Source organism: Camelina sativa, chromosome 9, assembly GCF_030686135.1.
Source record: "Camelina sativa cultivar CO46 ecotype springtype chromosome 9, ASM3068613v1".
In the NCBI taxonomy this organism is placed as follows: domain Eukaryota; kingdom Viridiplantae; phylum Streptophyta; class Magnoliopsida; order Brassicales; family Brassicaceae; genus Camelina; species Camelina sativa.
Window position 1 is genome coordinate 42,931,177 of NC_141888.1, and position 458,775 is coordinate 43,389,951.

Here is a 458,775-nt window from a genome sequence, read left to right on the forward strand (position 1 = left end):
TATATATTGAACGGAGAATAAGTATATATCCAAGTTGATTACAATGATTTGGTTGGTAGCTTATACGGCTTATTCGGGACACAAAATAACACATTTCCGGACATTAAAATCAAACAAGAACAATACGTACCCTACTAGTATATATAAATCATTTTGATACTATAGTTATAGACTGAAATCGTGGTGATCAAATGCTACGAACCAGAACAAGCAATTAACCACTAAAAGGTAATCCTCAATATATAGAGCGTTATGTACTTATTATGTAAACTCTATCATGATAACCAGATGTATGTAACTAAAAATCTATTCGAATATGACCAATTTACATATAATATAGAGTTTTATCCATGAATGCGTCGTACTCATAGAATAATGCTGGTGTATTCTACCTTTCGTAATCAAACATAAATGTAATTCAAAAAGTAAAAATATCTCATGGATGTTCGATCGTGAGAACATATTCCATGACTGAGAAAGGCATCATCTTTCCTTTTTAGGTAACCAATTATTTCGAAAGCAGAAACTATAGAACTAGAATCTGCAACTTGGTAATATTGCAACTTGTTTGCACTAGCTAGGGTTTTATTACGTTTTAATGTTTCGGAATAATTAACGTACGGGCAAAAAGAAATTCCAGTAAAACACTAGAATATAACGGGATTAACCCTAAACTAATTGCTCTTTGTAGTTCCAAACAAACAAAAAACCTTCAGTGGTAATTTGGTAAGCTCAGGAGTTAATTTTTAGGCTTCTCGGCCTAATTAATGATCCATCAATGTTAGCAAATGAGTTATACTTCATCGTTTAAATGTTTCATCAGTTAATTTGTGTTTCATTTTTTTTGTATACTAAAACTATTTTTTAGTGTACAACTTGTTTCAAGTTCAACGGGTGAACGGATTTAAGCATATTGATATAGTAACGCAAAGTTATTGTGCATATTAATTATGCGATACTAACAGAGTAACAGTCTAAACATGACAAGAGCGGGGATCTTGGTCGTCCATGATATATAGTAGAAAAATGATGTTTTGACTACTATCAATGATTCGGACTATTAAAATATTGATCTAAGATCATATAACATATATATTTAGTAGTCCACTAATTCAAATTCATATAAATTTAACATCAGACTAAGGAATCTTCCTTCGAAGGTCAAAGATCTTTCCATCCGTGATAATTATTTATTGCACTTATTTACATATTCACATGTAAAAGGTACAACACCACTATGACACACTGTCACTAGAAGACTTTATATTAAAATCACTACTTTATTCTCTTAAAAACAAACATCCATAATTTTTTTTACCTTAATTACATACTGGTGTTTGAGTTGTGAATGGTGTGATTATTGTTTTTGATGCATGTAAGAATCAAAATATATATTTTTCAAAAATGACTCTTAATTAACCCAAATCTCTCTAACTAATATTTGAGAACGATAACAAGCCGGATATTTATACCATTTTGAAACGTTTACATGAGTGAAAGATTCGAATTGTGATTACTCATCAACTTCATGGTAAATCCAACCATTATCACTAGTCACTGCCATAACTTGCTTAATATATGTAATGGTTTGATTCTTCTCCATACTAACTGAAACGGTGAAACAAAAATATCCAGCCCCTCCTTCTCAAACAAAGGCTTTCACCAGAAGGAATTTGTCATGTATGGCATTTGCAACTGAGGCTGAGTCTGAGGCTGACACTCCACTAAGCTCACACAAGCTTCTTCTTCCTCATGCAACCCATCCAAATTCTGCCAAAATGTTAGAAACGAATAAATAATTAAGTAATTATCCGTTAACTTAATTGTCTGAACGTAAATACAACTCCTTTTTCTTACTTATAAAAAAGGAAGAAAAAGTAAGTTTTCTAATTTAGTAATTAACGTAATTTACTTACCCAAAGGTCGTCGTCGTTGTTTTCTTGTCTAGTGAAGGAAGAAGCAATCTTGGGGTTCTCAAAAACTTCGTCGTTTCTTGCAAATCTGCCACGTACTCTTGGCCTGTTGTCCGCCAACGTTTTCCGGCATGCATACTTCAATTTTGGTTTTGAAACAAATTAATAACGGTGAGGAAAAAACCCCATTTTTCAAATGTGTAAACTATTTTATGTAATTAGCAAATTTGAAATATGTACGTAATGCAATATTAATCCAAAAATTTAGTTCAATTAAAGGTCTTTTATTGAGTATTTTTTTTTTCCTGTTTTTTCACCTTTTATATATAGAGGTTTTTTTTGAAGATGACAAAAAAAAAAATTGATAATTTTAAATTGTTTTCTTCTGTTTGTTTATTCAAAACTAAAGACATAGCTATTTATTAATATAAGTTGTTTTTTCTTTAAAAACATTTATTTAAGTTTTTTTTTCTTTATAAACATTTATTTAAATTCTTTTAGTAATAAAATACTTTATGATTACCTTAATGGTTTTGGTGAAGTTTCTCTGTGTTCGTTTAGCTCTGTACTTTGAAATCTTCTCTTTACGTTCCTCTGAACTGTAACGCCCCACCTTCAAGCTTTGATCTTCACCGGAAAATTGCGTCGTCGATGAACTCTCCACCGCCAAAGGACTCGAGTATGACCTCTGTCCCGTAAATTCCCTTCTCATATTCTAAAAAATTCCAAGAAAAATATTAAAAAACAGTTTTTGTATGAAAGAACAGAGGATACAATAGTTAAAGGTACCTGTAAATCTCCGGTGCTATATACTCGTCGCATGTGACCGGAGAAGTAGGAATCTTCCGGCGAGTTTAGTAAATTCTGATTCTGAAAATTCGAGGAATCTTCCATAAATGGAGCATCGAAGGGAGTATTAAACAAGAGCTGCTCTGTTTTGACAGCGTCGAAGCTTTCAAAACCGGAGAAGTTGGGGAAACTGTTTGTGTGAGAGAGAGTTAAGGTTTGGAGCTGAGAAACTGGTGGAGAAGAAGAGAGGAGATGATGATGATGATGACTCGTTGGGGTAAAATTATCAAATAAATTAAGAGATTGATGATCATCCATTAAAGGATTGAGGTAAGGGTTGTTGCAGAAGAGATCTGTTGTTGTTGTTGTGTCGGAAGAGAACATATCTGGATCAGTACTGTGGCAGATTGAAGAAGAAGATGAAGACCCATCAAAGATGTAAAGATCAGAATCCATTTTTGATGTAATTAACTCTAGTCTAGGATTCTCGATGAAGAAGAAGAAGAAGAGAGCAAAACTACAATTGAATATTTTTTGGGTTATGTTCTGTCTTTTTACTTTGGTTTCTCTGTAATCGAGCAAATGAAACGGTTACAGAGAACACAAGTGACACTCGTGATCTTTGTTTGTTTTGAAAAACCACCAGGATCCAAAAATGGCAAAAATAAAGAAAAGTGTGATATATATTTTCTCTCTTTTTTTGGTATTCTCAGTTTCTTGTTTCAGAACCAAGACATGTCATGACAGGTCCAGTTTATTTGGTCTGGTGGGCTGTATATATAGCGGACAATAAGTATTTTTATTTAACAAATGTGCCCTTATATTTTTTATTTATCTTATGAATCGCACGGTATACATCTAATTTATACAATTTGCTCCTTGCTAGCAACAACTAATTTATAGCAACCTCTACTGGCCTACTGGGGTACTTTGAATGACATAAGGTAAATGTAGACCCAAGCTAACTTGAAGTCGGCCGAAGAGTTCTTCTCTTCTGAAAACCATCGAATTGACACCTAACCTTTTTCAATCGAAATCTTTAAAATCCTTTTTTTTACATAAAGGTTTTACGCTATTTTGAGACTCAGCTATCTGAGCGTAGAACAGAAGAAGTGTATGAAATTGAAATATAATGTTGACTTTACTAGTTATCTACTTTAAAATTAATTATTCTATAATATCGGCATTTACCAAAATCATATTTTTAACCCATCAAAAAATCCGAAGGTGTCAGATTTTTTGGCCCCGACAATTAATAATATTTTTCGGAAAAAAAACTATTATTGGTCAAAACTAGTCCTAAATAAAAATTGTTTTATAGTCAAAGTTAGTTCTCATTTATCTATAAAGAAATTGATTTGATTAAAGTAAAATAGGAGAGAGAGAGAGAGAGAGAAAGCGAGTGAGGGAGACGACGATCGAAGTTTCAGTTACTGCTTCCTTCAATTGAAAGGTTTGTTCGTCAAGTACTAGATCTGATTCTTATTGATCTTTCTTACCATTCTTTTACCCGATTTTTCTCGATTTAGTCACTGATTCTGATTGATCTTTGTTACCATTGTTACTCGATTTTTCTCTATTTAGTCACTGCTTTAGGGTTTTAGAGTTCTACGAATCTGAATCATTCTTTCTTTTTTCTTCTGTGTGTGTTTGTGGTGTGTGAAAAGGTGACTTGTTTTTTTTTTTTGAGTTTCCAAAGCAATGGCGGGGTCTCAGGCTAAGCTGGAGAAGATGAAACTCAGGCAGGATTACCGGAACTTATGGCACTCCGATCTCATGGGCACCGTCACCGCCGACACTCCCTGTAACTCTCAGTCTCTCTCTCTCTCTCTCTAGTAGATTCATCTTTTCTTCAATTTGAGAACTAATTTTGCGTTTTCTTGATTTGTTTGTTTTGCAGATTGCTTCTTCTCGTGTCTGTGGTAAGTTGTTGTTGTTGATCTATTTTGCTTTTAGGGTTTCGAAATTAGCAATCAATTTGAGTCTGTTTTCGTGGTTTTGGTATTGGATGATGATTCAGTGACTTAAATCTCTATAGAGTGAATGAATTAAACAAGTGCATTTCTCTAGATGAATCTTATTTGAATGATTGTTTATTTGTATGTTTTGGTCGTACATATTTGATATGTTATACTACATGTTGACTTGTAGCGGACCTTGTGTTTCGTACATGCTTCGAAGAAGAGCACTTTACAATGACATGTCAAGGTATGAAGTTTCTCAACTACTATGTAGATTTTTTTAAAAAAAAATTTATTGCTTTGCTAAGATATTTTGTGTCCTTTCTGTTTTGTCCAGGTATACTTGTTGTGCTGGATACATGCCTTGTAGTGGCAGATGTGGAGAAAGCAAATGTCCTCAACTTTGCCTTGCCACTGAGGTGACACTTTTTCTCTTATCTGCTTTTGTTTTTTACGCTTAGCTGTGTGTTTCTAGGATTTATGTTCTAGTCTGATATATTGTGATTTTGTTAACGTTCTCTTTTAGTATATCTTTCCCGGCTTCTTGTGCTCTATATGTGTTTGAATTCCGTTGCTCAACTCATTTGACTCAGGAGATTAGATTATCTTTGTGAACTTCACTGATGAGTGGGACGTTCTTTTTATTTTGGCTTGTAAAAACCTGTTTGTATTGGACGCTTGCTATAATGTAATAGATAGAGCTCTTTATGATTTTATGAATTGGCATCTGTTTGAAGCAACTTGCAATTGGAACTTTCAGGTTTTCCTCTGCTTCGGAAACTCTGTGGCCTCTACCCGCTTTCTTCTGCAGGACGAATTCAACATCCAGACAACACAATGCGACAATTGCATAATTGTACTCTCATACTCTCTTCCTTCTACTTTTATCGGTTTTACACAGAATCCATATTTTGTGTGAAACTAACAGATCTCATCTTGTTTGTGTTCAGGGATTTATGTTCTGTCTCAGCCAAGTTGCTTGCATTTTCTCTATAGTTGCTTGCATTGTTGGTAGCGATGAGCTTTCGGAGGCTTCACAGATACTCTCTTGCTGTGCTGATATGGTCTACTGCACGTATGTTTTTACTTCTTTGCATGTTTAGCTTTCCCCTCCAATTTATTATAGTTTCACTGATTGCTAAGACTTAATGCACGGTCTTGGTTTTCTTGCAGGGTCTGCGCATGTATGCAGGTACCTGAAAACGAGAACTATAAACTAATCTGAGCTTCTGAAACTATCTTTCTCCTATGGTATATATAACCAAAACCTTATCTTCTGCTTGCAGACACAACACAAGCTTGAGATGGACAAAAGAGATGGAGTGTTTGGATCTCAACCAATGGGTGTGCCACCAGCTCAGCAGATGTCCCGTTTTGATCAACCCGTCCCTCCAGTCGGATACCCTCAGTCCTATCCACCGCCTGCCCAAGGCTACCCTCCTGCTCAAGGCTACCCTCCTGCATCATACCCGCCTCCTGGTTATCCCCAACATTAAGAATCTTAACCAGTATCTTCAGTTCCTGTGTCAAATTATTGTTACTTGGTTTAGGTATGCAGAACTGTTATATTGTTAAGCTTTGTCCTCGGTTATGCGATGTCTTTTGAAGTATTGATACTCGGTTTATGTCTGAAAAGCTTTGCTGTCATCAACTGGTTTGTTGAAGTAAAGAACAACATATCAGTTCCCTAACTGTTTGATACTTTAATTTTATTATATATAACTTTAACAAGTTTAGCTAAGAAAGCTAGTTATTATTCTATTCTGCGATATCATCAAATCTGTAACCAGACAAGGAGAAGTAAAGACATAACAATCAATTAAACCTATAACATTATCTGAAGTCTATAATCTTCATGTAACATGTTGTCATGATAGGAGCTTCTCAAGGAGATGATTTTTGTCTCAACAAGACAACAGGTGTTTGCATCAATTCTTGTTCGTAACTTAGCAACACATTGCAACAACTTGTCACTAGACTAGAAGCAAAATCGTCAATTCACCTTCACTGCTTTTCTCTCAAGGATGATGAAACTGTTTTAAGAAAGCATATCGAGGAAGCTTTTGTCCAATCTTCCATCATGTAACATATTAGTCACCAAGCCAAAGGTCGAAGCATCTCCAGCAAACCCGCAACTCCTCATTTCTTTGATGAGTTCAGCTGATGCGGTTTCGTCACCATCTCTTAGATGTGCCCTGATCAGCGTATTATAGGTACCACTATTTGGGAGAATCCCATCTTCTTTCATTTTTCTGAACAAGGCATTCGCTTCTTGCATTAAGCTTTTCCTACATAATCCTGAGAGCATTGTATTGTAGGTTACAACATCAGGCTTCAATCCTTTAAGGCTGAGGCTACCAAATAAATCCCACGCTTCTCCCACCTTACCAGCCTTGCACATCCCATCAATCATAATACTATATGTAAAAATATCAATTTCAATTTCACTCTTTTGCAGATCCTTGAATATGACCAATGCTGTCTCTAGCTTCTCGTTATTGCAAAGCCCATCTAATAAGATGTTGTACGTCATAATACTGGCAGACACACCATCAGAAACCATCTGTTTGAATACCATTTGGGCAGAATCACAGTTGCCATCATGAAAAAATCCTTGGATAAGTGTGTTGTAAGTGACGGTGTTTCCAACCAATCCTTTTCCAGTCATCTGGCGGAAGAGTTCCATACCTTCATCTAACCTTTTACACTTGCAAAATCCCTTTATAAGAGTATTATATGTCACTACATCTGGGAGGCAATCCTTGCTAACCATGAACTCAAACATATGCTTAGCCTTGTCTAGGCGATCATGCATACAAAACCCATTGATCAATGAACTGAAAGTGATAACATCAGGATCCATGGACCTTTTGATCATCTCCTCATACAATTTCTCAGCCTCTAAAAGCTTCCCCTCTTTTGCAAACGCATCTATCAATGCATTGAATGTAACTACATTGGGGTTGATTTTTCTCTCAATCATATTGCTTAGTAGTCCAGCAACATCTTCCCATCTTCCATAATTACAAAGGCAACTAATGAGGCAGCTGTAGGTAAAAACATCTGGTTTGATTCCTTTGATCTCCATTTCGTTGAATAGGTCGAGTGCATCATTCACATGCTTGTATTTGCAAAGAGCATCGATGATTGTGTTGTAGATTACAACACCAGGCTTTATTTTCCCTTCATCCATCTTCTTCAGCAATCTTAAAGCCAAATCAGTATCACCTCTCTTACATATTCCGTTTAATACCACACCGTACGTAACTAGGTTCGGTTGACAACCTTTCACCACCATCCGTTCAACTAAAGCCACTGCCTCGGATGCTTTGTTGTGTAGAAAAAGTCCATGGATAAGAGTTGTAAATGTGACAGTATCTGGTTGAAGTCCCATTTCCACCATCTGATCAACAAGAGATACAGCATCTGTAATCCTATTCCCGTGACAAAAACCGTTGAGCAGCGAGTTCAGCGTGACAACATCGGGCTCATAACCGAGTTTCATCATCTTCCCCAAAATAGCTAAAGCAAGATGGAGTTGAGAGGATCGGCAGAAACAGTTAATGAAAATACTATAAGTGAAGAGATTATGAGAAATTCCCAACTTCTGCATCTGCTCCCCAAAGGAGATGACAAGGTCAAACTTCTTCATCTTAGCAATTGCAGTCAACAATTTACTGAAATAAACAATGGAAGGCAAATGACGAGACTTGACCATCTGACCGAACAAACCAATTGCATCGTCTAACTTAATGTCCTTTAACACATTTCTACTCAACTTCTCTCTGTAAACACCACTAGAAAAAGCTCGTACCCAGAAACTGCAATGGCTAAACGAAGAAGGAGCAGTTCCAAGTTTACCTTTCTGAAGAGCAAATCTCTTTCCCGTCAAAGCAATCGCAAACAATATCCTCATCTTCTCAATCTTTGACTCCCTTATCTCTATCGCTCCGATGACCACTACTAGTGTTAGTGAATCAACAGATCGAACAAGGTAGACAGAGAGAGAAACCCTATGATTAAAGCAGTCGGTTCAATATCGATTCGATTACATCTGGTTTTCGTAAACTATTATTATTATTCTTTATATAATAAGATTTCCGTATGATTATTTTCATTAAATGTATTGAACAAAGTCGTATTATATTCTGCGAAATTCCAATTGGGTCACTCCGGTCTGGATAAACCGGATATTGAATTTCTCAGTTGTTTCTCTAATTTTTTTTAAGCACGAAACGCAGCGTTTTCTAATATTCTACATGGGCAAAAAACTCAAATATGCGACCTTCAATTGCACTAATTTTTGTTTTTCCCAATTTTAAGCCCAATAAGCAGCGTTTTATAAACTCTACATAGGCAAAACTCAAATATGCGACCTTCAAATCTTAAAGCATAAAACACTCAGAACCTAAAAGTTCAAATTAGAGAAGCTAATAGGCAAAGGCTTTAGCCTAAAATCTTCATAGGAGTCTGACCAGATCAGACAGAGAAATTTACAAAGCATATGAGAGAGAGACCAATCTTTAGAGATTTTTTTTTAAAAAAACAGACGACGAAATTATGATTATCTATCGCCTCTTGTAAACTAACGACACCTTTCCCAAGCTTCTTATCTGTGAAGGAAGGAAGAACTTAAAAAAACTCATTCGACATGGTTCCATCGCTTGTTGCAGCGTCTCTAAAAAGCATCAGACTTCGCAAATACCACACCTGGAAATTACATCAATCAGTATTTTGGTTGGCATACATTCTCTAGCTAAATCCATTGTTGTTGTATTTACAGAACCAAAGCATCTATATATATATATATATAGCCTCCCACCTTCACCAATAACACCACTATGCATGATGTGACATATTTGCTAGGATATGAACTCGGCGTTAGTGGCTTTCTGGATATATACTACAAGACTGCAAAGATGAAAAGACTAGAACTCACATTATATACAGCAAACATCATCTGAAGTCTGTAATCTTCATGTAACATGTTGTCATGATAGGAGCTTCTCTGTCTTTGAAGACTATTCTTGTCTCAACAAGACAACAAGAAGTGTGTTTGCATCAACGCTTGTATGTAAACCCAGAAAGAACATAACAAATTTAATCAGTCATATTTTATAGTGATCGGACATTATTACAGCAAGAACTTGTCAATAGAATAGAAGCAAAAACGTCAATTCACCTCACTTCTTATCTCTCCAGGATGATGAAACTGTTTTTAAGAAAGCATATCGAGGAAGCTTTTGTCCAATCTCCCATCATGTAACATATTAGTCACCAAGCCAAAGGTCGAACCATCTCCCGCAAACCCGCAACTTCTCATTTCGTTGATGAGTTCTGCTGATGCAGCTTTTTCACCATCTCTTAGATATGCCCTGATCAGTATATTATATGCACCACTATCTGGGAGAGGTCCATCTTCTTTCATTTTTCTAAACAAGGCATCCGCTTCTTGCATCAAGTGTTTCCTACATAATCCTGAGATCATTGTAGTGTAGGTTACAACATTAGGCTTCAATCTCTTAAGGCCGAGGTTACAAAATAAATCCCACGCTTCTCCCACCTTACCAGCCTTGCACATCCCATCAATCATAGGATTGTATGTAAAAATATCAATTTCAATTTCACTCTTTTGCATGTCCTTAAATATGACCAATGCTTTCTCTAGTTTCCCGTTATTACAGAGCCCATCTAATAATATGCTGTACGTCATAATACTGGCAGACAAACCATCAGAAACCATCTGTCTGAATACCATTTGGGCAGAATCACAGTCGCCATTTTGAAAAAACCCTTGGATAAGTGTGGTGTAAGCAACAGTGTCGCCCATCACTCCTCTCTGAGACATCTCACGGAAGAGTTCCATACCTTCTTCTACTCTCTTACACTTGCAAAATCCCTTTATAGAGTAGAATAAGTCACTACGTCTGGCAGACAATCTTTGCTAACCATGAAAGCAAACATACCCTTGGCCTTCTCGAGGCGATTGTTCATGCAAAACCTATTAATGAGAGAATTGTAAGTGAAAATATTGGGATCTATAGACCTTTGGATCATCTCCTTGTACAACTTTTCAGCCTCTAAAAGCTTGCCCTCTTTCACAAAGGCATCGATCAGAGCATTAAATGTAACTAAATTGGGGCTGATTTTCCTCTCAATCATATCGCTTAGTAGTCTGCCAGATACATCCCATCTTCCGTAATGACAAAGGCAACTTATGAGGCAGTTGTAGGTAACAACATCCGGTCTGATTCCTTTGATCTCCATTTCGTTGAATAGGTCGAGTGCATCATTCACATGCTTGTATTTGCAAAGAGCATCGATGATTGTGTTGTAGATCACAACGTCAGCCTCTATTTTCCCTTTCTCCATCTTCTTGAGCAGATCTAAAGCCAACTCAGTGTCACCTCTTTTACAGATTCCGTTTACTACCACACCGTATGTTACCAGGTCCGGTTGACAGCCTTTCTCAGCCATTCGGTCAACTAAAGCCACAGCTTCGAAAGCTTTGTTGTGGAGAAAAAGACCATGGATAAGAGTTGTAAATGTGACCGTATCAGGTTGATATCCCATTGCCACCATCTGATCAACCAAAGCTACAGCATCAGAAATCCTCTTACTGTGACAGAAACCATTGAGAAGAGAAGAAAGTGTAACAACGCTGGACTCATAGCCGAGTTTCATCATCTTCCCCAGAATAGCTAAAGCAAGAGAGAGTTGAGAAGAGCGGCAGAAACAGTTAACGAAAATACTGTAAGTAAAGAGATCATGTGAAATTCCCAGATTTTGCATCTTCTCCCCCAGGGAGATGACAACATCAAACTTCTTCATCTTAGCAATAGCACTTAACAATTTGCTGAATTCAAAATGGAAGGTAAAGGACGAGACTGTACCATGTCACTGAACAATCCAATTGCATCATCTAGCTTTAAATCACTCAGCCTATTTCTACTCAATTTCTCTCTGTAATCACCACTTCCACTAGCTAAAGCTCGTCGTCCGTAGCAATGATTAAAGGAAGAAGGAGCGGTTTGAGGATTACCTTTCCACTGGAGGTTCCGGCGAACAAATATCTTCGCCGTCGATGAAATTGATCTCTCCATCTTATCGAATTGAGAAGACTTCTTTACTCACTCCTCCCACTCTCACCTCTCTGCAAATCGTAAAAACCCTACACGGAGACGGAGAGATATATGCAAACCGGTGGAGTTCTGGTTTAGAACTTATTACTAAACCAATTTTGATCAAACCGGTTTATAAATAAGCTTTGGAGTAAATTGGTGATGGCTGGCTGTTATTTTACTACCTGTGTCTTGAAATTGGAATTGAATGTAAAGCAAAGGGATTATTCTGACTTGATTAGAGAATTTTAATTTGTAGATTATATCAATCAGTATTATTGAGAGAGATAGAAAAAGTAAGAAAATACAAACCATGGTTAAATAAAATCTACAAGTTTTTTGCCTAATGATTTTACCAAAAGTTGATTAATTATACTTTTACAGTTTGTAGTATGTTGTATCTTGTATGTACTAGGATAAGAAAGAATTGTCAATGGTAGAATCGTTTATGCAACAATTCTCATAATTTGTATTAAATAATAAATCAAAACGATAAAAAAATAAAGCTTTAAGTATCTAAATTTATTATGAGTAACCAAAATAAATAATGAAACTTTCAATATTTCATTAAGAAAATTGAAAAAAATATCCATTCGCATCTAATTACCTATGTAAACAATTTTCCTTATAATTGAGTTAGGTAAAAACGTGTGTGAAATATGTTAGTTACAAACGTGAAAAAAATATTATTTGATTTAGGTAAAAACGTGTGTGAAATATGTTTATCAATAAATAAATAATACACTCCTCAACTCAATCATTCAAAAAAGAGAAAAATAAAAATATCTCTTACCAAAAAAAAAAATCCTAAAAAAATCATATGCCACAATTGCCGAAGAGTGTGACGGTTCTCCATTGCATCGAATAACCAATTTAATAACACTGGGTACGTGTACGACATCGACAGAGAATTACCCTTTGATGCAATGGAGACCGTCACACTCTTCAATAAGTTGTTGTTGCTTCTAAGGTTTAGCAATTAGCAATCAATTTGAGCATGTTTTTGTTGTTTTGGTATTGGATGATGATTTAGTGACTTAAATCTCTATAGAGTGAATGAATCAAACAAGTGCATTTCTCTTGATGACTCTTGTTTGAATGATTGTTTATTTATATGTTTTGGTACGTATTTGATATGTTATATACATGTTGACTTGTAGTGGACCTTGTGTTTCATACATGCTTCGGAGAAGAGCACTTTACAATGACATGTCAATGTATGAAGTTTCTCAAGTAGTATGTAGATTTTTTTTTTTTTTTTAATTTATTGCTTTGTTAAGATATTTGTGTATTGTGTGTCCTTCTGTTTCGTGCAGGTATACTTGTTATGCAACAATTCTTATAATTTGTATTAAATAATTAATCAAAATGATAAAAAAAATAAAGTTTAAGTATCCAAATTTATCATGCGTAACCAAAATAAATTATGACACTTTCAATTTTCTAGTAAGCAAATTAGAAAAATATCAATTCACATCTAATTACCTATGTAAACGATTTTTTTTCTAATTGGCTCATTTGAACTGATCTTGTACTTTGTTAACAATATATATATATACTTATTAGTTAAGGACTCTATATAGAATATACTTATTTATCTCTTGAGTCTGTTTTTCTAGACAAGTCCTTCAAAGTTCTTTGAGCATTCAATTATCACTCTTTGAGTTGACATTGAGATTTTGGTTATATATATCACATAAATTTGTCTTTTGGTTGGTTCCCTTAAATATACTCTCTTGTTTCTTAGGAGGACAAGCCAAAACTCTTATGTTTGTCCAAGTTTAATCCTGATGGACTGGAGACTCATATGTTGAGACCGTAAGCATAATTGAAATTCGTGGAAAGGGTTTTTGGTGTGGAGCTAGGCGCTGCAAAAAGTAATAAAAAAGGTCGAGATATAAGACAACTCATGGAACAAGTTTGTATTTTCTTTCTTTTTCTATCTCTCTCAAGATTAAAATGAAGTAAATACTTGCTTATAATACACACTAAATAATACTGATATATTACATCAATCAGTATTATTTGTTGGTATACATTCTCTATATAGCCTCTAAGGCCCTCCATCCAACAATGATTCAACACCACTATGTCCCTCGAGAGATGTCACTTATGTTAGTCCCATTCTCGTCTTACCTTATGAACCTAAAATGTTTTGTATGTGTGAGTTTATATTTGTTTTTGAAGTGTTTGGTAACATTTTAATATTACAAAAGAATGATGGTATTAATGAGACGACTACATAAAATATTAAAATGCCAACCAGAGTAGGTCTTTTATTTTGTTTCACAACCTAAGTTGTCTTTGTAATTAGTACTATATATTATGATCACTTTAAACTTAATTATCGATTCTTTTTGTTCAAATTGGCGCACAAGGGGTGGACGTGGAACCATCGAGGATGGGCTATATTGCTTTGGAAGTTTATCTAGGTATAAATGTATAATGAAAATGTCCAAAATCTCTATAAATTATAGAGCTAATGATTCATATGTGAACTTTCACACATACCAGCTTTTTTGTTGCCTTTACGCTTTCTAGTCAAAGTGGGTCAACCACAAAAAAAATGTTAGAAGAGTTATACATCAGTTAATTAAACGGCATCTCCCTCTATACTTAGAAAATTCAGCGCATTCCCAAAAAAAAAAGAACAGAACTTTCATGTTTGGAAATATTACTCTACCAGTTGCAATTTTAATCAACATGATGGCACAAATTCTGGTTGGTAATCCACATAATACTAATAATAAAATGGTCAAAATGAAGGATTGATTATAAGATTTTACAGTTTTTATGCATATAGTCGCATATTTTTACCAATTTTATGAAAAAATGATTTGTTATTCTTTCATTTTTGTGGTAAAACCGAAAGCAGAAAATGATTAGAAGCGTGTGGGCTCAATATGTAATAGCCTAATAGCCTAAGCACACGCACAGACAAGTCCACGTACGCCACGTGGCGAAAAGCATAACATACTCCAAAGTTTTACATTCACATGGGAAGCTTCCCCTGCGTCACACGCCTTTGCTTAAACTAGTTTACAAACACAACTCTGGACCTCTTTCTTACTTCTATTATTATACGAAACTCTTCAAAAAAGTGTATTAACTCCAAATGCGCTTGTTTCTGTTTCGCTCCTAAAGTCCTAACTCGTAATGATTAAGAGTTAAGATTTGTGATCTCTCAGTTGAGTCAGACTCAGCAGCGTTTCAGCTTTTTGGTTAACAAGTTTGTATAGAACACTTCAGCTACATGTTGACAATTGTTTTAGTTGAGCATGTTGTAAGAGTGAACGAACAAACTATCTTATCTCCAATGACCTAGGCATGTTGATTTTAAACTATAAAAAGAAAGATAACATTGAGGTAAGCGCCGCTTATCTTTTAAAGAAGTAAAAGATATGATTGAGGAGGTAGCTAGGTGTAAACAAGTAAACAATTAAAAAAATAACTTCTAAACAAAATATAGACAATATGAAAAAAATACATTCGGTAATTTGTTAGCAAATAAGCTTATTATTATTTCCCTTAACAAGAAAAAAGTTTACAACTTTTTAATAACTCAAACTGTAATTTCATTTTCTCAGGGATGGATAATACAAATTGTTTCTTCTTCTTCGTCTCTTTTTTTCTTTTTCACTAAACCTGTAACCACTACCTATTTAAAAAAAAAAATATTTACATCCATCTCCCACCAAACCCAATTCTAAAATACAAAAAGAAGAAGAAAAATAATTTAAAATAATTAATATATATATTCCCTCTCATGAGATGATGATTCATCATCAACAAGTTGAGAAGAAGCTCCACTAGATTCAGACCAAAGTCTTTGGTTAAACTCAAGTTGAAGGTGATCAGGTATAAATTGTGTACGACAAAGCGGACACGTCATCTGATTATAACCCATCATCCAACGGTCCAAACATCCCCGATGAAATATATGTCTACAGTTCGTCAGCCGTCGGATCTCGTCTTCGTTCTCGAAATCGTAGAGACACACCGCGCAGCATTCGGATTCGGGTCGGTTTAGATCCGAGAATTTAACAACCGGCAACATCTCTCCGGCTAGTATCGCTGCGGACTCCGGTTTGGTTAAGGTCGGTGGTGGTGGGTCGGGCCATGAGGTTGAGAGTGGTTCAGGCTCCAAGAAGTCAGGTAGACCAATGACTTTGAACATTGTGGAGATGAGTTTACGGATCAGACCTAAGAAAGAGAGCAAGTAAAGAAAGATTTTTGGGAGAAGGAGCTCGGAGTAACCCACCGGAAAACCCATTGCCTCGCCGTTAAAGAGAGAGATATGTTAACTGAGAGAGAGAAGAGAGAGAGGGAGAGAGTTTGGATTGTGATGATAAGATGAGGAAGTGGGATTTATATATATAGTTTAGATGTGATTAGTTACTTAATTAATAATGCATTACTAATTTAATATTCAATAAGGTCCACTTATTTGCGTGTTTTTCTTTGGTATTTTGATTCTTTTTAATAATTGTTCTAGATGAAGGATATAGCCAGGAATGTGGTGGTGATGTTTCTTTAGGTTATATAATTATATAGAGACTAATTGACTTCTTTTTTATTCCTATATATTATTAAGTTTTAATAATGTATTATGTCCATTTATTTTAGAAAAACATCATTTTCGTTTTTCCCATTTACGTTGGACTATAGCATTAAAATAACTAAATGTAACTTCCGTTTGATTTTAACTTTTTTTTACAGTTCGACTGTTTGTTCAAACAAAAAAAAAGTTCGAGTTATGATGTCGAAGAAAGGTTTTAGAAAGGTAAAAAGAAATATGTAATAAAGAAAGTAATTAAAAAGAGTTAAATTCTGTGACAAATATAGACTTTTAAATATGGTAGCGAGAGGTACAGTAATGTAATATCTTATCACCACCCCATGAATACACACATAATTAACATAGTACAAAATAAAAACTCATACCTATATGGCTATATACGCTTATGGTTCAAATTTTCCATGCGGTTTATGATGTCAGCCATTGTAACTATTTTGAATGACAAAGATGTAAGAACTTTTCTAAATAGTCCCAAAGATTATTCTAGAATTTGGTTCAATATCTTCCGATTATTAAAAAACAACGAGTTTTGAATCTGTCACTCCATTTTAAGAATTGATCTTTACGTATAACCCAAACTAGTCAGATTCGTAAATTATTAGTATTAAAAATAGTCAGACACACGACAAGTAATGGAGGTGGAGAGACAGATAGTTAGGTCCATTTCATTTCATTTTGTCTGTTACCTCTATTGAACTATGATATAGGCCAAAATGTATATATACACACATTTTTTGTAGATCTATTTTTAATGTTTTGTGCATGATTCTTTTTTCACGTGAATGTAAATTATTAACTATTCTATAAAATTATACCAGAACTTTGTTTAAAATGGCTGTTACGTTTTAGTTTTTTAAAAATAAAACAAAACGAAATTGTAATTATTAAACTCAGTTTATTGGATACCACAGTGATACTTACGATGATTGACAGAATCTAAATTCAATTCCAAATTATGTTTGTATCTTAAAATGACCGGTTGAGCTATCATCAATCTGTGTACCTCGTCATATTCTTTTTACAAGTGATTATGGACCTCAAATTAATTACGTAGAAAAGTATTTATAGCTCTTCAATTTCGTTTTTGATTCTGTGATTCTAATACTTCTAGAATACAATATTTAGAGGATCTATTTCTAGAGGAAGAGAGAGAGAGAGAGAGAGAGAGAGAGAGAGAGAGAGAGAGAGAGAGAGAGAGAGAGAGAGAGAGAGAGAGAGAGAGAGAGAGGAGAGTCATGTCATATGGGAATCTGACTAAAATGTATGAAAGAGCCAAAGCAGCACTGACCCACCTCACACCATGACCATCTTCTCCTCCAACATTTCACATTCCTACAATTCAACACTTTTTTTCTTTCTTTGTGGCAACTATAATAAGTTTAGAACTATACATTTAACATACATATATAATAGGGCAATTCATCATATATATACATATACATATCATATATCAGTTAAGGATTTTTATATATGTAAATTTGTGTATGCATCTATGTAAATTTAAATAACATTAGGCTATATATACTCCCACATATACAGTACGTTTAAGTAGATCAAGTTTATCACAAAACTCATGTATATATGTGAGTAATATACATATTGGATACAAGGGTTACGGAATAATTAAATAGTCTACTAACTGTCCGTTTTTGGCGTTACTAGAGAGTAGAGATATATTAACAGATAGGCCAGCTAAATCCCTTTTTATCTGGGCAATTTTTTTTTTTTTTTTTTTTTTTGGACAATTAATATAAGAAGTTAACAACCAAATCAGTTTACGAAGAACTTTGAAAAAATCATTACTATTTTAATCAAATAGTTGAAGAGAGAAAAATACTCTGTTTTTCATATCATTTGGTAAGTGTCTTACTTAAGAGTTAAGAGCAGTGATAAAAAAAAATATAGCAGTGTAATTAGTTTTTGACTGTGGCAACTTGTACATCTAACCGGATATACTTATGGGAGGGCAGATCCTATAAAATGATTTAAATGAATTTTCATTGATTTTTAAGGGAATTATTGGCTACCACTGAAAATTTTGTGATTGAATATCCAAATTCTCTCACAAATTTCTATTTATTTTTTTACTTTCTATTATGTATACCTTTCTTTTATAAATATTTGACTCCTGATAAATGTTTTTTAGGTTTGCCACTACTTAGAAGCCAGATTTGATGGTCTCTTATGTTATTTTAGATGCTTTATCCAATTATTACAAATTTTCGTATTAAATTTTAAGTTTTCTCCCTTTTCAATATTTTATTTAGACATTTTTAAGCGTTAATCTCAGTTTCGACATGATATTTTTGTTTCTTTATATAATGGAAGCATATTTATCATCTCAATGTAAATTGTTATCAAAAGTACCTATAGTTATCCCAATAAAATTCAATACAGTATAAAAATTGTATATTTGTGTTTGTTCTGTACGGATTACTATAGTGGCAACATGTTTTTTGCTTTAGTTATTCTTTGCAGGATTTAAATTATTAAACAAAAAAAAATAGAGATGCAATGAAAAAAATATTACAAAATGGTAGCTTTAAGTTTAAAAAGTAGAGAGTTAAAACATCTTTAACTTGAAACTTGTCTGCTAATTCAACGGAAAACTACAAAATTCATTCCAGTTTTGCATGTCAGACACTGTCGTTTGTCAGTAATCGACCAACTAATCACTCTCATTATTTTAAACATCCAGCTAAACCATAATTAGTAGTAATATACTTTGTGTCTTTTTATCAACTTTTATTCAATACAACCAATTCCAGATTTAAACCAAATTCTTTTTTTACAAAAAACTTACAATTTTGCAAAGCCATAATTTTTAGGCTGCTATAAATTTAAAATACAATTGAGCTCTATTTTTTTTTTTTTTTTTTAGAAAAATATGAACAAAACACACTATGTTAGTGATTGGTCATGAAGGCTGACTTGGACCACGAGGGCTTTTCTTTACCCTTTTCGTTAGGAATAAAATTATTATTATTATTACACTTTTTATTTAATACTACTATGGATCGCTTCTTTCTAACAATTTATTTATACAAAAATATTTTTAATTATCCGTATATGTCAGACCGTACACTTTGCCTGTGTGGACACACGATATATGTTTGGCTCGGGCACTCTACTCATGATACCTCTAAATTTTAGTAATTCAAAGTTTCAAACATTGAAAAACGGAGAAAAAAGAAACAAATCCGAGAAATACAATCAATCGTTTAAAAATATATATATATATATATTTATGTTTAAGAGAAACAGTTTTGTTTGAAATAGCTTATGAAATTGTTTTATAAAAAATTAGAATGAAAACGTTAAAAAGATGGAATGATAGTTATTTATCTATTTATCAAATAACAATTATTTGTTTACACAGATCGGTCGCAATTCGCAAACAACACAAGTCACAAACTATTGACTAGTATGATAAAATATGGTTAGTTCTAGTCTTCTAGATGTGTACACAGTCACCTATTATTATTTTTTAAATAAAATTCTGAGTCGGAAGTTTATGTATAGTTTTTATATATCAAGTAAGATAATAACAAAGAGAGACAGTAAAAGATCTAAAATAAGAAAAGGAAATGAAAATAGTACAAAGACAGCTAATACAAGAACTGAAGCAGCGAATCTATTGTCTCCTCCTCCTCTTCTAGCAGGCAAACTAACGTGCCTCCCATTCACCTCCCTCTCTTTCTACACTTTTTTTCTTTTCTTTCAATTCTTGATAAACATAAATACTTATAAACTTATTATAACTGAACTATATCATTGCATCAAGGGAAACAATATGTAAAAGTGTAACTAACAATGGCAAAACAAGAAAGTATAACAGTGTAACATCTAGTAAAGAAATTGAAACTAACCAAAGAGGTTGGAATATTTGTTTATTGAAAACATTTGAGTAACACTTTTGCGGCATTCATTAATATTTATAAGATATTTTGTTGTCAACTATTACTATAGTATAATATTTAACATGCATCTATCACTTTAGTTAATTCTTTAATATACATTTAGTTTTTTTTTTTCTGTATTACTTTAAGATATATATATATATATATATGTATATATATTTTTGGACAAAACTTTAAGATATCTATGTATATAGTTGATATAGGTTTTAGTGGAATCGATTATCTTAACTGGCTATGTCTACGCAAAGTGACAAATTACTTTTTCAATTAAACCCATATTCTTATCGCCCACCAAACATGTAATTTTTTTTTTAATAATGACCTGACCAAATATATTTTTTAATATGTAATGTTGGTTGTTCATTTCACCTGTGTCCTTTAGAAAAAAGAAAAAGCTGCATTTCTTGTCTTTTTTTTTTTCACGTTATTATTGTTCTTTCTTCGAAATCAAATTCTAACTTTTTTGATATTTTAAAATCGCTTGTTGACATAAAAATTTTACATGTAAAAATTTCACTTTACACGGCAAAAAATATATGTAACATGACTAATTGGGCCATACGTTTAAAACACTCTGGTCACATGAGTAAAATAGGACCATTACTTATGGGCCAATGCTTCAATTACACTCGGCCTATGAGGCAATGATCTCAAGGTTCAAAGTTACAATTCAAAATAGTTATTTTTTTTTTGTTTTTGTTTTGGCAGATAATTTTACAAACAAAGGTAGCCAAATCTCGCACGAGTAAAAAAGCCTAATAATGTAACCACATATTTACAGTTTAAAGAAAACCATAAGAATTCAAATCCTTATATGAGTATTTTTTATATCAGTCAAACAAAATAAGATTTGTTATCAACTTCTGTCCCCTCTATACTACATCATTTTCTTTGATTTATTCAATGATAGTTAGTGATCAAGAAAATAACAAGCAATCATTATCACACACAAAACTAACATATAATATGATTAAAAAATTTCACAAAAAAAAAATGATTATGAGATGGAATAAAACAAAAAATGGAATGATAGTGAAAGAATGAATGATGGTTTCCACACAACAAGTCCAAAATAAAAGTCGTCAGCACCAATGGATGTCGTGGGTGGCTCACGATGCATTTGGGCTTTTTGGCCCACACTACAAAACAAATTCCGTTGAAATATGTACTCGCTTCTCGACAAGCAATATAGTTAGTTTAGAGTTTACTTTTCTGCCTCTCCAAAAATGTACATTTTTTTCTTTCTTAGAAAATTGACAACTTAATTATTGTTACTATATTCGAAATTATCTTAAATTTACTACAAGAAAAAAAAAAGAACTCAAACCAAACTGAAGTACAAAAATGTAACTTTTTATAAAATCAATATACAACCAAAAAGTAAAATGCTTTGTCGAATTGCTCACACTTAATTAAAATAATCAGACAATGATTAATTCGAGAAACAACGAGCATCTTTTGTTAGTATCAAGGCTCTATAATATCCACAGCGATAACGATAAACCCATAGAAATAAATCACATAACAAAAATAAAATAAAATAAAATCCTAAAAGATCCTTTCACTAAATTCTAAACGTTTGTGCATTTATCACTTCTGGCACTGTCGAAGCCTCACGGCATCTATCACAATCACGAGGAGGCTTCAATTTCTCGGGTTCTCGGGTTCTCGGGTTCTCGGGTCCGGTTTAATTCCGGTTTTTTTGACCCGTTAACCCGACCCTGTTTTCCGTCTTCTCCTCAACGGTTATGCTTCTTCTTCGGTGAATAATACTCTCGTCAAATCACCACTCTCACTCGTCTGAACCCGAATTTGCAACCCGACCCGACTCCAAGTTCGTTTCCGGATCCGGTGTCCGGTCATGGATTATTCAACGGCTACGACGACGGCGGCGGCGAACGGTTACAGTTCGCCGCGTGACTCTTCATTCCCTTCGAGCTTCACTAAGTTCAACTCCGCTTTAACGGCGGGTCTTCTGAATCCGATGTCTCCTCCGCCGCCTCCGGCGATGCTCGACAAGACGAGGTCAAGTCCGACGCTGTTCGAAATGATGGCTAGCGAAGCTGATTCCATTGGGAAAGTTCCGGTTCAGATCCAGAACGGCGTGCTTCAATCTCCGTCGTCGTCGTCTTCATCTTCCTCGGCGGCGGCTACGGCTGCGAGGACGACGAATGTGAGTCATCTCGTTGTTTCAGCTCAGGATAAGCAAGCGCTTGCGATGCAACGGATTTCGGATCTTCTTGTGGTTCGGAGCCCCGGGAACCAGTTCAACGATCCGAACTCGAGTGATGTGAAGCTGACTCTGAGCTCTAAAGATGGGATTAGCATCACCATGTGTGTGCATAGGCAGATTCTTGTGGCTCACAGTAGGTTCTTCGCTATGAAATTGTCGGATCGATGGTCTAAGCAGCAGTTGCCGCCGTCGTCTTCTCCTTACATTGTTGAGATCTCAGATTGTGATGACGTTGAGGTTTATATCGAGACGTTGATGCTGATGTACTGCAGAGATCTAAGGAAGAAGATGATGAGAAATGATGTTTCTAGGGTTCTTGGTATTTTGAAGGTATTGTGATTTCTGAGATATGATACTCAAAAGCTCTCTATTTTTGAATCCAATTCTGTGATCACTCTATGTGCTTTGTAATTGAGTGTTGTTTTCTCAGGTTTCAGCAGCAATTGGCTTTGATGCGGGAGTACTTTCATGTCTGGAGTACTTGGAGGCAGCACCATGGTCAGAGGATGAAGAATACAGGATTGCATCATTGTTGTCTGAGCTACACCTTGAAAACGTTGGGGCAACTGAAGTTTTGAGGAGGGTTTCTGTAGAAGCTAGCAATGGGAACAACGGGAGTAATGGTGGCAGCAATGATGAGGTGCTTTTAAATCTTTTGCATATTGTTCTCGAGGGAAAAGATGAGAAAGCTAGGCGTGACATGAAAACCCTTGTTTCCAAAATGCTTAGAGAGAACTCTTCTGGAAATGATCTTAGGAAAGAGTCGTTGTATTTAGCTTGTGATGGGTGTTTGCATAAGCTTAAACGGCAGTTTCTACAAGCAGCAGAGTCTGATTTGGAGAATGTAGATCAGATAGCAAGACAAGCAGATAATCTCCATTGGATTCTAGACATTTTGATAGATAGGCAAATCGCAGAGGATTTTATTGTGATGTGGGCTTCTCTTTCTGAGCTATCCGATGTGCATGGTAAGGTTCCTGTAGTTCACAGGTTTGAGATTAGCAGAGTAACAGCAAGGATCTTTGTTGGAATTGGAAAGGGACAAATTCTGACCCCGAAGGAAGTGAGGTGTTTGCTACTGAGGAATTGGTTGACACCTTTCTATGATGATTTTGGGTGGATGAGGAGAGCTTCGAAAGGGCTTGATCGGTATTTAATCGAGGATGGTTTAAGCAATACCATTCTGACTCTTCCTCTTGCTTGGCAACAAGAGTTTTTCCTTGCTTGGTTTGATCGGTTTCTTAACTCAAATGAAGACTGTCCAAATATCCAGAGAGGGTTCGAAGTTTGGTGGAGACGGGCCTTCTGGAGACGGAAAGAACAGAGTCAAGACCCTGCTCGGCTAAGAGTCACAGCTTCAGCCACTGATAACTCTTGAGACATCAAGTCTGTTTGACCCTGTCACCTTTGCGCAGTTTCTTGAGGATCACACAATGAGGAAGAATAATCCAAAAGAGAAGGCGATGATGAATGTGAGGTGTGTAAGATTTACCGGATTTTAATACCTCGAACGCGGTTAGAATTAGTTTGATACAAGTTTTGCATGAACTTGATCGTTTGAAAGTAGTTTTTATTTTGATGAGTCGGAGCTCCTTTTTGTACATCTCTCTGAATTTTTTCTTAATCTCCAATGTCTTTTGGAAAAAGGAACTTTCAAGTTAAACCCGGCCGTCTCTATGCTCTCTACTTTTCGTACGGTTTTGATTCTAATTCTAATCTTGATCGATTTTTTTTTTTTTTTTTTTTTGGACTAAAATCTTGATCGATTTAGTTTACAATAGATGAGGGTCTAGTGTGTTTTTTTTCTTGGTTAAAGTGAAAACCAAGATAGACGGTTTAGTTAACACTATATGACGGTTAAATAGTCCGGTTATGTTAAGAAATCAGCAACCAGTAAGGAAAAAGAAAAAAAAAAAAGGAGCTTTGTCAAAGTCTATAGACTTTGGCTGTGGTACTTCGATCCTTGTTTGAAACTCAGCGAAAATAATGATGTCCGATCTTCCAACAATGTCGTTTCGGGTTACAATTATTGAATTGATGCACATCTCGATTCTGTATCGTTCATTGATGCGCACTCTCAAGGAACGCAAGGCTCAGTTCTTGCTTGCACACCACTGTTTCAGGTCTTCTCTCGGTGCTAATGTCTTTGTCCAACAACCTTTGCTCAGTTTTATCAAGATCAGTGGTGATCTGAAACAAAATCAAAGGGTCAAGAGTTGACCTATCTAGGAAGATATATTTGATTTTATGCAAAGACTTACCAACTACATGAGTTTGATAAAACTAAACTCCCTTGTCCAAGGCTTCCTTCTTATCACTTTCTATAATAGAGTAACTATGGATTACCTTACAATGAAGTAAATGTTGTTACATCTATGATCTGTGGCTATAATCAACTTAGATGGTTGTCATCGTCTGAAGCTGCTGATATTTGGAACTCAACACGATCTCAACCAACTGAATGTTTCCGCTAAGAACAGATGCCTTGTGAGATGGCAAGAATGAGAAGCCATCCAGAAGTTTTAGACACATTAGGCCCCATTTTACCATCAGGAACTCGATTAGATGATGCCCACTGCAAAATCAAACCCGAACAGAAGGAACCATCATCATCCTAAATCTGTTGCAGTCAGATGTATACAATAGCTAGACAACCAGGAAGAGTGAAAGAACCAGAATTGTGTACCTTCTGTTATGATATGTGGTAATAAAAACTGCATCCGGAGAGCTTTGGAGCAGAAATGAGACAGTCGCAAAGAGATCATCAAATGCTTAACAACAACAGAGATGTTCAATTTCATATTTCAACTCATTCACAAGGGAAAAAAGAAATGGCCAATACCAAAAGAGAAAAACTAGAAAACATATGAAACTAACCAGTTGAATCATATAATACATCAGCCCCAAGTATAATGTTAGGTCGCAGGTCGAATATCGGTGCATCCCACACTCCCCAAGTGAGACCCATCACCTGCAATGGACAAACCACAAAGAAGCAAACTCTTATACAATTTCAAATGTATATAGCAAATCCAAACTTCCTGAAACAATCTAGGTTATAAATTCAGTGGTGTTAAATTAAAGAAAGGTGAAGAAGGGTATATACATTACATTACACTTGAGCTTGTTAAGTTGACAGACTCTTCTCATATTGTCCAAAACCTGCATATATAGATGATACAAAGGAACAAATAAACTCATATATTCACAACAACACCTCTGGTTTAACACAACAAAAGAAGATGGATTTGATACCTCAGGTTTAGTTGCATCATCAGTAAGAGTGACATTAGCCCCAACCTTTGCAGCTACTAAACCAGGCAAGGAAGTACCAGCTCCTAGCTGCAAACAGATTCCATCAACACAAGTCTAATAAATACATTTGAAGATCTATCTGATTCATTAGCTCAAACACAAGACAAAGAGTACAATTACAAATATCCCCCAATTCTGTAATCAATTCAAAATCAAGGGTTTTGATAGCAAAAGAGTGGTTGATTCTAGAAATTAACCTCGAGAATCGAAGAATCACGAAATCGAGATCTGTGCTGCCAAACATACTCAGCGAGGATGACGCTACAAGGCCACACAAACAACCCATACTCTTCCTTCATATTCTACACAAGAATCACAAATAAAATCACAAAAACAAACGATGAAAAGCAAAACGCGAAAGAAGAAGCTCGATTAGAAATCGCTAGTGAGAGCTTATTAATAATACCTCGATTACAGATAGAGAAATTGAAGTTTCCGAATCTTGTTCATCGCCATAGAAATCATGCTGAGAAATCGTCGTTGTCGTAGCAGTCATAATTTGAAGAAAACTTGTCCAGTCAATTATCTAATTTAGGGGTTTTAAGAAACTGAAGAAGAGAAAAAAATTTGAAAATTGGAATTTTGTCCCACATCGGTTAGTTGGGAAGTGAGGGGTATGATTAGTTGGGTATAAAAGGGGTTGGAGGTGGGTTAGTGAATAAATATGATCCTTCAGGCAAGTTAAAGGGGAAATGAGGAGTGGTTAAAATCTCGCTTTAATGCGAGAAGAGTGTATCACTCAGCCTGTTACGACAATTTGAGCACTCTCCTTCTTTTGTCATCTGATCCCTCTCCTGAAATTAGATCATCTTTTTTATCTAATCAAAAGTTTTTGTTTTCTCTAATTTTGTTTTCTGTTTTTATTTTTTGTTAAATTGTTTCTTTTTGAAAAAAAAAGTTTTAAAACTGTTTTTTTTACATTCAAATTTTTTAGTTAGTATTTTCTTGGAAAATTAATTTAGTAAATGGTATGAGGTTCATAACCAGCCGGTTATAGCATAAGACAGGACCGGATTAGTGGGACTGTGTGAGGGTGCTAGATTTCTCCTCTCATTATCCCCTCCTCCCCAACAAGAATAGCCACGTCAATCAGCTAACCGGATTCTATCGTCTTCTTCCCCAAAACCGAGAGACCGAAGCAGAGGAGAAGCCAACTCCAACAATCTGTGCGTTTTTGGCCGCCTTCTAGGTTCTCGACTTCTTTAGAGACACAGATTTCGCCATTTGAAATATCATCGATATTAGTTTCGTCTACAAATGATTCTTCTCTGGGTTCAACAAACTCAATGTCCTCTTCAAACATTTGAGATCCAGATCCATAGCTCCATGCGATGCTCTCTTCTTCAAACACTCGGTATGCTCCAGATTCATCGTAGCTCCATGAGATGCTCTCTTCTTCAGACACTTGGTCTGCTCTGGAATCATAGCTCCCTTCTTCTATGCTCTCGTCTTCAAACACGTGGGCTGATCCAGATACATAGCTCCATTCGATGCTCTCGTCCTCGTGGGTGAGGAGCTTGACACCACATTCTATAATCTCCAAGGCGTGGAGTTTGCTGCTGAATTCGAACACAATCTCTCTGCTCACGTCAGATGAGTTGTTAAATGGGAAGTGAGAGTCAAATATATATACATGTTCCTCTCGACATCTGGAGACATCATGAAAGTCTACTAAGACAACGCCCTCAACGTGATCGAAGTCCCATCTGCCTCTCGGAGGACGACACAATTCGGATAAGTCATATTCTTCTGTGATTTGATGGTTATGAGAAATCACGACGCAAACCAACATGCGGCGGCTGTTAACGTCTGGAGGAATGGTCAAGCAGTTTCCTTTGCCTCGGTGATCGAACTCTGGAGGCACTTGTTTCCCAGGTAAGAGAGCCGACCCGTTACGAAGCGAAGGTTGGATAATTGCTCTTCGTGCTTGTTCGCTCAATTTGAAGCAGTTGGTGAACTTCATTTGAGCACTTGAAGTGTCTAAAGGGGAACATACGGTCTCTAGTGATTCACACTCTTGTGCCGTTAGGAATCTTAGCGAACAAGGTAGCTCTGGCAATGATGCGAGTTTTAAGCATCTAGATAGATCAAGGCTTTCTAGCCGAAGAAGATCTTTGATACAATCTGGAATCTTTTCAATATCTGTATAGCTTAGGTCTAGTGTTCGTACACTCGTGGGGAGATGTGTTAGTCCCTTGAACTTTCTGTTGCTTGTAACTGAAAGAAACTCAAGACGAGAGCAAAGCTCAATTGATGCAGGCAAATCTTCTACATCTGTGTCTGAGATATAGAGGTTTGTAATGTTCGTTGACATTACTGGAATATTATTTCTCAATCTTGAGCATCCTGCCATGAAGACTTGTTCAAGGGATGCCAAGTTCATGTGAGCTGGAAAGAATTCTAGGCTTGTGCAGTTATTCATCAACAACTTGTGTAGTTTATGAAGATGCAAACAAGAGGATGGAATCTCTACCAAACTCTCGCAGCACAAAAGACTCAATACCTCTAGATTTATAGCTTCCGAAAGATCTGGGAGTTCCTTCAAATTCCGGGACGCTGTCAAATTAATCTTCTTGAGATTTGTAAGCACCTAAACGTAACAAACCAAAAGAGAGAGAAGAACATAACATTACATGAAGAGAAAATACATATTCATAAATTTGAAGTGTAACGCCAACCTGTCTTCCCTCCCAAAGCTTCTCTAGCTTGCTATCCTCAAAACTGAGTTCGACTAGATATTCAGGATGAAATGTAGGATGAAGACTCTTGCTTGGGTACTCCTCCCAATCTAGTAACCTTAGACAGTGCGGTAACTCCATCTCCTCAGGTATATGCACTCTGTCATTGCCATCATTTCTACTTTTGTAGACTCTGAGGAATCGAAGATTAGGCATTCTTTTAAAAGCCTTCTTGTTTATAGATACTTCCTTGATACCAGATATATCAAATGATATGCCAAACATAGCTCTGGTACCCTAAACCATTATGTATACCAAATAATAGGAATTTGTTAGTACAATAATAGGTAGGATTAGCTTATATATTTATTCACCAAATGCCTTCAGTTTAAATGATAAATATATAAGAAACAGATAATATAACAAATACAAGAGAAAGAACTTACTGTCGCATGTTCGAGGACATCACAAATCTCTGGAGCATCTATTAAGATCTTGCGTTTCCAAGGCTCTTGTTTATGAATGGCTTTCTTACCCACTTGTTGTAGTAACCTATGCATCATTATCTCCCCGTACGTAGATATTTCTATGAGAGATCTGTTTACAAGGATTTTCAACCCGTGTTGGACATCCATGTCATTGTCAGTGAACATAGTTTCCACAAGATCACCATCTTTATAGTTGAAGAAGACTGCAATGTGCAGAAATAAAGTTTGCTCAGTCTCATCTAAACTCTCATAACCGACTTTTAGTATTTCCTCAATGTCTTGATCAAGAGTAGATTCTAGCCTGTGTATTACTTGCTCCCACTCCTTCTCATTCTTTCCACGTAAAGATGAACCCACCACACTAAGACCCAAGGGAAGATTACCACAAAGCTTTGTTACTCTTTTAGCAAGCTCTCCAAAACCATGGGACATAGGGATTTTTCTGAAAGCATATCTACATAAGATCTTGAGAGCTTCTTCATCAGATGGAAACCCCACATGGTACATATTATCGATACCATGCTGCTGTAAAAGCTCTTTGTTTTCTGTGGTAACTACAATCCTACTCCCAGGACCAAACCATGTAGTTTCATTTGCCAACGCCTCTAATTGCTTTATATTGTTCACATCATCGAGAATGATGAGCACTCTCTGCTTGTGTAGCCTTTCTTGTATCACACCTGAATGACATACCCTAACACCATCCTGGTTCAAAACCTTTGAAAGAAATTGCTCTTGTAAACGCAACTTATCTTGACCACTGATATAGGTTCCCCTAAGGTTATCCATAAAACAACTAAGTTGAAACCTATTAGAGAGTAGACCTTGTAAAGCTTTGGCAATGGTAGTCTTACCAATTCCTAAAGGACCAGTGATTGCTACCATTTTAACTCCATCGTCATAATCTAAATCTAGTAAAGACTTCATTATTCTCAAATGAGTTTCAAGTCCCACCATGCCATCAAAATGATCCCTTGATGGTGTAGCATTTAGTTTATCTGAAACATCTCTTGCAATTTTCTTGATCATGTTTGCTTCGTTGTCCCTAGCATAATAGTAGCAAAGAAATGCACGGTTTCCATCAAAATTGTCACAGAAGTAACAATCCTCTGTTCCTAATAATTTATGACATGCATTTCTTATATTCATCCAACAAAAACATTTTCTTTATCATCATAAAACACTACTAACTGTTATTTTTTTTCTCCGGTAATTACCACCTAATAGAACCTAAGAAACAAAAAAAACTCTTATTAATTAAGACCAACCATTTTTGGAAGTCTTCTCCAGCAATATTGCTCACATCAGTCAAAGCTTTGCCCCATTTCTGCCTAGCTTTGTCCCTCTTACGTGCACAAGTTTCATTGAAAGCGATCCCAAATTCCCCGGTCTGTTTACGTACATCGGATGGCTCAACTCCGTAGAAGATGGTCATCACTGTCTGTCCCATAGCTTTTTTGCACTCCAATATCTCCACCAATTCATCCAAACACCAGCCTGACGAAGCATAATTCTTAGAGAGAATCACGATGGAGATCCTCGACTCTCTTATAGCTTCTGTGAGTGAAGGAGCAATTGTTGCGCTTCTCTCAATCTCTTGATCATCGAACATAGTGATTCCATTTCGTTTAAACTGTTCTCGCATGTTACTGAGAAAAGTTTTGCGGACGTCAGGCCCGTGGAAGCTCGGGAAGACGTTGTAGCTCCAGTTGCGGGGCGACAATGATGAAGAAGGAGAAGCCATGAGAGAAAGAGAAGTTTAAGACGACCAAAAATATGATATTTTACGTTAACGACTTTTTTTCGGAAACGGGAAAGCTATATACAAGAATCAAATAAAAAACAGTGAAAACTAAAAGAATGATTAATATCACAGCTGTGTTTTTAGGATCTACCATTTATGCCATATTCGAAGGAGAAAATGGGCCTCCATTAACTGTTGACTAAAGAGAGAGAGAGATCAGAAGTCTCTTTGCCTTTTCGTTCCTATGAAAAAGTAAACGAAGTCCGTTAAAATGTGAAGTCGAGCACTCGTTGTTGTTAAACCGGATCAACTCTGAAAGAGAGAAACTATAGTTTAGTTACACTAGCTATAGTTATATAATAGTTAGAGGTCAAAAGTGTATGAATTTCAATTAATAAATAAGTTGTTTAAGTATTTATTGATTAAAATATAACCCATTGTGTACATTCTCACCGAGTTGAGCTTTGAACAATTTGTAAAAAAAAGTTTGTAAGAGATGAGCTTTTGATTTTTTTAAAAAAAAAAAAAAAAAAAGAACATAAACGAGATGGATTACACTGTTTTCCAATGATAGGCCTAACATCAGCCCATTTTGTTACATAGAAAGGACTCCACAACGCATTGGATTAAGCCGAAGGCCACGTCATCATCTTCCCCAAACCAAATACTCATCCCAATTATCGAAGCAAGGTGATGGTGATCCAAAATCTCTAACACACTCTTCTTCTAACTGCTTCAATTGTACATGGTTTCCGGATTTGATCGTCTTCTTCCTGAAATCAAGCTTCCGACATGTCTCACAAATTGGGAGAGGTCGAAGCAGAGGAAGAGCCAACTCCAACAATCTGTTCGAAGATGCTCGTCTTCTACGGAATCACCTTGTTCGGTGTCGTCTTCATAGGCTCCGGTGGATTCAAACTCAATTTCGTCTTCAAAGGCTTCGCTAGATTCAAACTCAACGTCGTCGTGGTCCGTCAAGATCTGAGCACCGCATTCGATAATGTCAAAATATTGAATTTCGTTGCTGAATTCAAATACTATCTCCCTGTTCACATCAGAGGGATCCATACATGGCCAGTGATGGTGAATGGTGAATATAAACAAATGCTCCCTTCGAAATTTGGAAACATCGCCTACGAAGATGGAGATCTCAACTGGGTATAAGTCGTCTTTAGCTACGTGACGACACAGAAGGTTTTTATAGAAACGACCAAGCCTATGTTCTTGGCGAGGAGGAGAAATCACGACGCATACTTTTAATCTGGAGAGAGGATTGTTACCATTGGAGCGAACCGTCAAGCAATTTCCTTTGGCACGGTGATCGAACTCTTCAGGCACTTGTCTTCCTGGAAAGAGAGTGACTCCTCCTCCTGGAGAAAAAGATTGTTGGATGATTGCTCTTTTTGCTTGTTGGTCCAATTTGAAACAGTTAATGAAATCGAGGCCACATTCGAGGAGGCCACACGCAGGTGGAGTAATGTTCAAAGGGGAAAATACAGTCACCAGTGATTCACAATCATCTGCAATTAGTAATCGAAGCGAACCAGGGAGCTCTGGCAATGATGTGAGTCTTTTGCAGCTTCCTAGGTATAAGAATTTTAGCCGATGAAGAGCTTTGATGCATTCTGGAATCTTTTCAATACCAGAGTAGCTTACGTCTAGGCATGTGACACTCTTGGGGAGATGTGTTATGCCCTTTAGCTTTACACTGCGGCTTAGATTGAGAACCTCAAGACGAGTGCAAAGCCTAATTGATGGTGGCTCATTTTCAATGGCTGTTTCGGTGATGTACAGTTCTTCGATGTTTGTTGACATAACTGGAATATCTCTCAATCTGAAGCATCCGAACATAGAGACGCGTACAAGGGATACTAGGTTCATGTGTGTTGGAATGATTTGTAGGTTTATGCATTTGGCGAGTTCCAATATCTCCAGATTTGTAGCATTTGAAAGATCAGGGAGTTCTTTCAAATTCTTGGACCCTAATAAATCCATCTTCTTGAGATTTCTTAGCGGCTGAATGTAAAACCACACAAGACACAACCAACAACGGAGAGATAATTAAAACATCAGTTTAACATGAAGAGAAAATGTGTATATTCATATCTTTATGGTTCTGAACACCAACCTGTGTTCCTTGCCAGAGGTATTCGAACTGGCTTTCCCGCATATTGAGTTCGACAAGATATTCAGGATGAAATGTAGAAGGAAGACTCTTTCTTGGGTATGACTCCCAATGTAATAGCCTTAGACGACGTGGGAACTCCATCTTCTCGGGTATATGCATTTTATTATCTCTTGTCTGGTAAACTCTGAGGAATTGAAGATTTGGCATTCTTTTAAGAGCGTTCTCGCTGATAGATACTTCATCGATATCATATCTATCAAATGATATTCCAGACACAGCTCTAGTACCCTAAACCAATATTCAAAAGAAGAAGTTAGCACAATATGTAGGATTTGTTTTATCTCCACCAAATGACTTCTTTAAAGTATACTTAACAAGGAGATGTAATTTACTGTTTCATTTTCGAGGACATCACAAATCTCATGAGGATCCATTAAGATTTGACGTTTCCAAGGCTCTTGTTTACGAATGGCTTGTCTAGCCACTTGCTGTAGTAATTTGTGCATCACTATCTTCCCAGTGAGACTACATATGTTTATGAGAGATCTATTGACTAGGATCTTCAAACCGCGTTTGACATCCAAGTTATTGTCATTGAACATGGCTTTCATGATATCACCATCTTCATTGTTGAAGAAGACTGCTATGTGGAGAAATAATGTTTGCTCATTCTCATCTAAACCTTCATAACCGACTCGTAATACATCCTCGATATCGCGATCAAGAATGGTTTCTAACCTGCTTACTACATCTTCCCATTCTTCCTCCTTCTTCCCACGTAAAGATAAACCCACCACACGTAGAGCCAATGGAAGCTTACCACAAAGTTCTGATATTCTTTCGGCGAGCACCTTGAAACCATGGTGTGGAGCGGTTAGTCGAAAAGCATACCTGCATAAGATCAGAAGAGCTTCTTGTCTAGATGGGAAACCCACATGGTATGTATTATTGATACCATGTTGCTGCAAAAGCTCTCGATTATCTGTGGTCACTACAATCCTACTTCCAGGACCAAACCATGTAGTTTCATTAGCCAAAGCCTCCAATTGCTTTAGATTGTTCACATCATCAAGAATAATAAGCACTTTCTGGTCGCTTAGGTTTTCTTTTATTGCACCTAAATGGCGTATCTTCATACCACTTTGGTTCAAGAGCTTTGAAAGAAATTGTTCTTGTAAACGTAGCTTCAAACCATACTCATCAAAACCGCTATGACAACTTACCCTAAGGTTGTCCACAAAACAATTAAGTTGAAACTTATTCGAGAGTTGATCATGTAAAGCTCTAGCTAAGGTTGTCTTACCAATCCCTGCAGGACCAGAGATTGCAACCATCTTGACTTCATCATTATCTAAATCTAGCAAAGACTCCATTTCTCTCAAATGTGCCTCAAGTCCCACCATGCCATCAAAATCCTTAGAGGGTGTAGCATTTAGTTTATCTAAAACGTCTCTTGCAATCTTCTCGATCATTATTGCTTCATTGTCCCTAACAAAATAAATAAAGAAAAAAAATAGATATAACAAAATTAATATATCTTCGTAATGTAAAAGAAAAACACCACTTTTATGTCAGTTTGGTTCCACTTAGGACATGACCAAGAAAACTGTAATTTAATAAAAGACAAACCAGTTTTGCAAGTGTTCTCCAGCTATGTTTCCAACATCGTTCAAAGCTTGGCTCCATCTTTGCCTCTCCTGCTCTGTTTTACGAGTACAAGTTTCATTGAAAGCGATCCCAAAATCTCCCGTCTGTTTCCGTACATCAGATGGATCAACTCCATAGAAGACCGTCATCACGATCTGTCCCATATCTTCTTTGCACTCCAATATCTCCACCAATTCGTTTAAGCACCAGCCCGAGGAAGCATAGTTCTTCGAGAGCACCACGATGGAGATCCTTGATTCCCTAATCGCTCGTGTAAGAGCATTGGCGATGGTTTGGCTTCTCTCGATCCCTTGGTCATCGAACATAGTAATCCCATTGTAGTTAAACTGTTTGCGTAAGTGACTCAGAAATGTCTTACGGACGTCTGGCCCATGGAAGCTCGTGAAGACGCGGTATTGCCATGTGCGAGACAAAGAGGAAGAAGAAGAAGAAGCCATGGGAGTGAGAATAAATGTGCGTATTAGAGATTTAATGTCTTGAATGAATCTAGTTTACGGACTTTAGAGATTTAGAGATTTAAACCGCTAGAATAAATGTGTTGAATTTACGGACTAAAAAAAAATGAGATGGAAGTTTCTTAGTTTTTTCAACGAAATTTTTGCTATAGACTTCCTAAATGGTCTAGTTTGAAAAATGTCGCTTGGGAGGGGCTATTGCAGTCTTCTGATAAAGACTTAGACACAAAACTTCTCAATTAAGTAAATTAACCATAATATTTAATACATAAGATTCTTTTTTTCTCTCTTTTTTTTTTAAAGATACAGATGAGTCAAACAGATGAATCCATGCAAGATTGAATAAAAAGGTATAAAGAAAAAAAAATCAGATTGTGATCTTCATATTTGCATTGTATATATTAGAACAAAGACTTTTTTTTTTTGTAAAAGGATTTTAGAGTCGCAAAGACTATCGAAACTCATAGGAAGTTTCCCATTGCGCTCCGTTTTTCATTTTATTTGAAAGTCACACATCAGTCAGCAAGATTAATCTTGTATATATATTAGAGTACAACAAGAGACTTTATTTGTTAGAGTCAAGACTTTAAAAAAATTATAGGAAGTTTCCTAGTGCCTTTCTCACATTTGAAAGATTAGCGCTTTTCACGTTCAAAGTTGGAACGTTAAACCAAAACAAGAACACACCGAAGTTTCCACACTTTAGTAACGTTGGACTGAGAATCGCATAGCTCTCGTGTCCTAATAGTAAATATATATTCACTTTGTGAGACTTCCTGGTTACATCAGAGTGATTTTGCTGGCTGCTTTTTTGGTCTTGCTCTGGTTGTTGATGCTGACCTTATCTAATCATGTACCCAAATCTGTACTTGCTTTCTCTAGTTTATGTTTATGTTTATGTTTCAATTCAAAGGTTTCTTTGCAGTATAAGAATTGATATACTAGATTGCAACTTATCCCTCTTACCATGCGTATTAATTGGGCTTAAACATAAAAAAAAAAAAAACAATTAGGGTTTAGGCTAATTGGGCTTAAACATTAAAAGAGGTAAAAAAAAAAGTATTAGGCCCATTGGATAGGGAATTAGCCACGTCATCAGCTTCGTTGCTTCAGCCTCATGTCGTCTTCGTCGTCGTCTTCTTCCCCAAAACAAAGCAAGCAGCTTGAGAGTATAGGAGAGATCGAAGCAAAGAATCATTCAATTCCAACACTCTGAAAGACTGAATCTTTCATGTACCCTCCTTTAAAAAAACAAAATTTCGTTTTCTTTCACTATTTCCAGATTTCAATTTATTCAAACGCTTTCCTCGATTAGGAATTTTTCTTCATGATCTTCTTCCAACGCTCAGTGTTCTAATCCAGATTCATACACTACCTCTCATCAATTACTTCAAAGGTATTTGTACTTGAGAAGTCTGATGATTCCTTGGGGTGGAGTTACTTGCTGCTTCAGCGCCGCCGCTCTTTATCTTCTCGGCCGGAGCAGTGGCAGGTTTGTGATTATCATCTTCCCATTGTTTAGAGTATCAATCAAATCCCTTTCTTATCTTTTGGAGCGCAGGGATGCTGAAGTGCTCAAAACTGTCACTAGGGTTAATCAACTCAAGGAGTTAGGTACTAATCTTCTTCTCTCTTGATTGCTTCATCTACTCTCTCAGAATGATTGTTTGATGGATTGCTCTGTGTTTTGTATAGCTCAATTGCTAGAATTAGATAGCAAGATTCTGCCTTTCATTGTTGCGGTATCAGGAAGAGTTGGCTCTGAGACGCCTATTAAATGTGAGCATAGTGGCATACGCGGTGTTATTGTTGAGGAAACGGTATGTTGTATACATGGAAGGAACTTTGTTGTTTTTTTGTGTTTCCATCGATTAGGTTGTATTGTATGTGAAACTCTAGTAATTGCATGATTTATTTTCAGGCGGAGCAACATTTTCTGAAACATAATGAGACGGGTTCTTGGGTACAAGATAGTGCATTGATGCTTTCAATGAGCAAAGAGGTTCCTTGGTTTCTGGTAAGCCAATTATAGTAGCATTGTGTTTCAAACAGCTGTGATTGGATGTTTCTATAAAACTGTTTTCAAATTCCAAAACTGTTTGCTATAGGACGATGGGACAAGTCGTGTACATGTAATGGGAGCTCGTGGTGCGACAGGGTTTGCCTTGACTGTTGGTAGTGAAGTATTTGAAGAGTCAGGACGCTCACTTGTACGAGGAACACTTGATTATCTCCAAGGCCTTAAGGTTTTCGCTTTTCTTTTTGTGGTTCTTAGTTTGTTGGTCTCTCTATTTGCTTAAGCGGCCATTGTTTTGTTTCAGATGCTTGGAGTTAAGCGCATTGAGCGTGTTCTTCCAACTGGAATACCCCTAACAGTTGTTGGTGAGGTATGTCGTATAGTGTTCTCAGTTCATCTCCTTTACACAAGTTGTAATTGTTGGTAGAGAATCTAGAGATACAATGATACATAGCAATGCTGGATCGATCTTTGTATAGACGCATACCGATTAGTTCAAATCTAATTACTGTGGCTATCATGTATGACAGGCTGTCAAGGACGATATTGGAGAATTCAGGATTAAAAAACCTGACAGAGGACCTTTCTATGTCTCTCCTAAATCACTCGATCAGCTCATTTCTAATTTGGGGAAGTGGTCGAGGTCTGTGTCTCTCTTCTCTCTTGGTGTTTTTTTTTGCCTATACTCTAGTAGAAAAACGATGATGAGCCAAAACTGGTTGATAAGAGTATAATTTACAGGTGGTACAAATATGCCTCCATGGGTTTTACTGTTTTTGGTGTGTTCCTAATTACAAAGCATGTCATTGATTCTGTTCTAGAGAGAAGACGGCGTAGACAGTTACAAAAAAGGTATGTCACACAGATTTGTCTGTCTGGAAAGCAAAAAGTTCTACTTAATGATGTTCACACAAAATTAAGCAGTCAGCTGTTGTTTGCAGAGTGCTTGACGCAGCAGCCAAGAGAGCTGAGCTAGAGAGTGAAGGTATCCATTGGTGAATCTTTTTCGATATATAAGTTGCACTGGCTCTGACTACAAACTCTCTCACCAGGTTCAACCGGGGCACGTGAGAGTGATTTAGATTCTACCAAGAAAGAAGACGCTGTTCCTGATCTCTGTGTGATCTGTCTAGAGCAGGAGTACAATGCTGTGTTTGTTCCGTAAGCATTCTTCTGCCTTTTTGACTGATTCTGCTACAATTGCAACTTTCTTAAACGCTTGTGGTTGGTACTCGCAGGTGTGGTCATATGTGCTGCTGCACCGCATGCTCCTCCCACTTGACTAGCTGTCCACTATGCCGGAGACGAATCGATCAGGTGGTTAAGACTTATCGTCACTAAAGAACAACTCAGGCCTCAAAAGCATTCTCTAAGAGTCTTGTCTGTAAATACCGCAAGATCAAAACGTCAGTTTAGTGTTCGTTATCCTCTTTTCTTTTTGATTTCGAGAACAAAACATTCGAGTTATATGTAAAACCTTAAGGTGCTCGATTTACAGTACAGTACATGATTGTACTCGAGCAATTTGCTCCACACAAAATAAAATAAAAAATAAAAAAAATCTACGTAGATTCATAGCTTTACCTAGCTGCTTCTGCTTCGGTTGGTTTGTAAGTCAAGATCTGGACACCACATTCAATAATGTTGATGTCTTGGGGTGTGGTGCTGAATTCGAACAATATCTCGTTGTCCTGTTCAAGCCATCCATCTTTGTCAAACAATTCAGACTGAAAGATAAATAGATGTTCTGTTTGCAGATATGGGAGATCATGTACTATGTTTTTGTCAACAAGGGAACCATTTAAGTGTATGCGACACAATAATGCAGAGTGAGCTTCTTCCATTTGCTGTTTGGGGGAAACCACAACACAAATCCTAAATCCGTAGAAATTTGAACGGATGGTCAAGGAATTTCTTATTGCTCGGTGATTGAACTCGGCAGGTATGTTCCTTCCGGGTAGACATGCCTTTGCACTACCTGATTGCTTGATAATTGCTCTTTGTGCTTCTTGGCCCAATTGGAAGCTATTAGGAAGATAGGCCAACTCTATTAGAGAGTCAATAGGGAAAGATATGGTCTCTAGTGATTCACAAGTTTCTGCTATTAGTGTTCTGAGCGAGCCAGGAAGCTCTGGCAGTGATGCAAGTTTTGGACAGCCACCTACGTAAAGCTCTTTTAATCCATGAAGATCTTTGATCCAATCTGGAATTTTCTCAATATCTGCGCCACTTCGTTCTAGAAAATGTTTACCTGCAAATCGAAATGTAGTGACACTACCAAATATACCGAGCCTCTGAAGGCGAGACCAAAGCCAAACTGATTCAGGCAATTCTTCCAACATCGTGTCTGCGATATGGAGTGATGTGATGTTCTTGGAAATATTTGGAAACTTTCTCAACTGTGAGCACCCCACCATGTAGACCGATTCAAGAGATGCCAAATCGAAGTGTATCGGAACAACGTGTAGCTTTGTACAGAATCCCATGTCTAACAACTCTAGTTTATGAAGATTTCCAATAGAGGAAGAAATCTCCACCAAACTCTTGCAACCAGTCAGAATCAAGCTCTCCAGATTAGTAGCATTTGAAAGATCCGGGAGTTTCTTGAGGTTCAAGGATCCTAACAAATCCATCTTCTTGAGATTTGGAAGGGGCTGAATATAAAACGACACAATAGAAAGAACATCATCAATACCGAATGAGAAAGTACATATTTCAAATATTTATAGTAAGCAAATATAAAAACCAACCTGGTTTCCTTCCCACAACTTCTCAAGTTGGTTATACCGCAAGTTGAGTTTCACAAGATATTCCGAACAAAATGTACGAGGAAGACACTTTCTAGGGTATACGTCCCAGTGTAATAACCTTAGACGAGGTGGAAGATCCATGTCCTCAGGTAGGTGCACTCTATCACTGCTATCAAAATTTGTCATGTAGACGTTGAGAAATTGAAGATAACGCATACTTTTAAAAGCTTTTGCGCTTATATTCATATCGTATGAGATTGTAGATATATCAAAAGATATACCCATCACACTTCTACTACCCTGAACAAAATTTTAAAAATAGAAGAAAATTTTAGCATAGTAGGTAAGATCTATGAGTCTTTGCCAACTGAACGGATGCAATATATATATAAAAAGAAGAACTTACGGTATCATTTTCGAGAACATCATGAATCTCATCAGCATGAATTAAGATTCGGCGTTTCCCAGGCTCTTGTCTTTGAACCGCTTCTCTACCCACTTGTTGTAGTAACTTGTGCATCACTACACTTCCTTTAGTTGATATTTGTATGAGAGATTTATATGCGAGGGTTTTCAACCCGAGTATGACATCCAAGTTACAGTCACCGAGCATTGCTTCCACATAATCATTTTCTTGGTAGTTGAAGAAGAATGCAATGAGGAGAAATAAAAATTGATCGTTGATATGTAAAGTGTCGTATCCAACTCTAAGAACTCCCTCGATATCTCGATCAAGGCTATTTTCTAGCCTACGTAGTATAACTTCCCACTCATTTTCCTTCTTTCCGCATAAAGATGAGCCCATGACACGGAGTCCCAATGGAAGGTTGCTACAAAGATTTGTCACTCTTTCAACCAGCTTTTCAAAACCATCTGGTGCAGAGCTTTGTCTAAAGGCATATCTACAAAAGATCTTATGAGCTTCTTCTCTAGTTGGAAAATAGACATGGTATGTAATATTGATGCCATGTTTCTCTAAAATCTCTTCATTTTCAGTGGTCACGATAATCCTGCTTCCATGGCCAAACCAGTTCTTTTCATCAGCCAAAGCCTCAAGTTGCTTTCGATTATCCACATCATCAAGAATGACAAGTACTTTTTGATCGCATAGCCTTTCCTGTATTGTACCTAAATGGTATATCCTCATACCAATTTGCTTTAAAATCTTAGAAAGAAGTTGTTCTTGTAGACAAAGCTTCAATCCATACTCGTCAAGACCGCTATTACAGCTTCCCCTAATATTCTCCATAAAACAAGTAAGCTGAAAACGGTTAGAGAGTCGGCTATGTAAAGCTCTAGCAATGGTAGTCTTACCAATGCCTGCAGGGCCACAGATTCCAACTATCATAGCTCCATCCTCATTATCTAAATGTAACAAAGCCTGCAATTTGTTCAAGTGTGCTTCAAGTCCCACCATGTCTTCAAAATCCCTAGCAGGTGTAGCGTTTAGTTTGTTTGAAACATCTCTAGCAATTTTCTCAATCATATTCGATTCATTGTCCCTAACAAAACAGAGAGAAATCACCATGTTTATCAAAAAAATAGTCATATGAAACTCACAAATTAATTTTGAATGAAAACAAAAAACAAACCAGTTTAGGGAGTGTTCTCCGGCTATGTTGCCTACGTAGTTCAAAGCTTGGCTCCATTTTCGCCTCTCCTTCTCTGTTTTACGAGCACAAGTTTCATTGAAAGAGCTCCCAAATTCTCCGGTCTGTTTCCGCACATCAGATGGATCAACTCCGTAGAAGACAGTCATCACTATTTGTCCATTATCTTCCCTGCACTTCAAAATCTCCAACAGCTCATCCAAACACCAGCTCGATGAAGCGTAGTTCTTCGATAGTAAGAGTAGCGAGATCTTTGATTCCCTAATCGCTCGTGTGAGTGCAGGTGAAATTATTTGGCTTCTCTCAATCCCTTGATCGTCGAACATGGTAATCCCATTGTAGTTAAATTGTTTGCGTAAATGACTCAGAAATGTTTTACGTACATCTGCTCCGTGAAAGCTCGCAAACACCTGGTATCTCCATGTGCGAGGCGAAGAACAACAAGAAGAAGAAGCCATGAGAGACTAGAGTAGCGAGAAAAGTTGAAGATCAGATATACAAAATTGTCTCTGGATTCACCATTGACTTTTAAGAAGGAGAGAGAGATGAAATATTCCACCATCAGCGTTGAAGACTTGAATCTAGTGATCTGAAATAGTTTAAACTTATTTCATGACTTTAGTTTTGTCTTATGTGATTCTTCCATGAGTTAATTAGTAATCTATATCTAAATATTATCTCAAAGTTATAACGTGACCCTTTGACTTTTAGACTTTTGCTTCAAATTCATCTTCTTAAGATTAGAAAGTGGTTGAAATAATGTTGAACAAGACTATACCTGGATTCCTTCTCAAAGCTTCTCCAGCTTGTTACATGACATATCAAGTAAGAATGACGTCTCTTGGTCTCATTGGACTGTCCTCCAAAGATTTTTCTACCAAATCAACATATTTAATAATATAGGTAAATTTACCATCCAGGTCTTGATATGGACAGAACAGAAAAACACAGTTAGATCAGCTGGAATTTTTATAAAGACAAGGAACGTAATTTATGATTTGGTCATTTGATCCACTGGATATGATCTGAAACGGTTTCAAAATCCTGTATTATTTTGGGTTCAAAGCAAGTTGTTAGCATATTTCAGATCACCAAGAGGATAAGAAGTTTAAGAAAACTCACCAAGAGCTATAAACAGAAGAGGCAACAAGAGTATTCTTCCCAACTCAAGCATTCAGCTGTATATCTTGGACCGATGGTTGCGATATGGAGTGATGTGATGTTCTTGGAAATATTTGGAAACTTTCTCAACTGTGAGCACCCCACCATATAGACCGATTAAAGAGATGCCAAATCGAAGTGTATCGGAACAACGTGTAGCTTTGTACAGAATCCCATGTCTAACAACTCTAGTTTATGAAGATTTCCAATAGAGGAAGAAATCTCCACCAAACTCTTGCAACCAGTCAGAATCAAACTCTCGAGATTTGTAGCATTTGAAAGATCCGGGAGTTTCTTGAGGTTCAAGGATCCTAAAAAATCCATCTTCTTGAGATTTGTAAGGGGCTGGATATATAACGACATAATAGAGGAAGAACATCAATACATGATGAGAAAGTACATATACGTCAAATATTTATAGTAAGCTAATATAAAAACCAACCTGGGCTCCTTCCCACAACTTCTCAAGTTAGTTATACCGCAAGTTGAGTTTCACAAGATATTCCGAACAAAATGTACGAGGAAGAAACTTTCTAGGGTATACGTCCTAGCTAGTGTAATAATCTTAGACGAGGTGGAAGATCCATGTCCTCGGGTAGATGCACTCTATCACTACTATCAAATTTTGTCATGTAGACGTTGAGAAATTGAAGATAACGCATACTTTTAATGATATCCAACCAATGCTCATTGATGTACATTATATCATTCGGAAGACCATAATGTAATGTAGTTTTGAGTGTAGAGATGATATGATTTATAATTTGATTAAATCACACCAATATATGTTCTAAAACCTGTTAGACGAGACCTAGCGGATGGCACCTAATCATATACGCAAACTTTTCTGTGTTCAAATTTGGCTAAACATGTCAAATAATTTGGTGACCGACCAAAGAATCCATAAACAATTCTATAAAATGGAATATAGTTTTTGTTACAAGAATATAGTAATGTGATTCACTTTGTACACACATATATTGATATATATATATATATATATGTATATATCAAGTAAGTTCCCGACCATATACTTGATGTGACTTAATTTTATATGTAACTAGAAGAAGGCATCTGGAAGTTAATAACTGCAAGATACGGGAGAAAAAAAATCACATACACTTGGTGTTCTGTCCTTAATTCGCTGATATTCTTGACCTTAGGCATTGGAAAAGCCGTTTTAAACCATATATTCAAATCTTTAAAAATATATTTACTTTTTTTTTTGTTTTCGATTTTATTTTTATATTTATGAAACTCAAATTTTGCTAGAATGTATATTCTAAAATATTGTAGGATTTATATTCATATAGTAAACTGTAGAATATATTCTGAATTTTATAGAACATAGAGTAAATGTATAATATCTATTCTGAATTTTATAGAAAATATTTTGAATTCTGAAATTTTTAGAACATATTTCAATTCTAAAATTATAGAACATTACTAAACATTTTAGAACTTATAAAAAAACTAGAAAACGTATTATAAACTACAAACTTTTTAGATCAAAGATCATCACATGACCGGCATTATTTGCTAAGGCATGCATCACATCAGCCATAGCAGACCAGAAATTTGAAGACTAACAATAAAGTGGCTTCGTGAAGAAACTCATTCAAATGAGTCTGCGCTACCAACCTTCTCAGCGAAGGTTCCTCCCAAATTGACTCAAGCGGTTTAGTGCTGCATACTTTTTAACAATATAAAAATCTATTTTTTTTTCAACAAAATCACAAAATCTCTTCTCCAAATATCATTCATACTTGTTTATTAACACGATTTTCATATTGATGATTTTTGTGAACCAATTATCGAAGAGCCAGCATAACCAAGGGGCAAAAAGCGTACAAATTTCAATAGCTTATTGTTAGAACCACAATTCAATAAAATCAAACTCAAATTATATTAATCAACAAAGACTCAGATAATTATTTTGTATTGCTAAAAAATTATTTAATTTGATCAAAATCCATATTTGGAGAAAAAATTGCAAACGCGTATTTCAGTGTTGATTCTTCGCCTTTTCAATAAAATATCTCTTAAACCAGGATCATATAGATACTCCGACCCGATATAACTCAGTCGTCGGTTTAGCTTATCTAAAGTTTTAATATTTAACTTTATTTAATTTAAAATTATAAAAAATAAAGAAAAAATTAGCTTATCCAACGTGTATATAAAAAACATTAGCTTTCAAATATCCAAATAACCTTTGGCGTTTATGAAGTAGATACTTCTTTTTGGTAGGACGTTTACGAAGTAGAGTTAATTAGTGTTATCCCCTACTTTTTGGTTAGTAGCACTGTAGCAGCATTATTATAACAAGTAGGGCATGGGATTCTGAACCAAACCGAACCGAATCAAAATTTGGATAAATCGGTTCGGGTTTATTAATTGATTAAACCGATCAGAAAGAGTCTAATTTAGAATCGGTTAACCGTTCGGTAAACAGAGAGTTGAATACAACAAAATCACATACTCACGTCTAAGTGTATATGTAGAAAGCTAAATATAAACTAACATGTGAAATAAAAATCAAAATATACAAATCAGAATGATACCTTGTCATGCCTTGGGAAGTATTACTTTGGGTTCATCAAACTCATTGCTCCCATCAGAGATATCTTCATCGTCGTCTATAGACACTTGTTCAGATATAGATTCAAAGCTTCTTATTGCTTTGTCGGTTTCGGTTTCATCCGTCAAAGATCTGGACACCACATTCAATAATGTCGACTTCTTGGTGTGCGATGATTTCCAACAATATCTCTTTCTCTGGTTCAAACCATTGATCATCGTCAGACAATACAACGTGAGTTATATAAAGATGTTCCCCTTAGATTTCACGGAGACCCGTTCACCCCCATTATCTGAATACAGTGTGCGTATCTTTGTTTGGAACCGATTCTCGACCAAAGCTTTAAAAGCCATGAAGACATCTTTGACTTGGGATTTCTGTTTTAAAGGATAAAGCCATGTGTATCTAGTGAAATGGTCAACAAGGACAAGATAGTACTTAAAATTTTCGGTGGAGTATATGGGAGATGACCAGACATCACTATAAATGTATTGAAGAGGGTGAGAAGATGAAATAGTGTTTGTAGAAAATGGTAGTTTATGGCTTTTATTGATGAAACAATCAGAACATGAGAATTGTTTTTGTGTGGATGAAGAAATAGGTAATGAAAACTTTGAAACAATAGTCTTTAAAACAGAAAAAGATGGATGCCCAAGTCTAAGATGCCATGATGAGAGGTCGGTTGCCGGTGAAGTGGATACGGAGAAGACATTGATGGAGTTCCGGTTACAAGGCCACTCATACAGCTCATTCTTAGTTCTGCCTTGGAGTAATTGCGCCCTCGTGCTCAGATCCTTCACCTGAAAATATGCGGGATAAAAATGCACAGAAACCTTGTTATCATTGCACAACCGATATACCGAAATTAAATTCTTGCGAACATCAGGTACACAAAATATATCTTTCAATGCAAGTAAGCGAGAGGGTGTTGGAAGTAAGGCAGAACCCGTATGAGCAATCTTGAGACCGGATCCATCAGCAATGGTGACCTCTTCACCGCCCGAGTATGGTTGATGAAGGGAGAAGTTGGAGAGATCAGTCGTAAGGTGATGCGTAGCACCGCTGTCCATCACCCAGTTCGCCGGGTTGTACGACAGAACAGCTGCTACATTAGCGGTAGGGTGACCAGGGGAGACCGAGGACGAGGAATAGCCACCACCGGAGGGCTGGAAACCACGACCGGACATGGACAGTTGAGAACATCGCCTAGCACTATGCCCAAACACGCCACATAACTGACATCGACCCTGGTAACCACCACGTCCATTACCACCACGAGAAGAGGAAGAGTGATTACCTCGAGACGAACGTTGGTTACGTGAGTTATTGGAGTTGTTGTTGTTGGACTTGTAGAAGGCAGCATTGGCGGTAACAGGAACAACGGAGGGAGACGAAGCTTGCGACTGAAGCTTCAACTCATAGTTGATAAGCTTCTCATGAACGGCCGGCATGGTGGGAGGAGTGTCGCGGCTTTCAATTTGATCAACGAGTGCCTTATAGTCCTCCAGAAGACCACCAAGCAAGTACTCAATTTGTTCCTCATGTTCGTAAGGTTTGCCCATCGTAGCAAGCTGATCAAAACGAGAAACAAGACCTTGTACGTATTCATCAATAGATCTGGTACCTTTACACCACTGCTTGATCTGTTCGCGAAGTTGTTTGATGTGCCCCTAGGTTGGTTTCGCATAAGTAGAGGAAAGAAGCGTCCAGATCTGAGTGGTCGTGGATGCCTTGGAGAGGATGGGTTGAATTTCAACCGAGATTGCACCGAGAAGACTAGCAACAATGAGTTGATCTTGTCGTTGCCAGAGGTTATAGTCGGGGTTGTCATGAGTATGACCATCACGAAGGACAGTGGGAGAAGGAGCGACGTTGGTGCCATCGAGATAACCGGCAAGTCCATAACCGGCGAGCAGGGCACGAATCTGGCGACTCCACATGAGAAAGTTGGAGGCCGTGAGTTTTGTAACATTCGACATGTTAACATTGTGTAGCTGATTAGCGGAAGCAGCGTTGATGATATCAGATGTATTCGCAGCCATGAGTAGAAGAAACAAAAAACACAAGAAGAGGAAGAAGAGCGGCGAGAGAAGGGGAAAGAGGAGAGAAAAAAAATTTTAGGTCTAGGACTTTACTGCTCTGATACCATGTAAGGAAATGCTTGATTGTATTGATATGAGATATTACAATATATATAGGCCTGTACACTAGGGTATTGCTCATAGTAATTACACATGTTTCCTTAGTTACATTAGTACTCTCTATACTGGTCAGTGGGGCAACCGTTTAAGCATATGCGAGACATTTAGTAATGAGTAATATGTTCTTCCATCTCCTCTGTTTTAGGGGAAACCACGACACAAATCCTAAACCCGCAGAAACCTGGTCGGAATTAAGGTCAAGGAACTTCCTATAGCTCGGTGATCGAACTCCGCAGGTATTGTGCTTCCGGGTAGGCATGCGGACATCGATTGCTGAGTGATGACTTTATGTGCTTCTTGACCTAATTTGAAGCAGTTGGGAAAATAAAGATCCTGAATTTGAGAGTCAGTTGGGAAAGATACTAGTGTCTCCAATGATGCACAAGTGTTTCCTATTAGTGTTTCAAGTGAGCCAGGGAGCTTTGGCAGTGATGCAAGTTTTGGACATCCAAATATCTGAAGCGATTTTAATCCATCTTTGATCCAATCTGGTATTTTCTTTAAAGAGCCATCGATCAACAAAGACAAAGTCTTATAAGTCAGCTTACTTAATATGATTCATTGATGATATTACATGGGCTAATATAATAGTCTTGTATTGTCAATGTTAGGTTTATGTACTTGTATTTTGGCTTTTCATGTGTGTTGATCATCCCTATGCATATACTTGGCATCATGTGAAAACTATAATGATAATAATCTCTCACATCGAACTGTTGGACAATGATCCTAATAATATATAAGATATATGAGTTTCTCCATTCAATTGCTAATTGGTTTTGAATTAGAATCTAATAGTTTGATATAGTACTATAAGAGCTAGAGCTATGATAGTACTTAAGGTATATATAGTTTCTTTTACAAACACAAGATTTCCTTTCCAAGTTCCAGATTTGAATAGAAAATTTTAGAGTTTTCCAAAATCTCTCGGCAGTACTCCATTTTTACTACTTTTAGTGACACTAACGAATGTAGCCTTGAGACAGACATCGCACCCCTTCTCAATTTTTGGAAACTCTTTTAAAATGCACCAAAACAACACCTATTCCTTTTTAGATTCGTGACTTCCAAATCTACAAATTTAAACCAGCCGGCATGTCCTTCTCGGCCTATTATTACACATTATTAGTCCTTGAAGGAAGAACATAAACACTACCTTGAATATAATGATAGACAAGCTTGATTTTCACTCCATAATGAATCCATAGTTGTACTTTGTCCCGAATGACTTATGTAATCAAACGACATTGTCAACGAACGTGGTGAATGCATGGAAAGTATGTCTTTGCAACATGGAATCAATGCTTGTTTTTTCTCCTTAATTATTACATCAAGTTAAGGATAAAACCATGAGTGAACAAATACCAATATACATACGTACATTCACACCATGCCCTCGTAACAATTTAGAACACTCATTATTACAAGATCATATTAAAGTAAAAAAAAAAATCAGAAACACTCTACAAAAATAAGAAAAAAAAACTAAAGAACAAACTTATACACAAATTAGCGTGAATTTATGTGATGCGATAAACAATAATTTAAAATGAAGATGGAAAAGATGAAGATAAGGCAGATGATCCCAAGGTCATTGATGGATCTTGGTTTCCAACAAGAGATGATGAGCCGTCCACGTTTATGTTAAGGTTGTCCCAGAAGAAAATATTAGAGCATTGTTGTGAATCTACCCATTGATCATAGCTTAGGTCTTGCCTCTTTAAACATTCGAAAGTTGATGACATATATCCATCTTGCGCATTGCTATTTTCCATTGGGACAATGTTATCCATATTTTCCTCTATTAGCGCCGGGAGATTATAACTTATAGTTGTCTCAATATTCGAACTGGTAGAGTTATTGAACAAATGGGACGCCATTGTAGGAACTTGAAACGGTTCTCGTTGTTCTTGTTGAGGAATGTTCATATCCCATTCTTCTGTGTTAGTTGTTAGAAATGCTTGTTCGCAAAGGTTTCCTCTTCCTCCTCTTTGCGTGTCATGATTGTTGTTCTTGTTTGTTGTGATGTTTTGAGAGAACATTCCTTCTAGGATAGGAAGTGTTGTGTCTACCATGAAGAGGGGAGGTTTATGGGAGAGAAGGGCTTCTTGAATCTTTATATTAGTTTCTTGATCATTGGCGAAATTTGACTGGTTCGGAGAATCCGTGAAACCATCAAAGTGTAGGTTATCAACAGTGGATGGATTGGTGCTAGAGGTGACGGTAGTGGCCATAGGTGTATCGTCCAAGTTCAATGTCACTGTAGTTACCGACGGTTGATGACGATTGTAATGGTGGTGCGGTTTTCGTATCTTTTTCTTGATCCATGAATTCCAATAGTTTTTGATCTCGTTATCCGTTCTTCCGGGTAGATGGCTAGCTATATGCGCCCACCTAAAAAAAAAAGAAAGAAAAAAACAATAAGAAAATATGTATGTACAGTATGTATTTCTGTGAATGTTTGATTAAGTAACTTAAAGCGTACTATACTTGATAAAGAATTACACGTAGACAAAAGTACCACGAGAATAATGAAACTACACGTTAAAGATTCTTTTATTCATCGGCAGTAGGCTAGTCGTTGGCTCGTTGCTTCGAACCGTGGCTAAACTAAACATATAATAATTTAATTTAAATAAATATTATATCATGACAAATTGAATAATAAGTATAAAATGTAGTATATATATAGTATGTAACTCCAACACAACTATTACTAAAAATGGTAAGTATATCAGTATTCTTAGAAGAATTTCAATAATGCTCTATAATAATACACTATATTGACTAAGTTATCTCTATAAATACAAATATAATTTAATTTTGTGAAAAATGGAAACCTGTTTCCCACAACTCCATGAAGGCTTATGATCAATTTCTCTTCTTCAGAAGAGAACCTTCCTCTCCTAATATCAGGCCGAAGATAGTTTATCCATCGCAATCTACAACTCTTTCCACATCTTTGAAGCCCTAGATTTTATCAAACATGCATTATAATTACAATAAATCTATAAGTCAATTAGCGCAAGACATAAATAGAATTGTTAAAAGCTATATATACATAATCAAGTACCTGCTTTTTCAGGGACTTCACTCCAACATCCATAGCCATGAGTTGTGATATATCTAATAAGCTTCTCATCTTCTTCCGGTGACCAAAGCCCTCTCTTCACTTTTTGCTGGTTGCAGCATGAGTGATGACCCATTATTCGTTAGTAGCTCCTCAAATTAACTTAATTAATAGCGAACCACTTAATCGATCACAATAATTAAGCTTAAATTAAATTATATATATTAAGTATATAACCCTTTAGGTTTTTACTCTCTTTCTTTCTTGGGTTGTGTTTATTTGAGAGTCTCATGTGGCTATGGAAGAGGAAGAAGCAAAGGAGAGTTTTAAAAAGGGGGAGGAGACAAAGGTCGGGTCGGATGAGGACCCAGGGGTAGGGCCTGAGATATTTCTGCATCGATCTAACCTTAAAACGACGTCTCATCGACTTTCTATTTTCATGTGTTATTACTCGTTGTACGTAGAGAGCTTTTGGTTGTAGTATTATTACGTTAAGCCCTTATCACTTTTTTTTCTATGTTTTTCTCTTCACGTACCCTTCTGTCTCCCGTGAAAAGTTCCTCTTCTTTTCTTTGTTTCTTTATATTCTTTAAAACTTAATGATTTATAAGACGAAAAATAGTTTGATACGTAGAACTAATCGCCATATAGATTTGTTGCTCATCAGTAATCATGTACTATGCACTGCTTTCCTCTATTTCTACCCCTCTAGCTCTATTAATCTGAATATGTTAATTTTCTTAGTACCACAAATTATATATTTCATTAAAACGTATTTGGGTGTGAAGGATCGCGTTGGTTTATAATTTTATCATATACTATATATATATATATATAGTCTTTAACAAAAACAAAAAAATAATCACATTCTAAAACGCTGTTCATTTATCGTAACACACAATAATGAGTGTACTTTTCTTTTCTGTGGGAAGTACTTGATGACCGCAAACCAAAGGAAGATGAAGCCAAACTTTATATGATATCCTTCCATCTTTCAACTAAAACTCTATCTTTTTTTTTTTAAAATTAACTTATTCCAAAGTCCTATCAAAGATGAAAATGTTGTGTCATTTATACTCTATTTATTTCATAAAAAATGTTATTTTGATATATTTCATACAAAAAAAGAAAAAAATGAATTATATATGTTTATTCCTATTTCATAAGTTGTTAATAATTTAAATTTAATGAAAAAAGTTTTGGATTTAGCGATAAAAAAAAAATTAGCATAAAAACACATTGGAAATGTTGAATAACATTTTTTGTAAAATATTTTTTTATTGACTTTCTTTGTGAAAGAAAGAGAATATATGTTTTAATTTTTTTTTTTTAAAGAGCTTTATGATGGATTGATTATAATTCTGTTAACAACAACGACAATCATAATTTCTAGTAAAAGAGAGAGAGAGGGCTCTTGGATTCTATATATGGACACGTATTAGTAGTTAGTACACACAAGAAGTGTATTTGAAGTTGATAAAATTTTGTTTTCAACATTAAATAATTGATTAAGTCATGTAGCCGAATTATAGTGATTTTTGGAATTAAAAGATAACAAATCGGAAAAAAATAATTTTATTAGTGTACGTCCAATATTAGAGCTTTTTCAAAGATATACGAAAAAACAATCATCACAAGTTTCAGTTACAAGGCTTTGATTTAGTTAGGAGACATATCGGAAGACCTTGCCGATAATGAAGTTGCTTCGTTTAGAAATTTTCTCCTTTTAATTTATTTTTTGTATTGGTAACTTGTAAATATGTCATGCAATAGTACTATATAGTATATGTATATATAACAAATATGTCACATCAGGTTTGTTCTTTTTGACTGCGGGAAGTTTTAATTTACACAATCTCAATGTGTATGAAAAGGCGTTATCGCATTACATTTAGCTTACGGAACTTAATATACTAGCTAGTGCTGTGTTTGTTATTCTATATATATGTGCTAAATAAATATCTATTTAATTTATCGTAATTCAAGCATATGCTCAAATCTCTTATGATACACCTTAACAATATCAATTAATGACATCAATTTGTTTTCAAATAGAATCCTTACTAGAGAAGTATAGACAAATGCTTACGTAGGACGTACAAATTACGATACATAATACATACATAAACATGTTCCAACACATAAGATAATTAAGATGCATGGTCGTCGTTTTATAACTTGATTAATTAAAATTTGGGTTATATAAAATGTCCAAAACACTCACATCAATAAATCACTGTTCCATTGCATTTTTTTTGTTTGTTTTATTTTCATTTATATGTATGTGTATACGTATGTAGCCCTACACACATGTATGTGAAGACCCCATGTACGTAGATGAATCGATGTAAAGTGGGACCGCTGGATTAAAGCAAATCAATTACCAAACATCGATGTGAATTTGATCACATAGAATTGTGACTTTTGCTTCTATATATCGCAATCTTTTTCTCGGCTATATTTTCTTCTATTCTTATTTAGAGAAAAAAAAAATGAGAAAAGAAATCAAAATGAAACAAAAAAACATTAAAACCTTTCACATTGCAAACATTCTATTTGAAACATCTGCATTCAACTAATCTTAAGTTCTCGGAATGTAATAAACAGAAACGCCTATATTTGTGAAGTAAAAGAGCATTTATTAGCACTCAACGTGTCTGATTATATATTAATGTACTTAATAGTGATATAATCTAACTTAAGCATAGTTTTAGTGTTTTTTTCTATCGTTGAAATCATTAAGGGCTTACCTTTAAGGAGGAGCAATAGAATGGCCTTGTTGGTTTGGGTCCACAATGTTTGTTTTAATCAAATACTTATAATTTTTAAAACGAGGTAATGTTTTGTCAACATAAATAATAGTTCTGGTGATTAACTAGTGATGCTAATGAAGCAACTGTCTTAATTAACTAAACAAGCCTTTCAAGGGATGGTTGGTCGAGATACTAATAATCATTAGATTAAGATGTCTCTACCATACATAATTCAGTTCTCTCCTTTATGATCACACTCCCTTTTAAAGAACTCCTCAAGTTGATGTAGCGTATAGGGTACTAAGATCAAATTTCTCATATATGTTTATTTTAATTAGAATTGATACGTTTAAATGTATTTTTTAATTTCTCAAATAAATTAATTAGAATTGATATTTCGTGGGGTAGGACAAAATAAAGACTCAATTTATTTGCTATAAAACCTCGTGAGATTACTACGTACCTAAGTTGATTTTATGTAAGTTCGTGGAATTACTAATAATAAATATATTTACAAAATATAGGTCGTCTAACATAAAATAATTAGCAATATAAACAAAAACAACGTGATCGTCGTGGCTTTGGCGGTAGCTTTTGGAGTTAATTATTTAGTGTTTTGAAACTTTACGAGGACTTTTGTCTATTCACTACCGTAAAACCCCTCTCAGAATCTTCGTATGGAACCTTTTTCTTGTTTCTTTGTTTTCATAAATGCTAGCTTTGTTTTTATTTACTATGAATATTTACCAATATAGAATACTGGTAAGAATCATATTTGGCATAAACTCTCTTGATTAGTTAATAACCTAATGAACCTTAAAAGATATATCTTCCTAGCTATAAGAAAAAGAGACATTGACAACATATCTATTCGTCTTTCAGGTGATAATAGACATTCAAAACATATATCATTTGTGGTTGATATCACATGACACCTGAGTTTGATCCTTCAAATGAATATTATATAATTTAGCAAAAATAAATGAATAGTATTATATTATAGATATTCGTTCCTTTTTCATCCCCCTTTTTTGGTAATAATTCCCAAAGCTATCTTTGTTTTCCAATAAGCTCTGCATGAGAAAAACAAAAAAAACAAAAAAGTTACATGTAGCTAGTAGGGTATTTTTGAAATGTTGAAAATGGAGACAAGTTTATTTTAATTAACTTGCTTTCTAAAGAAGCAAAACGTAAGATATGGTTTGTATTTGGATTCAATCTGAGTTTTCGAGGTTCCTTTGAAAAACTTATTTTCATATTTTGTTTTTGGATATCATTATACATTGATTTAACAACAACAAAAAAAAAATTGGAAAAAATATAAGAAAGAAGGGAAGACATATGACATAGGCCCGTCCAGAGTTCTAAAAAGCCCAATAATAAGTAGAAAAGCAAACAATAGAAGAAACAAAAAATATCCTATTAGCCCTCAAAGAATTACAAAACTTCGAAATTGATCCCCAATAATTCAAAACTTTTACACAACAGGCGCCGAAACTTTCCCGGCTTGCTCCAACACCTCCAAAATCTCCGCACGACTCCTCACGATCCTATGGAAAACTTCTCTGATCTGTTGCTGCAACGGCACAAGCTCCTCCTCCATTCTCCGGCATATCTCCGCCATCTCCGCCACTTGCGCCGCCGCAGATTCAGCAGCATCTTTCTCCGCCGGATAATGAAATCCATCGGCGAATTCAATCAACGAGTGACCAAGCTTCTCCATCCTCGTCATCTCCTCCATTAACCCAGCGGATCCTTTCTTCTCTTTCTTTTTCCACTCATCTCCGATCTTCTCATGGATTCCGATCAAACTCTGAGCCCAACTCAAATGTTTCGGCGGCACAGGTAAATGATTCGCTAATCCAGATCTCTCCTGACACGGAACCGCCGCCGTTAACACCCACATTACGAACACCATCACCGTGCTCATTATAAACATCGGTTGCGGCAATCCCGCCGCTTCGTTACCACGTGGCGGCGTTAGATTCGCCGTCATCGCGTGGATCTGTTTCGCCGCCGACCAATTTCTCCCCACCGCCCACGACGACGATTTAAGCTGACCAATCGTCGCTCCTCCTTTACTCGCCGCCGATGATCCACCGCTACGACGACCGAACGACCACGATCTCTCCGTCGTCTTGTTCCCTCCGCCGCCGCCACCGCCACCGCCGCTGACATTCTCTTTATCCTCGAGACTCAACGCGACGACGAGATTCGCCAACGCGCGTTTCGCTCTTCTCACGTTACCGTCACCTAACGGACGTTGCTCCAAAGCCGTTACAGCGATCTCAGCTAATCGCTGGTAATGTCTAACGGAATCGATTCCGTTAACAACGGCGGTACAGATATCAAGCGCTTTAATCGACCGGTCTAACATTTCAGGAACTAACCGGTCAAAAGGCGGTTTAGAAATCTGGGTTGGGTCACGGCCCATTAAGAGAATCGCTTTGAATTCAGCTTCGCAACAGAGGAAAACATCCATTAGCTTACGAAGCCAGGTCACGGACATAATCTGCTCCGTGGCGGCTACGGGAGCAACGGTGTTCGTTTCATCGGACGGTGGAGGTTGATGAGGAGGAGGAGTAGGAGAGAGAAGATCGGTGAAACGATCGGCGATGTGTTTTTGGAAAAGCTCGAGGTCTTCTTGTTCTTGTTCGTTGTTGACGTCAACGAACTGGTTGCGACGGATACTGATCCGGCCAAGGAACGAGCCTTGATTATCTTGTGCAGGTCTCATGGTTTTGTTTTTGAGGAAGAAGAAGAAGATTGGGAAGGTTTTGGAAATGGAGAGTTTATATACGAAGACTAAATAAATTTGTGGTGCGCATGTCTTGTCGGAGAGCTTGAGACCCGTTCTTCGTGCGCAGTTATCTCTTTTTTCTTGTTTCCAATTTTGTCCCTTGTCGCGTTATTGTAATATTAGCATAGAGTACGTGAGTCGTGACATTAAATGTTGAAACAAAAGTACATATTTAATATTATTTTTAAGTTCACTCCTTTTTTTTTGGTTAATGGAAACTGTGAGAAGGATGATTGAAATTCTAATAACATATTCTGATTTTGTTTCCGTGATATTTATACTGAAAATATTTCAGATTTTAAAATTTTCCTTAAAGAAAATGGAGAAAGCATAATTATCTCCAAGTTTATGGCATATTTCGATAGCATGCGAGAAGAAATAAATATGTTTGTCATTTCTGACAGTTTTCATTTACCATAAGAGGGTTAACTTAATCATAAGTTTTTAGACAGAATTTAGTAAACTTAGTTATGAATTTCAGACAGAATATTGATATGGTATTTAGCCCAAATTCTCTCCATCAATTTCTTCTATGAGTCCACCAAGCCCATTTCAGATTACAAATTTTTACATTAAAATTATTAAGATTTGGAAAATTAGAAAAGACTAATTTTAAGTTCAAATAGTAATGAATTAGCTTAGTTAAGTGTTAGGCTGTTTTAACTTTTAACAGTCTGCTTCTGTCTAGGTTGATTTTCCTTCATAAGTAATATGGAAATTTTGGCATTCTTTTTTTTGCGTAGCATCTCTTTTAACTCTTTTATTGAGAAAATGCAAGTTATCTTTCAAAAAGAACTCTAAAGTGGCCTTGATGGACTTTGAGAATAAACTTATTCATAACTACATATTGGCAAGGGCCGGCCCAACTGTATTTGATGCCTAAAGCTAAAATTTTTTTTTGGCTCATTCACAAACATTTAATAGAAAATATTGACAAAACCGGCAGTTTCATGATTTGAACTCGGATTATTTAGGTAGAAACTAAGTACGCATTACCACTGTACCACCGCAATACAAGACATAATACCCGGATATAACAAATAGTATTGGATTTTTTGCTACTTTGCCATACTAGTTTGATCAAAGTTGGGACACTACTATGCTATTATATTGTTGTGAATTATTTGAGTATATAGTTGAACGAGTATCATAAGTTTTATTTGATTCCAATACTATTTAGTTTTCTATTTTTTTTTTGGATATTTTGATATTTTGAGAATGATCTTAATTTGAAAAACTTGAACAATCAGAACGTGGAAAAGACATTCAAGTTAGAGCGACTTAATATAGGTCATTAGTTTTATGATTTTAATAGATTTAGAAATCCAAACAAAAATCTTGTGTTATTGAATCATTGATTTCAAAATACTTATCAAACTTTTAGAGAAGCTAAAAAAACGCTGAATTTTTAAAGAAAAAAGTTGATTTAAGTTTTAGAGCTGCTAAAGTTCTAAAGAAGCAGAAGGCATTGAACTGGGATTTATGCCCTCGAGTTGTATTCAATTCAAGCCAGAAGAAAATGAATAAAGCTCCTCAGGCGATTATTGTAAGTAAGTTTATTTTTGAATTTGTCTAGTTTCTAATGTCTTTGACATTATACATTGTTTTCATCACATTTTTTACCACAATAGAAATTAAATCTAAAAATATTAAAGATATACATGTAAATTAATATTTGTGGATATATATTTTATAATTAGTTTTTTCTTATGTTTTTTATATGTATCATTAAAAAAATTTAATGATTAATTTTGAAATAAAAAATTTACATAATAATAATGAAAATCTTTAAAACTAAAGTTTATATAATAGAATCATGATAATTGAAAACAAGTGTTATTATTTGTTGGCTTTAGTTTCTAGAGTTATGTTGTTAACCACCAAATTGTTTATGATAAATCTACCAAATTGACAAAATATATATATAAATAAAATGAATGATGATATTCATATAAATAATATAACTTTAAAAATTCAAAATTTCAAGAAATGTGAATGTGAAAAAATTTACAAAGATTTAAAAATGGCAGTATGTAAAATATATGAACTCTGAAGCAGAAAAGTCAAATCTGAATAAATAAATAAACATTTAATTTAGTTTTTGTATAATAGGAAATAAATTAATTCAAAAAAAAAATTAAAACTGGGATTTTTAGATTTGATGAGGGTTTTTTAACCAGTCTAATAACTACTGAAATTTCGAGTCAAATTTATTTGTTGGTTACACTGACTGACAGTTTACAAATAAGGACAAATGAATTAAAAAAAAAAAAAAAAAAGCAACAAGACAAGTCAGCTCCATTCCATTCTTCACTAATCGCACTACCCATCTTTACAATAATCATCTCTGAGTCTCTCATTGCCCTTTAGCTTTGTTATAGAGCCAAACACTACTACAGAGAGACTCTCTCACACACTTTGTTTCAATAATTAAATCTGGTTTTTTTTGGCTCCTCTTATAAACTAATGTCTCCAGGTCTTATCTCCTCTCTCTCTCACTCACACCATCTTCGATCCCTTATTCAAAACCCTAGATCGACGAATCTTATCATCTCTCTCTATTGTAATTGTTACAGTTCGTAGAGTCATGGCGTTAGCATCCACCACGTTGCCAACCAAGTCCGGATTATCTCTTTGGTGTCCTTCTTCTCCGTCTCTCGCTCGTCGATTTCCCGCTCGTTTCTCTCCCATCGGTGGTTCTTCCAGAGGACTCGTCACTGCTTCCTTCGCTAACGAGAATCGCGAGTTAGTTTTTTTTATTATTATTACATGACTCTTCCCCAATTTTTGCTGATAGATGAAATTTTTGTATTATCCGGATTGAGTTTTTGACCTTTTTTTTTTTTTTTTTTTAATTGGTTAGGTTTGTGATTGTTGGTGGAGGTAATGCTGCGGGTTATGCTGCTCGGACTTTTGTTGAAAATGGTATGGCTGATGGTCGCCTTTGCATTGTCACCAAAGAGGTGACTCTCAATTCGATCCCTGAGTGTGTTTTCTAAATCACTATCACTTTCGTTGGATTTGTTGTGGTTGTTTATGTTGGTTGTTGTTGTTAGGCGTACGCACCTTATGAGAGACCAGCTTTGACGAAAGCTTACTTGTTCCCTCCAGAGAAGAAGCCAGCTCGTTTACCTGTAAGCTTTGCCTACTTTAATGTTTAGTTTGATCAATTTGAGTGGTTCTATTGGTCTTAATTTTGGCTACACGAGACTTTTTAGATTGGATTCTGGTATGGTTTTAGCTATGCGGTTAGTGTGTTCTGTTTATATTGAGGGTGGATAATAAATATGCAGGGCTTTCATACTTGTGTTGGAGGTGGTGGAGAAAGGCAGACACCAGACTGGTATAAGGAGAAAGGGATTGAGGTAAATTCTTCTGATTGATAGATAGTTTTGTTTTTTAAAAAATATATATGAATGGAAGTGAAGTTAGTTTGATTATTAGTCCAGCTCGGAATGTACATCAGTGAATTTGTGATCTTCTCCTGTGTCTTATTATTGATGCATTGTGTTTGAACAGGTAATATATGAAGATCCAGTGACTGGAGCTGATTTTGGAAAGCAAACTCTGACAACAGATACAGGGAAGCAGTTAAAATATGGATCCTTAATTATCGCTACAGGGTGTACAGCCTCAAGGTGAGTGAAAGTCGCATTATATTTGCAATGGATTGATTATAAACAACATCAGAGAAACTAGACCCCTTCTCAACCATGTCTATTCATGCTACTGAATTTTATATGGCAGGTTCCCAGATAAAATTGGTGGGAACTTGCCAGGGGTTCACTATATTCGGGAGGTTGCAGATGCTGATTCACTAATATCATCTCTGGTAAGCTAAGGGCATTCTTACCAGTTATGTCATCTTAATGCAATGTTTTACTATGTGTCCTTAGGAAACTTTTAAATTCCCTTGGTGACAAAATAACCTTCCAATATATGGATACAGGGAAAGGCAAAGAAAGTTGTCATTGTTGGTGGTGGCTACATTGGCATGGAGGTTGCTGCGGCAGCTGTTGCGTGGAATCTAGATACAACGGTTATTATCCCTTTGACTTCAATCTTTAAATTGTGCTAGTAATGAAGCATAGTTTTAGTCATTCGCTGAGTAAAACAAAATTCCTTGAAACGTTCATATAATTTGCAAAACAGACGAACTAATTTAGAGCTGCTTTTGGGCTTCCCCTGTTGGAACAATAGATTGTATTCCCTGAAGATCAGCTTTTGCAAAGACTGTTCACTCCATCACTTGCTCAGAAATATGAAGAACTATACCGTCAAAATGGTGTTAAGTTTGTCAAGGTAAGATATCAACCCGCGTCAATGCCTTAGACTGAAGCCTTTGCTTTCCTGCGAACCTAAGAATTTCAAGAACACAGTGAGTAAACTTAAGTTTCTTTTTCTTTTGAACAGGGGGCTTCAATAAATAACTTAGAAGCAGGTTCGGATGGGCGTGTATCAGCTGTTAAGCTTGCTGATGGGTCTACAATTGAGGCAGACACGGTATAGTTGTAGCTTAGCTTCACGTTTTTTTTTCTTTCTAGAATGATGCAACTTGAACAAATGTGATCATATATGTAAACCGTGAAGGTCAATGAAATGCTGATTTTTGAACGACCTGCGTATCCGTACTGTACAGGTTGTAATCGGAATTGGAGCTAAGCCTTCTATTGGCCCCTTTGAAACTTTGTCGATGAACAAATCTATTGGAGGAATTCAGGTATTATTTACTAAACATCCGGATTCAGTTTCCTAGATTAATCGGTTTTCAAAGTTAGAACTTCACAAGAAACTACATCATATGACCATACAATTAAAACTTTAATAAGAGCTCATCTTCAACCACAGGTCGATGGCTTGTTCCGGACAAGTACCCCTGGAATTTTTGCTATTGGAGATGTCGCAGCCTTCCCTTTGAAGGTACTTACTTTGCTGCCAGAGAAAACATGTTAAGCCACCAATCTCGTGACCTGTAAACTCATCATGTTATTGTGTGATGAACAGATATATGATCGAATGACTCGTGTTGAACATGTTGATCACGCCCGCCGTTCTGCACAACACTGTGTGAAATCGCTGCTCACAGCACACACTGACATGTAAGCTTCTTGAACCTGGCATGATCTGTAGACATTCCGTGTATCTCTCAACAGATCTCTTCACCTATTAGTTCCTGTCTTGCAAAAAACGTTGCAGGTATGATTATCTTCCGTATTTCTACTCAAGAGTATTCGAGTATGAAGGCAGCGCAAGAAAAGTTTGGTGGCAATTTTTCGGGGATAATGGTAAATCTCGTTAAGACATTAATAAAACACAATCCAATTACTCAAAACAATATTTCCAGTGTATCTAAACAACTGATTCATAATGGCCAGTGGGAGAAACAGTTGAGGTTGGCAACTTTGACCCTAAAATTGCTACCTTCTGGATTGAATCTGGTAAATCATACTTCCACTTTCTCACTTCTGTTACTACTCTTGAACCTTGCACTAATACACAGCTTAGCAAATTAACTAACTTTGATGAGTAATTATTGCATCAACAGGTAGGTTGAAAGGTGTTCTTGTAGAAAGCGGATCTCCTGAGGTAAGAGTCTTTCTTAGCATCTCCCTCATTAACATTCTGAATTAGCCAATCTTTACAACATCATATGCTTCTTTAGATCCGTGAGACTAAAATTAGAGTATTTTGGTTAGATTTTTGAAAAACTAGACCATTGCAATTACATCAGAATGGGTTTTGTTTTCATGTACTTATTGCTTTCATTGTTGTGTATAATCTCTTAAAACAGGAGTTCCAGCTTCTCCCAAAGCTAGCAAGAAGCCAACCTATTGTCGATAAGGCAAAACTCGCCAGCGCATCTTCAGTCGAAGAAGCCCTCGAAATTGCACAAGCCGCTCTACAGAGTTAGAGAGACAAAGTTCATGGATCGGAGTTGTACTTTTTTAGCTTTTGGGATTCAGAGACACCAACCAACATCTTTTATTATTCTCGGTGAGAGTATTCATCTTTCCATTGGAAAAATGATTTTATAGAGAGTACTACTGTTGTCAATAATCTCCACGAATAATTTATATAGCCTCTTTTTAAAAAAAAAAAATGATAATCACATTTTGCTCTTTAGAGAGCTTCTTGTCTCTAATAAAATTCATACGAGAGTCGTGACATAGAGATATTTTTGTCATATGATCGATCTATATGGGTTTCATGGATCGGTAAAATATTTCATATAATTTCTTGTATCGATCATTAAAGTTGCTTTTGTGCTTATTTATTCTTTCATGACCATATAAACTCTTTTCAAACTTTTCTGTGACATAATTTTTGAGAATTATTACAAGAGAGTATTTTTTTTTCTTATTAATTTTAACACCCTCGTTTTTTGTTTGGTTTAAACGCCTAACATTTTGGTTAGAAAAAGGGCTTTTGCGAGTTTTCTTGTTCTCGTGTTAGTGTTTAATGGAGGAGAACGGTTAGGACTTGGGATAATGCAAACAAACGTATGATGTTGGTTAAACACCAATAAATGAACTTACTACTTGAGAAAAAGGCATTAATTTTAACAAACATAATCGACCGTCACACATCATCAGCACTTTTAGCTTAGAGCTTGTTGAGTAATAATACACAAAACAAAAAGTGAAAGCTGAAAACTCCACACGCATTTACATGAGATTGGGTACAATCATGTTCATGTACATATAGCAAATGTGTAATAGCAGATTTTCTTTTTGGTAAACTATATTTATAGCAGAATTGTTATGATTTTTTACTTTGAAGAGTTTATTTACTTTCGTTCTGTGATACATAATTCAATACACTGTATACTTTTTTCTACATATCATGTAGCTACCAAGGACGACCATAACTCGATTATGACCGTATAAACTCTTCTCTAACTCGTTCTAAACTTTAATGTGACATAGTTCTTGGTATTAATAGGAGACACCATTGTTTATTTTTATTTTTGGAACAACCTCGGTTTTGTGGCTTACAGGTGTTAAGAAAAAGTGTCTTTTCAGGACTCTTTATGCCAATAAAAGAAAAACGTGTAATGTTGGTTAAGCTATAACCCAATTTATGCCAATAAAAGAAAAAGACATTGAAGGACTCTTTCACAAACTACAAAATTTGAGATGGTATTATATATACTTTAAAAATAATAATAGAAAGGATTAGTAATTATCGACCGTCATACACTCATACATCATCAGCATTTACCAATCACCACTACGCTTATACACACAAACAAGGAAACAAAAGAAAGAAAGTGAAATATGAAAAACCATACGCACTTATCGTGAGTGAACTCGACGTTCGTTTGTTTCAACTGAAGAAAGAAACCATTCTTATGTTTTTGGTGTAGGCGCGTGTGATATCTTACCACACCTTTCCTTTTATAGAACTATCGCTTGTTTTTGTTTTCTCCAAATACATTCTGGTTGCTTTGACTTTTTGGTATATAATGCATCCGGTTGTTAGCATTTTGGAATAAACCAGAGCAGAAAAGATGGGAGAAGTAATTGATGCATTATATACCAAATTAAATAAGATGTTGAATTTTTTGGTGGAATTTAAAATACTATACACATAAAAATACAAATATAACATAAGCCAAAAGGACAAATAGATTTAAAGATATGTTTGGTTAGCCAAATTTCTAAAATAACGAATTGGCGCGTGGGATCCAATTTGTGTTACGGAGAGTATTATTATATTCTTAAGACAATACTAATGATGATGTGTAAACGTCACAAACTTTGACTAAAGTTGTTAATTTTTCTGTTTTTTGTTTTTTTTTTTTTGTCAACCTTGTTACCTCCTTAATAAGTTAAACTTATTAAAGGCCAAAACTCTTTTGGGGATTTTCATGTGACGGGAAGACGAATTCAAAGGATTAATACTAGATCAATGAACTTCAGAAACTACAATACAAAAAGATTCTATTGTGTTTTTTAGTCACATAAATCAAACTTTTATGTTACATATAGCACAAGAAACCATCGTATACAACTCAAACTATTGATTGGTAAGAAAAAACTCTCTCTTGTTGTTTATTGGAAGGAGAAGTACAAAATGCAAACACATAACATAATATATGGATATGTTGGTACTAAAAAACAATTGATCAGAAAGAAAAAAAAAAAAGAAACAAAAACAATTGATGATGAACTTACCATATAAAGGGACAATGGAAGAATCTTTGACGAAATAAAAACTTTTGAAGTGGAAGTTACTAAATCTAGAAACGATCAATGATCAACGGACCACATCATGGGACCATTAAAGAGAAGAAATGTGCCAAAAGAACCACAGAGCCATTTCTCACGACTGAGCTCCACGCTCTTGTCTTTATACTCAAGAAAACATTTTGTTCAACACAAACCACTCTCTGATAGTTTTTGTAAATACAGTAGGAGAGTGTGAAAATTCCTGACATAGTATTCCTCTGTTTTTTCCCTAAACCCATTTAATGTGGCGGTTTGTTATTTGGGATATAAAGCATCTAACTTTCTTAGGTTTTAGGATAAAAAAAACCATCAACTTTTTTACTGTTCTCATCTTCTTCTTTGTTCTACACAAAAAAAATAAAAAATGAAGGTAATGTTTTTGTTTTGTTTTGAAGAACTTAAAAAATGAGTTTTTTGTTGTTGTTGTAATAGACTTGTTGGAGGAGTGTTTTGATTAATGGTACTGGTTCTTTCTCTACAGAAAATGGTGGCGACGATTAGTGTGTATTGTAAGGAATCAACGGAGAAAGTGATGCGTACTGTTGCTACCTGCTCAGGTTATTTTTACATCACCACTCTCTGATTCTTGCCTTGTTCATGAAGTTTTTTTTTTTTTTATTAAAAAGACAAAGCTTTTCATTACACATTTACACAAACAACACTCTGTTTTATTTTTTTTTGAGATTCTTCATGGATCAATTGAAACCCAAAAAGTAAGATTTTTTTGTATTGGAAAGACAAAGCTTTTTGATTACACACACTCTCTGTTTTTTGAGATTCCTTATGGTTTTTTTAAAAAAAAAAATTTATTGGAAACCCACAAAGGTTAAGTCTTGTTCTGTTCTTGAGTTTTTAGTGAAAAGCCAAAAGCTTTTGATATTAACACTCTCTGTTCTTGAGATCCTTAATGGTATTTACTATTTATCTGAAACCCTCAAAAATTGAATTTTTCTTCTGTTTATGAGAAATTATTATGGAATTAAAAAAAAAATTTATTGGAAACCCACAAAGGTTAAGTCTTGTTCTGTTCTTGAGTTTTTAGTGAAAAGCCAAAAGCTTTTGATATTAACACTCTCTGTTCTTGAGATCCTTAATGGTATTTACTATTTATCTGAAACCCTCAAAAATTGAATTTTTCTTCTGTTTATGAGAAATTATTATGGAAGTAGTTAAAGCTACACTTTGTTTTTGAGATTCTTCATGGATATGATTTGATCGCTCAAAAAATGGTTTCGATTTGTGTCTCTTTCAAGGATTTTTATAAAAACCAAAGCTTTTTTTTTTAAATTAGGGTTCTTTATAGATTCGAGTTTGCGTGTGAGTTTGAGAATTTGTTCATGAGCTTTGAATACTCATAAGTGTCATACGCTCTGTTTTTGGATTTATCTGAATTGAAATGATGAAATCTAAGAACTAACCCACCTTCTTGATCGTCGTAAGTCTCAAAGCCCAAATCTTTTACATTTTCTTTTTCAGGAATTACTAGTATAACCTTTGATCCGAAGGAAGGAAAACTAACGGTGACCGGGGAGTGCTTTGACGAGTTGCAAGTTATGAAAAAACTTAAACGGAAATGGGACAGTGCAAAAATGGTGAGTTTTGGCCCGTTCGATGCTAAGAAAGAAGCTGAAGCGGCTGAGAAGAAGAAGAAGGAAGAGAGTGAACGTCAAAGAATGGAAGCTCTATATCAGTCTCACCGGGAAACACCTCTCTGTCCGCCGATTCACCATCATCACAACACTATCGTGTGTGATCATGATCACCAAGGCTGTGTGATCTCTTAAGGGAAATGGTACTTTCTGATGTCGTAGTCTCTGTTTATACTTTACTATCGTTCTAATTGACGAGATTTTAGTTGTGTTAACTCAAGGATTTATAGTTACCTGCTATATCTACATCACTTAAGTTTGTATTTCAAAACCAACGATGTCTCTGATTTTAATTTTAAAATTTAGATATAGATAAGAAAAGCAACAACAACACAACTGTAATGTCACAATTTTTCATGTGGTGAAAGTCTGAAGATGAAAATGGCAGACTGAAGAAAATTGCGTCACAAGGAACTTGCAGTCGAAGACGCACAGTTTCCAGTTTTATTCTAATTTGACCAAAACAACTAGGAAACACAATGAATCATCATCATCGAAATATGATAAAGACTATCTTTTCTTCTAGGACAGGATTAATAAGCCTCTAAAGTGTAAATTTACAATCAAAAGTTTGTTTTTTTGCTTACAAGATGAGACTTTGAAAAAGATGATACAGAGCTAATTTTAACTTCTATTTCTTCATGAGGAGAATGACAGTGTGAGCTGCAATGCTTCTGTTTTCTCCGAGGCTATCAACTTTCTCGTGGGTTTTGGCTTTGAGGTTTACAACAGAAGGATCAGCTCCAAGAAGCTTGGACAGATTGGTTCGGATTGTCTCCTTGTGAGGACTTACCTTTGGTCTCTGGAGAATCAATGTTGCGTCAAGGTTTCCAATCTCGTAACCTGCCTCATCCATGAGTCTCACCTGAAACACAAATACAAGCAAAACACTTTGTTTCAAGTTCGTTGAATCACATTCTTTATACCGACAAGTGATCATCATTTAAAGTTCAAAACTTTGATTCACATAACTCTAATTCATGCAATCAACATTCACAGTCAATCATGGGTTTGAACCTTAACAAACACATTATACTAAACCCTGACCCCCAATCTAAAAGGCCGGACAAGAAAGAAACTCAATGGCTTTAACCTTGAGTACCCATAATTAACATACGTTGTCTCATAGGAAATGTAAAAAATACAAGACTTGTTCTGTAATTCCTCATCCCAAGAGACAGTGAACTTTAACCTTAAGCCGAGTTATGCCAAGCCTTTGCAAGATAAAACTGATGAATACAAATGCATGAGCGATAAGATTCTACACACCATTATTCAGTGATCACAACAAATTTAAAACCTATACGATCTCCACATCTCTTCTACTTTCTAGAGATAAAAGATAATGTACTCAAACTCAAAGAGAGTATTACAGAGCCTTCATCAACTTCTAACAAACTGAGTAAATTCCATTAACCTATGGATCTAGCTTCAGTTCTGAATGATAACCACAGGCTTAAAGACAGAGCTATGCTTAGCTAAGGAGGTATAAAGTATATGTCTTTGCATACACAATTTCAACACAAAATTGAACATCTCAAAGGTAAGCTAAGAAAAAAAAGCTTACAGCTTCTTTGATGAATACAGATGAAGCAGCTCCTTTCCATTTAGGATCAGAATCAGGGAAGATCTGACCTATATCAGGAAGCCCTAGTGCTCCCAAAATCGCATCCACTACACAATGAAGCAACACATCGCCTGCACCAACAAGTTCAAATCAAAAACCTAAAATTTTTTATCCCAATTTCAAAAGATTCAATAAGACGAATTCACAATTACCATCGGAGTGAGCTTCGCAGCCTCTATCATGAGGAATATCAATCCCGCCGATGATCAGAGGGTAACCTGGCTCTAACCGATGCAGATCGAATCCGTGACCGACTCGAAACGGAAGCGTTTTGGTTGATTTCTTCGAAGTCACCGGTTCATCATTGACTCCGACGGCGGAAGAAGCCGAGATTGAAGAACGACATGATAACGAGAGAGACTTCTCCGGTCTACGGAAATAGATCTTCCTCGCCGGGAGAAGAAGTGGCGTTTTGGTAATTTGAGAATGAAACAACGAAGAAGACAGTAGAAGGTGAGTAGAAGAAGAAGTAGCCATAGCCATTCTTCTCCGATTTGAAGTCAATCTGCAAAATTTTAATTTGTTGTCTTTATTTTTTATTTTTCTTTATTTAAATTATCATAAATGTTTGTTGTGGGCTTTTATTGGGCTTTTCTTACTATATTGCCCATATTAAATCTGATTTACTCCTGACCGTCGATCAGGTTACATCTCTCTACTGCGGTTTACTAAAGACTCGTCGTAGAGAATAATTACTCATTACTTCTTCTGCTTTAGGTTTTCGCCTTCGGTTTTCCCTAAACTCCCTCGCCCACTCTTCTCTTCCGCACCGCTTTTTTAAAAAACGGCGACGCATTGTCTGTAATCGATCGCCGGGTAATTAGAAGAGAAGATGGCGGCGCCGGAGGCTCCGGTTAAGTATGTCGGAATCTGTAAGGAATCCGCCGCTTTCCGGCTCATGAAATCGATGGTGAGTAAAATTTGTTCTGTAATGATCTGAGTACATTTGTGTAGAGATTTTGATAAAGACCTAATTTGTTTTGGATTGGTGATTTCTTTTAGGGTTGGGAAGAAGGAGAAGGACTTGGTAAAGATAAGCAAGGCATCAAAGGTTATGTGAGAGTTAAGAACAAGCAAGATACTTCTGGTTAGTTTCTTTTTCTTCTTCTTAGAGATTTTAATTTCTTTGCTTTGGTGATTGTGAAGCTGTCGAATTTAGATTAGAGGAAACTTAAATAACGCTTCGTTGCACAATTACCCAATAAAAACATTAATTTCTGCCTTTTGGGAGGAAATGTGTGTATACTTTGTTTAGTTTAGCTACTAGGTGTATGTAATTTGGTGAATGTTAAGTTGTGGCTCTAAGATAGAGCTACTTTATCCTTATACCCAATATTTTCTGTTTTTGGGTGATGCATCTATACTTTATGTTATAGGACTGAAATTTTTTGAAATGTTGGAGCAGGTGTTGGTGTTGATAAGCCAAATCCATGGGCATTTGATACAACTCAGTTCGACAACATTCTCAAGAAATTGAAAGTGGTAATGGTTGTGTACATCTTTGTTTTTTAACTAATCTCTTTGAAAAGAACTGGAAGGGGGTTTTAGTCTTAATTTTGTTTGCTTGTTATCTGCAGCAAGCAGCACCTACCAAGACTGGCAAGGATGATGATGGTAAAACTACTTCTTAGTAACTTCAGTTCTTTCTTTCTTGATTCTTCCTAATATTTGTGTTTCTGTGGCATATGATAGGTTCCGATGACGAAGATGAAAGTGTAGATGGTGCCAAATCTGAGCCTGCCAAGTTGAAGATTGTTGCTAAAACCACTCGTCCACAAGGAAGGTATAAACGTAGAGAGAAAGGGAAGCTTGTCAATTCTTACTCATCTAAAGATCTTGAAGGAATATTGGTAAGCTTGCTATCAAATCAGTTCTCTCATTCTTTTATCCGTTCATGACCAAGATTCTCATGTCTATTAGCATTACTCATAACTTCTACATATTGTTTGTTATTGCATAATTTCAGGATTTTCTCTCCTTCTACTATTATGTAAACAAATTGCGTTAGGAAAATAAGACTCTCACTTATGCTAAATTATTTAATTTTTTTGTAGGTTAAGCGAACTGAAGAGCCTTCTACTGCGGTTTGTGACATAGCCGATACTATGGAGATTGAAATTATATCTGAGGATAAAAATGCTACTGTTAAAGGTGATAGATTGTACCCAAATCTTGAATTGGTGTGACTTTTTCATTGAGCTGATAATGTATGGATCTTTTGGGCTGAACAGAAGAGAAAATTGAAGAACCTTCTTCGGACTGGTGGGGAAATAAATTCGGGTTTGTCTCAGGCGGTCTTCTTGGGGCCAAGTCAGGAAAAAAGAAATTAAAGGCTAGCGAGAGAAAAATGTTTAGTGAGAATGATCAAGAGAATCTTTACAACATGGTTCAGGTATGTTTTGTTTGTCTCCGTCCACTCTTCTGTCCAAGCTGTTTGTGGAATATAGGTTGGCATCTAACATCTTGATGCCGTGAAAATGTCATGTAGGATAAAGCTACGGCTGGAAAACAAGGACTGGGTATCAAAGACCGGCCAAAGAAAATAGCTGGTGTTCGTTACGAAGGGAAGAAAACATCTTTTGATAACAGTGATGATGATGATGATGATGATGACGAAGAAGAGGAAGAAGAAGAAGAAGAAGAAGAGAGTGAAGAAGATGAGGACAAAGTTTCTGTTATCGAAAAATCTCTTCCTGTGAAAAGGAAGCATGATGAAATTGTTGAACCCAAATTCAAGTTAAAGAACCTCTGCAAGCAGATTCTTAAAAAGGTTTGTTGTCAATTTACTTTAGACAGTAATTGTAAACTTCTATATCATCCCAGTATCCCACTCATGACTTATATGTATATGTGCAAAAACATTTGTCAGGATGCTGGTAGTGGTGGATCAATGAAGCTCAAACAGCTAAAATCTCTGATCGATGAACAAGCACCATCAGTTCTCTCAAAGTTCTCGTCAAGAAAAGATGCTATTGCTTACTTGAAACTTAAGGTAAATACAAATATTAGCTTATCTTATGCCAAATTCTCTTATAAATTTGTTGGATGTGGGAGAGATTAAAGAAATGTGATCTTTGAGTTATTAAACGAAACCAGTTTTGTATGTTTACTAATGTTGTACTAACTTTTTTTGTGGCAGCTGGAGCGAAGTGGGAAGTTTGTTGTGGAGGGAAAGAAGATTAGTCTTGTATCAAGCAAGAAGTGAGCACATTTTTGGTTGAAATTATCATTATACCTGCATAGGAGAGTGGAGATTAGGACAACTTTTGTTACTCAATCATCACGATGCCATATGTAAACAAAGATTATCCCTTCAATTTGGAAATTTTGATTTGTTTGTAATCTATTAATACATTCTATGGGCATTAAACTCGAGACTACTAATAAGTTACTCTTATCTCTTATATTTAGAAAATCTTACATGTTGTTTGAACTGTTATATGTATTTTCCCTGCACGATCTTGGTAGCTATATATTTACCGAGATAATCATAACCATGACAATACAGAGCTTCAATTTCGGCTCTTTTACCAGTTTGAACCATCAGTGACAACTCGTCTCTGTAGTTATCCTGGTCAGAAAGTAAAATATCAGAATCAATTGTGGTATAAATGATTTATACATTCGTTGCTTCCACTTGAACATTACTACTGATCTCTGGTTATAATGATCAGTTAGTTTACCTGCAAGATTTTGGAGGACAATAAGCTTTTAGCAATCTGTGAGTCCTTTGGCTTTAAGGGAACCAAAGACTCTTCTGGTATCAGATTCAGATCATCTCCTCGGAGCCCAATCCACTTCACATTGCAAGCTAAAGATGATGCACAAACTATCATCACAAACAGAGACTTGGAAATATATTTGGTGCAAACAGGTAAGTCTTTACCATATCTGTATGCTTCAAGACCCATCCCTATGCTTCCAAACTTGAAGGTGCATAATATAGCTAACCCAGGTGGATTCCTGACCTCTCATATATGAACTTATGAGCACCAAACTATTATCTAAACAAAGAGGAGGATGCTTATTTATGCTTACCAATCTACTAGAGCAAGAATTGGCAGATCAGGAAAAGTTGTGCTCATCCGATGAACGAAAAACCTAAAAGATTCAACATCCAAGCTACTCAATATCAATGGCTATAAATTGCAAGCATGGTTTTGTAACTAAGTTAAGAGTTTCGACCTTGTGGCAATATCAGGATACCCTTTCGCAGTGATGAACACGCAAGGAATGTGATTGAACACACGATCTTCCACAAGCCGATGAAATATCGCATGCTAAAAACAGATTCCGGGAGTGAGTTATGAGCAATTATGGTATCTTTCTTACATATGCTTTGATTGGATGAAGAGAGACACCTTTTCCACAATAATGATATACCGAGCATCACTTCTCATGATGGTGTTGTCTAGCAAATTCAAGTCTCCGGTTATAGCAAAACCTGAAGAACCACAAGCCGAACAATCTACAGCTTCCTTACCTGGTTCCTGATTGTGAATAAAGAAATAGTCAAACATCACAATGTGAGCTAGAATCACAAAACTTCATCAAAGAACTGGCACAGAGCAACGAGATCGACTACATTACTCACTTGTAGAAATAACCTTCCAGCAACAAGACCTCTGCTAGAAGCCATAATCCCAAGACTGTATCTACTGCAACGTAGAAGTGCTACCACATCTGTTAAACCAGCAAGCAGGAAACAAAATCAAAACCCAACAAACTCTTCAATCCAAATGAAAAAAATCATAATGTTCAACATTGGATTGACCTTGGACAGTTCTGTTAACTTCAATCTGAGATGAAAAGTAATCAGGTGAATCACAAAGCAACTTATAAAACAGCTCTCTTTGAGTCACTCGTTTCTCTTGAAGCAGAATCTGAAAGCACATTTCCATAACTTTCCACACTGTTTTCAATAATAAAATCACAACCATTACTTACACTCATACCATCTCAATCAAAGATTCAGATGAATGAAGAGGCACAAGAGAGAGAGAGATTAAGCAATTAATTTACCACGAACAAAAGCTTTAGCTGTTTTAGCATTCGTCAATGAAGTCTTAGTAAACGAAGTAGAGAGGAATATATATGAAACATCTGTGAGTACGCCTTGGTTTATACAGCTATTGCTTCTCTTCCTATTGATCTGTTCTTCCCCCAAAAATAAAAATAAAACCCAGAAAATTTCAGATTCCGAGAACGTTATAACGCGAATTCTAAGAAACTTTGATTTAAGCAGTACCAGAGAGAGATCGGAGATGGCTGGATCTGGAGAATTCAAAATTCGGAGGAGATTGAGTACAGAGACTTCGATTCTAGCACGAGCCTGTTGTAAAAACGAGCTTCGATTTCAATCAGAGCGACGGGACTCGACACAGGGAAGAAGATGAGTGATTCGATAAAAACTTACTTCGTGAGGGAGAAGGATGTCAGCGTAAGAGAGGTGTTGATCGGAGAAGAACTTCATCGATGAGATTCCTCCCGATGATTCCTCCATTTTCCAGATTTTTTTCCGATTCCAATTTTTTTTTTTGAAATTTGATTGAAAGAGAGAGAGAGGCGGGCAATAAGTTTCAGAATTTTAGATTTGCACTGTATGTCGTTTCATGTAGAAGAAAACGGCATGCGGTTCATGTATCTTTTTACGGAACTTTGGAATCATCTCATATGGATCCGATTAGAAAATAACGTACATACAGATACAGTAGGATGAACCGGAAGATACACGTAGTCGTGCAAAAGGAAAAGTTATATTTTTTTTATAAAAATCTATCTATAAAAACATTTGATTTTGTTTTATATAGTTATATATACTTAGCAAAATTAGCAAAATGAAGTATGAGAAGCTTCCACGTGCATGGATATATGAGTGTTTGCATATGTTAACTGTGCTGATCCTATTTGGGTTTATTCGACCGGTCAAAGCAAAGAGAGATCATTCTTAACAACCACAACCACACTAATTTTGCTTTAAGTTCGGTTATCCGTATTTAATGCCCAACATTTTAAGCGACTTCATGATTTCTATAAGTTTCATTAAGGATAAATAAATAGTTTCTACAATTTTTTTGTTAATATATCATATCTCATAGTATGGGTGGACGACGAAACGAAAAATACTTTGCGAAAAGAACTTTTTCATTTTTAACTTGGAATTGACCATAATCTATTCCTTTAATTTGAATATATTTTTAACTCGCGACTTGGTGGAATCTAGTATGTTAGTATGTTACATATGTTTACCACAATTGCATGGTGAAACGTATCATTTGCAAAATGGAACTAAACTAATGTCCTAACTATTGTGTATAATTCTAATGGTACGTAGTTCATTATCGAGCATTACAAACAAAAAAGGGATTTAATATCATAGAGAACATACATGTAAAGTTATTTAAAATTAATCTCAATTTTCGCTTAATTTTCAATCCAACCAAATGTCCAGGCTCAAGAGCGTGCATACGACGTCATCATATACAAGTATGGGGTTGGTATACTATATTTAACCACACGTATGAAATGAGAATAAAATAAAAAGTAATTAGTTATATTATTTTACCTGTTACATGGAAATTTATAAGCTAATTATTAAGCCTTTACCAAACATTCCCTTTGTCATTGGGAAGACATAAACAAAAACTTAATTTGACCATAAATATAATTTGATTTCAGGTCAGGTGATCGGTTTTTATATATGAGACATGGCATATGGATTGTCTTTGACATGAAGTTAAAATTTTGATCAATCATCATAATTTACATAATAAACAAAGTCAAATACATATTATTGTTTCCGCAATATTAGTTTATCTATATGAACAAACTATCCTCAAATGTATAAGACCATTCATATATAGACCGCACCATCTCTATCAACATTACTTTAAGTCTAATATAAATATATACTATTTAATTTACATTTCAAAAGATAGAGTTAAGTAAAAATGAAATGTTATAGAACATAAATTTTATATATACAGTATGTTTTAATATATTATTCTAAAAAAGTATATAGATCCAAAAACGTTTGTAAAGGAGAAAAAGAGATATATAGCTAGGAAAAGGAGGAGAGACCAAGGCAGTTGAACAAAAAAGTTAGGTGAATATAGTTGGCCTCAAATATAATACCCTTTTACTCATTCTTCCTCTTTCCTCCCTACAAATATCCTTATAACCTTTTCTCTCCTGATCTTCTCCTTCTTCCTATTATGCAAATTAACATATATTTACATATATATACGTAGTCATCAGAGAGGGAGAGAGCGAGAGATCTAGATAGTGAAAAGTTTCCTAATCAATGGAAGGGGTTGACAACACAAACCCGATGTTAACCCTAGAAGAAGGCGAAAACAGCAATCCTTTTCCTTCCTTTGATGACAAAACCTTGATGATGATGGCTCCTTCGTTAATGTTTCCCGGCGATGCAGGTCCATCTTCTTCTTCTTGTTCTCCAGCAAGTTTCCATCTATCTGCTCAGCCGGAGAACCGTCAGGGAGGTGGAGGAGATATGGGAGGATTAGTGAGTAATGATAGCGATCATAGTAATAATCATTGCAATAAAGGAAAAGGAAAGAGATCTCCGGCAATGCAGAGGATAGCGTTTCATACGAGGAGTGATGATGATGTTCTTGATGATGGTTATCGTTGGCGAAAGTACGGTCAGAAATCTGTAAAGAACAATGCTCATCCCAGGTTCTTCTTTTACTAATTTATTACATTTATTAGTGTGTTTAAAAATAAATATGACATCGTTATATATACATATTAGATATGTTAAAAATAAATATAAAGTAGATATCGGAATTGACCTAAACTTACATATACACATGCACACTCTACTGGTCACGTGTATTATTAGTTGGGAAACATTTGTTTAACAACCTAAACGATCGAAGTCATCATTTTGAGTTAGTCCGGTTGTAATACGTTATTGCTTGTGTCTTGGAATTTAGAGCGTTCATTTCGTACTGTTTATATAAACAGATACCTGAATTATATGTAACCAAAAATATTCTTTAATTTGATTACTCATTTGAAATTATAAAAAATAATTATTGCAGGAGCTATTACAGATGTACATACCACACATGCAACGTGAAGAAACAAGTGCAGAGATTGGCAAAAGATCCAAACGTTGTTGTAACAACCTACGAAGGTGTTCATAACCATCCTTGTGAGAAGCTCATGGAGACTCTTAGTCCTCTCCTTAGGCAACTTCAGTTCCTCTCCAGAGTTTCTGATCTGTGATTTGAATGTTAACTAGTTGGTGTAATTATTTAATTATGCTTTAATCGCTCTATTGAGCCCTCATCTCCCAAGAGATAAAATGTATAGAAAAAATTTGAGATCATAGATGTTTATGTTTATTCCGATGATTTGTGTTTGCTTTTGATTTGCGTCTAATTGTCTCCTTGTTGTGAATTGATTGTTTAGTTTTAGCCTTTTAGGTGAACGATCATATATAGACATTTACTGGACCATTTTTAAATTTAGAAAATGTTTGGCGTCATTGTGTGAATGTCAAAACATTTTTTTTAAAGCATGATGTTAAAATCAATATTATTATAAACTATATGATTTTTTTTTTATTTTTTTTTCTGTATTATAATATTTAATTATTTATAAATTCAATCATATTGTTTATATATTCTATCAATAATTTATATTATATATTATTTCCACTATATTTATGATGGGACCTACAATTAGTTGTTATCTCTACTAAACGTAAGTATTAGCAAGGTTTAAGTAATTATAATAGATAGTTTCTCACCACTCATTGGAAAGTTGTCGATGTGGGATTGTAAATGTCCCTCCTTAATTACCAACAAAAAAATAAAAATATTTATTGACAAATAATAAATAAGTAATTCTTTTAATTCATTAATTCTTTCTTTAGTTTTTCATTGACAATAAATAAATAAGTTTTTATTGAAAGTTAAATGAGGATGTAAAGCAATTTACATAATTGACTTCTAATTCTCCCTAGTGTAAATTAACATCAGTTTTTATTGATGTGTATCATATTAAAAAGTGATTTTATTAAAAATTGATACATTCATCAATTATCTAAATGATGTGAATCTATAATTTATATCATTTTTTAAAAAAATGATACAAACGAATAAAAGTTAAATCAATTTTATTTAATTGATGGCAAATTAGTTAATTAAAACATCACTTAAATAACTGATGTTAAATCATATTTATTTGTTTTATTTTAAAATAACTAATTTAAAACAACATTAATCTTCTCATTCTATATCTCCAACACCGAAACTTGCAACTTGTACTTCGAGCCTTGTGCATCCAAAGACTCAATGGTTTCAAAGAGTTGTTCAAGAGATCGAGAGAGCTGACCTTTTTGTTGTGGCCTTCCCATCATTGTGTAGGTTTTGTCTGACCCCATTTGACCATATGCGAATATACAAACTTGTAGTTACATACAAAGCACATTTTCTATATACAAAATAAGCAAAACATGAAAGAAAGTATTAATGATATGCATTATTAGGGGAACAACAAATGTTTTAGTGATACCAACATCTGGACCTAATGTATCACCTTCTTAGAATTATTGAATTCACTCTCGCTGCAAAACTAGGAAAGATGAGCAATCGATTGTACAAATTTGGTCCGACAAAATGTTCACAAACACCAAACATCTTGAAGTTTCCTTCTTACCAAGGTTGTGAAAATATGATTTTCTTTGTTAGTCATGATCCAAATATGGGCAATAAGGATAGAGATGCAATAATAATAAGTAAAAGAATGTATAGAACAAATCTGAGATCATAGATGTTTTATGTTTATTGAGATGAATAAATTTGTGTTTTGACTTCAATTACAAATACATATCATAACATGCATGATTCATGAAACATGTATGAGGGGGAATAGTAGTGTGAGAAACATTTAGATCGGTTTGATTTGATGACAATCCGGTTTATTTTCTAAGACGGTAACGAGAAACAGAGTAAAATTTAAAATTGAAGAAAACTAAACATATTGAGACTCAATCAATAAGAATAAAAGACTCAAACTACAACTCATTAACGAATAAAAAAAGTGATCCGGTCTTAACCAAATCTAAACATAGGATTCAAGTCGAATAAACTTTTTCCTATCGAACTATATAACCAGGCCACCTTAGACTCAAGGTTTTAACTTCCGGAGTCTAAGAAGATTTAGAAGGATCAAAGATCTGACCAACAAACAAAGGGGTTCCTGTTTTGTCTTCTCTAATCATAAAAAGAAATGGATGATCAGCAACAAAATCTATCCTCTTCACAAAAGCACATCCAAAGATTCCAACAACAGCAGTTGCAGTAGCAGCTTCAGCACCTTCTTCATCAATCTCAACACAAGCTTTTTGGTACACTTCCACCCTATCCAATCCTACTATATTGAAAGTCTTTAAAGCCGAGAATCCGAATTCGATCTTAAACTTTGGGATTCTGATATCACCAACATCAACCTTTTGAGTCGGGATATGGCTATCCAAGAAACCAAGACTTGACGCCATTCTCTCCACAAGATTATCCAAACCATATTTCTCATCAGGGAGATAGAAATACATAGAGAAACTTCCACTGGTATCACCAAGGCCTTGTCGAAATGGGAGCTTAAGGACCTTGAAACCATCATAAGCCTTTATGTATTGGTTCTTATGGCTGCTCATGAAAGGCACAGAAACTGAAGTCCCATCGAGAAGGTGAAAGTCTTGGTCTTTCGTCATCGATTTATGGAATTTATCTTCCCAAGCTCCCTTGAAGTACAAGGCGTTTCCATAAATCCAGATGGTGTCCTCTGGAACGGATCCATGAGGAAGAAGATCTTTAATGAAACCATTGGTGCAATGTAAAGCCCATGCATTCACCTCCATACGCAACTCTTCAGCCTTAAAAACAAAAACAAGAACAAATTTTATCATTCAAAACCAAAAGCTATATCAATACTAGACTAGTTTCATAAATAAGTCAAAAACAGAGCAAACAGGGGATTTTAGTTATAGGGTACCTTTGATTTGAAATCCACTGAAGCCAAAACAGATTTGAAAAAGTTGTAGAAGAGATTATTCGTAGATGGATCTATATATAATGATTGGTCGATCCAAGCGCCATTCACCACTTTGACCGTTGGGCCACCTATATGACTACCGTCAGCGAAGACGAAGGTAGCAATGACGCTGAAAACAGAGTTGAGCTCATCGATGGAAGAAGATCTGAGGAAGGAGGGGATTTTATCGGCGATCACAGAACTGCCGCTGCCGGGACCAGAAGCCATCATGGTGAACACTGCGTTCATTGACGCCGGCGAGAAAACGCTGTTAGAGCGTTTGGCTACAGTAGAGAAGAGATGCCATGAAAGGAACATGGAGACTTCGTTTTGCTTCTTCAAAGCTTCTCTCACGTCCATGACTGACTTTGACCTTGCTGCGAAAGAGATAAGAGAGATATGCAACTTCGTGACGATGTTAATGATGACTTTATAAGTCATAACTTAGGTGTGTATTTATAGTAGAAGTTTCAACTTCACAATGACGCTACTCTTTGAAAGCTTCAATATTACGCTACTTTTAAAAATAAAAATAGAATAAAGCAACGCTACATTTATTTATTTATTTTTGTTTAAAATGTCATCAAAATAAAGCTACAATGTTTTTTTTTGTTTTGTCGTATTAATTATGGAAAATAGAAATATAGACTCAAACTATTATAATTATAATTAAACCATTATTATCTCAAATTATTAAAGTATTTATTATTAATTTCGGGTATTTTTCTCAATTATTAATCGAAATAATTAAACCCAACGAACATAATGGAATGGAAAAATCTTTAGATATCAATTAAAGTTTTCGGTTTTTCACAGAACCTGTGAACTTTGCCAAAACCATAAAACAAAAACTCAGTTAACTAACCCACCATTCGACCAAACCATAACGCGGTTAATAATCAATCATCTGAGTCCGACTTAGACTAATTTCGAAGGGTCGAAGAGCTGACCAACGAACAAAACGGTCCCTGTTTTGTCTTCTCGAATAAGGAAAAGAAATGGATGATCAGCCACAAAATCTGTCTCAGGAAGACAACAACCGTCCTCCTCCACATCAGCAGTTGCGGCCGCAGCTTCAGCACCTTCTTCATCAATCTCGACACAAGCTTTATGGTACATTGACATTGAACGCAGTCCCAGACTCATTACATCCAAAACACGATTAACAGAAAAACCAAATTTGATCTTAAACTTTGGAATTCTAAAGTACCTAACCTCATCTCTGTAACTCGGAATGTGACTATCCAAGAATCCAGGCGTAGATGCCATTTTCTCCAAGAGATCATCCAATCCATCTTTCTTGTCCGGAAGATAGAAATACATTGAGAATTCACGTTTGTTATCATTACTCGCTTGTCGGTAAGGGAGCCTGAGGACCTTGAAACCGTCATAGGCTCTTACGTATTGATCCGCATAGCTGGTCATGAATGGCACAGAGACAGTTGTGCCATTGACAAGGTGAAAGTCTTGGTCTTTTGTATAGGACTTTTCAAATGGTCTTTCCCAAGCTCCTTTGAAATACAATGCGTTTGCGTAAATCTTTTCAGTTTCGTCTGTAACGGATTCAGGTGGAAGAAGATCCATGATGAGATTATTGGTGTGATGCTCAACCCATGAGTTCACTTCTATACGCACTTCTTCAGCCTTCAAAAAGAAACCAATTCATTAATCACCAAAAAGCTATATCAGAAATTTCATTATTACAACTATTCAAAAGTAATTTTCTACATTCAAATTTGTCAATCGCAATTTTGTAAGACAGCCTCATCATAGTAGTTGAGGTTTTGAAGCGATACGAAACAAGAACTATTCGCTCCCAATATGACTCGTTTTGTATGTTTTCTTTCAATTCAAACAGCTCTTCCAATATGAATCGTACGTTGAGTAGGAAAATCAAATCAGGTAATGTTGTGAAACCCTAGCTTTTTAAAAAAAAATTATGTGAAACCCTAGCTAGTTATTTTATATATATCTATCAAACCCTAGATTTGTGTTTTTTTTTTCTGAAAAAATTTACCTTTGATCGGAAATCTACTGGAGCATAAACAGCTTTGAAGAAGTTCTCGAATAGATCTTTATACTTGCGATTATTAACCGGAAGGGATTTATCAATCCAGAGGCCATTCGCCGACGTTATCTTTGGGTCGCCACACGCGCTGCTGTCAGCGTAGACGACGGAGGAAAGTTTGCGGAAGACGGTTTTGAGTTCATCGATTGAAGAAGCTCTGAGGAAGGAGAGGACTTCATCGGCGACTAAATCACCTCCGGGACCAGCGGCGTGCATGGTGATCGCAGTGTTTATGGACGCCGGAGAGAAGATGACGTTAGAGTCTTTGGGTGGGAAAGATAAGACGTGCCGGGAAAGCATCATCGCGACGTCTGCTTGCTTCTTCATAGCTTCTCTTACATTCATGTTTTGATCTGTAACGACAAAGAAAGAGGACTCGAAAGAGGTCAGACTTGTAAAACAGTTAAAGGGTGGATGTGCTTAAATATTGAACAGTTTGGTTTTATTTTAGGAAATTGAAATTATTAATAAAATCTAGATATCCTTTTAATAAGTTGTATGAAGGAATCGGGAATAATTTAATTTGGATAGATCCCTTATTTATTAATCTTCTTTTTCTTTTCTTTTTTTTTTCAAATGGGAAGGTAAAATAAAAAAAAATAAAAAAAAAAATCAATGAGAGTAATTTTAAAGTTGAAACAAATTTATTGTGTAAAGAAAAAGAAGAAAAAGTAAATACTCTTCTTATTTTCTTTTCAAATGGGAAAGTACAAAAGTAATTGTGAGGATGTTCCTGCTGAGGATAAAGAGAAAGGGACGATGGCCATGGAGAAAATGAGAGTAACTGTGAATGAGACCGTAAAAAGGTTTTTAGAAGATTATAAAGACGACAAGAAGAAAGTTGAGACTATGGAAAAGATAAAGGATGGGATAAGGAAGATGGACAAACTTATCGACGATGCTGCTAAGATCTTGATGTTCTTGATCTAACCTTTTTTATTGTTGGTGGCTTGTTTCATGTTTTGGCTAAAGTTTGGCTATAGACCCTCAATTGCTTTAATACTTGCTCTGTTCGAACTATCTTTTTGAGATTTTGTTTCTTAATAAAAGACTTACTCTGTTTTGGGAAACAGAGTTTTGGTGTTACGTTTAGTTTTGATGTTTTTTTTTTTGTTAAATATTTAGTTTTGTTCTGATGTTTACAAGCTTATTTATCAATCAATAGCTAAGAGAGAGATCAATAACTAAGAGAGACATCTTTTCATTATAGTAAATCTTATCAAGTTGGTTACATGAATCGATAACAGAGTTTAAACAAAAAAAACCATTGAACCTGTGAACTTTGTTAAAACCATTAACCAAACCTCACTTGACTAATCTACCGTACCATTCCACCAAATCATAACCTTGTTAATAATCATCAGAGTGGGAATTAGGTTGGGAACAAGATTCCGAAGGGTCGAATAGCTGACCAACGAACAGAACGGTCCCAGTATTGTCTTCTCGAATAAGGAAAAGAAATGGATGATCAGCCACAAAATCTATCTTCTTAGGAGGCTCGCTATTAAGAGCATAAGTTTCTACTCTACAAGCAGTTGCCGCAGCAGCTTCAGCACCTTCTTCATCAATCTCGACACAAGCTTTATGGTACATTAACATTGAATACATTCCTAGTCGATTCAAAACACTTGTAACAGAAAAACCGAATTCGATCTTAAACTTTGGAATTCTAAATTTATCAAGTTCATCTCTGTAGAAGTCATTTTCTCCAAGAGATCATCCAATCCATCTTTCTTGTCCGGAAGATAGAAGTACATTGAGAATTTATGATTGGTACCACCACTGCCTTGTCGGTAAGGGAGTCTGAGGACCTTGAAACCGTCATAAGCTCTTACGTATTGGTCCTCATAGCTGGTCATGAATGGCACAGAAACTGATGTGCCATTGACAAGGTGGAAGTCATAGTCTCTTGTGTCGTACTTTTCAAATGGTCTTTTCCAAGCTCCCTTGAAATACAAGGCATTTGCGTAAATCATGTCAGTTAGGCTTGTCACTGAATCAGGACGAAGAAGATCCATGATGAGATTATTGGTGTGATGTTCAACCCATGAATTCACCTCTTTACGCACTTCTTCAGCCTTCAGAAAAACCAAATTCATTCATCACCAAACGAGCTATACATATGTTAGGGTTTGAATTTGAGTCGTTGTGTTTGTGTATGTTCTTCAGTTCAAACAGTTCTACTTCATCCAGCAAAATCAAAAGAGGGACTGAAGTAAAAGATTACCTTGGATCGGAAATCTACAGGAACGTAAAGAGCTGAAGAATCCTAAAGCAAACAAAACAGCTAAATAAATAAATAAATCCAGGAACCAACCTCGTCGAAATCAACTCTGTGGCAATGCCCTGAATCAGATCAGATGCAGAAGTATCCGCCGATAAGATCAAGCCACGACCGGAATCAACGAAGAGCGAGCTTCGAATCATCAGCTAGCTTGAAATCGAGATCAAATCCACGAGACTTGAGAGTGTTGAAGAAGATAGAATGAGAGGACTTAAGTGATACATCATCGAGAAGAACCAGAACTCGCCGGAGAAGGAGAAACTAAGTAAAAGGAAGAAGGAACAAAGAGATCAACGCGCCGGATCTCGAGAGGTTCATCATACAGTATTTGGTTCCTAGGGACGACGCCGTTTCTTTCTTGCTTATTTTCAAAAATGGGCCAAATTATTATGCTTTATTGGGTTTTAATAATTGGCTTATGTGACAATTTACTGCGGATCAGGAGGGTTGCTAACCATCCATACTTATGTTTTCCTTCTTTTAATCGTTGATCAAATTCCTTTTTCTTTGTATTTGTATTAAAACAAAAAAAAAAAATCCTTATTTTAATTAGAAACCATCATCATAATTAAAAAATCCTTTGTATTAGGTTTACATGATTGTAAACTTTAATTTAATATACTATTATTTAGTTTAAAAGTAATTAATACATCTACAAAATTTTGGTGTTAAATTTTTAGTCACTCGGTGGCCAAAATTATTCATCATATGCATTATCAGGGGAACAACACATGTTTTAGTGATATCAACATCTGGACCTAATGTATTACCTTCTTAAAAATATTAAATTCACTCTCGCTGCCAAACTAAGAAAGATGAGCAATCGATTGTACAAATTTGGTCCGACGAAATGGTCACAAACACCAAACATCTTGAAGTTTCCTTCTTACAAAGGTTGTGAAAATATGATTTTCTTTGTTAGTCATGATCCAAATATGGCCAATAAAGATAGAGAATTAGAGATGCAATAAAGATAAGTAAATTGAGAATGAAAATAATATTAATTAATCTTAACTCTTAAGTAGATCCGTGACTTATACAACAAAAAGGTGTATATATTCTACTAATGCTAGTTGTATTATCATTAGAATTTTAGTTTTGGTAAAGGCATGAAAGGAAAAAAAAATTTTAGTTTTGGTAAAGGCATGAAAGGCATGTTATATTCTACTAAATAGCAACACATATAACATGAAATGTAAAGGCATGAAAGGAAAAAAAATTTAGACTCAGAGCTATTTGTGCATGGAGGACCATAGAGAAACTTTATTCGAGCCCTTGTCTCTTTCATAATTTTGTCAATGACAACATCATTGCCACAAGTGATGCGACCCACTAGAATACGGAACAACGGCTCCCTGGGACACCCTGACCAACTCTCCTCCTTAGATATTTCAGCCATGACTAGATATTGTTATATAGCAATGTGTTAGAAGCGAAAAGAGAACACCCAAGAGTTCAATAAAACAATGCACAAAATCTATAGAAGTAATAGCTGCTTGGCCAGCAGTATGCTAATTATTTTTAAGAAATTAATGAATTAATTATTTTTCAGAAAAACTTTAGAGTAGCCAAAATCACAATGTTGGGCGTCTATCAAACAATGTATTTTCTAATTTCAGATCTCTATGGCATATTTGCTGCAAAATTCATTTGTTTCATTAGTAAAACATATAACACAAACTATTCTATATATACAATTTGGTGTATATCCAAATAAATAATTTTACCATTGTATGTAATGCACTCCGCAAATGAGTTGTTGAAAAAAATATCTAGCCTGCAAGTAGAATTAGTCAATTAATTAAATTAAATTAAAAGTTTAACAAAAACAATATTTGGCGATTTTTTTATATGTGGTGATTAACAAGTAAAATGCATGTTTTTTTTTCTTTTTTGATAGTCAGGTAAAATGTATGATATTGACAAGAATTTAATTTCTAAACCTCAGGTTCGCTAAATCGACCCGCGGTAGATATCCATTCGAACAGTTCTCCTCCAGCTGCATACTCCATTACAATCCCAAGATGTGTAGGAGTTAGAACAACCTAAAATCATCAACACGAAATTTTTAAGCTTTTTTTTTTTTTTTTAATCTTATCAACATCAAATCATGGATTGAATATGGAACATGTCGAATAAAACATGGGACTATATATATGTCCATATCTTGCTGTCGGCAATGAAGGATAGTTTGCGGAAGACGGTTTTGAGCTCATCGGTTGAAGAAGATCCGAGGAAGGAGATTATGATCGCAGCGTTTATTGATGCCGGTAGGAAGATGACATTAGGTTTGGAGGCGGACGCAAAAGATAAGACGTGCCTCGTAAGGAACATCGCGACGTCGTTTTGCTTCTTCATAGTTTTTTCACATCCATGTTTGATTTACAAAAAAGAGGGAGAGAAAGATGACATCCATGTTTGATTTACAAAAAAGAGGGAGAGAAAGATGACATCCATGTTTTGTTTCTTCGTGCTTTATATAGTCAACGGTTTGATTAGGGAATTTAAGATTACTATTTTTACAAAGAAAAATTTGGGGATATTTGTATATACGCAAAAAAAACGAAGTAAATGTTCCTTCTCACATGGAAAAGTAAATAAATATTCAATGAAAGTAAATTTAGTCGAAACAAATTATTTTATTTTATAATCTCATATAAATTTGAACATACGACATAATAGACCCCGAAATTAACCAACTCATATATATTAACTCTTGGACTCGTCCAACTTGTCAACAGTGGCTTTCGAATGGGCTAATTTCTTAGTTAGGGTGTCACAGCAGGCTTCAGAGTCGATGTCTCTTTCAATGCCTTCTGAGTGACTCTTTCGCTTCAGAGTCCTGCCTGAGTCCTGCCTTTCGAGTTTGAAGTTTGCAGGAGTGGTATTATGTTCACGCTGGTAGTCCTCCCACCTAAGCTCCTCATGTTTTTTTTCTATGTATGCAGGAGTGTCTAATGCATCAAAAGCACCTCCAGTTTCAGAGCTACCAAAGGCTGGATCGAAGATTTGACCAGCGAACAAAACTGTTCCAGTTTTGTCTTCTCTAATCAAGAAAAAAAATGGATGATCGGCCACAAAATTAATCGGAGGAGGAGGCCTATAAGCGCTGCAGCCCTCAATGCCAATTAGTGCAGTAGCAGCTGCAGCTTCCGTACCTTCTTCATCGATCTCAATGAAAGCTTTTTGGTATAATAACACATTAAGGTCAAAGTCATTGAAAACGCTGGAAGCTTCAAACCCGAATTCAATCTTAAACTTTGGTATTCTGAATTCACCAACACTAACTCTCCAACTCGGAATGTGACTGTCCAAGAAACCATCAGTAGATGCCATTTTCTCCACAAGGTTATCGAGTCCATCTTTCTCGTCCGGGAGATAGATACACATTGAGAATTGGCGGCTTGTATCATTATGTCCTTGTCGGTATGGCAGTCTAAGGACCTTGAAACCGTTGTAAGCCTTTATATATTGACTTTCATAGCTTTGCATGAAAGGCACATGTACTTGTTTGCCATCAACAAGGTGAAAAGGTTTGTGTTTCGTCATTGATTTGTCGAATTTGTCTTTCCAAGCTCCTTTGAAGTACAAGGCGTTTCCATAGATCCAGAGGGTTTCGCTTGTAACGGATGCAGGAGGAAGAAGATCTTTGATGAGACCATTGGTATGACGTAAAGCCCAAGAATTCACCTCCTTACGCACTTCTTCAAACTTCAAAACAACAACAACAACCATATAGTTACAAAACCACAACCAAACCGAACCAATGTATCGAAAACATTGAGTAAGATATGTAGTTTCTCTAAGTACAGTTTCACACAAGCTCTTGACCTAATCTAATCAAAGCAAATTCAAAACCTAAAATATACTATATTTTTGCAGAAAAACTTAGAGGAATCAGAAACTAACCTTGGATCGGAAATCAACTAGAGCAAACTCAGCTTTGAAGAAATTCTCAAAGAGATCCTTCGACGCGTGACTACACGGACAAGATTGCTCTATCCACACTCCATTAGCCGACGCGATTTTTGGCCCACCTCTTTTGCTTCCGTCGACAAGGATGTCCGAAGCGATTTTACGGAAGATGGCGTTGAGTTCGTCGGTGGACGAAGACCTAAGAAAGGAGAGGATGCAGGATCTTAGTGTTTCATTGTCGGAGGTAGCAGCGGCCATGGCGAGAACGGCGTTGATAGATGCCGGAGAGAAGACGAGGTTAGAATTTTTGGGTTTGGCAGAAATTACTTTCTGCGCAAGCAACAGAGCAACGTCGTTTTGCTTCTTCATCGCTTCTTGTAAATCCATCTTTTGCTTTTCCTTCGTCTTTGAGAGAGGGTTATGCTATTTTCTGGTGTGCTGAGTTTTTTTTGGTTCTTCCAATTAATTTTTTGTTCTGAGCATAAAATATATAGATATATATATATATATATATATATGTATAAGATAATATAAGATAAATCGTATATTTACGAGAACAAAAATGTAAAAACAAACATATTGATTTATTAGATTTGTAAAATTAAACATTCTATGGTATATTTACTTTTATGATAAATCGTAACTATCTTGGGTTTTTTTTTATTGAATTTGTTATTTAAATAAGTATATGATTAAATAATTATTTTTTGTATAAATAAAATTTAAGTGAAGTTTCTAAAGTATTATCATTCATAACAAATATTATATTATATGTCAATTTGTTTAGTAATATTATAAAATTGATTAATATATCCAACACATAGATTTTAATTAAAATTTAATATTAGTTTCTAATACAGCATCTCTCCACTTTTAAAAATATTTTACTATTTACAGATTTTCTTTTGTCAGTTGTTACTTATAACATCCTTCTAACAAGATGTAACAGTAGCAGAGTTTCAAGCAACAATGATAATTCTAGAGTTGTTGTGTAATTATCAAAAGAATGAAGAACGAAGAGGTTCCCATGAAGAAAATAATAGCATATCAATAATTCATTGGATGTTTGCTAATTTTTCATGCATTATGCGCTCTTATGTTGGCAAGAGTAGTTCTTATAGTTTTTAGTGGCTTAGCGATGATTTAACCACAACATCACTAATAATATAGTTAGGTTTCAATCCAATTAATGAACATTTTCCTAAACCCAACAAATCAAATTTTGGTTAAAACTGATGAATGTATATAATTTAGCGAACCATAAGTTCAGAAAGAAAACCTAAAAACGACAGAGAAATTAACCAAATTTATAGACCAAACTCTAGTCCGGTTAATGAAAGCCGGTCATAATTAAGCAGAAGAAGATTTGGAAGGATCGAAGATTTGACCACCGAACAAAACAGTTCCGGTTGTGTCTTCTCTAATCAAGAAAAGAAATGGATGATCTGCCACAAAATCTATCTTCTGTACTCTCGCGCAACCACCAATAGACATACGTAGAGCAGTAGCAGCTGCGGCTTCAGTACCTTCTTCATCCACCTCAATCAAAGCTTTATGGTGCAATGACACTTCAAGGTTAAAGTCATTGACGAAAACCGTTGAAGCATCAAACCCAAATTCAGTCTTAAACTTTGGGATTCTGAATTTACCAAGTTTAACGATTTCACTCGGAATGTGACTATCCAAGAATCCAGGAGTAGATGTCATTCTCTCCAAAAGATTATCAAATTCACCTTTCTTGTCCGGGAGATAGATATACATTGAGAAATAGCGGTTGGTACCATCATCACCTGGTAGATAAGGAAGCTTGAGAACCTTGAAACCATCATATTCCTCAACGCATTGCTGCTTAGAGCTTGTCATGAATGGCACAGACACTGAGGTTCCACTGAAAAGGTGAAAAGGTTTGTGTTGCGTCCTTGACTTGTCGAATTTGTTTCGCCAAACTCCTTTGAAGTACAATGCGTTGCCGTAAATCTGAGTGGTTTCCTTTGTAACGGATTCAGGAGGAAGAAGATCTTTGATGAGACCATTGGTGTGATGTAAAGCCCACGAATTCACCTCCTCACGTACTTCTTCAGACTTCAAAACAACAACAACAACAACAAACATTATAACAAAACCACAACCAAACAAAACCGAACTAAAGATCGAAAACATTGAATAAGATATAAATGTAGTTTCACACATGCCAGCTCTTGACCTAGCTAATCTAATCAAAGCAAATTCGAAATTGAAAAGAGAGAAATCAGAAACCAACCTTGGATATGAAATCAACTTTGGCGAAAGCAGCCTTGAAAAAGTTATCAAAGAGATCTTTCGACTCGGGGCTACACGAGATTGATTGCTCTATCCACACTCCATTAACTGAAGAAATCTTTGGCCCACCTGCTTTGCTTCCATCCACAAGGACGAGAGAAGCGATTTCGCTGAAGACGGAGTTGAGCTCGACGGTGGAAGAAGACCTAAGAAAGGAAATAATAGAGGACCTTAACGTTTCCTCTTCGCAGGTAGCAGCGACCATGGTGAGTACGGCGTTAATAGATGTCGGAGAGAAGACGAAGTTACAGTTTTTGGCTACGGCAGAAATTACTTTCCCCGCAAGGAACAGAGCAACGTCGTTTTGCTTATTCATCGCTTTCTGCACATCCAGTATCTTCCTTCTCTTCGCCTCTGCGCGAGAGGGCTCTGCGATTTCTACACTGCTTAATTTCGGCCTCACCATCTTTCAAAAGTTTTTTTGTGTCTCTGTGGGGTGTGTACTGTGGGTATATATAAGATATTTATATAGAAGACTAAGATAAGAACTAGGGTTTGGTGCACCGTCCTATCAGGGAAAAAAAAAATGTCTATATATGGGCCAACAAATATGTCCAAGATAAGCCCATCGTTGCACCGCTTAAGGACGAAGAAGTGATTAGGTTAATTAACAAGGACACGTGTAGTATATAAGCAGCCGAAACGAAATCGAACGTAGAGATACAAAACAAAACAAATAGATGTAGTACAGATTTATTCAACTCAACGTACGGTTTACCGAATCACTATAAATTTAGCTAAAACAAAAAATGCTTCGGATGTTCAGCTTCCAAAGAAGCAGAAGACTCTGCGTCACAAAGAGTCTCTCAAAACAAAGCTGTTCTCAACTCTCAAGCGAGTATAATTAAGTAATGCACTTTTGCACTTTTGCACTTTTGCATCTTCATTTGTACTTTCAAAAGAATGCCAATTAGTCAACTATGATGCGAGTATAATTAAGTAAAATATTATTTACATGTTTATTTTAATATAGACATTAGTATATACTAATATACATTTATCATAACAAAAAAGTCAAGTTTATTAATCAAAGAATTCGATGTAGTAGTATATGTGATAGAAGAAGGAAAAGTTCAATGAGACATCATCTATCTTAACATTTTTGAAGTACATTTTTGTGTCATCCTTTCTTATCTTTGTATCTAAACAAGTCTCAACTAAATTCTCTACAATCTTTATAACCAAATACAATCATTTCCTTATTTGATAATATTAATTTCCTAAAATCTATCTACCTAATTTAAAGCAATATGTTACATTTAAATAGAATTATTCTTTCACTTTTATTTAATCTTATATTTAATTATTTGAATTACTATTTAATACGTAAAGTTAATAAAATTTTAGATTTTTTTAGCATATGATGTGATTTGAATTTTTATAAACAGGTATATATTTTAAAAATTGTTTTAGGATTTTTGTAACCAAACAAGTATTTCCAGATATATATTATTTTATATTTGAGTTATTTTAATATATAATAAATATTTACAATTAAAAGTTAAAATAACATGCAATGAAATTATATTGTTCAAATGATTTAGATCAATACGAATATAAATTTAATTATCATTAATTTGGTGTTACACAGGTAATTTATCATTTCATTATTTTGCTAACATTATCAACATTAGGATATTAGATATATTAAATTGAGTAATTTATGATAATATGGAGAACAAATTATTTTGCGGTAAACTGTGGGTTAAATCCTATAATTAACAGTCAAATACAATTATATAATCTTACACTAAACAAAACTAACACATAAATATATAACTTAAATTTTGATCTATTTGTTATAAATATTTGACTGTTAATTTCTTCAGAATGCATGGAATTATTGATTTATAACAAATAAAATATAAAAGGAATGAACCGTGGTGTACCACAGGGTAAATCCTAGTCTAATATACATATATGATATATATTTTCAGAAAGAAAAAAAAAAAAAAAAAAAACCTCGCTTAATTATAAATCCTTCTCCTAAGTGAATTTAGAAACCCATCTGGACCTCTATAAATAAACGAAATAATGCAGCAACAATCATCAGAACACAGAGACAATAGAGTTTTTTTGTACGTAGTCATTGCCTAATCAGTGAATCATATCAAGCTTCGGTATTATACGATATGGATAGCATCTCGACGAAATTTAATCTTAGCTATATATCTAAGACGCAGACCGTGAGTTCCAAAATTTCAGGATCCTTCTCAATAAGTATCCGAGAAGTTGAGCGGACTCTTGTCCGGAGTCCTAACGGTCGTGAATTTCTGGCTTCCCAAAAACTCGTAGCGGAGAAAAAAGAAGCAGCAATAGATATCCCATATATTTTCCTTGCTAGTGAAGAAATATGCAGAGGATATCTGGCTATGTTGCTTACCAAGGCAAAGTCCACGTGCCGGTGGCTCGACAGTGCATCGTTCCAAAAATCAGCAGAGACGCGGTTAGTATGAGCCGCCGCCTTGGAGAAACAGGGGAAAGAGGCTTCTTGCTTGAAGCTGAAGTTGAAATTGCTAAGGAAACATGGCTGGATAACTGGTTAAGCGCCAAGGATTATGACTCTCAAGGTCGTCTAATACCAATGGAACAAGACTGCACAATCTGTCTGGAAGAGTTATCATTAGATGGTGGTCAAAAGAAGATCATGAAATTGTGTTGTTCCCACAACTTCCACACGGATTGTATTCGGACGTGGCTGCAGCGCAACCACTCGTGCCCAACTTGTCGTGACGATGTCCAGAATCCCCGACCGCAAAAAAAAATGAAACATATGATATTATTGGCTGAAAGTTAATAGACAAAAGGAGGTTTTAGTCGATCGTTTCCATCTATGAAAAACACATTTGTGCTTTAGGCCACAATTGTAATCTAAAGGCCACATGTAATTAACACATTTTATTATGGTGGTTTAAGCAAATTTCCTAAATCTTAATGGCTCATCTAAAGAGACCGACACTTTCCTACCTTAATATTCATTAGACTTGGCTTTCCTTCTTTTACCTATCTTTTGTATTTCACTAGAAACAAATGAGAGAAAAAATCATATAAATTTGTTGTTTGCTAAGTTTGCTTCCTTTCTTGACAATTAAGTTATAAGATCATAACTCTAAATTGAGATCGGAGTCCATCATCATCAGAATGCCACAAATATTATGTTTCTTAATACAAATGTATAAAAATGTAATATAGATTATTAATTAACCAAAAATTACAACTTTGACGAGGACACTTAATTAAAAATATAAAGATACCAAATTTGATCACAGTTACGTCAAATCAGTGACAGCGAACAACTGAGCATGAGCTAAAAAAACCTAAACTAAACTATAAAATCCCTCCTCAACTCAAACCAATTGTCGGTTTCTAAATATAATTGCTTGAATTAGAACATGAACTAATTAAACCCAAAACTACCAAGGCATAAACTTGACTTCTCTCTTTACCAAAGCAATTAAGATCAGAACCCGGTTAAACCTGATATGAGCCCGTCTAAGAAGATTTTTTCGAAGGATCGAAGATTTGACCAGCGAACAAAATAGTTCCGGTTTTGTCTTCTCTAATCAAGAAAAGAAATGGATGATCAGCCACAAAATCGATCTTAGGAAGAGTAGAAAAGCTGTATCGCACCATAGCAGTGGCAGCAGCAGCTCTTGCACCTTTTTCATCGATCTCGACGCAAGCACTATGGTAAATATGAAGCTTTTCTTCTTCCTTGGAAGCCTTAAACATGAAAGAGATTTTAAACTTTGGAATAGTGATGTTATCAACTTTATCTTTGTGATACGGAATGTGTTTATCCACGAATCCAGGAGTAGATGTCATTTTCTTCACGAGTTCATCCAATCCATCTTTCTTGTCTGGCAGATAGAAATACATTGAGAATTCACGATTGGTATCATCATCGCCTTTTCGGTATGGGAGCCTGAGGACCTTGAAACCATTGTAAGCCTTAACGTATTGCTCCTCTTTGCTGCTCATAAATGGTACAGACACTGACGAGCCATTGACAAGGTGAAACTTTTTGTTTTTTGTACACCATTTCTGAAATGGTTGAGCCCAAGCTCCTTTGAAGTACAATGCGTTTCCAGAAACCTCATTGGTTTCGCTTTCAACTGATCCAGGAGGAAGAAGGTTTGTGATGAGACCATTTGTCTGATCTGCAGCCCATTTATTCACCTCAAGACGTATTTCTTCAGCCTTCATAACAATAAAACATGTCAATAAAAATCAATGAATTTGTTTTCTTTTTTTTTCCTAAACATTGAACTATTAAAAACTGTCTTTGAAACATTAAAGAGTTTTTCCTTAACTGTCTCATAATAATTTCATTATTTGGTTTTAAGGTTTCTTTAGGGTTTTAGGATTTGTTATAGACTTTATGGTTAAGCAGTTTGTATTCAAGAACAAACAATCTTTATATATAAACCCTAATTAAGAAACCAAACCATATATGATCATGTAAACTTTCATAAATATATTTACAGGTTATCCGTTAAATTTAGAAAACTGAGTAGCTAGGGGGTACATTACCTTAGATCGGAAATCAACTTCAGCGTAAGTAGCCTTGAAAGATTTCTCTATCAGATCCTTAAACGGATGATCAACTGGGAGTGTTTGCTCCACCCAAAAGCCATTAATATACGAGAATTTGGGGCCACCGCTTGCACTGCCGTCAGCAAAAACCACCGTAGCGATCTCGCTGAAGACAGCTTTAAGCTCGTCGGAGATAAAGCCGTAGCGGGCAGCCATCATTGTGTATGCGGAGTTGATTGATGCCGGAGAAAAGATGAAGTTAGAGTTTCTTGCTTTTGAAGCTATTAGTTCACCCATAAGGGCCAAATCTTCGTCGTTTCGCTTCTTTATTGCTTTTCGCAGATCGATCTTTGACAGAGAGGGACTTGGGATTACTTGGGAAGGATCTGCTGTTTTCGACGATATGCTAAGTTCTTGTATAGTCATCTTTGGATGAATCCTTGAAACAAAGGTCATCCTTGGATTCATCCTTACAAGAAAGGAACTTGCTACTGCGAATCGTTGAGCTATCATCTTTTTAAGTTTTCCGCCTAGTTCTTCTGAGATATCATTTGTGTGTGCAGATGTGTATATAGAATAACTCTAATGCAGAACAGCAGAAGGTATAAGATACCTAGTTTCTAAGATAGAGAGAACTAGGGTTTTGCTAATAAACGAAACAACGTGCCGTTTTTTTTCCAAGAGACGAGGAACATTATAATTTTCATTTAGAAGTTTTGACAAAAAACAACATAAAGTGTGTATCTCACAGAGAATATATCTCAGATTCACATAGCTCAAAGACATGTCAAGTGATCCAGAGTAGTCAAGGGAAAAGACAGAAATACTCCCTTGCCAAAGTGATCCAGAGCAGAGGAAGAAGAAGACAGTTTGATAACACTTCAGCTCAAGCAAGTGTCTTGAACCAAGAAACATGGAACACACAAAACAGAGTTTATGGGATTTCTCTTCAGCCTTTTCCACCCTAAAGAGAAACAAAACAATGAGATGCGTAAGGAGAAAGGCCCCTAATAAAACTGCTGTACCATTTGAAGCTTTAAACAATCTCACCTTGCGAGGTGGGGTTCCTCTCCTTCCTGCTTTGCCAAATCCGAAATTTCCTTTCTTCTCAGATGCTTTAAGGATCTGAAACGAGCACGTCAAGGAATCATCCACACTCATCATTGCTCCTGCGTTATCAAACTCTCCACAGTAGTTTGGGGCCGAGAATATCGTTACTAGCTGTCTATTTGCAAAGAATTCATACCCGTCTTCCACAACCTAAAGTGAAAAAAAACAATCAAACTTCAATGGGTTAAAGTATTCGTCCATAATTAGTAAGTCATAATAATAAGCTTTGAGTAACACTATAATGAGAAGTTGAAATGCCACAGATACATGTCTAAAAAGGGGTTTTCCTCAAGCAAGCAAAACATCACCTGATGAGCTCTGCAAATTAAGTCAAGGTCATGTGTTTGAAGAAACTCCTCGACTTTATCAACCCCAAAAGTGTAAGAGACGCCCCTGTCATTCTCTCCCCATCCTTCAATATCCTTGTCAGGATCAGACCACAAGAGATCACATAGCAGCCCATGGTCAGGAATGTCAATAGGACGAGCAATGTTCCTGATCTCATCCAAGTGCTTCAACTCAGGGGATAGCCCGCCGTGCATACAGAGGATCTTTTCATCGATAAGAGCAGCAACAGGGAGACAATTAAAGCAGTCAGTAAAAATCTTCCAAACTCGAACGCTATATCTCTTCTTGCACTCGTCATAGAATCCGTAAATACGGTTAATCGAAGCACACTCATGGTTGCCACGTAGAAGAAAGAAATTCTCTTTGTATTTGATCTTGTATGCAAGAAGAAGGCATATGGTTTCTACACTCTGCTTCCCACGATCTACATAATCCCCAAGGAACAAATAGTTTGCAGCCGGTGGGTAGCCACCGTACTCAAACAATCTCAATAGATCCGAGAACTGACCATGTGTATCTCCTGTTAAAAACATACGACGAAAACAAAACCATTATAGAAGTACTACTACGCTCACACAAGCATCAGATTCATATGCATTTATACAAAGCTCTAACCAAGTTCTGCTATCAAAGAAACACAAGTTTGACCAATCATCATCATCATAATACAAATTCCTCTAAATAATTTCAACAGCTCTCTAATTAGCTAATTAACCTCAAGTTCTATTCTAATGACCAAAACGTAATCAAGGAACAAAGATTGTAAAGGAATTGTGGTTGGTAATATAATGGAATACCACAAATCTTGATAGGAGCCTCGAGTTCGAGGAGATTAGGTTGACTGAGAAAGATCTGTTTAGCGGTAGAACAAAGATGTTTAATCTCAGCCTCCGTGAACTGAACCTGCTTCGTGGTCTTCCCGTTCTTCGCTCCTAGTAACCTCTTTATAACATCATCTACCACACTATCTTCCATCAAAAAAAAAACTACAATAACCCCTTCGAATTCGAAACACCGGCGGGATGGGATTGAGATAAGAGTTTTTTTGTTTCCGTCTTCGACCTCCAGTTTCGGAGCTCCGTTTCCGATCAAGGTTGTTCAGAACCACCACCGTCGTCTTCGTACAGACTCAATAGAGAGAGATAAAGAAGAGAGGGTTTGTGAAGAAGGTAAGAAGAAGAAGAAGACGGAAGAGGAGGAGCCCTAGACGGCTAGACAGAGAGAATCGGCTAGAGAGAGAGACAAGGGGGAAGGAGAAAAAAGGAAAGCACACGTGCGGCTCGTGTGTACCGGAAGGGACGGCTTCGTCTTTTGACCAAACTTTATTTCTTTCTTAACAAAAAACAATTTTGGCATTTAAATATGTTTTTATTTTCTTTTTGTCAAATGCGGCTAGAGTGTTTTGTTTTTCAGAAAAATAAAACTAAACTAACATTTCTATATTTTGTGAATCGAAACAAATCAAATAAAGAGTTCGAACTAAAAAATTATTTTACTTTTTCCAAACGGATAATTTGAGTTATACATTTGGTTGACCAAAACAATGAACAATACTATATTTTTTTTATTTGAAATCCGAATAAGTGGATTAAAAAAAAACTCCCGACTCCATTTTGTTTGTAGAATCTTTTATCAATATGTTGTCTCTTGAACGTGTCCAAACGTATACTTAAATTATTTAGAAAACGTAACGAAGACTCTGCCAACGCTTATCCACATATATGTGTCATAAACCAATAAAACCACACAAGCATATATATATTTTATGTACAAACATGGGAGATCCACTAATATGCACTATTTGGCACAATACAATTGTTCTTCTTCGTATAATCTAGGCCCAATTGGCAATTGCTAATCCAACATTTACGTAAAGGTGCAGTTTAGCACTAATTTGGATTATAAGTTCTCTTTATTTTGTTCATAAAAGATAGGGATTAGTAAATGGTGGTATTACATGTTTTAATTTTATGTCTTTTTTTAAGCAAAAACTAAAGAAAAGAAAAATAATAAAAAAAGAAACTATTAAAACGGAATCCACACAAATCTAACGGCGTTCATTCATTTCATATATTCAAGATAAGGGGTAATTCCGTCAAAAGATAATATAAGTCCCGACACACCCCCCGCTCCAAGCAAAGCCACCTGAGAATCTTCCAGTGGCATTTTTGGAAACTCAAATGAACCAAGTGAGTTTTTTCACTTGAATACGTGTCACTCAATTAACCAGCTAGATCACGAAAAACCTCGTCACCACTCTTACATCCAACGGCTCTAAACTCTCAAATAATGACCGGTACGGACGAGCTCACCGGAACAATCTCACCGTCCGACGGCTTATCTAAAAAAAACAAAAGACAAAGTTAATTTCCCGAAAACTATAAATACTCCAATCTTTTTTCTCTCTTCTTTCACTTTTCTTTTTGCCCTAGATTTATTATACACCATCCCCCCCCCCCCCCCCCCTCCCCCCTCGATTTACGCAGCCGCTCCATTTCGTTCTCTCCTCCTCTTCTTCTTCTTCTTCTTCTTCCTTCATCGACAGAACAAAAAAAGCCCCAAATCAATCGCACTCTTTTTAGCTCACTTCAATCCAGAAATTTCTGCGAGTTTTTAGCTTCCTTACAGCTCGCTCGAATCGAACTATCTGGGTTTGCTTTTAAAGGAGATGATGATGAGTTTGTTTAGCAGCTTAAACGGTTGCGATGTTTTCGATTTGGGTTTGTGATGGATGGGTTAGAGGTTTCTTGTCCTGTGGATGTTTCGTTGCCGGCTAAGCTTATGGGATCTGAAGGGTGTGGTGGTGGAGTTAGGGTTTCCTCTAATAATAAAGCAGATAACAACAACTCTGACAAGGCTCGTGTCTCTATTGGTAGTGTTAATTCTTCGATTGAGCGTTGTAGTGCTTCAATCAACAAGAAAGGTTAGTTATTTGATCATCTCTTTCTCTTCATTTTGACTTTCACATTTCATTTGGGGATATTAAGTTTAACTCGATTTGGGGCTTCATTGGATTGACTAGTGAGTATAGTTTATAGTCGTAGATCCAAATGTGTGTGTTTGTTCTTGCTACTTTGGTAATAAGACATATCTATCAGAGTTTGGTAAATTTGTAAACTTTTCAATCATTGGTTGGATACTTTTCGATTTACTCGTCTACTTGTTTCAGTTGCAGGAAGTAGCAGTGGGGCGTCGGATTCATCGTTATGGCGCAAGTTAATGCATTCACACGACTTTGTACATGATAGGCTTACCAAACTTCGAGTTGAAAATTCGTCCGAGCCTTCAAACGGTTATTCACCAGTTGCCAGTCCAGAAAGTGCTGAGTCTCCTAGGAAAAGAGGAAAACTTTCGAGGAGTAGTAGTAATGGGACTTCGAGAAGGACTAAATTGATACTTTTAGATGACACGGTTACCATACCAAGAGATAATGACACCAAGGAGATGTGTGGGCAAGGGTCTACTACTTTCTTGGGTATATCTCAGGCACTCAAAGTTTTGCTTTTTCTTTTCCTTTAAAGAGGTTAACATTGAGAATTTGAAACTGATGATTGTCTTGACCATCTGGAAACAACAAAGTTCTGTGCGATTTTTAAGAAACTCTTGTGATTTCCTTGTCTGCGGTATATGCAGTCATCTATCTAGTCAATAGCATGATGTTTTTGAAGAATATGTAATATGTTGGTGATAGTTGATTGGTTCACCCTCTGAAAAAAATGTCCTTTTGTATCAGTTTGGCTTAGCTTAGGTTACTTATTACCTTCTGTTAATTGCTAAACAGATAAACCGTTAGTGGTGAAACAGCGGACCAGTTGTAATGGTAAACGAGGTGATAGGAGGATTTCTAAAGTTCCCACGAGAACTTTTTCAACAATCAGTTCAGCGACTGGCGAGTATGCATTTTTCGGTACGTGACTGCTTCTGAATTAGTCTCTTCCTGTGGTATCCAATAGAGTAATGCTAATTCAACAGTTGACTCCTCAACCTGGTCCATTTACTTTGGCTAGTTATTATATTTTTTTTGTATACTTTCAGTTCTATAGATTGCGTCGTCTGAATTTTGATGTGATTTACAAATGAACCTGGTCTGAGGTAGCTTTAGACGTTCCCTCAGTCACTTGTTGTGATTTTTAGTTTTTTTTTTTTTCTTAATCATCTCTGACATCACATTAAAAAGGTTTCATTGGCTGACATATTCTTTGCATCGCTAAGGTACCAAAGGGACAGTGTGAGAGTCAATAGCACCTGTGCATTTCACTTCTAATTCATTAAAATGCGGCCTTGTTGATATAGCAAGGTCTCGTCAGTATATCCTCCTCATGTGAAAATGCTCTGAACTTTTTCCTAGTGTTGTGTCTACCTCTTAATTTTCCTTACATGCAGGTGCCTATGGCCTGAAGCCTGAAATAAATGACGTTACCAAACTCATTGAAGATTTGTCATTAAAAGATCTTCTTGAAGGCTCTTATGAGTGTCCTTCTTTGGGAAAAGACAAGATGAAGAAATTGGAGAATACTAATGACACTTTGCTCAGTGTGTTCAGAAATGTTTGGTCCATTGTACCAACTAGGAGGCCTGTTCAATCACAAAGCTCTACAGAATTAGAAACTTGTCTCAGCAGAACCTTGAGTTCACCACCCAGCTCTGTCTCTGCTTCACTACCAAATGGTGAAAACACCGATAAAGTAAACGCTCTGGATGGAGATCTGTCCTCATCTTCCAAGGTAGATTTCTTAATTCAACATTTTGAAGTTGCATACATATTCTCATTTGACCTGTAAGTATAACATGACTTTTAATGGTTTTGTTGCTATAACTTGAAAGTGATCTACTCTTTGTTTTCTCAGGATCTTTGTATGAACTCTGATATTCCTTCCACTCCACTTAGTTTTCCATTATGTGACGCTAGTGATGTATTAAAAAGATTAGGCCTTCCACCGCCAAAAGATTTAGACTCTCTGCTCCAAGATGCATCAAAACCTTCTCAGAACTCTAAAAACAACTCGGACCAGCAGCGTTCTGCTAAACAACTACCTCCTCGTAGTGGATTGCCACATTTCCCTTGGTCACAGGCTTTTAATGGGAGCTCTAGAACCAACTCAGAAGCAGCAAAGCTTGTAACCGGCAAGACACTTTGTCAAGGACGATGGCTAAGAATACCCGACACTACTATGGGTTCTACAGAGGGTGTAACTGATAATTTCGCCAATCTGGAATCACTCACTTTCAACCAAAACTTAGTCCCTCCACTACAGAAGCAAACTATTACTGGAACTAAGACCTGTCAAACAATTTTCGCTAACACCACGTTGTGCCAGTGCTCAGAAGCATCTGTTTCTACCCTTCCAAAAGTTTCCATTGTTCCTAAAGGTAGAATCTGTTTCCCCCCTTTTTATGCTCTTTCTTTTCTGACGGCCCCCTTTTTTTACTCCTAACTAAAACTATACAACATCAATTCATCAAATGCAGAACCAGAGGGATCAGGAGATGTTCAAGATGATGGTATGTTTTCACATGATATTACTGATTACCTCATATTTTATCAAAAATCCTCTTCTGGTGTCTGATGATGATGATATTTTGTGTACAGCTCTTTCCTGTCCACAGCTATTAGCAGCTGCTCAAACGCTCTGTGACATTGCAGTCCAATCCGCAAAACACAATAACCCAAATGGAATCCTCAGATGGCCGAATAAGCTCTCTCAGAAATCCATGAAAGCCCGCAAAACCAAACTACTCGAAAAGCCTCCCGAAAGGCACAAGACAACTGTTTCCTCCTTCGATCATAACTCAAGCAACTACAACAATAACAACAACCATGTGAGAAAAGATTCAGCCGCAGAGCATAATCATCATCATCATCATCTTAAGCCTTCAAAGAGACTGAAACTATCAACAATGGAGAACAAGAAAGGAACATTCCCAAGCTCATCATCATCCCCAATAGAATCACATAGAAAACATTCATCTTCAAGCAAGTTCAAGAATCACTCCCGTTTGATGCCGCCGCCTCCACCACCAACGAGAACACTCCAAAAGTCATCCATGTATCCTCATAAAGCTCGGAAATTTCCATGAACCGGCTGAACATAAGAGTGGTGGATCCATATAAACCAATCTGGTTTACTCAAGAAACCGGCAGGATTCATTTGTAAATATGAATGGTGTCACGGTGTAAGGTAAGTTCATCTCTATGTGCACAGTTTAGGTGCAGAGGACTATATATACATATATATATAGTTTATATATGTATTGCCTTCAATGTTGTAACGTTTTATATTCAGTTGTAGTTGTAGCCACACAGTTCTTGTAACGTCTGTTGTGTTTAAAGTTTTCCGTTCTACGAGCCTAATGATGAAAATTAAAAATCTCAACTTCAGCGTCTTGGATTGAGCATATTTATGTAAACCATACAATTCTAATATAAAAAGAACCCACAGTTCAATACTTTCCGTTCTTCTAGTGACAAAGCTAGACTTTCCAGACACAAGTGTAGCCAATTTACCAATTACCACAACTTGAATTAGTTTGAACTTTCCAGACCTATACACTACACTTAAGCGAACGACCATGCAATGGAATCATTTAAAAACCTAGTGACCGAAGCTATACGTAATACAAATTATACACCAATATCGCATACCCCATGACGACGGTTTCAACTTTCCTAAAGCCAAAACTTGATGCTCCTCAAAACCATATCATTGACAATACCTACCTTGTATTGTCTCTCCACCGATTCATACCCTAGATAGTTCCTCACCAAATAGAGGACGTTTTGCCGCTTTGTTACCACGGTCGATATATACAACGATTATTGGTGAGACTAAAACACATCTCTCGCATTGTGTATGAGTAGGTCATGACTAGCCATGACTAGAGCTTCTGCAGTACAAGGGCAAGCCAGTTGTATAGAGCTTAAGGATATGAATCATACGATTGAATTTTTTTTTAGTCAACCAAAGTAATCTTTGTTTCTTGTAGAGATGTAAATATTCACACCACACATGTGTAAATGTGGTTGCATATTAAAATGAATATTACACTTTAAGATATAACAATACTTGGGTTCACCCCTAGGGGTGAACCTCTCCATTCACCCCCTAACAAAATAAGGCAATAAAATCTGTATACATTATTATAAAATAAAAAAACTTAAACCGCACTTTAATAAACCCAAACCGACATATATAAAATCTAAATCCTAACCATCTCATTTGTGAACCCAAACCAATATATAATTTCGTTCTACTTATAAAATCTAAACCCTAATCATCTCATTTGTGAACCCAAACCGACATATAATTTCATTTTAATTGTGAAATCTAAACTCTAACATCTCATTTGTGAACCCAAACCGACATATTATTTTGTTCTACTTGTAAAATCTAAACTCTAACTATCTTATTTGTGAACCCAAACCGACATATAATTTCGTTCTAATTGTAAAATCTAAACCCTAACCACCTTATTTGTAAACCCAAACCGACATATAATTTCGTTTTAATTGTAAAATCTAAACTCTAACCACTTCATTTGTAAATCCAAACCGACATAATTTTATTCTAAGTTTAAAAATCTAAACCAAGCCAATATTTAACTATCCTTAATTAAAAGTATACAGAATTTGTTTCCTTAATTTGGTTTGCTTTTTAATTTAATTTAAATTTAATTTTAAAATAAGATATTAGATGGAAGATTCTGATTGGCTGAGAGAAGAGGGGTGAATGGAGCCTAAGTATTTTTCTTTAAGATAATGTATTAAATTTGGAAAGCCATCATGAAATCGGTTCTAATTCAAACTTATTCAGTCGCTTAAGTATGTGGTGTCACACCGATCACTCACGATCGGTTAAGCTTTCTATTATTAAATACTTTCTATAAAGATTTGTCAAATTGATTGTTTATTTAATTCGCTAACTTTTGAGTTTTTCACAAAGGAACAGAGGAATAGAGCCAACAGAAATTTTACCAACATTTCACCTTTTTTCCATATACGTAGTGTCTTTTGATCTTAAATCAAATTGAGACTTATCTGTTTATATATGACATTTATCACATTTATTAGAAGATGTTACATCTCATAAATAATATAAATAATGATCTATCAACTATAATAGATACATCGTATATAGATCATTAGATCTCTTTCAGATGAACAATCCAATACACATATTTTATCTGACGTTTAGAGCATGTTACTCACTGAAACTTCTTATTGCCGAGCATCAATATATAGAAAATATGGAAAACTCTACAATGTAAACACTTTGAACATTTTTCAATTCATTAAACCAAAAGCGTTTCCGCACAATCAGAAGATAATCTATAATAATTATATATTTTGTTCTTACTAATTAATACCATTTATAGCTTTATTTCCTTTTCTATTTTTCTGTTGTGAAAGTAGGATAATTGTTTTTGATGTAAGTTAGTATTAAATTTAAACAATTCTTGTTAGTTATCTCTTTGTATATCACTACTCGAATTTAAGAATGCATGTAGTAGTTAACAGCCAAAAGAAAAATAAATATAAATTACAAATTATGAATCATCTCTAGTTAAGGAGTTAGGGAGATAAAGAGGAGTTGATGATACTTCAAAGTCAAATAAGCAACTACAGTAAATGATTTCAAGGAGTAGCTGAAATTTAATTAAATAACGACAAATCAAAATAAAGTAAGATGACATAGATTCTCTCCTATGTACAGAAAAAGTGGTTGTGTTGTGTCATTGACTTAGGAAGATATATGGTGGGCCCATTTGTCGCACTGTATTGGGCCTCGATCACGTAATTTTCTTCTAGAAGCCCAAAAATTTGTGTGTTTCTACTATATGCATGAAATGTAAAATATTATTAGTTCAACGACGTAAACATAATATAGACTTCGTGACAAAAGTAAACTTTGAAATACACTAGACAGTTAAGTTATTCGTAGTTGTTATTATCCGATTGACCTTATATATATATATATATATATATATATGATCGGTATACGATCAGTAATAGAATTTTCAGAAACGTTGAATAACCATTAAGTTAATAGTATTACTGATCGATGGTTATCAAAGTTTCTAAAAAAGAAACGAATTAAGGCTATATGACTATATATATCTCATTAAGCAAGGATATAAAGGATTACTTGGTTACAAAACTTAAAGCTAATCTGTTATATTCCAAAAACGCTTGGTATTATTAATCAATAAGTTAACTAATTGCTGTAATTAACAGCCGTGAAAAGCATATATATGATAACGTCAAGTTCGAAAACCTCAAAAGTCAAGAAGGTGGGTTAACTTTCCTTAGATATAAGAGACAATGCTAATTATACACAAACATAAAAGTGATTGATTTTTAATTGTAACTTGGGTTGGTAAAGTACTCATATCACATTTTATTGCTATTATTCAAGAATAACATATGCGACAAGTTACGTACTTTCGTTCGAAAACTATAAAAGTGCAGAAGATTTGGAAAACAAATGTCCAAAAGTTATATATTTTATATATGTTAACTAGTTTTATGTGTGCATGTGTGTACGTCTATACATTAATACACACACCTTTTCTATGAAATAATACGAGTTTGTTCAAACACCTCTGACTTTTGTTCAACCATATAGAATATTACACGACCTTTTCGTAATTTGTAGTGGTTTTATTTCGTCAAATTGAAATTGATACCAAAATTAGGTGTAACGTGAAAAACGTAGGTTTTATTAAAATTGAGATTAGTTACGTATGAAAAAAAATAAAGTTATGTCTATATAGCATCTAGAATCAAGCTTGACTTTTGCATCAAATTAATTTGACAATATCTTATAACAAACATATAGAATATTAACGAGCATTGAGTTTATGTTATCATCTAATAGTATATTATCGTTTTCAAGCGTTTGTAGATGTCAATGAAGGATGATGAATTATGCATGATTTTCATATGTCAAAAGAAGGGTGTGTGAATTATAAACTATACGTGTTATATTTGTTTTTTTTTTTGAATATATACGTGTTATATTTGATCATTTAACATATAATAATTCATCATATTCTTTGTCCTTCTTTACGATATTTTTCTCGAACTTACGTTAAGATCAAGGAATAATTTGTATAAGTTATATTAAAGCTACCGGGCTCTAGTATGAGATATGTATCCCTATAAATATTACCAAAGCATTTGCGATAAGTTTAGTACTCACGAGTTCTAGTATATATATATGAGTTAATTTCTGAAGAAATTTTTTTTTTTAATATCAAATAGGGTCGAACACAACATCACAATTAAATAGTTTTCAAAATGTCGTGCTTTGGTTCAATTCAGTAATCAACAAATATACATGTTTGGTCGATACGCAAGCATTTCCCCGAGACTAACGAAATGAAAGGAGACAAACTTCATCAAGAAACCACCTTATATTAAAACTTAAAAGGAAATAATTAAATATTTCGTTTCAAAGTTTATAATGTTTACTATGTCTATTAGTTTGTTGGTAAGTCGCACTCTTAAACAAGTTTCTCATGTGTAGTAAGTGCATGAAGATGTTGAAACATTGCAGGCATACATATACATATATATGTCATATATATCAAATTGTAACTTTGTAAATAGTTATTCAATTCTCATTCATTTGTCTTCTAAAAATCGGATAGACAACATGACTAGAACAAATATATACGATTCATTAGACTAAAACAGAAAATAAGTTGTTTAAGTAGACCCTTACAGAAATAAACGTGCTTCTATTTTAAGCTAAGCACTAACCCATATAGATTTATTGCTTAGATGTTAAACAATTCTAACTAGTTACTAATATGTACGTTTTTAAATAAAAGGAACTAGCTACTAATATAATATTAATGTATGTGTATATTTAGTTGTGAAATTAAAGCTTTAACGTAATTACTCTTATCAAAACCTACTTGCAATTATTTAAAAATGAAATTTAAAAATCTTTCTTCGTAATTTGTCAAGTCACACTAGCCGTCGCAAGCTTGGCATTTAGCTCGAAGCCTCGAACGTATATAACCAGTGTATAGTTTTATATCTTTAATTAGAATATAACGATCTTCTATGATCATCTTGAAATTCAAAAACACATATATAACTCAACCGATTTGAATAGAACATGTTTAAGTATAACCATATTTGAATTGGAATCTAGTTTTACGCTTGGAGAATATTTGGTTTATACGCTAGCTACGCGCATCATATCAACCACATATTCGTAAGGTTGATCCGTCGATTCATTAAAAAAATATTGTCAAATGAATAACTTAACTACTTAAGAAAGAAAAAATACTATAAAAGAAAGTGTTTGGATTAGTTGATATATCAAAAATCCGGGTTAACAAAAGAAAATATATTGTAAAAATTAGTAATAATCATTATACAAGTTCCTATAAAAGAAGGTTTTTTTGGATGATTTGATATTTTTCACTTTCAAATAAAAAGAGTTATACAAACTGTTATAAGTTAATATATATAAATATGATTTGGTTTTATTTTTTTCTGTTTCAAGTATATAATGTTTAACTCTTCCAAAAGTTTCAAAATACACGGCTGGCTACTTTTTTTTTTTTTTGTAATTCTACAGCTCTTTTTCATATTTAAAGTATAAAGTTATATCAAAGAGGATGTTATGGGATGGATAGTATGAAACCTCTGGAAAAATAAGGTTTGTAATGTTTTTTCTAACGTGCGATATTACATACTTATATATTATTTCTTATCACTCATGCATTAAATAATCAAATATATAAAAAGGTTACTCTTTATAGAATAACACCATATTTTAGTACTAGGTAAAAAACATTCAAAATCTTTTCACATTTGACTTTCATACTTGGAGTTTTCTTGTTTGTTTTACTATACTTATGATGCACGACCCATGGTACATTTTCAATCTAATCAAAAAGACTAACATCAATCTATTAGTGAAGCACTGAAATTACAAAATGCACTGCTATCAAATTTGATTTGTTCTTCTTAACAAAATAGATTGTTTTCAAAAGTGAGAATAATATTTGTAGTCGTGGACTTAAAACAACAATAACGCTTGCATCCACAAATGATATTCAAAGTCGTCCTTCTTGTTTTTCTCTCATCAGTTCACAAACAAGCACAACTTTAGTTAACTATGATAAAAACGCGTCGGACGAAAAAGGAAACAAAGTAGACTTGCTGAGAAACAACAGTCACACAATCACTATAGATTTAAAATATTCCTTTGGTCGAATTACTTGGAATTAACATATCCGAATTGTTGCTTTTCTTTAGTGGCCTTTAAATATTTGTATAAGAACATTCATTCACGTTTAATTCGATGATTTTCTTATCAAGTATTTATAAATAATTTTGATTAGTATATCAATTTTGAATGCAGATCAGTTTTGCTAGAAATTGATATCCAAAATTTTTTTTGTCACAGAAAATATAACAATTATAACGTATTGCGAATCGGCAATTTTAGTGCTTATTACTACTAATGAGTTTCATTCTTATTAACTCAAAATGTTGAGCTTTTTTACACTTATTGAACGGCAAACTATACTACTATAAGAAATGTTTAAATAAACATAGCATTATCTAAAAAAAAACACTCCAATAAATATATTTCAGTTTTTTTTTTTTTTTGTCATCTGATAGAACTTCAAGGAAAAATAGTCTAGAAAAGTACAACCGAAGATCAAAAAAGAAAGACTGAAAGACTGAAACAGAAAACTAAATCGCCTCATGTCTCACTTGATTGTGGAGCCAAAAAGGCCCTCCAAGTGAGAGATAAGACTGAAGTCTACCATCCCTTGTTACACTCTTCGCAATTGCCACAGCCACCGTGTTTGCAGAAGCCGCAACCGCTGAAGCACTCCAAGACATGAAGTTTGATAACTTCTCATGTATGTTACTCAGGAGAATACTGAAACGCGGCCAAGCAGAAGGACAGTTAATCGCCTCTATGACCATCCTGTTGTCCAACGCAAGCTCGACTTTGTCAATATGTAGAATAAGTAAAGCATCCAATGCCCACAGGAGGCATTGCAGGGCCGCTACAATCCGGGAATCCGCAGGTGAAAGAGCATTCCTCGCATGGTATAGAATCTGGCCAGTCTCATCTCGCAGAATCCAAGCACCACCATTTAGACGCGACGAGTTGTACCATGAAGATCCAATATTACACTTAACATACCCAGCCATCGGCTTTATCCATTTCTTTTCCACATTACCTTGCTTCATAGGATCTTGTGCCGTGATATCTACTGGCCGAGACTGAGCTTCCTTCCACTGAGTAGCATCTTCCTGTGAAGACTAACTCTCTTATATCTCCATTTTTTCCTTGGAACATCATAGTGTTTCTATGTTTCCAGACCCCCCATAGAATCCACGGAATCGCTAACCTTACAGAACTGGGGATCTCCTCATCCTGTATGACCTTGAGCAGGTGTTCCCAGTTTATGTCAATATTCGTAGCAGAGAAACCACCAATAGGGCTAGGAATATTGGCTAAAGCCAAAGCTTGTCGAGCCACCGGGCATTCAAACAGCAGGTGACAAATAGTTTCAGTAGTTGAGCCACACCTCAAACATCTCGTATCTCCACCACAACCTCTTGATGCCAACCGTTCAGAGACTGCTAAGGCACCGGACAGCATTCGCCAGAGGAACGTTCTGATCTTGGGAACAGTTTCCACCTTCCATACGCTTGCCTTTAATTCATTGAGTTTAATCAAATCATCAGAACGAGACTCGTAGAGTGTAGAAAGAGTCTGCACCAGCCAGTATCCACTTTTAACCGAGTATGAACCTGACTTTGTGTATGGCCATATAAATCTATCTCGATGATCAAGCTTCAACCGCATAGATAAGATCCGCTTAGCATCATCTATAGGACACAAAGAAAGGACCTTTTCCTTATCCCATGTTGCAGCGCCTGGTGTTCTGAGGTCAGCTACTTTCATGTTGAAATCAAAGAAAACCTGGGACCGAAATGGAGCTCGTGGATGTTTGTCCATTATCCATTTATCTCTCCAAACCAATGTATCATAACCGTCGCCAATCGACTTCATCAGACCAGCCTTCAGCAAATCACGCCCATGAAGAATGCTTCTCCATGCGTAAGATGGTCTCGATCCAGTACCACACTCAATGATAGATGTTTTGCGAAAATATCTACTCTTATAAAACCTCGTTACCAAAGAGCCAGGGTTATTAAGAATGCGCCATGCCTGCTTGGCCAATAAAGCCTGATTAAAATCTCCCAGGTCCTTGAAACCCAACCCACCTTCTGACTTTGATTTACACAACTTCTTCCACGCAACCCAAGCAATCTTCCGCTTCCCTTGGCAATTACTCCACCAAAATTCACACATCGCACTCGTTAACTTCCTGCAAAGGTTTTTACTCAGCCGAAAACAAGACATGGCGTACACCGGTAATGCCATAGCCACCGCCTTCAATAACACTTCCTTACCACCCAAAGATAGTGACTTAGCAAACCAACCCTGCAGTCTGTTTTGGAGCTTATCACCAATGAAACCCAATAGCGCCTGTTTAGACCCACTAAAACACTCAGGCAATCCTAAGTAAGTTCCTGTACCACCCTCCTCATAAATGCTTAGTGTTTGCTTAACAACATTCTTTGTTTCCTCACTTATCCTCTTCCCAAAAGTAACAGCGGACTTGGAGAGATTTATCATTTGGCCAGACGCCTTACCATAACTTTGCAAACAAAGCATAAGCTCCTCACATTCTTCTTTCGTTGATCGGCAAATAAACAAACTATCATCAGCGAAGAGTAAGTTTTGTATGACTGGGCAGGACTCATTGAACCTGAACCCTGTGAGACGCTCCTGTTGATGACTTCTTTGTAATGCATACACTAAAGCCTCTGCACAAAGGATGAAGAGGAAAGGAGAGAGAGGATCTCCCTGTCGAATACCACGTCCCGGTTTGATCAGCCCAAAGTTGCAACCATTGATGAGGACTGAAAAGGATACGGATCTTACACACATCATTATCCACTGGACCCATTTTACAGCAAACCCCATCTTGATGAATAAACTCTCCAGGAAATCCCACTCTACTCTATCGTATGCCTTCGACATATCCGTCTTCACCGCAATGAAATGCTCATCAAACTTCACATTCGTCTTAAGAGCATGCACGATCTCATGAGCAATTAAAATGTTGTCTGATATCAACCTTCCAGCAACGAAAGCTCCCTGAGTTTCCGAAACTAGGTCTGGAAGACAACGTGTCAAACGAGAGCAAAGTACCTTGGATACAATCTTGTACAAAACAGAACACAGACTAATCGGCCTCATGTCACTCATTTGGTTTGCATTTGGCTTCTTAGGGATCAAGCATAGTTGAGTATGATTCCATCCTTGCGGCATCACCCCTGTCTGAAAGAATCCTTGTACCTCTGCAATGATATCCGCACCCACAATATGCCAATACTTCCTGAAGAAAGCACCGGTCCAGCCATCCGCACCAGGTGCACTATCACCCTTAATATTAAAGGCCGCTTGTTTAATTTCCTGAGCCGAGACTGGAGCTGTTAAACGCATATTCATATCCTCTGATACACGCGGTTCCATGCCTTCGAGTAGATCCTCAATGCCAGTGGGGTTTGAAGTCTGGAACAACTGAGAGAAATACTCCGCAGCTATATCACCTTTAGAACCCTCTTCAAAGCATTCCACCCCATTTTTGTCAATCAGAGACACCAGACGGTTCTTCAATCTTTTATACTTGACACTCCCATGGAAATATGCTGTGTTTTTATCCCCTGTTTGCAACCAAGTTTCTCTACTTTTAGTCTTCCAGTATACCTCTTCTTCCCTGAAAGCAACATTTAGTGCCCATTTGATCTGTTGCAGCCGCCTAAAATTTGGATGAGTCTTTGTAGATTCAAACTCCAGATCTTTTCTGAGCAGCTGGATTTGTGAAGCAGAATTAGTCATGTGTGTTTTCTTCCAACGAGACAGAGCACGACGGCACTGAGAGAGGCTTGCCATCACCGGACTGTTTGTCGTCCTGTTCCCTGCTTCCCACTGCTCTCTAATGATTTTCTCAGTATCAGGTTTGTTGATCCAACGTTTATCAAACATGAACCTCCCTCTGAACCGTGAGTCCGCATCCACCAAACGAGTGATTATTGGTCTATGATCTGATCCTAACAGGTCTAGATACTCAGTGTTAACTCTGGGAAATAGATCAAACCAGCCACTGTTTCCAAAACTGCGATCCAGTCTGCACTGCACCCATACATTCTCTCTTCTGCCTCCCCAAGAGAAACGATTCCCAGTACTTGGAATCTCCTTTATTCTACAGTTCCTTGCTAACGTACGAAAAGGGTAAAAAGAGCTCTCCGGTCGTCTTGGCCCTCCCAGCTTCTCAGAGTTGTCCATGATTTTATTGAAATCACCAGTAAGCATCCACGCGGCATCCCGTTGAATCCCAATTCTGGTAATCCTCTCCCATACCTCTGATCGCAAATGCCGTGCTGGGTCACCATATACAAAACGAAAAGTGTAATAGTGCCAAAAATCCAATAATATTACTATTATAAAGTTAAATATTTTTTAAAGTATATTACACGTCAACTTTTTCCCCCAGTCCGGTTCAATTGATCTCTCCATTGTAAATAGAGAAAATTTTCAAAAGATATACTAAACCAGTTTTTGACTAAAGCTTTTAAAGCAATTTAGGATCTTAATATATAACTCAATAGTCTGACTATAGTATACATATTCAAACTCTCAATTGTCTCAACTCAACAAACAAAACTTTCACAAAAATAAAGTGTAACAAAACCAAAAAATCCAATAAAATCCAATAATATATAACTATAAAGTATTTTCAAATTGTCCAAGTCCGGTTCAATCCTCTCCATCATCTCTCTCTCTCTCTTTCATCATCTCTATAAAGCAGAGAGCTTCACAGCGCGTGAAAAATGGCTTTTCCCACTGAGCCACGACGCGTTTGAATCCTCCACCTCTCTCTCCTCTCCTCAAAGATTCCACCTACCTATACTTATATACAACATATATATATATATATATGGTGCTACGTGTATATACTTCCAACAATATCATCATTTCTTCTTCACCCAACACTTTGAAAACTCCTATCATATACGATTCTTGGATCTATGAGGCCGTTCTCCAAGAACGATCGTCGCCGTTGGTCATTCGATTCAGTCTCCGCCGGAAGAACCGCCGTCGGTAGTGCGTCAACTTCACCTGGAACTGAATACTCCAACGGCGGCGAAGAGTTCGTCGAGGTCACCATCGATCTCCAAGACGATGACACGATCGTTCTCCGCAGCGTCGAGCCAGCGACGGCCATTAACGTCGTCGATATGATCTCCGACGAAGCTTCCGGAGGAACAATGACTCCGGTTTCCATCTCGAGATCTCCGACGATGAAACGTACTTCGTCGAACCGGTTCCGTCAGTTCTCTCAAGAACTCAAGGCTGAAGCTGTCGCGAAGGCGAAACAGTTGTCTCATGAACTGAAACGGTTCTCGTGGTCTCGTTCTTTTTCAGGCACTCTAACCACCACTTCCGCCGCGAATCAAAACGGCGGTGGTGGTGGTTTGGTAAACTCGGCTTTAGAAGCACGAGCGTTGCGGAAACAAAGAGCTCAGTTAGATCGGACTCGGTCTAGTGCGCAAAGAGCTCTACGTGGTTTGAGATTCATAAGCAATAAAAAGAAGAACGTTGATGGTTGGAACGATGTTCAGTCCAATTTCGATAAACTCGAAAAAAACGGTTTCATCTATCGTTCTGATTTCGCTCAATGCATAGGTAACACAAAAAAAAAACTCTATATATATATATATATATAATCTTGAGATTCTTGAATATTTACTCTAAATCTTGATTTGTTAATACAGGAATGAAAGATTCAAAAGAGTTTGCGTTGGAACTGTTCGATGCATTGAGTAGAAGAAGAAGATTAAAAGTCGAAAAGATCAACCACGATGAGCTTTATGAGTATTGGTCACAAATCAACGACGAAAGCTTTGATTCTCGTCTCCAGATCTTCTTCGACATGTACGTAACATCAAAAAAAAAAAAAAAAAAAGTTTACTTAAAAACTTCATGGTTAATTTTTAATTACTATACTAATAATGATTATCGTAAAAGCTTGTTATAATGATTTTACTATATAACGATCCCATATTTTCAGCGTCTTCCAGATCAGTCTACTTAACTATGATGATAATGATAATAATTAAACAGTATGGTAATTTGCATGTGTGCAGAAATTATTGTTCCCTGACGATGCGTATGCTTTAATTTTTATATAGTATAAACCTTTGACTTTTAATTGAAGATAATTAATACATAATTTATTACAAATCTACTACTGTATTAATCTTCTGTTATTTGTTGGGAATTTACAGAGTGGACAAGAATGAAGATGGGAGAATTACAGAAGAGGAAGTAAAGGAGGTAAATTAAATGCTTGCTAATTAACAGTTTTTGTCATTTTTTAATTAATAAATTTCATTAATTAATAAAATTTTAAAACTAAAATAGTATAAAAGGGGACTGGTAGTCAAAATAGTGTTTTTTATTTATAATCAAAGTTAGGCGGGGATTTGGTGACCTTAAATCTTATGAAATGATGATATACTAACCACTCCTCTAAATTATAAAAAAAAAATCTAAAGAACCAAAATGCGAATTTTCTTGTCTTGATTTTTTTAACCCATGTTCGTTTTAGATTCTTATCTATAAACTAAGTTGTCATTTCTGTTGAACAATGTTAATTTTTTATTGGTTTTGACTAAATAATCAACTTGTTTTATACTGTATACTAATCTAATATTTGACGGTGACACAAGATACAATAGAGATGGTTTACTTACATTTTGTGTGTTTTTTCCTTTGAATATTTTTTAGATAATAATGTTGAGTGCATCTGCAAATAAGCTATCAAGATTAAAGGAACAAGCAGAGGAATATGCAGCTTTGATTATGGAAGAGTTAGATCCTGAAAGACTTGGCTACATAGAGGTTTGGTTTTGAATACACTGTATAAAATCTTTAATATGTTTCAAAAATCCACCATCACATGCTTTGTTTCCGTGCTTGCATGATGTGAATATTATATGATATTGCAGAATACTTTCGTTACACAAACGAAATAAAGTATGTTACACCGCCGCCCAAAAATAGAATTCAATAGTTCTTTTATATAATGACCTCACAGGTTATATAGACCAAAAGAAAAAGAAAAAAAATTACTATTGCATTAAACTATTTCATGTTTGCTTTTTTCCTACTCCTTATCTCATTTTGCTGACACCTAGTATAGTTGTCCATTATAAAAGTATAGATTCTTCTATTCAGTAGCTCAAATATAGTATACAATTTCTTCTCTTCTATTTCAATTACTTAGGTGAAGTTGTTACAATAAAATATTTCAAAACATGTGACTGCTATTATCTTGTATGGTTATATTTATCTAACTCATCAGCATTTTATGATTATGATTTCATTGAGGCAAAAGTTTCATAGATTTTTATAATGTTGTTTTGTTTTTTTTTTTGTTCTTGTGTAGCTATGGCAACTAGAGACTCTGCTTTTACAAAAAGACACATACCTCAATTACAGTCAAGCATTGAGCTATACAAGCCAAGCATTGAGCCAAAACCTTCAAGGGTTAAGAAAAAAGAGTCGAATACATCGAATGAGTTCGGATTTCGTCTACTGCATGCAAGAGAATTGGAAAAGGATATGGGTTTTATCTTTATGGGTCTTGATCATGATCGGGTTATTCTTGTGGAAGTTCTTCCAATACAAGCAAAAAGATGCATTTCATGTGATGGGTTATTGCTTACTCACAGCAAAAGGAGCAGCTGAGACACTTAAATTCAACATGGCTCTTATACTTTTCCCGGTTTGCAGAAACACCATTACTTGGCTTAGATCCACAAGACTATCTTGCTTCGTTCCTTTTGATGATAACATCAACTTCCACAAGGTTAGTGAACTATTTTAACCTCTTCTGTTTGTTTCTTTGATTTGTAACTTTTTGGGGTCCCATAGGAACTTTCTTTTCGCGTGCTTCAATAGAAGTCAAAAAAACCAATACTAAATGAATGGGATACAAAAACCTCTTCGAACGCAATGTGCTGTCGAAAAAGCTGAGAATGTTGTGGGCCTCATATCCTTTGTGCACGCACTTGAACGTTGTTGACATGACAGCTAAACAGCTACTTCGTTTTCTCTTCTTTCTCATTTCTTACATTTTTTTTTTTGCCACAAAAGAAAAGTGAATAAACAAGTTCATACCGAATTAGAACTGATCTTTTTGTTCACTTTGAGATATATATATTTTTTATCGCGATTTTGCAGTAAAAAGACAACCTCATAAAATTAACCCACTGCTGTTTTTTTTTTTGTTATGGGAAGACAATTGCTGGAGCCATTGTAGTAGGTGTGATCCTTCACGTTGGAAACCATCTTGCTTGTGATTTCCCTAGAATCGTTAGAGCCACCGAATACGATTACAATCGGTTTCTGTTTCATTACTTTAAAACGAAAAAACCAACATACTTCGACCTCGTTAAGGGTCCTGAAGGGATAACAGGGATCTTGATGGTCATTTTGATGATTATTTCATTCACATTAGCAACAAGATGGTTTAGGCGTAACCTCGTCAAGCTTCCTAAACCATTTGATCGACTTACCGGTTTTAATGCCTTTTGGTATTCGCACCATTTGTTCGTCATTGTCTATATCTTGCTTATCCTTCACGGTATCTTCCTCTATTTCGCCAAGCCTTGGTATGTTCACACGGTAAGTCTCTATTATTCTTAGCTCCTTACTTGTTGACAAATATGTAATCTTGATTTTGATTTTGAGATGTTGAATTTTTGCAGACCTGGATGTATCTCGCAGTACCAGTTTTACTCTATGGTGGAGAAAGAACACTTAGATACTTCCGTTCTGGTTCTTATTCCGTTCGACTTCTTAAGGTATGTAAAAAGATACCAAAACAGAGGACTCTGTTTTCATCATTTTTACTCATTGCCTTGTAGAAGAAGCTAACATCTTTTGATTTGTATTTTTTTTTGGTTTTAGGTTGCTATTTATCCTGGTAATGTTCTAACGCTGCAAATGTCGAAACCAACTCAATTTCGTTACAAAAGCGGGCAATACATGTTCGTCCAGTGTCCTGCAGTTTCGCCATTCGAATGGTAAAAAAATTTACTCTGTTTTTGATACTAATCAAATAAAATAATCGTTCTTACTAATTTGTAATCTTCGTTTTAGGCATCCCTTCTCAATTACTTCTGCACCTGAAGATGACTATCTCAGCATTCACATTAGACAACTCGGAGATTGGACGCAAGAACTCAAAAGAGTGTTCTCTGAAGTTTGTGAACCACCAGTTGCCGGCAAAAGTGGACTTCTTAGAGCTGACGAAACAACAAAGAAAAGGTATAACACAAAAACAAAACCAAAAACTTATATAAATTAACCAAATACTAATATGGTTAGTTAAATGTTGTTTCAGTTTGCCAAAGCTATTGATAGATGGACCATATGGTGCACCAGCACAAGACTATAGGAAATATGATGTTCTCTTGTTAGTTGGTCTCGGCATTGGTGCAACTCCATTTATCAGTATCTTGAAAGATTTGCTTAACAACATTGTTAAAATGGAAGAACATGCGGTAATAAACAAAAACCTCAAAGCTTTTTCTCATTTGTCCAAAAAATTAGTAAAGATATGAGTTTGATATATGTTTTCACATCTTTAGGATTCGATCTCGGATTTCAGTAGATCATCAGAACACAGCACAGGAAGCAACGGTGATACACCAAGACGAAAGAAATTACTAAAAACCACAAATGCTTACTTCTATTGGGTCACAAGAGAACAAGGCTCTTTTGATTGGTTCAAAGGTGTCATGAACGAAGTTGCAGAACTTGACCAACGGGTAAAAAACCAAACTCAAAACATTTCTTGACAAAACCAAAATTTCTCCAAGAAGATTCAACTTAGAGAATCGATTCTTTTTTTGTGGAACAGGGTGTGATAGAAATGCATAACTATTTGACAAGTGTATATGAAGAAGGTGATGCTCGTTCTGCTCTCATTACAATGGTTCAAGCTCTTAACCATGCCAAGAACGGAGTCGACATTGTCTCTGGCACTAGGGTACGTAACTTTCTTCTTTTAACCAAAACAGAAGTCATGATTCTTTTGAATATTCTAAAATGTACCCCCACACAACTCCAAATCTTTGAAAATCTTCATATTATTTTTTTCAGGTCAGAACACACTTTGCAAGACCCAATTGGAAGAAGGTTCTCACTAAGCTAAGTTCCAAGCACTGCAATGCAAGGATAGGTAACAATCACTAACCTCCATACGTTTCTAATCTTCACAAAAAGTAAAATTATCTTTCAGGATTCAATCATTTTAGTCCCCACAGTTCCGTTTCCTTTTCTGTACCCGTATTCCGTGGGCAATAAGTTTCATTTTCATACTTTAATAAAAGCTTTCGTTTTCTATCACAATCAAGAATTCGAGTTTCCATAGAAATGATTCTTAAATCTATGATTTTTTTTGCAGGAGTGTTTTATTGTGGGGTACCGGTTTTAGGCAAAGAGCTTAGCAAACTCTGCAACACATTCAACCAAAAAGGTTCAACCAAGTTTGAGTTTCACAAGGAGCACTTCTAAAAGAAAAAGAAGAAAGAAGCCAAAAAGCCCTCCTAGATTCTTTAATATCTCACATTTAGCCACTTATAGTATAAAAGCAATCTCTTTACACTATTAATTCAAAGTGATTAAACGTTTAGCACACTGTCAAAAGTGAGTGTGTTAACGTTTAATTCCACACGTTCTAGATTTATATACACCGAGGCATACATGTAAATATATGAGACAGAAGGAGAAGGGGGAAGTTTGATAGAAGCGTATAGAAAATGTTAAAGTTATATTTTAGGGTCTTCTTTTTTACAATTTCTTGTATAGCAAGCCAATGAGATGAGGAGATTCTAGAAGAGAGAGGTGAGAGGTTTGGTGAGCGAAAGAGGCGAAAGAGGCTATAATACGACGTCGGTTTCGATTGTAGAGGAAGTCAGAGCCGGCCCAAAGGCCAAGCCCATGAAGCATGAGCTTGTGGCCTTATTTTTTGCTGTGTATTTTATATATAACTTTCGGCCTTATTTTCCAAAAAATGTGTTTAGTCTAGTGGCATTTGTCTTTGTTAGTGGGAATGAGTTCATGGGTTTGATTCTGACTAATAGCAAAACAGCCCTTTTATTTTAATTTGATTGTGGCCTTTATTAACTTAGAGACGGCTCTGGAGGAAGTGCAATACAGCTGCAGGGAAGAGAATGGACGGAAAGCTAATAATGCGTTGATAAGGTCCATGTGATTAGGAAGGTGACACTTTTTTTGGGGGGATTCTTTTTGCTATCTTATAATGAATTGTTTATGCTCATGTATAACTTTAGTGGAGTCGGTGAAAGAGAGACTATAGTTTCTAGAATCTTGGGAGGATATTTGGGAAATAAGGGGGAACACAATATTTTTATCATTATGTAAGGTGTACAAAGCATAAAAATTTGATTGTTTCTATTTGTCTCCTTTGCAAACAAGACAAACAATCCTATATAAATGAATTAGTGATACAAAACCGGTAAAAAAAAATATAGTGGTATGAATGAAAAGTAATGAATTATAGAGTTAAAAAAGAAAAAAAAAAATGAAAATGAGAATGGTAAGATATAAAACTCACAATTAGTGTTTTACCATTTTAGTTAGTCTCTTGTACCGTTTTAGTCGCAACTCACAATAGACGTCGCATATTCATTACCGATCGTTAGTAAGTTTACTACTAGTCATCATGCGCACTATCTCGCTCATGTAAATACCATTTTTATTTCAAAGTTGGAACATTTGTCAGATGAAGCAAAATATAAATTTGCTAATCAACCAAATGGGCACTAAACACACCTTTGATATTTTCGAAAGATCAAATAATCAAGGCCCAATAGAATTAATGTGGTCACAAACTTATATAAGTTTAGTCTATGACCCATATAATCATTATTGGGGTCCAATGGTCGTCTATATGGAGAAATGAACTAATTAGTTAGAGTAAAGGACTCAGCAGGAGTTGGACCTTGTTTCGATAGTCCACTAGCTACCGTCAAATTAGAGTAAGAAATTTTCTAATTTTTTTACGTGGACTCAAAGAGACCAGAAGACAAACAAAGTCAAGTGTTACGTACCAATATAGATTTATATACACAAAACAAAATAGATAATCCAAATTCAAAGTTTTCCCATAATTGCGAGAAAGAAAAATTAGAAAGCCAACAAAAATTCAAAAAAACGATTGATGTAGATGAAATATTTAGAACCTTTGACGTCGTCTTACATGGAAAAAAGCAAGAATAATAATTTCAAGATGAGATCATTCAAAAGCCTCCTAAAAAGACTTAGTGCAAAAAGAAAAAAAAAACAACAACGCGTAAGACTCTAACCCAACACAATCTCGCCACGTGTCCTCCACAAAATCATCTTTTAACCGCCAAAAAAGAAACCACCCACTCTTCCATTAACCTTAAACTCCTCTCTTCTTCCTCTGATCTCAACAACAGAACAAAACAAAAAAAATGGTGGAAGAAGATCGGATCACGTTAGCTCCGACGGAGATCTACGGCCGGAGCGACGAAGAACAGAACGAACCAAGAATCTGGCGTCGGAAAACAGAGGAACCACCAGGGAAATGTCTAATCTATACTTTGACAATAATTGTAATCATCTTCGCAGTTTGTCTTATCCTCTCTTCAATCTTTCTCCGGATTTCTAAACCAGAGATCGAAACAACATCGGTATCGACTCGTGATCTTCGATTCGGAGGTAACTCAACGAACCCTTACTTCAACGCCACGCTAGTAAGTGATATCACGATCAGAAACTCGAATTTTGGAGCGTTTGAATTTGAGGATGGTTCGTTACGTGTTGTTTACGCTGATCATGGAGTTGTGGGAGTGACGACGATCGGAGGGAGAAGAGTTGAAGCTCATAAGACGGTTAAAATAACCGGTGTTGTGGTTGAGATCGGTTCGTTTCGGTTATTGGATACTAAGGGTTTGGAGTCGGATTTGAGGTTAGGGTTTTTGGAATTGAGAAGTGCTGCTGAGATCAGAGGAAGGATCAAGGTTTTGGGAAGGAGGAGATGGAAGGTTAGTGTGATGAGCTGTACCATGAGACTCAATTTAACCGGTCGGTTTATTCAACATTTGTTATGTGAATAGTGGTGATGGTTTTGTGACCCGGTTTAAGGATTTCTATTTATTTGTTTCTTGTTTGTTTGGGTGTGTTTTGATTGTAAATTCGTAAGATAATACTAAATTTTTTTTTTACGAAATTCAGTTTAAAATTAAATTAGAATTTTCTCAACACTGTAATTAGTCCGATTTAAGAAGGATTATTTGTTTGATGTTGTTGTTGGGTCTATTTTTTATGGTTTTGTGATATTAATTATGATTTATGTTTCAATATAGTGTGTGTATGAAGCAAACTTGAAAGTCGTAGAAAAGAAAAGTAGTAATTACAAATATGATATGTATATGACTTTGTAGGATGAGAAGAACTGAATAAGTTTTGGAGCTTTCCAAAAAGCAGAAAAATGAGAAGAATTTTCTCGATAGTTAAATGCATTTACAATGAGATTATTAAGTTGGAAAACTCCTCAAGCCTCACATGTTGACTCATTCATGCATGTACACATCAAATCTACGTACGTTGATCGGTTTTGTGATCCGAATTAAGAATATTTCCTTCTTCGTTGATGGCTGTTTTTGCGATAGTAGACTGTATTTCAATGGTCTTTGTAAATTAAGCGAATGCATGTATCAAATTTGTTGTCAAAAAAAGAAAGATATTTTAGTGTTTTTTTTTCTTTTTTTGACAAAAGAAAAATATTTTAGTTTCAATGGGTGTTATTTTGTTAATATGTTGTGAACTACTGTATAAAGTTGAATTAGAAAAGACGTTATTGGTAAATTAAATTGACTCAATCCTCACGTATTGATTAATTCATGCAGGTATGCATCACGTCGACGTTGACGTACATACGTATACATCCATCCATGTTACTTGATGTAAATCTGCATTTTTCGCCGGTTTAGAATAAAGTGGAATTATGGGTTTTGGTGAATTGAATTCGTGTTAGAATGTGAAAATGATGCTTTTAACACCTTCACAAAAAAAAAAAAAAAAAAAAAAAAAAAAAAACGAGTTGGTTCAATATGGTTAAGCGATTCTGGTTTGTTTATTTGCTTGGGTCTTTTAATTTTATTTTATGAGATAAAAATTAATTTGTTAAAAACACAACCTAGTAAAATAATTGAAACAGGTGAAAAAACCCTACAATTACGGGCTTATATGTTCGTTTAAGCCCAATATAACACATAAACATAAGCAAGACCATCACCACCCGTCAGTAGTATTTTCATAACGGTCACTAAACAAGTAAAACTCCTCTGTATTAGCGATAAATGCTTTTGTGGCTCAATCTCAAAAAAAATCTTTCTTTTTTCTCTGGCGATGCTGAGTTTTCTCGAAAACCATGCCATGACTCATAACTCTAATATTAAATATATATATGTTTCTCAAATCATGACATCTTCTTTGGCAGTTGCCTGTGATCTGTCTAGATACATATTTTTTTTCCTCTGCTTTCAGTGGCTGAATGGCATAGTGTTGTTACTTGCATTTTTAATTGTTGTAGTATTAGAATTAGTTGTGGTTGCTTGCGTTTTGATTGATCATAGTGTTAATGCTGCATTTTGATTGATCATAAATTCATAATATTGTTGCTTGCGTTTTGATTGATAATAGTGTTGTCACTTGTGTTTTTATTGTTGTAGTATTAGAATTAGTTGTGGTTGCTTGCCTTTTGATTGACGTGTTTTGATTGATCATATATAGTGTTGTTGTTTGTGTTTTGATTGAGCATAGTGTTGTTACTTGCGTTTTAATTGCCGTAGTACTAGGATTTGTTGTGGTTGTTTGCGTTTTGATTGATCATATATAATACTGTTGTTGCTTGTGTTGTCATTGATCTCAGTATTATTACTTGCGTTTTGATTGATCTATATATAGTGTTGTTGCTTACGTTTCGATTGATCGTAATGTTGTTGCTTGCGGTTTGATTGATCAAAGTGTATTATACATTGATTGATACATGCATTTTGCAGAAATTTTCGTCTTCAGGGAATTAAGACGGCTTTGGTTTCTTCTAAGGATTGTCATAGACATCTGTGTTTTCAAAAGTTGATTGTTTGATTTTAGAATGATATGAAACCTTGATTTAAGTTAGCACACATATACACGAAGAAACACATTCACTAAACTCAGACCTACACACATAAATGCAAACACCGGAAGGTGAACATATACACTACAGGCAAACATAACTATGGTTCTCATAACAAAAGTGAAAACAAAAACTCGTCAATTCTATAATTTAAATTCGCCACAAATTCAAAGGAAAATAAGGATGCGAACAACAAAAGATAGACAAACTCAAATGTTTTTTACACATGCAAAATTTCTAAGACTAACGCAAATGTCAATTCAAGGTAAGATGCAAAAAAAAAACGTTTAACGGTTGTGGTTTAAAAAAAATAATCTTATGTTGAGATTTCTCCTCAACAAAAACCATTTTTTCCGTATTTTCATATTAATTAAAATATTTATTGTTCTACAAGCATGAAATAACAAAACACAAAAACAAAAAAAAAACATTGAATACTACACATCGGTGAAAAATAACCCATGCATTTTGTACCCGTGTGCTATTATTGTGAATTGTGCATTATTGATCTGGAGCCAAGTTTTGTTTCTATATTATATAGAATCTTGGTTACGTTTACGGGAACTTGAAATTTTAATGCATTTGTTTTCTTCCTTCTTTTGTACTTACACATACACACCATTTACAAACAAAAAGAAGAAAAAAAGAGATTTCACATTTAAAAAAAAAAAAAAAGGGAAAAAGTAAATCAGATTTTTTCACTGTTTTTGTCTCAACTTTCACCGTCTCACTTACCAATATAGCCCCACATTTACTTCTCTTTCCGTCATTCCAAATATAAAATGGGATCAACTGAAAGTTAATGACATATTTAGCATCTTTTTCCCTCTATTAAAAACTGCTTTTTATTTGCTTCATATTTTTCAATAATTTCAAATTTACAATCTTTAAGATACATTGTATATTTCAATAATCAATTTCATAACATATAACCATATACATTGTGTGAGTGTAACACAAGTTGTTGTCTCTTTAACATAAAAATGACATAAAGAAGAAGCCTACATTTTTCTTCTTAATTAACCCTTTTTATGTTCCAAAGTTTCAATAGTCATCATCAAAACTACATGACCAACATCTAAAACCCACGACACTTGGTAATGCCTACAATTCTGACGAAAATAAGCTAAACAAGACAAATATATTTACAATAACTTATCATAAGTTGTTAATGCAAGAAAATCATAAACCGTTGAGATTGATTCTCTTGATAACTAAAACCAAAAGATTACGATATTTTTTCTTGTCTCATTTCTCGTAAGAGGAAGGTTCACTCACCGATCTTGGTAACACCGACGGATCCTTATCTGAAACAAAAATATATTCATAACAAACACATAATTAATTAATCAAATTAAGAAATGTTTAAGTGAATTGTTAATGAATATTAATTACCTCTAGAGGAATTGAAAGATCTTTTGCAGTGTAAAATAGCGCTTTGGATACTATCTTGTTGTTGAAGAAGCGAGTCGTCGCGTCTTCTTGACTCAGACTGCTGAGTCGTTACACTCGCCGCTGCCATAGACGACGGTGGTGTACTCGCCGTCGAAGATGACGATCTGCTTTTTCCCAAGTGCTTCCTCACTACTTTAAGACCAGCTGGGATGTTGATGTTGATGTTGTTCCCCGTTTTACTCGTCTTCTTCGTAGCCGTCGGAGATTCCGTTTTCTCCTCCGTGGATCTCGCCGACGACGACGGAGCTGTTAGTGGACCGGAGTGCCGTAGTTTCTCGCCGTAACGACGTGAGACTCTTATGTAAAGCGGCTTCACCTTCTTTAAGTACTTTTGCATCATCATAAAGCGTTTCTCATCTGAAACGACAGATTCGTTGCCGTTTTGCTTCTTTAACGAGGAAGACGATGAGGATGAAGAAGACGACGAAGAAGATGAGTTCTTGGAGCTGTTCTCTCTTGTGAATAAAGAAACTATCGGAACGTCTTCGACTTTTAAATTAACTGTCACCGTACTACGTTTCTGTTGCGATTCCGGCGAGTGAGACGACGGCGGCGGCGGAGGAGGAGGAGGATTTTGCTTCTCGACGTTGCCTTCAGATCCGAAGTTAGCTTCCGGTTTCGCTTGGATGAGCTTCGGTTTCTTCATTCCGAGCATGAACACGCGAAGCTTAGTGGCGGATTTTAAAATCGACGCCGATAACTGCGCCGCCGGAGCTTTGACTGAACAAGTCTGCTGCTCTGAAGAAGACGGTGGTTCGACCTCTTCGAAAACATCGTCGAGGGAGTCTGGATCTGCTCGATCTTCTCCGCCGGAGCAAGACGAGAGAGTGAATTTGAACTCGCAACCGCCGTCCGTACAATCGGAAACGGAGTCTCCTTCTCTTCCTCCGTCGTCTTCTTCTTCGTCTTCTTCAGCTGGAAGAGCGAACTCAAGGTCGAAGAAGGGTCCTTCGTCGTTGTCGTTGTCGTCATCGGGTTCTTCATCCTCAGTTTCTGTGACGGAAGTGGTGACAATGGTGGTGGTTGCGGTGGAATCGGCGGCGGAGTAACGGCAAGAAGAAGAGGAAGAATCGGAGGAAGGAGGGAGGAAAGTAACACCACCACTGCTTTTCCAGTAGTTAAGGAGACTGAAAGCTTCCATTGTTGGGAAAGCCAGAATCAACTCTTTTCCCCTTAAAACGCTGCGTTTTTATGTGTTCAAAGCTTTCTTCAAAGTGTCTCTCCCTTTTTACATGACACAACAAAACAAGGGTGTACTACTACGGTGCTTGTAAGAGAAGAGTGATTACCTTTATATAAAATAATTAATTAATTAATATATTTTCTTTTTCTTTTATAGAAATAATTAAATACGGTGTTCTTTATTGCTTAGGCCATCTTTTTAGGGAGAACATGATGAGTGTTCTTAGCAAAAAAAAAAAAAAAAAAAAAATAATGAATAGTGGTTTAGAACATTTTTTTTAGTTATTGATGTAGAACTGATCTTGGCTCAGTTCTAAGCTGACGTGGCAAGGTGTAAATGGATACAAGTTTTTGCAAATAATTTTTCGTAATTGAGAATATATGGAATAAATTTGGACATTAAACTATATATTAATTAAATAAAATGTTTGTGTGCTTTAATTAAGTAATAGGTTTTTTTTATCTTTAATGTTTTTGCTGTTTCATAAAAATTTGGTATTGTATTTTGAATTTTAGTAAAAGTTTTATAAGTTTGCAATTTAAATGTTATTTTATAAGTTTTTATAATTGTAATATGTTTAAGAATGTTATATTATTAAATCTTATGATCTTAAACATGTTTTCCCAATAACCAACTTTTTAACAAAAGAAAATAACTACTGATCTTATATTATTTTCATAATATTTTTATTTTAAGAACACTTAAAATAGTTCCCCTATAAAGATGCCCTTTATGGAAGGGTATGAAGTATGAATATGAAGTAGACAAGTAGTGTCAGTGTTATGACAAAACAAAAACGGTAGTACTTAAAAACTAGGCTAATTTTAAACCTGTCAAGTTTTATTGGTCATTTAACTTAAACAAGTTCATAAGTCTATAATTATTAACTTCATGGTAAATTGGTAATGGTAGCAGTACTTATCTTTATATATTGCTTGACAAATATCTTTACTTTTCAATTCCAATTTTGTGTTTACTGTTCAGTATTCGTTATTTTGTGATAATAATACAAACTAATAACAGTATAATTTAATGACGATTTGATATAGTTGACAACAAAAAAAAACTGAAAAAGACTCAATTCCCACATACAAAAAAAAAAAACCAAGCTTTGGATGCTGTTTAAGAAAAAAAAAAAAAAATTATTATACTGACAATCAAACAAATTTTATTTTGTCATAAATTTGTAATAGTATATAGTAAATTCTCTTTGTTTTTTCCTTGATTTACAAAAGAAGCAGAGCCAAAGAGATTAAATACGGAAAAAAACGTGGCAAAGAATTGAGTTGCGTTGCTCTAGTTGCTAAAACTTGCAAGGGAGCAGGTGAGTCACGTGACTTTTAGACTGAGACAGTCAGACCAAAGGTCAGAGATCATTAAAGTGTTATATACGTACTCTTTTATTTTCTACTACTCCCTCCCATCTACATAGTACACTTCCATATTATTATAGTAGTACATAATTCTAATATTTAGTTTAAGTTTACAAGATTTGGGTTACATATTACTCTATTAAATCAATGGGAATCGACAAAATTAATGGTGTTGCCTACAAAAGTATTTTAAAACTTGAACTGATTCTGAAAGAATCTGGATAATGTTTTATACTAATGTTGTACTAGATATAGTTACACAAACGGTATGCGTAAAGTTTGTAGTTCCAAGACGTATATTATTAACATCATCATCATTTTGCCGAAAGAAATTTCAGACCGTCTGATTCAGTGGATGTAGACCCCAAAAATCGCATTATCATCCTTCTTTAATGGGCCTCATCAAGTTCCCAGAATAATGGGCCCATACATATGTACGTGATTTCGTATGATCCATTTCTTTTCATACAATCATACTAGTTTTTTTTTTTTTTTTCTCTCTTCCATATAGTAAGTACCATTTAATCCAACTAGGTGCCGGCCCACGCGACGCGTGGGTTGTGGTGTAGTGTTATTTTTCCTGATTATGTAATATATAGTTTTGAGATAAGGGAATGATGGAGTGGAGTATGAAGTTTAAATTTAAGTAATATAATTTCATATGTAGATATATTTTATAAATGTGACTATACGTTTAGCTTACTACACTATTATATAATATTATAAATGTGACTCCTCTTGTGCATATTAAGTTTAGCATTATGTGGGATGAATGAATGTTGAATTTTAGGATTAGAGTTATATTTATGTTTAATGGGGTTTTAATGCTTTTTGAAGTGAGATTATTTTTATTTAATTACTATATTTGTCTTGTGTTATTAGAAAGGTATTTGAAGAGTTATCTTCGAATTTTTTATTGACATATTGTTTTTTTGTAATTTTAAGCCCAACATGTAGACACAATATTTTGAATACAAAATATTTCTTTTGATGTGTCTTTTAAATTTTTTTTCGTTATATTATTTTATGTACTTCAGTTTGATGGATTTCATAGTAATTAGTTCAGTCACCTTGATGGAAATATTTAATTTGTAAAACATTTTATTTTTATTAATCATCTGATTTTCTTTAAATATTAAATAAGTATGTTTTCGTTCCTACAAATAGGACAACATATATTCTGGTTTAACCATGAAGTTAAGCAATGGAAATGAAACTTGTGATTGCAAGGCAAAATATTGATATTCCTTTCGCCTCTTAGGTTGTCTAGGCATATTATGCAGTCCTCTGTCTCATCAGTGGATGCTTGTGTTTGTGTCCTTGCTAAGTCATCTACCACCACTTCGTAATCCATTCTTGTAAAGGCATTTGTATTGGAATCTTCAATCCGCAGGATGACTTCAAAGGGTGGTGCTATTGTTTCCTCTGATAGGAATACTCCATCGACGAAATTGAGTGTTTGGTTGGTGATTGTATTTGCGGCCTTGTCGTGAAATGTGAGAAAATACTTAAGCAAGTCTTTGAGTCGTGAATTGGACTGGTCGTGGACTTCACGTGTGAAAAAAGGGAATGAGTAGTTGATATTGAACTGGTTTTGTAGTGGTCTGTTGATTTTGAGGCGGAGATGATTGATGGTACTTTGTATTGGGCGAAAGTGGTTTGAAAATCTGATATTTGCCATAGGATTCATTGTGTGGTTTTGTTGTTTCGGTTCTTTCTTGGTCTAGTTCTTTATATATATAATGTTCTCGGAGAGTACTCTTTATATTTTGCATTAATGGGTTTTTATTCTGTATTTTGTCATTTAGTAATAAGTTTCCGTTTTTTTTGGCTGGGGTTTTTACGTTGTGGTCATGTAGAGATATTATTGTACTATTTGAATTTTAGTTAAATTTGTATTTTAATGCTGCATGGTTTATGGAGATAACGTACATTGTTTTGTGTTTCGTATTTTCCTGTGTGTGGGCCTCAATTAGGCCTTCGTTTATATTTTTGTATACGGCACTTTATGTGTTTTTCCTGTTTGTCTGAGTTTTTATGGTCAACAAAGCCGGGACTTGTGTGTTTGGTCATTAATCAATTTTCGGGCTCTGTTGAAATAAGGTTGATGTTTTTTTCCTCCTGGGCCTATCCCGTGACGTTTTAATAGAGTTTCAAACAATAGGTACAGTACAGAATAACTTGAGCAAATGTTAAAGTTTCAATTTTATTGTAATCTGGGGAATTTGGTTTCTTAGCAAAGTACACAGAAAGTAAACGTGGTTTCAGTCCTATTCTGGAGACTTTGCAATTCCATGCCTTGTTTGCAGTTGTGATTTTGTTTGGTGGCCTGAAATGGGGTTCCGTTTCTTTTTTTGTTTACCTGTTACCACCAAAACTTCTTGATTTTAAATCGTGATGAATAACATATAATAAAGAGTATGCTAAAGTGTTGTTTGTTTTGGGGTTTTTAAAAAATTTAAAGAGAGGGATACAGCCTATTTCTTATTACGTACTTTTGCCTTTTGGTAGTGGCCAGGTCTTGTTTCGCATATGTGGCTAAATGTCTTCATGTCCTGCAATTAAAAATATATAAGTTTTGTAGAGGATGATATTTGTTCTGTCGGTAATATTGAAAAGAAGGCTTACTGTTTGTCCATGGTAGACCGTTGAAAATTTCTTTGTAGACTACATTACTGACTGTTGGTTTGGCATGAAGAGGCTTCATGTTGATGACCTTTAGCCCTTGGGCAGAGGTTACTCGTGAGAAGGCGACATACAGTTGCCCATGGCTAAAGACTGGATTCGGAAGATACAAAGCTACCTTTTTGAGGCTTTGACCTTGACTCTTGTTAATTGTCATGGCGTAGCATAAACGTATCGGGAATTGTCTTCTCCTTAGGGTGAATGGATAAATTGTGTCGGTGGGTGACAATATTATCCTTGGAATTATGACAGTCTTCCCAACATGAGTTCCGGTGAGTAGTTCTGCTTCAATGACGCGTTCTCCTAGCCTGGTGACAACCATTCTTGTTCCATTGCAGAGGCCTTCTTTTTGGTTAAGGTTCCGCAGAAGCATTACTGGTGCACCAACCTTTAAAGATAAGACATGATTCGGAAGACCAGAGAACTTAAGTGAATTCAGATACTCTGGGGGGTATATCCCATTCTCGTCCTCCATGTTGCTATCACCAATCGCAACAGAATCTGAGCTATAGTACTCTTTCACTTCACCTGGAATTTGGTCTAGCAAAAATTGATTTACCTCGTCTACAGCGTCATTTTTGGGAGTGAGAATTGCTCTTTCAGTTAAGTATTCTTGTTTGGTGTATGATGTTTGGAGATCCTCATAGCATTCAGCGACGATCGCAGCGATCGGATGTTTCGTATTGCGGAGTAACAACCTTTCGTCCATTAATATTTCTTGGCTTGTGAGGATTTCATTTTCACTTGTCTTTACTTCTTCCGCCACCCCGTCTCCCACATCCAGCAACCATTTTGCGAATTGTTTCTCGTCTGGGTTCAGCCGCATATTCTGCTTTAACTCATATACATGACACGAACTCCAAAGATAGGACCGATTAATTGCAGCCATGATGCTGTCTTGTCTACTCCCTTGTGGTATTACTGGTAAAATCTGCCTGAAATCACCACCTAGAACAACTGTTTTCCCTCCGAAGGGTCTCTCACTTGACATCAGGTCCCGCAGGGTTCGATCTAGGGCCTCAAATGCATGACGATGTGTCATTGGGGCTTCATCCCAGATGATTAATTCAGTTTGGATGATGAGTTCTGCCACAAATGTTCCTTTGTTTATGTTACACATAGTGTCGTCTAGTGCATTGAGAGGAATTTTGAAGCGTGAGTGAGCAGTTCTCCCCCCCGGTAGAAGTAATGCTGCTATGCCAGATGACGCGACGGGTAGCACTATTTTTTTCTCAGACCGTAATCTTGAAATGATAGTTTTGTAGAGAAATGTTTTACCTGTTCCTCCCGGGCCGTAAACAAAGAATAATTTCCCTTTCTTCTCGATAACAGACTCTATCACTGCATCATACACTTCCCTCTGCTCTTTGTTCAGGGTGGCGAAGAGACTGTTATGGTCAGCTAGCTCTTTGGGAACATTATACCGTTTTTCCTCCTGTAGCAGGCTATTTGTCAAAGCTTTTAGTAACTCTTTATCTGGAGTTGGCATGTCAGAGTAATCAGCAAGTGATTTATCACTTTGCAAAAGCAGCTTCTCGATTTCCAAAAGAGTATATTGTTCTAGCTCTGCATCACCCACCTGATAGCTTGGGAAATCAAATTTTCTCCGCAAGGTGTGAAGGATATCATCTGATAAATCATGCCAACAACGTTTCCAAAGTTCTGATGGGGAGCCGACCTCACAATAGATTAAGAGTGTGACAAACAGTCTCCTCAGCTGAGCAGCGGTTGCCCAGTTAGAGGCTTCACCCATGGCATCGCGCCATTCTAAGTCTGAATCTAATAAACCCGCTGCATAGCATGCATCTCTGTATGTCTTGTGAATAAAACCATTGACTGTTCGGATGTCTTCAAAACATGTTGGGCCTCTAACATAGTTTAGCCGAATTCGAAGGTAGTAAAGATCTCCAGAGCTTGGGTGGATGTTGTAAATCCTGCCTATACTATCCCTTTGTTTTCGTTTCGTCCATATTTTCAGGGATGTATTCCACACATAATACTTTGGGAACTCGATGTATGTAAGTTCCCGTGCTTCGCTGTCTGTCTTGTTGGTTTCCATCCATTCTGTGAACATAGTGCTCTCAATCAATGGCCTATCCATAACACTTTCCATATCCCCTGTTTCACTGAACATAACACTCTGCTTTCCTTCCAAATGTAATCTTAGCCGTTGGACAGAAGGTTTTCTGTAGTGTATGTCGTTTCCAAATATTCTCCACATAGCTTCACAGGCTGATAAATAGCGGCATTCTAGATAGTTATGTATCTCATCATATTTTTTCGATACTGTAGTTCCCTCGTTGTTGCTTGTTTCGCCATTCCTCTCCAGGTAAATTGTTGCCTTATCCACCCCTTTAGTTATGTACTTGAAAAGATATTTCACTGCTTTTGATTTAGCACAGACTTCGACGTTGATATGTGCTTTATATTTCTTCAGAATTGCCATGTTGTGGGGAACGACGTAACGATTGTCAAGCAAGGTGCTACCCTTCATAACTGTCTTAGTTGCATCTTCTCGTCGTCTGTAAACAACATACCCTGAGTCATTCACTGATGTAGAGGCGGTGTAGGATCTTGGATATTTTTTGGTGCACACTCCATTCTCCATACATGGTGATGCTGGGCGGTCATTTCCACATGGGCCATGCATCATGTGTTGTTGGACCAAGCTATAGCCTTCAGGATCTTCCTCTTTGTCTGGTATTTCAGCTGAAATCATGTTGTCCACTTCATCCGGTGTTAAACTTTTATATTCTCCCCCAAGCCATAGGAGAATGTGAGCATGAGGCAATCCGCGTTTTTGGAACTCAATAGTGTAGACAACTGAAATTGAAGATGGAGTTTTTGTTAGTTTTGCCTTTCAAGTGGTAAGAAATGAAAGATGTTAATTGTTACTGGAATATATACCTGCTGTCGGAGGGCTGAGTAAGTGGCCTTTATCAATATCGCTTAACAATTGCCCCAGTTTAAGTTTGAAGATTCTGCATTCTGCATCTGGCCTATCATTTGGTGTGTTGTTTCCGGACAACTCTAGAAATTCTGTAATCTCATCCCAATTAGGATTACATGTCATGGTGATGAAGAGATCTGGATTACCATAGGTTCTACAAATAGCCATGGCATCGTGATAATTTTCTGCCATATATCTTGGACCCCCTGTGAATGATGATGGGAGAATTACACGTTTACCTAGCTGTTTTGGATCTGTATCACCTTTGTCCACAGCATCACGTATGTTGTTGTAAATGTCAGCTCGTAATTTCTTCTGGTTGTTCCTTAGGAAGCTTAGGCGTTCTTGCTCAATTGCTGTATAAGCGTCGACTGCATACTGATGAAATAATCTCCCACTCTTGGTTAAAGTCATTCCTTCTGTAGGCCGTGTTTGGAACTGATATGCATAAAATTCCCGTAAACTAACAAATGACCTTTTAAGAAACTTCCCGTTGACATCCAAGTTTGGAATTTGATCATGATAACCAATCTCTCCATATAGAAACAACAACGGGTATTGCAAACTCATAAGTCGAGGATGCTTCTCATTGATTATCTGCAAACCATCTGAGTGTGGGTAAACAACAATATCTCGCTCGCATGTGGTAGCTGATAAATCACCGACAATGAGGCCGGCTATTTCTTCAGTAGTTGGTAACTCATATTGTCTGCCGTAGCGGCGTTGCCCAACCATTCGAATCGAAAATTCTGGGACACCACCATCATGTATGTCGCGAATTTTACGGAATGATTTAGCCAGGTGGTTATGTGTATCAACCATTTCAATCAGAGAAGCCATGATAAGGGGATCCAAGTCTTCAGAATTGGGTTTTCTGGTCATAGTATTTAATCGGTTTTGTACCTCATTGGCTGTGTCGAAAATATAAAGCTGCAAATAACGTGGGGGATCCCCTTCCTTTGGAAGCAATGATCCGATTTTGTGGTAGTTCCCGCCATGTATTCGAAATGAGAAAGGGCCAGAGGTATTTGAAATCGAAGTATCCACTTTCCCACCCATAGATGTGAAGGCCAACATTGAATTGTATACTCTTATGTTTCTTCTAAAGTGGTCTGAAGTTGATATCAAATGCTCAATCAAGGGGGGTGGGGCGGATATTGGGGGGAGCTTAACACGGCCACGCTGACAGCAAATGGTGTAGAACAAAGTTCCCGAATATCCATCTTTGACCGTACTTTCTCCACGCCATACTATTGCATGACATTTCGGACATTGGAGCAGTTCGAAAGGATTTTCGGCTGTTGCAGGGTAACAAACTGGGTCAGATTGAGGATATATTATATTTACATATATAGCGGATTGTAAAAAACAGTGCGGATGTGCAATTATTTACCAGCCTGATAATTTATCCTTGTTGGGAAAAACAGTTGGGCAAAATCAGATTAAACGAAGTTGTGAAATCGATTGAAAATCGTGAAACAATGTTGTGAGACTAAGTTGTGAAAACACGGGTGACTTCTGTAGAAGACAAACGAAGTGAAACCTCGTTTTCTAAAGGGGTAAAAGATATACTTTGCTTTGGATAGTAGGTGTTTTATGGGCCTTATTTTGAGTTTGGGCCTAAAGATTTTTAATTTACTCACAAGCTTGAAGAGAATGAGTAATTATAATTTTGGGCCATACATACCTTTTTTACTTTTACGTGATTTTGATGGAGGTTTCGTTTTGGTAGGGGTTCCTCCTGTTGCCTTGCCTGTACGGGTAATTTTTATTTGGCATTGTAATAGTCGTTATTTATTAGAAATAGTTTAAGGAAAACAAAGGTGTATGTGAACTTATAATAGGATACACAATTACTTGGTCTGGGTAACGGTTGAACGGGGCTTGCCGTGCTACTGGATGGTACATCTGCATGTTATTGTATTTAACTTTAGTAAGAAGTGGATCAGCAACAGGAGATTACACCATGTAAGAAACGCTAAACACTACAATGCAATATGTCAATACCTAGTGGGTTAATCTCGGAGACATTGCTGGTTGTACTATGAGATGATGGGAATAGGAGTTGACGGCGACTATTGAGACGTGGGTGCTGGTCTCCTATAGAGTCATCCAGGCGCTGTTTTTTCTGGGGGCTTGGAGTCTCCATCTTGATAATGTGGTAACTTATTACTTGGAATTGGAACTTTATTTATTTTTTTTTTTTAATCTCATATAGGAGTAGTAGTAACTTGGAGTTTTTTGAATTCCGTTTAAACGTTGGAGTAGTTAAAGCCATTTATTGGAGTTTGATTTCTAATAATATTATTAGAACGGGTTGTTTATTTTTTAAATTCAAGCATTGGTTTAGGCTGTGACCTATGGTGATATCTTAGCAGGGGTTTTTATTTTGGCAGGCGTTTTGTAACCCCTATTTATCGTAATTTAATGACCATAAAATACCAACAGCTATATGCCCACAATCATAATGAGAATACACACAATCTTTATTTGCACATAAAATATTTGGGGGGAAAAAAATACAATTACAAATATCCCTTCTTAAAAGCCTCAACGATCACCAAGAACACCCTATAAATATACACACATACATAAAAACATTAGGCAAAAAAAACCTTAAATATTACCAATATTATATTTGACGGCACGAAGAGGGAACCGAAGGTATTTCTTTCTTTCGTTGTTTTTTTTAAAATTTCTTTGTTATTGTTGTTGGATGGTTTACAAACGCCAATGAAATATATTGTAATTGTTTAGTTCTTAACTTTACGTAAATGTTGTTATATGGGTTAAATACCAAATTTTAAATGGTTTAAGTTTTTGTTTTTTTGCATTCATATAGATTTGATCTTGCAAAATGGCACAACCCAAAAGAATCCAACTACGGCTAGAAGATTTACCTATTGAGCTAATCAGTGAAATATTGGCAAAAGTAGGTGAGAGGTCACACCGCGATCTAGGCGCAGCAATTATGAGTGGCCCACTCCTTTACGGAGCGTCAAAATCACCAGAAGTCTTCCAAAAATTACACATACGGCCTATTTTGCGTTTACCACGCCGTGCCTATCAACTTTACCCAAACCTAATTGAAGTCTGCGCTAAACACGGTAATACAGAAGCATTGTATTTTCAAGGGCTGATTGAGTTTTTCCTTCAATCCAACCTAAAATCCGGGTTGGAAAAAATGAAGGAAGCAACACTGACATCAAACGGAGAAGCAACGTATGTGTATGCAATTATGTTGACAGTCAACGGTGAAGTTGAGGAAGCCGTCCAGCAGTTGAAAAAATTAGAGTGGCATAAAAAACCAAACCAGCTGCGCTTATATAGAAACCGTGTCATATGGAAGATAGATGGGATCGGTGTCCAACAATTAGGAAGAATGACTGCTGCAGCAAAAACAGTTCCAATAGGGAAATATTGCATGTGCGAAACAATGGAGGCAGCTTGCACCGAATGTGTTTTCTACAAAGAAATGAATTATTTAGCTTATTTTATGTAACCATCACATAATATTCAAACATGGGATTAGGATGTAATGGGCGCCTGTTATAGATTGAATTTTGTTTCTTCCCGTTGTTTACAAATAACTAATAATGTATGTGCGAGAGGAAAGAGAGGTAGAGAAGCTATTGCCAATACTCTTGCTATTATTTAATTTAAACAAATCAGTTATGGGAAATTATAATGTTTAGAAATCTTTAATTGATTTCGTAGAGTTCGTCTCTCGTTTACATTTTTTTGTGGAGCAAACTAAGGCTACTGCATCAGGCCTTTGTCGGGAATACTTGCTTTAGGGAATGAGATCGTATGGACGTCTACTGCATGCCATGGGAATCTTGTACTCTGTATTATAGTGGTAACGGGATTTAAAATTTGATGAGTGGATATATTATAGAATTATTGGATGGGTTAAACATCATCAGAATTAGAATTTCAAATTATTAAATTATTGGATTAGTATCTCATATGGTGTATGGTAAATCATATATCTATATAGAGCTTTCCAAAACTTGGTTGATCCCTTTGCCTCATAATGAATGAAACATCTCTGTGGTTGTAAAATGCAAAATTTGATTATAAACTCTACAACACTGCATTGTTTGTTGTCTTCTAGCGCAGCGTAAGTTTGGGGGTATGGTTGAAGCTGTCATTTAGTGTTTGGCTAAATACAACGTGGTGGTGTCAAGATGAATTAGGGTGGAGTATATTTAAGGTGAGAAAAAGATTTTGTCCTTTTTTTTTTGTTGATTTTAAACCGTCAGGGTGGAGTATATTTAAACGGATTTGGTGAAATAAATGTATTGTCATTATTGTCATTATTTGATTTTATGCGTTTTGATTTTTATTTTCAAATTGAGAAGTAATTGTGTAAATTTAAGATCTTCATTATTGGTGGTCCTAAAATTATTGCTTAAAAAACGGTAGGAAGTATCTCTAAGATCTATATATCTCTTCAAGACCCCCCATTTTATAGTAAGACTTAAAAGTTTTGTGTGGAAATATGACTAATGTATCTGAGCTTAGGCTAGCTTTCCATATACCAGAGGAGAAGGAATGTTTGTTCAATGATGAAGATGGTGGTCCGAAAGAGTCAATGTTTTTGGCATTGATGAATTTGAATAGGTCGAATTCTTTGAGTAGGACACTCATGTATGCCGAGATTCCAAGTTATTTTATTTGGAATAAGAAAGAGAAAAGGTTTCAGGCAAGGAAAAGAGGTTCCCAAATAGGAAGGTTAGAGGTTGTTCCTCGACACATGGGGGAATTGTATTATTTGAGAATCCTTCTAAATATTGTTAGAGGACCTACATGTGGTGAAGATTTGCGAACTTATGAAGGTATTGTTTATGGAACATACAAAGAAGCATGTTGGGCACGGGGTATAATGGAGTAATAATCCTTTGGTTTATGTTTTCATGAATGTTTTAAATTATGTATGGGAGTTCTTTATTTTCCTTCTCTATCTAATCATATAATAAAACATGGTGTTTGGTTTTCTCCCACCTGATTTGCCATTATTTGACATAATAATATGTAAAGATGCTATAACAATCCACTTTAACCACTGTAAATCAATACTTTATAACTTATTAAATCCAATAAATAACTTTGTTTTAAAATGATGATAGCTCATTCGAATCCAATAATTAATATTGGCATTAACTTTCTTTACAGTATATATTCTATTTGTATAAGTGAAATAGAAATATTAAATCGAATACAATAATTAATACTGACATTTCTATTTTTTGTTAAAAATATATTCAATCTTAAAATATATATATATTCAATCTGTATAAGTAAAATACAAATATTTATAAATTTAAGTGAAGAAGGTTTGCTACATATTTCAAATACCAAACGTCCAATTGGGGATTTGGTTTGTTTTTTGTGTTGGGCAATTTTGTGGCCCACTTATTATATAATCTTTAACTAATTTTGTGTCCCTCTTTTTCTGTAAATCCACTACGTTGGGCAATCTCATCGAACAGCTAGATGATATGAACGGGTCGTCGACTTATTTTTTCACAAAATTGGCCTTAATAGAGTGATTGGGCCTTTTCTGTAGTTTTGAAGCCCAATTAAAATTAGACTGCTCTGTTTAATCTATGAGCAATCTTATTTTTGAAGAGATGTCGACTTATGTATTTTATTATCGGATCTGTATCTTCTTCTTCGTCACTCTCTCTTCTCCTTCATTCCCCTGATTTGATTCTTCACCTTAATTACCCTAATCCCTATTTCTGACATCTATTTCTGTTAGTTCCTTCATAAGAACTCCACAGGCTAAACGGCACCACAAACCCCAACCGGAACTGCTTTGATTGCTCATCTTCGGGATCGGACTGTAGAAGGTATTGAAATTAGGGTTTCAAGGTATTGGGATTCCAGGGAAACTCGAAGAATCAAAGAGGAATTTGAGGGAGATTGAAGAAAGTGTGAAGAGCCATGGAGAGAATTGAGACCTAGATGTGGTAATTAGGGAAGAATTTAGAGGAAGTTAGTAAGAGACGCAATTGGCGGAGGAAAAATCACATTCCCTGTTTCCCTTAACAGGTTTGTTTTTTATTGTTTCTAACATTCCATATTACATTCCATATGGTCTCGTTACCGAAAGCTCTCCGATCCAACTACTCTTAACATTTAGACCATTAAAAACCAATCCAACTACGTAGCCATGTTACTCTTTCTCCTATCAACAGTATACTTATTAGAACCGTAAACTAAAGTTTGTTCAAATCTAATATCGCCTTATATAGAGTTGAAAGTGATGGTAACGAAAAGAAAAGGTGAATTTAACCTGACAAACAATTTAAATGTCCTAATTTTGTGAAATCTGTTACTGACTGAGATACCCTCTTGTACAGGGCTGGTCGTCTGCCTGGATTTGACAATTTTGTATTTGATGAGTGGAAAATGCTGCAATCATATAGAAGCTTAAAGAAACAACGACTGGAGATGAGACTCAAAATAGAAGCGGAGGTAAACAATTCTAGAAAGTGGAAATCATTAATCTTTAAATGAATTTAATTATTTGGAGTTCCCAGTTCGGGCCTTCTTGCTTTCTCTCTCTGCTGGTTCTAGTGGCGAGCCTTGACCACTGATGTCATTACAGTTTGCAGTGGCTGGTTGTTGGACTTCGGTGCAATGCTTCTCTGATGTCTCTGAGGGTTGGTCATGGTCGTCAACTTCGTTAGGACCAGTTGATGTCTGAGGCGGTGGATGCTGGACTTCACTAACAACCCGAGTCACGGTAAATGTCTCATACTTTGATTTGAAGTTGTAGCCTGAAATTTTTAATTCAAACTCGAATGTCCTCCCAGTTAACTCTGCAAGTACTTCAGGCACACCATCCTTCATTGCAGGCTATATAAATGGAGAAGAGAATGATACGTAGAGAAAATAAACATGAGAAAAGGATTAATGCGCAAGTTGTATGCATGGGGGAGAGGTTAGGCTGTTACAAACCTGTGAGTCAATCAACTCTGTAACTCCAATGTGTATCAATTGTGTGGTGGGTTCATCAAGCATAACAAATATTGTTTTGTCTTTACCGTATGTGACAGCCAGTTCAACCCGATACTTGACCACACCAATAGGCTCACCAGAACAACGTTTGCAAATTAGGGAAGATCCTGATTCCACAAGCTTTAACCCACACTTGCCACATGCAATGTATTTCCACCCTCTGTCAACCACGATCTCTACAATGTAAGCTGTGCATTTGAACTCCTTCTCCTACATTTATAATAGTATGCATGGGTCATGAAAATGAGTTTAGAGTTTGACCGGAAAAAAAAAAAAAAAAATGAAATGAGTTTAGAGATGGAAACAGTGGAATTAGATTAGGGAATAGACCTGTTCTGTTGAAGTGGATACAAATTTGCGGGCCTCTGCAATTGAAAATGTTTCAATTATTGCAGGAGTTTTACCCCCATTAACAGTTGGTGGTACCCCATCGGGAAGTGAGGAGCTATAATGATAGGAATATATTGTCAAATAAAACATGGTAAGTATTTATATATTGTTAAACAAAACATGGTAAGTATTTGAAAATATGGTAATTTTAAGTGGGGGAGATGTACCTTTTTGGGAAAACTTTGATAGCTTCATAGTTGGCGTCTCTGTAGAAACGGGTTGAGTATGTTGTGCTCAATGACAGATTGCCTGCATTATCATTTATTTAGTAAGTATGTGGTTAGAGAGGGTAAATTGTGTAGATGTAAATATAGTTTGGCTACCTCCATAGGATTTTGGATTGACAGCCGTGATTATTAGTATAGTTGATTTGCCAACAATAGAAGCATATAACTTCCGGAATTCGGCTGCACATCCATCCCATACCATGATGCGGACATTGTTACCACTGCATATATATTGAGAAATTAAGTTCTAGTAGCTGGGGGAATACTTGTCAACGTTAGATGGGATGAATGAGAAACTTACTCGGCTAGTCGCAAATATAAAGTGATTTTGTCCTCTGAGGATGGGTCATCCAAACTGGTCCCTTGAATCTTTGTTAGTTCCCCAACAACATCTGGAATGTGAGTACTTGTTAATGGGATGAGTAGAAAAATATATAAGTAGATAATGATGCTGATAGACATAGATATTTAGGAAGCACTACCAGGTAAATGTTGATTAGTCCCAGCAAGAGTCCACAATTCATTTTGTTGGCGGAACCTAAACATCTCATGTGGAATCACGGATGTGTTTCGTTCTATGGATGTAAGGATGGTCCCATCCAAGAACTTAATTACGTAGGGATGATCTGTTAGTTTGTATTGTGGATAGCTAGTATCCACTTGAAAGTCAGAAATATTGTAGATGCTCCCCTCGTGAAGGTCATCTCTGAAGCGGTAAACTCGGTATTGGGGTATGGAAACTTGAATTAAGGTAGACTGCATTATATATATCTTTGTTAGTAATTAAAATAAAGGGGCTAAGAAGATGTATATAAACATATGGAAGTTGTATACCTGTTCATCAAGTAGGAGGAAATCTAGGCTGATTATTTTCCCATTTTGATGGAAAGCTTTTGCATGCCATTTGCGTAGAACACGGCCACACACCATTTGAGGATCACGCCCTGGCTGTAGGTCCTTCAATGGAATTATAGTCATACTTGGTAATTGGTAATGGTGGTAAGAATCGAATATGGTAATTTGGTTTATATATAGAAAGAGCCGAGTTTGGGTTTTAAGGGAGACAGTAAAGAGGAAGACGTGGTGTATTTATTAAGAGATCGTGGAGGAGATCGTGATTTGAATATAGGATTTTATAACGTAGTCTTAATGTCGTATATATGAGTTACGATTTCCTGTTAATTTTGAGTTAGGATTTTAATCGTTTGTATGGGAATAAAATTGGGAACCTATTAAATACAGTATCAATCAGCCAATTTAAAGCGTTTGTATGGGATTAAACGAAATACCAAACAGCGAATATCGTACGAATTTAAGGTAGATATTTTCGTTTACAAATTTAAGTGAGACATTAAAGGAGGGACATTAAATTTGCTTAAATACAATATCAATCAGGCAATTTAATTCGTTTGTATGGTATGAGTTACGATTAATTTGAAACCTATTAAATACAATATCAATCAGGCAATTTAATTCGTTTGTATGGTATGAGTTACGATTTTCTGTTAATTTTGAGTTAGGATTTTAATCGTTTGTATGGGAATAAAATTGGAAACCTATTAAATACATTATCAATCAGCCAATTTAAGGAAGACATTAAATAAGTCATTAAATTAGAAAACCTAGTAAATATCGAACAGCCAATAAGGAGAGAGTGGAAGTGTACTTTTATATATATGATTCATGGGTTCAGTTCAATTTCATTCATACTGCATTTATATATTTAGTCCTTCGATGTAAATCAATTCATTTGTAGTTGAGATTTAATTTACATAATATTAATGGGACACACTCTCGTCAAAATAAAACAAAAAAGTATTTTCTCTTTTTTTTTTTCTACTACTATTTTGCTTTATCAAAATATTCAAAAGGGCAAAGCACTTTCAAAAGCAAGTCAAAGAAGCTACTCACTCGTTGTTTGATAGGTAGGCTTCCCTGAATTTCAGCTTTAGTGGATTTTCCAATTTATTTATTTCTAGTAATTTGTTAAACTTATATATATATATATATCCAATTTATTTATTTCTAGTAATTTGTTAAACTTATATATATATATATATATATATATTTGAGATTGGTACAAGATAATTTGTTAAATTTTGATATGTAGTGATCCAAATTTTGACTCCAACTAATTTCAGAAAGTCTTACTAATTTACAGTCAATTTTTTACTGGTCAAAAAAGATTAAAAAAAATGCTTCATAGTAGCCTGCCTAAGCTATTTCCGTCCAACTCAAATGATTAAACCAATTATGTAGTAGTATCTATTTTGAATAAAATGTTGATCCCAAATCATTTCAGATACTCTTATAAACATGATATGCCTCTCTTTATCCTGTTGATCACGAGAAGAATATTATTACCCTAAGAAAATCTGATCTTGTCGGGCTAATTGTTTGGCATGATGCCGCAATAGTATATCCTAGCTATTTGATTTACATAGGTATTAATTAAGCTACATACCTTTCTATATGATTTAAATGCACTACAGAAAAATCATTTAAAAGGAAAACAGACAATTTGATTCATTAGAGACCAATAACCACAGCTAGATTTGTCTTATATGACTAGTTATTTATTTTGTACACAACTAGTATGTTTTAGCGACAATATTAATATAGTTGTGTTGTGCAATGATTTATATTAAACAAAGATTTTAGATAGACTACGAAACACTTTTACTTAAGCCCAATATTTAGAACTTGGAAATGAGACAGGGTTGAAACCATATTTATCCCAAGAAATTTATTATAAAAGTATCTACACAATAAGAAACCATATTTTACAAGAAAACTATTCTAAAGCATGTACACATAATGCATTCTGTTTCTACATATATAGAATTGGAGATCACCTTAAAATTTTTGGAACTTATAAAGTACACAATTTACTATGATTGTTGTTGCTTCAAATTCAACATACGTCGGAGTATATATGAAAGATCATAATCTCAATGTTTGTTCTTCACTAAATCTCTAACCATTATGACTTATAGTGGGGAAAAAAAAACCTAGGGTTATTTGTCACAAAAAGAAAAAAGCAGCTATAGTTCTTATAATTTCACTTCATATTTTGGGCCTTCCCTTAAAGATTCTCAGAGGCCCAAATGAAATTGTTCTTTGATCCATCACATCCCACGACGTCGTAGTTGAGATCCTTTACCGTCTACCTCTACCCTCTCGACGACCACGTGCGAGCGACCCCATTGAAGACGTTAATCGAATTTGGACGCTCTCGATTAAGAAATTAACGGTCGTTTGTCTTCCGTCTCAACTCAAAGATGTTACTATTATTTAATTAATTTCTTAGAAAGTAAGCAATTAATTTCCAACGGTCAAGATTAAGTTTGGATAAATCGACGGGTGAGATTGAATCTGTATCAAACGCTCTTATTATTTAGAGAGAGAGAGAGAGGCGACTGACTTGAGAAGAGTCACTCTTTTATTAATTTTCTTCTCCGTTTCTCACTCATCGCTTACTGAAACCAGAAAAGAAAAACAGTTTTACTTTTAGGGTTTTTTATTTTATTTTGCGGAGGTTACAAGGAAAACGAAGTTAAACAATGGCGGAAGAGCACAAACACGAGGAATCAATCATGGAGAAGATAGCTGAGAAGATCCATGGTCACGGTGACTCTTCTTCTTCGTCTTCTTCTTCCGATTCAGATGACGATAAGAAATCTTCGTCTCTCAAAACCAAGGTTTATCGTCTCTTCGGTAGAGAACAGCCTGTTCACAAGGTTTTTGGTGGCGGAAAACGTATGGATCTCTATTTTTTTCTTCTCCTGATTTTTGATTTTTTTTTTTTTTTTTTTCTTTGCTCTGAAACTATGAGGAATCATCGATTAGGCGATTTTAGTTATCGGATCTGGATTCTAGGTTTTGCCTGCTATTGATTGTGAAGTTTTGCTGTATGTTTACTTCATCGAGCCTGTTGATGTTGTTGTAGATTTGTTTTGTTGCTTGGATAGGAGAAGTGAATTAAACGAACGATTTGATTTGTTGTTTGTTGGTTTATATTTTACACCTTGTTCTGAATCTGAGAGGATCTGTGGAATGATTGGTTTCACCTTGTTTTGAAATCTCAGCTGCCGACATTTTCCTATGGAGGAACAAGAAGGTATCAGGAGGAGTGTTGGGTGCTGCAACTGTTTCCTGGATCTTATTCGAGTTGCTTGAATACAATCTTCTCACTCTTTTTGGCCACATTTCAATTCTTACTCTTGCTGTGTTGTTCTTGTGGTCTAGTGCTAGTACCTTTATTCACAAGTAAGTTTTAATTGATGGATGTTTATCTTGAGTGTGAGATTTGAGGTTTAATCCATGGTCTGTTAAAGCTGTTTTTTTTTTTTTATTACAGGACAACTCCACATATCCCTGAAGTTCACATCCCCGAGGAAGTTGTTCTTCAGCTTGCTTCTGGACTAAGAATTGAAATCAACCGTGGTTTTACTGTTCTTAGGGACATTGCATCAGGAAGAGATCTCAAGAAGTTTCTTTTGGTAAAACCTTTTTTTATTTGGTTAATTATGTTGTTGTTTGATTTTGCTGGTTTCTAATATTGGTTTGCAAATGTGTTTTAGGTGATTGCTGGTTTATGGGTTTTGTCCAAAGTTGGCAGCTCCTGCAACTTCTTGACCTTAATCTACATCGGTACTAATCCATACTCTTATTGCATCCAATTGATAACCTTAACTAGTTGTGTTTTCTTTGTGTTCCTTTTAATATCTAATTTTCATCGTTTTTTTTTTTTCTGCTTCCAGCGACTGTACTTCTATTCACGATTCCCGTGCTTTACGAAAAGTATGATGATAAAGTAGATGACTTTGGTGAAAAGGCAATGAGGGAGATTAAGAAGCAATATGTGGTGTTCGATGAGAAGGTTTTAAGTAAGGTGATGAGCAAAATCCCTAAAGGAGCCTTTTACAAGAAGAAGGATTAGAGAGTGTGTAAGTTTCTCGCATCAATATGATGATCTGTGTCTTCCAGATTGATAAAAAAAAATCTCAGAAGCATTGTTTTCTCTTTTACGTGGTTTTATACTACACTCAAAATCTCTACAATGTGGGTGGATTTTTATTCGGGGTATAACCAAATTTTATAGCCATATTGAATGATTCTGTTTTGGAATACCATTTGTCAACATGAATTTTATTATGATAAATCTTTGAATATTCTGAACTTTAGTTTTAATTTCTATACAGAATTTATTGTTTCTGCCACTGATTTGGCAAAGTTGTGTACATTCATGATTACTTAAAACGTTACACTGTCTTTTTTGAACCGGACCGGTCGTGTTTCTGATTCAAAATTCTTAAGCGGTAAGGGTACCAACCAAATTGAACCGGCCAGTGAATGGAACCGGTCGTGTTTCTCATTCATTTTTGTGCCTTCTAGACATTATGATCAATACACAGAACTTCTTTGATATCGACGGGGAGAAAATTTACAAAATCAAAATGTTGGCTAGGGCTTTGAGATCTGAATCTGCTTCAGCTTCAGCTAGATTGGGCAGCACGAGATTGATTCATCTTCGTTCCGCCAAGACACGTACGGCTAATTCGAAGAGCTTACCTTCTTTGGGTGAAGGTACTTTTTTAGGAGATGAATTGAAATTGACAAGTGGGTTTCATTATATCAAAACCTTAGATGATGCCATTGTTTTGTTCGATGAAATGGTTCGATCTCGTTCCTTGTACTACTCGGCTATCGATTTCAGTAAAGTAATAGGTTTGGTAGTGAGAATGAATCGTCCCGATGTTGCGATTTCTCTCTATCAGAAGATGGAACTGCGCAGGATCCCATTTAATATCTACAGCTTCAATATTCTGATCAAATGCTTCTGTGACTGTCGTAAGTTGTCCTTTGCTCTGTCTACGTTTGGAAAGATGGCCAAACTTGGTTTCCAGCCCGATGTTGTTACGTTTAACACGCTGCTCCACGGGTTATGTCTAGAAGATAGGATCTCTGAAGCCGTATTTTTGTTTGATCAAATGGCTGAAATGGGATGTACACCCGATGTCATAGCGTTCAACACACTCATGAACGGTCTTTGCCGTGAGGGTCGAGTTCTCGAAACACTAGCTCTTGTTGATCGGATGGTAGAAAATGGTCATCAACCTGACATTGTTACTTATGGAGCAATCGTAAATGGAATGTGCAAGATGGGCGACACTGAGTCAGCTTTGAATCTTCTTAGGAAGATGGATACAAACCACATCAAAGCCCATGTTGTAATCTATAACGCCATCATTGATCGTCTTTGCAAAGACGGACATCATAGCGATGCTCACAATCTCTTCAGTGAAATGCATGAGAAAGGAATAGTGGCAGATGTGTTTACCTACAACTGTATGATAGACGGGTTTTGTAGCTTTGGTAGATGGAGTGATGCTGAAAAATTGTTGCGTGATATGATTGATAGGCAAATCAATCCTGATGTTGTAACTTTCACTGCATTGATCAGTGCATTGGTCAAAGAAGGGAAGTTCATTGAGGCTGACAAATTGTGGGACGAGATGCTCCGTAGGGGTATATATCCTAATACAGTCACATATAACTCAATGATCCATGGATTATGTCTAGAAGATAGGATCTCTGAAGCAGTAGCTTTATTTGGTCAAATGGCTGAAACGGGATGTACACCCAATGTCATAACATTCAACACACTGATGAACGGTCTTTGCGGCCAGGGTCGAGTTCTGGAAGCAGTAGGTCTGCAACAAAAGGTGAGTGTCTGAGGAACAATTAACGTGGTGGGTCTGCTTTGTTTCTTGCTTTTTTTCTCTAGTTTACAAAACACCCTTGGGATTGAAACCAAACCAACCCAAACCTTATGTACTCAAAAGTTTGTAGCTTTTACTTGTGGAGTAGATATCAAAATTGATTCCGGTTTGTTTTGGATAATTTCTTCGCTTTGAACTAATGTTTTAACTTCTTTTAAAAAATTGTTAACACTATAATACAGTAAACACAAGACTAGTTTGGTCTTTTTTAGTTTGGTTCGGTGTATAGTTTAAGAAACCTTGGATTGTAGCCAGCTCGTAGAAATTCTTCCTGAACTTGTTCCGACTTCTGAATCTTGACGAACTTGAAACAACCTTGAGTTTTCCTGATTAAAAGCTTAAGATACAGATTCCAGATTAAACTCTTGCTGATTTGGTGTGTTTGTTTTGCAGGATCATCTATCAACTAGAGGATGAATAAAAAAGAATGGAAGACTTTACAGTTTTTAAAGTTTTTATTCCATACGAATTCAAATTTGTTATATCGGATATCTATCATCCTTCTTGGTCTTCTTGCAAACATGTAGAGATTGGTCAGCTTTTGTGTGTGTTAGATTTTATATCAAACGTTTGCGTTTTGTTGGTGTTAAATAATAATAGAGCAATTCGTATTCTTCAATTAAAGATGGTTCGATGTAAGATAATATTTTTGTTAATAACGTAAGAAGGTACATTGAAACGTTGTGGCACTAATAAGGTGATGGAGTCTCCTTTTCGCATAGTGCGCAAGTACATTCATGATGATAACAATATTGAATTTTACAAGATGAGAAACAACTATTTTCGCAATCTTGATTGCTAAAGCAAGTCCCAAAGTATTGCTGGGGATGCTTCGGTGGACATTCTCCTCCAACACACTCCACATGTTGTGGACTTTGCAGCTCCCTTGCATTTGACATCGACAGACCTACACATATTCATTCAATCATATAATCAAACTAGGTACTGGCCCACGCGACGCGTAGATTGTGGTGTAGTGTAATTTCGTCTGATTATGTAATATATGGTTTTAAGATAAGGGAATGATGGAGCGAAGTATGAAGGTTAAATTTAAGTAATATAATTTTGTATGTATATATATTATATAAATGTGACTATAAGTTTAGCTGACTATACTATTATATAATATTTTAATATAATCATTTTTTAATAAAAAAAACATAATTATGTGGGAGAAATTAATGTTGAATTATTGGATTGGAGTTATATTTGTGTTAAATGGGTTTTTAATGCTTTTTAAAGTGAGTTAATTATTACTTAATTATTATATTTGTCTTGGGTTTTTAGAAAGGTATTTCAAGAGTTGTCTTCCAATTTTGAACTGACATATTGTTTTTTTAATTATTAACTCAACACGTAGACATAATATTTCAAATACAAAATATTACTTGTGATATGTCTTTCAAATTTTATTTTCTTATATTATTTTATGTACTTCAGTTTGATGGTTTTTCATAGTAATTAGTACACTCACCTTGATGGAAATATAAAATTTGTAAAATATTTTATTTTATTAATCATCTGCTTTTCTAAATATATTATAGAAATATTTACAGCTTCCAATTACATGAATCTCTATCCCAATTACAGCTTTGTAGTCTCTCAGAATCTCATCAAGCTTGTTGCTTTTATGGTTTTTGGGTGCAACCCTCGACGGAGAAGTCTGTTTAGCTTCATGGGTCGTCTCTGTTTGGCTTCCACAACACGAGACGTTGTTAGTCCTCCTTCTAATCAAGGCAGTTCCAAGAAGTGAGAACTGGTTTAGCTGAATTGCTCTTAACAATGTCGTCGACATGTTGTTAAGAATGCTTTAAAGAATCAGAAATGAGGAGCTTAAGCAGACGGAACCTGGTCGCATCACTTCTCACCGGAGTCGTATCGGAGGAGAAGAGCCGTCGACTTATCTTTTCACCAAATTGGGCTTAATCGAGTGATTGGGCCTTTTATGCATTTTTGAAGCCCAATTAAAATTAGACTGCTCTGTTTAATCTAGTTTGTTCGAATTATTATCGAATCTGTATCTTCTTCTTCGTCACTCTCTCTTCTCCTTCTTTCCTCTGATTTGATTCTTCACCTTAATTACCCTAATCCCTATTTCTGACCTCTATTTCTGTTATCTCCTTGATAAGAACTCCACAAGCTAAACGGCACCGCAAAATATAGGTGACGACGGCAGCGGCAAGTAAGGAGCAGACTCCGACTGAACTGTATTAGCCTAACCAATCCCAAACTGAGTCGAAGTCGAAGTTGAAGTCACAGACGAAGTCAAACCCCAGCCGGAACTGCTTTGATTGCTCATCTTCGGGATCGAACTGTAGTCACTAATTCAAAAAATTAGGGTTTCAAGGTATTGAAATTCCAGGGATTTTCGAAGAATCAAAGAGGAATTTAAGGGAGATTGAAGAAAGTGTGAAGAGCCATGGAGAGAATTTAGAGGAAATTAGTAAGAGATGCAATTGGCGGAGGAAAAATTACATTCCTTGTTTCCGTTAAACAGGTTTGTTTTTTATTGTTTCTAATGTTAGTGCTCACATATGTTTGGTTTGTATTAAAATGATTTCGAGTAATGTTAGTGATCACATATGTTGCAGAATTTTTAAGGTTTTCTAGTTTTTCTTCTTATCGATTTTGGATTTTTTTGGCACATGTGGATCCAAAATTAGCTTCTTATGGCGTTGAGAGTCCTATATATGCTGTTGTACAGCTTGCTCAGACCACAATGCGTAGTGAGCTGGGTAAGATCACGCTTCTTTTTCTCTCTTTCAAGTTTTACATTGCAAAGAATTTAGAATCTGCTACTTGTTCAATTTCAAAGTCTAGTCAATTTAGCTTGACTATTGTTGTTAGTTGTTAGTCCCTAATTGACTATTGTTTCTCGCACGTCATGAATTGAAATGTTACTCTCAGATTATGTTTTCCCGTATATGCAACAGAGTCCTGTTACGTTTACTTGTCATAGTTTAGTAATATTCACATCAATTTTGTTTAAAAGTTGATTCCACGGAATATAATTTAGCTTTTAAATCTGTGTTAATATAACCTGACATACAATTTAAACAAAAGGTGAGACGGTGAAGATGACAATCAGTTCTGCTAATTGCTTTAAAGGTCCTAATTTTGTGAAATATGTGACTGACTGAGATACCCTATTGTACAGGGCTGTTGGTGTGCCTGGGTTTTTTTTTTTTGACATTTTTGTATTTGATGAGTGGAAAATGCTGCAATCATATAGAAGCTTAAAGAAACAACGACTGGAGATGAGGCTCAAAACAGAAGCGGAGGTAAACAATTCTAGAAGGTGGAAATCATTAATCTTTAAATGAATTTAATTATTTGGAGTTTTCAGTTCGGGCCTTCTTGCTTTCTCTCTCTGCTGGCTCTGGTGGTGAGCCTTGACCACTGATGTCATTACAGTTTGCAGAGGCTGGTTGTTGGACTTCGGTGCAATGTTTCTCTGATGTCTCTGCGGTAAACTCGGTGTTGGGGTATGGAAACTTGAATTAAGGTAGACTGCTTTATATATATCTTTGTTACTAATTAAAATAAAGGAGCTAAAAAGATGTATATAAACATATGGAAGTTGTGTACCTGTTCATCAAGTAGGAGGAAATCTAGGCTGATTATTTTACCATTTTGATGGAAAGCTTTTGCATGCCATTTGCATAGAACCCGGCCACACACCATTTGAGGATCACGTCCTAGCTGTCGGTCCTTCAATGGAATTATACTCATAATTGGTAATTGGTAATGGTGGTAAGAATCGAATATGGTAATTTGCTTTATATATAGAAAGAGCCGAGTTTGGGTTTAACCATGAAGTTAAGAGATCGTGGAGATCGTGGTATAATTAAGAGATCGTGGAGGAGATCGTTTTTTTAATATAGGTGTTTGACTTGTTTTTTGGATAGAGGATTTTGTCTTAATTTCGTAGATATGGAAAGTGATGAGTTACGTTTTAATTTCGTATATATGGGAAGTGATAATTTACGATTTTATGTAAATTTTGTATATGATAATAAATGTGGAGCAATACAATAGGGACATTAAATTTCGAAACGAATAAAATACCAAACGATTGTGTAAACCAATTTAAGGGAGACATTAAAGGAAAAATTTTATTACAAAACCTATTAAATATCGAACAGCCAATAAGGAAAGATTGAAACTCTACTTTTATATATATGATTCATATTTCAAAGAAAAAGAAAAATGTGAGTGACACATACAGAGAGAGGAAGAGAAATTAACTTACATGAGAGAAGAAGGATTGCGGCAAGAACAATGAGCATTGCTGTCTTTGATACTGCCATGTCTTTTTCAACTTTTGATCTATATGTTTTTACTTTTTTTTTACTGATGAGATTCTTCTATATGGTCTTTGTGTCTATTTATATACAATGAGCAAATGATATGAAAGCTCCATAAAAGGTACATAATATTTTATGCGCCTCTCATATGTGGATACATTGTGGAATACAGTGTACATACATAGTCACAGTAGCTTCATAAAAGGTACATAATATTTTATGCGATTCCCTTAAAGGTCATCTCCAACGGGAGGATGGTAACAAATATCTTATTAGTGATTAAAGCAAAAAAAAATATAAACGTAAAATGGGGTATTAGCTAAGAAATAATAAATCTTAGTGTTGATTTTAAGTGGTTTAGTATCCGTTTATGTCATAAACCAAAAAATCTAACGTTTGTGTGTTCTGAGGTTTCGAACTTTCAAATCTCAATCTGTATATACATATTTAGTTTTTCTCTCTTCTCCTTCCTCCACCTCATCAATTCTTATTTTCAATTTTAATAAATTAATTCACATCATCAAATAACATAACATCTAAAATTAATGCATCAATTCACTTATTTGTATAATTTTTTTTTATTATTAAAAACAATCAGTTTAAATAATTTAAACTAAAACAAAATGAAAAAATATAACAAAAAGAATACATCAAAAAAATATCAAAGTAAAATATGAATAGAGATTATATAAACAAAGATATATATTAAAAGTATATATATATATATATTAATCAAGTTCTCAAAAATTAAAATAATGTATATATTTAAAAGACGTAGAAGGTTATTTGGAATAAAATATATTAAAGAAAACATCCTCTAAACATCACACACACACCAAAAAAAAAATAGTGAAAAATACTAAGAAGGAATTTGAAAAAGATATTTGTAATAAAAACAATTAGGATAGTAGTGGTAGATTGTAGAATTTTGATTAAAATATTTTAAAATTTTATTTTTGGATAAATACACATATTTAAAAGTTAGAGTAATCTTATGAGTTTGTAGATTTAGGAAAATTAAAATAAAAGAAAAATATATAAACCATAGTAGACTATACATATTTTAAAGTAAAAGAATTCTTTATGTGAACATAATTTTTTTTTTGTTAAAAAGTTAAGAGAAAATATAATATTTGATATTATAATATGATGTTTACCGATAAAACCAGTCCAATTATGAGTTTTATTACTAGGAAGAAAAACTTACGTGTAGTAGATAACACTGTTAAAGAAACTTTGCGACAAAGAGTGGTTCTCTAAAAAGTATTGGAAGATGAAAAATAGTTATGACATATTTTCATAATTAATATAATATAACTTATAAGTGGGATAATAGAATGTGAAAAGAGAGTAGATGCAAGAGAGACGAATGTATACCCAAAAATAAAATAAAAAATTAATTGTGAAAAAATGTAAAAAGAAATAGATAAATTATATACTTATATATCACTTAATAAAATAAATTTGAGATCTATATAGATTTATCTTTTCATATTGAATAATTATAATAATATTCAACGGTTTGTATTAATAATTAGAAAATTATAGTCCCGCACACAACGTGTGGGTTATAAATCTAGTTAGTGATAAACTGGACTAGAACTTCCGGTTTGTGTGGTCCGAGATCGAGGTTTGAATTCTGTGGAGTTGTTGTGCTATATGAAATTTTCTGGGGAAATACAGATCGTTTTTCCTATTAAATAATAGAGCAATTCGTATTCTTCAACTAAAGATGGTTCGATATATAATCCTGTTATGAAGATGTAAGATAATATTTTTGTTAATAACGTAAGAAGGTACATTGAAACGTTGTGGCACTAATAAGGTGATGGAGCCTCCTTGTCGCATAGTGCGCAAATACATTCATGATGATAACAATATTGAATTTTACAAGATGAGAAACAACTATTTTTGCAATCTTGATTGCTAAAGCAAGTCCCAAAGTATTGCTGGGGATGCTTCGGTGGACATTCTCCTCCAACACACTCCACATGTTGTGGACTTTGCAGCTCCCTTGCATTTGACATCGACACACCTACACATATTCATTCAATCATATAATCAAATTCATATTTCAAAGAAAAAGAAAAATGTGAGTGACACATACAGAGAGAGGAAGAGAAATTAACTTACATGAGAGAAGAAGGATTGCGGCAAGAACAATGAGCATTGCTGTCTTTGATACTGCCATGTCTTTTTCAACTTTTGATCTGTATGTTTTTACTTTTTTTTTACTGATGAGATTCTTCTATATGGTCTTTGTGTCTATTTATATACAATACAATGAGCAATGTTATGAAGCTCCATAAAAGGTACATAATATTTTATGCGCGTCTCATATGTGGATACATTGTAGAATACAGTAATATACATTGTGCAATACAGTGTACATACGCTGTCACAGTAGCTCCATAGAAGGTACATAATATTTTACGCACACTCTCTTAGATCATCTCCAACGGGAGGATTGGTAACAAATATCTTAGCTAAGAAATAAATCTTAGCTAAGATAAGTAATAAATCTTAGCTAAGATTTATTTCACTTTTTTTTTTTTTGTTCTTCCTTGTCTCTCTCTCGCGATGTCGTTCTCGTAATCTCCGAAGGGGAAAGGAGCAGGTCCCGATCTCACTCGTTTGATTTTAGCGGCACCAGATGGGGTCGATCCAAGTCTTTACGACGCCTGCGAGCAAGCTCAGAACCGCCGGAGATCTAAACAACCAATCGTTCATGTGTCTTATCTAAACAACCAATATGTTTCTGGATACTTATTTCATGTGTCTTATAACTTATAGAATACTTATTTGTCTTCTTATAACGTATTCTTATAGTTGTCATGTGTCTTATAACTTATTCCTTGGATTCTAGAATCTGGTTTATCTTATGAAGTAAACTTGCAAGGCTCTTTGTTAAGCTGTTTTTCTTCTTTTAACTTTTCCAGAGCAGACAAAGCTGTGTTGTCTTCCTCTGGCTTTCAGGCTGATGTCAAAGCATTGCAGAAGGTTCTCAAATCCATACACGTGGGTGGGGTTAATTTCCTTTGCTCTTTTGCAGATATATTTTCCTTTTTAAGAAAAAAAAATATATATATATATAATATTTTAATGTGAAGAGTGTTCTCTGTGTTTGGTGTCTTGCAGATCTATCAACATCAGCATAACAAGCAGATGACCTGTCCTGCAATGGCCCAGCTTCTCTCCAACACTCTTTATTTCAAGCGTTTTTTCCCCTTCTATGCCTTTAATGTTCTAGGAGGGCTTTATTGCAACGGTACATTGTGTGATCCTTATTCCTGATTATATTTAGGAAAAGGGTGTTTCTTGTTAAAAAAAAGCCAGGGCATTGGTGTGTTGCTTGATGGTCTATTCGGAACAGGCACAGTTTCAATTGTTCAGGGCATTGGTGTGTTGCTTTGTGTTTTCTTTTGATCAGGCAAATTCGGAGCTGTGTTTGCATCGATACCAGTCCCGATATACGCAGCATTGGACTCTGTCCTCTTCGACCTTGTTGGTAAGACCATCACAAAACTGAATCCACAACAAACTTTTCTTTCAACTTCAAGTTTGTACTCATGATTCTTTTTTCATGTTTTGATTGTAACTTTCATGTTTTGCTTCTATTTAAAGCAAGTTTTTGAAAAAAATTTAAGAACTTTGAACTAAAAACTTTACCATTGGAGGTGTATTTTTTACATGTATCTTATGAAAGTTTTTAGCTTTGAATTTGTATTTTTTTCTACTTAAAATAATGTTAACATATTTGTTTACAACTTTACTATCGGAGATGCTCATATATACAGTATATAAATTAGGCTTGTTCGTTTAGTTGGTTGCGGCAGACGCAGGTACATTTATTTGTTTGCTTGCTGCAGGTACCTGTGTCAAAATACTGCAACCTGCATCTAACATTTTTAAACGTTATTTCGATTCAGCGATTAAAAACGTAGACGCAGCCGCCTGCGTCAACCAAACGAAAAAATCCATTACAGAACATTTACGACATAATTAAACTTCGACAATATCATCATTTTTATTCTCTTATTATTATTAACCATGGAAGAAGAAGAAAAATTCACCATAATATTACATTACCAAATTTCACAATTCATCACCGTACGTGTGTTCTTTTCATTTTCCTAGTAACCCATTCTGATGATCATCATTACAAGAAGTAAGTGAGTTGTTCTTTCTTCCTCGAACCACCTTCTCCATACAACTCATTCCACTGCTTCAACTCTCCCATCCCCGCTCCCTCCGCAGCAAAACTAGCCGCCACCTGTGTTTTCAAAACTCAAAAACGTTTTAAAACGCAAACGCCATTTTACATATATCCACACGCATAAATGTAAATAAAAACCAGTGTGTAATTTCACCTGATTCTTGGCTTCTTTAAAGTCTTGTCTGTTCAAAGGGCGAAGTGTAATCACTCTATCCTCCTTCCCTTCATCTTCTTCACCCGCCCTCAAAGTCTCTCTCTGCTTCTTCTTCTCCTTCAAATATCAAAAACGAATAACAATCAAAGCTAATCTAAAATGAAGAAATTAGTACTAAACGAAAGCTCAAATTCTTACCGTATCTTTGACCCTCTCATGTTGTATAAGCTCTCTCACAGGCCTATAAGCAGCGGTTGTGCACAGATTCTGTTTAAATATCGAATTAACACATTACTACACATTCAAGAAACAGGGTTATAGAGGAAAAAAGAAAGATCTTATATCTAACCTTGAGATCACTTCCTGTGTATCCATCAGTCATCATCGCTAGTTCCTTGTAATCCAAGTTTTCATCTACTTTCTCCTTCGCTAACAATGTCCTTAGAATCTTCTCTCTGTTCTCTACTGCCGGTAGTCCCACCATGATCCTGCGTAAGAGTAAAACCAAGTAAACCGAATTCACATGGTTACTAATTTAATTGATCTTGGAAAAACTGTTAAAAAGTAAGTAGGTCATGGCTTAAGTTTATACCTTCGTTCAAACCGTCTGATAATGGCCTCATCTAGATCGAAAGGCCGATTCGTAGCAGCAAGTACTAAGATACGCTCACCAGGTTTAGTCATTAACCCATCCCAATGACTCATAAACTCATTCTTAATCTTTCTCATAGCTTCATGTTCTCCAACTCTCGTTCTCTGTCCCAACATACTATCAACTTCATCCACAAATATAATGGTCGGTGACACCTTCGAAGCTAGAGTGAACAAAGCCCTAACATTCTTCTCGTCTTCTCCAAACCATTTCGAAGTTATGGTCGACATCGAAACGTTTATGAAACTCGCTCCTGCCTCTCTGGCAATGGCTTTAGCTAGCATTGTTTTACCAGTACCCGGTGGACCGAAGAGTAAGATTCCTCTGCAGGGCTTTAAGAGTCCTCCTGTGAAGAGGTCTGGTCTACGGAGAGGAAGCATTACAAGCTCTTGTAGTGATTCTTTTATGTCGTCAAGTGCACCAATGTCTTCAAATGTGACATTGATTTCTTCTGCTGGGATTACTTCTGGTCTTATCCGTTTCTCAAACTCGTTATCCGGTGCAACTTCCTGTTCCATAGGTTAACACAACTGACAAGAGGTTTTTTGAAATTACCATGAATAATATGAAGTAGATAGATCAAACTTACCGGAGCTTTTGGGGTTACTTTCTCAGCTTTAGCTTCTTTCTCAGGTTCCGTTGTGACACTCCCTGGTTTAGTCTCCGGCTTGACATCAGCCGCTAGTTCAGATTTTGCTTCCTGAAACAGTAAATCAAAGAGACTTATTTCAGCTATGGTTCTGCTCTGCTTCAGTCTTGATCCTCTGTTTTCATCTAAAAACAGAGTATAGAGAGATTGAGACCTTGGATTGTTCATCCTTAGTTTTTTGCTTTAGCTTCTCACGACCGCCAGATTTACCTTCTCTGAAGAGGCTGAATCCATGAGATAAACTAAACGTACAAGATAAAAACTAAATCAGTACCAAATATCGCCGTAGAGGTTTGTTTGTGAAACAAGTTAGGGTATTTTTTAAAAAACCTTGTAGAAGATATCACTAGCTTTCCGTTTCTGTACTCAGGATCTTTGTTGTTCATCAGATGATACGAAAGAGCAGAGACAACAATCTCTTCAATGTAATTGCTTAAAACCTTCGTGTCCTCAAAAGAGATTGATTCAAGGTCATCGCATATTAAATCATTCTCCGACAAAACTTCCATGATATGGTTCCTATTGTCCTGAGTTTGGATCATGTTCATGTCGCGTTCAAGCTGCGATTTCCAGCTCACTAGATGGGTCTCATCCTCGGGCGGTCTTATATCGATGTTATAAGGGAAAACAGAAGAGAGCTTCTCGTCAATTTCTTCAGCGTCTTCACTCGACAAGTCTACGATTCTTGAACCGAGAATGAGGACTGGTCCACTGAGTTTCTGGAGAAGCTTTTGGAACAAGTTGTAAGTTCTCTGTGAGCGGAACAGAAAGTTCTCGACGTCCCGAAGATATAACACAATCGGATTCGCCTTGGAGACATAGGCCAAGACCTGCACTTTGCATTTGCAAGATATTATATAAACCAGATTCAAACAAACTAATGCATATATATATTGTAGTTTTATATTACCTTATATAAAGATTGGACAAGAAGCTTTTCATCGAATGACCAACTGCTAGTACGCTTCAACGGCGCTGAACCTAAGATTAAGTATTAGTCGATGTGTCGGAATGAGTAAAGATTAAAAGTTTCAATTTTCTTTGTTGAGAGATGCACATGATAACCTTGATTTGATGAAGATGCAAGGTTGCTAATATTAGCTGCTGCTGAAGAGTTTCGACGAAGCTTTGGAGGGTTACTAGAGCCTTCCATTGAACTGCATAGATAACGTACGGATCACACGGTAAACGATAAAATTACGAATTAGATTGATTTGTAAAACATTGAAGGATATTATTGGCATTGCTTAAAATTTGAAGTAAAAAAAAAAAAAAGACAATGAAACACAACCTTGATTTGATATCCACACCACTGCTTTGCCTCCTCAATGTACCACCAGCTAAACAGATTCATCAACGAACAATGTTAATATTGGTCAATTTAGACAGATTAAAATAAACTATTAAGGCTAGTTGATGACCAAGTCCATTACTCGGTTAAGCCTAGACGATTTAACATTTGACCGGGACAAAAATTTGATTTACCTTTAGGCTCTTCTCTTTGAGGAAGGATGGAGAAAGAACTAAACAGTCCTGATAGTTGCTCTAAAGCAGATTCTGAGGGAGATCTCTTGAATGACTAATACAAACGAAAGAATAATCCGATTTAGATCAATTACAAGAAACCTAAACAATTCGCAAAGAAAACAGTAAACAGCTTACGGATGATTCTGTATTTCCGCTGCCATATTTGCTCTGTATCTGCAAACACCATAAAGAAGATTTTAAGGTTCACAATAGAGAAGACACTCACAGTAAGAAACAGATCACAACAATGTTTTTGTTTAGAGTTTCAGAAAACCTTTAGTGCAAAATCGTTGACGTCTAGAAGAAGTAACTTGGCGTCAAAGAAATGAGCTAGGGCTTTGGCTAGCATTTGTTGGTAAAGCTCTGCACAGAAACAAACAATATTAAGTATCAAAACATAAACGAAAAGGAAACAAGATCAAGATCATCGGAGTCTAACCGGCAGGGCCGGACAAGAGAATGGCTCGACTAGCAGGAGACAAGTTTCTCGCATATTTCGAAGCATCAAAGTGCTTCAAATGGACATAAGCTGCACTTGTTAGAAGCACGCGTGTTTGTTCGCTGCACAATCAATCCCAAAACATTGATGAACAAGATAACATATACGTATCGGTGTAATATTTCAGACATGGAAAAGAATAAATCCAAACATTTTGGGATAAAGATCACAGGATCTTAACATGTTACTGACACGTGTCGTAATAACAAATAATAATGAGATCATTCATGTTTGTACTATGTTATAATATGTTAACAGAAAATTAAAATTCACATGCTTCACCTTATTTGTATCACTCCAACGAATAATATCTTATCCGTTTCTGTAAAACTACATCTTATATAAAAATGAATTATCCAAAAAAATTGTGATGACTCATACTATTATTTTCTTATCCTTTCTATACTCTCACTTGTATTATCTTCTTGAAATTCGCAAACTATAGACTAAAAAAGTGTCGATCAAAGCATAATGGAAAAAGATATAATTTCATCACAAGAATTATTATTACATAATCAGAATTGATATATAAATCTTAAAGTCTAGTTGAATTTTATGTAAATAAATTATGGGAACTTTCGATATACAAAAAAAAAAAAAAAAAAAAAAAAAAGTAATTCAAATTACCTGAGATAATAAGGAAACTCATCGAAAGTAATTTTACTCTCTCTGCCATCAACAACTTGACGGAGAATCTCCTTCTCCATCTTATCCGCCGTGACAGCGTTATTAGACGATGCCGAGTTCCCGCCGGCCCATTTACCAACGGCTTGACCCGAAGCCAAACCCAAACCCACACCGACTCCAACCCCGACGCCCAGCGCCGACAACAACATCTGTTTGCTATCCATTTTGATGATCTTCCAACAAAAACAAAATCAAAAGTGCAACAAAATATATAAAACAAAACAGAGTACTATATTAATATAAACGAAGATCTTATACGAAAGATACTAATCACAACTATAAGATATGTTTATCAAAAGTTATAAGTAAACCTTGTTTTGTAAGATATCTCTCTTAAAGTCTATTCATCTCCAGTTTCTTTCTCTTATTGTCGTCTCACAAGTAACATAAAGAAACTTCTATTTCTATAATCACGATATATAACTGTCTTTAAAAAAAAAAACCACAGAGAGGTTTGAGAAACGTGAAGACCGGATCTAACGACACGTCATCGCCGGTGGTGAAAATGAGGCAGAGACGGCGGCGAATATGAGAGATTTTTAGGGGTTTTTTTCTTTTTTTCTTTTTTTCTTATAAAGATATTTTATGATCGCTTCTCTATTTATGAGAGATGATGAGTGTAACTGTATGTATACATAACACATTGAAAACTGATGAGTCATTACCGAGACTTTGCTTACGTGTCGTTATATCAACGGCTACTAGGTTGGTTTTTGGCAGTTTTTTATTCGATGTTGCCGCTTCTTTACTTTTAATAACCACCCTTTAGTTCTGTAGTTTCTTTCGTTTATTCCTCAATACTTTCGATATTGTCATTCTAGTCCATGTTTAGGGTGTATTCATAAGATTGAATAGAAAGGAAACAAAAGAAAAGTAAAATAAAACAAAAAAGACCTTATAATATTAAAAGGAGGCAGAATCTAGAAAACATGACTGTTAGATCTAGAAAGCGTGGCTGATTTAAAAGCCGTTGGATTGAGAAATAAGATCCCACGTAAGGGAACAAGTTGACGGCTTAGATTGAAAAGGTATGGCTTCTCATGCCTTTGGCAGAATCGTAGGCATTAATTAATTAATCTGTGCTGTGTGTTGCTGCCAATATTTTAAAAACTAAAACCTAACCAGGCGCCCAAATGTATCGTACTTGCCTTTTTCTGCGCGTCATGTCTATAGTCTTCTTGCTGTTAGACTGTTAGTGATGAAATGGGCTTTGTTGTTTTGGTCTCTCAAGCAAATGAACCATTTCGAAATTGTCAATAGACCCCATATTTCTTATGTGGGCTGATCTTGGATATTTCATAGGGAAAACTTATACAGTGCGATAGCTTCTGAAAATATATTATACCCTTTTGTCACAAAATTATGACAACAGAGTATTGATAATTATGCGGTATTGATTATACCCTTTGTCACAAAATTCTGACAAAGGGTATGGGTATTGATAATTATGCGGTTATTAATACGTATTAACGTTTTAGTACAACGGAGTCAGGATGGCCGAGTGGTCTAAGGCGCCAGACTCAAGTTCTGGTCTTCGTAAGAGGGCGTGGGTTCAAATCCCACTTCTGACATTTTCTTTTATGTTTATTTCTTTTTCTGCCTTCCTTACTACTACTAGTCTTAATTGTTTAGAGATGAGATGAGTTTTAATTTGTGTTTAGGAAACATTGTCCATAAATTTATATTAAGATTTGATTTTTGTTTTCCCCAATATATAGTATTCATCAGTTTTGTGAAATATATATACATTATATTGCTAAGGAAATAAGTTGATTAAGAAAAATTAGCCATGTTAATTAATTTTAGTCCGTTCAAGTTATTGATGAATTTGGTTCATTTCTGACAAATTTGGTAAAACATTATCCATAAATTTATATTAAAAATTTGATTTTTGCTTTCCCCAATAGTATTCATTAATTTTTTGAAATATATATATATATATATATATATATATATATATATATATATATTATTGCTAAGGAAATAAGTTGATTAAGAAAAATTAGCCATGTTTAATTTTGGTCCGTTCAAGTTACTGATGAATTTGGTCCGTTCAAGTTAATGATAAATTTGGTCCGCTCACGTCATATTCTTATATTCTAGTATTGCCTTAATTAGGTGAAGCAGATAATGCACATGGCCCATAGGAATTCAATTTTGGAAAATGGCATACATAATTAATTTTAGTTCGTTCAAGTTACTGATGAATTTGGTCTGTTCAAGTTACTGATGAATTTGGTAAAACATTGTTCATTAATTTATATTAAAAAATTATTTTTGCTTTCCCCAATAGTATTCATCAGTTTTGTGAAATATATATACATTTTATTGCTAAGGAAATAAGTTTATAAAGAAAAATTAGCCATGTTAATTAATTTTGGTCTGTTCAAGTTACTGATGAATTTGGTCCGTTCATGTTTATTCTAGTATTGCCTTAATTAGGTGAAGCAGAAAATGCTCATAGTAAGATTGTTAAATTTTGGAAAATGACATACATATGTGAGTAAAAGTTAAGTGGGAAAATATAATTAATTGGGTAATTGCTCAAAAATAATAATAATGTAATATTTTTTCTTCATAACCATTGGGCTATATAAACATGGCATGCTACATTGATAAAGCTCACAAAATTAAAGGCAAACATCATCAAAGAACAAGTAGCTAGAGAAATGTCACTGAGACGAGTTTGTGAAATGCAGTATAAGATTGCCGTCCCGCAAGAGCGATTCTGGGATCGTTTTGTCGACAATGAGACTTGCTGGGCTAATATAAAAGTTACAGGTCTATATTATATAACTCTCATACTCTTATAATTTCATATATGTTGTACTTGTTCATAACTCTAATATATTCATTGTTTTTGTTGGCTACATTAAACCATCTGCTCACTTTACTCAAATATAAATTGAGTCAGTGGATCACCAGACGAAAACCATGAAGCAACGGTTCGTCAAATCTAATTTCGTTAAAGGCTATAAGTTGATTGCAGCAACTACAAAAGTTAGTGACGACGAGTCCAGTGGCTTGAATTGCATCATAGACATCACTGCGGAGTACGAAAAGAGTGGCCTTGAGATCAAAGACCTTGAAGAAGTCCAATTCCTTGTGGGGAGTATTAAGGAAGCGGCTTTTCTTTGCCCTGCCCGTGTTGGTGACGATATTCCCGTGCCAGTTCGTCTTAAATAATGGCACCGGCCCGTTAAATCAATCCATGCCATAATCGAAGGAGGATTCATCTAGGGTCATGTCCCATGAAATAAATAAATTGAACCCGCCCCCAAAATATATATGTGTGAGTATTGTATCCCATGACTTGCTTTATCTCTAAATAAAGTTGTTACGTATTATTATATGCATGATTGTTTCAAACTATAACTAAATTCACAATTGTCTACTGCTAAATATGATAACTGAACTCGGAACATCTTCATTTCCTAAGGCGAGAAGTTGCAATTTTGCAAACAAAGACATGAGCTTTATTACCATCATCATAAAGACTGTTTTGACAATTCACAGGTGGGCTTTTACCTCTATGATTCACACTATCACAATAACCTTTGCTTCGACCCTTAATTCAATATCTACAAGACAATGAGATCAAATAAGACACAAAGACACAATTAGCAAACCAAATCAGTAAACCGCTTACGGATGATTCTGTATTCCCGCTGCCGTATTTGCTCTGTATCTGTAAACACACAAAAAAGTATATTTAAGGCTGTTCACAATAGAGAAGACTCACAGTAAGAAACAGATCTCAATGTTTTTGTTTAGAGTTTCAGAAAACCTTGAGTGCAAAATCGTTGACGTCTAGAAGAAGTAACTTGGCGTCAAAGAAATTAGCTAGGGCTTTGCCTAGCATTTGTTGGTAAAGCTCTGCAAAGAAACAATATTAAGAATCAAAACATAGACGAATAGGAACAAGATCAAGATCAAGATCAGATAATCGGAGTCTAACCGGCAGGGCCGGACAAGAGAATGGCTCGGCTAGCTGGAGACAAGTTTCTCGCATATTTCGAAGCATCAAAGTGTTTCAAATGGACATAAGCTGCACAATCAATCCCAAAACATTGACGAACAAGATAACATATACTTATCGGTGTACTATATTAACAGAAAATTAAAATTTACATGCTTCACCCTATTTGTATCACTCCAACGAATATCTTATCCGTTTCTGTAAAACTACATCTAATATAAAAAGAATTATCCACAAAAAAATAGTGATGACTTATATTATTTTCTTATCCTTTCTATATTCTCACTTGTATTATCTTCTTGAATTCGCAAACTATAGACTAAAAAAGTGTCGATCAAAGCATAATGAAAAAAAAAGATACTATAATTTCATCACAAGAATTATTTATACATAATCAGAATTGATATCTAAATCTTAATGTCTAGTTAATTTCATGTAAATCTTAAAGTCTAGCAGAAGCAGAATCGTAGGCATTATTTTAACTAATATGTGCTGTGTTGCAGTCAATATTTTAAAAACCTAACAAGGCGCTGAAATGTATCGTACTTGCCTTTTTATGCGCGTGGTGTTTATAGTCTTCTTGCTGTTAGTGATGAAATCGGCTTTGTTGTTTTGGTCTCTCAATTAAAAATGAACCATTTCGAAGTTCGAAGTATCATCATATTCATATATGGGGTCTATTGACATATTTCTTATGTGGGCTGATCTTGGATATTTCATAGGGAAAACTTATACTGTTATACAGTGCGATAGCTTCTGAAAATATATTATACCCTTTGTCACAAAAATCTGAAGTTGTTTTGATAATTAATTACGTATCAACGTTTCAAAGAACAAAGTCATGATGGTCTAAGGCGCGAGACTCAAATTCTTGTCTTCGTAATAGGGCATGGGTTCAACTCCCACTTCTGACATTTTCTTTTTTGTTTATTTCTTTTTCTGCCTTCCTTCCTACTACTAGTCTTAATTGTTTAGAGATGAGAGTTTTAATTCGTGTTTAGAAAACATTGTCCATAAATTTATATTAAAAATTGATTTTTGCTTTCCCCCCCAATATATAATATTCATCAGTTTTTTTTTTTTTTTTTCAACCAAACATTAATCAAATTAAAAAATAACTCCAAGATTGGTTGCCCAAACCGGAGGAAAAGAGTTTACAAAGGAAATTTCAGAGGAAAGCAATCTTGAAGAACGGGCTAGACAATCTGCCCTTACATTGAGCTCTCTAGAGATCCTGATCAGGGAGAACGAGGAAAAGCATGGTCTGAGCACAAGAAACTCCTCTAACAGGTTCGAAAAAGATGGCCAATCGTCAGGCGTCTGCACCATCGCCACCAATTCTGCACAGTCTGTCTCAAAGCTTTGACATCCAACTCCAGCCGCCAAGAGTGACTCCATAGCCCAAATCAAGGCTTGTAGCTCTGCATGTAAGGATGTAGGACCGCATCTCTGACTCCGTGCTCCCAAAAGGAGAGTCGCATCATCATCACTACAACACCACCATCCTAGACCCTGCATAGCATCTGACCCTTTCCAAGAACCATCAATCTGACATCGAGGAAACGCTCCCCTATCCTCCACCAGAGGCGTAGTATGCAAATACCTATCCGAATAGGATTTTGCTTCTTCCCATAGTAATTTATCATTATTCGCCTGGTGTAGAATTTCCGTCGGCTCGGCCTGTAACCCCTGAAAAACTTTTTTATTCCTATCTTTCCATAATGTCCAAAGTATCCAAGGAAGACGATTAGCTACATCCGAATCCCCCGACTGAGAGGCTGCCCGCCAAAAAATAAAGTCTAAATTTGCATAAATTGAAGCAAATGGAAAGCCATCGGGGACTAACGAAACTAGGGACAACTCCCAAACATCGAGCGAGCGAGGGCACTCAAAGAGAGCATGATTGATAGTTTCTGGTGCAGCCCCACACCGTTTGCAGAGTGTATCACACCGGATACCCCTATACGCAAGTCGTTCGAGCACTGGGAGGGTGCCCGACGCAATCTGCCAGAAAAAATGTTGGACCTTTGGGGGAACATCCAGCTTCCACACCTGGGCCCTGAGGGCCATACATGTTGGTCCGTATTCGACTTCCGTCATCAGTTCTCTGGCTAATCTATAACCTGATTTAACCGTATACTTCCCTGACTTGGTAAAATGCCATACTAACCGATCCCGTTGCTGGACCTTACTGACCGACATACGCCGAATAATCGGTATATCCCCCGGATCCAGAAACTCTTCTAGAGTAGGCAAGTGCCAATCCTTCGTGACAGGATTAATTAAGTGGTTCACCATCAAGCTCGGTAACCAGAGTCGTCCCCGACCATTGGCAGGACGTGGTCTAATATCCGGAATCCATGGATCTCTCCAAACCGAAATAGAACTACCCGAACCTACCGCCCATCGCGCTCCATATTCCACTAAATCTTTCGTTGAAAAAATACTCCTCCAGGCAAAGGAGGGATTAGAAGGTTTTTTGGCCAAAAAAATATTCATCAGTTTTGTGAAATATATATACATTTTATTGCTAAGGAAATAAGTTGATTAAGTAAAATTAGCCATGTTAATTAATTTTGGTCCGTTCAAGTTACTGATGAATTTGGTTCGTTCAAGTTACTGATGAATTTGGTCCGCTCACGTCATACTCTTATATTCTAGTATTGCCTTAATTAGGTGAAACAAATAATGCACATGGCCCATATAGAAAGATTGTTCAATTTTGGAAAATGACATACATATATGATTAAAAAAATTGTGAAATATAGTATTCATCAGTTTTGTGAAATATATATACATTTTATTGCTGAGGAAATAAGTTGATTAAGTAACATTAGTCATGTTAATTAGTTTTGGTCCATTCAAGTTACTGATGAATTTGCTCCGTTCAAGTTATTGATGAATTTGGTCCGTTCACGTCATACTCTTATATTCTAGTATTGCCTTAATTAGGTGAAGCAGAGAATGCACATGGCCCATAGGAAGATTGTTCAATTTTGGAAAATGACATACATATATGATTAAAAGTTTAAGTGGGAAAATATAATTAATTGGGTAATTGCTCAAAAATAATAATAATGCAATATTTTTTTCTTCATAACCATTGGGCTATATAAACATGGCATGCTACATTGATAAAGCTCACAAAATTAAAGGCAAACATCATCAAAGACAAGTAGCTAAAGAAATGTCACTGAGACAAGTTTGTGAGACGCAGTATAAGATTTCCATCCCGAAGGAACGATTCTGGGACTGTTTTGTCCACCATTCGATTAGCTTGTCTAATAGAAAACCTAAAGGTATATATTATATAACTCTCATACTCTTATAATTTCATATATGTTGTACTCGTTCATAACTCTCTAATATATTCATTGTTTTTGTTGGCTAGACATTAAGCCATCTGCTCACTGGAATCTAATGGAAATTGAGTCAGTGGATCACCAGACGAAAACCATGAAGCTACGGTTCGTCAAACCTGAATTCGTTGAAGGCTATAAGTTGATTGCAGCAACTACAAAAGTTACTGACGACGAGCCCAGTGGCTTGAATTGCATCATAGACATCACTGCGGAGTACGAAAAGAGTGGCCTTGAGATCAAAGACCTTGAAGAAGTCCCATTCCTTGTGGGGAATATTTAGAGAACGTCTTTTCTTTGCCGTGCCCGTCTTGGTGACAATATTCCCATGCCAGTGCGTCTTAAATAATGGCACCGGCCCGTTAAATCAATCCATGCCATAATCGAAGAAGGATTCATCTCTTTATTCCTAGAGTTATAGAAGATGAAATAAATAAATTGAATCTGCCCCCAAAATATATATGTGTGAGTGAGTATTGTATCCTCTAGGGTCATGTCCCATGACTTGGATTATCTCTAAATAAAGTTGTTACGTATTATATGCATGATTGTTTCAAACTATAACTAAATTCACAATTGTCTACTGCTAAATATGATAACTGAACTCAGAATCTCTTCATTTCCTAAAGCGAGAAGTTGCAATTTTGCAAACAAAGACATGAGTTTTATTACCATCATCATCATCATCATCATCATAAAGACTGTTTTGACAATTCACAGGTGGGCTTTTACCTGTATAATTCACACCATCACAATAACCTTTGCTTCGACCCTTAATTCAATATCTACAAGACAATGAGATCAAATAAGACACAAAGACACAGACTTTGGATCCTTTTTCGACTCTCTAAGCAAACCTAAAACTAGAATAAACAGACTCCCCTTTTCACTCTCTGGTGGCAACATACTGAAACCAAACTGGAACCAAACTGAAGACAACTTACATCCACCTCTTTGGCCTCACCTTCCCATCGGTAGAGCCAGAGCAACCATCTCTGCCCAACATCGCCATCATCAAACTTCCACCATGGACTCTTCCTTCTGGAGCTAACCCCAATCCTGCTTCATACTCATTGAGATCAACATCAGTCTCCGGAGATCCTGTAGCACTTCTTGCTTTCATTGTATCGATGTTCATGTCTTGTGAACCGCTGAACTCCTCCTCGTTCTCTGTTTCGCTGCTGCTTACTCTCGGTTCTTGGCTCTCGGAAGTTACAGTCATTCCTCCATGGACCCGGTTATCCTGAACCAGACTGTTATGGAGCGCACAAAGACCAGTCTTACCTCGAGCAAACGAGGTACAAGGACCAGAAGAGGACTGTCCCGCATACTCAGTCTCGGGCTGACCCCACGCACATCGTTTCCCTCCTCCATGTGCTTTGCAAAAGTCAGTACTACCTTGAGCACTTTTGCCACATCCTTCAGACTTGCATCTCTTTCCTCCACCATGTCTGACACAGAAATCAGTCCTTCCTCTAGCACTCTTTGTGCATTCGGGAACCGCACATCTCTTACCACCGCCATGAGCCACACAGAAATTGGTACCGCCATGAACACTCTTGGAACATGGATCACCTCCTTGAAAGGCACATCTTTTACCTCCTCCATGTCCTTTACAAAACGGCGTGCTTCCTTCTGCTCCTTTGGTGCAACCCGAGTGTGTACATCGTTTACCACCACCGTGTGCCTTGCAGAACATTGTACTCCCTTGTGCTCCTTTTGTGCATCCATTAGATTGACATCTCCGACCACCACCATGAGAGATGCAGAGTCCTGAAAGGCCTTCAGCGCTTTTCGTGCAGTTCTCTTTTTGGCATCTCTTACCTCCACCGTGCCTGATACAGAGTCCTGATCTTCCCCTAGCAGCTCGTGTGCAATCTTCATGGCTGCATCTTCGACCCCCTCCATGAGCTATACAGAAGTCAGTACGGCCTTCTGCGCTTTTGGTGCATCCGAGAAATTCACATCGACGACCACCTCCATGGGCTTTACAATACACAGTTCTACCTTCAGCGCCCTTGTGGCAACCATGTTTCTGGCATCTACGTCCACCACCATGGGAAATGCAACGGCCAGATGCGCCTCTTGCTCCCTTTTGACATCCTTCTACTTGACATAACTTGGAATTAGAAGAATTCTTAAGCTGTGGCTTCAGCTGGTGAGATAAACCGGAAGTACATGTACCCGAGCTTATTGGAGTAGTTGTTGCCGTGCTAGATGACAGTTCCAGAACATGAGCAGCAGGAATGATGATATTCTTTGGAACATGGCCTGAGAAAGAGCTCGTTTCTTTGCTTGACGAGGCTTGCAATGTTGGTAATCCAAACCCTGACCTCCAACCACATGATGTGGATTCTTCGTTACTTGCACGCAGCATGTTCGCAAGAGTTTGAAACCGGTTGGCGTGCTGCTGGACCGCAGTGATCTCAGATTGACAGGATACTCCACCAGAAAGACTCAATTCAAGATCAAATTTCGAGGAGGGGACCTGCAACAACCCTTTCACGTTGGAGTTAGCTGGCTTTTTGTTACTTGCTGTCAGTTTCTCGTTGCCAAGATGGAGAGTAAAGTCGAGCTCAATATCCATAGATGATGCCTCCTCAGTTTCTTTAGCAGAAGATAAACTCGTGCAAGCAGTTGCAGAACTCCCTTTGCTATCAGAAGAGCTTGTTGAGTGACCGAGTCTTAAGGAGAGTAAAGGATCAGATCCATCGATCAGATTCCACTTCCTTTTGATTCCCTTGGCATTAGACAGCGGAGAGGCAAGGGAATCAAGACGCAGCGTAGTATCCGCGGCCTCGGCCTCGGCGACATCAACTTGAAGAGAACGGCCCAGTATCTTAAAAGAGTTGTTGGATGATGAGGAATTACCACCAGCAAAAGCACTGTTTTGGAATCTAGTATGCATGGTCACAACTTAAAAATGAAAACTTTCGTCAAAAAGAGCGAAGACGCGAAGCCAGTAGTATATAGTAGACAACAACTTCCGGGTTTAAGGAGAGAAAAAGCCACAGCTCTCTAAAAAAAAGAGTTAGAAGACCTTATAAGCATCTCCACCGCCGCTTACAAATCCTGAGGTATCGCACCGATCCATCTTAGTTACAAAACCAAAAACTGGTAGAGCTGATCCGAAAGTTACTCACAAAACCCAAGAGTTTAATTCTCAACCTTCACGACGACGAAAGGATTACGGTAGCAGCTAACCATCCCCTGCAAAAGAGATAATAAATAACAAAGATGAGTGCCAATTTCGTTGCAAAGTAATCTACAAAAAAAAAAAGAGTAGTGAGTGCCAATTTCGTTGCAAGTAATCTACAAAAAAGAGTAGTGAGATAAATAAATCAATTGTGTTGCAGAACACAGAAACTGAGATGATTAACACCTGTGAGAGACCAAATATGGTTTAGGACCAAAAGAAAAAAACATGAACCCAATTTCAAAAATTTAAAACAGAACAGTTTGATTTCGGTTGAGTCACAACCTTAACGTACATGAAACAAAAACAAGATCTAATTTGTAACCAGACTTTTCTCAAAGAGATACACACTACTATTAACACAATTGATGGATTTGATGATTCAGTAGCTCATCGATTTGCTTTTAGAGAAATCAAAAGAGACTAACTATAATATTAATAGAGGACACGATAAATCAAAAGCAGAGCCGCTCCAAAAAAAAAAAAAACCTTCAAAAAGTCTTTTATCGATTATACCGACACATAAAATTTTCCCAAAACAATTAAAAACCAAAAAAAAAACAGAACAAAAACAAACCACAGAAAGAATTCTTCAATTTCCCAGACATCGATCTCAGAGTCTTTTTTTTTTATGTTTTTTTCTTTCTTTTCTCGAATAAAACACAAATCAATTTCTATGAATTACTCATCAAACAAACATGCAAATCAACCGAAGAATAACCAAGCGAGATGCGGAAAAGGAAATTAGAAAATTTACCTTCAACTTTTTATGAATCTGATTAAGAGGAAAAATTCACGGCATCAAATGATAATTGAAATCGAGATTATCTCTATCTCTCTCTCTCTCTCAATCAAATCAACGAAGAAATTGAGGTTAAAATTGGGATTAATATAATTCAAAATATATATATATATATATATTTGTGGTGTTTTTTTGGGGAGGGGGAGTGAAGAAGAGGAGAGAAATCTAGGGATTTGCAGCGCCGGCGAGAGAGATAGAAAAGATGTATAAATAGCCCAAAGAGAATAGTGGAAATATGAATGAATGAATGAATGAATGATGGAATTTGGAATCCCTCTCTCGGAGAGAGAGAGAGAAAGAAAACAAGAGGCTATCAAAGACTTGTGCTCCCCCGCACGTGCCTTCCGAATCTTTCGCACGTGCTTACTCCTTAAATACCACTACTATTTATTTATTTATTTATTTTGATAAAATGTACAGAAAAAAAAAAACTACAAAACACAGAGTATAAACTGAGAAATCATAATAATAATACAATTATAATCACCAGCTCAATCTTAATTATAAGAACAACTTAGTAGCTACCCTGTCATAACATGACATTTGGTTGGTGGTTTATGTCCTCCTCCACTTCCTCTACTTTTGTATTTCCTCATTTATCAATTTCATTATCGTATATGTTTGTTTTTCCACCATTAATATTAATATTTCTATTCATTTTGTTTAAAGGTATGTAAGTAATTGTTTTTTTTGTCAAAAAAAAATAACATGTATTATGACATTAATGTAAACCTCTTTTTATACTATGTTTTATCATATTAAATGCTTTAGAGTTTAGATTCTCGTATTTAACTATTTATGAAATTAAATTAATTATAGTGTTAAGAAATAATTATGATTGTTTGGACAAAAGTTATTTTCATTTTGTCTCAAAACATTGCTTAAAATTAGTAAACAATTTTGTTAGTGTTGCTATGGTCAAAATATATCATAATCGATGCATTTGACTAATTATAAAAAATGAAATTAGTTATTTATAATGTTAAAAAATAATTAATATTTTTAATATACTTTTTTGTTTTTAACATAGAAAAATATGTATGATGTAATTAATAGATTATTCTCTAATATTTAAAAAAAAAAAAAAACAAATATGCAACTAATAGAAGAAAAATGATGTAGATCTGTAATTGCATATTTTGTTTTTTTTTTTTAAATGGGGAAATAATCTTATCTAATAATTAGCAAGATAATGGTTTTATTCCTATCATAGACATATGATTTAAAAGAGAAATTGCAATTAACTACTCCCTCTGTTTCACAAAAAGTGTCATTCTGGAGAAAATTTCTTGTTTCACAAAAAATGTTATTTTACATTTCCAATGAGTGTTTTAATGCTAAATTTTCTTTTTTACCCTTAAACCCAAAACTATTTTCATTGAATTTTGATCATTAATCACTTAATAAATAGGGGCAAATAAGTATAATTCAAACTTTTCTTAATTTGTGTGAAATGTGTCAAAGTGATACTCATTGTGAAACAGAGGGAGTATAATTTTGTTTGAATTAATAAGAGTTATAAATTTATGGTGTACTACCAACAAGATTGTGGCGGTTGATGAGCGTGACTGCGTCAGCATAAAACGAAGAAGGGTGTTAGGTGTGTCATGTCATGTGTGTTAGCGTGGCGGCTGAAGGCAGCAGCGGCTCGTCACCGTTCAATTTGGTTCTGTGATTTATTATTATGAGAGTGTGGTCCCCACTCGCCTCTTTTGTGATTCTCTCGGGAAGGAAAGAAAGGTCTACTAGGTCTACGCTTCCTTCGATTGCCATTGTTTCTTTTTAATTTTTATTACTTTCTTTCTTCTAGATAAAAATTACGTAAAAGCGACATCGTTTCTTCGTTTTTGCTGTCACTGTCCGAAATAGAAAAGCCGATAAAAGGGTCCACGTACGATTAAAGAGTGGTTCAGGTTTGCAATTGCACAATCAATAGATTTTTCTTTTTTTTTTCTTACTTTTTTCTGAAAAATCTATAGGTCAAATCAGTGTTAAAAAAACGGTCTAGGCGGCCGCCTAGGCGCCGTCTAGGCGCTAGGCGCTCAGTAGATATTTAGATGACCGCCTAAACCGCTTAAAATTACATTAATTTAATTTTAATATTTATTTTTGATTTTTAACTATATAAATTTAAATTATTAAGTTTTATATTTGTATACGTAATTATAAATGTTTATATATTGTTAATATAACTTAAATAAATGTATTTTTGTTAATTTTGTTTATAATTTATAATTTTATTTTATTTTTCTAACATATATTTGTACATAATTTTATATATATAATGTTTTATGTTGTAAACGCCTAAACCATCTAAAAACCGCCTAGGCCCCGATTAGGCGTTCTAGGCGCTAGGCGCTGGGTCACCACCCAGATACCGCCTAGCGCTTTCTTGAACACTGGGTCAAATGTATTATTATTGATTCTCACGCAAAATTTTTTTTGCTAATAAGTTTTAGCTTAAAACTTTTAAGTTTTAACTAAAGGTGTAAGTTGTATAGAACACATGAATATTTTTAGAGATAACTGTTGAAGTTATGTTACTATTATAATTGATGAAACTTGAATTTATCAAGAACAGATTATTACTCTTAAAACTATGTTATTTATTTTTATAATCGGTGAATTTAAAGTTATTTGCACAAGTATGAATGCTTATTTTGCACACTTTTATTTAGTCTACCTTCCTTCTATTCCCTTTTACAGAAAAAAAAATACATGTTGCTATAAAAGAAATATACATTTAGGAGTGGAACTTATAAAGCGTGTAAGTTTATAACTTTCTCAGCTAATTTGATTTCACATGCACGATTGTAATATTATTGTATTACACCTTTACAATGAAGAATACTAGTATAAAAAAGAAAAAGAATATGCTCTATCATGTTCGACTCCTTTTATATTCTTCCCGGTCCCGAACACGTGTTATGTTTGGACGCATCTTTCATAACATAACCTATGCTATTACCTATCTTGACATCTAAGTTAATTCTAACCACTAAAATACAAAATGTTTTTCATATGTTTTGCTGTAAATCCACAGTATAGTATCCAGAAAGATAGAGAGTGATGAATGAACAGTTGTATATTAAAGTTTTGCACTGCAACCAAAATTAAAATAGTATTTTCTTTTTTATACAAGAAGTAAGAGGCAAGGAAAAGTTTTATTATTGCTACTTACGTGACGATCTCGGCCACCGTCACAGCAGCAAACACGAGAAACAGAACTCCTCCGACATAAGCAATTGCCTGTTTCGAACCAAACAACATTTAAACATTCCCGTCTTAAGAACACACTCTCTCCCAAAAATTGTTTTTTTTTTCAAAGAGTCTCTAAACTTAAGATCTAAAACCTAAACAAAATGATCCATTCGTTTAGCTTAGATATTTCTCCCCCGGTTAGTTTCAATTTTTCTGGAATAACAACGCGTTGTTGACAGATTGGATCGGACATAGAAAGAGAATAAAAACAATAAAAGATGTTATTTTGACTCTTTTTGAGGGAGGAATAGATACTAAATGATGTGGAAGACTTGAGATCAATGGACATAGAAGCTTGTTGTTGCCACTTGCCTTAGAATAAAAACCTTAATCTCTACTTCTCTCACTTTTGTTCCATCAAGTTAAATCTCAGAAACACAATACGAGAGTAAAAGAGAGATCCTTTGACTAATTATAACAAAACTCAAAAAGGTGTTTTGGAACTTTTGAAAAACTAAGATAAAAAATAAAAGCTAGAAAATTGCCAAAGAGAATCTGGTTTTTGTGTAATAAAAGCTGAATATAACCTAGGATATGCTAGCATTTAGTATATTCACCCTACATTTCATGATAATTTAAGGACATGGATTTGTTTCATTTTATTAATAGTTTTCTTACTTTTTAATGCAACCATTAAAGTTTTATTCTTCTTAACCTTTTTTGGGTCAGGAATCAAAAATTATTCTTCTTCATCTTATTATTATATTAAATGCAAGTTTAGAAGAGTAAGAAAAAACTAAAACTGGCATTATAAAGAAAAAGAAGTACTCTTTTTAAGTGCTTTTGTGAACTAATGGTTTCTATTTCTAAGACTAATTCGATCTAAATATGCATATATTGTGTATGTATATATATAGATAATTAGATATAGATAAGAGTGGAATTAGTAATTACCTTCTCTGATAAGAAATTTCCCAGCAAAGAACCACCCAAAACCGCAAGCTGCAAACAACAAACCAAGTTGCAAGTTAGAGTCTTGCGTCTCCCAAGTTTCAGGAGAATAGAAAGATCTCCTCTTTGATGGGGTTTTAAAATTCTCAACATTGCTTAAAGATGCTTTTGAGTTTTTATTAACCAAGGTCCTAGGATCTTTGAAGTGTTCCTATAAAAGTTCCAATCAAAATATTAAAAACTCACCAGAGTCGCAGCACCGTGACCCGCCAATGCTCCAGCGATGACACCCAATGGCGATGCTGCAGCCGCAAGAGCTTCAACGGAACAAAAGATTATATACAGTTTTGGAATTTTGGACCTGAGATTTTAATTTATAAGAATGTTGAAAAATTTTGAGTCTCACCAATTGTTGAGAAGAAGGATTTGTCACCCCATTCCGCAACAAAAACCAAGGCGAAAGTGCTGACGATGGTGCTTGCGGCTGCCACAATCCCGGCTCCATTACCTGAAAGCTCTGAAACCGCTAGTTCTGCCTGTGAAAAAAGAAGTCCGAAAATATTGACTTCTTGAAGGTTGCATGGGAATATAAAAGTGAAAGGCTAAAACAGCTTTTACTTCTTTCTGTTCTTCCTCGGCTTTACCCTCATCTGAAGCAGCGTCTAATAACGTTGATACACCGAAGTAAACCTAAATGAAGTAAAAATTGTTAATACGATTACATAGTTAGGAGGCGTTATGAATGATCCAACCCAAACAGAACCAAAAACCAGGTTTGGAAACGAATCAAAATTTTCATTTGGTTTAATTAGTAAACTATTTCTACATACGAAAGTTAAGAACCTGAAACTTACACTTCATTAAAAGTTTAAAACCCTTCGAATCAAGGGTACCTTTGTATATAAAACAAAACCAAACTCATGCTAAAAGGGTCAGAACTACATTTGGTTCCACTTGGGTAAATATCATCTACTTTGGAAGATATACATTATATACCAAAAACAACCCAAAAGTTCCAATCAAACACCCCTGCATAACACAACTCTGCTTAGAAAGGTAAGTAAATATTTACCAGAAGACAAACAGCTGCAATATCATCTAGAGGCAAATCGGTTTCACCAAACCTGTGTTTTCAAGTCATTGACGTTCAGATTCATATTGAAACTTATACCTGAAAAATAAGATTATCCAGAGTTTTCAAACCTGAAGGGAAGAATTTCATCAACATAGTGGAAAGTTCGTCCAAGCACTACAGATATTATCGTCATTATCCTGCAAAATTACCAAATTTTTATAACGCTGCTGTACTGAATTCAAAGTAACATTTGATTTCAGACAAGATTCACGGACCATAACGCCTATGTTTGAGAAAGAAAGCATACCCAAGAGCGCCAAAAGTCCCCACGAATACAGTAGCAGCAGAGTTCCTCGCTGCTAAAAGGGCCTAAACAAACGCATGAAAACGTATCACAATCAATAGAATGTTAACTGTTTGATGACAGAAAGTTTCTAAAACGTAGATAAGCATCAAAATATATATAGCTCAAGACAATACCGCAATGAAGAAAGTCTTGTCTCCAAGTTCAGAGAAAAAGATAAGCAAGAACGCCTGAACAAAAACATAGACAGAGAGCAAAACGTAAATATTAAAAGGATTAGCACTAAACAGAAAGACATAGTTCCCGGTTCTGTGCAAAAAGGAAGATTCTCCTAACCGAAGCAAAACCTGAGCTAATATCTCCGAGGTCACCAAGAGAAGTGACAAGTGACTGCGTCCCATTAGCAATTGACGAAGCCGCAAAGGCTGGATCATTGCCGAGTAATGCAACCGAACCTGATACCGCTAAGAACTTAAGAACTCTCTGAGCCTCTCTTCTAGAGTGAGCTATCGGTCTCTCAACCAAAACATCAAGATTCCTATCATCTTTTTCTTCAGAATCAGCTTTCTGAAAAAAACAAAAAACAAAACAACTTATTCAGTCCACCTCCTCCTTGAACCTACTCAATTAGCTTATGCATATAACACAGTACCATCTCCTTTATAGTTCAATCTTCAAACAAATCCTAATAATACTTCGAATTAATGATCTCCAAGTCTCTAAACTAAACACCACATTACAACTATAGGTGAGAGAATCCACATCAAACAATCAATTCGAAACAACAATTAAAAAGTCACCTCAATGTAACAAGCGGCATTTCGTCGGAAGCATCGAAACCCTAGCTGCTGAGAATCATTACGACGCAAACCTCTGCACAAAAGAATTGCGAAAGACATGATGAACCCCTAAAATTCCATTCGCATAGCAAATTCATAAACAAAATTGCAAAACTCAAAACCAAAAACTCACCTAGAGAAACATCGACGCGAAAACCCGATCGGAATTGGACAAGCGGTGGAGAGACATCTCCTCGACGACGAAGAATTAGAAGAAGAAGAAGAAGAAGAAGAAGAAGAAGAAGAAGAAGAACACGAATCGGATTTGGAAGGCCTAGGGTTTTGGAATGGAAGAAGACGAAGTGAATCGGGGAGATTCAAAGTGAGCATTTCTCTCTAAATCTCTCCACCTGAGTTTTTTTATGCTTTCTTCTTCACAGTGTGATTGATTCTCTCTTTACTGCAACAAGCAGCAAATACTATAACCTTTGGCTCTGTTTGGTTCTCAGAAGATATAATAGAGAGATCAGTGAAAAATAAAATCCACAAAATCAAGTTATGCGCGCGCGTCCACGTATTACACTATCGCACGTGTGTTCGAGGCGTTACGGGCCGACAGCTGATTTCGTATTGGGCCAATAATAGGCCTGTTATTCTTTTAAAAGGCCCTCGCAGTTTAGTCAGGCCCTAATTGAGTGGGAATTAATTAGCACTGACCAGACCACTTCTTGTGATAACGCTATCGATAGAGTTTTAACTTTTTGTTTTTTTTTTTCGTATGAGTAACTTTTTTTCTTTTGTCAACCACTCAACAATGTTGTTGTTACTTTTTGTTTACAATATTTGATTTTCTATTAGTAAATGGTTTCACGATATTATTATTAAAATAATCTGAATAGTTATAAGTCACATTTAAAACTCTGCAATTTGATTTGCTTTATTTGGCTAGCTGCCGGATGCCAATGTTTTTTATATTAAGTCGGCAAATGCTTAGTTTTAATCAAAAAAAGAATTTTATGCATTGATGATAGATTTCGAGAGGAAAAATAAAGTCTTAAATTTATACAGTTATAGAACTTAAATCATTTTATAAGAAAGCCTGGTTTAGATATGTATGTTTCAATTAACAAAGTAATTTTTTGAAATTTAAACGTCAATTTACTAACAATTTAGTCTACTTTAGTAAAAAAATCTCGATTTTGATATACATTAAAAAAAAAACAGATATTCATATAATGATACTTTAGCATGTCAGTGGAAGTTTGACTTAATAATCATGCAAAATTATAATTTATAGGAAAAACTACTCCTGCTTATTAGACTGTCAATTGTTATTAGTTCTCCACCAACCCATGATAAACTAAAAGGCCAAAATAGTATAAAGATTGTAATACTTTGAACTCTCGGGATTATATAGATATACTTACATTTTTTTTATTTTTTTTTAACTTGTTTCCGTAAATTAGTGAAAAATTATGAACAACCAAACAAAATTTCACACCAAAAGTGCGACTCTAGCATAAGATATGTTCATGTATAAGCTCATGTAGTTTTCGATCAAATGCATTAAGCTAATTTTAGTACTAATTCTTTATGAAATCGTGTACTTATTTTTAACGATTTATCTACTACAACAACTTGTGGAAAACTTTAAAAGGTGATAGAGCCGCCTACATTGAAAATTTTCCAATATTCATCGTATATGATTTCACTTTATATACCATCAACAAAACTTACCACCAACCTTGATATACAAATAATAAATAAACAAGAATCACAAGAGAAGAAGAGTGAGCTAGTCCACTTGGGACTTCTTTACTTTATATTAACATAGACTAGTAAACCCCCAAGTTGTATATTTAAACCCATCACTCTTCTTCGACAAAATCACTCTCTCATTGTCCACTCTCACATTTGCATTGAAAAAACAAACACATTTTATCAAATATGGTAGGCCAAATGAAATCATTTCTCTTCTTATTCATTTTTCTTGTTCTATCCAAAACCGTGGTATCAGCTCGAAAACCATCCAAATCGCAACCAAAACCGTGCAAAAACTTTGTCCTCTACTACCACGACATAATGTTCGGCGTCGACGACGTGCAAAACGCGACTTCTGCAGCCATTACCAGCCCGCCTGGCCTCGGGAATTTCAAATTCGGGAAACTCGTGATCTTCGACGATCCAATGACCATAGACAAAAACTTTAAATCCGAACCTGTAGCACGTGCTCAAGGATTCTATTTCTACGACATGAAGAACGATTACAACGCGTGGTTCGCGTACACGCTCGTGTTCAACTCGACTCAACACAAAGGCACGTTGAACATTATGGGAGCAGATCTTATGATGGTGAAGAGTAGAGACTTGTCTGTGGTCGGAGGTACGGGTGATTTTTTCATGTCTCGAGGGATTGTCACGTTTGAGACTGATACCTTTGAAGGTGCTAAGTATTTTAGGGTCAAGATGGATATCAAACTCTATGACTGTTACTAAAAGAGACCATAAAATGGTTCTCGAGAGAGAGAGAGAGAGAGTGGCTGACTACTATGAAACTTTTGATCATCGAATAAGTTTAAGTTGGGATTTTTATGTTTTTAGTTCAATTTGCGGTTTGATGTATTATATAAATGATTTTGTTGTGTCATGTGTTGATTGATAAAAACTTACACTATGTTTTACAATATCATGCGATGATAGAAAAGTAGGAAAAATATATCTACAACACCACTAGTCAAATATAAGTGTGTCACATGTCACTAAACAATTTGATATTCTAATAATTAGTGTCTTAAAACAATTTTTTAACTTTAAATTCTTAAAATGTGTTTCAACAAAGTAGCCAAGTTAGGCATGACCAATTTCGGATAATAACGGAAGGACTCAAAGTCAAAGCATAGGGCTCGTATGTAACATTGTTAACAAAAGATTAGTGAAAATTTAGATTTTTAAAAGATTAAAAAAATGTTGTTAGATGTTAAACATGTAAACACAGAAGCACATGTAATTTGTAAACTGTAAACACCGAAGCTACACACTTCTGCAGCATCCCAATACACATGACTACGTGTGATGCCTTTACCCTCTGTCCACAGACTGTGACACGCACATTCTTCTTTCTTTTTTTCTTCGTAAAAATAAACAAATACTCTCCAATACATTTATATAAAGATTGAAAAAAACATCAATAAAATCCAGAAGGTTTATCAAAATAATGAAATTAAATGGTCTAAGGAAGTGTCAGAATTAAAATGATAGACGAGTGATTGATTGTAACACCCAATGATCCAAAATTGAATAAATGACATGAACAGTTTCGTCTCTATGATTATGGACAGAGAAAAAAAAAGGGTTTTCTTAAAATTACAGAAAAGGTGGAAACTTTTGGGTTAGTTTAGTGAGCCGCGCTCTAAAGAAATGAAAAGTAAAGAAGAAGAAGACGAGGAAGATGATGGAGAAGGAGAAGGAGAAGGGCAAAAAGGGAAGGGATTTATGGAAAAGTTAAGAAGAAGAGCTGTGTTTGTAGGCCATAGAAGTGTCTTTCGCCGACCTTGCACTCCTGCGCACATTAGCTTCAACCCTAACAACCCTTCTTCTTCTTCTTCCTCTAATTTCTCATCTAGAAAGCTCGCTGCTTCTCTCTGGGAATTTTATCAGTATTACGACGACAACGACCACCAGATTCCTCCTCTTGCTACTAGAATGCACCGAGTTCCGTACAGTTCTGCCGGTCCGAGTAACCGTCGTCTCCGTCACGGCCATGGAAAGGCGGCGATTGTAGATAATAATGGTCTTGATCTCACTGATCACCAGGTCTCTCTCTTCTACTCTGATAGAACTTTGGAGAGACTACAACATGGTGATTTAGCCTTTGATTAGTTTGGTCTTATTAGTTTTAGGATTGGGCATTGCTCAAGTTTGGATATTTTGTGAGAATGTATCGTTTTGCCCTTTGAAAGTTTGAATTTTGTGACATGGGTTGTGATGAACTGGTGATTTTTTAGCCCTAAGATTGTTCTGCTTCTGGTTCATGGTTTTTTCCAAAGTTTAGATTTTTATATTGGTGATAAGTGTTCTGGAATTTCCTAATTGCTCTGTTTCTGGTTCAGAAGTTTTTAGTTTTTGGATAAATTTAGGATTTTCCCAATTGCTCTGTCTTGGTTTTGGAGTTTTGAAAGTGAAGGCAATAAGCCAATAATATTGCCATTGATTCTAAGCTCATGTGTGCTTGATTCTTGATTACTAGATTTTGTTTTCTTAGTCCTGCAGAGGATTCTCTTATAAGCTGTGATTAGGTTAGGTGATGGGGGATTCTATCTAAAATTGTGATCTTTAGTGCAACCTCAGTTACTTGGTTCTTTTACTAGTTTACTCTCACTGCGCTTGAAGATGCCTTTTGCTCTGGCTTTTCCTTTTGATCGATGCAGTTTCAGTAAAAGAATCAGTTTTCATTCTTCCATTTAACAATTTTGCTGTGGTTGTTGTGTCCCAGCCAGGGAGTGCAGGAAGTATAAGGAGACAGATTGGTCAAATGCTGATGAAGCATCATCATTTAATCGAAAGAAACGACCATGCTTTGCAGCCTGTATCTCCTACAAGCTATGATAGCTCCCTCGAGGTATTCATATTCTTTTATTGTATGGTATCTCACTTCTTGGGATTAGTATTGAGATGGATCATTTCTTCAGGTTGCTCCATATAATGCAGCAGTTTCTCCGGGAAGTTCGTTGGAGTTCCGTGGAAGAAGACGAGCTGGTGAGCCTAACTACAATCTCAAGACATCTACCGAACTTCTTAAAGTACTGAACAAAATCTGGAGCCTCGAGGAGCAGCATTCCGCTAATATCTCCTTGATAAAATCTTTAAAAGCCGAGCTTGCTCATTCACGTTCCCGGATCAAAGAGCTTCTCAGATGCCAGCAAGCTGATAGACGCGATATGGATGATTTCGTGAAGCAACTCGCGGGAGAAAAGCTGTCAAAAGACACGAAGGAACACGATCGGTTAAGCTCTGTTGCGGGTCAATCTCTAGAAGATGAGCGTAGATTGAGGAAACGTTATGAGAGTTTGTATAGGAAATTGGCAAAAGAGCTCTCGGAAGTGAAGTCGACGTTGTCTGACTGCGTTAAGGAGATGGAGAGAGGGAGTAAGTCAAAGAAGATTCTGGAGAGATTATGTGATGAGTTCGCAAAAGGGATTAAGAGTTACGAAAGGGAGGTTCATGGTTTAAAGCAGAAGTTGGATAAGAACTGGAGAGGTTGGGATGAACAAGATCAGATGGTTCTTTGTATTGCTGAATCATGGCTTGACGAAAGGATTCAGAGTGACAACGGATCAGCGTTGGAGAAGCTTGAGTTTGAGATAGAAACATTTCTTAAGACTAAACAGAACGTAGATTCTAATGAAACAGCGAGGAACCGCCGGAGTTCACTTGAGTCAGTTCCATTTAACGCCATGAGCGCCCCGATTTGGGAAGTAGACCGTGAGGAGGAGGAGGAGGAGGAAGAAGATTCTGGCGGAAGCGACTCGAATTGTTTCGAGCTCAAGAAACATGTTGGTGATGTTGCGAAGCCACCACGACTCGGCGATGAAACTGAGAAACCGGAATTAACAAAGGAGGCAGATGTTGTTGTGTCTGGTGAAAAACTGAGGAGACGGAACCAAAGCCCTTCGAGTTTACAAGTGAAGTTCGAGGATCAAATGGCGTGGGCGATGTCTTCTAATGAGAAAAAGAAAGCTAGAGCCATTGAAACTGAGCCTGAAACTGATAAATGTACTAAAGAAACGAACAATGTGGTTGGAGAAATGATTAGAACTCATCGGAGGTTATTGTCGGAAACTCGGGATATCGATGAAGCTTCTTGCAGTTACACATCAAGGAGACAAGAGAGCCCGGTTCGTCAATGGAATACGAGAACCGTAATAACACCTGATCTTGGTGCTCCACAGGGAGTAAAGGACAACACTTTGAAGGCTAAACTAAGCGAAGCAAGAACAAAGAGTTCGAGGCCACGGGTTCGAGTATTCAAGGGGTGAGCTTTTGATGTAATTTGTATCGGATAAGAGCCATTGCTGATGGTGAAATGGTCAGACTCGGAGATGGAACAGAGCTGAGATTGTTGTTGTCGGAAATAGACAGAACTTGAGAAGTTCCATGTGTGGATATATATGTTCATATGTGAATCCTACGCATCTGTAGAGCTATATGTTGGTAACTATGTATAAATGTATATCTGTTTTATATCGATTTGATCCTTCTCTGAATTTTGTTTTTTTGATTTTTGTTTCGGACAAAAGAAAAGAGTTGTGAATACTGAATACAGTAATGTTGGCTTTTGAACTTTTAATGAAGAGACAATAAAGAGCTGAAACGGCGCCGTTTGAATATTTCCGTTGGCCTAGCTATATCAAGTTTTTTTTTGTCCTCGTCTCTCAAAAGTCAAAACACAGAGAGAGATGGCGACGGCGTCGTTTAGGTGGATCTTGCAGCTACACAGAGACGTACCAAAAGCGGCTCGATTCTACGAGAAAGGTCTTGATTTTTCAGTCAATGTCGTCACCTTACGTTGGGCGGAGCTTCATTCTGGTCCTCTCAAACTAGCTCTTATGCAATCTCCAAGGTGTTGCCTTAATGCCTATAACCTGTTCGATCATTTGCCTCAATGAAACTTTTCTAATACCCTGAAGAGTTGTTTTTTTATTTGGTTGCCTTCAATTTACTGTCATGTATGATGATAAAGCTTTGATGTTATTGAGGAATTTTTTGTTAGATCATTGCGAATATGAATATCATTGTTTTCATGCAGCGAGCATATGGTGAATGAGAAGGGATACTCTTCGCTACTATCGTTTACTGTGACGGATATTAATACAACAATCTCAAAACTTATGGAATTAGGAGCTGAGCTTGATGGCTCTATCAAATACGAGGTCCATGGCAAGGTAAAATGCAATCTTATCCTGCAAATTAGCTCCAATCTCATTGTTTATCTTTTGTTGTGTGAAGGGATTCTGAAATCTTTCTTTTTTGGTTTCTTTTCAGGTTGCTTCTGTGAGATGTCTTGATGGTCATGTCCTCGGACTCTATGAACCTTCCTAGGTTCTCAATACATGAGTTTTCTCAGTTCGGATTATGTCTTAGTGTATTTGATTTTGATTTTTCCGAGACTTTTAATAAACAGATCATCTAAGTTGAACAATGGTCAAAATATTATAGTAACCGCTCATTGGATGTTTAGTACCTTCATAGATGTTTGACAAATATAAAAGCAAGGTGTAAACAAAAATAGAGGTACTGCATTTTCTTATTCTGAAATCTGAACAAAATACTCGTGAAACAATGTGGTTTTGAATCCCAGTTCCAAGACAAAAGGGTTCTGTGAAAAATAAAAAAACAACTGTCAATGGAGTGTTCAATTGTTCTTCCTAGCAAGCTTAGTCCATTCGGTATGGTATGCACCGGGACGATCAGTTCTCTCATAAGTATGAGCTCCAAAGAGATCTCTCTGCGCCTGAACAAGATTCGCCGGCAATCTAGCGCGTCTATAAGTATCGAAATACGCAAGACTCGCACACATTCCAGGCGTGCTAATCCCAGCAGAAACAGCCAAACCAACAACTCTTCTCCAAGCAGCTTGTCTCTGAACCATCCCTTTAGCAAAGTCAGGATCAACGACAAGACTCGCCAAATCCGGGTTCCTCTGGTAAGCTTTCTTGATCCTATCCAAGAACACCGCTCTTATGATACACCCTCCTTTCCAAATCCTAGCTAACTCACCGAAGTTCAAGTTCCAACCTTTCTCTGAACTCTTAGCTCTAAGCAGATTCATTCCTTGAGCATAACTACATATCTTAGAAGCGTACAAAGCTTGCCTAACATCATCAACCAATCTCTTCTTATCGATTCCACTCGACGCAGAACCAATCTCTTCTTTCAAACCAGCTTCTTTCAACACTTTCGCAGCGTTCTCCCTCTCGTCTTTCAATCCACTCAAGTACCTACAATCCAACGAAGCAGCAATCGTAGGAGCCGCCACAGAAAGCTCTGCCGCTTGCTGAACAGTCCATTTCCCAGTACCTTTCATACCAGTCTTATCCAAAATCTTATCCACTAACTCACCATCACCAAACTCATCCTTAACCCTAAATATATCAGAAGTAATCTCAACCAAGAAACTCTCAAGCTCACCTCGGTTCCACTCCGTGAAGATCTCAGCAAGCTCCTCATTGCTCAATCCACCAACGTTCTTCAACACATCATAAGCCTCGGAGATCAGTTGCATATCTCCATACTCAATCCCATTATGAACCATCTTCACGAAGTTTCCAGATCCACCTTCTCCGATGTAAGTAACACAAGGTCCATCTTCAACCTGAGCTGCTACTTTCCCCAAAATGTCCTTGATGTTATCATAAGCTTGAAACGATCCACCAGGCATTAACGAAGGACCGTTACGAGCACCTTCTTCGCCGCCGGAGACTCCCATACCTAAATAGAGCAATCCTTTCTTCTCAGCTTCGGAGATCCGTCGCTCTGTGTTCTGATACCACTCGTTACCGCCGTCGATGATGCAATCTCCGGGCTCCATGTACTCGGAGAAGGCGTCGATTGTTTGGTCAACGGGAGCTCCAGCTTTGACGAGGATGATGAGAGATCTAGGCCGTTGGATCGAGAGGACGAAATCTCGAGGAGAGTATTGGCCGGAGACTGGGAGGTTTCCTTCGACGGCGGCTCGATCTAGGGTTTCGTCGACTTTGGAAGTGGTTCGGTTGTAGACTGAGATCGGGAAACCTTTCTCGGCGATGTTTAGGGCGAGGTTTTGGCCCATTACGGCGAGTCCGGCGAGACCGATTCGGGAGAGAGCTGCGGACTCCATTGGAGAGAAGATAGAGAGGATCTTTTGTGTAGAGAGAGAGAGAGAGAGAAAATGAGGTAAGTGGAGTGATGAGAGAGAGTGGTGCGGAGATATTTATACTGTAAAATTGGACGGACTCGTCGATGGAGCCAAGGGACAAACCAAAACGATGATCTCAATGTTTTCTTAAAAACGCCGTCGTTTGGTAGGTACTATGAACTCAGTGATTTCAAACGATGCCGTTTGGTTTCAAATATGATTCCGAAATTAGTACCACCTCCCAAAACAGTAACATTCATTTTTTTTTAATATTTTTATATCCAACTTAGTGGGGGTGTTGGATTTATTAATCTCTCTAATCATGTTTCATATTTTAATCTATTTTTGTTGTGAAATGATCTTTTAATATAGTACTATCAATATGGTAGTGTCCATGTTGAAGTTGGACGCTACCTCTTCCTTTCGTCTCTTCATGTGTATTTCAATTATTTTACATCAACTTGATATTTATTATTAGCCTTTTGACGATGTTGAATGGTCGGACAAATTTTGCATATACGAGTGTCTAAGTGGATGAATAAAAAACATGACAAGAGTTTTTCGACCAAAGCACTGACCAAAGGACTAAACTTCTCAACTTAGCTAAGTAGCTAGTAATCCAGTTTTATGTCAAAAGCACAAATTATTGTCGTGTTTAAACTATGTCAATACGTATATTTGTGATTTGTGTTTTTATATTTTATACGATTGTAATACGGAAATGTTGAAACCTTACACATCCTTTATAGACTTATTGTTAATTAGTTGGTGGGAAGTGGGAACAACAACTTCCCGGTAACCAAACCGATCGATTTGGTATGTAGTAGCCAAATTATGAGAGCACAAGTCGACTTTTTTAACCAAAAGATTACACTTTATTTATTGGAAAAAAATCCTAGTTATATATATATACTAGAATTTGCACACGCGCACGCGCGGGATTTTAATTTAAAATATTTTTTATCAACAGAAATTGTTGAGCTCAAATATAATAATTCCAACTTTTGAGTATAAATATATAACTTACTTTACTCAATGATATACAACATATATATTTTTAAGACAATATTTCTTTGTTATATCTATTTGCGATTTTACGTGGGATTTTAGTTAAATTTTTTATCAATAAGAATCATTTAATATGAATATAATTTAAAGATTAAAGGATAAATCTATATAAATACCGTACTTATTTTACTAATCTATATATAACATATATTGTCTGGTGTCGCAATAATATTGTCGACAAAATTTTTTATCTTTAAAAGAGTTTATTCCATATTCATATCCCACGAAAACATAATTTTAAAAGTTCTAACGTCAATGTCGATCATTGACCTAATTATAGAGACAATTTAAACATATCGATATCCAACATTAAATGCAAATATACAAAGTTTCATGAACAGTTTTACTGCTATGTCGCTACAATGAGATTGTCCAAATGCATCATCTGTCATAATATAATTTCAGACTAAGTCAAAAATGCTTAAATGATGAAATATTTAAACCCCACAATGAATATTTATTCATTAATCCAAGCTACATATATTTCTAAAATCTCATATGCTATTTGCAGATGTTAATATTGTGATGTAACCCCATCTTCGTCTTCTAAAAAAAAATATAGTATACTTTAAATATGTTGTTTTGCCATTGTTTTGGGTTTTTTTTTTTTGAACAAATTCCAATGTTTTGGGTTAAAAGAATTTGACTATATATAGATATATATATGTTATATTTGTTATATATATTTTATATCATGTTATAAAATTGTAGCTCCACCTTATAAGATATGCTACACAAATCACATGCCACTTTTTGTAACGGCTTGTATATTATTTTTTCTATATTTCCTGACCATTGATTTTGTTTTTTAGATAGATTATTTTTTCAAAAATTTTTTTCATAGTTTTCCCAAATAAAAGTGTGCCCCTTTGTTTTAGATCAAAACTTTTAAGTTAAGTTAAGTTAAGTAATTAATATTTTCTTTCTTATAAGTAAAATTTAATAATAAATCTTTATAGTATATGTTTCTTAGAAACTAATGTTTCACTTCAATTTTATTTTCATGTTTAGATTTTTATAAATACAATTACATAACTTGTTTTTTTTATTCCACCATGCATTAAAATCTTACTTACATTCTAAAACCCATTAACCCAATCTAAATTTTGGAATATAATCATTTTTTGGTAATAATTTTAATAATAATGTTATTACTAAAACAAATTTATTGTATTATTTTTACTATTTTAAAATTTTCATTAAATTTACTTAATTCATTTTTAGATAGTTATTAATTTTATTATTTACTAAAAAATTATATTATTATTTATACTATTCTAAAATTTAATTAATTTTAGTTAATTCGTTTGTTATTTACTTTTACTGTTATTAATTATAATTAATAAATATGCAATTAATGAATATTAAAAATAATTATTTTTATGCAAAAAAAAAAGTTGATTAGGTGGTTGGTGATGTGGAGGAAGGAGAAGTGAGCAAAGTTAACTTTATATATATAGATATCAAAATAAAAAGTATGTGAATGTAACGAAGAAGGGGGAGACTTTGACCCTCTTGTGACGCTTTGTTTCTTTCTTGCAGTCAACCATGTGTCAGTAAGGACAAGTACTAAATCTAGGACGCTTTGTTGCACGCACATCAACAAAAAAGTGACCAGTAGAGCAACTTACACTTTATTATTACATCACCAAACCCAAACAAATAATGAACTAAAGTTAACAACAAAAGTCCAATGCCCATCAACAAGTACATTACACAAAGTTTCAAAAAAAAAATGGTGACAATAGAAAGAAATGGATAAATGGAGAGCCACAAATTTTTCTTGGTTATATATAAAGTTGGAGGAGTCATTTCATCATTCAAGCTTCACCAACCTTGCCAATGAGCGACTTTCGGATCTACACACATTCAAGAACAAAAGTTTAAATGCTTAAAAGAAGATCAAATTGGAGGACAAATGGGAAGAGTAGTTTTGAAAGCAATGAGACTACTGCAAATTTAGGAGAGCAAATGGGGGATTTTGTCTAACCTCGGGAAGTTTCTTGCGGAAGGCAACCTCCAACCTCGCATCAAGCGTGTTTTCACACACGATTTTCCCATCACGAGAAGCCAACACCACTCCTCCTGCACTGTTGTATATATATCCACAAGTGTCATCAATTTGGTATTAGAGTTTTGGTTCTTTCATAGTTTTGATGGAAATTTAATTACCAGGAAAGGGCATGAGGATCATCATCTGAAGGAGCAGGAGGAAGGAAAACGTCCTTGTCGACAACGATCTCAGGAGCATGAACCTTTGCTTTCTCACAATATTCCTCAGTCGCTTCATCCAGCATAGACTCAACCATGTGAAGATCTTCTTCACGACAACGCAGTAACACTGCAGGCTCTTTCAATCTAAGCAAACACTACAAATCACATCCCAAACACAAAATTTAGAGAACAATTATTACAGAGAAAAGAACAAATGAGCTTTCTTTGTAATTTAACTTAAGACTGATCAGAACCTGGACAATGAGATCTTTCAAGAGATGTTTATACTGACGGTGATGAAGGTTGAAAAAGCCATGTTGGCTAACTTTCAAGAGTTTCTTAGCAGCCTCTTCTTTCATTGCATTGACAATGTCATCTTGAGCTTGTAGAACCTTGATCCTCGACGCATTCAGTTGCATTGAGTAATCACTATTACAGAGAACATAGACAATTAGCCGTGGCCTAAAATCAAGACATAACCACACTCTATCTATATTTCTTAAAAGAAACAAAGAGGAACACATAATTTTCAGATCTCAGTACAAACAGAGGAGGAGGAGGAGAGTGAGAAAGATGTGAGAGCTCACATCTTCTTTCTGACATCGACCTGTTTCTCCTTCTTCTCATACTCTTGTTTAATCTTCTTCTTCTCTGCTTCAACTATCTGCAACTTCTCAATGTTGAATTCCTGTAACATCAACCACATGTAACCCACATTACCACACAAAGTTAGATCAAAACCCTTTGCTCAGATCACAAATATAACCCCACAGAGCCTATGAACTTGTTGACGGAAAAATCTTAAGATCCGAAGATCAAGTGTAATAGTCACACAAGAGTCAAGAACTTTTCAGAAGAAAGATCAAAATGCTCACACAATACATTGTGCAGTGTAGTGAATATTCCGGAGAACTTAACACGAAATAGACAAGTAAGATCAAGAGATCGAGAGAGAGAGAGAGAAGATTTACGGACTTCTTCAGCGGAGATAGAGATCTCATTGGCCTTTTCTTCAGCTTCCTGGCGGAAAAAGCTAAGCATCTGGTGGAACTGGTTGACAACTTCGGCATCGTTCATCTTTTTCGCCTCTTAGCGGAGAGAATTACAAAACCAGTGTGAGAGAGATGTTGTTGTTGTAATGGAGTAGAGAAGAGATATATGGATGATGAAGAAGCCGTTTCGTCTTCGTTATTATTATGGTGGGTTTGGGTCACAGAATCAGCAGTTATGTTGTTCATCCAACTAGAAGATTGGGACTATAGAATTAAAGTCTAGAACCATCCCCATCTCACTCACGTCACGTGTTTCTCATTTTTATGTCAGTAAATATACATTAATCATATTATTTAGAAACAAATCTCATTTTTATTTTCATATGCATTATAACATTAAATTTTACAAATTATATAGATGTACTTTTATACATTTTTCTATCTTCTTATTTTTTTCTTTGTAAGGAGTATTATTTAATTGTAATCACTAATTTGTGGCTATAATTACTAATTTCTTTCTTTTTTTCACTCAAAATTTTATCAAGCCCTTTTTTTTTTTATTGTGTGTATCTGTCCCAATTTCCAAGTCTTAGTATTGGATGAATGATTTCTAAATCCATATGGAATTGTAAATTCTAGAAATCAAAATACATGGATTTTGAAATAACATGTTTTATCCTTGGATTTGAATCCTTCTATTTTACACTTTCAAATCCATACAAATCCATTTAAAACATATTATGGATTTTGAAATCCAAAAACAAATCATTAAATGAATAACATGGGATTTTAACAAGTATTTGTAAATCATAGAACCAATAACACATCATTTTGATAAGTATTTTAAAATCAATGATTGAATAACACATAATTTTTGTCTGGATTTCCAAATCCATTAAAATAATAGAACCAATAACCCCTCTTAGTCACATTTGTTAGCAAAAAGCAAATTTCTAACCACTTATAGTTTTTGAATATGATTTATATATTAAATTATATATTGATTTGAGTTTATAAATATATTGAAATAATATATTATATGTGTTGGTTTGGATTTATTTAAATTAATATATTATAATTTTTGTTTAATAACTTTTTAAAAATGTTTATTAATATCTATTTTATTTAATATAATGTGGCATTATTTGATTGGTTTAAACAAGAGAGGTGAATACGTTGCACATAATCGTCGGAGGTGTGTCTATTCTCGCTCCGGAACCGGATAAATTGTGAGAAAATTAAAACTATCGTCTACATGTTGATTGAACCCTGGTCCCCTACATTCGACGGGACACCTTAACCTTTGTACCATTTTAGATCATCGCCACTTAAACACAAAACTAATATATATATATATACCCGATTACCAATAACATTATATTAAACATTTGATAGAATATGTTTGATATTATAAGTATATGTATGTATATATATATAATATATATGTATTTACACTTCCAACGCGTACTCAGTTCCTAATTTTTTCAAAAATATTGTTTCTACGCTTTCAAATATTTCCGCTTCCGTGTATCCGCTTCCAATTCCATGCAGCTTAGATAAGTACCATACAAGTACATTTTTTTGCGACGGACACTTTTGTAAAATCTGAGAATGTGGAATATCTCACTGCCCCGAGTACATTTTCTTGTAAGTCTCTTTATACCTTTATTTTCTTGTAATACTACATGAACTATCTTTATGTTTGTTTTATGTAGTAGTACACCTGATTTTTTTTTAAAAAAAATCTAATATAACTATATATAATAGAATATGCAGAAATGACTATTTGAAGACTTTATTTTCTTTTTTGCAAGACTCAATTACAAAATATGGATGCGAGGAGAAACAAAAGCAATACTTTTTTACCAAAAAAAAAAAAAAAGCAATACTTGGAAGAGACGAAAGAGAAGGATTAGTGCATTATGTGTAAATCACCATATATCTTGTATGAATAATAATAGCAAGAAAGAAAGAGTATAGTACTTTTATAGGCCCAATCCCTTAGATACGAGTATGGTATTTTATAAGCCCAATTCCTAAGATATGTTATTTCTTTGTAGAGCCCAATCAATCGGAAATCCTTATTTTTTTTCCGACATAAAAAAAAAAAATATTAATAAAGAGTATGGTATTTCTTTATCACGTCACGTGTTTCTCATTTTTATGTCAATAAATATACATCAATCATATTATTGAGAAACAAATCTCATTTTATTTTCATATGCATTATAACATTAAATTTTACAAATTATATAGATGTATTTTTATATATTTTCCTTAATATAATAATATGTATGTGTGAATCTATCTTCTAATTTTTTTCTTTGTAAGGAGTATTATTTAATTGTAATCACTCATTTCTTTCTTTTTTTTTTCACTCAAAATTTTATCAAGCCCTTGTTTCTGTGTGTCATTGTGTGTATCTGTCCCAATTTCTAAGTCCTAGTCACATTTGTTAGCAAAAAAAAGCAAATTTTTAACCACTTCTAGTTTTTGAATATGATTTCTTTTTTTTTTTTTTTTTTGTCAACAGTGTTGGATATGATTATAAATAATGAATAGAGATAAGCTCAATTCTCAAAAATTAACAACTCTTATTAATTATTTTGTGAGCCAAAAAACCTCTGAATTTTTCCGCGCTTACGTTACATGCTTACCAGTAAAGAGATATATTAGCCGTTAGTGTGTGTGAAAATGCTTTGAAGCCAATGAGTTTATAAGTACTCAACGATCATAAGCTTCAGTGCATAGAAACGGTCAACGTTTCTTTTGTTTTCTCTGCTTATAAAAGTGAAGACTTTTTTTTTTTGGTTCGCCGGCTAAAACCTGCCGGCGTATCTTTTGAAACCTCACTTTCATAATTCTTTTTTTAATCCTTACAAACTTCTCAAGCTAAAGAATAATTCTCTGTTTTTCCTTTTTACAGTTTGAAACAAAAAAAAACTAGTTTCTTCACAATGCATATCTTCTTCTTCTTCTTCTTCTTCTTCTCTTTGATTCTCTGTTTTGTTCAGATTTCTTCATCTCAGACTCTTGAAGAAGACAAGAAAGCTTTGCTTGATTTCTTGTCTCATTTAAGTTCGTCTCATCTCCTTTGGAACCAGAGCTCTCCGGTTTGTCATCGCTGGACCGGAGTTACCTGCAACGCAAACCGTGATCGAGTTGTATCCGTTAGATTGCCTGCGGTTGGATTCAACGGTTTGATTCCTCCTTTCACCATCAGTCGTCTCTCTTCTCTCAAGGTTTTAAGCCTTCGAAATAACCATTTCACCGGAGACTTCCCTTCTGATTTCATCAATCTCAACAACTTGACTCATCTCTATCTACAACACAACCGCCTCTCTGGTCCTTTACCATCGATTCTCTCCGAGTTAAAGAATCTCAAGGTTCTTGATCTGTCTAACAATGGATTCAACGGAAGCATCCCAGCTTCTCTTTCGGGTTTGACCAGCCTTAGAGTCTTGAACCTCGCAAACAATTCCTTCTCTGGAGAAATCCCCGATCTTGATCTTCCAAAGCTGAGTCAACTCAACTTGTCCAACAACAAGCTCGTCGGTACAATACCAAAGTCTCTTCAAAGATTCCAAAGTTCAGCCTTTTCTGGCAACAACACTACCGAGAGGAAGAAGGAACAACAACACAAGATTCCTTTCGGGTTAAACCAGATTGCTTTCCTACTGATTCTGGCTGCAGCTTGCGTGTTAGGTGTCTTTGGGTTCTCCGTTATAATGATCGCTTGCTGCCTACGGAAGAAATGCTTCCCAGGGAAACTGAGGAAGAGAGACTCGTCTTCTGCTCCTCCAGGAAACTGGACGTCTAGAGATGATAACACTGAAGAAGGCGGGAAGATCATATTTTTCGGGGGAAAAAACCATTCCTTTGATTTAGATGATTTGCTAACCTCATCTTCAGAAGTTTTGGGGAAGGGTGCTTTTGGGGCAACCTATATGGTAACAATGGAGGACATGAGCACGGTCGTAGTGAAGAGACTGAAGGAAGTTGTAGTTGGAAGACGAGAGTTCGAGCAGCAAATGGAGATCATTGGTATGATCAGACATGAGAATGTAGCTGAGCTTAAGGCTTACTACTATTCCAAAGACGATAAGCTCGCTGTTTATAGCTATTACAGTCAAGGAAGCCTCTTCGAATTACTGCACGGTTAGTTACTCTTTCACTTTCTCATTCTTATGTTTAGTCAAAAGCAACAATGAGTAAACAACAAAAAGTTTCAATTTTGATTGCAGGAAACAGAGGAAGGTATCGTCGAGTACCGTTAGATTGGGATGCAAGATTGAAAATAGCAACTGGGGCAGTGAGAGGGCTGGCTAAAATCCATGAAGGGAACAATGGTAAACTCATCCACGGGAACATCAAGTCCTCAAACATCTTCTTAGACTCACAATGCTATGGCTGCGTAGGCGATCTTGGCTTGACGACAATCATGAGATCTCTGCCTCAAACCACTTGCCTTAATTCAGGTTACCACGCACCTGAAATAACAGACACGAGAAGAAGCACACAGTCTTCAGACGTATACAGCTTCGGTGTGGTTTTACTCGAGCTCTTGACAGGGAAATCACCAGTAAGTCCAGCGGCATTAGTAACAACACAAGGCGAAAACATGGATTTAGCTAGCTGGATAAGAAATGTGGTGGCGAATGAGTGGACAGGGGAGGTTTTTGACATGGAGATACTGAGTCAATCAGGTGGTTTCGAGGAAGAAATGGTAGAGATGTTGCAAATAGGATTGGCTTGTGTTGCTCTGAAGCAACAAGATCGACCTCATATATCTCAAGTTTTGAAATTGATTGAAGATATTCGATCAACTGATGCAGAATGAGAGAACAAACACAAAGTTGTAGCCTTTTAAAGCAATTCTTTTATTGAATTTGAGAAGTGAAATGCTATTTGAGTGATTGGTTACAGTAAACAGAGCAGATTTTGTAAAAAAAAAGAATGAAACTTTGAATTATAAATTCAGAAACAAATACAAATCCATTTCATATATCGAGAAAAGAACATAACTGAAAGCAACAGTACTAAGGAAGAAGAAGATTCAAAAGGGACTGATAAGCTGAAAGAGATGAGGTTTAGGATCTGAATTCATGCCGATGATGATGATGAGAGGGATGAGACCATAGTGAGTGGCGACTTTGGCTTTCTTCAATGACCAGTTTGTCCAATCCTTGATGACCTCGAACTTGGAAGACACAGACGAGGAGGAGGAGGAAGAAGTTGAAGTTGATCCTCCCTTTGATCCTTTTGTTGTTTTTCCTTTGAATTTTAGCTTCAACGGACCCTTAGCCGCCATTGATTCTGATCTCTATCTCTCTTTGTGTCAGTCAGTACTTTGGGAAGACGAAATGTCGATTTCGCTGGAAGACAAACAAAAACCCTAAGGGTTTAAGGCTAATCCCTTTTTAAAGCATGTATGAAACACTCTACCTCACTCAGAGGTTCTCCTTTTTAATTATTTATATCCAAAATTAATTATTATTCTCTGGCTGGCTGGAAAATAGCTGGCAATTATTAATTCAGGAGGTCATTATAAATATCTTCTTTTTATTTTATTTTATTTTATTTTAATTATTATTTTATATTTGCTTTTAGGTCTCTCAAATCAAAGGTTCTCTCTTCATCTCTGTCTCTTTCTCAGAAATCAGCTGCAGGAGTGAATCGTGAAGCGAGTTTTGGAGGATCTGTTTTGAGGTAATAAAAGCTTTTTTTTTTTTGTTCTGAAAGTTTTTTTCAACCTTAACTCGTTCCTTTGTTTCGTTTATCCTTTTACGTTACTGAATCTGAATCGATCTAGGGTTTTTTTGTTTCTTAGGATTGGATCTAAGGAGTTTGTTGAGAAATGGCTTCGAAACGGATCTTGAAAGAGCTCAAGGATCTTCAGAAGGATCCTCCAACCTCCTGCAGTGCTGGTTTGTACTTCATCTCTTCTTCTCTTTCTCTTTGTTGTTCTAGATCTTATATCTAAAATAAAAAGTGAAATCTTTTTGTGTTTTAATCACTGAGAACATAGTTTCTCTAGAGATCTTGAGTATACCCAGTTGAAATTTGAGTCTCTTTCTTAGAATCGTACATACTTACTGATGGGTGAAGTGACTATAAATCAATAAGATAACTGTTAAAAGTTGAGATTTTTTTTTCTTACTAGAAGCTTCTGGGTACTGATTTTAGATCTATCTTATGATCATAGATTCATAGTTTTGGAGATAGCAATTGAAAATTGATATTTTTTTTTTCCTTAGGATTGAGCTTTTGGTGCATATCATAGATTTCAATCATTTCATCCTGCTTGTTTATCTAAGTATACATTAATGGATATCACAAACTTGTTCCTCGCAATGAGGGTCCGGATCTTCTTTACTGTAACACCGTTTCAGATCAGGATAAATGGACGGTCTTACTTGTTCTTCAGTTTTGAGTAGAAAGCTGTTAAGTCTTTTTGTTAGTTTTATCTATTGTATTTGGGTGTTATACGTGTCTTTTAAATTGTGAAAGTGTAGAATGAATTGGTATTGTTGGTCCCCATAGAGTCAGAGGTTGTTTTAGTAGATTCTCAAACTGCTCATTGCATTCTTCTGCTAGAGAAGTCTCAATAAACTGCTTTCGCATGAGTCTTTCTGTGTTATTGTGTGTATTCCTGTTAATGCCTTATCAAAGCTAAACTTTCTATTTTTTTTTTCTTGTATGAACCATTGTGAATCCTCAAGGCCCTGTTGCGGAAGACATGTTTCATTGGCAAGCTACGATCATGGGTCCGTCCGAGAGTCCTTATTCAGGCGGTGTCTTTCTCGTGACCATTCACTTCCCTCCGGATTATCCCTTCAAACCACCAAAGGTGAATATCATTTTCACCAAATTGACATCATTGAATGGGTTCTAGTGGAATTGAAATGAACCTTTTTCCCTTGCAGGTTGCGTTTAGGACCAAAGTGTTTCATCCTAATGTCAACAGCAACGGGAGCATTTGCCTCGACATCCTGAAAGAACAATGGAGCCCTGCACTCACCATATCAAAGGTGAAAAAAAACACTCGTTTACCAATAGCAATAGAGATATAGATAATGAATCTACTCTGATTTTAATCCGATCTTATTGTGAACTTATAGGTGTTGCTTTCGATCTGTTCATTGTTAACGGACCCAAACCCAGATGATCCTTTGGTTCCTGAGATTGCTCACATGTACAAAACCGACAGAGCCAAGTATGAGTCTACTGCCCGAAGCTGGACTCAGAAGTATGCAATGGGATGAAGTTTGATCCCTGAAGACTCGGTTTTAAGAGAGGGAGAGAGAAAGAGAGAGAGAGGACTTCTTTCACATAGGATCTTCCATGAAATAAGTTAGATTCCTATGCTTGATCTCCTTGTTTCAAACATCTTTGATGCAAACAAACAAAAAAAAAAAAACACATTTCGTCTCCTCTTTTATCCCTTTGTTTCATTTCTTTGTTTTTCATGCAACTACTAAGAAAAGTATTATGTAAAGCTGGACGAAGTTAAGAAAAAAAAAATGAACTATTTTGAAAGTGTTAACTTTTATATGAACTATACTAAGATAGGTTGAAAGTTTTTGGAAAAGGGTTATGATAAATAAGTTGTTTTTGCATTACACAAACACAATCCACGTTATTACACGAAACCCAAAACTAGCATTTCTATAAATTCCTAAAGCTTATATTAGCTAGCATTACTTTTGGGCTATATTTACATAACAGCTAAATTATGTTCATGTTGCTAAAAGAAGCTAAAACGCCAATGCCATACAATGGGAACCCTTAATTATTCTATAAATACTTAAGAGATCCTCTTAGAAAACAAGACGAATCCCAAACAAACAACAAGACATGATGAAGATCGTAGCATTGTTCCTTATCGCATTCGCCATAGTCTCGGCATCATTCCCTCCTTCAACAGAAGCTACCGCTGCCAGCGGCAGTACTTCCAAGAGGAGTGGAGAAGCATGTGATACAACTCCGAAAAAGTTGAATGCGCTTCAGCTTTGCTTTGACGGTATGTCTCGGGGATTGGAGCTGCCGAACTCATGTTGTGAGACAATGAATGAGACCCAAGACTGCCTGTGTGATGAAATTAAACACCGTGTCACCTTGAATAGAAGTGTCATTAGATCCCATCTCAAATCTTGTGGTGTTCCCGAGCCCAAATACAAAGAGTGCACTATTCCCGAGAGGAGTGGAGAAGCATGTGGTACAACTCCGAAAAAACTGAATGCGCTTCAGCTTTGCTTTGACGGTATGTCTCGGGGATTGGAGCTGCCGAACTCATGTTGTGAGACAATGAAAGAGACCCAAGCATGCATGTGTGATGAAATTAAACACCGTGTCACCCTCAGTAAAAGTGTCATTAGCTCTCAGCTCAAGTCTTGTGGTGTTCCCGAGCCCAAATGTTGAAAATAATAACAATGTGGTGCCAACACCCAACCATATACCGAAGATACGTTGAGTCGTGTCTTTGACTCTCTTTCTTGTTAGGAACATTGTCTTCACCTTTCTCATTTCTCTTGTTTGTAAGAAGAATTAATTAATGATTCCACATATATGTATATTTTTTTAAAAAAACTAAAGAATATAAGGTTGACTTTGATATATATCTACCATTAAAATCTTGTCTTCTTATTACATTACTTTGATTGAGACCACCAACACAATACAGCAAAAACGTTGGAACAAACTACCCATTGAACTTGTGAGATTGAGGAACAAACTACCCATTTTCTCAATGGTTATTTATTGCTTTACGTTCTGAAATTAAAGCAAGACCACTCACCTTTTGATATCCTTCAACTCACGGTACATGAGAGACAAATGATTGGAAGTTTGGACATGTTGTTGCTTAGCGCGCGGAACATGTTGGCTTTTAAATTTTTGGAGAAGACTCATTTATACTTGGTCTACGTAGAAAAATTGTGAAATTGAAAGATACGATTATATCACAAATTTAAATAATAATTTCCGAGTCGTCTAGTTTTTCCAGTTTAATGGAACCATTAAGCGCTGCCTCTACTTATCTTAATAAAATGGGAGGAGCGTGATTATAATTACCTGTGAGGTACTTATATGATCAAGGCACTTTTTGAAGACGTAAAACAGAAAGTATATTTTTTTCTTTTCAATATGGACTTTCACTTTAACATCTTCATCTTTGCTGTATTTTTTTAGAAAAATAATTCTTAATTTACTTTATGAAATGGAACGCGGCAGCATAAGCCTTATATCATATAACAACAGAACATCAATAAATTGTAGATATTGGTTCGAAGTGTTTGGTAATGGGTTGTCATTTGAATTTTTTTTTTTGTTTGTTTCAATTGTTAAAATTGAGGTTTGTATGAAATTTAATTTTTCGTTTAATTTATGCATGTCTCATTAATTTTCTTTATATATTTAACCTGATAAGTAGATGTAAAATTTAGTAATTGATTTCTAATCAACCAATTAAAATTTCAAAAATAATTAAAATTATTTTCATATTAAAATAATCTATTACATGGATCCTAATTTAGTATTTCTATAAATTTCTCAAACTCAATGTGGAAAAGCGATTTAGCCTTACATTTAGGCTATATTTAAATAACAATTATTTATGGTCAGGTTTATTAACAAAAACACGTTCATTACGCAATACCATACAATTGGAATCCTTAATTATCTAATATATATATACCTAATCAAGTTCTCAATTTTTATCTTAGGAATAAATCTGAAGTATTAATCTGCTATAGATATATCTAAACAAATAAACTATCCATGAAGACCGTCGCGTTGTTGCTCATCACATTCGTCGTACTCTTTGCATCGTTACCTCTTCCGATAAAAACTATCAATGCCGGCGGCAGTAGATCCGAGGGGAATGGAAAATCATGTGATAAAAGTAAGATTCAGACGTGCTTGTATTCTCTTGGTAGTGAATTAAAGATTTCAGTTTCATGTTGTGACATTTTGAAAGAGCAGCAATCATGTCTGTGTGATGTAATTAAAACCACCAAGAGCAAAGCCCTTATCTCTCGTCTCGAATCGTGTGGTATTCCTAAACCAAAATGTTGAAGATAACAACAATATGATGCGAACACGGAACAGACTGGTCCGAGATACAAAACCGAACTAATTAAGCGGTTTCTCATTTTTTTTTTAATATGTATATATAACGATTTTGCGTAATTAAATTGCATTCTAGTGTCTAATGTTTACATGAAAACTTTCTCCACATTTCCAACTTAATTCCCTTGTATTTGTAAAGTTATATTCCTATCTGTACATAAGAATCAATGATTTCATTATCATATTTTGTATTGTATATCTATTTGAACAATAAAATAAAAGATACTTTTATTTACCATGATTTTTAATTTCTAAATTATGTTCCTATATGTTATGCTACATGTCTTGTATGATGCTAACAAGTTGTTCTTAAAAAATCACGCACAGCGATGCAACATTCAATAATAAAGGTTATATACATCATATGTAAATAACAAAACAAAATCCGTCGTAGTCTAGCTGGTTAGGATACTCGGCTCTCACCCGAGAGACCCGGGTTCGAGTCCCGGCGACGGAGACATTTTTTTTTAAAATTGTTTTCCACTTTCCTATTTTACTATAAAAAAAAACGGATTGTGGTTCAATCTGGTTATGCAAAACCAAGGGTGAGTACCAAAATGGACTATGTTAGTCGTTAGATGTGCCATGATTAGTGTTTATGTCCATCAAAACAAGGATTAGATTCCATCATTTCATCCACGGCCTTCTTTTTTTCATCAGCACAAGCATCCTCCATGTTCATCTGTTCGATTCTTAGTAACAAATCAAAAATTTGATGCGTAGACATGACTAATTAAAGCGGAAAGACTAGGTAACTCAATCAAATCAAATATAATGCACATAAGATGTACATGACAGACAAATAAACATTACTTGTTGGGTTATTATTATTTAACTTGTAAGTTTATTTTTTGATTGCTAAGTGATTAATTTTTTCATTCAAAAAAATAAAAATAAATAAATGGTTAATTTGATGCATTTCGATTGTTTTTGACAAAGGTTTGAATTTGGTGAAAATACACTAATTTGACTTGAAACTGAAGTGGGATACATTGTTCACATGCGAAAGAAGCATATCGGGAGAACCTCCTCAGGCTCAGGGTAAATATAGTTTAAGTTTTAACAGGTTAAGTATAGAATAACCGAAGATAAAGCTCAGATAAAATATTGTCTAACGGCCGGGTTGGTTTGTGTTTTACATAGCTGAAGTTGCAACTGAGCTGCTGCTGGCTGTAACTAACATGGAGAATGATGCTAGTGCTGAGCAAAAAGAGAAGGCCATACATGAATTGATGGAATCGGCCACACGGTTGCTAAATGAGTCTGGCATTGGTGAGGAAGAGATAATGAAGTTCCAGAAAGATGTGACTGATGCCATTTTGGCAATTGAAAAGCTGGGCAAGGAAGACAAAGATGTCTAGACTAAGAAGATTAGACTGGAGTGATGCTGAGGGACTGCTGCGTGATATGATTGAAAGGCGGATCAATCCTAATTTTTTCACTTTCAAAACTTTGATTTCAACGAAGGGAAGTTCTCTGTGTTTGTTATTTTTTATGTGAAACTTCACTGGTTCTTTTGAATTTTGAAACTCAGCCATTATTAACTTATTAGGAATTTTGTTATTTTTTATGTGAAACTTCAGTTAAGTTCTTTCGAATTTTGAGACTCAGCCGCCATTATTATTACCTTATCATTCAGTTTATGTAATTTTATGGTTAGGCTGCTTCAGATTGACGACGCACTAGGTGTTCTCTGAACCAACCATTCCCTCCTTTTGTCTTAACCAGAAGTTGGTTTGATTAAATTTAAACAGGTAATGTTTATACAATTAATCACTTAAATTTAATTTATTAATCATTTAAGCAATAGTCTGTCTAATTTTGGCACACACCCTCCATTGGCTAAATGGTAAATCAAACCGGAACCGGAACCGGAACCGGAACCGGAACCGATTAGATTTCCTGAGATCAGTTTCAAATCATTTGGTTAGTTCAAATTCGTTCACTTGGGCCTTCTATTTTGGCTGTTCTTTATTTTAAGTCCTAATTTTTGCCTTTATTAAACGGGTTTTTTTTTTTTTTTTTTTTCAATTAAGTGTGAGAGACTCAGAGTGGTGGTCGTCGGAGGAATCCTAAATGCAGCTGTGATCTTTACTTCCAATTCTGAAAAATCTGCGGGTCTTTTCTTGAGGTATTAAGTTACATGTTTCTTTTTCTTTTGTTATATTCTTGCTTGATTGTACAATTTGTACTTCTTGTGTTGCTGATAAATCTCATTTCTTTTAAGAGAAATTTTAGCTTGCTCTATTAGGGTTCCTTATACTTGTGAGAGAAATCAGGGAAATTATTTCGGTTCTTTCTTGCTTCTACTGTTGGGATGTTGCTAGTACTGATGCTGGGCACGGGACGGGTACCCTTGAATTTTCTCCGACCCTTTACTCGTCCCGACCCTAACGGGTAACAGAAAAAATTTACTCATACTCGACCCTTAAATAACGGGTACCCGGAGAAATGGGTACCCGGTAAAAAATAGTTGATCCTTTACTCGTCCCGACCATTTATTATTACCCGGAAAACGAGTACCCGATAAAAAAATGTTAATAATCGCAATAATAATTTTATCTTTTGAAATCCAAAAAATGAAAAATTTATAAATTTATGCAATATATAGTTCCAAAATTATAAAATTACGAATTTTGAAAATAAAAATAATATATTAATTCAGTTAGGCTAAGTTGAACTTAGGTTTTAACTCTAACTCTATAAATTAATAATAATAATAATACAAAATATTAACGGGTATTTACGGGTCGGATAGCAAAACGGGTAAAGGGCCGAGTAACGGGACGGGTATTGAAAACTAAACTAATACCCTATACTCGTCCCTTACTCACGGGTAATATAAATATAATACCCTTTACTCGACCCTAAAGCTGCGGGTACCCTTTTTTTTAGGACGGGTACGAGCCGAGTAACGGGTCGAGTACGGGTAACGGGTATTAGTGCCCAGGCCTAGCTAGTACCCTTTTGTATGTGGCTACTAGGTCTATGTAATTTGGTGAATGTGAAGTTGTGGAGTTAAGATAGAGCTACTTCATTTTCTGTTTTTGGGGAATGTGTTGTATATATGTGTGTGTATATGCATCTATAGTTTTATGTTATACGACTGAAAAATTGAAATGTTGGAGCAGGTGTTGGTGTTGATAAGCCAAATCCATGGGCATTTGATACAACTCAGTTCGATAACATTCTCAAGAAAATTGAAAGTGGTAATGTTTGTTTTTTAACTAATCCCTTTGAAATAAATTGGAAGTAGGTTTTAGTCTTAATTTTGTTCTGTTTGTTATTTGCAGCAAGCAGCACCTACCAAGACTGGCAAGAATGATGATGGTAAAACTACTTCTTAGTAACTTCAGTTATTTCTTTCTTGATTATTGACGTAGTTAGTTTAATCTTTCTAATATTTGTGTTTCTGTGGCATATGATAATAGGTTCGGATGAGGAAGATGAAAAGTGTAGATGGTGCCAAATCTGAGCCTGCCAAGTTGAAGATTGTTGCTAAAGCCACTCGCCCACAAGGAAGGTATAAACGTAAAGAGAAAGGGAAGCTTGTCAATTCTTACTCATCTAAAGATCTTGAAGGAATCCTGGTAAGCTTGCTATCAAATCACTTCTGTCATACTTTTATCCGTTCATGGCCAGGATTCATGTCTATTAGCATTACTCATAATTTCTACGTATTGTTTATTTTTGCATAATTTCAGGATTTTCTCTGCTATGACTATTATGTAAAGATATTGCGTTAGGAAAATAAGACTCTAACTTATGCTAAATTATTTGATTGTTTTCTAGGTTAAGCGAACTATGGATATTGAAATTATATCTGAGGATAAACATGCTACTGTTAAAAGGTGATAGATTGTACCCAAATCATTGAGCTGATAATGTATGGATCTTTTGGGCTGAACAGAAGAGCCTTCTTCGGACTGGTGGGGAAATAAATTCGGGTTTGTCTCAGGCGGTCTTCTTGGGGCCAAGTCAGGAAAAAAGAAATTAAAGGCTAGCGAGAGAAAAATGTTTAGTGAGAATGATCAAGAGAATCTTTACAACATGGTTCAGGTATGTTTTGTTTGTCTCCGTCCACTCTTCTGTCCAAGCTGTTTGTGGAATATAGGTTGGCATCTAACATCTTGATGCCGTGAAAATGTCATGTAGGATAAAGCTACGGCTGGAAAACAAGGACTGGGTATCAAAGACCGGCCAAAGAAAATAGCCGATGTTCGTTACGAAGGGAAGAAAACATCTTTTGATAACAGTGATGATAATGATGACGAAGAAGAAGAAGAAGATGAAGAAGAAGAAGAAGAGAGTGTAGAAGATGAGGACAAAGTTTCTGTTATCGAAAAATCTCTTCCTGTGAAAAGGAAGCACGATGAAATTGTTGAACCCAAATTCAAGTTAAAGAACCTCTGGAAGCAAATTCTTAAAAAGGTTTGTTGTCAATTTACTTTAAACAGTCACTTCTATAACATCCCAGTATCCCACTCATGACCTATATGTATATGTGCAAAAACATTTGTCAGGATGCTGGTAGTGGTGGATCAATGAAGCTCAAACAGCTAAAGTCTCTGATCGATGAACAAGCACCATCAGTTCTTTCAAAGTTCTCTTCAAGAAAAGATGCTATTGCCTACTTGAAGCTTAAGGTAAAATACAAATCTTAGCTTATCTTTTAGACAACCCTGAGGCTCGTAAATGGTTAGACCAATTCCCTCAAAATCTGTGGGCTCTGGTTCATGACAATGGTCGGAGATATGGAATCATGGAGATAAATACAAAGGCTTTGTTTGCAGTTTGTAAAGCATTTGAGCTGGCTGATCATGTAGTGACAGGTTCAGTGCTGCTTCTATTTGATGAGCTGAGATCCTTTTTTGAGTCTTTTAGTTTTAGCCGTAGTTCTCTTAACTGCGGCGATGTGTACACCGAACCTGTCATGGACAAGCTTGAAGAATTCAGGATGTTTCGTTACTTACAATTACACTGTAATGCCGGTAGACAATAATGCGTTTCAGGTCACAACACCGTTACAAAAGGATGAATGGATTGTTCAGCTGAGCGATTGCACCTGCTCGTGTGGCGAGTTTCAACGTTGCAAGTTCCCTTGTTTACATGCTCTAGCCGTCTGCAAGAAGATGAAGTTCAACCCTTTGCAGTATGTGGACGACTGCTACACTCTTCAACGGTTAAACAGAACTTACGCCTCCAATTTTTCTGATGTTCCGGAAATATCAGCGTGGCCAGAAGCTTCTGGAGTTCCGAGATTGCTTCCTCCTGTCATTCCGCCGCCACAGGAGCCATCGCCACCACTACAAATAACGTGTCGTCAGGTACCAAACGCAAAACTACTCGCCGCGCTACTAAGAAGAAGAGCTGAAAGATGGATTTGAGTTGACCCGAGCAGGGCATTTTGTTGGATTATTAAGTAGTATCTTTTGACTTTTGAGAAGTAGGAGTCATCCGGTTCATGTTGTATAACGTAGATATAATGTGTTGCTACTTTTTTTACATGTCCAGTCCAGTTATCTACTTCTTCTTCTCCTTCTTTACGAACTCTTTCTCTGAGGTCTAACTTCTTTGACAAAGTTTTTATCCAAATTCAAGAAATCGAATAGTAAATAAATCAAACTTTTGTTCTTGTAGCCCAAGTAAAAAATATGGATGTTTTCCATTATATATAGGGAAAACCCCAAGCGACAGGCGGTACGCACCCTATATATACAGCAGTATACAGCCAATAATAGCAGCATTGACGGAACTCACCCAAACGCGAGAATCTGCCGCTTGATAATGACTCTGTTTCAATCTTCGGATCTTCAAGGTTCTTACACCAAGACGTACCCCAAGAAAGGATGTCCAGGGCTGATGCTTTTTCCGAAAAAAGGAGGTTGTGCGCTGTACAACACGGAAGAAGGCAAGATCGAAAGGTACCTGGGAGACTTCCCCGGGCATCGATTCCTTGCAAACTCGGGTAATTGGTTCTTGGTGTTAGATTCTGAATCCAATTTATATATCATAGATGTGTTTAGCCAAAAAAGGATCTCTCTTCCGTCTCTAGAGTCGATTAGGTCAAGTACTAGTAGTATTGTCAATCGTGTTGTGGGAGATACAAGAAGATTTGTGTGGAAAGATAGTGAGCGTGTCTTCGAAGACCTGAGTTCTGATCTTGTGAGGGGCCTTTTGTGGGTAGACGAGAGTGGCAAAGAGTTTGTTGTGGTGTGGTTCTTTGACCTCCCTGGCCACGCTTATATATGCTTTTGCAAGCAAGGGGATACTCATTACACTGACATTCCTCTATTTCACCGAGACTCCCACTGGTTGGATGGCTTATCTGAAATGGTACTACAGGGTTACCGTCTATACATCACTACAAATCGTCGTTATGTTCGGGTCCTAGATCTATCTGGACAGGAGCAAGGTTTCTACAAGGACATCACCGATGGTACACCATTCCCAATGCTTTCTCGTCATGAATCATGGGACTCTAGCATTGCGGTTACTACATCAGGGGAGGTTTTGTTGGTTGAGAGTGATCCATGCAATAGGACCTTCTTCCGCCTCTACAAGAAGAATCTTAACATGGAAAACCCAGATGCCTCCAGCCACACGGTTCTTGAGGTAGATTCTCTTGGTGGTGAGGCTCTGTTTCTTGACTTGGGTTTCACTGTTCCTGCTAACGCTTCCCTTGGTATCGAACCAGACTCCATCTATTTTACCCGTCACTACCGTCCCTGCCATTGCACTCGTCGTGACCTTGACATCTGTGTGTACAATCTTGCTAACAAGACCATCAAACGCGTTCCTCTTGGCGACATGGATCTCATGGATGCTCGCTGGTTTCTCCGTGGTTCTACTTGAAATTTCCACACTGTCTGTTCTATTTGTCCTTTCTGTTTGGTTGCCGTTGAATAATATTATTATGATATTGTCTGACTTGCTTCCCACTGTTGAGTTAACATAGGATCTTGCTGGACATTTAAAATTTTCGCTCTGTTGTTATTTATTTTCACTTTTGTTTCTTTTAAAACCAAGCTTTCGGAAGTCATTTACATCAGAGTTGAGAGGAACAAAACGTCTATTAAGAGAGAATGAGAAGATAACTAGTGCTTGAATCATAGTTTCACAAAAAGTCCTATGCGCTCATATTGCCAACTACTATTAGTTTGGTTTTCTCAAGTTGTTAGCTTCGTCTCCATTCCCACTTTTTACATGCGCTACTAGGAAGAAGAGCTGAAAAATGGATTAATTGAGTCGAACCGAGCCAGGCACTTTTGTGGATTACATAAACTGGTTAGTGTGATTTTGTAGTATCTTTTGACTATTGAGAAGTAGTATTAATCCAATTCAGGTTGTATCTTGCTGCTCTTTTATGTATTGCTGCTTCTACGTCGGAATTGTAATCGCACCATCTACTTCTTCTTCTTCTTCTTTACTAACTCTTTCCCAATTGCTCATTTAGACGTCTACAATTCTTTTATCTGCGAGGAGGCTTAATGTGGACGAAATCATCCAAATTGAAGAAATCGAATAGAAAACAAAAGTTTGATGTATAAATTTTTTTTTAAAAACAAGAAAAAATATTTTTGACCAAAAAAAAAACAAGAAAAAAATATTAATAAATCATTGGGACATGAACTTTAGGCGGGAATCTTGAACTTTTGTTTGAACGGACTAAACTCTAATGGGCTTTCTTCTTTCGGCCCAATTGTACTTTTATTTTTCTACTGTACTTTTTTGAAATGCTATATTCGTGAGCTGAGTTTTTGTTTGTCTGAAAAATCAAAGCTTTTGGTCTTCATCGGCGTCACATCACCGGAAGAAACGGTGAAATTACTGAGTTTTCTGAGAAATCCAAGCTTTCCCATTTCGAAAAATTCTTCCTTTTTTATTTTCCAGGTGCGACTTTACAAGTCTTAGCTTGAGTATCAGTGTTTAGGGTTCATGTTTTCTGAATGGGTTTATCTGCTTCTATCTATCCATAAAATGCTTTAGCCTTCCTTTTAGATATTGTGTTTTGGGTTTTGTATGTTACGAGTTTAGGCCTGAAAAAGTTTACATTTTTCTTTGAATTCACTGCAGGACTGTTGTGCTCATGGCGATGGAAACCTTGAGAGAAAAGGTTACGGTGTTGTGTTACACGAATGGTTCTATTAAGTATGGTCCTGATGGCGTATACTATGAAGGATCTACTCCTAAGAAGATCAGAGTTAGGGTTAAGACTGAGTTAAGCACATTGTTGAATGCCCTTTATCCAATTTTCGGATTAGATAAGCAGAGATCAAAGATTGAAATCTTTGGTAGGTTACCTGTCGTTGTTTCACCACATCTCTCTATGTATGCACACTTTCCTGTGGTGAACGACTCTAGTTTAGAGACTATGCTTGAGGTTCCAAGCAATCATCCTTCTATTAAAGATGCGGAGTTGTATTTGGAAGTTAAATCGACATCTAATGGAGTTTATGATCCTGCTGCTTGTTCATCTCCATTGGAGAGTCCGGTTAGTTCCTTGAAAAGACAGAGGACCCAACAACCGCAAGTAGCTACTGGTTCTGTGACACATCCTCCATCTGTTAAATTAGAGAGGGATAATGGGTTATAGGTTCAGGGATTGGCAGATGCTGCCTTTAGAAACGGTAGCACTCATCATGCAGATGAAGATAGAGAAATGACGGAAGCAAACTCAAGTTTGGATGGGGTGGAGCAGGTTGTTAATTTGACAGCAAATAATGTGTCAGATTTAGAGGCATCGGTGAATGCGTGCTTAGATAAAGGTGTCGAGTCAAGTGCTTCAAATCCGTGGTCTCTGTCCAGTTTGTGGGTTGATGATCATGAATTGCGTGTAGGGTTGTGTTTTAAAGACAGAGATGAGTTGAAGAAGACAGTGGACTGGTGCTCCATAAGAGGGCGGCAAAAGTGTGTAGTAAGAGAGACCGAGAAGGACGCATTTACCTTTGAGTGCATCAGATGGAAATGCAAGTGGTCGCTTTGCGCAGCTAGAATGGCAGAGCACGGACTTGTAGAGATAACCAAGTTTACTGGTCCACATACTTGTTGTCCTATAAGGCCAGATAATTTTGACCTGGAATTTGCAGCAGAGGAGATTGAATGTCTGATCAGGGTACAACCCACACTAACAATTGCAGAGTTGAAAAATTGGTGGTTTGGAAAATTTGGCGACATGCTTGAAACTTCAGAAATGCAAGAAGCAAAACAAGAAGTGATCAAAAAGGTATATGGAGACTGGGATCAGAGTTTCAGAGTATTACCCAAATTAATGGCTGCGTTTCACTTATCTAATGGGCTACTTGTGGACTGGCAATACGATCTTTTTCCAAATCCTGAATTTGCATCCTTTCGTGGTGTGTTTTGGGCGTTTCCACAGTCCATTGAAGGTTTTCGACACTGTAGACCTCTGATCATAGTGGACACTAAAGACTTGAACGGTAAGTACCCTATGAAGTTGATGATTGCCTCAGGAATGGAAGCTGATGATGGCTGTTTCCCGCTTGCATTTGCGGTTACCACAGAATTGTCTTCAGATAGTTGGCGTTGGTTTCTTACTGAAATCAGAGAGAAGGTGACACAAAGGAAAGACATTTGCCTCATCTCTAGTCCCCACCCGGACATACTCGCTGTTATTAACGAACCTGGGTCCCGTTGGCAAGAACCCTGGGCTTATCACAGGTTTTGTCTGGATTATTTCTGCTCCCGATTCCATGATGTTTTTCAAGATGACTACCTGAAGAGCCTTGTGGAAGAGGCTGGATCCACGAATCAGGAGGAAGAATTTGATTCCTACATGAAGGACATTGAAAAGAAGAACTTAGAAGCTCGCAAATGGTTAGACCAATTCCCTCAAAGTCAGTGGGCTCTGGCTCATGACAGTGGGAGAAGATACAGAGTCATGACGATCGAGACAGAAAATGTGTTTGCAATTTTCGAAAGCTTTCAGTCTCTTGGTCTGCCAGTGACAGCAACCGTACTGCTTCTGTTTGATGAGATGAGATTATTTTTCAAGACGGGTCTTTGTGATAGCAGTGGTAGGGTTAACCGCGGAGAAATGTACACCAAACCTGTCATGGACAAGCTCGAAGAGTTAATGACAGATTCCATCACTCACGTTATAATGCCGTTAGAGAAAGGTGCTTTTCAGGTGACAGAGCCACTTCAGAATGATGAATGGATCGTTCGGCTGAATGAATGCACCTGCACATGTGGGAAGTTTCAATCAAATAAGTTTCCGTGTCTGCACGTTCTAGCAGTCTGCGAGAAGCTGAAAATCAACCCTTTGCAGTATGTAGACAACTGTTACACTCTTGACCGATTATACAAAACTTTTGCTGCCACATTCTCTCCTGTTCCGGAAGTATCAGCTTGGCCAGAAGCTTCTGGAGTTCCAACTTTGTTTCCACCTGTCATTCTGCCGCCACCTAACAATTCAGGTAAGTCCTCCTCATACTAAGAAGACGAAAATCTGAACCATTTAGATGGATTTGGTACCATACTGAGTCAATCCTAAAGAGGTTTTTGCATGGATTTTGCTAACTGATGGGTTATTACGTAGTATCTTTTGAATTTGGGGCCTTTCGGTAAGTATGATTAAACCGGTTTTGGTTATACATCGTAGTGTCTTAACAAAGACATTTGTGTTGCTGCTTTTGTTTGTGAAAATCAACGAGAGTTTTTGCATTTTACGGTGCCCTGAGCTAACAGTCGAATCATTCTGAAATTGATTTGAAAGTCTTAATAAACACAGAATCATGAATGAAAACTGAACTAAAATCGGTATTACCTTTACTAGTTAGCATTGTATTGTTTCTAATTTCAATATTAAGTTAGTAGTTACCAAAGGCAAAGATAAGTTCAATACAAAAGATAGCTTTAGAATTATAGTGTCTTTATATTTTGATTTATCTTTATTTTATCTTTTGATGATGTTTCTGACGCCATTTGTTTCTCTGTGTTGGTTGATCTAGTAAATGACAAAACCAAGGAGCCTCCTAGTGATGAAGACTTGAGAAATGCAGTTGTTGATATCTTGAAAGTGGTGGACTTTAAAACGGTAAGGATTCAAACCACAAAAAAATTATGTGCCTCAGAAGATATAATTGATATCTAATAAATTTAACAATAGCTTTTTTATTTCCTGACAGACGGCGTTCGCTGACATCCTCAAGCGACTAGGTATGATGAGTTAAGATCAGATTGTCTTATTTTCTTCACTGTTGATGGATGTTGTCTCTGTAACTTTGTGTTGTGTTATTACAGCTGAGAAGTTCGAAACCGACCTCACCCCACAAAAGTTATCTATAAAGGAGATGATCCAAAATGAGCTCCAAACCAAGCAGATGAGGAGTGGAGCAAGTAAGTAAGAAGAAAAAAGGGACTACCATGAGTTCCTTAGGATTCATTCATGCCCACTTTCGATTTGTGTTTGTTTTTTTTGATCTAGTAAGAAGAGCTGAAAGTTAGAGAACTAGAGTTAGTAGGAATCAAAACCAGATCATGTTTAACTGCGTTGGTGCTTTTGTTTGTGAAACTTCCAGAATGGTTCTTTTGAATTTAGGAGTCAGCTATTATTAGTAATGGTCCATTAACTTATCTTTCAGTTCTCTGAACCATTCAAAAGAGACAACTATGGAACCATCTGTTCTGTTGTATACAAATTTTATCCCACGGCAAAGAGGAAGGAATTGGTTCACAATAGCCAATGTCATTAGCAATAAATTTATTAATTGGCTAAATAAATGCTAAACCGAACCGGAATAGTATTTGAACCAGTTAGATTTCTTGAAATCAATTGTTTAATCATTTGGTTTAAAATTCGGTTCAAGTCTGATGACTTGGGACTTCTTATTTAGACTCAAGGGCGAGAGTGGTCGTGTCTACTCATCGTCCCCTGTGATTATTATATACTAATAAATGCTGCGATTTTTACTTCCATTTCTGAAAATTTGAAGCTTTCCTTGTGACATCAAAGTCGAAATCTCCGGGTTTTTTCTTCATCAGGTATTTACCTTTTTTTTAAGAGAGAAATATTGAAGTTTTGCTTCTCTTAGGGTTCCTTACACTTATAGAATCAGAGACAAGGGTTTGCATCCCCAAAGTTTACATTTTTACTTTGAATTCCTTGCAGGTTTGTTGTCCTCATGGCTGAAATAGATGTTCCAGTGTTCTGTTTGTGGAACGGTTGCATCAAGGACAGCTCTAGTGGCATATACTATGATGGATCCAATGTTGAAAAAATCACTGTTAAGCGAAAGGCCAAGTTTAATGAATTGCTGGATCGTCTGTATCAAGTTACTCGGTTAGATAGAAGTAGGTCAAGGTTTGATGTCATCGGTAGATATCCTTTAACTGTTCAACAGTTTAGGGTTAAGTATGTACGTCTTCCAGTGGTGGACGACACTAGTTTGGAGACTATGCTTGAGGTTCCAACCAAACATCCTTGTTTTCAAAGTATTAACCTGTTTTTGGAAGTGAAATCGACATCCGATGGAGTTATTGTTCCTGCTGCTTGTTCTTCCAAAAGACAAAAGACTGATGGTAATGATAAGTTAGAGAGGGAGAAGGATAGAAACTCAGAATCATATAAGGTGGTGAACGTTGTTGATTTGACAGGAAATAGCATCACTTCCAGTTCTGGTGTTTCAAAGCCGTGTATGTCTAGTTTGTGGGTTGACGGTCATGACTTGCGAGTTGGATTGTGCTTCAAAGATGGTGGTGATCTGAAGAAGGCAGTGAACTGGTGTTCTCTAAACGGGCAGCAAAAGTGTTTAATACGAGAGACTGCAAAAGATGAGTATATCTTTGAGTGCATCAGATGGAAATGCAAGTGGTCACTTGGAGCCGCTAGAATGGAAAAACATGGACTTGTCGAAATAATCAAGTATACTGGTCCACATACTTGTCAACCCATTTATCCAGAAGATTTCAAATCAGAGTTTGAAACCTATGAGATTGAACGGACAGTAAGGGATAAGCCCACACAAACAGTTGCAGAGTTGAAGAAGTGGTGGAAAGAGAAAATTGGTTATGAGCTTGAAACTTCAGATGTGCGAGCTGCAAAAGAGAAAGCTATCAAAAGAGTTTTTGGAGATTGGGATCAAAGTTTTGAAGATTTTCCCAAGTTAATGTCTGCCTTTCATTCATCTAATGGACTACTCGTGGATTGGAAGTACAATCTTTATCCTAACCCCAAGTTTGCATCCTTCTGTGGTGTGTTTTGGTCCTTTCAACAGTCTATAACGGGGTTTCAACACTGTAGACATCTGATCGTAGTAGACACCAAAATCTTGAACGGTGAGTACCAATTGAACTTGATCATTGCCTCGGGGGTTGATGCAGCCAACAAATTTTTTCCTCTTGCATTTGCGGTTACTAAAGAATTGTCCACTGATATTTGGCGTTGGTTTCTCACTGGAATCAGAGAGAAGGTTACACAAAGGAAAGGCCTTTGCCTCATCTCCAGTCCTAACCCCGAAATACTTGCTGTTATAAACGAACCAGGGTCTCTGTGGCAAGAACCTTGGGCTTATCACAGGTTCTGTCTGAATCATTTGTGCTCCCAATTCTCTCTTGTTTTTCCAAGCTTCTACCTAAAGATGCTCATGAGGCAGGCTGGATCCACGACTCAGAAGGATGAGTTTGTTTCCTACATGAAGAGAATCGAAGAAGTCAACCCAGAAGCTCGGAAATGGTTAGACCAAATCCCTCAATATCAGTGGGCTCTGGTTCATGACAATGGTCGGAGATATGGAATCATGGCGATAAATACAAAAGCTTTGTTTGCAGTTTGTAAAGCATTTGAGCTGGCTGATCATGTAGTGACAGGTTCAGTGCTGCTTTTATTTGATGAGCTGAGATCCTCTTTTGACAAGTCTTTTAATTGTAGCCGTAGTTCTCTTAACTGCGGCGATGTGTACACCAAACCTGTCATGGACAAGCTTGAAGAATTCAGGACGTTTTTCGTTACTTACAATTACGTTATAATGCCCGTAGACAATAATGCGTTTCAGGTCACAACACCGTTACAAAAGGATGAATGGATTGTTAAGCTGAGCGACTGCACCTGCTCGTGTGGCGAGTTTCAACGTTGCAAGTTCCCTTGTTTACATGCTCTAGCCGTCTGCAAGAAGATGAAGTTCAACCCTTTGCAGTATGTGGATGACTGCTACACTCTTCAACGGTTAAACAGAACTTACGCCGCCACTTTTTGTGATGTTCCGGAAATATCAGCGTGGCCAGAAGCTTCTGAAGTTCCGAGATTGCTTCCTCCTTACATTCCACCGTCACCGCCATACAAATAACGTATCTGGTACTAAGAAGAAGATGGATTTGAGTCGAACCGAGGCAGGCATTTTGGTGAACTATGGTTACTGATTAGTTATTATTATGAGAAGTAGTGTTTGCTCATTTGCTGCTTCTGTAAGTGAAACTTTTTTCCGGTTTGTTCATTAGAACTTTTGGTGATCCCCTGGACCGATATGAAAACCATATGCTAAACCGGATCTGAAACTTAATCTCACCTGTTTTCTTCTTCTTTGCATACCAGTTTTCAAGAAATATTAAAATCACTGTGAAAAATTTAAGTTAAATTTATGGTATGTTTTGGAACGGACTCAAACATATTAACGGGCTTTCTTCTTACGGCCCAATTGTATTTTATTTTTGTCATATTTTTTTTTGAAAAGCTATATTTATGAAGCGGTAGTTCAGACTTCAGACTGGTTGTCTTCTTCATCGGTGACTGTGACCAAAGAACCGGAGAAATCGTTTGAGAAATGTGAAATTACTTCCATTTTCTGAAAGATCCAAGCTTTACTCTGCGACACCCAATTCGAAGATTCCCGTTTTTTTCATTTTCAGGTGCTTAATTTCTTACAAGTCTTGGTTTTTGAGTATCTCTGTTTAGGGTTTATGTTTTTTTTTTTTTTAATGGGGTTTATCTGCTTCTGTAGCTAAAAAAGCTTTCTCTTTTTAGAGCTGGATAGTATCGTTGATATGGAGTTTTCTAGTCTTAGCTTGAGAATCACTGTAACTGTTTAGGGTTTATGTTTTCTCCTGAATGGGTTTATCTGCTTCTATCCCTAAAAAGCTTTAGCCTTTCCCTTTAGTTAGATATGGGTTTATCTGGGTTATGAGTTTAGGCTTAAAAAGTTTACATTTTTCTTTGATTTTTATTGCAGGCTTACTGGTTGTGCTTATGGCTGTGGAAACATTCAGAGAAAAGGTTACGGTTTTGTGTCACTTGAATGGTTCGATTAAGTATGGTGCTGATGGAGTATACTATGGAGGATCCGTTCTCAACAAGATCACAGTTATGCGAAAGACTGCGTTAAGCACATTGTTGGATAGGCTTTATCAGATTTTTTGGATTAGATAAGCAGAAATCAGAGTTCAAAATCTTTGGTAGGTACCCTGTAGTTGTTTCACCGGATGTGTTTACCTATGCACATCTTCCCTTGGTGAAGGACACTGTTTTGGAGACTATGCTTGAGGTTCCAACCAACCATCCTTCTATACAGATTGTGGAATTCTATTTGGAAGCTAAACCAACTTCTGATGATGTTAAGGATCCTGCTCTTTGTTCATCGCCATTGGAATATCCTGCTAGTTCTTTGAAAAGACAGAGGACACAACAAGAAATGGCGGATACAAATTTAGGCTCAGATGGCTGCTTGGTTAAAGTTTTCAATTCTGGTGTTTTAAAACCGTGTCTTCTGCCTAGACTGTGGGTTGATGATGATCATAACTTGCATTTAGGATTGTGTTTTAAGGATAGAGATGAGCTGAAGAAGGCAGTGGACTGGTGGTCCATTAAAAGGCGGCGAAGGTGTAAAGTCAGAGAGACCGAGAAGGACATGTATACATTTGAGTGCGTAAGATGGAAATGCAAGTGGTCTTTACAGGCAGCTAGAATGGAAAAACACGGGCTTGTTAAGATTACCAGAAATACTGCCCCACATACTTGTAGTCCTGAAGCTTTTGAAGATGAGTTTGTAGAAGATGAGATTGAACGTGTGGTAAGGGTACAACCCACGCTCTCAACTGCAGAGTTGAAGAACTGGTGGAAAGAGAAAAATGGCTATAAGCTTAGAACCGCAGAGATGACGACAGCAAGAAAGAAAGCTATCAAAAGAGTGTTTGGAGATGAGGATCAGAGTTTCAGAGCCATGCCGAAGTTAATGTCTGTGTTACACTCTTCTAATGGGCTGTGTGTGGACTGGCAATATGATCGTTTTCCTAACCCTGAATTTGCATCTTTCCGTGGCGTGTTTTGGGCGTTTTCACAGTCCATTAAAGGGTTTCAACATTGTAGACCTCTGATCGTAGTGGATTCGAAAGACTTGAACGGGAAGTATCCTATGAAATTAATGATTGCCTCGGGGGTAGATGCAGCCAACAATTTCTTTCCTCTTGCATTTGCGGTTACTAAAGAATTGTCCATTGATAGTTGGCGTTGGTTTCTCACTGGAATCAGAGAGAAGGTTACACAAAGGAAAGGCCTTTGCCTCATCTCCAGTCCCCTCCCTGACATACTTGCTGTTATTAACGAACCCGGGTCTTTGTGGCAAGAACCCTGGGCTTATCACAGGTTCTGTCTGGATCAGCTGTGCCATCAATTTTATGACGTTTTTGGAGACAACTACCTGGAGGTTCTTGTGGAGAAGGCTGGATCCACGAGTCAGAAGGATGATTTTGATTCCTACATGAAGGACATGGAAAAGAAGAACCCAGAAGCTCGGAGGTGGTTAGACCAAACCCCTCCACATCAGTGGGCTCTTGCTCATGACAGTGGTCTGAGATACGGAATCATGGAGATAGATCCGGAAGATGTGTTTTCAGTTTGTACAGACTTTCTGAATTATACAACAGGGGATGTGATGCTTCTGTTTGATGAGTTGAGATCTTTGTTTGATAAGTGTCTTAGTTCTAGCTGTTTCTCTCTTAACCGCGGCGATGTGTACACCAAACCTGTCATGGACAAGCTTGAAGAGTTCATGACAGGTTCCGTTAGTTATGTAATTGCACCGTTAGAGAGAGATGCATTTCAGGTCTCAAAACATTCAGAAAAGGAGGAATGGATTGTTCAGTTGAATGACTCAACTTGCACATGCGGGGAGTTCCAATCGGAAAAGTTCCCATGTCCGCACGCTCTAGCAGTCTGTGAGAAGCTCAAAATCAACCCTTTGCAGTATGTAGACGACTGTTACTCTGTTGAACGATATCACAAAACTTACGCTGCTCCATTTTATCCTGTTCCGGAAGTTTCAACTTGGCCCGAAGCTTCTGGAGTTCCAACATTGTTTCCTCCTTGTCCGCCCAACTCATCAGGTAAGGCCTCACACATGACTAGTAAAGAAGAAGAGCTGGAAGATAGATGCATTTGAGAGTCAAACCGATCCCAGCATTTTGGTGGATTAGTGATGATACTAGTATCCCATTATGTTGCTGCTTTTTTTTTTGTATATGAAAATTAATCCGGTTTGTTCATGAGAACTTTTGGTGGATCCCCTGAACCAATATTAAAACCAAGCTAAACCGAATCGAAAACTTAATCGTACCATCTTCTTCTGCTTGTTTCTTTACGATCTCTTTGCCAATCTGATTATTATATTACTCTTGCACTCGCATCCGTTCTCTAACAAAGTTTTGTATCTGCAATGAGGCATTATTGTGGAATAAAACCATCCTGTAGAAACGTATCGTATCCAAAGTTCTTTTCTAAGTTTAATGCATCATTTTTCATACACTATCTTAGGACAAGGAGAAATATCAAAAATCAGTGTGGGACATGAAAGTTAAATTTAAGCGGGGGAAACTATATATATATATATATGTTTTGCTAGACTCAAAACATTAATGGGCTTTCTTCTTTTGGCCCAATATCATTTTTACTGTAAATGCAAGTTTCGAAAAGCTGTGAAGGACGACCGGTGACAAGTGGCGGCTACATCACCGGAGAAATCATTAGCGGGCGGCGAAATTAGTTACATTTCTGAGGTTCCAAAGTTGTCTGCGACACACGATTTGAATTTCTCCGGTTTTCAGGTTTGTGTTAGATCTTTACAAGTCTTAGTTTTTGAGTATCATCACTGTTTAGGGTTTATGTTTTCTAATTGGGTTTATCTGCTTCTGTCGCCATAAAGCTTTAGCCTTTATTTTATGGCTTTTAAGTATGTCAGGAGTTTTGGCCAAAAAAGTTTACATTTTTTAACCCTAAATTCAATGCAGGATTCTTTTGCTCATGGCGATGGAAACCTTGAGGGAAAAGGTTATGGTATTGTGTTACTGGAATGGTTCTGTCAAGTATGGTCCTGACGGCGTTATCTATGAAGGAATGCCTCGTAAGAAGATCAGAGTTAGGCAAAAGACTACTTTAACTACATTGTTGAATGGGCTTTATCCAATTTTTGGATTAGATAAGCAGAAATCAGAGTTCAAAATCTTCGGTAGGTACCCTGTAGCTGTTTCTCCAGATCTGTTTATGTATGCACACTTTCCTGTGGTGAACGACACTAGCTTGGAGACTATGCTTGAGCTTCCAAGCAACCATCCTTCTATTAAAGATGTGGAGTTGTATTTGGAAGTTAAATCGACATCTAATGGAGTTATTGATCCTGCTGCTTGTTCATCTCCATTGGAGAGTCCGGTTAGTTCCTTGAAAAGACAGAGAACCCAACAACCACCAGAAGCTATTAACTATGTGTCACATCCATCTGTTAAATTAGAGAGGGATGTAGGCTTAGAGGTTCAGGGAGTGGATAACATTTATGGGTGGATTGAAGACGAGGCAGGTGCTGATATTGGAAACGGTAGCACTCATGGAGGTGGAGGTGGAGATGGAGAAATGACAGATAAAAACATGGGTTCGGATGAAGTGGAGGAGCAGGTGGTTAATTTGACAGTGGGTAACGACAGTGCACACAAGGGATTGAATGTGCCAGACTTAGAGGCATCTGCGAGTGCATGCTTATTAGATAAAGGGGTCAATTCAAGTGCTTCAAAACCGCAGATTCTATCCAGTTTGTGGGTTGATGATCATGAATTGCACGTGGGGTTGTGTTTTAAAGATAGAGATGAGCTGAAGAAGGCGGTTGCTTGGTGCTCCCTTAGAGGACGACAAAAGTATGTAGTAAAAGAAGTTGAGAAGGACGAGTATACGTTTGAATGCATCAGATGGAAATGCAATTGGTCGCTTCAGGCAGCTAGAATGGAAGATCACGGATTTGTTGAGATAATTAAGTGTAGTGGTCCACATACTTGTTGTTCTATTGAGCCTGATAATTTCAACGTAGAATTTGCAGCAGAGGAGATTGACAGTCTGATCAGGGTACAACCCACACTAACAATTGCAGAGTTGAAAGATTGGTGGTTTGACAAATTTGGTTACGAGCTTGAAACTTCAGTGATGCAGGCAGCAAAACAGGAAGCGATAAAAAAGATATATGGAGATTGGGATCAGAGTTTCAGAGTATTACCCAAATTAATGGCTGCGTTTCAAACATCTAATGGGCTACTTGTTGACTGGCAATACGATCTTTTTCCAAATCCTGAATTTGCATCCTTTAGTGGCGTTTTTTGGGCGTTCCCACAGTCCATTGAAGGGTTTCACCACTGTAGACCTCTGATCATAGTGGACACCAAAGACTTGAACGGTAAGTACCCAATGACATTGATGATTGCCCAGGGACTCGATGCTGGCGATTATTATTTCCCGCTTGCATTTGCGGTTACCAAAGAAGTGTCCACTGATAGTTGGCGTTGGTTTCTCACTGGAATCAGAGAGAAGGTCACACAAAGGAAAGACCTTTGTCTCATTTCCAGTCCCAACCAGGACATAGTCGCTGTTGTAAACGAGCCAGGGTCTCTATGGCGAGAACCTTGGGCGTATCACAGATTCTCTCTGGAATATCTGTGCTCCCAGTTCCACGATGTTTTTAAAGATGACTACCTTACGAACCTTTTGAAGCAGGCTGGAAACACGTGTCAGAGTGAAGAATTGGATTCCTACATGAAGGACATCGAAAATAAGAACTTAGCAGCTCGGAAATGGTTAGACCAATTTCCTCAAAGTCAGTGGGCTCAGGCTCATGATAGTGGTCGGAGATACGGAACCATGATGGGAGAAACAGAATCTTTTTTTCCAGTTTGTGAAAGCTTTAAGGCTCTTGGTCTACCAGTAACAGCAATCGCACTGCTTCTATTTGATGAGATGAGAACATATTTTAAACAGGGTCGTTGTGATAGCAGTAGGGCTAATTGCGGTGATGTGTACACCAAATTGGTCACGGACAAGCTTGAAGAGTTTAGGACAGCTTCTGTTACTTATGTTGTAATGCCGTTAGACAAAGGTGCGTTTCAGGTTACAGAGCCGTTAAAGAAGGATGGATGGATCGTCAGGCTGAGTGAATGTACCTGCACGTGTGGAGAGTTTCAATCGGTAAAGCTCCCATGTCTGCACGCTCTAGCAGTCTGCGAGAAGCTGAAAATCAACCCTTTGCAGTATGTAGACGACTGTTACACTCTTGAACGGTTACATAAAACTTATGCAGCCACGTTTTATCATGTTCCGGAAGTATCAGCTTGGCCGGAAGCTTCTGGAGTTCCAACATTGTTCCCTCCACCTCCAGTCATTCTGCCACCACTGCCTCCATCTATCGTATCAGGTAAGCCTCAACACAAAATTACTACTTGCACTAGTAAGAAGAAGAGCTGAAAGTAGGATTAAACTGGTTTGGGTTATATATATTGTAATGTCGTAACAAAGACATGTCTAGGTGCTTTTGTTTGTGAAAAAGTAAATAATGCTGTGTAAGGGTTACGCATTTTGGTGAGAACAGTCAATTGATCAGGACAAAATCAACAAGTTTGTGAATACATCTGACAAACCAAAACCCTGAAGTAAAACCTTACTAGGTGGTAGGTGCATTGTAATATCATTTGTTTCTAATCACAAAAGAATCATAGTAAGTTAGTAAATCAAGGATACATTGGATAGAAAGATACTTTAGGCAAAACTAAGTTACAGAATAATATGAATTATTTGATTAAACGTATGATTCCAAGCAGCCATAAACGAGGTAAACATGTATTCCCACCAAAGTAAGTTTCATAAAAAGACGTCATCAAGAAAACGGAGGAAGAGTTATACAAGTCCAATGATACGTCCACGAGGCTCTGATAAGGTGCACCGGGTCTACATTAGGAGGAAGAAGCTTAACAGGCTCTAGCTAGAAGATATTTGTGAGGTGAGGTGAAGAGGAAGATCAACAAATATCTGTAAGAAACTTGTTTACAGTTCATTGTTTAGAGAGCTTTTTGCAGATTGTGCTGTATAAACTTCTCCTGCGTGAGATTTGAGGGTAGTGAGCTTGAAAAGATGATGTTGTTGCCTCTTCTTCGTATGATCAAATCTGTGATTATAAATAGAAAGTTTTCTTATCATCCAAAGGCGTCCCATCAGAGAAAGAGAACTGAGAAGGAGCAACTAAAATCAAAAGAGACAATCCTGATTTTAGGCGGGAATGAGATTGGGGTGGCTAGTTTTAGGACGGACTCAAATCACTAACGGGCTTTTCTTCTTTCGGCCCAAATGTTATTTTTTTCTCTTTTTTTTTTTCTGACATCAAACTGTATTCCATTTTGAAAAGCTCTATACAGTTTTCTAATTTTAAATGCATCTATGGTTCATTAACGGGCTTTCTAATTATAAATCAGTGGGACAAGAAACATTAACGGGCTTTCTTATTATGGCCCAATAGCACTTATTTCATTTCTGTATTTTTGTTTTTCGGAAAAGCTGTGACACACTGACTGACTGACATTTATGTATGAGTCACTCGCTGGCACATTGAAAAGGTACAGTAGTAGTTATTTTGCACCGGCGACAACATCACCGGAGAGATCATTAGCGCGAGGCGAAATTACTTACATTTTCTGAGATTCCAAACTTCTCTGCGGCACACGATCTGTAATTCTCCGGTTTTCCAGGTTCGTGGCAGATCTTTACAAGACTTATGAGTATCATCACTGTTTAGCGTTTATCTGCTTCTGTCGCCATAAAGCTTTAGCCTTTATCATTAGATATGGAACTTTCTAGCTTTTAAGTTTAGGCCAAAAAAAAAGTTTACATCTTTATTATAAAATTGAATACAGGATTGTTGTGTTGTGCTCATGGCCATGGAAACCTTGAGAGAAAAGGTTATGGTGTGGTGTTACTGGAATGGTTCTATCAAGTATGCTCTTGATGGTGTATTCTTTGAAGGATCCACTCCTAAGAAGATCAAAGTTAGGCGAAAGACTGCGTTAACTACATTGTTGAATGGGCTTTATCCAATTTTTGGATTAGATAAGCAGAAATCAGAGTTCAAAATTTTTGGTCGGTACCCTGTAGCTGTTTCACCGGATCTGTTTACGTATCTTCTTCTTACTGTGGTGAACGACTCTAGTTTGGAGACTATGCTTGATGTTCCAACCAATCATCCTTCTATTAAAATTGTGAAATTGTATTTGGAAGTGAATTCCACATCTGATGATGTTGCTGATCCTGATAATCCCGCTAGTTCCTCGAAAAGACAGAGGATACAACAACCCCCTGAAGCTACTGGTTATGTTTCACATCCATCTGTTAAAGTAGAGAGGTATATTGGGATAGAGGTTCAGGGAGTGGATAACAGTAACGGCTGGATTGAAGACGAGGAAAATTCTGACTTTGGAAACGGTAGCACTCATGGAGGTGGAGATGGAGAAATGACGGATAAGAACTCGGGTTCAGATGATGTGGTTAATAACGAAAATGCACACAGTGATTTGAATGTGCCAGGCTTAGAGGCATCGGCAGATCCATGCTTAGTAAGTAAAGGTGTCGTCGATTCTAGTGCTTCAAAACCGTCGTCTCTGTCCAGTTTGTGGGTTGATGATCATGAATTGCGTGTGGGATTGTGTTTTAAAGATAGGGATGAGCTGAAGAAGGCGGTGGACTGGTGTTCCATTAGAGGGCAGCAAAAGTGTGTAGTAAAGGAGATTAAAAAGGATGAGTATATGTTCAAGTGCATCAGATGGAAATGCAATTGGTCGCTTGGTGCAGCTAGAATAGAAGAACATGGACTTGTGGAGATAACCAAGTGTAGTGGTCCACACACTTGCTGTTATATTAAGCCAGAGAATTTCAACTTGGAATTTGCAACAGAAGAGATTGAAAGTCTGATCAGGGTACAACCCACACTAACAATTGCAGAGCTAAAAAATTGGTGGTTTGACAAATTTGGCGACATGCCAAAAACTTCAGAGCTGCGGGCAGCAAAACAGGAAGTAATCAAAAAGGTATTTGGAGACTGGGATCAGAGTTTCAGAGTGTTGCCTAGATTAATGGCTGCGTTTCACTCATCTAATGGGCTACTTGTTGACTGGCAATACGAACTTTTTCCTAATCCTGAATTTGCATCCTTCAGTGGCGTGTTTTGGGCGTTTCCACAGTCCATTGAAGGGTTTCAACACTGTAGACCTCTGATCATAGTGGATTCCAAAGACTTGAATGGTACGTATCCTATGAAACTGATGATTGCCTCAGGACTCGACGCTGATGATTGCTTTTTCCCGCTTGCATTTGCGCTTACCAAAGAATTATGCACTGATACTTGGCGTTGGTTTCTCGCTGGAATCCGAGAGAAGGTAACACAAAGGAAAGACCTTTGCCTCATCTCCAGTCCCCACCCGGACATACTCGCTGTTATTAACGAACCCGGGTCACTGTGGCAAGAACCGTGGGCTTATCACAGGTTCTGTCTGGATCGGTTTTGCTTACAATTCCATGATATTTTTCGAGACTACAACCTGGACGATCTTGTGAAGCAAGCTGGATCTACAAGTCAGAAGGAAGAATTTGATTCCTACATGAAGGAAATTGAAAAGAAGAACGCAGAAGCTCGCAAATGGTTAGATCAATTCCCTCAAGATCAGTGGGTTCTGGCTCATGACAGTGCTAGGAGATACGGAGTCATGACGGTAGAAACAGAAGATTTGTTTGCAATTTGTGAAAATTTTCAGTCTCATGGTCTGTCAGTGACAGCGATCGCTCTGCTTCTGTTTGATGAGATGAGATTAGTTTTTCACACGGGACTTTGTGATAGCAGTGGTAGGGTTAACTGCGGTGATGTGTACACTAAACTTGTCATGGACAAGCTTGATGATTTTAGGACAGGTACTGTTACATACGTTGTAATGCCTTTACAGAAAGGTGCGTTTCAGGTCACAGAGCCGTTACATAAGGATGGATGGATCGTTCGGCTGAGCGAATGCACCTGCACGTGTGGGAAGTTTCAATCGAAGAAGTTTCCGTGTCTACACGCTCTAGCAGTCTGTGCGAAGCTCAAAATAAACCCTTTGCAGTATGTAGACGACTGTTACACTCTTGAACGGTTATTCAAAACTTACACAGGCACTTTTGCTCCTGTTCCGGAAGTATCTGCTTGGCCGGAAGCTTCAGGAATTCCGACATTGTTCCCACCAGTCATGTCTCTGCCACCGCCTCCAACTAGTCCTCGCACTATTCAGAAGAAGAAGAGCTAATCGCTTAACGTTTCTATTGTATCTTTGTGACGTTTGGGAAGTAGGACTAAAACCGATCCGTGTTGTATATTGTAGTTTTGTACCATAGACATTGTTGCTATTTTTGTAGTATATGAAACAGATTTAAGCAAGATGATTCAGAAAAGCTTGAGATCCAATTTATTATAAAACAAATATTCATTAAAATGTTTCACGGTACTGTGTTCCTTTCTTAACCTCTCTGCACCCAGCATGTTGCAAAGGGATCTGTAACTTGTGTCATTCACAAATGTTGGCTGCAATGGAGCTGAGTATTATGCATCAAATGAATTCTGCAGTTAGCTCCCAGACTCCGAGTGTTAGGCTGCTTCTAGGAGGACGCACCTTACCGGCCCACTCAGTGTTCTCTTATCTGAGCCCTGAAACTAACTTGCTGTGTAGTTCCAGTTAGAAAAGGTTAAAAGATGCACTGATAATAAACACAACTAAAAATAAAAATAAAGAAGCTGCATATAAAATGAGTTAACATGAATGTTCCAGAAGTTTAGGGAACATATTTTTCCAAGATGCGGGATTCTTGTTGACCTTTCAACAAGGGAACTTGAATATTCTTTTGGTTCTTGGTGGAAGATACCCAATAGATGAACAATTTGTCATTATTTCACACTTTGATTCAAGCAACTCTGTAACACCATCATGGGCTGATGTACAAAAATATATATTACAAGTCTGTATTTTGCTGGTTCAGTAAGTTACAACATTTGTTTGCAAAAACACAACCTGCAGCTACAATGCACAGGATGCAAAATGAAGAACAATACTATATGACGCCAACGACAGACGTAAAACAGTAACAATCATCATGATAACAGAGCTAGCTATATGGTACAGCAAAAATTACCCCAAGAGTCTTACCTACGCCGATGAGAGAGTTTACGATTAGACCTCTTTCCAGCGGTTGATTTCGATGTGGAAGAAGACGAAGCTGTCAGGGACGAGTTTACAAAATCCAAATTATCCTCAGTGAAGGCCTTGTTCACTGACTCTTGTATTTCCATGAACCTTTGCCTCTTTTGTAGTCGGTTCTCAGGAGTTTCTTCTTCTCCCCAAGCCAGTTGAGTCAAATCCTCACAGTCCATAATTATTTGGTCGAGCACTGCCGAACAGCGTGGAAGGAAGCGTTTCCCGAGTTCCACTGATGATGATAGGAAACAAGATCAGTTAGCAAGTAACACATAGCCATGTTTTAAAAAATCATTTAGTATTTGTGATAAAGGAGTAGATGAAGTTGGTGAGAATCTATACCGGTTTTAGAAAGCGCTTTTAGTCTACTTTGATGCTCTTCTAGGATTTTGAAAGGTACTATCTTTACGTCCGGTGATGTCCTCTTTGTACCTGTGAGGCCGTCAGGCTCGAGGCTAGTCCCTATGAACTCACATGTTCCCTTCACTTGGGCTATATCCATTGCAACTTGTGCTTCCGTTGGAAAGAGAAGTTGAGCAAGTGCAACTAAATAGTAGACACAAAGTATAGTTATCATTAGTTTCACTTGCTTTACTAACAGAGCACTATGAAAATAAAGAAATAAGATACCTCTATTTTCAAGATCGAGCAGCCTCGTCTTGAGTTCATCGGCAGCCACTACAAGAGAGGGAGGAACATCTCTAGGAATTGGTTCACGTTTGTCACCTTGCTCTAATATTTCTATGCAAAGTCGGCCTTTGAGAGAATGCTTGTAACGCTCCGGAACATTGTTATACTCAACCGCCATAGTGGCTCGTTTAGCGATCAAGAGAGCAGTTCTACCTTCCAAAGTTGTCTCTGATGCACTTGCACCTTTCTCCAGTAAAGATAGTATCAGTTGCGGCTCCTTCCTCATCGCAGCGACATGAAGCACCGTGTATCCCCTCGGATTCCTATGGTTAACATCAGCAATTTTAAGGTCAAGGAGATCAGTTGCGGTCTTGACATCGCAATAAGCAACAGCGAAATGAAGAGCACAGGCATCATCTAAGCTTGTGTGGCCTTCTTTCAAAAGCATCTCGACTAACGCTACATCATCAGAGTCAAGTGCCTTATGTATATTCCAGACATGTTTCTCTAGTTGAGGCACCTCGTAACCAAGCTCTTTACGGTTGTTAGTTATTTGTTTGACAATCTCTTCAGGCAAAGACTTGTCAAGACTAACTATATCGACATCAGACTTGACAATGATCTCTTTGCATCTATCCAACAGCTTCGTACATGATTTACCACATATACATGCAAGCTTGAGTATAACCAATGCGTCCTCTATTACAACTTTGTCCACAACATCCAGCAAATGCCTCTGATACAGAGTAACTAGTTCAGGGATCTTGAAGATGAAAGCCAAATAGAGAACCTCCAACCTGAAATCAACGGCAGGCCGGCAAGCCACGTGGCAGCAACTGTGGTCAGCGCATTCAGAAACTCCTTTTGGAGGTGGCCTTACTCTGCTGCTGTAAACATAAGCAAGAACTGTCACAACAGAATCGAAGCCGACTTCGTAATCCTTAGCAATCTCCTTAAGTTCGAGCTTCACGACGGCTGCGTTGGAATCTTTCTCCTTCTTGGCGGCGGCTAAAGCGTTCTTGAAGAAAGGGCTTCTCGCAGAGACAACGCACCGGTGGAAAGAAACTTCACGGCCGTCAGAGAGGACAAGCTTAGCGTCGCTGTAGAAATCTTCGGGAGAGTCAAACACGGATTCGAGGCTGTTGGAGAGCAATCGCAGAGCGGAGACATCAGGTCCGGTGAGAAGTTCGGCGGCAGGAGGATAAACAATAGAGGACCCGGTGGGTGCAGGTGCGGCGGCGAAGAAACTAGTGTTGCTCGTGATTTCATACGAATCGGCGAAGCCATCAAGAATGGTATCCATCAAAAACAGGTTCTTGAAATATATAACAAATTAATCAAGAAATAGATCTCCTTCCAAATCAAAGAAGAAGAAGAAGAAACGATTTGGTTAAGATCGAAGAGCAAAGATATAAAAAACCATTGACGTAGCAGAGAGAGAGTAGAAGCTAGAGAGCCAAAGAGACAAAGTCAAGTCAATGAGGATGAGAGTGGTGGTGGTGAGAGAGAGATGTAGAAGAAGAAGAAAGAAGCATCCTCGAACGGTTTGGAATTGTCTAATGTTTTTTTGGGAAATTTATTTTAAACAGTAAAACTTAACCGGTTCGGTTATTTCGTGTCTTGCTAATTTTGTACAGTTGTATGTGAAATTTAATCCGGTTCAGCGATTTCATCTTTTGGTTCATTTTCAAGAAACAAATTACATGTTTACATTTTATATTACTTTGACAAATTGATTATTCTCAAGGCCGGTTTACTGATATGGACTAACCAATTCAGTCAAATTTAGTTAGCTTTCAGTTTTTATTTTCTTAAATTAATTAAAGCAATGGAAAAGGAAATTATAAAAACACTTGTAGTGTACTTCTTTTTATGATAGTTAAATCTTGAAGTGTTTTTTTTAAGTTCAATCTTAGAAATCTTGAAGTGTTTTTTTTAAGTTCAATCTTAGGATCAGTGTTTAGTTTATTAGTAAAATTAAATGAATATAACTGTCTAATGTTTCAAGATATCTCATACCCAACTACTATAAGATGTTTTGAGTAAAGCATGCAAATTAAGAAATGACCATTTTAAAAAAGTTACATTGAAACTTAAAAACATCCTATATATTATGAAACAAAAAAGCTTCTCTAAATATTCTATATTATGAAAGGGAGGGAGTATCATTTAATTTTACTTATGTACCAAAAAAAAAAAAGGAAATATAACCTAAAAATTGGTTGTTAAACTTGAGATGTCCTAAGCGATGGCTACACTTGTCTATGCTCCGGATATGAAATAGACTTTAAGTTCAGTGTTGTTGTTGGATTCAGAAGAGAGAAAAAGCTTGAGATTCATTTTATTGAAATGAAAGAAAGATTCGTTACACGATGATAAGATTCAAAAACATGAAAGTGAAGCAAAATAAAAATAAAAGTGAAAACAAAAACAATGAATAACAAAAGCGTACCGTAAGTCGTTGACTTGGCTTTCTCAATTTTCATGCCTCTCACATTGTTTGAATCTCCCGTTCATATCAACTCTCTCGAAGTCAGAATAGAGAGGAAAATAGAAAATGGTCGAAAAAAAGCAAGGGGTGAATTTTGGAGCCCTTATTTGTAAATCCTGAGAGCTTCCGCTATTCATGTCGTATAAGCAAATACGATGCATGTCACCGAGTGTCACGACGTCGCTGGTTAAGAACCCCACGGTTTTGAGCCATACATCTTTAACAAACTCTTTCACGTTAACCCAACAAGTCCCAAAAATGCTCTCCAAAACCCATATCTCATCATAATCCACTCCTTCCTTCTTTCTCGAAGTAATGATCCCAAGCTTTCCTTCGTAGCTTGTCAAGTCTAGAGAGTTACCGCTCCTTATACTCTCAGGAACCGGGCAATATGACCATGTTTCGGTTTTGAAACAAAACCGAAACACGTTTTTGCGGGTTAACCAATGCAAAAAGCCGTAAGAAGATGTCGGTTTAAAGTTCCAATAACTCAACATGTCTTCAGCCGGTAGTACCAAATTCTTCAGTCTCTTCCATGCATACGAATCCGAATCGAAAACTTCACAGACGAAACTGGTATTGATGGTGTTCCTCCTCCTGGACCTCCTCTCCGCGTAAGGTAAGTCTGAGAGCCTGAGGATCTTATACCGGAAAGGGTTAGACTCAATAACCATTAAACCGAGGGATATGGTGAAATACCGGGTTTTTGGGTTCGGTAAGATCAGGTGTTGTTTAGTCGTTGGTTTGCAGATGATGTACTCCGGTTGTCCTCCTCTAACCGGAAGATCATTAACACAAAGCAAGATCCCATGACTTGCGTCACAAGCTTGAATCCTTGCTCGTCCCTGCGGTAGAAAATCGAGCGAGACTTCATGAGTCCCACCAGGTTTGTTTCCGAAAGTTTCGGCAAAAGTGGTGCGTATACTTAGTCCTCTCGAGTACTGGAGGAAGTAACCGGAAATGGAATTGGTTCTTTGGAGATTGAGTTTGAGAAACCAAGAAGTGGAGGTTCTTTTGTTACATTCTTTGTTTAGGAGTCTGATTTTTTCGACCACCGAATAACGAGAACGAGAAAGAACCTCGATGAACATGTCATGGTTCATCTCAAAAGTCATTTGTGAGAATGTATGTAGTGAAATAAAAGATGAAGATTTGTTGTTTTTGATCTGTGGCTACTTACGACAACAAATGTAGCTATATTATATAGGATGATTTTATGTAACCCAATTTTCATTTTGTTTCATGATTTTGGTAATACCATACTTTCCATTTTTGTGATATATTTTCTAAACGTAAACCAACAATGAGAAAGAAACCCCCGCGCCAATTTGTCTTTTTGTTTTTGAATATTTTAAGAATATTATCCAATTTTTATTTGCATATCACAAATTAATTACCACAACTGGAAGATATATGTATGTATTCAATATTACTGGAAAATGAAAAATCGGTAATGTTCACTTCACTGTAGAGTCTGAATCATGTAACCAATATATAAAATACGTGGTTGTCTCATTTTCCTATATATATTTATTTATTTATTTAAAAGCATGAACCAATGATATAAACTAAATTAAAAGTTAAAACTATACTGGGTTTTCGGATTGTGAGATGAACCAAATCGGGTTTAGATTTTCTTGCCCTATCTCATTTGGTTTGGTACTATAATTAGTTAATTACTACATGTATACTGATTTTTTTCTTGTTGCAAGAATCTATTGAGAATCAGTTGAAGATCATTGAACTAATTAAATTCTTGTAATATACATATATTAAATTAATTAATTATAGTACTAAATTGATTCTCAATTAATTAATTTAATATATGTACTATGTAAATTTAATATATGATATATGTACTATTTGATTTAGATATTTGGTTTTAATTAATTAATTGCAATATTAAATTATTACATATATTAAATTAATTAATTGAAAATATTAAATTAATACTTCACTTGTACTATCTAAATCAAATATTTAAAACAGATTATATGATCTCTATTTTAGGAAATGAATACTATAAAAATACTGTAGACCAAACTTTATAGAAAGACTGCTAATTTAGGCTAAGAGGGAGGTGAATAGGGATCTACATCTATCCATTATTTTGTAACTTTTGTTCCACCATATCTGTATAGTATTCATTTCCTAAAATAGAGATAATAAATTATATTTTAATGATTCAAGCAGTACAGGTGAAGTGAATAGTGATGATTCAGTGACCCCAACCCGAATTTCAATTTTCATTTAGATGGAAAATATATATAGCTTTCAATTGGTAATTTGTGATATGCAAATAAAATGTGAATAGATTATATTTACAAAAAATTCTTAATATAAAATGTGAATAGATTATATTAACAAAAAATCAGTATATATACATATATTAAATTAATTAATTATAGTACTAAAGCTAATGAGATAACACAAGAAAATGTAGATCCGACGGTTTATTCACAATCCCAAAAACATATATAGTTTTAACTTTTAATTTAGTTTATATCATCTGTATGTATATATCTATATATATATATATGAAATTAAGATAAAGAAAAATAAATGATTTATATATATAATATATAATATTCAAATAGTACAAGTGAAGTGAATATTGATGATGCAATTTCCCCATAAAAATTTTCATTTTCCAGAAATATGGAGTACATATATCATTCATTGGAATTATGTTGTAAAGTATTTACAACCTACAACCAATATATCATCCCCAAATGAAACAAATAAGAACCACTAGAACATTATTTTCATGTTAAACATAGGGAGTATAGTGAAAAACGACATATATATGGAAATCAAACACTTGTTGTATAGAGTGAAAATACCATAAACAAATAAATCACTAACAGAAAATAACTTTCCATGACTTACTCTATTCCAGATCTATGAATGTCATGAATAAATATGAAAATAAAATTTTATATAGAGGAACACAATCGCTTTTGATTACCATTCAATTACATACCTGCACCATGCACCAGATAATGTCAAAGAATTTAGAGAGGACTCAGATGTTAGTTAGTATCATTTTTATTCCGGGTGGATTCTGTTGGCTGGAAGAGCAACCTTCTATATTGCCTCTATACTAGTAGAAGGTTGCTCTTGTATCAGGTGAGACCAATCTAGGTACATAATAGTCACTCATCTGCATCTTCAAGGCACACACGATCTTATATAAGCTGCTCCCATACTTTCAAAATAAAAGAGATTACAACTGAATTACGTACCTACACCAAATTATGTGTCAAAGGAAATCTTTGATGATCACATCTTGATTCATTACCTACGATTCATATTGTCGCTTTTAGATCTAGAAATATGTTTGCTGAGTTTGATGAGTTTTTTTAATATATATGTTAAGTATAAATAGAAGTGCCGATTCATTTGGATTGTTGTGAAATATAAAATTAGGATGTGACGCGTCGATTCATCTGAATTATTGTGAGATATAAATTAGGATGTGATATTTTTTTTATTTACTAAAATTTATTTTTTACTTTAGTTGTCTTAAATCCGCTATTTAGATCATGATTAAATATATCTCACAAATTGTATGCCATTGGCGCATATATTATTTCTTAATATTTTCACTTACTTTATCAGATCCCTTTCACTAGTTTAAATGAAATTGTAAATCAGCAGTTAAAACGTTCTAGTTTGTTGTATATTCTTATAACCTTATACAAGATTTGTATCATTTGATTTGATGATGCCTCTAAAAATGCTGCTAGTTTGTTGCTTCAACATCCTTTGAATGAAAGCATGTTCATAAAACATTTTAATTAAATAAATAAATAATTTTCCAAAAATTATTTAAATAACTTCGAGGCTTATAAAACCAAACAATTTGTTTTACATGAGATATTATTTTTTCTTTTGAAATAAAGTGATAAAAGGAATAAGTTTCATGCTTTGCGTACTGATCACATAAGTTTTTAACATAATCACATGCCAATGTATATACTCTATTATAACTTTTCCCTTATTGAAAAAGTAATTTTCTGCAGTGTTCCACTTTTTTAACACTAAATCAAGTCAAACATTTTTATGGAACAATCCTCCTAGCTTGTTTAATTCCTAGCAATTGAAAACGCTCATATCCACAATGTAACCATTATATATATACGTACCCTATAAAATATGGTATAGGAATAAATTACATTAGAAAAACATGAAAGTCATATATATCGAACATTTTTTTTTTATTGAAAGTTTTTCTTGAAAGACTTGTTTGGTGTTACACACAAACTTTTTAAGAAACACAAACCGCTTACAAAATTAAATTTTGATTATTTGTTGACAACAAAAAGGAAGATTATTTATGCCCCAAGTTGTGCTAATTGAGTCTTGAGTCTTTAGACTAGTTTGCATTTGTCAGCCAGTGTCTTCTTCACGTTGGTCCAGATCAACCCTCTCGTAATCAGAACAAAACGGGAAACAAACGTAATAAGCAAATTCCGTGTTGGTATGAACTATATTCAATCTCTTTGTGTTTATGTTGTAGAAGCAAACACGATCCCAGCTACAAAGCGTTACAACGTCGTTGCTCGGAGTCCAGAGAATGTTATCGCTCACCCCAATGCTTTTAATATCACTCACTTTTATCCACGACTTTCCAAAACTGCTCTTTAAAACCCATAACCCGCGAACATCTTCTTGATCTTTGCCTGTCCACTCACGAATAACACCTAGCTTCCCTTCGTATATGACCAGTTTTGGGAAAACACCAAAGTTGGGAGTATGCAAGAAAGACCAAGCCTCGGTTTTGAGACAGAACCGGATCACATTGTCGTTCCGCGATCTCCAATGCAAGAATCCAGAAGCTTGTACCGGGTTTGAAAGAATTAAACCGTCTGTTCTTGGTAGACGCAAGTTTTTAAATCTCTTCCACGCAAACGAACCGGAATCGAAAACTTCGCACGCTAAAGTTCTTAGATTCCGATTCATACCGGACGTCTTCGAAAGCCTAATTATTTTATACCGGAAAGGGTCCAACCCAATTACAGCTATCCCCAATGACCTATCACAACTCCGCCCATTTGGGTTAGGTATGATCTGATACTGTTTTGTGGTTGGTTTGCAGACTATGTACTCCGGTACTACTCCTCTGTCATTAACACAGAGCAATATCCCATGACTTGCATCACAAGCTTTGATCTCGAAGTTGTTTCCCGGTGGCAGGAAATCGATGGAGACTCCGTTGTTTTGTAAATCACTCTTCTCATGGATAAAACTGGTTCGAAGTTTGTATCCTTGTTCGTAGTATCGTGATTGTAGGAAGTATCCGGAAACAGAATTGGTTCTGTGGAGATTGAGATCGAGAAACCATGACTCGTAGCTTCTCTTGTTGCATTCTTTATTCAGGAGCCTGAATTTTCCCAAATCTGAAGCCGGAAGATAAGAAAGAACCTCTTGGGTCATGTCTTGATTCATCACCGGAGAACTCATGATCCTGTCCAACAAAAAAAAAGAAAAAAGCTGACCACGATCGATCCACTCAATGAGAAATATTAAAATCAGGATCGGTAGAGAAGAGCGTTATATAGTGTTTAATTTATGGGCCTTTTCTGTTAAAGGATAGTACCAATATTGCCTTTTTCTTCTCTAGTCCCAAAACAAACAACTTAACCAAAGATCAACAAATCATTCACTGACTGTAGTAACCTTGAGCCCAAAGTTTCTCTTTTTGACTTTTAACTTTTAACCAAATTTACATTATTTTAATTGCTAGATAACATTTTTTTTTGTCAACCAATCTTTGGAATTTTTTTCTTGTAATATATTAACTACTACTCAAAATATTTTACTCCTTCCAATTTCATATAGTTATTGAAAAAGATCTACATATTTATTTATCATATATATTATACGATAATTCAAAACAATTTGTAAATGAAATAAAAGAATAAGAAAGATGATAGGAGATTCATAATTTAAAATCTTAATAAAATCTTTCAAATATAATTATTATAATAATATTTTGGATTCTTAGATACAAAATCTTACTTTTAAAAGTTCTGATTGGTTTACAAATTTTTAAATTAATTAATAATTTTCGTCCATAATTAATTGGAAAGAGAAAATATTTTTTTTAGAAATTATTAATTATTTAAAAGATTTTATTATTCTAATATTAAAATTATATTTTTAAAATTAAACATTTGTCTTAATACCAATAGGATGGTAATGTAATTTTTTTACATTTTATGAGGTTATTTTTACATATGTACTTCCCAATCAATATAGTAGGATATGTTTATCTTTCTCTTAGTAGTTAGTACCCTTAGTAGTTAGTATAATAGTACCTTTAAATTTTGATGTAATTTAAAAATCTAGGTATACGTTTTTTTCTTTTTTTTGGTCGGATAAGGGAGACAATCTAGGTATACTTTCTTATATTGTTAAATGTTTCATTCCATTAAAAGATCATTATTTATTAGATATTTTTGCTTTATGAAAAACCATCAACTATAAATAACTGAAGACATTTGTTGGCCATACTAGTAACACGTATCTCTCTAATTCTGCAGGCGAAACGAAGATTGCGATTCTAAAGGATATTGAACATGAATTCCATCCAATGCTATTCTAAGAATTAATGGAACAGTTGTATGACCATAAGTTATATATGATCATCCACGGCTTTAAGTGAGCTGTGAGATATGTGCAGTGCAAACAATGTGAGAGACGGAAGCATAAAAAAGATAAATATTAATGACTTCTATACGAACTAGTGATTTCAAATTCAATAGTCATAACTTGTTTTGTTTTGTCTCGTCATATATATATCTGCCAACGTAACTGCCTCAAACCTGTGTATATATGGAATGTATACAAATGAAGATTTATCTTTAACTTTGATTCTTACAATTTTTTTTTCCAAATTAAGATAGTCAAATTTTCTCACAAACAAACATTATCTGCCTCACTGTTTACTCTTTTCTTTTCTCTTTTTTTTAGTTAAACATTCAAAATTCTGGTTGGAAAGTCAAACATGCATGAAAAGACTTCAAATACAGACTAATCAGCCTTTTTATTAATTACTGTAGTTGTTTTTTTTTTTGTTGTTGATAAGACTTGGGAAAGAAAATGGTCAAATGGATATAAAAGTTGAATCAAGTAAAATTAAACCACAAACGACGACGTTTAGAAGCGAAAAGTATAAAACCGAAACACACCGTTTTTGAGAAATTAATCAAAGGGATTCTCTTTAATTACATCACATTATTAGTTAATAAAAATAATTAAGACGAAACTCGCGGGAACACTTCATAAATGGGCTCCGCCTCCCACGTAATGCGGACAAGCAAAAAAAAAAAAAAAAGCTGACGAAAAAACACTTTTGAAGTTTGAACAACGAAAAAAAAATATTATTCAGCTTTTCTCTCTGCAAAATCGTTACAGAGAGACGACAGCGAAGAAAAAAACTTTGGGTAAAAATTTAGAAGCAAACCCAAAAGAGAAGTTTTCATTTTCTACAGGTAAAGATCGAGTTAAAAGTTTCGACCTTTTTAGCGGTTGATTTCTTAATTTTTCTCCTCGAATTGAACCCTAATTTTGAGATTTGGTGGTCAGGGTTGGAGAAGATTGTTGATGTTTTGGTTTGATTCCATTACTCAACCATATGATTTCACATATTCAACGACAACAATTCATCGATCCTTGAGAACCAAAACAAAGGATCTTCATTTCAGGTTTTTTTCTTCCTCCACCATGGAATCATATCTGTAAATATTTAAACTTTTAAGGGAATCGGAATTGATTTTCTCAAAAAAAGCTTGATTTTTTTTTTTTTTTACCAGATCAAACTTCTTTATAGAGAAGATTTGAAAACTTTGACAAGCCCCCCTGTGATGTGATGGAGCAATTCAGGCAAATCGGAGAGGTTCTAGGAAGCTTAAACGCTCTTATGGTATTACAAGACGATATCTTAATCAACCAAAGACAATGCTGTTTGTTGTTAGATATTTTCAGTTTGGGTTTCAACACCGTTGCTGAAGAGATCAGACACAACTTGAAGCTTGAAGAGAAGCATACTAAATGGAGAGCCCTTGAACCGCCTTTGAGAGAGCTCTATCGAGTCTTTAAAGAAGGCGAAATGTACGTTCGTAACTGTATGTCCAATAAAGATTGGTGGGGCAAAGTTATCAACTTTCATCAGAACAAAGATTGTCTTGAGTTTCATATACACAACTTGTTATCTTACTTTCCGGCTGTGATCGAAGCTATAGAGATTGCTGGTGAGATCTCTGGTCTTGACCCTGCTGAGATGGAGAGGAGGAGAGTTGTGTTTTTAAGAAAGTATGATAAAGAGTGGAATGATCCAAAGCTTTTTCAGTGGAGGTTTGGGAAACAGTATTTGGTTCCGAGGGATCTTTGCAGCCGTTTTGAGCATTCTTGGAGAGAAGATAGGTGGAATCTGGTGGAAGCATTGCAAGAGAAGAGGAAGTCGGAAAGCCTTGAGGTTGGCAAGACTGAGAGGCGTTTAGCTGATTTTTTGTTGAAGAAACTAACCGGGTTGGAACAGTTTAACGGTAAGCTTTTCCCGAGTTCGATACTCGTTGGCTCTAAGGATTACCAAGTGAGGCGGAGATTAGGTGGTCAGTACAAGGAGATTCAATGGTTAGGGGACAGTTTTGTATTGAGACATTTTTTTGGGGATCTTGAGCCGTTAAATGCAGAGATTTCTTCTCTGTTATCGCTTTGTCACTCGAATATACTTCAGTACCTTTGTGGATTCTATGATGAAGAAAGGAAAGAATGTTCTTTGGTTATGGAGTTAATGCACAAAGATTTGAAAAGCTACATGAAGGAGAATTGTGGACCTAGAAGAAGATATCTCTTCTCTGTTCCTGTTGTGATCGATATAATGCTTCAAATCGCTAGAGGGATGGAGTATCTTCATTCAAATGAGATCTTCCATGGAGATTTGAATCCCATGAACATTCTTTTGAAAGAGAGAAGTCACACTGAAGGCTATTTCCATGCGAAGATATCAGGTTTCGGTTTGACGTCAGTTAAGAATCAGTCTTTCTCTCGTGCTTCTTCTAGACCAACCACACCTGATCCTATAATCTGGTATGCACCAGAGGTTCTCTCAGAGATGGAACAAGATCTCAAAGGTACGGCTCCGAGATCGAAGTTTACACATAAAGCTGATGTCTATAGCTTTGCAATGGTGTGTTTCGAGCTTATAACCGGTAAAGTTCCATTTGAAGATAGTCATCTTCAAGGGGATCATATGGCTAAGAACATAAGAACGGGAGAGAGACCTCTCTTCCCTTTCCCTTCGCCAAAGTACCTTGTCAGTCTGATTAAACGTTTCTGGCACTCACAACCGAATCAGCGTCCAACTTTCTCTTCGATTTGCCGGATCCTCCGGTACATCAAGAAGTTCCTAGTTGTGAATCCTGATCATGGTCACCTCCAAATCCAAAATCCACTTGTTGATTGCTGGGACTTGGAAGCAAGATTCTTGAAAAAGTTCTCAATGGAGTCAGGTTCCCACGCGGGATCCGTGACACAAATACCGTTCCAGCTTTACTCATACAGGATCACAGAGAAAGAGAAGATGAGTCCAAACTTCAACAAAGAAGAGAGTTCAGAAACAGGTGAATCTGTTTCAGAAAGTGTTTCAGTGGTTGAAGATCCACCAACAATGCCAACGTATACAAAGTCATTGTGCTTAGATGCAATATCTGAATACTCTGATACAAGATCAGTTTACTCTGAAGCTCCAATCAAAAAGACCTCAGCTTTAAAGAAGAGCAGTGACGCCGTCAAACTCAGAAGAAACTCAATCTCAGGTCAGATAAAAATTGTATTTTCATTGTAAAGCTCTCTGATGAATGAGATCAAACCAAATAGATTTAATAATAAGATCTTTCGATTGCAGGTTTACGAACTTCAGGATCATCTCCTATAAAACCAAGATCAGCAACAAAAGCATCATCACCGCTAAGTCCATTTGGAAGAAGCAGCAGCAAAGCAAGGAAGGATACTAGATTGCCTTTGAGTCCTATGAGTCCTTTGATCCATGGAAGACGTAGACAACTCACTGGTCCTGCTTCTGACTCTGAGCTAACATAGCTTTTTAAACACACACATCTTGTTTTTTTTGCAAGAATCTTAAAACTGAGACACAGTGTTAGTTCCATAACATAACCCTTTTTTGTGTATCCTCTTAAATACCATTTTTTTTTTTTTTTTTTTTTTTGTATTTGTAAATTTTGCTTTCTTTAGATACTTCTCTGTAGCTTCTGCAAAGTCTGCACTTTTTTATCTGAAAAAAACAAGAGCTTTATTTTTACCCTTAAAGTCTTATTCCTGTGTTTGAGGCTTTGCTCGATTAAAGACTGGATTTTGCGTTTGTGATTGCACCTCTAATGGCCTCGCAGACGCAATTACGTTTGATTATCTACGAGTTCTCGAGGAAATTTCAAACGAAATTGAGTACCCAGAAACTGCATAGCTTTGTTACTACGTCCAAACTCGCTCGTGACCCGTTTTTCGCGACGCAGCTTGTACGATTCTATGCGTTAAACGATGATCTTGTCTCTGCCCGCAAACTGTTCGACGTATTTCCTGAGCGAAGCGTTTTCCTTTGGAACTCTGTTATTCGAGCTTTTGCTAAAGCTCATCAATTTAGTACTGCTTTTTCACTCTTCTCTCAGATGCTGAGTTCTGATACTAGACCAGACAACTTCACCTATGCGTGCTTAGCTCGTGGCTGTTCAGAGAGTTTCGATACCGAGGGACTGAGGTGTATTCATGGGATTGCGATCGTATCTGGTCTTGGATTTGATCAAATTTGTGGTAGTGCAATTGTTAAAGCTTATTCAAAAGCTGGCCTTACTTTTGAAGCAAGTAAGTTGTTCCTTTCGATACCAGATCCTGATGTTGCTTTATGGAATGCTATGATTTCTGGATATGGATGCTCTGGATTTTGGGATAAAGGAGTCAATTTGTTTAACTTAATGCAACATCGAGGACATGTACCGGATTGTTATACAATTGTAGCCCTAACGACTTGTTTGATTGATCCTAGTTTGCTACTCATTGCTTGGTCTGTTCATGGATTTTGTTTGAAAATCAATCTAGATACTCATTCTTATGTTGGTTGTGCTTTAATGAACATGTACTCGAGATGCAGGTGCATAGCTTCTGCTTTTAGTGTGTATGATAGCATCTCTGGGCCTGATTTAGTAGCGTGTTCTTCTTTGATAACTGGTTATTCGAGATGTGGGAATCACAAGGAGGCTTTGTATCTGTTTAATGAGCTGAGAATGAGTGGTAAGAAGCCAGATTGTGTTCTTGTGGCGATTGTATTAGGGTCTTGTGCTGAGTTATCTGATTCAGTCTATGGCAAAGAAGTGCACGGCTATGTTATTCGACTAGGACTAGAATTTGATATCAAGGTTTGCTCTGCTCTTATAGACATGTACTCAAAATGTGGGGTTTTGGATTCGGCGATGAATCTTTTTGCAGGGATTCCAGAGAAAAACATTGTTTCCTTCAATTCTGTTATTTTGGGTTTTGGCTTGCACGGATTTGCTTCCTCTGCGTTTGAGAAGTTCACCGAGATGCTTGAGATGGGATTGAAACCTGATGAGGTCACTTTCGCTGCTCTGCTTTCTACTTGTTGCCATTCGGGACTTTTAAACGAAGGTCAAGAGATCTTCGAGAGGATGAAGAGTGAGTTTGGTGTTGAACCACAAACAGAGCATTATGTTTACGTGGTAAAGTTGATGGGAATGGCTGGAAAGCTAGAAGAAGCATTTGAGTTTGTAATGTCATTACGGAAACCAATTGATTCAGGAATTTTGGGAGCACTATTGTCATGTTGTGAAGTTCATGAGAACACGCAGTTGGCTGAAGTTGTAGCAGAGAAGATATTGGAGAATGGGGAAGAGAGAAGAAGTGTATACAAAGTGATGCTTTCTAATGTGTATGCAAGATATGGGAGATGGGATGAAGTAGAAAGGCTTAGAGATGGAATATCAGAAAGCTCTGGAGGGAAATTGCCAGGCATTAGTTGGTTTTAACTGTGAAGAAAAAACAGTTAATGGCTTGATAGGGTTCTTCTTGCTGATGATTAAGAAGAAGCGGAGACTTTGTGGCGTATGAGATAAGGTTAGCAGTTGCCCTTTGAATTACCATTCCTGGTTCGATTAGGTTAAGACCAGATAAGTGTATGACATAATTTTAGGATACTCCGGTCTGATCGGATCTATCTTAAAACATAAAGTTGTGGTTAGGGAGACAAAAAGCAAACCATCTCTTAAATTTATATTTATCCTTTTTCTTCTAATCACAACTTCTAAATATTACTCTAACTTCTAATATTGCTCTGTCTTTCTAATTTAAAAATCAGAATTAGATTGAAATCATTGTTTGGTTTCATCTTTCCCAGGAAGACAAAGAAACGACTAATTCGATCTCTCATTTTACCAGGTAATATTTTCAATCCTTTTTTTCATGTTTCCTGTCAATTTTTTTAAGAAGAATTGTGGTTTTCGCTGAGAAACTGCGGTAACTTTCGAAGAAACAATGTAAATCGTAGAATTCAGTTTTCTGTTCTGATTTGATGTCTAGAGAAAATAACTTCTGCAGAAAATTTTGGTCTCTGTATTTTGATTTGATCCACATATATCGTTGCGTGAGATCATTCTCTTATTTGTGAAGCTTTCTTGGGGAAAAGGTAAATTAGAAAGTGGTACATTCCCATTTCACTGGACAAAACTTGATACATAAGTTATTTCTCCCATCTATGTATGAATTAAAACAATTACTGACATGTATAATAATGATAGAGGTTTGTTGTTGAACATGTAAGATGATACTAAACATTTGTGATCGCTCGCTATTTTGTGTGTTTGCAGGAGGACGTTTTATTGATCTTAAGGTTCAAATGCAGAGACAAGAACGAGGATCGTAAGAATGGAGCGAGCAAAAACAGGTAAGATTTGTTTGAATTGATGCTCAACGTAGATATTAAATCACCGAAACAACTAGTTTTCGTCTTTGAAAATTGTTTATGTAAGGTTTTGTTAGTTCTCTTGTTATCTCTGCAGAAGTGGAGAAGAAAGTTTCAAAACTTGTAAAGTTCATCCAAACCAAAAACAAGATTCCAAAGGATTCAAAGAGAGAGCTTCTAGGGATTGTTAACGATCTTCAAGAGCAGTGTCAGTCTCTCTATACTGTTTTTGATGATTTTCAACAAGATTTAGACCCGAGTAGCGGTGGTGGCAGAAGGAAAGGGAAATCGCGTATTGCTTCATCGAGTTCAGACTTGGAGTATTACTCTTCAGAGGAAATAGAGAATGTTATAGAGGAAGGAATTGAAATTTCTGAGCTACAAAGCAAGCTTGAAGCATTGAGGAATGATGCTGAAGAGAGAGAACGAGAATTGACTTCACGTGTGAAGGAGCTAGAACGAGAGCTAGGTAACGCTAAAGCTGAGTGTGATCAGAAAAGAAGTTTAGAAAAAGAGATTGCGATGAAAGCTAGTGAAAGTAAACAGTTAGGAGAGAAGAACAAAGGGCTTAGATCTCAGATCTCTGGTTTGGAATCGGTTTTGAGAGAGAAAGGAGATGAGATATCAACACTTGTGAACAAGTTTGGGAACAGTGAGTTAGGTTTAACATCGAGGATCGAAGAGTTGAAAAGCCAGTTGAGAAATTTGGAAAAAGAAATTGGTTTCCTTCGTGCAAGAAACGCGGAATTGGCTAAAAAGTATGAAGGTAAGAGAGTAGAGGATGAAGAGCGAGTTAAGGGACTGGTGGATCAGGTAAATGGTATGAAACGTGAGCTTGAATCATCGCGGAGGCAGAAAGATGAATCTGAAGCGAAGTTGGAGAAAAAATTCGAAGAAGTTACAGAGACGGAGATGCAACTGAAGAGTCTGAAAGAAGAAACAGAGGAGGAGAGGAACAGACTGAATGAAGAGATTGAGTATCTTAAAGGAGAAAACCAGAAGCTGCATACAAGAATCGCAGAGCTGGATTCATTGAACATGGAGATAAAGACGAAGAATGCTGATAAGATTAGAAATGAGAGCAAGATATTGGACATTCAAAATTCTGATCAGAAGAAATTGGTCAAGGAACAAGATGATATTATTCGCAGGTAAACAACAACAGAAACGATTTTGGTTTTCAAAGTAATCTGACTTGTCAGAGTATTCATTCATTCAGGCTTTTAAGTTTCTTATGTTTCTGACGCAGGCTATCGGAGAAAGTCAAGGATCAACAGGGACTTGTCAAAGAACAAAAAGACACTATTGACAAGTTATGTGATGATCAGAAGCTAATGAAACGTTGGTCATCTGGCTCGAGCCGGGATTCGAAGATGAATCCAAATGCTTTAGAGAAGAAAATGGAAGAATTAGCTGAAGATTTCCGGATGAAGATAGAAGATCATATTAGGATACTATACAGGAGGATCCACGTGGCCGAACAAATACACTTAGAGAGCAAGAACGAGTATATAAAAACACGAGAAATGGCTCAACAAAACAGAGAAAACAGAGAAAGCCTGATGTTTTTCGAAACCCATTTCAGTAATATGAAAGATGCTTTGGAAAAAGGGTACAGGAGATCGGAAATGGCGATGAAGAAGCTAGAAGAAGCAGAGGAACAGACGAAAAGAGTTGGGAGATTAGGGGAAGAGATCGAGTCAGCGAAGCAATGGGTGAGTGAGAAGAAGAGCGAGGTAGAGAGTCTAAACGCAAAGCTAGAATGCGGAGAAGCTCAAGAAAATCTGTTGAAGGAGAAGCTATCAAAGCTAGAGAAGAAGCTTGCGGAAGAAGGAACGGAGAAACTGAAACTAACAAAGGTTCTGAGCAAATTTGAAACGAAAATGAAAGAGCTTGAGTTGAAGGCGAAGGGAAGAGAAGTAGAAGCGTTGAGTTTAAGGGAAGAGAAGAGAGAAGCGATAAGACAACTGTGTATCGTTGTCGATTATCAAAGAGATCGATACGATCAACTCAAGAAATCAATCTTAAAAGGTTGATTGATCTTCGTTTTTGCCATTTACTTTTATGTTTTCACGAAAACAAATGGTGGTTTGTTATATAATATTCAGAAACCCATCTTGCAAAATATAAGCTAATGTCAGATCGTGGATTCATCTATATTGTTGTAAAGTAACGAAAATGTTATTCATGTGGATAGTTTTTGTTTTGACCAGTAAAAATTTATTTAACAGTGTTCAGTAATTTTTGTAACTTTTGTTGTCTTTTATTAGAATAAAAAAGTCAAAATCGTAAAAAATAAATTGACCGGTTTGACGAGAAAATTGAAGAATGACAGATAGCACCAGCTGTGAAGCGGAGGCGGTGGGGGGGGGGAGACAGTGGCAAAAAGGGTAATAAAAACAAAAAGGAAGGGGCAATGCTGGGAAATTGGTTGGAAACGTAGTTTTCTTCTGGGTGGCAATTAAAACTGAACCACTTTTCTCTATCAAGTCGTCTTGTTTTCGTCGGTTCTATTCTTTCTTCTTGGGATATTTTTATTCATTCTTCATCTTCTCTAGTTTCTAATTCGCTACCACCGGAGCTCCTTCTTCTTCCAGGTAATAATAATCTCCGATATCAATTTTATGATTTGAGCTGAGTTTCTATTTCTTTCTAAATCTTCGATCCCGAGTGTACTCACTAGTTACTAATTAGTACTTACTTTTTTTTTTTTTTGTTCCTGTATGTAAATTTCATAAGCTAAATCAGGTTTAGTTCATCTATATGTATGAGGTTTTGGTGATTTAGCTATATGAGTTGAAGCTAGATTTAGTAATCTAGTGGACGTTTCATGAAGATTTCACTATTGTTTTTATCGAATTCCCGTTTGATTGCTCCCGATTTTGCATAATTTAGTGGACATTTCATGAAGATCCTCTCTAAACTAGATATTTCACGGTCATATCTAGATTTATAGATTTTTCAAAAAAAAAAATTGTAATTGTTGGATCTTTGTGTTAGGCTTTGGCTTTGGTTATAATAATCTTTCATGCAAAATCCGACTCGGATCTGCTTGTTTAAGGGGATACTCAAAACTAGTTAAAGCATCTCATTCGTTTCAATTTGCTAATTTTTTACTTTGCACATTCTATGGAAGTAAGAAGAAGATTTGGAGAGCTCTATTATTATTATTATTATTATTATTGGTCAGTAGTATATAATAGAGACATATAAAAAGAAACAAAAGCATATTATGAAACCTGTCTTCTTTTATATCATTCCTCTTGCTGTGCTTTTCTGGTTCCCATTACCCCCCCTAAAGGTGGCTCCACTGCCATTCTCCAGCCTATTATAATTCTTCTTCTCTTCATCACAGAGACCATCTCATTCTTTTTAATATAACAAATTATCAGATTTAGTTTTTGGACCATTTCTTTAATTGATTAGCATTTTTTTGGATACTTATGTTTGTATATCACATTGGTATGGGTCTCTATAGGTTTGAGATTGTACCATTGTTGTTGGATGGATGAGAGTATCTATCTACTTTGGATTTTTTTTTTTGTTAGGATATGTTTCTTTCTTAGTTTCTTACCTCACACTTCGTTTACATTTTTTACTTTTATCACCAGAGAGAAAGAATGAATCCATCTGAACAAAAGTTAACGGATCTCACCTTTATGGCATATAATATTTGCTTAGCTTTAAATTATTGTAGTGTCAGTATCTATCTGTTTGGTCATGTCAGGCTCCAATTGAATCATCGCCACTTCTTTATTCCATTCCTGTTACCATCCAACTTAAAAGTCATCCCCAACTTAAGTCTATTAGTTTACTAATTTTTGGTTTGATATTTTTTCACCAAACATTTGATATAGTTTTCAATTTTATATTTGCTAATATTCTTGAACAAGTTAAGAGTTTCTTCTTCTCACATGTCCTGTCTGTGAAATTGTGCAGAGTGTAAAAAGATCGCGATGCTTTGATGGAGTTCCAGATCTAGAAACTTTTGAAGTGCCTTTTTAATTGATTGAAGAGACTGAAGAAGAAATGAGAAAGCATAGTATTATTAGAGACTCCTTGAAATCTTTCTTTGAGCCTCATCTTCATCCTGACAATGGTGAATTGCTCAAAGGAACAAAGACTCGTACGTTTCTTTGCTCACTTTGTGTCACTTTACATTTTTTGTATTCATTGAGATTATGTCAAAATCCGTTGGTCTTTTGGCTTTTTGGAGTTGTTTATAAATGAAGACAATACTTTTGATCAACAGAAATAGATGAGAAAGTGAAGAAAATCTTGGGAATTGTTGAGAGTGGGGATATTGAGGAAGATGAATCCAAAAGACTAGTGGTTGCCGAGTTGGTGAAGGAATTCTACAAAGAGTATGAGTCCTTGTATCGCCAATACGATGATTTAACTGGTGAGATCAGGAAAAAAGTTCATGGGAAAGGAGAGAACGACAGCTCGTCTTCTTCGAGCTCTGACTCGGATTCAGATGAGAAGAGCAAGACAAACGGGCGTGCTGATAATGACATAGAGTTGGTTAAGAAACAGATCGAAGATGCAAATCTTGAAATTGCTCATCTGAAAAGGAAGTTAGCAACAACCGATGAAGAAAAAGAAGCCGTAGAATCAGAGCACCAAGAGATTTTGAACAAGTTAAAGGAATCAGAAGAGATTTGTGGGAATTTAAGACTTGAAGTTGAGAAGTTAGCGAGTGAAAACAAAGAACTAAATCAGAAACTGGAAGTTGCTGGTGAGACGGAATCTGATCTGAATCAGAAGCTAGAAGATGTTAATAAAGAGAGAGAGGGAATGGAAGCAGAGCTTGAGAAGAAGTCTCAAGAAGTTTCTGAGTATGTGAATCAAATCAGAAATCTAAAAGATGAGATGGAAAACAAGGCCAAAGATCACGAGAATACACTAGAAGAAAATAACCGTCTAGAAGCGCAAAAGAACGAAACCGAAGCAGAACTCGAGAGAGAGAAACAAGAGAAGCCCGCGTTACTGAATCAGATTAACGATGTGCAGAAAGCGTTGTTAGAGCAAGAAGCTGCCTACAATACGCTGAGCCAAGAACATAAACAGATCAACGGTTTGTTCGAAGAACGAGAGGCAACCATCAAGAAGCTAACAGATGACTACAACCAAGCCCGAGAGATGTTGGAAGAGTACATGTCAAAGATGGAAGAGACAGAGAGGAGAATGCAAGAGACCGGTAAAGATGTTGCATCGAGGGAATCTGCGATTGTTGATCTCGAAGATACGGTAGAGAGTCTACGTAATGACGTAGAGATGAAAGGAGAGGAGTTAGAGAGCTTGATGGAGAAGATGAGTAACATCGAGGTTAAACTCCGTTTGTCTAACCAGAAACTGAGAGTAACAGAACAAGTTTTAACGGAGAAAGAAGGAGAGTTGAAGAGAATAGAAGCTAAGCATTTAGAGGAACAAGCATTGCTCGAGGAGAAGATCGCAATGACACATGAAACATATCGAGGTATGATCAAAGAGATATCAGAGAAAGTGAATTCAACAATACTAAACCGGTTCCAATCCCTGTCTGAAAAACTTGAGGAGAAACACAAAAGCTATGAGGAAACAGTGGTTAATGCGACGAAGATGCTTTTGACAGCGAAGAAGTGTGTGGTAGAGATGAAGGAGAATAAAGAAGAGATGAAGAAGGAGAAGGAAGAGGTGGAGAAGAAGCTTGAAGGTCAAGTAAGAGAAGAGGAAAGAGAGAAGGAGAAGTTGAAGGAGACATTGTTGGGATTAGGAGAAGAGAAGAGAGAAGCGATAAGACAGTTATGTGTATGGATTGAACACCATAGAGACCGTTGTGAGTATCTTGAGGAAGTTTTGTCCAAAATGGTTGCGGCAAGAGGACAGAGACGGCCACAACGAGCTTAAAGTGAGTTGTTGTTCTCTTCTCAAAACTGCAAGTTAAAGCTTAGCTGTGTTTATTATACTCTTTTTGTTTTGCTGATTTGTGTTTGTTTTTCTATAATTTGTTTGTGTTTTCTAAGTCGAAATTGTTTTGCTGGAGTGACGTGTGAAGATTGTTTTGTAGTTGTAAAACCATAAAGATGGATTTGGATGGGTGGTGAGGTTTGTATAGAGAGACTCATTTGTCGGATCTCGAGAGGTTTCATCGTATTTGGTTCCTTGGTTTTTCCACGGGTGTCGAGTGATTCGAACAACGACGCCGTTTCTTTCTTGCTTATTTTTAAAAATGGGCCAAATTATAATGCTTTATTGGGTTTTAGTAATGGGCTTATATGAGAATTTATATGGATCAGGAGGGTTGCTAACCATACCAAAAATAGGAAATATGAGCCATCGATGTACAAATTTGGTCCGACGAAATGTTCACAAACACCGAACAAGTTTCCTTCTTACTAAGGTTGTGCAAATATGATTCTCTTTGTTAGTCATGATCCAAATATGAACAATAAGGATATAGATGCAATAAGGATAAGTAAATTGAGAATGAAAATAGTATTAATTAATCTTAAGTAGATATGTTAATTTTGAGTTTATGAAAGAAAATGGTTGTTTATTTAAAATGTCCGCCAAAAATATTGTCTTATAATGATGGTGTCCAAAAGTTCTTTACGACGTAGATCTCTTTAACAAAGTTGCTCACACTTCACTTTAATAGTGGTTTTCAGCTCATCTACCAGCTATAGTAGTAGATTAGTACTTACTACTTGCATTTTGCATTTCATATTACACTATATAAAAAAATTATTTTACATCATTTAATTTATATATTTGTATCATATTTAAATGATGTTGAAATAACTTGCATCACTTAAATAAATGATTTACATTTTGTCAATACAAATAATTTGCATCAATTGGAATGAAAATTTGTTTCAATTAGTGAAATTGATATTCATTTACATCACTTACAAAAATGTTGCAAGTCTTACATCATTTTATTAAATTGATATAAAATATTTGTATCAGTTATCAAAACTAATGTAAAATATTTATATCATTTTAAAAAACTGTTGTTAAAATTAATATTATAATAAATAATATGAAAATATTTTTTCTGTAAAGTAATATACAATTATTTATATCTTTCAATCCTTTTTGTAAATATTATCTGATAGAAATTATTTACTATATTTATGATGGCTCCACTGGATCAACGTGAAGTAAATATATATAGAAGCAAGCGATGTGAGATACAAGCTGTTTGAATTTTAAGTTTTAATCGATTAAAGAATATAACTTAATTATTTTTTTATTTTTTATTTGTTTTAAGTTTTTGAAATACAAGTCTTACTTTTGAAAAACAAAAAGAACTAAATATTTTAAAATTTTATATTTTGGAGTTTTTAAAAATAAAATAAAAAATTTGCTTAACACTTTTCATGCTAAAAAAATAAAAAATAGAGAATAGTGAAATCAAATTATATATATAGATATAGTTTTAATCATAAAACTTAAGATCAAAAAATAACATATGTTTATCCAATTACTTTTTTTTCTTGAAATATATGTATTGCTACATCATTTATAAAATGATGTAAAACTTGTATCATTTTCTAATGTGAATATAAATTTGCTTAACACCTTTTTTTTTTGCTGATTGGTGTTTGTTTTTTTTTATAATTACTTTGTGCTTTCTAAGTCGAAATTGTTTTGTTGAAGTGACGTGTGAAGATTGTTTTGTAGTTGTAAGACCATAAAGATGGATTTGGATGGGTGGTGAGGTTTGTATAGAGAGACTCATTTGTCGTTATAATGTCTCTCTTGTTAAAAAGAAAAAAAAACAGTTGAGTAGCATTTTTATTTTATGGGATTTTAGAAAAAATTTGGCCATAATACCAAAATTATGCACCGATAAATAATGGTGTATATTTACAAATAAATTACTTAAAAATCCATCCAATTTTTTTATATTTTTCCTTTTTTATGGAAAAAAAAATACAATAGTTTAAACTTAACTTGCAATGTCAACGTCCTCATGGTCTTGTTTTCGGTGTCTTTCCCCATCAAAGCTAAACATTTTTTATGGACATCCATGTAAAGTGAAGGTGCTTGAGATTTCAGGGTATGAAGGAACTTGTAAAGAGCTGAAACAATTGAAGCATGAGACTGAGAAAATTGGTCTTTCAACCTGGGAATAACAACAACTACTTTGCGAGTCACCAATGATCTAAAGAAGATTTGTCGAGTTTTCGCCAAGGTGTCACATGCACTTCTTCTAATTAATATTGGGAAAAAATCACTATTTATAGATACACGAATGACGGTTTCATCGAGGTAAGTGTTTTTTTATACCTGATTCGGAAACATTTTGCACTTGTAGAAATGTTGTGGAAAGAAGTTCTACATTAGAGGATCTAGTAAACATTTGTAAACCCCAACAGTTAAAGAGCTGAGTAGAAGTAATTAAATAAACTCTTTAGTTAAGAAATATGTCATGTCTTATAATTAACAAAACATAACATGTTTTAAAAATTAGTAACAAGCACATTTAATGGTTTATCGGTTCCACCCGCGCGTCAATATGAATGCACCCGCTCGTCAATATGGTAAATTTGAGAGAGTGGTTCTGAAATTTAACTAAATGAAAAGAAAAAACAAAACAAAACAAGAAAAAGGTAGCGTATCATCACAAGATATTGAATGGTAAGTAAAATAGTAGAATATCAAATTCTAACGAAAGTTTCATATATTAAAAATCTTTGAAGTAGAAAAAGCAAGATTGTAAAACTAGAATAACACGTTCCATGTATATAAATAATTTACTGAAATAGATATAGACGTGGTTAGCTTGATCTTCTCATGTTTCATATTTATTTATTTCTAATTATGGGGGGTTGATGTATGCATTTGATTTGCATGGTTTGGATATAAAACAAACGCGTTTCTACATAAGATATAGTATTAGTCGTAATAGTGATATTAATTAATTGACACGATTAAGACTAGCCCTAGGCCTAATTAAGATTGTTGATTAAGTTTTGTATTCTTCTCCTTGCAGAGTACAGACACGTTACTAAAACTAAGGGACGAGTGAGGACCACGAGGCTGAATCTATATTTATGTATATGTGTACATCATAAAATTCGGGGTCTGGAAAGGACGAAAGGTTGTTATATTTATTGCGACATGGTAGACAGTGGATCGTTCGCTATCGCAATCCTAAAACCGACTCTTGTATTTTAGAGAAGCTAGCTACCGATACGATCGACAGCTCCACTTCCTCGACTTGTGAAAATTAAAGAAAAGATCAACTATTATGCTATATAGGTACTTTCTAAGTTTTATTTTCTATTAAAAAAACCTAAATAAATATTCCATGACACTTTATTAAATTAAATGTTCTTGTATTAAATGGTTAAGGCTTGCGTGATGGGGTAAGAATAATAATAGTCAACAAGTTAAAAACCTTACTCATTTACGTTCCATGATAAACGCTTATATATAGTTCATTTTATTTTTATTTTGCCGTAGGTATATATATATGATGGCTTTTATTTTGAAAACAATGATCCTAAATATAATATATATTCTTCATAATGATTTCTATAAATGACACATTTTGTGTGATAAATATAGTTGATTAGATAGATACCAACCTATCATGATGTTATACGAGGATTTCAAATTGTTAAGATTTAAATCCCAAAACTCGTCTTCTAGCTAAATCCAACGTAACTAACGCATATCAATATTACGTAAGAAAGGGCAGTTTACCATAAAGCAATTGGTGATTGGACGAGTCATGCTTCGCTCCAGACATGAGAACCTAATCATGCATCTATGATCTATCCGGATAGTGATATATATATTGTAGAATGAGAAGTAATGTGTTAAACTTACTCTAGATGTGGCTTCTGTTTATAAAAATGGACAAGTGATTTACCCAAACAAAACAAAAATAGAAACAGTGATATATACCGTAGAAAATTGTCATATATTATAGTTGGTTTTGAACATAGCCACATCGATATTAAAATAGATCTGTTAGTATTTCTAGGTTGTGTGTATATATATATATATATATATACAATGGAGAAAAAGAGATAGTGTATTAATTGCAATATTTGATATATGAAGAGACCGTGATGCTCATTACAATGAAGTTTCACACACACACAAAAACAAAAAAAGATATTGGCTACGCGTTTTATTCTTCACCGAACACTCCTACCTCTATACGTATAACCATCAGATCCTATATTTATAATCACTACCGAAAGAAAAAAAGAAAGGTTCATAGAAAGAAACAATAAGATGGAAGTCAAACGAAGAACCTTAGAGTCACCGAAGATGGCAACAAAAACGGAGGGTGAGAAGATTACAAAGAAAGATGATATGATTATTAAAGGACATATCAAAAAGGGTTTAAGACAAGCTAAGAAGACGACAAGAGATGATCAATCTCCTAAGATCTCCGCATCATCATCATCACCATCATCATCATCATATATGATGATGAAAATTAAGATGGGAAATTGTGAGTTATCAGGTTTTGATCATTGCTATTTTCTTTTACATGAAGTAAGGTTATAAGTTATTATGTCCAAATTATTATGTCCATGACCTTTTAAAAAATATGGGAAATGGAATTTTCTATTTATATCAATTTTTTTTCATGAACGCTCTTTTTATGAATTAGTGCATCACTATTTTTCTCTCATGTAAGTTGATGAGTACATATTTTTATTTTTTACAGACAAAAACTCGATACAAAGATCAGAAAACAACACTAAAAAGATGGAAATTAATCACGTCAAGAACAAGATGGTACTGATGAATCCGAAACATAACACAGAAGAGATTACGGATGTTGATAATAAGATGATGAAGAATAAGAAGGTATGGGACTGCGAAAGCACACTCTACGACTCATTCGAGCTCAACTCGTTCAATCGCCAACTCGATTCAGCCATCTCCTCCTCAGCTAGATCCATGTCCATGCCACACCTCTCTCATAGTACTCCTCCTCCTCCACCTTCAGAAACGACGACGTGGTCTTTGACCAAGAAACAACAATCACCGAACAAGAAGATCTCACGTTCTCTGGGGAAACTCATCAAGTCAATGTTCAGACAGAAAGAAGAGTCAAACGCAACGTTCAAGGCAGGTCACGGCCGCGGCGTAGATATGGACAAATATTACGTAGTTTTCGACAAGAAGGGATCGCTTACGACAATTCCCGAGTCTGGAGAGTCAACAGATATGGTTGGCTCAGAGATCAACTCGCTTGTTAGGAAAACAACGTCCGAGCGATTCCCGCGGAGTCGGCTCGTCGGTGTATCATGTTATTGATTATACTTTCATTAAATTTTATACTAAAAGTATAATATATAGGAGATATTAATATTAAGGTAGAGCCTCTAAATAAAACACTATTATTGCTTCCAAAAAAATTTCTACTAATGTACTATGGTACTGATTTTTGTTTTTCTTACGTTGTATGTAAATGTATATCCGTTTATTAATTAACACAATTAGGTGAAAAGTATGAAATCTTTCCAAGAGGTTAGTTATATCTTAAGACTTTCTTATCAGTAAAGTAATTCCCAGGGGTAAACTTTTTGTCAATTTATTTACCGTAACACTGTCAATTTGATTCTGTATACTTCTTATGATTAGCATTTTCTCACTTCATTTACTTTTTGGAGTATCATTTCTAGTTAAATTTTCAATCATATAGCTCAGATTTGATTTACATCAAAAGGTTATATATTAGTAGATCTTAAGTAGTCTCTACAGTAGTAAGACTAGATACAAAACAAGAGGACTACGTTTTAGAGCTTCCTAGCTACATGCTAATGTCTAAGAGACGCAACTGATGTGTGATTGCTTCAACAGCAATAAGAAGGATCACGAGGTTGCTCTGTGCTTCCACTAATTTCATGCAATTTCTCTTCCTCTTGTTGCTCCATTGAACATCGAAGATGAAACTACTACCCAAGTTGCAACTAGAAGAGTTAAATGCATCAGAAACGTCCTCTGTCTCAGCTTCTTGTCCAGAATTGTCGATTGCGTCACAAGCTTGTTTCTTTCCTTCTCTGCTTTCTCTCAAGGTCTTCTTCCGTTCCTTTCTTATTATTAGTTGGCTGCGTTTTCTCTTGGGATATCCCTGTTCCCATGCTGAATCAAGACAATCAAACTGCTTTTTCGAAACTGCAGCTCCGGTTGCTTCTGTCTCATCTCTGCTCCTTGTCTTGTTTTTCATCCCGGTACAACAGACTAGTTCAGATTTTGACAGAGTTTCACCGTTGTTGTACACCAACCCTTCTCCTCTCTCTAATGCATCCACAATAGTTAACCTTGATGGTTTGCGTCCACACAACTTATTGTTGACAAGATTAGAAGTTCCTGCAACCACTCCAACTGATGTAGATTTCAACTGCTCCTTGTTCTTGACTCTTATCCTTCGGACATACTTCTTCTCAAACAATCTGTCTATCCGAAAACCATCAGAAGAATCTCTGTTTGATTTAACGTCTTCAACAACCTTCACTGGTGCTGCTTCACCCTTTGGTTGCATCAACTCTCGGATTCTCAGCAGCTCGCCAGATTCGCTCTGCTTACCTGCAATTCCATCAGCTCAAATGTCTTTTACTGTAGTAGACCAAAACATATTACAATTGCATATCTATATGATAAACCACAAATAAAACTCTGTTTGCTATCTTACATGTATCTTGCTCAACTGTAGCAGCAGGCATATACTCCTCTGCTGCGTTAGCCAGAACCACTAAATCTTCAAAAGACAGCTGCTGAAGAGTACCAGACAAGTTGTTCCTACGAAACCTAGTGCAACCACCACCAAGACGACCAGACTCGTTGGCTCTTTTATTCCTCTTATAAATTTTGTACAATTCAAGACCTCTGTTCAATCTAGCTTCTTTAAGAGCCTTGGCTGCTCTAAGAGTTGCTCTTGGTTGCATCATCAGCTCTCGCTTTCCCTTAGAGACAGCTTCTTCTTCATCTGCCAAAAAATGGAATCAAAAGCTTTATAATAAATATTGCAATTTTTAAGTAAAACCCATAAATCAAAAAATTTGCTCTTTTTTATTTATTTATTTACATGTGTCTTCCTTAATTCTCGCCGGCAAAGACTCATCTTCCTCCAACGCTTTATTCGCCAGAATCATCAAATTCGAGGCGAAAGACACTATCTTCCTGCTCCTGCATTCACTAATTCAACTACTCAAACATACAGTATAATTTTCTGAAATTGAGGCAAAAACCTAAAACCCTTGCGAGATAAATTTACCTCTCCGGTTTGATTCTTTGATCCGCCGAGTTCATAGCTGATTTCGGCAGTGAAGCGCGAGTATCACTACTCCTTTCTTTCACTTGTTTCTCGATTCTCACTTTTACTCTTTCCTTCATTGGCAAGATCTCTCTCCCAGTTGTTGCAGAAACTAACAAAAAAATTACAAAATTCGCGAATAAGAAAATGCCAAAAGCAAAAGGGTTTAGTGATTTTTTTAAGGGTTTAAGCAAATTGGGTGGGATAAAAAGGAATTCAAAAGCCATTTAGATATAATTCTAAGATAGTAACAGTACCAGAGCGAATTGAGAGTGATCGGAGTCGTGGCGGTGGGAAGATTAGCTTGAGAGAGGAGGAGGTTTCAGCAGCACACCGCCGTCTTCTCTCTCTCGGAGACGATGTAAAAAGTGGAAAACTCACCAAAAGATAAAAAAAATTAAAAACAGAAAGGGCCCAATTAATTGCAAAAAGGCCCAATCTATCTTGGCCCAATTTTGTGCTTCCCTCTGAAACCTCTGGAGATTCTCCGAATCAGTCAGTGAGCACGAGAGAGAGAGAAAAATGGCGACGCTAGATTCCGGCACCACATGTTCATCCTGGAATTACTCCGGCCACCGATTAGCCGCCGGTTCCCTCGACGGAAGCATCTCCGTTTACGACTCTTCTACTCCTTCTGCTTCGTCTTCTTCTACTTTCACTTGCTCTTCCAAAATTAGGGTTAGTGAATCCAGTATCGTAAAAATCGTCTGGTTACCTTCTGAATACGGCGACGCAGTAGCCTGCATTTGCGAAGACGGAAGCTTATCGATTTGGGAGGAGGTTTCTGAAGGTAACTCTGTGCTCTTTGTTCGTTGCTTAGTGTTACAATGGATTGTTGTTTTGGAATTGTTAAAAATCCAATTCTCTTATAGAGATTTTACTTTGTTTTTGTTAGACACACATGCTCTTGAGTGGAAACTGTGTAAGAGTATGAAGAGCAAGTCTAGCCTAGTGCTTGATGTTCAATTTGGAGTTTCCACAAAGAGTCTAAAGATGGTGAGAGAGATATTGATGCTTTCTTTGTTTTTGATGCTTAACAAACTCTTAGGCTACCATTATGAATGATTCGTTGATTTTTTTTTTGTAGGTTGCAGCATATTCTGATGGGTACCTTAGGGTTTTTGAGCTGTTGAATCCATTGGAACTAAAGAACTGGCAACTTCAGGTGGCTTGTCTTTCTATTTGACACACTATACATCTGCTTTTTGTTGCTTCTTAAGTTTCTTGTTGTTTCTATCGATCTTGTCTAATTCCTCACCGTTCTGTGCAGGCCGAGTTTCAGAATGTTATTGATTCTCTATCGACGCTCGGTAAACCTTCAAGCTTATCTGCATCTGTTTCTTGGAATCCGATGAAAGGTGAAGAGCAAGAACCAAGCTTTGTTTTAGCCTTCAACTCTGATTCTCCACATCTTAACTCTTCCAAGGTATATTTTGAATTAAGACCTTTTTTTCACGCTATTGTGAGCTGGAAATCAAAGGTATATTTTGTGTGTTGCCTAAAATCATGATAGACTTGTTGTTGCAGATATGGGAGTTTGACGAAGCTCATAACCGATGGTTGGCAGTAGCAGAATTAGCCTTACCAGAAGACAAAGGTGATCCAGTCTATGCTTTGTCATGGGCCCCAAATATTGGCACGTAATTCAAAGAACAATCTTGGTCCTTATTCAAAATACTCCGTCTTAAGAACCTCAGACTAATCCTCTTTTTTGGTAACTTTGATACAGACCATACGAGGTTGTTGCTGTTGCAACTCATAAAGGGATAGGAATATGGCATGTTGGTCTAGCTCCTGATCTTGAAGGAAGGCTTCCAGTTAAGAAGGTCTCCTCGCTTTCTGGCCATCAAGGCGAGGTATCAAATTCCACTACTTCTTACCTTTCATCTAAACTATAGGAGTTGCTGGGAACTAAACTATAGGGTCTGAGGAGCTTTCGTTGTTGATCTTTGATCCTACTTTTGATTTCCTTTTGATTGGCAATTTGGCATAAGGCGTAACTAAATTGCACTAGTTTTGGTTTTTCCTGGTCAGGTTTGGCAGATGGAATGGGACATGAGTGGCATGACTTTAGCTAGCACTGGAAGTGATGGTATGGTCAAATTGTGGCAGTCAAACTTAAACGGGGAGTGGCACGAGCAGGCAACGCTTGAACCAGTTCCCTCCTAAGTACCACATCGCGGCTATGTCCAATGTCCAAAAACATGTTCTTTCCATTTTAAGGACATTATTTATTAGTATTGCTCAGTTTTGTCTCGACTTTAAAGACTAGTCTATATATAAGTTGATCTGATTTTGGACGTGAAAACAGCACACTATATAAGCCCCATTCTCTTGAGTAGTTAAAACCAAAAATATAACACTTAACCCAAAGATGACAGTGATAAAGAGTTCATTCTTCAGTTCAAAGAGTAATCATTCATCAAATCCAGATGATCAACATCAGTCACACATGTGGATGCTTAGAACTCTTTTTAGACAAATAATAATTATTTTTTTCGGTCACCGTTTTCAGTCACACGTATTTTTAGACATAATTTTAATACGTAGAATAAAGTTCAGGTCTTAGACAAAATTGGTATTTTGGTTTGGTACATAGTGAATCGGTAAATCAACAAAGTTCTAATAAAGTTTGGAATTAAGACCAAAATAATAAAAAGCCGCATAAGTTTTGGTACGAAATATTACAAACCAAAAGAGCTCCTTGAGCTGTTTAGCAAAAAAAAAAAAAAGAGCTCCTTGAGCTACCGAGAGAGTTATTTAATATTGATATATATACTAAGTCACTCTAGTTTCTTTAGTTTCCAACACCAACACAGTTGCTGTCCAGTTTGATCTTCTTACTAGGTGGTTCAGCTTCCTCCTCTTCCTCTTCCTCTTCTCCTTCTTCTTCTTCGTACTCTGTGTTTCCTCCAGAAGACTCTGCTGCGTCATTGCTTGGTTCATCAACGGCTTGAGACTCTTCCTCTTTCTTCTTCAGATTCTCAATCACCTCCATCAGTTCTCTGTTCACCTGTTTTATCAAGAATTTATTTATATGTTATAGCCAAAGTTATTACATTGGGAATTCCAACAAAAAAATTGGTAACAATTAAGAATGTATAAGAAGATGAGATGAAATTGTTTTAACCTGTGGGTTCTGGAGAAACTCAGAGAGGTCAGTAGTGCAACAATGGCAGGTCATGACATTCTTCTTTGTACGTAGTGTGCGCCCACCTCTGCTTCTCTCCCGCACTTGAGCTACCCCAGCAAATTTAGCATCTAAGCATCCCTTGCAGAAGTTGTGAGCACAAGGCGTTGTCACTGGGAGACTCATCACTTTATGACAGATTTGGCAGTTGAACTCTGTGTTAAACCAGAAAATAAAACACAATTTAACAGTTATGGATTGTGCTCTAGATTACAAATTTACAATAACACAAGTGACAGTCGATGTTATACCTTTGCGAAGTTTGTCCATGATAGAGTTCTTTCCTCTTTTCCTAACGATCTTCCTATACTCAGGATCCAGAGCAGCAACACACTTTCTACTAGCAGGTGGAGACTTCATCCATTTCCAACGACCATCAGCTTCCTAATCCATGAAAAATGCACAAGGGGAAAAGGTTAAAAATAATGAACCAAAACAAAGAAGAATATATGGTATCTGCTCAAGCAAAAAAACAAGCTTTACAAACATCGAAATCCCATGATGGCTTCTCTTTTCTCACAAACAGTTCAGTAGCTTTATTCAGCTCAGGAATAACAGGCAATGGCCTTGGACGATCACCAAGCACATCACTGCAGAATAGTTAAAAAACCTCATGAGGTATTAAGTATAGCAAATACAGAAATAAAGCACTTCCCGAAAGAAAATATATATCAAACCTGGCCCATGGAGCTGCCTCATTGTCACATCTGACAAACAGGTAACGGCAGACCTTAAAAGAACCCTATGGAAAACAGATGAGTAGGTCAGGAAAAAAACAACCCAGCTCAAAAGGTATAGGTGAACAATTAAGAGAGTTATCTATATATATTTGAACCTGTATTCCAACTTTTCGCCAGCACTTCTCAATCCTATAAACCCCATCATATCTCACTCCTTTCTCAGGGGCATATGCTGAACGCTTCTCCTTGTGAGACCTGAAAATTGAAGAGACAGGATAACATTCTGCTCATAGTATATCAGGACAACGTACATCCAGCTTAGCTGAGCGCAGCCCTATGACGACAAACAATCTATTCTTTTTCAATAAAGAAAGCAAAATTTGACACAGGAGCATCCCAAATTCACCTATAGTTAAAGAAAGACTGCATAAAAGTGAGAAAGATAACCTGACAACTCGGACAGGATAGCCCATTTTGCAACTAATTCGTAGAGCTTCATTCATTTTCGCAAACTTCTGGTCGAAAGACTGTATGTTAGCAGTTCTTTTGTTTCCAGTGAGATCCCTTCCACCACTGCAACACACAACCAAAGACATTAAGACAAATATTTCTACAAGAATAGCCATAGTACAAGCACCAAAGGACAGGAGATATGTAAAGCTAACCTTCCAGTGTAGAGGAACCACTCGCCGTGATCCTCATCATCTAGATACCCTCCAGAGAGAGCAACTGACTGAGCTCCAAAACCAGATTGCCCAGCGATTCCAGCAACATGCGGGAAATGCGCTCCCCACTGCCTACAGTCTTGTCTGTCATCCCAGGACTCACCAACCAAGACACCTTGGTTTCTAGTGGGATCATACTCGGATGTTATCGGACCAAAATGATCACCTGGAATCGTGACATAAATCTTACCACTACAAGCGTTAGCTTTCCCAGTCTTTTTAGCCCTCTCCGTAGTGAATGCCTTGTCAGGCCGATCTTCATTCCTAACAACATGTTGAATCTTGGCTGAAGTTATGACAACAGCAGAATTTGAAGCCTTTGCTAAACGAATAGCAGAGACTAGAGCTAAGTTGATGCGTGGATTCTGGGCCACGTGTTTGGGAATCTTGCCTCGGCATGTCATACAAGTTAGATTACCTTTAGCTACCCATTTCTCAAAACATTTCAAGCAGAAGTTGTGACCACACGGTGTCTACAACCACAAAGTAGACAGTAACAAGTCACATTAGTCTCCAAACGCTACTAATCAGGCAGCTTAAACAAGACTCAAAGACAATCAAGCATACAGATTCAATACTAATCTCATGATCTAAAACTGTGACCACATGGTGTCTACAACAAACTCTACTAATCACGCAGCTTAAACAAGACTCAGACACAATCAAGCATACAGATTCAATACTAATCTCAAGATCTAACAAGTTCTTAACAAAATCGATGAGAACGAAACTAACCGTAACAGGTCTTTCAGGCAATTTAATGCAAATAGAGCAACAGATCTTTTCATCATCGCTCTCCTTCTTCTCGTCGTCTTCTTCATCGACACCACCACCAGAACCACCACTCATGAGTTTTTGCCTTTTTTTAGCTTTCTGAGCATCAGTGAGTGTCACATCAGCCTCAATCGCACGGACCGCTGCTAAGAGAACCGCACCACCAGCGGTTCCGGAAACCGGAACGGCGGATTCGACGATATCGCCTGAGCAATCGGGACACTGCCACTCTCCTCCGGTCGAAGAAACGAGCGATTCGGGGAGGATACAAGCCACGTGCCATGGAGTGACGCACGTGCTGCAAGTGAGCGAGTCTTCAGCAGGAGGAGTGGCCTTGCACCGCATGCACACACCGTCTCCGTCGCAAGGAACCTGAATCTCAATCGCCATTGTTGAAACGAGTGTGACAAAAGAGTAATAGAGAGAGAGAGAGTGATTTAGGGTTATCGAGATGAGTGAGAGATTTGGGGGAAATTATAAAGGGAGAGAGAGAGCGGCGGGTTCTCAAAATATTTGGCGGAAATTGAAAAGTCGCGAGCGTCTTTTTCCCTTAAAAATAAATGAAAAACAAAAAAAAATCTCACAGTTTTGATAAGATCGTCTGAGTAATATATTTACGTAAAACGACGTACATGTAATTTACGAAGATCTAAAACGGCACGAAGTTATCTTCTCTATCTTTTTTCTCATCCACAAAACCTTTTTGCCTTCTCTCTCTCACTCACCGTGGAGAGTAAAATAAAACGAGAGATGATTCTGATAAACTCTAACTCTCCGGCGCTATTCTCAGCCGTTAGATTTCCTGGTTCGTCTCCGTTTAACACTAAGCGTATTCATCAGTCTTCTCTCTCAGTCTCTAGAAACAAAAGCTTCTTCTTACACTTGACAGAGACAAAGGAGAAGAAAACAAGAAGAGAAGATGGGACGAGAGTATCAATCGTGTGCGACGCAGGAGGGATGTTTCCAGTGGATCCATGGGCTCCGACCATTGATTCACAGAGCATAGCATCACAGCTCTTCGCTGTGTCTCTGTTTCCATACATTGGCTTTCTCTATTTCCTCACTAAATCCAAATCTGCTCCAAAACTCACACTCTTCGGTTTCTACTTCTTGCTTGCCTTCGTTGGAGCTACGAGTAAGTACTCTGTTTCTCAGCGTTTGCGTCCATATCGTGAAACGCGTGCTCTGTTTATAGCGTTTGGCGTTTCTTAGTAGTGATCTTAACCTATTAGTAGTGATCTTAACCTATTCCTCTGTTCTTGTTTTTCTTTCTTGGATGGCTTTGATCGATTGAATTTGGAATGCAGTTCCTGCTGGAATTTATGGTAAATTTGTTTAACATCATAAACCTTTCTCTAGGATTTTTGTATGTATATGAGGAGGTTCTGATGTTATTTTTGAATGAAATGAAGCAAAGGTGCATTATGGAACGTCGTTGTCGAATGTTGATTGGTTACATGGAGGAGCTGAATCACTTCTGGCGCTTACCAATTTGTTCATCGTGTTGGGTCTTAGACAAGCTCTCAGGAAGCCTGATGATGATGATGATGATGATGATGATGATGAAGAAGCACCAACTAGTCAAGAACAAGAGAAATCTTCTGTGTAGTCAAAAAGAAATGTAGATTTTTTTGTAATTATGGGTTTCACTTTCACTTGTTTATGAGTTAGCTTATATATTATACAACTCTCAAACGCGCATCTAATTCCCATTTTGAACGCGTAAGTTGAACGCTAGCTAAGATAAGTAGGTGCGTTTGGTTCTTATTTGATTTTTTTTGTTTTACCTAATATGCTAAAGGAACATTTTGTGAAGGTATAAATCCGATCGAGAATGGCATTGAGTAGTTACTATTGGAACCTTGTTCAAAGTTTGATGTAGGAAAAAGTTGAGGAATCCAAATACATGCCACTTTGATTAGGTAAATGCATATTGTAGGTTCTTTTGCAAAAACCAGCGTTTAACACAGTAAATCTTTTTAATAAAACTATCACTAGGGATGGGAAGAAAAAACCTTCAAAACTTTGTAGAAAGAGCGGTTTGAGAACGTTTTCGGCAAAACTAAGATAGGAGATGCTGGTCATTGAGATGAAACGCGGGTGGTGTACTAAAAGGTGTTTGAGATGTCGAGACGAATAGGATCGCTTTGGCGGAGGCGTTCCAAAGACTTCATACGTTTTTTTGTTTGCATAATTAACGTCACATATGTGGAATTGGAATTCCCAATATATATTGCACCAAACTTGGAAATTAACCAATTCATTCGACAACATTAAAAACTATGATACAAAATGAACTTTGAACATATCCTTGATCGAAGATAACAAATCACAAAAAAAAAAAAAATGAAATGATTTAACATCAGTTGCCTTGTAGTAAAATAAGCATTTGCCATACTATGGGTTTAAACTTTAAAGTTTCAACCATTTATTTTCTTTTCCGGAGTGGAAACTAAATCATCACGACTTTGAACTACATTTTTTACCACATATCAAATTTAGCATACAGAAAAAAAAAAAATCATTTTCAAAGCGAATTTTTGATTCAACACAGAACTCATATATACTGATAGTAACATTTATTTTTCTATAAAAAAAGAAAAGAAAAATATATATAGTCAAAACACACAAAAGGTGAAGATCGTAAATCTCATCCACTTGAAATGAATCTAATTCATAGTTTGATGTTACAAAAGTTTGATGCATACGTACATACAACATACAAATTCATCTATAAATATTGTAGCTAGGCAATACATTTTTGATAGGATATAAAAGAAGAAGAAAATCAAAAGACACATTGCAGGTAAACGATGTCGTTTAAAAGAGTAGAGAAGAAATCAACCGAAATGGGCCGCCAGATGACCCACGAGAAGTCGGACTCTGATTCGGACAAGGAAGGAACCCCCATGATGGCTGGAGGTTACACTGAAATGGTTAGCCGCAGCGACGACTCTGACTGGGACGAAGACGAACCCGTTGATACTGGCAAACGCTGTCCTGACCCTATTGCCAAGGAAACTGCTCCTATCAATCGCTACAGCCGCAAATATTACTCTAATCACTAAGCATGCAAGAGGTTCGAATTCTATAATATCAAGAATAAGAAATACTTGAAAATCATGTTACTTATTGTATGAATAATAGTAATACCTTTGATTATATCTCTTGTGGGTTACGTAACTTATGTTTTTCAGATGGGCTCGGCTACGTATATGGGAAAAATACAAATAAAGACGTGCTCATTAGTCAAAGGCTCATATAGAAATTATGTATTGTGTCTGAATGTAGTAAATAAAAAGAATCCAAGGATGGATGCCTCATGATCATATCAATGATGATAATCTCATTGGTATCATGCGGTTTTTATACAAAGTAACTCTGGAATGACAATGTTACTTACTTCTATTATTATGAACAAGTAGATATGCCAAATTAAAATCTAGAATAAAGCTTTACAACACGGAGGACAATAGTAACAGTCCCCTGTTCTAGATCGCATTGAGATCAATATGAATCAAAGAATCTTAATCTTGGACACCTATAATTGAGAACAAATTCTGAAATAGACATCCTATTAGGTAAAAAGAAAATACCATTAGCATATATTGATTCAATTTTAGCTACTTTAAACTATTAAAGAACAAGTTCAAGATAACGACAGACGCTAGCAGATGGAGTCTATTTGATTTCAGCAACTCTTATGAAAATCTCAATAGTATATATAGACATATTCTAAAGCTCAAACCGATATCCACACACACAATACAAAATACAAACCCTAAATCTCACATCTTCTTAACCACAATGCAATACTACGAAAACCGTGAGAAAGACTACTACGAGGTGGCTCAAGGCCAACGCAATGGTTATGGTCAGAGCCAGAGCCATGGCCAGAAACCCGCTCGTCCAGTGTATGGGCTTAGCCCGACTTTGAACCACCGTAGCCACGGTGGGTTTCTTGATGGGCTCTTCAAGGGTCAAACTGGCCAAAAGAGTCAGAGTGGCCTCGGCACGTTTCTAGGTCAACACAAGACCCACGAGACGAACAAGGGTCATGGACATGGGAAGCTCTTAGGGCAGCACCAGAAGAAAACTCATGAGACAAACAAAGGTCTTAATGGTCTTGGAATGTTCATTAACAATGGAGAGAAGAAACATAGGAGGCAAAGTGAGCCCAAGAAGAAGAACAGCAAGGATGGGCATGGCAGTGGCGATGAGAGTGGAAGCAGCAGCGGTAGCGACAGCGACTGAATCTGATATGCTTGCTCTAAAGAAAGTGATGCTTATAAGAGAGACTATACAAAGTACTTACATACAATAAAACCACTTTAGGTGGTTGTGTCTCTGTGTGTCCTATATAAACCTCGCTACTATGAATCTATTATTATACTTTTGCTACAAAAACCAACAAAGTCACCAAAAAGTACTAGCGTGGTAAAAGATTAATGGCTACCTTTTACCAACCTAATTCACTAACAAGAGTACCAAAATTTAAACTAGTATGATCATTTCTCAATCAATCCTTTCATCTACATCAGATTCAAACAAAAGAAATTAAGAAACGGTGGAGAAAATTTGAACAATCTTAGATTAAGATTTTTTTGTAAGTTTATTTAATTAAACTAGTTTATATATATAGCTAGTATTAACGATTAACTGAAAAAGAACTCAGTTTAGGGGATTTCACAATACACACGACACGATCATATAGAACGAATATTATTTAGCTAGTTCATTTCGCTGTTGCTGTTAATAATGTTGGAACCAACAACGTGATATGTGAATGTGATATTAAAACTCATAATATATATATCAACAAAAAAATTTTAAAAAATGAATTTTTATGTTATAGGTAGAGAGAGACAGAGAGATAGAAATGTTGTCATTTTCGTCTTCTGACACAGATCTTTTAAAAGGTCAAGATTTGGTTTTAATTTTTAAAAGATTTAGGTCCTGCCTGATCATCCGGACATGCATGGATCGCGTACCACCAAACTACAATTAAACCACTAACCGTCTAACACCAATATAATGCCAAGTTCAACGGGTTTGGCATTGGCATAGTCCGGTTCAATCTTTGCAAAGCTTGTGTGATCAAACTTAATGCTCAGTTTTCGTTTCAAAGCATAAATATTTGGTAAGTTGCAACTTCCACGGAGGTTTGATCCGAAGATTTGTTTGGTCCACCATTCTTATAGTCATAGAAATATATGTTCATGTAAAAGATGGGATATGTATATAAATGAGAAAACAAATAGTCTTTGATAATCACATGGAAGGAGAGAATAAAAGGGACCACTTTAAAAGCATTGTGCATATGGTCGAGACTGTGACATGTGCTTCTCTTCTCTCAGCTCTTACCTTCCCCACCAATCTTATTTAATTGCTTCTTCCCAAACTTCATTATTTTTTTCTTTTAACTTCACTTCACACCTGAGTTTAAAAATCTCTCTAGTAGCTTTTACCCAATCTTAATAATTTTATTAAAAATAAAACTGTAACATATAAATAAACTGTTCTAATTACAATCAGAATAGGAAAGTCCTTTAATGATCAAAATAGAAATTAAAAAAAAAAAAAAAAAAGGAGCTTTCACAACCTCTTTCAAAAAACCACGAGGCTTCAGATTTTACCCTAATTACGTATATTTAACAACTTTCAAACGATTTTAACAACTTGAAACCCTAAATTCACGCCTAAAACCCTAATTTTTCTCATCATTTTTTTTCCCTAATCCCAAAGTGTTTTGCTCTTCTTGTTGTTTGTTTGTTGCAGTTTTGATCAAAAATTAACAGTTTCGTGTATCGGTTTAATTGGCGAGAACTTCCCAAATAAGCTCTGGATCGAACGATGGCATCCTCGCTAGTAAAAACCCATCAGTGTCCACTCCCATCATCGCGTCTTCATCCTCCGCCGCCGTCGCCGTCGTTGCCGGAATTTCATCGGAAACCGAAACCGATGCCGGAGAACTATTCTCACTGTTGCACAACCTCATCTGCGAAACCCAGTAACTGTCCTCTGAGTTAACCGCGGTCGTAGTCATCGTCGCCGGAGACGATGATATAATCTCCGGTGATGAAGAATATGAAGAATCTGCAGTCGCCGACGAGTTTTTGCTCACTTTGGCGCTCTTTTTTGCTCTCTCTTTTCTGACTCTCTGGCAAATGGATTGGATCTTCCCGTCGACGGCGTTCTTGAGAGCTATAAGCTTGGAGGAGTCTCCGAGTCCGAGCAGCTCACTCGGGTCTTTGAGATTCGGGAAATTGAGACGAGCGTATTCTCCACGGAGCTTATAGGCGGCGCGATCGTAAGCGTAAGCGGCGGCTTCGGCCGTGTCGTAAGTTCCTAACCAAACCCTCATTCTGTTTTGCGGCAATCTTATCTCCGCAACCCATTTCCCCCAATGTCTCTGCCTCACTCCTCTGTAAAGTTTCTTCTTTTTCGTCGTCCTCCCAGCCGCTAACGCAGCGGCGAAAGCTTCCGCTGGAGTCCCGGCCGCCGCTTGGAGCATTAGCTCGGAAGTTTGATGATGATCGAACGATGAGGAAAACAGAGGAGGAGGAGGAGCGGAGATTGCTCTGTTTTGAAGGTGGAATTTCTCGATGATATCTCGTTGCCGGAGATAGACGGAGGAGCCGAGCTGCGGCGGAGGATTGAGAGTGTTGAATGATGTTGTGGCGAATTCTACAGAGGAAGAAGGTGTGAGAAGTGAGAAGATTGAGTCGAGTGTGTTTGGCCCTCCACCTAATATGATCTGAGACAGAGATGCTCTGATCTCTGAGATTCTAGGGCTGAAATTTGTCTGATAAAGATGATTGCTTTCTTCCATTTTTTTTTTTTTTTTAACTTGACGTTTCTTGGAGTATAAGCAAATAAAAACCTAACAATTGTGTTTGATGATTGATCAAAAGGAGATTGAAACAGAGGATGATGGGATTTAAAAGAGATTGGTGGTTTTGAAAGAAAAGTAGAGAATTGTTGTTTTTGTTTTAAGATCTATTAAATGGGTTTATGGGTTTTTAAAAAGTATAGAAAGAGGTTGTACATATTTATAGACTTTTTAGCTAGAGAGAAGCAAAACAAACTAGAAAAGGTTGCTTTACAGATTTCACATGGACTTCTTTGACTTTTTATTTATTTTTATTTTTTTGTATTTTTTATATTGCCAAACTATTTTCATCATGATTTTAATATAATATTTCTACTTTGAGATAAACAATATACTGTAGTGTACAATATTTCCAACCACAATTTTTAGTTTTTATTAATCAGATCATGACAATTATAAGCACTAGCTACACTCATGATATTCTATATGAGAGTGTTATCGATACACTTTCTATGCATTTTGCATAAATTCTTCTATAGATCATGAAAAATATATGCTCTATGGTTTTATTCGCTTTATCTTCAAACAATTTTTTTTATTAGGCAACAGTCTAGGATGAATATTTATATCTAATTGTCGCCAGGTATAAACGATTTAATGTACATTACGGAGTTAGATAAATGTGGTAAGACTATTTCTTAAAAGTTAAGTGTAGACATATGTTGTGGGACTAGGACTGTAGGAGAAAGCTAAACCTTTTTTTTTTTTTTGAACAAAAAAAAAGCTAAACTTTTTTTGTTACAATTCTATACGATATATTTCATTTATAAGCTCAAACATTATAAGTAATATTCAAGTTTCGACGTGTAGTAACATAAAAATAGAAAAATTTCTACTAATGACAAGGTGGGTAGCTTTGATTATGGCCTTAGCAAAACTCATGTCAATTTGTATTTCATACTAAAGGTGGACGTTTTACATTCACACATCTTTAATGGAATAGATTCACACTTGTTAATATATAGAACATTTATACTATTTTACGTACGTAAGAGTGAAATTGTAATACATCAAATTTTAGGTACAAATGAAAAGAAAGTTTGAGGGTTCGGCAGGCTGATCTCTAATTACCCATCGTACAAATTACAAAATGCAACACAACTTGTCTAAATGATGCCTTCTATGATATATATATATAGATACACATACGATCATATATACTTTGAAATTAGTCAGATATGATGTGTATTTTTGTTTTTTTGATAATAAGATATGATGTATATTTATATCTAAATTCCATATTTACTTTTAATGTATCTAAATTAGTCAGAAATTATATCTTCTAAAACTGTCCTAGCTACTAGCTAGTATCGTCGGAAAATAGTTTTGTCGACACCGGTTTGACCATTACATATATAAGATATGACATTAAATGAACACGCATTTGATGTAGAAACAGAAGAAATTAACCATGTTCTGTCCTCTCGCATTACACCCTTCACATATTAATTGCAAGTTTTTTTTTTTTTCTTTTGAGTCAATTCTAATCCTTTCAATTTGTTTTTTTGTTTGGGTGAGACGAGTCCGTGTAGTCCCCACGAAAAACTTTTTAAATTTATTGAGGCAAGAGAGAAGAGAGGAAGAGTCAAGACTTCTGTTTTAAAAGGTCCGTATCGAATCATAAATTCTCTCTGCCACGCCTTCTTCTTCTCGCCCTGATTAGTTTCATCTCATTCTCTCTCCATCTTCTCATCTCCTCCACAAACCACAATTATTAAAGGGATCTCTGCGTTATACTTTCTTTAATAGATGCATAAAAATGATATAAACCCCATATTCCAAATTCATTGACCAACGATAGTACGATACTAATGTTTATTTGCAATAGAATATGCATTTTCAGCCCCAAAAAAAAAAAAAAAATTTATTCACATTTGTTTCTTAAATTACTTGATAACTTCAGTTCATATAGAGTTCATGTATTCACATTAAATAAGGTTTGAAAGTGATAATAACCTAATGTGACCAATGTTCAAAATCAAAAATCAATTGACGGTTAACATATATTTTCTTTTTGACTGTTGCATAATTTATAATTATTAAGTTTGAGATTCGGATCTTCCTATCATCAAGAATTCGAATTACGTACACTGATTTCTTCCTATGTATCTAAGAAAAATATTATTTGAGATTCGGCAAATTTTAAAATAAATGAAATAGTAACGTTCAAGCTTTTACTTGTGGGAAAAGGACCCTATCTTGAACCTATAAATTACACTTTTTGCCAAAATCATTTCATAGCTTTTCCTTCTCGACAGGGGTAAACTCAATTTGTATCAAAAGTCTAAAAGTCTTCTTCTAGACTCAAGCTAGATTTTAAAATATCTAGTTCACTAAAAGATGTAATTTGGAGGGTCACGAGTTATGTATGGGTCGCAACCATACGTTTATGAGTTGGTCTTTTTTTAGTACGTGCAGTGTTAGCCAAAATAAGTACGTTTTAATTAAATCTCAATTCCGCATTTGAAGTGTACATATATGATATAGGTGTGTGATCAATGACACGTACAGTCAATATATTACTTTTAGAACATATCTCGGGGCCGGTCCATTCCTAATAAATCCAAAAAGTTATCACACCGCAAATCACATGTTAGCTTTCGGTGTGTTTTTTTGTTTATATTTTGTAATTTTGTTTTTAAAGGATAAAAAAAGATAGTATATGCATACGAGCCTATGAGACTTAGTTACACCAGTTGTTCATAAAAAAAATTAAATTAGTTCAACATAGTTATATATATAATGATTATCCAAGTTGACAAACTATATATGTCAAATCATCAACTCAGAAATTGTAAAACCAATTTAATCATATATATATGTCCTAATCTAGTTAATCAGGGGTTGAGTTAAAACATGTAGCGATGAGTCAAATCTAGGTCAGTTTAATTTGTACGCTTTTGCTAACGGATAAAAAAGAAAGGAAAAAAAAGAAATAAATAAATCTCTAAAAATCTTCCACAATGACAGAGGCAACTCCAATTTACAGAAGTTAAAATCTTATCAGTTACCACCATTTATATTGTTTCAGTTTAGCCAATCCAGATTGAGCATTCTTCTGGTAGGAAAGATTCACAGTAACTTTCAATTTCTAAAAGGCTAAAAAAAAAAAAAAAAAGTTCCAACGAATTAATTATTGTAAGAAAAACTGGTAGAAACCCATGTGGAGTACTTGAGGCCATTTAAAGACAGGGATATATAGTTGGTCTCTCTCTCTCTATCTTGGTAGTGAATGAAACATATCATCACAGTTTAATTATTTAGAATAATACATAAAATAACTTTAGAGAATTAATATAGAAAGTGTGGTTGGCAGAGAATAAGTAAGTAGTAAGCAAATTGTGATGTTTTCTACTTTGTTTCTTGTTTCAATATAAAGGAAGGGTTTAGAAGCAAATAATACAAATAGATAACATCATTGTTTCTTGCACGTAAACGTCAACTGTATCAGTTGCTTTCGTATATGAACAATAGAAGCCGATCGAAGAGAACCAAAAACTTGTGGTACACAAGCAAAAGAGGCAAATGTGCCCATATTGCAGATTAAACAGCGTCGAGAATCTTATCCGGATCAAGTGTGACAAATACAGTGTGAAAGTAACTGCGTCGTCGACCTTTTTGGTCTAAAAGAACGATTGGCAAATAGCAGTAGATATGAGGAAAAGACAGGGGTATAACAGATATTTTAGACACCGAAAAAGTAGTGTTTTGTCGTTATTAGCGTATGTCTTAGAAAGGCGACGCCGACAGAACAGTGGTCCACTGCTCCTGAATTCGACACGTGACCAAACTTTGTCTCCTTCTGAGGTCCCAGAAAAAAAAGAACGGATCTCGCTTTCTCCAGATCAATCACTCGCGATATCATCTCTCCACGATACGTTTTTAATTACGGCAACGGCGTTGTTTGCGTAATGTCGACGGAAATTGACGTCACGCTGATGCCATTGTTTTTATACATCTGATATTTGATGATGTTCGTATGTATGGCTTTAATAAATTAGACCTAATTCTTGCTTCTTCTTTTTATTTCGGGTCACGTGGTTCGTTCAGTAACGTTGAGAATATCATAAGTATCTACTAAATATTTTCAGCAGCTCATTGATTATATAGTTAGGTAAAGAAAACATATGTGTTCAAACCAACAGGTCAAAAGTGTGTTCCTAACAAAGTTTTCTAAACAACCAAAAGCTTTCAAAAACGCAGTTATGATTTCGTGGAACTTTGTTCAGAAAAAAAAAAAAGAAAAAAAAAAAGATTTCTTCGTGGAACTAAAAGGCATCACGATTCTGAGTATTATAATACTCCTATATATGGTTATAGGGTGTATTAAAAAAAGTTCGTATGAAATCGTACGGATAAATCCTAGAATGCTAAAAAGGTGAATTTTGTATGTATATATTTTTAAAAGCCAGTGACTACAACAAAAGATGTTATTTGCCTTAATTCTATTGGATAACTACTACACATAGACATGATTCTATAGACATATAATAACATAAACATCATTTTCCTATTAAAAACCTCCATTAGTTTTATAAAAGCAACTACCTAGTTCAACTATGTAAATAGACGAAAGAGATTCCAAAAGAGAGGGAGATAAAAAAAACTTTTTTCTCTCTCGTCTTCTAAACCTAAAAACCAGCGGCCGCCACAATTTTTTTAGATCTGAGACTGGAGTACGGTGGCTTCTCTAGCACCGGCTTCGGTGTCCCCGTTTTCTTTCCTTCGTGTTTTGCTTTAGTTTCCTTTTAAGTTTTGGGAAGTTTACGGCCTTCGTTTGGGGATTCTATCAGTTAAATCGTTTTGTGCTCTAGGGTATTTTGAGGAAGCGGTCGAGCGGCTCAGTTCTGCTTGGTTTGTAGCTTTTGCAAGGAGGATGGTGCCGGATCTGAGATCGACGGAGACAAGCCGTTGTTCGCCTGCTCACAACCCAGATTTGTCTCTCGCTCTTGTGCTTCAGTTTGTTTGGTTGCCGCTTTGTGTTGGTTTGTGGGTGCTTTGTAGGAAGTCTTCACCTTGCCATTGTTTTCCTCGCTCATCCTTTTTGCCTGGTTTTACTTATTAGGTCCCTTTTAGTTCGACTCTGTTCTAAGTGGAGGTTCTTTTGTGTGAAGTTTATACTTGGCTCTCTGCTTCAGATCCTTCTACTCTTAGGTGAAAGTTGCTGGTGATGGTAACCTCTGTAGATGAGTGTCGCTTCGGTTCCTGAATTTGAAGCTCATCGAAGTGGTTTTGTTTTGCTCCTTGTCTTTGCGTTTCCGAATCTGGAGGATGTCGGTTTGCATGCTATGGCTTCTATCTAGGCGTTCATTGACGTTTCAATCGCCACATCTGAAAGTGTATTGAAGTTCTGAATTAGACTTTTGCTTGTCAGGTTATGAAGTTTGTTTTCTAGTTTGGAGAGATCATCTCTCATTGTGATAGGAGGAAGCAGTTGTTGATCGATGCTTTGGCCGTGGGCTACATTGGTACAACTCATTCGCAGAAACTTCAGAAGATGTGATCGATTTGTTTGTTTAGACTTAGTGTTTGTCTTTGTTATTATTGGTATTATGCCTCTGTTCTTAGTTGTTGGGTTCGGTCTATTTTGATTTTGGCCTTCAATTTCTCTATTTAGTATTTTAAGTTGTTTCCGAGGACTTATCTATTGTCCGTCGGCTTTAGACTCCCTCTTTTGGGCTTTAGACTCCGGGGATATCTTTGTTTTCCACCGGCTTAAGTTTGTACTTCATGTATGGTTTTATGTTTATTATCAATAATAACAACAGATGACAAAAAAAAAAAAAGTTCAACTATGTAAATAAACCTACCTAGCTACATCTACGTTAAAAGTTGTGGACCTCATACGATTACCAATTGAAGGTTTTGACGTATGTATTTTGCAACTTATAGGGAATTGAGTACTAAATTTAAATACTCTCCGAAGTATATCGAGAGCAATTAATTTACCGAGCAAGCCATATATATTAATATATATTATATATGTGTTATATAATATGCATATTCCGCACTACACAAACGCATACATATTGTTTATACATATAATAACTTATGTTACGATTACGACACGTATATGCGTATTATTAAGATCCTATTGTATGGGTTAAAGATGTGACATTATTCAACGGATAGTAGACATTATGACGAATATCGTTACTTTGACGGCTAGGTGGACCATAACACTATTAGACTTTTAACATATATATATATATATATGTATCTATATAATTAGTTTAATGAATATGTTAGCTATATCCTATATATTATAAAGGATGAGTATCTGTCGATCTTAATTTACACAACCAAAAAAGAGAGAAATATATATGTATTTTCAATATTCACACATTTCTCCCTAATTATTGATGTGGGTTGCGTAAATAATTAATACATCTATTTTTTTCTACTCAACATATGTTGCGCCTTGCTACTATATTATCTGTACTAATCTACGTGTGCTCATATACGTATGAGGTCCCCTCTTTATCCCTAAGGTAGTAGACCCTTGAAATTTTCTAAAGCATATATATACATGGCCACACTTCTTTTGGACCTACTAGTCTTCTTCTTAGCTTATTTTCGATTTCAATTATACTTACGTACGTAAATAAACACAGCTAAGAAAATGCTAAAGACAACGTATATTTCATATGCACCTATGACAGTAATAGACTAAATGACTAATATGTAGTATGACCAGATCAAATCTTCGTATTTCACAAATAGTCAACTATTAAGTGTTATCAACATGTACCGAATTAATTAGGCATTGATTTTTCTATTTAGATAGACGCACATATTATGTCGATAAGAGAGTGTATTTATTTAGGAAACAAAAAATACCACGTCGGATAGCGAATCTAAAATAACCAAAGTGATAAACAAAGAACTTGATTATATCACTTCATATAGCTGACTTAGTCTTCGTTCTCCACAGAATATAATTTGATTCATAATCAAAAACTTCAATAATTAAGATAGAATGGAGCTGGACGTGGACCCGGTCGGTTTGACCTTCTTTCATTTTTTTTTTTTCTTTTGCTTTCAAATAATTGACACTTTTTTTTTTCTCCCAAAAACATTATTGAAACTTTATAGCGTGACTATGCATCGTAAAGCTTTTTATTTTATTATACTCTTCTCTTTTAGGTTGTTAATAAAATTAAACATGCAAGCCCTATCCGATTATAAATTCTAACACTACTACCCTATAATTAAGGTAAGTTGACTTTGTCCGTTGACGAGACAGGTGGCGAGTTCAGTACCGACGCCAAGTGAAGCTTTTGACTTTTTTCCTATTTAATTTTCTTAAAAAGATTTTTTTTCTTCCCATGCAGGTATTAGTTGTCTAGTTGGTACGTTCCTGTTGGTATTTGCTTCTCAACTATTATTCGAATTATACTCATGTTTATTTTTTATTTTTTGTGACAAAATTTATATATTCAGATGAGAACTGTTCGGTTGTATAATGTTAAACACGATAAATATTTTAAAATAAACTACGTAATTGACATTCTTCTTTTTGATATGTAGATATTTTGAAATAAAGTAAACCCGTTTGCTCAGCTTTACAGTTTGATAATTAAGGTTCGTGATTTGTGCAACTATTTTTTTATATATGAAAAAATAACTTGTAAGATTCAAATTATGGCGGTGCCTCATAATCCAATTAGTGCGGTACAGAAAAATTGACATGTCCACAACAAGTTCACCAATGTAAATTTGAACTAAATAAGTCATACAGGCCCGCAAAGATTGTTTAGCCGGGCAAAGTAATCATAACATATCATCACGTAATTATAAATTTTGGAGTCAAAAAGAGTAATTAATATTAAACTGGGCTTTGATTGATAAGACTTCGTTCTAATCTCAAATGGCCCAATATGATACTATATCATTCTCCTGATTAATTTGATAACGGTGTTTAATGAAAATAAAAACTGTAGCGTTGTGAGTAAAACTGAAAATGGTGTGGTTTGAAAGGAAGAAACTGAGAGAGCTAAAGTCAAAAAGAGAGTATCTCTCGTCTCTGCTATGCTTTGGTGTGGTAGGTCAGTTTTGATCTCTTCTTTACTTTTTTTTTTTTTTTTGTTGGTGATACTAATAGATGATTAGTATAATGTTAAACACGATAAACAGTATAAACTAAATTGGATGAGAATTGTTCAGTTGTATTCGGATGAGAACTGTTTAGTTGTATAATGTTAAATGCGATAAATAGTTTAAACTAAATCGCTTAATTGACATCCTTCTTTTATTTTGAAATAAAGTAAAACGTTTGATAATTAAGGTTCGTGCTTTCTAAAAGAATAATTTGTGCAACTTCTTTTGTATATATGAAAAAATTAACTTGTAAGATTCGAATTATGGTGGTGCCGTGCCACATAATAGTTCAGCAATGTAAATTTGAATTAAAATAAAAAGTCATACAGGCCCGCAAAGCAAAATAATGATAACATATCACGTAATTATAATGTTTGGAGTCAAAAAGAGTAATTAATATTATTAAACTGGGCTTTGATTGCTAAGACTTCGTCCTAATCTCAAACGGCCCAATATGATATTAATTTGATAAAGCTATTTTATGAAAATCAAAACGACGGCGTTTTTAATAAGTCAAAAAAAAAGTCTCTCTCGGCTCTGCTCTACTCGGACTCATTTGTCTTCCTTGGAAGAATCCGATTGATAACAACACAACAAGAGAGGTTGATTTTTGCGAAAATTGATGAGTTTCAGATGGAGTTTTTGAAGTAGAGAGTCTCAAACATGGAGTTGAATCTCGTTTTGCTTCTCTGTATAGCTTTGATTTTCGTCGTTGATACTACTAAGGTAAGCCCACTCAAATTAGCCCTAATTTGAATTTTGTTTTGGGGGAAATCTCTGAGGTTTATGATTTGTTGAAATTAGGGTAATGGAGATCATCATCATCAGGCACAAGTAGATTCCAATTTGACGGATACTAGTACTAGATTTGTTGGTGGGTCTGTTGTTAACAATGTTACTGTTAATTCCAAGAGTATGATACATGATTCCAAAAACTCGACCAGTGATGATGATACACAGACACTCTTGGGTGATGGATCTAAGATGATTGATGGTGGAGATACTACTACTAGTGGTGGTAAGAGTGAGCAAGCGAAAGTAGCGAGTGATGGAAGTGAAACCACTAAGGAGGAGGAGGAGGAGGCTGTGAGCAACTCTTCAAGGAAGAAACAAGGGTTTCATGGTGAAGAATGTGATCCATCTAATATGTGTACTGATCAGGAACATGAGTTTGTCGCTTGTCTCCGAGTTCCTGGTAACGGTGAGTCCTTTCTTCAATCTCTGTCTCTGTGTGACTATACTTATTGTGTCTTTCACTGACGTCTTTTTGGTTCTCGGGATTGAGCTTCATCTCATTATTGTGCAGATGCGCCTGATCTCTCACTCTTAATCCAAAACAAAGGCAAAAGGGCTTTGCTTGTAACTATAGCTGCTCCGGGTTTTGTCCGGTTAGAGAAGAACAGTGTTCAGCTCCTGCAAAACGAAGACACAAAGGTAATGCCTATATGTTTAGATATCTCTTCCTGTGTGTGTTCTTCATTGTTATTGTTAGGCTCTTTGATTCTGTAGCAGAGTCAAGATCATACGTATATATATCTGAATCCTGAAGGTTGATCAGATATGATTCAATGTTAGTTGACTCGTCTTATATTATGTGGTGCATTTGCTGAGTAGATAGCGCATTTGGTTTTGTTTGCAACAGAAAACCTAGTCAGTAGCAGCATGGTTTTGACATGGAGACTTTATACCCGGAGACTAGATTTTTATAGATTGATTTTGCTATTAGTTTGAGATTGAGATGGTGTTGCTACTTCGTACTGTATATAAAGCTTAAACTTTTGCAGGTGAAAGTTTCTATTAAGAAGGGAGGGTCCAACGATAGCGCCATTGTACTAACATCGAGCAAAGGCCATTGCAGCCTTGAACTAAAGGATTTGGCTGTAGCGCATGAAACAGAAAGCGAGGATACAGTTTCTGTTTCTCGTCCTTCAATCCTCAATATCCGTCCGCGGACACTCATTGTCGTCATCATGATCTCCTTCCTCGTTCTCTCCCTTGTCGTCATCCCAGTGATCATTCATGTTTGCAAGAACAAGTCAGGGGGAAACAACAAATACCAGAGGCTCGATATGGAATTGCCAGTCTCGAACCCAGCGGTGGTGACAAAATCTGATAAAGAAAGTGGTGATGACGGGTGGAACAATAACTGGGGAGATGATTGGGACGATGAAAATGGAGATGGAGACGAAGAACAGCCGAATACTCCCGTGTTGCCGCTGACACCGAGTGTCTCCTCAAGAGGGCTTGCTCCTAGAAGACTCAGTAAAGAAGGTTGGAAAGATTAGTTTCACTCTGATTGCTCTTTGTTTCCAATTCCATTCCACAGAGTTGTTTAACAGAATTGCGTTTTGTTTCTGTCGTTTAAAGATTTTTCCTTATTCTTTTGTAGTATACTAGTAAGTACTAGGTACAGTAGAAACCCAAACGTACCTTTCAGAACTGTTTCTTTTACTCCTTTTCATATGAACAACATGCAAATTGAGTCATTTGAAACTCTGAAATTGATGGCTGAAAAATGTAACCTTACTTACTTTCTGCGAATTCAATCCATCTGTTGATCTGAAGTAGAGATTTCTCTCCTGTTTCGTTATATGAGTGATGAGACTTGTCTTGATGATACCATACTACTGCTGCTACTCTTGATATGGGGGAGAATTAAGACACTTTCTTCTTGATTCCAATCAGTCATCATGTCCAACATCGCCAAAGACGGTGTGAATTCCTCGAGAGAATTTGAGACTTCGTGGTTGGTCAGATATCTCTTGTTGACAATCTTACTGATTCTAAGAGTACTATATATACAAGTATAATAGATCATTCCCATCTGTAATAACTAGTATGTTATGCGTACAGATCAGTTTGTCGCTTGTCTGCGAGTTCCCGTGGGGTCCTCTTGTCTTTGAATATACGAGCTCCTCGTTTCTGGGCTTTAATGGCCTTCATATAACCATGTGCATTTGGGCCTGTAAAGATGACCTCAGCCTTTCAAATTGTCAATTTCATCACTACATGTTCGTTTGTCCATATTACAATGAAGGGTGTTATGTATCTAATTAAATCGACATGAACATATCTTTTAGTGGAAGATTATGTGAAAAGTAGATCTAACAACCTACCTACACATTTATGTTTCGCAATATTTTTGAAACATAACGAAACAATTGAACTGAAACGTTTATATATACTATAGTTTACAAAGACTCGAGAGAGACGGTCAAAACAACCTTCGGGGGAATGTTAACGTCACAACTCACAAGTGACAAGTGAGGCCGCGCCGCCGGATACCACAACGTGGCACGGTTAAACGACGACGTCGCAAGGATCACGTGGCGGGGACCACAAATTCGGCTGGCAGGTGGGCACGTGCGATCATGTGCACAAGAGAGACATCTCTCCTTCGCCTTGTGAACTCGACACGAGTCCTTGTTGTCTCGCTGAAGCCTGAACATGGAACGTTCGATGGGCTCTCTCTCAGCGGTCGTGGGACCTTCAATTATTCGACGGTCAAGATCGAACACCCCCCCTCGAGTTTTGTTTCTCGTCATCTCGCGATAGTGTCGGTCAGTAAATTCCAAACGACTTACATTACATAACCGATCGAATTTTTAAGCCGACCGACACACTTTGATTACCCTACGCGTCCACGTGCATTCTCGTTTCTAAACCCGTCCATGTTTCGTTTCTCGTAATAATATTGTATTGCATTAGTGATTCTCTCGTGGCTTTAATTTAAACTATTTACTAACCAAGTAACCAGTGAGATTAATTTATTACTCGCCGAATTTGCGACAATAATGTCGGTTTATATAACTTTTTGTTGATACATCGGGAAAAAAAATGTCATGTGAGATTTCAATTTCAAGAGAAAAAAATGTCATGTGAAATAGTGATCAAATATTGTTGCCAGCGAGTAATTGAGCTTAAAATTTATATAAACATGCTGCCAATTTTGTCAGAATTAATCTTCACATTAAACCAAAAAAAAAAACTTTAAACCGAGTCTAGAACGTCTGTTGTAGGTGTGTGAAAAGAGATTGTGAGTTCCCATTGTTTTGTAACCTCAATAATCAATTGACCAAAAGAATAAATGGCAAAGGGGGGAAAATAATAGTAAGTGCAGACTTTGCGTTAATAACAACCTAAGTTCCAGTAAGTAATATTTTCTATTCAATAATAGGTCTTACGGGTCTAAGTGTCAGCAGCACACTGGGTCTGAGTGTCTTCCTCTCTACAATTACAAGAAAAGAGTTAAAATAAGATTAAAAAATAGTTGTTCTCCGAAAATTAACAGATGAATTTAAATTACTTACTCGGTCTCAACGAAGTAATCAAAGAATTCAATCAAACTGAAAACCATCAAATCGTCCTTGGTAACTTGCGTGAGCTGGTTAATAAAGCCCCTTACGTAGCTAAGGCTATCCTTACTTACCAAGGAAGTGATCAAATATTGTTGTCAGCGAGTAATTGAGCTTAAAATTTATATAAATATGCTGCCAATTTTATCAGAATTAATCTTCACATTAAACCAAAAAAAAATAATAATAATAATTTATCAGAACCAGCTAGTAATGTAATCATATGAATTATTATTGACAAGATTATCGGTGATCCATGCATGTTATGATCAACTATTATTATTGTTATGTGATTTACAGTACATTTACAGTGCATCAGTGAAAATGATTAGCATGCAAAGAAAGAATCTATCATCTTGCACGTATTTAGCTTTCTAGGTCAACGTAAGATCAAAATTAAATTAACCAACCAGTGTAAATTTACTTAAGATTCTTCGAACACTAAAAGTCAGCCAAATACTCCCATGTTAAAAAATCAAAAGTCAACAAAATACTACATGATCACTAACATCAGTATAATGCATATAGTTAAGTTTATATTGTGTCAATAATTGATAAAAGAGTATTTCTTTTGTATATTCTTATGGGTACTGACCAAAACAATTCATTTTGATTCTTTTAATATAATCTTTGTAGTGCCCACCTTAGATCCTGATTTGATATGTATTTATGCCAAAGCAATTGTGGATGTCTTTATCACAAATACCAAAATGAATTATTTTTCTTTATATATAGATTTTGTCTTGAAAATCACCAATCGTATATCTTATACCCCGTCCATTCCATTCTATTCAATCTCAAAATTATGTGAACATTGACTGTTATGTATAATATAAATAATGACGTTACAAAGTAATTTATGACTTACATTTACAATTTTGTATAACCGATACATTTAATGGCAATAAACAACATATATATATATATATATATATATATATTGTTGATAAGAAGATATATAGGCAGTGAATGGTGACTTTCTAATTTGCGGAATTCAAAATTTTTTTTACGAAAAAGCAGTTCAGGTCACCAATCACAAAATAATAGGTTATTTGTGTTTTTCTAAAAAAAAAAAAAATACTGTTGTGGTTTTTTTAATTTACATAGTTAAAGATTCTCATAAATAATTAACTTTTCAAATGTGTTTTTTTTGAAAAATAATAATTTACTTCGTTATTTCTTCACAAATTATGAAACAAAAGATTTATTAAATAAACAAAAAATATAGTCAACTTTTTTTGACAAAAAAAAAATTGATTAAATTATAGCATATATATTAACTAAAATTAACAAATTTAAAAGGAAATTATAGTTTCCATATAAAGTAAATATAAAATAATATTATTTTAAATGTTGCTAAATTTTATAAAAAAATATTACTTCATTATTTTTCACAAATTACAAAATAATCACTTATAATATAGAAAAACAGATCCAAAAAACTTAAGTCAGTTTTAATCAAAATATATTTAAAGTTATGTCATTTAAAATGTATCATATCTATGTTAACTAGACTTAACAGTTTTACAAGTACACTATAGTTTCTTCTATAATAAAATTATTTCTAAAAGATGTATTTCTTCATTATTTAATACACAAAATTTTACATGATTAAAACTTTGGTTTTTAAAGTTCATCAATTATAAATAAAAATGAAAACTATTTCACTAACAATAAAAAATAAATTTACATTTATAATTATATTAATATAATATATTTGTTTATAATGTGTAACTATAATATGTATTATGCACCGCTTATTGTTTTTTCACCAATCAAACATTATTTTGTACCGTTTATTTTGGAATAACTGCATTTGTCCCGCAAATACATTTGTCCCACACGACTTACAGTTAAACCATACCGCATTAGTAAATTTTTTTTCTCGCATTACTAAATCCGCGGTTACCATGCGGACCTATAGTTCTAAAAAATATAGTTAGTATTGTTTTTTATATTATGTTTGTTAGTCTGTTCGAGTGAACTAATGGAGGTCGATGTGGACTGGAAATACTACAGCTATGAGCCTATGAGGAAGCTTCGGATTGAACATTTCAGTACTATGTAGCTTAGTCCTTTTCAGTACTATGTAAACTATGATTCTCGGTAAAAAACTTTAAACCGAGTACCCAGAACGTCCGTTGTAGGTGTGTGAAAAGAGATTGTGAGTTCCCATTGTTTTGTAACTTCAATAATCAATTGACCAAAAGAATAAATGGCAAAGGGGGGAAATAATAGTAAGTGCAGACTTTGCGTTAATAACAACCTAAGTTCCATACAAAAACATAACAAATACTGTAATTATAAAAAGCCGTAACAAAAAGAAGATAGGAATAGGTGGGGAACGAGAAAGATAGTGATATTTGTTTCCGTGATTGGCTCATTGTTCACGTAGTACTAATCTATTCTTATACATATATAATCCACCTTGAAATACGCTCATCAGCGCAACTTGTACTTATATGTGTTTTTCAATTGAATAGTGGATTTTTTTTTACAATGCAATCATAAGAAAATAAAGTATATATTTCTAAACAATACAAGTGAGTGACATTTGAATTATGATACGATACGTAGTCCATGCTTCAATCGCGGAAATCATAACCTCTTTTTTGGATTATTTTTGACATATATACTTGGTGGAAACATGTGATTGTATCTAGCTTTCTTTCAATTTTTTTTCTTTTTCTTTTAAAAGGTGTTAGATATTCGGTAATATGGACAAAATTAGGTATACAACCGGTCTGCTGCGGTATGACACTATCACAGATTTTTAGAATGATCAAGTCATTAAATAAAACCTACAAACCTTTAAAGCCCCTAAATCATTTACAAAAATTTAATCCCATAAGTATATGATTATTAATTATTAGTTATGTGGGAAGTGTAATTCAAATATATATATACACGTCTACATCTATATGAGCATAGTTATACTTACTTTTGTAGTAGTAGTACTTTAAAAAGATTGAAAAAAAAATAACGAACGAGAAATTTCTAGGAATGAGTTCCCCGCAGATCATGGATGGAGAAAAGCTGGAAGATAAAAGCCTTAAAACCTAAGGGACCTGCTGCCATTAAACACTTGGACCCCCATTGTTATTACCAAAACTATAGATATTTATTGCGTTTGGGGCGTTTCAAACGCACGAAACATTTTTAGACAGCTACTTTTAAGTTTTAACTATCCAAATTGAACGCGTCCAAAGCCCTCTACTACAGGACAATCATGTTCGTTAATGTATTGATAAGGTTTACCGATAAAGTTATTGTGCACACAATAAGATACGGGTAGGAAATTAGTTCTGCGCATGAACAATCATTGTAACCCTTTGAAATGTAAAAAAAGCTTTTACGTGGTAGTCAAGATATAAAAAGGGGTAATCCACATGTGGTTTTTCAATATATCGTATGCTACAAAATCTGGTTTATATTTGATTAGTCTATAGACACTTTGCCTAAGCTTGAGAATATTCTGATATGGGTTTGGTTAGGGGAAATGGGCAAAATGTAAGAGAAACAAACATCAAAATCGTAAAGAGATCTTTAGTAGGGACACGTGTCTTTTACTTCGCACGTGTGAAGTCTTGTCGGGCTCTCAAAAGTCCGTCCTCTCTCACCTAAAATTTTATTTTTTTTAGTGTATTGTTGTATCACTTTTTTTTTTTCTCTTTTTCAAATCGCTAAAAGAAATGGTTATTTAGTAAGTAATGTAATTATTTGTCTCCCCCCAATAATTTGATCATTTGGTGTTGCTTGCATGCGGGTTAATATGCCCGTATAGCTGGGGACCTCTTAATTAGTATCGTTTTTCATTACATCGATCTATAAACTATTAATGCATTTGGTGATGGTATATCAAGTGATCTCATCAAGTCGTAAAAAACCATGTTAATTCGGACTAGAGAATCGATATGTGAGTTGGTTTAGAATTCTATTTAAGTATGGTTTTGGTTCAATGCTTAAACCCTAATGATTTACATGGCTTTCGCAAGAAGGAGCGACATCTCGAAAAGGAGGGTCACGATCAGAAGATACCATGCATACTAAAGTAGTTTCTTATAGGTGATCTAGCTTAAACCATTTTCAATCACTTGCTATCTGTTAATCCCATAACAAGTACATGTGTGTGAACACCCAAAATTTCTGCGTGTCTATTATAGAGATTTTTCATTTAAAACAATTGTCTATTAGTTAATTAATTTGAATTTCGCGGTTCAAAACACACATGGGTTCAAAACAGTTGTCTTAACAAGAACTCTTGATATTGTTACATTGGGAACATGTGATACGATTTAGTTTATTAAGCTACTCAGAAGGTCAGAATTTGTAACTTAATAATATATAGTTCATACTGGTTACCGTTATGCTATCACCTAATTCAAATCAGAGAGAAAATATGTGTGTATTATAGTTGGAAATTATGACTTTGTTTATATTCGAAGTGGTCGAAATATAATATTTCCCACTCCGCACCATGACTTTTGATAGCATTCGTGAATGTCAAACCTAATAAAGTAGTAATAAAAGTTATCACTATATGCTATCTAATCTATTTACATACTGGAAATAAATTTAAATTTTATTACTATATATATATATCGTTCAATAAGTTGCTTTTATTGCTTTCACATTCCACCTATTTATCTATTATTTTCAATTGACAAAATTCCACAGTTTATTATTTTTTGTTGTCAAATAAGTATTTTGTTTTCAGCCTATTAAAATGTAAAGATGTGTATTATATTGTTTCAAACGGTAAGCTCAAAACTCTATGAAATGTTTTTTAATATCGATAGTATTACTCTTCTTACCACAAGTTATTGTTCTCATATATCAAGCTATGGTAATTTCAAAGATTAGATGTCATACCTAATAAATTAGAAATGTAACTAGTTAACGACTAATGTTTTTTGTTTTGCATTTTGTATAATTACTAAAACAGCAGTATAGTAAGAACAAAAAAAAAGAAAAAAAGAAAAAAACAGAAGTGACTTCTCCAATTTGACTTGCCTAAATTATTTTTTGACATGTACTAATGTATGCTTTACGTATTATCATGGACAGACAGGTCGTTATTATATGTGTAGTTATGCACATTTCTAATTAAGTTGAAGATACAACTCAGATTGTTTTTTCCCACTGATACAACTCAGAATTGCTGTTTGGCAGCTACAAAACTATCAGACAGACTCACACAAATAGAGTTTGAGTGCAAACTAATATCACTTCAGTTAAAACCTACAGCAAAAGTTAATTGTTTTATCGTTTCTAGATCTAGACATCAATTACTTTGTATATACGACCGATGGATAAACTGTATGGATATCATCCCAGAAGTCAATTTAAGACCCTTTGTTTGTGTATTCAGAATAACCAATTTTGATTGAAATCAAATAGAATAACAAAAAAATTATGTTTTAGACGCACAAAGCAAATCAGTCGACTATTGTAAATAAGTTTTACTCTCTTTAACGTTTTTTTTTTTAAATATACCAGCCTTTAATAATAGTAATCAATAATGATAAAAGAATGCAAACAAATAAAACAATATATCTTGTCATCTGAGGACATTCCCATGGGAACATATTGTTTCTCAAATATACATTAGTCAGGGATTAAATATTGATTACAGCCCCAAAGATATTACAGTACTACTTAATTATATATAGGCAATGGCTTTTTCGTTTTGGGATGTTTGACTGTTGATTGTCGATGGAGTCTCTGAGATGACACCGAGTAAGATCTTGCCACGTACGAAAAGGCACTATAACTTCGTTCGAGTGGTCGTTTGTGTTCTTTTCCCCCATATTACTGTGAAAACTAAAAAGCTCTCCCTATTTATTACTATTACTGTTGTTTGTAAGGATTAAACGTTTTTAATTGGTTGGGAAGTACAAAAGCAAGTGGGACCCGTTACCAAAAATACGATCACCTGAGTGGAACGGTGCCGTGGCCGTGACACAACCGGCGACAACTCGGTCAAACCGGAGAGCTTTTTGCCTCTTTGACCTTCTTCTTCATACGTGTCGTGTCAGTTTACTTTTCCAAACCGCGCAGCGCAGTTAAAAAAATACTACTAGTATATTACTATACTACTAGTTTTTAGACGATAAGAAGAAGATAAAACTTATATTTTCTCTGATTAAAGAAGCTAAAAAGATAAGATTATATATGTACGGTCAAAAGAAGAAGAAAAAAGCAAAACCTGAAGAAATTTCTCATTTATAAAAAAGAAAATGCATTTGCATTATAATAAAATATAAATAAAGAATAAAATGAGAAGATTTGTGAGAGATAGCTTAGGAAAAAGAAGAAGAAGAGAGAGAGAGGGGTAAAGTAGTAAAAAGAATGATTCGGCGGGAGACCGTTGATTGCGGTTGGGCGAATAAAGCCATCTGACAAGGAGGCTTGTCCGTTTTGACTCCCTCCCTTAATTTCTCTTCTTTTGTCCTTTTCTTCTTCTTCTACTACTACTACTTGTAACCACGTACGTATATCCCTACTACTCTTAAATTCAAAATACTACTTTTTATAATACTAATGTTCAATTACAATTTCACTTTGTTTAATAAGTTATATAACACGTTGGTAGTACTTACTAAAAACATACTACAGTAGTAGTTATATAAGGCACACTAATCAATTTAAGTAGTACTGTATATATCAGCTTATAAAGAAAACAAAATAAAGCATTAATGATACATAATTTGATTCTAATCTCACCTTAAGAGTGTTTGTTTGTTTCAACATGGCTTAATTTGAGTTGGATGGAGTTTTCTTTATGTGAATCAAAAGGTGTACTAGTAAGTAGTAACTAGTGGTCATTGATGGAAGAATTAAATAAAGAAAGAGGTGATGGAAACTGAAAATATTAAAAAGAAAAAAAAGGGAAGAAGAGAAGAGTGTTCGGTTGTCGGTTTGTCGGGTTAACCCACTTTGATAGATGGTTAAGCCAGAAGAAAACCAGATGTCAAAGCTGCTCGTCAACGTGTTTTCCCATTGTCATCTTTTACGTTACTCTCTCTCTCTCTCTCTCTCTCTGTTTAGCAATTTTACATCAACATTGCTCAGTCTCTATATCTATGTTTCATCTTAGCCAAAAATTCTACCAAATTACACTATTTTTTTTTTCAAACTTACTAATTTATTTTCATCTAAAATTCACAACTGTTCAAACTTAGTATTTTGAGAACTAAATGAAGCGTCTTAAAGTTATTAAAATGATACTACTGGTATAGGTTTCTATCAAAAAGAGGACCTAGCTTTTTTTTTTTTTTTTTGTAGTTGATTCCTGTATAACCATATAAACTGTCTACAGTATTTAGCAATGAAGTGTGCAAGGTTCTTCACGATAAGGGGAGTGGGGTAATAAGGAGAATTTACACAAACGCGAACAAAATCAGTTGGGCAAAATCACACCTTTATTCCTCGTCTTCACACTCACCATATAACGCCTCGATAATAATAGTAGTATTAAACTACTACTATTAATCTTATTAATTAATAATTAACCACTAATATATAAAACAAACTAGTTTTAGACAGTAGTATATATGGCCATTACTTTATGTGAATGTAAACACATTCATTTTACCACCTCGCCGCCCCTATATGTGAAAAGAGAGAGAGAGACGTAAAGATTCATGGGAACACTCACATGACTTTGTTCTTTTCATTTTTCTTCTTTTCTTTCTAAAAAAAAAAAATAAATCATTATTTTTCCATAATGTTTTTGTAATTACTCTCTCAGGAGTTCCTTTTTTTATATATAAAAAATAAACCAATTCACGTTACATCTTTAAGAAAAAAAAAAAGAATAATAACTGTTTTTGCAATTAATTTATAATAATTAATGCCGAAGACATAAATTTCCACCTGATTAATTAACTAATTAAATCCTCTTCTTATAAAAACGAAAATCATTGTCTTAAACGTATACATAGGTGATAATGTACATTTCAAAAGTTCGACCAACGAATTAAATAACTACTTAATAATAATCACACTCTGATAATAATAATAAAAAACATAATAATGAATGAAAAGGAAATAATAATAAAAATAATAATAAAAATCATTAAATGAAAGCTAACTGTCAAAAAAATTAGTGTCGCTTGGTACCTTCCTGCTTTCAGAGTGCTACTACTATATATCACACTTGAGCTCGTCCCTTCGTCTTCACAAATCCCTTCTCCCTTCTCCGGCGACTTTTTCTCAGTCTTATTATTTAGCTGATAATCTCGCCGGCATTTCTCTTCTTTAAAAAAGCAAAAGAAAGTGATGGGGTCCGTAGCTGCTGCTCTGTTACTGCTGCTTCTCTGTTTTCCAGTAGCTTTCTCCGGCCATGATTACGGCCAAGCTCTTTCCAAGAGTCTTCTCTTCTTCGAAGCTCAGAGATCTGGTGTTCTTCCTCGTAACCAGAGAGTCACCTGGCGTTCTCACTCCGGTCTCACCGACGGCAAATCAAGCGGCGTACGTCTCTCTTTCTCTCTTCTCTCTATATTTTGTATTCTCTGATAAAGACATTGTCTCCGTTCATCATATCTAAAACCAGACACGTTAACCCTATATATTTCGAGAATCAAACTCTTGTTTTTTTTTTTTTTTTTTGTACAATAGATCTGTTCTTCGTTCAAGACATTGTTATCATGTGTTCGTCCGGTTACCTAAAAAAAATCTTGATGTTTGTATATTATCAGGTGAATCTAGTGGGAGGTTACTACGACGCCGGAGACAATGTGAAATTCGGACTCCCGATGGCGTTCACGGTGACGATGATGGCGTGGAGCGTGATTGAGTACGGGAATCAGTTACGAGCCAACGGCGAGCTTGGGAACTCCATTGACGCCATTAAATGGGGTACTGATTACTTCATCAAAGCCCATCCTGAGCCCAACGTCCTCTACGGCGAGGTACTCTCTCTATATACTATTGCTTATTAGTATTAAATATTAATTATTATTACAAAATTGATATTGATTTTTTACGTGATAATTTATATTTGGATTTTTTTGTTAGGTTGGAGATGGCAACACCGACCATTACTGTTGGCAGAGACCGGAAGAAATGACGACGGACCGTAAAGCATACAGGATAGATCCGAGTAATCCCGGGTCGGATCTCGCCGGAGAAACAGCAGCCGCCATGGCCGCTGCATCAATTGTCTTCCGCCGCTCTAACCCTGTTTACTCTAGGCTCCTACTCACCCACGCCTATCAGGTAACTCGGCGCATTTTTTTTACTCTTTAATAAGCGCACGTTAGCATAATTAAATTACTTGACAGGCAGTTACGTTAAAGAAGTTGCTGCAGAAGCAGAACACATTAATATTTATTGCACTGCAGCAGAATAGAAAGAAACTAGAAAAATTAAAAAATGTCATTTTCCGCGCACGTTAGGCGTTATTTCGAGTAGTATGTATAGTAATTTGATAATGACAAATCTGAAAATTAAGTTTAACCGAAATTGTATTCTTTGTTTTTATTCTGACTGCAACCCCAAAACAAACAAAAAAAAAATGCTTTGAAATAGAAATATCCTCTGAGATTTTGCTTTAAATTACATTAGTCACCCAGGAGTTTGTTTAGCTTAGCTAGTGTGACACACTGTATTAAAACTCTTTTTAAATATTATACTAGTAGAATTTAAATTTAAATTATAGACGGCGTCGTGTCGTCTATCCCGTAAGTGGACCCCTGTAAAAAAGATGGATTCTTTGTAGAGGGTGGAAAAGAACGACGTCGTTCTCCGTCCATCACGGGTTTTTTGTGTTGTCTGTGTGACCTTGTTTTACAGATCTTGTAATTGATTTCAGCCGTTGATCTTAAATATTTCCATTTTCTCATTTTTTTTTGTTTTTTTTTTTAAAACTACGCACGTGCCTTGGGCTGTCGGTGCCCCATACTTGTAACAACTTTCCCAAAATTAACCTCTCTTCTAGATCAATACCACGAATCTACCACTACAAAACTAACCTTGTCTCCAGTGTTTTATAACGGATTTGCCACCCTAATTCCTTTGTTTATTTTTTGTATTGGGTTACAGTTGTTTGATTTCGCCGACAAATACAGAGGCAAATACGACAGCAGTATCACCATTGCCCAAAAATACTACCGATCCGTCAGTGGTTACAATGTAAGATCCGATAGATTTTGTAATCTGAGATTTGATAATTTAAGTTGCTTTAACAAATTTGTCTGATGTCTGAATTTGTTTCTCAACGATCAGGACGAGTTATTGTGGGCAGCTGCGTGGCTATACCAGGCTTCTAACAATCAGTTCTACTTGGACTACCTCGGTCGCAACGGTGACGCCATGGGTGGAACCGGTTGGTCCATGACTGAGTTCGGTTGGGACGTTAAGTACGCTGGTGTTCAAACCCTTGTTGCCAAGGTTAGTTAGCACAACAACCCAAAATTTTGTAGTTTAACCGGTTTGAAGACAATTTTTTGGTTTGATTCTAAACCGGGTTTTATCTTCTTTTTTTGGGACAGTTTTTGATGCAAGGCAAAGCAGGACGTCACGCGCCTGTGTTCAGGAGGTTTAAGGATAAAGCTGATTTCTTTATGTGTTCGTTGTTGGGTAAAGGCTCCAGGAACATTCAGAAGACTCCAGGTGGTTTGATTTTCAGACAACGTTGGAACAATATGCAGTTTGTCACAAGTGCTTCCTTCTTGACCACGGTTTACTCTGATTACCTTACTTCTTCTCGAAGCAACTTGAGATGTTCCGCTGGAATCGTCGCTCCTTCCCAGCTTCTTTCGTTTGCTAAATCCCAGGTTGATTATATTCTTGGAGATAACCCAAGAGCAACCAGCTACATGGTTGGCTATGGTAACAATTTCCCTCAGAGAGTTCACCACAGAGGCTCCTCCATTGTCTCTGTCAAGGTCGACCACACATTTGTCACATGCCGAGGTGGATATGCCACCTGGTTCAGCCGTAAAGGCAGTGATCCGAACCTTCTCACTGGTGCTATTGTCGGCGGTCCTGATGCTTACGACAATTTCGCTGACAGGAGAGATAACTATGAGCAGACTGAGCCTGCTACTTACAACAATGCACCACTCCTTGGTGTTCTTGCTCGTCTCAGCAGTGGTCATTCCGGTTATAGCCAGTTTCTTCCAGGTTTGTGTCTGAAATTGCAATGTCCCTGAGATTGAAGTTTGGAAATCAAAAGTAGTTTGCTTAATTTATTTTTGGTTGCGTCCCTGCAGCGGTTCCTGCTCCTGTTGTCCGAAGACCAATGCCTATTCGTAAACCAAGAGTGACTACTCCAGTCCGAGGTATGCTTCTTTCTTTTGGCTACATGTGAGTCTATGAGTGTCTATTTGAACAGCGGCTTGACTCTGTTGTTTACTTGTTGTACAGCTTCTGGTCCAGTGGCTATAGTTCAGAAGGTAACTGGTTCATGGGTCTCAAAGGGAAGGACTTACTACAGATACTCAACAACTGTGATTAACAAATCTTCTAGACCTCTGAAAAGTCTCAACCTTTCGATCAAGAATCTCTATGGACCAATCTGGGGGCTCTCGAGATCAGGCAATTCGTTCGGTCTACCCGCTTGGATGCACTCATTGCCATCCGGGAAATCCTTAGAGTTCGTCTACATTCACTCAACATCACCGGCCAATGTCGCAGTATCAAGCTACACTTTGGCTTGACCAAACTACAACTACACTCAAAGGAATCAGTGTGTATAGGTCGTGAGAAGAAGGAAGAAAGTCTTTGGTTTTCCCTCTGGTTTCGTCTTTTATCTTCATTTTTACTTTTGGGTTTCTCTGGGTGAATATAGAAGGGTTGAAAGAAGGGGTTGAAGAAAGGTGTGAAGAGACATGTGAAGACTCTTCAAAAAATTAAAGAAGAGTGAAAGTGCTCATCCTCTTTCTCCTCCAAGTTCAATGCTTTCAAAATTCATATATAAATATTTATTTATATATATATATATAGTGAAGAGAGAGAGTGAGGAAGATTAGAGAGAGACAGAGAGATAGTGTTTGTGAGATCTTCCTTCTCTTATAAAAGGGGTCTTGTGAGATATTGCAAGGATTGTTTTTTCAATTCCTTGTAGCTCAAAAAACATGTCTGTGTCTTTGTCCTTTTGTGTTTATCTTTTTTTGGTGGGTCTATGGCAGTTGTAAAACTCAACAACAGTCTTTAATGAAATGTGATTTGGTGGCAATCAACTTATGTTAGGTATTTATTTGTCTTCTACACATACATACATACAAATGACTGTGAAAGTTAGTGATATATACCAACAACTCTGAACCTTTCCTCAATTAAAATGTATATACAAATATCTTATGACATGATTTATTCGTCTTCTAAAGGTTGTTAAACTTTGACACATATCAGCAAATTTGACTTAAGAAATTGATCATCACTTGTAACGTTTTTCCCCAAGTTGTTTATATTTTCCTACAAGGTCGTTAACTACTAATTAAGTAGTTAATTACACCAAATCTATTTACCAATGAGTCGAGGATATACTCTGTAAATGTAATTATAAGAAACTTGAAAATTAGATATATACATATACACACTAAGAACTTTATTCACACAATGTATTCAGACTGAGAGGTGCTCTTGTTGGTGCTCTTCTTGGTGCTCTTGTCGGTGCTCTTGTCGGTGCTCTTGTCCTTTGACAATGGTTATGGTGTCTTCTTCTGGATGGCTAGTGGCTGGTGGCTGGATGGCTGGAGCAGAGCTGACTTGTAGGACTTGAAGCATGTAAAAAGATGAATTAGAATTATAAAATAAGATTAGTTAAAATAAGATTGAAGAACAGTTGTTCTCAGAAAATTAACAGATGAATGAATTTGAATTATTTACTCGGTCTCAGTCTCAACGAAGTAATCAAAAAACGCAATCAAGCTGAAAACCAGTTCAACGTTGAAATCGTCCTTAGGTCGCATTTGAAGAAGATAAATCAAAATTTTGATGTTAAATTGTTAGTGACTTGGTGGACCTAATGTATCACCTTTTTAGAAATATTAAATTCACTCTCGCTGCAAAACTAGAAAAGATGAGCAATCGATCGTACAAATTTGGTCCGACGAAATGTTCACAAACACCAAACATCTTGAAGTTTCCTTCTTACCTAGATTGTGAAAATATGATTCTCTTTGTTAGTCATGATCTTTGGATTCGAAATCAGCAATGGATTTTGAATCCAAAGATCAGAGATATGACCAAATCGATTCCAAATCAATATAAAACAAAATTGAATAATCGATTAATATAAACCCATATCCATCAACAACAAAAAGAATTACAAAAACGCATATGCAAAAACGATTTAGGAATTTTGAGAAATTGTTTATTTCATTGATTCTCTCGCTAATGGGAGAAAAGGTTACATATAGTGTTTTGCTAAACCGGCGAAACACAATTAAATAGCTAAACCAAATGATTAAACCGAAATTGAAATACAATTAAATAGCTAAACCGAGTGATTAAACTGAAATAGTTAAACCGAGTGATTAAATACGATTACAGTCAAAGTTCGTAAACTCAACCGGCGTTGACATCGTCGCTCTTCCTTCGCCGAACATTTCTGGTTTAGTGGACCCGAAAGACCACGTGGTGACCAAGATAGGAGTCATTAGAGCATTATTAGTCATCGATACTCTTAAAGATACTCATAATTAAAAATAGAATAATAATCAAAAAGCAAACAAAAAAGTGAGAAGCGATTCTCTAGGAAGTATTTTAAGAATCGTTCCTCTTACATAAGCCAATGTATGATTGGTCAATTTTCTTTTTACACATTTATGATTTAAATATATAATAATATTTAATTAAAATAATTAAAATATATTATTTTGAGTAACGATGAGCGTTACTGCCAGTATTGATGGTCTTATGGCATTATGCGTGAAGCCGTTCCAGCCCTCCGATCAAAGATCGCTGCCATGCATCAAAAGCCAACGGCAATGATATCGACTTGCTCGGCACAGATGCGTTATGTCTCGGAGCGGAACTAAACATGTTGACTTATGTGTTTATCGCTTCCAACGCGCGTTATCTCGGTGTTTCCATATATTATCCAACTTTGGACAAAGATATCAAAGAAGACCTCTCTTTTCTACAATGTGTTGTAGTAGATCATCACTTATAACGTTTTTCCCCAAGTTGTTTATATTTTCTTCAATGTTGTAAGTAGTTAGTTACACCGAATCTATCTATTTACCAATGAGTCGAGGATATATCAGTAAATGTAATTATAAATAACTTGAAAATTATATACATTGTGGCTTATACACACAGATACAATGGAAATACAAATACACAAAACATGAGGAGAATGTTAACTACAAAATAAGACATGCATATTTCTTTGCTTACAAGCAAGCAAAAAAAAAAGAAAAGAAAAAAGACTAAGCCTGAGAATTGTCCAACAACTTCCTTTCTTCACACTCTGGCTGCGGAACAGAGTATAGAAGCTTCACTTCTTTGCCTTGTTATACATTTCATCGATCTCTTTCTGCGTAGAGAAGAACAGCTAGAGTAAGCGGTTTTTAGGTTAAGATACATAATTCGATTATGCAGACACCAAAACATCATCAAGCCAAAGAGGTAATTTAAGGTTGTAACTATGTAGCCTTGAATGTGCTGTAATGTGAAAATAAAGGGATGAGACTTTGAATTTACCTGATAGTACTTGAGAAGCTGAGGCCTTTTCTTCTTGTAAGAAGGTGTGATGAGATCTCTTTCCATGTCAAATGGGACTGTGTCCAGATGAACACCTTTGATCAGCTCAAATCCCTTCAGCTGTAAGGCAAAATACCCAAAATTTTATTAGTTAAAAAACAAACAAGTATTAAGAAGATTAATGAACAACTATTATATTTTAACCTTCTTGTCTTTGGCTACTCTGTTGAATTCTCCAAGTATAAACTCTTTAGTCTTTGGGTTTTGACAGATAGACTCAAAATCTCCTGAAACATTGTGTTCTTTAGCCCAATGTTCGATCTGTATCTGGCTTGGACATACCACAGCCACTAAGTAAGACTCATAGCTGTTTCCATATACCCATATCTGCACAATGTTCATTAGTTAGTTAAAAATTCTTATTTAACGGTATATTATAGTTATCTTCTCAACTAATACCGATTCAATGGCGGCTACGTGGCTATAAATGTTCTCCAGGTTCTCAACCGCAACGTATTCTCCTTGTGAGAGTTTAAAGATGTTCTTCTTACGGTCGATGATTTTCAAGGCTCCATCTGGTTGCCACTCACCAACATCACCAGTGTGAAGCCATCCATCAATGAGGACTTCTTGAGTGAGATCTTCACGTTTGTAATATCCTGAGAACAATGTCTTTCCTCTGATGCAAACCTCTCCACGCGGCTTGCTTGCAAGAGCGTCGTAACCCATCTCTGGAACTGACTCGAGCCTTATGTCAACGTTTGGAACGGGTGGACCAACCGTTCCAAGCATTGCAAGCTCATTTGGAATTGACACAAATGTCCCACCACAACTCTCTGTTAGACCGTATCCTTGCAAAACATGAGCACATGCGACAACTCGAAGGAAAGATTCAATGTGAGCTGCAAGAGGAGCTGCTCCTGAGAGGATCAGACGCACGTTTCCTCCCAATCCTTCTTTAACCTAAAACAGTTTTGTTCAATCGTTCAAGATTTGGTTTAGTTCTAACAATCCAAAGGTTCAGGATCCAGAGAGTGTAGAGTTTAATGTCACCTTTTTAAATACAACTTTGTCAGCAAGAGGAGATGCTTGTGTATGAGTCTTTCCTTTCTCCATGTTTTTTTGTTTGCTGTTCAAGTTACCAAAAAGGTTTTAGAAACAGAGATTAAAATTTTCTAAAACTGTGGATTCTGATCTAAATATGATACACTTACTGGTTAAATGCAAAGTTGAATAATGTCTTCTTTATGAGTCCACCATCAGAAAGTTTCTGCTGAAGACCTGAAAATTAATATAAACAGTTGAGAAGAATTCATTCAAAATATATTTTTAACTAGTCTTGCAAAGTATTCACCGTTGTATATTCTCTCTAGCACGCGAGGAACAGCGCAGAAAACAGTCGGTTTTAATGCAGCAATGTCTTCTATCAATATCTTCACATCCTGATGAAGAAACAGATTATGAATTATTAGCCTCTTATGAACAGATTCTATAGACAAAACAAACAGATCCTGATGTAACTTACCCCTCGCCAGAATCCGATAGAGGCTGCTTCATAAATAAACAGCTCCTCAATCACACGATCGAAGATATGAGCCAGAGGTAGATATGATAGGTAAACATCTTTACTGGTTAACTGTAACATTTTCCACAATAGAAACAAGAAATTTATTAGTATAATGATGTATTCTTGGAGTAGTGTGATGATGTAAACAAGAATAAGTTACCTCTTCATTGATAGTTTTAAGCAATTTTCTAACACCTTCAAGGAGATGAATAATGCTCTCATTTGTAAGCAAGACTCCTTTAGGATCACCAGTTGTTCCACTTGTATACATGATGGTGCAAACATCGTTTCTTTTCTTCTCTGGTAATTCATATTCTTTACCCTCACCCTACATTTATATGTTCAGGATTTAAATTGTTATATATGATGTTACTTATAGTAGAATACAAATATGATTCTCTTACTAGCTTCAAGAATTGGTCCCATGAGTATATTGTTAATCCAAGTCTCTCAGCTTCTGCTCTTTGCTCACTTGTAACCTCACCAAAGCTCACAATATCTGTTGCAAGAAGAAAAATAAAACAGAACTTGTTTCATTCACTGGACATTTTTATTAATTACAATCAAACAAAAGAATAATAGCTTACTTACTCTTCAAATATTTAGTTGAATTTGGAGCTGTCTTTAATAACTGAAACATAAAAAGAACGTTGATTTAGTGGTTAGAAAGCCCATATATTTGCAGTAAGAGGCAAAGTAATATAAGTCAGTCCACTCAACGTCAAGTTAGTCTTGAATTGAAACATAACATTAAGCTAATGATCAAGAACAATTTCACATATAATTACAAATTGCATAACATTTGTCTCTGATAAGATTTACCTCAGAGATCTTTTTCTCCTCAGAAAAAGCAAGTGAGACCTCAGCATGACAAATGATGAACTCTATTGCTCCAGCACCTATTAAATGCATCATCAATCCAAACTATTATACATACATGACTTCAATTATATCTGAAAATAAATAATCCATAGAAAAGACAAATGTTACATTACACACCTAGAGTGTCATATAAAGGTACACAGTAGAGTCCATGAGCATTGCAAGCCTGAAATAAATAAATAAATAAAAGATGAAAATTCGAGAAATACTTTAAATGATTAAAAGTAGTGAACGTGGAAAAGGTGGTATATATAATTCATCACCAATACCATATACTATAATTTATGGTAATCAAAATATGATGTTGACGCTCATATTACCTCCATGCTTATGATCCATTCAGGACTGTTGGCACCATAAATACCGCACTTTTCTCCCTGCTCCACCAATCATTTAATTGTAATTAATATACATACTGTTGAAAATCTTAGATGAAATTTCACTATCTTTGGTGCTAAATCAAAAACAATAATGTGTTTAGAACACTAATTACTTTTCCAACTCCAATAGTTCTGATAGAGTTTCCAAGCTTGATCACTACATCATATACTTCTTTGTAGGTTTGCCATACATATTTCCCAGCCTGTACTCAATAAAAAAAAACAAACAAATTGTGTTACTAATTAATTTCTGGTTAAGTTGGATAATAATAATAATTAAGTTGCTGATTACTTACTTTTCCATCAACGATTTCTCTACGACCAAGCATAGGATTATTTGGAGACTTCTCCACAGACAGACTGTATAATATTCAAAACATATAGCATTCACATAAGAGGTTACACAATCAATAATGTCCTTTTGTTATTAATAGCCATGAACAGAGAGGCACGGAATAAAGCAACAGTTCTTGGATAAGTTCTCAGATCTTAGATGCAATGAAATCATTTCAAGACAATTGCATTCATTGATGGTTGCTCTCGGATCTTCATATGAAAGTCAAGTAAAAAAATAATCATAGTCGCCGTTGCAATAATTTGACTATTCTAAAACAAAAACGAACAAAATATCAAATGTTGAATTGTTGAACTTTCACATATTTTTGTTCATTTACAAAAATCAAGCAAATTAAAACCTCCCCAAACGCAAAGTACTCTTTCCTCCATATTTTTTCAGCAATATGAAAAGCTTGGAACCCACGAAAAGAAAGCCTAGAAACAACGTTTACAAAAAAAAAAAAAGAAACAAACACACAAAAAAAATCACTATTCATTAGTGAATTATAATCCAATAAACTCCATTAATCAGAAAAAATAAAATTTATGAATAAAAATTAGTGAAGATATAGTTTGATATAGTTTCTCTCTTAATTAATTTGTAAGACGATCGAGAACAAAAAGTAAGAGATATATATCTAACCGGAAAATATCCCATGCACTGACGAGATCATCGGCCGGTTCAGGAAAACCATCTTTAGCGTAGATACTCCGGTAAACCGGACCGACAGATGGAGTTCCTCCATCAACACCTTCCTTTCCCTTCTCAACCTCTATGATGTATCGACTCGTCGCCATTACTTTTGCGTATCTGTGTCTTTTATGTGTTTTGATCGTTCGTTGATTTTTAAAGGTGCAGAGCAACTAGAGATACAAATTTAAAAATGGCGTGTGAATGTTATAAAGAGGAAAACCAAAAATGATTTGATAGACACGAGGGTTGCTGACCAGTCCTCCATATTGGGGTGATAGTATATTTATAAGTAATTTATATCTTGTTTTACTTTTTCCCTTCAATAAAAAGCTTATAGTATTATTATTATTAGATTTTTTTATCTATTTATATTTTAATCAATTGACAGAACCAATATAGTTGGACCAACCAAAAAGAAGAAATATAATAAATTCTTTAAAACAGTTTAGTTTTATAATTAAAAAAAATAAAGAAAAATTAATTGTAAAAATAATTGATTAAAATAAAATAAAAATAAAAATGTGGAAACTTTCATATATATATATATATACTGGATCTTTTTATCATTGTTCTACTTCTTTTAGGATATACTGTAAACATTGGATCAATTAGTTAATGGTGTACATGCTCACATATTTCTAATAATCCGATCCAGCTAGACCTCTTAATTAGTAATTCAGTACTATATATAAGAAAAATTAACAGAATGTTTAAATGGAATTCCTAAATTACCAGGTTCTTTTGACAGCACACAAGTGCAAGGTCGTCGCTTATAATTAATATTGAGATTTGACTTTCATAGAACAGTAAGATTATATTGCTATCCGAATATTATAGAGGCCAATATATGACATTTTTAAAAATAATCAATATACAAATAAATATCATACATAGTGGTTAACCATAACCATATCCAAAGTCCAAACTCCAAACTCCAAACCCTTGTTGACCATGTTTTGATTTATGAAACTAAGACAAAATGTTGCCAATATCTGGAAGCCGCATGAGATTAAGTAATGAAACAATTTGGTCTGATTTTTCTTTTAGTTAAAGATTCAAGATGTATGAGCAAAACAAAAATATGATAGAGACATGAATTCATGCAACTAAAGATTATGTTTCAATGTGTCACAAATTCTATTTTATATTATTCATTGGCTAATTTATTTTCATAACTTTCTTAAATTGTTTTGTCTTTTTGTTTTTTTTTTTAAACGGATCTTAAAATTTATACTATAGTATATGTTTTATTGTAACATGAGTATTTTAAAATTTTGCATATCCTTATCCTTATGAAGTAGATCCAGTATCATGGTCATCTGATAAGAAATCCTGATTTGTTCCCACACCACCATTATGTTCATTAGTTGTTAGTTGAACCATAAAAAAAGTTACGAACTTATATTGAGAATCTTGGCATTTTTCGTGGACAACATTTCAGGATATAAAGTTAGTAACGAAATTTATAGATAGGGGCCACTATCATTAATTCACTATTTCCGTCACGTCGCATTTGGATTAGTTTGTACTTCGTACCTGAAACAACCCGCCCCTTTTTTTTTCTTTTTAATAATTAAATACAAGATATAATTAAGTATCTCATACTACTTAATTAAACAAACCAACCCACACACGGTAACCAACCAATAATAAACCAACATCCAATTACATGCACAGCGGAAACATATCAATAATACAAAACCAATACAATAACACTTCTATCCATTCTATCCAGCAACCTAACATATCTCTATCCAAGGTTCCATCCTAAACAATATAACAAAGACCAACAACACACAAACGAGACTCTAGTTCATCCTCCTCCTCATCGCCATGATTCCACGTCACATACCTGCACACCACAAACAACAATTGAGATGCGTAAGTATTATCATAAATACTTAGTGAGGTCGTCCTCCCATCTACTGGGTTATACACACAAGCATATGAGACCCTCAAGTTTAAGCAAAACAAACAACACACAACAATACATCAAACCAGGGAATCAAGTCTCGACTGAGACCAGTGTCGACCGATGCCTCAAGGTGTCGATCGATGCTACAAACAATGGTGTCGACCGATGCTAAACAGTGTCGACCGATGCCACTCCAAACGGTGTCGACCGATGCTTCCTAGTGTCGATCGATGCCTCCTCTGCAGACACGATCTGCGCGAAACCGAACATCGAACTCTCCTTCCCAATCATCTCGAATCCGTCTCAAACTCACCCAATTACCTCAGAAATCACTGGGAATCACAAAAACAACGAACCCAAGCAACAAAACAACACAAACAGCAAAGAAAACACACAAACAAGAGAGATCTCATGCTTAGATCAACCATGGTCAAGCACTCACCTCAAGAACAGGAAGATTGGATTGAGAAACGTGGAAAACAACACCTCCAGAAGCTCCCCCTTCGTTTCCAGCAACAACTAACCCTCCTACAGCCTCAGATCTCTCCAAAAACCCCAAGAACAAACCCAGAAAGTCACATAAACGTTTTCTCTCTTTTCTCTCTTTCTCTTTCTCTCAAAAGCGGCGACTACCAACAAAATAACACGACCTAGGTTCGTTTTCCCCTTTTACACACGATTTAGGGATTTTAATTGAACCAAACCGAACCAATCGACAATTAAATCAAACCCGACCAAACCGGAAAAACATGGTGTCGATCGATGCCACCAAGGGTGTCGATCGACACCCACACCAAATTTACAAAAATTGGTTCGCGGATGTTACAATTTCAATTGGTGGCAACTTGTCCTGTGGGAAAGTTGTTAAAGGGTGGGGACCAGGGTTCGAGGAACGCCTGGCGCACCAATAACCTACTGGTGGATGTGGATTTCCACAGTGATGGGTTAGGATCGATGCCCTGCAGGGCCAGCTTGGGGTCCGTTTGGGCGGCTAGCAGTGAGACTAGCGGGCTAGCAGTGAGGCTAGTGGGATCCACGGGACGGGTTGTCATATAAAAATCGATTTTTTTTATGGTAGTCGCCCTCTAAACTACATGTCTAAAATGTGTGTATGTGCGCGCGATTCAGTTTCCATTTCTATGGAAACCTTACATTACATAGTCACGGTCACTATGTTACTTTTTATAAACAAGCATATATTGAGTTGAGTATATTATTGACTAATCAAGAAAACTAATAATATATCCATAGATTTGTTCTTCATGTTTAGTCTGACACAAGTTCAGAGTTCTAGTTATATAGTAATATCCAAGTTAATTAAAAGTTATCAACAAATCAAAACTTGTTTGTTTTAAGGCAAATGAAATTTGAACTAAATTAAGAACGAACGTCCGTACGAAAAGGACTAAACGAAAATTAGTTTTGATTTCGTCACTAATTAAAGTATTTCCTTAATTTCATAAATGCAACCAAAGTTATACGACAGCTTATTTGGCGTTTTGGTCTTTATCTGAGTTTCATACAGTTGACTTTGAATTCTTCTACACGAAAAATTCCGAGCCTTTTGTTTTTAACAAAGAACAAAGTCGTATTCTTTTGAATGTGTCAAACCACATCCTTAAGATTCTTGCTACATTTTCAAACACTACAAGTCGTTATAGATAAGACATAAAGGGAGGGGCCGGGCCGGGGGTGGTAATCCTTTAACCAAAAACCAAAAAAAAAAGGGAGCAATTAATTTTTGATACATTCAAAAACTAACAGCTTTGAAAATTTGGAAGCTTTATACGAACAAACACGAAAGACACCAAATCGTGTATTTACGTGTTCTTGATTTGTCTATCCTGATTCTCATGTATTATACATTCGATTTTATAAAATACATGTTATATAATTGGGAGATTTTTATAAATACACCAAATCTTATAAGAAATTTGAAAGCTACACTTAATATTATAGTTATTTGAGAACTACATATTTTGAAATGAAAATGGACAGGAATACCCTTATTATTAAACAAATTTAATACTTAAATAAAAACAATAAAAACTTAATTTATATTTAAAAATAATTCAACTTTAAAAATAAATTAGTTTTAAAAATTGTTAAATTCAGAATAAATTATTTAATAAATAAAAATTATAACGAAAATATATTTATTGTATTTTAAATAATTATTAAAACAATCAATTTTTGATCTTAAAATTTTGAATTAAAAAAAAAATATATATATTTTTGCTGATATTATTTAGATTTAAATTTATTTAAAAATAAATATTTCAAGATTACAACTTATAAAGATATATATATATATATATATATATAGATATTATCAATGTTTTAGACTTATTTTTATCAATATTGATTTATTTATAATGTTGACTTTTTGAACAATCGTTTTATTTTTGACTTCTGTTGACTTAGTTATCTTGGTCATCAACTTCTATTAAAACAGTTGACTTATGTTATGACTAGTGGATTTATAACACCATCGATTTTTTTAACAATTGACTTTTTTTTTTGTTCATCGATTTATATTTGTTTTATGTTGATTTGTTTATTTTTTGTTGACTTATTACATTCTACATTGATTTATTAACAAGGTCGATATTTTGAATGGTTGACTTAAGTTTAATTTTTGTCGACTTATTTATTTTTCCATCGATTTATTTTAAAACTGTCGACTTTTTTTCTGTTTGATTATTTTTTTACATAATCGACTTTTGATGATGTTGACTTATTTGTTTTGTTTGTTGATTTATATTTTTTTACCGTCGATTTGTTTGGTCTTAGTAGACTTATTTCATTTTAAGTTGAATTATTAATATGATTGACTTTTTGAACTGTCGACTTATATTTTATTCCTGCTGATTTATGTTTTTTCGTTATTGACTTATATTAAAAAGTTGACTTGTTTTTTTATTATTGATTTGTTACCTAGTCGATTTTTTTGAACTGTTGATTTTTTTTTTTAAATCACAATTTTATTATTTTATTAAACCTAACAATTTTCAAAATAAACTAAAATATATAATTATTTTCAAAACTTTTTTATTAGATGAAAAAATTTGAAGAATTATTAGTGAATTATATTTATTTACAACTAATATTATCTAAACGATTTACTAAAAATAAATGGAAAAAATAATTCTAATTAATTTGATTTTAGTTTTATATAATAAAATTTTAAAATTAAATTACTAAATAATTATTAATGAATCATATATTTATTTAAAATTAAATTACTAAATAATTTTTTCAAATGAATTAATTTAATTATATTGTATTTAGTTTTAATTAATTTGTAATTGAGGACAAAATAGTCATTTAGTTCAATACATAAGGTACATTTCAAAGACTTAAAAAATTTAGTATATATTTCAAATTTCCTATTAAGTTTAAGGTATGTATTCAAATTTTTCCTATATAATTTCAGTAATTAGTTTAAAAGGATAGTTTTTAGTTCTAGTCATACTATTTGCAACCATTAAATTGTAAAATTGTATAATTGTGAAAGCCAAATAAGTATGTATATATAACAGATTAACATAGTCATTACGTAAAAAGTAATGTATTTATAAAATTATTTGTTAGTGTAGTGTAGACCAATTTACTGAATTGGTAATTTAACATTCTATATAGTTGAACGAAAAATAACATGAATCACACAAGCAGTTCCACAATTTTACAAATTATCAAGTAAGGACATCAATTAATCTCAATAATGTTGTGCCAGTTTACATCATTTGTATCATACAATTTGTATGGGTTATTAGTTCTGATGTAATATCATTGTTATGTGGGTCATTGATATTTCACAATATAGGCTTTAGTTTAGGCCCAAAGATTACATTGTAGCCCATTAGATTCATTTAATTGGTCACAGCGGTAAATTACTAAATTATACGATTGCGGCTTTGGATACGTTTACGTATGTCGCCATGCGCTGTGTCCAACTTGAAATGCAACTTACATTTTCTGTCGTCAAACCGAACCAAATTGATGATACTAAGGTTGGTTTTCAGTTTCGGTTGTATAAGTCAAACCAATCAACTAGGGGTGATTTGGTGTATGTACTTGATCCCAGTTTATAGTTTCCAATTCCAACTAAACCAAATCCGAGTAATGACAATCTGTAAACTGAACATCATATTATACCTAACAAAATCGGAGATGAATTAAAAACCTAAGCTGAAAGAGAAATGTAGCGCATGTTATGTTTGATAATCAAATCTAAAACTAAGATTTCTTAAATACGGTATATAGTATTCACAATATGTATGACACCAGGCTATTTAATTCTGAAATAGACATCGTATTAGATAAAAATAAAATACCATTAGAATTGATTCAATTTTAGCTAACTTTAAACTAAAGAACAAGTTCAAGATAACGACAGACAATAGCAAATGGAGGCTATTTGATTTCAACTCTTATGAAAATCTCAGTAGAAGCCCGCATTAGACAGATGGAGGCTACTAATGATTTCAACTCTAGTCTAACATAAAAGAGATAAGCAACGACCATAAAAGAACAAGGTAGTCAAGATAACAGAGATTCAACAAGTGGAACAACTTAAGAAAACGAAACAAGTGGAACAGCCATATTTCTTCATTACTCTCACTCATACTTCACCTTCTTCTTCTTTTTGCTACTACTGATGACAGCGGGAGGATCACACAAACGCAGGCCAGCCCAGTCCAACTGCAATTGTTTATCAGCCACATTATGGTCTCTGACTCTCACTATAAATAGGAGTTGTGTAATGCACTATTTTTGATCAAAGAACTTATATGTGTCATTCTTATTACCATTCTGTTCATTAGTTGTTAGTTGAACCATAAAAGAAGTTACGAACTTATATAGAGAACCTTGGCATTTTTCGTGGATATAAAGTTAGTAACGAAATTTATAGATAGGGGCCACTATCATTAATTCACTATTTCCGTCACGTAGCATTTGGATTAGTTTGTACTTCGTACCTAACAAGGCAATCGAAGTTTAAATCAACGACGGACCACGCTCTTATTAAGATTACTTTATTGTTTACTTTACATCAATTGATCCATATACATGAAACTAGTCGCCCTCTAAACTACATGTCTAAAATGTGTATATGTGCGCGCGATCGTATTTCCATTTTTATGGAAACCTTACATTACATTACATAGTCACGGTCACTATGTTACTTTTTATAAACAAGCATATATTGAGTTGAGTATATTATTGACTAATCAAGAAAACTAATAATATATCCATAGCTTTGTTCTTCATGTTTAGTCTGACACAAGTTCAGAGTTCTAGTTATATAGTAATATCCAAGTTAATTAAAAGTTATCAACAAATCAAAACTTGTTTGTTTTAAGGCAAATGAAATTTGAACTAAATTAAGAACGAACGTCCGTACGAAAAGAACTAAACGAAAATTATAGAGTTTTGATTTACAATCCTTTAACTAAAAACCACAAGAAAAGAAAAGGGAGCAATTAATTTTTGATACATTCAAAAACTAACAGATTTTGAAATTTTGGAAGCTTTATACGAACTAACACGAAAGATACCAAATCGTGTATTTAAGTGTTCTTGATTTGTCTATCCTGGTTTTCATGTGTTATACATTCGATTTTATAAAATACTTGAATACATGTTATGTAATTTCAACAATTAGTTTAAAAGGTTAGTTTTTAGTTCTAGTCATACTATTTGCAACCATTAAATTGTAAAATCGTATGATCATGAAAGCCAAATAAGTATGTATATAACAGATTAACATAGTCATTACGTAAAAAAAAAGTAATGTATATATAATATTATTTGTTAGTGTGGACTATTTTACTGAATATGTAATTTAACATTCTATATAGTTGAAAGAAAAAAGTAACATGAATCACAAGCAGTTAGACAATTTTACAAATGATCAAGTAAGGACATCAATCAATCTCAATAATGTTGTGCCAATTTACATCATTTGTATCATACAATTTGTATGGGTTAGTTCTGATGTAATATCATTAAACTGAACATCATATAGATTCTCTTGTAGCCCATTAGATTCTCTTAATTGGTCACAGCGAGTAATGACAATCTGTAAACTGAACATCATATATACCTAACAAAATTGGAGATGCATTTAAAACCTAAGCTGAAAGAGTAATGTAGCGCATGTTATGTTTGATAATCAAATCTAAAACTAAGATTTATTAAATACAGAATATAGAATATAGTATTCACGATATGTATGACATCAGGCTATTAATTTACACAATAATGTCACGAAAGTCATACCTAAAATCTGGCACTTGTCTCCCGACATTTCATTAATTTCCGGTGAATATTATACTTATACTAATATTTGTTTTGTGCAAAAAAAAAAACAAGAAATTATTTTGTCATCTACTAGGAATTTGTGAGAAGTAAGAACAACCGAAACTTTGAATTTGTAAAATGCAATACGTATCGTCAATTCTTATTGGTACAAATGAAAAGAATCATGAAATTTCTTTTAATGATCAGTGCTTGTGCAGGTAAGGTAAATATATTCGTGTTCACATTTGGTCTAAGCACGTGAATCGGAAATTTGTATTGACGAAAACAAATCATATAACAAAACAAAAAGAAAGTCTCTGATTTTGAAATATTTTAATTATTACATTAGTGCGGTTTTGTGAACAATTTTATTTGGTTCAAATAAAAATAAAATAAGATTTGTAAAACTATATATTGTTTTAATGTTAATTTAATAGCCGCTTCTCAAAAGTCTTTGCATTGTGTCCGTGACACTGTCGGGCAAGAGCCAAGAGGTTCCGAACGGTTGATGTCGACATTAACCTAACGGTTGTCTTTTTATGACAACTACATTCATATAATACTCTAAACTGTAAAGTTCGTATTATTTATTTAAATATTTCTATTAACCATTTAATTGATCTAGAAAAAGAATACATACTTTAGAGGGTGTGTTCATTAATTATTAATTAAAAGCAAAAAAAATTTAGACACCATGCAAAATGATTCATAAAGTTTTAACGTATACTCATATTCTTTACTACATTTTCAAATATGTCATTTTCACTCAGAATAAATCATGAGAGTCGTTGGGAAATTTCAAAAGCTTTTGAAAGACAAATCAGTATAAAAAAGATTTGATTGATATTAAATAATTTGACCTTCTGTATATATACATGTGTTTTCACACTCATGTCAATCACTTATTTTCAAAGAAAAAGAGAAGCAAATCTGTGAATTTGTTTTTTTTCCTTTCTTGAGATTTGTCATATTTTTTTTTTTGGTGTCAATGGGCAATTGCATGGAGAAATGGGTGAGAGGAGATCAAGGGGAAGAAGGAAAGATAGAGGTTAGAGAAAGAGAAAAAGAGTCCTTCAAACTTGATGGTGGTGATAGTGAAGATGGTCATGGTGGGATGAAGGTGAAGATAGTGCTTAGTAGACATGAATTGGACATGTTTTTGCTTGAGATGAATAGGAATCAGGATGGAAATTTGAAGATTACCAGAGATGTTATGGTGGAGCTAGAGAAGAGGATCTTAAGAGCTTCATCATTGTCATCACTATCATCATCGATGGCATGGGAACCGTCTTTAGAGAGCATCGTGGAGTGTCCAGAAGTCCAGGAAATGGATAGATCATGAAGATGCTAAAGATGTGATTTATGATGGAAATGAGTTTGATCATGATGATCATCATATATTGGTTCTAGCCTTCTAGAGCATTGTTTTATATCACGATGATCGGAACTATATAACATTTTTGCTTATCACAGTTTTAGATAGATATTTTTATTTTTGTTAGAAAAGTTTGAGATCGATCTCGTACCATATATATTCCGTATATATGTTTTGACAAACTATTACGCATTTTATTTATTAATAACTGGATAATTTAAGGAATAAGAATCCTTATCTCCAAATAATTAGGACTCGTACCCGCTGATCATGATAAATCAATACTACATATACAAACACACACAATTGATGGAGCTAATGACCATAGTGTTTGTGGCATAATTAACAAACCTTGATGGAGTATCAACCTAAGGGATCATTGGAATGGATCGACATACGGTTGATATTTGTGTTTTCGGCGATGATCTTCTTCCTAATAGTTATTTTTCTTTTCCTTTGTGGCTGCCTCTTCCTCCTCCAACATGCCAAGACTTATACCAAAAACGACGACCACGACTTATACGAGGCATATCAGCGAAGATCAGCAATACAAACTAGTAATACTCGGACCTAGAAGAAGGCATGTTTTTTTCCTATTGTCGTTAGTTTTTATTTCTTAGTTTAGTTTATAGGTGTTTCAATTAGTTTAATTATTCTTATTTTATTCCATAAATTGTAATTGCGGTTTAAATCGTTGCCAATTAAGAGCCATTCGTGCTTTGGGGTTTTTCAGTTTCTTAGGGTACGTTCTCTTGTAATCATGATCAGTTGATCACTTGAGATCGATCGTGCCAATTAGATTTTAATTTGTGGATACAAGATCCGGAGAGAATATGCATGTATGAAAAGAAAAAAAATTAACACAAAGTTACTTGATTAAAATATTCATGTCAGGTAGAGAGATAGATTGATTCAGGACGTTAATCAGAAGGTCGGGGTGAGTGTGAGTGTGAGTGTGTGCCAGAGAGAAATTTGGCGATTTCGTGACTTCGTGCGAATCTCCATCGGAGATCGGCCTCACGCCAGTCGCCGAGAATATTCTTCTTCCTCCCTCCTCTTCCTTTCTTGTCCCTGAGAGTGTGTTCCCCGTGTGTAATGGCTGACTCTCCAGATCCCCCCGACGGTTCTATGTCTCCAATCCAAGCTCCAGATCTAAATCTATCCTCGGCTCCTCTTAATGAATCCTCTCAGATCTCGCCTCCTCCTTCCTCGATCCCACGGCAGGTGCCGTTTGTTGACGCACCGTCTCATGCCGAGCGATTCAAAGCCTCTCTCAGAAACCTTCGGAGAATTGATTCTCCGGTTCTCATGGAAGATGGAATTCCAGTTGTTCAAGCTCCTACCTCTGTCCTGTTAAAGTCAGCCGACCAATGGAAGGGTTACATCATAGCTCATTTTCACGGGTTAATTCCTACTGCCTCGAAGATTTTCTCGGACCTCAATCCAGTTTGGGGAAAGTATGGAAGCATCACCATTAGACATGTCTCAGATACATCTTGCCTCGTTCTCATTCCATGTCTTAAAACCCGGGAGTGGGTTCTGCAGGTGGGTTACTGGCAAGCAGGGAACTGCGCATTTAATGTTTCTCCTTGGTCCGTTGATGCTTCCCTGGAGGTTCAAGATCTCAAAACAGTACCTACTTGGGCAGTGCTGCACAATGTTCCTCCCCAATTGTATTCCCTTTCTGGTATCAGCCTCATCACTAGTGCAATTGGCGAGCCTCTGCATACTGAAAAGTCTAAATTGGATCCCTACTATATGGGTAAAACAAAGGTCAAGGTTGAAATCTCTCTGGAAAAGGCTCCCCCTTCAACCATCATTGTGCGGGATGAGGCTTTAAACTCGGTCAAAGTAAGCGTTACTTATCCTCGTCTACCTCCGAAGTGTTGCAATTGTGGGCGATTTGGACATCTTATTAGCAGGTGTCCCAAGCCACTCATGAAGCAGCAGGTCGTTTTTGAAAAGAATGGGGGGTTTGTACCTGGGGGTGTTGCCTCTGCGGTTTCTAAGGTGCCTTTGGTCTCAGAGAAGGAGACTGTTAAGCTTGTGGACACTCCTATCTCTACTGAGGTTCTTCCCAGTTCGGGGTCACCCACGGATGCCCTGGATACTCAAAAGGATGCTTCTTCTAGCTCACATGATAGAGGCAATAAGAAGCATCGAAGTAGAAGTACCCCTCCAGTTAAGCGTGTTATCCTGCCTCTGAAGGATTTCTCTGTGGCGGATACAATTCAGGCGAATGTAGAGAGCTGGTTACGGGAAAGAGAGGCGAAGCAGATAATAGCAGTGAAAGATCTCCTTGGTCATACTAGTCATGCTCCCGAGGTCTCTGAGGAACCTTGGACAGAGATTACCTCGAAGTCAAAGTCAAAGAAGAAGAAAAAGATGACTCAGAACTCGATCAGTCAAAACGCTCAGTCTTCAAACCTTTCAAGGCAAGGTATTCCTGGTGCTTTGGGGGTTCGAAAACTAGCAAAAATGGAAAATAAAAAACAGTTTGGTTTACAGAGGATGGAGAGTAAGTTTAACGGAATGAAGCCTTGTCCTGAGAAGTATAAGATCGTTCCCTCCACCTCAAGCTCTCAACCTGACCGGGGTAGTTCCTCGGTTAGGACTTGTTAGTTCCTGAAAGAGCTTTGCTCTACCTTCACTTTTGGGTTATAGATGACGAAGGTTTTTTGTTGGAATATTCGGGGTTTAAATAGTACCTCTAGGCAGCGGTATTTAAGAAACTGGGTCCTAAAGAATAAGCCTCTTCTTGGCAGTATTTTGGAGACACATGTCTTGGAGGAGAATGTGGCTCAGGTTTTGCAGGCTTCCTTTCCGGGGTGGAGAGGAGAGCAAAACTATCAGTTTGCGGCAAATGGACGTATTTGGGTTGTCTGGGACCCGTCCATCTCGGTTATTTGCTTTTACATGTCTGCGCAAATAGTATTGTGTGGAGTTTACATTCCAAGTACAAAAGAGAGTTTCGCGGTGGCCTTTGCTTACGGCTTTAACACTCAGGTTCAGCGGAGAGCTCTATGGGAGGATATTACGATGATAGTGCAGAACTCTCCTGCTCGACATTCGCCTCTGATGGTCCTTGGGGACTTCAATCAAATTCTCACTGCAAATGAGCACTTTTCGGTTCACCCTCATCCTCTACCTTTCGCTGGTATGTCAGAGCTATTAGAGTGCACATCTGCAAATGAGTTATCGGATTTGCCTGGTAGAGGAGCCTTCTTTACTTGGACTAACAGTCAACCTGAAGATCCTGTCCTTAGAAAACTTGATAGAGTCCTTGTAAATGAGCAGTGGAGGGCCTCTTTTCCGGATTCCCTTGTCGTGTTTGATCCTCCTGGAGACTCGGATCACTCCCCTGCTCTGGTCTCCACCTCTGAACCTATTGCAGGGAGCAAGAAAACATTCAAATACTTTTCATTCTTGTCTACTCACCCTCGGTTCAAGACTGTTATTGCTGAAGCTTGGAGTTCAGAAGTTATGGTAGGGTCCAAACTGTTCACTTTGGCTCAGCGTATGAAACAGGTTAAAGCGGCCTGTCGTCAATTGAACAGAGAGGGCTTTGGCAATATTCAGCAGAGAACTAAGGATGCTCTACTCCAACTGGAACTGATACAAGCTGCTTTAATGACTACTCCTACCACTACTTTGTTTCGAGAGGAATTTGTTGCAAGAAAGAAATGGAGATTTTTTGCAGATGCTCAAGAATCTTTTTACAAACAGAAGTCAAGAGTACGCTGGTTATCTGAGGGGGATGCTAATACTGCCTTTTTCTTCAAATCAGTTCTTGCTAATCAAGGGTTCAACGCAATCAAGTATCTCAGGACTGATGAGGATGAGCGTGTTTATAATGTTATTCAGATCAAGGAACTTCTTCTAGCATATTATCAGAATCTGTTGGGATCTGAGAATGTTGGAGTTACCCCTATGACGGTGGAGAGTATCAAAGCTCTAAACTCGTTCAGGTGTGAACCGGAACTGGCCACTCAACTCCTTCAAACTCCCTCTGTCGCAGAGATAAGACGAACCATTGTCACTATGCCTAAGTCTAAAGCGCCTGGCCCGGATGGTTTCCCAGTTGAATTCCTGAGGGAGGCTTGGGACATAGTTGGTAGGGACACGGTGGAAGCTGTTCAGCAATTCTTCGAGACTGGATACCTCCCAAGAAACTTTGCCGCAACCGCCATTACTCTCATCCCCAAGGTCCCAGGAGCAGATAAAATTGCACAACTAAGACCTATATCCTGCTGTACAACAGTCTACAAAGTCATTGCTCGCCTGCTGAAACAAAAGCTTAAACTGTTTATTGCTGATGCAGTTCAAGCGAACCAAGTTGGGTTTGTTCAAGGTCGTCAGTTGTGTGAAAACGTTTTACTTGCCTCAGAGCTAGTTAACAACTTTCACTCGGCAGGACCTACTACTAGAGGCTGTCTTCAGGTGGACCTAGCAAAGGCTTATGACAATCTTGATTGGAAGTTTTTGGAGAATCTCCTTATCGCTCTAGACTTGCCGGCTCAGTTTATTGGTTGGATCAAGGAATGCTATACTACTCCTTCCTTTAGTATAGCTTTAAATGGCGAACTGGTGGGTTTTTTTCCAGGCAAGAAAGGTCTTCGTCAAGGTGATCCAATCTCCTCCTTACTATTCGTTTTGGCTATGGATGTTTTATCTAAGAAACTGGACAGAGGAGTTTTGAATCAGAGGTTTGGGCCTCATCCGCAGTGTTTAGCTCCCCTAATTACTCATTTAAGCTTTGCGGATGACATCCTAATATTTTTCGATGGCAAGCAAGACTCGTTGGATAACATTCTCCAGATTCTTGAGGAGTTCAAAATCGAATCAGGCTTGGGGATAAACAAGGAGAAAACGGCTCTGTTTTTGGATGGTGATGATATCCAACAGAACCAGAGTATAGCAGAGAGAGCAGGTTTGATTCAGGGCTCCTTTCCAGTTAAGTATCTCGGGGTCCCCTTATCCACAAAAAAATGGTAAGACAAGATTACCAGCCTCTGATAGATAAGCTTCTTCGTAGATTCAACTCTTGGACTGCAAGACACCTTTCTTTTGCTGGTCGATTGCAGTTAATTCAGGCTGTCATCTATTCCACCATCACATTCTGGGCTTCAATGTTTATCCTCCCAAAGAGTTGTTTGGAGGAAATGGAGAGTATGTGCAGTGCTTTCCTTTGGAAGGGTGTACCTAATTCTGCTAGGGGTGCTAAAGTCAGCTGGGAGTCAGTTTGCACAGAGAAGGAATGTGGAGGTCTTGGTCTCAAACGGCTCACAAACTGGAACAAGGTCCTTGTTCTGAAACTGATCTGGCTTATTTTTGCTGCTGGGGGTTCTCTCTGGGTCTCATGGGTAAGGATGCACCTAATTGGCAACCAGTGTTTTTGGGATCTAAATGGTAACGCCTCGGGGAGTTGGATATGGAGGAACCTCTGTAACATCAGACATTTGGCTCGACCCTTCATCTTTTGTGAATTGGGTTCTGGTATTACTTGCAAATTCTGGACTGATAATTGGACATCTCTCGGACCATTACTGGACTTAACAGGGGCTTCTGGTCCCCGAATAACGGGTCTCCCTTTATCTGCGGTGGTTCATGATGCTGTAAGGGATGGTTAATGGTGGTTGGCTAATAGCAGGAGTCGAAACCCCATAATCCAATTACTCAAGTCCTGCCTTCCTCCCCCTCCTCTAGCTAATAGTCCTAATAATCAAGATGATTGCTATCTCTGGAAGATTGGTGATGCGTCTCCATCCACTTCGTTCTCCGCAGCCGCCACTTGGAGTTATCTATATCCTCCGGGAAATAAGGTAGACTGGTATGCTTCTGTATGGTTTAAAGGCAGAATCCCCAAGCATGCCTTCATAGCCTGGCTCAACTCTCGCCATAGACTTCTTACAAGGGATCGAATGGTTCGCTGGGGTTTTACGGTTCCATCTTCCTGTGTGCTCTGCAACTCCTTCGATGAATCTCGTCAACACCTGTTCTTTGATTGCTCCTATGCGAAGGAGGTTTGGCATCACTTCACTGGTAAAGTCCATCTCTCTCCTCCTTCATCCTTTGAAGCGGGAGTCACATGGTTGAGGAATCCTTGTAGGGATAAGAACATCACTTGGATTCTTCGACTTCTTTACCAAGCCTCAGTGTATTCTATTTGGAAGGAGCGGAATTCACGCCTTCATACCTCTCTCTCTCGACCAGCCTCGACATTGATCCAAGAGATCAAGAACATCATTCGAGCTCACCTTGGCCCCCTCACGCTCAAGCAAAAGATCTCCAACCCAGATGACTCTCTTTTGATCACTTGGTTCCGTTACTTCCTCTAATATATCTCTCTCCTTTTCCTCGATTGTTTTTCTCTTCCTATATTGTATAAGATGGTAAGTGTTACTCGTGTGGAGGCACTTTGTATGTTTTAACGGAATTAATGAAGTATGTTAAAAAAAAAAATAAAAAAAAAATAAAAAAAAAATAAAAATAAAGGAATTTCACTAAAAGTGATTAATTATTTCTTATAGAAAGACACAAAAGCAAAACATAATGAAGGAACAAATTGAACCAAATCCAATGATTTAAGAACAAATTAAATACCATAATAAAGACTTCAAACTCGATTGACGATGATTGATCCCTTGTCCACATCATGGTCGCTGATCGTCTCGTCGGTTCTTAGAGTAGTATATGAGGGTTTATGAAGGGATAGCCACTTACGAAGATAATAAAATATTATGCTGCCCAAAAGGACAAGGTAAAGGAATATGGCTCCGATCATCGCATACATAAATTTTAACGTTTCTTCTGAGGAGAGGTGGTCACCATCATCTTGCATGGTTAAGCTAGCTAGATAGCGATCCACTAACAAGGTAAATTAGGTAATGTGATAATATTTAACTAGACCTTTGAGTTAATTTTCACCTATAAAAAGAGAAGATGCTCTTGCATATATATAAGATATCATATATGTATATATATATATATATTGTTGTTAAGTCTTGTTTGTAATCCGATTACATGATGAATATGGCTTGATACATATATATATAATTATAATTTCTGAAGATAATCGTCTCCAAAAAAGATAAATAAAATACGTAACCACAATATCTTTATTGTAAATCTGATAGGTCTTCAATTCAGAAGATAAGAGACAGATTAGTTAATATTGAAGCAAATCCCATAAGAATAATTTAAGGGGAAAAAAAAAGAAGTTTATAGAGAATATTAAGATGACTACAAGATAATTTATCTTCATCGCTAACTTTGCGCTTTGTCTTGATCGTCATTAGAATTCAAGCTCCATGGGCTAAAAAGTGAGGTACACAATATCTTCATCTTTCTGAGTAGACGTCCGTGAGCAAAATTTAAAACAAAGACAAGAGCCGAAAAGGATAACAATCATGGACATCACCACCATTACCCTGAACAAAACTATTACGGTTTCTTCATATCGTGATGCATCCATGGTGTTTGCGAGAGAAGAGGACTTCTCGATCGGTTTAATGAATAGATAAGAGTAATTGTGAAAGTCTTTGTAAGTAGAGGAGCTATACAAACGAAATATATATAAGTAGAGGAGCTAGCGGTTGACTCCTAACTAGGTTAGCCGTTGACACAATATATAATTAGTTTTTTTTTTTCTCTCTTATTTTTACATAATTTGAGTTACATATAGATTAGGAAAAGTTAGTTAACTATTGGATAACTACCACCCTATATCTCCGGCGGCCATAATGATCAAAGAAGAAAGGAACCCTAATTACAAGCCGGCAATTAATGGACCTAACGCTAATCTCTCTTTAGGATGTTAGCTTCAACAATTTTGTGACCTTCAATTCCCTAATTACCATGGTCAATTTATCGTATTACTCGTACCTTACATAGTAAGAATCAGCTCTTACGTTGTTTACTTCAACGTGAAGAAATCAATAAAAACAAGTCCTGCGATATTGATGGATTTTTTGGTTTTAGTATTTTGTGTGATAATTTGAAGAAAAATATCTAACTATGAACTTAATTAACATCCATCACCACCTCAAGTCGAGCAAAAATTCATCATTCCGAACCATGGACGAACGACCGACAATTTATGTTGACAACAATCAAATTTTTAAAAAGGAGTTGCATTATAAGTCGATCAATGATGACTAAAAGTAAAACCCGTAAAATTGTAGAATGTAACAATATTGAACCTTAAGTATACATCTTTTAATTAAACTCCCATGCATGGGTCTCCAGAAATCAATCAGTCGCTGTCACCATCTGATATTTCCTGGATCATCTCCCCCGCAGGCAACCTCCCGAGTTCGATATCATGTAAGCGGTGATGTTCCTTCTCAAAATAATCATTAGTCAACCAATCAAAAAATATGATACTCATGATTATACAAATGTTCATAAAAAAAAAGATCAAGAACTAAAGAGCTTGAAAGCTCTATTATATCATCACGCCGGTCGTCGAAGGGAGGAGGTGCCATAGATCCCATTACTGAAACAATATGAATAACTAAAGCAATTGTAACTTGTAAGGCGACGTACAGTATATATACAAAATTTCTTACTCCTATTGTTTTTTTCCTTATTTTTAACCACCGAAAGCATCAACATATGTAACAAGATGTGAAAGTAAGTAGACGTCAATATTTAACGGATAACTTTAAATTATATATTTTTTTTTTCCAGCTAAATATTTTCCTTATGTGAGTGGGATTATGGAATTATATTGTTTTAATATATATCATTTACAATATCCTGTAAATATATATATACATTAATAACGAAAATTTTAAAAACAATATTTGATTTGTAGACATTTACATCTCACTGACTTAAACAGATAATTATGAACAAAATCTTTACTATATCTTCTAAAATTGAAGATATATACTACTAAAAAACATAATTACCCTTATGCTCATTTAATGATTCACAAAAAAAAAAAAAAAATTAGTGAGCTAATTTACACTTTTTAATTTTTTTTTTAAAGAACCAAATGACTCGAAGCGGAACTAGACACTGGAAGAATGAATACATACATTATGTGGACATCACTCAATCAGAATCATATACACAATAGTAAGCATCTTCTCCGACTAAAATGTTTCGCATAATTTTGGGATGAATAAGTCTCTGATTTTGTGTTCTGCTATTGCCTTATCTACTTGAGCACCATTTGATCCACTTGAGCTTATTCTGCTCAAAAATTTTCTTTCACATACAAGTAACTATTGTCTCTTACTATCTTCTTGAAAATACTCACACACTGTGTTTATAGAGTCAACTACAATAAAACTACACAAACAAACAAACAAATTTCAACCTTGTTCGAGAAACAGATTTGAGTCTTCATGCTCCTTCATTTTGCTATCATCTTGAGGACGTGGGGAACACCTGCTGCCAAACCGATACCAATGACTCCTAGCAAAACCACACACATAGCTTTGCACTTGCTGACTCCATAAGAAGCGGTCCATATGCTAGCAATGATTATCTTCATCGCTAAGGCTAAGCTGGCTGTAACAACAAATCTTGTCCAATAATCCTGTATGAATCCGCAGAAAAGAGTGACTACTCCTCCTATTAATATCCATGGTATAGAATTTGGCTCCACCTTGGCTTCTTTATCCATGGAGATGTAAGTGACAACATTGTTGAATACTTTGCCCATGAGTATACCGCATAATGAAGCAAAGGCACCGAGAGCAGTTATTTTCACGCTTTCATTAGCATATGTAACCACATAAGCAGTGATAGCTACTAGGGCACCCATCATAACCCCCAACTCATCTCCTGTCAAGATGCCTTTAGGGGCTACAGTGCTCTTCAGCCACTTTGGCAGTGTATTCACCATGGTTTGTAATGCAGAACCATCTATGGGATCCTTCTCCCTCAGTAAGCTTTCCTTCTCTTCTTCCCAGTTCTTTCTCTGGTTTGCAGTTAAGGTTTTCTGCTCTTCTTCCCATTTCTTTCTGTGGTATGCCACCTCCTCCTTTCGGAACTCTGCTACTGTCTCATAGTTCCAAGGGTTTCTCTGTTCATTCAAGTGAGAAAAGAAAGGATATTGAGTTTTTACTGTTGAATATCACAATGCGTGCCTTTCTCAATGTATATATTGAGTTTTGATAAATTTGGAGGAAACCTTAGAAGTGAAATAGTTTCTCTCATTTTATTCATTAGCTTTTAGGCTTATATTTATACAAAGATATAACTTGTCTAACAAGTTCTTTACATATTCAATAATGGTAAATCTACTTATTTAGTAATAGGAGAATATTACACAAATGTTAACTTTCCATTTAACTCGATCTCGTAATCTCCAAGATCTCCTCATACCCTCCCGCAAGCTCATACGTGGTAACACGTATGAGATTGGACGATCATCATCACATCATCTTCACGGTCTTTGTACTCACTATAGAGTCATCAATGGCGTTATACCTCGCCATAAGGTCATCGAGTCGGTGGAGAATGTGTATCTCCATTGATTTCAAAATCACAAGTTTAAATCGTTCTTCAAACTTCTTGTTCATGAAGAAACTTGTGTAGTGGTCATGGTCAAATTCAGGTTTGTCATCTTCGGATCAGCATCGTATCCGTCAGATTCATCACTTTGATAGTTATCTTCGTGGCTCCATCTTGTTTGTAGGAAAAAAATGAATCCACATGAAGACTCGTTGGAAAACACAATCATGTGCTATTGTACCCATATCTCTCATGAAAGAGACACATCTTTCTTTCTTTCTTTTTTTTCTAAAAAAAACAGTCGAACAAATTTTTTTTTTTTTTAAGTTTTTTTTTTTTTTTTCTTTTTTTCGAAAAAACAAAGCAAAAAAAACGAAAAGAACTATAAAAGAAATCAAGGAAGTATGTTTGATACACCAAAACAAAGAAAACCAGTACGAACAAAGAAACAAAATTCAAAATTTTTTTTTTTTTTTAAACTGTAGAAACAAAAGAAAACCCTAATCCATTGGTATAAGATCAAGGCTCTGATACCATGATAAATTTGGAGGAAACCTTAGAAGTGAAATAGTTTCTCTCATTTTATTCATTAGCTTTTAGGCTTATATTTATACAAAGATATAACTTGTCTAACAAGTTCTTTACATATTCAATAATGGTAAATCTACTTATTTAGTAATAGGAGAATATTACACAAATGTTAACTTTCCATTTAACTCGATCTCGTAATCTCCAACATCTCCTCATAAGTTTCCTATTCTATTTATTTACTTACCTTACTCAAAAGTCCCTGGAGTTCATCACGCTTTGTGGTAAGATATTGGTTCTCCCTCTTTTGTTCTTCCAATTTCTTCTCCAAAAAGTACATTCTTATTTGTGAGTACTTCGTACTGTTCAACCAGAGCATGCTGTTGTTTCTCCATAAACTCTATATTCTTCTTGGATGTTAGCAGCTCATTTTGAAACTCTGCTGCTGTCTCATCGTTCCAAGGGTTTCTCTGTTTATTCAAGTGAGAAAAGAAAGATATTGATGAGTTTACTGTTGAATATCACAATCCGTGCCTTTCTCAATGTATATATTGAGTTTCCTATTATATTTATTTACTTACCTTACTCAAAAGTCTTTGGAGTTCATCACGCTTTGTGGTAAGATATTGGTTGTCCCTCTTTTGTTCTTCCAATTTCTTCTCCAAAAGTATATTCTTCTTTTTGAGTACTTCGTTCTTTTCAACCAGAGCATGATGTTGTTTCTCCATTTCTGTCTTCTCTTCAACAAATTTATCCAGTTGTTTCTCCATATACTCTATCTTCTTCTTGGATGTTAGCAGCTCATTTTGCTTTTGAGAATGGAAAAAAGATACTCAGCTACACGAAGTATAGCTCAATACATGACCACACATCTCAACTTTAAAAATGTATTGTCAACTACACCAAGTAAATGTATTGGTCACATATACCAACTATATGATGACATGTGCTCAACATCACGATCATTTTATTCCGGTACACTGTTTGTTAGAATCCGGCGTTGACCATGTTTGACCGGTGTTGAACAATGTTGACCAACAATTTTATTTTATTTTTTTAATTTTATTATAGTATTAGAAAAAAAAACTGTTTTATAGAATAATTTATGGCCTTTAATAATTAACAAAATATCTATATTCATTATAAAGATATATTTTACATTTGTTAATGCAATCAATCTTATAATAGTTTTTTTCAATTGTAAAACTTAACTTCAAATATATTAAAAATCATTAATATATTTTTCAGATATTAAAACTTTTATTTTACCACATATCCTACTATATTAAATGAGAAGTATAAATTTGAAACTAACCTTATAATTTATGCTGCATATCTTGTGTTTTGAATTTTTAAAAACAAAGATATATTACTCAATCTATGAAGAAAACAATGCGTGTTTTAATGATCCACATCGGTGGATTAGTAAAACTAAATTTATGTGGTTGATAAAATTAATAAATTTTATTTGCTCACAATTACAATATTATAATTAATTTAAAATATTTCACAAAATAATGATGCAAATACAGCAAACAAACAATATAAAATTGTATAATATACATCAAACAAATTAAAATGCTATAATATTCTAAAATAATTAGTATTCAGAAAGATATATGTATATTTACCAAAGAATTACAATATTAAGTAAATACTGTCCATATTTTATTTATTATAACATGAATTTCTGGTTTTAGTTTAAGTTTCAATATCTTAAAAACTGTTAATGATTTATTTTCAGTTTTATTTATGTTTTGAACTTAAAAAAAAAACCTAACTATTATAAGATTGAATGCATTAAACATATATAATATATCTTTATATTGGATATAGATATGTTTTTTTAACCATAAATGATTCAACAAAACAATTTTATTACTTTTGTAAGTATTAAAAAAAAAAATTGATGGTCAACATCAGATATATTTAGTCAACGCCGGATTCTGATAAATAGTATACCAAAATAAAATGATCATGATGTTGAGCACATGCCATCATATAGTTGGTACATGTGGCCATGCAATACATTTACTTCGTGTAGTTAGCTATACATTTTTAAAGTTGGTATGTGTGGTCATGTATTCAGTTATACTTCGTGTAGCTCACTATCTTTTTTCCTTTGAGAATTCACATCAGACAGCTTATCATCATCATCATTAATAAAAGCTTTTGCTTCCTTCTTCAGTTGAAGGACTTTGTAAAGAAATTGATCCCTGCATCAGCAAAGAGAAGAAGAAAGAAAGAAAGAAAGAATATAAATTGATCTATGCATGTTTGATCATAAACAAGAAACAAAAGGCCAAATGAAATTTGAACCTGATCAGTGCTTCCTTGACCTGTTTTGGCAAGCATCGAAACATCAATAATCATCAAACCATTAACACAAAATTTTATATAAACAGAACAGCATTTAAAAAGGAGCATCCATATGTGATACCTGACGAGCATGTATCTCACTTTCAAGATTAGAATTTTCATCCCGAAGAAGAAGAATCCATTTTTCGTTGCAAAGAGTAATCCTCGCCTGAAGAAAGGTACAATTTCCAAGCTCAAAACGCGCGCTCAGTATATATAAAACAACCCAAAGAAAACTCTAAGCGATATCCACTTCCAACTCATTTAAGGTATATTGGAAACTGACCTCACGAGACTGGATTGTAGCACCGCTTGAAGACTCGTTGACGTTAGTAGTAGTAGTAGTATCCTCCTCCTCTGCTACTTGGTTTAAAGACCTAAGACGTTCAGGCGTAGCATCCACAGATTCTAATCCCGATTCGAGATCTTTCACACGATTCTTCAATTCAACACACTTTTGCACTTTTGACGACCAAAAATCACCAACAGAACAATATCAGAACAAATGATCACTCAGAATCAATCTCAAACCCTAAATTCCACCAACATTTCATTCCGATCATCTTATGATTGATTGAATTTTCATAACGATCGTCACAATTAGATTGTTCTCTTACGAAAAACAAAAACCAAAAAGAAGAAAGAAAGATCTTTCTTTACCTTTTCGAGATCTTTCATGTTTCAAGTCTCCGATAAAATAGCGAATCTTCTCTTGTGTATCATCGGTTCCTGCCATGGCTGGTTTGTTTCTTCGTCAACTTAGCTCCTCAGTAGGGGAAAATATCTCAGTTTCTTCTCGTTCTAGTAACCGTTTCTAATCGGAGAAGATGAATTCGCCGATCAGAAACAAAAAGAAAAGGAAGAAGCTAATTCTGCGTATCGACCATTCCCGCCATGGTTGCTTACTGTGCTTTTAAGCTCTCTCTCGCTCTCTCTACTAACAAAGTATGACTCAAAAACTAGTATCTCACTTTTCTGTTACTATCGTTTTTAGTTTTTTTCTTTTTTCTTTTCCGTATAACAACAAATTAACCAAGTTAGTTTGATGTCAAAAAAAACAAAGAAAAAAAAAGTTAGCAATTTCGGCCCATACTTATGGAGCCCAAACTAGTAAGCCCAGATCGTTTTGCAAATTGGAGAATTGTGGTATACACAACAAAATTACACAAATATGGAAAGAGACTAACTCGGAAAAAAACAAATGTCTCTACCTTTTTTTTTATTTCTTTTTCTTTAATACGTTTACGAAATTTAATGTTTAATATTCTACTGCCTTTTCAAGATATTTTGTTTTCCAAATTATAAGTAACTACATCCTTGATAGTGAACATGGTTTGGGGGTGTAGCTCATATGGTAGAGCGCTCGCTTCGCATGCGAGAGGCACGGGGTTCGATTCCCCGCACCTCCATTATTCATTTAATTATTTATTTTATGACTTACTAATATATATCTCTCAAGCTCAACCGTCGGATTGTTTTTTTTTTTGGGGGTCATATATCGAAAAATCAACGGCGCAAGATCAACCGAAGCAATAGATAGAAGAAAGAAAAAAAAATAGTATATCATTAGAGAACGTTGGTTTCTTCTTCCCTCTTTCATAGCCTCTCGTTTCTCATCTCCGAGAGAGAACCACCACCGAACCGATGCTCCTCCGTCTTCTTCGCCGGTGACTTTCTCTTCCGATTATAATCAATGAGTCTTCGTGTAGTTTCCTCCGTCTTCTCCGGAATCAATCGCATCCCTAACCTCCACGACGACACTCACCCTCTTCTTCGCTCTCTGTTCTTCAAACCGGCGAATATCGGTCGTCTACGGCGACGGATTCTATTCTCGTCCTATGGAGACCGGAGCAGAGACAGTGTCAGATCCGCCGCAGCCGATGTTTCGTCGTCTATTCTCGACGACGAGCTTCTGAGCAGCGTATCCGCCGTTAGAGATGCGGATGAAGCGCTCGAGATGATTTCTGAACGATTCGGGTCAAATCGCGGCGGAATCGTTGAGCTTGAAGATTGCCGTTCGATTATCTCCGCTGCTATCAGTCGCGGCAATGTTGATCTTGCCTTGTCGATATTTTACGCCATGCGAGCGAGTTTCGATTTAGGTTCTCTCATCTCATTCATCCAGAGTAGGAGTCTCTGTGATTGATTAAGCAAATTTAGGATTCATTCTTTTGTTTTTGTTTTTTATCACAGGTGGAAGTGAAATTGATCGATGGAGATGGTCAAGGCCTGACGTTGAGGTCTACACGATGTTGGTTAATAGTCTTGCTGCTTCCTTAAGGGTTTCTGATTCTCTAAGGATCATCAGAGATATTTGCCGTGTTGGAATCTCCCCTGCTGAGGAGGTAACTATGCAACAACACCTTTTTAACTTATTCACTATCCTAGAATGGTCAGGCTATGTTTGTTTAGCATGATATCGAATACATTGATATTGATCTTAGGTTCCCTTTGGTAAAATTGTGAGATGTCCCACCTGTTTGATTGCCATTGCTGTTGCACAACCCCAGCATGGAGTTCAGGTAATGACTGACCAATCTAATTGATTGTTTTTGCTCAGTATATCTTTTTATTAGAATAACTTGATGATTTGTGCTGTCTATGTTTCTAGATTGCATCTTGCGCTAATTGCCGTTACCAGTATGAGCTTTTCTCTGGTGACATAACCAGCATTGAATCAGAAGAGCTCGGGTTAGTACTCTTTAGTATTTCTCTTCTTTGTTGCCTACCTCTAGGTTTAGATTTAGATTTCTTTTAATATGTTTGTTTAGAGTACTCTTTAGTATATCTTTTAATATGTTTTGTTGGGTGTGAGAGCGGTTTTTGTTTGTGAATTTGACCTGTAAAACAAATTGAGACGTGTGTGGTGTTGATGCTGGGATATTCACTTTCTCTAAGGAGCTACATCTGCCGAACGCAGCAAGGACATTCCTCTCTGGGAGAAAGGGCTCAGACTAATCCAGATAAAGAAGAACAAGATCACATCTTCGGTGCACTCCATTGTGGTAATTGCCATTGTTAACACATTTTCATTTTCAGCGTAATTTTTGATTTTGGTACATCAGATATAGTAACCGTTGCATTGGATTTTCAGGTACGAACTCCTTCCGGTATAGCCCGAACGCACCGGTTTGCCACTGAGACAGCCGAACTCCCTGCGCAAGAGGGAGAAAGAGTGACAGTTGCCTCTGCTGCTCCTTCTAATGTTTACAGACAAGTGGGACCTTTCAAATTTAGCCCCAAAGCTCCAAATTTTTACCCTGGAGAACCTATGAGCCTCACAAAGCACAAGGATGGACGAGAGTCACTCTTGCTAAGGCCTCCTTTAAAAGATGGAGATAAGATCTTGCAACCATCGTTTATTATACCCCTTCTTGCTGTTTTGGCTACTGGAGATGCTGCTTCTGGCTTTATTAATCCCAGTTTGCCTCAATTACTCTCAATTGCTGCTGTTACATCACTAGCAGTTGGAGTAACCGTAAATTCTTTAGTCCTTCCTCAGCTAAATCAGGTTATATTCTCTAACACATGAACTGCGTCAAGTGAACATGTCTTAGTCTCTTTGGTATGAATCTCATAATCCCTTGCACGGTTTCAGCTCCCTGAACGGACAATAGATGTGGTTGGTATCAAGCAGCAACTCTTATCTCAGTATGATGTGCTCCAGCGCCGCATTAGAGATCTAAAGGAAGCAGTTGAGAAAGAGGTACCAAGTCTCATTTATCCATACCTTTTGAAACCCGCAATATGCAATCAAACACACTACTAAAACTTTGTTGTGTCCATTAGGTGTGGATGTTGGCTCGAATGTGCCAGCTCGAGAACAAAATTTTAGCAGTCGGAGAGCCAGCTTACCGGTATGACCCTCTCAGATCATTTGAACCTCATCATTCGGGAAATTGTTAAGACAATGAGATCTATCATAATAAAATGTGTATCTTACTCAAATATAGTACTCGGAGAACAAGAGTAAAGAAGGTACGAGAAACTCTAGAGAACTCCATAAAGGGAAAGATTGAGCTGATCGATAGTTATGCCAAAGTAAGAAAACGAAAAGAAAAAAAAAACAATTTTGATATTCACAAATCTCACTTGATCTCATGGTTTTAATCTTTCAGCTCGATTTCTTATACGTTTAGATATCTTCAATGATTGAGATCGAGGTGGAAATGGACACTGATGTTCTTGCAGCCGAGGAAGTGAACAATACTGTGAGTTATATTTCGAAGAGATTAGTTAAGAACCTGATGTGATCGAATCTGAAGACTGATGATTAGAACTCCATTGTTTCCACAGGAAAACATTGCTCAACAGATAGAGCAGATCATGGAACTCGAAAACCTTGAAGAGGTATTTTAGTTTTGGAAACATATATTCATATACATTGAACTGTGTATATCTTTCTCCTGCAAGTTCCGAGTTTCATTTTGGAGAACACACGCATATATATATACACATACTTACAACAACTTTGTATTTAACATTACGTTGGTCTATATGTTTGTAATGCAGAAATGGAAAATACAGGCTGAAGCAAACGACGAGGCCGAGAGACTACTCAGCTCTCAACCTTAAAACACACACCCCTGTCAACAAACCGGGTTAGTTAACCATCATACATTATACATCAATTATCACCATCATACTATAAAGCAATTATCAATTTTTCGGCGGGCATATGCATGACATTGAAAATGTCTGCTGTCAAAACTGTAACGTAGATTCGTCAATGATATGAAAAATGTGGACGAATGTTCTGGCAATAGCATCTTTAGTTACAAATCTTTTTCTTTTTCCAGAGCTGCATTGGGGATTTTACACTGTAAAAATGAATACTTTTTTTGAAAAAATTATAATTGGTTAAAGTAATAATGGAAATGCTGATCATTTGGTACAGGTCAAAAACTCTGGAGCATCGCTAAAAGTTAAGTTTCTTTTGTCGGTCGCTATTAGTTAAGTTCTTCGATACATTTGTTATGTAATATACATATACTAGTAGTCTAATAATCACCGAAATTATTAGTTTCTTTAAATATAATTTCCTTTTTTATATACCCTTTGTAATAGTCTTAAATTTGTTTTTTAAATGCAAAGCCTTTGTGAAATAAATTATTAGTAGTTGCTAAACACGCAAAGTGACACTTTTCTCCAGAGAATTGTGAGACAATTAAATTAATGGAAGTATTAATAATTATAATAAGGTTAAAATAATGAAAAAGCCACGTGTCTTCTCTTCTCCACTCCTCTTTTTATTCCGAAAACACACAAAGAAGAAGAAGAAGAAGAAGAAGAAGAAAGGTTAGTTATTAGTATTTTTCCAGGGAAGCTTCTCTTTTTGATTCTCTCTCTCTCTCTCTTCATCGCGCCTCTTGGAGCTTCGATGGTTGGGAATATTCTGGTAACGGGCGGTGCTGGTTACATCGGAAGTCACACGGTTCTTCAGCTTCTTCTCGGCGGCTACAGCACCGTTGTCATTGACAACCTCGACAATTCCTCTCTCGTTTCGATCCAACGCGTCAAGGAGCTCGCCGGAGATCATGGTCAAAATCTCACCGTCCACCAGGTTTGTTCATCTTTTTCTTCTATGTGGATCATCATTATTCCATTCCGAGAGTTTTGGTGAATCATGCGTTGAAAGTTTTTTTTTGTATCTCGATTTGCTTATGATGCTTGATTTGGGAAGTTATGTTGATCTTCTAGTCGTTTTCAATTGCTGGATCGAATTGTGGCTCGACATTATCATTGGTAATCTGAGATTATTTGTTATTAGATGGCTGATGATGAATCTTATATATATATATACCTGCAGGTGGACCTTCGTGATAAACCCGCACTTGAGAAGGTTTTCTCCGAATCAAAGTGAGTTCTTTTTTAGTAATTTCTTCTTACTGATTTACTCATTTACAGGCAAACACATGTTCAAGTCTTAAATCTCGTGAATTTTGACTTTGATTTCGTGTTCTTAATAGAGAGCCTTAAGATCCGAATAGCCTAGGACGAGAGAATCTTATAACAGAGAATTTCGTTTTGTATGTTTCGTGCTAAGATCTGATCAAAATGAGAAATGCTTTGTGTTTCCATTTTCCAATCCTCCAGAAATGTGACTTATATCCCTCTTTGTGTCTCTGTAATGTAGGTTCGATGCAGTAATGCATTTTGCTGGAATGAAAGCAGTCGGCGAGAGCGTGGCGAAACCGCTTCTGTATTATAACAATAACTTGATTGGGACTATTACACTTTTGGAAGTAATGGCTGCTCACGGTTGTAAAAAAGTAATCCTCTTTCTGTTCTGTATTACAGTTTTTTTTTTCTTTTTGGTTTTCCTTATGTATGTGAAATATGATTTAACCTTCTGTTATTGATCTCAATCAGCTTGTGTTTTCTTCATCTGCTACTGTGTATGGCTGGCCAAAGGAGGTTCCTTGTACAGAAGAGTCTTCCCTGTCTGGGATGAGCCCTTATGGACGGACAAAGGTACTCGGTAGTTTTCGATGCTGAAGCTGAAAGCTTCTTTTTTTTTGTAGATTTGATTCGTATTTATTTATCCTGAAATGTTTCCCATTATGTAGCTGTTCATTGAGGACATTTGCCGTGATGTACAACGTGGTGATCCTGAATGGAGAATCATAATGTTGAGGTACTTTAACCCTGTGGGAGCTCACCCTAGCGGTCGCATTGGCGAGGATCCTTGTGGAACTCCAAATAATCTCATGCCTTACGTCCAGCAAGTCGTTGTTGGGAGGCTGCCTAACCTAAAAATTTATGGAACCGACTATACCACTAAAGATGGCACCGGGGTAAGACTCTCACATCCTTATACAAAATCCTGTCCTTTGTATCCCTCTCACATAGAACTGCTTCATATCCTAGATGAGAGGCACTAGATGGATTTGAGTCATCACTAGAACTCCTTAAGTGTCACGATCTATCTTTTGATAGGTTTCACTGTGGATTAAATTTCTTCCACAGTCGTCGACTCAACTTGACCCGATACTTTGTGATGGAATAATTTTGCTTTTATCCTTGGGGTGATGAGGTATATTGATCTTATCCGTCTTTTTCTGTTTCAGGTACGAGACTATATTCATGTTGTTGATCTAGCAGATGGCCATATATGTGCGCTTCAAAAGCTAGACGATACTGAAATAGGTAGGCTTTTCTTACCAAATTGTCTCGACAGTACATATCCGCTTATGTATACAAACAAGCTCAGGTGTTTGACTTGGCTGTTGTGCTAGGTTGTGAGGTATACAACCTGGGAACCGGAAAAGGAACAACAGTGTTGGAGATGGTTGATGCATTTGAAAAAGCTTCTGGAATGGTAAGACGATCACTTCTGTGTCTCTCCCTATACAAAATCATAAATGTGTACGCACTTACGCATGTGTGTGGACTTGATAGTTTGAAAATAATGCGTACAGAAAATCCCACTGGTGAAGGTTGGAAGGAGACCAGGTGATGCAGAAACCGTCTATGCGTCAACAGAAAAAGCTGAACGCGAACTAAACTGGAAGTAAGTAAAGAGACCCAACGAATCCTTTATATTTAAGTATCATGAACCCTTTTTTTTTTTGCTCAAGTCTCTAAGACAGAAGAAACTCAAAATCTGTGGACAGGGCAAATTTTGGAATCGAAGAAATGTGTAGGGACCAATGGAACTGGGCAAGTAACAATCCTTTTGGTTACGGTTCTTCATCAGACACAACCTAACAAAAGCACTAAATCCAATATCCCATTCTTTCTATTTTTGGGTCTCCTCTTTTATGTTACAGTTACACACTACTCAGGTTTTAGCTCTGAAGCCAAAAACAAACACAGTGAGGGAGAACTTACTTCTCTATTCATATCATATATATCTGCCTCCTCCTTTTGTAATTTATATTTATATATACACGCATAGGTTTAACTTGAGCGTATTCTTTTGTTTATTGGGTTTGTATTATCTCTCTTAGGAAATTATCTTTCATGGGATTATTATATTTGTATTATTTAGGAATTGAATTCAATTCTTTTTCATATGGGTTTTTGTATGCTATTTCAAGTATTTTAATATATGAATTGAAACCTCTGCATTTCAATTTGTCCTTCTTCTTCAGCTAATAAGGGCGAGTAACGTCTTCTTTTGAAATGAGCAGAGGGGAAAAAAAAAGCCCAATTACACAATTGCAGTAGACAAACAATTGAAATGAAGAAAATTACAAAGAAAAAAGGACAAAAGATCATTGAAGAAAAAACACAAATCTCAAGGATAGTGGGAGCTTCTCCAATGATGTGACTTCACTTTCTCTTTATTAATTTTCTTCTTTCTCCTTTGTTTGACTTCTTGAAATGATAAAATACACACAAAATACAACAATATCAAGGTCTATTCAAAATACATAACACAACAAATTTTGAAAATTATATACTTTTTTTGGTATATTCTCTTTGCTTTTAATAAACATTTTAATACTTTTTCTTTAGATCCAAAGATATGCAATGAGTTTCACTTTTACTTTACAAAACAGACCTTTTGGAAATGGAATACAGATCTTTCAATGGTACGTAAGTAAAACCCATATGCTTATGCTACCACAATCAACTTAAGTACAAAACTAAAAAAGGTTCAGCCATATTCTCAGGAACACACATCAGCATTTTTGGGCTCAATTGATGGAGAGAACGTGATCATTATATAGCTTTAAAAAGAACACTAATAAAACTAAGCAACAACATCAAAACAAAGACTACAGTACTATGAACTTACTCTTTTTTAGGAGAAAATAATAAATTTTTACAATTTCTAATTAATTTCCTCAAACATAAAAGGAGCAACAAAATTAGTGGAAAAGGGACAAAAAAACTATTTTTTTTTTTTTTAAAAAGGGGCAAAAATAAATAAAAATAGGGAAATTAAAAGAAAATTAGCAATGGAAGCCCAAGACGGATCCATCGGCAATAGAGACGGTGACCCGACAATCCGATTTAGCGACCACGTGATGTGTGAACACGTGCAGTACTTTGACCCGACCCGCTAACTCCATCTTCGACTCTATCTCCATCGTTGGTCCGACCCGATTCCCATACCCGAAACCCGGATTCGCATATCCATCTCCTAGAGTTGGCCCCGTTCCTCCCCCGCCGAATCCTCCCGGCGTACCCGGAAATCCAGGCGGAGCTCCGGTTCCTGGAAACCCCGGCGGAGCTCCAGTTCCTGGAAAACCCGGTGGACTCATACTTCTCGGGTTACCCGACCCGGGATTCCCTGGAAAAACCGGTGGATTTGGGTTTCTCGGAAACGCCGGAGTACCCGGAATTATCGGGGCATTTCCTGGAAACTCCGGCGAGCCTGGATTCCTCGGAATACTCGGAGGACCCGGATTCCCAGGAAAATCCGGCGTTTCTGGATTTCCCGGTAAATCGGGAGTTTCAGGGTTTCCCGGTAAATCGGGAGTTTCAGGGTTTCTCGGAGCGACGGTGAAATCCGGAGGACCAGGCATTACCGGCGAATCTGGAACAACGGCGGCGGAAACGGTGGAGATGGCGGAGGAGGAAGGAGGAGAAATAGGGAAAGATTGGACGGTGAAAGTGGCGGCCATGTATTGAATCCGACCCGAATCAATTTTACCAGCGGGTATGAACATAAACCCGACTTGATTACCCGAGTAAAGGAGCTGAATAGAGCTGTCGTAATGAGAGAAAACGGCACGGTTGGGGTTTCTCACGGCGACGTACTGAGAGAAGGTGAAGTTAGCTGTGTTGTTGGAGATGGCGAACGAAGGGAGTTGGACGGCGTTAACGGAGATCTTGGGGTCTTTTGGTTTGAAGACTGTGAAGTAAACGACAAGGAGGACGACGAGTAAGATGAGCAAGAAGACAGTGGCGACGGCGCAAGAAGCTAGATTTGTTCGGCTGGAAGAACGGCGACGACCGTGAGGCTTGGCCATTGCCGAGATCGGAGAGTGTTTGGAAACGAGGATAGGGTTGAAGCAGTGAGTGAGTGATGTGAGTGAGAGAGTGGTGGAGTTGAGACTGTAGAGAGTAGAGAGTGCTTCGAGAGCATTTATTATTATGTCTTTTTTTAGGACAACCAATGAATCAAAACATCATTAAAAGCCTTTTCCTTCTTCATTTACATTTTTTCTCATTTTGTCATTAGTCACTCAGCCCAAAACATTCATTATAAAAAGTGTCCGAGTAAATTTGGGAAGATAGATATTTGAAACAGCAAAATATAATGTAGATTAGATCCATTTTGACAAGTGAAATAGACTGGTTGATTAATTTCATTGTTCAGCTTATTGCATTAATCAAGAATGTTTTTTGTTATTTAGTATTTTAATTTGAAAAGATTCCAAAGTCACATGATTTTTTTTTTTTTTTTTTTTTGGCAACCTCCAAAGTCACATGATTTACTCTCTTTTTTTTTTTTTTTTTGTGTATGTATATTTCCACATGTAGTGGGTGAGATTGTCTAAAGTTCCATATTAAGTGAGATTTGCTCATTAATTGGAAGCCTATAGTATCTAATGTAATGGAAAGACAAAATCTACACAAGTCAGACTCCATGACTCATGAATCAGAGAGCACACTGCCAAATTATGTAACTTCGGTTGGATCCAACTTGCAAAAGAAAATATCACTAGAGAGAAAATGACACAAATGCCCGTAGATAGATAGGTTCCTTACTTACTTTGTGTATCCTCCTCCTGCTCCATACCACAAACAGCACAATTGACAATAGTTACAAACAAAAAACAACAACGTTTTATTTATGGTTTAGGGAAAAAAAACACAAGAGTTTAAAGGGCTTCTTTCATGGAAGAAAAAAATTATCCAAGAAGAGCCTATCAACGTTTTTCTCAACATAATAGATACATTACATACATACATACCGTAAAACCAACTTGATTATGTACTTTAAAAAGGGTTACTTAGTTAGCTCGTCCAAGCGACGATCCATGGCCACAGAGACTGCTTCAAGAAACGTAGCCTCACTCGACGCAGGCAACACCGAGTTATGAGCTTCTCTCACTATCTCTTCAATCGCCGAGTCTTTGTTCACCGTTTCTCTGCACATTATGCTTCCTATTTGATACGGCGTTAGGTTTCTTTCAACGCCTTTCTTCAGCAGCATCGTGGAGATACGTAGTGTGCGTGAGACAGCTTCAGGAACATTCCAGCCATGGTGTTGCAGAAGCGCGATGTCTTGTTCGGAGTCTAGAGAGTTAATGTAGTCAAGAGTGTCTACAGAAAACGGGAGTTTTGCTTGCGGCCAGTAAAGCCACTCAAATGTGCAATCTTCAAACTGCAAACACATTTCAATAAATTAGTTCTACTTGAACATATATTGGAGTGGTCAATGTTGAAAAAAGTTGTGAAGACAGAACTTACATTCTCGGGCAGACAATAGCCATGATCAATGGGAATTAGAACAGTTTTCCCTTCTTGAGTTTTCCCGGTCAATATGTTTCCAGCATGTCGATCTGCATTTGCCATTCTTATGTCAAAGGCACAGATTTTATGCACTTCTTCAACAGGAAAAGCTCCAGGGCCAATGTCTTCGCAGCTTCCATTGTTCTTCATGAACATTTGCAAAGAACCAACTTTGGCATACTCTGTAACAGCAGAACCGTTAAATCCCTTTGGATAGTTATACACTTTGTGTGAGCTTCTGACCATTGCAGTTGGTGGCACACCAGCAAAACCCATAACTTCTTTAGACAAAGATCTTGGTCCGTTCTTTGGATGATCTAATAAGTAAGCTGCAACTTCTCTAGTTGCCCCTTCTCCTACTCTAGTTCCTCTCTTCAATCCCTGACCATCTGATGACACAGGAAGCTGCTGAGGATTGTTGACAGCCATTGGTTCCTCATCCATGGGCTTGAAGACAGATACATAGTTGAGACCAGAAGAATCCTGCATCAGATAGGTCCCTCCAGTTCCTTCAGCTGATCTCACAGGTGGATTACCTTTGTTCAACCCATCAACCGTGCGGCCAATCATCTCCTCGAGAACCTTAGGTAATTCCACATCAGGGTTAAGAACAAGAGGCTCTAAAAAGACGTCTTTTTTACCAGAAGAAGCATCTTCTTCTCTTATCACAGGAGAAGGAAGATGAAAAGCTTCTTTCACGGATTTGTTAACAAGCAAATGGATGACAGAGTTGCTACCATCTTTGCAAATCCCATCAATGATTCTGCTGTCATCAAGCTTCTCCCCTTGAAACAAGATCTCCTGATCATCAACCTCAGGAAACCCTTTGCCCTCTTTAGAGATCCGTTTCTTGAGATACCCAACATTCCTACGACGATCGACATGAAACTGAAAGAACTTGCCGCAAGTGGTGATGACAGTGACAAGCAAAGGATCATAGAGCTTAAGCACCAAATGCAAGACACTACCACCAGTGACACCATAGTCCTTAACGCGCGAGGCGTTCCTAGCGAGCTCTCGACCACTGAAAACAAGTTTCTGTCTTTTAACCCTAAAACCATTACAAGTCTGGATCCTAAGTTTGACCTCGGCGATGGAATCAGACTCCAAGATGAGCATAGGCATCGTAGTAGAACCAGAGATGCTAAGGAAGACCAAAACAGATTTGACAGCAGAGTAGTGCTGCTGCTTTGAATGTTGTTGGTGAGCAAAAGCAAAACCCGATCCTTCTCTATGAATCGGACTCAAAGCAACTTCAGCTACTGACATTTCCTATTTGAATAAATAAAAAAAAAAACCCTAAAATAGCTCTCTCTCTCTATTCTACTTCTTGTCGTACGGGTATCAACAAGAGACACCCTTCCATGGAACTAAATCGATTTCGGAAGTTCCAAAAAACCAAAAAACTAAATCAAACCTCCCTCCCCCCCGAACCCTAAAAAAGGAGACGAAACAAACAAGGACGAACCTATCTATGATAAACTCATTAGCAAAATTAAAATAAAATAAAACCCAGAAAATTCCAGAAACGATCTAAAAATCGGAAACGAAGATTAATAGAAACCAACAAAAAGCCACCAATTTCTCGAAATGGATGATCTATAGATGTGTTTTTGATTTTCTTGAGAACAGAATCAACGGAAGGAACAAAGAGAAGATTTGGATCAATAGAAGAAGAAGAGGAAAGCTGTTTCTTTAAATAGAAGAAGACGCGCTCGCTCCTTTAAAGCCTTTTTTCCTGATTTTTGTTTTTTTTTTTTTTGTATTTATCATTAACGCCGTTAATTTTTCACATTCACGACCGTTTACTTTCTTTCTTTCTTTTAAAAAAAATAAAAAGCCTTCCAATAATAATACTAATATTCCCTTTACCTTTTTTAAAAAATATGTATTCTATATAAATTACATTCCTTTTTAGTTTAAATTTCTCAAAATTAATACGCGCAAATTGTGAGTTGATATGTCTTATCTTAATTTCTAAGATATGTAGTAGTGTTTATAAGTTTATAACTTAAGTATTACCATTTTACAATTTTTAAGATAATATTAAGATAAACTATATTATTAATTAATGAATCCGTTCTTATCTGATTAACGGATGTAACGTGGTGATGATGCCGTCATCGAATTAACGGGAATATTGACGTGGCTTTTGGGGTTTTGCAGGCTAACGACGACGTTATCGTGAGTCATTCTTCCAAATAATATCTTGCCACGTGTGATTCTTTGTATAAGGAAACAAAAATCAATCTAAAAACATTCAATTAAAGTGATTAATCATTTTTTTTGTTAAGCAATGTAATTAAATTAACTGGAAACATTTTTAACTTTTTCAGGGAAACTTTGAACTGGTCTGGAAAACCGAGATTATTGCCGTTGCACATGGTTCTTGGGTCCTCTCTTTCCTCTACCAAAAAATAAAAATAAAATCATGTCTCAAAAACCTAAATCATCATTTCATTACATAGTTTTATACTAATACAATCATTTAAATAAAATATCTAAATACATTACTCCCCCTGTCTCACAAAGATTGATGTTTTGGGATATATTTTTGTCCCACAAAGATTGATGTTTTGTAAACTTCAAGAACTAATCATTTAAAATATTTAAATTTTTGAATTGTTATTGGTTTATATTTTCTCTCTCTACCAAAAAAGTAATTATAACTTAATTTACAAAGAAAAACTAAAAATTTTCTTAATATGTGTGAAAGTCTCAAAACATCAATCTTCCTGAGACAGAGGGGGTATATGAATACTAATGAGTCATATAATGTAGCCGCTAGGTTCGTAGAATCCTTCTCCTGTTTTTATCAATATAAAATAAATTAAAACGAGTTCTGTTTAAGTTTAACCATTCAAGAAATTAAACGTAATTTTCTTTCAACTTATAGCTTTGAATTATTATTGTATACACCACTAACATAATGACATGCTAATTCTCTATGAAAATATATCACCATGAATCACAATTCACAAATAATATTTAAATAGTTTTGTATATTATGATATATATGTATATGTATATAAGTATAATAACAACTTTTATAGGATTTTTTTCATTAGTAATGATGGTGAACGTTACAACAACAATTGCTGTATGTACCACGAAAGAAGGTTCAAAGGAAAGTGAGTCATCATAACAATAATAAAAAAATATTTAAAGATACATAACGTTTCTTTCGACAAGATTCCATTACTAGTTCATGCATCTATATATCCTTGGCTTAAAATTATACTGATTTCTTATCCTTAAAAAAATCCTCAAAATTATCGGTTTACTTAGTTGTGTCCAAATTCTTTAGTCTGACGTATGACCAAGTATAACCAGTTAATCTAAATCAAATTTCATTCAAAAACTTAAATATAATTCGATTTTATAAAACCAAATAGCAGCATCTAAAGCTTCCCTAAATTAATTAATATAAATGAGTTGTTGAAAATTTCTAGTATGGCCGGTGGCTTTTAGTTGCACTGGTGGGTGGCTCCTCCATAGCCGTTGCGCACTCAACCAGTGACCGTTACGAGTGTGGCCATCTTTTGTCACGTGTCCTCAGGTCATTCGCTCACGATCAAAAGTAGGACAATTTTTGAATCGGACCATACACTTAAACTAGAGACCCCCGGCCGGCATTGTGTTACCGATCGGTTTAATATTATAACGGTTTGGGTTACCCAGATTTAAAATTCAATGTAAAATTCCCTTCGAATTGAATCGATATCAACAACAGTAATAACTAAAACGAACGTGAAACATATGCATGATAGTAAAAATTTGTAAAATCAGTTTCAGACTTGTACTTGATCCGAAGGTATCCTCTCATCTAGTCTTCTACTTCGGAGTCGAGTACAAAGCTTGGAAATGCTAATGTCACTTCCCTAGAAAAATCATTATATATAAAAAAAAAAAGTGACGACGACGTAAGTTATCAATAACAAGAAAGATAAAAAAAAAAAAAAAAAAAGTTTGAAATAAAAAAGTGAACAGCTAAATATAGTATACTTGAGGTAAGGTAGAGTCATGTTCTTGAGGATTGAAGGATTCTTAGCGATGAGCTCTTTCCACTCTTCTTCATCGATCTTCCCATCTTTGTTTGTATCAACCTCGAGCATCGTCTGTTACGTTGGTAACAAATTTAGCATGAGATAATTAATAAATAGGAATATATATTAATGTTGCAAAATAGATGAAAATATTTAGGACCTGTTCCACGATAGCTTCAATAGATTCTTCCGATATTTCTAAGTCTGTTTCACCTAGTAGTGCGCCCACCATCTTCTTCAACTATTTTATATGCATACAGCATACATACATCACTTTTATATATTATACCAATTTATGAGATGTATAGCATTTTATCAGTACCTCATGGGGCTGGATGAAGCCGGTTCCATGGAGGTCAAAAAGCTTGAACATAACTACAGTTTTTACAACATACATACGTAATCTATTTAGTAAAAAACCCGTATGTAAGTACTTGATCTCTTAGATACGCACATAAAAACGTATATTTTCATGATCCTAATAATTAATATAAGTACGTTACGTACATGCGGACTTTTCATGTTCGGGAGTGTATGGATGGAAGATGCTAAGGGAACGAACAAATTCTCCAAACTCAATCACACCGTTTCGTTTCCTATCAAACATATAAAACACCTGCACCACCACCACCACCACTATCTCTAATTAAACCACTTTTTTTTTTTTTTTTACTTGTCGTTACATTGAAAGTAAAAAGTACTCCGATCCTCCAATAACTAACCAAGGATATATAACAACCCAAAATTAAATATGTTAAGATGCAAGTATATATGGAATAGATATACGAACCCTGTCCGCAAATAGATTTTGCATACTGCTGTTTCTGAACAAAGCCAGAAGAAGCTCTTCCTGCTCATCAAATATTCATTATTAGTTCGTTTAATTAAGATGCAAATTAAATCCCAAATTAAAAGTGTGATTTGTTTTATTTAATCTACTAGCTTTCTATAATTTTTTTTTAAAAAGAACCATCAAGAAAACAAATGTAATTACCTTATGGATAAGACCATCATCGATAATGGATGTACTAAGCTTCTTGAACAAATTGTGTAAAGCCTCTATCTCATTCACCGTAACTGCATAGATAATTCATATTATATATTGCTTCATATATATATATATATAGATCTATTTTACAGCTCATAGTCGTTAATTGTCATTGGGTGTGTCGTCTCTCTCTATTAAATAGTCTTTATCTTTTCTTAATTAATTAGTCTTTTTTTTAATTCAAATTAGGAGAATTTTGTGAGGTTAATTCTTGTTTTGACTTACAGGGAGTTTCGGATGCAAGGACATGAGGATCCTCATATCCACGAGGATGCTTTGTTCGCTTCAACGAGAAGCATTTCACGAATGCCAACATTTTTCAATAACTTTTGGTTTGGTACGTAATAGAATTACAATTTATTGTTCTGCTAAAATAAGCAAAACCAAAAAAACAAAACAAGTTTCAGACTCCCGATCTTAATCTTTGTATCAATGATCCGTTCAGATTATAAATATAACAGAAAAGAAATGATCATTATAAATATAACAAATTTAAAGAGAGATTTATGATCTCTGATCATATTTTATATATGTTCAAAATCACGATCAACGAATCAAGAACATGATGAGACATGCAAGAATTAGGAAGAACACGAAAACATGTTTGAAAGTTGAACTAAGAAGATGGTCAAACCTCCTATCATTAAGTAACAAAACTCTGGAAAGTTTCCCCCATTTATTTTTGATATAATCGTATATATGTCAAGATCAAAATAAGTCTACAAAGTCAAGATCTTTTTGCTAAGACAAGAAAACGAATTTGTTGAAACCGGTATATCTATGTAGAGAGATCTCTATTTACATATAGAAAACAGAAAATCAAAAGAGAATGATACCTGGATGATGTTGTGTACCACCAACTGGTTTGGATTTCAGAGTTGTTGTTGTTTCATTAATTTCCTGTGTTTGACAAGACTCTAAATTTCAATGATGATTGTGATCGGCGGACAACAAAAAAGGTTTTGCTTCTCTATCAAAATTATATACATGTATTGTTTGTTGTTAATCTAAGTAATACTTTATTGAAATTCAACAATCATTTTTTAAAATAATAAAAAGGTGGTGACTGTACGATTTTCGATTTGACCCATAAAGATATATTGTTAATAACGAAAGTTTGTAGCAGTACATTACATAAACAGGTGACTAAATAAATTAATATGTAAAATTAATCAGCATCAAAAGGACATTTAAACATATATATATACTCTCTGATCAAAATGATTGGAAGAGAGATAAGGAGATAAACAAAATGATAATTACACAAATTAAATACCTATACCTAGGATCATTCCCTTTCATTTTTGTTTTAAAATTGCATTTCCTTCTCACTTTTTTTTTTTTTTTTTTTTTTAAAGTTTATTATAAGCAAAACCTATGCTTTCCTAATAATATTGGAAAGTACATTTCTAATATAACTTTATGATGGATAGTTTCTTACATTAGAATATCATTTACAAATCTATGTTTGAGAAAACAAATTAATAATAGTCATTAAAATATTAATTATTTTTTTATAAAAACGAAGAGACAAAATGAAGATATAATAAAAAGTAATATTTAAGTTTACTGTATAATGTTAATTTATTATTTAATCGTTATATTATTCTACCAATCGAATAAACCACAGAGCTAGATCGATCAGAAAAGTCTCATTCGTAGATACTAGATAGCAGTATAACACACCCCAATCCCATCGTAGAAAACACAAACGCACCTCCCAGTCTCCCACATACAAATTTTTTGATTGGATTATTTCAGTGTATTAAGACATTTAGTAGGCTTGAACATATATTTTAGGCCCATTACTCGGCCCATTAAGACAAGGTTTTTGAATTTTGTTGTCGTTATGTAGATATTTTGAGATAAAGTATACTCGTTTTGCTCAGCTAACAGTTTGATAATTAAGGTTCGTGCATGGCAACTTTTTTTTAATAATTTGTGCATCCGAACCGCTAGGGTTATGCAGAGAGCCGAACCGATATTGGTTTACTGTAGCAAATCGGGCGCTTGGCAAAACCCTACTATAAGCGCTCGCATCCTAGTGTACTATAAGCGCGAGTATCCTAGTATCGACAGTATATAATCATCTTAGTTGAAGGTCACAGACATGACTAAATAAATTAATATGTAAAATTAATCAGCATCAAAAGGATCTTTAAACATATATATATATATATATATATATACTCTCTGATCAAGATGATTGGAAGAGAAAAGGAGATAAACAAAATGATAATTACACAAATTAAATACCTATAGCTAGGATCATTCCTTTTTATTTTTGTTTTAAAATTGCATTTTCTTCTCGCATTTTTAAGTTTATGTTTAACCTATCATTTCCTAATAATACTATTTGACAAGTACATTTCTAATAAATAAAACTTTATGAAGGATAGTTTATTACATTAGAATGTCATTACAAATATATGTTTGAGAAAAGAAATTAAGAATAGTCATTAAAGATAAAAATATCAAATACTTATACAATTTAATTATTTTTATAAAAACGAACAGACATTATTAAATTTTAAAAAGATAAAATACTCAATCAAAATGAAGATATAATAAAATTCAATATTTAAGTTTACTGTATAATGTTAATTTGTTATTTAACCATTATCTTTGGTAATTTCCTAGAGAAGAGAAGCAATTTATAATAATTATATTTTTTTTTTTGTCAAAAATAATAATAATTAATTAAGTGGGAGTTTTTGTGCAGTAGTCGGCCAAAATTTATTAACCTCGTTAATTCTCTGTTTGTTTTAGGCCCATTTAATATCAGAGAGAGTGTTTTGTTAGACCCAAAGTTGGATTTTGGTAAAACATAGTCTCAATTCGTAGATCGATCAGAAAACATAGTCTCAATTCGTAGATCGATCAGAAAACAAACTCTCAATTCGTAGATAACAGTATAACACACCCGAATCCCATAATAGAAAACACAAACGCACCTCCTACATACAAATTTTTTTGAAGAATCCTCCTTTGGATTATTTCAGTGTATTAAGAAATTTAGTAGGCTTGAACATATATTTTAGGCCCATTATTCGGCCCATTAAGACAAGGTTTTTTGAATTTTGTTGTCTTCTCTCCGAAACCCTCATCTTCGTCGATCCTTCCTTTGCCCGGCCGTCTCCATCCAAAAAAAAAAAACAATGGAGGAAGAAGAAGCAGCAGCGAGAGAAGTGGTGATCGATAAGGATCTGAAGAAGAAGATCAAGGAAACAGTGAAGAAGATCCTGAAACGTTCGAGCTTACTTGAGATCACAGAGATCAAGGCCCGGGAAGAAGCTTCATCTGAGTTGGATCTCGATCTTTCGCGAGATCCGTACAAGCTCATCGTGAGAGAAGCCGTCGATAGTTTCATCGAGAAGGCGATTACGAAGATTGAGACTGAGATGGGAAAGCTTCATACTCAGATTGTAGAAGATGTCGATGGAGTAACAACCGAGAAAACAACAACGACGACGAAGAAAAAGAGGAAGAAGAAGAAGAAGAAGAAAACAAAGAAGGTGGTGGAAGAAGAAGAAGAAGAAGAAGAAGAAGAAGAAGAAGAAGAGACAACAGCTACTGCTTCTCTAGTGAAGTAGAGTAGGCTTGATTGATGCAATAACCCCAAAGTGTATCAAGTTGTCTAACATGATGATGATCCTTCGATATATAGCTTATTACTATTTGGACCTCTATAGTCTATATCATCATCATCTTTGAGTATTTCTGTTATTCAAAATGCAATAACCTTTCTAACAATCCTTCATATTGACACTTCAAATTAATTTGCTTTCTTTCTTGGTTGTGATTATGGTGAGACACTGATACTATATCAAAGTGTTATGAAAATGCATTGTTTTCCTATAGCAAATGATAATGACATTTTCAGTTCTTTCTTTGGTAGCTTAGAGAGATTGTGACATTATTTGCATTTTACGAGAGACATTTTATGAAGATTGATTGTCAAGAATCTAGATTGACTCACACCACGTATCTTACATGTGGTGCTCGTCTGTCTTAAGTAATTCTCATTACAATCGACCTTTTTATTCATGGACACCAAATTAATCCACAATTCTATAATATGCTTAAAACGTAACTCATCATCATTATAGGAAGAATACAAAAAAAATAATACTAATATTTAGATAAGAGAAGGGTCGTCTAAGACCACACAATTTGCTACCCCATCATATTTTCTTCATACAATATAATAATAAACACAAACACGCATCCAAAGAAAACTAAATACACAGTTTGATAAGATTAAAATGGGTTGTGCATCGTCCAAGCAAGCCAAAGCCAACGTCGTCGCCGACGTCTACAAACCACCGCCTTCTAGTTTTGCGGTGTTTGATGTCAACGCCATCCAAGAGCCATGGCTAAAACTCGAACAAGAAGAAGATGATGAGAAACCGCCATACGCCGCCGTGCCAGCCAAGGTCCCAGACACTCTCGAGGATGATGACGAAGATGACGCTCCTAAAACGTGGGATGAGGTCAGCAAATCTTTAGAAACTAAACTTAAACCCGCCGCCGCTAAACCACCGGAAGAGGTCTCCGTTAAACCTCCAGCCACTCCTCCACGGCGGCTTCCGCGGAAGAGCGCATCCTTCCACACATTGGACGAGCTTGAAGCGAAGGCCAAAAGAAGCATCGCCGCACAAATCCCTACGACGGTGGTCAAGCTTAAGAGAACCGAGTCTATGTCCAAGTTAAAACCCGAGTCAGAAGATAGGACGGAGTCGACTCAGTCGTCCTACTCAGGGCCTAGGTCAGTGAAGGAGAACATATTCGTCAAGAGAGACAGAGAACGGAGGGAGAAAGAAGGGAACAAGAAACCGGTGATGAACTGGGACCCACTTAGGGAGTTCCCGGAGAAGTGTCCGCCGGGAGGAGGTGAAGGTTTGGTGGTCTACACGACGTCCTTGCAAGGAGTGCGTCGCACGTACGAAGATTGCATGCGTGTGAGGGCCATCATGGAGCAGCAAGGAGTGGTGGTGGACGAGAGGGACGTGGCTTTAGATGCCGGAGTGTTGAGCGAGCTTAAAGAGCTTCTTCAAGACGAAGCCACTGTGGCGCCGCCGAGAGTGTTTGTGAAAGGGAGGTACTTGGGAGGAGCTGCGGAAGTGACGGCGATGAACGAGAACGGGAAGTTAGGGAGGGTGTTGAGGTGGGCACGTGTGGAGAGAGTAGGGGAGGAAGGGAGGCTCACGTGTGAAGGATGCGGAGGAGCGAGGTGGTTGCCTTGTTTTGAGTGTGGTGGTAGCTGTAAGGTGGCTGCGGTCGCGGCCGTGAAAGGTGAAGGGTGGGAGAGGTGCGTCAAGTGTAATGAGAATGGACTGATTCGTTGTCCCGTTTGTTTTGTCAATTGAGGGAGTGGTTGAGATAATGAACACACAATAACGTATATGTTTGTTTGTGACACGTTTGCTTAATTTCTCTTATTATAGTGAAAATGTTGAAAAAAAACACGCTAGGATCTAGCTTCCTAGGTCTCTCTCACTTGTATATATTGATGGTTTTGATCATTACATGATCAAGGTGTTCAACAATCTCTCACTAATATATGTTTTGAGCGTGACAAGTGCATCACTTTGGACAAACACTCTCCAAATCTCTACTAGCTTTTCGTCACCAGTATTAATACAATAAATCTTGAAGAAGACACAATTGCTTTCTTTGTGGCCAACTTGCCACCATTCATGTCAAATGGTGCAATGAAACAGAGCTAATATGAGTCTTTAGCATTATGGTATGTAGCGACGGGTTAATTATATTTCTGTTTTTGCAAATGCATACAAGTATGCTTCTCAAACTTAGCTTTTAGAGTTTCTCACACTCTGTTACATAAGAAAACAGAGCAATGCACAAAAAAAAACACATAGAAGCAGAACCAAATAAAGAGCGATTTACCTTTGTTCTTCAAAGCAACAAAAAAGAAGAAGAAAGAATCTGACTTTTCTTACACATACACAATATTCATGGTCTCTTCAGTTGTACTTCCTCTTCTTTATCTTGAAGGAAGACGATCGGATAACGTCATCGTCGGCAATGAGAACGGCCTCAAGGGGAGTTATTGATTCGGGTCTGGTGAAGTAAGTGAAGAGAAGGTAGATACCATCCAGGTAAGTGTTAGTTTCTCCAGCTTTGTTCTTCTTCCTGATGCTGTAAGCCAATGGAATCACTCCTCTGTTGAACACTTCCACATACATTCCACCTCCTGCCACAAGCAACTACCACACACCACAACAAAAAAAAAACAGCGATATAAACAAATCTTTCAGAGAGAGAAATGTGCAACTATCGAAACCCAACATCCATTTCGGAATCCTGATTTGATTAAACAAGTGACGACATAACCTAAAGAATCCACACATATACCACTAATAAGAACTGTGCATTGGTTTCATTTCGAGCATCAATTCAAGAACTGAGTAAAATTGTTAGAGGTATGACATGACTAAGAAGTGCACAAAGGGCTCCTATCCTATCTTGTGCAGATTAGTATATAGTTTCTATTGTTTATTACTTGAAGAGTCGATAACCCCACAGAAGGATGAGATTGCTCTTAATAAAGCTAAAACCTTTACTTAATTTTCTACTAGGGATTGTCACATACATTTCAACTGGATAAAGAACCCATTAACTGAGAATACTCAACTCAACACTGAAACCGTTCTCTAGAAGGTTTTGCTTGTGATCTCTTACCTATAGTCCATATAACAGAAAGTTTCAAGTTTCTAATGGAATCCCAAAACCTCGTCTATTTCACAAAAATATCCCTCTGATATGAAACAGGAAACAGGTAAATTTGGAGACTTTTTTAGTTACCTCTTCGTATTTTTGGGTAAGACCAAGCCGTTCATCTTCAGACATGTCTGGTCTCAAAACCGCCATTGTTTCGTACTGCCTGAGTCCAGGTGGGCACTGAGGTTCCGGTTTGTCTTCAAGGGCAGTTGAGACTCCCGACCCGGGAGGAGAAGTCGGGTCATCGTCCGAACCGAATCCGCCTTCAAAGAAAGTTCCAGAGAAATCAAGAGCCTGAGATTTCACCACAAACTTAGAGCCATCTCTCTTCTGTGGTTGTTGTTGTATCGAGGCAATAGGCTTCGACTTCGAAATAAATGGCCTGAGAGAGTGGGAGAACGAGAGTAGCGGCTGCGAAGATACATTAGGCAGAGGGCAAACTGCGGAATTTGAAAGACATAGCGAAGACGCCACCATTGTTGTGTGATTCGAGAGCTTTCAAGTTTGGAGAAAGCAGAGAGACGATGATGGGGTTTAATTTTTGTTGGATAAGAGATGATGATGTTGGTACACGTTAGTCAGTGGTGCTAATATGCGCTTTGGGCCTTTTTAGATTGGATTCGGCCTGTTAAAGGCCCATTTTGTAAAACACATGTTACCACTGTTTATACCTCTTCTATCTTCCCGATCAAGCCAGTTCGGAGCAAATCAAATCTATAAGAAAAGAATCGTCGCCGGTGAAGAGAAAAAAAGATAGAGATAGAGAGAGAGAGAGAGTTAAGCAATGGATCCGCAGCTAACGGAAGTTTCACAGCAGTTTGAGAGATTCAAGGCGGCGTTTGCGAGGAAGGATTACGATACCTGTAGTGATCTGTTGTCTCAGCTTAAGGTATACATCTCTCTCTCTCTTCTTTGAACCCTAATTTGTTTCGATTTCTCTTCTTTGCATATGTATCTGGTTTATCGATTGAATTTTAGGGGAATATTTATGGGGTTTGTCTCGAATCTATGATAGCTTTGATGTATTGAAGTGAAAAAAATTAGGTTATTAGTGAGATCTTTTACAAGAAGAGCGTAAGTGCTGATTTCTATATTAAGGGATTATTAATGTGAGTAGAACATGTAGGGTTTAAGTCTATATTACAATTGAACGTTGAACGGTGAGGATTTCTTCTTATGTTGGTGGTTTTTGTTGGTTATGTTCTTCAGGTTCTTCTGACCAAATTCACTAGTCTTCCTCCATTGTTCGAGAGTTCACCAAACGCAGCTCAGGAGCTCACTATTGCAAGTAAGGTTTCTGTTTTAATTATTTTTAGATGACTTGTTTCGAGGAAGTTTATAGTTTTGCTATATAGTTAAGTTTGGTTCATACCTCTTAAGGGTCACAAAGCTTGAGAGATTGTATCAGGCTGTACTGTTCTTTAGTTCGTCTGTCTATCCCAATATGTCTATGCATGACGTTAGCTTTTAGATTGCTGTTTACTGGGTTTACATTATTCTTCTTTGGATTGAGTAATTTGGTAAATTTCTGTTCTTATGGATTATAAAAGTTTGACTATTGGTGAATTCTAGGGGACATTTATGAGCATGCTGTTGTTCTAAGCGTAAAAACCGAGGATCAAGATGCCTTTGAGAGAGATTTCTTCCAGTTGAAACCTTACTATGTGGATGCCAGGTGAATAAAGAACCAGCTTTCTCTGAACACTATCCTTTTCCATTTTGATGCAATGTTTTTCATTTTTGTTCTAACATATCATCTTCTTTTCCTCTGCACCAGGAACCGTCTTCCCCCATCTGCACAGGAGAATCTTATCCTGGGTCTGAACCTTCTGAGGCTGCTTGTACAAAATAGAATTGCTGAATTCCACACCGAACTCGAGTTACTTTCATCAGCTACACTGGATAATCCTTGCATCAAGCATGCAGTTGAGCTTGAGCAGTCTTTCATGGAAGGTGCCTATAACCGTGTGTTGAGTGCTAGACAGACCGCGCCTGATGCAACTTACGTCTATTTCATGGATCTCTTGGCAAAGACCATAAGGTAACATCAATGCTTCCATCTTTCTCTGGATTAGTTCAGTCTCATGTCTTCTCGCTTGTTATCTCACCTTTTTCTTTTGTGATGACTGAATTATCAGAGATGAAATAGCTGGATGCAGTGAGAAAGCTTATGATTATGTCTCTATCAGTGACGCTCGGCAGATGTTGCTGTTCTCTTCTGATCAAGAACTCTTGAACTATGTCAACGAGGTAAAAGAAAAAAACATTTTGTGCAAACACTTGGAACCTTATTAATTTTCATGAACCCTTGACGCGATTTAGGTTTTATCATATAAATACAGGAGCACCCCGAGTGGGAAGTGAAGGACGGGTCTGTTGTCTTCCAGAAAGCCAAAGAAACTGCACCGTGCAAAGAGATTCCATCTCTGCAACTCATCAACCAGACTCTAAGCTATGCCAGAGAGCTGGAGCGTATCGTGTAAGATCCGATTTTTCTCAGTGTTCGTCTCTTCTCTTGCACTATGTTCCTGGAAATCTCCGGGTCATAAAACTTTGTTATCATGTAATGACTGATATGGAGCGACTAAGTATGTCTCAAAGAAGTGATTTGGTTAATTGGATTTGGCAAATGAGACTTTGTTACGATATCAATATGTTCTTTCATAGTCTTCCAAAGCCTCTTACGTTATATTATCCTATTGTTTATGATGGAGTTTTTAGTTCAGTTTGGTTATTAGGCTCGGGTTTTGGAGATTCTCATAAGGTAGTGTAGCCGATTGCTTGCTTTGATTAACCATCTAGTCCAAATATGGAAGAAGGAGAAAGTCATTTAGAGGGTTTAGGACTCAATTTGTCCATTGCCAAAACACTTGTCAACTTGGCAGACAACTTGAAACAAGTGGGGGTGGGTATACGTTGCAACAAATTCTTATGTTTGGGGATTAACGATTGATTAACACAGCTAATGAAAAAATTAGTAAAGTAATGATATCATTAGAAGAAAGAATACTTGCACAATTTAGATGTCCCCACTAGGAAAAAACACGTTACTGTTAATAAATATACTAATAGTATGTATATTAACCAAAAAGGGATGAAGTAATGATCCACTTTGGGTAAGTAGTTGAAAGTGGCTGAGTGGTTTCTAACTTTTTTATTCATCTCCGAAAGTGAGATTCCGTTTATCATAATTCTTTTTATCTTTCGGGGGAGGTCAAATAATTGCTTTGTTAATGATAGTTATACGTATATGGCAAAGAGCATAATAATAATAATGGGGGAATTAATTAAAGAATAGGAGTCGTTGATATTCTACTACTCACCCACAACAAGCAGCACTTAGTGCCTAATTACGTCTTAAAGGCTTTTTAGACGCATAGAATATGTTAATGACAACTTGTTGGTGCTGGACGTGTAAGAAACGTCTTAGACATATAATCAATTCATTTTTTTTTTAATGAAATTTGATACAAATCGTATCCTCTCTCTGATTCCACACCTTATTTATTTATGTGTGTATCGAATTTTGTCAAAGACAATTGTCAAGAGAGAGATGGTCAATCAAAATCAATATATTAATTTTAGAAACTTCCACAAAAATAAGGATTCGAGTAGTAAAATAAATACCAATCTTAAAAAAAGATAATCGAATTTGGGTGGAAATCAAATGATCCAATAAAAAAATTTAAAGTCGATGCTTTGTGTCCCAAAAGAAAATAGAAAAGAAAGAATTTGCATGAAGATATTCTAGTGGTTGGGGTAAAATGGTACAGCGTGGAATCATCAAAATATACACCAAAAAAAAAAATTATAATACTTCCAACTTGCTTCCCCTTCTCCTCCTCCTCTCTCATTTCTTATTCTTCTTCTTCTCAACTTGCTTTGAATCACAGTTCTGCTTTTTTTTTTTTTTGCCTCGGAGAGATTTAAAAGGCGAAAGATATTTCCGGAGATAGATATATTCACACTTTTACTCTGACGAAGCTTGAATCACAGTTTCTTCTTGTTGGTGTGGTCTTCTCTTCTCGTCGCCTGCTTGCTGTTTGTTTGATGGAACTTGACGATTTGGATCTCAGCGGTTCTTGGCCGTTAGATCAGATAATTTTCTCTTCTAATTTCAAGTCTCCGGTCATTTTCTCCTCTTCCGAACAACCTTTCTCTCCTCTCTGGTCCTTCTCCGAAGCTGCCGGTGATGTCGGCGCCGGCGATCTTTACGTAGCTCCCTCTCGCTTCACCGTACTTGCTCCTCCTCCTCCTCCTCCTCCTCCTAGTAAGTTTTAGATTCCAACTTTAGAATCCAATTCGGATAATGTAGTACTAGTGGGATACTAGGATATGCTTCCAACTCCTTAATTGGAATTTTCCCGGATTTAAGTAAATGTTGGCATTGCTTTGATCTTTTAGATTAAGTTTGAATTTTGGATGTCGATCGCAAATTATGCAGGTTCAGAAACTGATACCACGACCAAGGCGATTATTATTGATAATCATCATGCTGCTCCTTCCCCCTATTCTGGTATAATGCCCTCCTCGGAGAATAATAATAATAATCCAGATTCTTACTGTGCTATCAAAGCCAAGATGACTCAAGCCCTTAGATACTTCAAGGAATCTACTGGACAACAACACCTTCTTGCTCAGGTTTGGGCGCCTGTTAAAAACCGTGGACGATATGTTCTTACTACTTCAGGACAGCCCTTTGTTCTTGCTCCCAATAGTAACGGCCTTCATCAATACAGGATGGTTTCCTTGACCTATATGTTCTCCCTTGATGGTGAACTCGACGGTGACCTCGGCCTTCCCGGTCGCGTTTTCAGGAAAAAGTTACCTGAGTGGACTCCCAATGTGCAGTATTACTCCAGCAAAGAGTTCTCCCGCCTTGGTCACGCCTTGCACTATAATGTTCAGGGAACCTTGGCTTTGCCTGTTTTTGAACCATCCAGGCAGCTCTGTGTTGGTGTTGTCGAGCTTATTATGACTTCTCCCAAGATTAATTATGCTCCTGAGGTTGAAAAAGTTTGTAAAGCGCTTGAGGTTTGCTTTTCTTTCTCCCTTTTTTTTTATTTTTTTTCTTTTTCTTCTGGGGGTCCTTTTATCAGTATCCTTTGATCTTACGGTGACATGAACGTTTTCTACTTGTGTTGCAGGCTGTGAATCTGAAAACTTCGGAAATACTGAACCACGAGACCACTCAGGTTATCTGCGAGTCCAAATGTCAAAATCTCGAGTATTCTTTCAGAAACTTTCAAGAACTGTCTTGAGTTCATTTTGTTCTGTTCCTTGTCGTTTTGATCCCCATTTTCCTTTTTGACTTCTCCTTTATACCAGATCTGCAACGAGGGTCGCCAAAATGCATTGGCTGAGATTTTGGAGATACTGACTGTGGTGTGCGAGACCTACAAACTTCCTTTAGCTCAGACATGGGTCCCTTGCAGGCATCGCAGTGTTCTAGCTTTTGGAGGTGGTTTTAAGAAAAGCTGTTCGAGCTTTGATGGGAGCTGTATGGGGAAAGTCTGTATGTCTACCAGTGATTTAGCGGTTTATGTTGTGGACGCTCATGTTTGGGGTTTCAGAGACGCTTGTGCTGAACACCATCTGCAGAAGGGACAAGGTGTTGCTGGGAGGGCGTTTCTCTCTGGAAATCTATGCTTCTCTAGGGATGTTACTCGGTTCTGCAAAACCGACTACCCATTAGTACATTATGCACGCATGTTCAAGTTGACGAGCTGTTTCGCGGTCTGCTTAAAGAGCACCTTTACCGGGGACGATGAGTATGTTCTTGAATTCTTTCTTCCTCCAGCCATCACAGACAGGAGAGAGCAAGATTTTCTGTTGGGCTCTCTGTTTCAGACAATGAAGCAGCACTATTCGAGTCTCAAGGTTGTCTCTGAAACTGAACTCTGTGAAAACGAAATATCTCTTGAAGTCGTGGAAGCTTCAGAAGACGGAATGGTTTACTCGAAACTTGAGCCTATCAGGATACATCATCCAGCACCGATCTCTAAAGATTATCTTGAGCTCAACGCTCCCGAACAGAAGCTGAGCTTAAACTCTGACCTTATGGCTAATGGGTTTGAGAGGTTCCAAACGCTTGAACCTTTACCGGAGGCCAAAACAGTGAAAAAATCAGAAAGGAAGCGTGGTAAAACCGAGAAAACAATCAGTATAGAAGTGCTTCAACAATATTTTGCTGGTAGTCTAAAAGACGCAGCAAAGAGCCTCGGTGGTATGTTCTTAACTTTGTCTATTGATTTTTGTATTTGTTGATGGCAAACTAAAAGAACTTTGTGCTTTCTTTTTCCAGTTTGCCCAACAACAATGAAACGCATTTGTCGACAACACGGAATCTCACGGTGGCCATCTCGCAAAATCAACAAGGTGAACCGATCTCTAACACGACTTAAACATGTTATAGACTCGGTTCAAGGTGCTGATGGATCACTCAATTTGACCTCCCTCTCCCCTCGCCCTTGGTCTCACCAAATATCTCCAACGGAAAACCAACCACCAAAGAACTTCCCTCCAGCTTCTACATCTCCTCCAAGTTATCTCCAAGATGTCAAGATTGAAAACAGAGATGCAGAAGACAGTGCAGGTTCATCAACATCGCGTGCTTCTTGCAAAGGTAAAAGTAAAAAGCCTTTCAGCATCTACATGTATTCTACTGCAAAATCTCAAGATCCGTCACCATTGTTCTCACACTGTCTCGTCGTATTTCACAGTGGGTGTTATATGTGAGACGCGTTTTCGGCTTCCAACACACAACCAAGAAACAGTCAGGCAGACGGCCTTGGACGATTCGGACAGTAGCTCTAAAAACATAGCTAATTTTTGGACACACTTAAGCTGCCAAGATACAGCTTCTCCAACAACACTCCACAATAAGCTCGTGAGTATAAAGGCAACGTACAGAGAAGACATCATCAGGTTCAAGATCTCACCGGAGTCGGTAAGCATTATGGGACTGAAGCAGCAAGTGGCTAAGAGGCTGAAGCTCGAAATGGCTGCGTTTGAGCTCAAGTATCTAGACGACGACAGCGAATGGGTCTCGGTCTCGTGTGATGCTGACCTCAGTGAGTGCCTTGACACGTCTGCAGCGAAAGCAAACACACTGAGGCTCTCAGTACATGACGTGACTCTAAACTTTGGGAGCTCATGCGAAAGCTCAGAGGAAAACATGATGTGCTTATGACAATGCTTCACTTGTATGGATCTGAGAGTTTTGTTTTCTGGGAAGAGGAGTTTTAGACAGTATTCATTTTTTTGAGATGTATAAAAATGCATACTTCTCCACATATCAATAGATGTTGATTGGAACAATCTATACTAATAAAAAGTAGGAGCTCCTAAAGGCGTCCACATAGGATTTTAAACCACCAATAGGGATAAGACATGTCACTAATTAACATTTTTAAAATTTTCTGAATTTTCAATATTAATAATTATTTTAAACAACCTATAAGGATTTGACATGTCATTCTTTAACATTTTTTAAATTTCCAGAATTTTTAGGAAAAATAAAATTTTTAAATTTATAGAAATAAAAGAACTATGTACAACGTCCCACATCGGATATAAATCTTTTAGACATTGGTTCATAACCAGTATAAATAAAGATTAATATGCTTCCAACAGCAAATGAGCAGAAAAACTTGATTTATCAGGTGTCCAAGTTAAAAAGTTTTATTCGTTTGATCTGATTTTTTATTTGATCAAACTAAAACTTTACAAAGTTTCAAAGAAATATTATAATGTTGAAAATTTTTAAAATAGTTTAAAATATTATAAATATTGAATTTTTTAAAAGGTTCAAATATTATATTTTGAAACCTTTTAAAACTTCAAAATCTTATGATCTTTAAATTTTAAAAATTTATTAGCTTATAAAAGGTTTCTAAAAAATTATAATTTATAAATTTTAAAAGTTTAAAATAGTATAGATATTGAAACTTTTAAAAGTTTCAAATATTAAAAATATTTAAACTTCATAGAATGTTTGAAAATATTACAATTACTTAACCTCCATAGAAATTTTAAAATATTATATCTATACTAATAAAAAGTTGAAGCTATAAACTCCTAAAGGTGTCCATACAGGATTTAAAACAACCAATAAGAATTAGATATTTCACTAATTAACATTTTTGGAAATATAGTAGTAATCTATATTATTAAGAATTTTTAGAAAAAAAAATTAAAATTTATAGAAATAAAAGAAATATGATATGATATTCTTGCAGTAAAATTTTTATTTTTAAGTCTAAGAAAGAAGGATTGACATCGCAAGACCTTGAGTTGATGTTATTTGAGTTTAAAGAAGAAGGATCAACGAAAAGCACAAATATTATTTTAACTATACATGTGTTCATATTACTTTCTCTGCGAGTAAGGATTTTGGTTTGAGAAGTTTCAATACATATGGATCTTAAACGAATAAGTATATGGATGAAATTATCAATAATTGGATGCATGTGTTGACTATGCAGGTCTTTATGAATTGCACAAATTTTATGAGAAAATAAAAGATTTTGGTCTTGGAGTTTGGTGGGTTAACAAGTTGTATGGTAGTCTAAAAATATGTTTTTCATTGAAAGAATGTGAAAAAGTTGACGAGGAAGAAGAAGAAAAAGAAGAAAAAGAAGAAAAAGAAGAAGAGTATAACAAAGAACGGGATAAAAGTAACGATGACAATTACCATAAAATTTGACAATGAAAATGACAAGAAAGAATATGAAAAATAAGAAAACATTGAATAAAAAACACAAAAACATAGGTGGTAGCGATCAATTAAATATGAAAACGAGATAAATTCAAGATTACAAAATTATTTCGTTTTTCTGGTGGTCAAAGAAATGGTTTAGGATATGTGAGGTCATCAGTTTGATTCGCCTTACCTGGACGTCGAGTTAAATTCATGATTTTTTTTAATCTGATTTGAATGTATAACACAACTCATTTTTATATTTTTAAAAATTGTGTATCTGAAATTTAAATTTTTATTTAATACTAATATAATTTATTTTTATAAGATAATATTTCATTACTGTCATCAATCACATAATTCCTGCATTTCCTAATATAAGATGTTTTAGAGAAGATTTTTTTGTTTCATAATATAAGATGTTTTCAAGTTTCTATGCTACTTTTAGATTAGTTTAATATATTTTATTATGCAGTTTTATTTATGATTGGTTGAACATTTTTAAAGTGGTCATTTCTTATATTTTGAAACAGAGTGAGTATATATATTTTTCATCAAAATGTATCAAATAAACCCACGCGTAGCGTGGGTTCAAAACCTAGTTATACTAAATAAAAGTAGGAGCTATAAGCTTCTAAGGCTGTCCACATAAGCTTTAAAACAACCAATAGGGATTCAACATGTCACTAATTAACATTTTTAGAAATTTGCAGAATTTTATATATTAAGAATTATTTTGAACAATCTATCAGGATTTGACATGTCATTCATTAACATTTTCTAAATTTCCAGAATTTTTTAGACTAAGGAAAATTTAAAATTTATGGAAATAAAAAAACTATGTACAATATACCACATTGGCTAGAAAACTTTTAGACAATGGTTCAAACCAGTATAAATAAGATTAATATGCTTCCAACAACGAATGAGCATGAAAGCTTGATTTATCAGGCGTCCAAGTTTAGAAGTTTTATTCGATTTGATCCTGTTTTTTATTTGATCAAACTAAAACTTTAAAAAGTTTCGAAAAAATATTATAATATTTAAATTTTTAAAAATTTTAAAAATTATAAATATTGAAAATATTAAAAGCTCTTAGCTTTTAAAAAGTTTTTAAATATTATAATTTTAAAATTTTAATAGTTTAAAATATTATAAATATTGAAACTTTTTAAAAAGGTTCAAATATTATATTCGAACCTTTTAAAAGTTTAAAATACTTTAAATATTGAAACTTCTAAAATGTTTAGCTTTAAAAAGGTTTCAAAATATTATAATTTTATATTTTAATTTTTTTTTAACATTTAAAAGCTTTTTAAAAAATTAAAATTTATAAATTGGGTGCTTGTGTTGACTATGCTGGTTTTCATGAATTGCACAATTTTTTTGAGAAAAAATGATTTTGGTCTTGGAGTTTGATGGGTTAACAAATTGTGTGGTAGTCTAAAAAAAAAGGTTTTTTTAGTGAAAGAATGTGAAAAAGTTGACGAAGAAGAACAAAAAGAAGAGTATAACAAAGAACTGGACGGTAAAAGTAACGATGACAATTACCATAAAATTTGACAATGAAAATGACAAGAAAGAATATGAAGAATAAGAAAACATTAAATAAAAAAAACACGAAAACATAGGTGATAGCGATTAATTAAATATGAAAAAAGAGATAAATTCATGATTATAAAATTGTTTCGTTTTTCTGGTGGCCAAAGAAATGGTTAAGATATGTGAGGACACCAGTTTGATCCGCCTTGCCTTGATGTCGAGTTAGATTCATGATTTTTTAATCAGATTTAATTTTAAAACACAACTAATTTTATATTTTAAAAAATTGTGTATATAAAATTTAGTTTTTTCCTTAATAGTAATTTAAAGTTTTCTGTAATATAATATTTCATTACGGCCATCAATCATATATAATTTTTGTCAAAATATATCAAATAAACCCACGCGTAGCGTGGGTTCAAAACCTAGTAAAAATAAAAATTATTACTTGCCTATGTATGTGACTTCTGTTAATTACACTTGCAATTACCCTATACAACACTTGCAACTATGCATGTTTCATGATGGGTTGACCCAAAACAAAAAAAAATTATGCCTAATGAGGACATTTTTTTTTTTTTTTGACGATCACCTAATGAGGACATTTAAAAGGAGCAGTTTTGGTATTATTGTTAGAAAAATTAAATCATGGCATGTGGGCAACAACAACAAATAAATAAATAAAAGTGGTTACGATAAGTTCTATATTAATGTTTTGGCAAAATATACGATTAAACTTGATCAGGAACAGTTACCAAAAAATAAAACAATTTGATATTTTAAAACTATTTTTTAATATTGACAATGAGTTGACACAATGACACTTTCTCTAAGTTCTAATTTTCCATATATAAGAATTGCTTAAAAACTAGTGAGAATTATGGAAATATGGAACTCATTGTATGGGTTAGTAAATTGTACACACTTGATATATATTACTTGAGAGAATAATATTAAGGCTACATATAGATATAAAATTGTTCATGAACACTTACAATAACCAAAATTAGACCAATTTATTAATATTGATGAAGGATGTTCTCTAATTCTCAGTTTCCATTAATAAGATTTGTGAAATACTTGAGAGAACAATATAATTATAGATCTCATTATATACTAATTGATAATGTACATATATACTTGAGGAACATTTTGAAGTTTTAACTAAGAGAGCGATTTGTGCATTTTAAGTCCATAGATTTTGACTATCCCCATATAAAATACATGAACTTTTTTTTTGTCTGAAAAATATATAATTTTCCATTTCATATTTTTCCATTAACAATGTTAGAGATCATAATTCATAATTTTTTTCTGTTCTTGAACTTCAAACAAGATTTCACTACTATTTAAGATAACAAATTCAAAAACAAAAATACACAATCAGATTAATCGATTTCCAAATTTCTCAATTAGTATTGTTTTTGGATTTCCAAATCTTAGATTCCGATTCTTCCATCATTCTTCGTCGATTCTTCAAATTTTGATCCCTAGATCTAATATTAGGGAAAACGGAAAGAGAAAAGAAAGAGAGTGTTCGTCAAGACAAAAAAGAGAGGAAGAGGAAGGACTGACTGTGTCGACTGAATAAAGAGAGACGACTATAAGTATATGATGTCAGCAGGTTCCCACGCGCATCAGTGTCACGCGCAGATTAGCACAAACAAAACAGTGGTGATTGTGTAAGAGTAAAACACAAATAAAAATAAAGATTTTGTTGAAAAAAAAAAATAGATGTTAGTGTATAACAAAATTTAAAAAGTAGGAGAGGGACCTTAATTGTGAGTAAGAATATAACAAAACTTTACATTTTTGATTTCCTTTTTATCTTAATTTTATAAAATCATTAATTCTTAAGTAGTTTTGTACTAATATCTATATTTGATTTCATTTATCCAATTCTTTTGTGTATTTTTTCATGTTAAATTTCTTCTATGCTTAATTTTTATATGTCAACGTGTGGTTAAGACATGTCACGTCTGTTACGTGTCTGCCCCCTCAACACCAAATTAATGTCTTCTTTCTCTCTTTGTAATTTTTTTTTATTTTTTTTTATTTTTTCGTTTATCTTCTAATAAGAGAATCGCCAATTACGAATGGTCGACAAAAAAAAAAAAAAAAAGAATCGCCAATTAATTTTTATAATGAAATGTTTTTCTCTCCAATTGTATTAAAATTTTACCAAAAGAAAAGAAAATAATAAATATGATGTGTTGATTTGTCATCGCCGGATAAACTATTTTTATGTTGGCCTTACATCATATATGTAAATATTGATATTTTACCATTAACAGAAGAAGAAGTGTGATATTTTACAGGTTAAAAAGTAAAAGCTTATTGGTAAATAATTAGTACTTTTGGTATAATATTGATTGAAGTTGTTTTAAGGTCTTCCTTTCCCCGGTTCATGATCTTGATTGGCCCCTGTTCTTGCATAGTCAAGATGAAACTCCACAAGCTCTCTCTCCTTTACTTGACTACTAGTCTTCATGTCAATATATACATAATTATTTATTATCAAAAATTCATAATTTCATGTCAAAACTTACTAATTATGGCATGAAAAGTAAGATAATTAACGACACATGCTCCCTCACACAGCGAAACACAAACGTACGTTAAAAACACCACTAACCAGAACCTAGCTACTTATCTATATTATATTCCATTTGTTAATCTCAACTACGCAGTTTCTATACATATACGATGAAATAGGAACAAATTAACCAAATAGCAACTTATGAAAACGGCGGCATGCACACACGAATCATTATATATCATATATAAGATGCAAAAATTGAGTATTCACCTTCTTCGAGCTGAGATTCACAAAATGACGAGGGGTAGCGTCAGAAACATGAACGGAGGTGATTGTGGAAATAAGAACAATGAGAAATACTAATTCTTTTGTATTATAGCTCATGTTTGTTTGTTTTTTTTTGTTTCTTAAGCAGCTTAAGATTTGCAAGACATATAAGTTGTGGGATTTTATATATAGAGACAGAGATATGAGATGAGTTATATAGAAGCAAGAGGTAGTGGAGATGACATTGTGATGAAAGGTTGTTATTCATTTTGGAAACAGAATCAAAAGCTATGGATGGATAATAATTATTGTAAAGTTATAAGGAATATTAGTTATAATTAGTTACATATTAAAATAAGATCAAAGATTATTATATTTCCCAACAAATGAATGAGAAACATCAAACATATTATAATATAATCAAAAGTCAACTAGGTGCACTATTGATCCTCCTCTTTTGTCACCTTTACAATATTTCATCATGGCTTCAAATAATTCGAAAATATTAATTATCGTCTGAATACATATGATCGATCGTTACTTGGATTTGAATGTGTAAATATAACTTTTTTTGCTTTCTTTTTTTTTTGTATTCTAATCGCTAATATAGTTATATAGTACGTATATGGACACCATAATATATATACAGATATAGATCATATCTTTTGTAGGAAATGAAGATATGGTTATATAGTACGTATATGTTGCCCGTCTGTTAACCACAACACAACCACTTCACGTCTCTTAACCACAGAAAACGTCGATTTCAACACAAGCAGCACCGGCATCATTTGCAATTGGGACCTCGCATCTCCATTAGCAAGTTTCTCAACTGCTCCTGCCGTCAGATTGTTCGATTCTTTCATTAATTTCATTATTTCAGTCCTTATCTTCGATTATCATATCGATTCCGTGGATTTCTCTTGGTTTTTATGCTGGTTCTTCTCATGGATTTTCTAGGTTGTAGCTCAGAAGCTTTTAGTTTTGTGTTCATTGTCTTAAAATGGACAGTTTTCTGTTCTTGATGACCATTATAATGTAGTGAATAATTTTGGGTATTAATTGGTTATAATTGAGGAAGTATATCGTAATCAAAGATGCTGGTGATTATCTTGCTTGGAATTTCTTCGAGATTAAAGTTGAATGTATATACGCTTGATGTTGAAGTTCGTCATGTCTCTTCTTTGGCCTTTGATTTAAGGATTTCGAGTTGTTCTGTTAATTGGTTCAGGCATTAGTTAGTGTTAACCTCTGGAAGCATAGACTTGTTAAGGGGTTAATTTTATTCTTTTTTTCTGATATTAACTATTCTACCTGCAAATTTTCATGCCTTGTTGAATTATTGTTTTGTGTTCTAGTAGTGTTCCACGGCATTTTGATTGAAGCTTAAAGAGCATGAATGTATACTTCAGGATTTTGTCAACGATCTTTAATTGATTAAATCTCTTAAGCAACAATTGTTAAGATGTGAATTTGCTATGAAGAAAGCAATCACTTAGTTGCAAGTTATGATAGTAGTTATTGTTCTTTGTTGTGTATTGTTTTGTCTGTTCTTATTGTTCTTTGTTTGTGTATTGTTTTTTTTTTTACAGGGCGAGTACTAAAGACTGTTGCCGCATCCCAAAGGTTGTTTCTTTTTTCAGTTTTTGTTTATTATTTCGATAAGATGGCGATCAATCTGACGGCAGGAGCAGTTGAGAAATTTGCTAATGGAGATGCGAGGTCCCAATTGCAAATGATGCCGGTGCTGCGTGTGTTGAAATCGACGTTTTCTGTGGTTAAAAGACGTGAAGTAGCTGTGTTGTGGTTAACAGACGGCAGGGGCATGAGATACGGGCATCACTTACGGGCAGGGGCATGACAAGCTTGGTGAAAGAAAAGATTGTTGAATCCAGTAGTATTATCCGGGTTCTAATTATTTTTCGGTGGTGGATGCTAAAAACAATATCTTGCTCAAAGCCTCAAGTTTCTCTTGGAAAGCATCAATTCTTCAAATAAGGAAATAGAGATACAACTTCAGCAGACTTCACAAGACAACGGATGTGATTGGTTTGCCACATATAAGATGACATGGCCTCTCTTTCTTCGCAGTCAACCGTACACATGTTAGGACATGAATGGTCCACGTAATCTAAGATGACACGAGCTCTCTCTCTCTCTCTAACCTCAGCTCGAGATGGCTGTAATTTAATGGTGTTCACCGTACACATGTTAGGAAGTGAATGGTCCACGTAATCTAAAAATAACAGTAGAAATCTCAAAACTCAGCTCGAGATGGCTCGCGACACGGTGCTGCTTGCGTTCATCTTGTTAGGTAAGAAGCCCTCGATCTTATGTTACTGTTTTTAATGAATGTCACTGGATCTATGTTTGATGGGACTAGTAGTACTTCTTCATAGATGTTTTTGTTGATTTTTTGCACTATATAATGTTTTTATTTAGTTATTTCAGATTAGATCTGTCCTTTTTGTTAGTTAGATAGTGCATTGGTATATATATAGTATATAATTGTATCTACATTGCTGCCTCATTGGCTGAATAAAATTTTGGATTAGTAATCTGTTATTGTTGATATATGTGTTGTGTTGGTAATTTTGTTTGACGATTGAAAATTTATGAATTGATTCAGGATGTCTTTTTGCGGTTTCAATTGCGAAAGAAGAGGCTACCAAGTTGGGATCTGTTATTGGAATAGATCTTGGTACCACCTACTCTTGTGTTGGTGTTTACAAGAATGGCCATGTTGAGATCATTGCCAACGACCAAGGTAACCGTATTACACCTTCCTGGGTGGGTTTCACTGATTCCGAGAGGTTGATTGGTGAGGCTGCTAAGAACCAGGCTGCTGTTAATCCTGACAGGACTGTCTTTGATGTCAAGCGTTTGATCGGCAGAAAGTAAAAAAAAATTCTTTTTCTTTGCTTTTTGTCTTTTTTTCTCATGGAATGTTGCATTAAAGTCTCTTATCCTTTTTTGAAGGTTCGATGACAAAGAGGTGCAAAAGGACATGAAACTTGTACCTTACAAGATTGTGAACAAGGAAGGCAAGCCTTATATTCAAGTCAAGATCAAGGATGGCGAGACCAAGGTCTTCTCTCCTGAGGAGGTCAGTGCCATGATTCTCACTAAGATGAAGGAGACTGCTGAAGCTTACCTTGGCAAGAAAATCAAGGACGCTGTTGTCACTGTTCCAGGTGAGTTTGACTTTACCCAAGAATACTCTGTGCTTACCTCTTCTTCCATGTATGTTTGTTTGGTTGATTTAACCTCTTTACTTTTTTTACTTGTTGCAGCTTACTTCAACGATGCCCAGAGACAGGCCACAAAGGATGCTGGTGTTATCGCTGGCCTCAACGTTGCCAGAATCATCAACGAACCCACTGCTGCTGCTATTGCCTATGGTCTGGACAAGAAGGGTGGTGAGAAGAACATCCTCGTCTTTGACCTTGGTGGTGGTACCTTTGATGTCAGTGTCTTGACCATTGATAATGGAGTCTTTGAGGTTCTCTCCACTAACGGTGACACCCACTTGGGAGGTAATTTTACCTTTATCTAATTAGATATGCATTGTCTGAATTACATTAGGCAGAACTGATTGTTTAGATGCATATATATGGTTGTCGTGTTAACCTCTTTTGACTGTGTGATATGCGCAGGTGAGGACTTTGACCACAGGGTCATGGATTACTTCATCAAGCTGATCAAGAAGAAGCACCAGAAGGACATCAGCAAGGACTTCAAGGCTCTCGGTAAGCTCAGAAGGGAGTGTGAGAGAGCCAAGAGAGCTCTTAGCAGCCAGCACCAGGTCCGTGTTGAGATTGAGTCCCTCTTCGATGGTACTGATTTCTCTGAGCCACTCACCAGAGCCCGTTTCGAGGAGTTGAACAATGACTTGTTCAGAAAGACAATGGGACCCGTGAAGAAGGCCATGGATGATGCTGGTCTACAGAAGAGCCAGATCGATGAGATTGTACTTGTTGGTGGAAGTACTAGAATCCCAAAGGTACAACAACTATTGAAGGACTTTTTTGAAGGGAAAGAGCCAAACAAGGGTGTGAACCCCGATGAGGCTGTTGCTTATGGTGCTGCCGTTCAGGGAGGTATATTGAGTGGAGAAGGTGGTGATGAAACCAAAGGTGCGTACGGTATCTCTGCGATGTACAGCTGTTTCTTGTCTTAGTGTAAATAATGTTGTGTCTATATAATAATTTCAGATATCCTTCTTTTGGACGTTGCACCACTCACTTTGGGTATTGAGACTGTCGGAGGAGTGATGACAAAGCTGATCCCGAGAAACACGGTTATTCCAACCAAGAAATCTCAGGTGTTCACGACATACCAAGACCAGCAGACGACTGTCTCCATCCAGGTATTTGAAGGTGAACGAAGTCTCACCAAAGACTGTAGGCTGCTCGGGAAATTCGACCTCAACGGAATCCCACCAGCTCCGAGAGGGACCCCTCAGATCGAAGTCACATTTGAAGTGGACGCCAACGGTATTCTCAACGTGAAAGCAGAGGACAAGGCGAGTGGGAAATCAGAGAAGATCACAATCACGAACGAGAAGGGACGTCTGAGCCAAGAAGAGATTGAGCGGATGGTGAAGGAGGCAGAGGAGTTTGCAGATGAAGACAAGAAGGTAAAGGAGAGGATTGATGCAAGGAACAGCCTTGAGACATACGTGTACAACATGAAGAACCAAGTGAACGACAAGGACAAGCTGGCAGACAAATTGGAGGCTGATGACAAGGAGAAGATCGAAGCCGCGACCAAAGAGGCTCTCGAGTGGCTGGATGAAAACCAGAATGCAGAGAAAGAGGATTACGATGAGAAGCTGAAGGAGGTTGAGGCTGTTTGTAATCCAATCATCACTGCAGTATACCAAAAGTCTGGTGGGGCACCGGGCGGTGAATCAGGTTCGACGGATGACGACGATGAGTCTCACGATGAGCTCTAGACCAAAAAGTCGGATATTGTTGACTTCCCAAGTGGTTTGGAAAGAGTAGAGAGACATATTAGTTGTTTATTAAAGTAAAGTTTTGAGCTTTTCATTCAAAAAGAAAGAGCCGTCTTTTTTTTTTTTTTTTTGGTTCTCTTGTTACATCGTAGTATCTTTGGGTTCATATTACCAAACTCACTTTCACACAAGGAAACCTCATGTCGACACACACACGTGTCTTTTCTTTTGGTAAGCGTCCAGTGTTAAACATGTTTTTGCTGTTAGTGATAGATGTTAATGTGGTGTGCCTTTTAGGCCTTGTAATAACCCTTATTAGTTAATGGTTTAATAAAAATTTACTTAAAAGAAAAAAAGGTTAAATGAAAAAAGGGTTAGCGAGGTTATGGCCGGGTGAATGATAACAACAACAATTACAGAGCAGAGAGGAAAGGTATATAAGAAGGAATGGGTGAGCCGAACTCTTCTGTGTAGTCGAAAAGCAGATTTTCTCTGTTTCTTGAATCTTGATGATACATCCACGCCTGCCTGCTTCATTTTCTAAGGTCTGTATCGGTCTTGAATTATATATTTGATGATCTAGAGTGATTGATCAACCCTAATTCTTGTTCCTTTCGATTTAGTTTTGATTGATAAATAGGGTTTGTGAACTTTGACTATGATGTATTAGAGATTTAGAGACTTGATGTTTTAAAAAAAAAACTCTGAACCAGATTTGCAGTTAAAATTCGATTCGAGACTGTCTCTGTCTCCAATGGAGGATTTCATCAGCAATCTGCCAGATGAGGTTCTTGGCAAGATCCTGTCTTTACTTCCCACAAAACTTGTTGTTTCCACATCCGTTATGTCCAAGAGATGGAGGAATCTGTTGTTGCTTGTAGACAACTTTGATCTGGAAGACTCAGCAACTAGTGGCTTCTCTGATTTCTTGGAGAAAACGGTGGCTCACTTGAGCACTTGTCCCATCAAGAGACTCTCTCTGAGTGGCCGTTATGAAATACCTCGCTCTAACTGTTTGATTGTCACTGCCCTCGATCGCGGATGCTTGGAACTACACTTGCAATCTCGATATCTGCATCTAGGGATCAGGATCTTGTCGAGTAACAACACGTTGGTTAAACTCACACTTTCAAAACGAACTGATCTTGCAGGGCATGTTCCCCCTAAGGGCACAGTGTTCTTCCCGGCCCTCAAGACACTTTCTCTCGGTGCACTTGTGGTTAATGAAGAACTTTACCAGTGGTTCATCTCTGGCTCCCCTGCGCTCGAGGAACTATTTATACGTGAGTGTTGTGATGACCCGCCAACTTGGAAGGGGTCCGTGTTTAGTAAATCCGTCAAGAGAGTCACGGTTTATTTCCATCTTCCTCGTTTCTCATGGGCTTATGATGAAGAAGTTTGGTTCAACACAAGGAGTCTTGAGTTTCTTGACTACTCTGCTTTTGTCTCCCAAGGCTATACTCTTGTTGATGATATGCCTTCCCTCGTTGAAGCTAGACTAGATCTTCGATTGTGGGAGCCTTCTGTCTCTTATGATAGTGATTATATTTATCAATATTTTGATGTTTACCGTCCAGAGGATGTTTTTGGTAATGTTACAAATCTCGTTGCGGGGATACGCAATGTTGAGACCCTTCACCTGTCTCCCGATGCTCTTGAGGTTAGTTTTGCTACATTTTCATTCTTCTTTCTTGGTTTCTAGCTACCCCTTGTGATGATTATAATTTATAAGTGCAGGTGTTTTTCTTCTGCTGCGATTACATGCCGGTCTTCAACAACCTCCGTAATCTATCTTTTGAGAGCGACGAAGAAAAAGGATGGCAAGCATTGCCTCTTGTGCTAAATAATTCTCTACGTCTTCATACTCTAGCTATCAAAGTAAGGTGTTCAATGCTTTTGTCAGAAATGGTTTTTGCTCTTCTTATACATACATACATACATACTTGTGAATAAAGATGGTCTGGTTTTTCTAGGGTCTTGTGCATAGAGTTACTAGTAGATGTGGGGATGCATGCCCCTGCATTAGCAAGACGAAGAGGGGAATGTGTTGTTTGTCGGCATGTCGAATCAAGGTGCTAGAGATTACAGGGTACGGAGGAAGTTTTAGAGAGCTGAAACAAATGAGGCATTTTTTGGGAAAACTGCAATGTCTTGAAACTGTGAGAATTGGTGTTCAAAAGGACAGCAACAAGTACTTGCGAGCCAATCTAACGAATCTTCCTAGAGCTTCACCAAAGTGCAACATCCAGTTCATTTAATGCCTCTCTCTCTCTCTCTCTCGTTGTATGGCTGAGATTTGATGATGATGTCAAAGAGACTAAACTTTTGTTAACAAGTTAACACTTTTGTTAGTAACAAAAATATGACACTAAACTTGTTTTTTATTTGGTAAGGTTATATTTTTGGTAATCTAAATGGCTACTCTCAAACACTCGGGTACCAAACATGATTGATTTCACCACAATGGCCCTGAGCTAAAATGTGTTAAGACCTTAAGGTGTGAACCGGAGGAGGATTAAATATTTAATTAAATTTAAGGGATCATTATGTTTGTTTGGTTTAGTCTCCGTTGTCTCTGATTGAGCCAGAAGGTTCCAAATAGCCCTAAAAAACCAACCAAAAAAGGTAAAGGGTTCGCCTTCGCCCTCTCCTCTCGGCTCTCGAGGAGATATCAAAAAATCAGTTTTTGTGGAATTTGCAAGTTAATCCTCTCTCTCGCTTCTGTGTTTCGCCATGACAGAAGTTGCGAGCTCGGTGGTCTATGAAGTGCTCGGACGCAGAGCCCAGGATGTGGACGAGCCGATCATGGACTACATCATCAATGTCCTCGCCGACGAGGATTTCGACTTCGGTGAGGAAGGTGAAGGTGCCTTTGATGCCGTCGGTGAGCTCCTCGTCGCTGCTGAATGCGTTTCCGATTTCGATGAGTGCCGTTTGGTAAGCGAATCATCGGACCTTGCTGCTTCAGTTCAATTATTGTATCCTAGATTCGTTTTTTTTCTTTTTCTTTAGGGTCTCTCTGTGAGTGGGAATATTTAATTAAATCTGTGGTGAAATGGTTTGAAGAATAGGTTTCGCTTTTTGAGATAGTCATATTAATAAAGAAATGCTTAGTTTTGTAACTGGATGTGGTGTGTAGGTTTGTAGCAAATTGTCGGATAAGTTTGGAAAGCATGGATTGGTGAAGCCTACACCAACTGTAAGGAGTCTTGCTATGCCTGTGCGGATGAACGATGGAATGGATGATGGACCGGTTAAGAAGAAGAAGCCTGAGCCTGTGGATGGTCCTTTGCTCACGGAACGTGACTTAGCTAAGATTGAGAGGAGAAAGAAAAAGGATGATCGCCAAAGAGAGGTATTCAATTATAATGACATATTCCCTTTTCTAGTAGTTGACATTTTGTTCTATTTTGTTTCTACTTTGTGAGATTTACACTGGTTTCTTTGTTTTCGCAGCTACAATATCAACAGCATGTTGCTGAAATGGAAGCCGCTAAAGCAGGGATGCCTACTGTCAGTGTCAATCATGACACTGGTGGTGGCTCCGCTATCAGAGATATTCATATGGATAACTTTAATGTTTCTGTTGGAGGCCGTGATCTCATTGTCGATGGATCTATCACCCTCTCTTTTGGACGCCATTACGGTGGGTTTTTATTATTTATTCTAGCTCTCTTTTTAATCCAATCTAGCTTACTAATGGGAACTTTTTCTCTTTGGGTTACTCTACAGGCCTTGTAGGACGTAATGGTACCGGAAAAACAACTTTTTTGAGGTATATGGCTATGCACGCTATTGAGGGTATTCCTACTAATTGCCAGATATTGCATGTCGAACAAGAAGTGGTTGGTGACAAGACGACAGCTTTACAATGCGTTCTTAACACTGATGTTGAAAGAACCAGGCTGTTGGAAGAAGAGATTCAAATACTCGCAAAGCAGGTTAGATCAAGCTTGTTTACTAATTAGTATTACCATTTACTCATTCAGGTGTTTTGTCTTTTCGTATCATCCGTCTTTGCTGGTAATGTTGACTCTTGTTGTGTTACCTGAAGAGAGAAATGGAAGAACCCACAGCTAAGGATGGAATGCCTAAAGACACAATTGAAGGAGATCTTATGTCTCAAAGGCTTGAAGAAATATACAAAAGACTTGATGCAATTGATGCTTATACTGCTGAGGCTCGGGCAGCTAGTATCCTTGCTGTAAGTTGCGCTTTATTATTATAAATTTTCTGCAGCCCTTTAGAGTTTTTCGTTTGGTAGCATAAATAGAAACAAGAGGGTATGCGTATCTGGATGCAAGCCCTTTAGAGTTTTTCGTTTGGTAGCACAGATAGAAACAAGAGGGTATGCATATCTGGATGCAAGTCGTGACCCATCACCACATAATGCATATAAATTGCTAGATTTGGGTGCCATCTTCTGTTGACATCTTTGCATGTGCTTTTGTTGCCTTCAACTTTGAGTACTGTTAGCTAACTTGCAGATGTTGCTCTCTACGTCATTTTCAGGGTCTAAGTTTCACTCCAGAAATGCAGAAGAAAGCTACGAATACTTTTTCAGGAGGATGGAGAATGCGAATTGCACTTGCTCGTGCTCTATTTATAGAGCCTGATTTGTTGTTGCTTGATGAACCTACGGTGTGTTTTCTTTTAATTGTTTTCCCTTTTAGATCAATCTATCCTTTATATATTAAGCTTTCTGACATAATTTTCCTCTCTTTTGGTAGAACCATCTTGATCTCCATGCTGTCTTATGGTTAGAAACATATCTAACGAAGTGGCCCAAAACATTTATAGTCGTTTCTCATGCTAGGGAATTCTTGAACACGGTATCTTTTCTCTATTGATCTCCATACTGTTATTATTTCCCCAATATCTCTGGACATGCGTAATACTTGTTTTTGGCTACAGGTGGTCACGGACATCATCCATTTGCAAAACCAAAAACTAAGTACCTATAAGGGAAATTATGATATTTTCGAAAGAACAAGGGAAGAACAAGTGAAAAATCAGCAAAAAGCTTTTGAATCAAGTGAACGGTCACGGTCACATATGCAGGTTTCTTTTCTTTTTCTGAAAAGTGAACTCATGAATTCTGTTTTCAACTCGTCTCTGGTTTGTTTAACAGTATTCGAACATGGGTGATTCAGTTTGATGCTTGACATCTTGTTTTCTGCTACAGGCGTTCATTGATAAATTTCGTTACAATGCAAAGAGGGCGTCTCTTGTTCAGTCAAGAATCAAGGTGTCAACAGTTACAACTATTTATGTGATTAACTTTTGCCCATCGGCGGTGCTCTAATATTATTGTGTCTATGATACAGGCATTGGACCGACTGGCTCATGTGGATCAAGTTATTAATGATCCCGAGTAAGGAAGCCCCTCTTATATATATACTAAATCACTTTCAATTGATATTAGGAATGATGCTATACTCTAATATTGGATAAAATTACTGCAGTAGGATTCAATGCTTACTCTTAGCTCCTGCCTTTTATACATTAACCTCTTGTCTTTCTGTTGCAGCTATAAATTTGAATTCCCAACTCCTGACGATAAGCCTGGACCTCCCATCATCAGTTTTAGGTTTGTCATCTTCCATAAACCAGCTGTGTGAATCTGACAGAAACTTCTAATTTTGGTCTGGGAACGACCGAGACATAAACATGCTAAATGTCCTTGCTCGTTCTTTCTACAGTGATGCATCATTCGGCTACCCTGGTGGTCCGTTGTTGTTTAGGAACCTAAATTTCGGAATAGATCTGGACAGCCGTATGGCAAGTAAGAAGGCTCTCCCCATTTCCCTTTATTATGAGATCTCACAGATGATACATGTTTTTTTTTTTTTGGTTAAAGATACATGTTTATATGTGGATACCAATACGCACATTCATCTATCATATGTGGATACCAATACGCATAGCATCGAAGAACATTTAGAACTTAATTTTTTGAGGTTCTTCCCAGCATTTTAAACTCTATTATATATGGTTTTCTCGTCGGTTTGCAGTGGTGGGACCCAATGGTATTGGTAAATCAACTATTCTCAAACTTATTTCTGGGGATCTGCAACCAAGCTCTGGAACAGTTTTCCGTTCTGCTAAGGTATGGCAGAAGACTACTCTTTTCCCTGAACAACAAATTGAACACTGTCCCTGTGGAACATATGGGATGACCTTTTAGAAAACCTTAAATAATGAAAACCCTATCTAGGTTTAAAAGGAGTTGGATTCTTTAGAAGCATTGATATTTAAATTTTTCTTTGAGAACAATATTATTAAATCTTAGGTTACATAACCTAGGTTTCTGATTGCTTGTTTTTCTGCTCTGTTAAGTGTAATTGCTTAGTTTGATGGCTCTGATATGGTGTTTTGATATCCTTTTGCAGGTTCGAGTTGCAGTCTTTAGTCAGCACCATGTGGATGGACTAGACCTTTCTTCAAATCCTCTTCTGTATATGATGCGCTGCTACCCTGTAAGTTCCCATTCCCCTATTATCCCTCTGATTTGTATGTTTCAATTAACTTGAGGTCATAATCGAGGTAAAAAAAGTTTCATATATTAGTGTTTACAGAATTGTCTACGTCTTACAAGTTACAAGAACAATTTCAGTTAGCAAACATCTACATGCCCTCGGCTTCTCAAGATGTCTTAACTTGTATTTTGATATGATGTCGCAGGGAGTACCGGAACAAAAGCTCAGAAGTCACTTGGGTTCTCTTGGGGTTACTGGAAATCTTGCACTGCAACCCATGTACACTTTATCAGGTACTTTCGGGTGTTTGGAGTTGTATAACCGCAATATTCTGGATGCAAGCCCTAGAATGAAATTAGAACTAGTTGAATTATGTGTTAGTGGCGTTGACTAATGTTCTTGGGTGCGAATGGGAAATTAGGTGGTCAGAAAAGCAGAGTGGCATTTGCGAAGATAACATTCAAGAAACCACACTTGTTATTGCTTGATGAGCCGTCCAATCATCTTGTAAGCTACATCTATAAATATATAGTCATGCATCTTCTTAATAAGGAAGGATTAGATTACGGTTTACTAAAAGTAGGAACTATAATATAATCTCTCAGGATCTGGATGCTGTGGAAGCTTTGATCCAAGGACTAGTGTTATTCCAAGGCGGTATTTGCATGGTACTCTCTCAATCCCTGTCCACTAGAGAAATTGGCTTTCCAAGAATAAAGATGAATCTGTGTACCGTGGGTTGGTGTTTATTGAGAGATTCATAATACAAGAAGCAATCAATCTTGTTTGTTTGTTTGTGTGTTTGTGCAGGTGAGTCACGACGAGCATCTAATATCGGGAAGTGTGGATGAGCTATGGGTTGTGTCAGACGGCAGGATTACACCATTCCATGGAACCTTCCATGACTACAAGAAACTTCTCCAGTCTTCATCTTAAGCTGCGCCCTACTGCATTTATTATATTTCCCATATCCATGTTTCGTTTTTATTTACTTGCCTCAATAGGACACAGCAGTCAGCAGTCGTCCTTTTTTTACCTGAGATTTGGCGAGACCGTATTTGACTTGTTTGTTAAACCATTTATAGTTTGCTTTGATTGTGTTTAAAAGAAGGTTTACTTGAAACTGAAAAGTAAAAGAAGCATATACGGACGGAGTTGAATCATCCAATGTCCACTTTACTGTTTGACTCATCCGTTAACGTATACTTTTGGGGCCAAATTTAATAATGGCAACCTAGGAATTTTACTAACGTACTGTAGCCTAGGAATTTTATACGATGTTTTATTTAGGCCCAAACACAACTTTTCGTTTTTTTTTCTCTCATCGTGAGCCCACATGTTTAATGAAGCCCGTTTTTGTAGTAGTACTGAGCCCACATGTCCACATGTTTAATTTGGATTAAGGTAAAGTAATTGCTATCAATTTACTGAAGCCCGTTTTGGTAGTAGTACTGTAGAGTTAGTATTAAAGAGAGAGAGAAAAAAAAAAGGTAATAAGAAAGAAGGAGTTACGACGAATCCGACCCGGCTCGCTCAACCCGACTGGTTTGTTCTTTCTGAGGAGGTCCCCAAAAAAAAAAGAGAAGAGAGAAGAGAGAAATTGAATCTAATCTCTCAGCCATTAGTTTAATTCTTCCCAGTCACGTTTTCTTCTCCTGCGGTTTCGCTCTAAATCCTTTCTCTGTGTTAAAAAGGCCTTTTTTTTTTTTTTGTGTGTTACTGTTGTGTTTAGGACTTAAAAGGGGGATTGATCTTTTTTTTAAGTATTATAGATTGGTTCTGTTGTGTTGTGTGGTCTGAGAATTGCAATTGTCGTCATGTATAGATAGCGGAACCCTAATCGATTTGAGTCATGAAATCATCAGAAACCCTAATTTCTGAGCCGTCTTCCCTCAATAGAGACCTCCGGGATCATAATGATGACGAAGAAGAAGAAGAAGAAGAAGAAGAGGAAGAAGATGTTGATTTCAATCCTTTTCTTAAGGATACTCCTTCCCTTGAAGCTTCTTCCAGTTTGAGCTCTGAAATTGAGACTCTTGATGGTGAAATTGTCAATAGCATTCCTGTTTCCCTTAAGGACGACCATGTCCCCATGCCAAGTAATAATGATGTCTCGTGTCAAGAAGAACCAGTCCCTGAGGACTCTCTTGACCCCGGTGGCTTTGTTAGAGAAGAGCCTGGTGAGAGGAGAGTAGATGCGAATGAAGATCAATTGTGTGACATGATGATCCAAACTCAGAAAACACAACGTTTTACATCAACTGAGGAGGGGGAGGAGGAGGAGGAGGAGGAGGATGCCATCTGCAAGCGTACTAGAGCTCGGTATTCGCTTGCCAGTTTCACCCTTGATGATCTTGAGGCTTTTCTCCAGGAGACCGATGACGAGGATGATATTCCCAATGTCGACGATGAGGCAGAATACCGCAAGTTTCTCGCTGCTGTTTTACATAGCGGTGATACTGAGGCTCCCTTGGCACAGGGTGGAACTAATGATGATGACGATGATGATGATGAGGATAACGATTTAGACTTCGAGATTGAACTTGAGGAAGCTCTGGAGACTGATGACGAGGATATTATCCCGGAAAAGGTCACCACAGGTGACAACAAGAAAAGCACTAAGCGACGCCCCGTGACTAGGCAGAAGAGACAGCTTAACAACAACATCTCCGCTCACCAAAAGAACAGTTCTCCTGAACAGGCTGGCAGATTATTACGCCCTCTTGTACCTATCTTACCCATTGCATCACCTGCTAGAATGTTTTCTGCTACTGAAGCAGTTGCTTCATCTTCAGAATACAGGACAACAAATGGCTTCAGTCAAGCCCAAATGGGAGAACTGCATTGTTTGATTCACGATCACCTTCAACTTCTTATCCAAGTGTACTCTCTTTGTGCGCTGGATCATTCACGCCAGCACATTGGAACGCAAGTCCAAAGACTTCTATCTGAGATGCTCAAACAACACCAAGGATATCTTTCACGCCCAATTCATCCTCTCAGCACTGCTTCCGCATCATCCGTTCTGGATATTGTGGATCTAGCTGGAAGATATCTAGTTGATGTTTCTGATGGTACGTTATTGGTTAATAAAGTAGGGTGCTATATCTCTCTATGTTTTCTTATCTGTTTACGCAATATAATTCTCTTTGATTATTGAACCATTGTAGCTGTTCAAGACTATCGACGGTGTCAAGTAGAATCCGGTTTTGATGCTTCATCTCAAAGAGTGCCACTATTTACACTTCCTCACCAAGAAGTTGGCGGTGAGATTGTAAACAATCCTCTTTCATCGCCTAGTTCAAGTAAGTCGTCGCCATCAGGTCGTCAGCAATCTAAGAAGACGTTAGCTGCTACACTTGTTGAGTCAGCCCAGAAGCAATCTGTTGCCTTGGTCCACAAGGATATCGCCAAGTTAGCTAAAAGATTTTTGCCGTTTTTTAGAGTATCGCTGTATCCCCACAAGCCACCTCATGTAGCTGTCGCCAATCGGGTCCTATTCACTGATGCTGAGGATGAGTCAGTTCCTTTCCTTTTTTTTCTTTGTCCAGTCTACTAATGTAGTCAATAATTTATTCCGTGTGCTGTTTGAACGCAGATTACTGGCTCTTGGAATTATGGAATATAACTCAGACTGGAAGACAATAAAGCAGCGCTTTCTTCCATGTAAAGGCGAGCATCAGGTAATCATCACTGAACTTCTGCAGAACTAGGAATGGTTTGTTTTTGGGTTATGAAGTAATCAGTTGGTATTTTCATTAGATTGCTCTCATTATCTTAGTTCTCATAAGTGCTGTTCTGACCACAACTTTCTAAAGTATTTAGATAAAAAATATGAAGATATTAAGACTTCACGTCGACGCAATTCCTGTTGCAAATGATCTAGTTCTTTCATTCTTCTGCTTTCATGTCATGTGTTTATCAGCCAGGCTGATGATCAAGAAATAAAAGACTTTGTCTCTTCTAATACGTTCGACTTGTATTTGTTTCAGATTTATGTCAGGCAAAAAAAACCGGAGATCATCTAAAGCCCCAGAAAATCCAATTAAGGTCGGTTATATGCTTGATTTAGTTTATCAACTTTTTATTTGTATACTTATCTGTCTGCCTACTGGCTCCGTAAATTCATTGGCCCTGAACTTGTTTGTTAACAAATAAGCACTGTGAAACCATTACAAATTTATGATTTCTATCATGCACATAAAAGAAATCTGACTCAAAACTCATTGTTATATATGATAATGTTCTTTTATGCTTTTAACCGAACATACGTTATGCAAATGAGCATTACAAATTTGTTATGCAAATGAGCATTACAAATTTGTTATGCAAATGAGCATTACAAATTTAAGACGGACACCGACTGATGGCAAAAGATGAATATATTTTGTTCTGTCCCCAAAAGGATGTTCCAACCATAATTATAAGGTTATGCAGGAGTTTCCCCTAACTAGTGTGTATGTGTAAATTTTGCCACCCACAGGCAGTTCTGAGGATGAAAAGCTCTCCCCTGACTCCACAAGAGATAGTATGTATACAAGAGGTAATTCTTACAAGCACATTCTTTTGCAATCTTTGATTGGGAATTGTTCTTTGGTGCTCAGTACAAATTTGAATCTTCAGGGGCTGAAGTACTTCAAATATGATTGGATGTCTGTGTGGAAATTCTTCGTGCCTCATCGAGACCCATCCTCACTGCCACGACAATTGCGCACTGCCCTTGGAATTCAGAAGTCATATAAGCTAGATGATGTCAAGAAGGAGAAGCGGAGATTATATGATACAAACAGAAAGTCCAGAGAGCAGCAGGCATCTTCAAAAGAGGTCTGTCTTTCATTCTGTGGTTACCTCATAAATGATACAACTCATCTATACTCAATATGTTAATTTTGGGTTTCTGCTAAAAAAAAAATGTAATTTAGCTTTGCTCATCTTTCATCGCATGTTGCAGGATCGTCATGGTGCTTCTAAAGCCAGTGAATATCATGTTAGAGATGAATTGGTTGAGAGTTCAGGTGAGGCATACCTACATGAAGGATTTTTAGCAGACTGGAGGCCTGGCATGCCAACTCTCTTTTATTCTGCACCTATGCACTCCTTTGACAAGGCAAAGGATGTTCCCGGTGATCGACATGAGTCAATACAAACATGTACCGTTGAAGGATCTACAAAACCTGATCTTTGTGGCGCCCAAATTCTGACATGTACGCAGAGGCTTGCACCGTCTTTCGTTCCTCTGTACCACCACACATCTGGTACAGTACCCGGCGCCTCAGAAGCATTGACAAGTATGCGGCCATATCGTAATCGAAAACTATGCAACAGAAGTGTTGTGAGACTAGCCCCTGATTTACCTCCCGTTAACCTTCCATCTTCGGTCCGTGTTATCTCGCAGTCAGCTTTTGCGAAGAATCAGTCTGAAACCTCCTCCAAAACTTGTATCATTAAGGATGGCATATCAGATGTTTCGGGGAGGGAAAATTTGGGTATTGAACCTCCTTGCTTTTCAGCTGACAGGGATAACAATGGTCCCTCTAGCGAGAAGGTGGTAGATTTGCAGGAAGATGTGCCTGCAGAGAGCTCCTCTGGGATGGGTGTGCAGAGCAATGACTCAGATCTTCAAATGCATCCTTTATTGTTCCGGACCCCTGAGCAAGGACAGATTACATGTTACCCTCCAAACAGAGACCCAGGGGGTTCTAGTTTTAGTTTCTTTTCTGACAATCGACCTCAGCTGCTAAGTCTTTTCAACAGTCCAAAGCAAATCAATCACTCAACTGATGAAATCCTCAAAAAATCATCATCAAACGAACATGAGACAGCACAGGTTGACAGCTGTTTTCATCCTCTTCTTCAAAGAAGTCAGTGTGAAAGTATTTTTCATACTAGTAGACGTGGGAACTTAGTCCCAGACATTGGCAAGAAAGGGAAATTATGTCAACTTCAGGATACTTCTGGTGCTGTTGAGCACACTTCAATCCCTGGTGCTGGTCGTAATGATGTCAGCTTGAAATCTTTAAGCTCTAGCAAACATGGTAAAGATGTGAACTTAGATATCTATCTAAGTCCGAGCTCTTCTAAGGTAAATAATCGTGGTAGTGTCTCAGCAGCAAAAATTTCAGAAGCTCCAGACACCTGCATGACTCAACGTAATGACGGCTCTGAAGTGCCTGGATCAACTGCACCAAGTGATAATATTAGTAGATGCATTGACGAAATGGGTGATCAGTCTAATCTAGGTATAGTGATGGAGCAGGAGGAATTAAGTGACTCTGACGAAGAGATGATGGAAGAAGAACATGTTGAGTTTGAGTGTGAAGAGATGGCTGATTCTGAAGGAGAAGAAGGCTCAGAATGCGAAGAAATCACTGAAATGCAAGATAAGGTAAGTTGTGGTTCTTTTGTCAGTTATGTACAATATGCCAATATGCCTCAGAGAGCAGCACTATGACAATAGGATTCAAGCATATATGGATCCTAATTTCCAGTAAATATATAGATATCGTTGTTTTTGTTGTGTAGTTATTTGGCTTGTGGATGGTCGTGGTGATTAACTTTTCCATTCACAGGATAACAGAAGCTCTGCGGTAGAAATAGCGTCAACAGATGTCGATTCTGGCAAAGAACTAGGCAAGGATTCTCCAAACAGTCCTTGGTTGAGTCTGGATCCAAGTAATCGTGGCTTAAGATGTAATGTTAAGGACACAGAGAAGACAGAGCTAGTAAATGAAGTCACCATTGCACAATATGGTCCTAGTATATCACGCAAAAAAAAGACACCAGTGAAGAGTAGAGATGCAGAATTAAAGGAAGAAGCAGGTGGTGCTCGGTTAAGACTGGGTCCTCTCGCCCTCCCTCCAGTGAAGAAACCCAAGAAGTGTGGTGGGCAAAGTCCAAGTATTGAGACAACCTGAGAAACTAGTTGACCCAGCAACAAATGATTAGCTCTTCTCCACCCCAAATTTGCTTCCAGGTTCAGAGATATCATATCATGTCAATCTGGAGAGCTGTGTTCTTTGGAGGTTACGGCACCCATGGAGTTTGCTACTAACGAGGTTATGTCACTTCCATTAGAACCGCGAGTACGTTGCAGGGTGCAGAGATGAGTTGTGCATGATACAGAAGAAAGAAGATTCGGCTTGGGCAGATCAGGTCAGCTATTGCTTTTTTTAAGATATACTATTGCTAAGGGGATTGTTACTACTTAATAGTACGTTATTGATTCTGTAAATATTTTGTATCAGCTGTGTGAAAGAGAGAGCTGGGAATCAATTGTATCTCTCATTAATCACAAAGTAAATATTTGTACTGGTAGTATAATAGCATTTATTTGACACAGTCCCGGTTGCTACTAGGTGTTGTTACATTTAGACTTTTTTTCTCTTTGAAACTCTTTTGTTCCGAGCCCTGAGACCCATTCCATTTTTTTTTTTTTTTTTGCATATAATAAAGAGAACCTATTGGCAGGGAAGAGATAATTGATAGAGTGATCAGGGAGAAGAATTAGCTTGAAAGGGAAGAAAAGGTGGAATCCGACTGGCGCTTCTGATGATTTGGCATCGAGCAATGCTCCAATGAGCTGGGATGATTCGAGTTCACCAGTAGAGTGATGGAGACCTACAATGTATGTCAAACTATAAAATGCTTCCAATTGCCTTACTGTATTTTTCTCCTTGTTGGATGCATTGAAAAAAAATCGAATGTCACTTAAAACTTAAAAGAGATCTACTTATACGGTCTGTGAGGATGAGTAGCATAGGTTTAAACTTTGGGAGATCGAATCGTTTAAAAGAAGAAAACAAATATTTTGAAAATGTCACGCAGAATACGAGGGACTGAGGATTGTACTATCTCTTTCTCTGCAAAAAACTTAAACGTTGATTTGACTCATCTTCAACGTACTACTCTCTCTTACAATTTTACCTTACTTTTTCTATTTACCAAGTCTTCTCTCTCTCTCTCTCTCTCTCTCTCTCTGTTCTTAGTTTTTCTCTCTCTCTTTTGAAGCACAGATCTAACAACTCCTCCTCTTCATTGGCTGCCACTGATTTCCAGTTTCCTCCACGTTTCTACAAAGCTTTCAGCTCAGATTCCATGGTAAGATATTCTCTCTTTTTGTTTTCAGGTATCTTTTGTACATGAGCAAAAACAATTCTTGAATTTGAAAGATTTTAACCCTTGTGGTTTCTTACAACTATCTCTGATGGTGCCGGTGGTAGTTTTTTCTTTGGGTTTTGTGCGAAAAAATCCTCCAATTAATTTTTTTTTGCAAGAATATCTTCTACATCAAATAAATGCAGGTCAATACTATCATCTCAAAAGTCACCCGCAATATAACCCTTCTCTATATTGATGAGGTGGCAGAATAAAAATCTTGTTGTTTTGAGGGAAAAAACGACAAAACATTAAAATTTATTTATTTTTAATTAAAAAAATAATTATATCTTTGTCTTCTTCCTCCATCTCTGCAAGTTCCTCACTGGACACTAAGATTTTCAAAGGCAGCCAAGCTAAACCATGACTGATATTATCTAGAGCTAACTTAAACAATCGAGTTTCAGACCCATTCTCATACAACCGTCCTCGCCTGCACACACAAACCGAGAGATGCTAAGAGATCAAAAAATCAACTTCACACCACAAAGGAATACATTTTTGTTCTGTTAATCACTTGGCAAAGGATTGAAGTAACCCAAGACCTCAAGATGCTTCTCGTCTCTTGGGGATCTGCTATCTGCGGTCATAACCCAAAAAACCAAAGGATAATAACCTTATAATAGCTTTTAATTCAGGAAAAATAAGTTTGATACCCTTATTCTCATTCTTGATAGACCGTATATCAAAGATAGAAGTTCTCTTCAATATTCTTAGTTTTCTAATTAAAACGATCTTAAAAAATTAGAAGAAACTAAATTGCAATTAAGAAAAGAAAAATTAAATTGTATTCTCACAACTACCAGTGTTCACGTTCTCCACACCAGCAGCGATCTCATCTCCAGCTGTCCGGTACAGTCGACATCAACATCCATTAATTCTTTTTTTTTTTTTAGAAAAAGATTATCTTCATAAAGCACTTGATTGGATCCTTAAGTTTCTTTCCTATAACTTTCGATCTAAGAAAACAACGAGAGAGAAGACGAATTTTAAATATAAGGAAACAATTTTGGAATCTAAGAATTGCAATCGTAATCGAGTGAGGAACTTGCAGAGATGGAGGAAGAAGACAAAGATATAATTATTTTTTTAATTAAAAATAAATAAATTTTAATGTTTTGTCGTTTTTTCCCTCAAAACAACAAGATTTTTATTCTGCCACCTCATCAATATAGAGAAGGGTTATATTGCGGGTGATAGTATTGATCTGCATTTATTTGATGTGGAAGGGAACTTAGAGAAAAGCAAGTGAGATTGGAGCCTGAAAGGGCTGAGATGGGAAAAGCCCAGGAGAAGGAGAGAGAATGGTAAAGAGTGTTGGCAAGACGAGCAGTAAAGAGGGCGGCTACAAGGGGAGCACGTGAAAGAGCAGCGGTTCCAAGAGTCCATGCTAAAGCACGTGAAAGGGCAGCTGCAGGGGCACGAGTAAAGGCTGAGAAAGTTGCAGCAGAAGCTAGAGAAAGGGCGAATGCTGAAGCGCGGGAGAAGGAAGCAGGTGTTAGGGCAGAACGAGCTGCTGTGGAAAGGGCAGCCGGACAAGCTAAAGGTAAACAGCAGCTAGAAAATAACAGTGATCTTGACTCCTTTTTTTAATTCGGTTTCTAGACCAAACAGCGCTCCACGACAGAGAACTAACAGGGCTACAAGGGAAGCACGTGAAAGAGCAGCCGCTGAAGCTCATGCGGAAGTTCAGAGAGATGCTGTTAGGAAGGCTGCCCGAGAGCGTGCAGAAAGAGCAGCGGGTCGAAGAGCCCAAAAAGCCCTTGCCGAAGCACGTAAAAGGGCAGCTGCAGGGGCACAAGCTAGGATCATTCCCTCAAACTATATCATCATACTTTAACTCTCAAACGAACTATGAAGAGCATCAGGCTAAAGGTAATGCCTCTTTACTCTCCTAAGATAACTTATTTCACCCTCCACTCAGTTGTAGTTTCATCTCTGACTTAACACCTGTGATGCTTTTAGAACGAAAAAAACATCACTGAAGGAGGAAGTGGAAGTGGTTGCCTCAAAGGTACAGCCGTTACTGCTGTGGTTCTAGCTCTGTTGTTGTACCTGGAGGCTACATCTGTACTAAAGAAGCTGGTTGACTCATTTGATTTGCACGCAATCACCACAGCTGTGATGAACTAAGAGAGATATTGTCTTTGCTTTTCTTTTGCTATGAATTAGTGAATAGATATGTCATCGATCTTGTTGGGTAAGTCAATAATCGTTTGACAAAAAGTTTTTTCTAGATAAAAGTTCACTTAATGAAATGGGCTTTCGCCTAAGTTTAGGGCTTTCGCTTTCGTCAAAACTATAACCAATTAAGAAAAAGATAAAAAAAAAAATGAGTAAGATCATAAAATCATTCACCAAAACGTGATGCGTGACGATCAATTTACACCGTACGATCCCTCTCCCAAGTCATCATCTCGGCACTGCTTCCGCATCATCCGTTCTGGATGTTGTGGATCTAGCTGGAAGATATCTAGTTGATGTTTCTGATGGTATGTTCTGGATGTTGGCCAAATTTGTATGCAAAAGTATTAAAAAGAAAGGGTTGATGGCAACATTATATAACATTTGTGCTTCATATAGGGATCTAACAGTGAAACGTGATTGCATATAAGAGATCATAAGGTCAAAATTCTTATTTTGTTACTTGGGTTTATCCAACACAGCACAAGCATAAAATTACAGAATGGCAGATCAGTATATGTTGGTATATGCTACAAATGTGCTTATGAAAGATACAACATGTACACTACAACTTATCTATGCGTTAGAGAGCTTCTTTCCCCACCAGACCTTTTAATTTTCCCAAAGCAAATCAACAAAATGGCTTTGGAGTTGTTTACCTAACTTTAAAGTTTGTCCAGTCTCCCATCAAAATCGATGACCTTGCTTTTACTGTCTTAAGCAACTTGGCAGACTGCTTTACTCATGAATTGCTTTGATGAGTTCAGCTGATACGCTTGTGTAGTGATCTTCTCTAAGTGCCTCATTATTGATGTGTTCACTTGGCATAAACCCATCTTCTTTCATTCTTGTACAGAGCTTGTCTGCTTCACGCCGTAGGCCTATCCTACACAACCCTGATATCATTGTAATGTATGCTATAGCATCAGGCTTCACTCCTTTGAGTGTGAGGCTACGAAATAAACACCAAGCCTCTTTCACCTTACCAGTTCTGCACATCCCTTGAATGATGATATTATACGTAATAATATCAACAACCATTTCACTCTTGTGTAGATCCTCTACCATCACCAACGCTTTCTCTATCTTGCCGTTATTACATAGACAATCTAACAAAATGTTGTAGGTAACAATATCAGGAGGCACACCACAATCAACCATCCGATTGAAAACCTTTTGTGCAACGTGAAGTTTGCCCGCTTGACAATAACCGTGGATAAGAGTGTTGTAAGTGAATGCATCGCCAACCAATCCTCGATGAGTCATCTCACAAAAGAGTTTCATCCCATCTTCTACCCTCTTAGACCTACAAAACCCATTAATGAGAGTATTATAGGTCACCACATCCGGGGAACAGCCCTTGCTTACCATAAGATCAAACAAATGTTTGGCGTCACCTAGACGACCGTGAATGCAAAACCCATTGATGAGTGTATTGTAAGTGCAGATATTAGGATCTACAGATCTTCTAATCATCTCCTTGTAGAAGCTTTTAGCCTCCAAAAGGTCACCCTCTTTCACAAACGCATCGATGAGCGCACTGAAAAAGATAACATTAGGATCGATGTTCCTCTTGAGCATATCTCTGAGAAGCTTAGCAGCGTCGTTCCATCTACCAGAGTTACAAACGCCACTGATCAGAGTGTTGTAAGTAACAGCATCAGGTGGGATTCCTTTCTTCTCCATCCCGTGGAATATCTCGAGGGCGTTACTCAAATCTCTGTTTCTGCAAAGACCATTGATGACAGTGTTGTAGATGACGACATTAGGTTGGAATCCCAATCCGGCCATGGAGTCAACGAGAGAAACAGCCTCGTGGAATCTGTTGCGGAGACAGAAGCCATGGAGGAGAGAGCCAAGGGTGACAATAGTGGGGTGAAAGCCAAGCTTCATCATCTTACCAAGAAGAGCAAGAGCAAGAGAGAGACGAGAGCATCTACAGAAACAATGAATCAAAATGGTGAAGCTATAGAGATCGTGTGAAACTCCAAAGAGTTCCATCTTCTGAGAGAGGTAGATGACGATATCGAACTTGCGCATCTTAGCTATGGCAGTCAAAACTCTACTGAAATCAACAATGTTAGGAATGGGACGAGACTGAAGCATCTCACAGAACAAACCGAGCGCATCGTCAAACTTTATAGAGTTAAGAAGCTCACTTGTCAATCTCTCTCGGTAGTGATGATGATGATGATGATGATGATGACGACTCGCACCGCCGGAGAAAGGTCGAGAACTAATCGAGGGACAAGTCGTCTTCTCCGGATTGTTGTTACCTCTCTCCCGAAGAATATAATGCCGACGAAGCAACCCCTTCACCGTTGACGAAGACGCTATCGGAATTAATCTCGGCATCCAAAATTAACTAGATTGGCTTCGTTCCCAATCTCTCTCTCTCTCTCTCTCTCTCTCTCTCTCTCAAACAGTGCGCCGAACCCTATCACTATCAACGACGACGACGACGACCTGATCCGCCGATCAGAGTGATGAAGTCACTGAATAACAACAATAAGGTCTCCTTACCTAAAACGGCAGCGTTTTGAAACTTCACCTTCCCTTTAATTAACTTTAAAATTGTCTTCAAATTCCAATCAGACAACTTATAAAGAGATCAAGTACTGTATAAACACTATCAATCAATCAAGTGTTGCTTACAAAACAAAATTTTACAATTTGTATAGAGATGGTTTCTAACAACTCAAGAGTTTGGTCATCATCATATACATACATACACATACAAAGTCTTATTATATACAGAATGCTAAAATCAGTTCAGGTTTCTACATGCTTCATCACACATTTTACATTTCCAAAAATGATATCTACTCTCCTCCTAAAGGGCCATTCAATTGGCATATGATCCCATCCTGTTTCATTTTTCTAAACAGCTCATCCGCTTCACGCCTTGGCCCATTCTTACACAATCCCAATATCATTGTAGTGTATGTTCTAGCATCAGGCTTCACTCCTTGGAAAGGCAGCTCACAAAATAATTCCCAAGCTTTTTCCACTCTATCCGCCTTGCACAACCCGTGAATCATGATGTTATATGGAACAACACCAATACACTTTTCACTTCTTCTCATATCATCGAACTTGGCCAGTGCGTTTTCAATCTCCCCGTTAACACAAAAACCATGTAACAGAATGCAGTGGGTTATAATATCAGGAGTCACTCGACAAGACACCATCAAGCTGAATACGTTTAGTGCAGCTCCAAGTTCACCAACCTGACAATAACCTTGGATAAGAGTGTTGTAAGTGAATGTGTCCCCAACCAATCCTTCAAGAGACATCCTTTGGAAGAGTTTCATCGCGTAATCCACGCTCCTATACTTGCAGAAACCATTAATGAGAGTGTTATATGTCACCACGTTTGGGAAGCAACCTTTGCTTGGCATCAGATCAAATGTTCTTTTGGCGTGATATAGATGCCCCTGCATGCAAAGCCCATTGATGAGTGAGTTATAAGTGACAGTATTAGGAGGATCGACAGAGGCTGCTTGTATCATCTCCTTGTACAGCTCTTGAGCCTCGGAAAGGTTGCCTGCTTTAGCAATAGCATCGATCAATGAAGTGAAAGTGACAACATCAGGGTTAATTCTCTTGTTCATCATATCTCTCAGAAGGCGAGAGGCTTCGTCCCATCGACCAGAGCAACAAAGACCGGTTAAGAGAGTGTTGTAGGTAACAAGATCCCTTTGGTCTTCCATCATGTTGAAAACCTCCAAGGCGTTATTGAGATGACCGTTCTTGCAGAGACCATCAATGAGAGTGTTGTAGATAACAGCATTGGGTTCGTATCCCGATTTCGCCATGGAATCAAGGAGAGATAAGGCCTCGTGGAATCTATTGCGGAGACAGAATCCGTGGAGGAGAGAGCCAAGTGTGACAATGCTGGGGTAAAACCCAAGTTTCATCATTTTGCCAAGAAGGGAGAGAGCAAGAGAGAGACGAGAGCATCGGCAGAGACAATGCAACAGAACGGTGAAGCTGTAGAGATCGTGGGAAATACCAAAAAGCTCCATCTGCTGGGAGAGATAGATGACGGTGTCGTACCTTGTCATATCGGAAACAGCAGTGAGCAATCTAGTGAAATCAACAACGGAAGGTAGGGGTTGAGACTGAACCATCTCAAAGAACAAATCAAGCGCATCTTCAAACCTCAAGGAGTGATGAAGTTGAAGCCCAGCTCTCAGTTTCTCTCGGTAACAAGAAAAAGCTCGAGCAGCAGAAGCAGATCCTCTTCCTATTCCTCGGGGGAAAGCTATCTTCTTCGCCGTGGATGAGGCAATCGCAGTCGCAATCAATCTCCGCATCCAAAGCCGCACGAACCGCCTCCTGATTCAGTAACTTTCCTCCGGATTAACGAGTCTCGCTTCGTGAGACGAACAAGGCGGCTCAAAGACTCGAGCTTTGATGCATTAGAAGACGATCGAGAGACGAGGGTGGAGATTAAAGCTTTGGGATTGAGACTGTTGAGAGTGTTCTTGTTGAGTCCACATGAGCCAAGTTTGAGATTAAGCTACGAGAAGTGCGTGATTAGGAACAGAATCAGACAAGGGGTTTCTGATAACGGGAGCTTTTAGTGATTGGACAAGTTCGGTTGCTTGAGTCAATCAATCCACCGTTGGATTGAGACTCGATCGAAGGTGTGACCCGATTGGAGGATAACCGGGTCGGACATAATCTCGAGGGAGAGAGATCGGGAAACAAAAAAAAAAAAAGGTTTTATTTGGGTTTAGTAAAAACGGTACCGTTTTGGGTGGACTTAATTATTGTCACTTTGGTCGTCTCCGCCTATTGACTTTTTTTTGTAACGGATCGATCAGTTTACTAGTAAATGTTATGATCGTCTCTCCATTACTTACTTACTTACTACGCCTTCTCGTGTGGTGTTTCTTTCTTAGCCTCCACAGAAACAAGTCTATGATACCTTTTTCATAGTGTGCCAATTATATAGATAGTAATCCTAGCTAGTGTTTTACAAGTAAGTAAATAATTAATGTGTTTTCTTGATCCTCTTAATTAACAAACTAGAGTATATATATATGTATTATTAACTTAATCAAACTTAGGCATGTATAAACATAGTTGTTGAATATTGTTCCTTCCTTGATTGATTAGATTTGGACTGAGACTAACTTAGAGAGAGCTTAAAGAATCACTACTCTTTGATTCCTTTCATATATATAGTGGAAAAAAGTCTAATAATAAAAACATGATAACTAAAACTACGCATGGAAATGCCCACCATCAATTCAATTGTACATCTTCACGTTAAGAGAGTTTATATATGAATGACACGCTATATTTTTGTTGTCCTCCACGGCCTTCCACAACTTTTTCTTCATCAAACCAATGTGTAGGTCGTCTACTGTGTGGAACAGAGAATTACTAGCTTGTTTCAATTTACACACTCCTACACTTCTTCTTCTTATGCAGTACGTAGTAGCATACATATACCAATGTTGTGTTAGGATATATGATGCCAAACAAAATTCTTACTCACGACTCACGAGGCTCTCTCCAACAGAGCAGCATCACCAGGCATCGCCTTATTATGTATAACCTCGATCTCGTCTCCTTCAAGGACCGGCTTGGAGTCAGCAGCTTGTTGTTCTTCCCTTGCCTTTGCAAATCCTTGTTGTTTGACCCCATCAACCTTCACTCTCCTTTTCTTCCCATCCAGACTATATAACCTTTATAGTTGGTTCAGAGTAGTAAAACGTTTCTCTGAGTCATTTTTTAGATGAATGTGAAACAAAGAGTCTGATGCAAAGACTTCAAATTAGGCTTTCATTGGTTTTATGCTTTCAGGGCCTTTTTTTTTTTTTTTTTGTCGTCCTGCATATTACTACCCTATCAGGATCAGTCTCTTCAACCAACCGTCCAGAGTCGTAACTGTCTTCTGTCACAACAAGAAAAAAAAAAAAAAAAAAAAAAAACAACCGTTACTTTAACTCATTTCTCCTAAATTGTCAGTTTCAGCTTACACTTGTCCCTTGATTCCACTTTCTCTTCCATTTTTCTTTTGTACACTTCTTCTAGTCAAACCCTGATTTTAGGCATGCTTTGGAACCTGAATCATAATACATAACTCATAAAATTGACCCTCATTTTCTTGATCACTTTGAAACCGCTAATTAATTAAGCACTAAAGGTCTTGAATAATGGTTGAAGAATTATTTTTCTAAACTGAGGAGGTTGAATCTGACTAGGAATTTAACGTTTCATACAAATCCATAGCTCATGAATCTCGTGGCTGTCTTTGATCAATGAAACTCGTGCTTACTTATTTTAATGTGGTTAACATTATTATATACTATATGAAAAAAAAGCAAGATACGATCTTGTGTTTAGGACGTTAACGGATCTACATATATACATCACAATATCCAAAATTTCAAAAAAAAACTATTATTAAAGAATTACTTTTAGAACTTTATAGGATATATCGCCCTATAGAAGTTACAAGAAGAATGTAATAGGTGGTCAACGTGTAAACCACAAAAGCTAATAATGTTCACTCGACCGGGTTAGATCTCTAGCCTTGCAACTATTTTATGTTGATGTATTGTTGTATCAAGACCATCAGACGATGACACGATGTTGTTGTTAGAAAAAGATTTAGCGAGTAGGCAAGTAAGTAACCATGCATGTTAGCCACAAAAGTTTGGTATTTTACCAAGGATAGTAACATAAGGAACGGATGATTATTTTACCAAGTTTTACATTATAAGAAAAAAAACCTTAAATTCTTAATTGAACGTCGGTCAACAAACATTATATCTAACATAATTCATGAAAGAGTATCAAACTGTCTACGAAAGAGAATCAGGTAGCCACTCACAAAACTGTCAAGAGTATATGGACCATATATATAGCTTGAATATATGTATTAGTTCTCCAAAGGCTACCAATAAAACTTAGACTATGATTGGTTATTAACAACATAAAAATGGTAGCAATAGTGGCATGCCAAATAGAAAAGAGGATGTGACCAACTCTTGGCAAGTTGGTATCCAATTACACAACCTAACCCGTTCTAAACATAAAGCAAAAGATTCCAACTTAATCAAGTCGTTCCAATTCCAAAGGTGGAGGAGACTCTTTTCTTAATTCCATTAATCAAAAAGAAGTTTATATTATATTCAACGTCTCACCCAACGATCCAACTATTTTTAATGTCTAATATAGTGTGGGATCCTTAGTGAGAGACACAACGCCTCCCAAGGTGGAGGAGTTTATTATTCACAACACTTCATCAATTTTGCGTTTATCCCAGCGTCCCTTCCTATCATTTCTTTTTATTATGGAGTATCATGCAAAATTTGATTAATTATTGATCTTTGGAGGTTGGACCACCCCCTTTTTTTCTTTAATATAGAACACGAAATGAATTTTTTATCCATAAACTTTTCGTAATTTTATGACTAATCATTGAAAAAATTTATGATAGATTCACAAAACGTAAATCTTTGTTTTGTAGAAGCAACGCGGTATCTAAACTTAGAATATAGTGAAAGGAGAGCAATCTTTTTTTTTTTGGTGAGAGATCAAGAAACCTTTGGATATTATTTCCTTTGCGCTATCGATGACATGATTGAAGATAACCTAAGAACTTAGATAGATTCAATATCCTTGCAGAATGCAGAGTTATATTATATACTCCGCAACTTTTAGATTAATTTTATATTTTATATTATGCAGTTTTGTGTATGATTGGTTAAACTTTTTTAAAATAATTTTTTCTTAATATGCGTGTTTCTACTAAAACATTCTATATTTTGAAATAGTGAAATATTAATTTTCCTCTTCATGAGAATACCTAAAATTGGTCCTTCTATTGAGTTTGTGGTGAGATAAACTTACAACTACGAGAGGCATTGTTTAATGCTAATTAGATGGATCATTCTAGACCTGCAAATAAGACACATGTATATAGTTTTGGAGTTGAAACATATTTTAAAATAAGTATATATATATTATAAATAAAAATTAGTGGAATTGTTAGTGGGTAGTAGTTGGATTTGGGTAAGATTACTTTATGATGATTTTCATATTCAGCCTTGAAGATCTTCTTCTCATCCATTGACGGATTGGATCCTCCAAGAACAGAGAGACCAATAAGCTTACTCTATTGTGCCATTCTCCAAAATCCCCACCCTATCTTTTGCTTCAACCACTTACAATTTTACAAGACAAATTACTTAAAGGTGGAAATTAAGAATATTCTCAACATATCTTTTTTTTTTGGTTAAAAATATTCTCAACGTATCACTTGACTATTTGTTTTGTTTGATGAATTGGATACACATATACAAGTATATATAAAAGAGACTTTTAAAAAGGATCGAGTATTTGTTTTAGACATTCGTTTACAGTATAAACGGTCCTAGATGCACTTGTAGCATTCAAAAAAACTATTGAACATATTGTAGTGATACAGTACAAATATTAGAATGTTGAATAGCGAAACTTTGTTGTACTCAAAAGTGGTGTATTTATGAAGAAAGAATATAACTATAAACGCTATAAATGATTGGGGAGGTTTGTTTGTAAGCCTTTAAATGATTCTTTCTACGCATGTGAAAGATCTAAAAGGCTACTCAATAATATCGTAATCATAAGTACTTCTTTACATGTAGTGTTTGATTGCAATATATAATGTTTGATATTTTCATTAACGTTATATACGTAGTCACGATATGTATTTTCAACCGATTAATCTCTCTTTTCACATTTACCGGTGCTCATAGCGGTGTACAAAAACTAATTCATTTGGCCTCATGGGAGTTAGAAATGCAAGAATTTGAAGCTTAGAAAAAGGTTTAATGTAACAATAGCCATCCCTATATATATAACACATATTTTGTAATACAAAGACTAGTACTATAAATGGAGTTGAGAAAGTTGTATATGTAATAATAATCATCCCTAGCTATATAACACATACTATAAATGAAAAAGCGGACAGTTAAGTTCATTTCTACTTGGACAATGAAACAGGTAGGAAGAGAACAATGGAAAAAAGATGGCTAGCTACATGAAGTATAGAAGAATGCATGGTCACACATGCCAAGTATAATATTGTATCCTCAACTACACGAAGTATATGTATTGCATGGCCACATGCATGAACTATATGACGTTATGTGGTCAACACCATAGACATAAAATCCAGTACACCGGTCGAATGATTCCGGCGAAGACCGACGTTGATTCCGGCGTTGACCAACATTGACAAAAAAATGTATTTTTTTTTATTATTAAAAAAATAATAATAAATTATTATATTAAATTATTTATGGTTTTTATGATTAGAAAACATAATCTATTCAATATCTAATTATTTATATATCGCTAATCTATTCATTCTTATAATTAGTTACTTTTTATTTTTAAAGCTAAAATAATAGTTAAATAAAATCATTAATCAATATTTTCAAGAAATATATATATATATATATATATATATATATATATATAATATGTAATTATTAATGATTTTATATATATAAATCTCTGATCATCAAATTATTAAATTTTAAATACTACAAGAATCAATAAAATCAAATTCAACTACTTTCATTAAAAAATAATATGCAAAAGATTTGAGTATATGACTCTTTACTTTAAAATTTTCATGGTAAAGAGTATACAAAATTTTAGATACTCTTTGGTATAAAAAAAATTACTTACTCCTAATAACATGTAAACAATAACAAAAAAATTAATATTATTTACTTTAACAGATAAAATTAAAGATACATAATTATTTTCAATATATAATATAAGGGCATTTGAAATAATCCTCTTATTCTATATCCTTTTGCAAACATATCCTAAAATCAAGATAAAATCTATATATATTTTGAAAATAATTATTAATTATTTTTATTTAACTATTATTTTAGCTTTAAAAATAAAAAGTAACCAATTATAAGCAAAAATACATTAGAGTTATATAAATAATTGGATATTGAATAGAATATGTTTTCTAATCATGAAAAACCATAAATAATTTAATATAATAATTTATTATTTTGTTTAATATAAAAAATTAAAATATAATTTTTTTGGTCAATGTTGGTCAACGACGGAGTCAATGTCGGTCTTCGCCGGAATCATTCGACCGGTGTACCGGATTGTATGTCTATGATGTTGACCACATAACGTCAGATAGTTCATGCATGTGGTCATGCAATACATATACTTCGTGTAGTTGAGGATACAATATTATACTTGGCATGTGTGACCATGCATTCTTCTATACTTCATGTAGCTAGCTATCTTTTTTCCAAAACTATACTATGGTAAATTCGGTTATACAGCCGGGGTTGTGTAATCTTAATTAGGTCCAGTAGATAAACCTGCACTTTTCAATAGAGTGTGACTAGGGTGAGAGAGCTAAGAGTCTGAACATCCTATATTTGTATTTCATCATCTCTTTAATTAAGTATAGGAGGGGACCATAATTAAAAATGTAAAAGATTCGGAGAATAATACCATTAGAAAGTTGGGCATGATTAGTAAATAGTGAGTGTTACCCAAAACATGGCACTATCTAAGCATTTGTTTCAGCTTCTATATTACAGTTTTTTAGAAGAAAAAAATTGGAAGATTATGGTTTGTAATGACCCAATTCCAATTATAATTTCTGGTGAATGACTCATCTTCCTCTATAAAATTCATGTTAGTCAAATAGAGTTGGCTAACTAAACCTTTATTTTAAGCAAATAATTCCGTTTTTATCCTGTTTTGGTGCTAATCAAAAACCAAATTTTATACACTCACACTCATAATTTTTTTTTTTTGTTTTTTTACTCGGTAATGACGAATGACACAACATAGTTAAATGTTGTCTCCCTTTCTCGGCATCTCGCCTGCGTTGTTTCTCAAAGACATAGCACTATAAATAATAGTTTCTCACCCTCTTAAGACACAACACCCAAACACTCAAAACTCAACCATAACAGAAAAAGAGAAAAGAAAAAAAAGATGATAGAGACGGTTAAACACCTGATCAGCTCCAGTACTGGCCCCAGCGGATTCGGATCAAGATCAACCGCCGATCATGTCACAGCTAATTCTGATCTCCGATCTCTAACTGCCATCATCACTGGTGAGTTTACCTAGCTGCCTCTTCTTGCTTTTTTTTTTTTTTTTTTTTTTTTTTCCAGTTTCCGAATCAGAAAACGAGTTTCTCAATAGATAGTATGGTTCTTCTACAAAGGGGCGACGTCGGGGATAGGAGCGGAGACGGCGCGTGTTCTGGCAAAGCGTGGCGCTAGGCTAGTTCTTCCGTCTCGGAGTATCAAAACCGCTGAGGAAACGAAGGCTCGCATACTCTCGGAGTTTCCGGAGTCGGAGATCATCGTGATGCATCTCGATCTCAGCTCCCTCGCCTCTGTTCGTCGGTTCGTAGCCGACTTCGAATCTCTCCAACTCCCACTCAACATCCTCATGTAACTAACTACTTTATTGAACTCTCATATATATATATATATATATGATCAATCATTAATTTCTTTCTTCTTGTCTAACCTAGTTTTTTTCTTAATTTTTTTTTTTTCTTAAATTTGGTCAGAAACAATGCCGGGAAATACGCGCATAAGCACGCCATCTCTGAGGACGGTGTGGAGATGACCTTCGCCACTAATTATCTCGGTACGTAACTACTCATTTCTCTCCATATTTATATTTATATATTTTAATCATTTATTTTGTATAGGGTGGTGATTAATGTAATTAACTAACTAATTAATCAATTGTGGTTTTGGTATCAGGCCATTTTCTGCTGACGAAACTGTTGTTGAAGAAGATGATTGAAACGGCGGCACTCACCGGCGTTCAAGGTCGTATCGTCAACGTCACCTCCGTCATCCATAGCTGGTTTTCCGGTGATATGTTGCATTATCTCGCCGATATTTCCCGGAGCTACAGGTATATAATATGACTTTATATTTCTAATCATTAAATTCCAATCAAACAATAATAATTACTCTCTCATCATTTCATTTTGTACGAATGAATAATTAATCAATGAATTATTGTTTAATCATCAAGTACAATTTAAAAAGTGATGCGCCGACAAAAAATAAACGCCGTCGTCCTCGTCTTTTTTCTTTATTACTATTATTGTAATAATATTATTAGCTAGAGAGAATACTACTAGTTAAGGCTGTACCTGTTGTTTAGTATAGTTTGAAACCGCTTTAACTTGCGTCGTATTTTAATTATTAGGAATTACGACGCGACTCGAGCGTACGCTCTCTCCAAGCTAGCCAACGTTCTCCACACGCTTGAGCTATCCCGTCTTCTCCATGTACGTTTCCATTTTACATATTATTAACCCTATTTTTTTTTGTTCGTTTATCTCATCTTTAAATTTTCTTGTTTAAAACAAATCATTAATGGTACTATATATCATTTTTTTTTTTTTTGGCAGAAAATGGATGCTAATGTGACAGCCAATTGTGTCCATCCTGGTATCGTGAGAACCCGTCTCACAAGAGACCGAGATGGCTTCGTCTCTGATTTAGTGTTTTTCTTGACCTCCAAGCTTTTGAAGTCTGTCTCTCAGGCAGCAGCGACGACATGTTACGTGGCAACAAGTCCGAGATTGAAGAACGTGTGTGGCAAGTACTTCTCAGACTGCAACGAAGCTCGGACATCTAAATCCGGGGCATGCAATCTTAAAGCTCAAAGACTCTGGACTGCTTCTGAGTTATTGATTTCTCAAGCTTCCACTCCCAACGTTTCTCAAACCTTTTAACCAATTACAACCATCGTTTTCCTATATATGTCTAGTAAATCTCCGAGTACTATATATATAGTAATACCTTATAAAAATAGATTTATAATATACTAGGTGAGTGTGTGTGTGTGTGTGTGTAGTAGCCCGTAGGTGTGTATATATGTGTATATGTGGTTGTGATATGTCCCGACATGTAAGAAAGTATAGTAGTTACGTTGTAGGGTTTTGCAATCCTAGCTAGCTTAGCTAGGTTCTTGTTATGTAATATATACATCAGTGAAAACACCATGAGAGAATGTTTCATGATCTTGGTACTATATTATAAGATTTGTTCATCTCACGACTTCTATAATTAAATGAATGGAAATCCACAAGCCAAACACGGTTTGTTTTGTTTGAAAATAACATATACAAGTAAACCTAATTTTAGACACATTTCAATAAAACAATAACATAGTATTTTTTTTTTAAACCATATATCAATAATTGAATACTATAAATAAATAACTGTCTAGAACTATCAATGTATATATACATGTAAGAAAATTTAATGAAAGATGATATTTGTGTTGCTTGAATAATAAATTTCTATAGTTTCTACATTATTTAATTAATAGAGGGTTTTTTTTGGGTCGGAACTAATAGAGGTTTTTATTATATAGTAAGCAAATTTCGAATTTGATAAACCAACCACTCTTTAAATGTATCTTCCAGACCAGTACTAGGTAGGCCTTCTTTGTTTGCTCATATAGCCATACTCGAGTCCATGTATATATACTAACTGGGCATAATAAAAGGCCCATGAAATAATTGGTCTTTGAAAGGCCCATAAAGCTAAGCCCTAGATAGAGGCTAAAACCTCGGAGGCAAACTAAGTTGCTGCAATTCAGATCAGAGCTCCGGCGAAGATGGCAGCGAAAGTCCCGAAAGTCTTCACTGTGGAAACCCTAAGGTCTGCGGCGAAGCAGTCTCTCCGCCTACTGGTGGTCCCCGTCCGTCTCCGCCGGGCGATCAAGAAATATCTCCGCGAGGAAGATGATCCGCACATTAGGAAGAAGGTTCGGCAGCTATCGGAATCATTCCAAGAGATAAAGGACACGAATCTGCAGTTACCTGAAAGCACGGCCAAGAGTCTAGCTGATTGTATGAACTCGGTGGACACCAAGCGGTGGAAGATACAGACGGTTTATGGAGATAGTGGTCTGCAGTACAGAGACGGTGAGACTGCTGCTTACATTGCTTCTCGTATGCCCGCTGTTTTCTCCGTCTGTTACAGAGTACTCATTGAGGTTACTTACTACCTTCCTCTTATTTCTTATTTTTGGTTTAGTGATACCATCCGTAGAGGAAACAACTGAGCTTTGAGATTTGATCATATAGTGACCGGTTTTTTTTTTTCAAAAAAAATCTTTTGACATAGATTCGTAGAAGAATACCGGAATTTAGGCCTACAAGAGTGCTGGATTTTGGAGCTGGCACTGGTTCAGGTTTCTGGTGAGGAGATAGATGCCTTCCCTATTACTTGTGATACTTTTTGTTTCGTTCTTGATTCGTTTTAACATCTTGTAGGGCGGTTCAAGAGGTTTGGCCAAAGTCTGTGGAGAGAGTAAACATAGTTGAACCATCTCAGTCAATGCAGCGTGCAGGACGTAACTTGATTCAGGGTAATTCACTTTGTTACAGAGCTATTTTGTGTAACAATAACTGCATTGTTTGGGTTCTGATCTTACCTTACCATTATTGTATTGTGAATTTTTAAAGGCCTCAAGGATTTGCCTCTGATCCATGGGTATACTAGCCTGCTAGCGCTTAGTAAAGAAATCAACAAACAGTGTAAAGAGATCAACGAAAAGTCCGCGAGGAAACATGATCTTGTCATTGCTGTGGGTTATTTCTTTTATTCAGTCGCATCAGCTGTGATTCTTCTTTACAAGTTTCTTTTTCTTACTGAGTAAGTTTCCTTATGTTTTCCTGTGGGTGGTTCAGTCCTATGTGTTAGGGGAGATCCCATCTCTCAAAGACAGGATTACTGTGGTTCGCCAGCTCTGGGACCTTACAGATGATCTCTTGGTATTTTTTTTGAGTTTATTCATCCTTCCTTCTCCGATATAACTTTGTTTATAATAATAGAACATGTACTTCGTGTGCCCTTGCATTTTGATTTCTTACTAACTCTTCTCGTAAATTGTGGTTGAACAGGTTTTGGTTGAACCAGGAACGCCCCACGGTGCTAATATTATATCTCAGATGCGGTCACATATACTGTGGATGGAGAAGAGGGTAATTTCATTTGCATACACATATTTTCATTACTTACTCGTATAATGAGCTGTCTCTGTTGTCAAAAGTTATTTATCCGTCTTCTGCTTATATTCAATGTATTCATTTTGTCTTAGAAACTGCGTAAACTGGAAAATAAAATGAAGAAAGCTGGAGCTGACAAGGCCGTGCTCGATCTCAAATCTGGTGCGCATATTGTTGCTCCAGTAAGTGTCAATATCCCTCCTGAAAAACTCTCCTCCAGTTGTCAAACGCTAAGTCAAGAACTTGATGTTACAGTTTTTATGAAAACGATTACATGAATGTATTGTAACAAAAAAGGAGGGGGTTGCAAATGCAGTGCCCTCATGACGGAAAGTGCCCGCTGGAAAACACTGGAAAGTACTGCCATTTTGTTCAGCGGTTGCAGAGAACTTCATCTCAGCGTTCCTACAAGGTTCCATATTTTTGCTTAATCTTGTCTTCAGCAAATATATAGATTTTAGTTAGCTCTATGATTGCTGATGACTGCAAACTCTTACATTTACCTTTGCAGCGTACAAAAGGTGTTCCCCTACGTGGGTTCGAGGATGAGAAGTTTTCTTTTGTAGTTTTCAGGAGAGGTCAGCGTCCACGGTTGGTACTTTTTGTGATGTTTGAATGAACTATCATCAGGACCTTTATAGAAATGTTGTTAAGAATAGAGTTTTTTTGGTTTATGACCTCTATTTAGGGAGTTGTGGCCTCTTGATGGTATGAAGTTGGAGACATTAAAGGAGAGACGCGCAAATAAGAAACCTGAGGATCTAGAGATTGACTATGGTAAGTGTGCAGCTTACCTATGAAAACCATGCGCATATCTAACTATTGACTCTTCTAAGTTTTATGCCCATTCAATATGTGCAGAGGACTTTATCAAATTACAGGTGGTTGAAGTGCCTTACATTGATCCAAGAGCATATGACTCTGATACCGAGGAAGAACAGGAAGACGGTGAAGGTACTGATGAGGATGTGGAAGACACAATTGAAGAGGAAGACCAAGAGGAAGAGGAGAGTGAGAGAGCGAGTGTGGGAGGCGGATGGGGAAGAATCATTTTCCCTCCATTCCGCAAAGGGAAACAAGTGACGTTGGATATGTGTGTGCCAACCAAAGAGGACGGTTCAGAGGGAGCATTTGAAAGGAGAGTGATAACAAAAAGCAAGAACCCAGACCTTCATTTGCAGGCCAAGAAATCTTTTTGGGGAGACTTATGGCCTCTCACGACTCAACAAGAAAGTGGGAAAGAGAAACAGGTAGATGCTGAGTGGTGTCGCCCAGATCAAGACCAGAAATGGGGTGCCTGGCCTTAGCCTTAACGTAATGGTAAAATAATTTTCCATAAAGAGACTGAAGATCTGTAGTTACAATTGTAATATTTTTGGAACAACAGTAATAACACTCTTTGTGGCCTAGGGCACAACAAGACATAATCTTCTATTGCGTAATCACACCGTACTTCTAATTACCATTCTAAGTAACAACAAATAAAAGAATCCTATCTAAATAACTTGTGCGTCTTTTAGACCCGAATTGGCAAACCATAGTTGTTAAATACTCTGATTCTTCCATCCCAGGTGGCTGTCACAAACACAAGCCCCCACAGGTGAGGTTGCCATGCACTCCTCAGAAGCTTCAGCTTCCCTCTGTTGCTCATTGCAGCATCTTCCAGCTTCTCTTCAGGCCACGTTGTTGACCCTTTCATCGGAGAGAAACAGTCCACTTTCGGTAGCTTCCTGTCCAAATCTATGATACACTCGGACAGTTCATCCCTGTGTCCTTGTCTAAGCCAAGGTATAGCCACAGACACATTGTGTGAGAGGAAGCCCTCGTAAGACCGAGTCCTTTTTGTCCCTGAAGAAGGCTTCTTGCTGGGTAATTGAGAGTAGTTCCAGACATGTATGCATGAATCCTCTGATGTTGAGACTATATGTTTCCCGTCTGGAATGAATGAAGCAGATGTTGTGCGAAGGCTAGAAGCTGCAAGCACAAAGGAAGGTTACAGTCTTAAATCTTAAATCCTAAATAGAACACAATACAATCATTAATATGCAGTTATGAATAGATCCTGACCTTTAAGCTTACAGATAACATCCTCTCCGCATAAGATACGAATCTGTGAATCAGCAGAAGTAACCATCACTTTTTCCGGGTCACTGGGAAGAAACTGAATACCAGTTATCCTTTTGCTTGCAACCTTCTTCTTCCCATGTATGTTGATCTCTTTGTCCATTTCCAGCTGATTATCTGAAACGCACAACATGAACAATACTCATTTTGGTATCAACATTGAACAATTTGTCATTAAGAAGTGATCTCCACATCTAATTGTAAGATGATAACGTACCGAATATATGGTAAAAGCGACAGTTCCCTGTCATGGAACCTATTACTGCACCCTGCAAAACTCTGTAGTAAGCAACTCTGATCATATGAAAAATTTAAGGAAACTAAAGTCTTTCAAAGTATACCTTTGCATCTGGACGGTAGCACACAGCTGTTACAATGTCTCTTATATCTGTGTAGTCAACAACCCGACAACGAGACACATCCCATATTCGAACTTTCCCATCAATCGATCCACTTATGAAGTAATTGTCATCCAGAGGGTTGAATGCCACACAAGTCACTGTGCAAGAAAAAGAGAGTGAATACACGGCAATTAAAAAACAAAGAAAGAATGAATATACAAGACGAAGAAGCTTACCAAAATTGTTATGAGTGAATGTGCTGAGACATTCATCAGAACCTATTCTCCACAAACGAACAGTCTCGTCCACAGAAGATGACAGGAGATACTGCAGCAAAGAGGGGTAAAACGTAAGAGGATGTGCACAAACAAAAGACTACATATATATAAATGTAAGGAAAGAGTTTGAAAAGATATATATATTTACCCCTTTGTCCGACCAGGAAAGATCTAAGATCTCACCTAGATGACCTCTGAACTCATGCAGAGGCGTCTCCGATATAGTGAAGACAGTAGGAGGTAACACAACGCAAGTTGAGTCCAATGACTTCCTCAAAAAACTTGTAGTTGTCTTCTTTTCAGTTTTGTCGTTATTGATCTTCAAGGGCTCAATTTGAGAGTGTTGTTGGTTCATGGCAAAGTAGACACCAGAATCAACCTCGGCTACTTGATACTTGTTGTCTGTTCTATCTTGTTCGGATATACTCCAAACTCGGACAACACAGTCTTCACCAGCGCTAGCAATGTATTTCCCATCAGGAGAAAACTTCATGGCTAAGATGGAACCATCATGCGCCGAGAAATCTTGGTCAACACAGAGAGATGAGAGCTCCTTGAACTGCTTTTTGTGTGTATGCACTCGCGCAACATGATGCAACGGTGATGATCTAACCGATTCACAGTCCAAAGAGTCGAAAACATGAGTCAGAACACCTAGCTTCTTTAACCAAGACTTGGCACCTCTCTTGAGCAAATCATCTGTTCTGGTGGATGGAGAGTCATGAAAATCGCCAAAGCTACCAGATTTACTAGAACTGGATTCACTCAACAACCCTTGTGGGATACTAGAACAACTGGAATCATTCCTGGCCAACGAGATCTGATCATCTGTATCCTGAGATGAGGAGGAAACAGAGAAGGATATGTCGAACAGAGAGGAGGAAGCAGTAGATTCATTCCTGACCAACAAATCCACCACGTCTGTCACAACCTCATTGAAATCAGACTGGGATGGTGGTGGTTGAAGGTCATCATCATCTTGGGAGTTGTCGTCGTCTGGTGAAGTCTTCTTGTTAAAACTAAAGCCCATGGAATGGAGAAACTTACGGCGTCGGTTAGAAACACTATCGGGAGTAGTGGTCCAGAGATGAAAAGCAGCAGAGGAGTCATGTTCTTCGTAGTCTTGAGGGGCATCAAAGAAGCGCTCATCGTCTTCTACTTCTTCTGCGTCACCACGTGTAGAAGAACCCATCAAGCACGCACGCTCTGTTCCGTAACCAAGGAAGAAAAATAAGGAAACGAATAAGAAAGAGTTCAACTTTGGCAACAGAAATAAAAAAAAAAAAAAAAAAAAAAAGAGAAAATATGAAGCGTTCGTTCGTGCTAGTCAAAATCATACATACTGTGCCAGAGAGACTCTCTCTCTCTCGTGATTGCTACACTTAAAACAAGAAAGAAGACAAATTTTGAAAATTCCTACTTTTTATAAAAAAAAAAAAGAAAGAGTCAAACTGAGACCAAAGATCACATCCAAGAGAGGAAATTTCGCAATAAAAAATGGAAGAAAAAGAGAGAAATGCTTCAAAGACATATATATATATATTAATGAATACAAGTAAACAATCTACTTAGTAATTAGTATGCAAAATTAAGAATTGGTCGGATAGGGTTTAGGGATTACCTGTCTCACCCAAAAAAAAAACCCTAAACCAATTTAGTTGAATCGAGTCAGCGATCTTTTCTTTTCCAATCGAAAATTTAGTTAGTTAGAGTATAGCAGAAGAAGAAGAAGAAAAAGAAGAAGAAGAAGGAAGCAAGGGTGAGAGAGGGAAGGGGTATGAATGAAAATAAATAAATATATATATATCTGTCGGTTCGATTCGCGCTCTTTGGTTTGGTCTCTCTACAGAGAGAAAGAGAGATAGACAGAACAGAAGAGAGCTCTCTGCAATCTTTTTTTTTTATTTAATTAATTAATTCTTTGTGTATAATTTGGGGTTTTTTTTTTCTATTCTTTAAAGTCGTCGAGAGAGAGAGAGAGAGAGAGTTGCATTTTTTTTTTTTTTTTCAACATTTCTGCATTATGGGCCACAACTGGCCGGCCCATTAGCCAAATTCCTACATTCGTAAGAGCCGGGACTCGATCCCGGGTGTGATGGTGCCTTGCAAGATTAACCAAGCAAGATTAACGCTACTTAGCAAATTTATATAATTTGGGTGATTTTTCTTCGTTGCTACTACGAAGAAACATAAATAAAATAAAATAAAATTAAGGGTCGTTTTCTTCTCTCTTTTATCCTTTTGATTTTTCCTTTTTTCTTTTTATAAATTGTCAACCACCACTTAACAACACTGACTGACTTCAATATTTTTGCACTCTCTTTTTTCTTCTTCTTCATTTTTTGTCTTTTTTTTACTTCAAACTTTTCTTTTCTAAATTTCTCATATAAACTTTTATTCTATGCTTTAATTACTTTTGGTAAGTATGGATTGTTTCAATCACATTACATGATGAAACATTAACTACTACATGTACGGTATAACTTCAAACTTATTAATTAGAAACTACTACTAAATTAATGATACTTATCAGATTTGTTACTATTTTAATGATTTGTGTGTGTGTGTGTTACTGCTGTTTTTGCATCATTGACATCCGGATTCGTCAAATTAGGACTCTAGTTGACATAAAAATTTTAAAAATTAAATTCATAATGAAAACTGAATTAATGATTACTTATGGTAGTAGTATCAAATAATTCAATGATTTCTGTTAGTATTGTCTTTACCTCGTTATCCGGATTTCAGTTAACAAATTGCATTTTTACCATTTACTAATAATTATCATCCATTTACATCAGGAAGGCAGCCTAGATAAACCCATCTTAGATTTGTTCTTAAATCTTAACACACAATCGAATTACTAAAACTATTTCAATATTTCGGTTTGTGTGTTCTACGTACGAGCGAACCTGCAACCCTCAAACTATCTATAGATAGACCATGAATGTGTGCTACAGATCCTAATTCGAACAACTGTTTTCAGTCTTCAACTTCAATATTAGATAATCCTATCTGTATCCACACTCTTCTTACTACATATAGTTACAAGGATCTTTTAGTTACAGTATATTAATTGGTGCACATATTTTCCTACTACAAATTAAATCATTATCCTTTTTATTAGCTTTTAATGATATTAATTAGCGCCTTTGTATGTACATATTAATGTAATGGTAATGGTAATGTAGTAGACTCGTCTTTACATATTTTCAATATCTTTATTCAAGTCAAAAATATACATATATAAATGTTTTCTCCGTGAACCTTATTATATTAAGTATATTATAAATAAAATAATTTCGCACACGTAAGGTAGGTACGTAACGTGTTTTTCTAATTGTATTTTGTTGACAATAGTATAGTTCTCCTACATGAAAAGAAAATATAACTATTCCAAGGCCTACCACTCACTCACCCAACTAATAAATTAATTCATAAATAAAACGTTCCACGGCGAAAGTATTGTTGAATTGGTTGAAAAATACATCATAGACTAATCTCGTAGAGGGAAATAAATATGGAAATGGAGAGAATACAAACAAAACTGTTATTAGAAAAAGAGAATAAAAACAAAATGAAATTGGTGAGGAGTCGTAGAAAAGTCGCACGTTCAGCCCTCGTGGCCGTGACCGTGTTGGTGTGTGGTTGTGGGGATTCCTAGTTCCTACCTCACCCTCCCACACATACATAATAGTATAATACGATGTTAGGGTCTTTGGGAGACAAGTGCCCCGCAGAGCTTTTTCCTATAAGGAGCTAAATAATTATTGGGCTTTCTAAATTCCAAAAAAAAAAAAAAAATCATTCGTCGTCAAAACTCTTAAATGGGCTTTCATGTAGACTCTTAATATTTTTTCGGGGATGATTATACCATCTGAAAGCATTCTAACTTCGAACTATTCTATGCAATTTTGTTTCTAAATTCTAACCACCAAAAAAGAGTTTAAGATAAGATAAAGAGTCGCATGACCACGTGTTATGATAGAACTTGGAAGAATTAAGTAACCTAAACTAATAGTATAAATTTTATAAACTTGGAAGAATAAAGAAACCGTAAGTTGGAAGCCTAGAACAGGCTGTGACCATGCAAATATGCAATGCGTTAAATAAATAAATAATTGTATCATAATTAGCTTATAATTCGGTAAGATTCTAATGTTGTTCATTTTGCAATCTATTACTATATCGAAAATGATGTTTGTCACTCAATTCTATATCGAACTTCGAGTAAAGAATAAATGTTGCCAAGTTGGATGCAATACATAAACCGAAAATACTAAACCAAAACACTTAATTTTTGTTGTTAGCATTTTAAAATTCATAGTGAAACATTTATTTATTATGTCAATCTAATTCTTAGGAAATCGTAACTCTAATTAGCTTGAAAACTGAATATACATGATAAAATTTTATTGTATCTCATATGCTAAGGTTTGGACTATCCAGTCAAACCCTAGTACCCTACCACTAGCTCTTTGCTTTCTTCCATATTTCCACGGACCCTACAACAGGAATATGTGTTTTTTTATAAGACGAACTGCATAAAACCTAACCAGTTGTCCAATTGGGATGTGGTCCAAAATTCAACGATCGCTCGCCCTATATTCTCGGGGGATGGAAACCAAAATGTATTAAAATATCTGCTTATACAACAATACATAATGAAACGCTTCTTTAGAAAAAAAAAACCAAAAAAACTTTAGGTGAACATTGCGTCGATACGTCGAGCCATAGTGAATTTTTTATGAATTAATTGTATACTGTTTGGAATATAAGAACACATGATCTCTTAGATAAAATTTTCTCTTTTATAGATAGGTTCTTATTTTGAGTCTCTTATTTTTGAAAATATTATTTTTTAAAATTTAAAAATTTTTAATAGGATAGAAGTGATATAAATGTATAAACTTTTACTAAGATTTTATCAAATTAGAAAATATTGCATTTTAATTAATTTTCAAACATACAAAACATAGTAAAAAAACATTAATACATATTACAATAGAAGTGCAATTCTTAAATAGAGAAAATGATTAATTTTAATACTGATTTGCTCTAAATTTTGCCCAAATATTCTCAACCAAATCATCTTGTTGTATTCATATACAATGTCCCCACCCCCTAGATCATATTCAAAGTATATTGATCCAGTCCTCGTCATTAGTGATTAACATTGATTCAAAGTATGGGGAGAGTTAATTTTAATACTAATTCAAAGTATGGGGAGAGTTGAAAGAACAAACACTCGTCATTAGTGATTAACAGCAAGTATTACAGAAATTGATGTAAGAAGATGAGTATGACAAAAAAAACGACTGCAGGATAGTTACCAAGTGTCTGGGGGATAACAAACCATTTGCTAGCTTACACAACAGAAAACTACAACGAATTTGAAGCCGGTAATTGCATCAACAACAGAGTCTCCAGCTGAGGCAAAAAAAAATAGTAAGAACAACATCCTTGGTTTGTTTAATCACTGAAGACAGAAACTCTTTGAAAGAACAAACACTCGTCACTGATGATTTGGTTTTTGTGGAGATGTGGGCTACGGAAAGCACATGGCTTCACTCTAGGATCAAAGGCTCATAGAACAGTCTGTATGCGTCCATGACTTCTAAATACCACATGGCTTCACGATCTGGGCTTCCCGACAGCTCAACCATCTTCTGAACCTGGTTTCAGTTACAAACAACAATGTGAATGAGTTAGTATGTAAATGCAGGACAACTGCTACATGTTGATTCTGGAGATGCTATCATTCTAACATCACAAGAGAAGATGAATCTTAGTTACTACTGATTATATGAATCTTCAAGCCCCGTGTAGCTTCAACCTAGATATATCACCACAAGATTGTTACTAACACATTCAAACTCAAAAACCTCTTATGGAACTTAAGCTTCTTTGTGGTTTTAGTCGCCTAAGCTTGTGTCAGCCTAATCATGTGATCACTTAACTCTCGTCAGTGCCAATTAGTATAAACCACAAATTTGACTTATCTGCAAACTCTAGCCAAAGTAGAACCACATTGGACTGATCAAATGGGCATATGAAGATGAAAGAGTAAAAGAACTGTAACCTTAAGCATAGGTATCTCCCCAATACGGATATGGTATACACCAACAACCATCACATACATTCCTGATTTCCATTAATGGAGGGCAAATTCGCTCGTGAGACCAAGCTCAACAAGACCGGTTCCATCATCAAGAATCATACGGTCATCTCCACCGCCGGAGACGGAGACCAAAACGCCCTAATACGCAACAATCGAGCAATACAAATCTATTAAGATGATAAGTCTTTCTCAAAAAAAACACTTGAAAGCAATACAAATCATTTTTGAGTAACTAGCAATACAAACGAAGTCACAGTCGAATCAGCATATCAATCCACCCGAACAACAACCAAAATTGAGATTACAATTTTCAAACTTTTGCAATCTTAAACAATGGAGATTTGAAACCAAAACCTCCCAATCAAAGAACCCAAACAATGGAGATGTGACATTCAAAATTTCTGATTATTGAGAAATTTCATTAGCGATTTTTACATAAAACCCTAATTTTGCGAGACCATAAGATTTGCAAACATGAAAATGGGAGAAACTGTAGGGAACTGACCTCGGTTCTGTAGGGAACTGTGGTAAACAATTCCCTTCGAATCCATGGTTTCAGTTGATTCCAGGTCCTTCGATCGCAACCGAGAGAGAGGAAAAAAAAAAAATCTCGTCGGTTTCAGTTTTATTTTTACTTTTGTATTTTACACCCAACCAACCACAACCTGACATATATCGCCCCTTAAACCAATATTCAGTCTCTTATATAAGGGGAGATCTAAGATTTTATTTTCCTTTCTGATTTTATTTTATCAAAACTCTTAAAACCTCCCTATGAACCTCCTATGAACCTCCCGATAAATATGCTCTAACAGTTATATAATTAGGAATATAATATATATATATTTATCAAAAAAAAATTTGATTCATATATATATTATTGTTGTTTAATCAAATAGAGTATATATTTTAAATGTTTATGTAGATATTGTAAGATATTTTATTTTACTTGGGTGACCATTTTTAAGTGGACGGTCACCATATTCCATATTAGACATCAAATGCCCATTTGTCTAAGAGCCATATCGGTTGTCTTGGTCCCAAAAAACTAGACTTCTAAATAATAATGGATCCGATAGATACCAATGCAAGTGTCCATTGACACTAGCTTCGCTTAATTTAGTTGCCATGTCCACATCATTTGCATATGCCATCTGACATAAATACATAAGATAAAATGTAATTTAGTATGTCTATATCGTATTTTCCGTTACAGTTTGCATAGTATGCTCGATCAAAATTCTAATAATATACGTACAATGATAGTGTGTGTAGCTAGATATATACATTTTTGTTAAGATGTTATAGATAGTTCATAGTTATAGTGATAGCTAGTAGTTTTTTTGACATGTAAAAGAAAACCAATCAATTTCTACCTTTGATAGTACATACGTATAAACGATCGATATATACATCGATCTGTCTTAAGATCTTTTGTTTGTTTTTTTTTTTGGTTTTTTTAATTGGTTTTACATGAAATAATGAACGTAACAAGCCTGGAATATAAAACTGTGTACAGTGTACGCAATAAATGGATAGATATACGTCATAGTTAGCATGCCATTTTCTCGGTCAGTCACATGTAGTATGCATGTGAGATGCATATTAGGTTAGACTTGGATCAATTCAATCCTTTGCCATATGTATAAATGAGCATATGATATGAGTAAATGACACTACGTACTCTTAACAATTAATCAAATTGCTATTGCACCAAACATATATGTGAGGTTCAAAATTAATGGTTCCCTACTCCCTAGTAGAAATCAAATCCGACGACCAAAATAGCTCAACGATTGATTTTTTTGTACAGTACAGGATGATATATATGGGTGCACACACCATATTTTCTTACGCATACATGCATATTTTTGTCTATTTTCAATTACTACTAGTATTTTTGTCAGTCGTCATGTATAATGAAAAAGTAGCATAATGCATAGCGTTTCCAGTCCATGCAATAGATGTCGTTTAAAGTCGCATATGGAGGAAAATAGAGGCATTAGAAATGTGTTTCTATAAATGATATCCAACATGTAATGATGATTTTACAAGGGAGAGCCGTGGATAGTGGATACCAGCTAACTATAGTATATAATTTTGCGTGGGGGAATTTATTATATTGGCACACTCAAACAGCATTTGTGAAAATTCTTGACGTAAAGAGAAAAAATGAAAAAATGTGTGTAGTCTAAATGTCATAATAATGATAATAATAAATAGGTGTATCCTAAAATCGTAGAACACTGACTAGGGGGTAGTAGATGCTGAGGTGGATCGCAATAGAAGAAAGAAGATGGTCGGCTATATCTCTCTCGATACGTTTCTTACGGCCAGAAATGAGGCAAACAGGTGGGCCTAGCAAAGATGACTAATCTCCACCGTCCAAACTTAATACACACAAATATTCGATTTTTCTCTCCCACAGTCAGAGGTCAGGTCAGGTCAGGTCGACTAACACACCACGATCTAATATTTTGCTTCGCTACTTCTAATACAGACTTACTTTGTTTGTTTTTGTTTTGGGTGCTATTCCCTGTGGAGTCCAAATCAGCTAGAGAGACACGTGTCGTTATCACCAAAAGATTCATTGGCGCGTGTGTGTATATATGGGTCCCAGTCGTCTCTGCTGTGATTCCCCCAAATCTGACGTACAGGCTGAAGTTCGCCGCTGGTCTACTCATCCGTCAAACGCCGGTTACACAGTGGAACAACGGCTGAAAGATGGAAACAGTAGTGTCGAATCTGGACCACTAGGCTACATTATTAAAATAAAATAATAATAATAATAATAAAAAACAAACAGGAGAGACACGTACTTGTGGGTTCCATTCCATGTCAGAAGAAGAGGCATTTCTCTTGCTTGTCAAAGACAACTCAGGCAACTCTTGTTCCTGGTAATAATGATATTCTTCTAATTTCGGCAACTCTCTCATCCTCATCACATGTTAAAAGATGAGATTTGTGGTATAAATGTTTTTAATATATACAGTATGATTAACTTAATAAAAATCCGGGTCCAAAAACCTCTAGTTACTTATACGGTACATTAGTCCCTTACTCTGGTTAATTAATCTGGTTACGTTTGAAGAGTCGAGAGATACTATTGGATGGATTAGTGGCGGCTGCTGGCTAGTGGAAGAAGAAGAGACATGACGTCACTAATACACACACTTGTTTTCTAGTATTTCTTATATATTATGGTCTCCTTCAACAATTTTTTTTCCAATAATATATAAAAACACGTTTCAAAATACTATATGATCAAACACAACAGGCTAACAAAATAGCAAGCGTTTATAATTTAAAGAAAGTAATAAAAGAGAGAAGAAATAAATGGTGAGATAATTTACTGAGGTGAGTAGTAGTAGTGGTAAAGAGAGAGAGAGATTCGTGGGACGGCAGGGGAATAGTTTCTCGTTTCAGACTGTGGTGTGTGTGTGTCAGAGTCAGAGTCAGAGTCAGAGTCAGACCAAACCTCTCTCTATCTCTCTCACATACGAAGAAGAATCCATCAAAGCACACACACACATCACACTATATACATGTATCTCTATCTATTAAATATACATATATTCCTTCTTTAAAAGTGACAAATTATTTATATAATTAAAAATTCTCTTTTTTTCGTCTTCTTGCTTTTTTCAAAAACCAGCAGCTTTAATTAAGTACCTTCCCACACACACTTCTCCTCTCTCTCTCTTTTTCTCTTCTCTCTCCCAAACCTTTTAGCTTTCTTCTTTTCTTCTTTTCTTCTTCAGATCAGCTTCAAATTTCCATAGCCATGGACACTGCTAAATGGCCTCAGGTATATATATAGTATTTTTTAATTTTTTTTTTTTCAACTTTTCTCCTTTCTCAAAAAAAAAAGTTGGAAGGCTGGTCTAAGTGAAAACGAGAATAATCGTGTGCTTTTTGTTTGTTTCTTGAAAAAAAACAAAAATAAAAAAAAGGAGTTTGTTGTGAAGCCAATGAACGAGATCGTGACGAACACATGCCTGAAACAGCCGAATCCTCCTCCTCCTGCTGCTACTCCGGTTGAGAGGAAGGCAAGACCGGAGAGAGACCAAGCTTTGAACTGTCCAAGATGCAACTCTCTTAACACCAAGTTCTGTTACTACAACAACTACAGCCTCACCCAGCCCAGGTACTTCTGTAAAGACTGCCGTAGGTATTGGACCGAAGGTGGTTCTCTCCGGAACATCCCCGTCGGCGGTGGCATCAGGAAGAACAAGAGATCTTCTTCCAATTCCAATTCCTCTTCCTCTTCATCACCCTCCTCCTCTTCTTCATCCAAGAAACCTCTTTTCTCCAACACCCCTTCGCCGCTCCCTCAGCTAAACCCTAAGATCGGTGAAGCGGCAGCGGCGGCTACTACTGCTAAAGTTCAAGACTTGGCGTTTCCACAAGGGTTTGGGAACGCCCACGAAGTTAAAGATCTCAACTTGGCGTTTTCTCAAGGGTTTGGGATTGGTGGTCATCATCATCACAGTATCCCTGAGTTCCTGCAAGTAGTACCCAGCAGCATGAAGAACAACAACAACCCACTTGTCTCAACCTCCTCTGCTTTGGAGCTTTTAGGGATCTCTAATTCCTCCGCTTCCTCTAATTCACGCCCTGCTTTCATGTCTTTTCCAAATGTTCACGATTACACAGCTTCTGGTTTTGGTATGAGTTACCCACAGTTTCAAGACTTCATGAGACCAGCTTTGGGCTTCTCCCTTGATGGTGGGTATGGTGGGGATCCTCTACATCAAGAAGAGGGTTCCAGTGTCACTACTAATAATGGAAGGCCTTCACTGCAATTTGAGAGCCTGAAACTTCCAGTTTCATCACCAAGCACCAATAGTGGTGGCAATGTGAAAGAGAATGATCAGCATAGTGATCATGAACATGAGAAAGATGAAGGAGAAGCTGACCACTCTGTTGGGTTTTGGAATGGCATGTTGAGTGCTGGCACTACTTCTGCTGCATCTGGTGGTGGATCATGGCACTGATTATAATAGTCCCAAGGACCCAAGATGTTCTTTTTTAGAAGAAAAGATATAAAAATTTTCATCCAAATTTTAAAAGATGGAGAGGGTTAACAACTTCAATCTGGGTGTTTAGTACCTTTTGTTTTGGTTTCCTCCTTTTGTCTAAAAACTAGTATTAACTTTGTTGGTTTGGGGATGGATACTGTATCTATTTTCTCAATTGTTCGTTTACCTAATTTTATGATATTTTTCCGTCTATCTCAAGAGTTTCTTGTGTATTATAACTTAAGTGTGTAAAAACTGGTGCCATAGAGCTACCAAACTCCGAGGTTTAGAGAGAAATGGGAAGGTCATTGCCCTCTTTCAGACATAAAGCCTGGAATCTCAATATGGTCTTGTCTTTTATGCTAACCCAAAACCCATTAACTTAAGTAATACTATTCCGCTATTAATCACATGTGTAGTGTATCCTTATTATATTATGTTCTACTCGAGACGCTTTTTGTGAAGAATACGAAAAGAAAAAGGACACTTTTGTAACCAAATCGTTTTGGTTCTTTGTTTGTCATTTAGGACACACACACTTAGCCGAAGTGTAAAGAGACCACAAAACAGTCAGTTTCCTAAGGCAATTTTAAAATAAAAATAAAATAATAAGAAAAGAGTACAGAATAAAAAAAATTAAATCATAGAAAAATGGACCCAGCCCCAACATTCCCCTTGGACTTCGTACTATCATCATCATTCGTCCCACTACACAGACTCTCGCACAGAAGATCAAAACACATGTTAGTTATGATGTTAAAGTGGAAAATGTGAGTTGGGTTTTATTTAGTTAAGAATCCAGCTTACAACCATTAATATTATATAAATGTCAATTAATAGTACTACTAATACCAAATAGATAGGGGGTTGGAAATGATTTAAGGTGGTGTAGAAAGAGTAGTTCATGTGGTTGCGTTCGGTACAAGAGAGAGATTACAAAAATCTATTCTTTACTCTTTGAAATGGCAACCCCACCAAGCGTCGATAGCTCAAGTGAATATCTAGAGCTCGCTGGTTCGAGGGATGGCGCTTGGGAGGGGACCATATAAAATGCTCTGGTCCCTGGTCCGAGAGGATGTACGGGCCTAGGCCCGGAATCTCTTAGTAATTCAAAAAAAAAGAAATGGCAACCCCTATAGCCTCGTACATTTTAGTTGCTGCTGCAATTGACTCTCCAACAACACCTGACATTTGATTACTTGTTTGCTGTTCACATTTATTATATTCATAATAGTCACATACACTAATTAATCGACAAGTAACCAACTTCGTTCGACAAAGTTTGTAATTAAACAACAACACTAGTTAAGAAGGGCACTAAATGCTATTTGGAAGTCAGTTTGGTCCATTCTTTGTTTACTCAATTCATTTTTATATTTGCATATTTATTTGGAAGGAAGAAAAAAGGGTAATGTACATACATAACTGCGATTTTATTCTGCTGAGGTCACGTACGTAAAAGAAGAAGAAACAGATTGGACTGGTGCTCTTTTTACCTAAGAGAAAAGAGTCAAATCACCAAACATGGCATACTCATCAGCAATGACCACACAATATCATCCTTCTTTCCTTTTTTGCTTTCACATCATAACAACAGTAAGCAACAATCCAAAACTGACTAGTGTCAAGGCCATTTCATACCCGTACATACTCCGAAAGTGCGAATTGCTATCTGTACAAATAAGGAGTGCCAATTTATACATGTATCCTAAGACATTTCAAATTTCATACCTATACTCACAAAATTGAGCCAATTTCACAGTCCACGTTAACGGAATTAAGTCCACATTAACGGAATTAAGTCAACCGTTAGAGATGCTGACTCAGAGTCCACGTGTGTATTGACTGCCATCGAAAATGCAAAAACAACGTCGTTTTGTTTTCTTCGAAAAAAAATTGTGGAATAACCACACACTAGAGGTGCGAACCCACGACCTCTTCCGTATTTAGCATAGGACTTAACCAGTTTATCCCACAACAATTCTCGAAAGAAACATATAAACTTATTAATTTTTTTTTTTCCTCAAAGATAAATTTATTAATTTTAACAAACGTCATTACATAAAGCTTCCAATAACCAAAACGGCTTTTGAACAGAGTTAACATAATAAACATTGTTTGGACATCCATACTTTGCTAAAACATTTGCTACATTATTTGCTTCTCGATTTGTAAAAGTAAAGGAAACATCTCTTAAACGTGATCTCCACAGACTAACATCTTTTAAGAGATTTCGTATAGAGCCATTGGTCTGATGATTGTTCACTAGATTGATTAACACCTCACAGTCTCCTTCGAACACAATCGAATGATATCCTCTAACCCAAGCTTGTTGTAGAGATATTAGAAGGCTTTTTGTCTCCGCTTCTAAAGCTGACCCTGCATAAGATAGTTTTGTCGCACCCACTACTAAGGGCTGACCTTGATGGTTCCTAAATATCCAACCACTCGCTCCTTGTTTCGTTTGATCATTGTATCCTGCATCAAAATTGCATTTAATAAACGGATGTGTAGGTGGTATCCAATTGTTAGTGTTGCTGTTGTCGCTCTGTAATGTTCGCGTAGGGGGTATTGTATTGATCCATTCCTTGGTTTCTGATTTTGCCATAAGAACAGTCTTGCTTGCACTTTCACGGAAATTATTGAAAACCATATTATTTCGTGCCTTCCAAATGCGCCATAGTAGTGAAAATGGTAGGATAGAGTCAAAAGTATTAGTCCTTTGAGCAGATTGAGTTATGAATGTCTCCACTGCCGAGGGTCGAACCCAGGTACTCAGATACAGACAGCATAGCACTTAACCAACTGATCCCACAACAATCCTATATAATAACACACAACTTTATCTTTATAAACCTATAAGGTATCTAAGTCCCAATTAAATGAATTTGAATTGGGGAAAAAATAAAAATCCTAGGGTTCTTCTTCTATCAAATATAACTGATAAATTTATATTTAAATTATAAATTTATAATTTATAACTGAGAATTAAATAGAAATTTATAAATTAAGTATAACTGAGAATATATTTATAAATTTATAAATTATCAGTTAAATGAAATGTTTAAAGTTTAAGGTTTAAGGTTTAAGGTTTATAAATATTTCATTTAATTTTTAAATATAAATTAATTTAATTTAAATATAAATATATTCTCAGTTATATTTAATTAATAAATTTATATTTAATTCTCAGTTATAAATTTTAAATTTATAAATTTAACAGTTATACAAATTTATCTTTATATTCTCAGTTATATTTAATTTATATTAAATTTATAATTTATAACTGAGAATTAAATATAAATTTATAATTTCTAATTTCATTTAATCTAATTTATAAATTTAAATTTATAAATATATTCTCATTTATAATTATAAATTTATAAATTTAATTTATAAATTTATATTTAATTCTCATTTATAAATTATAAATTTATAATTTAAATATAAATTTATAAATTTATCAGTTATATTTGAGAGAAAAAGAAGAATCCTAGGATTTTTATTTTTCCACCAATTCAAATTCATTTAATTGGGACTTAGATACCTTATAGGTTTATAAAGATAAAGTTGTGTGTTATTACCGAGGATTGTTGTGGGATCAGTTGGTTAAGTCCTATGCTGTCTGTATCTGAGTACCTGGGTTCGACCCGCGACAGTGAGGATGTCCACAATTTTTTTCGATTTCGATGGATGCTACCTTAGGTTTATATTAATAAGTTTGTTGGTTTCTATCGAGAATTGTTGTGGGATAAACTGGTTAAGTCCTATGCTAAATACTGAAGAGGTTCGTTTTTGCATTTTTGATGGCAGTCAATACACACGTGGACTCCGAGTCAGCATCTCTAACGGTTGACTTAATTCCGTTAACATAGACTGTGAAATTGGCTCAATTTTATGAGTATAGGTATAAAATTTGAAATGTCTTAGGGTACATGTATAAATTGGCCCTCCTTATTTGTACAGGTAGCAATTCGCACTTTCGGAGTGTGTACGGGTATGAAATTGCCCTTTTCCCGTCGAGTGTCGACTGTTTTTATTTATGTTACTCTAGGTAAGAAAGAACCTTTGTAGGGGCTGGGTCATGATCTGTATTGGGCCTACTAAAGCCTATCATCGTCCTTAAGCCCAGAAGGTAACTGTGGGCTTCTTCCCCGCCGCGCCGTGAGGGAGTGACAGTGTTGTTTTTACTTGTTTCAAAAATTTTAAAAAAGCCAACACAAAGAAGAGAGGAGGAAGTGAATGAATATAAATTCTGACAAGACATATGGGTGGGGGACTGTGTTTGCCTCCCTCTAGCCCGACACCTAAAGAAGGCTAAAAAGCTCCATCCTCTCAAAATCAACATGTCATCATCCAGCTGCCTACCCTATCATCTCCCTCCACGTGTCACCTGACTCATCAAAGAATCTTTCCTCCTCCTCTTCCTCGTCTCTCGTGAACACACAACACACAGGTCCCGCGCTTTTTATGGGCACACAAAACGCTACTATATAATACTAGTGTAATACTAGTAGTATGTATTTTCTTCGTTCTTCTTCCACCATATTATCCCACTATTATTTGATTAAAATGGCACTATTACATAAGAGTACCATATGTATATCTGGATCTCTATGTATTATCAAGCAATCCTAATAATAATAATATTTTTTTTAAAAGACAAATTAATTAGTACTCCATAAAAAAAATGGTTTGAAGAGTACGAAGAAGAAGAAGATCAGAGACATTCCCTGACAAAACGATGTCTTTTTGTCCAAAAAAGTAGTAAAAATGATTGTATGTGTGGCAGTGCACCGTAACAGTATGACGTCTTCATCTATCATATTCCAAACTCTCCCTCCACCTTTTTTCTTGGCTGCACCTTGGAGTTTGCGTATTTGGATGATTGGTTTCATCTCCTTTTTTTTTTAATTGGTTACAGTGTTTTAAACACTCATTTCAATGTATAGAAATATTACTAGATGATTAATTTGCTAATCCTGCCTGCTGTCGACATATATAAGAATCCTTATTACAAGTAGCATTGAAGTTTAAACTGTATCTACATCTCATTGGCTATTTTGATTTATCATATTTTCATTACAAGATCTTCAATATATTTGTTTATAAACTAAATAAAGGCGTACAAATAGTATACGTACATAACTCTAGACTGGTCTTAATTTGTGAGAAATTTAATTCTTGGATGGATTTCATGTACTAGTTTCAAGTATAATATAATCTCTCTATCCCATATTATAAAATGGACTACATGTTTCTTTCACATGTAAAAATAATTTAATTTAATATATACTATTATGAGTATTGTCTTTTAATTTATTATTAATTGATTTTTAGTTAGATAGTAAATGACGTGTATATGTTAAACTAAAAAAAATTTATGTAATTTAAAATGTTAGCTTTTTTCATATGAACCATTTTTTAATGGAACAATTTATTTAGGGGATAAGAAGAGTGGGAGTTTTTGCCGTAAAAATATTATGAAAATAATGTAAGATCATTAGTTTAGATCTTTTGTTAAGAAGTTTGTTATTGGGAGAACATGTTTAAGATCATAAGATTTAATAATATAATAATCTTAAACATATTACATTTATAAAAACTTTAAAAATAACATTTAAATTGCAAACTTATAAAATTTTTACTAAAATTTAAAATACAATACCAAAATTTTATGAAACAAAAAAACATTAAAGATAAAAAAAAACATATTAGTTAATTAAAGCATACATATATTTTATTTAATTAATACATAGTTTAATGTTCAAATTTATTCCATATATTCTCAATCAAATATTCTTTTAATTTGTGAAAAATTGTTTGCAAAAAATTATATCTATTCACAGCTTGTCACGTCAGCTTAAAACTGGACCAAGATCAGTTATACATTAAGAACTGATCTTGGTATTCTTCTACCACTATTCCTTATATTTATAATTTTAATGGGCTAAAAACACACTCATATTTTTCCTATAAAGATGGCCTGAGGAAAACAGGGAGAAAAAAAAAGTCAGTGAAGGCAATTGACTTTCTTTTGGTGAGTCAAAATCATTACCAATAAATTATTGCGTGTCATATATCTATATGTTTGCGGTCTACATGTTGAGAATAATCGCTGATAAAGCACAATGATACATCTTCGAGAGAATCCCATGCATAAATTTAAAGACAAATCAAAATTAAATTGATTCCATTTTTTGGATCGATCTATGTACCAACGATATTATTTTATGAAAAACCAACTTGAACCACATTTTTTAACAGCTAAAAACAAAATTTTCGGTTTAGATTCATACCAATAGAATGATAACCCTCAATGAATAGATGGTTGCTTATACCTAGAGACTGATATAATTAATATTACAACGATTAACAAAATATATCAAACTCCAATAAATTTCTCATAGTGATGAGACGTTATTTCTAACAAATTCTCTTTTAACTAATACAAATATAAAGAAAATTTGAATACAATGATGATAAGTTATTTATATATAGATTTTTAAAGATGTAAACATTTAAATAGACATAACTGTTTGTAAAAGACACAACTCTATATTCAACAGACGCAATTTTTAGAGAGACGCAACTGTAAAAAATTTCTGTCAAAAATATAAAATAAAGAAAATTTGAATACAATGATGAGAAATCACTTATATATATATAAATTTATAAAGATGTGAACATTTGAATAGACACAAATGTTTGTAAGATACACAACTCTACATTTAACAGACGCAACTTTTTAGAGAGATGCAACCGTTGAAATTTTCTGTCAAAAAAAAATATATATTTTATGAAAAGGTACTACAAAAAATCGCAGCTGTTGTTGGTATTGTTTTAGATTGTTATTATTATATTTGAATACAATGATGAGAAGTTATTTATATATAGATTTCTAAAGATGGAAACATTTGAATAGACACAACTGTTTGTAATAAACACAACTCTATATTCAACAGATGCAACTTTTTAGAGAGACGCAACTGTAAAAAATTTCTGTCCAAAATATAAAATAAACAAAATTTGAATACAATGATGAGAAGTCACTTATATAAAAATTTATAAAGATGTGAACATTTGAATAGACACAATTGTTTGTAAGAGACACAACTCTACATTTAACAGACGCAACTTTTAGAGAGATGCAACCGCTGAAATTTTCTGTCAAAGAAAAAAAAAAAAATATATATATATATATATATATATATATATATATATATATATTTTACGAAAAGGTACGACGAAAAATCGCAACTGTTGTTCGTATATTTTCATATTGTTATTTATGAGAAGTCACTTATATATAAATTTATAAAGATGTGAACATTTGAATAGACACATTGTTTGTAAGAGACACAACTCTACATTTAAGAGACACAACTTTTTAGAGAGATGCAACCGTTGAATTTTCTGTCAAAGAAAAAAAAATTTATATTTCGTCGTACTTTTTCGAACAATTTACCAGTTTGGGTTATTATTATATAGATTACATGCCTGTTAATTAAATTCGTTCTTAAAAACATTTTTCCATTTTTATTTGTTTTTAATTTAATAATTTTTCACATTCCAAAACTTTTGATTAAGTAATGTATTTGTTTTCAACTTTTATCATGCCTCATGTGTCAAAAGTTTGGGTTAATTCATAAAAATGTATATAGTTAAATTTTACGATGATAACATGTCTACGTAGCTTGCTTTTTTTGTTTGTTTTGGCCGCAAACAAGAATCATCCATTTAGGCTTGAACCATGTCTACGATAGCTAAAAGTCGACAATATGTACTTATTACATGTGGATGGATGTGTCCATGGTTTGTATAATACATGTGGTAATGACAACGATCCACAAGCCTCGAGTATATATGGAGTTATATACGCAACCTATTTAATGACATTGCATACATATAAGATACTACATATATAAAGTTATATATATACGTGTATATAAATATCTATGTGTGTGTGTTTGTGTGTGAAAAGAGAATGATGATAGTTGATGGTAGTGGGAAATAGCATGATGGTGTTACCATAAGAGTTTCTTAACAAATATCGAAATTGGTCCTTTCTTTGGGACAAAGCGTGCCTAGTTTTCCCTTTCCCTTTTTTTTTTTTTTTTTTGCATATTCCATTGCATCTCTAACTATATATTATTGTCATTCTCGTTTTCGCACATGTTTGAATTACTGCACATATTATATACAGTGTGAAATGTGATATGTTATCTATAGCGATTGATGAGTCTTTGAGCATTTGATATTGAATACATAACTAATTAGTCTTTGAGCCTTATAAGGTTTGAGATCGACTGATCAAATAAAGACATATATATATATATATATATATCGAGGCAAAATGCAAAGTTATTAGTTATACATCTTAGAGGGAATTTTAGGAATAAATAAAGAAAAATGCATATAATGGTGGTTTGATTTAAACTAAAAAGGTTGTTTTACTTTGAAGACAACAGTGTGTTTTCTTTTCGCAGTTTGAAAATGACACAATAATTGAAATTGATGTTCCATCGATAAAATGTGATTCACCATCTTGGTTTCCAATGGAACACAAAAGAACAAGAAAAAAAGAGATGGTTAATCATTATATACAGATAATAACATAACTAATACATATATTATTTAGAAAACCTAAAATATTAGAATTAAGATAGATTAATAAAAAACGGACATTTCATAAAGATGTGGACCCGCGAGGGGACATATTGTGAAAACCTACCTACTGATATATATATAATTTAGTTTTTAATACTGACTCCTAGTTATATACGTAAGCTAGGGTTAGCAAAAATTGGTCTCATATAAATAGATAGTAGATGAAAAAGAAACACGCAATCTAGAACTATATATAGAAGCAAAATATTGCATATTTCTTTATTTGAACAAAATCGAGAGTCAATATACACCAGATTTTAATTTGAATATTCATGTGCTATCAACGATCAAGTTTTTAGCGGTTCCATGACATGTAGTAATTAAGTTCGTAGTATCTTAATCATTTATAAAACAAATATTACGTACTGTTTTATGATAATTTGAACTTTTTGTGTTTGTTCAAAAAAAAAAAAAAGAACTTTCCACAGTTCTTCGAATAAATAAAATATTGCCAAATAAATAATAGTATAATACTGCAACTATCATAGCTATAATTTTTTTTTCATCAAATCTAACAAAGATTAACTATATATTAAAATTACTTTTAATAAAAAGCTTATTATCCAGAAAAATTCTGAATCTAACAATAAATTAGTACATATATATGTTGACCAATGGTAGTTTGGTAAAGTTTCTCTTGAAGATGTATTTTTTCAAGATAAAATATAGTCTCTAGTCTCTCTACAAATGTAGAGAAAAGTTTCTAAAATAGTTTTAATAACAAAAGAACAAGCCTACAATATCAACATAGAATCCCACTTTTAGATTTAGTTCAGCACTTTCGGACACCGTTGGAATAAAAACGGAAAGTTTTGAAAAAGGGAAATAAATCAATTAAAGAAAAAAAAAGGATTAAGTGAAAATCTTGATGCCGTTGACTTTGTTCTCAACGGCCATGATTGAGCGTGTGATGAGTATAAGAGACCAAATTATTGCTATATATCCCTAATAACCCCAAAAAATAAATTGATGAGTTTAAGTTTTCTTATTTTAATTTGTAATTATATACTCTCTCCGTTTTAATTTAATTGTCGTTCTGGAACTTAATTTTTGTTTATAATATTTATCGTTTTATATTTTCAATGCAGATGTTTGATGAATATTACTGCTGTTTTAAAGTTTTAACCAATCAAAAAATTATGAAATATATTAATAAAGAGCAAAACACAGAAAACTTAATAGTTTTCTTAATCTGTGTGAAAAACCTTAAGCGATAATTAAAAAACAAAATCAGAGGGAGTATAATCACTTTCCATTTCGAGATTTGTGGATATACCTGTAATTATATTATCTACCACTATCACCAATTAATAAGCTAAAAAGTGTATATACTTAAAGTGTTGTACGTGCTTATTGGCAGCTTAGGTCGAGAATTTGTTGGTTAATAAAATAAAATAAAAATGTGATGTATGTGTGGCACTTAGGCATGTGTGGTGTGGAATGTTGCGAGTAACAAAAATGGGTGTCAAATTTTGAAGAATGTTTTCTAACGTTTGCTATATACTGTATATACATATATATATATATATATGTCTTTGATGTTCTGTAGATTCTATTTATATCGGTTATCCATGGTTCATATAATTCAAAGGTTGATATCTTAATTATATACGTCGAGGTCAGAGTTTAATTTAGAGTATAATAATGTTTTACGACACCAATTATTAATTATCCGTTCAAACCTCGAAACAAATGGGCAGTGACAAAATGCTGTATTATATTGAGGAGATAAATATAGTAGCAGCCATTAAGACTGAAGGCGCAAGCATAGCCGTATTTATGTTGGTACCACAGAAGACCACTTCTAAACATTTTTATGAAATATAGGTATAATATATCTATTTGGCTTAACGACGACATTTTGTGTTACACTGTTTATATAATATACGCGAAGAAGTGCATTTAGAACTACTGGTTAAGTCAAGATTATCATACCAAGAATTCAAGATTTAGGTGACACATATTTAGGGGACCTCATTGGCCCCATAAACTAAGAAGCGGTCATACTTTTTTATAACTCTAATCATAATCACCCAAAAGCGTTGTGATATATGAATTTATTGATGTAATATTTACAATACCCAATAAGTAGAGGTTTTAACAGAGAGAAAAAAGAAAGAAAAAAATAATTAAAAAAACGAGAGATTGTAAAGATTGACCTGTCAATAATAGTTACTATTATATGTTAGTTTGTTGTTGATCATACTTAAGTTTTTCTGTTAAGAGAAACTGATCATACTTAAGTTGTCAATGGTAATCACCAATGGAAAACTTAGGGCTTGAATGGTAACACATGAAAAAACGTTTTTCAAAGTTTATGATAAAAAAGTAAACAATGTCGCCAATCACACTAACAAATATAAATTTGCGTTATTGTGAAAAAATAGAATAAACAATGTTTGTGTTTTTCCAAACCATCTTTTACGTTATGGACCGCACATGGATGTCAAACAACCAATTATACTGCGGTTTCGACAATAACTCTTTGGTAAAACATATACTGTATTTGATTATTTAATAATTTTAATCAAAATAGATATTGTAATAATTTAGTAGTATGTACCATTAATAACTCCAGTTAATTTTATAATAAATAGATTTTTTTTTTGAAACTTTTAATAGTTCTTTTTATTGTGTAGTATTTTTTATGGTTGAATAAATTTAAATATTTATACTAATTGTTAAATTTTTAGATATTTTTAGATTTTTTAAAATTTATTCATATAAATTTTGTTACAATAATATATATATATATATAATAAAAATATTTATTTACTAATACAAAATAAATTAAAATATATAAATATACTAATTATTAATAAAAAAATATGAAATCCGCACTGCAAATAGTTTTTCACCAATTAAACATTATTTTGTACCGCTTAATTTGCATTATCCGCACTTGTCCTGCAAATACATTTGTCCCGCACGTACTGCAGTTGAACCGTACCGCACTAACATTTTTTTTGTCTCGTATAGTGGCAGATCCAGGATAAAAATTGAGGGAGGTCAGTTACAAGGAAAAAAATAAAATTTTGTCATATTGGAAGTTTGAACTCGGGTATGGAAAGATCAACAGTGCAGAATTTACCATCTGTGCTATTGAAATCTTATGTAATTACTTGTAAAAACAAACTATTTATCTAGTTTACCCAGGTCAGGTGACCCACCTACTTTTTTAGTAAGTCTACCTCTGGTCTCGTACTACTAAATCCACGGTTACCATTCGGATCCTTAGTCTTTATCATACTATACGCACATTGACATGACGGCACCCGAGTAACAGCTACTTAACGCATTTGAGTGATATATAATATCTAATAGGCTTGGGTCGACTCTAAATAAAGCCATATATGTTTTTTCTTCAGTTCATATTTCATACTAGCTAGTACGAGATATACGTTTTAAAACATTATTAGGAAGTCGTTGTGAAGCCCAAAAAATGAATAAATTTGTTACAATTTTATTTTTTCTTTTTTGCCATATCCTACACCAGTTTCCATTATAATTGTCGAACTGAATTTTTGTTCAAGTGATTGTGAATCAATCATTCTAGGATTTTAGAAATAAAAGTAGAATCATAATTCATAAACTCGTATCGAGAATTTTAATGAAATCCATAGTAGTAAAAGTAGAATCAAAAGAAAATCTCCCTTTATGGAAATAACACCTCGAAGATCCTCTCTCGTCTCTCCTTTCCCTTATTAATTTTTCAAAAGACAACAAATAAATACTATACTACTAGCAATTAAAGCAATCTTTTCATTAAACCGGTAAAACCGGACAAAATTAAATACTACTATATTTTATTTGATATTGTTCATTTTCTTCAGACAGCAACAACAAAAAAGAAAAAAAGAAAAAAAGGGAAGGCTCTATTACTTTATTTAACAGACATTTTCATCAATAGTATATAAGAAACATATTTGTTTTTCAAAAAGAGTCCAATAGCTTTATGTTATTTGTTTGCTTATATATATATATATATATAGACAAGAGAGAGAGAGAGAGAGAGACAAAGGTTTTAAGTCCCTTTTTTAATTGCTTGAACAAAAAGCAAAACACAAGCAATTTTCTCCTTTGTGTCTGTCTCTCTGTTTTTTTGCTTTCTTTCTTTCTTTCTTTGTTCTGTGCAGATAAGAAAAAGAAGGAAAACTCTAAACCGACATATATATATATATATATCCTCTGTTTCCTTTTTTTTCGCTTGGGGTCTTTTCGAGTTTCGCATATAAAAAAAAAGTACTTGACCCGTTTGCGCGTTGGATTGATCTGAACTAAAATATGGGTTCATCAGAGATTAAGCAGATATTGAAGTCTCTCTGTTTCAGCCATGGATGGTCTTATGCTGTTTTTTGGCGCTATGATCCCATCAATTCCATGTAATTTAAGAGACTAGTCTCCTTCAATTATGTTTTGCATTGTGTCTCTTTAATTAGGGGCAAAGACTATTATATATGCATCATTTCCTCTGCATTTTCTATTTCAATTTCTGTTGTCCATAAAATGTGTAATCTAGTTAATTCTTGAATTCCATGTGGATTTCTCAGGTTATTGAGTTTTGAAGAAGCATATAATGATGTACAATCAGTCGCACTCGTTGATGATATGATTCTCAAGGGTCATGTCTTAGGCCAAGGGTAAGCTTTTGACACTTTAATCAAATACTCTAATCTCTCTCTCTTTCTCTCTCTGTATGTATCTTAACTATACACAATTTCTTTTGATGACTTCAGAACTGTGGGAGAAGTCGCTTTGACCGGAGTCCATCAATGGCTGTTCTCAGACACATTGTTTCAGGTCTGCTCTCTTTCTTCCCCTTATATGTTTTATTTTCTCATATAGTCACATGCATGCATGTGAACTATAGTATATATATATATATCTTATGAAGAAGAATAAGGATTTGAGATTATTTGTGTGTTTGATTGTTTTGCAGTGTGAGCATGAGTTTCAGAATCAGTTCCTCTCTGGCTTTAAGGTGATTTTTATACTGTCTTCTTGTCTCCAAGTTAAAAGGATTCATATCCATTTTGAACTCAGATTCTTATCTGCAGTGTCCATGTTTATTTTACAGACTATTGCAATCATTCCAGTAGGATCTAGAGGCGTTCTTCAGTTTGGATCTGTTCAAAAGGTTTGCATATATACAAAAATAAACAATGTTTTTGATATGTTGCTTGTGGAAGTCATATATATGGACTAATTAGTGTCTTTCAATGTACCTATCTTTAGATTGTTGAGAGCCCAGAGATGTTGGAACAAACAACAAGAGCTATGCAGGAGAAACCAGATCAATCGGTGGATCTTGATACTCTGTTCGAGTCTTTGGTACCATTGGGAGACTGTGAGATTGTCCCAGCTGAATCTTTTCAAGGACTCAGCTTTGATGACATCTTCGCCGACGACAGTCCTCCTTCTTTGCTCAGCCCTGAGAATGAGATGATCTCTTGTAAAGCCTCCGAAGCAGCTTCAGCTTCTTCCGGCCACCACCAAGATGTTACTGTTAGCAGTGGAGATGATTTTGGTTTCGACATTCTCAAGTCTTACACTCTGGACGATCTTTACGAGCTGCTCGCTGACTCACCTGAACAGAATTGCTCTTCAGGTGATGATCATCATCATCAGCAGCAGGAGAATTCCATGGTGATCCAAGGAAATGATGATGACAAGGATCTTTTCGACATTTTGGGGATGCATTATCAGGAGCCTTTGGCTACGCCGCCTAAAGGACTCTTTTCTGAGCTCATAAGCAGCAGTCTTAGCAACAACACTTGTACTAGTTCTCTCACAGACTATTCTGGTGTGAATCAGAGCAAAAGACGGAAACTTGAAACATCATCATCAGCGGCAGCGCATAGCTCAAGCTTTTTTCCGCAGGCTCAAGAAACTACTATAACAGGGCGGAGTTTGTGGATTGATGATGAGAGATCAAGCGTCGGAGGAGTGAAGAAGAAAAGAGCAAAGGCAGGGGAAAGCAGGAGGCCGAGGCCTAAGGACCGTCAGATGATACAAGACCGTATCAAGGAGCTGCGAGGGATGATCCCTAATGGAGCAAAGGTAATTACGAATATATAGTTGGCATTTCAAAATTAGAGAGAGATTAGCAGCAAATCCATTAAATTCTCTAGCTAATACTGTAATATATATGATTCATCAGTGTAGCATAGATACGTTGCTTGATCTGACCATAAAACACATGGAGTTCATGCAAAGCCTTGCAAAGTACGCAGACAGACTCAAGCAACCATACGAGTCTAAGGTAAAAAAAAAAAAGAAGAGGGAATCAGTAATTAATGAATCACACAAGTCGTCGTCAAAAATAATTAAAAAGGTCTTTGTTTAATTACTGATTATGATGAATATGATGACAGCTGGTGAAGGAGAAAGAGAGAACATGGGCGGTGGAAGTGGGAGATGATGATGAAGAAGAAGCAGTGGTATGTCCGATAATAGTGGAGGATATGAACAGGCAAGGGGAAATGCAGATAGAGATGGTATGCGAGGAGAGAGGGGAGTTTCTAGAGATAGGAGATGTGGTGAGAGGATTGGGACTGAAGATATTGAAAGGAGTGATGGAAACAAGGAAAGGGCAAATATGGGCACACATGATCGTACAGGCAAACAACCCACAAGTGACAAGGCATCAAGTCTTCTACTCACTAGTTGAGCTCTTTCAACACCAACACCACCAAACATGATTTATTGTTATAGAAGAATATAGATAGTGTCCGTAAAACTCTGTTGATATTAATAGTAAAGTGTAGTTCCTCCTTACATTTTGTAGTAGAAGAAGAAATAGAAGCATTACTTTTTTTTACAACATCGAAGAAACAAGTTGGGCTTTGAGAGTCTATCCGTCCATGTAATAGGAAGAAGGCCCATATGAAGTACGACATCGTTTAGATGTGGATAACAGTAACTGACAGAATCAGAAAAATAGAGAGATTCCCCGTTATCCTCGTAAGGGATAAGGGGGGAAACAAGGAGACATATAGTATAAAGATCGATTTTTCTAGGGTTTTTTTTTTTTGTGCCCACAAAATTGAATTGAAATTTTGATTTTTTTTGTTGGGTGGGTGGGAAGAAATTGAAGAAGCTAAGCGTCGCTCACCATCTCTGGTTGGGGTTTAGGGGGGTTCCCCCTAATGAAAAGTCAAACAATACAATGGTGGTGGATCAATGGAGGTGATGCTCTTCTTCTTCTTCTTCTATCCAATTGCAATAACTAGAGACAAGCACCACCACCACGACCGTACCTCGGAGATGGGGATTCCCTTGGCCGCCACTCTTCGTTTCCGATCTTCGGCGATCGACTCCTTCTGCTTCGCCTGTGAGGCCTTCTCCGATCCTAACTTCACCCTTGTTCTTCTGTAACCATTCCATTCCATTCCTCCTCCTTTGTCTTCTTCTTCCTCTTCCGCCGAATTATTAGGGTTTAGATATATAGATCTGCCAATGGTCCAGAAAGATCCCACTGGTCGCTACATTAGGGTACAATACATACATACATACATGAGCTCTTCCTTCCTCTTTATATGAATGAATGATTGTTAAGTTTATGATTGCTTACTAATTGTCTTTTTCTTTTCCTTCAGTATGATGACGTTCTAGGGAGAGGAGCCTTTAAAACTGTGTATGTTTCGTTTATACGTCGTCCTGTGCTTTTTTTCATTTCAATGCTCTTCTTTTTTTCTTAGAAGTTTTCTCATCTATTGTGGTTGTGGTTGTGGTTGTGGTTGTTTCCTCTATCTGTTGGCTGTTGCAGGTATAAGGCATTTGATGAAATCGAAGGGATTGAAGTAGCTTGGAACCTAATGAGCATCGACAATGACGTATTGGAGATGCCTGGCCAATTTGATAAACTTTCTTCTGAAGTCCATCTCCTCAAATCCCTTCATCATGATAACATCATCAAACTCTTCTACTCCTGGGTTGATGATTCTACCAACTCCATCAACATGATCACTGAGCTTTTCACCTCTGGCAGTCTCACCCTGTATCGTAAGAAGCACCGCAATGTTGATCCCAAGGCCATCAAGAACTGGTCTAGGCAGATTCTTCAGGGCTTGCTCTATTTGCATTCTCACTCCCCTCCTGTTATTCACCGCGACCTCAAGTGCGACAACATTTTTGTCAATGGAAATACTGGAACCGTCAAAATCGGAGATCTTGGCCTCGCTGCTATTATGCACCAACCCACTGCTCCAAGTCTCATTGGTAAATAATCACTATTATACCTCTTTTTAACTCACTCTTGTTGGATGGATCGAGTGAGGCTAATCTATTATTATTATTATAACTGTGCTTCAGGTACTCCTGAATTCATGGCGCCTGAGCTTTATGATGAAGAATACAATGAACTTGTGGACATCTATTCCTTTGGCATGTGCATCCTGGAGATGGTTACATGTGAATATCCATATAGCGAATGCAGAAACCAGGCTCAGATTTACAAGAAGGTTACCTCGGTAAGTCTTCCGTCCGTTGATATATAAATAAGTCTTACATTTCTCTTTCACGGCTCGCCTTTTAACTGTTGCATCTGCAGGGTATAAAACCGCAATCCCTCAGCAAAGTTGATGATCCTCATGTTAAGCAATTCATAGACAAGTGTCTTCTCCCAGCTCCTTCTAGACCAAGTGCTCTAGACCTCCTCAAGGACCAATTCCTTGCTGTAGATGGCTCCAAGGATTCCATTCCTCCTGCTTCCTCAAACGATATATTCAAACCTGCAAACCCAAAACTCTCTGAATATCGTCCCATGGATGTGGATCATAAGCACAATACAAGTGTTTCCATCTGCTCCTCCCGTCAAAGCAGTCAAGAATACGCATGGCGCCAAACCATTGAAGTCCATAGGGTTTCTGAAAATACCAAATTCAGGTTGAGTGGAGAGAGGAGGGATGATTTGGCAGCGTCAATGGCTCTGCGTATCGCTGACTCATCTGGTCTGTCTTGTAATCATAATATGTTCTGGCCACCTTTTCTTTTCTCTTGCACCTTCTTGACAGTAAACTTTGATTTGATAAACAGGTCAAGCAAGAAAGATTGATTTTGACTTCTATCTGAGGACAGATACAGCAAGAGCAGTTACAGGGGAGATGGTTGAAGAGCTTGATCTGTCAGGCCAAGAGGTTATTGTGATAGCTGAGATGATAGATGAACTGATAATGAAGCTGATGGCGAATCGAAGCCTGCCTCATCCAAACAGTTTATATCAGCTCAAGGATGAAGCTGGAGAATCAATGAAGTCAGACATATCAGCAGACTACTACTACGACCCTGTCTCTTCAATTGAGGGTTCAGGGCTAGGCTGCTGCTACGAGCCAGAAGAGTCTTTGTTGGCCTCGTTTCTGGATTCATGCTCAATGGTGTCAAACGAGCAGTCGGAGGATCTGAAGACGGAGCTGAATGTGATCGAGTCACAGTATAACCAATCGTGTCAACGACTACTGAAGCTGAAAGAGGAGGCTGTAGAGAAGGCGAAACGGAAGTGGATGAAGCTGACTTGATTCCTTCCTAGCCACAGTTTTGGGATCTGCTGCCATACTCTCTTTTTGGTTTGTTTCAGTGCTGTATAAATTCGTCTTTTAAAGGGTCTTCCATTTATTGTCGCTTTGGTTATGTAATGTGCATATTTGCATCAGAAATCACAGATTGGACGGATGAAATGTCACTGATGTTAATTACATTAAAACTTCTGCTAATAAGCCGATTGTGTGTGTGTGTGTGTGTGTGTGTGCATATAAGATTTGGATAGAAGAAATACAAACAAATTCGAATTGCCGAGATGAGATATAAAGTAGCCTGAAGCTGAAGGGTATGTATAAAAATAAATAATTAAGACATCATTCCCTAGTCTTGCCATAAAGACAAAAGGAAAAAAGAACCAATCATTTTTTTTTTTTTTTTGCTCTTTGGACAAAATAAAATAAAATATTCAAAAAATATTCGTTTTCACATGATTGCACCGACGACAGCGCAAGCCAGCGAAGCAAAGCCAATGGAGAAAGCCGAAATGAGCGATGAGGACGACGATTTCTGAGAGAGAGGAATGGACCCGAAGGCGTTTTCGTAAGAGGGACCGTCGGCAGAAGACGACGGAGACAAGGCCTCTGCTTCGGCGGAGTAGGTTCCGACGGAGACGAGGAGCTTCTGGTACTTGGTACAGTGGCCTGGATGTGCACTTGTGAAGTATAAAGTTCCGTTTTGGGTGAGGTTGAAGAGAGAGTTGCCGTCGTTCATGTACAAGATTGGGTCTTTGGTGTTGCAGCTCTTGAAATTGGAGGACGTCACTTGAATCAGTGAGTCTTCGCTTGGTGGGTACAAGAACACTGTTTTTGTTTTGGTCGTTTCAGCAAACCAATGAATGATATGATTAGATTTTGAGATTCGAAACTGTAATAGAGTTAGAAAATTTTGAAGAATGACTTACAGAGGGAGTCACCGATCTTGAATGAGTGAGATTTGGGCCATTTGGAGTAGACTTTAGCATCAACTGGGATACCCCATGCGTCCAAGTCCCCAACTTTGTATAGAGTCGACGACACTTTACCAATCCCCTGTCCTAACAATATCGCCACCACCATTATCATGCTGCTCAAACTCATGACTCCCATCTCTCTCTCACTCTTCTTGATTGGTGTGTACTTCTTCGCTTCTCAGATCTCCTGAAAAGCTTTATTTAAATAAATGGGTGAAGCAAAGGATTCAGAAATGACGATTGTACCCCCTGAGGATGGGGCACATGGCCCGAAGTTGGCAATGTCGCATCGGGGAGGGTCTCCAATCGAAATGCATTTGCAATAATAAAATGTCTGCTTGTGTAGTGTTTCACATGGCCACCACCACACATGTCTTATATCACTTGCGGTTCCATAGATTCATTCGGGTCTTTGAGTGTATTAGTCTATGACTGACCTCTCCTAAGCATTTCTACTTCCTTTGTTAAAGTAAGCACAGGCGATCATTGCCTAAATATTCAAAATGCAAAAAGATTATTAGGCTTCCATTAAAACACCAATAACGTTTCTGCACTATATTACTATGGTTTAGGGCCAGCCAATATCGATTGTTTTTTGAGAGGCACAAAAAGTCGAAAGATATAAGAAGAATAATGGCCAAAGCTCAAATACTCTGAAGTGCACAGGTCTTAAGAGTGTTTGCTACATCTGGTGAATGCACAAAATCCAAATATAACTAAACGAGTGGAAAGAGTTTATGACTTAAGGTGCGTATTAGGAGAAGTTGAAAAAATCATCAAGAGAAGACGAACGGGCGTTTCCTCTTTTTCTTTTTCTTTTTAAAATGTCAAGAGAGATGTTGGTATTTTGGTTATTATGGGTTTAGAGGGTCAGCTTCTGCGGTCATCTCCTTTGCTGCTGACCACTCTTGTGATCCTGCAATGGCAATAAGCGATACACTAGAATCATTGGTCCTCAAGAATGATCAGATCAAAGGCGCTGTTAAATATGAACATAAAACGGTTCCAATATGGCAGGCATTATAAATGAATCTACAAGCATGCAGAAAGATCAAATGCAACGTTCATCGGTTGGATAATCATGCATGAATAGCATAGCTTTTGTTACATTTCATGAATGATGATGACCCCCAGAGGTTCATCTCATGAGTTTGATGGCACCATATATTAATCCCAAGTCCACTAGTTACGTTCTACAACCCAATTAAGTGTGTGTACCACATGACTCTTTCTTCGTTTTAAAGCATTTCCTGAGTAATGTCAGAAGACTTACTTGACTTGTGGATCTCGGCTACATTCATCAACCTCCTCTGCAATATAGAGGCCACAAAAAGGAATACAGAGCACATTCCAAACATCACAGTCATTGGAAACGCGTCGACCTTAAGCACACAAAGATCAACAAACCTCGTTAGGTCCATAGCAAATCATCTTTTCCTATACAGGTTTACATCCAAACAAAGAATCCAGATAACAGATATTGAATAAATAACTTGTAGATTGTACACTAAGTATCTAATGGCTAGCCTTGGATAATGAATAATGAATGAATATGAGAGACCCTATATGACAGGATAATGAATGAATAACTTTTAGATTGTACACTTAAGTATTTAAGAGCAAGGCCAAGGTAAATTGTTCTAGATAATTATAAGCGAAATGAAATGTAGATAAGTTGAGCCAAATATTTACCCAAAAGCCAAACAAGTGTAAAAAATTGTCTTCAGAACATAAAGTTCCTTATTAGCAGTGATACTAACACCACTGTCTTGGAGATGACTGAATTAAAAGAGAACTGGAAAACTCACATTGTACAATACAAGGCAGACAAAGATGTTGAGTGGGATGCGGAAAAAATTCATGATGGTGCTTCTGGCTTCCTCTGGAATGTATTGCGATCTCATCTTCATTATAGATGGCCAAAAGATCCCAACACAGGCTTCAAATGTGCAGAAACCCATTAACTGAATGCATCCAGAGAAGGATATGTTTCCACCTTTTACACCGGAGGGTGCCACCAAGAACTGCTCCAATTTAAGATTTGAGAAGTTATTATATTGGTAGTAGTCCTTGAATAATATGGAAAATAAATAGAAGACAGGGAGCATACGCTTGTTACAACAGGAAGCATGAGAGCAGCAGAAGATATCACAAATACGATCTGCATATAGCTCTCTACTTTTGGAGACGAATGTGCCAACAAACGAGAGGCAATGGAGCTACCAAGCATTGAAGCCAGCATGAATGTAGCAAAAATGAAACCATGTGGAATGTCCTCTTCATTAGGGCTCAAAGCAGGAGTCCAGAGAAACACAAAGGTGTACATGGAGCCTTCGAAGAGAGACTGTATGGCACCAAGCAAGGCGATCTTTTCATCTGATTCCAATAATAGAAGTGGTTAGTGGAATAAAAGTTAGAAGCAACTAAAAAAAAAAACACAAAGGAAAGAAGATAAGAGATGGGACCAGAAGCAATGGCAGAGGCGGCGTTCTTGAACTGGGTGAGAAGGTCTTTGTTTTCAGAAGGATCGCCGTAGTTTTCGGACCAAGAAGAGATAATAACGGCCATACCAATAGCAAGGAAGCAAGCAGCAGCATCGAAAGGAGCAACAGGACCGAGGGCGAGAGAGTCGACAAGGAAATTGCCAAAGAGACCAGCAATGATGGCGACTAAACCATTACCAAGGAAAATAGCCTTGGAGAAAGTGAGAGAAAGCCACTGCTGCTCGAAGCCTCTCTTGTTGTGCTCAGCGACAAGCCAGGATTCGAAGGCAGAAAAGAGGAGGGAAGTAGCGATACCACCAAGAACACGACCGACCATCAAAACTTTGTACTGGGGGGAATGTTTGGTGATACAACTGAGAATGTAGGTAATGCAGTAGGTGATAGAAGCTCTCTTGCGACCCCTAAAGTAAGTAAGTGAGTTAAAAAAAAAAAAAAAAAAAGAGTCATTCAATGAAAGATCCAACAAAAAAAAAAAACACAGTGTGTGTTAAGTAATAATATATAGAATAGAAGATGAGAATTGAATTGGAAGGCTGACTGTTTGTCGGCAAGAGATCCAACGATGGTGCCAAACAACATGGAAGATCCAAAACCAGCGATAAAGAGCTGACCGATCTCCCCCTTGCCGAAGCCATAAGTGCTGTAGAGATAGTACACATAGGGACCCTGCAACCAGTCCCCAGCTACGAGGGACAACTTAAAATCAATCAATCAATCAATTGTTGGATTTATTTTGGATCATCGAATCCAAGAGCCCTGCCTGTGGCTTCTTAACATTCACTGATTCCGGTCAAACCTATGAGATCTATCTATCTATCTATCTATCTATCTATCTAGTTTACCCGACCGACACTACTAAGCTGCTATAGAAAACAATTAATTGAATCGATCGCGCAGGAATATGGATCGAGAGAGAGAGAGAGAGAGAGAGAGATGTACACTCAGAAGAACTCACCCATCATGAGAGAGTAGACGAGGAGATAGTTGTTCTTGAAGGAGTTGAAGGCGGATGATGTGTTAATGCGGTCTTTGTTGGATTTGCTCAGCTCCAAGCCGGCGACGATCGCAGCGAGCCCACCGAACACCACGAAGTAGAAGATCTCCATTGATTCTTAACTTGCTTCACCGATACGACGATCTCAGATCTCGCACGCTGATGGGATTTGTGATTTCTATAGAGAGACTCTCTTGTCTTGTGTTTGTGTTGAGTGATACTTATATTTCATTTAAATTATTTATATGTTAATCTTAATGTGTGAGCCTCAATTATTATTATTTTAATTCATTTAATAACTTACATACACTACTAAACCTTGGTAAACTAATTCATCTAGAGATTTTTTAAATGCATATTAATTAATTACTACAGTAAAACTTCTATAAATTAGTAATGTTGGGATCAAAATATTTTATTAATTTATAAAGATATTAATTTATAGATATATTTTTAATTGTTTAAATTTTTAAAAGTTATGAATTGAGACAATTTTAACAAAATAAGATTAGAATTTAGGATGTTGTAAATTTTATGGTATTGGAATTGAATTTGAAATATTTAAAGATTATTGAAAAATATATTACAAATACTATAGATAAATTCACTTATACACATGACATACATAAATTCAAATTTATACATAAATTCAAATTTATGAATAAAAACATTAATTATCGTATTTTAATAGTATATCAAACTATCAAACTATAAACAATGCATATTTTTAGAAATTGAAATCTTTAAAACGTTTTAGCTATTTTTATGAAATATTTTATATCATTATAATTTGAATATACAATATAACAATTGTATTATAAATATGAGGTTTAAGAGAAGCATATTTTATTATATCAGCATATATATATATATATGTAAATTTACATGATTATTAATTTATGATATTATTGGGACTATATTTTACATAGAGATTTCAAAAAAATTATTATTTTAATATCTTATCGAATTTTGTTATTTTTTACACTGACCCGAGTTGGGACTAAAAAAATTTATTAATTTATAGTGTTTCTTAATTTATAGAGTATTAATTTATAGAGGTTTTACTGTACTTTATTAATGTACAATTATACATAGATATTTTCTTTACTGTATAATTTTTTAAAAAATATATATATTTCAAATGATGTTATATCAAGAAAATAAAATGAATTCACTTGTGACAATGATTTTGCATAAATTTAACTATATGATTAAATCTCTAGTATTTAGGTAGTCTTATAATCTCTTAGTCTTAGAGCATCTCCAATAAGACTCATTTTGTGTAATATTTGAAGGTGGTTTGCTCCAACAATGAATCCTCAAAAAAATCTTTAAAAGATAATTAATTTGCAATATAGTTTTTAATATTTCCATAATTCATTAATAATGATAAAAACTCGTAATTAAATCTATAACTTACATTTTATATATAATACAACACAAAATATTATTTATTTTATTATATCACACACAATATTACATAATATAGGTTACATGATAATATAAATTACATATATAATAAAGGTTACACAATATTACATATTTTATTATATATCTTTTATACATCAGATTTTAATTTTAATTTAGTGTGTTTGTATAGATATATTTATAACAATTGAATTTGATAAAATTATATATAAGATATATATATATATATATATATATATTACAAGGACTAAAATGAAATTTGTAAAATATTTGAAGGTCTCAATAGTGCACTTTCAAATTTGAAGGTTCACTATTCAAACCCTTAAAATTTGAGAGTTTAAATGTCTGTTGGAATTCAAAAACCTTTTAAATTTGAAAGTATAAAAGTTTGTTGGAGATGATGTTATGTTTAATTTCATTTGCAATTTGTTGTTCGGGATGAATATAAACACTAAATAGTTTATTTCTAATCTACATGATTTATTGAAAATATTTGGGAACGAAAACTAAATAGAAAAGGATACTTCAAACTAGGGAGTGGGAAAATAAGAAAAGAAAGAAAAAAAAAACGAAGAGAAATGAGGATAGAATGCGCAATGCTTATCTAACTATCACGAGTTTGAATGTTCCTCGACAGTCACTCAACTCAACACATAGTTTCATTTCTCCCATTTCTGTAATCTGTATCTTTTTTGATAACTTCTGTAATCTGTATCTAGACACACCAACTCTCTCTTTTTTTATCAACCAAAAAGCCATTTATATATATATTTTTTTACTTTTTTACCCCAAAACAAACATATATATATATATATATCTTTTATTATTAAACACTCGACACTCATTTGTCAATTAATTACCATAAATTAAAAACGTAATTTTTAATTAATTTAACTTTTTTACATAAAACATGAATAAGTAAAATAAATTCAACCAATGAAAAATATATGGTAAAATATAATTGACCAAAAAAGTTGAATATATTGAACTTTTGCATAAAAATTAGAAACATCACGTAAAAATAACAAAAACAAAAAAAAAAATCCCAAAATTATCACTTGAAAGCGATACACACGAAGTACTGTAATTAGTTTGAAAGTTCTGAAAGTAATTCATAATGATAAGGTTCCTTCATAATTTCCAGTTTTGGCCATATTCAATAGATTAAGATGCCGTGTCAGTATGTCAGCAAACGTGATATTTTAAAGATGATAAAAATTCATACGTTCTTCAAACTTAACAACAACAACAACAACAACAAAAAAAACACCTAATAAATGACCCACATAAACAGAATACATAGTATAATATTAATACTCTCGTAAGAAAAACAGAACACATATACGTGGGATGTTAATCCTAAAGCAACGAGGACAAAAGATGTATATTATTGCTTTTCATCCTTTGAGAAGTTTATTTTGATGACAAAAAAAATTGAAACTCAAAAGGATAAGAAAAAAAAAAAAAACTCAAAAGCATTACGTTCCAAACAGTTAGACAGGGAACACGTGAACGACTCCCACTTCTTTTGAATAATAATAATTCAAAGACTCTACTATACTCTTGTCAAATGTGTAAACAATAATAAAAAAAAAAAAAAATGTAAGTAACGTCTTAATTTATTAATTGATTTGATAAGATACATAATTAATAAAATTGGTGATTTCTCTATAAATTGAAGCCCATCCTCCCATAATTTCCATAACACCTAGATTCTTGTTTCCAAACAAAAGCTATTTTTTCTACTATGGCGGCCCATTTCGTCGAGACAACACAGCCCCAGCCCCTCGTATTCTCCGGAAAGAAACGAAACGATCGTGATGACGACGACGACGGAGACGCCATGGTTGCAAAGAAGTCAGCACTGGCGGTGTGTGAGGTCGACCCTGCGGCGGCCTTGGCTAGCATCCGACATGAGTTTGGGGAGCACGGGGGAGTGAACATGTCCATCGAAGCCTCTGCCACCTTCACGGTCATGGAACCGGATACTATGAGGCGGATGTTCGCCGGAGAACTGGGACCGGACAACGACTTCTTCGTATACAGCCGACACTTCAACCCCACGGTGCTCAACCTCAGCCGCCAGATGGCTGCTCTTGAAGGCACCCAAGCCGCCTACTGTACCTCAAGCGGTAATCCGTAATTATATAAGTATATAGTATGTATGTTCTAAATAAATAAAATTAAAAGAAAACCTAGACTTTGGTTGAGTGTGTTTGATACGGAATCGATCTTTGGAGTCCATTAATTCAGGTATGTCGGCGATATCTTCAGTGATGCTGCAACTGTGCAGCAGCGGGGGACACGTGGTGGCATCTAACACTCTCTACGGAGGAACACACGCTTTGCTTACTCATTTCTTGCCACGGACCTGCAACATAACTACGTCCTTCGTCGACATAACGGACCATGGCGCTGTGGCAGACGCGATCGTCGAGGGTAGGACACAGGTTCTCTACTTTGAGTCCGTGGCAAACCCGACGCTGACTGTGGCTGACATACCTGAGCTGAGCCGTATGGCACACGAGAAGGGTGTGACGGTGGTGGTGGACAACACCTTCGCCCCCATGGTGCTCTCTCCGGCCAAGCTTGGAGCCGATGTGGTGGTTCACAGTATCTCCAAGTTCATCAGTGGCGGGGCCGACATCATCGCAGGTAACGTCGTCGTTATAAGATTTTGTCGCGACGTATGTAATGTTTGCAGTTTCTCTCCTTCACGTGTCCTTTGTCGTGGCATTAAAAAAAAAACAAAAAAAACAGGGGCCGTGTGTGGGAGCGAGAAGCTAGTGAAAGGGATGATGGATCTGCGTGGCGGATCTCTGATGCTGCTGGGTCCTACCATGAACGCCAAGGTGGCTTTCGAGCTCTCCGAGCGAATTCCTCATTTGGGCCTACGCATGAGGGAGCATAGCCGCAGAGCCCATGTGTACGCGGAGAGAATGAGGGAGTTGGGCATGAAAGTCATATATCCAGGGCTCGAGACCCACCCGCAGCACAAGCTAGCCAAAGGGATGGTGAACAAAGACTACGGATACGGAGGATTGCTGTCCATAGACATGGAGACTGAGGAGAAAGCCAACAAGCTCATGACATACCTCCAGAACGCTACTCAGTTCGGCTTCATGGCCGTCAGTTTGGGTTACTACGAGACCCTCATGTCCTGCTCCGGGAGCAGCACCAGCAGCGAGCTTGACCCCTCTCAGAAGGCTGCTGCAGGCATCTCTCCTGGCCTTATACGAATGTCGGTGGGGTATGTGGGTACTTTGGAGCAGAAGTGGTCACAATTCGTGAAAGCATTCCTCAGAATGTAATCTCTTTTATAATGGTTTTTTTTCCCCAAAACCAACAATTCATCATCTGTGTTATATGATGTTGTGGTCAATGTTTCCGTCTATAATTTGTTGTATCACAATGTTTCAAGCTCCGGACATCTATTTAGTTAAAGCATATTTGTGTGTGTGTTTTGCTTTGAAAATTTACCTCTGTATGTGGACGCACATATTGCAACTCACTTTATAATTCGTTCTTGGCTCTGTTTTTCTTTTCATTATCAAAATCATGATGAAATAGCTACCACAAAAGAAACATGTTTTTTTCTTCATAGGAGTCACCGAGAAATGCAAATGTAAATAAAAATGGGTGTAATAAAATGATGATTTGAATAATAGTGGTCGGGGTTTGGCTTTATACGCTATCTTATATATATATACTATATAATAGAGAAGGGGTTAATTTATTGAATGAAGTTGAGGAGTAGTGGATCGTCTGCGCCAAATAAGCTCAAGCTCACGAGCGAACTCCTTCTGCCTCCCAACAACAATGGTGATGTGGTCTTTGTCGGGGACGACGTGGATCCTGGCACGTGGCACTTTTCTCTTGACGCCGTAGCTGCACTCTACGGGGATCAGCTCGTCCCTACCCCCGTGGAAGACGGTGACGTCACAGTCCACGTTGTCACGGATATGGTCCAGATAAGCCTCTACTTTGCTCCCAGACCCGAAGATGATGTTGTGTAGTGTGTGCCACGACGCGTTATGTGTGTGACACAAAAACCCTTCTATCAAGTACGTTCGCATCCTGCGTGGATATATCATCTCAATTAGTTATTCACTTTTTTTTTTTTTTCATTGCATCTACTACTGTATATTAGCGGTGAAAGTAGATTTAATTATGCGCAGTTAATTTATGTACACAAAATTTGCGTTCGTACGTGTATATATATATACCATTATGTCCACATTAATTTCCTCACATCACAATCTCTCAGGATGAGGAAGAAATTCAAAGGTGTCCGTGTCTGCCTACATTAATTGCTCTTAGTCTAATAACTGATGAATTTTTGTTGTAACTCAAGTAGATAAATGAGTACCTGTTTCCGGTGAGTAGCTTGGTGAGAAATTCTAACAAGTGGTGGTTCTTGCAAAGGACTAGACTGACGGTGCGGCTAATGTGCTCGTACCAGCTGGCCACTGAGGCTCCAAAGGCCATCGGAGGCCACACTTCCTTGGGCGCCACTTTTCTCATCACATATTGCGTCCCTTGCACTCCCTTTGGTACCGAATAATATGGCTGCACTCCCCATCAGTTCACATATATCAATCAATTACCATACTAACCCAGGAAGCATTGATTAATCAACTAATTAAAAAGAATAATTGTATATATATATATGATATGACTCACAGGAGCCAATAGAGTAAGCGACTTGATGGCTCCTGGGTGTTTAACCGCGAGCGCAAGAGCCAGAATGCAGCCTAGGGAATGAGCCACTACGTGAAATGTCTTGAGTCTGAACTGAGAGATCACCGATCGCTCTATCATCTCTAAATGCTCTTTCAATGTATACAATGAATCGTTGGGCTTTGGACTTTTCCCGTAACCCAACAGATCCACAGCGAGCAGCCTGTAACTAGATTTGGCTGAGTCTGAGAAGTTCGGGAACAGAGTCTCTGTCCAAAACGTTGATGATGATAAGAACCCATGTATGAACACTACGTTCTCTTGTGCCTTGTTGTCTGCACATTCACAGTGTAATATTTTTTACTCATGGCTTTTAACGTAACAAAGATATGTATTTGGAAACTTAGCATATTAAAACCTAACAAATATATGTATTTGGAAACTTAATTAGCATATTACGAGGAAATCACGCACAGATAATTTAAATAATTTATGATGTAATTTGGAGTAGGCGCATACAAACTACTCAAGACATTCGTCACCCATTATTCTCTGAGTGCATCCACTCCACATTAGATCTGCATGATCTCATAACACTAGGTGAGAAACATCCCAGCCTTTTATTTTTATTTTTGTCTATATCATAATAGAACCATTTGATCTTTGAAGGCATTTCTTTAGAGTATAAGTTTAATCCTGATTAAACGCGAGTCGTCCATTTAAATTGTAATAGAGGATTTTGATTGTACTAATAATGCCAAGCCCCACTAGAACCCATGCCGCCAATAATTAATGATTATGCTCTAATTAATTTGATTCTTAAGCTACCAGTCTTTTGTAACCAAGAATAACCAAACTTTTTTCTTTCTCATGAGAATTTATTATTGCACTCTTAGATGAGAATGCATGCTGAACGAGGCACTAGACCACTGAGAGAGGAGTCACAAGGGAAAAGGTTTTCACATATCTAACAGACCAACGAATTAGCAGGGGAATGAGCTTGATCACACAATATAATCTAGGTTATATAAAAATGTAAAATGTAGAGAGAGTTTATATGTACCTTTGGGCTGTTGGACATTGACAAAGAGAGAATGGTTGGAAGAGGAAAGCCAAGAAGTGCAGAAAGTGCAATGGCAATCAGACCATCTTGGTGTTCTTTGCAACTTCTCGACCACCGTGGAATTCACTGTCAGTATTGTCTTTTTAGTTGATGGTATTCTCTTCTTGGACTCATCATAACATTTCACAGCATCTTTCTTGAAGCACTTCACCAGCTTAGTGAGCTTGGTGAGGAGTGAAGGGCGTGAGTAGAGTGTGTCGGAGATCTCATCCAGATGGATCTTTGTCCTTGTCAGTGAGACCACCTTTGAGTAATCTCCTGATCTTTCTGACACTATCATCTTCCCGCCTCTGCTTCCCCCAGCCGCGGTTGGCTTGGCCTCAGGGGGCGGACAGCAGTAGCAGGGTTTCCACTCTGACTCGAAGAAGAAGTCAAGCGTCTTGTAGGTAAAGCAAAGCAAGAAATCCACAATGTCGAGGACGAAGAAGACGATGAAGCCCACGGTGCGGTTGAGCCACCGTGAGAATCCCATGCTGTGGAGTTTGAGTCTTGTGGAAGGCATGTATGTATGTATGTATGGTGGTGATGTTGCAAAGACAAAGTGCGTGAGAGAGAGAAAGTAATACTAGTATAATAATTAAGTTAATGAAGAGAGAGGAGGAAAGGAGAACAGATGGCAGATACATGAATTTATTGATCGCATTTAACATACATTGTATACTAAAATGATGAAATTGGGTGGCCGTTGAATTTTTGCAGCCCCTACTCAACACTCGACCACGCATATCCAGCACATACCTTATTACTATCTTTTTAATTTCAAAACATCAATACTTAGGAACATGTGATGTCGATTGGTCCGGTGATGATCCAGAACGCTACTATTGTAGCCTACTTACACACAAAGTCTATCAAGTCACCATGCATGTAGGACGACTCCTTTACATTTTGTGTTATATATATTTGATTTCGAAACTTGTAATATAGAGAGCACATATGTATAATAAAGGAAACTTGTGTAATTAGCATAATCAAAACCCTACTGTAAAGGAGTATATATATTGTAATCCTCATATCAATACAATCAAGCATTCCTTACATGTAATTCATGTTTTGATGTACATTTCCAACTTGTACAAATATTTGCTGAGAAGGTAAAAATGTTTTATGTGAAAATAACATGTTAAGCAGACATGAAAATATATGTTTTATGTAATAAAACCCGTAGATAGTCAATAATGATACGCATATATGGTCTGTTTGGTTAGACCACTAGCTACTGAGTGATTTGGCCAGTTGAAGCCTATTGGGGTCTAGAACTAAAAAGAGGGCAGCTAAATCTATATGTATATGATTATATATCGGATTGTTATGAAAATGAAACTAATACATCAAATAATTGAAGTAATGTTAGGGAGATGTAAACTGTAAATGTTGATAGGCAAAAAGAAGATTGGACAGGTGATATGATGGCATGTGGCCACTCAGACTCATAGCCATCACTCTAAATGCCCAACAGCTAGCCCATCTAAACAGCTTAGCTGACCTGCTTTTAGAGACAATTTCTATAATAATGTATTACACATTTTGGAAAAACCAAGTTAAAGAGTTAGACTATAAAATATTGATAATATTCATGATGCGAAGAACGTGTGCGTGGTCTTAAGCAACAGCTAATCGCATGCATGTCCTTACGCAATATAAAGTTATACCGCTCCCTATAATTTGCTGGGGTAAAAATACTAATGAAGTAGAAAATTCGAGTGCGTGCATGAGAAAAGAGTGATATATAGTAGTTCGGTAAGGAACGCGAAGCCATGTGCAATATATGTTTAAAACAGCCTAAAAGCCTTAAAAAAAAAAAAAAAAATACTTCAGCAAACGATTGGTTTGATTATAACTAGATCCCGATACAGTACAGATTCGACAAGTTAATGACGGAGACAGATTTGTAGTCCCTCATGTCAAGCCTTTACATCTATTTTCTTACTTGCAGTTTTTTCATATTTTGGTTTATATATTTATTGCAAACTTATTGGCATGTGTAGGAATATGTTTTTTTCTCTCTTGAAAACTTGAACCATTTGGTGGTTAAAGAACGGAAGGTTCACTAATAGCCAAGTGAATTCTGATATCGTTCATAAGTTAAAGGGTAGATGAGTGAAATTAGCCAAGAGGAATTTAGTGTAAAGCCTCAAACTCAACCACTAAACGGGGAGTTGTTTTGGTAGAGCAGAAATAGATGTTGAATGTAAAGAAAGAGAATTAGTTACAACTGTAAGTTACAACTTACAAGCAATATAACACGACTGTAATGCAGGGGTCAGCGACGACTGACATACTTTATAATTGCACTCCATTCCAACATGTAGCGTTAGAAGTGGTTTGGACTGACAAAACTGAAGAGTAACTCACAATAATAATAAAAAAATTGTAGTTGATGTAAAAAAGTCAAAAGACTAAAAAGAAGCCTTAAATGCGAAGTTGATGGAGTTTGGTAGAGAGTGTCTTTAATTTATTGTTCTACATAGTATTTTGAAACTTGAAAAGTGCTCCACTCTTTTCGTCCAAAAAAGAAAAAAAAAAAAAAAAAGTGTTCCACTCTTCTACTCCATTATTTATTTCCTACTTGCTAATTTAACCCAACAACTTTACCATAATCAAATATAATTAGCACTGGCCACTGGATATTTCAATTTTTCAATCACACACATCTTAATTCTTAAGGTATTGAAATACCACATTAACCGATATCAATCTCAATAACATACATTATATAGGGGTTTATTTAATCATTGATTTGTTAACTTATATAAATTTTAAATTATTATATTTGATTTTAAAATAAAAAAATATGGATTTTGAAATAAAAACATATGAATTTTAAATAATATGTTTTATCCACAAATTTGAATCTTTCTATTTTTCATATTCAAACCCATTTAAATTATAATCTAAATTTTAACTGATATTTATATACTAGTATAAACTAATAAAACATGATTTTGAAAAAGATGTTAAAATCCATTAAAATCATGACTAAATAAACTCCCCTTAGTTAGTTATTGATTGAGTTGCAACGTTCTTAAAAATTGGATAGAATAAAGTTGGAGACGTTGTATTAAAAATTAGCATTTATTCATTCCAATAGTATCATAAATCGTGTTGATGCATAGAAAATGAACGGGAAACCAAAGTTTTTTTTGAATTAGAAACATCTCAGTTCTTCTTTACTTTGGAGTTTGGATGTTGTTATATAAACAAACATCCGAGATAGTATTTAGTTTACTTGAGGTTTTAATTTTATTAACCACATTAGTTTACTTGAGATATGTGAATTAGTTAGGGGGCTAAAGCTTGAGGGGCCATTGTATTGTATTGGATGTGGGCTTTTATAAGGCCACAAAAGAAAGTAAAGAATTAAGTCGCGACGCGAGGCAAAGAAAGTGGACACTTGTAACTTGTAAGTCGTAGTAAAGGTGTGGGTGACGTTTGTGTGGCCAGTAAAAGCAGAGTTTGTATGAGATGATGGTTGGGAAGACGAGCAAAGAGCCGGCGCGAGAGATATCTTCTTCTTATCCATGGCGGCGGCTATTGGTAGTATGCAAGCTGTCAATCTCACGTTTAGGCGACGTGGCGTTCGATGCGGGATTGCCGAGCCGAGCGGAGAGCCTGCTACGATAGGGCAGAAGACTAGATACGACGATGGGCTGGTGGAGAGAGTGTTCATGGGTCTGTTCGCGAGGAAGATGGACAAGTTCGGGTCGAAGAAGAATAAGAAGAAGGAGAAGGGGTTCTGGGAGTACGATTACGAGAGCTTCGTGGAGGTGTCAAAGAGAGTGATGCAGGGACGGTCCAGAGTGCAGCAGCAAGAGGCCGTCAGGGAGGTTCTTCTCTCTATGCTGCCTCCTGGTGCTCCTCAACAGTTCCGAAAGTTGTTCCCACCAACCAAGTGGGCAGCAGAGTTCAATGCGGCTCTTACGGTGCCTTTCTTCCATTGGTTGGTTGGTCCATCTCAGGTACCTCTCCCTCTCTCTCTTCCAGTCTGAGTTGAATATGAATTTGTTACTTACTACTGCTCTTTGAATTGATTGACTTCTGATTGTGCACAGGTCATAGAAGTGGAAGTCAATGGGGTGAAACAGAGAAGTGGAGTTCGTATAAAGAAATGCAGGTAACAAGTGAGTTTAAAATTTTCTACTAGTTAGTTGTCTTGCTCAAAAAAAAAACATGTGACAGACTTGTATGCTCCTCCTACTCCTCTTTGAAGGTATCTGGAGAACAGTGGGTGTGTAGGAATGTGTGTTAATATGTGCAAGATTCCAACCCAGGATTTCTTCACCAATGAGTTTGGCCTCCCACTCACAATGAACCCAAGTACGTCCATTATATCTCTCTTTTCACCATCCTTACCTCATTCTACCTTTTATCTCTTTCAGTTTCATAACCCATTTTCGTTGTATAGATTTTGAAGACATGAGCTGCGAGATGATATACGGGCAAGCTCCTCCGGCCTTTGAGGAGGATCCAGCCACCAAGCAACCTTGTCTAGCAGACATATGTAGGTGTTACAAGGCTCTCAGATTGCATAGCTACATGTATAGAATGTTTTAAACACAAACTGATTCTTGGTGCTGATGTTGCCTCCAGGTTCTATGTCCAATCCAAGCTCCCCAATCTGCCCTAAACTAGAGGCATGAGTGGATCGACACAGCAGCCACTTCTTTTGTGGGATGTGCAATTTCCAAGAGATATACAGTACATACTTTTTTTCCAAACACACACATATAAAAGTATACAGTGTAGAGTTGTGAAGACGAGTTATTCTTATCTGTGTTTCTATTCTGGTTGGGTTGTGTAAGTATACGATTAATACATGATCTTCTTTTCGTTTTATATTTCAACTCCAAGTTGGTTATAATCAAGTGTTCCTTTCAGTTTGTATGTAATGTATACCTTAGCTTTAAGGCAACTCTGCATTTGATCAACTCTGCTGGATTTATGACCTTTCTTGTCAACAACACTACTAATATTTTTTTTTTTATCTGTTGGGAAATTGAGGGTCATTTATATTTATGTCGATTGATGATCATCTGAAGAAATCTTGGTTAAAGAAGCTAGGTGTGTTGACACATGTCCTTGAGTCTGTACTGTGAATAGGTGGGATCACCATGGAACAGAATTGCCCGTGTGCAAACATACAAAAATCAGTTTAAAGAGCTCTCATCTCTGTGTATTGAATTGACCAAGATTTTTCAGTGCATGAAGTTATATCCTGATGGGGTATACATTGAAGAGCGCTGGTGAAGACTGCGCTGTTCGAATTTCGAGCATAAGCGAGGAAGAGAGAACAGATAAACAAGAGTATGAAGTAGCTGAGGTTGATTCTGGTGTCTACTTTGGCATGAATCAACATTCTCAGATTGAATTTCTGAAGTTTAACAATAAGAAAATAGAAATGAAGACTGCAAGTTTTGTGAGGAAATCAGAAATGAAGACTCGACTTGGGTTGTGTTAGAGTGTTACCCTTTTAGATCTTCAGTATATCAGATAAGCCCCTGCATATCAGTGAAATATTGGATCTTTCCTGATTAGAGAAAAGGGTAAATATCTTTCTAAACTCAACCTACATTATACTGTCTTTGATTATGTAATATATCTATTTACTGCACTAACTGTGGCTTTTACCATATACCCGGTATGTTTGTTTAATGACTTAACCACAGCTAGAATAATGTAATGCATAATATTGTACATCTCAGATAACCATCTACTTAAATGGACAGTGATCAACTTACATCAGAAGAAGAAGGTTCCAGGCAAAAGGATCAATCAGAAGCAATGGAGTATATTTTGCAGGTGAGGCCCCCCAAGCTCGAAAATGAGTTTGAATTATAAAGAGTAGACTGGACCTTCAGAAGCAATTAGCTTTTATGACTTGTTGTTAGAGGCTTGCTTTCATTTATAGTATGTGGTTTGGTTGCTTTAGTCTGATATATACACATACTGAAAGACTTGTTTACTTGTATTTGACTTCGTTTCCTGCAGCTCCAACTAACTAGGTTGGAAGTGTTGGTTTAAGGGAATATACAAAGTAGATAAATGCTTAGATAGAAAAAAAAATCCTTTGATATTAATTTTATAGAGACACATACTGTATATAGTTAGGACTTAAGAGAGGTGGAACAGATGAGGCATTAATGTTTTGACTTAATTGACACCCCCAAGTGTACAAAATAACACAGAAATTGAGAGGTGATTCATTGAAAGCACTGGGAGGTTGTTGGCCTTTCTAAGAGACATTGCCCAACAAACAATCTTTAGTTTCATCTGTTTCTGCTACTTTTCTTACTCTCTAACGATAGCACCAAGCTTTTGAGGTAGAGAGAGAGAGAGAGAGAGAGAGAGAGAGAGAGAAAGACCTGAAGAGGAGAATGATTGAAGCTGATAAACATGTGATGACTCAACTCACTCTTTCAGCTTTACAACACACTTTCCAGGGTTAAATAAACAATACTTAAATTTTTTTCTTTTTTCCTCTATCTATCTAAATACATAATAACAGCTAAAGCTAGAAAAGGAGAAGGCTATGAAGATGCAGAGCAGTCCTGAAGCGATGATGGCCAGAGTCCCCACTCCAGATCCTCACAGTACCAGCGTACAAGAAGATGCCATGGACTGCAAGACCAGCTGGAAACGTTATGACAACCCCTACTACTGCTCTTCACAATCTCAACAGAATCAACACCAACGCAAGGCATTTATATGGGATCTGAATTTCATAAAGGTCTTCATGGAATCTGAACTAGGGAAAGCTCGAGCCGAGATCAAGGAATTGAAGGCAGAGCTGGACTACGAGAGAAAAGCTCGAAGGCGGGCAGAGTTGATAAACAAGAGGCTGGCTAAAGATGTGGAGGAGGAGAGAATGGGTAGAGAAGCAGAGGAGATGCAAAACAAGCAGCTCTTAAAAGAGATATCGTTTGACAAGTCAGAGATGGTTCGGATGAAACGAGATCTTGAAGAAGAGAGACAGATGCACAGGTTGGCGGAGGTTTTGAGAGAAGAGAGAGTTCAGATGAAGCTGATGGATGCAAGGCTTTTCTTGGAGGAGAAGCTATCTGAATTAGAGGAAGCTAATAGACAAGGAGAGAAGGAGAGGAATAGGATGATGAAACCAAAGATACTGGAGAGAGCGTGTAGCTCACCGGCGAGGAGGAGGTGGGAGAACCCGCACATAATGAGAGGAATCAATCCGTTCCCAAGAGTGATAAGAGCAATAAGATCAAAGAGTGAGAAATGGGGTTCAAAGCTGGAGTGCCAAAAGGTTCAGCTCAAAATTCTGCTCAGACAAAAGACCACTCCAAGATGTACTCCTCTTCTCTCCTCTCCCTGATACTGTAAGCTTCTTTTTTCTTTTCATCTCGCTCACATCCAAGGACTAAAAAGATGTGCTAATTAATAAGATTTTCTTCGTTTATCCCTTAGATAATATTTTCTTATATTCCATTTTTTACTTTCAGTGGAATTTGCATGAAATTTTAAAAGGATTTGGTTTCACATTGATAATTAAAAAAAAAAAAAAAAAAATCAAATACGTACGAGGTTGAACTTTGTTATTTTGAAATCTACATGTTAATTTGGATTTCACAAATACAAAAAAAGTCCTTGCCAAAAATATATTTACGTTCAATTTTAAAGTCAGTGTAGGTATTTGAATATTTGATGCATGGTGAATCTCTTCACATGAGAGTTGGTGTACATATCATAAATATTGATATCTGTGAAAGATGAATTGGAGCAATATGATGACCCCATTATCCGGATTTGTTATGTTTTCTTCACCTAAAGTTTTCTTCTTATGCTGGTATAACTCTTAACGTCAAGACAAGATGAACTTTGATAACATTAATTACCAAAAAAAAAAAGAAAGAAGAAGATGAACTTGAACAAATTTGATGTTGTTCAACCTTGAAACTAATTAAAGATCAGAGGATGAGAAAGACGTGGTAGAATTTGAGAAATTAGGAATATCATATATCAAACTGAGATAGACAGAGACAGTTTTTATAAGTTCTCAAAATCATGCTGATTGCCTTTTTCATTATATTAGTTATACCATCTTGATTACAACATGCATGTCAAATCGATCGTCTTCGAGCATCTTAATTAACTTGGAACAACTAGTTTCTCACGGAGTATTTAATATATATATATATATATATATATATATATATATATATATATATATATGGAGTCTTTGAGTAAAAAAGAAGAAGAAGAAGAACTTGCTATAGTTTCTAAATTGACGCAATCGACTGGAGCAAGATAACAGACTTCATTAGTTCTATCGTTTATACCACACATTCAAATATAGGGAATTAATCAAAATCTAAGGTATATGTACCACCGACAAGACATTCTCAGACGAACCACTTGTGATGCTCGATGTGTCACCCTTGGCCACGACTCTCACACTCTCTATTAGCTCATTTATTCTACCATCCTCAGACAGTATCTGTAACAGCTCTTCAGTGTTTATGACCAGCTTCACTTTCCATATTCCACCTTTGCTGCTCGTACGCCTCCTCCTCGTCCTCTTCTCCTTCTGTCGGGTCCTTGTGTAGTTGTATCTTGAAAAGACGTCCGTGCATGATCTCTTCAACACCCTGTGGTTATAATCTAGAGACATTCTGTAAGGAGTCATCGTCGCTGAAAAGGACTCGCTGTTGGATCTCACGTGGCAGCTGCCCACAAAAGTCTTCAACTCCTCGGAGACAATATTGGGAAAGAGATAGTAGGACTGACCGGGGACAAGGAGGTGGTGGTTAGGCAGGGGTTTCCAGAGGAGATCAAGGGCCGAGAAAAGAGCATGGTCTGAGAATTCGTGGGAGACGGAGCCCGCCGTGACGGGGGAGTAGAATTCAAGAACTCCACCGTCTGATTTTATGACTTTGATCAATAAGTCTTCCTCGTCGCCTAACCCTCCGAATAAACAGTTTCCCATGCTTGGTTTGTGTTCTCCTTCTTGCCTACTTCATGCATGCTCTCTCTCTATATATATATAGTCTAATTATAAAGGGGACGGTGAGAGAGCAAGAGCTCCCCTATAATGCTTTTTAATACAAACTTCAAAGGAAAATGCGGTGGAATCTTCTATGCTTTTCATTATTTTTAGGTAATTTTTATATATTTGTGAAAATTTCTTTTATTTTTGAATTTTGATACAGCCTATAGTTTTTTAAAAAACTTTTTTCTATTTCTTATTCTGATTTGGAGACATGCCAGCTATATAGTAATAGTAGTGTTGATTTCTTTTGTTCTTTGGTGGTGAACATTTAGTAAAGTTAACTTCAAGTGACCACAAAACCAACTTAATTATATTAAAAATACCATGGAAGAAGCAGAGATCCATTGCGAGTGGAACATTTTGAGTTGTGATTGGTGTTGGGTTTCGACGATCATAAGGCCCACCAAATAAGCCCATTAGGGCGTACGCGCAGGCCAGGAAAAGAGGCCCAGTAAGGGCCCATGGAGGAAAACCCGAGCAGAAGGATGAAGTCAACCTGGAGAAGAAATCGGGATTGGGGAGCCGAGATTGCAGCGAGACGTTCAGGAAGGGTTTCGAGGAATTTTAGTTTAAATAGCAGATGAATGTGAAGGACACAACACATGTAATCAAGCTCAGAGCGAATCAATAGAAAAAGTGAATACAAAAGTCCAGTTCGTTGTTTTTCATAGTTCTAAGTCGATTTGTACCGAAAGTCTGCCCAGATCTCATTTTACAAACTTATTTTTCTAATTGTTGTTTCTAGCCCCAACAGATACCCAAAAAGAAAAGGAGTTAATTGGGCTATAAAGAATACGTCGAATCAAACTATATTGGACCAAAAGAGAAGATCGAGTGAGTAAAATTTAAGAAAGAGCTTAGTTAATGGGTCTATTTCAATCCCATTAAATCCTATAATTTGCAAAAGAAAAGAAAGAAAGAAAGAAAGAAAAAAAAGTGCAATGTTCTGCGGGACATCGGCGTCTTTTTCTTTAATAAAAAACGCATCTCTCACCTTATTTTGAAGTCTAAGTCCGAATTTGGCGCCAATAGCTTTTTTTTTGGTTTAACGTCAAAACTCCATATATTATTTTACGATAAAAAGATAACTAGATAACAACTAGCCCGTACTATGTGTGGAATAATTAATTATTAAATATTTTTACTTATTTCTTCTCTCTTTATTAGTTAATTAAAAATTATTATGTAATTTAATTAAATAAACTAAAATAATGAATATTATCTAAATAAAGTAATAAAAATAAATCAATCTATTTTTTTAAAAAAATCTTAACCTTGAATTTTAAAATTATTAACCCTAACATTATTTGTTGTTTTTAATTATAAAATCTAAATACTGATTATTTTTTTTATAAATTCAAACCGACATATAATATTGTCTAATTGTAAAATCTAAACTTTAACCACTCTTTTATAAATCCAAACTAAAATATAATTTTTATTTAATTGTCAAATCTAAACCCTAATCTTTTTTTTATGAATCCAATCGATATATAATATTTTTTAATTGTAAAAACTAAATCCTAAATCCTAATCAATCATTTATAAACCCAAGCCGATATATATATATATATATATATATATATATATATATATATATTTTAATGGTAAAATATGAACTGTAACCTCTCTTTTATCTCAAACCAACATATAATCTATATATAATAGAAAATCCACTTTTTTGTGTCAACTTTTAATCCAACGGATGAGATTAGTTCCAGTTTTAATCCAATGGTTTAAAATTATTAATCGTGTCTTTTCGTCGCACCCTTATCTTTCAAAAATCACACCTCTTAGTCTTTGCATATCTTTGTTGTACCTCCTGGTTTCAAAAATCACATCCTTTTAATTTCACACCTCTATGTGTTACACCTCTTTGTTGTACATTCATGTTTCACATCTATTAATTTTTACAACTTTACATTTCACACCAAATTTCGAAAAATTATTTTCTGAGTACTAAAGAATTGTATTATTGATGTGTTTTTTTAACTTTCAAGCATCAATCTCTAATTCAAGGTAATTTAATATTTTTGCTGCGAATGACCTGTAGTGTTTCTCGGTTAGATTATTATTACTGTTAGTCAACACTATTAAGTTCATACATTAATCTTAGTTTTGTTAACTTTTAGTCTCTTCAAAATTTTTAGCCTTTTCGGTTTTCATGTTTTTGCATGGCTAATGTTATTAAGTACGTGTGCCATATTTTTTGCATGGCTAATGTTTTTGATTCTCAATGTGCAGATTTTATTTTTTGTTATTTTTTCTAAAAATTTAACATTTATACCATGTTTGTTAGAAAAAATAAATATGTTAAATAAGAAGATATATAAAATTATAATTATACCATGTTTGTTAAAAAATTTGGCTTATCCGTAGCTCTAGCATCACTGCATATCATCATGCCTCTCGTATCTTGGTTTTGGTTTTTCCAGAAAGTCAAAAAATAAAATCTGCACATTGAGACTTGTGTTTCTTCGTTGCATCCACAACTTTGTTAATAATCTCAAAGTTGCAAAGTTTTGGTCCAACAATTGTGTTTCTTCGTTGCACCCCCAGCTTTTCATGTTGGCACCCGTTAGTTTTCACACCCTTTTGTTTTACACCTCTTTGTTTATATAAAGTTGTAATGTTTTGATCCAACAATTGTGTTTCTTCGTTGTACCCCTAGCTTTCAATGGTTGCACTTGTTAGTTTTTGCACCTTTTTGTTTCACACCTCTTTGTTTTCACACTTTTTGTTTTTATATATATACAGATTTTTATGGACTTTGAAAAGAGTTGTTGTTCTTTGAGTATGATTAATAATCTCACTCTTTGTTAATAATCTCAAAAGTTGCAAAGTTTCGATCCAACAATTGTGTTTCTTCGTTGTACCTCCAGCTTTGTATGTTGGCACCAGTTAGTTTTCACATTCTTTTGTTTTACACCTCTTTTTTTATATAAAGTTGCAATGCTTTGATCCAACAATTGTGTTTCTTTGTCGTACCCCTAGCTTTCAATAGTTGCACTTGTTAGTTTTCGCACCTTTTTGTTTCACACCTCTTTGTTTTCACACCTCTTTGTTTTCATACTCTTTATTTTTATATATATATACAGATTTTTATGGAATTTGAATAGAGTTTTTGTTCTTTGAGTATGATTAATGATCTCACTCTTTGTTAATGATCTCAAAAATTGCAAAGTTTCGGTCCAACAATTGTGTCTTCGTTGCACCTCCAGTTTTCTATGATGGCACCTGTTAGTTTTCACACCCTTTTGTTTTACACCTCTTTGTTTATATAAAGTTGCAATGTTTTGATCCAACAATTGTGTTTCTTCGTCGTACCCATAGCTTTCAATGGTTGCATTTGTTAGTTTTCGCACTTTTTTGTTTCACACCTTTGTTTCACGCCTTTTTGTTTTCATACCTTTTTGTTTATATATATATACATATTTTTATGGATTTGGAAAAGAGTTTTTGTTATTTAAGTATTATTAATGATCTCACTCTTTGTTAATGATCTCAAAAGTTTCAAAAACTCGATCCAACAATTGTGTTTCTTGATTTCAATATTTGCACTTATTAGTTTTTGCATCTTTTTTGTTTCACACGTCTATATTTTCATATTTTTGCATCTCTTCGTTGTACCCCCTTCTTTCAAAAATCACACCTATTAATTTTTTCACATTTTGTTTCACACATCTATGTTTTACACCTTTATATTTTACACCTCTTTGTTTATTATATATAAACTTTTATGGAATACAAAAACAAGTTCCGAATTTATTATTTTCTGAGTATTTTTTAAACTTACAAGTTAATAAATAAAATCATAGATTTATATGTTTATATATTATAGCAAACTCACTTTTAGGGGTCAATTTAAATATAACATATGAGATTATTTTTATTATCTCATCTAACTGTTTAGATTTGTTAATGATTTTAAAAGTTGCACTATTTTGATCCAATAATTGTGTTTCTTCGTCGTACTCCCAGCTTTCATTGTTCACATTTGTTAATTTTCGCACATTTTTGTTTCACACCTCTTTGTTTATATATATATATATATATATATATATATATATTTATGGACCTTGAAAAGAGTTTTTGTTATTTGACTATTGTTTAATACCTCCAAAAAATTCTGAGTATTATTTTCTTTCAATTTATTAATCAATATTAATTTACTCATCTTTGTTAAAAAATTTGGATTATTTTATTTATTGATTCATTCATCTAACTTTTGTTCGGTGTCGTTTTCCATCTAATTGTATTGATCATCTCTTTCAAGTATTAATTTAGGTAATTAATTGTAATTTCTAATTTTTCATAGATTTATCTTTTTAGTCAATTTGGTTGGTTGCAGTTGCAGCTATGAGCTCTTTCTCCCTGATTATCTTATTATTTTTTATAAATTTTGATAGAATAATGATTTAAATTTTATTCTATGTGAATATCTTTCAAAATTGATTATCTGAGTATGATTCAGTAAACCTAGATTTACATATCTTTAACATAATTCTCTTATTGTCACTGAATCGATTTTTCATTTATATATATATAACAAATATTTTATTTAACTAATTTGGTTAATTCATCTTAGTCATTATTTATGATTTTTATATTATACAGTTAAAAAATTACCAAAAAATTCATTTCGAAATGTGAAATTAACAATGTTAATCATTTCAAGTTTTCACTTTCCCGTGCGGTAACGCACGGGCCGACATCCTAGTTCCTTCAATAACAAACATATTTCCTTAAATTTTTAAAATTTATATGAGGAATTATATACAAATAGATGTTGGTATACAAGACTTATTTGAGAAATAGATAAAATAGATGTTGAAGTGGTTTGATAGAAAAAGAATGAATCTTACTCTTTGTTTTTTTTTAAAGATAAATCTTACTTTTATATATAAGGTTATTCAACATGAACCATTCGCGTATATTTGAGAAAATTCAACAAGACTTCATCAATTAGTCAGTACCGTAGATTCTTATTTTAAAAGTCTGGACGTACAAAATGATCCACTTATCTGAGGAATTTAACAAAACATCATCAATAGTCAGTACCATCGATTCTTATTTGAAAAGTCTGAACGTATAAAATAAAATGATCCACTTATCTCTGAGGAATTCAACGAGACATCATCATTAGTCAATTATGGAGCCTTGTGGACAGTCCACATTCGTAAGTTGTGATCTTTTCTCTATTATGGAGTCTTCTGTGAGCAAGCCCGAGTTTACTGTGTTTAGGGAACAAATAGTAAAAGCTAGATAAACGGTGAGAAATAGCCAATAGGAACAAACTTTTTTAATTTGTTTTTTTTGGTGTGCAACAAATAGTAACAAACTCAACAAGTGTGGATAATAGTACAAAACATGCAAATTATGTGAAACAAGAAGTTAAATGCTAATTTAGAATGTAAATAACTAATAAATGTTAACTATTTTTCACATTAGTTCAGAGTAATCTCAAATTATTTATATACAATATATATATATATATATATATATATATATCTGGTTTTATCTTTAATATTTTTTTTAACAATACATCTGACATGATCTGGAGCGAACGGGAGTATACCACAGCAATCACAGCCAACCACGCTTCAGTACAAGAAAAGTGGTTATTAATAGCATATGAAGATAGCGGTTTATACGTGTCCGCTATGTTTAATATATGTCTACTTTTTCCATAGCACTTAATGAGGAAATCATAAAGGTTACTAATAAGATAGAACTGATTGATCAGCCACGTACACGGGAGAAAACAACAATAAGATCAGAGGTAAAAAAATTTGACCTCCTTTAATTTTTAATTTTTTAAAGTTTTGGGGTTACTAAGATCAATATATCTATCTTTGTAATTGGATGTATTAGTTGGAGTTGTTGATTATGCTGGAGTACTCTTGTTTACTTCTGTGGTGGATTGCTGATAATGAAGTTTTTATTTATGAATGCTAGAGTCTTGCTACCAACATGCGTGCTGGTAGCAAATGTGCTGCTAGTAGTAAGCAAAGGTGCAAAGGTGAAGTGCATCCTATTAGATTTGTGGTAACTCGGGAGTGAGAGTTGCAGAAGGCCGAGTACTGTCCTTTTCTAGATAACTATGCGTACTGCACTTTTCTTTTCCTGATCTTTTTGAGACATTATTAGTTTGTGTGAAAACTTTTTACAATCTTAAGTTTGTATCTTCGTTATATATATATATTTTATATATAGTTTGAATGAGAAATATAAACAACAAATTCAAGAGCAGAGATGAATTACATGGCCTTGTAAAAATTGCACTTATAAACTGTTATTGTAAATTTTACTATAACTTAGCAAAAGCGTTATCCTATGCGAATCTATAATAGCATAACTAAAACACTATGTAAAGATACATATCTATTATTGCGGTTGCGGGACATAAAATAGCGTACGTAAAAACGGTATAGTATCCTACTTAATAGTTAATACTATAGCAGCTATACAGAGCTATTAATACCCCATTTTCTTGTAGTGCTTGAAAATGACGATCAAATCCGATGGTCTTATTCTCACGTCACATTTGGAAAATGTTGAGCTTTCAAAATGATTTTTTTTTTGTCTGCAAATTGCAATACGCAAGTTTAAATACGCGTACTAACATTGATGAAACTAATTCAAAGTACTACTAAATTACAAGTTCTGGTCTGAGTTTTTCAATGTTATCTCTGTTACCGATTTGAGCAGACAGATGAAAACATGAGCATTGAATAGATGGGACATTCCATAGCCCCACAGACAAGTAAACGAAATAAATGAGCAATGGAGGGGTCAACTAATTACGTAAGAAGTTGAAACGGAACATGGACCTTGTCAGCCCGGAGAACACATTTAGTGACCCCATGCATGCAGGACCATATATATCCTTTTTTTTGTTTCTTATGATAATGTAGATCTCTTATTTTTTATTTGTTTGTCAGTTGTCAAGAAAGTTGAAGGTGTTACGTGTTAGATCCATGTTTCTTTAAAATTACCAAAGTATGTTAAACTATTCTCTTCCCTGTTGCCTAAACTCTATCGAACCTTATAAACTTGAAGCTCCGCGTTTAAGATTACCCTGAACATTAACTTTTTTTTGCAAAAAATTTCGGATTTATATTGATTTAAGGGACTATTATTACACACCCTGTGAGAAAAAGAAATAAAAATTGCCTTACCATGCACATTAACTGGTTAATACGTTGCCGTTGGTATCTCTTACCTATTCACTAATTAGCTTTTGTGCGTGTGATTAAAGATGTCAATTGGTATCTAAAACCATGGGCTGTCCGGTCCAAATTAATTTGGACTGGTTTTGGTTATTACCAAATTTAAAACGGTCAAATGGGCCTAAAACCAATTTAGCCCATTTATATATGGTCTAAACTAGTTTGGACGTAGGCTGTCCAATAATCCTAAAAAATTAGGGTTTTTACTATTTGGAGGATTTTTTTTTTTTTTTTTCGCCGCTTCTCTCTTTCTTCGTGTATTTATGAGTATTATAAGTGTATTATGAGTGTATTATGAGTGTATTATGAATTTATAAATCTTTAGCTTTATAATTATGAGTTTATAAACCTTTAGCTTTATAATTATGAGTTTATGAGATTATGAATTTTGCTTCAATCTGCAACCAATGGACAGACCAATTGGTCATGGTCCTATTTGGTTTGGACATATTTGGGTGTGGGTGTATTTGGGTCTTGACACATAAATGACCATAAATTGTATGTGTCCAAATGGACATGCCCATTTGGTTATGGACAGACCAATTTACAACCCTACGTGTGATCGTGTATATATCGAACATGATAGATGCATATATACTGTTAATTTCACATAAAAATAGAGACGATATATAGAAGAATATAAATAATCGTTTTTTAGCTCATTATTAATTGATTTTGAACTGACAGAATTAGTTTTACACAGTATTAAACATAGAAATGTGTAACTAAAAGAAATTAAAGTAAAATCCCGTTCGAGATGAATGAACCAAAAGATTCACCATTTCGAATGGCAAGATAAAATATATCATATTAAAAAATGAAGTTGATATTTGCTAATCAAAAAAAAGAGAAGAAAAGAAGTTGATTCCAAATAGTTATATATAGAAATATATATACATACATACATACATGAACCTCTCCACTTTCTCCAAAAAAAAAAAAAAAAAGAAGAAGAAGAAACTCTCTACTATTGTCAATTAGTAGAGTTGAAAATCCATAATTCTTCTATTTATTTATTTATTTATTAAGAAGTACTAAATCATATATAACGAAACATTGTTAATTAAAAAAGTATTTTCTTTGACTATTATTTTTTGTTAATGAACTTAAATAACTATATATATATATATATATATATGGTGAGACATTCTCCAATCGCTCACTACCCTGTTTCAACTTTCAGAGCCAATAATAAAGTCATCAGGACTCAGGAGAGGCTTGCGGATGGAAACACAAGGCAAAGTAATCACTTGCAAAGGTACTTTTTGTATATAAAAATCTTTGTATGTATGTGCAAAGCTAAGTTAGATATATATATATATATATATATATATATATATATATATATATATATATATATATATATATATAAATGAATGAACAGCTGCTGTGGCATGGGGAGCTGGAGAAGCTCTAGTGATGGAAGATGTAAAAGTGGATCCTCCTCAGAGACTGGAAGTGAGACTTCGAATCCTCTTCACTTCCATCTGTCACACCGATCTTAGCGCATGGAAAGGCGAGGTACTCTTCATATATATATTTTCTTCTTCTTCGAGTAGCTAGCTAGCCCTTTCAATTACTACTTCTTCTTCTAATAAATCTCTTATCTTTTGGTCAGAACGAGGCTCAACAAGCATACCCTCGAATCCTTGGCCATGAGGCGGCAGGGTAAGTCAAATAAATCTGATGGATCTTTTTTTTTTTTTTTTTTTTTTATAACATTTTTAGTCGATTAAGAAATAAATGGACATTATATTGTTGGATGGAAACCTTAACTGCAGGATAGTGGAGAGCGTAGGGGAAGGAGTGGAAGAGATGAAGGCAGGTGATCATGTGCTCCCTATTTTCACAGGAGAGTGCGGAGAGTGCAGAGTCTGCAAGCGAGACGGAGCCAATCTTTGTGAGAGATTCCGAGTGGATCCGATGAAGAAGGTGATGGTAAGCGATGGCAAGACCAGATTCTTCACCAGCAAAGACAACAAACCCATCTTCCATTTCCTCAACACATCCACCTTCTCTGAGTACACGGTCATAGACTCGGCTTGCGTGCTCAAGGTGGACCCTCTGTTTCCTCTGGAGAAGATAAGCCTCCTCAGCTGCGGTGTCTCCACTGGTAAAATTAATTGCATCCAGTCTAACTCACTGTATAGATATGAATTTTGACATGTAGTTGCTTATTTAATGAACGAGATAAGTGTTTTATGGAATGAAGGAGTGGGTGCGGCGTGGAATGTTGCTAATATTCAACCTAGCTCCACCGTCGCTATTTTTGGACTGGGCGCTGTTGGACTTGCCGTAAGTTTTTCCTCTTTGTTTTATGTATCATCATGCAATCCATACTAATTGGGGTACACTACACACACATAGACTCACTCTTAATGCCGTGTTAATTGGAAAAAGGTGGCTGAAGGTGCAAGAGCCAGGGGAGCCTCTAAAGTCATTGGGATCGACGTCAACCCTGACAAGTTCCAACTAGGTATAAATCATAATAGCGTATTATTTGTACATGCATGAGACTGAGAGAAAATTGTTCCTAAATTAAGTAGCTAAGTGTGCTGGATGGATGAACAGGCAGAGAAGTAGGGATCAGTGAATTCATAAATCCAAAGGAGAGTGACAAGGCAGTTCATGAGAGAGTAAGGGAGATAATAGAGGGAGGAGTGGAGTACAGCTTCGAGTGTGCGGGAAGCATAGAAGCACTTCGAGAGGCCTTTCTGTCTACAAACTCAGGACTAGGAGTGACAGTGTTGCTGGGTGTTCACGCAAGCCCGCAGCTTCTCCCTATCCATCCCATGGAGCTCTTCCAAGGCAGATCCATCACCGCCTCTGTTTTCGGAGGCTTCAAACCCAAAACCCAATTACCCTTTTTCATCACCCAGTGCCTCCAAGGTCTTGTCAATCTCGATCTCTTCATCTCTCACCAGCTTCCCTTCCACGATATCAACGAAGCCATCCAGCTGCTTAACCAAGGCAAGGCTCTTCGTTGCCTTCTCCGCCTCTAAACTGAATTGAATTGAATTGAACATCATCCATGCATTCATCATTCCATCCTTTTTCATGTGACCACCAATAAGAAAATCATGTCACCTTGAGGAACATAACAGATTTCTTGCTATAAGTCAGTCCCATTCTCCAACACATGATTGTATCAAACGGAAATTCAATAGAGATTGAACTGAAAATAATGAGAGTAACCAGGAGTTGAGACGGTGGGAGAAAATCAGACGTGAAAGTTCCTTCTTTCACAGCCTATCAGTCCTATTTCCATCATCTCACTCCACTAAAAGACTTGGACAATAATAGATTGATATGTTTCGTTTATTAACGCAGCGTGGAATTATCCGTACGCGCTCTCAGAAATTCAACACTGAAAGAATAACTCTCGCTTCTTTTTCCCTTTGCTGTTACAAACAAGATTGATACATCCACCAAGACAAAGACTTTTTAATAGAGAGAGAGAGAGAGAGAGCATTTCTCTATTCAAATGGCCAAAGGAGATACCCTTTTACCTTTCCCATTCCCTCATGAGCTCTCTCTCTCTCTCTCTCTACTTACATGTACACTCTCTCCTACATCCTTTTTCCCATTCTTGCAAATCTTCTGGCTACTCCGAATATCACCGCCTTTGTCAACAACCCTTTGTCCAGTGTACATGCAAGCGCAATCGCCCCTCCCACCACCAGTATCTTCGGTATGTTTTTCCCCGTTGGCTTCTCTCCTGTAACCTCTGCTATCGAATCCCTCTCATTCATGAACTCCTCCGCACTCACTTTGGTGTTGATTTGAGCCATTGATGCGCTTGGTGACAAACCTGCTCCTGCTGCTTTGGCCCTCTGGTATGCGCGCAAGCCTGGTTCAATTTTCTTCACCGCACCCCACATCCCCTGTCTCACCCCGAGCTTAGCAATCTCCCACGGTATTCCCATATCTTCATGGTGAAATAGTAGTACCTCACACGATGTCATCTCACCATCACCTCTTTTCGATTCAACTACACCATGATAATATATATATATATATATATATATATATATATATCAGTCAATCTCAGAAACTAACAACACTCGAGAAAAACAGAGACAACTTGCTTGAGTGCATCACAATGGTAGTAGAGTACCTGCACGGATGCACCAGCTTGAATAGTATAAATCAACTCGCCTTGGCTTGTTTTGTCTTGGTACAGACGGGTATTGTACTCCCTGATACAAAATACAAGAGAATATACTTACTATAGATAGACGCATGAAAAAAAAAAAAAAAGGGAGAAGAGTAAAATCAAAAACAATATACAACAACGAAATCCAAAAGATGTAAATAGCTCCACTAGGGTAAGTTTGAAATAGGCTTGGTTACTAAACTAGCAGCGAAAGA

General features: G+C 36.0%; 102 protein-coding genes, 10 long non-coding RNA genes, 4 other non-coding genes and 7 pseudogenes across 184 annotated transcripts; 69 read left to right on the plus strand and 54 right to left on the minus strand.

The window, feature by feature from the left end:
* Window positions 1-1,394: 1,394 nt before the first annotated feature.
* LOC104714734 (uncharacterized) lies at window positions 1,395-3,453 on the minus strand. The gene is made up of 4 exons (XM_019230151.2): window positions 2,703-3,453; window positions 2,437-2,628; window positions 1,917-2,051; window positions 1,395-1,770 (listed from the first exon to the last, which is right to left on the minus strand). The coding sequence occupies exons 1-4, from the start codon at window positions 3,156-3,158 to the stop codon at window positions 1,660-1,662; spliced, it is 894 nt and encodes a 297-aa protein (XP_019085696.2). The 5' UTR covers window positions 3,159-3,453; the 3' UTR covers window positions 1,395-1,659.
* A 569-nt stretch (window positions 3,454-4,022) lies between these two features.
* Window positions 4,023-6,408, plus strand: LOC104714735 (uncharacterized). Of its 3 annotated transcripts, none has more exons than XM_010432190.3 (9): window positions 4,023-4,155; window positions 4,393-4,506; window positions 4,603-4,624; window positions 4,854-4,910; window positions 5,001-5,082; window positions 5,424-5,519; window positions 5,614-5,738; window positions 5,837-5,855; window positions 5,950-6,408. In XM_010432190.3, exons 2-9 carry the CDS (start codon window positions 4,404-4,406, stop codon window positions 6,157-6,159), a joined length of 714 nt encoding a protein of 237 aa, XP_010430492.1. In that variant the 5' UTR covers window positions 4,023-4,155; window positions 4,393-4,403; the 3' UTR covers window positions 6,160-6,408. The 3 variants fall into 3 exon arrangements, with proteins under 3 accessions (XP_010430492.1, XP_010430494.1, XP_010430493.1); XM_010432192.3 differs by having other exon boundaries at window positions 4,028-4,155; window positions 4,402-4,506; XM_010432191.3 differs by having other exon boundaries at window positions 4,043-4,155; window positions 4,370-4,506.
* Window positions 6,409-6,634: 226 nt separating this feature from the next.
* Window positions 6,635-8,579, minus strand: LOC104714736 (uncharacterized). Its single transcript, XM_010432193.2, has one exon. It carries the CDS (start codon window positions 8,577-8,579, stop codon window positions 6,702-6,704), a length of 1,878 nt encoding a protein of 625 aa, XP_010430495.2. The 3' UTR covers window positions 6,635-6,701.
* A 1,598-nt stretch (window positions 8,580-10,177) lies between these two features.
* LOC104716085 (uncharacterized) lies at window positions 10,178-11,766 on the minus strand (annotated as a pseudogene).
* A 3,514-nt stretch (window positions 11,767-15,280) lies between these two features.
* On the minus strand, window positions 15,281-16,341 carry LOC104725995 (brassinosteroid-responsive RING protein 1). The gene has a single exon (XM_010432195.3). It carries the CDS (start codon window positions 16,055-16,057, stop codon window positions 15,530-15,532), a length of 528 nt encoding a protein of 175 aa, XP_010430497.1. The 5' UTR covers window positions 16,058-16,341; the 3' UTR covers window positions 15,281-15,529.
* Window positions 16,342-21,683: 5,342 nt separating this feature from the next.
* LOC104714738 (BTB/POZ domain-containing protein At1g63850) lies at window positions 21,684-24,179 on the plus strand. The gene is made up of 2 exons (XM_010432196.3): window positions 21,684-22,846; window positions 22,947-24,179. Exons 1-2 carry the CDS (start codon window positions 22,145-22,147, stop codon window positions 23,892-23,894), a joined length of 1,650 nt encoding a protein of 549 aa, XP_010430498.1. The 5' UTR covers window positions 21,684-22,144; the 3' UTR covers window positions 23,895-24,179.
* Window positions 24,180-24,619: 440 nt separating this feature from the next.
* Window positions 24,620-26,665, minus strand: LOC104714742 (uncharacterized). 8 transcript variants are annotated; one of them, XR_015565606.1, is made up of 8 exons: window positions 26,238-26,665; window positions 26,029-26,133; window positions 25,772-25,858; window positions 25,628-25,678; window positions 25,394-25,487; window positions 25,203-25,244; window positions 24,863-25,091; window positions 24,620-24,706 (listed from the first exon to the last, which is right to left on the minus strand). XR_015565606.1 is itself a non-coding variant. In XM_087464244.1 (7 exons), exons 1-7 carry the CDS (start codon window positions 26,325-26,327, stop codon window positions 25,078-25,080), a joined length of 483 nt encoding a protein of 160 aa, XP_087320370.1. In that variant the 5' UTR covers window positions 26,328-26,665; the 3' UTR covers window positions 24,620-25,077. The 8 variants fall into 8 exon arrangements, 2 of the variants coding, with proteins under 2 accessions (XP_087320370.1, XP_010430502.1); XR_002033403.2 differs by having other exon boundaries at window positions 25,203-25,287; XR_015565609.1 differs by having other exon boundaries at window positions 25,623-25,678.
* LOC104714741 (disease resistance protein RML1B-like) lies at window positions 26,496-30,908 on the minus strand. Of its 2 annotated transcripts, XM_087464243.1 has the most exons (5): window positions 30,266-30,777; window positions 28,956-30,042; window positions 28,510-28,806; window positions 28,050-28,421; window positions 27,691-27,909 (listed from the first exon to the last, which is right to left on the minus strand). In XM_087464243.1, exons 1-5 carry the CDS (start codon window positions 30,739-30,741, stop codon window positions 27,841-27,843), a joined length of 2,301 nt encoding a protein of 766 aa, XP_087320369.1. In that variant the 5' UTR covers window positions 30,742-30,777; the 3' UTR covers window positions 27,691-27,840. The 2 variants fall into 2 exon arrangements, with proteins under 2 accessions (XP_010430500.2, XP_087320369.1); XM_010432198.3 differs by having other exon boundaries at window positions 26,496-28,421; window positions 30,266-30,908.
* Window positions 26,519-26,621, plus strand: LOC147939419 (small nucleolar RNA Z279/snoR105/snoR108). Its single transcript, XR_015567707.1, has one exon. It is a non-coding gene; the product is annotated as a small nucleolar RNA Z279/snoR105/snoR108 (small nucleolar RNA).
* A 218-nt stretch (window positions 30,909-31,126) lies between the features above and the next one.
* On the minus strand, window positions 31,127-35,175 carry LOC104714739 (disease resistance protein RML1B). The gene is made up of 4 exons (XM_087464245.1): window positions 34,499-35,175; window positions 33,262-34,357; window positions 32,870-33,157; window positions 31,127-32,757 (listed from the first exon to the last, which is right to left on the minus strand). The coding sequence occupies exons 1-4, from the start codon at window positions 34,972-34,974 to the stop codon at window positions 31,477-31,479; spliced, it is 3,141 nt and encodes a 1,046-aa protein (XP_087320371.1). The 5' UTR covers window positions 34,975-35,175; the 3' UTR covers window positions 31,127-31,476.
* Window positions 35,176-35,774: 599 nt separating this feature from the next.
* On the plus strand, window positions 35,775-38,578 carry LOC104714744 (E3 ubiquitin-protein ligase SP1). Of its 2 annotated transcripts, XM_010432203.3 has the most exons (11): window positions 35,775-36,484; window positions 36,554-36,606; window positions 36,688-36,812; window positions 36,914-37,009; window positions 37,101-37,238; window positions 37,314-37,379; window positions 37,540-37,652; window positions 37,751-37,861; window positions 37,951-37,994; window positions 38,062-38,170; window positions 38,248-38,578. In XM_010432203.3, exons 1-11 carry the CDS (start codon window positions 36,411-36,413, stop codon window positions 38,348-38,350), a joined length of 1,032 nt encoding a protein of 343 aa, XP_010430505.2. In that variant the 5' UTR covers window positions 35,775-36,410; the 3' UTR covers window positions 38,351-38,578. The 2 variants fall into 2 exon arrangements, with proteins under 2 accessions (XP_010430505.2, XP_087320372.1); XM_087464246.1 differs by lacking the exon at window positions 38,248-38,578 and having other exon boundaries at window positions 37,751-37,860; window positions 37,949-37,994; window positions 38,062-38,154.
* Window positions 38,440-42,004, minus strand: LOC104714743 (disease resistance protein RML1A). Its single transcript, XM_019229696.2, has 4 exons — window positions 41,352-42,004; window positions 40,166-41,261; window positions 39,760-40,059; window positions 38,440-39,663 (listed from the first exon to the last, which is right to left on the minus strand). Exons 1-4 carry the CDS (start codon window positions 41,825-41,827, stop codon window positions 38,590-38,592), a joined length of 2,946 nt encoding a protein of 981 aa, XP_019085241.2. The 5' UTR covers window positions 41,828-42,004; the 3' UTR covers window positions 38,440-38,589.
* Window positions 42,005-48,596: 6,592 nt separating this feature from the next.
* Window positions 48,597-50,710, minus strand: LOC104714745 (uncharacterized). Its single transcript, XM_087464247.1, has 3 exons — window positions 50,386-50,710; window positions 50,153-50,282; window positions 48,597-49,706 (listed from the first exon to the last, which is right to left on the minus strand). The coding sequence occupies exons 1-3, from the start codon at window positions 50,516-50,518 to the stop codon at window positions 48,857-48,859; spliced, it is 1,113 nt and encodes a 370-aa protein (XP_087320373.1). The 5' UTR covers window positions 50,519-50,710; the 3' UTR covers window positions 48,597-48,856.
* Window positions 50,711-54,372: 3,662 nt separating this feature from the next.
* LOC104714746 (protein ROH1A) lies at window positions 54,373-56,169 on the minus strand. Its single transcript, XM_010432205.3, has one exon. The coding sequence runs from the start codon at window positions 55,870-55,872 to the stop codon at window positions 54,613-54,615; it is 1,260 nt and encodes a 419-aa protein (XP_010430507.2). The 5' UTR covers window positions 55,873-56,169; the 3' UTR covers window positions 54,373-54,612.
* A 1,967-nt stretch (window positions 56,170-58,136) lies between these two features.
* LOC104714747 (monodehydroascorbate reductase, chloroplastic/mitochondrial) lies at window positions 58,137-62,289 on the plus strand. The gene is made up of 17 exons (XM_010432206.3): window positions 58,137-58,411; window positions 58,512-58,680; window positions 58,799-58,898; window positions 58,992-59,069; window positions 59,229-59,300; window positions 59,455-59,573; window positions 59,683-59,767; window positions 59,885-59,974; window positions 60,136-60,237; window positions 60,349-60,438; window positions 60,575-60,655; window positions 60,784-60,855; window positions 60,940-61,034; window positions 61,132-61,220; window positions 61,311-61,373; window positions 61,481-61,521; window positions 61,727-62,289. The coding sequence occupies exons 1-17, from the start codon at window positions 58,402-58,404 to the stop codon at window positions 61,844-61,846; spliced, it is 1,476 nt and encodes a 491-aa protein (XP_010430508.1). The 5' UTR covers window positions 58,137-58,401; the 3' UTR covers window positions 61,847-62,289.
* Window positions 62,290-64,270: 1,981 nt separating this feature from the next.
* On the plus strand, window positions 64,271-66,136 carry LOC104714748 (heavy metal-associated isoprenylated plant protein 15-like). The gene is made up of 3 exons (XM_010432207.3): window positions 64,271-64,536; window positions 64,648-64,723; window positions 65,643-66,136. The coding sequence occupies exons 1-3, from the start codon at window positions 64,531-64,533 to the stop codon at window positions 65,948-65,950; spliced, it is 390 nt and encodes a 129-aa protein (XP_010430509.1). The 5' UTR covers window positions 64,271-64,530; the 3' UTR covers window positions 65,951-66,136.
* A 178-nt stretch (window positions 66,137-66,314) lies between these two features.
* On the minus strand, window positions 66,315-68,012 carry LOC104714751 (2-C-methyl-D-erythritol 2,4-cyclodiphosphate synthase, chloroplastic). Its single transcript, XM_010432208.2, has 3 exons — window positions 67,595-68,012; window positions 67,383-67,513; window positions 66,315-66,680 (listed from the first exon to the last, which is right to left on the minus strand). Exons 1-3 carry the CDS (start codon window positions 67,923-67,925, stop codon window positions 66,447-66,449), a joined length of 696 nt encoding a protein of 231 aa, XP_010430510.1. The 5' UTR covers window positions 67,926-68,012; the 3' UTR covers window positions 66,315-66,446.
* Window positions 68,013-68,102: 90 nt separating this feature from the next.
* LOC104714753 (G-patch domain-containing protein 1) lies at window positions 68,103-70,881 on the plus strand. Its single transcript, XM_010432210.3, has 10 exons — window positions 68,103-68,352; window positions 68,445-68,529; window positions 68,848-68,924; window positions 69,020-69,056; window positions 69,135-69,292; window positions 69,497-69,593; window positions 69,674-69,834; window positions 69,931-70,212; window positions 70,312-70,434; window positions 70,582-70,881. Exons 1-10 carry the CDS (start codon window positions 68,275-68,277, stop codon window positions 70,645-70,647), a joined length of 1,164 nt encoding a protein of 387 aa, XP_010430512.2. The 5' UTR covers window positions 68,103-68,274; the 3' UTR covers window positions 70,648-70,881.
* Window positions 70,738-73,013, minus strand: LOC104714752 (meiotic recombination protein SPO11-2). 2 transcript variants are annotated; one of them, XM_010432209.2, is made up of 11 exons: window positions 72,859-73,013; window positions 72,691-72,774; window positions 72,465-72,594; window positions 72,217-72,354; window positions 72,037-72,125; window positions 71,804-71,932; window positions 71,628-71,722; window positions 71,481-71,543; window positions 71,329-71,405; window positions 71,126-71,253; window positions 70,738-71,013 (listed from the first exon to the last, which is right to left on the minus strand). In XM_010432209.2, exons 1-11 carry the CDS (start codon window positions 72,943-72,945, stop codon window positions 70,879-70,881), a joined length of 1,155 nt encoding a protein of 384 aa, XP_010430511.1. In that variant the 5' UTR covers window positions 72,946-73,013; the 3' UTR covers window positions 70,738-70,878. The 2 variants fall into 2 exon arrangements, with proteins under 2 accessions (XP_010430511.1, XP_087320374.1); XM_087464248.1 differs by having other exon boundaries at window positions 71,126-71,405; window positions 72,859-72,997.
* Window positions 73,014-74,601: 1,588 nt separating this feature from the next.
* On the plus strand, window positions 74,602-75,833 carry LOC104714754 (putative WRKY transcription factor 56). Its single transcript, XM_010432211.3, has 2 exons — window positions 74,602-75,140; window positions 75,509-75,833. The coding sequence occupies exons 1-2, from the start codon at window positions 74,746-74,748 to the stop codon at window positions 75,693-75,695; spliced, it is 582 nt and encodes a 193-aa protein (XP_010430513.2). The 5' UTR covers window positions 74,602-74,745; the 3' UTR covers window positions 75,696-75,833.
* A 1,577-nt stretch (window positions 75,834-77,410) lies between these two features.
* LOC104714755 (serpin-Z1) lies at window positions 77,411-78,895 on the minus strand. Its single transcript, XM_010432212.3, has 2 exons — window positions 78,468-78,895; window positions 77,411-78,348 (listed from the first exon to the last, which is right to left on the minus strand). Exons 1-2 carry the CDS (start codon window positions 78,864-78,866, stop codon window positions 77,626-77,628), a joined length of 1,122 nt encoding a protein of 373 aa, XP_010430514.1. The 5' UTR covers window positions 78,867-78,895; the 3' UTR covers window positions 77,411-77,625.
* A 291-nt stretch (window positions 78,896-79,186) lies between these two features.
* On the minus strand, window positions 79,187-81,013 carry LOC104714756 (serpin-Z1-like). Of its 3 annotated transcripts, none has more exons than XM_087467611.1 (3): window positions 80,524-80,998; window positions 79,722-80,150; window positions 79,187-79,612 (listed from the first exon to the last, which is right to left on the minus strand). In XM_087467611.1, the coding sequence occupies exons 1-3, from the start codon at window positions 80,917-80,919 to the stop codon at window positions 79,430-79,432; spliced, it is 1,008 nt and encodes a 335-aa protein (XP_087323737.1). In that variant the 5' UTR covers window positions 80,920-80,998; the 3' UTR covers window positions 79,187-79,429. The 3 variants fall into 3 exon arrangements, with proteins under 3 accessions (XP_087323737.1, XP_010430516.1, XP_010430515.1); XM_010432214.3 differs by having other exon boundaries at window positions 79,717-80,150; XM_010432213.3 differs by having other exon boundaries at window positions 79,187-80,150; window positions 80,524-81,013.
* Window positions 81,014-81,753: 740 nt separating this feature from the next.
* On the minus strand, window positions 81,754-83,028 carry LOC104714757 (serpin-Z1 pseudogene; annotated as a pseudogene). Its single transcript, XR_015567187.1, has 2 exons — window positions 82,892-83,028; window positions 81,754-82,652 (listed from the first exon to the last, which is right to left on the minus strand). The product of XR_015567187.1 is annotated as a serpin-Z1 pseudogene (transcript).
* Window positions 83,029-83,834: 806 nt separating this feature from the next.
* LOC104714758 (uncharacterized) lies at window positions 83,835-85,309 on the minus strand. Its single transcript, XR_755889.3, has 3 exons — window positions 84,802-85,309; window positions 84,586-84,635; window positions 83,835-84,259 (listed from the first exon to the last, which is right to left on the minus strand). It is a non-coding gene; the product is annotated as an uncharacterized LOC104714758 (long non-coding RNA).
* Window positions 85,310-85,477: 168 nt separating this feature from the next.
* LOC104716086 (serpin-Z2-like) lies at window positions 85,478-87,237 on the minus strand. Its single transcript, XM_010433429.3, has 2 exons — window positions 86,768-87,237; window positions 85,478-86,569 (listed from the first exon to the last, which is right to left on the minus strand). The coding sequence occupies exons 1-2, from the start codon at window positions 87,158-87,160 to the stop codon at window positions 85,568-85,570; spliced, it is 1,395 nt and encodes a 464-aa protein (XP_010431731.1). The 5' UTR covers window positions 87,161-87,237; the 3' UTR covers window positions 85,478-85,567.
* A 756-nt stretch (window positions 87,238-87,993) lies between these two features.
* Window positions 87,994-89,534, minus strand: LOC104714759 (serpin-Z2-like). The gene is made up of 2 exons (XM_010432215.3): window positions 89,034-89,534; window positions 87,994-88,855 (listed from the first exon to the last, which is right to left on the minus strand). The coding sequence occupies exons 1-2, from the start codon at window positions 89,496-89,498 to the stop codon at window positions 88,124-88,126; spliced, it is 1,197 nt and encodes a 398-aa protein (XP_010430517.1). The 5' UTR covers window positions 89,499-89,534; the 3' UTR covers window positions 87,994-88,123.
* A 1,911-nt stretch (window positions 89,535-91,445) lies between these two features.
* Window positions 91,446-91,889, plus strand: LOC147939420 (uncharacterized). Its single transcript, XM_087465948.1, has one exon. The coding sequence runs from the start codon at window positions 91,446-91,448 to the stop codon at window positions 91,887-91,889; it is 444 nt and encodes a 147-aa protein (XP_087322074.1).
* Window positions 91,890-92,459: 570 nt separating this feature from the next.
* On the minus strand, window positions 92,460-94,141 carry LOC104714760 (serpin-Z1-like). Its single transcript, XM_010432216.3, has 2 exons — window positions 93,626-94,141; window positions 92,460-93,292 (listed from the first exon to the last, which is right to left on the minus strand). Exons 1-2 carry the CDS (start codon window positions 94,139-94,141, stop codon window positions 92,585-92,587), a joined length of 1,224 nt encoding a protein of 407 aa, XP_010430518.1. The 3' UTR covers window positions 92,460-92,584.
* LOC147939421 (serine/threonine-protein phosphatase PP1 isozyme 3) lies at window positions 93,331-96,723 on the minus strand. The gene is made up of 4 exons (XM_087464251.1): window positions 95,884-96,723; window positions 95,047-95,606; window positions 94,679-94,888; window positions 93,331-94,592 (listed from the first exon to the last, which is right to left on the minus strand). The coding sequence occupies exons 1-4, from the start codon at window positions 96,059-96,061 to the stop codon at window positions 94,578-94,580; spliced, it is 963 nt and encodes a 320-aa protein (XP_087320377.1). The 5' UTR covers window positions 96,062-96,723; the 3' UTR covers window positions 93,331-94,577.
* Window positions 96,724-97,456: 733 nt separating this feature from the next.
* Window positions 97,457-101,460, plus strand: LOC104714763 (uncharacterized). 3 transcript variants are annotated; one of them, XM_010432218.3, is made up of 7 exons: window positions 97,457-98,009; window positions 98,256-98,561; window positions 98,868-98,993; window positions 99,470-99,810; window positions 99,934-100,456; window positions 100,556-100,588; window positions 100,677-101,460. In XM_010432218.3, the coding sequence occupies exons 1-7, from the start codon at window positions 97,814-97,816 to the stop codon at window positions 101,162-101,164; spliced, it is 2,013 nt and encodes a 670-aa protein (XP_010430520.2). In that variant the 5' UTR covers window positions 97,457-97,813; the 3' UTR covers window positions 101,165-101,460. The 3 variants fall into 3 exon arrangements, with proteins under 3 accessions (XP_010430520.2, XP_087320375.1, XP_087320376.1); XM_087464249.1 differs by having other exon boundaries at window positions 97,500-98,009; window positions 98,262-98,561; XM_087464250.1 differs by lacking the exons at window positions 97,457-98,009; window positions 98,256-98,561; window positions 98,868-98,993 and adding an exon at window positions 99,310-99,383.
* Window positions 101,461-107,807: 6,347 nt separating this feature from the next.
* Window positions 107,808-108,278, minus strand: LOC147939422 (uncharacterized). The gene has a single exon (XM_087465949.1). The coding sequence runs from the start codon at window positions 108,276-108,278 to the stop codon at window positions 107,808-107,810; it is 471 nt and encodes a 156-aa protein (XP_087322075.1).
* A 3,535-nt stretch (window positions 108,279-111,813) lies between these two features.
* LOC104714764 (respiratory burst oxidase homolog protein F) lies at window positions 111,814-118,386 on the plus strand. Of its 3 annotated transcripts, none has more exons than XM_087464252.1 (14): window positions 111,814-112,893; window positions 112,983-113,142; window positions 113,496-113,544; window positions 113,998-114,111; window positions 114,659-115,081; window positions 115,513-115,899; window positions 115,983-116,078; window positions 116,185-116,300; window positions 116,377-116,544; window positions 116,621-116,780; window positions 116,868-117,047; window positions 117,140-117,268; window positions 117,382-117,460; window positions 117,686-118,386. In XM_087464252.1, exons 1-14 carry the CDS (start codon window positions 112,236-112,238, stop codon window positions 117,793-117,795), a joined length of 2,829 nt encoding a protein of 942 aa, XP_087320378.1. In that variant the 5' UTR covers window positions 111,814-112,235; the 3' UTR covers window positions 117,796-118,386. The 3 variants fall into 3 exon arrangements, 2 of the variants coding, with proteins under 2 accessions (XP_087320378.1, XP_087320379.1); XR_015565612.1 differs by having other exon boundaries at window positions 112,040-112,893; window positions 115,174-115,899; window positions 117,686-118,052; XM_087464253.1 differs by lacking the exons at window positions 115,513-115,899; window positions 115,983-116,078; window positions 116,185-116,300; ... (4 more) ...; window positions 117,382-117,460; window positions 117,686-118,386 and adding an exon at window positions 115,147-115,445 and having other exon boundaries at window positions 112,040-112,893.
* Window positions 118,387-119,454: 1,068 nt separating this feature from the next.
* On the plus strand, window positions 119,455-120,499 carry LOC104714765 (late embryogenesis abundant protein At1g64065 pseudogene; annotated as a pseudogene). The gene has a single exon (XR_015565800.1). The product of XR_015565800.1 is annotated as a late embryogenesis abundant protein At1g64065 pseudogene (transcript).
* Window positions 120,500-123,458: 2,959 nt separating this feature from the next.
* LOC104714766 (putative membrane-associated kinase regulator 2) lies at window positions 123,459-125,214 on the minus strand. The gene is made up of 2 exons (XM_010432222.3): window positions 123,848-125,214; window positions 123,459-123,759 (listed from the first exon to the last, which is right to left on the minus strand). The coding sequence occupies exons 1-2, from the start codon at window positions 125,046-125,048 to the stop codon at window positions 123,701-123,703; spliced, it is 1,260 nt and encodes a 419-aa protein (XP_010430524.2). The 5' UTR covers window positions 125,049-125,214; the 3' UTR covers window positions 123,459-123,700.
* A 3,787-nt stretch (window positions 125,215-129,001) lies between these two features.
* On the minus strand, window positions 129,002-129,974 carry LOC104720559 (uncharacterized). Its single transcript, XM_010438449.2, has 2 exons — window positions 129,092-129,974; window positions 129,002-129,018 (listed from the first exon to the last, which is right to left on the minus strand). Exons 1-2 carry the CDS (start codon window positions 129,972-129,974, stop codon window positions 129,002-129,004), a joined length of 900 nt encoding a protein of 299 aa, XP_010436751.2.
* A 92-nt stretch (window positions 129,975-130,066) lies between these two features.
* Window positions 130,067-133,157, minus strand: LOC147939423 (uncharacterized). The gene is made up of 3 exons (XM_087465951.1): window positions 132,056-133,157; window positions 130,133-131,971; window positions 130,067-130,083 (listed from the first exon to the last, which is right to left on the minus strand). Exons 1-3 carry the CDS (start codon window positions 133,155-133,157, stop codon window positions 130,067-130,069), a joined length of 2,958 nt encoding a protein of 985 aa, XP_087322077.1.
* Window positions 133,158-134,955: 1,798 nt separating this feature from the next.
* On the plus strand, window positions 134,956-135,600 carry LOC147939424 (F-box protein At2g35280-like). Its single transcript, XM_087465952.1, has one exon. The coding sequence runs from the start codon at window positions 134,956-134,958 to the stop codon at window positions 135,598-135,600; it is 645 nt and encodes a 214-aa protein (XP_087322078.1).
* A 3,106-nt stretch (window positions 135,601-138,706) lies between these two features.
* On the plus strand, window positions 138,707-139,308 carry LOC147939425 (uncharacterized). Its single transcript, XR_015565021.1, has 3 exons — window positions 138,707-138,855; window positions 138,968-139,072; window positions 139,169-139,308. It is a non-coding gene; the product is annotated as an uncharacterized LOC147939425 (long non-coding RNA).
* A 3,632-nt stretch (window positions 139,309-142,940) lies between these two features.
* Window positions 142,941-144,928, plus strand: LOC104714767 (reticulon-like protein B3). The gene is made up of 5 exons (XM_010432223.3): window positions 142,941-143,506; window positions 143,836-144,016; window positions 144,108-144,249; window positions 144,331-144,400; window positions 144,511-144,928. The coding sequence occupies exons 1-5, from the start codon at window positions 143,311-143,313 to the stop codon at window positions 144,687-144,689; spliced, it is 768 nt and encodes a 255-aa protein (XP_010430525.1). The 5' UTR covers window positions 142,941-143,310; the 3' UTR covers window positions 144,690-144,928.
* Window positions 144,929-145,138: 210 nt separating this feature from the next.
* On the plus strand, window positions 145,139-147,171 carry LOC104714768 (uncharacterized). Its single transcript, XM_010432224.3, has 2 exons — window positions 145,139-146,475; window positions 146,926-147,171. The coding sequence occupies exons 1-2, from the start codon at window positions 145,150-145,152 to the stop codon at window positions 146,947-146,949; spliced, it is 1,350 nt and encodes a 449-aa protein (XP_010430526.2). The 5' UTR covers window positions 145,139-145,149; the 3' UTR covers window positions 146,950-147,171.
* A 1,347-nt stretch (window positions 147,172-148,518) lies between these two features.
* LOC104714769 (uncharacterized) lies at window positions 148,519-150,588 on the plus strand. Of its 7 annotated transcripts, none has more exons than XR_015565450.1 (5): window positions 148,519-149,029; window positions 149,196-149,267; window positions 149,690-149,830; window positions 149,947-150,037; window positions 150,177-150,588. It is a non-coding gene; the product is annotated as an uncharacterized LOC104714769 (long non-coding RNA). The 7 variants fall into 7 exon arrangements; XR_015565453.1 differs by having other exon boundaries at window positions 148,533-149,029; window positions 149,954-150,037; XR_015565448.1 differs by having other exon boundaries at window positions 148,544-149,029; window positions 150,136-150,588.
* Window positions 150,589-152,595: 2,007 nt separating this feature from the next.
* LOC109126296 (defensin-like protein 269) lies at window positions 152,596-153,458 on the minus strand. The gene is made up of 2 exons (XM_019229698.2): window positions 152,973-153,458; window positions 152,596-152,874 (listed from the first exon to the last, which is right to left on the minus strand). The coding sequence occupies exons 1-2, from the start codon at window positions 153,028-153,030 to the stop codon at window positions 152,657-152,659; spliced, it is 276 nt and encodes a 91-aa protein (XP_019085243.1). The 5' UTR covers window positions 153,031-153,458; the 3' UTR covers window positions 152,596-152,656.
* LOC147939426 (uncharacterized) lies at window positions 153,438-154,118 on the plus strand. Its single transcript, XR_015566034.1, has 3 exons — window positions 153,438-153,569; window positions 153,779-153,861; window positions 153,978-154,118. It is a non-coding gene; the product is annotated as an uncharacterized LOC147939426 (long non-coding RNA).
* A 745-nt stretch (window positions 154,119-154,863) lies between these two features.
* Window positions 154,864-159,828, minus strand: LOC104714773 (uncharacterized). Of its 4 annotated transcripts, none has more exons than XM_087464880.1 (17): window positions 159,535-159,828; window positions 159,164-159,396; window positions 158,477-158,598; window positions 158,312-158,400; window positions 158,173-158,211; window positions 157,996-158,089; window positions 157,802-157,850; window positions 157,576-157,667; window positions 157,421-157,485; window positions 156,841-157,340; window positions 156,665-156,752; window positions 156,451-156,561; window positions 155,802-156,370; window positions 155,559-155,697; window positions 155,408-155,476; window positions 155,210-155,326; window positions 154,864-155,112 (listed from the first exon to the last, which is right to left on the minus strand). In XM_087464880.1, the coding sequence occupies exons 2-17, from the start codon at window positions 159,385-159,387 to the stop codon at window positions 154,999-155,001; spliced, it is 2,481 nt and encodes an 826-aa protein (XP_087321006.1). In that variant the 5' UTR covers window positions 159,388-159,396; window positions 159,535-159,828; the 3' UTR covers window positions 154,864-154,998. The 4 variants fall into 4 exon arrangements, with proteins under 4 accessions (XP_087321006.1, XP_087321004.1, XP_087321007.1 ...); XM_087464878.1 differs by having other exon boundaries at window positions 157,421-157,491; XM_087464881.1 differs by having other exon boundaries at window positions 159,695-159,826.
* An 882-nt stretch (window positions 159,829-160,710) lies between these two features.
* Window positions 160,711-160,794, plus strand: TRNAL-CAA (transfer RNA leucine (anticodon CAA)). The gene has a single exon. It is a non-coding gene; the product is annotated as a tRNA-Leu (tRNA).
* A 1,051-nt stretch (window positions 160,795-161,845) lies between these two features.
* LOC104714772 (uncharacterized) lies at window positions 161,846-162,575 on the plus strand. Its single transcript, XR_015565455.1, has 2 exons — window positions 161,846-162,004; window positions 162,138-162,575. It is a non-coding gene; the product is annotated as an uncharacterized LOC104714772 (long non-coding RNA).
* Window positions 162,576-162,759: 184 nt separating this feature from the next.
* On the minus strand, window positions 162,760-163,100 carry LOC109126297 (uncharacterized). The gene is made up of 2 exons (XR_002033404.2): window positions 163,011-163,100; window positions 162,760-162,911 (listed from the first exon to the last, which is right to left on the minus strand). It is a non-coding gene; the product is annotated as an uncharacterized LOC109126297 (long non-coding RNA).
* Window positions 163,101-166,246: 3,146 nt separating this feature from the next.
* On the plus strand, window positions 166,247-167,106 carry LOC104714774 (uncharacterized). Its single transcript, XM_010432228.3, has 2 exons — window positions 166,247-166,501; window positions 166,594-167,106. Exons 1-2 carry the CDS (start codon window positions 166,321-166,323, stop codon window positions 166,842-166,844), a joined length of 432 nt encoding a protein of 143 aa, XP_010430530.2. The 5' UTR covers window positions 166,247-166,320; the 3' UTR covers window positions 166,845-167,106.
* A 97-nt stretch (window positions 167,107-167,203) lies between these two features.
* On the minus strand, window positions 167,204-171,008 carry LOC104714775 (uncharacterized). Its single transcript, XM_087464095.1, has 2 exons — window positions 170,515-171,008; window positions 167,204-169,771 (listed from the first exon to the last, which is right to left on the minus strand). Exon 2 carries the CDS (start codon window positions 169,467-169,469, stop codon window positions 167,502-167,504), a length of 1,968 nt encoding a protein of 655 aa, XP_087320221.1. The 5' UTR covers window positions 169,470-169,771; window positions 170,515-171,008; the 3' UTR covers window positions 167,204-167,501.
* A 2,618-nt stretch (window positions 171,009-173,626) lies between these two features.
* On the minus strand, window positions 173,627-177,422 carry LOC104714776 (protein PAM71, chloroplastic). 2 transcript variants are annotated; one of them, XM_087464096.1, is made up of 12 exons: window positions 177,063-177,422; window positions 176,891-176,963; window positions 176,438-176,657; window positions 176,267-176,320; window positions 176,094-176,155; window positions 175,915-175,983; window positions 175,784-175,835; window positions 175,330-175,401; window positions 175,118-175,247; window positions 174,958-175,028; window positions 174,715-174,762; window positions 173,627-173,808 (listed from the first exon to the last, which is right to left on the minus strand). In XM_087464096.1, exons 3-12 carry the CDS (start codon window positions 176,522-176,524, stop codon window positions 173,737-173,739), a joined length of 717 nt encoding a protein of 238 aa, XP_087320222.1. In that variant the 5' UTR covers window positions 176,525-176,657; window positions 176,891-176,963; window positions 177,063-177,422; the 3' UTR covers window positions 173,627-173,736. The 2 variants fall into 2 exon arrangements, with proteins under 2 accessions (XP_087320222.1, XP_010430534.2); XM_010432232.3 differs by having other exon boundaries at window positions 176,427-176,657; window positions 177,063-177,417.
* A 1,310-nt stretch (window positions 177,423-178,732) lies between these two features.
* Window positions 178,733-179,553, plus strand: LOC104714777 (dirigent protein 5). Its single transcript, XM_010432233.3, has one exon. The coding sequence runs from the start codon at window positions 178,817-178,819 to the stop codon at window positions 179,363-179,365; it is 549 nt and encodes a 182-aa protein (XP_010430535.1). The 5' UTR covers window positions 178,733-178,816; the 3' UTR covers window positions 179,366-179,553.
* Window positions 179,554-180,111: 558 nt separating this feature from the next.
* LOC104714778 (uncharacterized protein At5g41620) lies at window positions 180,112-183,132 on the plus strand. Of its 2 annotated transcripts, none has more exons than XM_010432234.3 (3): window positions 180,112-180,682; window positions 181,362-181,487; window positions 181,558-183,132. In XM_010432234.3, the coding sequence occupies exons 1-3, from the start codon at window positions 180,287-180,289 to the stop codon at window positions 182,902-182,904; spliced, it is 1,869 nt and encodes a 622-aa protein (XP_010430536.2). In that variant the 5' UTR covers window positions 180,112-180,286; the 3' UTR covers window positions 182,905-183,132. The 2 variants fall into 2 exon arrangements, with proteins under 2 accessions (XP_010430536.2, XP_019085244.2); XM_019229699.2 differs by having other exon boundaries at window positions 180,123-180,682; window positions 181,366-181,487.
* Window positions 183,133-183,235: 103 nt separating this feature from the next.
* LOC104714779 (uncharacterized) lies at window positions 183,236-184,114 on the plus strand. Its single transcript, XM_010432236.3, has 3 exons — window positions 183,236-183,488; window positions 183,675-183,810; window positions 183,911-184,114. The coding sequence occupies exons 1-3, from the start codon at window positions 183,325-183,327 to the stop codon at window positions 183,965-183,967; spliced, it is 357 nt and encodes a 118-aa protein (XP_010430538.1). The 5' UTR covers window positions 183,236-183,324; the 3' UTR covers window positions 183,968-184,114.
* A 30-nt stretch (window positions 184,115-184,144) lies between these two features.
* LOC104714780 (6-phosphogluconate dehydrogenase, decarboxylating 1, chloroplastic) lies at window positions 184,145-185,884 on the minus strand. Its single transcript, XM_010432237.2, has one exon. The coding sequence runs from the start codon at window positions 185,742-185,744 to the stop codon at window positions 184,281-184,283; it is 1,464 nt and encodes a 487-aa protein (XP_010430539.1). The 5' UTR covers window positions 185,745-185,884; the 3' UTR covers window positions 184,145-184,280.
* A 2,564-nt stretch (window positions 185,885-188,448) lies between these two features.
* Window positions 188,449-190,345, minus strand: LOC104714782 (V-type proton ATPase subunit E3). Its single transcript, XM_010432238.2, has 6 exons — window positions 190,020-190,345; window positions 189,632-189,732; window positions 189,299-189,473; window positions 189,003-189,199; window positions 188,821-188,920; window positions 188,449-188,689 (listed from the first exon to the last, which is right to left on the minus strand). The coding sequence occupies exons 1-6, from the start codon at window positions 190,119-190,121 to the stop codon at window positions 188,651-188,653; spliced, it is 714 nt and encodes a 237-aa protein (XP_010430540.1). The 5' UTR covers window positions 190,122-190,345; the 3' UTR covers window positions 188,449-188,650.
* Window positions 190,346-192,724: 2,379 nt separating this feature from the next.
* LOC104716089 (putative inactive receptor-like protein kinase At1g64210) lies at window positions 192,725-194,943 on the plus strand. Its single transcript, XM_019230175.2, has 2 exons — window positions 192,725-194,194; window positions 194,281-194,943. The coding sequence occupies exons 1-2, from the start codon at window positions 192,994-192,996 to the stop codon at window positions 194,874-194,876; spliced, it is 1,797 nt and encodes a 598-aa protein (XP_019085720.2). The 5' UTR covers window positions 192,725-192,993; the 3' UTR covers window positions 194,877-194,943.
* A 32-nt stretch (window positions 194,944-194,975) lies between these two features.
* Window positions 194,976-195,436, minus strand: LOC109126528 (mitochondrial import receptor subunit TOM7-2-like). The gene has a single exon (XM_019230176.2). The coding sequence runs from the start codon at window positions 195,345-195,347 to the stop codon at window positions 195,093-195,095; it is 255 nt and encodes an 84-aa protein (XP_019085721.1). The 5' UTR covers window positions 195,348-195,436; the 3' UTR covers window positions 194,976-195,092.
* Window positions 195,437-195,560: 124 nt separating this feature from the next.
* Window positions 195,561-197,575, plus strand: LOC104714783 (ubiquitin-conjugating enzyme E2 28). 3 transcript variants are annotated; one of them, XM_010432239.3, is made up of 5 exons: window positions 195,561-195,745; window positions 195,867-195,963; window positions 196,759-196,886; window positions 196,963-197,067; window positions 197,158-197,575. In XM_010432239.3, exons 2-5 carry the CDS (start codon window positions 195,894-195,896, stop codon window positions 197,299-197,301), a joined length of 447 nt encoding a protein of 148 aa, XP_010430541.1. In that variant the 5' UTR covers window positions 195,561-195,745; window positions 195,867-195,893; the 3' UTR covers window positions 197,302-197,575. The 3 variants fall into 3 exon arrangements, with proteins under 3 accessions (XP_010430541.1, XP_010430542.1, XP_019085245.1); XM_010432240.3 differs by having other exon boundaries at window positions 195,606-195,745; window positions 195,849-195,963; XM_019229700.2 differs by having other exon boundaries at window positions 195,686-195,745; window positions 195,880-195,963.
* A 2,182-nt stretch (window positions 197,576-199,757) lies between these two features.
* LOC104714784 (uncharacterized) lies at window positions 199,758-200,399 on the plus strand. Its single transcript, XM_010432243.3, is given in 2 exon segments — window positions 199,758-200,107; window positions 200,109-200,399. Coding segments are annotated over 2 exon segments (357 nt in total). The 5' UTR covers window positions 199,758-199,813; the 3' UTR covers window positions 200,172-200,399.
* Window positions 200,400-200,548: 149 nt separating this feature from the next.
* Window positions 200,549-200,621, plus strand: TRNAE-CUC (transfer RNA glutamic acid (anticodon CUC)). The gene has a single exon. It is a non-coding gene; the product is annotated as a tRNA-Glu (tRNA).
* A 3,335-nt stretch (window positions 200,622-203,956) lies between these two features.
* LOC104716090 (G-patch domain-containing protein 1-like) lies at window positions 203,957-204,843 on the plus strand. The gene is made up of 3 exons (XM_087467687.1): window positions 203,957-204,223; window positions 204,320-204,595; window positions 204,688-204,843. Exons 1-3 carry the CDS (start codon window positions 204,179-204,181, stop codon window positions 204,826-204,828), a joined length of 462 nt encoding a protein of 153 aa, XP_087323813.1. The 5' UTR covers window positions 203,957-204,178; the 3' UTR covers window positions 204,829-204,843.
* Window positions 204,844-205,951: 1,108 nt separating this feature from the next.
* LOC104716091 (F-box protein At5g25290 pseudogene) lies at window positions 205,952-207,019 on the plus strand (annotated as a pseudogene).
* Window positions 207,020-207,905: 886 nt separating this feature from the next.
* Window positions 207,906-214,709, plus strand: LOC104714786 (uncharacterized). The gene is made up of 6 exons (XM_010432245.3): window positions 207,906-208,057; window positions 208,241-210,603; window positions 211,138-211,223; window positions 211,315-211,345; window positions 211,430-212,170; window positions 212,298-214,709. Exons 2-5 carry the CDS (start codon window positions 208,827-208,829, stop codon window positions 211,531-211,533), a joined length of 1,998 nt encoding a protein of 665 aa, XP_010430547.2. The 5' UTR covers window positions 207,906-208,057; window positions 208,241-208,826; the 3' UTR covers window positions 211,534-212,170; window positions 212,298-214,709.
* On the plus strand, window positions 212,311-214,709 carry LOC104714785 (uncharacterized). The gene has a single exon (XM_087464852.1). It carries the CDS (start codon window positions 212,311-212,313, stop codon window positions 214,468-214,470), a length of 2,160 nt encoding a protein of 719 aa, XP_087320978.1. The 3' UTR covers window positions 214,471-214,709.
* A 153-nt stretch (window positions 214,710-214,862) lies between these two features.
* On the plus strand, window positions 214,863-217,748 carry LOC104714787 (uncharacterized). Its single transcript, XM_010432246.3, has 2 exons — window positions 214,863-215,029; window positions 215,350-217,748. Exon 2 carries the CDS (start codon window positions 215,653-215,655, stop codon window positions 217,552-217,554), a length of 1,902 nt encoding a protein of 633 aa, XP_010430548.2. The 5' UTR covers window positions 214,863-215,029; window positions 215,350-215,652; the 3' UTR covers window positions 217,555-217,748.
* Window positions 217,749-217,951: 203 nt separating this feature from the next.
* On the plus strand, window positions 217,952-221,611 carry LOC104714788 (uncharacterized). The gene is made up of 3 exons (XM_010432247.3): window positions 217,952-218,215; window positions 218,399-220,833; window positions 221,237-221,611. Exons 2-3 carry the CDS (start codon window positions 218,412-218,414, stop codon window positions 221,395-221,397), a joined length of 2,583 nt encoding a protein of 860 aa, XP_010430549.1. The 5' UTR covers window positions 217,952-218,215; window positions 218,399-218,411; the 3' UTR covers window positions 221,398-221,611.
* A 353-nt stretch (window positions 221,612-221,964) lies between these two features.
* On the plus strand, window positions 221,965-224,879 carry LOC104714791 (uncharacterized). The gene is made up of 2 exons (XM_010432251.3): window positions 221,965-222,157; window positions 222,323-224,879. Exon 2 carries the CDS (start codon window positions 222,341-222,343, stop codon window positions 224,732-224,734), a length of 2,394 nt encoding a protein of 797 aa, XP_010430553.3. The 5' UTR covers window positions 221,965-222,157; window positions 222,323-222,340; the 3' UTR covers window positions 224,735-224,879.
* Window positions 224,871-227,864, minus strand: LOC104714789 (regulatory protein NPR1). Of its 4 annotated transcripts, none has more exons than XM_010432248.3 (4): window positions 226,307-227,864; window positions 226,019-226,222; window positions 225,629-225,908; window positions 224,871-225,138 (listed from the first exon to the last, which is right to left on the minus strand). In XM_010432248.3, the coding sequence occupies exons 1-4, from the start codon at window positions 227,607-227,609 to the stop codon at window positions 225,111-225,113; spliced, it is 1,815 nt and encodes a 604-aa protein (XP_010430550.1). In that variant the 5' UTR covers window positions 227,610-227,864; the 3' UTR covers window positions 224,871-225,110. The 4 variants fall into 4 exon arrangements, with proteins under 4 accessions (XP_010430550.1, XP_010430552.1, XP_010430551.1 ...); XM_010432250.3 differs by having other exon boundaries at window positions 224,871-225,142; XM_010432249.3 differs by having other exon boundaries at window positions 224,871-225,146.
* A 761-nt stretch (window positions 227,865-228,625) lies between these two features.
* On the minus strand, window positions 228,626-230,393 carry LOC147939427 (uncharacterized). The gene has a single exon (XM_087463715.1). It carries the CDS (start codon window positions 229,910-229,912, stop codon window positions 228,782-228,784), a length of 1,131 nt encoding a protein of 376 aa, XP_087319841.1. The 5' UTR covers window positions 229,913-230,393; the 3' UTR covers window positions 228,626-228,781.
* A 2,603-nt stretch (window positions 230,394-232,996) lies between these two features.
* Window positions 232,997-234,365, minus strand: LOC104714792 (F-box protein At1g30790-like; annotated as a pseudogene).
* Window positions 234,366-236,073: 1,708 nt separating this feature from the next.
* LOC104714793 (uncharacterized) lies at window positions 236,074-239,132 on the plus strand. The gene is made up of 4 exons (XM_010432253.3): window positions 236,074-236,296; window positions 236,391-236,509; window positions 236,618-238,621; window positions 238,711-239,132. The coding sequence occupies exons 3-4, from the start codon at window positions 236,674-236,676 to the stop codon at window positions 238,902-238,904; spliced, it is 2,142 nt and encodes a 713-aa protein (XP_010430555.2). The 5' UTR covers window positions 236,074-236,296; window positions 236,391-236,509; window positions 236,618-236,673; the 3' UTR covers window positions 238,905-239,132.
* Window positions 239,032-244,029, plus strand: LOC104704063 (uncharacterized). The gene is made up of 5 exons (XM_087464854.1): window positions 239,032-240,947; window positions 241,228-241,268; window positions 241,697-241,773; window positions 241,889-242,942; window positions 243,041-244,029. Exons 3-5 carry the CDS (start codon window positions 241,755-241,757, stop codon window positions 243,825-243,827), a joined length of 1,860 nt encoding a protein of 619 aa, XP_087320980.1. The 5' UTR covers window positions 239,032-240,947; window positions 241,228-241,268; window positions 241,697-241,754; the 3' UTR covers window positions 243,828-244,029.
* Window positions 239,201-240,859, plus strand: LOC104716094 (putative pentatricopeptide repeat-containing protein At1g64310). The gene has a single exon (XM_019229701.2). The coding sequence runs from the start codon at window positions 239,201-239,203 to the stop codon at window positions 240,857-240,859; it is 1,659 nt and encodes a 552-aa protein (XP_019085246.1).
* Window positions 244,030-244,093: 64 nt separating the features above from the next.
* Window positions 244,094-247,906, plus strand: LOC104714795 (uncharacterized). 2 transcript variants are annotated; one of them, XM_010432257.3, is made up of 4 exons: window positions 244,209-244,388; window positions 245,731-245,917; window positions 246,044-247,681; window positions 247,841-247,906. In XM_010432257.3, the coding sequence occupies exons 2-3, from the start codon at window positions 245,821-245,823 to the stop codon at window positions 247,678-247,680; spliced, it is 1,734 nt and encodes a 577-aa protein (XP_010430559.1). In that variant the 5' UTR covers window positions 244,209-244,388; window positions 245,731-245,820; the 3' UTR covers window position 247,681; window positions 247,841-247,906. The 2 variants fall into 2 exon arrangements, with proteins under 2 accessions (XP_010430558.1, XP_010430559.1); XM_010432256.3 differs by having other exon boundaries at window positions 244,094-244,388; window positions 246,044-247,906.
* A 3,920-nt stretch (window positions 247,907-251,826) lies between these two features.
* LOC104714796 (uncharacterized) lies at window positions 251,827-253,261 on the plus strand. 2 transcript variants are annotated; one of them, XM_010432259.3, is made up of 2 exons: window positions 251,827-252,253; window positions 252,473-253,261. In XM_010432259.3, the coding sequence occupies exons 1-2, from the start codon at window positions 252,031-252,033 to the stop codon at window positions 253,066-253,068; spliced, it is 819 nt and encodes a 272-aa protein (XP_010430561.1). In that variant the 5' UTR covers window positions 251,827-252,030; the 3' UTR covers window positions 253,069-253,261. The 2 variants fall into 2 exon arrangements, with proteins under 2 accessions (XP_010430561.1, XP_010430560.1); XM_010432258.3 differs by having other exon boundaries at window positions 251,889-252,265.
* Window positions 253,262-253,467: 206 nt separating this feature from the next.
* LOC104714798 (uncharacterized) lies at window positions 253,468-255,431 on the minus strand. The gene is made up of 5 exons (XM_010432262.3): window positions 255,325-255,431; window positions 255,029-255,179; window positions 254,840-254,940; window positions 254,447-254,740; window positions 253,468-254,340 (listed from the first exon to the last, which is right to left on the minus strand). Exons 2-5 carry the CDS (start codon window positions 255,145-255,147, stop codon window positions 253,565-253,567), a joined length of 1,290 nt encoding a protein of 429 aa, XP_010430564.1. The 5' UTR covers window positions 255,148-255,179; window positions 255,325-255,431; the 3' UTR covers window positions 253,468-253,564.
* A 111-nt stretch (window positions 255,432-255,542) lies between these two features.
* Window positions 255,543-257,375, plus strand: LOC104714797 (protein SEH1-like). 4 transcript variants are annotated; one of them, XM_010432260.3, is made up of 7 exons: window positions 255,543-255,857; window positions 255,963-256,063; window positions 256,155-256,232; window positions 256,338-256,493; window positions 256,595-256,707; window positions 256,797-256,923; window positions 257,102-257,375. In XM_010432260.3, exons 1-7 carry the CDS (start codon window positions 255,590-255,592, stop codon window positions 257,234-257,236), a joined length of 978 nt encoding a protein of 325 aa, XP_010430562.1. In that variant the 5' UTR covers window positions 255,543-255,589; the 3' UTR covers window positions 257,237-257,375. The 4 variants fall into 4 exon arrangements, 2 of the variants coding, with proteins under 2 accessions (XP_010430562.1, XP_087320981.1); XR_015566025.1 differs by having other exon boundaries at window positions 255,590-255,857; window positions 256,581-256,707; XR_015566024.1 differs by having other exon boundaries at window positions 255,590-255,857; window positions 256,581-256,703.
* Window positions 257,376-257,678: 303 nt separating this feature from the next.
* LOC104714801 (E3 ubiquitin-protein ligase ORTHRUS 1) lies at window positions 257,679-262,084 on the minus strand. Its single transcript, XM_010432265.3, has 10 exons — window positions 261,069-262,084; window positions 260,398-260,985; window positions 259,603-260,135; window positions 259,385-259,510; window positions 259,093-259,192; window positions 258,935-258,999; window positions 258,745-258,847; window positions 258,509-258,641; window positions 258,198-258,412; window positions 257,679-258,080 (listed from the first exon to the last, which is right to left on the minus strand). The coding sequence occupies exons 2-10, from the start codon at window positions 260,824-260,826 to the stop codon at window positions 257,865-257,867; spliced, it is 1,920 nt and encodes a 639-aa protein (XP_010430567.1). The 5' UTR covers window positions 260,827-260,985; window positions 261,069-262,084; the 3' UTR covers window positions 257,679-257,864.
* On the plus strand, window positions 261,136-262,203 carry LOC104714800 (uncharacterized). 4 transcript variants are annotated; one of them, XM_010432264.3, is made up of 4 exons: window positions 261,136-261,241; window positions 261,326-261,571; window positions 261,744-261,761; window positions 261,849-262,203. In XM_010432264.3, the coding sequence occupies exons 1-4, from the start codon at window positions 261,187-261,189 to the stop codon at window positions 262,043-262,045; spliced, it is 516 nt and encodes a 171-aa protein (XP_010430566.1). In that variant the 5' UTR covers window positions 261,136-261,186; the 3' UTR covers window positions 262,046-262,203. The 4 variants fall into 4 exon arrangements, with proteins under 4 accessions (XP_010430566.1, XP_087320983.1, XP_010430565.1 ...); XM_087464857.1 differs by having other exon boundaries at window positions 261,854-262,203; XM_010432263.3 differs by having other exon boundaries at window positions 261,187-261,571.
* A 999-nt stretch (window positions 262,204-263,202) lies between these two features.
* LOC147939428 (uncharacterized) lies at window positions 263,203-263,847 on the plus strand. Its single transcript, XR_015566026.1, has 2 exons — window positions 263,203-263,515; window positions 263,634-263,847. It is a non-coding gene; the product is annotated as an uncharacterized LOC147939428 (long non-coding RNA).
* Window positions 263,848-264,062: 215 nt separating this feature from the next.
* LOC109124498 (uncharacterized) lies at window positions 264,063-264,843 on the plus strand. Its single transcript, XM_010432269.3, has one exon. It carries the CDS (start codon window positions 264,244-264,246, stop codon window positions 264,688-264,690), a length of 447 nt encoding a protein of 148 aa, XP_010430571.1. The 5' UTR covers window positions 264,063-264,243; the 3' UTR covers window positions 264,691-264,843.
* A 1,055-nt stretch (window positions 264,844-265,898) lies between these two features.
* On the minus strand, window positions 265,899-267,453 carry LOC104714803 (ethylene-responsive transcription factor ERF061). Its single transcript, XM_010432270.3, has one exon. It carries the CDS (start codon window positions 267,266-267,268, stop codon window positions 266,249-266,251), a length of 1,020 nt encoding a protein of 339 aa, XP_010430572.1. The 5' UTR covers window positions 267,269-267,453; the 3' UTR covers window positions 265,899-266,248.
* An 8,465-nt stretch (window positions 267,454-275,918) lies between these two features.
* On the plus strand, window positions 275,919-277,929 carry LOC104714804 (uncharacterized). The gene is made up of 4 exons (XM_010432271.3): window positions 275,919-276,154; window positions 276,233-276,629; window positions 276,735-276,862; window positions 277,213-277,929. The coding sequence occupies exons 1-4, from the start codon at window positions 276,092-276,094 to the stop codon at window positions 277,711-277,713; spliced, it is 1,089 nt and encodes a 362-aa protein (XP_010430573.1). The 5' UTR covers window positions 275,919-276,091; the 3' UTR covers window positions 277,714-277,929.
* A 9,825-nt stretch (window positions 277,930-287,754) lies between these two features.
* LOC104714805 (endoglucanase 6) lies at window positions 287,755-291,967 on the plus strand. Its single transcript, XM_010432272.2, has 8 exons — window positions 287,755-288,258; window positions 288,486-288,698; window positions 288,805-289,005; window positions 289,831-289,920; window positions 290,014-290,178; window positions 290,280-290,913; window positions 291,003-291,071; window positions 291,157-291,967. The coding sequence occupies exons 1-8, from the start codon at window positions 288,067-288,069 to the stop codon at window positions 291,447-291,449; spliced, it is 1,857 nt and encodes a 618-aa protein (XP_010430574.2). The 5' UTR covers window positions 287,755-288,066; the 3' UTR covers window positions 291,450-291,967.
* A 2,029-nt stretch (window positions 291,968-293,996) lies between these two features.
* LOC104714806 (long chain acyl-CoA synthetase 3) lies at window positions 293,997-298,619 on the minus strand. The gene is made up of 17 exons (XM_010432273.3): window positions 298,250-298,619; window positions 297,567-297,630; window positions 297,384-297,473; window positions 297,211-297,267; window positions 297,008-297,056; window positions 296,831-296,907; window positions 296,600-296,639; window positions 296,413-296,507; window positions 296,169-296,336; window positions 295,967-296,077; window positions 295,796-295,883; window positions 295,656-295,722; window positions 295,495-295,570; window positions 294,901-295,404; window positions 294,646-294,828; window positions 294,442-294,561; window positions 293,997-294,274 (listed from the first exon to the last, which is right to left on the minus strand). The coding sequence occupies exons 1-17, from the start codon at window positions 298,402-298,404 to the stop codon at window positions 294,236-294,238; spliced, it is 1,983 nt and encodes a 660-aa protein (XP_010430575.1). The 5' UTR covers window positions 298,405-298,619; the 3' UTR covers window positions 293,997-294,235.
* Window positions 298,620-307,292: 8,673 nt separating this feature from the next.
* Window positions 307,293-308,078, plus strand: LOC147939429 (uncharacterized). Its single transcript, XM_087464325.1, has one exon. It carries the CDS (start codon window positions 307,510-307,512, stop codon window positions 307,861-307,863), a length of 354 nt encoding a protein of 117 aa, XP_087320451.1. The 5' UTR covers window positions 307,293-307,509; the 3' UTR covers window positions 307,864-308,078.
* Window positions 308,079-313,525: 5,447 nt separating this feature from the next.
* Window positions 313,526-314,234, plus strand: LOC147939430 (uncharacterized). The gene is made up of 2 exons (XM_087465953.1): window positions 313,526-313,531; window positions 313,644-314,234. The coding sequence occupies exons 1-2, from the start codon at window positions 313,526-313,528 to the stop codon at window positions 314,232-314,234; spliced, it is 597 nt and encodes a 198-aa protein (XP_087322079.1).
* An 8,354-nt stretch (window positions 314,235-322,588) lies between these two features.
* Window positions 322,589-322,661, plus strand: TRNAA-CGC (transfer RNA alanine (anticodon CGC)). Its single transcript has one exon. It is a non-coding gene; the product is annotated as a tRNA-Ala (tRNA).
* Window positions 322,662-322,774: 113 nt separating this feature from the next.
* Window positions 322,775-326,361, plus strand: LOC104714807 (uncharacterized). Of its 8 annotated transcripts, none has more exons than XR_015567454.1 (13): window positions 322,775-323,354; window positions 323,446-323,597; window positions 323,697-323,774; window positions 323,864-323,943; window positions 324,151-324,257; window positions 324,347-324,763; window positions 324,851-324,958; window positions 325,042-325,109; window positions 325,206-325,293; window positions 325,371-325,463; window positions 325,549-325,602; window positions 325,765-325,853; window positions 326,150-326,361. XR_015567454.1 is itself a non-coding variant. In XM_010432274.3 (13 exons), exons 1-12 carry the CDS (start codon window positions 322,946-322,948, stop codon window positions 325,825-325,827), a joined length of 1,674 nt encoding a protein of 557 aa, XP_010430576.2. In that variant the 5' UTR covers window positions 322,775-322,945; the 3' UTR covers window positions 325,828-325,853; window positions 326,150-326,361. The 8 variants fall into 8 exon arrangements, 3 of the variants coding, with proteins under 3 accessions (XP_010430576.2, XP_010430577.2, XP_087324019.1); XR_015567453.1 differs by having other exon boundaries at window positions 325,392-325,463; XR_755894.3 differs by having other exon boundaries at window positions 324,173-324,257.
* A 142-nt stretch (window positions 326,362-326,503) lies between these two features.
* LOC104714809 (UDP-glucose 4-epimerase 4) lies at window positions 326,504-329,270 on the plus strand. The gene is made up of 9 exons (XM_087467894.1): window positions 326,504-326,815; window positions 327,062-327,111; window positions 327,389-327,524; window positions 327,625-327,726; window positions 327,822-328,049; window positions 328,323-328,401; window positions 328,491-328,573; window positions 328,674-328,765; window positions 328,869-329,270. The coding sequence occupies exons 1-9, from the start codon at window positions 326,633-326,635 to the stop codon at window positions 328,960-328,962; spliced, it is 1,047 nt and encodes a 348-aa protein (XP_087324020.1). The 5' UTR covers window positions 326,504-326,632; the 3' UTR covers window positions 328,963-329,270.
* A 714-nt stretch (window positions 329,271-329,984) lies between these two features.
* Window positions 329,985-331,468, minus strand: LOC104714810 (uncharacterized). Its single transcript, XM_010432277.3, has one exon. The coding sequence runs from the start codon at window positions 331,176-331,178 to the stop codon at window positions 330,156-330,158; it is 1,023 nt and encodes a 340-aa protein (XP_010430579.1). The 5' UTR covers window positions 331,179-331,468; the 3' UTR covers window positions 329,985-330,155.
* Window positions 331,469-331,975: 507 nt separating this feature from the next.
* Window positions 331,976-334,400, minus strand: LOC104714811 (phosphatidylinositol 4-kinase gamma 2). Its single transcript, XM_010432279.2, has 2 exons — window positions 332,626-334,400; window positions 331,976-332,539 (listed from the first exon to the last, which is right to left on the minus strand). The coding sequence occupies exons 1-2, from the start codon at window positions 333,934-333,936 to the stop codon at window positions 332,162-332,164; spliced, it is 1,689 nt and encodes a 562-aa protein (XP_010430581.2). The 5' UTR covers window positions 333,937-334,400; the 3' UTR covers window positions 331,976-332,161.
* Window positions 334,401-336,356: 1,956 nt separating this feature from the next.
* LOC104714812 (calcineurin B-like protein 8) lies at window positions 336,357-338,785 on the minus strand. Of its 2 annotated transcripts, none has more exons than XM_010432280.3 (9): window positions 338,598-338,785; window positions 337,987-338,126; window positions 337,708-337,790; window positions 337,504-337,563; window positions 337,221-337,329; window positions 337,036-337,088; window positions 336,874-336,954; window positions 336,673-336,785; window positions 336,357-336,548 (listed from the first exon to the last, which is right to left on the minus strand). In XM_010432280.3, exons 2-9 carry the CDS (start codon window positions 338,075-338,077, stop codon window positions 336,494-336,496), a joined length of 645 nt encoding a protein of 214 aa, XP_010430582.1. In that variant the 5' UTR covers window positions 338,078-338,126; window positions 338,598-338,785; the 3' UTR covers window positions 336,357-336,493. The 2 variants fall into 2 exon arrangements, with proteins under 2 accessions (XP_010430582.1, XP_010430583.1); XM_010432281.3 differs by having other exon boundaries at window positions 337,987-338,129; window positions 338,598-338,755.
* A 1,842-nt stretch (window positions 338,786-340,627) lies between these two features.
* On the plus strand, window positions 340,628-341,514 carry LOC104714813 (mediator-associated protein 3 pseudogene; annotated as a pseudogene). The gene has a single exon (XR_015565328.1). The product of XR_015565328.1 is annotated as a mediator-associated protein 3 pseudogene (transcript).
* Window positions 341,515-341,809: 295 nt separating this feature from the next.
* LOC104714814 (uncharacterized) lies at window positions 341,810-343,310 on the plus strand. The gene has a single exon (XM_087467897.1). It carries the CDS (start codon window positions 342,027-342,029, stop codon window positions 343,128-343,130), a length of 1,104 nt encoding a protein of 367 aa, XP_087324023.1. The 5' UTR covers window positions 341,810-342,026; the 3' UTR covers window positions 343,131-343,310.
* A 203-nt stretch (window positions 343,311-343,513) lies between these two features.
* On the minus strand, window positions 343,514-345,028 carry LOC104714815 (small ribosomal subunit protein bS6c). Its single transcript, XM_010432286.3, has 2 exons — window positions 344,590-345,028; window positions 343,514-343,991 (listed from the first exon to the last, which is right to left on the minus strand). Exons 1-2 carry the CDS (start codon window positions 344,980-344,982, stop codon window positions 343,749-343,751), a joined length of 636 nt encoding a protein of 211 aa, XP_010430588.1. The 5' UTR covers window positions 344,983-345,028; the 3' UTR covers window positions 343,514-343,748.
* Window positions 345,029-345,252: 224 nt separating this feature from the next.
* On the plus strand, window positions 345,253-347,174 carry LOC104714817 (26S proteasome non-ATPase regulatory subunit 8 homolog A). Its single transcript, XM_010432287.2, has 6 exons — window positions 345,253-345,394; window positions 345,715-345,793; window positions 346,078-346,180; window positions 346,283-346,546; window positions 346,644-346,755; window positions 346,848-347,174. Exons 1-6 carry the CDS (start codon window positions 345,290-345,292, stop codon window positions 346,986-346,988), a joined length of 804 nt encoding a protein of 267 aa, XP_010430589.1. The 5' UTR covers window positions 345,253-345,289; the 3' UTR covers window positions 346,989-347,174.
* Window positions 347,175-348,159: 985 nt separating this feature from the next.
* On the plus strand, window positions 348,160-351,825 carry LOC109124806 (protein NLP6). Of its 3 annotated transcripts, XM_087467895.1 has the most exons (7): window positions 348,280-348,775; window positions 348,950-349,146; window positions 349,245-349,539; window positions 349,653-349,700; window positions 349,834-350,731; window positions 350,810-351,130; window positions 351,228-351,825. In XM_087467895.1, exons 3-7 carry the CDS (start codon window positions 349,246-349,248, stop codon window positions 351,695-351,697), a joined length of 2,031 nt encoding a protein of 676 aa, XP_087324021.1. In that variant the 5' UTR covers window positions 348,280-348,775; window positions 348,950-349,146; window position 349,245; the 3' UTR covers window positions 351,698-351,825. The 3 variants fall into 3 exon arrangements, with proteins under 3 accessions (XP_010430590.1, XP_087324021.1, XP_087324022.1); XM_010432288.3 differs by having other exon boundaries at window positions 348,160-348,775; window positions 348,950-349,539; XM_087467896.1 differs by lacking the exons at window positions 348,280-348,775; window positions 348,950-349,146 and having other exon boundaries at window positions 349,340-349,539; window positions 349,653-349,732.
* A 5,174-nt stretch (window positions 351,826-356,999) lies between these two features.
* LOC147939431 (uncharacterized) lies at window positions 357,000-357,742 on the minus strand. Its single transcript, XR_015565593.1, has 2 exons — window positions 357,558-357,742; window positions 357,000-357,233 (listed from the first exon to the last, which is right to left on the minus strand). It is a non-coding gene; the product is annotated as an uncharacterized LOC147939431 (long non-coding RNA).
* A 737-nt stretch (window positions 357,743-358,479) lies between these two features.
* LOC104714819 (heat shock 70 kDa protein BIP1-like) lies at window positions 358,480-362,617 on the plus strand. Its single transcript, XM_010432289.3, has 6 exons — window positions 358,480-359,868; window positions 360,184-360,451; window positions 360,534-360,748; window positions 360,848-361,090; window positions 361,211-361,690; window positions 361,769-362,617. The coding sequence occupies exons 1-6, from the start codon at window positions 359,829-359,831 to the stop codon at window positions 362,509-362,511; spliced, it is 1,989 nt and encodes a 662-aa protein (XP_010430591.1). The 5' UTR covers window positions 358,480-359,828; the 3' UTR covers window positions 362,512-362,617.
* A 238-nt stretch (window positions 362,618-362,855) lies between these two features.
* Window positions 362,856-364,920, plus strand: LOC104714820 (putative F-box protein At1g64540). 3 transcript variants are annotated; one of them, XM_087467256.1, is made up of 4 exons: window positions 362,856-363,056; window positions 363,225-364,171; window positions 364,249-364,389; window positions 364,467-364,920. In XM_087467256.1, the coding sequence occupies exons 2-4, from the start codon at window positions 363,266-363,268 to the stop codon at window positions 364,482-364,484; spliced, it is 1,065 nt and encodes a 354-aa protein (XP_087323382.1). In that variant the 5' UTR covers window positions 362,856-363,056; window positions 363,225-363,265; the 3' UTR covers window positions 364,485-364,920. The 3 variants fall into 3 exon arrangements, with proteins under 3 accessions (XP_087323382.1, XP_010430593.2, XP_087323383.1); XM_010432291.2 differs by having other exon boundaries at window positions 364,485-364,920; XM_087467257.1 differs by lacking the exons at window positions 362,856-363,056; window positions 363,225-364,171 and having other exon boundaries at window positions 364,251-364,389.
* A 97-nt stretch (window positions 364,921-365,017) lies between these two features.
* On the plus strand, window positions 365,018-370,120 carry LOC109124482 (ABC transporter F family member 3). The gene is made up of 18 exons (XM_010432293.3): window positions 365,018-365,448; window positions 365,651-365,866; window positions 365,968-366,157; window positions 366,244-366,452; window positions 366,566-366,715; window positions 367,024-367,152; window positions 367,242-367,343; window positions 367,426-367,572; window positions 367,697-367,759; window positions 367,839-367,885; window positions 368,042-368,101; window positions 368,214-368,296; window positions 368,526-368,620; window positions 368,904-368,990; window positions 369,196-369,283; window positions 369,412-369,497; window positions 369,596-369,658; window positions 369,801-370,120. Exons 1-18 carry the CDS (start codon window positions 365,245-365,247, stop codon window positions 369,924-369,926), a joined length of 2,145 nt encoding a protein of 714 aa, XP_010430595.2. The 5' UTR covers window positions 365,018-365,244; the 3' UTR covers window positions 369,927-370,120.
* Window positions 370,121-370,485: 365 nt separating this feature from the next.
* LOC104714822 (uncharacterized) lies at window positions 370,486-376,328 on the plus strand. Its single transcript, XM_010432294.3, is given in 9 exon segments — window positions 370,486-372,064; window positions 372,161-372,509; window positions 372,589-372,673; window positions 372,983-372,997; window positions 372,999-373,040; window positions 373,474-373,533; window positions 373,614-373,814; window positions 373,942-375,375; window positions 375,560-376,328. Coding segments are annotated over 9 exon segments (3,753 nt in total). The 5' UTR covers window positions 370,486-370,842; the 3' UTR covers window positions 375,905-376,328.
* A 992-nt stretch (window positions 376,329-377,320) lies between these two features.
* On the minus strand, window positions 377,321-378,198 carry LOC147939432 (uncharacterized). Of its 3 annotated transcripts, none has more exons than XR_015566029.1 (3): window positions 377,948-378,198; window positions 377,690-377,724; window positions 377,321-377,577 (listed from the first exon to the last, which is right to left on the minus strand). It is a non-coding gene; the product is annotated as an uncharacterized LOC147939432 (long non-coding RNA). The 3 variants fall into 3 exon arrangements; XR_015566030.1 differs by having other exon boundaries at window positions 377,942-378,194; XR_015566031.1 differs by having other exon boundaries at window positions 377,662-377,724; window positions 377,948-378,162.
* A 175-nt stretch (window positions 378,199-378,373) lies between these two features.
* On the plus strand, window positions 378,374-379,427 carry LOC147939433 (uncharacterized). Its single transcript, XR_015566032.1, has 3 exons — window positions 378,374-378,690; window positions 378,750-379,019; window positions 379,110-379,427. It is a non-coding gene; the product is annotated as an uncharacterized LOC147939433 (long non-coding RNA).
* Window positions 379,428-379,760: 333 nt separating this feature from the next.
* Window positions 379,761-381,915, minus strand: LOC104714825 (uncharacterized). Of its 3 annotated transcripts, none has more exons than XM_087464867.1 (2): window positions 380,315-381,892; window positions 379,761-380,224 (listed from the first exon to the last, which is right to left on the minus strand). In XM_087464867.1, exons 1-2 carry the CDS (start codon window positions 381,681-381,683, stop codon window positions 380,067-380,069), a joined length of 1,527 nt encoding a protein of 508 aa, XP_087320993.1. In that variant the 5' UTR covers window positions 381,684-381,892; the 3' UTR covers window positions 379,761-380,066. The 3 variants fall into 3 exon arrangements, with proteins under 3 accessions (XP_087320993.1, XP_010430597.2, XP_087320994.1); XM_087464868.1 differs by lacking the exon at window positions 379,761-380,224 and having other exon boundaries at window positions 380,315-380,634; window positions 380,726-381,892; XM_010432295.3 differs by having other exon boundaries at window positions 379,761-381,915.
* A 100-nt stretch (window positions 381,916-382,015) lies between these two features.
* On the minus strand, window positions 382,016-384,015 carry LOC104714826 (uncharacterized). Its single transcript, XM_019229780.2, has 2 exons — window positions 383,493-384,015; window positions 382,016-383,387 (listed from the first exon to the last, which is right to left on the minus strand). The coding sequence occupies exons 1-2, from the start codon at window positions 383,645-383,647 to the stop codon at window positions 382,151-382,153; spliced, it is 1,392 nt and encodes a 463-aa protein (XP_019085325.2). The 5' UTR covers window positions 383,648-384,015; the 3' UTR covers window positions 382,016-382,150.
* An 821-nt stretch (window positions 384,016-384,836) lies between these two features.
* Window positions 384,837-384,989, minus strand: LOC109126554 (small polypeptide DEVIL 12 pseudogene; annotated as a pseudogene).
* A 5,231-nt stretch (window positions 384,990-390,220) lies between these two features.
* On the plus strand, window positions 390,221-392,431 carry LOC104714827 (short-chain dehydrogenase TIC 32 A, chloroplastic). Its single transcript, XM_010432298.3, has 6 exons — window positions 390,221-390,456; window positions 390,568-390,799; window positions 390,922-391,001; window positions 391,121-391,277; window positions 391,578-391,659; window positions 391,783-392,431. Exons 1-6 carry the CDS (start codon window positions 390,333-390,335, stop codon window positions 392,107-392,109), a joined length of 1,002 nt encoding a protein of 333 aa, XP_010430600.2. The 5' UTR covers window positions 390,221-390,332; the 3' UTR covers window positions 392,110-392,431.
* Window positions 392,432-392,670: 239 nt separating this feature from the next.
* Window positions 392,671-395,857, plus strand: LOC104714829 (rsm22-cox11 tandem fusion protein 2, mitochondrial). 4 transcript variants are annotated; one of them, XR_015566595.1, is made up of 11 exons: window positions 392,671-393,380; window positions 393,512-393,585; window positions 393,661-393,755; window positions 393,853-393,974; window positions 394,078-394,161; window positions 394,291-394,371; window positions 394,488-394,577; window positions 394,651-394,807; window positions 394,907-394,986; window positions 395,084-395,172; window positions 395,257-395,857. XR_015566595.1 is itself a non-coding variant. In XM_010432301.3 (11 exons), exons 1-11 carry the CDS (start codon window positions 393,000-393,002, stop codon window positions 395,700-395,702), a joined length of 1,638 nt encoding a protein of 545 aa, XP_010430603.1. In that variant the 5' UTR covers window positions 392,958-392,999; the 3' UTR covers window positions 395,703-395,857. The 4 variants fall into 4 exon arrangements, 1 of the variants encoding a protein (XP_010430603.1); XR_015566596.1 differs by having other exon boundaries at window positions 392,957-393,380; window positions 394,907-394,973; XR_015566594.1 differs by having other exon boundaries at window positions 392,957-393,380; window positions 394,712-394,807; window positions 394,907-394,973.
* LOC104714828 (Transducin/WD40 repeat-like superfamily protein) lies at window positions 395,714-399,135 on the minus strand. Of its 2 annotated transcripts, XM_010432300.3 has the most exons (7): window positions 398,760-399,135; window positions 397,287-398,344; window positions 397,097-397,187; window positions 396,861-397,018; window positions 396,737-396,788; window positions 396,463-396,636; window positions 395,714-396,369 (listed from the first exon to the last, which is right to left on the minus strand). In XM_010432300.3, exons 2-7 carry the CDS (start codon window positions 398,328-398,330, stop codon window positions 395,912-395,914), a joined length of 1,977 nt encoding a protein of 658 aa, XP_010430602.2. In that variant the 5' UTR covers window positions 398,331-398,344; window positions 398,760-399,135; the 3' UTR covers window positions 395,714-395,911. The 2 variants fall into 2 exon arrangements, with proteins under 2 accessions (XP_010430602.2, XP_019085254.2); XM_019229709.2 differs by lacking the exon at window positions 398,760-399,135 and having other exon boundaries at window positions 397,287-398,497.
* Window positions 399,136-406,263: 7,128 nt separating this feature from the next.
* Window positions 406,264-408,493, plus strand: LOC104714830 (Dof-type zinc finger DNA-binding family protein). The gene is made up of 2 exons (XM_010432303.3): window positions 406,264-407,067; window positions 407,213-408,493. Exons 1-2 carry the CDS (start codon window positions 407,044-407,046, stop codon window positions 408,254-408,256), a joined length of 1,068 nt encoding a protein of 355 aa, XP_010430605.1. The 5' UTR covers window positions 406,264-407,043; the 3' UTR covers window positions 408,257-408,493.
* Window positions 408,494-420,954: 12,461 nt separating this feature from the next.
* Window positions 420,955-423,773, plus strand: LOC104714832 (Serine/threonine-protein kinase WNK (With No Lysine)-like protein). Of its 2 annotated transcripts, XM_010432306.3 has the most exons (8): window positions 420,955-421,332; window positions 421,501-421,590; window positions 421,687-421,750; window positions 421,890-421,931; window positions 422,028-422,087; window positions 422,186-423,010; window positions 423,111-423,212; window positions 423,325-423,773. In XM_010432306.3, the coding sequence occupies exons 1-8, from the start codon at window positions 421,235-421,237 to the stop codon at window positions 423,649-423,651; spliced, it is 1,608 nt and encodes a 535-aa protein (XP_010430608.1). In that variant the 5' UTR covers window positions 420,955-421,234; the 3' UTR covers window positions 423,652-423,773. The 2 variants fall into 2 exon arrangements, with proteins under 2 accessions (XP_010430608.1, XP_019085256.1); XM_019229711.2 differs by lacking the exon at window positions 423,111-423,212 and having other exon boundaries at window positions 421,047-421,332.
* Window positions 423,734-426,660, plus strand: WNK10 (WNK family serine/threonine-protein kinase 10). Of its 2 annotated transcripts, none has more exons than XM_010432305.3 (6): window positions 423,734-424,444; window positions 424,549-424,586; window positions 424,719-425,170; window positions 425,264-425,421; window positions 425,502-425,901; window positions 425,987-426,660. In XM_010432305.3, exons 1-6 carry the CDS (start codon window positions 424,409-424,411, stop codon window positions 426,463-426,465), a joined length of 1,563 nt encoding a protein of 520 aa, XP_010430607.1. In that variant the 5' UTR covers window positions 423,734-424,408; the 3' UTR covers window positions 426,466-426,660. The 2 variants fall into 2 exon arrangements, with proteins under 2 accessions (XP_010430607.1, XP_087320984.1); XM_087464858.1 differs by having other exon boundaries at window positions 423,734-424,283.
* A 96-nt stretch (window positions 426,661-426,756) lies between these two features.
* LOC104714833 (early nodulin-like protein 8) lies at window positions 426,757-427,712 on the minus strand. Its single transcript, XM_010432308.2, has 2 exons — window positions 427,389-427,712; window positions 426,757-427,287 (listed from the first exon to the last, which is right to left on the minus strand). Exons 1-2 carry the CDS (start codon window positions 427,570-427,572, stop codon window positions 426,911-426,913), a joined length of 561 nt encoding a protein of 186 aa, XP_010430610.1. The 5' UTR covers window positions 427,573-427,712; the 3' UTR covers window positions 426,757-426,910.
* Window positions 427,713-428,058: 346 nt separating this feature from the next.
* On the minus strand, window positions 428,059-431,208 carry LOC104714834 (Major facilitator superfamily protein). The gene is made up of 7 exons (XM_010432309.3): window positions 430,896-431,208; window positions 430,479-430,623; window positions 429,902-430,341; window positions 429,547-429,812; window positions 429,245-429,460; window positions 428,710-428,818; window positions 428,059-428,352 (listed from the first exon to the last, which is right to left on the minus strand). Exons 1-7 carry the CDS (start codon window positions 431,044-431,046, stop codon window positions 428,291-428,293), a joined length of 1,389 nt encoding a protein of 462 aa, XP_010430611.1. The 5' UTR covers window positions 431,047-431,208; the 3' UTR covers window positions 428,059-428,290.
* Window positions 431,209-433,785: 2,577 nt separating this feature from the next.
* MGL (methionine gamma-lyase) lies at window positions 433,786-435,837 on the plus strand. The gene is made up of 3 exons (XM_087464861.1): window positions 433,786-434,494; window positions 434,616-435,017; window positions 435,123-435,837. The coding sequence occupies exons 1-3, from the start codon at window positions 434,110-434,112 to the stop codon at window positions 435,671-435,673; spliced, it is 1,338 nt and encodes a 445-aa protein (XP_087320987.1). The 5' UTR covers window positions 433,786-434,109; the 3' UTR covers window positions 435,674-435,837.
* A 92-nt stretch (window positions 435,838-435,929) lies between these two features.
* On the minus strand, window positions 435,930-439,076 carry BDG1 (alpha/beta-Hydrolases superfamily protein). The gene is made up of 4 exons (XM_087464860.1): window positions 438,106-439,076; window positions 437,046-437,377; window positions 436,732-436,931; window positions 435,930-436,439 (listed from the first exon to the last, which is right to left on the minus strand). Exons 1-4 carry the CDS (start codon window positions 438,665-438,667, stop codon window positions 436,091-436,093), a joined length of 1,443 nt encoding a protein of 480 aa, XP_087320986.1. The 5' UTR covers window positions 438,668-439,076; the 3' UTR covers window positions 435,930-436,090.
* Window positions 439,077-441,527: 2,451 nt separating this feature from the next.
* Window positions 441,528-443,093, plus strand: LOC104714837 (beta-carotene isomerase D27, chloroplastic). Of its 2 annotated transcripts, none has more exons than XR_015566028.1 (5): window positions 441,528-442,124; window positions 442,218-442,286; window positions 442,376-442,482; window positions 442,571-442,666; window positions 442,756-443,093. XR_015566028.1 is itself a non-coding variant. In XM_010432314.3 (5 exons), the coding sequence occupies exons 1-5, from the start codon at window positions 441,687-441,689 to the stop codon at window positions 442,803-442,805; spliced, it is 753 nt and encodes a 250-aa protein (XP_010430616.1). In that variant the 5' UTR covers window positions 441,528-441,686; the 3' UTR covers window positions 442,806-443,093. The 2 variants fall into 2 exon arrangements, 1 of the variants encoding a protein (XP_010430616.1); XM_010432314.3 differs by having other exon boundaries at window positions 442,218-442,279.
* A 202-nt stretch (window positions 443,094-443,295) lies between these two features.
* Window positions 443,296-445,589, plus strand: LOC104714838 (protein BRANCHLESS TRICHOME). Its single transcript, XM_010432316.3, has 2 exons — window positions 443,296-444,560; window positions 444,671-445,589. Exons 1-2 carry the CDS (start codon window positions 444,540-444,542, stop codon window positions 445,496-445,498), a joined length of 849 nt encoding a protein of 282 aa, XP_010430618.3. The 5' UTR covers window positions 443,296-444,539; the 3' UTR covers window positions 445,499-445,589.
* Window positions 445,590-446,405: 816 nt separating this feature from the next.
* LOC104714839 (DUF4228 domain protein) lies at window positions 446,406-447,170 on the minus strand. Its single transcript, XM_010432317.3, has one exon. The coding sequence runs from the start codon at window positions 447,107-447,109 to the stop codon at window positions 446,495-446,497; it is 615 nt and encodes a 204-aa protein (XP_010430619.1). The 5' UTR covers window positions 447,110-447,170; the 3' UTR covers window positions 446,406-446,494.
* Window positions 447,171-455,321: 8,151 nt separating this feature from the next.
* LOC104773687 (GroES-like zinc-binding alcohol dehydrogenase family protein) lies at window positions 455,322-457,586 on the plus strand. Its single transcript, XM_087464862.1, has 8 exons — window positions 455,322-455,475; window positions 455,588-455,662; window positions 455,789-455,925; window positions 456,023-456,072; window positions 456,186-456,517; window positions 456,617-456,699; window positions 456,805-456,880; window positions 456,976-457,586. Exons 2-8 carry the CDS (start codon window positions 455,629-455,631, stop codon window positions 457,404-457,406), a joined length of 1,143 nt encoding a protein of 380 aa, XP_087320988.1. The 5' UTR covers window positions 455,322-455,475; window positions 455,588-455,628; the 3' UTR covers window positions 457,407-457,586.
* Window positions 457,587-457,701: 115 nt separating this feature from the next.
* LOC147939435 (uncharacterized) lies at window positions 457,702-458,663 on the minus strand. The gene is made up of 2 exons (XM_087464863.1): window positions 458,522-458,663; window positions 457,702-458,395 (listed from the first exon to the last, which is right to left on the minus strand). The coding sequence occupies exons 1-2, from the start codon at window positions 458,646-458,648 to the stop codon at window positions 457,974-457,976; spliced, it is 549 nt and encodes a 182-aa protein (XP_087320989.1). The 5' UTR covers window positions 458,649-458,663; the 3' UTR covers window positions 457,702-457,973.
* Window positions 458,664-458,775: the final 112 nt, after the last annotated feature.

Coding starts and splice junctions, on each gene's coding strand:
- LOC104714782 (XM_010432238.2), bottom strand. CDS start 190,121: ATGAACGATGCCGAAGTTGTCAACCAGTTCCACCAGATGCTTAGCTTT. Junction 189,200..189,298: donor TGAAAGATCTCATTGTCCAG/GTTCTGATCAGT, acceptor TGTGATTTGTAG/TGTTTGCTTAGATTGAAAGA. Junction 188,690..188,820: donor TCCGCAAGAAACTTCCCGAG/GTTAGACAAAAT, acceptor GAATGTGTGTAG/ATCCGAAAGTCGCTCATTGG.
- LOC104714763 (XM_010432218.3), top strand. CDS start 97,814: ATGGATGGGTTAGAGGTTTCTTGTCCTGTGGATGTTTCGTTGCCGGCT. Junction 98,562..98,867: donor AGGGTCTACTACTTTCTTGG/GTATATCTCAGG, acceptor ATTGCTAAACAG/ATAAACCGTTAGTGGTGAAA. Junction 98,994..99,469: donor TGGCGAGTATGCATTTTTCG/GTACGTGACTGC, acceptor CCTTACATGCAG/GTGCCTATGGCCTGAAGCCT.
- LOC104714803 (XM_010432270.3), bottom strand. CDS start 267,268: ATGGAAGAAAGCAATCATCTTTATCAGACAAATTTCAGCCCTAGAATC.
- LOC104714798 (XM_010432262.3), bottom strand. CDS start 255,147: ATGAAGGAAAGAGTAAAAGTGAGAATCGAGAAACAAGTGAAAGAAAGG. Junction 254,941..255,028: donor CAAAGAATCAAACCGGAGAG/GTAAATTTATCT, acceptor TAGTGAATGCAG/GAGCAGGAAGATAGTGTCTT. Junction 254,341..254,446: donor TACAGTTGAGCAAGATACAT/GTAAGATAGCAA, acceptor ATGGAATTGCAG/GTAAGCAGAGCGAATCTGGC.
- LOC104725995 (XM_010432195.3), bottom strand. CDS start 16,057: ATGGGTTTTCCGGTGGGTTACTCCGAGCTCCTTCTCCCAAAAATCTTT.
- LOC104714786 (XM_010432245.3), top strand. CDS start 208,827: ATGACGGAAGCAAACTCAAGTTTGGATGGGGTGGAGCAGGTTGTTAAT. Junction 211,224..211,314: donor AAGTGGTGGACTTTAAAACG/GTAAGGATTCAA, acceptor ATTTCCTGACAG/ACGGCGTTCGCTGACATCCT. Junction 211,346..211,429: donor TGACATCCTCAAGCGACTAG/GTATGATGAGTT, acceptor GTGTTATTACAG/CTGAGAAGTTCGAAACCGAC.
- LOC147939435 (XM_087464863.1), bottom strand. CDS start 458,648: ATGCGTCTATCTATAGTAAGTATATTCTCTTGTATTTTGTATCAGGGA. Junction 458,396..458,521: donor AAGCTGGTGCATCCGTGCAG/GTACTCTACTAC, acceptor ATCATGGTGTAG/TTGAATCGAAAAGAGGTGAT.
- LOC104714788 (XM_010432247.3), top strand. CDS start 218,412: ATGGCGATGGAAACCTTGAGGGAAAAGGTTATGGTATTGTGTTACTGG. Junction 220,834..221,236: donor GCCTCCATCTATCGTATCAG/GTAAGCCTCAAC, acceptor GATTCCAAGCAG/CCATAAACGAGGTAAACATG.
- LOC104716089 (XM_019230175.2), top strand. CDS start 192,994: ATGCATATCTTCTTCTTCTTCTTCTTCTTCTTCTCTTTGATTCTCTGT. Junction 194,195..194,280: donor CCTCTTCGAATTACTGCACG/GTTAGTTACTCT, acceptor TTTTGATTGCAG/GAAACAGAGGAAGGTATCGT.
- LOC104714751 (XM_010432208.2), bottom strand. CDS start 67,925: ATGGCTATGGCTACTTCTTCTTCTACTCACCTTCTACTGTCTTCTTCG. Junction 67,514..67,594: donor CTGCGAAGCTCACTCCGATG/GTAATTGTGAAT, acceptor TTGTTGGTGCAG/GCGATGTGTTGCTTCATTGT. Junction 66,681..67,382: donor CTGTATTCATCAAAGAAGCT/GTAAGCTTTTTT, acceptor TTTGTGTTTCAG/GTGAGACTCATGGATGAGGC.
- LOC104714755 (XM_010432212.3), bottom strand. CDS start 78,866: ATGGACGTGAGAGAAGCTTTGAAGAAGCAAAACGAAGTCTCCATGTTC. Junction 78,349..78,467: donor CAGTGGATTTCAAATCAAAG/GTACCCTATAAC, acceptor TTTGTTTTTAAG/GCTGAAGAGTTGCGTATGGA.
- LOC104714806 (XM_010432273.3), bottom strand. CDS start 298,404: ATGGCGACGAGTCGATACATCATAGAGGTTGAGAAGGGAAAGGAAGGT. Junction 294,829..294,900: donor ACGTAGCCGCCATTGAATCG/GTATTAGTTGAG, acceptor AACATTGTGCAG/ATATGGGTATATGGAAACAG. Junction 294,562..294,645: donor GAGTAGCCAAAGACAAGAAG/GTTAAAATATAA, acceptor TTTGCCTTACAG/CTGAAGGGATTTGAGCTGAT.
- LOC104714789 (XM_010432248.3), bottom strand. CDS start 227,609: ATGGATACCATTCTTGATGGCTTCGCCGATTCGTATGAAATCACGAGC. Junction 226,223..226,306: donor GCTCGATCTTGAAAATAGAG/GTATCTTATTTC, acceptor TCTACTATTTAG/TTGCACTTGCTCAACTTCTC. Junction 225,909..226,018: donor AAAAGCGCTTTCTAAAACCG/GTATAGATTCTC, acceptor TATCATCATCAG/TGGAACTCGGGAAACGCTTC.
- LOC104716086 (XM_010433429.3), bottom strand. CDS start 87,160: ATGGATTTACAAGAAGCGATGAAGAAGCAAAACGACGTTGCTCTGTTG. Junction 86,570..86,767: donor TAGTTGATTTCCGATCCAAG/GTTAGTTTCTGA, acceptor GTTGTTTTGAAG/TTTGAAGAAGTGCGTAAGGA.
- LOC104714805 (XM_010432272.2), top strand. CDS start 288,067: ATGGGGTCCGTAGCTGCTGCTCTGTTACTGCTGCTTCTCTGTTTTCCA. Junction 289,006..289,830: donor TACTCACCCACGCCTATCAG/GTAACTCGGCGC, acceptor ATTGGGTTACAG/TTGTTTGATTTCGCCGACAA. Junction 291,072..291,156: donor AGTGACTACTCCAGTCCGAG/GTATGCTTCTTT, acceptor CTTGTTGTACAG/CTTCTGGTCCAGTGGCTATA.
- LOC104714819 (XM_010432289.3), top strand. CDS start 359,829: ATGGCTCGCGACACGGTGCTGCTTGCGTTCATCTTGTTAG. Junction 360,452..360,533: donor AAGCGTTTGATCGGCAGAAA/GTAAAAAAAAAT, acceptor CCTTTTTTGAAG/GTTCGATGACAAAGAGGTGC. Junction 361,691..361,768: donor AGGTGGTGATGAAACCAAAG/GTGCGTACGGTA, acceptor TAATAATTTCAG/ATATCCTTCTTTTGGACGTT.
- LOC104714766 (XM_010432222.3), bottom strand. CDS start 125,048: ATGGAAGCTTTCAGTCTCCTTAACTACTGGAAAAGCAGTGGTGGTGTT. Junction 123,760..123,847: donor ATCTTTCAATTCCTCTAGAG/GTAATTAATATT, acceptor TTTTTGTTTCAG/ATAAGGATCCGTCGGTGTTA.
- LOC104714815 (XM_010432286.3), bottom strand. CDS start 344,982: ATGGTGGCGTCTTCGCTATGTCTTTCAAATTCCGCAGTTTGCCCTCTG. Junction 343,992..344,589: donor TTACCCAAAAATACGAAGAG/GTAACTAAAAAA, acceptor GGTGTGTGGTAG/TTGCTTGTGGCAGGAGGTGG.
- LOC104714837 (XM_010432314.3), top strand. CDS start 441,687: ATGGCGGCGGCTATTGGTAGTATGCAAGCTGTCAATCTCACGTTTAGG. Junction 442,483..442,570: donor CCCACTCACAATGAACCCAA/GTACGTCCATTA, acceptor TTCGTTGTATAG/ATTTTGAAGACATGAGCTGC. Junction 442,667..442,755: donor ACCTTGTCTAGCAGACATAT/GTAGGTGTTACA, acceptor TGTTGCCTCCAG/GTTCTATGTCCAATCCAAGC.
- LOC104714834 (XM_010432309.3), bottom strand. CDS start 431,046: ATGGAGATCTTCTACTTCGTGGTGTTCGGTGGGCTCGCTGCGATCGTC. Junction 429,461..429,546: donor TGCTTCCTGTTGTAACAAGC/GTATGCTCCCTG, acceptor AAATTGGAGCAG/TTCTTGGTGGCACCCTCCGG. Junction 428,353..428,709: donor AGCCGAGATCCACAAGTCAA/GTAAGTCTTCTG, acceptor TTGCCATTGCAG/GATCACAAGAGTGGTCAGCA.
- LOC104714780 (XM_010432237.2), bottom strand. CDS start 185,744: ATGGAGTCCGCAGCTCTCTCCCGAATCGGTCTCGCCGGACTCGCCGTA.
- LOC104714736 (XM_010432193.2), bottom strand. CDS start 8,579: ATGAGGATATTGTTTGCGATTGCTTTGACGGGAAAGAGATTTGCTCTT.
- LOC104714738 (XM_010432196.3), top strand. CDS start 22,145: ATGGATTATTCAACGGCTACGACGACGGCGGCGGCGAACGGTTACAGT. Junction 22,847..22,946: donor GGGTTCTTGGTATTTTGAAG/GTATTGTGATTT, acceptor TTGTTTTCTCAG/GTTTCAGCAGCAATTGGCTT.
- LOC104714743 (XM_019229696.2), bottom strand. CDS start 41,827: ATGGCTTCTTCTTCTTGTTGTTCTTCGCCTCGCACATGGAGATACCAG. Junction 40,060..40,165: donor ATGTTCTCGAAAATGATACC/GTAAGTTCTTCT, acceptor AATTTTGTTCAG/GGTAGTAGAAGTGTGATGGG. Junction 39,664..39,759: donor AGTTGTGGGAAGGAAACCAG/GTTGGTTTTTAT, acceptor TTTTATATTCAG/CCCCTTCCAAATCTCAAGAA.
- LOC147939424 (XM_087465952.1), top strand. CDS start 134,956: ATGGCACAACCCAAAAGAATCCAACTACGGCTAGAAGATTTACCTATT.
- LOC104714791 (XM_010432251.3), top strand. CDS start 222,341: ATGGCCATGGAAACCTTGAGAGAAAAGGTTATGGTGTGGTGTTACTGG.
- LOC104714778 (XM_010432234.3), top strand. CDS start 180,287: ATGAAAAGTAAAGAAGAAGAAGACGAGGAAGATGATGGAGAAGGAGAA. Junction 180,683..181,361: donor TTGATCTCACTGATCACCAG/GTCTCTCTCTTC, acceptor GTTGTGTCCCAG/CCAGGGAGTGCAGGAAGTAT. Junction 181,488..181,557: donor GCTATGATAGCTCCCTCGAG/GTATTCATATTC, acceptor TCATTTCTTCAG/GTTGCTCCATATAATGCAGC.
- LOC104714812 (XM_010432280.3), bottom strand. CDS start 338,077: ATGTTGGCATTCGTGAAATGCTTCTCGTTGAAGCGAACAAAGCATCCT. Junction 337,564..337,707: donor ATGATGGTCTTATCCATAAG/GTAATTACATTT, acceptor TTTGATGAGCAG/GAAGAGCTTCTTCTGGCTTT. Junction 336,955..337,035: donor GCTTCATCCAGCCCCATGAG/GTACTGATAAAA, acceptor CATATAAAATAG/TTGAAGAAGATGGTGGGCGC.
- LOC104714759 (XM_010432215.3), bottom strand. CDS start 89,498: ATGGTGAGGCCGAAATTAAGCAGTGTAGAAATCGCAGAGCCCTCTCGC. Junction 88,856..89,033: donor AAGTTGATTTCATATCCAAG/GTTGGTTTCTGA, acceptor GTTGTTTTGAAG/TCTGAAGAAGTACGTGAGGA.
- LOC109126528 (XM_019230176.2), bottom strand. CDS start 195,347: ATGGCGGCTAAGGGTCCGTTGAAGCTAAAATTCAAAGGAAAAACAACA.
- LOC104714809 (XM_087467894.1), top strand. CDS start 326,633: ATGGTTGGGAATATTCTGGTAACGGGCGGTGCTGGTTACATCGGAAGT. Junction 328,402..328,490: donor GCTAGACGATACTGAAATAG/GTAGGCTTTTCT, acceptor CTGTTGTGCTAG/GTTGTGAGGTATACAACCTG. Junction 328,574..328,673: donor TTGAAAAAGCTTCTGGAATG/GTAAGACGATCA, acceptor TAATGCGTACAG/AAAATCCCACTGGTGAAGGT.
- LOC109126296 (XM_019229698.2), bottom strand. CDS start 153,030: ATGGCAGTATCAAAGACAGCAATGCTCATTGTTCTTGCCGCAATCCTT. Junction 152,875..152,972: donor CGCAATCCTTCTTCTCTCAT/GTAAGTTAATTT, acceptor GAATATGTGTAG/GTGTGTCGATGTCAAATGCA.
- LOC104714754 (XM_010432211.3), top strand. CDS start 74,746: ATGGAAGGGGTTGACAACACAAACCCGATGTTAACCCTAGAAGAAGGC. Junction 75,141..75,508: donor AAGAACAATGCTCATCCCAG/GTTCTTCTTTTA, acceptor TAATTATTGCAG/GAGCTATTACAGATGTACAT.
- LOC104773687 (XM_087464862.1), top strand. CDS start 455,629: ATGGAAACACAAGGCAAAGTAATCACTTGCAAAG. Junction 456,518..456,616: donor CAGCTGCGGTGTCTCCACTG/GTAAAATTAATT, acceptor TATGGAATGAAG/GAGTGGGTGCGGCGTGGAAT. Junction 456,881..456,975: donor CCCTGACAAGTTCCAACTAG/GTATAAATCATA, acceptor ATGGATGAACAG/GCAGAGAAGTAGGGATCAGT.
- LOC104714829 (XM_010432301.3), top strand. CDS start 393,000: ATGGCAGCGAAAGTCCCGAAAGTCTTCACTGTGGAAACCCTAAGGTCT. Junction 393,756..393,852: donor AGGACGTAACTTGATTCAGG/GTAATTCACTTT, acceptor GAATTTTTAAAG/GCCTCAAGGATTTGCCTCTG. Junction 394,987..395,083: donor AGGAGAGGTCAGCGTCCACG/GTTGGTACTTTT, acceptor ACCTCTATTTAG/GGAGTTGTGGCCTCTTGATG.
- LOC104714787 (XM_010432246.3), top strand. CDS start 215,653: ATGCTTGAGGTTCCAACCAACCATCCTTCTATACAGATTGTGGAATTC.
- LOC104714807 (XM_010432274.3), top strand. CDS start 322,946: ATGAGTCTTCGTGTAGTTTCCTCCGTCTTCTCCGGAATCAATCGCATC. Junction 323,355..323,445: donor GCGAGCGAGTTTCGATTTAG/GTTCTCTCATCT, acceptor TTTTTATCACAG/GTGGAAGTGAAATTGATCGA. Junction 325,603..325,764: donor AACTCGAAAACCTTGAAGAG/GTATTTTAGTTT, acceptor TTTGTAATGCAG/AAATGGAAAATACAGGCTGA.
- LOC104714779 (XM_010432236.3), top strand. CDS start 183,325: ATGGCGACGGCGTCGTTTAGGTGGATCTTGCAGCTACACAGAGACGTA. Junction 183,489..183,674: donor GCTCTTATGCAATCTCCAAG/GTGTTGCCTTAA, acceptor GTTTTCATGCAG/CGAGCATATGGTGAATGAGA. Junction 183,811..183,910: donor AATACGAGGTCCATGGCAAG/GTAAAATGCAAT, acceptor GTTTCTTTTCAG/GTTGCTTCTGTGAGATGTCT.
- LOC104714817 (XM_010432287.2), top strand. CDS start 345,290: ATGGATCCGCAGCTAACGGAAGTTTCACAGCAGTTTGAGAGATTCAAG. Junction 346,181..346,282: donor CCTTACTATGTGGATGCCAG/GTGAATAAAGAA, acceptor CCTCTGCACCAG/GAACCGTCTTCCCCCATCTG. Junction 346,547..346,643: donor CTCTTGGCAAAGACCATAAG/GTAACATCAATG, acceptor CTGAATTATCAG/AGATGAAATAGCTGGATGCA.
- LOC104714804 (XM_010432271.3), top strand. CDS start 276,092: ATGGAGTTGAATCTCGTTTTGCTTCTCTGTATAGCTTTGATTTTCGTC. Junction 276,155..276,232: donor TCGTCGTTGATACTACTAAG/GTAAGCCCACTC, acceptor TGTTGAAATTAG/GGTAATGGAGATCATCATCA. Junction 276,630..276,734: donor TCTCCGAGTTCCTGGTAACG/GTGAGTCCTTTC, acceptor ATTATTGTGCAG/ATGCGCCTGATCTCTCACTC.
- LOC104714735 (XM_010432190.3), top strand. CDS start 4,404: ATGGCGGGGTCTCAGGCTAAGCTGGAGAAGATGAAACTCAGGCAGGAT. Junction 4,625..4,853: donor TGCTTCTTCTCGTGTCTGTG/GTAAGTTGTTGT, acceptor GTTGACTTGTAG/CGGACCTTGTGTTTCGTACA. Junction 5,520..5,613: donor AATGCGACAATTGCATAATT/GTACTCTCATAC, acceptor GTTTGTGTTCAG/GGATTTATGTTCTGTCTCAG.
- LOC104714760 (XM_010432216.3), bottom strand. CDS start 94,141: ATGATAGCTCAACGATTCGCAGTAGCAAGTTCCTTTCTTGTAAGGATG. Junction 93,293..93,625: donor AAGTTGATTTCCGATCTAAG/GTAATGTACCCC, acceptor ATTGTTATGAAG/GCTGAAGAAATACGTCTTGA.
- LOC104714777 (XM_010432233.3), top strand. CDS start 178,817: ATGGTAGGCCAAATGAAATCATTTCTCTTCTTATTCATTTTTCTTGTT.
- LOC104714739 (XM_087464245.1), bottom strand. CDS start 34,974: ATGGCTTCTTCTTCTTCTTCCTCTTTGTCTCGCACATGGCAATACCGC. Junction 34,358..34,498: donor GGAGAACACTTGCAAAACTG/GTTTGTCTTTTA, acceptor TTATTTTGTTAG/GGACAATGAAGCAATAATGA. Junction 33,158..33,261: donor ATGTCCTCGAAAATGAAACA/GTAAATTACATC, acceptor ATATTGGTTTAG/GGTACTAGAGCTGTGTCTGG.
- LOC104714797 (XM_010432260.3), top strand. CDS start 255,590: ATGGCGACGCTAGATTCCGGCACCACATGTTCATCCTGGAATTACTCC. Junction 255,858..255,962: donor TTGGGAGGAGGTTTCTGAAG/GTAACTCTGTGC, acceptor TGTTTTTGTTAG/ACACACATGCTCTTGAGTGG. Junction 256,924..257,101: donor TTTCTGGCCATCAAGGCGAG/GTATCAAATTCC, acceptor TTTCCTGGTCAG/GTTTGGCAGATGGAATGGGA.
- LOC104714776 (XM_010432232.3), bottom strand. CDS start 177,259: ATGCTCACTTTGAATCTCCCCGATTCACTTCGTCTTCTTCCATTCCAA. Junction 176,658..176,890: donor ATGCCGCTTGTTACATTGAG/GTGACTTTTTAA, acceptor TGTTTTTTTCAG/AAAGCTGATTCTGAAGAAAA. Junction 175,984..176,093: donor GGGACTTTTGGCGCTCTTGG/GTATGCTTTCTT, acceptor GTAATTTTGCAG/GATAATGACGATAATATCTG.
- LOC104714793 (XM_010432253.3), top strand. CDS start 236,674: ATGGAGCAATTCAGGCAAATCGGAGAGGTTCTAGGAAGCTTAAACGCT. Junction 238,622..238,710: donor CAGAAGAAACTCAATCTCAG/GTCAGATAAAAA, acceptor TTTCGATTGCAG/GTTTACGAACTTCAGGATCA.
- LOC147939427 (XM_087463715.1), bottom strand. CDS start 229,912: ATGACTTTTGAGATGAACCATGACATGTTCATCGAGGTTCTTTCTCGT.
- LOC104714785 (XM_087464852.1), top strand. CDS start 212,311: ATGGCTGAAATAGATGTTCCAGTGTTCTGTTTGTGGAACGGTTGCATC.
- LOC104714748 (XM_010432207.3), top strand. Junction 64,724..65,642: donor TACTGTTGCTACCTGCTCAG/GTTATTTTTACA, acceptor TTTCTTTTTCAG/GAATTACTAGTATAACCTTT.
- LOC104714753 (XM_010432210.3), top strand. CDS start 68,275: ATGGCGGCGCCGGAGGCTCCGGTTAAGTATGTCGGAATCTGTAAGGAA. Junction 68,530..68,847: donor GAACAAGCAAGATACTTCTG/GTTAGTTTCTTT, acceptor ATGTTGGAGCAG/GTGTTGGTGTTGATAAGCCA. Junction 69,594..69,673: donor TAAAAATGCTACTGTTAAAG/GTGATAGATTGT, acceptor TGGGCTGAACAG/AAGAGAAAATTGAAGAACCT.
- LOC147939420 (XM_087465948.1), top strand. CDS start 91,446: ATGCAGAGGATATCTGGCTATGTTGCTTACCAAGGCAAAGTCCACGTG.
- LOC104714828 (XM_010432300.3), bottom strand. CDS start 398,330: ATGGGTTCTTCTACACGTGGTGACGCAGAAGAAGTAGAAGACGATGAG. Junction 397,188..397,286: donor TTTCCTGGTCGGACAAAGGG/GTAAATATATAT, acceptor TCTTTGCTGCAG/TATCTCCTGTCATCTTCTGT. Junction 396,370..396,462: donor TGTTATCTGTAAGCTTAAAG/GTCAGGATCTAT, acceptor TTGTGCTTGCAG/CTTCTAGCCTTCGCACAACA.
- LOC104714833 (XM_010432308.2), bottom strand. CDS start 427,572: ATGGGAGTCATGAGTTTGAGCAGCATGATAATGGTGGTGGCGATATTG. Junction 427,288..427,388: donor CAAGATCGGTGACTCCCTCT/GTAAGTCATTCT, acceptor AAACAAAAACAG/TGTTCTTGTACCCACCAAGC.
- LOC104714814 (XM_087467897.1), top strand. CDS start 342,027: ATGGGTTGTGCATCGTCCAAGCAAGCCAAAGCCAACGTCGTCGCCGAC.
- LOC104714826 (XM_019229780.2), bottom strand. CDS start 383,647: ATGCGGAGATTGATTGCGACTGCGATTGCCTCATCCACGGCGAAGAAG. Junction 383,388..383,492: donor CAACTTCATCACTCCTTGAG/GTTTGAAGATGC, acceptor CGATATGACAAG/GTACGACACCGTCATCTATC.
- LOC104716094 (XM_019229701.2), top strand. CDS start 239,201: ATGGCCTCGCAGACGCAATTACGTTTGATTATCTACGAGTTCTCGAGG.
- LOC147939421 (XM_087464251.1), bottom strand. CDS start 96,061: ATGGAAGATAGTGTGGTAGATGATGTTATAAAGAGGTTACTAGGAGCG. Junction 95,607..95,883: donor GGCTCCTATCAAGATTTGTG/GTATTCCATTAT, acceptor TGTTTTTAACAG/GAGATACACATGGTCAGTTC. Junction 94,889..95,046: donor TAATTTGCAGAGCTCATCAG/GTGATGTTTTGC, acceptor TTTTCACTTTAG/GTTGTGGAAGACGGGTATGA.
- LOC109124482 (XM_010432293.3), top strand. CDS start 365,245: ATGACAGAAGTTGCGAGCTCGGTGGTCTATGAAGTGCTCGGACGCAGA. Junction 366,453..366,565: donor TTCAAATACTCGCAAAGCAG/GTTAGATCAAGC, acceptor TGTTACCTGAAG/AGAGAAATGGAAGAACCCAC. Junction 369,284..369,411: donor ACCCATGTACACTTTATCAG/GTACTTTCGGGT, acceptor ATGGGAAATTAG/GTGGTCAGAAAAGCAGAGTG.
- LOC104714745 (XM_087464247.1), bottom strand. CDS start 50,518: ATGGGTCATCACTCATGCTGCAACCAGCAAAAAGTGAAGAGAGGGCTT. Junction 50,283..50,385: donor TGAAGTCCCTGAAAAAGCAG/GTACTTGATTAT, acceptor GATAAAATCTAG/GGCTTCAAAGATGTGGAAAG. Junction 49,707..50,152: donor CATGGAGTTGTGGGAAACAG/GTTTCCATTTTT, acceptor TTTTTTTTTTAG/GTGGGCGCATATAGCTAGCC.
- LOC104714742 (XM_010432200.2), bottom strand. CDS start 26,327: ATGACTGCTACGACAACGACGATTTCTCAGCATGATTTCTATGGCGAT. Junction 25,859..26,028: donor GTGATTCTTCGATTCTCGAG/GTTAATTTCTAG, acceptor ATCTGTTTGCAG/CTAGGAGCTGGTACTTCCTT. Junction 25,488..25,627: donor TTAACAAGCTCAAGTGTAAT/GTAATGTATATA, acceptor TGTCCATTGCAG/GTGATGGGTCTCACTTGGGG.
- LOC104714838 (XM_010432316.3), top strand. CDS start 444,540: ATGATTGAAGCTGATAAACAT. Junction 444,561..444,670: donor TGATTGAAGCTGATAAACAT/GTGATGACTCAA, acceptor ACATAATAACAG/CTAAAGCTAGAAAAGGAGAA.
- LOC104714800 (XM_010432263.3), top strand. CDS start 261,187: ATGATTCTGATAAACTCTAACTCTCCGGCGCTATTCTCAGCCGTTAGA.
- LOC147939429 (XM_087464325.1), top strand. CDS start 307,510: ATGGGCAATTGCATGGAGAAATGGGTGAGAGGAGATCAAGGGGAAGAA.
- LOC104714810 (XM_010432277.3), bottom strand. CDS start 331,178: ATGGCCAAGCCTCACGGTCGTCGCCGTTCTTCCAGCCGAACAAATCTA.
- LOC104714795 (XM_010432256.3), top strand. CDS start 245,821: ATGAGAAAGCATAGTATTATTAGAGACTCCTTGAAATCTTTCTTTGAG. Junction 245,918..246,043: donor GCTCAAAGGAACAAAGACTC/GTACGTTTCTTT, acceptor TTTGATCAACAG/AAATAGATGAGAAAGTGAAG.
- LOC104714839 (XM_010432317.3), bottom strand. CDS start 447,109: ATGGGAAACTGTTTATTCGGAGGGTTAGGCGACGAGGAAGACTTATTG.
- LOC104714820 (XM_010432291.2), top strand. CDS start 363,266: ATGGAGGATTTCATCAGCAATCTGCCAGATGAGGTTCTTGGCAAGATC. Junction 364,172..364,248: donor TGTCTCCCGATGCTCTTGAG/GTTAGTTTTGCT, acceptor TTATAAGTGCAG/GTGTTTTTCTTCTGCTGCGA. Junction 364,390..364,484: donor TTCATACTCTAGCTATCAAA/GTAAGGTGTTCA, acceptor TGGTTTTTCTAG/GGTCTTGTGCATAGAGTTAC.
- LOC109124806 (XM_010432288.3), top strand. CDS start 348,556: ATGGAACTTGACGATTTGGATCTCAGCGGTTCTTGGCCGTTAGATCAG. Junction 349,701..349,833: donor TGAACCACGAGACCACTCAG/GTTATCTGCGAG, acceptor CCTTTATACCAG/ATCTGCAACGAGGGTCGCCA. Junction 351,131..351,227: donor ATCGCGTGCTTCTTGCAAAG/GTAAAAGTAAAA, acceptor CGTATTTCACAG/TGGGTGTTATATGTGAGACG.
- LOC147939422 (XM_087465949.1), bottom strand. CDS start 108,278: ATGGCTGGGTATGTTAAGTGTAATATTGGATCTTCATGGTACAACTCG.
- LOC104714746 (XM_010432205.3), bottom strand. CDS start 55,872: ATGAGACCTGCACAAGATAATCAAGGCTCGTTCCTTGGCCGGATCAGT.
- LOC104714773 (XM_087464878.1), bottom strand. CDS start 159,387: ATGGATAGCAAACAGATGTTGTTGTCGGCGCTGGGCGTCGGGGTTGGA. Junction 157,851..157,995: donor TCAAAGAGAAGAGCCTAAAG/GTAAATCAAATT, acceptor GAATCTGTTTAG/CTGGTGGTACATTGAGGAGG. Junction 156,753..156,840: donor CTAGTGATATCTTCTACAAG/GTTTTTTAAAAA, acceptor TTGTACGTTTAG/TTTATCTCATGGATTCAGCC.
- LOC104714827 (XM_010432298.3), top strand. CDS start 390,333: ATGATAGAGACGGTTAAACACCTGATCAGCTCCAGTACTGGCCCCAGC. Junction 390,800..390,921: donor CTCCCACTCAACATCCTCAT/GTAACTAACTAC, acceptor AAATTTGGTCAG/AAACAATGCCGGGAAATACG. Junction 391,278..391,577: donor GATATTTCCCGGAGCTACAG/GTATATAATATG, acceptor TTTAATTATTAG/GAATTACGACGCGACTCGAG.
- LOC104714775 (XM_087464095.1), bottom strand. CDS start 169,469: ATGCATACTAGATTCCAAAACAGTGCTTTTGCTGGTGGTAATTCCTCA.
- LOC104704063 (XM_087464854.1), top strand. Junction 242,943..243,040: donor CAAGATGATATTATTCGCAG/GTAAACAACAAC, acceptor TTTCTGACGCAG/GCTATCGGAGAAAGTCAAGG.
- LOC104714756 (XM_010432213.3), bottom strand. CDS start 80,919: ATGAATGTAAGAGAAGCTATGAAGAAGCAAGCAGACGTCGCGATGATG. Junction 80,151..80,523: donor CAGTAGATTTCCGATCAAAG/GTAAATTTTTTC, acceptor TTCTTTTTGAAG/GCTGAAGAAGTGCGTATAGA.
- LOC104714734 (XM_019230151.2), bottom strand. CDS start 3,158: ATGGATTCTGATCTTTACATCTTTGATGGGTCTTCATCTTCTTCTTCA. Junction 2,052..2,436: donor ACTTCACCAAAACCATTAAG/GTAATCATAAAG, acceptor CCAAAATTGAAG/TATGCATGCCGGAAAACGTT. Junction 1,771..1,916: donor ACAACGACGACGACCTTTGG/GTAAGTAAATTA, acceptor ACATTTTGGCAG/AATTTGGATGGGTTGCATGA.
- LOC104716090 (XM_087467687.1), top strand. CDS start 204,179: ATGTTTAGTGAGAATGATCAAGAGAATCTTTACAACATGGTTCAG. Junction 204,224..204,319: donor ATCTTTACAACATGGTTCAG/GTATGTTTTGTT, acceptor AATGTCATGTAG/GATAAAGCTACGGCTGGAAA. Junction 204,596..204,687: donor GGAAGCAAATTCTTAAAAAG/GTTTGTTGTCAA, acceptor AACATTTGTCAG/GATGCTGGTAGTGGTGGATC.
- WNK10 (XM_010432305.3), top strand. CDS start 424,409: ATGGTCCAGAAAGATCCCACTGGTCGCTACATTAGG. Junction 424,587..424,718: donor AGAGGAGCCTTTAAAACTGT/GTATGTTTCGTT, acceptor TGGCTGTTGCAG/GTATAAGGCATTTGATGAAA. Junction 425,171..425,263: donor CACTGCTCCAAGTCTCATTG/GTAAATAATCAC, acceptor ACTGTGCTTCAG/GTACTCCTGAATTCATGGCG.
- LOC104714783 (XM_010432239.3), top strand. CDS start 195,894: ATGGCTTCGAAACGGATCTTGAAAGAGCTCAAGGATCTTCAGAAGGAT. Junction 195,964..196,758: donor TCCAACCTCCTGCAGTGCTG/GTTTGTACTTCA, acceptor TGAATCCTCAAG/GCCCTGTTGCGGAAGACATG. Junction 196,887..196,962: donor ATCCCTTCAAACCACCAAAG/GTGAATATCATT, acceptor TTTCCCTTGCAG/GTTGCGTTTAGGACCAAAGT.
- LOC104714741 (XM_010432198.3), bottom strand. CDS start 30,741: ATGGCTTCTCCTTCTTCATCATTGTCGCCCCGCAACTGGAGCTACAAC. Junction 28,807..28,955: donor ATGTCCTCGAACATGCGACA/GTAAGTTCTTTC, acceptor ATAATGGTTTAG/GGTACCAGAGCTATGTTTGG. Junction 28,422..28,509: donor AGCTTTGGGAGGGAAGACAG/GTTGGCGTTACA, acceptor TGTTACGTTTAG/GTGCTTACAAATCTCAAGAA.
- MGL (XM_087464861.1), top strand. CDS start 434,110: ATGGCGGCCCATTTCGTCGAGACAACACAGCCCCAGCCCCTCGTATTC. Junction 434,495..434,615: donor CGCCTACTGTACCTCAAGCG/GTAATCCGTAAT, acceptor CCATTAATTCAG/GTATGTCGGCGATATCTTCA. Junction 435,018..435,122: donor CGGGGCCGACATCATCGCAG/GTAACGTCGTCG, acceptor CAAAAAAAACAG/GGGCCGTGTGTGGGAGCGAG.
- LOC104714832 (XM_010432306.3), top strand. CDS start 421,235: ATGGGTTCATCAGAGATTAAGCAGATATTGAAGTCTCTCTGTTTCAGC. Junction 422,088..422,185: donor AGTTTGGATCTGTTCAAAAG/GTTTGCATATAT, acceptor ACCTATCTTTAG/ATTGTTGAGAGCCCAGAGAT. Junction 423,213..423,324: donor AGCAACCATACGAGTCTAAG/GTAAAAAAAAAA, acceptor ATATGATGACAG/CTGGTGAAGGAGAAAGAGAG.
- LOC104714796 (XM_010432258.3), top strand. CDS start 252,031: ATGGAAGTCAAACGAAGAACCTTAGAGTCACCGAAGATGGCAACAAAA. Junction 252,266..252,472: donor GGGAAATTGTGAGTTATCAG/GTTTTGATCATT, acceptor TATTTTTTACAG/ACAAAAACTCGATACAAAGA.
- LOC104714768 (XM_010432224.3), top strand. CDS start 145,150: ATGATCAATACACAGAACTTCTTTGATATCGACGGGGAGAAAATTTAC. Junction 146,476..146,925: donor CAGTAGGTCTGCAACAAAAG/GTGAGTGTCTGA, acceptor TTTGTTTTGCAG/GATCATCTATCAACTAGAGG.
- LOC104714801 (XM_010432265.3), bottom strand. CDS start 260,826: ATGGCGATTGAGATTCAGGTTCCTTGCGACGGAGACGGTGTGTGCATG. Junction 258,848..258,934: donor GAGGCAGCTCCATGGGCCAG/GTTTGATATATA, acceptor ACTATTCTGCAG/TGATGTGCTTGGTGATCGTC. Junction 258,081..258,197: donor AGTTTCTCCAGAACCCACAG/GTTAAAACAATT, acceptor TTGATAAAACAG/GTGAACAGAGAACTGATGGA.
- LOC104714830 (XM_010432303.3), top strand. CDS start 407,044: ATGGACACTGCTAAATGGCCTCAG. Junction 407,068..407,212: donor ACACTGCTAAATGGCCTCAG/GTATATATATAG, acceptor AATAAAAAAAAG/GAGTTTGTTGTGAAGCCAAT.
- LOC104714825 (XM_010432295.3), bottom strand. CDS start 381,683: ATGCCGAGATTAATTCCGATAGCGTCTTCGTCAACGGTGAAGGGGTTG.
- LOC104714764 (XM_087464252.1), top strand. CDS start 112,236: ATGAGGCCGTTCTCCAAGAACGATCGTCGCCGTTGGTCATTCGATTCA. Junction 116,079..116,184: donor ATTCCGTTCGACTTCTTAAG/GTATGTAAAAAG, acceptor TTTTGGTTTTAG/GTTGCTATTTATCCTGGTAA. Junction 117,461..117,685: donor GCACTGCAATGCAAGGATAG/GTAACAATCACT, acceptor TTTTTTTTGCAG/GAGTGTTTTATTGTGGGGTA.
- LOC104714811 (XM_010432279.2), bottom strand. CDS start 333,936: ATGTCAGTAGCTGAAGTTGCTTTGAGTCCGATTCATAGAGAAGGATCG. Junction 332,540..332,625: donor GCTATTGTCTGCCCGAGAAT/GTAAGTTCTGTC, acceptor ATGTGTTTGCAG/TTTGAAGATTGCACATTTGA.
- LOC104714767 (XM_010432223.3), top strand. CDS start 143,311: ATGGCGGAAGAGCACAAACACGAGGAATCAATCATGGAGAAGATAGCT. Junction 144,250..144,330: donor ATCTCAAGAAGTTTCTTTTG/GTAAAACCTTTT, acceptor AATGTGTTTTAG/GTGATTGCTGGTTTATGGGT. Junction 144,401..144,510: donor CTTGACCTTAATCTACATCG/GTACTAATCCAT, acceptor TTCTGCTTCCAG/CGACTGTACTTCTATTCACG.
- LOC104714774 (XM_010432228.3), top strand. CDS start 166,321: ATGGCATGCTACATTGATAAAGCTCACAAAATTAAAGGCAAACATCAT. Junction 166,502..166,593: donor GTCTAATAGAAAACCTAAAG/GTATATATTATA, acceptor TTTGTTGGCTAG/ACATTAAGCCATCTGCTCAC.
- BDG1 (XM_087464860.1), bottom strand. CDS start 438,667: ATGCCTTCCACAAGACTCAAACTCCACAGCATGGGATTCTCACGGTGG. Junction 437,378..438,105: donor CAATGTCCAACAGCCCAAAG/GTACATATAAAC, acceptor GTGAATGTGCAG/ACAACAAGGCACAAGAGAAC. Junction 436,932..437,045: donor CGCTTACTCTATTGGCTCCT/GTGAGTCATATC, acceptor TGGGGAGTGCAG/CCATATTATTCGGTACCAAA.
- LOC104714747 (XM_010432206.3), top strand. Junction 59,070..59,228: donor AGAAGCCAGCTCGTTTACCT/GTAAGCTTTGCC, acceptor ATAAATATGCAG/GGCTTTCATACTTGTGTTGG. Junction 59,975..60,135: donor CGTGGAATCTAGATACAACG/GTTATTATCCCT, acceptor TTGGAACAATAG/ATTGTATTCCCTGAAGATCA.
- LOC104714752 (XM_087464248.1), bottom strand. CDS start 72,945: ATGGAGGAATCATCGGGAGGAATCTCATCGATGAAGTTCTTCTCCGAT. Junction 71,933..72,036: donor CTGGAAGGTTATTTCTACAA/GTGAGTAATGTA, acceptor ATTCACAATCAG/GAACCAGGTAAGGAAGCTGT. Junction 71,544..71,627: donor TATCCTGATATTGCCACAAG/GTCGAAACTCTT, acceptor TGAATCTTTTAG/GTTTTTCGTTCATCGGATGA.
- LOC104720559 (XM_010438449.2), bottom strand. CDS start 129,974: ATGCGGCTGAACCCAGACGAGAAACAATTCGCAAAATGGTTGCTGGAT.
- LOC147939423 (XM_087465951.1), bottom strand. CDS start 133,157: ATGGGTGGGAAAGTGGATACTTCGATTTCAAATACCTCTGGCCCTTTC. Junction 131,972..132,055: donor ACTCAGCCCTCCGACAGCAG/GTATATATTCCA, acceptor CTTCAATTTCAG/TTGTCTACACTATTGAGTTC.
- LOC109124498 (XM_010432269.3), top strand. CDS start 264,244: ATGCAATACTACGAAAACCGTGAGAAAGACTACTACGAGGTGGCTCAA.
- LOC104714744 (XM_010432203.3), top strand. CDS start 36,411: ATGATTCCTTGGGGTGGAGTTACTTGCTGCTTCAGCGCCGCCGCTCTT. Junction 37,862..37,950: donor CGTAGACAGTTACAAAAAAG/GTATGTCACACA, acceptor TGTTGTTTGCAG/AGTGCTTGACGCAGCAGCCA. Junction 37,995..38,061: donor AGCTGAGCTAGAGAGTGAAG/GTATCCATTGGT, acceptor CTCTCTCACCAG/GTTCAACCGGGGCACGTGAG.